At 47.8% G+C, this 576,716-nt stretch overlaps 5 protein-coding genes, 1 long non-coding RNA gene, 2 other non-coding genes and 1 pseudogene across 29 annotated transcripts in view; 2 read left to right on the top strand and 7 right to left on the bottom strand.

Annotated features, from left to right (window-relative positions):
* Positions 1–38,139, top strand: part of DEGS2 (delta 4-desaturase, sphingolipid 2) — a 45,676-nt gene extending 7,537 nt beyond the window's left edge. The window contains exons 2-7 of one of the 5 annotated variants that reach the window (XM_063793873.1): positions 6,716–6,887; positions 15,048–15,160; positions 17,132–17,299; positions 17,397–17,489; positions 34,841–35,583; positions 37,651–38,139. In XM_063793873.1, the coding sequence (XP_063649943.1) occupies positions 34,867–35,583; positions 37,651–37,797 (864 nt within the window). In that variant the 5' untranslated portion in view covers positions 6,716–6,887; positions 15,048–15,160; positions 17,132–17,299; positions 17,397–17,489; positions 34,841–34,866 and the 3' untranslated portion in view covers positions 37,798–38,139. Of the gene's footprint in view, positions 1–6,715; positions 7,015–15,047; positions 15,161–17,131; positions 17,300–17,396; positions 17,490–24,635; positions 24,795–34,840; positions 35,584–37,650 lie in introns of those variants that run through there. The other 4 variants (XM_063793872.1, XM_063793871.1, XM_063793874.1 and 1 more) reach the window with 4 other exon arrangements.
* Positions 38,140–40,331: 2,192 nt separating this feature from the next.
* On the bottom strand, positions 40,332–212,686 carry EVL (Enah/Vasp-like). 10 transcript variants are annotated; one of them, XR_010151267.1, is made up of 15 exons: positions 164,678–164,823; positions 99,816–99,984; positions 86,999–87,176; positions 61,024–61,087; positions 57,729–57,793; positions 55,768–55,997; positions 54,832–54,953; positions 51,741–51,801; positions 48,553–48,616; positions 46,875–46,941; positions 46,717–46,779; positions 45,640–46,248; positions 43,294–43,360; positions 42,747–42,804; positions 40,332–40,867 (listed from the first exon to the last, which is right to left on the bottom strand). XR_010151267.1 is itself a non-coding variant. In XM_003314521.7 (14 exons), the coding sequence occupies exons 1-14, from the start codon at positions 212,556–212,558 to the stop codon at positions 40,830–40,832; spliced, it is 1,251 nt and encodes a 416-aa protein (XP_003314569.1). In that variant the 5' UTR covers positions 212,559–212,686; the 3' UTR covers positions 40,332–40,829. The 10 variants fall into 10 exon arrangements, 8 of the variants coding, with proteins under 8 accessions (XP_003314569.1, XP_009426729.1, XP_001153142.2 ...); XR_010151268.1 differs by lacking the exon at positions 164,678–164,823 and adding an exon at positions 119,226–119,537; XM_003314521.7 differs by lacking the exons at positions 45,640–46,248; positions 164,678–164,823 and adding an exon at positions 212,554–212,686.
* MIR342 (microRNA mir-342) lies at positions 74,897–74,994 on the bottom strand. The gene has a single exon (NR_035761.1). It is a non-coding gene; the product is annotated as a microRNA mir-342 (primary transcript).
* Positions 212,687–219,065: 6,379 nt separating the features above from the next.
* LOC100608805 (voltage-dependent anion-selective channel protein 3-like) lies at positions 219,066–220,151 on the bottom strand (annotated as a pseudogene).
* An 18,918-nt stretch (positions 220,152–239,069) lies between these two features.
* On the bottom strand, positions 239,070–239,232 carry LOC112205491 (U1 spliceosomal RNA). The gene has a single exon (XR_002939443.1). It is a non-coding gene; the product is annotated as a U1 spliceosomal RNA (small nuclear RNA).
* Positions 239,233–243,018: 3,786 nt separating this feature from the next.
* On the bottom strand, positions 243,019–446,863 carry EML1 (EMAP like 1). Of its 6 annotated transcripts, none has more exons than XM_009428449.5 (24): positions 446,699–446,824; positions 333,569–333,751; positions 318,925–319,057; positions 309,584–309,640; positions 305,955–306,089; positions 293,394–293,422; positions 292,429–292,485; positions 289,867–289,996; positions 287,334–287,483; positions 286,318–286,387; positions 283,560–283,670; positions 276,858–276,953; positions 275,087–275,221; positions 274,225–274,324; positions 272,990–273,144; positions 270,228–270,353; positions 269,835–269,966; positions 266,686–266,753; positions 263,636–263,724; positions 248,366–248,463; positions 248,155–248,242; positions 246,577–246,672; positions 245,224–245,354; positions 243,019–244,564 (listed from the first exon to the last, which is right to left on the bottom strand). In XM_009428449.5, the coding sequence occupies exons 1-24, from the start codon at positions 446,724–446,726 to the stop codon at positions 244,439–244,441; spliced, it is 2,523 nt and encodes an 840-aa protein (XP_009426724.3). In that variant the 5' UTR covers positions 446,727–446,824; the 3' UTR covers positions 243,019–244,438. The 6 variants fall into 6 exon arrangements, with proteins under 6 accessions (XP_009426724.3, XP_009426723.3, XP_001157076.4 ...); XM_009428448.5 differs by lacking the exon at positions 446,699–446,824 and adding an exon at positions 390,946–391,109; XM_001157076.7 differs by lacking the exons at positions 292,429–292,485; positions 446,699–446,824 and adding an exon at positions 390,946–391,098.
* A 10,777-nt stretch (positions 446,864–457,640) lies between these two features.
* CYP46A1 (cytochrome P450 family 46 subfamily A member 1) lies at positions 457,641–500,253 on the bottom strand. Of its 2 annotated transcripts, XM_016926720.3 has the most exons (16): positions 500,020–500,251; positions 493,400–493,480; positions 492,700–492,781; positions 489,074–489,116; positions 485,121–485,194; positions 484,559–484,645; positions 477,882–478,020; positions 476,989–477,099; positions 468,958–469,108; positions 468,718–468,780; positions 466,820–466,892; positions 463,611–463,695; positions 462,868–462,978; positions 459,467–459,555; positions 458,686–458,752; positions 457,641–458,385 (listed from the first exon to the last, which is right to left on the bottom strand). In XM_016926720.3, the coding sequence occupies exons 2-16, from the start codon at positions 493,440–493,442 to the stop codon at positions 458,215–458,217; spliced, it is 1,389 nt and encodes a 462-aa protein (XP_016782209.1). In that variant the 5' UTR covers positions 493,443–493,480; positions 500,020–500,251; the 3' UTR covers positions 457,641–458,214. The 2 variants fall into 2 exon arrangements, with proteins under 2 accessions (XP_016782209.1, XP_016782208.1); XM_016926719.3 differs by lacking the exon at positions 489,074–489,116 and having other exon boundaries at positions 500,020–500,253.
* Positions 490,590–494,002, top strand: LOC107968249 (uncharacterized). Its single transcript, XR_001709320.4, has 3 exons — positions 490,590–490,702; positions 491,342–491,401; positions 492,363–494,002. It is a non-coding gene; the product is annotated as an uncharacterized LOC107968249 (long non-coding RNA).
* A 5,877-nt stretch (positions 500,254–506,130) lies between the features above and the next one.
* HHIPL1 (HHIP like 1) lies at positions 506,131–559,667 on the bottom strand. Of its 3 annotated transcripts, XM_024348900.3 has the most exons (10): positions 559,482–559,667; positions 559,322–559,404; positions 531,713–532,359; positions 527,511–527,654; positions 524,786–525,114; positions 524,156–524,282; positions 521,523–521,668; positions 516,226–516,307; positions 512,130–512,212; positions 508,804–509,436 (listed from the first exon to the last, which is right to left on the bottom strand). In XM_024348900.3, exons 1-10 carry the CDS (start codon positions 559,483–559,485, stop codon positions 508,901–508,903), a joined length of 2,181 nt encoding a protein of 726 aa, XP_024204668.3. In that variant the 5' UTR covers positions 559,486–559,667; the 3' UTR covers positions 508,804–508,900. The 3 variants fall into 3 exon arrangements, with proteins under 3 accessions (XP_024204667.3, XP_024204668.3, XP_024204670.3); XM_024348899.3 differs by lacking the exons at positions 559,322–559,404; positions 559,482–559,667 and adding an exon at positions 539,090–539,442 and having other exon boundaries at positions 506,131–509,436; XM_024348902.3 differs by lacking the exons at positions 508,804–509,436; positions 512,130–512,212; positions 559,322–559,404; positions 559,482–559,667 and adding exons at positions 515,525–515,697; positions 539,090–539,442.
* Between the last annotated feature and the right edge of the window lie 17,049 nt (positions 559,668–576,716).

Below are 576,716 nucleotides of genomic sequence, written 5' to 3'. Positions count from 1 at the left end.
GGAATTGCCTGCCCCTCTCCTGGAAAACTCATGAAGAATCCACCCTTTGTTTAGCATCTAATCAAGAAATAACCATAAGTATGCTCAGTAGAGCAGCCCGTGCCACTGTTCTGCCTGTAGAGTAGTCATTCTTTTATTCTCCCTCCTCAGCTTCCCAAAATGCTGGGATTACAGGCATGAGCCACCGCGCCTGGCCTATTCCTTTACTTTTTTAAGAAATTGCTTTCATTTGACTCTGTGGGCTTGCCCGAATTCCTTCTTGCATGAGATCCAAGAACTGTCTCTTGGGGTCTGGATCAGACCCCTTTCCGGTCACACTTGTGTGTAAAATGTCATTGATTTTAAGATGATCCACTGATGATCCAGGCATGGTGGCTCACGCCTGTACCCCCAGCACATTGGGAGGCGGAGGCAGGAGGATTGCTTAATCCTAGGAGTTTGAGACCAGCCTGGGCAACATAGTGAGACTCCATCTCTACAAATAATTTTTAAAAAATTAGCTGGCTGTGAGGCTGGGCGTGGTGGCTCATGTCTGTAATCCTAGCACTTTGGGAGGCCAAGGCAGGTGGATCCCCTGAGGTCAGGAGTTCAAGACCAGCCTGGCCAACATGATGAAACCCCATCTCTACAGAAAATACAAAAATTAGCCAGGCGTGGTGGCAAGTGCCTATAATCCCAGCTACTCAGGAGGCTGAGGCAGGAGAATCGCTTGAACCAGGCAGGGCGGAGGTTGCAATCAGCCGAGATCAAGCCACTTCACTCCAGCCTGGGTGAAAGAGTGAAACTCCGTCTCAAAAAATAAAAAATAAAAATAAAAATTAAAAATTAGCTGGGTGTGGTAGCACATGCCTGTGGTCCTAGTTACTAGATCATCTCTTTTTTTTTTGGACACAGGATTTCGTTCTATCATCCAGGCTGGAGTGCAGTGGCATGATCTCAGCTCACTGCAACCTCTGCCCCCTGGGCTCAACTGATCCTCCTGCCTCAGCCTCCTGAGTAGTTGAGACTACAGGTGTGTACCACTATGCCCAGCTATTTTTTTGTATTTTTACTAGAGACAGGGTCTTGCCATGTTGCCCAGGCTGGTCTCAAACATCTGAGCTCGAGGGATCCACCCATCTCAGCCTCCCAAAGTGTTGGGACTACAGGCATGGGCCATGAGCCACCACTCCTGGCCTGAACAACTTTTTCTTTTTTTTTTGAGATGAAGTCTCGCTCTGTCGCCCAGGCTGGAGTGCAGTGATGCGATCTCCACTCACCGCAACCTCCGCCTCCCAGGTTCAAGCGATTCTCCTGCCTCAGCCTCCCGAGTAGCTGGGACTACAGGCATGTGGCACCATGCCCAGCTAATTTTTGTATTTTTAGTAAAGACAGGTCTTCACCTTGTTGACCAGGATGGTCTCAATCTCTCGACCTCATGATCTGCCCGCCTCGGCCTCCCAAAGCACTGGGATTACAGGCGTGAGCCACCGAGCCAGGCCCTGAACAACTTTTTCAATGAAAATGAAACTCTGTCCCTCAAACAATCTCTGCAGAGGTTCACCAGTGGTCATACTGTAACAGTGGAAAAGAACGGACACAACTAACTCTATTTTTTGTTGTTGTTGTTGTTTTGTTTTGTTTTTGAGATGGAGTCTTGCTCTGTTGCCCAGGCTGGAGTGGAGTGGCACGATCTCAGCTCACTGCAACCTCCATCTCCCATGTTCAAGTGATTCTCCTGTCTCAGCCTCCCAAGTAGCTAGGATTACAGGCTCATGCCACCACGACTGGGCAATTTTTGTATTTTTAGTAGAGATGGGGTTTTACCATGTTGGTTGGCCAGGCTGGTCTTAAACTCCTGACCTCAAGTGATCTGCCTGCCTCGGCCTCCCAAAGTGCTGGGATTACAGGTGTGAGCCACCATGCCCAGTCCTTTTTTTTTTTTTTCAAGGGGCCTTTACCCATTCCTGTTTGTAAGCCGGGATAATTTACAGCACTGAGATAAAATGCACAAACAGCAATCATGTAGTTCGTAAAACTAACTCTGGGATTAGAGGGGAAGTAGGTAAGCCAGGAATTACGTTTTGTTAAGGATTTATAGGAGCATCATGACCCTTGACTAAGGACAAAGAAGTTCCCAACCTCTTCAGACCCTCGCTGGCTCCTAGATGTCTGTGGTCCTCGGTCACCTCTTGATCCCAAGCCCTGCTCATGGTTTCCCCATATCCCCCCTCCCACAAAAAGCCTCTGACCAGCCTGAAATACTGAAGATGGGATTTTATTTTTTATTTATTTATATTTTTGAGATACAGTCTCACTCTGTCGCTCAGGCTGGAGTACAGTGGTGCCATCTCGGCTCACTACAACCTCTACCTCCCAGGTTCAAGCGATTCTCTTGCCTCAGCCTCCCAAGTAACTGTGATTACTGGCACCCACCACCATGCCCAGCTAATTTTGTATTTTTAGTAGAGCCAGGATTTCGCTATGTTGGTCAGGCTGGTCTTGAACTCCTGACCTCAGGTGATCCGCCCACCTTGGCCTCCCAAAGTGCTGGGATTACAGGCGTAAGCCACCGCGCCCCACCTAATTTTTGTATTTTTAGTAGAGACAGGGTTTCACCATGTTGGCCAGGCTGGTCTGGAACTCCTGACCTCAGGTGATCCACCTGCCTCGGCCTCCCAAAGTTCTGGGATTACAGGCATGAGCCACCACGCCCAACCATGCCTGGCTAATTTTTGTATTCTTAGTAAAGACGGGGTTTCACCACGTTGGCCAGGCTGGTCTTGAACTCCTGACTTCAAGTGATCCACCCACTTCAGCCTCCTAAAGTGCTGGGATTACAGGCATGAGCCACCACCCCAGGCCTTAAGATGGTACGTTAGAGCACGAGTTCCCCATCTCAGTTTTGCCGGCTCTCTGAATAAGCCTGCTTTTCCTCCCACCAACCCTCATCTCTTGTGTCTGGCTTTTGAGGGTTGAGCAATCAAACCTAGGTTCAGTTACAATATCTAGGATGGAATTGGATGACATCTTGATTTTCTTCCCTCTGGACCCTATGTGCCTGCCTGGACTGCCCTGGCCACCCAGCAGAGTTCTGCCCTCCTTCCCTTGGGTTGCTTGGAGGAAGTGTCTGGTGTCCTTGGCAATGATCACAGTGTGGGTATCTCAGTGGGAGCCACCTGGGTGGGGAGGCTCAGGCTGTGTCATCCCAGATTCCAGATAGCACAAGGCTCCATGCTTAGTGGATGACATCAGATCTGCCCTGCCAGAATCTCCTTTCTCCAGCCTCTTTTATGAATCTTGGCACGGCTGACGTTAGCTCAAAAGCAAATCATGTTTGATATTAATTTATTAAGGCATTCTGGAAGTTCCTCAGCTGCCTTAGTTTCAGGACCCCAGAGTTCCCAGAAGAACCCTGCATTGGCTAGTGCCAGCCAGTGGCTGTGACGGTCATACCTGCCCTGCTGAGCCTCCTCCAGCATCCTCTGCTCCAGCCCAACTATCCAGACCACAACTTGTACATTACTCCCTCCCAGTCTTTGTTTCTGCTGTTTCTTCAACCTGGGATACCATCCACTGTCCAGTTTTTGTTTGTTTGTTTTGTTTTTTGTTTTTGTTTTTGTTTTTTGAGATGGAGTCTCGCTCTGTCGTCCAGGCCGGAGTGCAGTGGCGTGATCTCGGCTCGCTGCAACCTCCACTTCCCAGGTTCAAGCGATTCTCCTGCTTCAGCCTCCCGAGTAGATGGGATTACAGGCATGCACCACCATGCCCAGCTAATTTTTGTATTTTTAGTAGAGACAGGGTTTTGCCATGTTGGTAAGGCTGGTCTCGAACTCCTGACCTCAGGTGATCCACCTGCCTCGGCCTCCCAAAGTGCTAGGATTACAAGCGTGAGCCACCGCGCCTGGCTCACTGTCCAGTTTTTGCAGCTCTAGACCTCACCCATTCTCTAAGACAGCCTGACATCACTTCCTTCTGGAGAGCACCCGTCCCTCCTCCCAAGGCCCTATCACAGCCTGACCATGGTAACTAGCCATGGTGCCACTCCTAGAAACCCTGGCTTCCCTGCATCCTCTGACTCTTGTCTTTGCTTCCTCTCCAAGACATGAACGTCCCTGGACAGAGCTAGAACAGCCACAGAGCTTTCTGGGAAGAGTTTTGGAGTCAGACAGGACCTTGGTTCCTTGGTTCCCCTGAACTGCAATTTCCGTCGTCATAAAATGGGGATATTGATAGTTGTTCACCACCGTGAGGACAGATGGCTGCCCTGGGCTGTGCGCTGGGGACACAGCATCAGAAATGTCTGGCCTACCTGCATGAAGGGGCTTGAACATGGGGGAACTATGATTAGTAACAGTGTGGTGTTATTATATTCATTTATTTGTGTATTTATAGTAACGTGCAAAACCTTAAGTGAGCAACCAGATGATTTTTCCCTATGTCCACCTACGGCTCCATCCAGATTGCATTACAGCAAATTTCCAGCTCCCAGAAGCCTCCAAAGGCAACTACTATTTAGACTTTTACCACCATAGATTAATTTTACCTTTGTTTTGTACTTTATATAAATGAAATCCTGCAGCGTGAATGTGGTCAAGGACCAGGGACCAGGCTGCCTGAGCTGAAGAGGGGATTTAGGAGAGGCCACGTCTAAGCTGGGTCCCAGCGCCAGGCAGGAGCAGGACCCCAGCTCTAGGTCCTCCCCTCCACCCTGTGTGACTCCACACTGGTCTCCCCACAGCAGCGCCGGGCCTAGGCACTCAGTATGTTTTTCCCTGTGGCAGGGAGGTGGGGTACAGTGAGTCAGGAGTGGGGTTTGAAGGCTATGGGTCAGGGCCAGAAAGGCAGGTTGGGCGAATTGAGCCAGGCCCCTATGTCCGCAAGCTGGGCGATGAAGTCAGTGCCGTGAGTAGTCCTGGTGGCATTAGTCATGCGCTCTGTTCTCACCTCCTGGAGCAGACCATTCCTGCACCCCACTCTCCAGGGGCCCAACCTCAGTTTCCCTGGTGGGACCTTCGAGAGGCTTGGCTCACCCAGTGATGGATTTGTTCACTTGTCTCTTTCAAGGCCTCACCCCCACACACCCTTGCTCTTTGTCCTGCCCCAGCCTCTTCAGAGCTGGGACCAGGCCAGGGACCCAAGGAGGATTCCGCTTAAAAGGCTCTCCCTTGGGCGGACACCTCATCCACATCCTCCCCACCCCACGTCCCAACTCCCTGAGGCCCTCCCAGACCTCAACACTCCCAGGCTCCCCAGGGCACTAAGCCTCTGAGCCCTGCTCGACTCCCCTTCCCCAGCCACAGTGGCCCTTGCTCCTTCCCACCACCAGGCCTGTGTCCCAGCCGTGCCTGCAGCTGAGAATCTCTCCTCTCCCTGGTCAGGAACTCTCTCCGTCCTTCAAGGCCCTCAAGGCCTGAACTCACACTTCTTGGATGCCCTGTGGCCCTTCTGTCTGGGCACTCCCAGCCTTGGCACCAGGCCATTCACCCTCTGTGGCATCATGCAGCCTTTGTACCGAGCCCTGAACTCGACCGGGAAGGGGCCTGTTGCTCCCCCTCCTCCCAGGTGGGGACAGATGGGGTCGACAGAAAAGAGGTTAAAGTAAGAAATTCGTGCCCACTGAGACGCTGGGCCCGCGACTCCCCTGGCCCTCTGGGACCCCCTTATCTCGGGCCCTGGTTTATGGGAGGTAGGGCGGGATCCCGCAGCCCGCGCCTCGGTTCCACAGCTGCACGCAGGTCCCTGCTCCGGGCGAGCGGCGGGCCAGGTTCGAGGACAGGCGCGGCACTGGGCTGGGCTGGGCTGGGCTGGGCCGCAGCGGGAGCAACGTGGGCTGGTCCGGGCTCCGGGCTGCGGGGGCGGGAGGATCAATGCTCCCAGGGGCGGGAACCGCGAGTGCAAAGCACCCTCCTCTCCCCACCCCCGCCGCCGCGGACAGTGCAGGATTGGGAGGCCTGGGGACCTGGCTGGCGGGGGGCAATGCGCTGGGAATGGGTGGCGAAGGAGGACGAGCCTGGGAGGAGTCCACTAATTCAAAAAAATTTAATTAGATATCTTTTTATACCGGCCCGGTGGCTCACACCTGTAATCCCAGCACTTTGGGAGGCTAAGTTGGGAGGATCCCTTGAGCCCAGGAGTTTGAGACCAGCCTGGGCAACACAGCAAGACCCCGAGACCCCATCCCTAAAAAAGAAAAAAGATATATATATATTTTTTAATTAGCTGGGCGTGGTGGCACATGCCTGTATTCCTAGCTACTGGGAATGCTGAGGAGGGAGGATTACTTGAACCCAGGGCTTAGAAGGCTATAGTGAGCTATGATCACACCACTGCAATCCAGCCTGGGCAACAGAGCAAGACCCTGTACCCAAACAAAAAACAAAAACCCAAAACCCCCAAAGATATCTTTTCTGCCTTTAAATGATTAACATTCGTAAAACTCAAACTGGGCAGATGCATTAAAAGAAAAATCCTCATCCCGCAGCCCCCCTCCAGTTTGACAGGATCCTTCCAGGCCTTCTCCAGAACCTCCGCTCACACACAAACACACACAGATGCCTCTGCAGACAGACAGATGCACACAGGCACACCTTTGCACAGACACACACAGCCACCCACACAGCCACAAGGACACACGGTAATTATATAAAAAGGTGGATCAGAACAGTCTTCGGCGTGGGTGTATTTATGCAGACACGTCTTTAGTGACAAACCTACGTATATTTTACTTTTACAGGTTTTGCTGTAAGAACAGATGCTACTCACGCGCCATCTCCCTGTTCCGGCCCCTCCCACCACGCCCTGGAGGCATTTCACTGTGTCTGTCCCATCTTCCACACTGCCGCTGCGGGCATGGTCCCACCGTAGGGACTCGGTGCCAGGTTGTGCACCTCTAAACTTCATGCCTGGTGACTCCATTTCCAAGGCTGAGGGGTGGTGGCAATGGGGTGCCCTGGGGTTGTGGAGGTGGAGTTTTGCTCACCTCTGGGATTCAGGAAGGTGCCCTGGGCATGAGGCCAAGGAGAGAAGTCAGAGGTGAGCTGCTGAACTGGGGACAGACTTGACTTTCTTCTTCTTGTTTTGTGTTTTGCAGAGACTGGGTCTTGCTGTGTTGCTCAGGCTGCTAGGCTGGCCTTGAACTCCTGAGCTCAAGCGATAGCCTCCCAAATTGCTAGGATTACAGGCCTGAGCCACCCTACCTGGCCCTCCTTGACATTTTTTAAAAATTTAATTTTTGTGGGTACATACTAGGTGTATATATTTACGGTGTACATGAGATTACATGAGATATCTTGATACAGGCATGCAATGCATAATAACCACATCAGGGTATCCAACAGGTCAAGCTTTTTTTTTTTTTTTTTTGAGATGGAGTCTTTTTTTGTTGCCCAGGCTGGAGTGCAATGGTGCGATCTCTGCTCACTGAAGCCTCCATCTCCTGGGTTCAGGTGATTCTCCTGCCTCAGCCTCCTGAGCAGCTGGGATCACAGGCGTGCGCCACCACGCCCAGCTCATTTTTGTATTTTTAGTAGAGAAACGTTTTCACCGTGTTGGCCAGACTGGTCTCGAGTTTCTGACCTCAGAGTGATCCACCTGCCTCAGCCTCCCAGAGTGCTGGGATTACAGACGTGAGCCATCGCGCCCAGCCAGTTCAAGCATTTATCTTTTGCGTCCTTGACATTCTTGAGGGACATGTTTGAGGTCTTTGGGGCTCTCCAGATTTGTGTCCACAACAAACATTGATTATCCACTGAAAATGCAATCACATTCAACCGGAAATAGCCCCTTGGAGGATCCTTAGGTCAGTGGGGGGAGCTGAGTGGGCTCCTGCCTGTCTGTCAGCATTTCATCCCCAGCATCCTGTGTCCATGGGCTGCACCGGCATGGAGGGGGTTCCCACTGGGTGGCACTGGCAGCAGAGGCAGCCTCACACCTCACGCACTATCCGAGCTTCAGAATGCGTCTCTGTACGCTGGTGGGGCCAGAAGCTGGGCTGCCTCTGTGCCTGGCTGCCATGCTCAGTCTTTCTTGGGCCTGGGCTGGGGACCTGGCTAGGGAAACCAAGAGTATTTCAGAGCTGTGGTTTGGGACGTGCATATCCCATGGAGCGCCCGAGCTAGATGTGCCAGGGCCAGAGCGCACCTCCACTCCTGAGGAGTCCCTTTGCCCTCCACTGTAAAGCGCTGAAATGTGGTGGCCTGGGCTCCCAGCTGACGGGACGGGAAGCACTGTATTTGTCGGCCCAGGGATGAAGGTGGCACAATTCAGAGTAGAGCCCGGTTCTGCCTTGGTGTTGGCTCTTGCCTGTGGGGCTGGCACCACGTCCCCTGCTCCGAATGCCTGCACCTGCTTGGGTGTGTTTGTGTGTGGTGTGCAATTGGGATTCCGCACCCCCTCAGCCCCACCCACCAGTTTTTATTTTATCCTTAAGACACATGTTTGAAAGTGACCTAATCAACGAGGTGTCATAAATGAAATAGCGACAAGAGTGCTCAGGGGATGGCATAAGGCTGAGGGCCCCAAAAGGGAGGCTCCCAGCAACCCTGTGGAAATCACCCAGCAGCCCATGGCCCCCGACACCTGGTTCTCCCAGCTGACAACTGCTGTGGCCTGAGGGCCCACTGTGTGCCAGGCAAGGCTGTGGGTGTTTGACACACAGGCTCCTGCTCCTGAGAACTCCAGGAAGTAAGGTAGCTATCTCCACTTTACAGGGGAAGAGACTGAGGCACGGAGGCGAAGTGGTTTGCCCAAGCTCAGCTGGCGGGTAAGAGGCTGAGATGCCATCTCAGCTGGGTCCGTGTCCAGGGACCGTGCTGCCCCTTGGGCCAAAAAGGAAAGACAGAGAATGAGACAAGACCACCGAGGTAGTGAGCAGTGTCGGGGAGAGGGGGAAAGACAGAGAATGAGACAAGACCACCGAGGTAGTGAGCAGCGGTGGGGAGAGGGGGAAAGAAGGACAAGTCATCAGTTCAGGCTGACAAATCAGGGAGGCTTCTGGGAGCAGGTGGCACTTGGTCTCGACATGAGGGTTTGGAAAGAGTTGGGGCAGGCATGCAGGATGAGAGGCCTGGGGATACAGGGAGGGAGTGGAGACCAGCGTGGGGTCAGGGTTGGAGGACTGCATTCAGGTGGACTAGCCAGATGCAGCCGTGCAGGCACGGAGGGCTGGTCTGGGCCGTGCCTTACGGGGTCAGGCTATAGTGGGCTATAGTGGGAGACAGGAGAGGCCACAGTGGGGCGGACATACACGAGGCTGCGGCATGGCCTTCCTGTGCACAGCTTCACTGAGAAGTCTGTGGACAGTCTCACTTATTCATCTGCAGGCAGTTTATTTCTGTTTCTTCTTGGAAGCTCTAAGGATTTCCTTTCCCTCCCTCCCCCCCTCCCTCCCTCCCTCCCTTCCTTCCTTCCCTCCCTTCCTTCCTTCCTTCCCTCCCTCGTTTTCTTTTTTTGAGACAGGATCTCACTCTGTTGCCCAGGCTGGAGTGCAGTGGCACGATCACGACTCACTGAAGCCTTGGCCTCCCAGGCTCAGGTGATCCTCCCACCTTGGCCTCCCAAGTAGCTGGGACTATAGGCATGAGCCACCAGACCAACTATTTTATTTTATTTTATTTTTTGTAGAGACAGGGTTTCTCCATGTTGTCCAGGTTGGTCTCAAACTCCTGAGTTCAAGTGATTCTCCCACGTCGGCCTCCCAAAGCGCTGGGATTGCAGGTGTGAGCCACCGTGCTCTATGGCTTTGGGATTTTTGTTTTCATCTCCTTACTCAAAAATTTCTCTACAATGTTTCTAGATGGTAACTTTGGGTTTTGCTGTTATTGTTTCAAGTTGTGCTCACTTTTCTTTCTTTCTTCTTTTTTTTTTTTTGGACACAGAGTCTTGCTCTCTCGCCCAGGCTGGAGTGCAGTGGTGCAATCTCAGCTCACTGCAACCTCCGCTTCCTGGGTTCAAATGATTCTCCTGCTTCAGCCTCCTGAGTAGCTGGGATTACAGGCTCCTGCCACCTCGCCCAGCTAGTTTTTACATTTTCACCATGTTGGCCAGGCTGGTCTTGAACTCCTGACCTCAAGTGATCCAACTGTCTGGGCCTCCCAAAGCGCTGGGATTGCAGGCGTGAGCCACTGTGCCCAGCCTATGCTCACTTTTCAATTAAACTGCACACATCTTAAGATTATACCTGTGTAACAAGTATAAGTAGCTATGAGATCCATCCTGTTTTAAAATGGGTTTTATTATGATTCTGGCATAGTGCGGCCGACAGAGCAGGACTCGACTGCCATTGGAAAGAATTTGTTACTTACAGTTCCCAAGAGGAGAGGGCACACCTTGCCACACACGGCCACCTGGGGTGCACCAGGCCAGGCTGGAGGGCAGGGGAGTGGGGGGAAATGTGGGAAAGCCCTTCTTGAGGTTTCCATGGGAAGGAATGGGTGAGGCAGGGTGAGCAGGCTTGGGATTGGTAGGTTTGAATCATTTCAGGAGGCTGGGGGTGTAGAGCTGTCTAGACTGCCTGGTACTGACCCTCCGGTGGTTAGGGCAGGGGAATACTGGACCTGACTGTGACAGCCCAATGGAGGGGGTAGTGGGGTATGGGCTAGGATTGGCTAGCTTGCATCCGAAAGCCTTGCTCCTAAGCTGGTCATTTGCAATCTCTAGGAATTGGCTAGCCCTAGGAGGGGCAGTCCCTCCAGGGTCAGCAAAGCCCCAAGATGTCACAGCATCACAATTACAGAAAAGAAAAAGGCATGGCGAATACAACTGGCCCTGTGATGCGTTGACATCGTATTAAGGAAACCTTGGGGTGATGATAGCAGAGACTGATAGAGAGTAAGGCATAGGTTAGCATGAACAGCATGGAACATTTCAATGTGAGAGTGGGAAGGGGTGGCGCAAGGAGACGTATGAGGTGTCCTCATGGTCTGGCTTGTAACCAAGTTTCCCATTTACATGGCATAACCCAAGAAGAGAGATCTGAAATTTCCAAGGTCTCTAACAGTATCTTGGTGGAGTTGTAAAGTGTGTTAAAAGCATACGATATTTTGTTTCAACAATATATCTTAGAGATTAGACAAATCCCCCTTTAAACACAGGAAAGGGTAATGGGAAAGGTTTTTGTTTGTTTGTTTGTTTGGGTTTTTTTTTTTTTGAGACAGAGTCTTGCTCTGTCACCCAGGCTGGAGTGCAATGGTGCGATTTCCACTTACCGCAACCTCCGCCTCCTGGGTACAAGCAGTTTTCCTGCGTCAGCCTCCCAAATAGCTGGAATTACAGGCGCCTGCCACCATGCCTGGCTAATTTTTTTTTTTTTTTTTTTTTTTTTTTGCAGATGGAGTCTCGCTCTGTCGCCCAGGCTGGAGTGCAGTGGCATGATCTCAGCTCACTGCAACCTCTGCCTCCCGGGTTCAAGCAATTCTCCTGCCCTAGCCTCCTGAGTAGCTGGGACTACAGGTGCATGCTGCCACACCTGGCTAAATTTTTGTATTTTAGTAGAGATGGGGTTTCACCATGTTGCCAAGGCTGGTCTTGAACTCCTGAGCTCAGGTGATCCACCTGCCTCGGCCTCCCAAAGTGCTGGGATTACAGGCATAAGCCACCGTGCCCAGCCCTTTTTTTTGTATTTTTAGTAGAGTTGGGGTTTCACCATGTTGGCCAGGCTCTTCTCGAACTCCTGACCTTAGGTGATCCACCCGCCTCGGCCTCCCAAAATGCTGGGATTACAGGTGTGAGCCACCATGCCCAGCCCTCTGGTTTTGATTTAAGTTTGGGTCTCTGTGAGGCAAGAGTCCCAGAGTCCTTGACCCTCAAAGGGACAACTCAGCCAATGGCACCATAGTTTGTAACAGATATGAAGATGCGGCCCTGTGTCAGTCAGGCAGCCAGTACTAAGGTGACTGGCTGGAGTTTGGCCAATTGTGTTGACCCTTGAGTCCTGTCCTTCATTAGGGACATTCTGACTGAGAGATGGAAAGCAGCCATCATCCACTGAGCTTCCTCATGCTTACAATGGTTGGCAGTGCGGTTCCTACCGTCTGTGTTCACTCAGCTAATCCCAGGGGCTCTCCAGGTAGCCGCGAGGTCTGAGAGCAGGTGAGCTCCTTCAGCACCTACAAGGGAGTTGGGAGGAGTTCCTCCTGCAGGAGGAATACGCCAGAGGGCTCAGGTTTGGTTCCTTTGCGTCTTATAAAGGCCTTGGTAGCCACACCAAGTTTGTGGGGGTGCTGCTGCCATGACCCAAAGCAAAATGGGCAGCCGGGTATAGTGCAGTGGTGCGACGACGGCTCACCGCAGTCTCCACCTCTCCGGCTCAAGCGATCCTCCCACCTCAGCTTCCCCAGTAGCTGGGACTGCAGGCATGTGCCATCGCGTCAGCCCAGCAATTTTGTTAAGAGAAGCGGTGTCTTGCATCATCAAACCTTGAGCAACTAATGGCCATGCTAGGTGGTCCAGAGACTGCAGGGGGCCTGTGAGGGGTTGCCAAAGCCCATCCACAGTGCAGGAGTCTCCGAGGGCTCTAACAGGAGTGCCTGCTGATTCTTACTTGAACAGATTTAGAGCCTTTTGTGTGAGGGAGTCCTGCTTCACGTGGGCCACTGTATAAGTAGCAGCATCAGTAGCATAAGTAAAAATTTGTAAATGATGAATGTATTGCCATCAGATCCCAAAGAGAACTAAAAGATGTTGGACTTGGATGTCCAACATGTTTTGCCATCAGTGTCATGCCAACATCTCTTCTCATCAATGTCATGCCAACATCTTCTTCCCATCAGTGTCATGCCAACATCTCTTCCAATCAATGTCATGCCAACATCTCTTCCCATCAATGTCATGTCAACATCTCTTCCCATCAATGTCATGCCAACATCTTTTGCCATGTCCAACGTCTTTTGCTATCAGTGTCATGCCAGGCCAGTGCCCCTGGAGCAGGTGGATGTAGGGAAGGTATTGTCTGCATAACAGTGTGCCCTGGCAGAGCTGTGGGGGTCCCCCAGGGCAGCCTGGCCCAGCTGCAGTGTGTCCCTCTGGAGGCAGAGGCAAACTGTGGCTGAAAGCCTGTTGAAACAGGCATCAAATATAATGTAGTAGCCAAAGCTGTCAGCGCAAAATACTTCATGGTTGTTGACTGGGGTGGAGTTAATTTTAATGCCTTTGGGCCAGGCACGGTGGCTCACACCTGTAATCCCAGCACTTTGAGAGGCTGAGACAGGCAGGTGGATCACAAGGTCAGGAGATCAAGACCATCCTGGCTAACACGGTGAAACCCCATCTCTACTAAAAATACAAAAAATTAGCCTGGCGTGGTGGCGGGTGCCTGTAGTCCCAGCTACTCGGGATGCTGAGGCAGGAGAATGGCGTGAACCCAGGAGGCAGAGCTTGCAGTGAGCCGAGATTGTGCCACTGCACTCCAGCCTGGGCAACAGAGCGAGACTCCATCTCAAAATAGTAATAATAATAATTTTAATGCCTTTGGCTGTTGGGTGTGGGGGCCTTAGTGGGTGGGACCACAGCATGAAGATTGTAGAAATCTACCACCGGGAGCCCTTTGTTTTTCCTGGGTTTAAGAACAGGTAAAACTAGACCGTTAAACAGAGCAGCAATGGGAACAATCACTGCCTTATTAGTTAGGCTTTAGATAATAAGCATCACTCCCTGAGGGCCCATTTTAACTTATATTGAACCAAATTAACTATGTAATTTAATTAACTTATTTTTTGAGACAAGACCTTGCTCTGTCTCCCATGCTGACTGCAGTGGCGTGATCTTGGCTCACTGCAGCCTCAACCTCCTAGGCTCAAGCAATTTTCCCTTCTCAGCCTCCCAAGCAGCTGGGACCACTGGTGTGCACCACCATACCTGGCTAATTTTTAAATTTTTTTTGTAGAGACGTGGTCTTACTATGTTGCCCAGGCTGGTCTTGAACTCCTGGGCTCAAGCAATCCTCCCGCCTCGGCCTCTCAAAGTGCTGGGATTACAGGTGTGAGCCACCTCACCCGGCCCAAATTAAATTTCAACTGGAGGTCCACGGGGTCCCATTTTATTGAGCAAATCTGTAAGCACTTAACTTTAATTGTAAAGTAAGTACTTTAATTGTAAAGTAAGTGCTTAAAATTTAAAATTAAAGGCTTACTTTAATTTTATTATTCATTGTGTTAGAGCATCTATACCCAGTGTGTGATATTTTAAGGCAACGGGTACTATAACTACAGGAAATTTAGGCAGGGCTGCCATTACACTTAGGCATATCTATTTTCCCTCTATTTTATATTAAGTTACCTCCTTAAGATTATAAGGGGGGGTACAATGTTTAAATTGAGTTGGGGGCCAGGTGCACTGGCTCATATAGTATCAGTGCTTTATAGGTATCATATAATCTCAGTGCTTTGGGAGGCTGAGGCAGGAGAATTGCTTGAGGCCAGGAGTTTGAGACAGCCTGGATGACATAATGAGATCCAATCTCTACAAAATAAATAAATAAATAAATAAATAAATAAAATAAAATAAAATTAGCCTAGCTGTGGTGGTGCATACCTGTAGTCCTAGCTGCTTGGGAGGCTGGAGTGGAAGGATCACTTGAGTCCAAGAGTTTAAGGCTGCAATGAGCTATGATCATGCCACTACACTGTAGCCTGGGCAACAGAGTGAGACTTCATCTCGAAAAAATTGAAACACTAACAAATAAATAAATAAAATAAATTTAATAGGACCTTCAGGTATAACTATAATTTGAACCACAGTATAGATTAAGTCCATGAAGATTTGTTAATCGGTGCATTTTAGCAAATGCTAAAGTTAACTTACAGCCTATTTTGTTTAGAGGCACAAAAGCCAGTCAGTGCCCTTTTAATCCTTTTATGTGAATCCTTTTGGTATATGCATTTTGTCATATATTTGTTATATATATCATTTGTCATACACATTTTTACATATACATTTTGGATTTCTAATTGGGTTGAATTATGGGCACTTGTTTTAATTTATATAATATATAATCTATTTATTGTATATTTTATAAGTATATTTATATATATAATTTATTGGCTCCTCTTTTCTCCCTCTCCTATATCTAGGGTGTTTTTGTCCTTCTTCTTCTCCTCCCCCTTTTGTTCCCTTTTAGGCTTTTGGCCACCTAAAGTTTTTGGGTTTTGTCTCAGGCTGATAAGAGGAAGTGGTGGCGGCAGGGGTATGTGTTGGGGGTGGGTGTGGGTGTGTGTTGGGGGCAGGGGTGTGTGTGTGTTGAGGGCAGGGGTGTGTGTGTGTTGGGGGCGGGGGTGTGTGTTAGGGGCGGGGGAGTGTGTGTGTTGAGCGTGTGTGTGTTGGGGGCAGGGGTGTCTGTGTTGGGGTGGGGGTGTGTGTGTTGGGGCGGGTGTGAGTGTTGGGGTGGGTGTGTATGTTGGGGTGTGTGTGTGTGTGTTGGGGCAGGTGTGTGTGTGTTGGGGCATGTGTGTGTGTGTTGGGGCGGGTGTGTGTTGGGGTGTGTGTGTGTGTTGGGACGGTTGTGTGTGTGTTGGGATGGGTGTGTGTGTGTTGGGGGAGGTGTGTGTGTTGGGGTGTGTGTGTTGGGGCATGTGTGTGTGTGTTGGGGCGGGTGTGCATGTGTGTTGTGTGTGTGTGTTGGGGCATGTGTGTGTGGGGGTGGGGGTGTTGTGTGTTGGGTGGGGGTGTGTGTGTTGGGGCGTGTGTGTGTTGGGGAGGGTGTGTGTGTGGGGGGCATGTGTGTGTTGGGGGCGTGTGTGTGTGTTGGGCTGGGGGTGTTTTTGGGTGGGGGGGGTGTGTTGGAGTGGGTGTGTTGGGGCGGGTGTGTGTGTGTTGGGGCGGGTGTGTGTATGTGTTGGGGTGGATGTCTGTGTGTTGGGGCGGGTGTGTGTTGGGGCATTGTGTGTGTGTTGGGGTGTGTGTGTGTTGGGGATGTGTGTGTTGGGTGTGTGTGTGTTGGAGTGGGGGTGTGTCTGGATGGGGGTGTGTGTGTTGGGGTGGGGCGGGTGTGTGTGTGTTGGGGCAGGTGTATGTGTTGGGGCCGGGGTGTGTGTGTTGGGGCGGGTGTATGTGTTGGGGCCGGGGTGTGTGTGTTGGGGCGGGTGTGTGTGTGTGTTGGCATGTGTGTGTCTGTTGGGGTGGGGGTGTGTTCGGGTGGGGGTGTGTGTGTTGGGGCAGGTGTGTGTTGGGGCGGGTGTGTGTGTGTGTGTGTTGGGGCGGGGGTGTGTGTGTTGAGGTGGGGGTGTGTGTGTTGGGGCAGGGGTGTGTGTGTTGGGGTGGTTGTGTGTGTTGGGGGCATGTGTGTGTCTGTTGGAGTGGGGGTGTGTTTGGGTGGGGGTGTGTCTGTTGGGGTGGGTGTATGTTGGGGCGGGGTTGTGTGTGTTGGGGTGTGTGTCTGTTGGGGTGGGGTGTGTTTGGGTGGGGGTGTGTGTGTTGGGGTGGGAGTGTGTTGAGGTGGGGTGTGTGTGTTGGGTCAGGTGTGTGTTGGGGCATGTGTGGGGTGGATTAGGTGTGTGTGTGTTGGATGTGTGTGTTGGGGCAGGTGTGTGTGGGGGAGGGTGTGTGTGTTGGGGTGTGTGTGTTGGATATGTGTGTTGGGGTGGGTGTGTGTGGGGGGCGGGGTGTGTGTGTTGGGGGCCTGTGGGGGGGCGGGGCGTGTGTTGGGGATGTATGTGTTGGGGGTGTGTGTGTGTTGGGGTGTGTGTGTGGGGGGGGGCGTGTGTGTGTGTTGGGGGCCTGTGGGGGGGCGGGGTGTGTGTTGGGGATGTGTGTGTGTTGGGGGTGTGTGTGTGTTGGGGTGTGTGTGTGTTGGTGTGTGTGGGTGTTGGGGGCCTGTAGGGGGCGGGGTGTGTGTTGGGGGTGTGTGTATGTGTTGGGGGTGTGTGTGTGTTGGGGCGGGTGTGTGTGTTGGAGCGGGTGGGTGTGTGGGAGCGGGGGTGTGTGGGGGGGAGACTGCCCTGTCTGCAGCCAGTGTTTGCCTCCCCCTTTCCTTTTTCTTTTTGTTCTTTTTTTTTGTTTTTTTGAGACGGAGTCTGGCTCTGTCACCCAGGCTGGAGCGCAGTGGCGCGATCTCAGCTCACTGCAACCTCTGCCTCCCGGGTTCACGCCATTCTCCTGCCTCAGTAGCTGGGACCACAGGCGCCCGCCACCAAGCCTGGCTAATTTTTTGTATTTTTAGTAGAGACGGGGTTTTCACCGTGTTAGCCAGGATGGTCTTGATCTCCTGACCTCGTGATCCGCCCTCCCGCCTCGGCATCTCAAAGTGCAGGGATTACAGGCGTGAGCCACGGCGCCCGGACTTCCTTCTTTTTTAAGCAAAGCCTGTTAGAATGGCTTGGATCTCGAGGTGGGTAACATTTTTCCTTTTGATTTCTGTTCCCCATTCTGTCTTTCCGGTGTTTATCAGATAAAGTCCTGCTGACCCCTCATGGCCCTGTCCTTAGGTGGCGTCTTACCCGACCTCCGAGGGCTCTGCAGCCGCTGCGGGAGAATGACCCTGTCGGTATTTTTGAGGCTGCTTTGAGCGCGGCCCCCTGGTAAGCTCCGGTGCTCAGGGAGACCCACGCGGCATCACCGGAGCATTTCATGCTCCCGAATCCACTGGCGACCTCCTCCGGGGTCTCAGGAAGGGCAGGGATAGAGTGCTCTGTTCTTCTATGAAACATTGTGCCCCTGGTCCTGAGGGTAGGGCGCCTCCTGCCCACTAGGTCCCTGTGGGGGCGGGGGTCCTCACACTGAGCTCCTGAGAGTGAAGAGCAGCCTCCCCCACACCCCCGGGCAGGCTCCCCCCACTCCCCCAGACAGGCTCCCCCCACTCCCCCGGGCAGGCTCCCCCCACTCCCCCAGACAGGCTCCCCCCACTCCCCCGGGTAGGCTCCCCCCACTCCCCCAGACAGGCTCCCCCCACTCCCCCGGGCAGACTCCCCCCACTCCCCCGGACAGGCTCCCCCCACTCCCCAGGGCAGGCTCCCCCCACTCCCCCGGGCAGGCTCCCCCCACTCCCCCAGATTGGCTCCCCCCACTCCCCCGGGCAGGCTCCCCCCACTCCCCCGGACAGGCTCCCCCCACTCCCCCAGATTGGCTCCCCCCACTCTCCTGGATGGGCTTCCCCCACTCCCCCAGAGAGGTTACCCCGACTCCCCCAGACAGGCTCTCCCCACTCCCCCGGGCAGGCTCCCCCCACTCCCCCAGACAGGCTCCCCCCACTGCCCGAGACAGGCTCCCCCGACCCTCCCAGATAGGCTCCCCCCACTCTCCCGGGCAGGCTCCCCCCACTCCCCCAGACAGGCTCCCCCCACTCTCCCGGGCAGGCTCCCCCCAACTCCCCCAGACAGGCTCCCCCCACTCTCCCAGGCAGGCTCCCCTGACTCTCCGGGCAGGCTCCCCCGACCCCACTTCAGGGGGCCTCCTTCGCCCCGCAGCCTCCCCCTACTCTTTGAGGCAGTCTCCCCCAATTCCCCCAGGCAGCCTGAAAAGCCCCCCAAACAGCAGCTCTGTTTGCCCCCACTTAGCAGGGCCCCCTGCGGGGCACCCCCAAACACTAGGAGGAAGTCCCTCCCGTGGCTCCCTTTGGAGGAGCCTTGGGGAACCTGGCCAGCCAGCCCGGAAGGAGGCAGGCACAGCTCAGATCAGAGCTCAGAGGACCCAGGTCCTGAGTTCGGAGCGGAGAGGCGTCCACAGCAGCAGCACCAGGCGGCGCAGGCGGGGGCACCGCCCGTCCGCGGCCGCCCGGTGGAACCAGTTACTGAGAGCAGCGCAGTGGCGCCTCACTCCACCCTGCTAGCTGCGCCGACTGCTTGAAATGCAGGTTTTATTATCAGGTGTAGTGAGGCCCACAAATCAGGGGATGTTGCCGTTGAAAAGATGGTTTGTCACTCACAGTTCCCAAGAGCAGGGGCTGCGCCACACGGCGCGGGTCGGGGACACACGGGCGAACGCTGGGGTCTGCTGAAGTCAGGGGGAGGAGAGGGAAACGTGAGCAAGAGCCTTTATTGGGGTTTCTGTGGGAAGAGACAGTCAAGGCAGGGTGAGCAGGCTTTGGACTGGCTGGTTTGAGTAATTTCAGGGCTCTGGGACAGAGGGGCTGTCCGGAGTTGTCTGATACCTGGCCCTGGTGTGATCAGGGCAGGGGAATATTGGCCCTGAGTGTGAGAGACAGAGGAGGTAGTGGGCTGTGGGCTGTGAGGTGGTCACTGGCATCTGAGAAGGAATCTCTAGTCCTAGGAGGGGCAGCCTCTCTAGGGTCAGCTAGGCCCCAGGACACAGAAAATAAAAGCATCAGACACAGAAAATAAAAATGTTCTGTGGGTGGCAGTAATTCATTTTTTATTACCACCCACCATTGCAGTATAAGGAGATAGCATAAGCGGTTTATCCATTCTTCGTTTTTTGTTGTTGTTGGACATTGGAGTTACCTCCAGCTTTGGCTTTTACTAATAAAGCTGCCAGGACTATTCTCGCACATGTATTTGGTGGCCACACATGTTCACTACTCCTGGTATAGACCCTGGCATGCGCAGCTTTCATAGATATTACTGAAGAGTTTTCCAAAGTGATTAAGCCAAATTTTAATGTTGTTGGCACCCTTAAGCCTTTCGGTCTGAGGACTCATGCCTTCCTTCTGTCATTCATTCAGCAAATCATTGTTTTATTATTACTATTATTATTATTAGTTTTTGAGACGGAGTTTCGCTCTTGTTGTCCAGGCTGGAGTGCAGTGGCACGATCTTGGCTCACCGCAACCCCTGCCTCCCTGGTACAAGTGATTCTCCTGCCTCAGCCTCCTGAGTAGCTGGGATTACAGGTGCCCGCCACCATGCCCAGCTAATTTTTTGTATTTTTAGTAGAGACGGGGTTGCACCATGTTGGCCAGGCTGGTTTTGAACTCCTGGCCTCAAGCAGTCCACCCGCCTCGGCCTCCCAATGTGCTAGGATCACAGGGGTGAGTCACCACGCCCAGCCCAGCAAATCATTATTAACAGCAACTCCTTTGCCAGAAAATGTTCTAGGCATTGGTGATACCAGGGGTGATCCCCAGAGAACAGGGCATTCTAGAGGAGGCCCTGTTACAATAGACAAGGACGGCTGGGCGCGGGGGCTCACCCCTGGAATCCCAGCACTTTGGGAGGCCGAGGCAGGAAGAGTGCTTGAGCCCAGGAGTTCCAGACCAGCCTGGGGAACATGGAGGCTCAAGCCATCCTCCTACATCGCGCCTGGGACCACAGGCGCGAGCCACCACACCTGGCTAATTTTTGTATTTTTTGTGGAGACAGGGTTTTGCCATGTTGTCCTGGCTGGTCTCAAACTCCGGGGCTTAAGTTAATCTGCCTACCTCAGCCTTCCAAAGTGTTGGGATTATGGGCGGGCATGAGCCACCTCGCCGGGCCACAAAACCCGGTCTCTGCAAAAAAAACCCCAAAAGAACAAAAATAAGCTGGGTGTGGTGGGCGCACCTATAGTCCCAGCTACTCAGGAGGCTGAGGTAGGAGGATCACCTGAGCCCGGGAGGCAGAGGTTGCAGTGAGCTGAGACTGCACCACTGCACTTCACCTGGATGACAGAGTGAGATCCTATCTTTAAAAAGTAATAATAAAATAAACAAGTAAATAAGTACCTGCTATAATAATTTACTTCCTGTAGGGATAACCCCTAATTACATATAATTAAATTGTAATTACAATTTCAGTGGGATGACTTCTATGAAGGAAACAAGGCTGGGTAGGGACCAGTGTTGCCTCTTCTCCATCCTTTCCTAGCAGTCTGGCTATGAGGCCGCTTGGATCCTGAAACTGTCCTCATGTCTCGATTCCTCCACGGGCTCCGTTTCAATAGAGGGGTGTGGTTTTTATTTTTTTATTTTTATTTTATTTTTTGAGATGGAGTTCGGCTCTTGTCGCCCAGGCTGGAGTGCAGTAGCGAAATCTCAGCTCACCGCAACCTCTGCCTCCTGGATTCAAGCGATTCTCCTGCCTCGGCCTCCCAACTAGCTGGGATTTACAGGCGTGTGCCACCACGCCTGGCTAATTTTTGTATTTTTAGTAGAGACAGGGTTTCATCATGTTGGCCAGGCTGGTTTCAAGTCCTGACCTCAGATAATCCACCCGCCTCGGCATCCCAAAGTGCTGGGATTACAGGCGTGAGCCACCTCGCCCGGCTCGGGTGTGGTTTTTACATGAGCACTTTTTAAATGTCTATCTCTAGTTCAGTCTTGGGGGCACTGCTCTCACTCCTCCATCGAGTCTGCTTTCCTCAACATCTGTTTGTCAGGCTCTGCTCCTTCTTGGGTCGGTTGCCCTTTCATTCTGTGGCTTTCCTCCGACGTGTGCTGTCTCTGGGTCATGGGCTGTCTGACTCCTTGCTGGCTCCTCGGAGGTGTGGGAGGGGCAGTGTGGAATGTCTTCTGGTCTGTTTTCTGTAAACACGAGGCAGTGGAGGCCTTTTTGCACGGGGCAGCCAACACTGTCATTGAGGCTTTTGGGTGGAGGCCCATCCTGCTCCTGGCACAGCACTCCGGCCAGGGGGCTTACAATCAGGGCCCTCTTGAGAGGTAACCAGCACCCCACCCCTGCTGCTGCCTGGCCCAGGGGAAATGGGGGTGTGGAGGGAGGCCAAGGGGCCACCGAAGAGTAGCTGGCCGTGGTGGGCTCCCTCTCAGTTTCCAGTCCAAAGAGTCCCTGCTTTCCAATGCTGTGTGCGCGCGTGTGTGTGTACACTCCCAAACTTTATATTTAAAAGAAACTATATTTTGGCTGAGCACGGTGGCTCATGCCTGTGATCCCAGCACTTTGGGAGGCCAAGGTGGGTGGATTCCTTGAGTCCAGGAGTTCAAGACCAGCCTGGTGATCTGCCTGCCTCGACTTCCCAAAGTGCTGGGATTACAGGTGTGAGCCACTGCACCTGGCCTAATAAACTTCATTTTATTTTATTATTTATTTTTTTATTTTATTTATTTTTATTTATTTATTTATTTTTGAGACAGAGTCTTGCTCTGTTGCCCAGGCTCTGGAGTGCAGTGGCGCAAACTCGGCTCACTGCAAGCTCCGCCTCCCGGGTTCATGCCATTCTGCCTCAGCCTCCTGAGTAGCTGGGACTACAGGTGCCCGCCACCATGCCCAGCTAATTTTTTTTGTATTTTTAGTAGAGACGGGGTTTCACTGTGTTAGCCAGGATAGTCTCGATCTCCTGACCTCGTGATCCACCTGCCTCGGCCTCCCAAAGTGCTGGGATTACAGGCGTGAGCCACCGTGCCCGGCCTATTTATATTTTTTGAGATGCAGTCTCGCTCTGTCGCCCAGGCTGGAGTGCAATGGTGCAATCTCAGCTCACTGCAACCTCTGCCTCCCAGGTTCAAGCAATTCTCCTGCCTCAGCCTCCTGACTCCTGGGATTACAGGTGCCTGCCACCACGCCCAGCTAATTTTTGTATTTTTAGTAGAGACGGGATTTCACTATGTTGGCCAGACTGGTCTCGAACTCCTGAGCTCAGGTGATCTGCCTACCTCAGCCTCCCAAAGTGCTGGGATTACAGGCGTGAGCCACCATGCCCGGCCATAAACTTTATTTTTCAGAACAGCTTTATATTTACAGAAAAACTGTGATGATAGTTTAGAACGTTCACATATATGCCACACCCAGTTTCCTTTATTTTAATATCTTATAATATGGTGCATTTGTTGCTTTTGATGGACCAATATTGATACACTATGATTAACTATGGTCCAGCTTTACTAGGCTTTCCTTAGCTTTACCTAATGTCCTTTTTCTGCTCCAGGATCCCATTCAAGACACCACATTACAAACGAAAATGTATTTTCTGTCATTTCTGGGACAACGGACAGGGTGGGGACGCAACAGTATGTGCTCCTGGCTCGTCAACACCGTGAAGCTGGGTTTCTGGCTCCCCAGGGACTTGGGGAGCACTTGGCAAGGGCATCAGACTTGATTTCATGCATCCTGGGTGTCTGTTCCACTCCCAGGTCTTCTTCAGCATGTCCTCTGACTTGTCCCCTCTCTGGCCTCAGTTTCCTCATCTGGAAAATGAGGGCCTTGGTGAGTTTCCTCTGGATAGGCGGTGGCCTGGGGCAGAGGGAACTGGCAGGCTTGGTGTTGTCCTGAGGGTGGAGCTGGGGCTCAGGGCGGCAGATCTCACGGAGTTCAACACAGGGGCGAAGGCTCTGATTTTGGAAGCTTTTTAATTCAAAGGTCAGGGGCCAAAGTCATGCCCCAGCCTTGCTGTTAATTCCTCTGTGCCTCAGGCAAGGTGCTCCTCATCTCTGGGCCTCAGTCTCCTGATCTGTAAAGTGATGGCTGGTGGGATGGCTTCTGAGGACCCTTCTGGCTGGGAACAGAGCAGGCTGCCCTGGGAGCAATGAGTCTTCTCCCAAGGGTGCCAGCTGGGCCGGGAGGCCTGCTGGGTGTGGCAAGGGGTGATGGCCATGGTGGCATGTGGGTCCCCCTGCTGATGGAAAATCTGGCCTCTGTGTCCACCTTTCCCATGGCTAATTCAGGGGATGGTGGCTGGCGGCCGCAGGACACCCATGCCTTCCTTCCTGGCTCACTCAGGACTGCCTTTGGCCCTGAGCTAAGGAAGGCCTGCCAAGTGTACCAAACCCCGGGCCATGGACTTCCATGGGACGCACAGAAGCACGCCCTCACTATGTGCGAGCCTGTGGCAGCGCTGGCTGATGTGTCAGTCAGCTCCCAGGCAACTGCCAGCCGAGGCCAGGCTCTGGCCCACAGGCACAGCCGGTCCACCCTCCAAAACTCCAAGGGAGTGGGAGAAGGAACAGAGGCATCACTGAGAGGGTGAAGATGAGGGGCCCTGTGCCCTTACCTCCCCAAAACTAGACTTTCCATTTGAGAACATTCAGGTTCTTCCTTGTTTCCAAGCGTTTGCATCTGCTGTTCCCCCTAGCACCAATGCCTTTCCCTTTTCTAGCTGTTGAACTCCTACCCACCCGTCAAGGCCCAATGCAAAAGTCCCTTCTACTGGATCCTAGCTGCTTCAGGGCCTACCTGTGTCATGGCACGTATCACCCTGAATCATAACAGCCACTTCTGTACCTGTGTCCCCATCCAGAACTCAAGTTCCCTGAAGGCAGGAGTGGGTCTGACTCATCCCTGTGAGGTTGCTGCAGACGCATTATCTCCCCTTTGCATTATTGGTGAAAGGGCCGGGTGGAGGAAGGGAGGATTGCTGCACCAACCTTTCCTCAGCGCCTGTTTACTGGCACCGTCGCATCCATTCCACGCCGATCCTCCGCAGTCCCCCTATCCTGCCAGCCGCTCCTCCGTGGGGCAAGGGCGGCGCAAGCCACAGGGGCGTGCCCGCGAGCGGGTCGGGGCTGCGGAGAGAACGGGCCGGGGTAAAAACCCGACGGCTGCCCGCGGGTGGGCGGGGCGCGCAGAGCCGGTGGGAGGCCGCGGTGGCAGCAGCCGCCCCAGCGCATCGAGGGACCCAGGGACTCGCGCAGATGGCACGCGGCCACCTCGGTCCTGCCGGGGAGCCCCATTTCCAACCGAGGCAACTGAGGTTCCCAAAGCGCCAGCTACCCGCCGGGGTCTGGAGAGCGCCGGGGCCCGGTCGCCCCTCCCAGCCAGAGGTGCCCCGCCCCAAGCCTGGCGCACCTGGCCCCGCCCCGCCGGGACCCCGCCCCCGCCCCGCCACCGCCCTAATCAGAGCTGGTTCCGCGCCGCGGCCGCCGCGACAGGTGCAGCAGAGCCGAGCCGGCCGCGCTCCGAACGGCGCCTCCCGCCCCACCATGGGCAACAGCGCGAGCCGCAACGACTTCGAGTGGGTCTACACCGACCAGCCGCACACGCAGCGGCGCAAGGAGATACTGGGTGAGCGCGGCGCGGCGCGGGGCCCCCCCCCCGGTGGGGACCGCCCCGTTGGCCCGTCTGGAGTCGCGTCGTGGGGTCGAGCCCAGACGGGCCGCTCCAGCTCTGGCCCAAATTCCAGTGGGCGTTCCGCCATTGCCGCTCCCCTCCCCGGGGTCCCCGGCCGGCTCCCCGAGGGTCCCCCACCCTGGCCGGGTCTGAAACTCCCTGGGACCTGAGGATTCCGAGGACCCCAGTACGGGTCCGAGCGCCAGGGAGCGCGTCCCAGCTGTTCCTCGCGAGCCACTCCCGGGGCCAGGGCCGGGGCTCTGGGATGCTGGGACGCGAGGGCGCAGGGGCGGCCCCGGGACGCGCTACGAGGCGCACGCGCTCCCTGGCGCGGAGGCAGCTTGCGCGCCGCGGGGCCTCCACCCGCAGTCACTGGGCGCCTGCTGCGCTCAGAGTCCCTGGGTCCCGCGGCCACGGGCGCCCCAGGCTGGAGTTCAGGGCGGATGAGCGCCGGGAAGGGAGCAAACGCGAATGAGAGGCGCGCATGTTTTCTTTGAAAAAAGCAAAGATTGTACTAAAGAATCCTTCTATTCTGGCATGTCGCTTATTACGTGGTGGCTGTTTTCCTTGTTGCTTCGTGTCCTCTGCGAGGAGGGCATCTTTACCCACTCGGAGTCACTCGTTCATGCCAGAGGCCCCATCCAACCCACAAGCAAGGTGGCCCCGGTGAGTCGTCCTTGGCCAGGGCTTACGGGGTTAAAGGGCCTGCGTCTGGAGAGTGGCTTTTGCCAGATGCCACCAAATCGCCACAGGCTGAGACAGGCCCGCCCCTCCCGCTCCCACGCGGGAGGCAACCCTGCCTAAGTCAGCACCGCGCGTTGCCACACTTTGTAATCTTCAGTCAGATTGGGGAAACAATACCATTTCACTGTGGCTTTAATTTGCACTTATTTGATGGAGGTTTCACATTTTAATCGGGCGTTTTATTTAATTTAATTAATTTATTTATTTAGAGACAGAGTCTCGCGATCTCGGCTCACTGCGACCCCCGCCTCCCAGGTTCAAGCGATTCTCCTGCCTCAGCCTTCTGAGTAGCTGGGATTACAAGCACCTGCCACCACACCCGGCTAATTTTTGTATTTGTAGTAGAGATGGAGTTTCACCATGTTGGCTAGGCGCGATCTTAGCTCACTGCAACCTCTCCCCACTGGGCTCAACTGATCCTCCTACCTCAGCCTCCTGAGTAGTTGAGACTGCAGGTGTGTACCACTATGCCCGGCTATTTTTTTGTATTTTTACTAGAAACAGGGTCTTGCCATGTTGCCCAGGCTGGTCTCAAACTTCCGAGCTCGAGGGATCCACCCATCTCAGCCTCCCAAAGTGTTGGGACTACAGGCATGAGCCACGAGCCACCACACCTGGCCTGAACAACCTTTTTTTTTTTTTTTTTTTTGAGATGAAGTCTTGCTTTGTCACCCAGACCGGAGTGCAGTGATGCAATCTCCACTCACCGCAACCTCCGCCTCCCAGGTTCAAGCGATTCTCCTGCCTCAGCCTTCTGAGTAGCTGGGATTACAGGCACCTGCCACCACACCCGGCTAATTTTGTATTTGTAGTAGAGATGGGGTTTCACCATGTTGGCTAGGCTGGTCTCAAACTCGTGACCTCAGGTGATTCACCCGCCTCTGCCTCCCAAACTGTTGGGATTACAGGTGTGAGCCACTGCACCCAGCCAACTTTTTCTTTCTTCCTCTTTTTTTAATCCCATGGCAGCATACTGAGATACCATGACTTTTAAATGTTTGAAACCCAAGATACATTGGGTGGCTAGCCTGTGACTGCATCCCGGGGTAACTGGGGCCTTGGGAGCTGGAAGCCTCTATGTGGGTTTGTGACTGCTGTGGTTTCTCCTGGGAGGTGAGCTGCAGCCCAGCATCGTCTGGTCCCAGCAGTGGTAGCTGCCTCCCGTATGCTGTGGAACTCCTGGGGAGGGCTGGGAGGAACCTTGGGGGTCATCTGACCCTCCCTCCCTGCTCATCATGTGAACAGGGCAGGTGTCCTGGCTACTGCCCCTCAGCAGGTCTGAGGTGGGGCTGAGGCTGGAGCAGGGGCCTCCTTGGCCCTGTTTGCATTTCTGTCCCCTCCCCTGGCTATCCCCAGCTTCACTTCACAGGACTCATTGGGTATCTGGCCCCATGTGGAAAAGGCAAGAGGCACATGGCAGCCAGTGTCCTGGTCCCTAGGAGCTCATATCCATAGAATAGGAGCTGGGCCTACCTCAGGGCCACCTGGAGGGATCCAGACACTCTGGGCTGTGGCCTCACTTTCCCAATCTGCAAAACGGGCAGTCGTCCTACCAGGCAGAGTAGGTGTGAGGATGAGATGATACCTCAGCTGGGAAGGTGCCCGGGGTGGTACCTGGCCCTCCAGGACATGGGGAAGGAGCTCTCTCTAAAGAGGGAAGCCACAGGCCCTGGAACCAATCCAGGAGGCTTTCTGGAGGTGGTGGCTAGGAAGGTTGAAAGACTTGGAAAAGGGAGAGGCACCTGGGGCCAGGGCTTGGGGAGCACAAGTCCTCAGGGCGGGCTCTCCAGCTTGGTCCACGCTCCCTTTCCTGCAGGGAGGAAGCAGGGGCTTCCTTTCCACCTGTTGTTTTCAGCTAATAAATTTGGAATGTGCCATTCCCTCCCTCCCCGGCACAAGCTGTTCCCCAGGTGAATGTCCCTCCTCCCTGCTCTGCCAGGCTCTGTCTTGCTTAGCCTTGCTCGCTCAGTTCAGTCCCACCTCCTGCAGAAAGCCCCTCCACTGCTCCCAGACCTGGCCCAGCTGGATGGGGACCCCTCCTCTGGGTTCCCCTCCATGGCTCCAAGCCCTCTGGGCTCTGGGCTCTTTGGGGCACAGTTCAAGAGCTTGGCTGTGGAGCTGAACCCCTGGCAAGGACCCTGACACCCACTTATTAGCCACGGGTGAGTCTGTAAACAGATGAAGGAGTTGGGGCCTGGGCAAATGAAAAGGGGTTAATAAATCATACCTTCCTAATGGGGCTGCTGTGCAGATTAAACGAGGTGACATGTAAAGTGCTTATTCCAGGACTCGATGAGTATCAGCTGCGATGATAATGATTAACGTCTCAGAGACCTGGCAAGGGCTGTCGTTTCCCTAAGGACAGGGAATACTCTCTGCTTCCTCCATGCCTATGCTATTCCCAGGCCTTGGAGAAATGCTCTGTGTAACTGCCAGCATCTCTTTATAGAAGAGGCAGGAGTGAGGCTGAGAGAGGGGAAGCAACTTGCCGGGGAACACACAGGCCAGGCTGGTGCTCAGGCAGCCTCCTGCCCCACCCAGCTGGCTCCTGCAGCCTATGCCAAGCTCCTGGGTGCCCAGGGATGTTCAATAAAGATCATAATCTGACAGTCAGAATCCAGGAAGTCCTTGCAAAGAGCTGGATCCAGGAGCTCTGTGGGTTGGGGCCAAAGTCCGTCTCCAGCTCCTGCCTGGGAGGGGGACATGCTCCCTAGAACATAACTTCCTAAGAAAGTGGGGTCTCCTAGGCCAGGGCTGAGGCTCCTTGACCTGAAAGGGCAGGACCGGAGCCAGCGAGACTGGCCCCATCAGAGACCCAGCCAGGCGTGGCCGGTGGAGTAAGAGGCAAGCTCTGGGTTTGTTTTTTTTTTGAAAATGAATAGCTTTGTAATTTTGTTTGTTTTTAAATTATGAAAGCAGGGCACACATGGTAATACAAAAATTCAAATAAAGAAAAACAAAAGAGGAAATCCCGGAAGCAAAACTGCTGGCTGTTGCTGGATTATTTGCTTCAGAAAGGCCGGGGCTGGGGCTCTGTCAGTGGTAACTGGTAAAATCCAGGACCAAACTGCCAGAGCCACAAGGGGATCTTGGGGCTCCATCTCCCAGCCACAGAGCTGCCCGGCTGCAGGGTAGCCCCATCTCTGTAACGTACCGGGGCCTGGCTGCTCCCAGACCTTCAGTATATATTTGTCACTGGAAATGAAAGGCAGGTTTAGTGAGCGGCTGGTGAGAAGGTGGACACTTGCCACACTTTCCAGATCCAACTAGGTCCCAGGGTGCCTCCCACACTGGACAGGGTCAGGCTTGTCTCTTGGCACAAAACCTCAGGTGGCAGGGATGGAAGCTGTGGGTAGGTGGCTTCCCAGAGCATTAGGCCAGGGCTGGGAGGAAGAAGTTTAGGAAGGAGGGGATTAGGAGGGCTTTGCTGCCTTTGTGAGGAGAGGCTTGTCCCAGGTCAGGTTACTCAGCTGTGGATGGGTGGGGAAAAGGCCACGTTGTATGGAAGCATTTCCTGCTGTGGCCACCAGGTGGCATCGTCAACCCTGAGCAGGTTTGTGGTGGAACAGGGAGCTGGGAAGCAGGTGGCGGCAGAGGTGGAATGTTGGAGGGATGATGGGCAGTGACGGGCACCTCCCATGTGGCCAGTGAGTGACTGTCATATGATGGCATTTGGCCTCCCTGGGAAGGTGATATAGCAGGTCTCCCTAGATGTTGCCAGAGCCAGGGCTTGGGGGCTCACTGGGGCCCAGTGTGGAAGAGATAAGAGGCCCCTTTGCTTTTGGGAGCCCTGCTGGGGACAAGACAAAAGTGACTTTATTGCCAGCTAGTCAGGAGGGGCAGGGGTGGGGTGGCCTGTGACTGGGAGTAGGGGTGTGGCGTGGGGGGGGGCCCTGTCTCTGCTACTCTTGGAGGCAAGGGTACAGCAGCCTCTCTGGCCTGGCTGCCTGTTTCTGATGCAGTCCCTCTGCTCAATGGCTCAGCAGATTTGTCAGGAGCATTTCTGGGCAAAGGCTGTAACCCATCAGAGTCGCACCAGGGTGATGCAACTGTCCTGTGGGTGCAGGGGGCTTTGGGCTGGCCTCCCTTCAGCAGGCCCTGCCTCTGGCTCTGCCCTCTGGCATTTTATGAGTGAGCCTGCTAACTGGTATAAGTGTGCAGACGTTTCACACCTTGGCATCTGCTGCCCCTTCTTCCCCATAGGCCCCTAGGGAAGACCCCACCTCCATGGGCTCCCAGCCACAGAGGCTGTCAGAGCAGATGCCTTACAGATGGAGACTGAGGAGACAGGTCCAGAGAGGGACAGGGGCTTGCCCAAGGGCACACAGGAGTTTGACTGAGCCTGATCCATGATTTTTTCTTTCTTTCTTTCTTTTTTTTGAGACGCTTTGTTTCCAGGCTGGAGTCCAGTGGTGTGATTTTGGCTCACTGCAACCTCTGTCTCCCAGGTTCAAGCAATTCTCCTGCCTCAGCCTCCTAAGTAGCTGGAACTACAGGCGCACGCCACCTTGTCCAGCTAATTTTTGTATTTTTAGTAGAGACGGGGTTTCACCATTTTGGCCAGGCTGGTTTTGAACTCCTGACCTCAAGTGATCTGCCCGTCTCAGCCTCCCAAAGTGCTGGGATTACAGGTGTGAGCCACTGCGCCCAGACCTGATCCAGAATTTTCTCTGGGTGCTCTGTGGCAGTGTAGCCAAGCACTAGATCGGTGCTGATGGAGTCTGAGTCCACATCGGGGCCTTGCTCACCATTGTGCAGGCCTGGAGTCGGGGGTCCTGAGTTCAAGTCTTGGCTCGGTCAGCCTTGTTGCACCTTGGTGGGCCCTTCTTTGCACCTCCCTTGACCTCAGACCCTTCCTGAGTCCTGCCTGGACAGGGTGACTTCTAGCAACAGCTGTTGTTCATGGCCACCTGCCCAGATGCCTCGTGCCTCACCTGGGGCCGCTGCTGGAAACCGTCTGTGTGGGTCTGTGTATCTTGGTTCCAGGTGGCTGTGCACGTCGGGCTCTGTGCTGCCCCACGGAGCAGAGAGCCCTCAAGGCACATGTGTTGCCCAGCTACTCCTGCCATCCAGGCTGGAGGTGTGGAAGGGCAGAGTCACACCTGAGGTCAGCTGAGTGCCCACAGCAGGACAGAGCTCCCAGGCTGGGCCAGGTTTGGGTGTCTAGCCACAGCCCATGCAGGCCTGCAATTCCTCATGGGGCTGCCAGGGAGCTGTGTCTCTCCCTGTCCTTCTCTGCCTTGGACTTTCCCCCTCTCTTGTGGCCCAGAGAAGATGGGGCCCAAGGCCATGGAACCCATTGACTCCCACTCCCCAGCCCCACCCATTCTCCCTGTCCCCCTTTCTTTGAGGCCCTGGAAGAGGCCCTGTATTAGTGTTCTCCAGAGAGACAGAACTGATAGGATCTATGTATCTATCTCTCACATCTACTATCTATCTATCTATCTATCTATCTATCTATCTATCTATCTATCTATCTATGTTTTTGCCATTACTGTCGCCCAGGCTGGAGTGCAGTGGTGCAATTGCGGCTCACTGCAGCCCCGAACTCCTGGGCTCAAGCGATCTTCCCACCTCAGCCTCCCAAATAGCTGGGACCACAGGCACACACCACCACACCTGGCTGATTTTTAAACTTTTTGCATAATAAGGCCTTGCTATATTGCCCAGGCTGATCCTGACCTCCTGGGCTCAAGGAAACCTCCTGCCTCAGCCTCCCAAAGTGCTGAGATTACAATGTAAGCCACCATGCCTGGATCAATCGATATATCTATCTATCTATCTATCTATCTATCTATCTATCTATCTTTCTATCTTTCTATCTTCCTATCTTCCTATCTTCCTATCTTCCTATCTTCCTATCTTCCTATCTTCCTATCTTCCTATCTTCCTTCCTTCCTTCCTTCCTTCCTTCCCTTTCCCTCCCTCCCTCCCTTCCTTCTTTCCTTCCATCCATCCATCCATTCGAAGAGGGGATTTATTAGGGGAATTGGCTCATGTGATTATGGAGGCTGTAAAGTCCCATGACAGACTGTCTGCAAGCTGGAGACCCAGGGGTGGCAGTAGGGGTAGCGTGGTTCAGTCTGAGTCTGAGGGCCTCAGAACCAGGGAACTCGATGGTGGAACCCTCAGTATGATATTGAAGGCCTGAAAGCAGGCGGAGGGTGGAGGGTGCTGGTGTAGTTCCTGGAGTCCAAAGGCTGGAGTTTTGATATCCAAGGACTAGAGAAGCGTGTGTTGCAGCTCCAAGAGAGGGAAGCGGTGGGAGAAGTAGAGAAGGATGGGAGGAGAGAGGGAGGGAAAGACAGGAGGGAGACCCTTGTCTCTGCCTTTTTGTTCTATCGGGGCCCTAGCTGATTGGATGGTGCTGGCCCACATTGTGGGCGGGCCTTCCTCACTCAGTCCACTTACCCTCTGCCAGTCTGGAAACACCTTGACAGACACCCAGAAATAATGCTCCATAGCTCTCGAGGAGTTCCTGAGTCACCTTGGCACCCAGCTTCAGTGCCCCTTGCCTTCTCCATGATGCCCACCACGGCATCTCCATGACGCCCACCCTGGCATCTCCTTCCCATCCTGCTGTCCTCTGGTGCCTTCCTGTTGCCCTCCCTGCCCCATGCCCTAGGCAGACCCATCCTCGCTACCTCATCTCACCCTTGCCTTGCCTCGGGCTGTGCCGGAATGGCTCCTGCTGAGACACCATGACCTGGCTAAGTCGAGGGACACCTGCTCTCTCTTCTTGTCCCTGAACCTCTGTGACCCCTGGCAGCTGACCACCTCCAAGCCCTGGCTTCAGTTACTACTCCATCCTGACCGTACCCAGGGTGACCTCAGCCACGACCCTCTCTTGCACATCCAGTCTGCATGGCGTGGTCCCGAGTGTTCCTGGCACGTCCCCACTCCCACTCCCCCAGGGACCTGGGCGCTCTGGAGCTGAAGATGGTAGATCTTTGCAATCTTTGCAAAAAGCGTGGGTTGTTTTCTCCTGTCAAGGAGTCAGTCAACTGACCTTGGGTGGGTGCAGAGTAGACCCACTCCTAAGAAAGGGCTTCCGGGGGGCCCACTGGAGGCTGGGGTGTTCAGTGAGGCCTTTCTGCCCAGTGGGTTGGGACTCCCAGCCTGTGCCACCTCTGGAACTCCTTGGGTGCAAAGCTCCAGCAGCTGCTGTTTTCAGAACTGTCATGGAGCTCCTGCTCCAGCAAAGCTTCTCTGGGCCTCAGGCCTTTGGCAGGAGCCCCCTGTACCTGCAGTGTGGGTGTCTCGGGCTCCCTGAGTGCCATTCTCTGCTCGTTCAGCTCCTTGGGGGTCCCTCAGCCACGTGCTGCAGTCCAGCAGGTGCCTGCAGGCAGGTGAGGTGACCTGGGGCTCCCTGCATCTGTTCTCTCCTTGAGTCGCGCCCTGTGCTGCCCGTGCTCAGCTGCCTCGTGCACTGCTCAGTTTTTAGTTACTTCCAGTTGGTGGCTCCCAAGCCTGCAAGCTTTGGGCCTGCTCTTGTTGAAACAAGCCAGGGCCAGGCCATCGCCCCAAGACCAGCTTTTCCTCTTAGATCAGAGCACTTCCTTTAATGACAATAGTACCAGCTTGTGCCTACTGAGTGCTGGCACCCCCAGGGCTCAGACTAATGTGCTGGCCACTCCACAGCCTGACGGGCATAGAGGAATGGCGTCCCCATTTCCCAGATGGGAAGATGCAGGCTGGTGGGCCCCTGCTATTGGCCAGGTGATGGCTGGGGTTGGGCCCCTGAGGCTTGTTGGGACCCGCCTGCACTAGGCCTCTTGCCAGATGTGCCACACTGGAAACAGCCCAGAGTCCACTCAGAGGGGACTTAGGGGCATGCCTGTTGGATGGGCCAGCCCAGTGCCTGTTTCTGGGGTCCCAGTGGCTCCGGAGGCCCCAGCACACCCATGGGAGATAGGACCAGCCCATAGCTGGGGCCGGGTGAGGGGCTGGTAGGGTGGGCACTGCTGTCCTTGTGTGTGCAGGTTTCTCCTCTCTCCAGTGGTCCACAGTGGGGCCCCCGAGGGAAGGCTGGGGCTTGGAGGGGCAGCTGAGTCCTAGGAGGTGCTGAGGAAAGCAGGAAGGGCACGGGGCTCCCTGAAAGTCGGCTGCACAGGGCACAGGGAGGGACCCTGAGGGGCTCCCTGAAAGGCGGCTGCACAGGGCACAGGGAGGGACCCTGAGGGGCTCCCTGAAAGGCGGCTGCGCAGGGCACAGGGAGGGACCCTGAGGGGCTCCCTGAAAGGTGGCTGCACCGGGCACAGGGAGGGACCCTGAGGGCGCACCACGTAGGCAGAACTTAGCATCTTTGTTCAGCAGATGGGGAAAGTGAGGCCCATTCTCCAAGGTCAGGGCTGCCAGGCTCTGTCATGGCTCTCACCTCTGAGGGGTGCAGAAGTGGCTGATGCTTGCCTGCACCCAAAAGCTGGAGGCCTGGGCTGGCCCTCCCCAGAGCTGCCTGCTTGTGGCTCACCTGGCACAGGTGTGGCCTGCCCCTCCCTCTTGCCCCAAGGTTTGGTCTCCTTCCAAGGGGAAGCAGCGGCTGGTTGCCTGTGGAATGGGGGCAGGGCGGGGGGGGGGGGGTATTGGGGTGGGAGTGGGGCTGGAGCTGGCCGGCCCCCAGGCGGGTTGGCTACTGCCCTGGGGGCAGGAGCGTCCCTGGGTAAGAGGGAGGCAGTGGGCAGTGGTGCCTTCGGACCTGCGGTCTCAGCCTACATACAGACACACAAAGGGGACTTTGCATGCGACTTCCTTGGCCCTGCGCCTGGGCCAGAGCCTTCCTGAGTGGGAGCTGCCAGCAGGTCCTCCTTGCCCTGCCTGACAGGAGACATTGCTTCCCTGCCTGGGACCACTTTGCTGCGGGCGCTGGGCCCCCACCTCCTGGCTGAGGCCCCCCGTGTGCTTGAGTACACAGACAGCACCGAGGCACAGCCTCTGAATCGTCCTCGCTGGCCCAGACCTGCTGGGTGGGAACAAGCTGGGATGAGGCCTGGCTCGGGGAGCAGCAGGGCCCATCTGCCTGCGTGGGCCACATGTGCCCCTGCTGGAGTCCTGCCCTCTGAGTCTGGTGGGATGAGGCTCGGCCAGGGGGGGGGCCAGAGGGCCCTCGAGGGACAGGGCCTGTGTGCAGGGGCAAAGGGACCAGCGAGGTTTGCTGGCCACTCCCACCTTCTCACCCCTCGGCCACTGCAGTGGGAGCGGAGGAGGGCGGGGTGCAGCCCCACCGAGCAGGGCCTCATACCTCCCTGTCTTCCTTGCAGCCAAGTACCCGGCCATCAAGGCCCTGATGCGGCCAGACCCGCGCCTCAAGTGGGCGGTGCTGGTGCTGGTGCTGGTGCAGATGCTGGCCTGCTGGCTGGTGCGCGGGCTGGCCTGGCGCTGGCTGCTGTTCTGGGCCTACGCCTTTGGTGGCTGCGTGAACCACTCGCTGACGCTGGCCATCCACGACATCTCACACAACGCGGCCTTCGGCACGGGCTGTGCGGCGCGCAACCGCTGGCTGGCCGTGTTCGCCAACCTGCCCGTGGGTGTGCCCTACGCCGCCTCCTTCAAGAAGTACCACGTGGACCACCACCGCTACCTGGGCGGCGACGGGCTGGACGTGGACGTGCCCACGCGTCTGGAGGGTTGGTTCTTCTGCACGCCCGCCCGCAAGCTGCTCTGGCTGGTGCTGCAGCCCTTCTTCTACTCGCTGCGGCCGCTCTGCGTCCACCCCAAGGCCGTGACCCGCATGGAGGTGCTCAACACGCTGGTGCAGCTGGCGGCCGACCTGGCCATCTTTGCCCTCTGGGGGCTCAAGCCCGTGGTCTACCTGCTGGCCAGCTCCTTCCTGGGCCTGGGCCTGCACCCCATCTCGGGCCACTTCGTGGCCGAGCACTACATGTTCCTCAAGGGCCACGAGACCTACTCCTACTATGGGCCTCTCAACTGGATCACCTTCAATGTGGGCTACCACGTGGAGCACCACGACTTCCCCAGCATCCCGGGCTACAACCTGCCGCTGGTATGTGGCTGGGGTGGCAGGGCTGCGGCGGGGCAGGGCTGCACAGCCATCGGAGGAGGTGGGGGCCCTGGAAGGGCCTTGGGCCATGCCCAGCAGCCTCTCCCTTTTTGTGCTAGTCATGGCATGGCCACTTGCACTTGTCCCCAGGGCAGGAGGAAAGGCCACACAACACAGGCGAGTCCTCTGCTGGAGGCTGAAGCAAATTCAGGGAGGTGGGGTCTGAGAGGCATTTCACAGTCCAGGCTGCTTGATGCCGCCATGATACTGACAGGGTGTCTTCCTTGAAGAGGGGCAGCATTAGCAACACTGCACGGGAAGCACCATCCTTCCCGTCTGCAGGCTCTTTCCCTGCTCATTCCTTGTCATTGCCCTGTGACCCTCCAGGGGCCAGAGAGGACAGGGTGGGCCTTGCCCTTCGCAGCCCAAGGGGCTTGGGCAGAGCTGATGGGGAGTGGAAGCCCCAGGTATGGGCATCTTTGCCTTAGGAGACTGGGAGCTGGAGAATTTCTGAATGAGAAAGGAGGAAGGGGAAGGGGGAGGAGGAGCCGTCCCTCAGCCATTGCCAGCCTGTGCCTTGGTAGCCTCTGGCTGCCTGGGAAGAGCTGGAGTTACCTGTGGCAAAGGGGGCGGGAGGAGGTGGCACTGGGAAGGTGTTGGAGCGCCTGAGCGCACGCCTGTGTGCACCGGGGTGTGCACGTGTCTGTGTGTGAGCATGTTTGCCCTGTGATTATGTGTGGGTGCCTGCCCACGTGCGCAGGCATTTGCATGTGTGCCTGGGTGTGCGCACATGCATCTGTGTGTGGTTATGTATTTACCTGGTTGTGCAGGTGTTTGTGCACACGTCCCTGTATGCGTGTGCACCGTGGCCCGTGTGACTCTGGAATCAGACCAAATTCCAAGCCTGGGCCGTGGCCTGTGCCCTCCATTCCGGCTGGCAGTACCAAGGCGGTGCTCTGCACCAGGGACCATCTCACTTGAACTTCACCACAGCCCAGGAGGCAGCTGCCTCCTCATCCATTATCCCTGTTGTATAGATAAGGCAGAGGCACAGGGGGAGAGGTGCCCGCCTCAGGAGGTGACGGGGCGGAGGGGAGAGGTGCCCGCCTCAGGAGATGGCAGAGCAAGTTGGCAAGAGTGCCTGCCGTGAGCCACGAGCCTTTACCTTTCCTGAGCAAAGTGAGAGGCTCTGGGTGCCTGGTGCTGGCCCCGCTGTCCTGGTTTTGCGGCCAGGCTCCCTGCGTCCTGAGAGCATCCTTAGGAGGTGACAGGGCAAAGAGGGGGCAGGAAAGGCATCCGGGTGGGGGGGGGCAGGGAGGGCATCCCTGTGATGGGAGCTGGGCCAAGGCTGCATGCCGTTGAGCAGTGGGGCGGCGTGGTGGTGGCGCAGTTGCGGGCGCTGACGCTGGCAGCACTTCCTGGAGGGAGTTGGTGGGGGTGTCTGTGTAGAGCAAAGGCTGGAGGGGACAGCAGGTGCTCAAGAGGCCCTTGGAACATGACAAGCAGTGAGGCTGGCTGAGGCCAAGGTTGGCAGGTCACAGGGCTGAGATGCATGGGTGTGACACTGTGGCCTGGCAGGACTCAGGCGGGCACTCAGCACTGCGCAGGCGCTGCGGGAGAACCCCCCCCCCCCCCCCAGCAGTGGGGTCTGCCGGGTCAGAAGGCGGGGCCGAGTGGAGTGGTGCAATGAATTCTGCAACTACCACTTGGGCCAGGCGCTCTGAGCTGAGCCCGTGGGTGCCTCTGCCACAGCGTTCTGGGCGCAGTTCAGGCCACCAGGCCCTCCAGCAGCCAGCGCCAGCCTTCCGGGCACCCAGGAAGTGGTGGTTGGCAGGGAGGACCAGAGGGGTGGCCTTGTGTTTGGCCAAGCTGGACATGGGCACCCCAGAGGCGACGGTGTGTTTGCATTAGGTACACCCATGTGTGTGTGTGGGTGTGCGCGCGCGCAAACATGTTCGTACATGCATATGCGTGTGCATGCCCACCGCGTGTGCTCAGGTGTCTGCGTGTGTGCTCGCGGGTGCGGCCCCGAGGAGAACCAGCCCCTGAGCCCCGCCCTCCTCCCTACAGGTGCGGAAGATCGCGCCCGAGTACTACGACCACCTGCCGCAGCACCACTCCTGGGTGAAGGTGCTCTGGGATTTTGTGTTTGAGGACTCCCTGGGGCCCTATGCCAGGGTGAAGCGGGTGTACAGGCTGGCAAAAGATGGTCTGTGAGCCCGGGCTGCCTCCTGGTGGTGGCCATTGTCCCCCATCGGCCCCTCAGCCTTGCACCCCAGCACTGAGAAGCTGTATTTCCTTCCTGTGCTCTGGACTGCTGCCCTTGTCCCCGAGGAGTGTCCCGCGCAGCCACACCTGGCAACAGCAGTGTGGGCTGCAGGGCTCCGTCTGCACGTGGACTTGCCCTGGACCTTGAGTGTGGCCCTCCCTTTCTGGGCCTCCCCAGGTGAGGCCTGGCCCTGCCCCACCATGACCTGGGTGCTCTGAGCCCACGGTTCCCACGGAGCTGACTTCTCTGGGGTACCTGTGCCCTACATTAAACCCGGCGTTTGTTTCACAGCCCATGGATTGTGCTTCTGAGGGGGTGGTCTGGGCTTGAGCCTGGCCCCAGGGAATGGGGCGCTGGGCCGCCCCGATGGGTGGAGCTTGAGGCCTGAGTGCCGCTTCGTCCAGGCCAGGCCCAGGTCCTGCCATGCACTCCTGGCTCTTTGTGGGACGGTGGCTGCTGCTGGCAGTGCTCCCTCAGGGCCTGCCACTGTGGTGTGCACACACACTGAGGTGTGGACAGCAGAAAGCTCACTTTGGTCATCTGTGTGGTTCCAAATCCCTCCTAGCAGCCCGGGGATCCCACGGCTCCCTTGCCTGGCTGAGCCACGCAGAGGCTGGCTCCCCCATCCCCCTGAGCCCACACCACCTGCCTTGCCCCCACCCCTTGGGCCTGCTCACCTCCTGCTCTCTGTATGCGCTCCCGCGGCAGGGAGCGTCCCTGAGCCCAGAGAGGGTCTATCCCCCACACCAGCTCGGAGGAGGGGCTGGAGGAGCTCTGCCCAGATCTGGCACCCAAGCCCGGGGGCTGGCCGGGCAGGTGACTGTCCTGGTGAGCCACAGGTCAGAGGGATGCGGGTCGGGCAGCGTCCTGGGAGTGTGCGTGACGTGAGAAATGTGTTGGTCCTTTCTACAGAAGGGCTGAGGGTGCAGCTGCGACCTAGGAGGTTGTCTTCTCCTGGAGGGCAGGGCTGGGTTGGGTTGGGGTGGGTCCTGATGTCCCAGAGGTGGGCAGGCAGCAGGAGGGGTGCCTGAGCGAGGCCCTCCCTGCCAGAGAGGGATGGAGCGGGCCCACTGCAATCCAGCAGTGGATGCAGCTCCCACCACCGCCTTGGGGAAGGCGGCCTCAGCCTCCAGGACTTAGGAATGGAGACTGAGGCTATAGTCAGGGCTTGAAGGCCTCTCCATGAGTGGGGTGCCAGGGGCTGTCCCTGCTGACCTGGGAGATGCAGGTCTCCCCCTATACCTGGGAGTGGCCCCGCACAGCGCCGGCCTCCCATGTCCCAGTGGGCAGCCTGCTGAGTGGCGCAGGGAAGAGGCCTGAGCCCAGGACTTGTTCTGCAAAGGAAGTGCTGCTGGCCCCGGCACCAGGACTTTGAGCCGGGCGGCCCCTCCCTGGGCACACAGGCCCGCCCACAGGCTGAGGGGAACCCAGAGCACCCGCTCCTCCTGCTGTGCCTGAGGGGGTGCCTCGTTCAGCACACTTTTCTGCAGACAGCGCAAAGGGGCATGTCCAGGCCTCACCCACAAACTGAAGGCCGGGCCCAGGGTCAGAGGATGGCTCCGAAGACAGTCCTTTGAGCACTCCTGGGGAGACTCCTGGCCTTGCGGGGAGCCCTCCTGGCCTGGGGGGGGGGGCGGCAGGGAAGCGGGAGAGAGCAGCTGTGAGCTGTGGTCTGCAGGCCCTGGGTTAAAAGTGCCACCAGACCTAGGTGAAGCCTAGGCGAAGCCACTCAGAGAGTGGAGCCTCCTAAGGGGCAGAGCAGTCATGTTCCTGTTGCTAGGGCTGCCGGGAAGCCCAAGAACGTGCAGTGTGCTAGGAGCCGGCCCTTGAGATCAGCCACTGGGTCCCAGCAGGCAGTGCCGGCTCCCTCCCCTGCCATGGCCCTTGGGGGCTGCTGGGCACACTGCTCTGTGGCAGCAGGAGGCCATGTGGGAGAACTGGGGGCATGAATGGTCACAGGATCTCAAGGCCTGCCTGTTGGTGGCCCTGGTTCCTTGAAGCTGAGGGTCAGAACCTCTGTCTCTGGCTGCTGCCTCAGGGCAGGGGCCTGGGACAGCACATTGCAGGCCAGGTGGTCCTCCCAGGAGACTTTGTGGGGCCGAGGAGAAGGCAAAGCTGCCTTGCATTTGCCTGGTGCCTGCTAAGCCCCAAGTCCATCCCTCCCCTGAACAGGACGCTCGCAGGGCCCTGCCCGTCAGAATGCACGTGGAGTCCTCTGAGGTTCGGGGGTGTGGGTTGCACTTGAGGGACCATCTTCCTGGAGATCTCGTAGGGAGTTCCCTACAGGCAGGACCTGAGGCCCAGCCCCAGGACACCACCCCACCTTCCCGGGGCTTGGGAATGTTCTGAGCCCAGCTTCCTGTCGAAGACCGCCATCTTGCTCCTACGACTCCTGGTCACCGTGGTCCCGGGGCCCGTCTCTGAAAAGGGGCATCCCCAGCCCGGAGCGTGATGGACCAATGCGAGGGCCTGAGCCCGAGGGTGCGGACAGTAAACCGTTTATTACTGTGTGGACACAGACACCGTGGTGCATGACAGACAGTTTCAACACCATGAGCGCTGGGGACGGAGCTGTGCCTGGACAGCTCTGCGGTGTGTGGTGGCGCCACGCTGGGCCGGCTGTCACCGCCAGCTGAGGCGCTAACAGCGTCACCTGGGAGAAAACCTGGAAACCGTCTAATGAAGCAGGTGACTTAGGGGCGTCTCTAGAAACCCAAAGAAATGTACCTTAAATAAGCAAATATAAAACACAAAAAAGACGAGCAGATCTGGTGTTCCGTGTCAGGCTGAATCTAAAAAAACCCAGGAGTTGCACTTGGTTTCCTCACTGTCATGTGTGATCACAGGTCAGGACGTTTCACAGCAGCGCGCCCAGGCTCCCGTGCGTGCTCTGGTGCACTGGAGTCTGGGGCTGGCTGGGCTTCTGGCTGTCCTCTGTCGCCGGATGGGCTCGACGAATCAGCGCAGCGAGGCTGGCCCCTTACGTGGTGCTGATCCCACTCAGCTCCTGCCTGATGGCTGCGGGACAGGTGGCGGCGGCTCAGGTGCAGCCATGACCAGTGCAGCCCGGTTCCTCATCAGGGCCCCGCACCCCTGGCGTGGACCTGCCTGGTATGTGTCCCTGTTCCATCTCCTGGGAGCCCCACCCAGGCTTTGGCATAGACCTCTGGGGTGATGACCAAAGGCTTTGGGTCTCATCTGCCATTCCTTCTGCGGCGGCCCCTGCTGCCACTGCCCTTTTAGGGGAGGACTTGGCGTAGGGACAGAGGCCGGTGCCCTGCCTGTGGCCTCACTGCTGCTGAGGAGTGCTGGGCACCAGAACTCTGGTGTGAGGAGCTGCTGTGTGGGGACGCAGGGTCTTTGTAGGCTCTGGACAGGTGGGTGTCCAGGTGCCGGGGGCCCAGGAACCCTTCCCCCAACATAGTGGAGGCTGAGGCTCTGCCCTCCCAGCTCCTGCAGGGGTCAGCAGGAAATCTTGGCCCTGGACCCCAGGGACTGCCCTGGCTCTGCTCACTCCTCAGGAGAGGCAGGGTCCTCTCTTGCCTCCCCCCAGCTTCCTCACCACCCCAAGCTAGTGCTCCAATCCCCGGCCTCCCAAATTTGGGCCTTTCCCTCCTTCCTCTGGTATCCATCCCCTCCCGGACTCCCCCTCCTCTATGTCAACTCAGGCCTCTCTCTGGATGGACCTTGTTGGGCCAAGAGCCAACAGCCAGGAGAAGGTTGTGGGGGCTGGGGGATGGGAGCTGCTTCTCAGAGCCCCTGGTATGGCCCATGCCTAGCCCCGGGCTCTCAGCCAGGGTGGGCTCCACCTGGGGCTGCACCCACAGCAGGTGGAGAGGCTGTGGTGGGCCCTGGGTTTCTGACCCAGCTATGCCTGGGGCCAGACGGCACCCAGCAGTAAGGCGGTGTGACCAGTTGGCTGAGTGCCTGCCTATCGCCCAGGCTGCCTCATTCCCCTCATTTGTTAACTCCTTATCTCCCCAGCCCAGGCCTTTGGGGGAACTGGACAAACAGGAACTGAGTGCTCTCTGCTCAAACAAGGGTGGGCCGGCTGGGGGAGGAGGCCTGGGTCTTTGGGCTCCCACCTGCCTCTTCCCTCTGCCATCAGCCTCCACCCCTGTGCGCTTGTGGGACCCTTTTGCCCCAGTCACTGTGATGCCCTGCGGGCCAGACCCAGCTACACACTCAGGTGTCAGCCTTTATCACCCTGGTTGGGGAGGCACGTGGGGAGCTGGCACTGGCTGTGCTGCATAGCTCGTCCCTAGACTGAGTCTGCCCTGCCCACTCCCCCTTTTCCTCTGGCTGCAGATCTGAGGCAGAGCATTCAAAGGCTCTGCTGGGAACCGGAAGGACGGATGTGATGCATTGAGACCCACCCTGCTCTGGAGCCAGAGGCTGCTCCCCGCCTGGTCCCCAGCCCAGGGCCAGGCAGGCTGTGAACGAGCTCAAGCCTGGAAGGTGCTTCTGTAGACCTTGGTCTTCCTGTACCCCCAGGAAGGCAGAGTGGTCACCTCAGAAGCCCAACACCAGTGACTGGAGGTGGCAGTATCAAGAAGGCAGTATAAACCGCCAGGGGGTGGAATGACAGCAGCTCAGGTGGCTCCTCCAGACCTGGCTCTGGAACAATGCTGGGGTCTCCCCTCCATGCTCTTCCCACGTGGGTCTTCCAGGAAGGTGCCGGGGATGTGGAAGGTCAGATTTGGGTGTCATGCTACCAGGGAGCTACAGATTCTTAGGCAAGCCACTTAGCTTTCAGCTTTCCTGAGCCTGTTTCCTCAACTAGAGATGGTAAGAAGAATGAAATCTCTCACAGGGCCCAGTGCAGTATGGGCTCCAGCTCAAAACTGGAGGCCCCCAGCCTGGGTGACAGGGACCCTTGTCCTGCGGCTGCACTCACCGTCGATGATCTCCTCCTTCACCTTGTGGAGCTCTCTCACCACCTCCTCTAGGATCTCCTGTTGGGAGAGGAGTGTCCAGGTGAAGGGACAGGCAGTGGAGACGGAAAAGCCGGCCTGGACTGGGCCATGTCCAAAGGGCTTGGGGCCTCCTGGGCCTCTCCAGAGTTGCATCTGTCACCCTTGTCTCCTCGTGGCCCCCTTCCCACGCTGAGGGGGGACGGCATGGGAGGCCTGGGAAAATCCTGCTGCCACCTCCCTCAGGTAGACGCCACTGAAACTAAGGGCTTCCTCGGGGCAGAAAGCCCCAGAGGCAGGCCTGAGGGAGGTGCCCAGAAAGGTTGAGGGACATCCTAGTTCTGGTGATGGCAGGGGCTGGGGACGAAGGACAGGCTTGGGCACCCCCTTTCTGCCGTGGCTGCTCCCTGACTGGCCTTTTGGCAGCTACATGTGGGCCCCCAGGGCCTGCCTGGCCGTGCTGGTCAGAGACGGTCCCCCGCCTGCTGGCTGCCCTCAGCCTCTTGAGGGAAGGGCACAGGGCATGCTCACCTGCTTCATCCGGTCCAAGTCGAAGGCATCCAGGGCCATGTCATTCACGCTCCCAGCAGGCTTCATCCTGGGAGAGAAAGGGCCTGTGGGTGCCCTGGCTGGAGACAGGTGTGGGGGAAAGCTGGCTGTGCAGAGGCCCCGCTCAGGCTGGGCCCACCTGCTCCCCTCGCTCCATAGAGGCTGCTTGCTTCAGACTCCGGCCACCTCAGACTGCCTGAGAAGGACTTAACGCCCCGTCTCCACCTCAAGAGGTCTCCATGGATACCGTGACTGTATTTCCCAACCCGAGAGCCAAGGCTGGCTGGGGTCAACAGAGAAACTGCTTTCTGATCAGAGAGCTCTTATGCAGAGGTGGCAACTTAAGTGACAACATCGCACCCACCCGTTGCCTCCCTGGAAAGAAACACAGTATTGACAGCCTCCTCCTCAGGGTGGGAGCTCATGATCCAGGTTGAGCTGGGGCTCGGGGAAGCAGCAGCGGCGGCAGGAGGTACAATGTGAAGTTGCAGAGTTCACACCGGCCTGGAGGCGCGCTCCTGACACACCAGCGCCCCCTGGTGCTGGAGCCTGCTCGGGCATAGCACACCTCCCCCAAGAAACATCCTCCCATGGGGTGGCGCTCTTTTTTTTTTTCAGACAGTTTCGCTCTTGTTCCCCAGATTGGAGTGCAATGGCGCAATCTTGGCTCACTGCAACCTCTGCCTCCCAGGTTCAAGCAATTCTCCTACCTCAGCCTCCCCAGTAGCTGGCAGTACAGGCATGTGCCACTTTTGTATTTTCAGCTAACTTTTGTATTTTCAGTAGAGACGGGGTTTCACCATGTTGGCCAAGCTGGTCTTGAACTCCTGACCTCACGAGATCCACCCACCTGGGCCTCCCAGAGTGCTGGGATTATGGGCGTGAGCCACTGCACCTGGCTGGTTTTGCTCTTTCGAGGTAGTTCTCGTGGACTACTTCTTTGAAAAGTTTCCGAACTAAGGTAACCGATTTGAATTTTATTTTTACTTATTTGAGACAGGGTCTCACTCTGTCAACCAGGCTGGAGTACAGAGGCATATCATGCCTCACTGCAGCCTCAACCTCCCAGGCTCAAGTGAGCCTCCCGAGTAGCTGGGACTACAGACATGTGCCCTTTTTTTTTTTTTTAACTTTTTGTAGAGATGGGGTCTCACTGTGTTGCCCAGACTGTTCTCCAAGTCCTGGGATCAAGTGATCCTCCTGCCTCGGCCTCCCAAAGTGCTGGGATGACAGGCATGAGCACCGCGCTGGCCTGATTTGAATGTTAATGTGTCACACATGCATCTTCCCTGGAAGATCTTGGCAAAATGCTTGTCTCTCTGGTCTTTTAAACGTGACTTGGTGCTGAAAGACACACTGCTGGGACCCAAGTTCCCTCCCACATGGACGGGATGGAGGCTGGAGCCCAAGGTTTCAGGGAAACGTATGTGGCCTGTGCCCCTGGGTGTGACCATGGGCACACACATTTATCTGGCAGGGCCAGCCTTGGTGCTGAGGGGTCATGGGCACAGAGGAGGACCATCTGGTGACACTGAGGACCAGTGTTGCCCACAGCCAGGGAGAATAAGGATGAAGAATGAGTGTTCCCACACCCCTCCAGATGAGCTCAAGAAAGAGGCCAAGCCTAGCCCTAAACAGGTCTGTAAGTAATTCTGGGTCCTGATAGGCAAACGCATCCAGCCAGAGGCCCCTGGGTCCTTCAGGCCTCTCCTGTGGGTTCCAGACCCTGTTCCAGCAACAACTGCTGGGACACCTGGGCCGACTGCTCCACCTCGCCAGGCCCTGGCCCTCTCCATCTCAGCCCTGACAGCCACCCAGTGATAAACACAGCAGGCTTCCTAAGCAATGTGACGCACCAGAGGGGTGGTGGTACATGCTCCCCTTGAAGTCATCTGGAAATTAGAGAACAGATTTGCCTCAGAGCTGAAGAGAGACCCTATTCCAAGCATGAATGGCCTTGACAATGTTCCTGCCCAGTGAGCGACCCTTTGCCACTCACAACATGGCAGCCTGCCTTTGCTCCACCAGCAGGACATGGCGGAGTCCGCTGGGAGCGCTGCAGGCTCCCCCTGCTGCTGTGTCTGCTCCAGGGCCCTCGTTTTGCCCACTCTGGTTGCCTTCCCCTTCCCAGCCTCCATCATGGCACCCTGTGCCTCAAGTTCCATGACTGGGCCCTGCACATGAACACAATGCAAACTTCTAACTCCGCGCTCCCTCACACCCTCTTCCTCACCCTTCCCGTTCCCCTGCCCCATGGCCTGTCTGCTTCGAGGTGGAGGTGCGGGGGAGCTTGGCGGGTGGCTGCAGGCTCAGGGCCCTGGCACTTACCCTTCCTTCAGCTTGGAAGGCTGTCCCCATGATCTCCGCAGAGCAGACTCCTCCTCGTCCGGGTCAACGAAAATGCCAGCTCCCGACAGAGGCTTGCCCCACCCCACTCCGCAAAGCACCCTGTCCCTTCCACCATGTGGCCCCGCACCCTGTCCAGAGCACCCCTCAGGACCACAGTGGCCTTGTTCACACGGTGCTCTTTGCAGGCAGGGACTGTCCCCAGCACACGGCCTGGCTGACCACAAGCCTTGGACAAACCCCAGCTGACTGCTAAGACTTCCTCATCTCTGTCCACCTGCACTGCTCTGCTCTCACCACCTGTTCAGCTCTGCAAGGCCAGTTTCAATGCCTCCTGCTCTGTGATAAGGGTGGTTTCCCTTCAATTTGTGGTGGCGATGGAGACATTCTTGATGCAGGTTCTAGAGGCCTTCCAATTCAGGCCACATGTACCTCCAGATACTATGTGGCTGGCTGCCTCTGCCTTTTTGGGCAATCTCAGTTCCAAATATTCTATCATGTTGTCATGCCAGCTTTTGGCTTGGGAAATATGGTCAGTATGTCTGTGGGGAAACTGGTTCTGTGTGCTGGACGCAGAGGAAGGACTCTGGGCTGGAGGAAAGGGGTGGGGCTCAGCGCCAGTGCTAGGACTAGTTGAACTGTAGGGTGCAGCCCTGGCTAGTGACCACACCCCATGTCCAGCTGTTGCTCACACAGCTGTCCCCACCACCACCCTGTGCAGCAGGGGTTAACAGACCTCACTTTGTGGGGGGAAAACAGAGGCTTGCCCACTGTCACACGTAGTGAGTCCAGAGCTGGGCCTCCATGTTGGCCCCCCTGCACTACCTCTGTGGACAGGCCACTGCCCTCCTTGGCCTTGCTCTCTCCCTCAGAGGGAAAAGACGGAGGAGCTGGCTGACAGGACCCCGAGGTCCTGGGTCTGAAAGAACAGACCACCTTCGCAGAGCAAGCTGTTAAATGCCAGGACGTGAGACAGCGTGCAAGGTTGTTAGTCACGGGACGGGGGACAGAGGAGCCCCAAACCCTGGGGGACATGTGAGCAGGAGGGTTGTTCGGTACCTAGAGTGAGGCTGCGACTGAAGGGGGCTCTTAGCTTCGGGGCTCTTTGCCACAGACGGGGTTCTACGGCAATGGAATGAAACAGACATGTGAATCGGCGCCAGCGCCCGCCTCTGCCCCACCAGCCTCGCTGCTCAGGCCTTCCTGGGGCAGCTCACCTGGACAGAATCGAGGACACAGGCTTCTCCACCGAGTTGCTCCGCTCCCAGGGCTTCCGGCCAGCCTCTGTCAATTCATTTCATGGATGAAGAACCTCACAGGTGAAGGGACTCAGTAGCCACCCCAATCCCCTAAACACCCCAACAGGAAGCCCTCACCCATGCCAAGGGTGCAGAGCCCCGTGGCAGGAAGGTCTGATTGAGTTAAGCCAAAACCTGGCACCTTGTTCTCAGTCCCCCATGGCCTAGGTCAGGTTGACCCTGACCTGTGATCTGGTTCTGAGCCCTTCACTGTGCCAGGTCTCTCTGGAATGTGAGCCTGCTGGTAAGGGACCCAGTGACTAGAAGCCACAGGGCGAGCAAGCACGACCTCCCCGGACATCCCAGCACAGCCTTGCTCCCACGTGTGGTGTGGCGGCCAGGCCCCTCGGCCTGGCACCTGCTACTGAGGGGCTCCTTAGTCTGCCTCCCATGCTGCGCCTGGCTCTGTCCCATTCTGGATGGCTTGTCTTTTCTTTTTTAAGTGGTATTGGATTATATTTTGTTCTACTCCAAAAGATTTGTTGCATTAACTTGAATTCGTTGACTTTGCAGGATAAGCAGAGGCAGAAGACAAAATCTCTAGGGGTAGTGGGGCAGCTGCCTGGCCCAGAGCTAAGCCTTGGCACCCTGCGGACCAACGGTGGGATTGAGGCAGTTTTCCTCAAAGCCACCTTCTGGGACAGGCGCTGGGACTGCAGGAACTAGACCTGGGGCTACAGACATGTCCCAGGTGTGTGGCCTTGAGCAAACCACTCTGCACACAGATGGGAACCACGTAGCCCACTCACTGGGCTGTTGGAAGAAGCAAACAGGGCAGGGGTATTGATCATGTTCATCAGCCAGGAACCTATGCATCCTGGCAAATCAAGACACCAGGCAAAATCTTAGGAGGAGAGGACATGGCGTGCAGTTTCACAGGGAGGCGACACCCAACCTGAGCATGCCCCAGAGACACACGCGAACAGCTGGCAAGAGCCTCCTCTGCCCAGCTAGGGCAGCCTGACGCCCCTGCCTCTCCTCGCTGTGCTCATGAGCACAGGCCTGGCACAGCAGGTGCTGCAAAGATGTTTGTCGAATGAACAACCAACCCTGGGGTCTTCCTCCCCTGCGAAGCCTCATCATAGTCTCCTAACTACCTCCCATCTGCCACAGCTTAGACAGAGAGAAACCTGAGCCAGGGAAGGGGCTGCGTTTTGGGTGGAGCGAGATCTACTGCCATCTCTGTAATGTCGGTCATCAGCTGGTGTTTCACCGGGAGACATGAGTCCTGACACTGATACCTCTTAAGAGCACTGGCCCCAGCCTGCCTCAGGAGCCCTGGACACAAACTCCCACCCTGAATATGTGCCGTCAGGCAAGTGCCTTCTCTCGTGCGGGACTCAGGGTCCTGGTGGGAAGGTGACACGCAGGTCACCCTGGGGACCCATCACAGTGGCTCTGCTCTAGCACTTCCTGTGCTCCCACATGGGCTCCTGGGGGAGGCTCTGGGGGACCCATAAGAAATGGGCTTCCCTGTGGCCTGGCCCTCTGCTCAGGCATACTAAAGAGGCTGGATCAGAGGGTCCTGTCCGAAGGGTCCCCCCTCCCACTCTGAGACGTCATGCCTCACTGGGGTCAGCGGGGGGCGCCCTCTCACCTGAGGAGTTAGGTGGCTGGCTGGCTGCTCGGGTCCCCGGAGAGGGGGAGGTACTAGGATCCTCCTAAAATGGAGAAGAAGGGAGTCTGTTTAGGAAGGCCACCTGGGGCCAGGGCAGGACATCATTGGACACTTCATAAAACCTCAGTTTTCCAAATGTTCCCAATGAACACATATGACTTTTATAATTAGCAAAACATTAAATATTTAAAAGTGAAAACGCAAAATCTCAGTGGGGAGAGAATCGAGCCAGTGGACTAAGCTGGGGAAGGGGAAGGCTACAGGGAGCTACAGGCTCTCAGCAGGGTGATATAGAACTTCCTTCTGGCCCTCAACACCCGCAAGCCCTGAGCTCCCCCTTGGGCCGGATGCCTCCCGTATGTCATCTCACTGACTTCTCATGAGCACCCCGTGGACTGGCCTGCTCCCCCTGTGCAGCACACACACCTGCCCGTGTAATAGGTCTGTGGCAATGCTCGAACAGTGGACGTGTTCATCCAGCAGTGGGGACACCTAACACTCATCATGCATGGCATGTGCATCAGGATGGCTTTTCAGCATCAGGAACATGCCACTGATTAAGTAATAAGAGTAATCCTTCCACTTGATGAAGCAGAATGCACAGCATTTGAGCTGTTGACAGGCGGCCACCCAACCTGACGTGTCATTCTGATCTGAAGCAAAGAACCTCTCCCTTGTCACCGTGGGCAGAGGTCTTTGCTTTGTCTCCTCTGCTCACTACATCCCCACACGAGAATCAGGAACGCCCTGCGTATCTGTGTGGTGAATGAGTAAGTCCCGGGAGGCTCTGGTCGAGAGGCAAAAGCAGGTGCCAGCCTGCAGGTGCTGGGATGAGGTTCTCAGGCCTCCTCATTTTAAAGACAGCTGAATAACAGATTATGTCAATCAACACACACATGTGGGGGCCACGATGAAAGCGATACAGGGTGACATCAGAGTCACTAAAAAATTATCTTTTCTTGTATGTTATTTTTTTAAAACCCTCCCTGCTTAAAAGGGAAGTTATGCTTTGACTCTAGGCTGGGAAAGAGGTGGCCGCAGCACTCCCAGGCCCTGGGCACAGAGACTTGCACCCCACCTCTGGCAGTCGCACAGTCTGTGAGGCGGCCGTGCCTGGGTGCAGGTTTTCAGGTGGTGGAACTGGTCCTCGGAGCAGTAACTCCATTGGCCCAGGGCCAGCTGTGCCATGGCAGAGTGCCTGCCCAAGTCACCGGACTCCACATTTGGGGCTCTTTTCGTCTTTCAAATAAGCCTTCTTTCTTCTCTGTTAATGATAAACTTAGTGCATGTTCACTGCAGAGAACTGGGGAAATACCAGGAAGCATGAACAAGAAAACGAGTGCCGGCCATCAGCCTCTCTCCCTACCACTGCACTTGTGTGGTGTGTGGATCTTCTGAAGGCCCTGCTCTCTTTAGACGCTAGTCCTGGGTATGAGAAGGGACCATGGCAAACAAGAACCAGCTGTAGCCAGGGGCCTGTGAAAAACAAGACAGAAAAGATGGGGGTCTGAGGAGGAGAGTGCTATCCTTGGGGTTGAAGGTTTCAAGAATGTTCCTCTTCCAGAAGCCCCTGGGCTTTGAAATCCATTCTTCTTAGAGCTCCAGGAGCGAGAGTTTTAGTTTTCAGGGGCTGGGACTGCAACATACTGGCACCTGACTAAGAAAGGCCAGCGATGTCTTCAGAGCCCCAGGGCTGTGGCTGGAGCGAGGCCACAGTATTTTGATGTCTGTGATTATCCCGTGGCCTGCAATTTCAGAAATTCATGGCAAGTCAGTTGGCTAAACTCCACAGCATGTGCAAGGTATGGGAATGGTGGACGTGTGAGAAGCCCAGGCCTCGCCCTCCAAGGGCCTAAGATCTGGCAGGAGACAACGAGTCTCCACGAGCAGTCGTGCCTGTGCTGAGGGCCTCGGGAGAAGACCGGGGCTGGGATCAAGTAGTGAGGAGCTTTGTGAGGCCTGGGGGTCGGGAGGCTGTTTTTTTTGTTGTTGTTGTTTGTTTTGTTTTTGAGACGGAGTCTCGTTCTTGTTGCCCAGGCTGGAGTGCAATGGTGCGATCTCCGCTCACTACAACCTCCGCCTCCCAGGTTCAAGCAATTCTCCTGCCTCAGCCTCCCGAGTAGCTGGGATTACAGGCATGCGCCACCATGCCCCGCTAATTTTGTATTTTTAGTAGAGATGACGTTTCACTATGTTGGCCAGGCTGGTCTCAAACTCCTGACCTCAGGTGATCCGTCTGCCTCGGCCTCCCAAAGTGCTGGGATTACAGGTGTGAAGTGTTGAGCCGGCCGGGAGGCTGTTTTTTAAGGTGTAAGGTTGATGCAGGAAAGTGCAGGCTGAATGGGAGCTGGCTGGTGGGGCAAAGGGACCCATATGTGCCCAGGACGGGGCTGAGAGGCGTGGATCAGCTGGGAGGGCTATAGCCTCAGGGTAACACCAGCATGACCCTGACTGATGGGAGGACAGGGCAGGAAGCCTGCTCTGGTCCCTGGCAGTTTTATTTCCTCTCTGATTCTGCACTGAGGTGGAACCTTCAAGGCATTTGTAGTTAAGGCTAAACTTAGCCCTGTCAGTAGGAGTCTTTTTATAGGAAAAGCTTAACATAGAGGAAAAGAGAATTAGCCGCCCTAAGTGGAAGCAGATGTTGGGAGCTCTGGCAGCCAGGCTGGCTCTGGGCTGCCTGCTAAGGACAAGAGCCAGGGGTCTAGGGCTCCTTTGCCACAGCTCACCTGAAGCTCCTGCTGGAAGAGGAGTCTTTAGAAACAGAAATAATTTGAAAATAAAAACCTCTCTGGGCTTCTGGCAGACGTGCCCCTCTGCAGTGTACTCTTGGAGTCCCAGCCCCGACGAGACCCTGGCTGGTCTGTGCTCCCCGGGGCTCCTGGGAAGGCGAGGTAGCCCTGCGGTGCAGTGGCCAGCGCCTCAGGCTGCAGCTCCAAGGGTGGAGCAGTGTCTGGTCGGGGGTGCTCAGTGAGGGCAGGCCTGCTGCTGGGGCCAGGGTGGCGCAGGGACAAGCACCGCAGAGACCCTCCGCCCCTCCTGTGAATCACCTGATGAAGCGCCCAACCCACGCATGTCCCAAAGGCCTCGCCTGAGACCAGAGAGCCTCCCTGGCGATGCGCTCATCTCAGTGGGGAGCCTGAGGGTGGGGCGGGCCGCTTGCTCACCGTTTGGCTTTCATCTTCCTTCTTCTCGGCTGGCTTGTCTGACTGGGAGGCTGCTTTTCTCCTAGGCACAGAGAAGGGGAAGATACAGATCAGCTCCTCACGTTCTCTCACTGTCCCAGAACTCTTCTGCCTCCACCCTGCCAGACTCACCCCGGTCCTCAGATAAACCTGTGTGGGAAAACGATGGTGTGAAGGAGGCGGCTTGTCTAGGCCCCGTCTGGTGAGGAGCCAGGCCCAGGCAAACGTCCAGGCCCTCCGTGTGGTCATGGCCTGGGACACAAAACTGGTCTAGGCAGAGAGGGCGAGATGCCTCTATGTCTGTTTAGCTCTACTGGCAGCAGCTGTAGCATCTGAGGCGTGGAGGGGAGGCGGGCACGCTCTGTTCCCAGGACACTGAAGGCCTGGCCACACGGGACAGAGAGGCACCTCTCTGGGCTGCAGTCTGTCCCACAGGTCGGGACACTGGACACTTTCTTGTGTCACCCTAAGGCCCTTGTGTCTTGGAACTCAGTTAACCCAGCCACGCCCTCCCCAATCTAGAATGCCACTCAGAGCCTGGAAATGCTCAGAAGAGGAGCCCTGGAATAGGTCCACGTGACGCCCTTGAGTCGGTTCGTGCACCTCCCCAGTATGAATCCCCGTTTCATGTACTCTAAAACCTCACCCATATTTTTTGGCCTCAGTGGTATGTGCTGACCTCCCAGGTCTACAGAGGCAGGCAGACCCTCAGTGTTTCCCAGAGATACGCTTCTGTGGCTTTTCAAGTTGAGATGAGCTGCCCATCAAGCATGGAGCTGGTCTGAGGTGTGATAATGGGCCGTGGCCAGGCTGTCACCTGTCTGTGATGGGCCTACCTGGCAGCCTCCTCAGCTACAGCAGGGGCCCCCTTCTTTAGCTCTCATCTCAGGACAGGTCTGCCCACCTCGTCCCTCAGCCCAGAAACCAGGGAATCATCCCTGACACCAGCTTCTTATAACTGTCAGCCTGGTCAGTTCTCTAAATCTGGGTACCTGCCTGTCTTTTTTGTCTTCACTTTCAACACCTTCCTGCATGCCCCTATCATCTCTTCCTGGACTGTCAGAGTCTCCTAACTGGCCTAGCCACGATCACTTACACCTCACCAGCTACCCCCCAGCAGCCAGTGTCCCATCTCCTAGAAACAGAACGCTGACCAAGCCACCCGCTCACGGGGAGTGTAGGCGGGATGAGTGTCTGTGAAAGTGCTGCTGAACAGGAGCTTTCTGTCCACGTTCATTTCCCTCCTGCCCTCCACTGCTGGGAGACTCAACTGCATGCCCTCAGAGGCGGGAGACAACCTACATGAAAAGAAACCTGGCAAGGGCACTTTGATCGTCGGCTCCACCCAGTAGCCATCACTGAGGTGGATTTCAGAGAGCACCTGATTGATCCCTGCTGAGCTATGCAAAGCATGTTTGTTCTTGGGAGGGCCTTGACTCTCCCACCGGCATCTGGCATCTCACTGGCTCCTGGCAATACTGGCCTTTTCCTGTTCTCAGACAGAAAGGTGCTTCCCCTCAGCTTGGTCTAGGACTTAGGGAAAGCATTCATATTTTCTTTTCCAAAACTATTTCTATTTCTCTGTGGCCCACCCTCGCCTCTGAGTGCTCTGAGGTGGAACCCGATGCCCTGCACCAGGAGGCTCCGTCTTCCAGCCTGACTTTTGGTCCATTTCCTCCACACCCAGCTCTCCAGGCACAGGGGGCGGCAGCCTTCCCAGCCTTAACTCTGCCCACTGTCCCTCTTACAGCACAGGACGCCCTCATCGTTCTGCGAGCCCTCCCGGCTCTCTCACCCACGGAGCCATTCGCCTTTGTGTGGCCACTGTAAGCCCCACACACCTGGACTTACTCTCACAGGAAACTGCTCAGAAGCCTGCCTCCTGTCTTGGCGATGTACAAACGCCCAGGCCCAGTAGAGGCTCCGGAGACGCCCGTGCTGCGGATCCACCTTGCTGCTCCCTGACACACGTGGAGCCTCCCCTCCCTGCCATCTGTGATGCAAGCAAAGAACCCCTTGGCAGGAAACCCAGGCTGTGGCCCTGCCATGAAGCGCCACACCAGCTGCCTGCAGCTGTGGGCCTCTGTCATCTCGCATCATCCTCATGGAGCCACGGGAAGGTAATGAGAGGAACTAGGACTGCAGTGTGAAGACCCTGGGCACACAGAGTTCTCACTTGGGTCAGCCAATTGGAAGGCAGCTGGGAGGGCCAGGAGAAGGCGACAAAGTGGCAGGGGGTGGAGGTGGGGTTACCAAGGGAACAGGGCCCCTGCTGCAGCTTCCTCTACTCTGGCAGGTGAGGCCTACTCCTGTGCCCTCTGGTGCCTAAGTGAGCCACGATATTGGTAGTCCAAGGTGAGCACATTCCTGATGCCAAGTCATATTTAAAAATAAAATCCAAGCTTTGCATCCCTTTTGAGAAAGATCTGGATGATCTCCCCATCTGCTCGGGTTTCATTTGGGGAACAGCGGAGAGACACAATGGCAGGCTGCAGCCACACCTGCTGCAGCGAGCAGACACACATGGCCAGGTCTCAGGCCCAAGAGCCCGGCCGGGATGTAGATGGAACTACTCTCTCTCCGTCGCTCAGGGCAATGCCCTCTGGGCTCCTACCCTTCATAACTCCTTCTCCTGAGTCCTCCATAAAGAACCCTGGAGGATGGGGTGCCTTCACCACACATTCACCAGAGTGTCCTCTGCAAACTCGACCACTGCGGCCACATCTTATTTCTGTTAGGATCTTAAGAGCAAGGACTGTTCTTTTTCCCGCATTTATCTCTGAAATTGTCTCCAAATTTATCTCTGCTCAGGACAGGGCTGGTACATGGTAGATGCTTCAGGAAATATTTGCTGAGCTAAAATGAAGGATCTGGAGTTTAGAGGACTCCTGTGGGCTTGCTGCTTCAGACTAACCCCTTGGGAAGGGAAAACTTAAGTAACAGTTTCCCCTGCTTGGCTAAACCCAGGGAACAAAGATTCTGGGGTCAAGAGAGGATTCTCTGTGCAGCGCTGGGGGCGGGGGCAGGAGCTTCCTGCTAGGCACACCAAGTCTCGGGAGGTGTAGAGACCCACCTCTTGGCCAGCAGCTTGTTCATTTCCTCCATGAGGCCTCCTCCGCCACCCCCGCTGCTTGCCCGGTTGGCATCGGACTTTGAGGTCCCACTGGGACTGGAGCCTCCAGATGCGTCTTCTGGCTGAGGAAAAAGGAGGCCGCGTTTTAGATTCTGCTGCTGATGGCAGAACAGGAGCAGCAACGATGTGAGGGGATGCAGGGGACTGTGTGCGTGTGAATCCTATGGCAGCAGCACTGCAAGGGGCCTCAGGGGCCATCTGGTCCATTATTCTCCAACCCCACAGGGGAGAAAACCAGAATCGAGAGAGGGACAAGGACCAGCCCAGGTCACACAGGTCGCAGACACTCCCCAGGCCTGCAGACTCATGGTCAGTGTCTTTGCCAAGACCAGCCGTGACACATGGAGGGAGGGAGGGAGGGGAGAAGAGACTATCCTGTGGGAAGGAAACACAATGTAAGCCGAAGGGCTGTATTAGAGCTATTCTTACAAGCACAGTTCCAGAACATATGAGCAAGGCTTAGGGAAGAAACAGCCGGGTGGACCTAGTTGCCAGCATACAGCTTCCTACAGTGGAAAGGGCAATGGACATAGATTCAGGAGACCCAGGCTTGAGTCCAAAATCTGCAATTGGTAAACGGTGTGACTTGAGCAAATTACTCGTGCTCTTTGTGCTTCAATTTCCTCATCTCTAAAGGGGGACATAGTTCTTGCCCCACGTATGAAGGTCAATGTGAGGCTCAATGGCTAACTTCATAATTTCAAAGTGCTGTCCCATGTGATTTCTCGTTTGAGAACAAGTGGCCAAGGGCCAGCTAGCTTTGGGCAGGGAAGCAGTTTGCTGTGTCTCGCAGATGCGGGAAGGAACACAAGCGCTCTGCAGATGGCACAAGGGTCCCCTCGGTCCCATTCCCACCCCGCACACAGGAGCTCTTACCCGTTGGACTCTTCTCAGCTTGGCCCCAGCTATGGCAGCGGCCAGTCCTGACATGGAGCTCTCGTCGTGGCTGGACCCCTGGGCTCCTCCGGCTGGCAGTGGGGGTGGGGGAGGTGGGGTAGCCCCCGTGGGTGGAGGTGGGACTGGGGGTGGTGGGGGCGGTGGAGGCCCACTACATGAGACGGGGGCGCTGGCTGCAGATGAAGGATGCCCTGGTGGGAGGATGGGCCCTGAAACACAACAGTGAGGCTCAGCCAGCTCCAGCACCCAGCTGGGGGCCAAGCCTGCTGCTCTCAGCTCAGGTTCCCCGGAGGAAGGACATGGGCAGGCTGCTCCTCAAAGGCATGAGGAACAGCTCCAGGCCTGCTTCATCCAGGAAGCCTCCGCGGGATGAACTTGGCTCTGGCACAATTATTCCCTATTCTGGTGTCCTCAGTACTCCGGGGCCTGGCTGGACCCACAGGTGTCCTCTATTTGCTTAACATTCCTTGAGCCCAGGCAATTTCCTCTTGCTCCAATCATGTTTTTCCAGGGGGAGAGGAAGCTGTCTGGTTACAGTTTGTGCCTCTTCTCTTCTCTGCTCCTTCTAAGCACCTAGCACCCCCTAGGCAGAAGTTGGTCACCAAGATCCAACTGTGACTGACACTTGGGTCGTTGGGGGCCGTGGCAGGTCCTGTGGGTCCCAGGGCCGACTAGGGGCATGGGTCAGGGCGCAATGCCGAGTGCTGGGCTCCAGCAACATCCATCCAGCCCCTTCCGCCAGTGCTGCCTAAGCCTGTTTTATGCCAGGCACTGTGCTAGGTGCTGGGTATGGTGCTGAGGAAAACCAGCCACAAGCTCTCTGCTCAGGGTGCTTACAGCCTATGAGGAACAGTCAACGAATCACAGAGGTAAATGCAGATGGAGGACTGTGGCAAGCTGACAAGTGTTACCAAGGGCAGGCACACGGCGCCATGTTGGCATACAAAGAGGGGCTCCAGCCTGGCCAGAAGTTCATGGAAGACGTCCTCACAGAAGTGACTGTGGAGCTGGGACACGACCGGAGAGCAGGGGTTCAGTTAGGTGAAGGGGGGAGGCAAGTGTGAGGAAGGAGGAAAAGGATGGGAAGTGCTTGCGAGGCACTAGAGGGAGAGAGGGCAGGCACAGGCTGTTCCAAGAGTGATGGGGAAGGGACGACATGATGACAGTGTCAGACCTGCATCAGAAATGCAGACTGGCCGGGGAGCAGGAGGCCAGCAGCAGCTAGGTGGGGGTGATGGGGTCAGCCAGCATCTCACGAGCAGAGCGTTCCTGTAACCAGTGGGGGCTCGGGTTTCTCATCAGTCAACAGGATAATAGTCACCTGCTCACTTCATAGGGTGTTTGAGAAAATTAAACAAGACAAAGGACATGAAAGCACTTGGTAAATTATCCAGTCCTCTGCCTATCAGTGAACATGACAATTTCTGGAAAACCCTCGTCCTTCTCCTTTAACGTGCTAAGCTCCACCGAACGTCCAAGACGGACGCGTGGCAGCGCCTCCTGTGGGAAGTCTTCCTGACCCAAGGTAGGCCTTCAGCACCTGCACGTCACTTGCCACAGTGTGCACTACGTGACACGACAAGGGTGGGTTCACTGTCTCCTTGACTGGACAGCGGGCTTCCTGAGGGCAGGAACTGCATCTGCAGTCATAGTTGTGTCCCCAGCCCTTAGCACGGTGCCTGAGACATGGGAGGTGCTCACTGAATGTCCACTCCAGAGAGGGTTGGCAGGTAGTGGCCAGACCCAGCTGAGCAGACTCCCCAAGCCTCTGCTCTGCTCTCTTGCCACCCTCACCATCCGAAGTGGTGGTTGCACTTTGAGACCTAGGCTCCCCATAGCTGCTCACAGAGCGCCCCGTGTGTCCCTGGGCCTCATCTACGTGGAGGGGCTGCCACCTGGCAGCAGCATGGGAGTCGGCCCTAGGGAAGGAGGGCTCTCACCTGTGGCCGAGGTTCTTCTTTCTAGAGATTCCTGACGCTGCTGCTGGTGCTGCTCCATCACTTGTCTGGAAAGTAATCACAGCAGGGCAGTCGGACTCCTCCACTCTGGAGACCACCACACTCTGTGCCTGTGCTGCGCCCGCCGGCCCCGGCTTCAGAGTCAGGTTTCGCCAGCGCTCCACAAGCGCCACTGTGTGCCACGGCTGCCTCCACTTAACAGAGGAGGGCGATGTGACTGGGTCCAGCTCCCGCAAGTGGGAGCACCAGCTGTCTCCTGAGTCTCAGGCACACTGAACACAGAGCTCCTTATGGAAGGCCAATGTGATTCCACTCCCCAGAGTGACCAAGCTCTTCCCTGGGCTAGATGGGCGCACCTGGCTTTTGGGAGCCTGTGGCCTCAACGGACCCAGCCTCAGGAACGCCTGTTCTTAGTGGACCTGGCCAAGCTTCCTGGGACAGTTCTCAGGTGTGTTTTGGTTGCCAGCAGAAATGGACACAAAGGCCACACTCCTCATTTTCTTTGCCACTGAGCGGCCACAGGCCCGCCTTCGTCTAGAGGGCCATTTGGTGCACCGTGGCACACTGCTACGTGCACAGCAGTGGGAACTCACATCCCAGTGCCTTACGGCAGGGTGGCCTCAGGGTGCTCTTAAAGGCAAGCTGAGTGAGGACACTGAGGCCCAGATACATCTCCAGAATCCAGGGATCGAGTTCTGGAGTGGGAGGCACTTTAAGAAATCATCCAGGCCACAGACAGCATCAAGAGCTCAGCTCGTGTGGTGCAAACTGAACATGTGCTGTGGAAACACAGGGCTAAGGATTGTTCTGAAGGCAGCTCTGGGCTTGGTGGGAGGGAGTGCCAGAAACATCTATTTCATGGGGTTCTTGTAGGGTGTATGCCTTAACTAAAACATTATGGAATGGCTGGGCGTGATGGCTCACGCCTGTAATCACAGCACTTTGGGAGGGCGAGGCGGGCGGATGACGAGGCCAGGAGTTTGAGACCAGCCTGACCAACATGGTGAAACCCCATCTCTACTAAAAATACAAAAATGAGCTGGGTGTGGTGGCGCGCGCCTGTAATCCCAGCTACTCAAGGGGCTGAGGCAGAAGAATCTCTTGAACCCAGGAAGTGGAGGTTGCAGTTAGCCAAGATTGCGTCACTACACTCCAGCCCGGGTGACAGAGCAAGACTCCATCTCAAAAAAAAAAAAAAAAAAAAAATTACGGAAAAGCCCCTTTTAGCATTAAGGTCTGAAAAGCTCCCAGCAGCATCTACATTAGTGTCTCTGCTCAAACTGCTGAAACCTCCCCAGCAGGAGCCACACACCTAGAACACCATGGTAAAATGAGGATGTGTGAAAAATACTCAAGTCAGGTCTGAACCTATGGTACTGTTTGGATGCTTGGAGTCTCTGCGTCACTGAATAAGTCTTGCCCCTGCCCGCCTCCAGTAAAGTTGCGTGGGACAAGCGAGAGTCTCCCTGCCGTGTGTGTATTCCTGCCTTGGGGCAGGTGTGTGTGTGTCTTTGTGTGTGATCCCGTCTTGGGGCAGGTGTGTGTGTGTGTGTGTGTGTGTCTGTATGTGGTCCCATCTTGGGGTAGGAGTGTGTGTGTGTGTGTGGGTCCCATCTCGGGCAGGTGTGTGTGTGTGTGTGGTCCTGCCTTGGGACAGGTGTGTGTGTTTGTGTGTGTGGTCTCATCTTGGGGCAGGTGTGTGTGTGCGTGTATATGTGGTCCCGCCTTGGGGCAGGTGTGTGTGTGTGTGTGTGTGTGTGTGTGGTCCCGCCTTGAGGCAGGTGTGTGTCTGTGTCTGTGTGTGGTCCCACCTTGGAGCAGGTGTGTGTGTGTGTCTATCCACATGTGGTCTCATCTTGGGGCAGGTGTGTGTGTGTGCGCATGTGTGTGGTCTCGTCTTGGAGCAGGTGTGTGTGTCCGTCCGTACGTGGTCTCGTCTGGGGGCAGCTATGTGTGTGGTCCTGCCTTGGGACAAGTGTATGTGCTTGTGTGTGTGTCCCTGCTGTTCACACCCCGACCGCCAGGCGGTATGCCCATTCCCGGACGGCCAGTGACCCCACACAGCTTGGATTGGGCCCTGGGGTACAGAATTCAGCACTGCGGGTGATGAAGCAGTTTCGAGAGAAATGAAGTACCCATTTAGCCATCCACGCCTGTACGCTTACACCTGGCGTCTGGTGGCTCACTCCTTCATGCCCTTTTGTGGGTGGGGCCGGCCTTGGATCCCGGCAGGGAGCTGCAGCTGGAGTGAGACTTGACTGCCAGTCTAGGTTCTGCCTGACTCTCTGGTTACTCTGGGCAAGTCACTTCCATTCTCGGGTTCAGCTGGCTCATGGGGACAACAGTAAGAAAAGCCCTGAGGGTGAGTGGGTGAGACAGGTGGGGAGCAAAGCCAACACCATCTTCAAACCGGGAAACGGAGGCTTGGAGCAGGAACTTGCCCAAGGTTGCAAGGCATTCATTTCTGTCTTAGGAAAAGGCCAGAGGAGAGGAGGTCTTGGGAGAAGTCCGTATGCCATTTGGTGAGAGGGGTAGGTGGGGGCAGAAGCCGGCTTTCCTGACTCCTAGTCCAGGGCTGGACATAAGTGTAGCCACAGAGAGCTGCAGCTTGACTCCCTATCTGACAAAGCTGAGTGAGGAAGGCCCGGGCCAGGCCCTACCTCCCTCGACACAGAAGAGGCAGAGGACCCATCGCTGAGAGGGCAGACCTGGGTTCAAGTCCTGACTCTGCCATTTCAGAGCAATGTGACCTTAGGAGGCTGCTCCATGGGGACTCACCATGACTCTGTAATTTCGGGACAACAGCCTTGGCCCTTCCTCTTCCCCACTGTGGTAACACTTTAGAAGCTCCATGGGGTGAGGGGGTTCATTCCTATGGTCCCTAGCCCCATCCCATGGGCGTGACTGCCCCAACAGGCTGAATCCCTCATGCCTGGACTGCCTCCTGCTACGTTGGGGAAGGGCAAGTGAGGCAACAAGGGAGCAGCACTTGGGCCCTGCTGGGTCACCCTGAGAGCCGTCCCGCTGGAGGTCAGCAGCACTCTCTGTAGAATGCCAGACTCCCACAGTCATTCCTGGTCTTCGTGTCTGGGACCAGCGGCTGCGCATCGGCCCCCTCTTTCTTCCTGGTCTGGCTTGCACCTTGCACCCTCCCGCAGTGTATGCCTCTAGGAGTCCTGGCCCTGGCTGCTGGTGCATCCTCACCCGCTGAAGGCACCCCTGGCCACCCAGCCTGATTGGGAGATGACCAGCCTGGCCCCTGCGGGTGCTGGGTTACCTTCTCTGGATGTCCATCTCATCAGGAGAGGGGCCATTCTGCACCTGACGCTGGCTGGAGGGGCCTGTGGGCAGAGAAGCACAGAAACAGAGTGGTTAGAGGAAGAAAGGCCCCAGCAAACCCAACTGGAGTGCTCTCTATCTCTGCCCACCTTCTGGCTGCAGAAGAGACATCCTTAAGAATCTTTTTAAATGTTGGCCTCACTCACACCTGTGCATCACTCACTCCATCTCCTCTCTCAATCACCCTCTCTCTCTCACGGCTCTTCATTCTGAACCAATAAATGAGACCCAAACTTTCACATGGTTAAAAATTAACCCTTTCAGTTACTGACCCTGCTCGCCTTCTCTCTCAAACTATCTTCTCACTGCTTCGACCTTCTTGCTGGCCACCACCCCCTCAACCCTTTAACACTGAATCTGGCCTCTTTACATCCCACCAGGATGTTCTAATTAAAATCAGCAGGGAACTGGGAATTGCCAAACCTAACAAGTCCACTTGATTCCACTTTCTGAGCAAAGGACTGACACTGACAGCTGGCGGATGTCTTGGTCAGAGTTAAAACCTGGGTGTGTCTGAGCTGAGGCCTATGCTTCTAGACCTGGGGTGACCCCTGCTGTCTACAAAGGGTGTCTGGAGCTGCAGGTGGGAAGGAGCCAGGCCCTGCCCTTGCTCCCCTTGTTCTAGACTGGTGTGGAACTTTCTGGCCACACCCTGCCCTAGACCCTGAAGGAGGGACCCCGGCATAGGCGAAGTCTGCTGTGCAGACCTCCTGTTCAGAGGAGGCTGGAGCTGGGGCCTGTGCAGGGCTTCCCATGCTGTGCCACAGTCAAGCTTCTGCCCCCACCTAAGAAAGAGCTGACTGTTCCTTCTCTGCCAGCTCAGGTGTCACTAGGGAACTGCAGAGAGTCGCAGTGACTGGGAGAGGGACTCTGGGCAGGCTGCTCTCATACCTCCCTGACGAGATGGGGAAGTGGCTTTGTTTCTGCCCCAGGATGGGGTCACAGCAATATTCAAGTTACAACTGCACTGATGATGTGGGGACAGCCCTGTTCCCTCCTACTTCATAGAGGACCAAGGTCTTAGTGGTTCTTCCCTCCTTGTTCTCAAGAAACAGAAGGAATGAATATGTGAACATTATTACCAGAGCAATGTCCAGGCACTTTTTAAAATTTAATGTTAAATTTAACTCTAATTCTCACAGCCCTATAAGAAGGCTCCCATAAGGACTTGTAACAGCTGGGAAGCCAGGCCCAGAAAGGCTAAATGGCTTGCCCAAGGTCTTACGTACAGCAAGTGGCAGATGCAAACCACCTGCAAATGCCACGTTCTTTCTTAAACTCAATCAGACAGTGGTGTCAGATTGAGACCAGCTTAAAGAAAGAAGGATGAATGTGGCAGACTCATAAGCTGCCCTTGGATGGTGTGCAAGGTGCTGTGGGCATGTGTCCCCCCGCCCCCTGACTGCCACTCATACTGGCTGAGGCGGGAGGGATTCCTGGCGTTTCAGCTCCACGTCCGGGACTTGCACCTGAGCTGCTCTGCTGTGAGCTTGGCACAGGCTTTGGGCTCTGGCTTGGACAACTGGACATCTGCCTTGTTCTAAGACCGGGTCTCAACGGCTGAGTTCACTCCTGGATCTGGATTTTGTCCTTCTGGGGGCTGAGTCCCTGTCCCAGCGACCCTGTCTAGCATTTGGTCTGAGGGTTGGCCCTGCCCTAGGACGGAGGCCTTTCCACGCTTGGGCTCCACCAGCTGCCGCAAGATCCTTCTGTGTCTGTGGTCTGGCCTTGCCCAGGTCACTGTAACTGTTTTCCACCCTTGTCAGGACCCCGATGGCAGCCAGCTGCCCACACATAGGCCTGTGTGGTTGTGTGCTTTGGATTCCCCATTTTGCCTGCTGGGCTGACGTCCTCCCAACACCCTCCCAACCTGTTTCTCCAGAGGTTGGGAAAGTCTAATAGGAGCCCTGGCCCTTCCAGAGGGCTCTGGCCCCTGCACCTAAGACCTGATTAAAAATTGGCTGGAGTTTTAGACCCGACAGAGCAGGAAAGGATAACACTTGATTGCACTGATTACATAAGGCTTGCCATTCTTCTTAAACGAAGAAAATGTTCAATTGTTTTGAGCCACCATGGCCCTGAACATTATAAAAGTACAGTCCCTTTGTTTTAGGGGTGGGAGCTAAGGCCCAGCAAGGCGCAGGGGTCTGTCCAATGTCACCCAGGGTAACTGTGACAGACCTGAGGTTCCCATCGCCCCCTTACTCCTGGCCTCCTCTGTCCCCCGGCACAGCTTCCCCGTGGCAGTTGGGGGGAGGGACAGGGAAGGTCATTGCTGCAGACTGCTGGTGGCCCTTGGGAAGCTCCAAGCAGCAGCCCCTTGGCAGGTGCTTGTTCAGTGGGAGGAGTAGCTAAGGAAGGCTCCTGGCTGCTAGTAATCAGACTCCCTCGTGTCTAGTGGTGAGGCACTACACATGATTTCCCTGCGTGATGCAGGCAGAAGCCAAGGCGGAAGTTGTGGCACCTGTCCCGTGCTGCAGATGAGCACCTTGGAGCCACCTCTCGTTGCCCGAGCTGAGCTTGGATCCCACAGGAGTCAGGGCGATGGGGATGGTGGGAGTCCCAGCTCTTCCCTCTCTGCCTCCCACGGCTCGTTAGGTAACGGAGTCTTGTTGGTGCTGTGTCGGCTGCCCCACAGAACACCCTGCTTCTCTGCTGCCACCTGGCAGCCTCGGCGTCTCTCTCTTGGACCCTCACCTCCACTCTCTCTCATTCTGACAGTGTGGCCTAAGTGATGTCTGGGAAACACAGACATGACCTGCACAGGGTTGGGTCCAGGCTCCATCGAATAAGATTCAAGGCTTTCAGCCTAGGCCCCAGGCCACCTTGTGGCTGCACCTCCCCGACAGTCCTCCATAGCTGACCTCCTGCACCTGGACACTGGGCCCGGCCCCACCATGCTTCCCGTCTCTCTGTGTTTTGTGTGCTACTCAACCCATGTGGGTCACCTTTTCCTGCCGTCTCCACCAAGCAAGGCTTCCAGGCCCAGCTCAGTGGTCACCTCTTCCATGGAGCCCTCCCCAGGTCCTCATGCTCCTTCTCACCAACCGGTGCCCATGCGCCTCTCTTAAAAACTCACAGCTTTCTCACCCATATTCCAGTAATTTGGGAGCTGCCTTCTCTTCTGTACTAGACCCTGGGCTTCTTGCAGGCAGAGAGCACGTCTCACTCCGCACTCCACGCTCATAGCCTGGCTCGCATCAGACACTTAGCTCATATTCCACTGAACTAAGTCGGGAAGGGGAGAGGGGGCTCAAGCTCACTCACCCTGGGGGAAAAGTTCAGGTGAAGGAGTCATGCTGAACTGACTTGAGTGAAAAGAAAAACCTAGGAGGTGAGCCACGGAGATATAGGGATTAGAAGGGGTCCCCCAAGTTCATGCTTGTCCAGAGAGGATGCAGCAGTGTAACGATGCCCTGCCAGCACCAGGTACCCTCTGCTGACCAGAGGCCTTAGGGACAAACTAAAGTCACAGAGCTGCTGACCCAGCCTTTGTCGCGGGGCTGTGAGTTTCAGATGCCTTTCTGCTAGAGGACCCTGTGGCTCTGCACACAGTGGCAGAGTGCAGAGTCACCTTCTGTGGCCATGAGGTACCCTCCTTTGTACAGTGAATGTATGGCAACGATGGTCTGCGGATCACATCTTAATTGTCTTGTTCCCATGAGGTACTAACCTGGGCAGGCAGTGGGCACGAGAGGACCTGGCCTAAGTTCTGCCTCACATCTGCCTAGTCATGCACCCCTAGGCAAGCTACTGTGCCCTCATCTGTAAAATGGGAGTCCTAATACACTAACGCTAACAGTGGTACCTCACCAAGCTGCGGTGAGGAATAAACAGACTCTAGGAGTAAAAACCATATGGTAAGCCATAAAGTGCTGGAAATGTTTGTTCGCATTACTGTTGAAAGCACACTGTTGATCTTTCTGCTGAGTTGGATGGGAACCTGCCTATGTGCTGACTTAAGTGGCCCTCTGCCCCCGCAGCCTTGCTGGTGTGGTCCCCTCGGTGGAGCGCCTTCTTCTCCACAGGCTGCGTGCACTCACTGCCCAAGCTGGTTCCACCACGGCCCCCTGAAGTATACGGGATGAGTGGTGGTGGTTCTCAGGGGTGAGGGGACTTGCCCAAAGCCACAGGGTTTGTGACGCTGGCCCCAGTGTCCCAAGCTTGCTGAGTCTGGGAGCTGATCTTGCCAAGGCAGGGGCCTGGCCCATTCACCTGGGACTCCAACTAAGAAAACTCTCACCCTCTTCTCATTCATCTCAGATAAATTTTGTCAAGTCAAAATAAAGAGGATGAGATAGGAAACAAGCATGAGAAGAAATTCAAAAATTAAAAAAGGAAAAATAAAAGAACCCATCATGCCACAGACAAATGGAGAAAGGGAAATTTCAGGTCCAACATCAAACAAGAGCAGGGTGGCTGGGCATTCATGGTGTCATGTGGGTCCAGCCCTTGGTGGCAGGGCTCACCACTGGTAGCAGGCCGGGCCATAGGTTCCCTGGCTGACCTCTTCTCTGAACACAAAGAGCTGCAGGAGGACAGAGGCTGAGACCCAGCCAAGGCTCAAGTCCAGGCTGGCCTGCTCCAGGGCCCGCTGGACTGTGATGATTCTTGGGAAGGAGCTGACTTCTTGCTGTCTTGGAGGCCCACTTTCCAGCTTCGAGTCTAAGTTCCATCAAACACCCACTCCTCCCAAACACAGTGGTGAGTCAGAGGAGCCCTTTTACTCTTAGGAGCCATGAGCTGGGGAGAAACACACAAGAGGGGAGGGAAGGCTGGGCCAGACTCAGCCATGAGCCCTCCTGAAAGGGAGGGGTGGTGAGGTGGGGTGAGGGGGCCAGCCACAGGGGACAGGAGCTGACAGACTCAGGGCAGAGTCTATATGACTGATGGGGAGTGGGGCCAGGAGGTCCGAGTCCCTTCTCACTGGGGAGAGTGAGCACTGGAAGAGGCGGGCTCCCGTCTGGCGGCATCTCTACCTGGGACACACTACAGGAGTTTGGCGGTCACTCCCCTTTGCTGCTATTCTGCAAGCAGGGACATGAAGAATTGCCATGTGCCCTTCACAGGCTGCTCCAAGGAGGAGATGAGCTTATACGTGGTCCTTGTATTGTACCTTTTCAAAAGGCTTTTATAGCATCTCTCTCTGACATAAGGATTTGACAAAGGATTCCAAAGCAAGGTACTGCCATCTTCAAGAAAGCTGTCCTAGTGTAGTGGAAAGGGGTAGGGAGAGCACAGAAGAGGAAAAATCTGGGCGCGCATTATGGGCTTCACGGAGAATGAGCCAGATGCAGGTGACACTCCTCCCCTCCCACTTCCTCATAGCCTGGCTGAGGTGCTGAGACTCGGGCGGGTCACAGAACAGAACCAGGTCAGGCGTGGCCCAGGTGTAGGAGAGCACCTGCTCATGGGACTCTGAATGTGAGTCCGAGTTCACCAGGATCCATGACATATGCTTGCACATACCAGGAAGGGCAGGAGGTAGAGCGTGGCCAACAGAACAGCCTGACTTTAACTCCATGGACACAACTGTTTTGCTCACCTCTGTATTCCCAGTACTTACCATAGTTTTTGACCTACAGTCAATGCAATACATATTTGTTAAGTACGTGGATGACTGGCCCCAGGCAAACTGAGCATCTCCAGCCACTGGGCGAGCCTAGAGCGAGTGACACAGTCTTAGAGAAAATAGCAGAAGTCTAATGGCTTATAAGCTCCCAGAGCAGGAAACAGTGGCTGAGCTGAGGACTGGGCCTCACGAGCTATCAGTGAGTGAGACACCATAGGCCGCCAGTGGCAGTGGCACTTAGAAAATACAATGAGTTGGGGTAAGGAGAGAACTCAAGTTTATTGAGTGCCTATTACACTACGTACTAGATCCTGTGCCAGAGACTCAGACGCCACCTCGTTTAGCCTCCCTCGTCCTAGGAATCCTGCTGTGAGCTCCACTTTACCCGTAAGAAAGCTGGAGAGTTGGAAAACTGAAGTAGCATCTTTGTGGCCTCTGAACAGTCAACAGTTAAGCCAGGCTTCAACCCCAAAAGAGAGGACTCTAAAGCCCTCCACAGAGTCACCAAGACTGCAGGGGGATAGGACACATGGAGGAAGAAGGGTCAAGCGGGGCACAGAGACAGGGAGAGCAAGAAGGGGAGCCCAGCCCTGGCGCGAGTGTGAGAAGCTGCCACTCGGAGCCCCCTGGCGGAGCCCCTTCTTGGGCAGGAGTGTGGCACATTGCCAGCACCCAATGGCCTTGCTGCCTCAAGGCCCATCCTCGTGGCACCGGGAGAGGTATCCCAGGAGCTGGACAGGTTCTCAGGGCTGTACAGAGAGCCTTAGGAGCCACCCGGTCTGACCTCAAGTGCGAGGCCCTAGCTGGGGTAGGTGGTTCTCACTGGCAAAGTCTTCTTCCCAAAGGGTGAAATCTGTCTTGCCAGGACTGCCCCCAGTGGTCTGTCAGGACCACAAAGACCGTCTCTCTGTGCTGGCCTGGTGGCCCTGGTGCACTCCCCTCCAGGCCTCCCTTGGTCCCCGTCCTGTCTTCCAGTCCCTTCCCGCCTTGGCTGTGCTCTTCTGGACGGTTCTGGATTGTACGAATCCCCTTCAGAGTGAACTGTGCTGGAGCTCTGCCAGTAAGTTAGGTGTGTGGGAGTCCCTCTCCTCTCTGGGCTTCCATTTTCTATAAAGTGAGAAGCGTGGAACCAAGGATCATCAGCTCCAAATTTCTACAACTCTAAAGGACAAAGGAGGAAATATACTAAAATGTTCACAGTGGCTATCTCGGGATTGTGGGCTTATATTCCTCTCTTTCAATTTCCAAATCATGCACTACCTCTAAACAAACAAATGTCTAAGAGACCCTACGGAGGAGAATCCCTGCTCTGCGATCCATCCCCCGCGAGGTGTGGCGGGCGCGGGGTAGGCAGGGAGCGGTGTGGCTCCTGTCTGAGGTAATGCATTAATTTATACAGCCAAAGGCAGGCAGACAAGGCGAAGCACTACTGACCCCTCCTCCTGAAGAAGGCCTTCCTCTTGGCCACCCCTGAACATTTATGAGGCTCTGGGAGACCAGCCCCCAGCTCCTCTGGGATGGAAGGGACGGGCTCAGTTTCCAGTTAGTCTCTATGGGAAGTCTCCCTGGGGCTCCTGAAAAGATAGAACCGGAGATGCCAGGGGTGCCAGAGACAAAGGATCCAGCACTTGCTCAGTGATGCTTGATGGAATTTCTGGCCAACAAACGACAGCCACCTGGTCTGAGCTGGGCAGAGTCCCAAGTCCTTCTAAGGCCTCCTCCCTGCTCTGCCATCTTTCTGGCTGGCTCCTTTCCCTCTTTCCAGAGGGTCCCCTCATTTTACAGTGAGACTGGGCCATCCCCGGCACACCTTTCCCTCTTGTTACAAGGCCCTGCTTTCCTCACAGGTGCCATTCCCATCACCAAGCGAGCAAGTGTCTAAGCGAGAATGGAGTCTGTGAACTGGGCTAAGCTTGGTCTGGCCACTATCTTTACCGTCACCTGGCCAAGGCCATACAAGAATTGGTGGCAGAGCTGGGACCAGAGCCCACGACAAATGTCTCCCGGCCCAGGGCTCTGTCCATCCCAGTGCACTGATGCTCAGCACTGATTAATAAACAAACAGCTCTGCATTTGTCTTTGGGAAACAAAGGCAGCTAGTGTTGAACCCTATCCTCCAAGCTCAGCTCAGGAGGAGACAAATACCTGACTGTCACCCTCCCTATTCTAACACGAGCTTAGACAGCTTAGTTGCTTGCTTAAAGGAACCCGGCGTGAATTTTCTAGTCTTTTCTGCTGAGTTCTTACCACATGAATTTAGGCTCAAGCAGGCTGACATGTCTTACTCAGATTACCAGAGCCAACTGACCCACTGAAATCCTGCAACAGACCCTCCTACCTAAGCCCTGGCCCTGGGCTTAGCAGAGACAGCTCAGCTCCATGGTGACCAATAGGTAAAGCTGTGTCTAGGAGCTCAGGGTCTGAAAGACCTGTCAAGTTAGAAGGTCATCACTTATAGATGTGGGGATGGCACTTCAGAGAGTGGGGGACTGACCAGGGCCACAGTGGGAAGCACCCAGCCCTTGCAGTCATGCACTAACAAGGAGACACTGGAGAGGAAAAGCGCTTGAATTCTGACAAAGGACAGCAGGGGGCCTGGTGCTGCGCATGTACCAGCGAGAAGCACCCCTTGTGTAGAGGGGTCCCGAGGCCCAGGGAAAGGGCAGGGGCTTGCCCAAGCTCACATTCACAATGGGGAAAGGAGGGCTAGACCCAGTCTCCAGCTTCCAGGCCAGGACACCCCACCCCCACTGTTTGGGCCCACTAGGATGTGTTCCTTAGGGGAGTTGTTTTCCCTGCAGAATATTCTTTCTGTCTTCCTAATATGCTTATTTCAGGACACAAAACTAACCTTAAAATGAACCTCAAACAGAAGAAATAGCAATAAAAATCTGCCACATCTTAATGCTTAATGGTTTACCAAACATCAATGCATTGTTTTTTTTTTTGTGACTAATCTCTCCAATCATCCATGGCTGGGCTTATTAACCCTATTTTATAGGTGGGGAAACTGAGGCTCGGAAAAGCTACCCGAGGTCATGCGCCTCCAGTGAACGGTGCTGCTGGAACAGAAGCTCAGGCCTCCCAGTACCCAGCTGCTGCTTCCACCCTGCCGCTTCCGCAAGGATGTCACTGCAAACCCCGTAATTGGTCCGTGGCAGATACTCGCCCCAAGATCCAGCACTCCCACCCCCACCCCCAGAGCAGGTGGGAGTGAAAGGAGAGGCCCATGAGGAGCAGGGAGGAGAGAGAGGGGCTCCCATCACCTACGGCTCACTCTGCAAAGCACGGTGCAGTCCCAGTGGCAGAAGCAAAAGCAGTGGAAGGCCCACTCCCTGCTGACCATCACGGGCAGGGCTCCGCGGCACAGGCCGGGGGCACCTCTCGTACTGGGCCACTTACCTCTTCTCCTCTGTCGCCTGGCTGGTGCAGTGGGTAACTGATACGCCTTCCAGCCATCAAGTGGGCTTCCCCACCTCAATCTTTAATGAGGCTGCTCAGCTAACCTATCAGAACCTTCCTGCCCACCTGACTCCAGCAAGCTCCCGGGGCCCTGGCCCTGGAGGACTGTCCAGACCCCTTGTGGGGCTCGGCTCACAGGCCTTGGTGACACCAGGTGTCTGCCAGGAGACACCCTGTAGGTGGCACTCCTCTTAACCCTGTGGGCAATGGGATGGAACAGGGTAGGTGTGGCGTCAGAAGGGAGCAAGTGTGCAGAGAATGCCTGTGAGGCATGCCTAAATTTGGCACCACCCCGAACTTTGGTATGGGAAAACCAAGTTGGCACCCTCTCACAGAAGTAAGGCTCATTTGATTCCCCCCCGCCCTCCTTCGCTTCGCTCCTTGCTGGACTCCATGAAATGCTGCCTCTCCTGCAAACTGTCTCTTAGGTGCATCCTCTCTGGCCTGTCTAGATCCAAGCCTCATGCTCTCACTTGGAGGGCTTTCCAAGGGTCTCCAACTGGCCTCTCTGCCTCCGCTTATCCCACTGAGTCTGCTTACAGAGTCAATTCTGGAAAGCACTGGTCTTCCAGGCCATTCCTTGGCCAGGAAACTACTGTGGTTCTCCACTGGTCCATGTGGGAAGCCTGGGATTGGGTTCATCCTCACTTTGGGATTGGAGGCCTCTCAGGCTCCAACTTGCCTGTCCCGGTGCCCTGACTGCTGCTCCCAGCCAATCCCACCAAACCTCTCTCCTCCCTGAATGTCCCAACTCCCTTAGCACCCTCCCTCAGCAATACACCATCATTCCCTCTTTCCTTCCCTGGAATCCAGTTCAAATAGGCAAAATACGCATGGATTTTAAGAGCACAACACTGGACTTCAAAGGAATCCCCCCTCCACCCCTCACACTTGCTGCCTTGTGGGGGCATCTGAAGCTTGGCACCTCATTCCTTCCTTGATTTCCCTCCTCCTGGCCCAAATCCTTCCCCCACACGATGAGCAGACTGATTCTAGCGGGCCTTTGACCCTGGGCCGGCTACTCACTTCCTCTCACTGGGACTTAATTTCCGCACCTGAGGGGCTAGAGAGGAAGCATGAGGATGATGAGAGCAACACCCACCGCTGAGTGCTCACTACCTGCCGGGCACCGTTCTGAGCATATAGACTTGAAGCCACTTAAGAGTTAAATCTGAGTCCTGGCTCTCACTTGCTCTTTGACCTTCCTCGCAGCTCCAGGCATGAGGCTAAGCCTGGGATGTTATGCTCAAAGCCTGCCCTTCTAGGCCTGGTTCTGCTTGTTCCTCAGCCTCCCCTTTCTCTTCTCCCGCATGCATCCAAGATGGCAGCACTAGGTTCACATGCCTCTGTGCCGTTGCCTATTTTGCTTCTTTTTGGGCTACTCTTCTAACTGGTGAACGTCTGTCCATCCCCTTTAAGACTCAGATCAGGCATGCCCGCCCCCAGGGCTCTCCCAGTAGCTCTCCCCTTCACCACAGCCTCCCCTGCAAGAAGCCCTGTGTTCTCTGCATCATAGCATAACATACACTATATTGACAAGGCTCTCTCTCCACCTGGCTGTGAGCTCTGTGAACACAGGGACCAAGTCTTATTCATCTTTGTGTTCTGGTGCATGGCCCAGAATAGGTGCTCAGTAATTCACAGATGGGGTCATAGCTGTGGACACAAACTGCTCCCCTGGAACTTACAATCTAGAGAGGAGAGACAGGCAACAAATAAAGACACAACATGTAGGAAGAAAAACACAGCAGAGAATGAGAATTAAAGGAATGTGTGTGGGTCGTTCTTAAGACAAACTCTGCGATTAGGTGGTATAAGCAGACACCCGGAAGAAGTGAGGGAAGGAGCCCTGAGGGTTTGGGGAGAAAACATTCTGGGCACAAGGGGCCTTGGGTGTAGAGGCCCTGAGTTAGGAGCATGCTTGGCACATCTGGGGCATGGCGTAACTGGAATGAAGGAGGAGAGGTAGAGAGTAGGGAGGAAGTGAGTTCAGAAAGACAGCCAGGGCCACAGCATGCCGGGCTAAGCAGGCCTTGGTAAGGATGTGGACTATATTCTGAGTTAAGCCTAAAATCCTAGAGAGTTTTGGGCAAGGACTGAGACCTGACTGAGAGGTGAAATGCAGTCTGCTTGCTATGCGGCGAATGGATCAGAGTGGGCTAAGTGCAGGAGCAAGCCAGTCAGGCAGTGGCTGCTGTGAAACCCCCTGCTGCATGGACACCTGGATGAGAGAGGGCAGGCAGCAGATAGGCAGGGGGCAGGGCCTCAAACACTCGCAGCCTGTCCACTCTCAAACTGGAAACTGTATCTCAAGTTCAGCAGTTGGCTTTCTGAATCTCCGGAGTTATCTACCAAAATATTTGAGCTGGCTTTTATCCTATATGAGCTGAAGCTGGCAGGAGGCTACTTGTAAAACTCATTCCTTAGGAAAGAAATGATACACGCTACGCGAAGAAAAAAGAAAACAGCTGTGAATGAATTCTTCCCTCACTTTTGAAGATGTGGGTATGTGGCTAGAAAGATGGGGCAGGTTAAGTGTTTATAATAATCAACCTCTGACCAAGCCGGGTTATAGTTTAGAAAGCTGGGGGGCTGCCAGCTGAGCAGGGTCTTTTGAGAGGCAGTCTGGTCCACTGGGCAGAGACCTGGACTGGAAATCAGAACATCTGGACTCTGGGCCTTGAGCTCTGCATTCACCAGAGTGGCCTGGGGCAAGTTTCTTAGCACTGTGAGCCTTTGTTTCTTCCTTCTTAAAATGGAGAAAGTAATTCCTGCTATCTCCCTGCAATCTCAGGGAGCCAAGATCCAGGCAAAAGAGCATCCAGGAAGGGGTTTGTTCCTTTCTGTAAGGAGTATACGGCTTAGCTCTGGGTGGTGGCACACCAGAATGAAGTGACTCTGGCTACGACTGAGGGGTGAGATCCCAGTGTCTAGGGATTGGGCACTCCAGGAACAACTTGCATTCACTGTGCCGTATGCTTACAAATCACAGTCCCATCTATTTTATCATTTGAGCCTCATGACAACTCTGTGAGGTGGTTGTCACACCCATTTTAAAGACGAGGAAACTGGCCGGGCATGGTGGCTCACACCTGTAATCCCAGCACTTTGGGAGGCTGAGGTGGGTGGATCACCAGAGGTCAGGAGTTCAAGACCAGCCTGGCCAACATGGTGAAACCCTGTCTCTACTAAAAATACAAAAATTAGCCGGGCGTGGTGGCGCATGCCTGTAGTCCCAGCTACTTGGGAGGCTGAGGCAGGAGAATCGCTTGAACCTGGGAGGCGGAGGTTGCAGTGAGCTGAGTTCGCACCACTGCACTCCAGCCTGGGCAACAAGAGCTAGACTCTATCACAAAAAAAAAAAAAAAAAAAAAAAAAAGAGGACACTAAGGCTTAGAATGGTGAAATGGCTTGCTCAAGGTTTCACAGCTGCTCCATGTGACAGGGTGGAGCGGGTGCCTGGAGCTACGGCATGGTACCCTGTCACCTGCCCCCACAATCCGTGCCACTTCTGTCAACCCCTGTGCTGACCATGGCAGGCACACCTCAGCTGGCTGCTTCCTGAGCCATACCATGAGGCGTCAGGAAGGTGCTGGTGAGGCAAGGCTGGGGAATGAACCACCGCCTATCTCAAACCCTGACTGGGCACATGGCGCCTGGGCTGTATCTACAGAAGACTAAAACTCCAAAGGAATCTCGCCATTAGCGTTAGGGAGATAATCCTGGGACTGGTGGAAGGAGGAGACCTCTCTTCTCTAGGATGTAAACTGCAATAAGCCAGCAGCTCTTTTGAGGAGGACAATGGCAGCAGCAGGATGCAGGTGGGATGCTCTGAAATTAGGGGCCCCCGTGAGGCATGCACAGTACTGCCAATGTGCCGAGGGAGACCCCCAGGGTCAGACAGAGCCTCTTCTCAGATATTGATTTGAACTTCCAAACCACCAAGATCTGCTGGTGCCGCCGTCCTCCTCCTCATCAGATCCCCCCATTCACCCCCAGCCCTGCAGGGCCCAGGTTCAAGCCCCGCTTCCCTCAGAAAGTGTTCTCTGACCATCAGGATCCAAGAAGCCTGGCTTCCCTCTGTGTCCCAACGTGATGGCTGCTGGCACCACACAGGAGTTGATATTGTTAGTTACCTTTTTTTTTTTTTTTTTCCTGAGACAGCGTCTTGCTCTGTTGCCCAGGCTGAAGTGCAGTGGTGTAACCATGGCTCACTGCAGCCTCAGACTCCAGGGCTCAAGCAATCCTGCTACCCCAGCCTCCTGAGTAGCTGGGACCACAGGCACACGCCATCACACTTGGCTAATTTTTAATGCTTTTGTAGAGACAAGGGTCTTGCTATGTTGACCAGGCAGGTCTCGAACTCTCACACTGAAGTGATCCCCTGACCTCCTAAAGTGCTGGGATTACAGGCATGAGCCACTGTGCACGGCTGATATTGTTAGTTACCTTTGCAAATAATTTTTTAAAAAAGAGTAACTTCAAACTGTTATAGTAATTTAGAGGTGACAAAGAATGTTTACAAACATCATCTCATGGTACCCTCACAACAACCCTGTGAGGTGAGTCTGATTCAGCCATTTCACAGGTGGCGAAACTGAGTCTTAGGTCAGTGACATGCCCAAGGGCACACTCCTGGCACAGCTGGTACTGGAACCAGATCCGAGTTCACGTCCGAAGTTCCTTCCACAGTATGCACACCTCGGGGCCACAGCAGCGGAAGGCCCTTCCACAGGCTGTGGCTGGAGAAGGCGTGCTCCTCTGTTTGGGGTGGTGCTAAGTAGGCCAAGGTGACGGGTGCGATTTCTGTGTGAGACAATTCCATTAGCCATGTCCCTCAATCACAGATAGCACCCCTCACCTTGAGCCCAGTTTCACAGGTTGGCCAGCAAGCGGTCTTCGTTCAGGAACTCCATCTTAGTCTGCAGAGAAGGATGCGATGGCAGGAAGTGCCAGGCTATGAGAGGCACACAATATGACATGGGCGCAAGCTGGGAGCTTGTTCAGTCACCAGACACCTCTGATGTGTCAGTCTCTCTTCAGGGCTCCCGAGACACAGAAACAGACACCTGCCCTCGAGGAGCTCACAGTCTAGACAAACCAACCCAGGGTCCAAACAAATGGGACAGCAACAGTGTGCGAGGACTGGGAAGGGGTGCCTGAGGTCTCCTGGGGCACCGGGAAGGCTTCACAACAGCAAGGCAACGGATGAGCAGGTGACCAGGAGTATGGAGAGAACATGCATGAGGGCAGGGGCGGGGCCCCTTCAGACGCAGCCCAGGGAGGACAGACTGAAGAAGGACAAGAGAAGGTGGATGGGTTACAACCCCATTACAACACTTCAGGGGAGAGAGTGTCAGGGGAGAGACGGTGAGAATATGCAGTGCAGGTGGTGAAAATGGGAGCCAGTGAGTCAGAGGGACCAGGGGCTCAGGCCAATGCACAGCCTTCACTGCTGGACATGGTCCCACAGGACCTCGATGCTGAGCTGGGGCCTGGGCTGAGTCAGGAGACAGGGCTCCAGGCACGGCAGCCTCTGGGTCCTGGTGTGCTCCTGCGCCAGGGATGGATATACTGAGAGCTTATAAGGCAGACGATGTGTGGGTTTTTGGGGTCCAGAGACAAAGAGGCCACTTTCTGAATTTCCAACCTGACTAGATTCATGCAGTGGGAATAGCAGGACAGGCCAAGTGGCAGCTGACTGTTAGGACAGAGGCAAAAATAAAGCCCCGTGGGAGTGCAGGAGGGAGTGCAAAGTCACAGGGAGCGGGGCGGCTGGGAAAGGCTCCATCTGTGGAGCCACATTCTGACAGGACGAGTGAGATTTTAGAAGTGTGGGGAAAAGTGAGAGGGGAAGAAGGGCCAGGGGCACAGGAGAGCCTGAGTAAGAGTGTGACTGACGGTGCGACTTGGGTAGCTGTTGGCATGGAGGCGTACAAAGGCCCTGCCTGATACAACATCTGGAGCCCTGGAGTGAGAACAGGGGTGGGTCAGCAAAGAGACATATCCGGCTTTCAGAAAGTGGCCGCCAGAGGGCAGCTGGGAGCAGGCAGGAGGCCAGGGGCTTGCCGTCCTGTTCCCCTGAGGCAGGGCCATGCTGGGCCTGCTTTCTCTCAGGTGGCACAAGGTGTCAAATGGCCTCGGCGGCCAGGGAGATGAAGACAGTCCAGTACTTCCTTCTCTTTAGGGGAGAAAGAGGTAATTTCCAATGGAAAGAGGTTTACAAGAAGCAAAATTCAGCCCCACCTCCAAGAGCTATGAGGTTTAACAACCTTCCACTCCCCTCCAAAGAGCACATGGAGCTGGGCCTGACTTCCCAGGAAGGTCTGCCTGTAAGTCCCTTTCCGGGGCTCTTTCTCAACACTGTGCTGAGGGCGCAGCCCCTGGGCCACTGGGCATCAATGAAGGACATAAGAGGTTGAAAAACTGGGAAAACATTTATTATCCAGCACCAGGAGCTTCGTATTTTGAAATATACCAATGATGTTATTACACGCAAACCAAGTAGGAAAAGGACGTACATTATGCTCCAAGAGCCAAAGAGAACAAGCACTTCATCCTGTGTTTTAATTCGCCCTGATTCCCACTAAGCTATGGGGTTTTCCTTTTTCTTTTCTTCAGAGTCCCACTGTATAAAGTCGATGAAGAACTACTCTGGTTGCATCAGGGCGAGGACCCTGGTATACCTTGGTGGACCCCTGGAACTCCTCAAAATATCCAGTTTGAAATCCACTGCATTCAACCCCCAAACTGCAAATAAACTTGCCTTTGACCACACATGCTTCTGTCCCACCCCCCACCCAATCCAGCAGCAGGGGCACGTCTGACAAGATTTCATTAGTGAGAACCAAATGCGAAGAAACAGTCAAAATCCAGTTACTCAACCCTCTCCTCACCAGCACTGCTTTCCATGCACCTCGGCCCTCTTCCTAAAGCCTGGTCCTTTTCTGGTCCTTGGCCTGGAAAAAGTGATCTTTCATGAGGGAATGCTAGCGGAGGAACGCTGGGCGTGGCCACGGTTCTGCCCAGACTTGTCCTGTGGCCTGCACACATCCTCCCCCTCACTGGGTCTTGGTTTTGTCATCTGTAAATGTAAACCCAGTCTCATGACACCCAAGCCTCCTTCCCTGGCTCCCACTCACTGGCCCTACCCTGGCCTAGACTATCTGCCTTCTACACCAGCAGAGGCTTTGAGGGGGATTTTCTTTAAAATTCACTCCCACTATGTGGTCGAGTGCCATCAGCTTGGGGTCTTGCCTCAAGTGCCACCAGGGCCCTGCTCTCCTGGAGTAATGGGAGACGATGACACGATGACTCTGGTAAGTTCTGAGAGGACCTACAGTGGTTTAATGGAAAACTGCTGGATGTGGGGACAAAAAGAGGAGCAGCATGGGGCACGGCCCTGAAGGCCACATACCAGGCACCGGGCATCTTCGTGTCATGTGAACTGCCACGGGCCTGTGGTGTCATTCCACCTGCTGATGGAGGAGGTGACTTGCTCAGGGTCACACAGACCCAACGTAGCCCGGCTCCAGGACATGCACTCTTCCTGCTAGACCAAGCTGCTCCCACCACACTTCCTGGCACCGGAGGAGAAGAGGAGCATGTTCTCATCCTGGCTTCTCTTCCTGACTGGGTCATACATATCAGGAAGTGGTTTGGGCCAAGTACAAACTTCCTCCCTCTGGGGCTCAGTTTTCCTGGCTGTGAAATGAGACAGACACTGTGCTATCTCCATGGCACTGTTAAGCGACGACCAGGCAAGACACAGATGCAATGCAGGAAGGAACCAGCCCGAGTTTCACAAAACTTCAACCCTCTCAGGCCCGATGGTCCTCTTTTTATTAAAATGTTTTGTAATGATCCTTGCATTATCCTGAAGTGAAATTCATAGATTACATAACCTACCTACATAAATTCGGATATAATGCCTTACATGTACTGCAAAGGAGAGAGAAAAGAGAAGCAGTCTATAATAAAATGTGCATTACAACACATAAAGGGCCAGACCCAGCTACACTAGGAGACAGAGGCGGTCCACGCTTGCACCTACCCACAGACCCACTGGGAGTGCTGCTGCTGCAAATGGGATGTGACGAAGGGTAGGTCTATGGATGACTGAAACGTCACAGTGACGATGCTGGAGATAGGACTTTACGAAACAGAAAACAACTCTTGGTAAAGTTACAAACAAAATTAAGTATGATTTTCTTTTGACAGATGCAGTAGTCAAATTCCTAGAAAATTCAGCACATACTAAACCTGGTTAAAAAAATAAGTGCTTTTTCTTAAAACAGAGCAAGCTCTGGCTTGAGTTTTTCAACTGCATGTTTTGGTGGGACACGCAAGACAAGACTTCACTGCGCAGGATGATCCTGCACATTGCAATGTGCACCTGTCCCCGCTGTCCCCTAAATCGCCAACAGCTCTCCGTTTCCACTTTGTCTCTGGTGAGAGCTTCTTGTCTGGTCTGACACTGCCATTTCAGAGTCTAGAACATCAACACCTACAAAGAAGACAAAACGTAACTAAAGCCACATGCGAGGCAATGGCTGAGTGGGGGCAAGAGCCTCCTCCCGGCTTGCAGGGCAGGTTCTCCCCCAACTCAAGGAAGCTCATGGACAGTCAAACTTTCTGCAGAGTTTCAGACACTGTGGCAGGGGAGGCATGTTCCCTATTCAGTTGGGATGTGGCCAAGCGGCTGCTGCTGCTACAACCACTACTACTTACTGCTAGTCACCATCACAGCCCTTCCTGCTTGTGCTAGGCTGTCTGTCTCAAATACTTCTACAGCCATCGTCCCCTTGGACTCTCATGCTGCGAGACAGACATGCCACGGATAACCACCTACATTTCACAGACGAAGAAACCAAGGTCCAAGAAAGGGAAATGAGTTGCCCAAGGCACATGCAAAGAAAGAGCACAGCCAGGTCTAGCACCCAGATCTCTTGGTTACCTCAACACCATGACCTCTTACCAAGCAGATGACAGCTTACCCGGCACCCTGAAGAAAAGGGCGCCTTGCCTGGCAAAAGACTGTGGAGGACAATCAGTACTCTGTCTTCCAAATGAGGATACTGAGGCTCGAAAATGTCACTAGACCTGATGAGGTCACACAGTCAGCAGATGGTGGGACTAGGGCAAGAGCCAGGCCTCCTGAGTCTCAGTCTGGAAGGCTAGAATTGGGGTCCCTGTTCTTAGAGGGTTGCTGAGATTCAAAAGGTGAAAAGGCTCATGCAGTTATCACACATATCCTGAGTCCCTGTGGTGTGTCCCCTCTGTACTTGTTCTAGAGAGGCAGGGATGACTGAGACAACACAGGTCCTGCTCCCAACAGGACTAGCGTGCTAGTAGGGATGCTGGTACCAAAGAGGTGTCCTGAATAAAACATGCTAAGTACCATGACTGAGTAAACACGTAGGGCCAAGGGCACTGGCTGCAGCTGCCCAACAGGAGGCAGCAGATGGAGCAGCAAGGAGGTGGCCCTGGATGTTGGCATGACCGGCACAAGGTCTGACTCTGGGGCCCCGTGGCTCTACAAAGCCCTCTGTGAGGCCAGCTCCCATCCCTTCTTCTCCTTCAGCTACAGGAGTAGCTCCAAAAGTTTAAAAAAAAAAAAAAAAAAGTAAAGAGAGGAGAAACTGGATTATATACCCCTAAAACCCTTCCTATCTTTAAATTCACTTGTGACTGCAGCTCAGCGGGGGATTATTTATCTACACATTTGATCTCACAGTGCCATGTTTCTTTCTCATGTTCCTGCAGTGATTCATCCAAGGAAACTCTTTCTCAAATAGGCACTCAGACTTCTGATAGTTCCAATAAAAATTATTATGAGGGCTGGTAACTGTTATGACTATTTTTAATGCAGAACTACCTCATCCCCATCATAACGGGAGCTTTGCAGGGTTTATAAAAACCTTGCCAAGTTCTCTGAGAACTTTCTGAGGAGCAGAAAAACATCTTTTGCCCTGGGGCCCTCACACTAGTGTGGAGAGCTCCTTATTCCTTAGAATTGTCTCAAATAAACCAAGTGGCCACCTTCACCAATTAGGAGGCACAACCCAGAGAATAACTCATGCTTTGAGACAGTATTATCCACATAAATAACCAATTAATCCAATATGAGAAAAGGAGAAGCTAAAGCCAGAGATCTGATCAACAATGAAAGTAATGACTTTCAGCTTTCAGGACCAGATATTACAATAAAGAAAAAGAAAAGTAATGGCTGAAGGTCTGCCTGAAAGGAAGAAGATTTAAACCACCACCATCATAATAAATAGAAGAACTCAAAAGTCAAGTCCCCTGGGGCTGCTGAATGCAGAGGTAGACTATGTACTTGTCCCCAGCCCAGTGCCACCTGAAAAGGTCACAGTGGGTTTTAACAAGACAGCAACTATTTACCAAACACTTACTGGGTGTTAGGAACTGTCCTGAGCACTCTAAAGGGATGATCACAGTTAGTCCTCAGAACAACCATCGGGCAGGTACAGGTCAGGCGACTGGGGCACAGGGAGATCAAGTAACTTGCTCAGGATAAGTACATATGCACACACACACGCTCACACGCACCCTCCTGCAGCACGTGCATGCATATACCCACAGCACACAGGGCCCTGGGCGCCGGGATGTGAAAAACGCAGAGAAAAGCACATACCTCCTGCCCTCAGGAGCTTGTATCTATGCACTCAACACTCAACAGCTCTTTTGGGTCTGTGGATGCATCATGCACTGTGATGGGCGCTGGGATCCAATGGGGATCCAGGTCAGCTGCTGTGTCTCTGCCTCTCACAACAGCCTTGTGGGAGACCAAACAGCAGCCGGGCCTTAATGTTACAAAGTGGTGAATGGCAATGGGGAGCACATAGAAGGGGCACCTCATCCTCACCTGGGGTGGGCATGAGGGGCCACAGAAGTCTTCCCAGAGAAAGGGAAACCCAGTAGGAGAGGAAAGATCAGTACATGAGCAGGCAAAATGAAGAGGAAATGGATAAAGAGAGGCAGAAACCAAGTGTCCCAGGAGGCCAAGCGGGGAGACAGAAGTTGAGGGAGGAGGAAAGCTTTGCTGAGAGAGCACTAGGCTGGATCCAGAGGGCTGGGGAGGATGTTGATAAGCAGAGATGGTAAGAAAACATTCCAGGGAGAGAACAATATTTGAAAAGCTTGGCATCCAATCCCTACAGGACGCTGACTTTTCTACATTTGTCCTTGGCTGTGTGCCTTTCTACTGTTTGCATATTTTTAGAAAACAAAAACACAAGTTCATCTGAAAGCTCCCTGTGTGCTCTTGTCACTTTTGGTATCCTTTTCCTTCAAAAAAAAAAAAAAAAATCTCTGGGAAAATATAAAATGACAACCTCTTAAGCCCCAGAGCCACAGAATCTTGCCTCTGATTTGTGTCTTTTTTTTTTTTTTTTGAGACGGAGTCTCGCTCTGTTGCCAGGCTGGAGTGCAGTGAGGCGATCTCGGCTCACTGCAACCTTTTTCTTCCGGGTTCAAGCGATTCTCCTGCCTCAGCCTCCCAAGTAGCTGGGACTAGAGGTGCACGCCACCAAGCCCAGCTAATTTTTGTATTTTTTCTTTTAGTAGAGACAGAGTTTCACCATGTCGGCCAGGATGGTCTTGATCTCTTGTCCTTGTGATCCGCCCGCCTCAGCCTCCCAAAGTGGTGGGATTACAGGCGTGAGCCACTGTGCGCACTCTTTATGTCCATTTTTAAAAGTAGGTGACAGTATGATGGTGGGTGCCAAGATCAGCAGGCAGCAGAGAAATACTCTGGTCAGAACTGCCCTTTAAGGAGAGAAGAGAAACGGGAGGGTAGGGGCCGGCACGGGAGAAAAACGCCAACCCTCCCTCTGGCACTTCTGGAGGAATCTAGGTCTCTTAGCTGCTAGCTCTCCCTTCCCCATCATTACACCAGATGGCGTCTCTTTCAGAAGCCAGACGAGGAAAAGCCAAGGAATCTGTGACCCACCAACATGGCTCTAGACGCTAAACAAGAAGTTTCTCCAGCAGAAGGAAAGGTCCAAGGAATGACAAACACGAATAACAATAACAACTCCTAAAATGTAGACAATGTAGACGTCACCTGACAGCCAAGGAGGTGTACTTATCCTCTATCATGAGCCTGGAACATACCACATGACGTTAGGCTGCCTCCATTCATTTGTGGAAGGAAATACAAGGTTGCTTTGTCATTAGAGGATGCACGCACCTGGGGAGCGGGAAATTATGCAGATATAGCCAAAGGTGCAAGGAGGCTGTGTTCCTCTATGCTGCGCTGCACTTGTCAAAGGTACTGATAAAAATAACAGAAAAGATGAAATTGCCTACTAATGTATGAAAATGTTCACCCTTACCAGTAAAGAAAAATGCAAGTCAGACCGGGCATGGTGACTTACACCTTAATCCCAGCACTTTGGGAGGCTGAGGTGGGCGGATCACTTGAGGTCAGGAGTTTGAGACTGGCCTGGCCAACATGGTGAAACCTCGTCTCTACTAAAAATACAAAAATTAGCCAGGCATAGTGGTGGGCGCCTGTAATCACAGCTTCTCATGAGGCTGAGGCAAGGGAATCACTTGAACCAGGAGGCAGAGGTTGCAATAAGCCGAGATAGTGCCACTGCACTCCAGCCTGAGCGACAGAGCGAGACTCCATCCTCCCAAAAAAAGAAAAATGCAAATAAAAATGTTTCCCTTCTCTTGTGTTTACAAAGATTAATGAGAGTACTAATGCCTAGTGCTTATGAATTATGAAGTCTGAGGAGTGGGCAACTGTCTTGGGCTGGACAGCGTGTAAACCAGGATAGTCATGCTAGAAGGCATTTGGCAAGACTTCCCAAAACTTTATTTTCTAATTTTTACTTATTTTTTTGAGACAGAGTTTCACTCTTGTTGCCCAGGCTGGAGCATAATGGTACAATCTTGGCTTACTGCAACCTCTGCCTCCTGGGTTCAAGTGATTCTCCTGTCTCAGCCTCCCGAGTAGCTGGAATTATAGGCATGCGTCACCACACCCAGCTAATTTTCTTTTTTTTTGAGACAGAGTTTCGCTCTTGTTGCCCAGAGTGGAGTGCAATGGCACAATCTCAGTTCACCGTAATCCCGCTCCCTGGGTTCAAGCAATTCTCCTGCCTCAGCCTCCCGAGTAACTGGGATTACAGGCATGCACCATCATGCCTAATTTTATATTTTTAGTAGAGATGGGGTTTCCCTATGTTTGTCAGGCTGGTCTTGAATTCCCGACCTCAGGTGATCTGCCTGCCTTGGCCTCCCCAAGTATTGGGATTACAGGTGTGAGCCACCGCGCCCGGCCTAATTTTGTCTTTTTAGTAGAGACGAGGTTGGCCAGGCTGGTCTCAAACTCTTGACCTCAGGTGATCTGCCCACCTCGGCCTCCCAAAGTGCTGGGATTACAGGCATGAGCCACCATGCCCGGACCCAAAACTTGAAAAGCACATATATTGTTTGACACAGAAACATGCCCAAGGAAAATAACTGGACAAGCATGCGAATATGGACACATGAGATACAAAGTATACATACACATAAAAATAACAAGAATGCCCTCTACCACATGAGGGTAATCGTGGAAAATGGGGACAACCAACATGTTTAAAAGTAGATGGTGCTTACATTACGGCACATCGTTGCATGGTTCTCAGCAGAGTACCTTAGCCACATAAATGTTGGAAGGTTCATACTTCCATTTTTTTTTTTTTTTTTTTTGAGACAGACTCTTGCTCTGTCACACAGGCTGGAGTGCAGTGGTGCAATCTTGGCTCACTGCAACTGCAACCTCTGCCTCCTGGGCTCAAGCAATCCTCCCACCTCAGCCTCCCAAGTAGTTGAGACTACAGACACATGCTAACACTAACAAGCCAAGCTAATCATACACACTGTATGATTTCATTTACATGACGCTCAAAAACAAAAACAAAAGTGGACTTCGTATCTATTCTTAAGTGCAGGGACTGCGGGGAGGGCCTTTTGGTGCTGACTACATTTTCTTTCTCGGTCTGACACTGGGAACTGCGCACACACGTGTTAACAGTTCATCAAGTTGCATTTGCTTATCTGCGCATGGTATTGTCAGTAGGCTTGGACCTTGGCTGAAGCAAAAGCTTATTCGTCAGTGGGCTGTAGGACCTGCAGTCCATGCAAAGGAGGTCACTACCAGCTGAACCAGAGTGGACAACTAACTGTTCCTCCTCATGAAAGCTTCAAATTGGGGTACTCTCACATTGTATGCACACATCCAAACTAGCTGATGTCTCCCGCCCCCGCCTCAACAAGACACTCATTCAACCCCAGGGAATGTAGGAGGTCGGGTTCTGGATCTTACTATCTGACACCGAGAAGTTGTTTCCTCATAATGGGGCATGGCTTTCTTATCTGAAAATGAGGGCAGGATTAACTGATTTACCTGTGATTCTCTGGTGAATTTAATAAAATAACTAGCAGGTTTTATTTAATTTAAGCACTTGCTCTGAAAGTGTTTTTTTTTTTTTTTTTTTTTTGCCCCCAAGGTATCTGCATGTACAAGTAAAATAAAGCTACCTTGGGGGCAAAAAAAAAAAAAAAAAAAAAAAAAGCACTTTCAGACCGACCACTTAAATTAAATAAAAACTACAAGTATCTGCATGTACAAGTAAAATAAAGCTGGGCCGGGCGCAGTGGCTCACGCCTGTAATCCCAGCACTTTGGAAGGCCAAGGTGGGCGGATCACAAGGTCAGGAGATCAAGACTATCTTGGCCAACATAGTGAAACTCTGTCTCTACTAAAATAAAATTAAAAAAAAAAAAAAAAAAAAAGCTTAACTCCCACATCCTGGAGGCAGGCGAGGTAAGTTCAGACGGAAATGTTAAATTCACCTCATGGCTCTTGGGTGGAAACAGACAGTTTAGTAAACATTTGCTGGGTGCTTACGATGCCTCAGGCCCTGTGCTCATCACTCAACACTGCCATGGTTAAGATGCTTCCTTACCATGCTCTCCAAGTACTAAGCAGAAAATCCACAAACTTTGGAGCATTGTCAAGATAGGGAAAGCTGCCAGTACCTGCTCTACGCACGACCCATGGGAAGCATGTTCAAAACATGTTCTTTATTTACTTAAAAAAAACACAAAACTCTCCTACAGTGTGTGTGTGTGTGTGTGTGGGTGTGTGTTTGTGTGTAAGACACAGGCTCTCACTATGTTGTCCAGGCTGGACTCGAACTCTTGGACTCAAGTGATTCTTCTACCTCAGCCTCATGAATTGCAGGCATGCACCACAATGCCCAGATCTCCTAGCGCTTAAACTGGGTCCTAAAGCTCCAATATATCAGGCCCAGTACACACTTTTTCTTTTTTTTTTTTTGTAGAGACAGGGTCTTGCTATGTTGCCCAGGTTGGTCTTGAACTCCGGACCTCAAGTGATCCTTCTGCCTTGGTCTCTCAAAGTGTTAGGATTATAGGCCTGAGCCACCGCGCCTGGCCCCAGTAGATATTTAAATGCCACAGCCCTCCAGGTTCTGAGTACTATGTCTCTTCGTTTCCCACCTCAATTCTGATAGCAGTAACAGCAGCAGCAACAATAATGGTCGTAATAATACTCACAAATGCTAATAGAGTTGTTACTAGGCCAGGCAACCTGAGAAACATTTTACATTCTAGTTCATTTAAATGTAAAACAACTCTATATCCCCCGATTTTATAGGTAAGGAAATTGAGGCACAAAAACATTCAGTAACTTGCTCAAGAGTTCCTCTGCTAGCATATGTCAGAACCAGGACTCAAACTGACCAGTGTATGACTCCATGCCTGGTTCTTAACTACCAAGTTCTCCCAAGGTAGGCTCTCCAGCCGATGGCAGGACCATAACCCAGTCAATCAAGACACCCATCCTGGGAAAGCCTTGTTTCTCCCTCCAAAGCTACCACTGCAAATGTCCAATAAAAGCCACATGTAATTTTGCTTCTTTGCTTTAACTGCCCTGCTGAGAAACTTTTTGCTAGCCCCTCTCCCAATGTCTACCCTAAGTATCAAGCAAGCCCAAAGTCTTCCAGGTATTTGGTGCCTTTCACTGTGCAAGCCCTGGTGCCTTTCCAATTTCATTTCCAATCTCTTTCCTATCTGCACTCCAGGCCCCAGAAATGCTGCATCGCCCTCTTCCCAGCACTACGGGCTCACTCAGGCCCTTCTGCCTTTGCTGCTTTTCCCACCTGCGATGCCCACTCCTGCCTCTGCCTGTGAACTGCTCACCCAGAACTCCGGCTCAGACGGCACCACCACTGTGGAGGTCTCCCTTGGCGGCTCTGAAGGGCAGTTACTTACGTCCTATTCTGTGGTCCCTAAGTACCTTGCACGTACCTTTATTTAAACACTTACTGCAATACATTCCAGTTAGCTGTTTATGAACCTGTCTACCACGAAAAACTAAATGCCTTGAGGGGAAGGCCGCTGTTCATTTCTTATCTATTTTGCCTACACGGTTTCTTGCCCTCAGTAAGCATTTAATAAACTTTTGTTAAACATATGAATTAATAATTAAATTCAAAAATAAATTCTTGACTGTTTTCTCCCATCTCAAATGTTTGTTCTGGAATATGGAAACAGGATGGCAAGTTTAAAACAGATCTGGATATGTGGCTTCAGGAACACATCTGTACAAATCTATATCTCACAAGTGGCAAAGAGATACACACTCCATTCTTTCCTCCTCTGAATTGTTAATATCTCTAAATCTACAGGCAGGCAGCAGGTTTCTCTGAGAACACATGCAACCTCAGCTCAATGCAGTGACAGTGCTAGGATACCCGGAGAGCCAGAGCTGTGGGAGGGCAGAGGTAGAACAAGAGAGGGTCTCGGCATCAGGCCAAGACAAAGCCCTACTTACCTCCTTCTTGGGAATTCATGATGTTCAGGGCAAACAGCATTGCATTGGAGAACGTGGTCGCCTCTTCTTTACTTGCAAAGTTTAAGCCGTAGACCTGGCGGGCATCTCGCCACTGGTGGAAGGTTGGCGTGGCCTGATTGTACTTCAGCCCTTTCACGATTGAATAATTGATCACAACCTGGAGGAGAAAGGAGAGAGAAATACGTGTAAATAAATAAAATGTAAGTGAGCTCGAGGGCGCTGCGATGGAGCAAGTATACTGTATCCTTGAGAGGACAGGAAGATGGGGATGGGGTTTGAAGAAGGGAAAAGCAATATCAGGTAGATTTTCAGACCATAATCTATAGAACAGTGAGGGTTTGCAAAACCTGTTCTTTCCTTTAACTAATAATGCTATGTAGTTACAACCTCCAGATGAACAGCTGAGCTGGGAGGCAGGTTCCCTGGCTCTGGTTTGGCCCTGTCTCTCAGCCACTCCACTCATGGCAGTCACTGCACTTCGCTGGGGCTCAGTTTCTCCACTTATAAGATGGGGATAATAATTCTGGCTTTACCAATCCAATGGAGTTACTGCGAAGATCACATTGTGATACGTATCTTATCTATATCTTATTTATAGCTTACCTTCTAGATATAAAGCTCCTAAGGGCAAGTCTTCTATAATTCATATTTATGCCTCCTATAGCCCTCTGCATAGTGTCTAGTACTTTAATGCATTAATAAGTGGGCTATGTGTCGAAAGAATAACTTGGGAAAGTTTATGTACCACACATGTATACAGCATTATTCATATCTTATTACTCAATCAAAAAGCATCAACTGACTGCCAGGAGCAATGCCAGGCCCAGCAGGGAAGGATACAGAGACGACAGAATCCAGACATTCAGGTGCTTACAAGCTGCTAGGGGATTCAACACCAGGTCTGCCTGAACTCTAAACTTCTGCTCTTTCAGACATTTAAAAGAAGATTATTTCAAAGTACTTTAAGACTATATTCCTAAGTCGTGCCCTGGAGGAAAAGATGCTGGGGCTGGAGCCCTCATTCTGCTTCCCATCCCTTCTAGCTCGGAGCCAGATGATCTAACATCACGACACTTATGAATGATAGGTTTTCTGGTCTGTCAAATGGAGAAGAATGTGATATGGCTATGGCATGGCACCCTCACAGTGTGTTGTGAGGATTAAATTATATATGAGAAAGTAACTGACACAGCTCCTGGCACAAGGTAGGCTGCCAGTGACTGAATGGAGAAATATGAAGATCTCTACGAATGGAAGTATGCAAGCAGAGTCTGGATGAGGCCAGAGAGCCAGCTCTTAGAGACGCCATGGAAAGGATTTTGCTTTAGAAGTACAAGATGATTTCTCAGATTTTGTCTGGCTTTAAGGTTGCAAGGACTGTGTGATCTGAGGTTGGGGATAACGCTCTCTATGCTGATTTATCACTTTCCTCTATTGCTCCACACTGCTGTGCTGCTGGATAAGGTAAAGCCAGAGGACAGCAAACATGAGTGACATCCAGAAAAGCTGTTTTCCAAGTCTTGGGTGGAAGGTGGGCTTGGGTCTTCCTATGACAGGCAGAGGCAGGGAAAGAGGAGACACACACACAGTACACTAAATCAGCTAAAAAAAACGTAATTGAAGCTGGGCATGGTGGCTCACACCTGTAACCCCAGGACTTTGGGAGGCCAAGATGGGCGGATCACCTGAGGTCAGAAGTTCAAGATCAGCCTGGCCAATATGGCAAAACCCCGTCTCTACTAAAAATACAAAAATAAGCCGAGAATGGTGGTGGGTGCCTGTAGTCCCAGCTACTTGGGAGGCTGAGGCACGAGAATCGCTTGAACCCAGGAGGTGGAGATTGCAGTGAGCCGAGATTGCGCCATTGCACTCCAGCCTGGGCAACAGAGCCAGACTCTGTCTCAAACAACAACAACAACAACAACAACAAAACCTGTAATTGTTTCACAACTTAATTGTTACATATTGACAGGCACATATTTTGGCCAACAACTACACACAAGTTCCAGGGTAGTTCTCTGTTTTTTTGCTCTTTGTGCCAGGGGTATAGATTCACATGCACACACAGCTAAACCAAAAGAACTGGACTGGGGGTGACTAGGTTTAGTTATAGGTCATCGGAAAAAGGACTCATAAGAACTAGCAAATAATAACTAGTAACTAATAACTACCAAATAATAAGAACCAGCAAAGTTAACTGTTGTGAAAACAGCTCTTTAGATTATAGGACACATTAACAGTGGTACAGTGACCAGCATGAGGGAAGAGAAGAACCTGCTCCATTCTGCCCTGGTAAGTCCCTATCAGAAGTTCTGTGTTCAAGTTTTTTTGTTTTCATTTTTGGTGTTGCATTTCTAGTGGACAGTAGCAAACTGAAGCAAGCCAGAGGAAAATGCTTTAAAAATTGAAGAAGGTCTTGAAACCACCTTATATCAGGAATGGTTAAGAGATACTGAAGCAAGATAAAAGATGCTTTAGTGTCTCACGACTACTGTCTCCAGATACGTGAGGAGATATTCTGGGGAAATGAAATTTAGAACCCTATGATTTGACTTGATTTTTAAAAAAAAAAATTTTTAGTACGGTTTTTGTTTTGTTTTGTTTTTTTTAGACGGAGTCTCGCTCTGTCACCCAGGCTGGAGTGCAGTGGTGCGATCTTGGCTCACTGCAACCTCCACCTCCAGGGTTCAAATGTTTCTCCTGCCTCAGCCTCCAGAGTAGCTGGAACCATAGACGCCTGCCACCACGCCCAGCTAATTTTTTGTATTTTTGGTAGAGACGGGGCTTCACTGTGTTAGCCGGGATGGTCTCGATCTCCTGACCTCGTGATCTGCCCACCTCGGCCTCCCAAAGTGCTGAGATTACAGGCGTGAGCCACCGCGCCTGGCCCGTAGTATGGTTTTTTAAGATGGAGTCTTGCTCTGTTGCCCAGGCTGGAGTGCAGTGGCGTGATCTTGGCTCACTGCAGCCTCCACCTCCTAGGTTCAAGTGATCCTCCTGTCTCAGCCTCCTGAGTAGCTGGGACTACAGGTACATGCCACCATGCCCCATCCAATTTTTTTTTTTTTTTTTTTTTTTTTAAGTAGAGTCAGGGTTTCACCATGTTGACCAGGCTGTCTCGAACTCCTGACCTCAAGTAATGCTCCCGCCTTGGCCTCCCAAAGTGCTGGGATTACAGGCATGAGCCACTGGGCCTGGCCTAGAACCCTATGATTTGAACTCTCTGGTTGGCTACATTCTTAGAGAGGAACTTAAGGTGAGTGAGAATTTTTTTTTTTTCCAAACCTCAAAGTGGCTCTTGGGGGGGAAATGAGAATTGAGGGGCAGATGACGCCTAATCCAGAATATGGACAATATGGCCAGCAGACAACCACTGAAGGGGCTAAATAGCACCTTAGGGATTATCTAACTCAATCCACTCTTTTTACAGTCAGGAAATGAGGTCCAGGGAGAATGAGTGACTTGTCCAAAGTTACACAGTAAGCTAATGGGGAAATTGGATTTAGAAGCTGAGGACTTCGTGATTTTTTTTTGTTGCCAGTATGGTAGTCCCCGCTTATCCATGCAGAATTGGTTCCAAGACCCGCAGTGGATACCTGAAATGTGGGTAGTACAGAACCCTATATAGACTATGTTTTTTCTCATACATACATATGATAAAATTTAACTCATAAATTAGCCATAGTCAGAGATTAACAACAATAACTAATAATAAAATGGAACAATTATAATATTTGAAACGGCACATAATTTAAAATTTATGACTTATTTCTGGAATTTCCCATTTAATTAATATTTTCAGCCTGCAGTGGATCTTGGGTATGTGAAACCTCAGAAAGCAAAGCCACAGCTAAGTGGGGGACTGTTGTATAATGAGCTGAAATCCTTCTTCCTATAATTCCCTCTCTGGTCCTAGCACTAACCTTTGGAGCCTCATAAATCACTTCCAACTCAGGAAGTTTTAGGATATGGGACTGAGAGAGTGCAGTGAAGCCTTTCTAGAGGACGTATCCCAGTTCTGTAAGTTCTCTGGGCTCTGCCACACATGCTTGGTCGCTGATTGAAGGTCCCTGGCCCTGCCGTTTCTGTTCTATCTACAACTGCAGTACAAAGGCTGCTCACCAACTGCTGCTGTTTGGTGTCTACACACAGCCCCCAACGGTCTACGACTGCTGTGAAGACAAGCATATTAGGTACAAGGAATGAGCAGAGGGTTTTACGCCAGAGGGTTCTGCATTAAAACCCTGGCGTTATTACTTTTCAGCTGTATAACCTTAGACAAGTTGCTCATATCACTTTCCTCACATGTAAGATGAAGATAATATTATAAATAATACTGCACTGAATATTCCTGTGAAGATGTATTTCTACAGGATATATCCCTGTAAGCCAAACGGCTAGAGAGACATGACCATTACAAAATTTATATTTATTATTTGAAAATTGACTTCTAAAACAGGAGAGTCCAGTGCAATGTGTTTTGGATGTATGTGCGGTGACACAAGGCCAATGTCACTTGACCATTTGTTGAGGTGGCCAGTGTTAACTGCCAGACCTGACCAGCCAACAGCTATAATCTCAGTACCTAATGGTTCCACCTCTTTGTTTACTCTGCTTAGAGTGAGTCAAAGGATCCACCTGAACACGTGCATTTTTGCAAGTCCACTTTTGGGTGAGGCTGCTTCATTTAGTACCCATCACCCAACACTCACTTGTAGAGATAACCATGTTTCTTATTTCTAACACCATTGGCAAAATGTGTCTGTTCTTAAGCTACATAGAAATGGACTCCTGTGGTATATGGTATGTACTCTTTTGTTTCTGGCTTATTTCCCTCAACATAATCTTTATGAGATTTACCATGTTACCACATATATCCATATTTCATTCTTTTTGTTTGTTTGTTTTGTTTTTTTGAGACGGAGTTTCGCTCCTGTCACCCAGGCTGGAGTGTAATGGCATAATCTCAGCTCACTGCAACCTCTGCCTCCTGGGTTCAAGCGATTCTCCTGCTTCAGCCTCCCAAGTAGCTGGGATTACAGGTGCATGCCACTACACCTGGCTAATGTTTGTATTTTTAGTATTGATGGGGTTTCACCATGTTGGCCAGGCTGATCTTGAAACCCTGACCTCAGGTGATCTGCCCACCTCGGTCTCCCAAAGTGTTGGGATTATGGGTGTGAACCACTGAGTCTGGCTGAATTCTTATTGACTGCTACATAGTATTCCATTTTTTTAACCACAACTTCTCCATTCTCCTGCTGATGGACATGGGTAGTTTTGCATTCTTGGCTGATATGAATACAACTGTTATGAACATTTTCATACATATCTTTTAGTGGACATATGTACTTGTAAGGATATAAGAAAAACTAAAGTGTTTTTCCTATTCTTTTTGAGACCCTAGAATGAGATGGGGTCTCATTCTGTCACCCACGCTGGAGTGCACTGGCATGATCATGGCTCACTGTAGCCTCAAACTCCTGGGCTCAAGGGATCCTCCTGCCTCAGACTCCCGAGTAGCTGGGACATAAGTGTGTGCCACCATGCCTAGCTAATTTAAAACTTTTTTATTTGTAGAGACGAGGTCTTGCTATGTTGCCCAGGCTGGTCTTGAACTCCTGGGCTCAAGTGATCCTCCTGCCTCGGCCTCCCAAAGTGCTGTACACTCATACAGTCAAGAGCCACTGCACCCAGCCTCTATTCTCTACTCTCACACAACAAGCAAGCAATTCTGCAGATTCTCAAGTAGACGTCAAGTGTCCTCTATAATTCTGACGTTATGCACCTGGAGACAGCATCAGGTTCCACGGGTTGAGGGCTGAGTCCCACAAGACTACCCCAACTTCAGATGCCAGTCGCAAGTGCAGGTTGTGACTTGTGCTTCCAGCCCATGGGCTATAAATCATGGTTATCATGACCCCTGCCTTGGGTCTGATGAATTTGCTAGCATGCTCACAAAACTCAGGGAAACCGTTTACCTAGGTTTACGGGTTTCTTAATAAAGGGCATAACAAAGGCTACAGATGAGTGGGCAGATAAGAGACGCACAGGGCAAAGGATGCAGGAGGAGGATGGGGCTCCTCCGCCCTCCCTAGACATGCCCCCCCTCCAGGAACCTCCACCAGGTCAGCTCTCTGGAAGCTCTCCCAACTCTGCCTTTTTGGTCCTTTTATGGAGACTTCACTGGATGGGTACGATTGACCACTGTGTAGAAATGTGATTGGATAAAAAGGGTATGATCTCACAATAACAGAGTGGGGAAACCCAGCAAGGCCTGTTGATTCAGATTCTCCTCGGCCTCTCTGTAGCATTCCTTCCTCTAGGGTATGGGGCGGAACCCATTCTGAAATGAGGGTCTTAGCACCTACAATCAGACAAGGTAGGTCAGGGAATTTCGTTAAGACCAGCTTCCAGTCAGAAAAGCAGGGGACGATTCCTGCCTTGGGGAGAAAAGGGGCAGGTGAAAGGAGGGCAGGAGAAAGGCAGAGAGAGACTCTTGTTTTCTGAGGCCGGCAGCACGCCGACATTCTAATAAGGGCTCTGGGAGCTACCAGCTAGGAAGCGTCGATGAAAACTAATACATATATGATAATATCACAATCTTCTATCCAGTGACCATGCCAAATTCACTTAATATAATATTAGTATATATTATATTACTATAATAGTTTGTAGCTACTTTCACATTTTCCACATACACTATTAAGTCATCTGCAATGCGAGATGATTTTGCTTCTTCCTTTCCAACTGCTAAATCAAACAGGTGAGAGTGAACATTCTTGTCTTGTTCTTGAATTCAGGGGGAAAGTGGGATACTGAGTATGACGTCAGCTATGGTTTTTGTTTTGTTGTTGTTTGTGGATACCCTTTATCTGATTAAATAAATCACTTTTATACTTTTAATTCCTAGTTTCCTCAGTTTTTATCATGAAGGGATACTGAATTTTACCAAATGCTTTTTCTCCATCTGTGAGATGACCTTACGGTTTTCCGGCTTTATTCCATTAAATCAATCTTGCATTCCTGGAATAAATCTTATTTGTCAAAATTTTCTTTTTAATACATTATTAGATTCAAGTCATTAATCGTTTGTTCAGGCTTACTTACTGCATTATTGTTCATTAGAAATAATGGCTTGTAATTTTCTTTTCTTGTAAGGTTCTTGTGCAGTTTTTGTATCATGGTTATACAGCATGGTTATAAGAAGACATTATAGGAACCAGGCTTTGTTTGTCTCATCTCCGAAGGAGTAATGTAAGACTGGCATTGTTTCTTCTTTATGTTTTTCAAGGAATATGTCCATCTTATCTAAGCTGTCAAGTTTACTGGCATAAGGTTACTACTAACGTTATCCTATGTTTTTAGTTTATAGGATCTGTAGTGATTTCCCCTTTCATTCGTTATATTGGCAATTTGTGTTTTCTCTTTCTCACTCTCAATAAAGGTTTATTAATTTAATTTTTTTTCAAAGAACCAACTTTCTTGTTCAAAAAAACCGCGACATTTTGTGTTTCTCTATCATACATCTGCTTTCTATTTCATTAGTTTTTATTTTTTCCTTCCTTCTACTTTTGTTGGGTTTAATTTGCTTTCATTTTTCTTCTACCTTCTTGAGATAGTGGCATAGATCACTGATTTTCAAATACTCTTCTTTTTCTAATATATGCATTTATAGCTATAAATTTCCCCATATGTACTTTTTGGGGCTTTTTTTTTGAGACAAGGTTATCACTTTGTTGTCCAGGCTGGAGTGCAGTAGTACCACCATGGCTCACTGCAGCCTCAAACTCCTGGGCTCAAGTGATCCTCCAGCTTCAGCCTCCTGAGTAGCAAGGACTACAGGCACATGCCACCACACCCAGTTAATTAAAAATTTTTTTGTTGGTAGAGGTGGATTTTGGAGTCCCACTATATTGACCAGGATGGTCTCAAAACTCCTGGCCTCAGGTGGTCCTCCCTCCTTGGCCTCCCCAAATGCCGGGATTACAGGCATGAGCCACTGCGCCTGGCTCATATGTACTGTTCTAGCTGCGTCCCACAAGTATTGCTATGTTATATTGTCATTATGGTTCAGTTCAAAATATTTTCTAGTTTACATTGTGATTTCTTTTCTGTCTCATGGTTCATCCAGTATTAGACCACTTAATTTCCAAACATTTGGAGATTTTAAAAGTTACCCTCTGTTACTAATTTCTGGTTTAATTCCTCTGTGGTCAAAGAACATACTCTGTGTGAGTTCCATCCTTTTTAACTTGACACTTGCTTTATGGCCCAGCATATGGTCTATTTTGGTAAATGTTTTATGTTTACTTGAGAAGACTATGCAACCTACAGTTGTTGGCTATAGTTTCTACAAATGTAAATTAGCTCAAATTGGTTAATAATGTTATTCAAGTTTTCTGTCTTTACTTATTTCTATGTCTTTATTCAATCAGTAGCTTGGAGGTATGATTAGAATCTCCAACTATGCTTCTGAATTTGTGTCTTCTCCCTTTAGATTTTTGCGTTATGTGTTTTGAAGATATATGAATGGATTCATACAAATGTAGGGATATTATGACTTCTTTTTCAATTGCCCTTTTGGCATCAAAAAGGTCTGTCATTATCTTTAGGAATACTTATTGCCTTAAAGTCTGCTTTGTCTGATATTAACATAGCCACATCAATTTCTTTTGGTGTTTGTAAGGTTTATCTTTTTCCAATTTTTTACTTTGAACTTTTTGTTTTTGGAGGCCTCGTTGGGATCTCCTTATCAGCTTTATTTTAAAAATAATTCTCCAAAGTTTGGCAGGACTGATCTGGACACTTGCTGAAGGATTAACATTTTAAAATGTCATACTTTTTGCATAGGAGCCCATATTTCCAACGTTTACACAAGTTTTATTCTGGGGAGTGTAGGAGTGCCTTTCCTCTTCATTTAAAGGAAGGTCTTGCAACTCCATATATAATCACGGACCACATAATGATGTTTTGGTCAACAACAGACTGCATATATGATGGTGGTCCCATAAGACTATAGTACGGTATTTTTACTATACTTTTTCTATGCTCACGTATGTTTACACACACAAATACCACTGTGTTACAACTGCCCGCAGTATTCGGTACAGTAACATGCTGTACGGGTTTGTAGCCTAGGAGCAACAGGCTATACCATACAGCCTAGGTGTGTAGTAGGCTGTACCATCTAGGTTTGTGTGAGCACACTCACATGACAACAAAATCCCCCAGGGGCGCATTTCTCAGGATGTATCCTCATCATTAAGAGGTGCATGACTGTACTGCCTTCACATGTTTTGGGGGCCTCTGGGTAAAAAGAGTCAAGAGTTCTCTACAAAAAAGAAAGATGCTTGATGGTGGATAACCATCTTCTTGACCCCATATATGCCTGGATCTAAAAACTACAGAATCTACAGACTGGCAAAGGCTTTGGAGGTCTCATCTCATCCAAGTCTCTACTTGATGACAAACTGTCTTTCCCAGAATCTTACCTCTCAGGCTGGCAATGTAACACTTTCCATCTTTCAACAGTATGCTTGTAAGAAAGCTCATCCTTTTACTGCGTTAAAATCTTCTTCATTATAGCATCCACGCAATATTCCTAGGTCTGTTCTCTGGGGTCCACATTGAAAGTGAGATTTCTCTTCCACATGGAACCCTTCAGAGACTTGAAAATTGCGGTCATGCCCCCTTCAGTTTCTATCTTCTCCAAGTAAATATCTCTTGTTACTCCTTCGATTGTTCCTCATATTATCCCGCTTTCAGATCTTTCACCAGTTTGGATGCCCTTCTTCTTGTAGATTCCAGTTTGTTGTACTCAGATGCAGTCCCAGCATTCTGCGGGAAGAATGACCCACGCAGAGCACAGCAGAGCAGAGCAGGACTGCAGTCTCCCGTCTTCTGGACCTCTGCCTCCATGAATTCACTCCACCTCTATTAATTTACTCTATTAATTTATTCTACTTCTATCAATTCACTCTACTTCTACTAATTCAGCCTGAGAACTCACTAACATTTTTTGTTTTTGTTTTTTGAGACAGAATCTCGCCCTGTCACCCAGGCTGGAATGCAGTGGCGCAATCACGGCTTACTGAAGCTTCAACCTCCTGGACTCAACAGAATCTCCCACCTGGCCTCCTGAGTAGCTGGGACTACAGGCATGCCCCACCACGCCCAGATAATTTATATTTTTTTTTATAGAGATGGGGTCTCACTATGTTGCCCAGGCTGGTCTGGAACTCCTGGGCTCAAGTGATCCACCTGCCTTGGCCTCCCAAAGTGTTGGGATTACAGGCATGAGCCACTGCAACAGCCACATTTTTTGGTGACCAAAACTTATTCTCAACTAAAAATCCTTTAGGTTTGTTACCCTGAATGTAAGATTTAGGTTAGATTTTGGCTAATGGTACTATAACTTACTATATATTTTCTCCATAACTGATTACCTGGTTTTATGTCCACCTATTTAGCAAAATGGTGATGATAATTCTTGTACCATTATCCTTACTGGGAGAATGAAATAATAGACATGAACAGTGCTCCATTAACCATAAAGAGCATTAAACATGTAAGATATCCCTATTTAGTTATAAAACCAGGAATCTTTGATTCTTTTAACATGTCTGACCACTTTAAGGTGGTAGTCCACACGGACTAAAACCAAATCTGTGAAAATCAGTCTTTCTACTGAGGTCCCTAAAAGTTGTTATGGACCAGATTTCCTGCCATTTTCTCTAATGTCTTGGTTTACCAAGAATCTCTTTTCTATTCCTAGCTAAACATGCCCCATCCATGTGGGGAGATATCCTCACTCCTGTCTGATAGCCTGTCTCCTGAACATGTGATTCCAAGTGGGAGGCTGTGCTCTGAACTTCTCAATCACACTCTAGGAGGTCTCTAAGTTAGAATCAACACAGCCCTCCAAATTTAAACAGGATACCACTGAAGACTGCCGTCAGTCCCTCCCGGAGTGGGGAAAAGGTCTCTTTCGCAACATGTGGTTTCCTCTGAAGGAGGCTGTGAGGTGCTGAGGTCCCTGAGAACAGGCGGTGTTTGGGTTTTGGGGAGCTCTCCCTTCCCACGCCCTTTCCAGTACACCATGCCGTCTTCCTACTACGCCCTGAAGGGCAACCAAGAGGCAGGAAGGGAATGGGAAACTTGTCATAATAAAAGCAATCACTTATGGAACACCTACTATGATTCAGGAACCGCACAAGGTAATGGACCTTGTGTCAAAGACATGGAGGTATTGCCCTCACAAGCCCCAACCACTGGGTGTTCTGAAAGCTTGAGATATTTTTGACTGTCACCATAATTGGGGCCAAAGGTTCTGTATATCCTGCAACGTGTGGCACAGTGTGTCACTAAAAGGCAGATCTAGAATTAGTGAATTGGAATTTTAGGAAGGCAGCTTCTAGAAGGTTTCTAGAAAGATATTTATACCATTATACCACTAAGACTCATCAACAAGGGAAAGGGATGCTTTTGGAGGTACCAAGATTTCAAGGTTAGAAAGACTATCTTTTCGGAGTCTCACTCCGTTGCCCAGGCTGGAGTGCAGTGGCGCGATCTCGGCTCACTGCAAGCTCCGCCTCCCGGGTTCACGCCATTCTCCTGCCTCAGCCTCACAAGTAGCTGGGACTACAGGTGCCCGCCACCACGCCCAGCTAATTTTTTTGTATTTTTTAGTAGAGATGGGGTTTCGCCGTGTTAGCCAGGCTGATCTTGATCTCCTGACCTTGTAATCCACCCGCCTTGGCCTCCCAAAGTGCTGGGATTACAGGCGTGAGCCACCATGCCCAGCCAGAAAGACTACCTTTTATCAGGGGTCCTGGGGTAGGGATGTCTCTGTTAGCCATGAGCATCATGAAACTTAATAGGGCATTTCGATTAAAGCAAAAACCCAATCAACAGGCAACACACTAAAAACAGAACCCAGAGTTTCTGTTCTCTCTCTTCCGATCGCTGATTCTTTCCAAGATAGCAGCTAACCTGCCGCTCAACTTAGCTGAAGCTTGACCCACAAAGGCTGCCACAAGATGCTGTTTATATAGAGTTTTTCACAAATGCTATAATCACAGATCTGTTAAATTCACTGCTATAAATGCTCTTGTCAATCTCTAAGAAGAGAGTTGGAGGGAGAGCACCAAACTAACCAAAGTCACTGTGGTTAAGTCGCCCAGCCTATTTTTCCACGTCCCTATTTTAGTCCATGTCACATCAGACTATTTTGCCATTAATTATGTGTATATGACTATTTATGACACAGGTGGACATGATTGTTCCCTCATATTTATGTAGGTATTTACCAGGTACACTCACAAACTATCTTATCTGATTTGCCTAGGTTGAACCATTAGGGAGAGAAATGACCCCAGGTTCTCCAAACCATCTTGATACTCTTTCTAAAGTAAGACTTAGAAGGTTGATGAACCCCAAATCTTAATAGCCACCTTACATATGAATAAGATGAACATATTTTTGCAATACTATTTTTTCAAAGCTTTCCCACATCTATTATTTATTTTAATCTGACAATAACACAGTGAAATAGGCAGGGTGCGGATTACTGTCTCCATATGACATAGGTAAAAAGTGAAATCCAGGAAACAGTGTGCTTAAGGTGTCATACTTTGAACTATGAGGATATGGAGTCAAAATCTGAGCCCAGGTCCTCTGATTCCGAATATTGACCTTTTTGTTCTGACCTCTTAATGATACATGTGTGTAAGGGGTGGGCGGTGAGGAGGTGGTGCGCAGGCTCACGGGTATAATCTGTAATTCCAGCACTGACCTGCTGATCCTGCAGCTTGACTCCAACGACTCTGAAGGTGTTGCTGGCAGTGTTGTGGTAGATGTTGATCCGGCTGAATCCCTGCTGGCCAGGTTTGATTGGTACCCATTTCTTACTGGTGTCATCGTAGACCATCACGGAAGCCCGGGCTTGGCAGATACTCTGTTCACTGCCGAGCAAGAAAAAACTGGTGTCAGCCTCAGCTACAGCGGATGGAAGTTGACTTTGCCCTTTTCTGAAATAGAGGCCAATTGCTACTTGACATAAAGAAACTTTCCAATTGCCAGAACTTCCAACATCTATGGAAGAACTGCCTGGTGAGGTGATGAGCTTACATTCTCTAAGGAGCTTGCAGAGTGGAGAGGAGGTTCTGTGCCAAAACTTTCAACAGCTTGGAAAAGACTCACAACTTTGTTTTCAGGGGAGAAGTTGCTTGAATAAGAAAGGAATTACAATTATAATTTTCCAACTGTTCACAACATTCCACGTGCTGTATTAAACAAGAGAATGTGGCCAGGCACGGTAGCTCACGCCTGTAATCCCAACACTTTGGGAGGCTGAGGCTGGTGGTCCACTTGAGGTCAGGACCAACCTGACCAACATGGTGAGATGCCCCCTGCCTCTAAAAATACAAAAATTAGCCGGGCACGGTGGCACATGCCTGTAATCCTAGCTACTCGGGAGGCTGAGGCACAAGAATTGCTTGAACCCAGGAGATGGAGGTTGCAGTGAGCCAAGATTGCACCACTGCACTCCAGCCTGGACAACAGAGTGAGACTCTGTCTCAAAAAAAAAAAAAAAAAAAAAAAAAAAAAAAAAAAGAGAGAGAGAGAGAGAGAATGCATTATTAAAGCATCTAAGCTTCATGACTTATGAAGCAGCTATTTATTACCTCCATTCTCCATTTTTTTAGATGAGAAAAAAGTGGTTCAGAGACTTGCAAAGATGTATACAAGTTCATACACGTATTCAGTGATTACACTGGGGATTTCCAACCACTTCTGTCTGACTCTAGAGCATATGACATAGATAATATTCTTTGCAACATCCAACAAAATGCTTCATTTATGGTATTATGCTAGGGTAGCATCAGATAAGCTATGTAGGCAATGAAGTATTTAGGTGATCTAAAGAAAAATGCAACATAAATCAAAATAAATAGATGGCTGCACCATACTTTGCAGAAGACATTTACGTAGTAAAGCAACCTCATTTGTTCAAAGTATGACAGAGAAGCAGGGGAGAAGCCCCTGAAAGGATAAAATAGTCATCACTAAAATTAATACACTAAAACTCCTGCCACGGTATTCAGGGGAAGTCTCTCGGAGCCCACTGGCTCTTCATAAACCTAATAATCTTTAACATCTTCTCTAGCATATTAGAATTCCCAAATTTAAAAAAGCAATACTCGTTTCTTTCTTTCTTTTTTTTTTTTTAAAGAGGGAATTGTGATTGTGCTACCGCACTCCAGCCTGGGTGACAGTATAAGACTGTCTCAAGAAAAAAAAGATAGAGTAAACTGTACACAGAACCAGACAGACGTTGGGTCAAATCACAGTTCTATCCCAATGTAAATGAACCATAAATCAAGTGATGGGCTGAATTCTGGCACTTACTGCTTCTGGTACACTCAGTTGCTAACTGTGACAGTCGACAAGTAGGTGTGTGTTCTGGATGCTGTCTCAGGAGCTAGGAGAGATCCTGAGATGCAGCATGGTCTTGGTTAACAAAACATGGGTTTTATTAAATCAGAGGGATCTGAGTTGGTGCCCAGCTCTACCATTTGCTGGAAGGTGACCACAGAGCCCTTGAGATGATTCTGGGGGAGCACTCTGGGAAGGTGCTGTGTGAGGGGCAATGCTTTCTAGAGTCCCTGTGTGGCAGCCATGGAAGCACGCCCTTCAGTTCCCCTGCAGGAGAACCTGCTATGGGAGCAGAGCTGGTGCACAGAGGCCATGCTGCTCCCAGCCGCTGACTGAATGTGACAGGGGCACCAGTGCCAGCCCATTCCTGCCCAACACAGGACTCTTCTGTGGGGGAAGCCTTGGTTTGGGGACACCCTATCAGCCTGGCACAAATGTTCTCAGCACTGTGATGTGGTCTGAGATGCTTCTAGTCCATCCTTCCTGGCCTTTCTCCTTTCGCAGACTTTTGACCTGTGTCAGAACCTGGCACAGAGCAGGTGCCTAATAAATGCTCACTAAATAATCTCAGAGCTGAAAAGAACTATAGACACTAATCCACTTTTGTGTCCAATGAAGCTGCCCTCACAAGTCCACACTGAGCTTTGGGTGATGGGAAACTTAACTTACTACTCTCCAAAGCAACCTGTTGGTTGTAAATGGTTTTAATTTAGACAACCCCTCCTTGTTCTGAGTGACATGCCACTCGCTTCTCTCCAGAGTCACACAGGGTGCTCTGCAGAGCCTGTGACAACCCACCGGATAGCTGAAGGAAGAGCGCTTCCTTCCATCAGCCACATGACAAAGCTACCAGTCCCCTCGCCATCCCAGTAACTAATCAGTCTGGGTCCTAAAACTGGGCACAATATTCCAGGCTTAGTCTGACCAGTAGATGCTAGTGAGTCAAAAAACATTAATGAAAGAGAGATGGGTAGAACAGTACCTGCCCTCAGCGAGCTCCCAGCTAGTAAGGCAGTCAGATGAGTAATTATAAACCTTATCCAGCCTGGAGGGATGCGGGGGAGGGGGGGACAGGGGAGGCTTTCTTCTTTTAAATTTTTATTTATTTATTTTTTTGAGACAGAGTCTCACTCTGTTGCCCAGGCTGGAGCTCAGTGGCGCGATCTTGGCTCACTGCAACCTCCGCCTCCCAGGTTCAGGCGATTCTTGTGCTTCAGCCTCCCATGAAGCTGGGACTACAGGCACGTACCACCACGCCTGGCTAATCTTTTAAATTCTAGCAGAGACAGGGTTTTAAATTTTAGTAGAGACAGGGTTTTACCATGTTGCCCAGGCTGGTCTTGAACTCCCAGCCTCAAGCAATCTGCCCGCCTTGGACTCCCAAAGTGCTGGGATTACAGGCGTGAGCCACTGCGCCAGGCCTGGGGAGGCTTTCTGAAGCAAACGCTGTGTGGGTTTTAAGATGAAGACTTTCAACCCCTAGATGAATTCAGGAAGGGGATGTGGGGTTCTAGGAGGAAGAGACAGGCAGCTGAGCAGAGGCAGGGAGGCAAGAACTGCACGGCACGTAGAGAACCGCTAGCACTAGGTGGGGGTGAAGCATACCTGGGGTATCACACACACCTTTTAGGGGAGTTACAGAGATGGCATAAATAAAGCACTGTGCTTGCCACTAGATGCCTGAAGACCAATAACCATTTTTCTTCTTGTAATTATAGCTACAGGTTCCTTTTTTTTTTTTTTTTTTTTTTTTTTTGCTGTTGTTAATACTTTAGGTTCAAATTAAACTTGTGGTTAAGCAAAACCCCTGGTTTCCCCCCACCCTTTGAATAGTATTGGTTTGTCTCTTATTTTATTGCTACTAACAAAACCTAAATGCAAGAAAATACACACATTTATTCTACTTAAGATTTGTTTTGCTAATTTGGGCTTATTGTACCTTTGAAATTTTTTGTTTTAATAAAATCTCGATTGCTATCTAACCTCGACATTGCCTCTGAGCAATATATATTGACTTGCCTTCTCAACATCTTCACCTGGATAAATACTCAAACTCTGTATCATACACACCCTCCCTAGGCATCATAAATTTAATTTGTCCAAATCATCTATCCCTTGAGGAAATCTAATTTTTTATTATTATTATTGTTATTGTAGAGACAGGGTTTCGCTATGTTGCCCAGACTGATCTCAAACTCCTGGGCTCAAGTGATCCTCCCATCTTGGTCTCTTTGGTCTCTCGAAGTGCTGGGATTACTGGCATGAGCCACCGTGCCTAGCTATAAGGAAATTTGATAGGCAAATATTTTCTTAAATTATTTATTGAATAAATGAATGAACTTTTAAAAAAACATATACATATGAAATTTCATTTACTAAATGGTTCCCATGAGGTCTTCAAGTCTCACAGGCTTCTTTTATATGATCAAAACAATCTGTTGATTAGTTGGGGAGTGAAATCAGTCAAAACACACTGGTTTGTTCTGCATGGTGTTAAGTTACCAGGTTGGTGGACTTCTTTCCCCCCTGGGATCTAACAGGCATCTCTGAGCTGTAGGTATAACTAGAATTTCTCTCTTGGAGGAAGGCTCTTTTCAAACAAGCAGTCCAATTCCCCTGTCATTTTGGGCCTTCGTACATGTATTTGTGGGGCCCATATAATTTGCACCTGTAATTTCCCTCCGTGTGTCATGCGAGACCTAAACTCTTAAAGCTTCAGACTGCACTTCTATCACTTATAGGAGAAAGACCATGTGACTCTAGGCCTCAGTTTCCTCATCTGTACAAGGTGAGTCTGACCTCAAGAGCTCCCTCAGACAAGCGCTGAGTACTCGCTGAGCTCTGTCCATGAGCCCAGCATGGGGCAGAGCACAGCAGGGAAGATGGGAAAAGCCACAATCTTTGTCCTGTCGCTGGTTCAGCAGTTAATTTTTTTAGATCATACACCAAGCCTGTCCAAGCTGTGGGCCGCATGTGGCCCAGGACAGCTTTGAATGCAGCCCAAATTTGTAAACTTTCTTAAAATATTATGAGATTTTTTTAAAAGCTCATCAGCTATTATTAATGTTAGTGTATTTTATGTGTGGCCCAAGACAATTCTTCCAATGTGGCCCAGGGAAGCCAAAAGATCAGACACCCCTGCTGTATATCATAGACCATTTTTGAATGTCTGTTGAAATCTCTCACTGAAGAGAAAAAAAAAAAAAAAGCAAAACACATCCCAAATTTTCTGCATGTAATTCTGAAACCTAATCATAGACCTTCCAGGACCTGATGTAGGAAATCAGTAATGCATTTCAAGATAAAACTATTACATAGGCAGCTGGGTGTGATGGAACATGCCTGTAGTCCCAGCTACTCAGGAGGATGCAGAAAAAATCTTGCAGCACGGCCCTCCGTGATGACAGCCCGAAGTCAATCTCGGGCTGTTACTCTCTAATCCTTCTGGAAAAGTTCAGGCTCTGTGCCCCTGGACTCTTGCTCCCCCACTCCCTGTGTGGCTGGGAACAAGGTTTCTGAAATTCTCATGGGCTTACACAGACACGCCATCCTAGCCCTGTTATTTCCTTGAAGGACAGAGTGTAAATTCATAAAGTAAGGGAAAAAGGAAGGTCCACAGGGTGGAACGAGGCTAACCACAAGAGGTTTTTTGGGAAATGTGAGTGCAGGGTTGAACTTGGAAAAAGCACAGGATGTAGACCTGTCCAGAGAGAGGCTGGCTCCTGCAGCCCCATGCTGGCCTCTCCCTCTGCCAGAGCGCTTTTCAGTTTGTCCTGCCTCTCCGAATCTGCTGAGGTGTCTGCACCACCAGCCTGTGAGCTCCTTGAAGGCAGGAACTGTTTTGTTTTCCCCTTGGTAAAGCCAGTCCCTGTATGCTGTAGACATGAATAATTGTTAAACAAATGACCCTGACTGTGGGAAAAACAGTGCATTTATGATTGTGTGCCCGTGGGAACATTCTACTCACAATCCTCTCCATTTATTCTCAGAAAAAGTGTAACTGCCAAGCAAAAGCATCTGTCACAGATTACCATCAGCCTTCTCTCTCATAACAGCCTGGGATGGGCGAGTCAGGAAACCACAGCTCTGCGGGTGGGCTCCTGTGCAAAGCGAGGCTCAGCCCTGTCTGCTGCCTCTAAAGGTGCATCTCAGCTCTGCCTGGGCCCAGGCCTGCGGAGAAAGACCCGCTCCTCCAGAGGGAGGCCTCTGGGAAGGTGTATACAGGCTGCCCTCTTCTGCTCCTCTGGAGTGTCAGCCTAGGAGCCACACTCCTCCTTTCTGGAAAGCAGGCGGCCAAGGCCTCACTCTCTCTCCCTGGGACTGGCATGGTGGTCCTGCTCAGCCTTAATGCTCAGACTTGGGAGCTCCTTTTGGACAGAACAACTCTTCATACTCTGTCTTGAGGGCCAATTTTGTCTTCCCAGTAGGACTGTGAACCAACATTTGCCCATAACAGAAGGGTTTCCTAGGAGGTAGGCATTCGGCACTAAAACTGGGATGATCCCGGGCAAACCAGGGTGAGTGAGCTGCCCTGGTGGGAACTCCTTTATCTTTCACCACATAACCATCGCAAGGGTGGGCACCTAACAAGCACCCCGCCAGCTGATACGACTGGACTTCACTCCCTACTTCCTGCTGTTCCCCACCCAGCTCGTCTTGTCACTTGCTCTCTCCATTTCCTTACCCTGCCCCACCCCCACCCTGCCGTCACTCTCCAAGCCCCCATTGGAACCTGGCCCCTGGCCCTGAGAATACACTTAAATAAGCCCAGACAAGGTTACTGCCTTTCCACTTCCAGCTCCAATGTATGCTTTCCGGCTCTCGAGTCACTGGGCCCATTAGTGAGCCAGGCACTGCTATGTCCTCACTTCTGAAAACCTCTCCTCCTTAATCCCCAGTCTTCAAATTCTCCTGGCATTCCATTTCGCTCTCTGTGATTCCTGTTCAGCCTCCTTCACAGGTTTCCTTTCTACTTATCTTTTATGTCAAGTGTTTTTAATCCCGGGTCCAGGGAAAGGCTTGAAGAGTCTGAGAAACCTCCAAAATTATCTGCAAAAGTGTGCGTGCATGCTGCTTCTAGAAATGCATTTACCATGTTCTTAAATGGGTTTGCTCTCCAAAACAGATTTTAAAACCAACGTGAACTATGTGGAATTTCTTCTCATTTTACTCTATGCTCATGATCCTCAAAATTGTATGCACGGCCGGATGCGGTGGCTCACGCCTGTAATCCCAGCACTTTGGGAGGCTGAGGCGGGCGGATCACGAGGTCAGGAGATCGAGACCATCCTGGCTAACCGGTGAAACCCCATCTCTACTAAAAATACAAAAAAAAAATTAGCCGGGCATGGTGGCGGGTGCCTGTAGTCCCAGCTACTCCGGAGGCTGAGGCAGGAGAATAGCGTGAACCCGGGAGGTAGAGCTTGCAGTGAGCCGAGATTGCGCCATTGCACTCTAGCCTGGGCGACAGAGCCAGACTCCATCTCAAAAAAACAAAAACAAACAAAAAAACTGTATGCACTGTAAGAGTCAGGTGAGTGTTTATTAAAACACAAATCCCTAGGCCCCCATTTAGGAGATTCTGATGTGGTAAGTCTCAGGCGGGACGGGGTCTCTACTGTAACACACGTTTGCTGGTTCTAGGCAAATGGTCCATGAAGGAAACTTTGAGGACCATTCGCTTTCACGTCTCCTCATGGGCTCTGTCATCCATGCCAGGGTTTACACGAGCACCAATACACTGATAGATCCCATGTCGATGGCTCTCCAGTCCTGTCCTTTCTTCTAAAATGTGGAGCCGTATTTCTAACTGTTGGACATAACTTAGAGACCTCACAATTTAACATGCTTAAGAGAGAAAGTATTCTTTTCACCGTTTCCCATTTCAAGGAATGGAAGCAACAACTACCCAGTCCCCGGAGTCTGAAACCTGAAGGCCATTTCAGACGCTTTTTTGTGCTTCACCCTCCATGGCCCAATGGCCATCTGTTCTATTTCTTAAACATCTTTTGGATGTGGCCCTTTCTCTCCCTCCTTGCTGCCAGTCCCAGCCCTTGTTATTTATTTTAGACCACAGCCTCCTAGCTGTTCCCCCGCCTCTGGTTGAAGTCTCACACCCCCAACCCTTCAATTGCAATGTCACCAGAGAGACCTTCCTCAAAGGCAAACTGACTGAGCCTCTTCCCTCATTGGGAGCTCTGCCACTTACCAGCTATATGACCTCATACAAAACTTCTGTGTTCCCCAGTTTATCTATCTATAGCTTATCCTCCTTTATCTACCCATATCTTTCCTCTTTCCTCATCTTCTTTATAGGGTTGTCTGGAGAATTAAGACTTAACATGTGTAAGCACTTGGAGCAGCACCTGACCCCATGTGGCATGAGGAAGGGAGTCATCGTTATTATGCAATATAATCCCAGCTCTGGGGCAGGCACTCAGGGGCCTTCACGTTGTAGCCCTTGCCAAAGTGTCCACAGCCGACCCAACCCTTGGCTTAGTCTTGTGGAAATGCACACAGGCCCCTAACACCCCCACTCTGCACTCTGTGGCCTCTGCTGTGGCTCAGGCCACTTCCTCTGCCTGGGATACTTTTCTCAGCCGAGCCGAGCTGACCCAAGCCGACCCACTAATTCGTACTCATCCACAAAGACTTGGAATATCTGTTACCTCTTTTAGAAAATCTTCCCTGAAGCCCCAGGCTGAGTTAGATGGTCCTTCTCTGAGCCTTATTATCCCTATTATCATGGTCCTGTGCCTACCATCACAGCACTTACTGCAGCAATGTCTATGCTAGGTCCCTCTGCACACCACTGAACGCCTCCAGGGCAGGGGCCATTTCTTTTAGGCAGACTTCTCCCTATGTAGAGTGAGGACTTAGGCCACAGTTCTCTTCCTATCTGTTGCCCTCTAGAGGTCCAAGACCACAGTGTAGATTACTCTGCTGGTCCCAGGGAACTTCCCTTCTTGCTCTGCTGGACCTGAGGCTGCCCACAAACGGCCCAGCACATTTCAGCGAGGAAGGACCCGTCTGATCACATAGCCCAACCAGCAGCCTGGTGGTAAAGCCAGGAATGGCAGCGAAAGCATCCCCATGACATTGGGCCAATTAAGATGACTTTTCTGCTACTCCTCAAGTAATTAGGAAGAGATATTTCTCCTGCCCAAGATGATTTCTTTTTCCTACATCCAGAGGTTTGAATCTTACCTTTTCTCAAAGCTCACATTGTCACTGCTTTCAAAACACACCTATCCACCCATTCCCATTCATTTAATAACTACTAACAGGCATATGGCTCAGCTCTGAAGGAGATTACAATCTATCAAGAAAAACAGATCATTGCAAAATGGGTGTATGAGAATGGGAAGGGAGAACATCAGGCTTTGTAGGAGGAGTTCTTGTCTGTAAACCGGAGCTGATAAAAATAGCATGGTCTACTTCTATGGTGATTAACAGGCAAGACATGAGGGTGACCAGTACCATGCTGGGTACATTCCTTACGCTCAGTAGGTATATGTCTCTGCCCTCCAAACCCCACCCCAAGGTGCCACGTGCCTCTGATTACTTTCAAGCCGTCAGGACAGCCACTTCAAACTATCTTCTTCCTGAGACTGTGGGCTTCTGGAGAACAGGCCCATGTCTGAGTTCAGATACCCTTCCTCAGTGAGCCATCGTCCTCAGTGTAGCCTGGTGCCTCTGGCCCGGGCTCTGCAGCTGCCAAGTGCGTTAATAAGGGGTGAGTAGTGAAGGGTCGGGGGCTAGAGAGAAGTGGCCATAAATAAATGTTCCCAAAGCTAGGCAGAAACACAGCCAGACTGAGGCAGTTTGTAAAGTCCTGACTTGTTTACCTTCAACATACAAGCAACAAAAGTGAATCTTAAAAGCTGGGCTGAGAACCATCAGTAAGGAGCCTCCTGGATGGGAGCGGAGCAGCCCACACTGAGGTGCTTACACAGACCTGTCTGGGCACTCCAGTGCAGAGCAGAGCTGGGGTCTACCCACAGAGCCCCAAGACAAGGCCCGGCACACAGGAGGAGACAGGGGCTTTCTCCTTTGCCAAATTCCAGTCTCTCTCTGAAGCACATCACTTGGTAGTTCAGTAGAGCCCCTGCAGCCATGCAGCTTGGCTCTGGTAACATAGGTGACATCTTCACCTGACTTCACACAATGCTCAAACCACCATCACGAGGTCATTATCACATTTATTCCCACTTCTCATTGTGTGGCTCCCCCAAGTCACACAGGCAGTCAAGTCAGAGACACTGCTGGACAGGACCCTGCCTCCTGCCATCCGGAGGCCTCTCCTTCCAGCTCTCGGAGAACTCTCTCACACTATGAACTCCCCTCTGCCCACAGGCAGCCCCACCCTGTCTCCCCTCGGCCTGCCCCAGCCTCGCCATTCTGCTTTTGCCACAGACTTCTTGCCCTCCTTCTTGCCCTCCTCGCCTCCTGTGTGAAACTTCTCCCTTGGCTGCCATGACACCGCATGGCTTGGCTCTTCTCTGGACTGCCCCTTTTCTGACCACTGTCTTTCCCAAGGTGGAGAGGGGCAGACAGAGAGAGAGTACTTTAGAGAAAGTCTGGCTGGCTGGTGCCCACCAGGAAGCAGTGCTGTGCTGGGAAGCAAGGCTGGGCACAGAGAGTTAAGGCCAGCCCTCACCATGGAGTCAGCGCGGGGAAGTGAGAACACTGTGGACAACAGCTCCAGCTCTGCCCCAGGTCTGGCTCTATTGTTTGCCAGCAACAAGACTTCAGGGAGGTAAGTTTACAGCTCTGTAAAACAAGGAGAATCGTCTTTTTGCATTTTCTTTTACCTTTGCTGGAGATCAAATAAGGCTGATGAAATAAACAGGAGAGCAGTTTACTAAACATGATTAGCACCCAGCAGATACTATCTTGAAAAAGGACAATGTTGGCTGGAATGAACAGCAAATCCATATGAGGCAAGACTTAGGGTAGAATCCGCATGAAACTGCCTTCCGTGTCCACATGGAGAGCTGTCATTATCACCTACTACTCTTTTAACTTCTAACGAGAAAAACAAGGTGGCAGGTTCCTCACTGTGGCCTGGAGAATTGCCTCAGGCCTCACCAAGTGGGAGCAGGCTGTCGGGTCCTGTCTTTGTGGAATGGCCCAGATCAACTGTGGAGGTCACTGAGGGCCCACTCCTGAGCCCTGGCTGTTGGGAAATCAGTTTCCGGGCCCTGATTTGCTCCTGTGCTTTCCTCTAGCCTCTACTCACACTGCTCCCCTACCCCCCGCCCCCACCGCCCCCGGGGGTGACTCCCTGAACCCACTGAAGAGAATGCTAATGCACACCCTCGGGCCCCTGCCGCTCCCCTCAGCTGCTTAGCTTCTCTGCAGAACACTTACCATACTTGCCACTGAACTGAGGGGCAAGTGCCTCCATGAGGCAGGTTGTTTGGTTTGGTTTTTAAAGTAGTGTTCATCTCGGTAGCTCTAGTAACTGGGCCCTAGTGGTTTCTCAACAAATATCTTTGAATAACTGCTGGCTTTTATGTTTGCTGAGTTTTGCCAGGTATTGTATTTCTCAGCCTCCACGGATTTTTGTGGTGGGGGTGGCATGACTTACTTGAGATCTGGCCACCTCTGCTTTCTCTTTCTTTCTTCCTGCATTTATTTGAAAAATAAAACAAGGGCCGGGCACAGTGGCTCACACCTGTAATCCCAGCACTTTGGGAGGCCAAGGTGGGAGGACAGCTTGAGCCCAGGAGTTCGAGACCAGCCTGGGCAACACAGATCCTGTCTCTACACAAAATAGAAAAGTGTTAGCCACGCATGGTGGTGGGTGCCTGTAGCCCCAGCTGCTCAGAAGCCTGAGGTGGAAGGATCCCTTGAGCTGAGGAGGTTAAGGTTGCAGTGAACCGTGTTTGCACCACTGCACTCTATCCTGGGTGACAGAGCAAGACCCCATCTCCCCCCCCCCCAAAAAAAAAAGAAAAAGGAAAAAGTGCTGTACGTGCAAAGTGTCACAAGAGGAGGGCATTTAGTTCTGCCCAGGGGACCCAAGGGATGCTGTCATGAAGGGGAAGCAAGACTTTTCAAGAGGAAACAAAGAACCATTTCAAGCAGAGGGAAGAGTGTCAGCAAAGGCAGAGTGGTGGGTGGGGGGACCTCAGTCATCACCCTGGGGCCTCATCACTTCTCAACACCTACCCAGGGGAATGAGGAAGCACACCCACGTTGCCATGTCCCAATTCAGTGACCGAGAAACAGAGACGCTTGAAATCACAGCCGCATCAGAACTGAAAAACATTCTGCAGTGATTTTCTTAGGAAACACGCCTGGAGAAGGAAGTAACCTGCCCAACGCCCATGGCTGATCCGCGGCAGAGCCTGGACTAGACAGCAACCTGACGCTCCGCCGTGCAGTAAGGCTCTTCTGCTCCACCTGGCGACGCAGCAAAACCCAGCTCCAACTTTTACTTCCTGCTTTGAAGCTGTTTTTCACTCCAACTTTTTAATCTGAAAAATTTCAAACCTACAGGAACATGTAAGGGACACTCTTTTACCTTTCACTAAACCTGCCCATGGTTAACGTTTGCCACATGTGAGTTATCTCTGTCTTTCCCCTGAGCCATTTGAAAGTCAGCTGCAGATACCATGATACTTCAATCCTAGGGACCTGAGCATACATTTCTTTAATATAAGGATATTCTAATATATAACTTAAATACCATTGTTACAACAAAGAAAATCAACACTTTACTAAAAATCTAATACAGAGTCCATACTAAAACTTACCCATGTAATCCCAGCACTTTGGGAGGCCAAAGCAGGTGGATCACCTGAGGTCAGGAGTTCGAGATCAGCCTGGCCAACATAGTGAAACCCCATCTCTACTAAAAATACAAAAATTAGCCAGGTGTAGTGGCGCATGCCTGTAGTCCCAGCTACTCGGGAGGCTGAGGCAGGAGAACTGCTTGAACCCAGGAGGCACAGGGAGGTGCAGGATGCACTGAGCGGAGATAGCTCCAATGCACTCCAGCCTGAGCGACAGAGGGAGACTCCGATGCAACAACAACAAAAAAGTTACCCAATTTTTACAAAATGTTTCTGATTTTTTGGGATGTAGGATCTGCTCATGGATTACATTTGATCGAGCCGTCTGCTTACTCCCTTTCAAGCTAAGCTAGGATGTGAAACTATTTAAAAATTTTTCATTGATAAAGATGTTGTGTGTGTGAAGAATTCAGGCCAACTGAATGTAGACTGTAGGTTGGTTAAGAGGTGACTGCCAGATCTCCAATGGAAAGCTATATTTTCCCCTTAGTAATTATTAAATCATTTATAGGGTGCCATTTTTTTTTCTTAATGGGCACAGGTGTGAAACAGGTTTCATGCTATGAAGTAGACTTAAAATGTTTATTGTGAAGTATTTCAGGCCTGTGAGAAGTAGGTTCCCACGATCCCACCACACAGTCTAGGAAATCTGACAGCAAGTCATAAAGGTGTTTAGTTCAAGTGACGCCTGCATCCTCCTCCCAGACCCAGAGCCCCTCCTCTCTACCAGGGGGAACCGCCACCTTGCAGGTGGTATTTTCAATTCCATGCTTGCTGTCTGTAGTGCAGCCATACAACTGACTATTTTACACACATACTTCTCAAACTTTTTTGGTCAAGAGAACCCCTTTACACTCAATTATTGAGGATGCCAAAAAGCTTCTGTTTTATGTAGGTTAAGTCTATCCATATTCACCTTATTTGAAATTAAAACTAATAATTTTTTAAAACAAGAATATACAAGCAGACATTTCATTAGCTGCCACAGTGATGATGTCAAAACATCACATAGCTCTGGAAAATTCCACCATGAATTCATGAGACAAGAGCTGAAATGGCAAATGATGTCTTAGTAATATTATAAATATAGTTCTGATCTACAGACTCCTAGGAGGGTCAATCTCTGGAGTACATTTTGAGAACTGCTGCATTACAGCAATGAAAGACAATGAATTAGCTCTCTGCATATTAACATGGGAAACCCAAATGGTGACTGAGCCCCATTTTTGAGAGTGTTAGAATTAAAGAAAGGCTTTGGGTAAATAAAGTCTACATTCAGTGTTAAACCCTGACACCTTCTTTTCTATCCAAATTGGTTGCCCACGTCATGGGCAATCAAGATGTTTGCCTTTTCTCCTTGGATGTCACCCTCTCAGATGCCTGGACAGCTGGTCTCCATTACTCTGTGAAGTCTGGTGCAATCTGGAAAAACACTCCAACCAACTGCTGGGGGAGTCTGACATTCCTAGACTGACCCTGTCTCATATGCATCTCCCATACTCTTTCAAGGCCACCGGCGTAGCCCTTTCTTTGGGGAGCCATCTGACAGCCACGTGGACATTAAGGCTACTCAAACCTCAAAAACATTTATATATTTTGCTCTGTGTCTTCATCTCAAAATTTGTGTCCCCAGAGTCTGTGACTCTGATCACTTGTGAAGTGGAACAGGTTTTAGCACAGCCTTGGGACAACTGTAGAGGCCTGGCTTGGGCCAAGGATTGGGACAGTATGTTCAGCTCCAAGGATGAATCAACAGCCTGGGAATGAAGACCCCGGCTCTGCCCTTACAAACACCCCTGAAGACACAAGTAGCCACTTGGACTCTGTGCTATTTACTAGGCACAGGGACAAACATGAATGCATAACACAAGCGTCCTGCTCTGAAAGAGCTCTAGGCTGGTAGGAGATATCCTGAGCCGACAGAGCATTGACAAGAGATACGCACGCAGGCACGGGGTGCTACAGAACAGACGAGGTCTCTTTTGTCTCTTGTGGTATTAACAGCACAGAATGATGGAGACTGCAAAATAGAGATCAGGAGGGCCTCGATTCTAGCCTTGACTCTGCAAATTGGGACAAGTTTAGCTTTGAGAAGTTAAAGCTGAGAGGGCAGATTTTGATCCTCTCAGAGATCAAAAGCTCCGTCAAGTGACAACAATGTGACCTGGAATACGATACTTTGTAGGCCCTTGTTTTCTTTTCTTTTTGAGGTAGGGTCTTGCTCTGTCGCCAGGGTGGAGTGCAGTAGTGTGATCACAGCTCACTGCAGGCTTGAACTGCTGGGCTCAAGCAATCCTCCCACCTCAGCCTCCTGAGAAGTTGGGACTATAGGCTTCAGGCATGCACTATCACATCTGGCTAATTTTCATTTTTTTCTTTTCTTTTCTTTCTTTCTTTTTTTTTTTTAAGAGAGGAGGTCTTACTATGATGCCTAGGCTGGTCTTGAACTCCTCAGCTCAGGTGATCTACCTGCGTTGGCCTCTCAAAGTGTTGGGATTACAGGAGTGAGCCACCATACCCGGCCAACCCTTGTTTTCTTATCTGTAAAGTGGCAATAGTGATACAAAACCTCAAAGGATGAGAATTAAATAGTATGTATATCATGTAACTAGCATAATGGTTGGTGTATAACACTCAGAAAAGCTGAGCTGCTGTTATTTTCCTCCTCTGTGGGTTCAGTTACCAAAGTGAAGCCATTGGACTACACTAGTTCTCATCCATTTTCTGCCCCAGCCCACCTGAGTATCGTAACATTCTCATGAGAATAACCTAGAATCTCCAGAGGAATGTTTCTCAACTAGAGGCACATGGGATTCTTTGAGACAGAGGAAGGCAGAGAAGCTTCAGAAGCTCTCCAAATGATTTGGCTACAGGTCTCTAGGGAAGTGCAGGTTCCCATGGAGAGTGAACGGACTACGTGATCTCTGAGGGCTTGTTCAATTGCCTCTGGGACTCTCTGACTTGCCTGTGAGGACTGGAAATACCTGTGAGAAAGGAAACACCAGGTGTTCCTGGAGACTCCTCCAAACCCTCACACAAAGGCGTACAATTAGGTGCGAAGGATTGTAAGCTGAACCCTGGCTGTGTGAGACTTCTTATATCTTTACAGCTTCAAGATGTGCAGCACAGTGGAATAAACAGTAATAACTGTGCCCAGGCAGCCACAGCTCCTTCACTACCTGACAGCAAGTGAAATGTCTGTTTTTCTGGTCTCTTCTCTAACATGCCACACCAGGAAGCTCCACTGAGTAGCAACTTTGGTAGCACAGGAATCTTCAGGACCATATATCAAAGTAGTTAATTAAATCCAGCAGTTCAATAAATGTGTATTGCCAGGCAATGTTTTAGGCACTGGGGATACACCAGTGAACAAAATAGGCGAAAATCCCTGCCTTCTGGGAGTTTACATTCTTGAGGGGTAAAGACAGTATACAGTAAAACAAGTAAGTTCTATAATATGTTAGAAGATAGTACGTGCTTCGGAAAAACCCATAGCCTACCAAAGACAACAGAGAGACCAGGGAAGGAAACGAAATTAACTGGCTGGCCCCAAAAGTGGCAGACATATCACTCATCCATATCACGTTTCCTGCTGCTGCACTGCGACCTCAGCTAGTTCCTGCTCAGGTCAGCCTTGTTCAACCCACATTTCCTGGGAACCTGTGCTGCTAGGCCCACACCTCTACAGATTCTTCCAGCTAGCACCCCAGCTGCCCCAGCGTGGTGAAAGGAATCACCACCCACCTAAGCCATGTCTGACTCATGTTTCCCCCACGCCCATGTGTGATCCACCAGATAGTCCTGGAGGCTACAGCACCACGGCACTTCCTGAATCTGGTGACTTCTCACCGCCTACCCTGACTGCTCCACTGCTGGCCCAAACCACCCTCACCTCTTACCTGGATGACTGCGGTAGCCTCCCAAGAGGTCATCCTGCCTCCATTCTTGCCACACTGCCAGCCATTATCCACACAGGGCCCAGAGTGATTTTCTTAAGCTTCTATGAGATGTCTTTCCCTTTGCTTCAAACCCTCCCTCCAAAGGCTTCCCCTAACTAAATTCTGACATACGCGCTAAATTCAGCACAGCTCGCAGGCTTTGCCATTGGGCCTGATAAAGCCTTCTGTGCCCTTATTTGCCTTCACTCTTCTTTCTTCATGTTGCTCCAGCCTCTGTATTTTTCTTGACCCTTGAACCCACCAAACCGTTCCTATTTCAGGGCCTCGTCCCCAGCTGAGGATACTTGCTGCCCTTTCCACCCCAAAATCTTCAGATTTTAGCATGGCTGCCTCATGTCCCCACAGAGGGCACTGGCTAAGGCGTGGCCCAGTCATTCTCTACCACACTGCTCTATTGTTTTCACATCTCTTGTTGATGGTTTCTTGACTATATTCTGCCTCCCTACTCTGCCCTCAGTTTGAGGACAAGACTGCCTGTCTTGTTTACCACTGTGTCCCTAGCACCCAGAGCAGCCGCTGGGTGACTGGTTGCCTGTGATGCCTGCCAGTGCCTTCTAAAAAATCATCCCTATTCTTTAAAGTTCACCTGAGATCCCACTTTCTCTTTGAGGTCTTCCCTGACAGTCCCCAACTTCTCAACTCTTACTGCCCCTCCTGTCTATGCTTATTACTCTCTGTGCTGCAGGGTCCTCACAGCCAGTCGCCTCCTCATTTCTGTGAGTGCTGTCTTCTTCACTCCCTATCAGTCCCTGAGGACAGAGGCAGCTCTAATTCAGGCGTAAGAGCAAAAGGGCAAAGCATCTGTGGTCAGGAGGCACAGGTTCAAGTCCTGGGTCTATCACTCACTGGCTATGTCTCTTGTCAAGTTACTCTCTCCTTCTGTGAAACAGAAACAATAAAAACAATGCTAGCTGGGTGTGGTGGCCCACACCTGTAGTCCCGCTGAGGCAGGAGGCTTGCTCGAGCCCGGGAGTTTGAGGACAGCCTGGGCAATAAAGCAAGACCTCATCTCTAAAAAATACAAAAACAAAAACGCCCCACAACACTACCTTCAGGATTATTGCGATAATTAAATAACGTCAGTGAAAGCATTCTGTATGTTGTCACGCACTCAAGAGAATTCCCAGCTCCTAATCCAGTCAGGGCTTGGAAACTGTTTCTTGATTGGTGGGTAGCCAGAGCTAGAGCTGGTAAGATATATTTTCACATTTAAAAGGTCCTTTGTATCCCCACCACAGGCGCCACGGTATCCCCGTGTGTCAGTCAGCATGAGGAAAAACGAAAAGTTCACAGCTCCTATGGCTGCTGACCTTGCAGCTCCACGAACGCTGCTTCCACCAGGACTGTCACTATGGTGCCAGGCCGGGGACCTGTGGCAGAGTGCAAGCAGCCTTGTACGGGGGAGGGACGCACCAGAAAACCTGGGCTTTTGCTTTGGTTCAGCCACTACTCCGCTCCCCGTACACAAATTCTGCTCCACACTGGGCCTCAATTTCCTGATCTGTGCACTCAAGAGCTGGACTAGATTAGTGTAATCTTCAGACTTGAAAGTCATCACCACCACCAACAATGACTGTTTTTTCTCAATGAATTATCAAGGAATACATAGAAAACATAAAAGCAGAGTTATTTTGGCTGAAGTGGAGAATAAGATGCCCAAAACATCTTATCTACTGTAGATCACCTCCAAGGTCTTTTCAAGATGGAAATTTCTAGGATTTCTATGATTTTAAAATTGAAAAAGAAATTGCTGTGCCTCCTCATTTACTTTTGATATAATTTTCTGCAATTAGTAATTGACACGGTAGAATAAGCTGCTAGAAGTTTTCACAATGTAATTTACAACTGAAAATGACTTTGGAAGTTGATATGCCTTTGAAATGAAAAGCATTCTGTTTTCTAAAGCTCCACTCACGAGTCCTCTAAAGTTAAAGGAAAGTTACTAAAATGACAGGATCAGAAATAAAGCCAACTGGAAAATAAGCAGCCCTGGACAAGTTCTACCTATCACCATGTCAATTTTAACAACTCACTGCAAGCTGCTTCTGTGCCTGTGTAGCGTGCTGCGAAAACCACCGGATGAGGCCATCCTTGTTAAACCCTGGTTCCATTCCTTCCCCAACCTGCCATGTGACCTTGGACAAACCCCACAACTTTTCAGAGGTTTTCTCAGCACGAAACAGGAGTGATGACAGCGTTCTCATCAATCTAACACGGTTAAGATTCAAATAAGAAAACTGGCGAAATGGCACTTTGGAAATTGTGAAATAATTTTCAAAGTGAGGGATTGTTACTTTATGCTAAAAAACAAAGCTGTCATGAGTCAATCAAACAAATGCCCCAAACCCCACAGGATAAAAGTCTGTCTGTCCTATCATCTATAATCTTTCAGAGTTGTAGGGCAGGGGAGAGGCAGGTCCAAAATGTAATCTCACCTTCAGAGAGAACAATCTCAATGAGGAGTGCGGTTTGTAGACTGGCTGGTATTCACACATGTGCTCAACAGCAATAGCCTAAGTCCACAAGTCTCTCAAGTGGAGGGTCAGGACTCTTGCTATTAAGTTCATGAAGTTCCTATCATAAAAAGAACCCTCTCTGCCTATATTTAGAAAAAACAACCAGTCTCGGGTCATTCTAGAGAGAAGGGCCAGGACTCACCAAATGTACCTCTGAGCTAAACAACAATTCCCCTAGATGGCTCAGACCCTCCTCCCTATAATGAGAGGCAGGTGCTAATTTCTAAGTAAGTCCTTGACTCAGAAGCCATTAAAGGTCACAGGCATCAAGAGACACAGGCCTGTGTAATGGAAAGACCAGCGGCTAGAGAGGGAGCAGACTGTCACTAACCTGCTGTGTAACCTCATGTAAGCCCCCTGCCCTCTGGTCATGGACTTCTCGATCAGTATACTAAGGGGACCTGAGATAATTTCTACAGCCCATTCACCGTTAAGATTCTAGGTTTCCTCTTGACATCCCTCTGTCCCCTGCACTGGTTCCAGTACTCACCTTGTGGCCATGGCTGAAAAGTGGCAGCACAGGGAACCCTGAGGAGGCGAGTCCTGTACTCCCACCAGCCTATGTTGATCAGAGGACCACAGACCCTCTGAAGACAGCAACTTGATTTTTATAGCCTACTTAAAACCAAACAGGAAAAGGAAGCTGAACCAGAGACAAAGGGGAAACAAACCCAAGTGAAAAACTGAAACCTAGGTAGAAAATAGAGAAACAAGAAGCTAACACTGCAGAGCCCCACCAGCGTGGGCGGCTGAGAGGCACTGCACAGGCCCAACCCCCCACAGCTGGCAACCTCAAGCCTCTAACTGCTTCCTGCAAGGGTGCAAGGGTGGGTGAAGCCTGCTGGAGGTAGGGGCCAGGTCATGGTGCTGGCCCCCCACTAACTAGCTCTATAGTCTGTCTAAGTCAATGCCACTTAAGACGTCTGGGCTTCAGTTTTCCATCTGTTATAGAAAGTGCAGGCTCAGCACAGATGACTTCCTATAGGCCTTAAGAAAAGGCTACAAGAACTCGGAAGAGTCCCCACTGACTCTCCAGAGAATAGAAGACTAGATGATAAAGGCTATAAGCTGATCAAGTCTTTTTTTCTTTTTTGAGACAGAGTTTCACTCCTGTCACCCAGGCTGGAGTGCAATGGCACAATCTTGGCTCACCGCAACCACAGCTTCCTGGGTTCAAGCGATTCTCCTGCCTCAGCCTCCTGAGTAGCTGGGATTATAGGCATGTGCCACCATGCCCAGCTAATTTTGTATTTTTAGTAGAGACGGGGTTTCTCCATGTTGGTCAGGCTGGTCACGAATTCCCGACCTCAGGTGATCCGCCTGCCTTGGCCTCCCAAAGTGCTGAGATTACAGGCGTGAGCCACCGCGCCAGGCCACTGATCAAGTCTTCATATTTGACTCTGGAACAAAATTTGTACTTCTACCGAGGAGACAACTCTCTCTAATGATGACATTTAAGTCAGCAATTTAGAGCCTGAAAGGAAAACACTTGAGGAATACTGGAAACTTGGCTTTGTCACTTGTTTATTAAATGGGTGGCCTCAACTGTAAAATGGGGTTATACTTATTTTGCCTATCTCCACAGGGTTCTCATGAAGATAAGATCCAGTCCAATCTTTCCTTCAAAATCTAATGAGAACTCACTAAGAAGCATGCACTGTGTTAGAAATCACAGACAAAAAATTGAGAACAACTGTACTTGTCCTTAAAGGACTTTTATGGTTTAGAAAAGAAGAGGTTGATAATGTTAGCAAATATTTAATAGATCCATTAAAATATTATTGATATAGTGAAAAATAGCTGTACAGAGTACAGTACAAAAGAAGTATCAGTTCTAATTGGAGAGATGAATGCACTTTGAATGCTAAAAATGCATTTTAAAAGGCTTTTAATGATATACATTTCCCTTTAAGCACTGTTTTAGTTGCAAACCACAATTTGGATGTATTGCGGTTTTCTTTTTTCTTTTGGTTCAAAATATTTTTAATTTTCTCTAGTGATTTCTTCTTTTATCCATGGATTATTGATAAGTGCTTTGTTAAATTTTGAAATATTTGGTGTTTTCCTATATCTGTTGCTACTTATTTCCAATTTAATTCTACTGGGGCCAGAGAACATACTTGGTGTGACTTCTTCCTTTGTTTTTCCTGGTATGATCTCAATCCTTTCACATTTATCAAAATGTGTGTTATGGCCCAGCATGCAGTCTACCTTGGCGGATGTAGCATATGCACAAGGAAAGAATGTGTATTCTGAAACTGGTCGGGTGCAGTGTTCTAAAATGTCAGTTAGGTCATGGTGGTTAATAGTATTGTTCAGAACGTCTACGTCCTTGTTACTTTTTGTTGCTATTGTTTGTTTTTGTCTAATTATTCTATCAACTGCTGAGGGAAAGGTCCTGAAATCTTCAACTGTGACTGTGGATTTCCCTCTTTAATTCTGTCACTATTTCTTGAAGCTCTTGTTAGGTACATTTTTCCATGCCGCATTGGTTTTCTGCGGCTGCTGTAACAAATTACCACAAACCGAGTGGCTTATAACAACACACACTTATTATCTTAGAGTTTTGTAAGATGATAGGAGGTCAGAAGCCCAACATCATCAGAAGTTCCACATAGGTCTCTCTTGCTCACCTCTCTCAGCTTCTGGACACTGACTGCATTGCTTTCTCATAGCCCCTCTGTCCACTTTCAAAGCACGCAGCATTGCTCCGACCCTTCTTCCACAGTGACATCTCTTTCTGACCGCGGTGTGGACAGGTTCTCTGCTTTTAAGGACTCGTGTGATTAGACTGGACCCAATGGATAATCCAAAATAACTGCTCCATCTCAAGGTCCACAACTTTAATCACGTCTGCAGAGTCCTTTTTGCCATGTAAGGTAACATTTTATTTATTTACTTTTTTAGAGGCAGGGTCTCTTGCTGTCACCCAGGCTGAAATGCAGTGGTGTGATCATAGTTCACTGCAGCCTCAAACTCCTGGCTCAAGTGATCCTCCTTACCTCAGCTTCCTGAGTAGTTAGGACTATAGGCACACGCCATCATGCCTGGCTAATTTGAAAACAGTTTTTTAAATAGAGATGGGGTCTTGCTATGTTTTCGAGGCTGATCTCAAACTCCTGGCCTCAAGTGATCCTCCTGCCTTGGCCCCCAAAGTGCTAGGATTACAGGCATGAATCACCATGCCCATCCCATGTAAAGTCACACAGTCACAGGTTCTAGGGATTAGGGCGGGGTGATGGCATTACTCTGCCTACTACCCATCCTTTCACTTTCAGTCGATTTGTATCTTTGTATTTAAAGTATGTCCTATAGGTAGTGTATGACTGAGTCTTGCATTTTCACCCAGTCTGACAATTTCTATCTTTTAATTGGGGTATTTAGTCTATTTACATTTAGTTTATTGATATAGATGGATACAGGTCTACTACTTTGCTATTTGTTTTCTGTTTGTCTCGTCTGTTTCTGGTTCCTCTGTTCTTCGTTTCCTGTATTCTTGTGGGTAAACTAAATACTTTTCAGAATTCCATTTGAATTTCTCTATTGACTTTTTAGCTATACCTCTTTTTTTTTTTAGAGGTCTTTCTAGAGATTACAATATACATTCTTAACTTTGTAGAGTACACTTAGAGTTAATATTGTACCACTTCAGTAAAATGTTAAGAACTTCATAATTGCATAATTTCATTCTCCACTCCCATCCTTTATGGTGTAGCTGTCTGTCATATGTTACTCAAAATACAATGTTACATATTTTTGTTTTAGACAGTCATATATACATATACATATATAGATATATACACACAGCTGACTCTTGAACAGCACAGGTTTGACCTTCACAGGTCCATTATACTACTACTTCTTTTTTTGAGACGTGGTCTCACTCTGTTGCGTAGGCCGGCGTACAGTGGTATGATTACAGCTCACTGCAGCCTCAACTTCCTGGGCTCAAGCAATCCTCCCATCTCAGCCTCCCAAAGTGCTAGGACTACAGGCATGAGCTACCACCATGCCTGACCCAGGTCCACTTGCACATGGAATTTCTTTTACCTCTGCCACCCCGAGACAGCAAGACCAACCCCTCCTTTTCCTCTTGCTCCTCAGCCTATTCAATGTGAAGATGACAAGGATGAAGAACTTTAAGATAATCCATTTCCAATTAATGACTAGTGAAACTAATGAAAATGTATTTTCACCTATGATTTTAATAAAATTTTTTCTCTAGCTTAATTATAAGAATACAGTGTATAATACATATAATATACAAAGTATGTATTAACCAACTGCTTATGTTATTGGTAGGGCTTCCTGTCAACAACAGGCTCTTAATAGCTAAAATTTTGGGGGATGCAAAAGTTTAGGTGGATTTTCAACTGTTCGAGGGGCCAGTACCCTAACCCCGGGATTGTTCAAGTCATGTGTGTGTGTGCGTGTATTGAAGAAATAAAAGTCTTTAGGTTTACTCATATATTTCTCTTTTCTGGTAATCTTTATCCATCCCCGAGCACTTGAATTTCCTGGTATCTTTTTTTTTGCAGCCTGAGGAACTTCCTTCAGCATTTCTTTTTGTTTTTTTTTTTTTTTTTTTGAGACAGGGTCTTGCTCTGTCACCCAAGCTGGGTGATCTCAGCTCACTGCAACCTCTGCCTCCCAGGCTCAAATGATCCTCCTGCCTCAGCCTTCTGAGTAGCTGGGACTAAGGACATGTGCTACCATGTCTGGTGTATTTTTCTATTTTTTGTATTTTGTAATTTTTGTATTTTTTGTAGAGAAGGGTTTCACCATGTTGCCCTGGCTGCTCTCAAACTCCTGGTCTCAAGGGATCCATCCACCTCAGCCTCCGAAAGGGCTGGGATTACAGGCGTGAGCCACCATGCCTGGCCTCCTTTAGGATTTTTTGTACAACAGGTAAGTTGGCAATACATTCTCTTAGTTTTCTTTTATCTGAAAAACATCTTTGTCTTCAAGCTTCAAAGCACTTTTTGTGAATAGAGAATACTGAGGGTTTTTTTTTTGTTTTTCAGCACTTTAAAGGTATTGTTTCATTGTCTTCTGGCCTCCATGGTTTCTGAGAAGTCAGCCATCATTCACATATAATGTATGCAATGGATCCCTTTTCCTTTGGTCATTTTTAATATTTTCTTTTTCTTTCGTTTTCAGCAGTGTGACTTTGATGGGTTTAGCTGTGGTTCTTTTTGCATTCATTTTGCTAGGGTTTCACTGAGATTCTTAGGTATGTAACTTAAGGCTTTTCACCAAATTTGGGAAATTCTGGTCATTATTTCCTCAATTATTTTTCTTCTGCCTCATTCTCTTTCTCCTCTTCCTCTGGCACTCCAATTACACGTATGTAGACCTCCTGATATTATCACAAGGCACTGGTAATTCCTTTTTAAAATATTTTCCCATTTTTCAGATTAGATATCTATTGATCTGTCTCCAAGTCCACTACCCTTTCTTCTGGATCTCTGATCCACTTTTAGTCTCATCCAGTAAATTTTTCATTTCATTTCCAGTAGTAGAATTTTCACTGGGCAAGTTTTTCATAATTTCCATTTCTCCTTTGGGATTTCCTGTTTGTTCACTTTATCCACCTTTTACTTAAAGTCTGTGAACATATTTATTATGGGTAATTTGAAGAACTTGCCTGCTCGTTTCAACTTCAGGAGCATTTCAGGGTCTACTGACTGCTTTTTTCCCCTTAAGTATATGTCATATTTTCTGACTCTATATGTCCACTAACTTATGATTGTATGTTAGATACTGTATGATACATTGCAGAAAGTCTGGATTATGCTATCTTTCTTTAAAGATGTGAAGTCTGTTCTGGTAGTCAGGGAAATTACTGGCAGATCCTTTTGGTGCTACCAAGCTTGGTTCAAACCTTTCTTCAGTTCTATTTCCATTTTGAACTTAGCCCTAGGGTGTCCCCCTCCTCTGCAACCACCCCCCCATCTGACTCAAGAGCACAGTCCTACTCCTAAAGTGTGACAGTTCTGGGATCTCAACTGAATGCCTGAGGTGTTCTGGGAGGTTTCTTCATTCAGGTTAAGCCGGATCTGCAACATCTCCCAGAACTGAATGACCTCTGGCATCATCATTCAGCTCTCAGCCCTACAGCAGGCGATCTCTGCCAGGCCTCATGAAGAATCTCACTCTGTACATGCACACCCAGCCCTCAGCCAACAATCCAAATAGAATCCTTACACAGAACTCTGCTGTCTTTGCCCTGTCACAGGGCTTCCATTTCTCTAGTTCCTTGCCCTGCAAAGTCCAACTATTTCAGTGGCGTAGAATTCTAATTTCTGCCCACTGAGCTGACTAAAATCACCTTTCCATTTGGGCTCCACCACTCCATGCCAAGACTAGATAGTGACTGCAGGCAGAAAGCCAGGGGCTTCTCATGGTGTTTCTTCTCTCAAGAATCAAAGTCCTATCTTATCTGTCCAATGTCTGAAAATGGCAGGGATTTAATATCTTCTATGAGTCTCAGTACCCTTTGTATATTCAGTTGCTTCACATATTTTACACAGTTTCATAGTTGCTTTTGTCAAGAGAGCAAGTCATTACCATTATTCTGCCATGGCCAGAGGCAGAAGTCAAATATGATTATTAAACTACCAAAGGGTATTCTTTTTCATTTTCTGAAGATGCTAGCCTAAGAGTAAACATCTTTTCTGTGAGAAGTGCCTTTCAGTTTCACCCCTCATTTCCTCTGTCCTTCACACGTTACTACTGTCTTTTATCAGTTTCACTAGGTAGGTAACAGGTAAGAGTGAACCTTTTGGGGGTACTATTTTAACTCTATCATCTAGCTTTAATGAAGCACTTGAGAAGAATTATGAAAAGAAGCAAAAAATGTGGCAAGCTTTCTGAGTAGGGTGCTATGAGATAGGGGTTCCAACCCTTGCTTTGTTATTGACGTGCTGTATGTTCCTGGGCATTCAGGTCTCTACTTTGACCCTGGTGTCTCCAGGTCCGATGGAAAAAAAAATGATCTTATAAATAACCATGTACTGCAGGAGTGCTACCAATTCCTAAATCGTTCATGTCAGGGCAATAGAAAATGTTGGAAAGATAGAATAGGAACTGTTGGCACTTGTGAAGCAATTTAGTGAGCAAGTTAAGAAACGTATCCTGTTTGAGGTAGCATCTTATAATGTGATACCATGAATTGCGCTCAGCACCTGGTATACTGCTTAGGTAGTAGGTACAGTGTAAGTGGTGATTGTATGAATAACTATGCATAGATGAATACATGAATGAATGAATGAATGAGGAAGACGGGCATCAACACTCACACAGGATACTGACATTAAATCCTAAGGCATTTGGCTTTGGATTTTGAAAACAGTAAATGCTCAATAAACAACAACTGTGTTGACTTGAATTAAAAGATGTGCTTTCCATGTGTCCAGACTCCAAGAGAAGGCAGAGTGGGCTGAAAATAAATCACAGAGCTATACTAGAAGACACTCTACTTAGGAGATCTAGTTCCAAAACTTGCTGTGGTGACTTGGGAAAGTCAACTTTCTTCTGTGGATTTTAGTTTTCTTTTCTGTAAACAGACTAATCTCACTTCTCTTTCTTTCTCATTGGGATGTTTGTGAATGAAAGGGTCTTTCACTAACAAGAAATGAATTATGTTTGTATAATAATGACATTTCATGAGAATTTGTGTTAAGAAGGCAAGGTGTTTTGAGTACAAAGCCCTTGTGTCCTGGGAGTAGAGAAAAGGAGGACAGAGAAATGGCTACCCAAAATTAGTTATAGTCTCTAACACATTATGAAATCCTATTAACAATGCTGCATTAGGCTTTTTAAATATAATATTTTATATGTGCTATCATTATTTGACTCCTAGAACCTCAACTATGGCTCCAAAAACCAAAATGGAAATTGGATCTGCCAGAGATTCTGGTATTCTCAACCACTTTGCCTGAGAGACATTTCTTTAAAAAGTTTACACTAAAATAGCTCAGCCAGCCACAAGACGCTAAAAGTTGCCTTTTCCTTTCCAGTTCACTCACAGTTCAGTTCCAGCTCTTGCTGATAGGGCCTGCCTAAGCCTGCCTGCTCTGTGAAGTCCAACTGTTTCTTATACCAGAGGGAAGACATGAAGAACAACAAACTCAGATTAAAAAAAAAACAAACTCCAAATCATTTTTCTGATGATCTGAGACTTGTCCTCAGAAAATGTTTTATTTCCAGAGTTACAGCATCTGGAAAGAAAGTGTGAATGGCCAAATAAAGAAACCCCGATGTCAGCTGAGCAGTCTCTTAGGGGGACTGTAATATGGCTCTTCACCGATATCTGTGACCTTAGACTTCCGTGGACTTGGTGTTCATGAGGACACTATGCTACATATAATCTTTCTCCATATACATCTTTCATCATATAAAGGGAGAAGTAAAGGGGAAAGGTAAAATCCCACCACTGGACTCCTGGGAGTGGGAAATCTAGTTTCTAGCACATGCCCTGGTGGTTCAGGCTCCTGTGCCTTGTAAACACAGTTGTCCTCACCTCCTGAAACAACCTCTTACCCCATCTACAGGCAAACTTGGGTTTGTCCTTCAAGATCCAATTTGCCTGTATCTTCTTTAATGAAGTGTTTACTGAGCCCCCAGGATAGAGAAAATTATTCCTGCTGCTGTGCTACTTCTGTATTTTGAAATTTTATCTATTTAGTGGTCACAGAGCATTACCCTTTAGGAAGGGACTATCATTTTTTATTCATCTTTTATAATCAATTGTGGGCAGCTCAATTCTTGGTACATGGTATGTGTTCAGAATCTTTGTTAAGCTATTTTGCCTGAAAGGACTGGGACTCAAGAAGTGCACAAATTACTAGTGATATGAAAAGGGGACAGATAGGGCCTCATTTTTTCAAGCTTAGAGTTTGCTGAGTCTAGCCTCCAATACCAGGCCACCCTGCCCTGAGGTACTCCCTTCCAACCACACTCCTGGTTAAACTCATCCGCAGCAGAAGTAGACCACATATGCTAGCCAAGGCAACTGAATATTCTACGGACATCATTACTAATTTCCAGGAGGAAATTATAACATCTCTGAGAAATGCAAGTACCATAAAAGAAAAACTTAAAAGACAGATAACAAATGAAGCAACCTCTACCATGGGAAATAGAATTTAAAAATCCAATAGGTATAATAAATGTTTTTGGAGACACAAGGGAAGATACTTAAAACATTAAGTGAGAGTAAGCCATAAGGAAGAACAACCAAGCAATTTTTTTTTTAGTATAAAAATATAATTGCTGAAATAGAGAACTCAGTAAGTATGCTCAGCAGAAGAGGCAAAGATGAGAAACTTAGAATCGGGTCAAAGAGTTGACCCAAAAACATCAGGTAGGGAAAAAGGGACAGGGACTACAGAAGTATCAATTTCTGTGTAAAAGGCATCTCAGAAGCAAAAAAAAAATTTAAAAAAAGATGAAATGACAGATAATTTTGTAGAATTCAAGAAAGATGTAAGAGCTCAAGACTGAAAGGGTCAACAGCGTTCCAAACAGAACTGATACGAAAACAACGTGGGCCAGGCGCGGTGGCTCACGCCTGTAATCCCAGCACTTTGGGAGGTCGAGGTGGGCGGATCGTGAGGTCAGGAGTTCGAGACCAGCCTGGCCAACATGGTGAAACCTTGTCTCTACTAAAAATACAAAAATTAGCAGGGTGTGGTGGCATGCACCTGTAATCCCAGCTACTCGGGATGCTGAGACAGGAGAATGGCTTGAACCCAGGAGGCAGAGGTTGTGGTGAGCCGAGATCGAGCCATTGCACTCCAGTCTGGTGACAGAGCAAGACTCCGTCTCCAAAAGAAAAAGAAAAAGAAAAAGAAAAAAGAAAAAAGACAACAACGTAAGTGTGCACATGCACACATACAGACACAAACACTGATTACGATATCTAAGTACAGCAGAGACAGACAATTCTAAAAGCTTTCCACATAAAACCAAGTCACCTACAAAGGAACAAAAATCAGACCAGACTTCTACACCTCAGCTAGGGTAAAACAATGAGATATTATCTTCAGAATGCTGGAGAAAAGAAATTTTTGAACCTTACATTTCACTCTATACCAATCTAAACTATCATATACATGTAAGGAAGAAAGAAATATATTTTTAGGTATACAAGATTTCAGAAAGTTTTCCAGATACAGACCTTCTTTGGAAAAATGTTACTGTATATATTCTAGCAAAAATAAAATTTGCTCCTAGGAATAAATAGCAGGGTATGGCAAGTGGGAGCATCCAACTGAATACTTTTAAGCCATGAAGAGGGAATGAGGTACTGACACACGGTACAATAGACAGAACTTAGAAAACATTATGCGCAGAGAAAAAGGCAAGACATGAAAGGCCACATATTATATGATTACATTTATATGATACTCAGAATAGGCAGATTTAAAGAGAGAGGACACAGATTTTTTTTTTTTTTTTTAAGGAGTCTCACTCTTGTCGCCCAGGCTGGAGTGCAATGGTGCGATCTCAGCTCACGGCAACCTCCCCCTCCCAGGTTCAAGCAATTCTCCTGCCTCGGCCTCCCAAGTAGCTAGGATTACAGGCATGCGCCACAACGCCCAGCTAATTTGTATTTTCAGTGGAGATGGGGTTTCACCATTTTGGTCAGGCTGGTCTTGACTCCTGACCTCAGGTGATCTGCCCACCTTGGCCTCCCAAAGTGCTGGGATTACAGACATGAGCCACCATGCCCGGCCAGGACACAGATTAGTGGTTGTCACGGGCTGGTGACAGGGGATGTGTGCCTGGGTGTTAATTTATAAAGGTCACTGAGAATGACATAAAGAGGTCAGTGCCATTGAAAGAAAAGTTTAATGTCATTCACAGTTCCCCCACAAAATAAGAGGCACAGCACAACATGCAGGGCCACGGGGGAAGCACCAGAGTCAATAAGGGGGCAGGAGCCAGGGGAAGGCACAGGCCACAGCCCTTACTGGGGCTTCCACAGAGAAGGCAAGGCAGGCAGGATAAATGGCTTAGAAAAGGCTATACCTGAATAATTCTAGCAGGCTTTGGGGCCTAGGAGGTGTCCCTAGTTGTCTGGGACCTGGTTCTGGGTTGATTTAGAGCAGGGGAAATATTGGCTTGGTGTGTGAGCATCAGATAAAGGAAGTGGCTGGGGTATGGACTCAGAATTGGTTGGTTTGTATACGAAAGACAGATTCACCAACAAAAGCTTCTTACTGTCTCTAGGAATTAGCTAACCCTGGGAGGGGCAGTCTCTTCCCCAGCCAACAAGGCCGCATAAAGATGTCAAAACGTCGGCCGGGCACGCTGGCTCACGCCTGTATTCCCAGCACTTTGGGAGGCCAAAGTGGGCAGATCATGAGGTCAGAAGATCGAGACCATCCTGGCCAACATGGTGAAACCCCATCTCTGCTAAAAATACAAAAATTAGCTGGGTGTGGTGGCGCGTGCCTATAATCCCAGCTATTTGGGAGGCTGAGGCAGGAGAATCGCTTGAACCTGGGAGGCGGATGTTGCGGTGATCTGGGATCATGCCACTGCACTCCAGCCTGGCAACAGAGTGAGATTCTGTCTCAAAAAAAAAAAAAAAAAGTCCAAAAATAATAAAATGCAAAAAATACGATTGATACAGAGTGAGGGAAGAGACTAATACGGAACTTCCTTTTGTGATAAAAAGAACTATGCAAGAGGGGCTGGGCACAGTGGCTCACGCCTGTATTCTCAACACTTTGGGAGGCTGAGGCAGGATTGCTTGAGCCCAGGAGTTTGAGACCAGCCTGGGCAACATGGTGAAACCCTGTCTTTACCAAAAAATACAAAAATTAGCTGGGTGCAGTAGCATGTGCCTATAGTCCCAGCTACTCAGGAGGCTGAGGTGGGGGAATAGCTTGAACTTGGGTAATAAAAATATATAAAAACTAGATAAAGATGGTGGTTACACAGCCACAGTTTTACAGTGTGCAATTCAGTGGTGTTTAGTACATTCACATTAAAACAAAAATCTCATAAAGTTTCTTATTGCCTAAGGTTTAATGATGTTTGAGTAATCAATGATAATCAATGACTATTTTTAAATAAAATATCCATAACTTTGCTCAAAAATTCCAGACACAACAACTTTTGTATACGTATAGGGTGTTACTCTATGAAGAACAGAAGGCAGTAAGAGTATATTAAAGACTGAAGGAAGCTGCAGACACTGACAAACTTTAAAACGACGATAAAGAAAAATACGTATAAGCATGGGTCACACTAAGGGAGGAGTAGCCATGAGGAGAATAAAAATAGAACCTATAGTTTTCCACCCAACTGAAGAAATATAATATATCCATTAGAAGGCGAAATGAGAAAAAACAAGGAGAAAAAGCATAAAAAATAGAAAATATAGAATAAGACAGCAGAATTAAAAGCTATTATTATGTTAATCTTTCTTTTGCTTGTGTACTGCTATGGACTGACTGTGGCCCCCAAAATTCATATGTTGAAGCCCTAACCCTCAATGTGACTATAACTAGAGACAGGGCCTGCAGAAAGTCAATTAAGGTTAAATGAGCTCCTAAGGGTAGGGCCCTGATTGACAGGATTAGTGTTTTTATATGAAGAGATGCCAGACATGTGCATGCTCTCATGTGCACTCTCTCTCTCTGCCAGGTGAGTGCACTGCAAGAAGGTGGCCATCTGCAGGCCAGGAAGAGGGCCCTTGCCAGAAACTGAACTGCCTGGCATCTTGATCTCGGACTTCCCAGCCTCCAGAACTGTGAGAAAATAAATGTCTTGTTTAAACCACCTAGTCTATGGTATTTTGCTACAGCAGCCCAAGCAGACTAATACACATACCTTCTAAAAGTATTTAGAAAACCTATGTATCTTGCATTTTTTTTTTTGAGACACGGTCTCCCGCTGTTGCCCAGGCTGGAGTGCAATGGTGCAATCTCTGCTCACTGCAACCTCTGCCTCCTGGGTTCAAGAGATTCTCCTACCTCAGCCTCCCAAGTAGCTGGGGCTACAGGTGCACACCACCATGCCTGGCTAATTTTTGTATTTTGGGGTAGAGACAGGGTTTCACCATGCTGCCCAGGCTGGTCTTGACCTCCTGGGCTCAAGCAATCCTCCTGCCTTGGCCTCCCAAAGTACTGGGATTACAGGCATGAGACACCGTGCCTGGCCCCTCCTGCATATTTTTAAGGTGACATCTACAATTTTTCAAGGTAAATTTAAATGGTTGCGAAAAGATGTAATATTTAGAAACATTATATATGGCATGCATGCATTCAATATATTAAATTTATAAATGCAATTTAATATGTAAGTGTAAGCTCTTTCAGAATTTACAAAGAAGGTCTGACATAGAACATAATTGGCAAAGCCTGTCTGCTCTGTCAAACATTCAGGCGAATCAGATTTACTTTCTGTCAGAAAAAGTTTGACCTTATTTTCAACTCAAACATGCTATACACATCACAGTGAAAGCATAGCACTTCGGGATTCTTAGTTTTAAAACCAACTACCAGATAGGTAAGGCATGGGGATGCGCCATGAGTTGGTAGCCTGGAAGAAAAAAGACCTGCCCTTCCGTTATTTTTTACAGAGACCTTCTTTGCTTTGCTTTTATGAGACTCTCCTTTAGGGCCAACGAGTTTTCAAACTATTTCTGTTTGGTCCACCGAGGTATTATGTCCTGAGGTAAGGTAAGGAAGATCGTAAAATGTGGAAGGGGTCAGTGATATGCCTTTCTTCTGTACAGTGAGAGGAGAAACCATGAAAGCTGATGGGAGAAAGGAGCAGCAGCACACAGACACATTTCCTAACAGATCGACATTGACCTGGAATATACACGGAAGTTAGAAATCAGGGAACTGGCTCCCTCGCCAATTTATCCCCAGGAAGTCTTTATGTACCCCCAGGAATAAACATGCCCCAGTTTGAAGACTGCTGTGCTAATGCAATAGTAATGACCATACCATAAACAAGTTACAATTACTGGCCAAGAGACAGGAATTGTTAGATTGAATAAAAAACAAGAACCAGAGGTACGCAGTCCACACAAGATAGCTAAAACCAATGAATGCTTCAAGACTGAAAATAAAGAAATGGAAAAGTTATAATGCTGTTATAAGTAAAAAGAAAATCAAGTTAGCAATTTTAATATCAGACAAATAGAATTTAAGAAGGAAAAGAGATTAAGAAACCAGAAGAATATTATACAGAAGTCACCTTCATCCATGGGGGGATATGTTCCAAGGCCCCCAGTGGATGCCTGGACCATGACAGTACTGAACCCTATGTATACATCATAAGCAAGAGTAGATCTGATAACTGAGACAGCTGCCAAGTGACTGACAAGCAGGTAGCGTGGACAGCATGGACAGGCTGGACAAACAGATGGTTCATGTCTAGTCAGGACGGAGCAGGACAGCGCAAGGTTTCATCATGCTACTCAGAATGGCCTACAATTTAAAATTTACAAATTATTTCTAGAATTTGCCATTGAATTTTTCTGGAACAAAGTTGACCTCAGGTAACTGAAACAGTGAAAAGCAAAACCGTGGATTAGGCAGGGGGAACTACTGTATGCCAGTAAAAATAATAAGGCTGGGTGCAGTGGTTCACGCCTGTAATCCCAGCACTTTGGGAGGCTGAGGCGGGTGGATCACTTGAGGCAGGAGTTCGAGACCAGCCTGGGCAACACAGTAAGACCCCCATCTCTTAATTTTTTTTTTTTTTTAATTAGCTGGGCGTGGTGGTGTCTGCCTGTAGTCCTAGCTATTTAGGAGGCTGAGGCGGGAGGATTGCTTGAGCCTGGGAGGTTGAAGCTGCAGTGAGCTATGATCTTACTATTTCACTTCAGCCTGGGGGACAGAGTGAGACCCAATCTCAAAAAAAAAAAAAAATCATGAGCTCATACACAAGTAATATAGCATTATGGAGAGAAATAAACAATTGTAGCAAAGATTTTAAAAATATGAATTATTAAATATTTTTAAAAATACACAAATTTTTGGCCAGGCGCGGTGGCTCACACCTGTAATCCCAGCACTTTGGGAGGCTGAGGCGGGTGGATCACGAGGTCAGGAGATCGAGACCACGGTGAAACCCCATCTCTACTAAAAATACAATAAATTAGCTGGGTGCGATGGCGGGCACCTGTACTCCCAGCTACTCGGAAGACTGAGGCAGGAGAATGGCGTGAACCCAGGAGGTGGAGTTGGCAGTGAGCCGAGATCACGCCACTGCACTCCAGCCTGGGCGACAGAGTGAGACTGTCTAAAAAAAAAATAAAAATAAATAAATAAATGAAATACACAAATTTTTAAAAAAGCAAGGACACGTTAGCTCCCCACTGAGATACCTCCTGTTGACATTTCTTTTAAAGTTATATATGTTTAAAGACAGAAAACTCAAAGTACAAGGAAGATACATAAGGTAAATTAAAGCTCCTCTCCTTTCCCCGCTCCTTTCTTCCCCAAAGATAACCACTGTTAACACTGGAAAAAAATGTTTTTACGGGGTGGGAGTGGTTGGATTTACAATTCTTATTTATGGCAGTCCACTGTTGCTTCCTTTACACCTGTGTCCCCTTGAGCAAGGATCGACTAACGTAAATCCTGCTTTGTAAAGAGGCCACAAAATGTGTGCAACTTAATGTCTCAGAAAGTGATGCAAACATGCCATAACATGGATGAACCTTGGGAACATTAGGCTACGTGAAAGAAGTCAGTCACAAAGGTCACATATTGTCTGATTCCATGTATACGATATAAAATCCAAAAGGGGCAAATCCATAGAGAAAAAAGTAGATTGGGGTTGCCTAGGGCTGGTGAGGAGAGGCTGGGGGAGACTGGGGACTGACTGCTAATGGGTAGAATCTACTTTTGGGGTGATAAAAATGTTCTAAAATTAATTGTGGTGATGGTTGCAAAACTCAGTGAATATACTAAAAACAACTGAGTTGTATACTTTCAAAGGGTGGATTTTATGGTATGTATATTATATCTCAATAAAGATATTGTTTAAAAATGCCCCAAATGCAGACTGAAAATATAAATGCTTCCAACTGGGTTATGAAGTAACAGGAGAATTTTGAGACTGTTGAAGAAAACCATCCCACATTCTGACTCACATCAGAAACAATACTCAGTATAAAGGACTGCATCCAGGGTGATAATTCTCAAGTTATTTCAGCTGTCCAGAGAGTACAATGACATAAAATGAAGCAAGGGCGCTGCTGACAAAAAAGGCCTCCCTAGAATACACAGTTGCAGTACATGTGCTCTTTGGCTTCCAGGCAATTCCTTGAACTTGAACTACACTCACACGCTTTGAGGCAAGCCTATGAACTTGACCTGAGAACTGTTTATTTCCCAAGCTATATGTTTCCAAACCTTCTGCTTCCTATCAATGATTTCCAATGGTTTTAAGGAACATTTAAAGAAAAATAGGACACATTAGCTAGATTTGGTTAATTACAAATCAAATAAATCCAAAGGAACATAATAATGCAAAACTACTTCACCACTTAAATTACTGGAGTTTTTGTTTCTCAGACCTTTTTGCTTGGTTTGGTTTTGCTTTTATTTCATTTCCATGAATGTAACACCTATGTAGATTGGTGGTGTAACCACCACCACAATCAGAAGGCAGAAGAGTGCCATCACTCCCAAGCTCCCCCAGCTCTCCCTTTGTAGTCATATCCGCCCCCACCAATTCCCAGCAACCACTGATCTGTTCTCCATCTCAACAGTTTTGTCTTTAGGAAAATGTCATGTTAATGGAATCATACAACGTGTAACATTTTATGACTTAATAGGCCTCCTTTATTCAGTGTAATGCTTTGAGATTCATCCGAGCTGTTGTGTTAGTTAATAATTAGTGTTTTTTTGTTTGTTTTTTTGCAGAGTAGTGTTCTGTTGTATGGACGTATTACAAGTTGTTTATCCATTTAATCAAAGGACATTTGGGCTGTTCACAGTTTTTGGCAATGGTCATGAACGTAAGCTTTCATTTCCATAGGGTGACTATGTAGGATTGCTGGGTTATATGTTAACTGTATGTAAAACTTTATAAGGAACTGCCAAACTGCTTTCCAGAGTAGCTGTGCCATTTTGTATTCCTTCTGGCAGTGTAGGAGAGTTGCTGCTCTGCACCCCCAAGGCACTGTCAGTATTTCATCTTAGTCACTCTAGTAAGTGCATATGATATCCTAATTTTAACCTGCATTTCTCTAATGATTAATGATGTCGTGCATCTTCTCTCGTGCTTATTTGCCATCTGTATATCCTCTTTGGTGAAGTGTCTGTCTTTTGCCCAGTTGAAAAAACTGGGTTACTTTCTCATAGTTAAGTTTTGAGAGTTCTTTATGTATTCCAAAGACAAGCCCTTTGTATTTGTAAATATTTTCTCCAAGTCTGTCTCTCGTCTTTTCATTCTTATAAAAGTATCCTTCACAGAATAATAGTTTTTAATTCTGATGAAGTCAAAATTTATCTTTTTGATGAAATTTAATTTGATGAAGTCCAATTTATCCTTTTTCTTTTATGGATGGTGCTTTCGCTGTCATGTCTAAGAACCTCTTCCCTAAATCCCAGGTCATGAAGATTGTCTCAAGTTTTCTTCCACAAGTTTTATAGTTTTAGATTTTATATTCAGATTTATGAACCATTTTGAAGTAACTTTTGTATAACATGTGAGGATTAGGCCAAAATTCACTTCTTTTTGCATAAGGGTGTCCAATTGTTCCAGTACCATTTGCTGAAAAGGCTATACTTTCTCACTGAACGGACTTTTTACCTTTGTCAAACATCACTTGGCATTTTTGTCGGGACCTATTTCTGGACTTTCTACCCACGTGTCCAAGCTCTCTGTAGGGTAACTTGTAAAAACACCAGGCTAACTCACAATCTGAATAATGAACAGTGGTTGGGTACCTGGTTTATTCCGTGATATAGGTTGCGGAATGTGTAACCCAGGCTACACAAATGAAATATTTAGATCAGTTTTTGATATTACAATATAAGCAAGGCACTGCCAACCTGGAAGCATTCCTTGACGGCAACTAAGATAATAAGGCAAATAGAAATCATAACATCTGACAACTGGCTGAGGAAAGCAGGGCTGTCTGTCCCGGAGCAATGGAAAGAGAGTGTGAGCTCTGGCTCTGGACCTGTGCAATGGAGCTCAGTGGAAAGAACGGATCCTTCTGTGTGATCCCTAGGGAGATGATTCTGCCCAATGACTAGAACCAGGCTCTGTGCTTGGGTACAGGGAGTCCAGAGATAGATAGGCTATGCTTCCTGCTTTCAGAGGGGGAAGCTACAGGAAAACTATTTTGGTTTGCCATTGGCCATCTAGCCAATGGTAACTATAGCGCCCGTCTACTTTAGGTAAGAGACTGGATCAAAGGACTTGCAGGGCTCTGATTGTTTTCAGATTAAACCCAAGGACAGTTTCTGTCCTAGGTTTAACGGCTTCCTGAAGAAACTGGGGTCAGGTAAAAAAAAAAAAAAAAAAAAAAAAAAAAAAAAAAAAAGAGATCTGCCCAAGGTCTCAAAATATTGGCTGCAAAACTGAGTTTAGAAATCAACCCTCCTGCTGGGCGCGGTGGCTCACGCCTGTAATCCCAGCACTTTGGGAGGCCGAGGCGGGTGGATCATGAGGTCAGGAGATCAAGACCATCCTGGCTAACATGGTGAAACCCCATCCCCACTAAAAATACAAAAAAATTAGCCGGGCGTGGTGGCAGGCACCTTTAGTCCCAGCTACTCGGGAGGCTGAGGCAGGAGAATGGCATGAACCCAGGAGGCGGAGGTTGCAGTGAGCCGAGGTCGCGCCACTGCACTCCAGCCTGGGCAACAGAGCAAGACTCTGTCTCAAAAAAAAAAAAAAAAAGAAAGAAAAAGAAAATCAACCCTCCTGACGTTTAGCCCAGGCCTCCATAATTTGTCAAAATTCTTTTTTTTTTTTTTTTGGCGGCGCGGGGGAGGAAGGTCTCGCTCTGTCGCCCAGGCTGGAGTGCGCTGGCATCATCTTGGCTCACTGCAGCCTCTGCCTCCCAGGCTCAAGCGACCCTCCCACCTCAGACTCCCGAGTAGCTGGGATTACAGGCAAGCGCCAACACGTGCAGCTGATTTTTGTATTTTTTTGAGAGAGAGGGTTTCACCATGTCAGCCAGGCTGGTGTTGAAATCGTGAGATCAAGTGATCTGCCCGCCTGGGCCTCCCAAAGTGTTGGGATTACAGGTGTGAGCCACCTCACCTGGTCTATTTGTCAAAATTCTTAGTCAACACTGTGTTTGCTAAAGAATAAATAACCCAATGCCTTCTTCAATGACCTAAGCCTCATATATACTCATTGTATGTGTGAGGCTGAGTATCCTTAATCCAAAAATCTGAAATTCAAAATACTTCAAAATTCAAAACTTTTTGAATGCCGACATGACACTCGAAGGAAATGCTCATTGGAGTATCTTGGATTTCCTTGTTAGGGATGCTGACTCAGTAAGTATAATGCACTGTCTCCCGAGTTTTTCTTATCATTTGGCTATCTCAGAGGCCTTTACAGAGAAAGGAATCCTACAATTTGAAATTTCAACACTTTTTTTTCAATGACAAAATGGGGGAAAATCAAATCAAACAGGTCTCTTCTGAAGATTTTATTTCTGCTCTGAGCTGTTCTGGGTGACCTACTGCTCTAATTAGGCTGGAAATAAACCTGGCTTTCATGAGATGCAGGACACGGCTGGAGGAAAAAGTTGTCAAGACTACTTACAATCATCAGTGCCCACAGGCCTCAGAGCATTCCAAGAATTCATTGATTCATTCCATAATTCATTCTGCCCATTAGGCACAAACACAGACACCCAGGGAGAACAAATACCACTGGCTGATTTAGCTTTACTGATCTGCCCAGGGCAGGACAGAGATTAAAAAAACAATAATGCTGTACTTTATCAATAGCTCCTCAAATGGGTAGTGTGGTACAGCAGAAGTCAGCATAGCTGACAGTCCTAGCTCTACCTCTCTGAATGTGTGTTCATTGACAAAATGGAAGATTAATCCCGTCCTTTCAACTTGACTGAGTGCTGGCAGGGATCAAATGAGACCGAGGATATGAGAAGTGCTTTGCAAACTGAAAATCACTGTGACCTACACGAGAGAGTTCTTCACCTAACAAACACGTGTTGGGCACCTATTACGTGACCTGCTCATGCTAAACACCATGGATAGGAAGTAAAACATAATGCAGTCCTGGCCCTCAAGAAGACACTCAGATATCTGATAAAGTGTGGCAGGTGCGATAACAAGGCAAGAGCAGGGGATGTGAGAGCACAGGAGGGCCCTTGGATTACTCTGGAAACTTAAAAAGATGACCAGGAAGAGGTGCCAGGAACAGAGGATTAAGGCAGGAGTAGGAGTTATGCACCAGCTTCCAGAAAACATCACACACTCTTTTAATACTCAAAACAATCCCACAAAGTGGGCACTATTTGTATCATCACCCTTATTGTACTACAAAGCAGTGGCTCCCAACTGCAGAGGGGAGTGAGGTGGCTGCCTTAACTACATCATCAGGCTTACCAACCCCTCTGGCAGCGTTCAACAACACACTAGCTGTAACTAGGTACTCCCTCCTTTTATTGTCTCTATGCCTAGCTTTTGCTGCAGTATTTATTTCTTTCTTTATTTTTATAGGGTCTTGCTCTGTCATCCATGCTGGAGTACAGTGGTGCAATCACGGCTCACTGCACTGTCCCCAGTGGGAAAGTGGTATAAGGATGCCCCATGGTCTCCCCTCCAAGCTCCCACCAAAGTGAGCCTGCTTCAACCCTTACATCCAAGCTATACTGGGGAGCTCACTGCTGAAACACTCCATGCTGTTTCTCACTGTCCATTCAGGCAGCGAGGACCACCCCTGCTTAGGTTACTTCCAGCTGATGTGTGGAGATGGTTTAGGCTTGGTCTTCTCCAAGAACCCTGGGCCTGGGAATTAGATACCCACACATACCCCAGGTCTGCCTGTGGCACTCCTTGGATCACATTGTAATTACAATGGTCTATTTCCAGGTCTGTCTTTATGCTGTGAGCTCTCAGAGGACAAGTATCAGTCCTTACCCGTCTTCCCCAGTGCCCGGCAGACTGAAAGTGTTCAAATTATGTTTGCTCTCCTATAGCCTTTGGTTGAAGTCTTCTTGCCAGTTTTAATATGTAATTCTGGATTAAGGGTTTATTGTTCTCGTTGTTATTGTATGTATATTTAAGCCAAAATCTCTGTATGAGAAATACTGTGTGTTGTGAAAGTTAAAATATTAAAAAAATATAGGGACTATCTCCCTTCCCATCTTAGCTTCCTCCCAAGGCAACTACTGTCATGAGTTTCTTGTATACTATTTCACAACTATGCTACGCATGTTCACGCATGTTGTAAATCCCCCAACCCCCTTTTGCTTCACAATGGGTGCACACTGTAATACTACTATAAACCATTATAGAAAGAGGATGTGATCGATAATTTCAGATGTCAACTTGACCGGATTAAGGAATACCTAGAGAGCAGGTAAAGTGTTATTTCTGGGTGTGCCTCTGAGGGTGTTTCCAGACTGGCATTAAGAGTTGGTGGACTGAGTAGGGAAGACCTACCCTCAATGTGGGCGGGTACCATTCAATCAACTGGGGGCCCAGATACAACAAAAGGGCAGAAACACTTTGGGAAGCTGAGGTGGGAAGATCGCTTGAGCCCAGGAGTTCTAGACCAGTATGGGCAACACAGCAAGACTCTATCTTTACAAAAAAATTTAAAAATTAGCCAGGCATGGTGGCATGCATCTGTAGTCCCAGCTACTTGGGAGGCTGAGGTGGGAGGATTGCTTGAGCCCAGGAGCATGAGGCTGAAGTGTGCCATGATTGTGCCACTGTACTCCAGCCTAGGCAACAGAGTGAGACCCTGTCTCTAAAAGAAAAAAAAAAAAAAAAAAAGGCAGAGGAAAGGTGAATTCCCTCTCTCTTCCGGAGCTGGGACACTTCTTCTCCTGCCCCTGGGACATCAGAACTCCAGGCTCTCCAGCCTTTGGGCTCCAGGACTTGCCTGAGCACCTCACCCCACCCCACCCCCACCCTGGGCTCACAGGCCTTTGGACTTGGATTGAGCCACAATACTTGCTTCCCTGGGTCTCCAGCGTGCAGACGGTCTATCGTAGGACTTTACAACCTCCATAATCATGACTCAATACCTCTAATAAGTCCTCCCTTGTATATCTATACATATACATATATATATACACACACACATATATATACACACACACATATATATACACACACACACATACACACACACATATATATACACACACACATATATATACACACACACATATATACACACACACACATATATATACACACACACACACATATATGTATCTCTCTCCTATTGGTACTCCCTGGAGAATCCTGACTAATACAGAGGGGTTCCTAACCTGAGGTGCTCAGATGGATTTCAGTGATCTATAAAACCCTAAAAATTTTATGCCATGTTGTTCCATGGTGAACAGGTCTATGTGAACCTACCCACAAAGGTTGATGGAGCTGATATGCTGAAAAAAGAGGTTGACAAATCCAGTTTTTCAGAAGGAAAAATTTAATAAGGACTCACAAACAGAAGTCATATCTCAGGTGGCCTTGAGACAGTCGATCCCCACACTGTTATCCACCAGACTCAGGGTTTATATACCTCAGAAAACTTGACTAAGGGCAGGGTTTATGGTAAGTATGTATTTACAATAACATCAATGCTGGTGAGTATATAAAAGTAGAAATCTCAGAGGCATTCCCGGAACTGGGGTCAATCAGAATTCAACATGGCAGATTAGCATCCCAAATGGAGTGGCTTTAGCCTCCACAAACGTTGTAGCTTAAGCATATTATACTTTTTCAGGAGAATGTGCTAATAACTACCATTAATTCCTCAAAGTAACTCCTGGTCTCCAAAAAGAAATCTTCCTACCAAAAAAAGCATATGAACTGGCCCTGGGCACAGTGAATGCTACTGAAGCACCCTCACGGCATGCTCACCCTGGCCAGAGGTCGCTGGGCCCAGGGCCCAGAGATGGGGGAGTTTAAGGAGGCAGCGTCTCCACTGTGCGCTTGTCAGTAACAGAGAAATGAGGAGCAATTTAGAGAGTATTTTGAAACTTCCTGTATCAATGCAAATCTAATACAGAGCAAAGAATATCACGTAAGTCTGGAAATTCTATTTGGCCTGGCACTTTTAAACCCATTTGCTAAATGCAACAATGTAACCAAGATTCTCTGTCTTAGTTACTTTCTGTCTCAGTTCATCAGGGCTCTAGACATCCAATTTGGTAGCCTTTGGTAGCCTCAAGCCATGTGTGACTACCGAGCACTTGAAATGTGGCCGGTCCAAATTGAGAAGTGATGTTAGGGTAAAATACAACCCAGATTTCAAAGACTTAGTACAAAAATGTAATGTAATATAGTTAATTAATAATTTTCATATTACCATAGTAACACTGTTGAAATTATATTATGGATACAGTAGTTTAAACACATACATTTTTAAATTAATATGATCTATTCTTTTTACTTTAGTTCATATGGTTATTAAATATTTAAAATTCCACATGCAGCTCCCATTTGTGGCTTGAGTTGTTTTTACTGGGCAGTGTGGCTTCAGAGATCAGTGCACAACTATTCACTAGTCTCTGTTCTCCAATTAATTGATTCCTACCTTAGAAATGTTTTCTTCTAGAAATCAAAAGTAAAGCTTTCAGATAGGGTTTTCTAGTCGGGTATTACTATTGGCACACAAATAAAAAACAGTTCACCAAAAAATACCTGGAAAAATATACTAAAACTGACACATTCATTTATGGGGTCTAAGTCCATGGTGAAATCCATTTGGCAATACCCAACTGAAAATATCTTTGAAGTCTGGGATGTATTTTGCACTGATATCACTTCTCAGTTTCAGAAGGATATAAGTCTAATAATAATCTCTTAAAAGACATTTACTGAGCACCTACTGTGTGTTGGGGTCTTCACATTTATTACAATCATTTCCTCTTTAAATATGAGAAATCTGAAGCTCAGAGAGTGGCACCAGGCCATTTGACTAGCAAGCGGCATAGACCTAGGTCTTGGCCACAGGAAATTGCCCCATCCCTCCTTCTGCCCACATTCTGCCTTCTTTTATATTTGCATCACAGGACAGTTCACGTTCTTTCTGATACATTGTATCATTTAATTATCTAAACTATGCTGTGAAGTAAACAGGGATGTTACAATTACTGTATTAAAAGGAGGCATCCAAGCCCACCTCACAACTCATGGCTTGTAACAGGAGAGCATAATCTTACACCTAGGAGTTCTGGGGAAAAAAGTTCAATATCTTTTCCTTTCCATGCTGCCAATCATAACTTCCTCCTTTTAAAACTGACTGCCTTCCTAGGTTTGGAGTTAAAAGGAATGGGGGAAGAGGAACACTTATTGTTAACAATAACCATATTGTATCAACAATGCCACTGTTTCTAAGTACACATTTCTGCATATTATGTATTAATATACTATTAATATAACATCACTGTGAATTTATAGTGTTGACTGACCCGGAATTGGGGTCAATCAGAATTCAACATGGCAGATTAGCATCTCAAATGGAGTGGCTTTAGCCTCCACAAACGTTGTAGCTTAAGCATATTATGCTTTTTCAGGGGGAAATGTGCTAATAACTACCATTAATTTCTCAAAGTAACTTTATGTTATTACATCCTCTATTTCATTTGCTCTTCCATGCCCACATTTATTATTCTTATTTCAAAGAGGATGAAACTGCAGCATACAACAGCTAAGTGATTTATGAAAGCTCTCAGAGCTACTTACAGACCAAAACACAGGCAATAAAGGTCATGAAGAGTTAAATGGAGACACGGAGACATACTGAGGCAAAACCTCTCCTCCTGGTCTCACATCCCAGGGAAGGTGCCTCACTATTCAATATATAAACCCTTTGGTGCAGACTGGGGAGATAAAAGCAAAGGAAAGGAAGACCTCCTTTCTCAGGTTGAACTGCGTTTGCTGACTAGCAGTCAGGCTCCGTTCTGTCCTGCCCAGATGGCTGCTTTCTGAGGGGCAGACGAGCAGCCACACTCTACCTTCTCTCTGCTCCCATGCTAAAAGGAAAAACATGGGGAAACAATGACAAAAAGAACGAATCCAAGTCCAGAGAACGTGTAGCTTGAATGTAGACTAGACGGGAGGCTAACCTGAGCTGAGGAGAGGATACAGGGCGAGGGGAAGAGCTACATGGTAGATTGTGAACAAGGAAGAGTTCACAAGAGAAAAAATACAGTAATGTTAAAAATGCATAAAGAAAGGAGGAGAGAGAAAAAAGCGGAACAAAAGGAGCTGGTAAAAATCTGTAGTAAGGGCACCAAAGTGCCAGTAACAGGATCACTGTGCATTGAGCCGTTTGCTAAGGCTGTCCAAGTGCCACAAGCAAACACAAAGGGACAGAAGCCACAAAGATCAACAGCTCATGGGGGCTGGGCACAGTGGCTCATGCCTGTAGGCCCAGCACTTTGAGAAGTCAAGGCAGGAGGATCCCTTGAGCCCGGGAGTTTGAGATCAGCCTGGGCAACACAGCAAGACTCCATCTCTGCAAAAAAGTTAAAAAATTAGCCCAGTGTGGTGGTGTGCACTTGTGGTCCCAGCCTCTCAGGAGGCTGAGGTGAGAGGATCACTTGAACCCAGGAGGTCGTGACACCCATGATCGCGTCACTGCATTCCAACCTGGGTAACAGAGCGAGACCCTGTCTCTATTAAAAACAAAAAGCAGCTCATGGGGTCAGCCACACCACCCAGACACACAAGCCAGAGAGAACAGAGTGGGTGAAGATATAGACCAATTCCAGGCTAGGAAACTACTTACCATCCCCTACTGTACAGAGAACCTCACTGTTGTTGTTTATTTAGAAATTTCTTAAATGTGGTTTATTCAACACTTCAGTAACTCTAGTTATTTTACCCATATTATGTGTCCAAATTATTCATGTGACTTAAAGTTTTGCTTTAAAAGCTTCTAACAACTGGGTGCAGTGGCTCACGCCTGTAATCCCAGCACTTTGGGAGGCTGAGGTGGGTGGATCACTTGAGATCAGGACTTTGAGACCAGCCTGACCGACATGGCAAAACCCCGTCTCTACCAAAAATACAAAAATTAGCCAGGTGTGGTGGTGCATGCTTGTAATCCCAGCTACTTGGGAGGCTGAGGCAGGAGAATCACTTGAACCTGGGAGGCGGAAGTTGCAGTGAGCCAAAATTGTGCCACTGCACTCCAGCATGGGGAACAAGAGTGCAACTCCGTCTCAAATAAATACATAAATGGCCTCTAACAAGGATTGTTTTAACTAGAAAATAACTGAACTTCATAAAGTGAGAAAAGCTGAAATCATGGGGTATTCATATGAGGAATCCTATTTTTAAAATATTTGTCTCCCACAGGGTCTCTGTCCCCAAGGTTTAACTTTGAAAAGCTCAAATGTTCTTACCTGTCCTTTTTCCCTTCAGTTCTTATACTTATTTGGTGACTTGGTTAATGACTCTATTTTCTGAAATCTGAGAAGCCAGTCCTGGGCCCTATGGGTCATGGCTGCAGAAGGAAACACAGTCCCCACTCTTGAGGAATTCATCTGCTTTTGGGAGAGGCAGGATATATTCAAGAGAACTAAAAAAGTTGGAAAAGTAACCAATAACCCAAACTGTATCCCTAGTTTCTGATCTTTGTGAGTACAAAGTTATATTCTTTCTTTACAGCAACCACACACACACACACACACACACACACACACCCCAGGGCACAGCACACAGGGTACTAAGTGGTATCTAAGACCATCTCCGACAGCTACCCACCCAAGCTGTGGCCTCTGCCAAGAGTTGAGGGATATCAGTGAAGTTCTAGCATTATTCTGTTTAAGCTTTTTATTATGAGCAGTTAATAATTTTTCAATTAATAAAACTAGCTTATTAAAAATAAAGAAGTTTAATGGCACAAAGGGACAAGTGAAATGCAAATGGGACCCAGACTTGTTCCGCTTGTTAAGACAGTATCCTGATTTGGGACTAAGAGCCCTGGCTGTCCAGACCACGTGGGCTTCAAAACCGAGAGGAGGCAGTGGTGGGCAACCTTGTCCGCCATCTGAGTCCATCGCTTCTGCTCTTTGATATGGCAAGTCAGAATTAAATATTCTGAAGGCCCAACAGAGCTGGGAAGTTTGTCCAGACAAGAGCATGATAAGATCAGTTTGTTTAAAACCTGCTGTGGATTTATTTGCTTTGTCCATGCTTAGCAATTCTGTCCACTTGCCACAACTTCTTCAGATTTTAATTTCCTTCTTTTCCTCTTAATTCTATAGACATGGCCAACATGGTGCTTTATTAAATCTACAGAGCTGGTTGCCAGGCACTTCCTTCTGCTGCCTGCAGCTCTCCGTCTACAGTATCCTACCCAGGATGATTTCAGCTTTCCTTAGTCTACACTTTCCCCTCACTGAAAAGCAGCAGAATGGGAATCCATAGAGCTAGTTCCAGTCCTGTTGCTAACTAACCTGGTGATCACAACCAAGCTCTGACCCTGTCTAGGTGTGTTTCCTCCTCTGTAATTTCTAACTTGCTGAAAGTGGTGTTAATGAAATGACATATTGTTAATACAGTTCTTGGCCCTCAATAGTTGAATAAATAAATGGAAGCTATCTCATTTGTCTCCCTAATGTCTAGCTCTGAATGAATGAAAGAAAATAACTATATATTGCCTGGGACATACTGGCTGTTTCGGAAATATTACTTCTCTTTCCCTTACCCACTGGAAATACCTCAAGGGAACTGGCCATGTCTGCTCTGGGGAAGCAAAAGGTAAATACTGTGTCCAAAAGAGGGACTCACAGAGATCTGAACAAGGGGATACCTAAGGAACTTTTTTGGTTCTAATATTCTATATTTTATTTGTACATTTAGCAAACACTGCTGAAGACTTGAAACACATGCTGGACACCAGCCAAGCCTGGAATTAATGTCACGTGTTCCTTCCACAGTGCATCATCTAGAAGGCAGGGACTGCCAAATCCAGTTAACAAAAGGGCATGAGAAGTACAGAAACAGAAGTAGGTGCAAGAGTATTTTCAGAGTATACGAGAAGGAAGATTAACTCTACCTGGGGGAATGAAAGAGGAAAAGGTAAGCCTTGAACACTGAGCAGAAGGCCCCTGTTAGAAAGGCTTTCCTGGAAGTGATTCCTTTAATCAATGTCATGTAGCTTTCTATCTGGATGCTACACCTTGGAGAAATGACTAGACAGTGATTGTCTCTCCAGAGCCTTTTATTCCAGGCTCTTCAACGGACTGCCCTTCAGATGTGGTCTTGAGTCCCCTCACCTTCTTCTTCTTTCTTTCTTTTGAAAGAAAAACCTATCTTAGTTAGCTCAGGCTGCCATAACAAAATACCACAGACTGGGCAGCTTAACAGCAGCAATGTACTTTCTCACAGTTTTGGAAGCCCAAGAGGAAGGTGTTGGCAGGTTTGCCTTCTCTGGAGGCCTCTCTCCTTGGCTTGTGGACAGCCACCTTCTCACTGTGTCCTTAGAGGGCCTTTCCTCTGAGCATGAGCATCCCTCATGTCTTCACCTCCTCTCACAGTCCTATTGGACTAGGGGCCACTCTTAAGACCTAATTTAACCTTAATTACATCCTTAAAGGCCCTATCTCTGAATAAAGTCACACTGAGGTCAGGGGCTTCAACCAGTGAATTGTGGGAGACATAATTTAGTCCGTAACAGTGCCCTAGAGTGCCACGGTCCTCTGTTAAACGCCTAGACAGAAGATAACACTGCAACTGTGGTCTGACAATTTTGAAGATGACTGGGATGGTCATCTCCTTTGGAGGTAAAATGATACACATTTTAGTCTGCTTTTTTATTTTTCTTGCAGTTTTGCATTATTCAGGATTTTTTAAGCTGCAAGTAACAGACATTAACAATGAAATTTGTTGTTTATATACTGCAAAAAAAAAAAAAAAAAAAGGTTTATGGGTAAGCCTGGCTTAAGTTAAATGCCTGAGTGCACATGGTCAAGGCTGCCATGAGAACTTGCTCTCTTGTCATTACTGAACTCTACTTCCCCTTCTCTTGGCTTATTAGTCTTCCCCACATGATGGGAAATAATGATTTGAAGCTTTCATGATCTTGACAGCTCTTGATCCCAGAAAAAAAAAACCAGTATCTTTTATAATAGTTCTAGCTCAAGTCCCATAGAGCAGCGGTCCCCAACTTTTTTTGGCAGTAGGGACCTGTTTCAAGGAAGGCAATTTTTCCATGGACTGGGGTGGGATTGGGGGATGGTTTTGGGACAAAACTGTCCCACCTCAGATCATCAGGCATTTGATTCTCATAAGAAGAGCACAGCCTGGCTCCTTTGCATGCACAGTTCACAGTAGGGTTTCTGGTCCTATGACAATCTAATGCCACTGCCGATCTGACAGGAGGCAGAGCTCAGGCAGTAATGCTCACCACTGCTCACCTCCTGCTGTGTGGAATGGTTCCTAACAGGCCACGAACTGGTACTGGTCCTCAGCCTGAGGGGTTGGGGACCCCTGCCATAGAGAATTCTTAGATGACAAAACTGCCCCTAAACCAGTCACCATAGCCAGGGGATTGAGTCTTGGTCTGGCCAGGTCTGGGTCATGTGCTGCCCCCTTGGTGAGGTGGGGGATTAGACCCACATAAACTACATGACAGGTAGTTAGGTCAGATTACTGTTGAATAGAAAATGCTAGCTCCCTTCTACCCAACTAACCAGTTGCTGGCAAAACACGTATCTTTCTAGAAATAATAATGTGATCCTAGCAGACAAATAGGTGTGCTAAAAATGACCTGAATGTCTTTTCTTTTAAATTTCTCAATCTTTGTGCAATGTCTTACCTATTGGAACAATCTCAAACTGATACTTGTTTCTTTGGCCAGGTGCTAGAAAACAAATGTCTCAAAGAGGGTAAATGACGCACCTGCACATCTCAGCGCTCTCCCCATCAGTGAAAACCACACTGGTATGCAAAACGGCAGCACATTTCTCTTCCTGACAATTCTTAATAAATTAGAGCTAGACTTTATCATAGAAACAGTAAGAGTAACTACATCAATAGGGTGATACATTAGAAATTCCTATTAAAAAAAAAAAAGAAAAAACAGATGGCCCCATCTGAGGGAGTGAGCAGCATATAAAAAGAAAAAAAAAAACACATACACTGTTGAATGAAATTACCATCTTGGAACTATGCAAAACATTTGTTGTTGCCAAAAAAAACACATAATAAACTGCCTTAACAGTCCAAACCAGGGTACAATACAGTGAATGAAGGAAACATAGGTTCTGATTTTCTAATTGAGTGACTTCATTTTAACACCAAAAATACAAAAACCAGCAAAAACACAATTTAGAAAGAAAATTTGAGGAATAATGTCTCATTTTAAAAGTTTTTCAGTTGTAACATACCAGTTACAGAACCCAGAGACACAGAAGGCAAACTTCATTCATTCCTCCAACTGTTAATTGTTCTAGTAGCTGGTAGTTGCTATGCTAGATACTAGGACAGAAATAAACTTGGTAAACAACAATTTCAAAAACAACTTCAAGCTTTACTGTTTACTAAGCATTTTTGCATATATAATCATACTTTTCCTCACAACTACCACATTTCACAGATAAGGGAGACTCAAAACGAATATATAATTTGCCCAGAATAACACAATAATTACCAATAAGAGGAGGAGCCTGAGCTCACATCCAAATGGGACTTCTAATCTTATACTCTTTTATCTTACGCATTTTTTTTTTTTTAAAGAGTTGGGGTCTCACTCTGTCACCCAGGCTGGAATGCAATGGCATGCTCATTGTTTACTGTAGCCTCGAATTTCTGGGCTCACATGATCTTTTTTGCCTCAGCCTCCTGATTAGCTGGGCCCACAAGCATGTACCACCATGCCCGGTTAATTTTTTTTTTTTTGGTAGAGACAGGGTCTTGCTCTGGTTTCAAACTCCTTGCCTCAAGTGATCCTCCCACTTCAACCTTCCAAAGTGTTGGGATTCATTTTGACCTAAAGATTTTCTTCTTCCTTACTCTTCTAATTGCCAGGTCCAGATTCTCCTTCCACTATGGCAAGCAGTGTTTTCTAGAATGTAAGCTCAAAATTAAGTGTTATGTTTAATATGTGGGAAACTCAGGGGGCAAAATCAACATTCCCCTTCCCATAAGACTTCTCAGACCCTTCATGCTACTATGTACTGTCTTTTTCGGGGCAGGGGTGATTATAATTTTTCTTTCTTTTTTTTTTTTTTTTGAGACAGATTCTAGCTCTGTTGCCCAGGCTAGAGTGCAGTGGCGTGATTTCAGCTCATTGCAACCTCCACTCTTGGTTTCAAGCAATTCTCATGCCTCGGCCTCCTGAGTAGCTGGGATTATAGGCACCCATCACCACGCCTGGTTTTGTTTTTTTTTTGTTTGTTTGTATTTTTAGTAGAGACGGGGTTTTGCCATGTTGCCCAGGCTGGTCTTGAACTCCTGACCTCAGGTGATCCGCCCACCTCGGCCTCCTGAAGTTCTGGGATTACAGACATGAGCCACCATGCCCGGCCTACAATTTTTCTTAAACTGACCACAGGACTTCTTGTTTTTGTTTTGTTTTTCCCACGAAGTCTTGTGTATGACTAAAACAGCAGTCAAAACACAGGTTCCAGAGTCTGATGGTCTTGGGTTCAAATGCCAGCTCTGTGTGATGCTGGATAAGTTTTTAAACCAGCATATGACTCACTTTCTTCATCTGTAAAATGGACATGACAATAAGAGCAGCTATCTCATAGGGCTCTTATAAGGCTACAAGTACATATGCTTATGCATATAAAGTACTTAGCAGGTTACACTGATCATAGTCAAGTTTAGTAAGTGTGAGAGAGCCACTTATTCAACAAAACATTATATAAAACAAACATTGCTAGAATACCCAAGAGGTTTTCCTTGTTTTACAAAATTAGGGTAGAAAGCAGCTATGGAATGATGAAAACAAATGTTGACTTTTTAGTTAGAAGATACAGATCCAAATCCTAGCTTTGCCACTTAAGCAGTGTGACTTTGAGGAGGTGACTTAACTTCTCTGAATCTTAGGAGCCTCTTAGGTAAAATGGTAATAATAATGTAACCACCTGACTCTAGAATCTGCTTTTGACTGGTGTTCATAGGATTACTGTGAAAATTAGATGTGATAACAAAAGTGCCCACAGTACAGCAGGCACATTTGAAAGTGTGTTACCTTGTTTGTATAGGAATCTAGAAGAATCAGAAGTGCTTAATTTATATATGTAAGGACTTTTAAAACTTCACATGGGTTTTTACTAACTCAAACCCTTTTGTCAATCCCTACAGCTTTGAAAATCTACCATTCGGCCCTTTTAGTCTTTCCGGCTGATCTTTCCCATCCACAAACAGATGTTGCTCACTGGATTCAGCACTTCCATCAAAATCCCCAAAATCCTTCATGCTTAGAAATGAACAGACATCAAAAAGCCAGCAACTGTCCTCTTTACTGCCATTTCCTCTTCTAGGGCCTGTGACATGACAAGGATAATGCAGGAGGTTAAAAAAAAAAGGTAATAAAAATGAATAAACAAAGAGTGCTGAGAAGCCAACATGTGTCCAGCTCTGCTCAACTGTGACAGATGTCTTCAAGTAACCCTCAATCTAGTTAAGAGGATAAGATAGAGGAAATTAAATATCAGATTATTTATTATATACCTTAAGTGTTATAGGAGAGTTCAGAAAAAAGAGAAATTTTGTGGGCTGTAGAGGTCAGAAAAGGCTTCCTGAAGAAATACTGCATGCACAGGGCTGGGTTTTAGAGGATTTCATGGAAAGAAAAAAAGGTTTGGAAATGGGGAAGCAAAGTGGTGAGTGCAGATCCAGACTAAATCATTTTTTTGGAGCAGAAGGAGCCAAGCTTCAAGAGACTGCAGCCAGACCATGGAGGGCTCCACCTGTAGAAAACATTGAAAAGCCATCCTGGCAATGGACAGAATTTTATATCCACAAAATACTGGGATACCATCCTCTCATCCCACCTTTCTATGAAGCAAGCTGTGTTTAAGCACTCGGTCATGGGTAGGGATGAATTGATTAGTATTTTGTTCATACCAGGGATCTGATAATCACGAATGCCCCAACCAAGCAGCCCAGGACAACAAACAAGAATTTTACCAACTGTAGCAAAATGTGTCAACCTTCTCTTCCTTAGGAATCTCTATTCCTTCACTCCCCAAAAAGGTGGAGAATAAAAGTACACAATCTTCATTCTGTGGCTTTGGAAGTGCTCCAAGGTACATTTGATTTGCATGCATCCTCTCTCCAGGAAAAGGAATTTCATCACTGAGTGCACTTCTTAAATCACAGAATATGTTTCATTGCCCTGCTCATAAAAATACATCCAACCACCACTTTTATCCATCTCTTTTATCACCTCTCTTAGGAAGCCTCTATCTTGACTTGATACACAGTTGTCTGATCTAGCAGATACAGTGAAAAATGAATAAGAGTGATAACTTCCGAAAAACTAGGCAGGGGAGCCCTGCCAGGGGGCGCTCATCTTCCTTGCTCCTGGTTCTCTTCCTTGGTGTCTTTGGTGTGCAGTCTGTGCACATGGGACCCAGAGTTGATTTTCAAAAAGGAAAGAGCTCCAAGTGTTCCTGTTTCTCCCAGGGCCACACAACAAGTGAAAGTAGATCATCTTTTCTCTCTTCTAGCACTCGTGCTGATGAAGATGGGGGGCAGAGTAGTCACAAAGAATGCACTGTGAGTCAACCCTGGCATCTGGAAGGATCTGAACTGGCTGACTGGAGTGAAAAGAATTCTTCATGTCTGTAAATTATTACGAAATGCCCTGAAGAGCCCAGTGACTAGTCACTGAGGTATCAAACCCAGGAAAGACCACGAACCAGCATAAGTTCTAGATCAAACATTGTAGTCTGTACAAGCCACACTTCTAACACATCTAGGTTCAATCTGCCTTCAGAGGTGCCAGTGGAATTCAAAAGCATGTTATAGCACTTTTCATTTTCCAGTGCTCTTGATTATGAAAGCTCACACATGGCCATTCTCCTCTCTGAACATCTCTGCAAATAAAATATTATTCCTATTTTATCCCAATGAAGTTATGTGACTTACATAAAGTAACGCAGCATCATTAGAACCTAGGGTTTCCAGGTTCCCAAGCTCAGGTTCTTCCCGTGAACTCCAACGAGGTGTGTACATCAGAATCATCAGTGGAACTTTAAACAGTGCACATGTCTGGGTTTCACCTGCACATATTTGGACTTAAGAGGTTTGAGGAGTGGCCTGGGCACCTGTCTTTAGATTGCAATGGGCCTTCCCAGTTGAGAAACATTACATAGATTTCCCAAGTTGAAAGTCACTCTTGAAAGCTCTTTAGTTGATTCTCTTGCTGTCCAGGAGAACCACCCCAGAATGTATCACATCATAGCTACAATTGTTGGAAGGGTGCTCTTCACTGAGTTCACACTTGTAATTCACTCTTCCCTACACGGAAGAGACCTCATACATCACAGTTGTCCCGTGTAGTCCTGGTTAGTTCAACAGACACTTACTGATCACACTAGGCTCCAAGGATAATGAAATAGGACACGGAGGAACGTACAACAATGAATAATGCAATGGGCTGTGGCCTGAGTACAGAAGCACTGCAGACTCAGAGAACCAGGGGTCACTTGGTGGTGGGCTCTGGTTGTATTATCACAATTAGCCAGAAAGCACTATAGTCCCAGTTTGTCAACTGCAAGGAACTTATTAATCTCTCAGACCAGGGAATTTGCATGCAAACCAAGCCAAGATCCAAGCTCTCAGCTGATTAGTCACACCATGTTTCGTTCACTGTGTCATAAACATTTCAGTAGCAAACATGATTACCTTCCAAGGACTGATTTCTGGCATTCTGAGTCTGAACACTCAGGGAGAGGGGAAGACTAGAAGTACTCTAGCTGGAGAATGTATCAGCCTTTTTCCTGACTCCCATGCAATTTCTAATCCAGGATAAGGGTCTATAAAATGCTTTGCTGCTTACAGTAAATTAAAAGAATTAATTTATTGAGTATCTAAATGCTTTATAGAGGTAATCTCGGCCGGGCGCGGTGGCTCACGCCTATAATCCCAACCCTTTGGGAGGCTGAGGCAGGCGGATCACCTGAGGTCGGGAGTTTGAGACCAGGCTGACCAACATGGAGAAACTCTATCTCTACTAATAATACAAAAGAAAAAAAAATAGCCAGGCGTGGTGGCACATGTCTGTAATCCCAGCTACTTGGGAGGCTGCAGTAGGTGAATTACTGAACCCAGGAGGCGGAGGTTGCAGTGAGCTGAGATTGCGCCACTGTACCCCAGCCTGGGCAACAAGAGCGAAACTCCACCTCACAAAAAAAAAAAAGGTAATCTCATTTAATTAGCATAGTAACTGTCAGAGATTGGTAATAGTCCCATTTTACAGATAAGGCAACCAAGGCACAGAGAACTTAAGTAATTGCTCAAGGTGATAAGAAAAGTCAAGGTACTAGCAGCATGGCAAAACACCTAGTAGGATTTCCCATCACTACTACTTATTCCCCAGAGGTGAAAATGTTTATCTCTGCAGAGTAGCCAACTTCAGGGCAGAGAAGTCACCAGTCACAGGGAAAGGACAAAATGGACCTGGGTTATACCCTGAGAAGACAGCAAAAACTCTCCCCTCAATCAGCTAAAGCATGGCTAAGAGCACACTGTCCTCCTGTTCCTATACCTCAGCTCCCGCACACCTACTAACAGCCCTTGTCTTGATTTTCATCCACCCCAATCCTATACCCTCCAAGGCTCACTCCCACAGATGCCTCCTCCTGAAAATCTCTTTTAACTTTTATACAGCAAAACTGTGTCCACCTCCCGGCCACAGCACATTATCTGTATCCCTATGGAATCTATCCCAATCTCCTATGTTAGTATTATCTTTGCTACCTGCTACTCCATGCTTTTGGTCTGTCTGTTCCACACCTCTTGAGGACAGTGTTCCTGGAGGCAGGACTAAGGATTACACATATTTACATTTTCTACTGTGGCTTATATTGAGTAGATGTTCTGGAAGTATTTGTTCAATGAATGGTTATCCTAGTATCAAAAGGGCCCTCCCACATCCCTACCTCCAAAATGACCCATTGCCTGACTTTTCAGAACCAACATAGTTGAGGATATGTTTGCAACCACCCTAAGTAGTCAGCAGGAGACAAAGAGACCCAAGCTGGTATTCTGTTCCAGGACTCACTCCTCTGGGAAGCCCAGCTAAATTCTTCCTCTTTGTTTTCTTTTGTTATTAGCATAAGCAACTATTATTACACTAAGCAAAGAGGAATGGGAGATAACAGAAACTGTTTTAAAACACGGCATTTGAATCTGTTAAACATTAACTGATTAAACTTTCACTGATTACAAAATGTAAAATATACAAACAATACAGCAATGTTTTATAATTTATACACTTCTTTCCTATACATTATCCTCAAAATAGTCCTTTTGCTATATGTGAGGTAACTAAGGCCTAGAGAAATAAAGTGACAGTCATAGCTTACATTTCTTTTGTAGGAAATGGAGCCAAATATTGGGACTCTAGATCTACAACACTGCCTCACTTTGGGTAAAACTCAACAACTGCACGCTTATTTAATAATGAAGGATAGATTTTTTTTGAGATGGAATCTCGCTCTGTTGCCAGGCTGGAGTGCAGTGGCGTGAACTTGGCTCACTGCAACCTGCGCCTCCTGGGTTCAAGCAATTCTCCTGCGTCAGCCTCCCGAGTAGCTGGGACTACAGGTGCGTGTCACCATGCCTCGCTAATTTTTGTATTTTTAGTAGAGACGGGGTTTCACCATGTTGACCAGGATGGTGCTGATCTCTTGACCTCATGATCCACCCGCCTCAGCCTCCCAAAGTGCTGGGATTACAGGCGTGAGCCACCGCGCCCGGCCGATAGATTGTTATTTTTAAGTATATCTGCTTTGCCATCTTAACAACTAAATTATCTGTTTCCCAGTGCATAAAGGGCTCAAACAACTCAATACAAAGAAAACATATATTCTGATTTAAAAATGGGCAAAAGATCTGAATAGACATTTCTCAAAAGACATATAAATGGCCAAGAGGTATGTGAAAAAATGCTCAACATCACTAATCATCTGGGAAAGGCAAATCAAAACCACAACAGCATCTCACACAGTTTTATCAAAAAGACAGCCAATAAGTGACTCTGGCAAGGATGTGGAGAAAGGGGGGCCCTTGTACACTGCTGGTGAGAATATAAATTAGTACAGCCACTGTGGACACTCCAAAACAGTTTGGAGGTTCCTCAAAAAACAAACAAACAAACCAAAAAAAACAACTAAAAGTAGAACTACCATATGATCCAGAAATCTCACTGTCAAATATATATCCAAAAGAAAGGAAATTGGTATACTGAAGAGACTGATTTTACTCCCAAGCTTACTGCAGCATTAGTCACAATGGTCCAGATAGGAATTGAGTCGGTGCGGTGGCTCATGCCTGTAATCCCAGTACTTTGGGAGGCCAATGCGGGTGGATCACTTGAGGTCAGGAGTTTGAGACCAGCCTGGCCAACATGTGGGAACCCTGCCTCTACTAAAAATACAAAACTTAGCTGGGCATGGTGGCGCATGCCTGTAATCCCAGCTACTTGGGAGGCTGAGGCACGAGAACTGCATGAACCTGGGAGATGGAGGTTGCAGTGAGCTGAGATCACGCCACTGCACTCCAGCCTGGGCAACAGAGCAAGACTCTGTCTAAACAAAAAAAAGATACAAATCAACCTAAGCGTCCAACAACAGATGAATGGATTAAAAAAAAAAGTGGTATAAATATACAGTAGAATATTATTCAGCCATAAGAAAAAATGAAATTCTGTCATTTGCAGCAACCTAGATGAAACTGGAGGACATTACGTTAAGTGAAATGAGGCAGGCACGAGAGAGACGAATACTGCATGTTCTCACTGATATATGGGAGCTAAAAAAAAATTGAAGTCATGGAGATAGAGAGTAGAATGATGGTTATCAGAGGTGGGAAGGGTAACAGGGAGAGGGTAATAAAGAGGGATAATTAGTGGGTACAGAAATACAGTTTGATAGAAGGAATAAGATTTAGTGTTCAGTAGTACAATAGGGCAACAAGAGTTAACAATAATTTATTGTACATTTCAAAATAACTAAAAAAGTGTAATTGGAATTTTCCTAACACAAAGAAATGATAAACGCTTGAGATGGGCATTCCAGTTACCCTGATTTGATCATTACACATTGTACACTGTATGCTTGTATCAAAATATCACATGTACCCCATAAATAGGTATACTTAGTATCTATAATAATTAAAATTTTTATAAATAAATAATTTGTTTCCCCAAATAACACCTTGCTTTTGGCTTGTCAGATGGACACCAGGTGAAACTGTCAAGTCAATGAGGTCTGTCCATCCCTGTCTTACCTGCTCTATTCTCTCTCCCTGGTCTGTCTGCCCTCTGCATTATTCCACCAACCAGTGCTCCCACCATCATCTATCAAAGATCCACATGGTTGTAGATTCCAACAGGCCCCGGGGATCCAAGACAGAGAGGGATCATAGCTCCCACAGTTAGGGACTGTGACTTACTTAATTCAAAGTATTTTCATTATCAGACACTTAATAATACGTCCCAGAGCTGAGAGTATGCTGTCAGCAGTAGTTGGTAGGGATACAAGATGACGACCTTCTCTCTGACCTCAAGGAGCTCATGCTTTGGTAGAGAAGAAGATGTGAGAGAAACTAATAATCATACAACTACACAGTAGTAAGCACTACACAGAGATGGGATGGAAGAGCTGTGGGAACTGGGAGGAGGGTAGGTCATTCTACCCCAAGCCCTCTGCTTCTTTTCTAGAAGTTCCCTACTTTTCCTACATCTGTGGAGCACGTGCCAGGCACCACGACAAGCTCTGAGCCCACAGGAAAGACTGAAAGGTTGGGCTGATGGTTAAGACACAGGGTCAATTTATAGGATGGCATTTCAGGCACATAGTATCTGGGAAAGAGGGACTGAACTGAAACTGACTGATTCCCTTAACAGCTGGGTGACTTTAAGCAAATTACTTAACCTCTCTGAGTGTCTGTTCTCATTTCTTTCATTCATTTAACAAATATTTATTAGATACCTACTGTATGCAAGGCACTATGGACACAACAGTGTTGTGTTTTTTTTTTTTTTTTTTTTTCCTGAGACACTGGAGTGCAGTGGCATGATCTTGGCTCACTGCAGCCTTGACTTCCTGAGCTCAGATGATCCTCTCACCTCAGCCTCCCAAGCAGCTGGGACCACAGGCATGTGTCACCATGCCCGGCTAATTTTTGTACTTTTTGTAGACGTGGGGTTTCGCCATGTTACCCAGGCTGATCTGGGGCTCCTGGGCTCAAGCAATCTATCCGCCTCAGCCTCCCAAAATGCTGGGATTACAAGTGTGAGCCACTGTGCCCCACCACAGCTGTGTTTTGTTTGTTTGTTTGTTTTTGGAGACAGAGTGTCACTGTTATTGCTCAGGCTGAAATGCAGTGGCCCGATCTCGGCTCACCGTAACCTCTGCATCCCAGGTTCAAGCGATTCTCCTGCCTCAGCCTCCCGAGTAGCTAGGATTACAGGCATGCGCCACTATGCCTGGCTAATTTTGTATTTTTGTATTTTGTATTTTAGTAGGGGTTTCTCCATGTTGGTCAGGCTGGTCTTGAACTCTTGACCTCAGGTAACCCACCCGCCTCTGCCTCCCAAAGTGCTGGGGTTACAGGCGTGAGCCACCACGCCCCGCCAACTGTGTATTTTTAAAAACCTATCCTTGTGGCACTTAGGTTCTGCTAAGGGAGGTAAACAATAACAAATATAAAATTTAAAGCTACAGTATATAGATGGTGATATGTGATCTGGCAAAAAATAAAGCAGAGTAAAAAGAAAGGGAGTGCCCATTGTGGGGAGAGGGATATTAAAAAGACAGGTCAGGGTAACATCTGAGTAGAGACCTGGAAGAGACCAGGGCATAAGCCACGTGGCCACCTGGGGGCAGAGCAATCCAGGCAGAGACTGTCAGTGCACAGGCCTCAAGGAGGAGGCAGCCTGGTGTGTTCAAGGAACAGCACAAGCCGGTAAGGCTAGAGTGGTGTGGAGGAGACAGGGTGCTGTTAGAGATGGAATCTGATAAGAGGGCCGAGCTGAGCAGGCCTGGTAAGCCATTAAAGGAGCTTGTGCTCTCACTCTCAGTGAAGTGGGAAGTTACTGGGAGGGGAGGTGGGTGGTTTGAGAACAGGAGTGACATGATTTGACTTCTTATCTTAAAAAGGAAAATGGGTGAAAAATTGAGACTAGAGAACAGGGCAGAAAGCTTGGAGGGCAGTTACAATGCTACTGCAGCAATTCAGATGCTGGCATTTGGACAAGGCTGGTGGTAGTAGGGCCAGTAGGAAGTGGTTGGATTTGGTGTATATTCTGAGACAGAGCTGGTAGGACTGCTTGATGGATGAGAGACGAGATGTGGAGAGTAGGAGAAAGGGGTCAAGAATGACTGAACAACTAGAAGGAAGGAGTTGCGGAGCTGCCGCTGACTGGGCTGCGGAAGACTGAAGAAAGGACAGGAAAGAGCTGGAGAACCGTGTTAGACATGTTTGAGATGCCTAATTAGGCTTCCAGTAGTGACATCAAACAAGCAGATGGATATATGGGCCCAGAGTTTAGGACAAGTTCTGATGTGGACTGTGTTTTCATCTCCAGCAAGCCACATGGCTGCCTGGGGGCAGGGCAATCCAGGCAGAGATACAGCCAGTGAAGAGGTCTAGAGGAGGAGCACAAGGCCCACGTGGCTAGAGTGGTATGGAGGAGAGAGTCCATTTCATTTATGTGAGTTAAAGTTACCTTGGGCAAAGCAATCAGCAGTGATTGGCACACAGCAGGTATTCAATGATCAAGGTTCTTTTCCTTCCCCTTCCCTGCCTGGCCCAGTCTCTACCTCCTGTTCATCTGAGACTTATTTCCTCAGCTCAGATCAATGTACTAAACATCTGTTTCTTCAAGGTACTACAGGAGCCTGGAAAATGAGAGAGACCAAGCTGGCTTGGGCTCTTGACACTTGGATGGTTCTTTAGCCTTGCCAACTTCAAGTCTTCCCCAATACTACTCATTTTGACTTGTTTCAATATTCCAGTGAAAGGGCAAGAAAAACCATTACATTTCCCAAGAGTAGATATAAATTTGAATTAATAAAGAAAGTTGGTTAGAGTTTGAACTTCAAACCCTTCCATGATGTTTTTGTTTAAAAATAAAACAGACTCAAAATAGTAACTTCCATTTTCATGTGACTAACAAATAGCAATTGTGGATTTTAGATCTTGGTACACTACATTCCTCCCGGAAATAAATCGGAATAAGTCAAATACCAGGAGTTCTGAGAAACAAAAGTCTCTGATTTGGGCTCCATTCTTGCTTGACGGATTATGGGGAAAAAAGTCACATTTAAAATTCTTCATTCTGGGGTGGTAAGGAAATGTAGGCACTGTTCTGGGTCCAGAGGTAGAAGGAAAACTACATGGTATTTCACAAAATGCTCAAGACAGTCTCTGTGGTGTGTAGAAACAGGTAAATGTTTACTTAAAACTTTCAGTTCAGTAGAAGGAAGTCTAAGAAAGTTTTTTAAAAAGGCAAAAGGAGGCTGGGTACGGTGGCTCATGCCTGTAATCCCAGCACTTTGGGAGGCTGAGGTGGGCAGATTACTTGAGGTCAGGAGTTCAAGACCAGCCTGGTCAACATGGTTGAACCCCGTCTCTACAAAAATACAAAAATTAGGCTAGGTGCGGTGGCTCACGTCTGTAATCCCAGCACTTTGGGAGGCCGAGGCATGGGGATCACCTGAGGTCAGGAGTTCGAGACCAGCCTGACCAACATGGAAAAACCCTGTCTCTACTAAAAATACAAAATTAGTCAGGCATGGTGGCATATGCCTGTAATCCCAGCTACTCGGGAGGCTGAGACAGGAGAATTGCTGGAGCCCGAGACAAGAGCGAAACTCCATCTCAAAAAAAAAAAAAAAAATTAGCCAGGCTTGGTGGTGCGTACTTGTAATCCCAGCTGCTCAGGAGGCTAGGGCAGGAGAATTGCTTGAACTTGGGATGTGGAGGTTGCAGTGAGCCGAGATCCTGCCGCTGCACGCCAACCCAGGCGACAAAGCGAGACTGTGTTCCAAAAAAAAAATTAAAAAAAAAAAAAAGGGCAAAAGGACAAGTGACCTGTGTCTACCCCAAGAGCCAGCTAGAACAGCTTGCCTGGTGGTAGAACAATAGTCTTGTAGGCAATGGCAGACAAAAATCCCCTAGGCAGCTGTAAAACACTGGCCCAACCTCTCAAGCTCCTATTACTCTCTAGGCGTGGGACCCAGGCAGCAGTAAATCATCACAACCATCAGTGCTCTGTGGAGTGAGATCATCTGCAGGGATTCCTTAATGAAACGTGATGACTTCTCTGGCACTCCAGCAAGTGGGGTGTGCTGAGGACACCACGTTTTTCTCAGGAGATCAGTTATCAGCTTTTCCACACGTTCTCCTGAACCAGCACACAAAACGGCCCACGTGGCACCATGGCACCGACCTCAGGACTGTGCCGAGCTAGCTGGATAGCTTGCTTGCTTTTCCTTAAGTTCTGGTTAAAATGCACTGTACCAACTGCTCATTAAGGTCTTACTGTGTGTCAAGCAGTTGTAGGTGCCAAGGAAACAAAAACAGGCAGGATTCTGTTGTTTTTATGAATTCTGCTCTCATGGAATTCATAGTCCAATAAGTAAATGCATCTGAGTCAAAATCAGACTTCCTTTTAAAAACAAATGTGGCCAGCCAGGTGTGGTGGCTCATGCCTGTAAACCCAACACTTTTGGGGGCCGAGGTGGGTAGATCACATGAGGTCAGGAGTTCAAGAACAGCCTGGCCAACATGGTGAAACCCTGCCTCTACTAAAAATACAAAAAAATTATCTGGGCGTGGTGGTGCATGCCTGTAATCACAGCTACTTGGGAGGCTGAGGCAGAAGGATTGCTTGAATCCAGGATGCAGAGGTTGCAGTAAGCTGAGATTGTGCCACTGCACTCCAGCCCGGGTGACAGAGAGTGAGTCTGTCTCCAAAAAAAAAAAAAAAACAAACCAAGAATGTGGCCCTTCCTTCTGCTCTCAGGGCTGGGGATGTGTGGAGGAGCGTGTCCACAAACGAGGCCTACAGGCACGTGTGGATAACCTGATGGAGCCGGCCCCAGGATGTGCTTCCCCCTTTATATTCATGTAGGAAGAACTGCTGTAATTCATAAAGTTTATATTATCCCATTTAATTCTAACAGTGTTATGGAGTTTCTTGGTGAGAATCACTCTCCCCATTTCAGCTGACACTAAGAAAGATCAAGAGACTTGCCAAGCCCACCAAGTTAGTTCATAGCGGCACCGAGATTATAAAACCAAGTTCTCTGATTCTCATCCCAAAGAAACAGAGAACTTAGTTTATAATCTTACTGCTCTGCAAAACCTCCCCAAGTGACTGGTGGTTCACCTACCTGTCCTTGACCTGCTTCTGTCTGCTCTCAATTTTTCTTACCCGTACCTCCACCCTGCATTTGCCTCAAACTTCCCATCTCCATGAAGGTAATCTTCTGCTTTTCCTAAGCCAATGGTTGTTAAGTCTGCTCTCCAGATCTGCAGCATCAGACTCACCTGGGAAGTTGTTAGAAATACAGATTCTTAGGCCTCGCCCCAGATCTACTCAATGAGAAATTCTGGGAGTGGGGTCCAGCAATCTGAGTTTTAATGAGCTTTCCAGGGATTCTGCTGCATGCTAAAGCTAGAGAACCCCACTGAACTAAGCTAAAAAGCCAGGTACCTCTAGAGTCCCTGTGTTGCCCCACCATGATCATGGGGCCCCCACATACACAAACTCCATGACTAGAGAAGAAAGTCATTTGTCTGACACCATGCAGCAGTCACAAATGCAGTCACATCCAGTAAAATTTTTCAGGGCCAGCTTAGGCAAAAGCTTGAAGCAAGAGGTAACAGCCCTCCCCTTTGTGGTCTACCCTTCATAATGATGGCCCCTTTTTCTCAATCAGTGCAATGGCCTTTAATTCAACCCCCTCCCACCTCATCAGACCCAGCTCTTGACCCTTAGATTAGAAGCCCACCACAATGCGAGTGGATGTGTTCATACATAACCCTCTTCCCTAACCATGAAACGTAATGAAAGGCTCCAAGCTCTGTTCAAGAGGGTAGATGGGGTACTTCATCTAGAGTAAATGCTAACAATAAAACGTGAACTACGCAATTGAGCTACTTTCTACAAATTACAGAACGCTTCCATAACTCTCACAAGGATCACAAAAGCTACTTTTGAAACAGACATTAGAACCCAGGGGCCTATCTACTGTAACACGCCAGACATTATATAAATTCTTGTTAGTCATCTAATGGGGCTATTATAAAAGTTCTGGTCACTCTGTAAGGGCAGGGGCCCATGTCACCAGAGCACACTGCCACATAAAAAGAATTTCTTTGTCGCAAACCCAGGCCATTAGAAATAATGCAGAGACACACGACTAAACAAAGGATAACTTCCTGAATCCAAAGTATCAAGTTTACTGAAAAGGGCAGGGGACGACCTTTACGGTCCGACTTTTCTTTGTGGAGATCTAATGATCCTCTTATCTACTCCCTTGACTGGCTAACAGGTCTGTAGTTTTCTCTTAGAAGAATGAAAGGTGGTTATTCTCTTATTGTTTTAATGTCTACCGCAGCAACATTTGGAGGAATAAAAAAGGCCCGTAGAGGTAGAACTGAGGTTCCCGCACAATCACTCTTTGCCCATCAATATGGAATTTATGCTCAGTTCTAAAATGCACAAAAATTGCATTTGAAAAATGAGAAGCTTTCAGAAGTCGGAAGTGTGTGTGTGCGCGCGCGCACACACACACGCTCTCTTCCATATGTTCCAGAGAGGTGGAAATATGCACAAGAAGAATCTGATGACCCTCCCATTCCGCCTCCTTTATTTTCATTTCTTAGAAACTCCTTCTATTGGAACATCCCTTCCCACATTTATATCCAGGGATAGATTCCTGGAGAAGAGAGGGAGTAAGATTCACAAAAGATCTAATTTGGAGCACTAATAATTACAGCAGCTGAAAAGCATACGAAAGCAAAGAGCCCTGTTAACAAAACACTATCAGGGCACTTCCCAGAAAACAGACCGGCGATGAGATTACTACTAAAAATAATGAAGACAAGAAGAGCCAAAATCAAATCTCAACTATGCAGACAGACTTGCAGAATTTTTCACCTTCACTGCTACAATCAGCATTTTTTAAAAAGAGCAGTAGACTGCATGAGTTGACAAAGGAAGAAAAACAAAAGATAGCAAGAGACTCATTCTGGACACACAGTTGCTATTCTGTATTCACAACTCTACACCAGCAACAGCAGCTCAAATAAGGCACAAGGTGGGGTCCTGGACAAATTCACCCGTGATCAGACCAATTATCCACGCTGCACTTCTGCACACAGTAAACACCCCTGACCTGCACCACCTCTGCACCTCCCACCCCCATGACTGGGATAAACCCCACCACAAGCTGAAAAGAACCCTGTTTTTTTTTTGTGAGAACCAGCCAGAGCCTAAGCTGTCATTACACAGCAAAAACCTAGCGAGAACAAAAAGCCAGCAGCAGACTGATGTAGAAAGCCCAGAACATACCTGAATTCTTCAAATGGAAACATGACCTAGTCAGAGACAATTTCCTTAGATTGTGTGGTAGTCTTTTTGGTATGGAGGACAACCATTTAGTTAGTCAGATGGTGCAAAGTGCAGAAAAATTAGGCGGGGTTTCCACACCCCCCAATATTCTGAAGTAAAAGGCTTTCTGCAGACAGGGGCCTGCAGCCTCCAGCTCCGCCAGCTGCTGACAAGCGGCAGCTAACAGGGGAGGCAGCTAGAAAACCATGTGATCATTCCAGCAAGTCTGATTAATGCAGTGTATGCTTAGGCTCCAGGCTGGGAACTGGATTAGTCTAGAGAAAGAAGTCGAACCCAGGGCACGCCTGGGATCCTGGGTAAAGCATGTAACACATCCCACCCCCTACCAGAACTGTGCAGGTTGGGGAGAGAGGAGAGAAGGCTGAAAGGAATGAGAATGCAACCTGTTCCGCTGTGATCTGCCTAATTACCTCATCTTCCTCTGGCTGCTGCTGCTATAAGCTCAGGCATGACCAACATTATATGTGAACGTAAGTACTGAAAAATTCTGCAGAATTCTGTATTTTACCATTCCACTACCAAACACTATTTTAGCACAAATGCATAAGCTGCTTCAGAATCACAAGTCGCATTTTATGTCCACCACTTTACCATGACCAGCGTGACCTTACATGTCACTCCTTATTAGTGATCTCATTTATTTGATTATTCATTTATCGAGTATATAGTATGTACCCGGTTCTCACCAATTCCTTGAAGCACAAAAATTGCTATAATCATTTCAGAAGAGAAGAAGAAGGAAACGAGATGCCAGCCCCCAAAAGAAAAATGTTTATCAGGCTGGCAAGATTTGGCAAATGAGCTGAGGTTGTATTCTGAGACTTGCCATGAAGGAAAATCTTCAGCATTCGGGTTGCAACTCTTTGTGAAATAAGCAAGGCAGATCTCAAATAAAAACGTATGAGTCACTCTTGACGTTTTTTCTCTCCCTTGACCCCAGTGTCATCAGTCACTAACTGTAATCGACCTGGAAAAGGTGGCCTGAAGCTGCCCCTTTCCCCTTGCCCACTCACGCAGCCTGGGTGTGCCCTCAGCGCCCCTCACTCAGCCTCTGGCCTTAGGAAAATTGCTCTGGCTGAGTTTTAGAGAAGGGGTGGAAGAAGGAAAACCAGTTACCAATTCTGATTTTGATGCCTCTGTTTAACCCTGCATTACTAACTCCTCACAGCTCAAGAAATAAAGTCTTTTACGCCTCTTCATGACATGCAAAGTCTTATTTCTCCAATTCTTTCTTCCACTAAAACTCTTCACAAACCTTCAAATTCAGTTAGACATTCACAGTTCCCAAAATCTGTCAGGACCTCCCTTCTCGGGCCCATGGACCAGCTGGATGAGGTTCTTTGCTGCTCCCTAATGTGAGCCGCTGCCCACGTGCTGCTCCCTCTCCGAGGGGCTGAGATTCCCACGGGGCAGCGCACTGCTCTCTCTCCTTGGCTGCCACCTGCATGGCATCCGACATTGTGTTTGCCTCTCCTGCAAATCTAAGAGTTCCTTGAGGACAGGAATGTGTGAAGTTAATTTTTGTATTCCCAATGCCTGACATAGCACTTGACAAAAAGGAATTATTCACATAAGGTTTGCTGAATGAACCTCTTTTGCCTCAGCTTTTATCAGGGAGAAGAGTGATCCAGTACATACATTCACACGAAGGTGCTCTGGGACAAATGTATCACTCTTCATACAGTTATCTCCGTCTCGAAGAGAAGCAAGAGAGTCCAGGTCTTGACTCAAAGAAATGCAGTGACAAAGGCCAAACGAGGCCGACTGACGAGTGAGGGAGGTGTCTGGGGGAATCCTGTGGTCCCCCAAACCACACAGCAATCACCTAAGCTGATCTGAAATGCCTTCTGCAGTATTCGTGACCAGCATCTGCCTGAGACCTTCTGGTGATGGCAGCTTCTTGGCAGAATCATAATAACAGGAAACACAAAATATTCAAGTCATTAAATAACTCAGTTTTAAGTCCCAGATCTGCCCCTTACTCTGTGATCACTGACAAGCTACTTAAATTCCCTGGGCCTTGGATTTACCCTATATAAAACCAGAATAATATTGATACTGCCCACGCCTCTCTCATAGGAGTGTTGCAAGAAACCAATAAAGTAGGAGTTGGAAAGTTCTTTATCAAATATATTAAGTTACATAAGTATCTTCATCAGCTTTATTATCTCACAAGATGATCTCTAACCGGACAGCTCTGATGATTGGGTGATTCTTCTTCATGAAGAGACTACCACTCCTTGGAAGTATCCTGTCTGCTCAATGGGTGGCTCATTTAATTTTGTGGGGACCTCTAGACTCTGTGCCTGCTCTCCACCAGTGACTCAAGACTCTCCTTTTGCAGGTATAACCAGCACCTTTCAGGGCAATTCATAAGGTCCTGGTAGAGGACAGTTGGTAGAAATGGTGAAAAATCAAATCCCAGCACCAAGCTCATTTTACACATAATATTAAGAGATTCTCCCAACTTACTAATAGGAGACAGAGGCCAAAGTGGTTAAGTAACTTGTCCAGGGTCATACAGCTATAAGTAGCAGAGTAATGACATGGATTCCGGCTGAGCTAACTCCAACATGCTCTCCTGGTGTCCTTACACCAATGATCCAACCAGCTCAGGCTGCCTCCAGAAGAGGACTTATTTGATAGACTGTCAGGCAGCCTGTGGCCCTGCAGAGGCGGTAGGACACTGACCCTTTTGGGCTATTTTATGTAGCTGGCCAGGTGAATCCCCAAATTTCATGGCCAAGCAAGAGACCTGCCAGGGCTAAAAAAAAGTGCCTCAACTGTTCCAGGAAGTGAGAGGTAGACACCTCAGCTGACATGGCATTGGGGTCCAAATGGGAACCAAGTCTGCTTCAAAGGCTAGAAATCCTCGACCACTTGATTACTGATAACACCAAAGTGTCAGAAACAGAAACATAAGTGAGGGTCCGTGACTCCTGACAACTCCACTCCTGTCTGGAATAGGGCTCAAAAAGGCACTTCTGTGACCACATAATGTGCTTTTTTGTTGTTGTTGTTTTTGTTTGTTTGTTTGTTTTAGAGACGGAGTCTCGCTCTTTTGCCCAGGCCGGACATTTGTTTGTTTTTTGAGACGGAGTCTTGCTCCATTGCCAAGCTGCAGTGCAGTGGCGCAATCTCAGCTCACTGCAACCTCTGCCTCCTGGGTTCAAGTGATTCTCGTGCTTCAGCCTCCCGAGTAACTGGTATTACAGGCACGTGCCGCCACACCCAGCCAATTTTTGTATTTTTAGTAGAGACGGGGTTTCACCATGTTGGCCAGGATGGTGTTGATCTCTTGACCTTGTGGTCCACCCTCCTCGGCCTCCCAAAGTGCTGGGATTACAGGCGTGAGCCACAACGCCCAGTGATTTTTTTTTTTTTTTTTTTTTTTTTAATGGCACTCCAAGCCATTCACCAACAACTCAGGCTCAGATAATGCACACTCCTACTCTGGGACTTAATTTCCCTTTGTACCATGAAAGAATAGCCAGATGTTAAATTTTTAAATTAATAAATAATTAATTATTATTATTATTTTTTTGAGACAGAGTCTTACTCTGTCACCCAGGCTGGAGTGCAGTGGTGCAATCTCAGCTCACTGCAACCTCTGCCTCCCAGGTTCATGTGATTCTTGTGCCTCAGCTTCCCCAGTAGCTGGGATTACAGGCATGCACCACCATGCCTGGCTAATTTTTATTTTATTTTATTTTTAGTAGAGACAGGGTTTTGCCATGTTGGCCAGGCTGGTCTCGAACTCCTGGCATCAAGTGATCTACCCACCTTGGCCTCCCAAAGTGCTGGGATTACAGGCATGAGCCACTGTGCCCAGCCAATAATTGTCTTATTTTTAAAAATAACACTTCCATGGAACCCTAATACATACAACTGATCAAAGTAGAATAGTTCCGGCTGAAGAAGGTGGAGGGGCCCTAGAGTCCCTGCTGCAAGGCCTTCCCTCTCTCTTACCAGGACAGGCTCAACCTGAACACACTGGCCTAAATGAATCTGGCAGTCCCTGCCGGCGCTAATGATCTGTGGGGCTCTCCCAGCTACAAACTGTCACACTCACCCTAGTTAATCTGGATTCACTTCCTCTTTCTAGTGTCATTCCTAAGAATACCCTCCCTACCCCCAGCAGTACTACCATGGCAGAACACTCATCTGCAGTTACTGGACATGTGAGCTGCCCAGGACTTCTCCGGAGAAACAAACATGGAGACACTGATACAAACACAAACATGAACAGGAAATGTCCCTGGGTTCCTGACAATGTGGGAAAGCTAAATGAGAATATTTTAAACAAGTGTCCTTAGCTTAACCGGTACCTTAGTTTTGCAACCCATGTCTTTTCATATGAAATGGTCAACTGTCCAAGAAAAGGAATTTATGATTTGTTAGTACTGAATCGCATTACAGTTCACTTGGAGGCCAATAAACAGAGAGTTTAAGGCCCTGATGTCCCGTGGACTTGAGACCTTACAATCAACATTTCCTCTGCCACTTTTTTAGGCTGTGGGCACACAGCCATGATGGACGTGAAGCAAAATAAGGGCTGAGCATCTGAACAGAATCTAATGTGCCAATCAAGTAAAAAAAGAACTCTATTTCAACATTTACTAATATGCACATTCACTTCTGTGCTGTGTGGAGATGAAACAGAAGGAGCCACAAATGGAAGTCAGCTATGATCATGACTAAAAATACTATTCTTTTCTCATGGCCCAATCAAGGATCTTTCCAATGGCCAGGGGGCTGAGCGGTAATAAGAGGAATTCAACAGTGTCTTCAGAGGCCCATTTCTCCCTGGTTTCACTTCTACAACCCTAATTAAGACCCTTCTAGCCTCTACCTGATCTCCTGCCTGTCTTACTCCCTTCCTGCACAGTTTTCAACCCTACCAATTGCCAGTTAAAAAACCCACAACTCAAAAACTAAAACTAAAGTGTTCATATGATCCAGCAATTCCACTGCTAGATATATACCCCAAAGAAAGGAAATCAATACACTGAAGAGATATCTGCACTCTCATGTTTACTGCAGCACTGCTGACAATAGCCAAGATTTGGAAGCAACCTAAGTACCCATCAACAGATGACTGCATAAAGAAAGTGTGGTACATATACACAGTGGAGTACTATTCAACCATAAAAAACAATGAGTCCTGTCATCTGCAACAACATGGATGGACTGGAGGTCATTATGTTAAGTGAAATAAGCCAAGCACAGAAAGACAAACTTCACATGTTCTCACTCATTTCTGGGAGCTAAAAATTAAAACAATTGAACTTGTGAGAAGAACGAGAGCTAAAAATTAAATTTAAATTAAAAATTAGAATAGGGGCTAAAAATTGAAACAATCGAACTTCTGAGTAGAATAGAGAGTAGAATGATGGTTACCAGAGGCTGGGAAGGGTTGGGGATGTTCATGGGTAACCAATGGGCAGGGGACTGATTATATTTTATCTATTAAAATAGAGTTAGAATGAATAAGAATCAAATGCTAGTATCTGATAGCACAATAGGGTGATTACAGTCAACACTAATTTATTGTACATTTAAAAATAACTAAAAGAGTATAACTGGAATGTCAGCAACACAAAGAAATAATAAATGTTTGAGGTGATGGATACCCCATTTGTCCCATCTGTAATTAGTTATTACACATATCTGCCTATATCAAAATATCTCATGTACCCTATAAATAGAAATATCTACTATGTAACCATAAAAATATAAAAAATAAACCTACCATTCTTTTTTACTGTCTGCATAATAGTCTCAGCCCCCAAACTTGGCATTTGGCTCCCGCACAATCTGACCATTGTATGCTTCAACCCAGCTCTCAAACTTGCCAACCTGGCCCCTCGGCATGGCCCTGCACTGACTCCGCACCCTAACCATATCACCTCCACCTGTGCTGTGTGGAGATGAAACACAAGGAGCCACAAATGGAAATCAGCTATGAACATGACTAAAAATACTATTCTTTTCTCATGGCCCAATCAAAGATCGTTCCAATGGCCAGGGGACCCTCGGTCCCGGATCCATAGTGCTTCCACCTTCTCTCCACAAGTGGCTATGGAAAGGTATGATTCTGAATCCAGTTCTACTCCTATCTCCCTGAGAAGCCTTGGGCAAATTCTCACCAGCCTAAGTCTCAGTTTCCTCATCCTAAAATGGGGAAGACAGCATGTATTTTGTGGGGATGCTGTGATGTGCATTACACACATTAACCACAATCAATGGTAGCTAATATTATCAAATATGCCTCAAAAACCCATCGAGTTGCCCTCCTGACCAAAACCAGTCTCAACTGATCTCTAAAACTCCTGAATTCCTATCACAATCAATAACCATTTTTAAAATGTTCACACATTGTCTTATGCTGAACAACTCAGTTCATTACGTGTCTTGGGACCCTAGTCAAAGAGAGTCCCTGGGGATGGAACTAGAATGGCTGGAAGGTGAGGCCTGAGGGGTTTAACTCCCCACAAACTCAAAGAGAGTCCCTGGGGATGGAACTAGAATGGCTAGAAGGTGAGGCCTGAGGGGTTTAACTCCCCACAACCTCCATCAGACAAGAAATATACACACAATCTAAGTAATAACAGCATGCTTGGTATGCAAATACAGCTTCAAAAGGAAGCCATTACAATTCTGGGCCACTATCCTCAAATTATCCTATTTTGAAATCGTGGGGAGTCCACTAGCACTGACCTTGGTTTTAGTCCTAATCTTTCACAAGGCACAGCAATTCTTAGTCATACATAGTAAGTCTTAGAGACGGTTTTTCTCACAACTCAATTGTTTCATGTGGCTCTCAGATTACTAATGAAACAGAGCCAAGATCAAAAACATCTCAAGAGAAAAACGAAAACCACCACCAGGACCATAAGCCAAAGGAAGTGTCAACTCCATGAAAGGGGGGCCCTTGCCTCATCCTTACCATTCTTTCCCCAGGCCTGGCACACAGAATTGTTCATCTGTTGAGTTAATTAATCAATGGTTTGTGGACTTAGAGAGATTTAATAAAAAGATGAAATTAGATTAAGTCAGCAGTCCTCTTTCCAGTACAAACATCAAATAATAGGGCAGATTACCCTTTTGAATAAGCAAGTGCAGCTGCTCCAGTGTCACCCTGATTTACTGAAATCTGCTAATTAAGAAGGTATTTCCAGGAAGAAAGGAATAATCAAGAAGATAAAATCATGTAAAGCAAATACATACATTCAATAAAGAAATATATACTAAGCACCTGCCATGTGACCAGCACTGTTACACCCGAGGCGGGAGAAGAGGTCAAAGAAGATTCAGACGCACTTCAGGCCTTTCCAACAGTTAGAAACAGACCCCATAACCTAAAAAAGCTGAAATGATAGTTAGCAATGGTAAATCAATACCAAGTATATGAAGCTGGGGTATAGGATTTTCTATTTATTCCTTTAGTGTTACTAGATTTTTTTCCACTTCAATTCACTGTTCTTATCAATGTCCCTTTTGAACCCTGGCTCCATTATGAAGTTGCTGAATGTACCTGGAGTGTGAATAGCTGGGCTGTGGTCCCAGCTCCATTCCTTAACAGCTGAGTGTCCTTTGGCAAAACACTTTAACTGTCAGCATCTCAGTTTACTCACCTGTAAGTTATAAATAATAATTCCTATCCTGCTTCCTCACACAGAAATCCTGAGGATCAAATATAATAACAGGTGTGCCAATCTTTCGTAAATTTTAAGTGCTATACAAGTCAACAGTAGTACTATTATTAACAACAACAAAAGAAATTATCCCTTTGCACTTTGTGTCATTTGAGATCTTGATAAGGCAGGAATTTTAAGTCTTCATCCAGGCCATATAATTAGATTATCCTTAAGAGCAACTTACTATCCACGTGACCAAGAGACTATAGATAAACACCCACAAGTACAGGAATGCAGGGCTGACAGAGTATCATAGTCAATTTAGTCAAAACTTTACTCTCGGGCAATAGTCTAAGCCATCCAAGATGCTTATATGCTCAATATTCTTATATGCTCAATATGTACTAATTATGTCGAAGTCTAATTTTCAAAAAGCTAAAAACACAGCTCTCATAAAAATATTTAGTATATATGTGTCAAAGGTTGATTAATCTTGCAAAGTTAGATATAAAACTGGTTAATGTTTCATTTCAGAGCAATGAAACCATAATCTTTGAGGTTATCTTTTCTATTAAAACAGGAATCATTTAATTTCTACTGGACAAAAATCATTTGTAACATCAATTTTCTATAAATTAATATCTAACTTTACAGAGTGTAAACTCTATTCAAAAGTAAGTCAAATAATTACCTTCTCCAGGAATGTTCTATGTCCCTTCAGTGGACTTTCCAAACAAATGCTTTTGAGTGACACTGAAAGGGCACACAATAATCTTTTTGCCTTTTCTCCAAGTTTTAGATAACATTTCTAAAAATCTTCAAAATATCTAAACATAGCTTATCATCTATTCCAATGAACTAGTTAATAAAAAATTCTCTCCTATCTGGCCCATTTTTGTATCTTCCTCATTCACATGTTCTTTATAAAAATCTTCAAGTGAATAAAGTCAATCATAAATAATTGCTTAGTTTTCTTAGGACAAATCATCTTGAAATCCAAAGTTGAGGAGGGCACTATGTTCCAAAACTTCCAGTCCTCAGTGCCTCTCTGCATTCTCTCCAACGACCTCACTTTTGGATCTCCTAAAGATGAAAAACGGAACATTTGATTCACAGGCTTTGTAAATTCCCTAGAGGTCTGGCTATTCTGAGGCAGTTGCCATAATTAACCCTAATTTCCTCATCTTCACAAACCCATCCCTGTCACCCTTTTCTTTCCAATATAACAATGCTTGGAAGTCAAAACCAAAATCACTACAGAGGTACGAACAAACAAACAAAAAACCTGCTGGGCACAGTGGCTCAACGCCTGTAATCCCAGCATTTTAGGAGGCCAAGGCGGGTGGATCACCTGAGGTCAGGAGTTTGAGACCAGCCTGGCCAACGTGGCGAAACCCTGTCTCTACTAAAAATACAAAGAATTAGCTGGGCGAGGTGGCACATGCCTGTAATCCCAGCTACTTGGGAGGCTGAGGTAGGAGAATTGTGGAGGTTGCAGTGAACTGAGATGGTGCCACTGCATGATCTTGTTGCCTGGGCAACAAGAGCAAAACTCTGTCTCAAAAAACAAACAAACAAACAAAACCAACCCACACTAACTAGCACAATAATGACGACCAAGTTCTGATTTTTTATCTTGCCCAAATTCCTACCTAAGGGGTCTAGGAGTCATGCCCTACAAACCATAAATTCTCATCAGATGGGTTTTATTTTAACCCTGTATATCGTGACTTACTTTCCAATCTGAGTGACTCTGGCATAACAAGGAAGAAAATCAAAATGTTTTACCTCAAAATATATTTCCTTGCCATACCTTGAAATTGCCCTGCAAAGTCTCTTGTGGGAAAAATCTGCATTCTATAGAGAACCCCCTCTTTTCCCTTTGTTTTTCTTCCTTCCTTTCCAGATCCAGGAGACAATCAACTAAGAGCCAGTCCAATAAGAAACATTTTACAACGTGCTCTCTCTAAAGTCTGAGAGTTTCCTCTGCACAATAAAACTTGGTCTCCACAACCCTTTATCTTAACCTGAACATTCCTTTCCGTTAATCCCAGGTCTTCAGATAAACTTAACCAATTTTCAACCAGAAAATGTTTAAATTTACCTACAGCCTGGAAGCCCCTGCTTTGAGTTGTCCTGCCTTCTGAATCAAACCAATGTATTTCTTAAATGTATTTGATTGATGTCTCATGCCTTCCTAAAATATATAAAACTAAGCTGTACCGTGACCACCTTAGGCACATGTTCTCATGACTGTGTCATAGGCCATGGTCACCCATATTTGGCACAGAATAAATCTCCTAAAATATTTTACAGTTTGACTCTTTTCATCAACAACAATACGAAGTCAAAAAAGAAATCTAATTAATCTGAGAATGTCTTCTTCACATGTGTATTTTCCACAGAGGTTAGGGAACTGGAATGATTGAATAAACAAACAAATAAATTGAATGGACTAAAAAAACAGAAAGAATGAATGGATTCCAAAGGTTTTAGCACGTTAAAATGTCTTTCAAGAAACCAAGAAAGGAAGGCAATTTCTGGAGACTAGTCCAGTGAGGGCTTCAGAAATGAAGACTACATGAATGAACACTGTGGGAATTTCAAGCATCTAACTGGCAAGGCAAGATGGAAGACATTTTATTTTGAAGGTAGGGAGATCAAGGAGGGGAATAAATATGCACATCTGAAATGAGGCCACACGGGTGTGTTCTCAAAGAGAGCAGTAGTTCCCATGTTTTCAGAGCCTAAGGTATGGAGTCTAGGTACCAATGCTGACCATGCAACCCCTTCCTAATCTACAAGTACTAAAAATGAAAACCTTCATTTAATACATGTTCTCACTGGAGAAGGAGGTAGAGGGAAGGCAGATATAATCATAAAGAAGTTGCACAAACATATGCCTAAGAGAGTTGTAATCTAAGAAGTCTTACGTGAGATAAACGTGTTTTGTTTCCTCAAAAAGCTAATTTTTCTTTCTCACATTTCATTTCTGATAATCAGGCCTTCTCTATTTCTGATTTCCTACTAAGATGTAAAAAGCAGTGTTTTTTCCCTCATCTAAAATAGCACTGCTTCTTAGTTTCAAAAAGTTCTATTTGCATTTCATCTCATGAGTCTTGCAGTGTTGCTTATATTCCTTCTTACAAAAAGCCCCAACACCCAACATACAACCATGGTATTTAAATTAATAGGTACAAGGACAAATTGATTAAGACCTTCCCATGGATTGCTAATGCCACACTGGGATTTGTTAGGTGACTGACTACATTTGAAAATGCAGTTATTTTTTAAAAGATATATTCATACTACCATGAAAAAAATGGGCATTTGATTATTTTCTAAGCCTCCTTCTCAAGCCATTCAACTCTTTCTTGGACCCGAAAGCAAATACTGAATACAGAAGAAAAAGAAGGGTAAAGGAGTAGTTGCCTTCAGACACTAGAACAGGCACTGAATGAACCAAACCTTGAGAACCACTGTGTTACACGCAAGAACATGAGGGTTTCATATATTTCATTAATATGGTAAGTGACCTAAGAAAAGAGTCAGTCTGATCTCCTCACTTTGAGCAAAGAAACAGAAAAACGCAGCACCTTGCCTAGGGTCACACAATCACAGTCAGAGATGGAATTAGAACTGAAGTGTCCTGATTTCGAACTCAAGTGTTTCTTCTCCACATTAGTGGCTCTCAAAAGCGGGGTCATCCACCAGCCATATTAGCATCACCTGGGAGCTTGTTAAGGATGAAAAATCTCAGATCCCGCCCCAGAATTAGTGCATCAGAGGCTGGAGGAGAGAACCAGCACTGTTTTAACAAGCGCTCCTGGGGATTCTAACGCATGCTCAAGGTTGAGAACCACTGACTGCCCTACACCAGCAGTTCTCAACTGGGGACGATTCTGGGCCCCAGGAACATTTGGCAACGTCTGGAGATACTTTTAGCAGTGACGACTGGGAAATGAGGTTGGGTGTTGCTTCTAGCATCCAATGGGTAGAAGCCAGAGATGTTGCTAAACATCCTACTATGTACAGGTAGCCCTCCACAACAAAGTATTATCTGTCAATAGTGCTCAGGTTGAGAAACTCTTCCCTACACCTAATAGTGGGAGGGCAGAACTAGGAAAGCTGTCCGTGCTTTTCTTTCTTTCTCTCTTTCTCTCTCTGTCTCTGTCTGTCTCTCCCTCTCTCTCTCTCTCTCTCCTCTCTCTCTGAAAGTATCTATCTGCTTTAGCTGGAAGTTCAGTTCTCTTTCATAAATGCATCCTGTGAAGCTGTACCTCCCCGCTGGAGTGCCTCCAATAGGTAAGGCAAGCCGACACACTTTGAGTCTTTGGCTACTTCTGAGATCAGAGCCTCAGGCCCCTTGGCCAGTCACTCTCACAGCAAGCAGCTATATCTAATTCCCAAGGGTATCACGCAAATGTTGGCATTTTTCATGAGTGCCATGATGTGAGTAGATAAGAGAGCAGCACAGATCTTTTTTTCAAAAGTCAGAGTTCCTCCTGTGAAAGGAAAATAAATCTTGGGGCCCCCAAATCACTAAGCTAAAGGGGAAGTCAAACTGGGAACTGCTTAGGCCAAACCTGCCTCTCATTCTATTCAAAGTCATTCCTCTGCTCACTGAGAAAAATCTGATTTGCCTCCTCTGGAAAACCTAAGCAGAAATTCAAAAGAATGCAACCATTTGTCTCTCACCTACCTGTGACCTGGAAGCCCTCTCCCTGCTTGAGTTGTCCTGCCTTTCTAGAGGGAACCAATATATATCTTACATATACTGATTGATGTCTCATGTCTCCCTAAAATGTACAAAACCAAACTGTGCCCTGACCACCATGAGCACATATCGTCAGGACCTGTTGAGGCTGTGTGACAGGCGCACGTCTTCAACCTTGGCAAAATAAACTTTCTAAATTAACTGACACCTGTCTCAGATATTCGGGGTTCACATTCTGGTAACCACGAAGGGATTCTGAGTGAAGGTGCCCCTAACCTTTGACAAATCTCCTATAGGTGCTTGTACCAGCTTGAGCTATCTTTATGGCTCAAACCAACAGGACAATTTGCTGAGGCCTGGAAGCACCCCTCCAGAGAATCTCTGATTTCCCAAAATCTGGATGAGATTTAAAGTTTATTTTGCTGTACAACTCCTTTTTTTTTTTTTTTTTTTGATGTTTTACTCGCTTCCAACACAAAGAAGGCAAGTTTTTCCTGCTTCCACGATGGAAGGCAGGAACTCCTTTATGGAGTTTGAGCTCGCTTCCAACAGGGAAGACGAATTTGAGATTTTTCCTGCTTCTTGGATGGCACAGAGCAGTCTTCAGACTGAGACCCATCCATAGGCCTAGGTCAGTAACTGAATTGGGGTTTGTCTTGGCTAAAGTTAAGATTAACATGCCGGGCGCAGTGGCTCACACCTGTAATCCCAGCAGTTTGAGAGGCCAAGGCGGGTGGATCACTTGAGGTCAGGAGCTCGAAACCAGCCTGGCCAACATGGTGAAACCCCATCTCTACTAAAAATACAAAAAACCCAGCCAGGTGTGGTGGCAGGCACCTGTAATCCCAGCTACTTGGGAAGCTGAGGTAGGAGAATTGCTTGAACACGGGAAGCGGAGGTTGCAGTGAGCCAAGATCGCACCACTGCACTTCAGCCTGGGCGACAGAACGAAACTCTGTCTCAAAAAAAAAAAAAAAAAAAGATTAACAACCAGCTGGTTTTATTTTCTCCTTACCATTAAAGCATTCAGTAATCGTATAAGTTGTGCCATCGTTTGTTTTGCTTGACTGTTTTGTCTTTGTTTCTGTTTTTGTTGTTGTTTTGGTCTTTTTCCCATTGGGTTTCATCAACTCTATCCGACTTGATCAAATCCACAGGAAAGTTCCAAATTATGGGGAACGAGGCCTCTAAGGTGGCTAAACCCCCCTCACCCCCAACACACACAAAAGTGTTGTCGGTGTGGGGGGCGGGGGGGGGGAATGGCCAGCAAAAGGGGGGGGAAAAAAAGGAAAGATTTTTTGACTACTTAAAGGGCTTTATTTACGTCACACGGCCACCTTTTTGCTAGCCATGCCAAACCAAAAGAGTGATGGCTGTCGCCCCATGCTGCAGTTCCATAGCTAAGGGTTCTGCCTTCTTCTTTTTTTTCCACCAGGACAGCCTGGGTTTGGTTCCTAAATCAAGCCCTTTCTGGTTTGATGCTTGGTACTTCTGCAATAGTAGCAATTTGTGCTAGCTGAAATATGGTAATGAGATTTTAAAAGTTTTTTTAAAGAAGCTCAATGGTTAAAAGTCAGTTTAATTAAAAGGTAACAACCAAGGGGTGTGTGTGTGTGTGTGTGTGTGTATTTAAAAGGCCTTCATACTTTTTGTTTTTCTCCTAGGACACTGTCTTTTTTTTTTGAGCGAGAGTTTTCTTCTCAGTTGATTGAATTCTGTTTTCTTCATTTACTTCTGCTGTCTCTCCTTTCTCTTGCACTCTCTGATGCATGAGGGACCAGGACATACTTATCCCTGCCAAGTAATATTAGGTGTCAAAATGTGGCATAGGGGTTACAAAACTATAAACCCAGCTTAAAACAGAATGATCTTTGCTTGTATAATTTTTAATAAATAAGATATTGATATTAATTTAATGAAAACAGCTACATCTTGAATTATTTAGTAAAATTACCATAACTTCTAATCTTGTGGCTTTAGAAAGTCTAGTCCACAGGCAGTAAGGAGGTTTGTCTAGAGAAAGGACTGCTGTTGTCTTTATTTCAAAACTATAAACTAAGTTCCTCCCAAAGTTAGTTTGGCCTATGCTCAGCAATGAACAAGGACAGCTTGGAGGTTAGAAGCAAGATGGAGGCGGTCAGATCATATCTTTTTCACTGTCTCTGTTACAATTTTGCAATGGCAAGCTTCACAACTTTAAATGATGACTGTTGTAGTTTTCATAAGTAATCTAGGTAAATGATTAGAATAAAATAATTAGGTAAATGTAATGAAATAAATACTTGTAGACAAACTTGTCATAATTTAGAATCTAAAGTTAAATTAAATAATAGATATTTCATTATTTAGGTATATTCCAATAAAAATATATTGTAGGAAAACATTCTAAAAAAATACATGTGTCCTTTTTAAAAAGGTGAACAATTTTTGTCTAATTCAAAGCTTATTTAAAAGTTATGTATAAAACAAGGTAAAAGGAACCAGGAAATAAGAGAAATATATAGAAAGTTACAGCAATAAAGAGGTATTTTTTGGTAAGAAAGCTTAAAGAGAAATAATTTTATATGAGAAACAATCTTGAATGGTAAGTGCAGTCCTAGAATAAAATGACTGGTTATTTAAGAAAGAGGGACATTCGGGAAGTCCAAGCATGTCATGAATGGTGTATGTAAGTCACAATAAGAGGATTTATTAAAAAAACAAAACTTTTATATGATCAAATTAAAGAGAAATTAAAATGGTCTTTCTAGAGACTGAGTTTGATGTTAAAAAAAAACCACTTATACACTAAAGAACTGACTAGAACAGTAACATTTTCTTAAGGGATTGATTTACTCTTAATAAATGATAAGAGATTTTAATTTTTTTTAACCCAAAGTTCAACCTTTCTTGCATCTTGCCATTTTCGGTTTTCTCTCCCCTTTTTAAAGGTGTGAAATAGTACTGCCCTCCTTCAACTCATTTTCAGTTCATAAAAGGTTTTTTTCCCTTGAGTTCTGTTTGTTGTGGCCTGATGCTAACATTTGTTTGTTGGTTGGTTGGTTGGTTGATTTTGAGACACAGTCTCACTCTGTCGCCCAGGCTGGAGTGCAGTGGCACCATCTCAGCTCACTGTAACCTCTGCCTCCCGGGTTCAAGTGATTCTTGTGCCTCAGCCTCCCAAGTAGCTGGGATTACAGGCGCACGTCACCACATGCAGCTAATTTTTGTATTCTTAGTAAGGACGGGCTTTCACCATGTTGGCCTGGCTGGTCTTGAACTCCTGATGTCAGGTGATCCACTGCCTCGGCCTCCCAAAGTGCTGGGATTATAGGTGTGAGCCACCGCGTCTGTCCTCTAACATTTTTTTAAAGGTCTAAAAGGAATGTTTTCTTCCAATATAATCTGTGCACTGCAGAAGGTCTCTTCTTTTGCCTTTTGGTAATTGGTCTAACAGATTTTACATTTTATCAAAATAATTCCTATGCCATTATTATTAAATTTGGTTTGCTTAGGAAAAAACTGAGATTAAAAAAAAATTTTTTTTAATTAAGGTTATTGGCCAGGTGTGGGGGCTCACGCCTGTATTCCCAGTGCTTTGAGAGACCAAGGAGGGCAGTGATCACCCAAGGTCAGGAGTTTGAGACCAGCATGGCCAACAAGGTGAAACCCCGTCTCTACTAAAAATACAAAAATTAGCCGGGAATGGTGGCACATGCCTGTAATCCCAGCTACTTGGGAGGCTGAGGCAGGAGAATTGCTTGAACCCAGGAGGCAGAGGTTGCAGTGAGCCGAGATGACATCATTGCACTCTAGCCAGGGCAACAAGAGCAAACCTCTGTCTCAAAAAATAAAAATAAAAATAAAAAATAATAAAATTAAGGTTATTACATCCATGTATCTTTCTGTATGTGCTTTTAAAGTCCTTGTTGACACTGAGTTACAGGGCTTTGACTCCTGGGTCTAAAAAGGACACCAGGTCCTGTTAAATGTTAAACAGTGATAGCAATTAAAGCCTCATCTTCAGGCCTGGTAGGAGATGCCAATCGAAATAAACTCCATTCCTGAGATGCAGGGCCAGAAATTAAAGCTATTCAACTCCTCAAGGCCCAGGGACTATAGTGGAAGAGGGGGGTGCGTGAGATTGTAAGGGTTGATTTTGAGAGATAAAATAAGTTCAGTTTCTCTATAAGTTAACCATAAATGTCACAGGTACACTGATGCAAGACCAGCATACGGGCTCCTATGTCGGATTAACAAGCTTTTCTTGAAGCATTAGCCAACTCCTTAATAAAGGCTATAAAGGTTATAAAAGGCTTATGGAAGTTATATATTATGGTCAAGATTAAAATATTATAGATTATAAAATTTTGGAAAAGAAATTTAATTGGCTTCATGCTGCTTTTATTGGGCTTATTGTTTGGAAAATTAAGTCTCCTTTCTCAAAGAATGAAGGTTTTCACCTTTTTATGGAAATCTTTGAGTTATCACTTTAGTTAAATGAATGACTTATTTCATAATGACTTGTGATCCTATTTTGTGATATCATGTGTTTTAAACCCTTGATATTGGACAAACTTTCCAAAATCAAGTTATAAATTATGTCTTTTTCTGACCTAATTAATCTTTTAAGATATTAGGTTCCCTAAAGTCCAAAAATGGCATATTTGGCTTATTTGGTTTAAAAATTATACAGGAAGCATTGTCAAATATAAAATGGTGTTTGGCTTTCTTTGGGCTGTATTTGTATAAATGTTACTGGTATGTGTTGCAAAATTATAGGAAACTCCTATAATTCTGGTATGACTTAGTGCATATTAGCAGTAATAATTATAATTGTTATGTTAAATTATTGTGTGCCACAGAGACAATAAATTTCCTTGTCAGTTGTGTCTCTGAATATGGCTGCCATAAAAACTTTTTGTCATCTACAGACAATTGTTGTCTCCTTTTGGTCCTCTTTAGAAGGTGGTTTTAAAATCAGCTATAAAACTCTAACAGGTGCTCTTGAATGCAGGCTTCTGATAACTTTGGAGATTGTGACATCAGGATGACGAAAAACTTTCAGGACTCATGGAGAGCGAAATGTTCATGGATATCAAGCAGAACAGGAATTAACTGCATGGACTGAACTAATAGTGGACTGAAGTTATCTTTTTGACTTTTTGCTTAAAACGTTGCTGATCCTTTGTTTTTTAGAGTCAAGGAAACTTTTCTTTTGAGCTATTGACAGAAACTAGGTATACTCCTATGAACAAAATTTGGAGGATATTTGTTTCTCTCTACTTGATTCCTCCAGAATTTGGAAACTATCTGTGAGTATTCTTAATGTATGGCAATATAGTTATTTGCATAAGTACAATAAAAGTTTGTTTTCATTTGTAACAGGTGAAACTGGTTATTTTACCAAGGCTTTGACTAGAATGGTATGCTTTCCTTTAAGGAATCAAACTTAACTTACAGAGCCAATAAAACCCCCTTGGGAAAACTAGCCTCATACCTTGTCTACACAGTCCCTGTACAGGGTTCCTGACCTGTGGTAAGTAAAGAATGTCACTTTCTGACAGGCCCAGGAGCCCCAGGTTATCATGGGACTTCAAGAGGAAGAAGAATTCATCTGACTCATAGTTACTTGATGGTACAAATCCATGGCTGGGCTTGTCTTTTAAAAAGCCTTATCTGAGACTCCTTCGATGGAACAAAGTTCCATCAAAGCCAATTTTAAAAGCCTATGTGAGAAATAATTACTCTTGCTGCACTTTATACAAATAATCTGTTCAAGTATAATAAAGCAAATCAGTCCTACCATGATTTGTCTTTAGTAAAAACGGGAAACTGGAGAGAGAGACGAATTCTATTTCAAAAACTATAGCACACCTGTTGCTAGATTCTAGTCCTAATGTTTTCCAGTTTTTATTATTTTCTATAGTTTGGGCTGAATTCTAATTTTTCCTGCCTATAAGTTTCCAAAATAATGTTTTCAATTTTTTCTTTCTTTTCCTTTTCCTTCCGTTTTTTCCTAATTTGAAATCACTGAAAACTAAGCTGTGCTTCTTAAAGCCTTGCAAACTTAATCCAGACAACTAAACTTCAGAAGAAAATAACAGCAACCTATTTACATACATAAGCCACTTTCATACCTGCCTACTGATACATGGACTTCAGAGTAACGTGGCCTCTATCAATTTTCCAGGATTGTTGTTTTGTTTGTTGTTGTTTTTCTCCCTTCCTCCCATTTTCTTTTCATAGGACATGAGACTTCTCAACCTGCTAAAATAATATTCCTAATATTATTCTATTAATATAATTCCTAATAACTCAGGACCTACCTGTCTAGGAATAAACCATCCTAGCCATGAGAGATCAGACAAAACCTGAGACCAGAGACTCATTTTCTTCTAAAATGCTTTCTCCAAAAATGCTTTCTCCAAGAGATTTTTAAAAAGAAAAGGGGGTAAATGTGAAAGAAAAATAAATCTTGGGGCCCCAAATTCACTAAGCAAAAGGGAAAAGTCAAACTGGGAACTGCTTAGGGTAAACCTGCCTACCATTCTATTCAAAGTCATCCCTCAGCTCACTGTGATAAATGCCTCCTTTGGAAAGGCTCATCAGAAATGCAAAAGAATGCAACAGCTCATGCTTGTAATCCCAGCACTTTGGGAGGCCGAGGTGGGCGGATCACGAGGTCAGGAGATCGGGACCATTCTGGCTAAAACGGTGAAACCCCGTCTCTACTAAAAATACAAGAAATTAGCCGGGCATGATGGCACGCGCTTGTAGTCCCAGCTGCTCGGGAGGCTGAGGCAGGAGAATCGTTTGAACCCAGGAGGCGGAAGTTGCAGTGAGCAGAGATCGCGCCACTGCACTCCAGCCTGGGTGACAGAGCGAGACTCCGTCTCAAAAAAAAAAAAAAAAAAAAGAATGCAACAGTTTGTCTCTTATATACCTATGACCTGGAAGCTCCATCCTTGCTTGAGTTGTCCTGCCTTTCTGGACAAAATCAATGTACATCTTACATTTATTGACTGATGTCTCATGTCTCCCTAAAATGTATAAAACCAAGTTGTGCCCTGACCACCTTGGGCACACGTTGTCAGGACCTCCTGAGGGTGCGTGATGGACACGTGTCCTCAAACTTGGCAAAACAAACTTTCTAAATTAACTGAGACCTATCTCAGATATTCGGGGTTCACACTTCCTATTCCATTCCAATACTGGTGGACTAGCTGTAGATCAATGTTTCTGGTGAAATAACCAAAAACGCCAGGTAACACAGTTAAGCAAGCAAACAAAAAGCACTTCTAAAGGCTTCAAATGGCTGTGAAGACAGTAAAGAATTACTAGGCAAAAACTAAAGAGAAAAACAGGGGTTCCCCAAAAGACAAATGAGCACAGAGCCCTTTTTGCCCTGAGGGCATCTGTTGATCCCAGAAAACACAAACTTTTGTGCTGATGGCCTCACAGGGGAAGAGAGTGACCCCCCACCACAGTATGCCCTCTTCATAGTAAGCTCCAGGGGTCCACAGACATCTCTCTGCAGAAGCAATCCATGGGGCCTCAAAGGAAGAATTCCTACCACCACCCATAAATAAAGGCTGACATGTTTTATTTTAATTTTTTAAAAAGTGTTAGAGACAGGGTCTTGTGTTGCTCAGGCTGGTCTCTAATTCCTGGCCTCAGGTGATCCTCCTGCCTCAGCCTTCTGAATAGCTGTGATTATAGACAGGAGCCACCACATTTAGCTAAAAGTTAAAGTGCTGTTTATTGAGTACTTATTATGTCCCAGGTACTGCTCTACATTCTTTATATGTGTCAGCGGATTTAATCCTGAGGGAATGGCAAAGAGGTCTTGTTATTTTTCCCATTTGATAAATGAGGAACCTGAGGGACAGAGAGATAAAGTAATTTGCTCATGATCACATAGTTCAAAAGTGGCAGAGCTGATCACACTCAAATTCAGGCTGCCTGACTCCAGAATCTGTACTCTTAATCACTACAGAATAAGTTAAAACCAGAAGGGCACAAATATATTTATTCCTATGTGACTTCAAATAGCAAAAAACTAAATATCCATTGGCAAGGGACTGGTCAAATAATGTATGGTAGACACAACAGAGTACCAGTCACTAGAAATATAGCCCTTCACTAACTGTATGAACATTACTACTGTTGAATAAAAACATTATAGAAAATTATTATAAATTTATAAATTACTATAATTTATAAATTATAAAGTATAATAAACACTTCTACAAATCAAATAAAAAAGCAAATATAAAAGTATAGACAGTATATTCTCACTTATGCACCATCATAATATTATACACCACATAGTGTAATAGCATGGTCTTGAGATTCAGAGACCATTACTGGACCTTGGACAATTTACTTCATTATTCTTTTTTTTTTTTTTTTTTTTTTTTTTGAGACGGAGTCTCGCTCTGTCGCCCAGGCTGGAGTGCAGTGGCGCGATCTCGGCTCACTGCAAGCTCCGCCTCCCGGGTTCACGCCATTCTCCTGCCTCAGCCTCCCGAGTAGCTGGGACTACAGGCGCCCGCTACCACGCCCGGCTAATTTTTTGTATTTTTAGTAGAGACGGGGTTTCACCGTGTTAGCCAGGATGGTCTCGATCTCCTGACCTCGTGATCCGCCCGCCTCGGCCTCCCAAAGTGCTGGGATTACAGGCGTGAGCCACCGCGCCCGGCCTTTACTTCATTATTCTAAACACCAATTTCCTCCTGAGCAAAATGGGGCAACATTATGTATCTTGGAGGGTTTTTTGTGAGAATCAAATGATATAATGCATATAAAGTTGCTCATCCTAGAACCATACATAAACGCTAGTAAACATAGTTATTCCATTATTATTATGCTTTTATCTGTATATATGTTTGTATAAAAAAAATTTGGAATCATGTTAGCCAAAATGCTAACTACTACTAATTTCCAAGGCATGTCAGATGATTTATTCTTTATTTTTGTACTTTTCTGTATTGCAAAATTTGTAGAATGAGCAAGTATGATTTTTACAAAACTAGTAACTTTTATAGATGTAGACATGTATATATATGTGTGTGTGTATGTATCTCCTCCCAGCATACAGATAACAATGCTTGTACAAAATAAATACTCCTCTATTCTGACAGCATTAAAGTGATAAGACAATATCTCAAATTAGAGATCCATGGGAAGGAGAAAGAACAAGCTGAGGAGAGTCAGATCTTAGACCCGGAACACCACTATGCATATAATAAATATTTTGTTGTGCGGAGTGCAGGGGCTCATGTCTGTAATCCCAGCACTTTGGGAGGCTGGGGTGGGAGGATCACTGGAGCCGCGTTTGAGACTACACTGGGCAACACAGTAAGTCCATGGTTCTACAAATAATTAAAAAATTAGCTAGGCATAGTGGCGCAGATTTGTGTTCCCAGCTGCTTGGGAGACTGAGGTGGGAGAATTATTTGAGCCCAGGTGGTGAAAGCTACAGTGAGCCATGATCACACCACAGCACTCCAGCCCGGGTAAAAGAGCAAGACTTTGTCTCAAAAAAATAAAAAATAAAATAAATAAATGAATAAATAAAGAGTTGTTGAATGAATGAAGGAACAAATGAATTGAGAGGCAATACAGTACAGATGGGAGACTATGAATCCAAGAGGTTAAATGACTTCATCAGTCAAACCTTGCATTTCTAATCACGCTTGGTAACAGAAAGGAAACTGTATAGAGTATTTCCCCTTAGGAAAGGAGAGGTAAGGGAGGAAAAATAAATCTGTAATTTCAGCTCTGCTTAATGAAGAGTAGGGCAGAGGTTGACATCAGGGAACAGAGTTTGAAGTTTCACATGAACATCACTTCCTTCTAACGCAAACAACCAATAAAAGGAGAAATCTGTGTTTATTGCCTCACCTGATCTAGTTCTGCCCTAATTTTGGATGTACAGAACCCTGATAGGTCTGTCCTCTCTTCACCCATTCCTCAAAACACTGACTTCAGACCTATCTCCATTTCACAACAACTCTACTCCCACGGCCCTCCCCATACCTTTCTTGTCCTAATCTTTTCCTCTCCCAGAATCAAAATCATTCATCTTGGTCAATGGACACTAAGCATATACTGCATGCCCAGCTGTGGCATAAGACACCTTAATCTTGTGACCTGGACTACATAAAGGCTAAGCCTATGTACTGACTAATATGTACAGGATGGTTGCCTCCCTGCCCTTCAGGCAAGAACAACTGAGCAAGAGAAACTGATCATTAAACACCTACATCATTCTTCCCTTCCAGCTTCTTAACTTCCTCAAAGCTTGGAATTCTCAATGAGAAGCTGGGCATTTACATTAGCCATACAAGAAATGCCAAAGGAGTTACACTTAGGCAAACAATTATTTTTGCAAGTGATTAAAAAAAGGAATGCGTAATAAAGATGGGAAATGACACAAACTGAAGGTCAACATCATGTATTAACAGAGTATCTAAAATTTCTGAGTTATGACATTTTGAGCAGTCCAGTCAGTACCGTGACTCTCAAGCTTGGAACTGCTAGTCTACAATTTCTAGCCAAATGGGTGTCACCTCATCACTCCGTGCCTCAGGTTCTTCCCCTATAAAAAGAGGGCAGTAGGCCGAGCGCAGTGGCTCACGTCTGTAATCCTGCACTTTGGGAGGCCAAGGCAGTTGGATTGCTTGAACTCAGGAGTTCGAGGCCAGCCTGGGCAACATGGCTAGATCCCATCTCTTAAAAAATACAGAAATCAGCCAGACACGGTGGCATGTGCCTGTAGTCCCAGCCACTCTGGAGGCTGAGGTAAGAGGATCACTTGAGCCCAGGAGGTTGAGGCTGCAGTGAGCTGTGATTGCGCCATTGATCTCCAGCCTGGGTGACAGAGCTAGACCCTGCCTCAAAAAAAAAGGGGGAAGGGGGAAAAGAGAGTAGTAATCATACCTACCTCTTGGAGATATTGCAAAGATTAAATGAGATAATGTATGTTAAGTGGTTAGAACAATGCCTGGATGTAAAAATACTCAACAAATGAGTTATTTTTACTATTTATGTTAATTGAGAAATAGAATTGAAGTCCCCTTACCAAGTTGCACTTTTGAACTCAGAGTTCACATTTTATCACATTTCATGAACTATATAAAGGGATTAAATTATTTCCCAGAGAAGGTTGACTCCAAAAGAGAGAGCACAGGAAGATGATGGAATAGAAAACACCAGATCCTCCTTCCCCTATGGAGATGAATTAACAATGTTAGATGGCCTCTGTGAGAAATCCAGAAACCAGTTAAGAGGTTTCTGTACCCCAAGTACGCCAAGAAGAACCTCATGAAAGCCAGCAGAAAAGTTCATGGCATATACTTTCCACAGCCTCTCCCCAGCACAGCATAGCACCATTGGAAAAAAAAAAAAAATCCCAAATCCCTTCTTTCTGGGATGAAAAGATAAAAGTAGAGCACACATTCAATGTTCTCACTTTGATGGGGCGGTGGGGGAGGGGGGAAGCTACCTGAGGGACTGGTTTCTTAACTGAATCTAAGACAGAAGTGGGCACCAGGTAGGAAGCCACTGAAAACAAAGATCACTGCAACTGGCTGTAGCACCAGAGAGTGTGCAGTACCACTGACAGACGCTAGGGAGAACTCCAGTACCAAGGCTTGCCACAGCACCAGAGAGGAAACAGTACCACAGACGGAAATCGGGAAGTGAAAATCCTGAGTACAAACAGGTAAACCTCAACTAGGGTATTACATGCATAAAGAAGACCCAACCCAAGAAAAGGCTTGAGAGTTCTCCAGATTATCTAGTAAAGTTGACTGGTGATGATCTCTCCCTGTACAAAGCCAGATTGTAAGGACTGGGAGGGGTGCTGTTTTTTCAAATACTCAAGTCTCAACAAAAGATAATAAGGTATACAAAGAAACAGGGAAACATGGCCCAATCAAAACCACAAGTTAAATCTCCAGAAAGTAACCCTAAATAGATTTATATGAATTACCAAAGAATTCAAAATAGCCACTGTAAGGATGCTCAATGAACTAAAAGACAACACAGATAGAAAACTAAAGAAATCAGGAAAACAACACATAAACAAAATGAGAATATCAACAAAGAAAAACTATGAAGAGCCAATTGAAAAATTAACTAGAGGGGTTCAAAAGCACTTAACTAGGCAGAAGACAGAACCACCAAACTCAAAGTCAAGACATTTGAAATTATTGAGTCAGAGGGATAAAACGAAAAAAGAATAAAGAAAGGTGAAGAGAACCTCAAAGAACTTATCGACTACCATCCAGTGAAACAACATGTAAATAATGGACATCTCAGAATACAAAGAAAAAGACAAAGAGGCAGAGAGCCTAAAACTTCTCAACTCTGAGGAAAGCCATGGAGACACAAATTCAAGGTTAAAAAAACTCCAAATAGAATAAATCCAGACACGCATACTAACAGACATAATAACCAAACTGCCAAAAGTCACAGACAAAAAGAGAATCCTGAAAGCAGCAAGAGAAAGGTGACTCTTCATGTATAAGGAAGCTCCTATAAGATTATCAAATAATTTCTAAGTAGGAACCTTGCAGGCCAGAAGGGAGTGGGATGATATATTCAAAGTGCTGAAAGGAAAAAATAACTGTCAAATAAGAATACTACATGCAGCAAAACTGTCCTTCAAAATGAAGGAAGGAGAAATGAAGACTTTTTTCCCTTCTTTCAGATAAATAAAAGCTGACACTAAACCTCCCCTATTAGAAATGCTAAAGGGACGTCAAGTTGAAATGAAAAGATGTTAAATAGGAACATGAAACCATGAGAATATACAAAACTCCCTGGTAAAGGTAAATATGTAGACAAATATAGAATCCTATAGTATTGTAATGTAGGTGAGTAAATAACTTTTAAACAGTATAGAATTTTAAAAACAAAAGATAAAGAGTAACTATAAGTCTTAATGGATATGAAATAAAAAAGGTAATTTGTATTATCAATAACATAACGGGGTGGACAGGGATGTAAAGGAGTAGAGTTTTTAACGCAACAGAAAGGAAGTTGTTATTAGTTTGAAGTAGATTGTTATAACTTTAAGATGTTTTATGTAATTGTAATGGTAATCACAAGTAAAATATCTATAGAATACATACAATGGGAAATGATAAGGGAATCAAAATATGTCACTACAAAAAAAAATCAATAAAACACAAAAGCAGGCAACAAGAGAAGAAATGAGAGACAAAAAGCTACAAGGCATACAGAAAAACTATTAACAAAATAATAGTAAATCCTTCCCAATCAGTAATTACTTTAATGTAAATGGATTAAAGTCCAATTAAAAGACATAAATTGGTTGAATGGATAGAAAACCAGAATCCAACTATATGCTGTCTACAATAGATCCACTGTAGATCTTAAGACACAAATAGGCTGAAAGTACAAAAAAAAAAAAAAAAAAAAAAAAAGCCAAAAGGCTGGGTGTAGTGGCTCACACCTGTAATTCCAAACTGGATACAACTTAAAAGAAACTGACAAATTCCTAAAAATATACAACCTACCAAGACTGAAGAAATAAAAAAATCTGGGCTGGGCACAGTGGCTCACACCTGTAATCCCAACACTTTGGGAAGCTGAGGCAGGCAGATCGCCTGAGGTCAGGAGCTCGAGACCAGCCTGGCCAACATGGTGAAACTCCGTCTCTACTAAAAATACAAAAAAATTAGTCGGGCATGGTGGCGGGCACCTGTAATCCCAGCTACTTGGGAGGCTGAGGCAGAAGAATCGCTTGAACCCAGAAGCAGAGGCTGCAGTGAGGGAAGACTGCACCATTGCACTCCAACCTGCGCAACAAGGATGGAACTCTAAGTCAAAAAAAAAAAAAAAAAAAAGAAAGAAACAATCTGAAAAGACTTATAATTAATAAAGAAATTGAAGCAGTAATCAAAAACCTCTCAACAAAGAAAGATGCCTTCACTGGAGAATTTTTCCAAACATTTAAATAAGAATTAACATCAATCCTCAAACTCTTCCGAAGAATTGAAGATGAGGGAACACTCCCAAACTCATTCTATTAGGTCAGCATTAATCTGATACCAAAACCAGACAAAGACAAAATAAGAAAACTACAAACCAATATCTGATGAATACTGATGAAGGAGTCCTTAACAAAATACTAACGAACTGAATTCAACAACACATTAAAAGGATTAAACGAGTGGGCGCAGTGGCTCACGCCTGTAATCCTAGCACTTTGGGAGGCCAAGGCGGGCAGATCACGAGGTCAGGAGATTGAGACCATTTTGGCTAACACCGTGAAACCCTGTCTCTACTAAAAATGAAAAAAAATTAGGCGTGGTGGCACGTGCCTGTAGTCCCAGCTACTCGGGAGGCTGAGGCAGGAGAATCACTTGAACTTGGCAGGCAGAGGTTGCAGTGAGCCGAAATCACGCCACTGCACTCCAGCCTGGGTGATAGAGCAAGACTCCGTCTCAAAAAAAAAAACAACAAAAAAAAAACAAAGGATTATACGCCACCACCAATGCCTGGAATGCAAGAATGGCTCAACATACAAAAATCAACGCAATACATTAACAAATGAAGGACAAAAACCATATAATCATCTCAATTAATACAAAAAAATGCATATGACAAAATTCAACACCCTTTCATGATAACAAAACAAAACAAAACACTCAAAAAACTCAGAATAGAGGAAACTACCTCAACATAATAAAAGCCAGATAGGAAAAGCTCACAGTTAACATCATACTCAATAGTGAAAGGATGAAAGATTTTCCCCTAAGATCAGAAGAAATAAGGCAATGATGTCCATTTGCATGTATGGTCAAATAATCTTCAACAAGGGCACAAAGAGTACACAATGAAGAAAAGACAGACTTTTCAACAAACAGTGTTAGGAAAACTGAATATTCATACGCCAAAGAATGAGGTTAGATCCTTACCTTACACCATACACAAAGATTAACTAAAAATGGATTAAAGACCTAAACATAACACCTATAACACTCCTAAAAGAAAACGTAGCGGAAAAGTTTCAAGACATTTGATTTGACAATGATGTCCTGAATATAATACCAAAAGCAAAAATAGACAAATGAGACTAAATCATATTTAAAACTTCTGCACAAAAGAAAACAATCAACAAAGTGAAAAGACAACCTACAAAGTGGGAAAAAATATTTGCAAATCACATATATGGTAAAAGATTAATATCCAGAATATATAAGGGACTCCTATAGCTCAACAATGAAAAAAACGACCCATTTAATAAATGAGCAAGTGACTTGAACAGGTAATTCTCCAAAGAAGATATACACACAACCAAGAAGCATATGAAAAGATGTTCAACATCAGTAATTATAAGAGAAAAGCAAATCAAAACCACAACGAGATACCACTTCACACCCATTAGGATAGCATTATCAGAAGAACAGAAAATAACTGCTGGCAAGGATGCAGAGAAACTGGAACCACTGTGCACAGTTGGTGGAAGTGTGAAATGGTATAGCCATTTTCTAAAATTAAAAATAAAATTACCATATGATGCAGCAATCACTGGACACACACACACACACACACACACACACACACACAGTTGACCCTCAAACAATGCAGGGGTTAGGGTGCAAACTCCCACCCTCCCACCACACAGCTGAATATTTATGTATAACTTTGAATCCCCAAAATCTTAACTATTAATAGCCTACTGTTGACTGGAAGCCTTACTGATAACATAAACAGTCAATTAACACATCTTTTATAAGTTACATGTATGTATTATATACTGTATTCTTAACCCTTTTCCCCTTTGCCCCAAGCATACTTGCTGGCAGCGCCTGTGGTTGCTGCGTTTACCCTGAGATAACTTTGCCACGAAATACCTTGCTTTTATTATTATTTTCGCATTGCTCTAGTATATCAACTTTGGAAACAAAAGACATCATTCTATTTATAGCATTCTGTTTTTAGCAGTGTTATTTCCATTTACAAAATATAGTAATTCTCAATCGCTGAAAATGCCAAATCCTAGAAAACACCACATTCCTATGTGTGATGTTAACATCTTTCTCAGTTGGCCAAAGATTCATTTGATGAATCTGATTTTTCCAAAATAGACGATTCTGATGATTCAGATGATTCTGATGTTACTTTGTTTAGAAATAACTCCAAGAACAGTTTTTATATTTTATTTTCACATAGAAAATCAATCAGATTTGCTTCAGCCTCAAAGAGTGTGTTTATGTAAAATTAAATGAGCACTGGCAGCGAGCTGTACTTTTTCTAAACAGGAAAAGGGTTAAACTAAAATAAGCTAGAGAAAGAAAATGTTATTAAGAAACTCACAAGAGAAAATATATTTACTATTCACTAAGTGGAAATGGATAATCATAAATGTCTTCATCCTTGTCTTTGTGTTGAGAGGCTGAAGAGGAGGGAGGGGTTGATCTTGCTGCCTCAGGGGGTGGCAGTTCATCTCCAAGTTTCTTTCAAATTGTCACAAATCTCCAAAAAATTTTTCCAATATATTTACTGAAAAAAATCTGCATATAAGCAGATCAGCATAGTTCAAACCCATGTTGTTCAAGGGTCAATTATATATATACAGCTATATACACAATTGGGTACACACACATACACACCCCCTCTCTCTATATATATATAACCAGAACCATTTCCGGGTATGTATCCAAAGAATGCAAAGTAGGATCTTGAAGAGATATCTGCATACTCATGCTCACTGCAGAATTATTCACAATAGCCAGGAGTGGAAGCAACCCAAATTCCACTGACGAATGAATGAATGTTTAAAAAGTAGCGTCTCTCTCTCTCTATAGATATAGAGTATAATATTTTGCAGCCTTTAAAAAAGGGTATCTGATCACATGCTACAACATGGATGAACCTCAAGGACATTATGCTAAGTGAAATTAGCCAGTCACAAAGGGACAAATGCTATATGATTTCACTCAGTTTAAGTATTTAAAGCAGTCAAAATCATAGAAACGGAAAGAAGAAAGGTAGGTGCCAAGGGCTGTCAGGAGAGGGAAAGTGGGAATTAGTGTTTAATGGGGTTTAGAGTTTCAGTTTCGCAAGATGAAAAAGTTCTAGAGATCTACTGGACAACAATGTGCATATACTTAACGCTAATGAACTGTACACTTAAAAATGGTTAAGACAGTGGGTTTAATGTTTTTACAATAAAAATTAAAATTAAAAAAGAGCAAACACTGGAAATAAATAACTTATTGTTAAGCAAGTTTTCTGAACTTCGCTGATATCCTAGTATATGCCAGAAGATGAATCTGAGCAAAGTAAATTGAAAACCTTCTGAAAATATTCACCATTCTAGATGTCATTAAGAATATTTGTGATTCAGGGAGGAGGTCAAACTATCAACATTAACAGGAATTTGGAAAAAGCTGACTCCAGCCTTCATGGATGACTCTGACCATGTTATACAAATCTTAAGTAAGCAAAGTGTTTAACCTAGAGAAGACTTGGGGGAAATGAATGCCATATTTTAATTCTTGGGTGTTGTTTTGGATTATGCAAAAGTTGGGTCAACAGTAGAAATTTCAGAGAAGCAAATACTAGCTGAGTATAAGAAGAAGGAAGAAATAACTAGGGCTAGTTTAGTAATTCAATAAATTGCCTCATAATCCACGGACTGACTTACTACTACAAGTATAAAAGCAGGAGCTGGGTGAACGCCTGCCACAGATAACAGCTATGATTACATTCATTCATTTAACAGATATTTACTGAGTGCCACAGTAAGCTATGTCAGGTATTAGACCAGCACTGTCTATTAGAACTTTCCACAATAATGAAAATGGTCTATAATCTGTGCTGTCCAATATGATAGCCACCATGTAACTGTTGATCACTTGAAATGTGGCACTACAATCAGGACGAATATTATATACAAGGTGAAAGATGTATAAAAAATATGTGAGGGTGGGTTCCTTATAACAGGAAAACAGAAGAGATTAATCTGGAGAGTCATGAAAGAGGTTAGCTCATGCAAGACTTTGCATACTCTCTAGGAGTTATGACTTTATTATAAAGATATGGGAATATCCTCAAGAAACCTAAGAAGACAATATTAACTCAGATTTGAGTACTAACAACAAAGCACAGAGGAGACATTTTAAGAGGTAGAAAACAAAAGTGGAATATAATTATGGTGTTTTAATAATGATGAAGACCTGACTTAAATAAGTATCACGGCCCTGGGGAGATGGGGACAAAGAGAAGAGATTTTTAAGGAAGAAGAAATGATAAAAGACACCTGGATGCGACAGGAGGGAACCGAGACACTCCATCACACCTCCAGGTTTCTATTTTGGATCACAAAGTGTGTCTCTCTGGGAATAAAGGTTCTGAAAAAAGACAAGTCTGGGAAGGAACACAGTGAGTTCAGTTGTTGTTGTTTTAAAACAGATTTACTGAGGAACAGATTTTTTCTTTTTCATAAAATTCACCCATTTAAAGTATACAATAGTTTTTAGGATATTCACAGAATTGTACAACCATTACCATAATTCAATCTTGAGATACTGGGATTATCTGCAAGAGAAATCTTGTACTCATTAGCAGTTACTCCCCATTCTCAAACTGACCCTCAGCCCCACACCCTCCACCCACCCAAGCAATCACTAATCTACATTCTGTCTCTACAGATTTGCCTATTCTGGACATTTCATGTAAATGGAATCATACAATATGTGGTCTTTTGTGACTGCACCTGTCATTGAGCATAATATTTCTGATGTTCATCCATGTTATATCAGTATTTCATTAGTTTTTATTGCACTGTATGGATATACCACATTTTGTTTATCCATTCATCGATTCGTGAACATTTGGGTTGTTTCCACTTTGAGGCTATCATGAATAATGCTATGATCATTTGTGTATAAGTTCTGTGTAGACATATGTTCTAATTTCTCTTGGCTATCTGCCTACGAGTGGAACTGATAGGTCGTAGGGTAACTCTATGTCTAACATTCTGAAAAACTGACAAACTGTTTTCCAAAGCAGCTGCACCATTTTACACTCCCCAGCAATGTACGAGGGCTCCAATATGTGAGGTTTATCCACATTCCCAATGTGTAAGGGTTATCCTCATCCTCACCAACATTTGTTATTATCTTTTTTATTCAAACCATCCTAGTGAGTATGAAATGGTATTTCATTGTGGTTTTGGTTTGCCTTTCCTCTTGTCTAATGATGCTAAGCGCCTTTTCAAGTGCTTATTGGCCATTTGTTTATCTTCTTCAGAAAGGTATCTATTCAAATAATTTGCCCATTTTAAAATCAGGTTGTCTTGGCCAGGCACAGCGGCTCACACCTGTAATCCCAGCACTTTGGGAGGTCGAGGTGGGCAGATCACCTGAAGTCGGGAGTTTGGGACTAGCCTGACCAACATGGAGAAACCCCATGTCTACTAAAAAAATACAAAATTAGCAGGGTGTGGTGGTGCATGCCTGTAATCCCAGCAACTTGGGAGGCTGAGGCAGGAGAATCACTTGAACTCAGGGGGCAGAGATAGCGGTGAGCCAAGATCACGCGATTGCACTCCAGCCTGGGCAGCAAGAGTGAAACTCCGTCTCAAAAAAAAAAAAAAAAAAAAATTGGGTTGTCTTTTCATTGTTGAGATGTCTTAGTCTATTCAAGCTGCTATAACAAAAATACCAGAAACTGGGTGGCTTATAAACAACATTTATTTCTCACAGTTCTAGAAGCTGAGAAGTCCAAGATGAAGGCACTGGCAAATTACCTATCTGATGAAGGCCTTTTCCTCATAGAGCCTTCTTGCTGCATCCTCACATGCTAGGAGGGGCAAACAAGCTCCCTCAAACCCCTTTTATTTATTTATTTGTTTGTTTGTTTGTTTACTTGAGATAGAGTCTCGCTCCTGTCACACAGGTTGGAGTGCAGTGGTGCAATCTCGGCTCACTGCAACCTCCACCTCCCGGGTTCAAGTGATTCTCCTTCCTCAGTCTCCCAAGTAGCTGGGATTACAGGCGTGTGCCACCATGCCAGGCTAAGTTTTGTATTTTTAATAGAGACAGGGTTTTGCCATGTTGGCCAGGCTGGTCTCGAACTCCTGACCTTAGTTGATCCACCTGCCTTGGCCTCCCAAAGTGCTAGGATTACAGGCATGAGCCACCATGCCCGGCCTCTAACCTCTTTTATAAGGACACTAATCCCATATATGAGAGTTCAACCCTCATGACCTAATCATATTCCAAAGGCCCCACCTCTTAATAATATAATCTTGGGGGGGGGGGTAGTATTTCAACATATGAATTTTGGGAGCACACAAACTTTTAGACCATAGCAAAATATAAGAGTTCTTTATATATTCTAGATATAAATCTCTTATCTGATATATGATTTGCAAATATTTTCTCCCATTATCAGGATTGTCTTGTCACTTTATTGACGGTACCATTTTCAGCAGAAACATTTTTAATTTTGATAAAATCCAATTTATTTATTTATTGGTCATTTGTGCTTTTGGTGCTATTTCTAAGAAACCATTGTCTAACATAAGGTCACACAGATTTACTCTTGTATTTTCTCCCATAAGAGTTCTAAAGTTTTAGTCTTCCCACTGAAGTTTACAATCTACTTTAAGTTGAATTTTGTATATGGTGTGAGGTAGGGTCCAATTTCATTCTTTTGTATGTGGGTATTTTGTCCCAGTATTTGTTGAAAAGGCTATTTTCCCCCATTGAATTGTCTGGCACTCTTGTCAAAAAACAATTGCTCATAAATGTAGGGGTAGTAAGTCCAGTTGTAGACATGCTGAATTGCACATACTTATGCTCTATCTCCTTGGAACTAGGCTACATGTGTAGAAAACCATGTCTTCAATTCATAGTCCAGAAATCTGCACAGTGAACTCAATAAATATTTGTGGAATTATTACCATATGTGCACTTCACAGTCATGCTGCCTCATCACCCATAGCCTTGGACACTCTGAAGCATATCACTCTGATCTTGTGAAGGCACCAGCTGGTTCCCTTCCTAGCGCTGCTCCTCTAATTGGGACACTATCTGATTCAGTCTGTTGCTTACAGTTTGATTTTCCTTAATGATACAAATTGAGGAGAGCATTTTCCTTCTTCCCAGGAAAGAAAATGCTCATAAACGGGACCCTGAAGCTGTCCTCTTAGAAATCTCAGCTGGTAGAAAGAAGCAGTGCCAGTGGATACATTTGATTTTTTTTTTTTTTTTTTTTTTTTTGAGACAGAGTCCACTCTGTCACCCAGGCTGGAGTACGGTGGTGCAATTTCAGCTCACCACAACCTCCACCTCCCAGGTTCAAGCGATTCTCATGCCTCACCCTCCCGAGTAGCTGGGACTACAGGCACATGCCACCACGTCCGGCTAATTTTTATATTTTTAGTAGGGACAGGGTTTAGCCATGTTGGTCAGGCTGGTCTTGAACTCCTGACTTCAGGTGATCCGCTCGCCTCGGCCTCCCAAAGTGCTGGGATTACAGGCATGAGCCATCATGCCCAGCCAATACATTTGATTTTGATCTATCAGCAAAGAGGCTCCAAGGTTTAGTATGTTTCCATTTTGTATTCAGGGTTTCATTTGTGTGCTAGGTCGAACATCTTTCTGTATTCAAGCCGAAGTTAGAGATCTAAATTGCTAAAGGACTTCAGCAGGCCAGAGCTCAGTGAAAGGAAGGTCCACAGAAGGGCCACTAATTAGTAATGAATGGCTAAAAGACCAGGGACTTTTTTTTTCTTTCTTTCTGAGATGGAGCTTCGCTCTTGTTGCCCAGGCCAGAGTGCAATGGCGCAATCTTGGCTCACCGCAACCTCCGCCTCCTGGGTTCAAGCGATTCTTCTGCCTCAGCCTCCCAAGTAGCTGGGATTACAGGCATGCACCACCACACCCAGCTAATCTTGTATTTTAAGTAGAGACGGGGTTTCTCCATGTTGGTCATGCTGGTCACGAACTCCCGACCTCAGGTGATCCGCCCACCTGAGCCTCCCAAAGTGCTGAGATTACAGGCATGAGCCACCACGCCTGGCCAAGACCAAGGACTTTTAACCAAGAAAAGGCAAGACTTACTGAAGTCCATTGTCTTCAAGCATCTGAAAAGCCAACTGGAAGAAAGACCAGTTCAAGGAAGTACAAAGGTGAAGAACCAAAACAGAAGATAAGCCCAGTCAAAATCCTGCCAGTTCCCCTAGGCCCATCTCAAATGTAGTAATAATAATAAATAAAAATTATGTCGTTCATACCTCTTTTCTGACACTGCCATCTCATATGCCCCATGCTATTCTTCTTGGCTATAAACTCCTTGAGGCTTATGTAGGTCTCCATAGCTCTCTATCCCTAGCCCCACTATCTTGCATATAGTAGGTACTCAATATATATATATCTGTCAAGCAAAAATGTAAGCAAATGTGATTAAAATTAAATGAGTTAAGTCTGAGAAACCATCAGCACCAAGAGGAGCCTAAAGAGATATAACAACTTAACGTTGTTATATACAAACTAAACTAATGTCCTGAATGGGATCCTGGAACAGAAAAAGGATATCGGGTAAAAACAACAGAAACTTTAATAAATGCTGGACTTTAATTAATAATAATGTCAGCTGGGCACAGTGGTTTATGCCTGTAATCCCAGCAATTTCAGAGGTCCAGGTGGGTGGATCACCTGAGGTCAGGAGTTCGAGACCAGCCTGGCCAACATGGTGCAACTCAGTCTCTACTAAAAATACAAAAAAATTAGCCGGGTGTGGTGACGCACACCTGTGATTCCAGCTACTCGGGAGGCTGAGACAGGAGAATCGCTTGAAACTGGGAGGTGGAGGTTGCAGTGAGCCGAGATCGCACCACTGCACTCCAGCCTGGGCGACCAGAGCAAAACTCTGTCTCAAATGATAATAATAACGTATCAGTAATAATGTATCATACTAATATAAGATGTTAATTAACAGGAGAAACTATATGTGTGCAGGAGGTGTACAGGAACTCTGTACCACCTTCTCAATTTTTCTATAAATCTAAAACTGTTCTAAAATACAAAGCCTATTAATTTAAAAAAGAAAGAAAAGCATTCATTCATCGTTGGGGATGGGGCTGGGGTCTCCATTTTGGAAAGACACATACATACATACACATCCCTCCAGTGATTCCTACACATATTCAAGTTTGAGAAACATCTGGGATACTAAGGGTTACAGTGGATAACGTCCTTACAAAGAAATCACAGAAAAAAAATACCCATCCACACATCACCAAACAAATCATGTCTTATGGCAGCAGTAAGGACACAACAGACTAAATCACTGACACCTCAGTAATGCATTAAGTCATTAAGCACATAATAAAATAGCTTTTGCTTGGATGCTAGCTTCTACAATTTGGGGGTGGCCACCTGAAATGCTGTCCTTAGAAGGATCCATGCCAAACTGGGATGAATGCCACGATCAACTATCCATCTTAGGTACAGGTGGCAGTGTCAATGTTTTATTAAACATCTACCAAGTGCCAAGTACCAGTGCTTGGGGTTCTGGGGTTCTAGCAGAGATCAAAACAAGCATAATCTCTGCCTTTATAAAGCCTTCAGTAGATCAGGGAAATTTTAAGTAATTACATACATATAAACAGTTACAGAAGAGGAAATATGGGATATCACAAAGGTAATTAACAGGAAAGGGCCCTCAGCTAGGCTAAGGGTCAAAGGCTGCCTCCCTGAGGAAGTGATGTTTCAAATAAGATTTGAAGGCTAAGAAGTTAGCAAGGTAAAGAGGAAAAGGAAGCAGCTAGACTGAGATCAACTTGCATGATTTAGCATCAGATCTTTTCTTATTTAAGAATTCTTTGAGAGAGAAGGGAGAAGAGAAGATAAGTGCAATAAACACAGCTCCACAAAAGCAGCAGAGCAGCAGGCAGGACCCAGAGAATGGTTGAGAGTGCTGGAACCTTTTAAAGAAGAGACCCAGGACAAATACATGGGAAAAGGACTGGAAAAGGGTGTAGGCGGCTGCCAAAACCAAGCTCTTGTAAGGTCCACTCTCTCTTTAAGTTCCATAGGAAACACACCCTTAGAGCTATAAAATGGCATGTCTCTCCTTTATTACCCAAGGAGAGGCACACACTGGCTCATGTTTCCCTTTCTGTCATGACTTCCATGAATTTCACAGCTAAGTGTGCTCGACTGAATTAACTATTTCTTAACCTAAGTTTTCTGGTACAATTATCGCCTCTACGTCCAAATATTATGTCTCCTGTTTTATCTTTCTTTTGTCTATTTCATCTTTCATAGAGAATGTCACTGGATCTTTCTTAGAAGTTGATGCATCAATAGCAACTGCAGTTTCTAAACCAAAATTTATCACATATGAAGTCATATAGTCATCTGACAAAAGGGCAGAATATTTGAAACCAGAACTGTCCCATATCCTCATGGAAGATAAACCCTAGAAAATAAATACAGGGTGGTGAGGCTGGGGTGGGGTGGAGTAGGGCAGATAACTAACCTTTACTGAATATCATAAGCTAAGAACTTTTCATGTATTCTCATTTGATCCTCACAAAACCCTCTGAAGAAAGTGAACTGTCCTCATTTATACTTGAGAAAAATGGAGGCTCATAAAGGTTAAGTTGCTAAAAGTCAGCTGATAAGTAGTACCTCTGGGGCAGAATCCAGGTCTGACTCTAAAACCCAGGCTGCTCAGTATACAGGGGTTAAATTAAACTAAAACATTTTAAATCTAACTCAAATTCTTTTTAAGAAGTCCCTTTACAAACCTACATTAACTGCAAACTGAAGAGTAGATGTCTTTCACACAGCCCTAAAGACAAAGACAATGCATCTTCGTATGAATCGCTTACAGAGGAACTGGGAACAGGGCTCCCTCCCCTGGTGAGCAGACAGAACTACACCATTTCAAAGTACAGTATTTTTTCCCCCGCTCTCCCTCTTAACTCCATTTACTTCTCTCTTCTGATTCCTTTCCAAAGTCCTTCCTTTGGTGCTTGTTTTTGGGAGAACCTCCAAGTTAAACCTCTAGGATTAAACTTCTATTCACTAACTTTATCTCCTTCTTCTTTAAAATTAACATTCTGGTAGTATATATTGATAGCCTTTAAAATGTTTATATCCTTTGGTCCCAAAAATACCATTAAAATATATATTACGAATAAATTATAGTATACCATCTGACAGACTATTATTCAGCTATTTTAACTGTTTTCAAAGAATATTTAGCTGTTTTCAAAGAATATTTAGTAAGGGGGAAGTGCACATATATCAAATGTACAATGCCCAATACAAATATACAGTACACTTTCAATTTTGTAAAAATGTTTCACTTGTACCTGGGAATGATAAAGGAACTACACCACAGGTTTGATGTGGTTATCTGTAAAGAGCAGGATTAATGCTTATCTGTATTGTCTTCTTTATATCATACCATTCTGTTTTCACACTCTCCTTAACTGTTTCATGAAGGGACCGGCCACTCTTCTCACCCTCACCCCGACATCAGCTGGAAGTGCTTTCCCCTGAGTTACCACCACTCTTACTGCAGCACTTGCGATACATTCATTTGGCAACTCAAGAGTCCCTTCATCAAGCTTATCCAGACAGACCTCGTTTCATTGGGCTTCACTTTATTGAGCTTCACAGGTATTGCATTTTTTACCAATTGAAGGTTTGTAGCAACTGCCCTGAGCAAATCTATTGACATCATTTTTTCCAATACCCTATGCTCACTTTGCTAGCATTTTTAAGCAATAAGGTATTTTCTAATGAAGGTATGTACATTTTCTAGACATAGTGCTACTGCATACTTAACAGACTGGTATAGTGTAAACATAACTTCTATATGCACTTGGAAACAAAAAAATTCATGTGACTTGCTTTCTTACAATATTTGCTTTACTGCTTTATTGTGCACCCACTGTATCTTCAGGGTAAGTCTACTGCAAGGTTCCTCAAACATGGGCAGTACACATATTCTCTTTAAAGGGGAAAAATCTGTATGTGAAACAATATGATTTAATTTATATTCATTCAGCTTATATATATAATTGTTATTTTTCTTTTTTTAAATTTTATTTTTGAGACAGTTTCACTCTGTTGCCCAGGCTGGAGTGCAATGACATGATCTCGGCTCCTGCAACCTCCCCATCCCGGGTTCAAGCAATTCTTCTGCCTCAGCCTCCCAAGTAGCTGGGATTACAGGCGCCCGCCACCACGCCTGGCTAATTTTTGTATTTTTAGTAGAGATGGGGTTTCACCACGTTAGCCAAGCTGGTCTCCAACTCCTGACCTCAGGTGATCAATCCACCGCCTCAAACTCCCAAAGTGCTGGGATTACAGGTGTGAGCCACCATGCCTAGCCTATTATTTTTCTTAATCAACAGAAGTGCTAGCCAAAAGCCTAAAAAGCAGATGCCTACACTTTTTTTTTTTTTTGAGATAGGATCTCAATATGTTGCCCGCCACCGCCGGTCTCAAACTTTTGGCCTCAAGCCATCCTTCTGCTCAGCCTCCCGAGTAGCTGGGATTACAGGCATGTGAAACCACACCCAGCTTATATACACAACTATAAAACTAAGTTTAAATGTCTTATGTTTATATAACTAGATAAGCAAAAAACAAACTTATAAATTAAATACAAACAAAATCACCAAACCAGCAAAATTCAAAATAACATTAATCAATGATGCCGCTCAAATTAAAATCACTGCCCACAAGGTAAATATGGTAATGGCATAGGCCTAAAAACAGGCAGACAGAACAAGAGAGCCTGGAAAGATACACACGGAATCCCTATAGCCCTTACAAAAGCCACCTTAGGAAATGCCCCGTACCTGCAATTTGCAGCACTGGGTTCAGAAATATATTTGGACCCAACTGTGATAGCTAGTATAGGCTAAGGGTGAGAAATGGAGACTGTGTTTGTACCTGTGTATTTTATACTGTATTCTGTAATCACACTGCATTCTGTAGAACTCCAATATCAATAAAGTGCCCTTGGCCCAGATGAAGCGGTTCTTGGCTCGTAACCAGACCTGTTGACAGGCTGGACTGGCCATGCCTCACGTGTACAAGGCTGGCCCTGGGGGAGGCAGGTAAGCTTTCTGAGAATTAGAGGTGATTCTCACTCATGTAGGCATTACCAGCCACAACCATGCACCCCGGGATGTTGGGGTCCAGATGCCTGCACGGCCATCCAACCCAGAAAATGTTGCTGTTATCTCTACCATATAAACTACTGATATGATCAAGTATCTGACCAGCAATTTTGAGAAAAATATAATTTAAGTCTCCATCTCGTATTTCAGACCATTTGAAGAATGAATTTTTAAAACTGTTATACAGTCATACTCAGTATCCACAGGAGACTGGTTCCAGGACCCATCTCAGATACCAAAGTTTGCAGATGCTCAAATCCCTTAGGTAAAATGGAGTCATATTTGCATATTGCCCAGGTATATCTTCCCATATACCTTAAATCATCTCTAGATTACTTATAACACCTAATACAATGCAAATGCTATGTAAATAGTTGTTATACTTTATTGTTTAGGGGATAATGACAAGAAAAAATATCAGTACGTGTTCAGTATAGACACAACCATCCTTTATTTATTTTTATTTATTTATTTATTTATTTTTGAGACGGAGTCTCGCTCTGTCGCCCAGGCTGGAGTGCAGTGGCACAATCTTGGCTCACTGCAAGCTCTGCCTCCCGGGTTCGCACCATTCTCCTGCCTCAGCCTCCCGACCATTCTCCTGCCTCAGCCTCCCGAGTAGCTGGGACTACAGGCGCCTGCCACCACGCCCGGCTAATTTTTTGTACTTTTAGTAGAGATGGGGTTTCACCGTATTAGCCAGGATGGTCTGGATCTCCTGATCTCGTAATCCGCCCACCTCAGCCTCCCAAAGTGCTGGGATTACAGGCGTGAGCCACCGCGCCCGGCCACAACCATCCTTTTTTTAAAAAAATATTTCCATCCAAGGTTGGTTGAACCCACAGATGCAGAATCGACAGATACAGAGGGCCAACTTCACATACAACTGAAAAAAAAAGTTTAATAATTAAAATTCTAGAAAAACAATACCTTAAATGTCAGAAATATGGAAAAATCATCAGGAACAAAACTTAATGACCTAAAATTTTTTTAACTTCTGTATCTAAATCTTTAAAAAACACAGATAGGGAAAATGTTCACAGAAGAGAATGTTCCCAATAGATAAATGACTCGAATATATAAGCAGAAATAGATTGCATATTGTGTATATGTGGGTGGGTTTTTTTTTTGTTGTTGTTGTTGTTTTTAGCAACTGCAGAAAGATTTAGTAAGTTTCTGTAAATCTTTTAGGTATGGGGATTATTTGTGTATGGGCGGTGAGAGTGGGGGATGGGAGTGTCTAGTTCCTTACACCTCCTTACCCCACCTAATCCAGTACCAGACAACAGTAAGCCTTCAAAAAACGATTTCTCAATGAAAATATGAAAATACATAGAGTCTGTTAGAAAAAGAGAAACAAGAATTCATGCAGTAGTCTAGAAAATAAAGAAAAACTGAGACTTAGACTTCATTATTTGAATAAGTCGATTCAATAGTACTTTTTTGCTAAAATAAGTGGACATGTGCCTCAAGTGTTTAGCTCACTTGTTAGAATGCATCTCCAGCGTTATGGCTTCCTGAGATGCTCCAAAAGGAACACAGTTTGGATATTACATTTTAGACTTTTAGCAATAGGTCATATCTACGTACTCTCATGACAGTATCTATCAAGAGAAATAATACGTTACTTTCATTTTAAAAATTTAGGACTGAACAAAAAGGAAAGTGTTATCATAGGTAAACCATATTGCTTATAAATAATCAAATCAAATCAACTGACAACAAAGGTAATGAAAAGTCCCCCTGGATTCATTTAAATCCATGTACTAAAGCCAAGTACTTCAGGTACAGGTAAATATACACGTATAGGTATTCAACTATAAGCAGTCTGCAATGGAGAACCAGGTTAAACTGTAGCAATTTTAAAAATCTGTGTAAAAAATGACTGACTTAAAAAAAAGAAAAGAAAAATGGCTCTTCATTCTGGAAAAACCACTTAAGAACTTTTATTTCTACATCCATGCCTTTTTTTTTTTTGAGACAGAGTCTCGCTCTGTCGCCCAGGCTGGAGTGCAGTGGCGCGATCTCGGCTCACTGCAAGCTCCGCCTCCCGGGTTCGCGCCATTCTCCTGCCTCAACCTCCCGAGTAGCTGGGACTACAGGCACCCGCCACCACGCCCGGCTAATTTTTTGTATTTTTTTTAGTAGAGACGGGGTTTCACCGTGTTAGCCAGGATGGTCTCGATCTCCTGACCTCGTGATCCACCCACCTCGGCCTCCCAAAGTGCTGGGATTACAGGCGTCAGCCACCACGCCCTGCCGACTTTTTTTTTTTTTTTTTTTGAGACAAGAGTCTCACTCTGTCACCCAAGATGGAGTACAATGGCAAGATCTCAGCTTACTGTAACCTCTGCCTTCCGAGTTCAAGTGATTCTCCTGCCTCAGCCTCCTGAGTAGCTGGGATTACAGTCGCCCACCAGCACGCCTGGCTAACTGGTGTATTTTTAGTAGAGATGGGGGTTTTGCCATGCTGGCCAGGCTGGTCTCAAACTCCTGACCTCAGGTGATCTGCCTGCCTTGGCCTCCCAAAGTGCTGACATTACAGGCACGAGCCACCGTGCCCAGCCATCCATGACTTTTTTAGATCCCAAAGAATGAGATCTGAGAATGCTCTTATGCTACTGTTGACTCAAAAATTAAATGTTCTGGCCAGGCACGGTGGCTCATGCCTATAATCCCAGCACTTTGGGAGGCCGAGGTGGGCGAATCATGAGGTCAGGAGTCTGAGACCAGCCTGGCCAACACAGGGAAACCCCGTCTCTACTAAAAATACAAAATATTAGCCGCGCGTAGTGGCGGATGAAAATACGATGTATTAGCCGCGCATAGTGGCGGATGTCTGTAATCCCAGCTACTCGGGAGGCTGAGGCAGGAGAATCACTTGAACCTGGGAGATGGAGGTTGCAGTGAGCTGAGATCGCACCACTGCGCTCCAGCCCAGGCAACAGAGTGAGACTCCATCTAAAAAATAAAAATAAAAAATAAATTTCTATTCAGGAGGACTGGTTAGAGCATAATTTTTATCAAATAAATAAGGAAATCAAGACGGGAGAAAGGAATCATGGAAAGGAGATAAAAGTACCTGTCCCCCAAATCTTTTGTTTTAATGACCTGAGCTAAACTGCTATTTTTTCAATTAATTATTTATTAAGAGGAGTTAAAGACTTATTCTTAAAGTTATCTTGATTCCAAAAGCATTTCACAAACTGGCAGAGATAATCTAATACAATTAGAACAGAACACAAGAAAATAGGTGTCACTGTTCTCTACAGCTTCCATAACCTGGTAGCATGAATCTCCAGAATTGAATATTGACTCAAACTGTTCCTGAAAATGCAAAAATCAGGGACTTTTACTGATAGTAACTGTGGACTAAGGAAATCAGAACAATCCTCCATCTAAAAAGAATCCTAGAAAAGCTGGGAAAAATGTAAGAAATACCTGCTTGGAGGCATGGGGGAGGAAAGCAAGTCAGAGCCTCAGAAAGTGAGCTCAGTGTTTGAGGCTAATTTTCCTGAAGGGTGTTTATCAATTCTGAAGGGAATGCTAAAAGATTGGCGCTGGGGTGGAGAGTAAAGGTGCTGGTGAAGAAGAGAACATTAGGAGGAAAAGTGAACAGAACAGGTTTGTCTTCACAAGAACTGCAGCTCAGCTTAGAGATATTTCAATCCCTGAAACTGTACTGAAGGCAACGCCAATTGTAAGTGCTCCCATGTGCCTTATAACAGCAGATATTAATTATCTCTGGAAGAAAAAAGCATCATCTTAGGCCTCAAATTATTCCTACAAATAATTTTGCAAATATGATGTTTACCACACATTAAAAAAAAACACTAGGCACATAAGGAGACAAGACAATATGAATGAAAATCAACAGAAACAGACACTGGAAACAACTAACAGATTGCCATAATTGAACATGGACTTTAAGATAATTACACATACTATGTTGAAGGAGGTAAAAGACAAGATTGATAATTTTGGCAGATAGCTTGGAAGTATAAAACAGAAACAAATAGAAATATAAAAATCAGCTGGGCACAATGGCTCATGCCTGTAATCCTAGCACTTTGGGAGGCTGAGGCAGGAGTATCACTGGAGGCCAAGAGTTTGAGACCAGCCTGGGCAACACAGCAAGACCCTGTCACTTAAATAAATAAATAAATAAATAAAAGCTGGCCATGGGGGCGTGTGCCTGTAGTTGCAGCTACTTGGGAGGCTAAGGTGGGAGTTTAAGGCTGTAGTGAGTCATGACTGAGCCACTGCACTCCAGCCTGAGCAAAGGAATGAGACTCTGAAAAATAATAAAAATAAAAAACAAAAAAGAAATTTAAAAATAATTTTTAAAAACCCTGAAATTAAAAACTCAATGGGTGGTTTTAATAGCAGATTATATACAGCAGAGGAGGGGTGATGGAGAGAGACAGACAGTGAGAAGGAGATAACCAGAATAAAGAAGAGAGAGAGAAACATGTAAAATGCAGAGAAACAGTTAAGAGACATAGAAGATATAGTGAAATGGACTAACATGGGGGTCCTCAACCCCTGGACATGAACTAGTATCAGTCCATGGCCTGTCAGGAACCAGGCCACACAGCAGGAGGTGAGTGGCAGATGAGTGAGCATTACTGCCTGAAGTCTGCCTCCTGTCAGATGAGCTGAAGTATTAGATTCTCATAGAAGCGTGAACCCTATTGTGAACTGTGCATGCAAGGGATCTAGATTGTGCACTCCTTATGAGAAGCTAATCCCTGATGATCTGAGGTGGAACAGTTTTATCTGGAAACTACCCCCCTAACCCCCCATGGAAAAATTTTCTTCCATAAAACCAGTCCCTGGTGCCAAAAAAGTTGTGAACTGCTGGTCTCACATATATCATTGTAGCCCTAGAAGGAAAGGTAAGAGAAAATGGGGCAGAAGAAATAACTGAAGTACTTATGGCTGATGATTTCCAAAACCAATGGAAGACATGAAGCCACAAATTCAAGAATCCCTAAAAACTCTAATTATAAATAAAAAGAAATCCATACTAGGGACAGTATAGAAAAATTGCTGAAAACCAAAGACAGAACTTTAAAAACAGCCAGAGAAAAAAACTACTTTCAAAGGAACAAGAGACTGACAAGTGACTTCTCAACAGAAACTAAGTCATAGATAATGAAATAGCTTTAAAATGCTAAAAGAGTTCTCCAAGAAAACACCAAATGGCGAATGAGACCAGTGCAGTGGGAGGGCCTAGAGGCCCCAAAATGGGAAGCCACAGCAGTGGCATCCAGGGCTAAGGCTGGGGCCACGGAGCTGGTGGTGGCAAGGCCAAGGCCAAGGAGTAGGTCCCCATCATCAAACTGGGCAGCATAGTCAAGGACATGAAGATTAAGTCCCTGAAGCTCTATCTCCTCTCCCTGCCCATCAAGGAGGCTGAGATCATCGACTTTTTCCTGGGGGCAACCCTCAAGAATGAGTTTAAGATTATGCCAGTAAAAATGCAGACTTGCACTGGCCAGTGGTCCAGATTCAAGGCACTTGTTGCCATTGGGGACTAAAATATCCATGTCGGTCTGGGTGTTAAATGCTCCAAGATGGTAGCTACTACCATCCAAGGAGTCATCATCTTTGCCAAGCTCTCCACTGTCCCGGTGCAGAGAGACAACTCAGGAGACAACACTGGCAAGCCCCACGGCATTCCTTGCAAGGTGACAGACCACTGCAACTCTGTGCTGGTACACCTCATCTCTACACACAGAGACAATGGTTTCATCTTGATCTCTGTGCCCAAAAAGCTGTTGATGATGGCTGGCATTAAGGACTGCCACACCTCAGTCAGGGGCTGCACTGCCACCCTGGGCAACTTCACCAAGGCCACTGTTAATGTCATCTCAAAGACCTACAGCTATCTGATCCCCAAGCTCTGGAAGGAGACCATATTCACCAAGTCTACCTATTAGGAAACTAGGAATTCACTGACCAGAGTCTCCACTGCAGAGAACCCAGGCTCCAGCTATGGCTATTATACAATGTAGGATTTTTATACAAGAAAAAGTGAATTAAATTTTTAAAATGCTAAAAGAAATCAATGGCAAACCAAGAGTTCTATAACTAATAAAAAGACACTTCACAAATGGAAAAAAGTTCTAAAATTAGATGTGGTAATGGTTGTATAACTGAATATTCTAAAAACCACTAAACCATAGGCTTTAAATGGGTACATTTTACTGTGTGAATTATATCTCAATAAAACTTACAAAAAAGAAAACAATGAAGAATAAATAATGATGTTTTTCGACAAACACTAAGAATTTGTTGCCAGACCTGCACTAAAGAATACTGAAGAGTATTCTTCAGGCAGAAAGAAAATAACTCCAAAGCGAAGACTGGAAGATGACAAAGGTGGTACAACAGACTTATGGGGAAAAGATTATCTTTTTAATAAATGGTGCTGAAAAAAATGGTGTTAAGTAAAAATAAAATTTAACCCCTTTTTCACATTATGTCACACAAAAATGAATTTCTGGTGAACCATATATCTTAATGTAAAAGGGAAAACACATGTAAGCTTTCTAATATTTTACAGGAAACTATTTTCGGTGGCTCATGCCTATAATCCCAGCAGTTTGGGAGGCCAAGGCGGGTTGATCACCTGAGGTCAGGAGTTCGAGACCCGCCTGGCCAACATGGTGAAACCCCGTCTCTACTAAAAATACAAAAATCAGCCAGGTGTGGTGGTACGTACCTGTAATCCCAGCTACTCGGGAAGCTGAGACAGCAAAATCGCTTGAACCCAGGAGGCAGAGGTTGCAGTGAGCCGAGATCGCACCACTGCACTCTAGCCTGGGCAACAGAGCGAGACTCCGTCTCAAAACAAACAAACAAAAACCCAAGAGAAATGTGGGCAAGATATCTGAACAGGCACTCCAGAAAACTATACCAAATAAAAATAAAAAGATGTTCAGCCTCATCAGTCAACAGGAAACTGCAGATTAAAACCACAATGGGATATCATTTCATAATCACCAGAATGGTTAAAATTTAAGACTGACAATACCAAGTGTTGACAAGGAGGTGAAGCAACAAGAACTCTCACACATTTTTTGGTAAGAATGTCAGCTCGTAGAACCACTTTGGCAACTTGGTGTTTACTGCTAATGCTAAAGATATGCTTATCTTTTGACCTAAAAATTCTACTAGATATCTACCCAATCGAAATGAATGCACCAGGAGATACACAACAATATCCATAACAGCATTATTAATAGCCAACAAAGCTAGAAACAACTAAAATGTCTAGTAACAGTAGAATGCGTACACTGTGGTATATTCTTACAACAGAATACTATAGACCAATAAAAATGAACAAATAACGATTACAACGGAATGGATCTCGAAAACATCTTGAAAAACACCAGACACAAAAGAATACTGTATTATTTCATTGTCATAAATAATACAAAACAGGCAAAACGAAACTATAGTTACAAACTACAGTTTTTACGAGATACGTGTTCAGAAAGCAAAATTACAAATGGAAAAAAAAGTGATTACCCCAAAAAAGTCACGACAGGATCTGGAGAGAAAGGGAGGGTTTAGCGACTGGGAGAGGGCACCGGGCTTCTGGGAGAAGCAAGGTTTTATTTCTTGGCCTGATAATCAGCAGGCTCCCGAGCTGGGTGATACATCAACGAGCGGTACATTTGGGGGCCTTGCACTTTACTGGCGTGCAAGAAGAAAAAAAAGGGGGGTTGAGAATTAGGAGACGAAGGGGTTGACCGGCTCCAAGTCGAGGGGAAACTACACCTGTAAAAGCCCAAACGCGGCTCTGGGCGCTGGCAGGGGGAGGCTTCGGCAAGGCCTGGGGGCTTCAGGCCAGCCTCCTCCGGGCTGGAAGGCACCGCACAGGGGCTTCCGCCAACTTCGGTCCTCGCGCGGTCGGGACACGGCCACACCTGCCCGCGGGGGTCTGCCTCCCAGGCCGCCGCAGGCCCCCCGGAGCCTAAGAGGACCCCACAAGCAGCCAAAGCCAGCGCCGCCTGCCCCTTGCAGAACACTGCCCCCCACAAGCCCTGCAGACCCTCCCGGCTCTCCAGACGCCCCCACGACTCTCGCGAAGCCATTCCCGCGCTCTGAATGCCCCCGAATCTCTGCAGAGCCCCCGCGGTTCTCTGGACGCCCCCGCGCCCGTGGAGCCCCCCTCCCGCCCTCGGGGGCACCGCGGGCCCCCAGCCCAGCCCCTCCGACGCTGGCCGCTGCCACCTCCCACGAGGCGCCGGCCCCGACTCACCTCATTGTCGCTGCTGGGGACGGGCGCGCCGGGCCAGGGGCCACCCGGCGGCGGCGGCGGCGGCGGGGCGCGGGACGCGGGCGCTAGCGGGGGAGCCGGCCCCGGGCGCGGCGGCTCCGCGTCTGACTGGGCTGCGGGGGGCAGCGGGGGCTCATCTTCTCCGGGTGGGCGTCGGGGCCGCTAGCTGCGGGGAAGGGCCGCGGCGGCGGCGACTGACAGCTGGGCCCCGGCCCCTGCCATCTTGGCGGGCGCGTGCCCGGGCCGGCGTGTGCGCGGGCGCGTGGCTGGGGGCCGCCGCCGGGGGATGGGGGGGCGGGGGGCGAGCCGGCTGGGGTCCGGGCGGCGGGAACGCGTGCGCGTCCGCCTGAGACTCGGGGCGGCGGCCCCTGGCGAGTGCGCGGGCGGCTCCGAGTCCTCGAGGGAGAGGCGCGCGGGCGCGCGGGCTAGTCTCAGCACAGCAGCCAAGAGCTAGGGTACGCGCGTTGCTGTTCGCCCCACCGCCCTCCGAGGGGACTGCGCGCGCGTGCGCCCCTCCGCCCGCGGCCGCTGAGGTGAATGCGCGCGCGCAGCGGTCAAAGCCCGACACAAAAGGCGCGGGGCCCCACCGTCCGCGCCTCCGGGAGCGCTGAGCTTGAGGCTGCGAGGGGCGGGGCGGACGAGAGTGGCGGGGCTGAGGGGCGGGGCTTTGAGGGAAGCGCGAGGGGCGTGGCCGGGGTGGGGGCGGGGCGCCGGGCGGGCACGTGGCGCGGTGCGCTCCCTCCCGGCGCGGACGCTCCTCCAGTCCCCGCCTGACCCCAGAGCGCACAGAGGCCACCGGGGGAGCCAGGGTCCGTGCTCGATGGCCCCATGATTCCCATCACCTGGCCCTGCTGAGCACCCTGCCCGCTCGGACTCGGGGCATCCCTGATCCGAGGGCCGTCGAGGTCACCGGCGACTGATTCCCTCTCTTTGTACATAAGGAGCCGTGGCGGGGCCGGAGAGTTGCAGCTTTGGGGCGATATCAGTATTCGAAGTATCTCCCCCAGCTCAACAAGAGCCCACACGGCTCCCCAGAACCACAGCCTGTGAAAAATCACATTTACCGTACACAGCGCCAAGTAGTTCGTCCAGGTTGTCTCTGGTTTTTAAATCCCCATCTTTCCTAAAGGTTAGTGAATCTCACTGGTGGCTGGAAACCCCAGATCCTCCAGGGTCTCACTCCCCGTGTGTAAGAAGACACAGTTCCGGCCCGGCGTAGTGCCTCACGCCTGTAATCCCAGCACTTTGGGAGGCTGAGGCGGGTGGATCACCTGAGGTCAGAAGTTCGAGACCAGCCTGACCAACATGGTGAAACCCTGTCTTTACTAAATACAAAAAGTTAGCCCGGCGTGGTGGCACGCACTTTTGATCCCAGCTACTTGGGAGGCTGCAGAAGGAGAATCGCTTGAACCCAGGAGGCAGGGGTTGCGGTGAGCCGAGATCTTGCACTCCGGCCTGGGAGACAGAGTGAGACTCTGTCTCAAACAAACAAAAAAAAGAAGACAAAGTTCCTCATGCATTACCAGTATGGGCACTATTGCCTCCCTTCCCCGTGTCACAGAACGTTAATAGCTACCTTTTGAAAAACGATCTGAACAAGAGCATTTAAGGCGTTTGTCAGCGTCTGGCAGTTAGGAGGGCAATGAAGGGTCGCTATTTTCCTCCTGTCCAGGATTGAGGAGAGGCTGTGTGTGTTAAGCAGTTTTGTCCAAGATATAGTAAATGGTGGAGCCAAGTCTCAAGCAGCGTTTTTCTGACTCGGAATCCCAGTGCCCATGCGTTCTAGTTTGCTGGGGTTGAACATCAGTGTCATGGGCTGCAGTTTGGGTCTCTATGTGCTTATCTCTCTCCCTGTCTCCTTGTACCTCCCTCACCGTGTACAGGTATTTAGAGTTCCCTAGCGATTGGTTGTAGCATCTCCACTTTCCTTCCTGTATTTGTTTAAGCCCAGAGTTGTCAAACCTGAAAGGGTACCATGATCTCCTACAGCCCTGGTAGCAGCCCCTGAGGGTGGTACCCTCTCATAACCTCATTTGTCCCTCTCTTCACAAGTTCAAGAGTGGTCTCTTTGCTACAGGAGAGTCTTGTTGCATCCTAAAATTTACTAAAATGCACAAGCCTCAGGTTACCTGGAGACATTCCAGCTGTGCTATGGAAAGGCAAGGTTAACCCCTGGTCACTGCCTATCAAAGTCCTGTGCTGAGACCTTGGGATACAGGCCTGCTTGTTTGCAGCCTGGTTTATTGATGCTCTTTCAGCATGTGGCCCACTCTGATCTCCAGATCAGGTATTTTCCCTGCTGCCCTGAAGTCTGACAAGTTGTTACTATCTTGCTCCTGGAGAGGTTGTTTCTTGCAGCTGATGTTTGTTCATCAGAGGGCTTCATGAGCTGCAGGAGGAGCTGAGAGAGGACAGATTGGGACCACTCACATCCTATCCTGTGCCCTGCTTCCACCTGAGTGGGCATTGGTCTTTGTCTGACAGACCCTGGGATGCTTGGGGAGTCAGAGGCTCCTTGTGTTAATCCTCCAGCTCACACCTCTCTGACCTCCATTCCTCCTCTGGCAGGTGGGAATCCTAAAGCCCATCTGGCAGGTGCTGCTGAGGCTCAGATGAGATGCCGATGTCCACACAAAGTAGATCCCGAGAAAGGCCTTTTCTGCCCTTCTTCAGTACCCTCCCCCTCGCCTCCCCTCCCCTCTTCCTTAACGAAACGAAACATAATTTGAAACCACAGTCTATTTGGCACGTTTTGCATTTTCTGAACAAAGGCTTTATTCCTTAAAAGTACATGAATTCATGTTTTCCATTCTTCTGATAAAAAGAAAATTAACATTTGGACATGTGGCTCCCCCGAATGACTTATTTCTGGAGGTCACCAGTCCTAGGATTTGGAAAGTTTCCTTGCCAGAGTCAGTGATTTCATGACATCTGATGTGTGTGGGTGCAGGACACTCAGCCAGGCTGACGACCCATGCCTCCAAGCGCTCCTGGGCTGGAATTTCCATTTGTAAGGGAGGCAGGAAAGATGATTTTGGCTGTTTGTTGGGTTCAGGATAGTCACAGAGTCACAGATAACAGAGCTAGCAAGTCTTCAAAGGGCATCTCATCCAACCTACTTGTCCAGAGGGTGATGAAACTGAGGCCCCAGGAGGTCACACAGGTGACTGGAATAAGAGCCAAATGAGCATGTATTTCTGCAGACTCCAAGGCCCTGGACTGCCTGCCCAGTTCTTGAAGTTTTTCCAGCCCTGGGGTCACTGCTGAGGAGCCAGCTCCATGGACCATCTTCTCCATTGCTTAGTGTTTGCCAAAACGAAACTCACCACAAATAATGGAAAGAAACACAGTTGCTTTCGATGATTCACCAATGAGACCATGTCTGGTTCACATTAACCAGCATAAGTGAGTTACAAATCCATGCCAGAATCCAAAGTAAAGCACGCTTAGACAACCACAGATGTCTCAGAGGTTTGGGGGACCACCTGTGACCCTGTACCCCTTTTTCATTCACACCATTAATTTCATTGCCCAACTCAGTTATTACCAGCAGTTGTTTTCCTTAAACACAGCATGGCTAGTTTTCCTTCATTCATCCATTCGTTTAATGTGCCTTGAGCTCCTCGGCACGTGTCTGCCTCTTCTCCTGCCCTGCTCACTGCCTCAGCCTGCCTGGCAAATCATCTTCAATCCTGCTATGTGTCAGGTCTCTCCTGGACCGCTCAGCACCACCCTCCCCCACCACAGGCTGCAGGATCCTTCTCTACACTGTTTCGGGGTCACACGCCTGCCCTCCTGCATCGGGATTGTCTTCTTACTTGCAGGCTCCCCAACTAGGCTGTGAACTTCATGAGACCAGCAAGCGAGTCTCATTCCTCTTTGTGCTGCCAGCCTCTCCAGCCCTGTGGGCTTGTGACAGTGCAGAATTGAAGGAATCCTGCGTGAGCGCCGCCATTCCAACCCAAGCAGTGCCCTGGGAGGGTCAGAGACCAATAGCCTGTGTGCGCGGGCATTTTTGGCAACTACGGCTCCTGCTTGTGTTCTATCTGGCAGGAAATAGAAATTACTTCTGGTCCATTTTGGCTTCCACACCTTGAAGATGGCCTGTGGGTCAAAGCTGGAGCTTTTTTTTTTTTGGTTCTAGCAATTCTGGTGCCTCAGCCTCCCGCCACCATTCCCACTCAGCTTAATTTTTTTATTTTTAGCAGAGATGGGGGTTCGCCATGTTGGCCAGGCTGGTCTTGAACTCCTGACCTCAGGTGATCCACCCACCTTGGCCTCCCACAGTGCTGGGATTACAGGTGTGCGCCACCGTGCCCGGCCTCGAGCTTATTTTAATTTCATCTCTCTCGGGCTCCCCCACTCAAAAGTGATTTCCCTAAGATCATGTTTTACTGGCTTTGAAGGCAGGAGGGGTGACTCTGGGATGAGGGCCCTATGGTCATACGGGGGAGCACTCCAGCCTTCTGCTAGGGTGACTTAGAGATCTGGACCCATCAATAAGAAGCGTGGCCAGACGGGGCTGGGGGGAAATCTTTGCTACCTGTCTTGTGGAGGGCAACTTCTTAGTGCCACTGTTTGCAAGGAGAAAGGAGGGCCTAGTGTTACCGGTGGAGGGTGTCCAGGTTCTTCGCATCTTGAACAAAGAACTGGACAAAACACACAAACAAAGCGAGGAAAGAATGAAGCAATAAAAGCAGAGATTTATTGACAACAGAAGTATACTCCCCAGGGCGGGAGCGGGTGAGCATGGGGGTTCCAGAGCCCCATGACAGAATTTTCTGGTTTTCCTCTCGCAAGGCCAAAGTCCCTCCGCTAGAGCGCTTCCCGCCCGGCCTGGCAGTTGGAATCCCGGGTTCCACACAGGAAGGGGAGGGGCCAGGCTCCTCCCTGCTGCAAACCTTGTGAACTTCCCGAGGCTCCCCCTCAGTGGGCAGGCTGGCTGGAGTTTCTCTGGGGACCCGCTCCCACCTGGCTGTGTCACAGGGCTGGGCGGGAGCAGGCCTGCTGTTCTGGAGCCAAGTCTGAGTGTTCCCACTTTATGGGAACTTAATGTCTCCACTTAATTGAGTAAGAAAACTAAGCCAAGTACATGCCTGGGACAACCAGCCAGCCATCCTAGAGAGGCCTAAGGGTCCCCCTGGAGCCCGTGCCCCTTCCCAGGAGCCCTGAGGCCCCTGGGAAGGGAAGCCCCATCCAGCTCACACCTAGGAACGCCAAAATCTCTCCTCACTCCCAGCTAGTCATCGGGTCCCAGCTTGGGGGCCCGTTCACCATCAGCTTTGGGGAAGAAACTTCCCAGTCACTTCTCCTGCCTGCTGTCTCGCAATTACCGTGGGGACTGTGGCAGCCAGGCCTTTGTGGGAGCCGCCGGCACTTCATTCGCAAGGAGGCCGGGAGGCCCGGGCCTCTGAATGCGAGCAGACGTTTCAGGGGTCGGGGTGTTGGGAAGTTTAAAGGCTGCAGCCTCCCCACCCAGGGAGGCACGGTCTTCCCGCCAGGCTGCGCAGTCAGAATGTGGCATGTCTAAAGGAGGGAATCGTAGAGAAGTAATGAGGAGAGTCAAGAAGATCTTGCATAAGAGCAATTGGAAAACAAAACAAAAAAAATCTTGAGAATAGAAAATACATTATTTCAAAATTAAGAAATTAATTAGAGGCAGTGAAAAACAAAAGACACTCCTGCAGAACAAGGGTCAGTACACTTTCTGCAAAGGACCAGCTGGTAAATAGTTTTGGCTTTTTCAAAGCCATGTGGTCTGTCACAACTGTGGCAGGCCAATTCTCCCTGACAATCACACAGACGGGCCTGCATGACAGTCGACAGACAGGCCTGCACAGCACCCCAGTTACACAGATTTCCACAGCGCTGCCTTAACACTGAGCAAATAGTTAAACCTAGGGCAATCGGTGTCCAGACATCAAAGCTACAAATAAAGCATACGGTCAGTAGAAGCCTTGCATGGGCTTCTCCCTAACCTGGAGCAAGTCAGAATAGAATCTAACATTCCTAGTGCCAGGACCTGCCTTGGGTCGACAAAATCTGAGACGAGTCAAGGTAACAGAGGCAGCTGTTTGAATAGATTCATCGGAGAGTCTAAGGCAGCACTCCAGACCAAGCTGTAAAGGAGATAAGATAGAAATAATCACTCTGGTACCACAGGAGACAGGCCTTGAAGGTACTGGGGCCCACACAGCTTAATCAGACTTAGTTTTTTTTTTTTTTTTTTTTATGTTCCAAATGTGATGGGTTTATTTTATTTTACTCTGATGCAAAATCAAAGATTCCACAATAGCACAGAGACCAATATATTACAGAGTCATGAAAAAAATGGTGTGAACATGCAGGACACGAGGTACAAACTGGAGGTTCAGATCGTCTCCTCTACCATGACACCACACTGTCGCCGAGGAACACATTTAATAACACTGCAGAACTGAACCGAAACGTGGCACAAACAGGACAGCTTCCAGGCATGCTTTCCAGCGCCTCCCCTCAGGAGGGACTCGCAACCCCTAGACTTCAGTGTGGGGAGGATTACAATTTTTTGGAAGAGTAAAAAGTTCACACTTTTGAAATTTCACAGGAGGATTGTAGGGCCAAAACATGGTGGGTTCATTTCTCTTCACTTCCAGGGACAAATCTGATGCTTTCCTCAAACCACATTAAGCTTCCAGTTCAAATGCCAAGCCAACCTTGTGACCTCCTGCACTGAAGTTGTTTCCATCGATTAAAGCTGATAAAGGGTCAACTTGACTCCGGGTCGAAGGGTCTGAGTATAACCCAGTCCAATCAGGCTGGCATTATTTACTTTAGCAGAGAGAGAAGTTCTACAATCCAGCTTGTACTTAGTAGCAATGCCAAAATGGGTGTTGTTACTCCAGCCGCCCAAGCAAGGTTTATTGACATTTCAATCCCATTAACCTTCTGGTAGATAGAACCTCCAAATTCAGTGCCATCGTTCACATGTGTGTGCAGCTGGAAGTCTGCAGCCTCGTAACCCAGGGCGAAATTATTCTGTGACAATTTGGATTTGGCTGTGTCAAAACTCATCTGATAGCCGGCAAGCCACCCTTCAAAGACCAACACAGCCCAGCCATAGATGGTTGGTCCGGAAAAATCTAGATCAACATTACTGCCAACACTAAAACAATCCCATTTATAGGAGGCCTTCAATTCCCCGCTCTTCTCTCCTGTGTTTGGTACCAATATGGTATCAAGACTCAGTTTCAACCCTTTAGCCAGCTTATTCTCCAAAGAGATTTCTGTCCCAAGAGTATTGTCTGTGTTCCGTTTTTGAGTGAAGGTAAGTCCATAGTTACAGACCTTACATTTGGGTTCTAGGTTGCCTGATGCTTTCCCTGTATCAGTGTAAGCATGACCAGAAGTAGAAAATTCCACTGCACTACAGGACTTGGTTTTCAGGTCTATCTTCCCCATGCCAAAGCCATATCCTTTGTTGAAGACATCCTCAGCAGCCTTTCCCAGGTCACAGTAAGTTGGTGTGTTACACATATCTTAGAAAAATCTTTCTCAGGTTCTTATGAAATCAAAGACCTCCACCCCCAAGGGCCTGTCTCCCACAAGCATTTTTTTGCCTCTGACCTTCTAGTTGAAACAAAATTAGTTACCAATAGACTTAGGCGAATGTTGTGCTGCACGTAGGCACATAACTCCAACCTATATAAGCGATTCTAACACTTTGAGTTGGTCTGGTGGAATTATCTCCGGCCTTCTCCCTGTATCCGGTTACAGCAATAAATTCCCTTTTTTTTTTTTTTTTTGGGGGGGGATGGAGTCTCACTCTGTCGCCCAGGCTGGAGTGCAGTGGTGCAATCTCCGCTCGCTGCAAGCTCCGCCTCCAGAGTTCACGCCATTCTCCTGCCTCAGCCTCCCAAGTAGCTGGGACTACAGGCGCCTGCCACCACGCTGGGCTAATTTTTTTTTTTTTTTTTTGTATTTTTAGTAGAGACGTGGTTTCACCGTGTTAGCCAGGATGGTCTCGATCTCCTGACCTGGTGATCCGCCCGCCTCGCCTTCCCAAAGTGCTGGGATTACAGGCGTGAGCCACCGCACCTGGCCAATTCCCTTCTTCACTAGTTTGTCTGCTTCTCATTATTGGGACTCAAGAAGAGGCAGCCAGACCTGGCTTGGTTCCAGGAACACAACTACTTCCCTTGGCCTTTGACTTGAAGACAGCCATAGACCATATGTGAGTGGATGTCACTGTGTTCCAAGAGAACTTTAGTGACAAAAACAGGTAAAACCATTTCTATTTTCAGATGACATTATCTTACCTATAGAAATTCCTAAGGAACCCACTCAAAAACTATATCAGAACTAATAAACAAGTTCTGCAAGGTCCAAGCATATAAGATAAACATATAAACATCAATTGTATTTCGATAGACTTGCTATGAAGAATCTGAAAATGAAGTTAAGAAAACAATTCTATTTACATGACATCAAAAGAATAAAATACTTATGAATGAATTTAACAAAAAAAAGTAAGACTTGTATACTGAAAACTATGAAATGACTCTGAAAGAAATTAAAGAAAACCTATAAATGGAAAGATATCCATTTATGGGTTGAAGGAGCTAATATTATTAAAATGGCAAGAGAGCCCAAATTGACCTACAGATTCGATGCAATTCCTGTCAAAATCCCAGCTGCTTCCGCTTTTATTTTGTGCAGAAATTAGAAAGCTGATCCTAAAATTCATCTGGAAATGCAAGGGACCATAGAATAGCCAGAAGAGTCTTGAAAAAGAGTAAGTACAGGTATATACATTGATGGAATAAAATAGACAGTCCAGGCAGGGAGTGGTGGCTCACACCTGTAATCCCAGCACTTTGGGAGGCTGAGGCAGGTGGATCACCTGAGGTCAGGAGTTTGAGACCAGCCTGGCCAACATGGTGAAACCCCATCTCTACCAAAAACACAAAAAATTAGCCGGGTGTGGTGGCGTGCGCCCGTAGTCCCAGCTATTCGGGAGACTGAGGGCGGGAGAATCGCTTGAACCCAGGAGGCGGAGGTTGCAGTGAGTCAAGATCACGCCACTGCACTCTAGCCTGGGCCACAGAGCAAGACTCCATCTCAAAGAAAAAAAAAATAGGATAGAGAGTTGAGAAATAAACCCTTAACTTTACAGTCAATTGATTATCAACAGGGGCGCCAAGTTAAAGAACAGGCTTTAATAAATGGTGTTGAAGCAACTAGATACCCACATGCAAAAGACTAAAGTTGAAACCTTATTTACATCATTCATAAACATTATCTCAAAATGGATCACAGACCTTCATATAAGAGCTAAAACTATAAAACTCTTAGAAGAAAACATACATGCAATCTTCATAACCTTGAGTTAGGCGGAGGCTTTTTAGATATGACACCAAAAGCAGAAGTGACCAAAGAAAAAATAAATAAATTGGACCACATTAGTATTAAACACTTTTGCTGCAAATGATACCATCTAGAAAGTGAAAAGACAACCCACAGAATGAGAGAAAATATTTGCAAATATCATATATCTGATAAGATCTGGTTCTGTCTGTTTACTGTTGCTATAAAGGAATACCTGAGGCTGGATAAATGTGGCTCACGACTCTGCTGGCTAGAAGACTGGGGACCTGGTGAGAGCCTCAGGCTGCTTGCATTCATGGTGGAAGGTGAAAGGAGCCCACAGGTGCAAAGATCACAGGGCGAGAGAGGGAGCAAGAGAGAGGGGGAGGGGCCAGGCTCCTTTTGACAACGGGCTCTCTCTGGAACTGATGGAGCAGGAACCAACTCAGTCCTCCTCCCCTAGGGAGGGCATTAACGTATTCATGGGGATTCCCAACCCACGACCCAAATACCTCCCACCGAGCCCACCTCCAACGCTAGGAGTCAAATTTCAACATGAAATTTGGGGAAACAAACATTCAAAGTATAGCAAAGAGGTTTGTATCCAGAATACATAATGCACTCTTAGAACTCAAAAATAAAAGACAAAGAGCCCAATTAAAAAGTCAGCAAAGGCCAGGCGCGGTGGCTCACAACTGTACTCCCAGCACTTTGGGAGGCCGAGGCCGGCGGATCACTTGAGGTCAGGAGTTCGAGACCAGCCCGGCCAACATGGTGAAACTCCGTCTCTACTAAAAATACAAAAATTAACCAGGCGTGGTGGTGCGAGCTTGTAGTCCCAGCTGCTCGGGAAGCTGAGGTGGGAGAATCACTTGAACCTGGGAGGTGGAGGTTGCAGTGAGCTGATATTGCACCACTGCACTCCAGCCTGGGTGACAGAACGAGACTCTGTCTCAAAAAAAAAAAAAAAAAAAAAGTCAGCAAAGGGTCTAAATAGACATTTCTCCCCAGAAGATATAATATGAATGGCCAACAAGTACCTAAAAAGCAGCTGAACATCATCAGATATTAGGAAAGTACAAATCAAAACTACATTGGGATACAACTTCACACCCACTAGGATGGCTATAATTTTTTTTTTTTTAAAAGAAAATAACAAGTGAGGTTATAGAGCAATTGGAACCCCTCATACATTCTGGTAAAATTGTAAAGTGGTTCAGCCACATAGAAAAACAGATTGGCAGTTCTTCAAAAGGTTCAACATAGGGGCCGGGCGCGGTGGCTCAAGCCTGTAATCCCAGCACTTTGGGAGGCCAAGGCAGGTGGATCATGAGGTCAGGAGATCGAGACCGTCCTGGCTAACACGGTGAAACCCCGTCTCTACTAAAAATACAAAAAATTATCTGGATGTGGTGGCGGGTGCCTGTAGTCCCAGCTACTCGGGAGGCTGAAGCAGGAGAATGGCGTGGACCTGGGAGGTGGAGCTTGCAGTGAGCCGACGTTGCGCCACTGCACTCCAGCCTGGGCTAGAGAGTGAGACTCCGTCTCAAAAAAAAAAAAGTTTCAACATAAAGTTACAGTATGACCTAGCAAGTCCACACAAAAGCTTGTACACAAATATTCATAGAAGCATTTTTCATAGTAGTCAAAAAGTGGAAACAAATCAGATGTCCCTCAACAGATGAATGGATAAACAAAACTGGTATATTCATATGATGGAATATTATTTGGCAGTAAAAAGGAAGAAAGTACCGATACAGGCTGCAATATTAATGAACCTTGAAAACATTGTTAAGTGAAAGAAGACAGTCACAAAAGACCATATATTGTCTCATCCATTTATATAAAATGTCAAGAATAGGCAAATCAAATCCATTGAGATGGAAAGTGATTTGCGGTTGCTTGGGTCTGGGTTGGGAGCTAGCGGGGAATAGGGAATAATTGCCTCTTATGGACTGAATTTTCTTCCCCCAAATTCATACGTTGAAGCTCCTTTGAGGTACCCCATAGTACCTCAAAATATATTTCTAGGGAGATTCAGGAGGAGTTTTAAAAAAGAGATACTTAAGTTAAAATGAGGCCGATTAGGGTGCCGTAATCCAAATCTGATGGTTGTCCTTACAAGAAGAGAAGATTCAGACACACAGAGAAAGAGCAAGACAGAGGAAAGGACCCCGTAAGGATGCCACGAGACAGCCATCTGAAAGGTGGGGAGAGAGGCTTCAGAAGAAGCCAACTGTCTGGGCACAGTGGCTCACGCCTGTAATCGCAGCACTTTGGGAACCTGAAGTGGGTGGATCGTTTGAGCTCAGGAGTTCGAGACCAGCCTGGAACATGGCAAAACTGCATCTCCACAAAAAATACAAACATTAGCTGAGTGTGGTAGCACACGCCTATGGTCCCAGCTACCAGGGAGGCTTAGATGGGAGGACTGATTGAGCCCAGGAGGCAGAGGTGGCAGTGAACCGAGCCGAGATTGCACCACTGCACTCCAGCCTGGGCGACAGAGTGAGATCCTGTCTCAAAAAAAGAGATCAACCCTGCTGACACCTTGATCTTGGACATCTAGCCTCCAGAACTGTGAGCAAATCGATTTCTGGTGTTTAACCACAGTCTGCGGCATTTTGTTATGGCAGCCCGAGCAAATGAATACACGGCCAAGGGGGTGTGGGTGGCGAAAATGTTCTAAAATTAGATAGTGGTGATGGCTGCACAACTCTGTGAAGGTACTAAAAGCATTGAATGGCACACCTTAAGTGGGGGAATTTTATGGCCTGTAAATTACATCTCAATAAAGCTATTTAAAAAAAAAAAAAACAGCCCAGGAGGTATCAGAGAGGATTAGTTTAGAAAGACACACACCTGAACCATTTCTGGTAGAAATGCCCTCATTTTGCCCTCCCACATGAATGATATCTTAGCCAGGAGGAGATTTTAGGCTAGCAGTCCCCTTTTCTCAGGTCTAGAAACTTCTAGTTTCAAATGCAGATAAGAAATCTGGTAGTCGGCTGGGCACAGTGGCTCATGCCTATCATCCCAACACTTTTGGAGGCTGAGGCAGGGGAATCACTTGAGCCCAGGAGTTTGAGAGCAGCCTGGGCAACATGGCTAGATGCTGTCTCTACAAAAAAATATAAAAATTACCTGGGCATGATGGCAGGTGCCTGTAGTCCCAGCTACTTGGGAGGCTAAGGTGGGAGGATTGCTTGAGTCCAGGAGGTCGAAGCTGCAGTGAGCCAAGATTAAGCCACTGCACTCCAGCTTGGGCAACAGAGCGAAACCCTGTCTTAAAAAAAAAAAAGAAAAGAAAGAAAGAAGAAAGAAGGAAAGAAAGAAAAAGAAAGGAAGGAAGGAAGGAAGGAAGGAAGGAAGGAAGGGCAGGCGTGGTGGCTCACGCCTGTAATCCCAGCACTTTGGGAGGCCGAGCAGGGCGGATCACAATGTCAGGAGATCGAGACCATCCTGACTAACACGGTGAAACCCGTCTCTACTAAAAATACAAAAAATTAGCCAGGCATGGTGGTGGGTGGCTGTAGTCCCAGCTACTCGGGAGGCTGAGGCAGGAGAATGGTGTGAACCCGGGAGGTGGAGTTTGCAGTGAGCCGAGATTGCACCACTGCACTCCAGCCTGGGCGACAGAGCGAGACTCTGTCAAGAAAGAAAGGAAGAAAGAGAAAGAAAGAAACCTGGTAACCAGTTGGAGTCCCTTTTTCACATATCATATCAGTTTCCTATTGCTAACATAAGTTACCAACAGCAGAGTGGCTTCAAACAACACACATTTTTATTATCTTACGGTTCCAGAGCTCAAAAGTCTCTCTGGGCTAAAGCCAAGGTGCCAGTAGGGCTGCATTCTTCTGGAGGCTCTGGGTGAGTTTCTTTGCCTCTTCCACCTTCTCTCAGAGGCTGCCCATATTCTTGGGCTCGTGGCCCCTTAGAATGGGGCCCTCTTCAAAGCCAGCCGCGGGGGTTAAGTCTCTCTCACATGGCATTGCTGACCTTTTGTCGGCAGTCGTGTCTCCCTCTGACCTCCTGTGCCTCTGTCTTCCACTGTTAGGGACCCTTGTGATGACATTGGCCCCAGTGGCTGCTGGTGTAATGATCCATGATAATCACCCTATTTTAAGGTCATCCGATTAGCAACCTTCATTCTACCTGAAACCTTAATTCCCCTTTGCCATGTAACCTACATATTCACAGGCATTAGGTTTGGGCATATTGGGGTGGATGTAAGGGGAACATTCTGTACATAAGTAATCTGATATCAGCTTCTGGCAGAACAAACAGATTACTTATATACAGAATGTTATCCTTAGAGTTCAGAAATTTCACTGGAGTGCAAAAAAAAAAAAAAACCCTAGATAACCATAAAAACATAATAAAACATTAGAAGTATAAAATACTCTTCTATTATAGGTAAGTTTTAGCTTAAAGAAGAAATCGGCCAGGCGTGGTGGCTTATGCCTATAATCCCAGCACTTTGGGAGGCTGAGGCAGGATGGTCACTTGAGCCCAGGAGTTTGAGACCAGCCTGGGCAACATGGCAAAACCCTGTCTCTACAAGAAATACAAAAATTAACTGGGCGTGGTGGTGCACACCTGTAGTCTCAGCTACTCGGGAGGCTGAGGTGGGAGGATTCCCTGAGCCTTGGGAGGTCAAGGTGCAGTGAGCTGTGATCACACCACTGCATTCCAGCATGGATGACAGAATGAGACCTGGTCTCAATTTAAATAAAAAAAAAAAAGAAAGAAATCAATGTTAAAACTACAAATTAAAAAGAAATTAATGAAAAGGAGAAAACTTCAGAGCAACACTTATGGGATACAGTGATACCTTAAATGCTTTTATTATTATACAACAAAGAATATATATAAATGGACCAGGCGTGCTGGCTCACGCCTGTAATCTCAGTGCTTAGGGAGGCCGAGGCAGGTGGATCATTTGACGTCAGGAATTCAAGACCAGCCTGGCCAGGATGGCGAAACCCCATCTCTACTAAAAATACAAAAATTAGCTGGGCGTGGTGGCACATGCCTGTAATCCCAGCTACTCAGGAGGCTGAGGCAGGCGAATCGCTAGAGCCCAGGAGGCGGAGGTTGTAGTGAGCTGAGATTGCGCCATTGCACTCCAGCCTAGGTGATGGTAGTGAAACCCTGTCTCAAAAAAAAAAAAAAAACAAGAAACAAACAAACAAAAAAAAAAACAAAAAAAAAAACCAAGGCTGGACGTGGTGGCTCACATCTGGAATCTTAGCACTTTGGGAGGCAGAGGAGGGCGGATCACCTGAGGTCAGGAGTTCGAGACCAGCCTGGCCAACATGGTGAAACCCTATCTCTACTAAAAATACAAAAATTAGCCAGGTGTGGTGGCAGGCGCCTGTAATACCAGCTACTTGGGAGGCTGAGGCAGGAGAATCACTTGAACTCAGGAGGTGGAGGTTGCAGTGAGCTGAGATAGTGCCACTGTACTCCAGCCTGGGTGACAGAGCAAGACTCCATCTCAAAATAAAATAAAAATAAAAAAGCAAAACATATATAAGTGAATTAAATATTCAACTTAAAACACAACAAAATAGGCCGGGCGCAGTGGCTCATGCCTGTAATCCCAGCACTTTGGGAGGCTGAGGTGGGTGGATCATTTGAGGTCAAGAGTTCAAAACCAGCCTGGCTAACATGGTGACACCCCCATCTCTACTAAAAATACAAAAATTAGCCAGGTGTGGTGGTGGGCGCCTGTAATCCCAGCCATTCGGGAGGCTGAGGCAGGAGAACTGCTGGAGCATGGGAGGCGGAGGTTGCAGTGAGCCGAGATCCTGCCTCTGCACTCCAGCCTGGGAGACAGAATGACACTGTATCTCAAAAAACAAACACACACACAAAACAAAACAAAAAAACCCAGCAAAATAAATAAAAAGAAATTATGAGGAGGAAATGAATAAAGATAAAAGCTGAAAATAGTGAATTAGATAACTGAAATACTGAAAAATAAAATTAAAATATGCTTCTTCAGAAAAAAATTGAAAACTCACAATGTGCAAGAAATAAAAGAGAAAAAAAAGCACAGAACAGAAGGAATGAGAAATGAGACAGACTCACAGGGGCAAATGAGAGGAAGTTAATTTCCAGGGGATGTTATTGCAGTTGCATTTCAATAAATGTCCACCCATTCTACATGCAATGGGTGATTTTCTTAAAAATCAAGTAAGTAGAAATGTTGGTAATAGGGGAACTTAAATTGGACAGAATTTTAAAACCAAACTAGTACCTGGGGGCACCTGGGTGGTTAACCACTGGGGGAAACCAGCCACCTCGGGCCGTCCTTGAAGAGATGTGCATTGTAACTGTGAATAACCGAGCAGGCTCCTGTCAAGACAATAGTTGAGAACCATCCCAAGACTGAGCCAGGAGCCCGGCAGGTAGACCCCGCTCTCCCACCCTTCACTGTGGGGATTTGGGCAGGTCCTTCCTCTCCCTGAGCCTCTGTTTTCTCCAGAGGCCGCTCCAAGATGGCAGACTCTGGAGCCCCGTGGGCCAGGTGGAGGTGGCCAGGGCAGGGGGTATTAGGGAGGAGGAAGGAACAAGATAGGGTGAGAGTGCTTCTGAGTCACCACCACCTCTGACTGCTTCTGCCAGAGCAGCCCCATTCTTAACCTTATTACAGAGTGGATTTTCTTGTATGATTTCATCTGAAAAAAGGTTTTGCTGCTGGTATTAGTCAGGGTTCTTCAGAGAAACAGAGCTAATAGAATGTATAGTGTATAGACAAATAGAAAGAGATTTATTATGGGGGATTGGCTTATGCAATTATGGAGGCTGAGATGTCCCATGATCAGCCATCTGCAAACTGGTGGCCCAGGAAAACGGGTGGTGTGGTTCCAGTTCACAGTTGAAGGCCTAAGAACAAGGGGAGCTGGTGATGGGAATCCCAGTCCAGGTCCAAAGGCCTGAGAACCAGGAGCTTCAATGTTCTGGGGCAGGAGAAGATTGATGTCCTAGTAGATGTCAAACAGAGAGAGAAAATTCACCCTTCCTTTACCTTTTTGTTCTGTTCAGGCTCTCAACAAGTTGGATGATGACCCCCCCGCCCCCCACCCCACCCCCGCATTGGTGAGATCAAGCTTCCTTAGTCTACTGATTCTCTTCTGGAAACACTCACAAACACCACCAGAAAGAAGGTTTGACCAGCTCTCTGGGCATCCCTTAGCCTAGTCAAGTTGACACATGAAATTAACCATGACACTGTTGAAACAAAGTGTGAAAACCAGGTGATCCCCCAACTTCCGAGCTACTTCCACCTCCAAACTTCATAACATTCACCTGCCAAAGTTCATTGGTTTTGCTTTGATAACTTTCTGGTTTCTTTGAATGATAAAGATGTTCATAATTTAGCCCCGAAATGGAGATGAATATGTGTGTGACTGTGTGTGTGTGTGTGTGTGTGTTCCTTCTTTCGCAAAACCACTGCCTAATTTGGAATATAATTTCAACTTGCTTTTCCAAAATGACCTAGAGCTTGGCAAGAGCATAGGGCTGATGAGCCTGTGAGGTGGGTAGATAGCTTCCTCACACATGCCCGACTTTCTCCTTGGAGAATGATGAGGTTTACAGCCTTTAGGTAAAAATAGCTTTGTGTGGCTTCCGCCAGGAAGACACTTAAAAAGGGAGAGAGGATTAGGTTGCTAAAAAAGAAAAAAATCTACCAAATTGCTACCATAATTTTGGAATTCATTTTTGCAAAACATATCAGAAGACATAAAGATGATCTTGCCTGCTAACTCAGTAATTCCACTTCTGGGCATTTGCCTCAAAGAAATAAATTTAACTAAAAGAAAAGCTCAGTAGACAGCTGCTCACTGCAGTCTCCTCTGCCATAGCAAAACATCGAAAGCAAGAAAAGATGCTCAGGGTGAAGGGTGAAGGGCAAAGGGTACTGCAAGTTCAGAGGCTCACAGTCCACTCCTTCATGTATTCACCAAACACTTCTGATAACGTGTGGCCACCAGGCACTGTGCTAGGTGATGGGAAAGAAGAGTGCCCGAGATGCAGAGTGCTTCCACCTTAGGGTGCTGATGGGCAGAAAGGCTGGAGGCACATAAACCTACACCCACAATTCAGCATGAGAAGGGAAGTACAACAGAGGTGGGGACACAGAGGAGGGACAAGAACCAGCCTTGGCACTCAGGGAAGCCTTCTCGGAATCAGTGACTTTTTATTTTTTTTTGAGACGGAGTCTCGCTCTGTCGCCCACACTGGAGTGCAGTGGTGCAATCTTGGCGCACTGCCACCTCCGCCTCGTGGGTTCAAGGGATTCTCCTGCCTCGGCCTCCCGAGTAGCTGGGACTACAGGTGCCTGCCACCATGCCCGGCTAATTTTTGTATTTTTAGTAGAGACGGGGTGTCACCATGTTGGTCAGGTTGGTCTCGAACTCCTGACCTCAGATGATCCACTGGCCCTGCCCTCCTAGAGTCCTGGGATTACAGGTGTGAGCCACTGTGCCCTGCTGGAAGTGACTTTTGAGCTGAGTTCTGAAAGTTATGGTGGTTGGCCAGAATGATGAGAGGAAGAGGGTTGGGGGCACAGAGCATGAGCAAAGACCGGGTGGCAACAAGAGGCTGCCGTGGTGGTGGGACAGAGAAAAGCTCTGTGGCAGGAGCTGAGAGATGGTGCTGGAGAGGAACCAGAGCTCACTGACCGGTCCTGTGTGTAACATGAAGGAGCTTTTTCCTAAGAGCCACTAAGAACTTTTAAGCAGGAGAGTGATATGGTCAGATTTATGGTTTGGAAAGGTCACTCAGACTGCCTGGAGGAAGGTCAGCATGGCTGCAGTCAGGCCAGCAGTGACGGTGGCCCTCCAGGGCACAGGCAGCATCTGTGGAGAGATGACGTGGACACGTGCCCTGGCTCCTCATGGAGCAGAGCCCTCGATTCTGGGAGAGGCAGAACGGTGCCGTGGTTGAGTGTGATCTTGGAAACCTGACTACATGGGTTAGAAACCCAATTGTTTCACTGTGTGACCCTCTCACAGGGCTGTTGAGAGTGTTGAAGGAGCCGTCATGCATAAGGCGCCTCCAACAGTACCTGGCAAGGGGTGGGTAAGAGCTCGCTGAGTGATGCTAATGAGGTTGTCACTGTTATTGGCTGCTTGCTGATACAGGCAAGAGGAACACCCACATGCCTGGCATGGGCCACTGGGAGGATGGCATGCGGGTTTTGGGGGAGAAGTGGATGAATTGGGTTTGAGCACGTAGAGATGGAGGCTCCAGTGAATGAGCAGATGGAGACATCCTGCAGGCTGTTGAACACAGAGGTTTGAAGCTAGGAGACAGGCTGAGTCAAAGATAGTGATTGGGACCTTGTAAGGGTTGAAGAGGCGGCTGAGCCCCAGGGAGCTGATGAGATAGCCTGGGGAGAAGGTGGAGGGAGAAGAGAAGAGGGCCCCGAGAGAGCTCTGTGGCAAAGGGATGGACCAGGAAGGTTTTTTTCTAACAGGAAATATTTTAGCCTGTCTAAATGTTGATGGAAGGAGCATATAAAGCACAAGTACACTGTGGAGAAATGGCACTCAGTAAGGGTGGCCTTTAGTATTTTTTATTATCATCATTATCACCATCATTACCACCACCATCACCATCACCACCATTACCACCATCACCACCATCACCACCACCATCACCACCATCACCACCTCCACCACCACCATCACCACCTCCACCACCACCATCACCACCATCACCACCACCATCACCACCACCTCCACCACCACCACCATCACCACCACCACCACCTCCACCACCTCCACCTCCACGACCACCTTCACCACCACCACCTCCACCTCCACCACCACCACCATCACCACCATCACCACCACCATCACCACCATGATCACCAGTGTGAAAGGAAAATATCTTGGGCCCCTTCAAGCTGGGAACCGCTCAGGACAAATCTGCCTCTCATTCTATTCAAAGTCATCCCTCTGCTCACAGAGATACATGCATATTCTGATTGCCTCCTTTGGAAAGACTTATCAGAAACTCAAAAGAATGCAACTATCTGTCTCTCACCTACCTGTGACCTGGAAGGGAGGGGGTGGGGGGGTTGCTTTTAGTTGTCTCTGCCTTTTTGCATGGAACTAATGTACTTCTTACATATATTCATTGATGTCTCATGTCTCCCTAAAATGTATAAAACCAAGCTGTGCCCTGACCACCCTGACACATGTTGTCAGGACTTCCTGAGGCTGTGTCACAGGCGCGTCCTGAACCTTGGCAAAATAAACTTTCTAAATAAACTGAAACCTGTTTCAAACTTTGGGAGCTCACACCAGTATCACCACCATCATCATTATCATCATCACCACCATCAGCATCACCACCATCATCACCACAATCATCAGCATCACCACCATCACCATCACCACCATCACCATCACCATCACCTCAGCATCACCACCACTATCACCACCACTAACACCACCATCACCATCACCTCAGCATCACAATAATCCTCATCATCACCATCACTATCACCATCATCACCTCAGCATCACAATCATCATCATCACCATCACCTCAGCATCAATCATCATCACCACCACAATCACCATCATCATCATCACCATGATCATCAACATCACCATCACTTTCATCATCACCATCACCACTAGCAGCAGCATCACCACCATCACCACCACTACCATGAAACATCACAACCATCATCATCACTATCACACTGTAACCATCTCCACCATTATCACCACCATGATCACCAGCATCACCACATCATTGGCATCAACATTATCACCACTACCATCACTGCCATCATCAGCACCACCACCACCACCATCATCACTGCCATCACAATCTTCAATATGAGAAGACTGTCAAGGAGCAGTGATATAGATTATGGCATCATGTTATGCAGCTGATAGGAGTTATTTATAACAAAGTTATAATGACATGGGAAAATGCCTATAAAGCTACATGAAAAAAGCAATAGAAAGCATTGTATATGCAATATGTTAACTATGGAAACACATCCAAAACTACTCGAAAAAGAAATATAGGAAGGAAATGCGCTCAGAAGTAATAGTGCTATTTCAGGGTGGTAGTGATATGGCTGGGCTTCTTTCTGAATTTGCTATAATGAGTCTGGATGAGTTTTATGATTTAAAGCACATTAACCTTCATTTTCTAAAAAGAAACAAAGGTGGGCAGCTGGGGGCTGCCCGAGCTAAGGTCACAGCAACCTTGGGTAAATCCCTGTTCTCCAAAGGGCTTTGATTCTGCCTTTAAAAAGAGGGAGTGGGCAAAACAGCCTTTCCCCCGAGGTGTGCTCTCAGAGCCTTTCCCCCGAGGTGCTCTCAGAGCCTTTCCCCCGAGGTGTGCTCTCAGAGCCTTTCCCCCGAGGTGTGCTGAGTCTCTGGCCTAGCAGTGATGTCCCAGGAAGGAGAAGCTGTGCAGTTAGACAGCCTCGAGGACCTGGCACTCTCACACCATGCCCTGGTATCTTCAGCCAGGGGTGTCCCCAGCTGGCTGCAAGTCTCATGCCCTTATTCTGTCACCGCACTCTCTGCTCAAAAGCCACCTCCTCTGCGTGCCCGGGCTTAAGTAGCCCTTGTGACTACCGGCCCCTCCCCGCCCATCTCCAGCGGGAACAGTCTCCTCAGCCTCTTCATTGCTTTCTCCATTCACAGTTCCATGAGAGCAAGAACTCTGGTATCCCCGGCCCCTAGGATGTGCTGCCTCAGGGTAGGGGTGGTGTTTGTTGGGTGAATAGATGAACACAATAGCCCTTCTTGACTCACAGGGCATATTAATGCGTCTAACTCAGTGCCTCCCCAACACAGGGGCTATTAACATGCTTTGGAATTGGGTTTCACAGAACATACTTTGGGAGATGCTCCCCCAAGACGACCCCTGAGCGTCACTGCAGCCCCACCGTTCTATAAGTGGTTCACAGAAACATCTCTGCTATGGGGTGGGCAGGTATCACGAGCGTGGCAGACGAGCGTGGTGGCTGTGCGGCTGCCCTCTGGACCCCAGATCCGTATGTCTGGCTGAGTCCTCTCCCTCCCCTACTTCTGGCTGACGTCTGAGCCCTGGAGCTGCCTCGGCCTGGGAAAGAAGTGCAGGAGGGAACTTGCCAGAACAAGGTAGAGGCCTTTCCTGTAGCATCAGTTTCTGAGAATGCTTTCAAATGGAGGAGCAGTGATTGAAGGTGAGGAGGGGCTACCTCAGCTGCCACTGTGGCCAGGACTACAGGGCTGCTGCCTGCTTCTCCCAAGGATTGTTTTAAATGCAGACAAACGGATGCTGTGTTTCTAAACCTGCCTCCTCTGTGTGAATCAGAGTAAAATAAGCCACATGAAAACAGGGGAACCCCGGGCAGAGGAACCCCATGGGCGTCAAGGGGCGGCTGGGCAGTGTGGTGGTGATCACAGTCCATTCTATTTTCAGTCGCCACAGTCTGAGGGCCTGGGAAAACCTAAGTGATTCTGAAGCCCATTTGGCCAAAAGAATCTCAGAAATGTCACTGAGCATGTGACATCAGTCTCACCATGACAGGAAGTCTGGCCATTTCCTAGTTCGGTCCTGGTAAGGAGGGAGGAATTGTCCCAATGTTATAAGCTGAAATGTTATAACCACATTCTTTTTTTGCAGGGGTTGGGGGGTGCGGGGCAGGGATGGAGTCTCACTCTGTCGCCCAGCCTGGAGTGCAGTGATGCAGTCTGGGCTCCCTGCAACGTCCGCCTCCCGGGTTCAAGCGATTCACCTGCCTCAACCTCCCAAGTATCTGGGATTACAGGCACCCGCCACCACACTCGGCTCATTTTTGTATTTTTAGTAGAGATGGGGTTTCACCATGTTGGCCAGGCTGCTCTCGAACTCCTGACCTCAGGTGATCCGCCCGCCTCGGCCTCCCAAAGTGCTGGGATTCCAGGCATGAGCCACCATGCCGGGCCACCTCTGTATGATTAACCTTCTCCCACAGCATTTCCCAAGATGGATGTGTGGAACATTGATCCCTGGGCCAATCACTAATGCCTTAGGAGCAAAGGTGTCTGATGCTCGAGATGGGGAGATGCCCAAATGTATAACCTTCCTATGCCTTTCAGAGGCAACTTGCGCTCACATCTCTCTATGTCATGTGCAGTGTGCAGCACAGTCTCAAATTATTTGAAACTCTAGCAGCACCCACTCTAATAATGCTCTGAAGACACGAGGCTGAGAACGCCAGCACAGAATGTAGCTGTGAGAACTGGGAGTTCCACCCTTAGCTCTGCTACCAACTTACTGAGTGACCTGGGGCAAGTACCTCAGTCTCTCTAACCCTCTGATATACTGGCTATGTGCTCCTGCTAAATCTCATGTTGAATGGGAATCCCCAGTGTTGGAGGTGGGGCCTGATGGGAGGTGGTTGGATCATGGGGGTGGACTTGTCATGTTTTAGCACCATCCCCTTGGTGCTTCCTCGTGATAGCAAGTGAGTTCTTGCAAGAGTTCCTGCTCCTCTCCGCTGTCTCTTGCTCCTGCTTTTGCCATGTGAACTGTCTGCTCCCACTTCACATTCTGCCTTGAATAAAAGCTCTTTGCTTTGAGGCCTCCCCAGAATCCAAGCAATGCTGGCACCGTGTTTCCTGTACAGCCTGCAGAACCATAAGCCCATTAAACGTCTTTTCTTTTTTTTTCTTGAGACAGAGTCTTGCTCTGTCGCCCAGGCTGGAGTGCAGTGGCATGATCTCAGCTCACTGCAACCTCCACTTCCCAGGTTCAAGCGATTCTCCTGCCTCAGCCTCCCGAGTAGCTGGGACTACAGGTGCGCTCCACCATGCCTGGCTAAGTTTTGTATTTTTAGTAGAGATGGGGTTTCACCATGTTGGCCAGACTGGTCTCGAACTCCTGACCTCGTGATCTACCTGCCTTGGCCTACCAAAGTGCTGGGATTACAGGCGTGAGCCACCGTGCCTGGCCATGCCCAGCTAATTTTTGTAATTTTAGTAGTGGCAGGGTTTCACCATTTCAGCCAGGCTGGTCTCGAACTCCTGACCTCGAATGATCCCTCCACCTCGGCCTCCCACAGTGCTGGGATTACTGGTGTGAGCCACCATGCCCAGCCATCTTGTCTTTATAAATTACCCAGTCTCGAGTATTTCCTTTTCTTTCTTTCTCTTCTTTTCTTTCTTTTTTTTTTAACGGAGTCTCACTCTGTTGCCCAGGCAGAAGTGCAGTGGGGTGATCTCGGCTCATTGCGACCTCTGCCTCCTAGGTTCAAGCCATTCTCCCACCTCCGCCTCCCAAGTAGCTGGGATTACAGGCACGGGTCACCATGCACAGCTAATTTTTTTGTATTTTTTATAGAGACAGGGTTTCACCATGGCCAGGCTGGTCTGGAACTCCTAACATCAAGTGATCTGCTTGCCTCGGCCTCCCAAAGTGCTGGCATTACAGGCATGAGCCACCACACCCGGCCTTCAGGTATTTCTTTATAGCAGTTTAAGAACAGCCTAATATACCCTCTTTCTTCAAAGAGGGGCGATGGATCCTGCTTCTCAGGGGTCTGTATGAGATGAGATGAAATGACAATTCCTAATATGGATGAGGAAGTGGAGCAACAGAGACTCCCAGGCTGCCAGTGGAGCTGCTGTGGAGAATGGTTTGGCAATATTTAGTGCATGCCCCAGAAAATCAGTAGTCTCATTTCCAGGTAGGATCCCAGATAATTTCTAGCAAACATGTACAAAAAACTTGTGCAATCATGTTTGTGGTTATGTAACTGGATGTTGAAATGAGCGTTCAGCCGAGGAGCCAAGATCCAATAGATGTGTCTTCCAGAGGCGCTGTTAGACCATGAGCAGCAGTTACAAAAGAGGTTCCCGAGACACCTCCTGGGCATCCTCAACCACGATAAGAGTACTAAAGCGTTGGGAATTAGACATTTTCAGAAGTAATATTTGCAAGGAGGATTTCTTTGGGAGAAAGTTGAGCTGCTGATTCCAACCCTGCTTCTCTTGAGGGAGGACCAGGGAGGGTACTTCTGCCTAAGCCACTTGGAGGGCTTGAGGTGTGCCATCTGCGATTTGTGGACCAGTGCCTCAAAAGCGCCAGCTGCCCAGAGAAGGCTGCATGTGGAAGGCAGTAACTGCCCACCCACTGGTGCAAGGTGTGGGTGTGGGAGGCACAAGTGTCCCCTGAGACCAGATGTGAACCTCCAAGCAAGGATGGGACGGGTCGTCTAAGATCCTGTCTAGCGGGCTTCCCCGGAGGGCGGTGGGATCTCCGCAGGAGGGAGGCCGATGGAGGCAGCCCTCCCGGTGCTTCAGGGCTGCAGAAGGAGGCCGCACCTAAACAGAACACCTTCATTCAGGTCCAGGGGACTGCAGCTGAGAGGCGATCAGCAACGTTGGGGTTCTCCAAGAACCTCTGAAAGCTCTCCGAGAAGGTCAGTTGAAACATACGCCCCACCCAGAAAGTCAACTAGAGTTTCCCTTGCTCTCTTGCACACCCCAACCCTCCCCAGGTCAGAACCAGCCCGGGCAAGCTGGAGAGAGGGGCGGTGCTCTGCTCTTCTGCCACCAGGTGGCGCACCTGCAGTTGGCCGCGGGGCTGGAGGGGGCTTGGGAAGGGGAGGTTTTAAATTTATAACCCAAGTTCAAGGTCTTTTCATAATTACTTATTCAGTCTGCTAGAGCAGCTACTCGTGTTTTCAGCCTAAATAGCCAAATTTGTTCTTAACTGGCCCGCATTATAAGCCCAGGCGTCACCTGTGTTCCAGAGCCCCTGAATCTCACGTCCCCTCCGGCTTCCCGCACGCCGGGGTCCCCCTGAGATCCGGGGCAGTCAGCGGGAAAGTGTGTGCTACCCCCAGCCCCGCCCCAGCTCCCTAGCGCAGAGTGGTGTGCGCGTGTGCCCCATTTTTATTGAAACTTAGAGTTGACCTGCGGACCCCCTGGAACGCCCCAGGAGGGCACGGACTTCCTGCATGGGAGGCTCCCCTTAAACAAGCCTCCTTCCTTCAAGAGGGAACTTGGTACTCCGAAAGGCTTCTGTGGTCCGGTCTGGCTTGCCAGCAAGGTAGGGAAGATCCAGGCTGTGTGGCCCAGAAGGGGGTCTCCTGAGGTGGCCTAAAGCACAGCCGGGGATCCGGCAGGAGATGGAAGGAGCCCAGGTTTCAGACAGCACTGAGCATCCCGTCTGCAGGAGATGGGGAGGGGCAGGGATGCCACTAGGCATCGAGCAGCGGGGTCAGGGGGGAAGAATTGGGCTCTGGAGAAGGGTTCAGAACTGGGGGCTGCACGCTCGACACCCAACCCTGAACTGCTCAGCAGGGAGGCCAGGCAGCTGTTCTAGGCTCCTGTGCAGCCAGGCTCTGAGACACAGCATCAGGCTTGACAGCCCGAGAAACTGAAATCATCAAGTTTGTCAGCTGTGATGATGTCATGGTGTCCTCACACAAAGTGTCTTCACCACAGCGGCAGACTGAAGTATTTATAGGTGAAACGACATGGTGGCTTAGACTTGCTTTTTTTTTTTTTTTTTTAGAGACAAAGTCTTGCTCTGTCACCCAGGCTGAAGTGCAGTGGCGCAATCACAGCTCACTGCAGCCTCCTGGGGTCAAGCGACCTTCCCTCTTCAGCCCCTGAAGTAGCTGGGACTACAGGTGCACTCTACCACATTCAGCTGAGTTTTTAGTTTTTTGCAAAGATGAGGTCTTGGTATATTGCCCAGGCTGGTCTCAAACTCCTGTAGGCTTGTTTTAAAAAATACTCCATCTTGGCCAGGCACGGTGACTCACACCTGTAATCCCAGCACGTTGGGAGGCTGAGGTGGGCAGATCACGAGGTCAGGAGTTGAGACCAGCCTGGCCAACATGGTGAAATCCTGTCTCTACTAAAGACACCAAAAAGTTAGCTGGGCGTGGTGGTGCGCGCCTGTAATCCCAGCTACTCGGGAGGCAGAGGCAGGAGAATTGCTTGAACCTGGGAGGCGGAGGTTGCAGTGAGACGAGATCATGCCATTGCACTCCAGCCTGGGCAACAGGGCGAGACTCTGTCTCAAAAAAACAAAAACAAAAACAAAAACTCCATCTCCCCCAAAAGTTAGGGGAGACAGAGGAAACAAGATTTTCTAAATGTTTGATTTTTTTTTTCTTTAACCAGGGGAAAGCATGAACACAGCCCCCATGACCACAGATGATGCAGCCGAGTTTCCCACTTTTGGGGAAATTGCAGGGGTCAGCACGTCCGGAGTGCAGTGGATAAGCCTCACCCCAGGAAGACCACTTTCGTGATCACGGCATCTCCCCTGCCAGGTGAGTACGCTGATCATTTTTAGTCTGGGTGAGAGGCTCTCTCTACTTTTGTGTATGTTTGAAATTTTCTGTAAAGTTTATTTTTTTATTTTTTTATTTTTTTCAGACTGAGTTTCGCTCTTGTTGTCCAGGCTGGAGTGCAGTGTTGTGGTGTCGGCTCACTGCAACATCCGCTTCCTGGGTTCAAGCGATTCTCCTGCCTCAGCCTCCCAAGTAGTTGGGATTACAGGCATGTGCCACCACACCCGGCTAATTTGTATTTTTAGTAGAGACTGGGTTTCACCATGTTGGCCAGGCTGGTCTCAAACTCCTGACTTCAGGTGATCTGCTGCCTCGGCCTCCCAAAGTGCCAGGATTACAGGCGTGAGCCACCACGCCTGGCCAAAGTCTTTTTTAAAAAAGAGAATCTGCAGGAAGAACAGGCCTGGAGTCAGTTTTCACCTTGCATCAAGCGCATGTTCCCTAGCTCCTTTTCACCAAAACCTGTCCCCCTAGTTGTGGACTGGACCATCCCCATCTACCCTTTCCTATGCGCTCCTGTGCCTGTAAGATAGGATGACGGCAGCCTGTTTCCAAACCACAGAAGAGATGGCTAATGAATGGAATAGCCAACCTTTGGGCGTGGGAGTAATCATTCAAAAAAATGTGGGGGGCTGGGGAGATGCCAGAATGGGCTTTCCAGTGAAGCAAAGACAGCCCCTGCCAGGGAGTCCCTCTCACCCTGGCGGCCAGGACCTAAGATCTACCAATGCCAAGAATCCACTGAACTTTGCCTCTCCCCAGTTCCAACCGGCCTGGAAGCTTCCTCCACCTCCACACCCCCGCCCCCACTGGGCTGACAGCCCAGTGCGACCCGTGGCCTCATGTTCTCTCTTCCCTACGTGGCTGAGGCTGTCCCCACCTTGCCTGGATCTCCTGCCTGGCACTGCCTGCGCATGGAGATGCTGGAATGCCGGTTGCTAAGCCAGTGCAGAGTCCACACTGGCTCCTGGCGAGCACCGCATCGAGCTGCCCTGCTGCTGCAGACGCAAGATCCTCCACGTGTGGGACTGTCTCCTGCTCCACCATGGCCCTCGTGGCTCTCACTCCTCTCCGGCAGCCCACTTACCTGCCCTTGGATTCTGGAGTCCCCCAAGCTGGCTTGGGAGCCTCTTTTGGCCTGGGTTGAGCAACCTACAATCTCAAGCACACCTTGGCTCCCAAAACCAGCCTCCGGGGAGAGCCTCCCGTGTCCACCTCCCACAGGATGTCTGTGCTGGGCCTGCAAAGCCGAATGCCTACTTTGCCCTTGCAGTTGGATGTCAACTCGCTTCACCTGTTCCAGGCCTTACTACCCTCCTTCAGACGGTCAGTGATCTGCATTTTAGCTCTTGGCACTGTCATCCCACCAGAGAAGCAGTCAGGGACCTTGGACTCAGCCCCGCCCACATCCACTCCATCTGCGGGCTCTGCCGACGCCACCCCACAAACCTCTCTGGGACAGTGCTCCCACCTCCCCACTCCACGCCACCATCACTGCCCACTGAGATGACAGTAACGCCCCCACCCATCAGCCCCCGGCCTGGAAGCCCTTTCAGAATTGCAGTGGGAACCCTTCCCTGCCTAACCCACAGGCGGCCCCCCTTTGCTGTTGGGATTTGGAATAAAGCCCTTAACATGCCCCCCGTGCCCTGCCTCTCACAAACTGCCCCGGACTTCTGTGCCCCCACCCTGTGCTCTTGAATTTCCCTCTCAAAAGGGTTTTGCGAGTGCTGGCCTCAGCCTCCAGTGCCTCTCTCCCCGCTCTCCCGGGTCATTTCCTTCTCTTTCTGCCGGGGAAACTTTCCGGAGTCCCCATACTCACGCGGGCCTTCCAGTTAGATGCTCTCAATTCCTTCCTGGCTCATATGGTGGTCATGTAGCACGCGGCTGGGCATGCGTTCTGCTAACCTCTGGCTCTTCTGATGCCAGGTAGGCGCCCCAGGGCAGGCACTGGTGCGGTTTTGCCCGTCCTTATATTCCCAGCGCCCAGCACATGTTCATTAAGACAAGTTTGGAACAAGTGCCTGTCTTGGGGAAGTTATTTCCTTCTCCAAGCCTCAGTGTATCTATCAAATAGCCCTGCTTTCCCTGCAGGCTGTCACAAGCCTACAAAATCCCCCAAACACCCGCAGAATGACAGATGGCCTCCCTGCCCTGGTGGTGTCACTCTTCAAATCAACTTCCCAGGCCCTGGAGGCAGGCGGCAGCAGGCTGTCAGCCTTCAGAGTCCCCACAGTGAGACAGGGTCTCATTTTGTCGCCCAGGCTGGAGTGCAGTGGTCTGCTCCAGGCTCACTGCAACCTCGACCTCCCAGGCTCAAGCAATCCTCCAACCTCAGCCTCCAGGAGTAGCTGGGATTACACGCACATACCACTATACTCGGCTACTTTTTAAAATTTTTGGTACAGATGGGGTCCTGCTATGTTGCCCAGGCTGGTCTTGAACTCCTGGGCTCAAGTGGGAGGATTCCCACCTCAGCCTCCCAAAGTGCTGGGATTACAGGCTGGGCCACTGTGCCTGGCCTCTTTTATAATTTTCTTAACATTTTATCTTCTCTAGCTTACTTTATTGCAAGCATGTACTATATAATACATATTGACAAAATATGTGGAAATTGTTCTCAGTGAGGCATCCAGTCAACAGCAGGCTATCGGTAATTAGGTTTTTGGAAGGTAAAAAGTTATACATAGATCTCTGACTGCGTGTGGGGTCAGCACCCCTAACGCCTGTGTTGTTCAAGGGTCAACTGTGCTCTTTTGCAAGCTTTGAAGCATGTGAACGCCAGCACCTACCGTTCTTGAGGAAATCCAGCGTTCCCTTGATACTTGACCTTATCTAAACAGGACTGCCACGGAGACTTTACTCTGCAAAGGCAACAATTTCATCTTCACAAAGTTTCAAATGGTAAATAAAAAAAAATCCCCTGAGGGCTTTTTGTTCACTGGAAAATTCTCTCATGCTAACAAACTTAATTATTGTAACTACAAATAAATCGTAGTCTTTCCTTTCCTTTCATCTTTCCTCATCTTACGTGCTGCAGGGAAGCTGGGCTAAGAGCTGCACGGTTCCTGAGCCTGTCGTTCCGGGAGAATCTTGGAGGTTCAAGGCCTTGCTTGCCTGAGAGGTGCTGAGCAGTGGCACAGGGTCATTGCTCGCTGTGTTAACGCGTGAGTGAGTGAACAGTGAACACCTGCAAGGTTAATACTGCACTGGTTAAAGAATTTCAATTAAAATGAAATGAAGCCATTTTAAATCCATCAAATTCATTCATTCATTCATTAATAAAGTGATTAATCATTATAAAGAGAGCAATAGTAGTTTACATATATATATAATAGTACATTTATCTAAAATAGTAGATGTGTGTGTGTGTGTTTGTATCCTTTGTCTATTATTGAGCTTGGCAAACAGGAGTACATAGAAATAAAAGCAGACCTTACTGACATGTAAGTCAAAAATGAATGCCTTTTCCTTCCCTCATCTTATCATTCTCTCCATTGTTAATTTAAAAACAATTGCTTTTGCCAGTATTCACAAAACCACGTAAACTGACAATTGAGTATGGTAATTAGGCCAAATCCTTTATGGTTATCTCCCCTGATGAATGCTTCCACGCCATCTGCAAACTACAGTCTCATCTGCAAACTACAGTCTCATCTGCAAATGGCCCAGGTGAGAATAAAATCTGCATATGAAACAGAATATAGTGTGAATCATATCTAATTTTAAATATTTTAATTTATATGCTTTCATGAATATAGGTCAATAAGAAATCCACTTTTCAGATTTTATTTCATTATAGAATATATTTGACAAGGATACATACAAACAGCTTCATCTTCAATAATACATGGTGTTTACTGGTGCCCTGCACTTCTGCAGTAGGCTGGTGATGTCATCAAAAATGTTTTTGAAAGTTGCACTTCATCAGTCACTCTAAACAACCAGTGCCATAGAGCTCAGATAATTCCATTCATTTACTTGCCTTGAATGAGTAAAAATCTTCATATTTGCTTTAAAGTCTGTTTATTACTCTTCTATTTAAAAATTTGAGATACATTCCCCAATGTAAACAATAAATTTCCATCTGTCACACAATCGAAATGGATAAGGCCTTCTTGACAAATTTCTGCCACCTCCGTTGAACGCATCAGAACTCAATCTTATCTCATACTGTAATGGGTCGCCCATGCACAAAAGACAGGAAAAGCAGCTGCCCTTGGTACCTGGTGGAGCCTTTCGAGACTTCTCTCTGCAGGTTTATGGTACGCTCGAGAGAGATCTTTCTGACTTGGTCTACTTGGTCATAAAATACAAATATACAATGTCCATAAGCATAAGACAGTAAAGCCTAGTCTTACATATTTATTATGAATTGCTAGAATCCTATACAATATCATCTCATGCCAAGTAATATACACAAGAAGGTGGCAAAATGTCTCACCGTGAATCAGGGCGTGTGAACAAGGGATGGGGGATGCAAGCCAGGTGGGTGTGAAGAGGCTGACCGCATCTGGTTAGGCAGGATGGTGTCACTGAAACTTGGAAACGCCTGTGTGCCCTGCTGAAATATTGGAGTCAGTTAGGAGTAGAGTCTGCTTCGCACAAGGGGGATGCAAGCCCTGTCTCGCGGCCTCCGCAAGGGAGAATGCAATGAAACTTTGGAAAATGTAACCAAACACGGTCTCATCTTTGTGTCTCCTGATCCAGCTGTGCAAATCAGTTATTCACTCTTCTGAAGTGATCTGTCCTTTTAGGACCAATTCCTCAACAGCCATCATGGTTCAGTACCTCATTATCATCATAAATATTTGACTTAGCAAGCTAGATGGTGAAACAGTGAAGATTATATACAATGTTTTAAAAGGCATTCTGTGACCATTTTTGAAGAGTTCATAGAAAAGTTACTAAGAATATACCAGTTACTTCTGTTGATGTGGCTATAATGTAAACGTTGCAACCTTGTTGGTATTCAATGTGCACTGTGTCATATATTGTATAACAAAAGTGAACACGGAACCGCTGATCCGCTGTGGCGCCCGCTGACGCACTAAGCTAAGGTAGCCGGCGGAGGGCACAGTTTTCCTGAGGTTTGTAAGAATTTTTTAAACAAAACAGAAATCACAGTGACCAAGGGTAATGCGAGTCTGTGTCTTCCTTGCCCATGCTGCTCCCCACAGCTCTCGGTGGGTACTAAATGACGCGCCACTGCATGATGCTTGTGTCTTTCCCGCCCGTGGAGATGAGGTGGCTGTCTTCACAGAGGAAATCGACATTGGTGACATGGCTGCTGTGCCCGCCGTAGATGTGGCTTGGAGCCTGGAGGGAATGATACGGGGGAAAGCTTCCTTTACTACAAGGCGAACCGTCTGGGATGGGAAAATGCTTGAATTCTCACTGCATGCCTTAATTCCTTTACTCGCCCTCCGCTCGGCAGCTCTCACTTGGGTACCTGCTCTGTGTGTGACACAGAAGGGACACAGAAACAAAGCCCACAGTCCTCGTGGCCTGGTAGGGGACAGACACGAGCAAATGACCGCCCTCAGCCGAGAGATATGCTCAGTATCAGAGGTGCCAGGTATGAGGTCGCCCCAAAGGTGGGCCTAACCAGATGCCCGGGGCTGAGGGTGAGGGGTCTCCAGGGTCAGGGTCACGGAGGATGAAGAAGGGCGTCCCAGGGCTCAGGGCTGGCTCAGCTGAGCAGGGCCGGAGCAAGGGAGCCGTGGTGGAGGGCAGGGTCGTGAGCCTGTGGGGCTGCAGAGGTGGATGAGCAGCTCTGAACGGCTTTGTGGGTCCTGTGGGGCTCGGGGTTTCCCTAAGGGCGGCCGGAAGTGCTCAGGGCGCAAAGAACAGAGTCACATCTGCCTTTGCGGCTGGCAGCACTCACTCACGGCCCATTTCCACTTAGTCTCCAAACAGGTCGGGTATACGTGCATGCCCCATGGGGGATAAGATTAGTGAAGAAACAAGTCCTTTACCCTGAACTGCGAGCAGGGGTATGAGAAGAGGTGCACTTTGCCAAAGTCGTCGCCTGTTGACAGGAGTTTCTTCTCATGGGCCCGACAGACGGCATTGATGTCGGTTCCGTCCGAGCCTTCTGGCCACACTCCTAAAACAAAGACCACAAACAGGGCGCTGGAAACACCAGGGGCCACAGGGCCACATCGCGCAGGAACCGCCCACTGAACGGTCCTGAACATAAAACTGCCTGAAGTCCAGCTTTAGAAACAAGGGTCAGAAAAGCACAATAGCCTCAGTTCCTGGCCTCTCGCTGTGCGCCCAGTCTCCTCTCACTCAGGCCAGTCTCGGAGACCCTCTGATGCTCTGCTGCGCAAGGGGAGCAAAGACAAGCTTTCCGGGCTGCCAGGTCTTTTGAGGCCTCATCTTGAGGCCAAGGCAGACAGTACCAGGAACCCCAGTTCCAAAGTGACACCTCTCCTTGATCTCTGAAGCATCTTGTGGGAAACTGCCCTGTCCTCAAGCCTGCAGTTTCCTTGTTATTGCTGTAACTCTACATGAGTGGGTCTCTCCAAAGGCCTTTTAATCCTGGGTGTGTGCATGTTTCTTGGGGTCACTCACTGTGGCTGTTGCTTGCTTGGGGCAGCCTGGCAGCTGTGCCCATCATTACTGGCTCCAGGCTCTGCATCCCTGAGCCCAGGTGGGCCTGGAGAATGGGGGGGTGGGGGACGCCCTCTTTTGACCATTGTCGGGGAAACCCTTTCAACAATACCTGTGGCTAGGAGAGGGCTGGATGCACGTTGGGTTTTCGACTGGGAGCTCTGGAGCGAACCTCCGGACCTCAGCACTGAACACCACAAAACTGCAAATTCTCACAAGACTTGTAGTCTTACGTAAAGAGACAATAAACACTACCTTTAAAAATTCTATTAATTTGCAGCCCTTTAATTTAGTTCACTTATGAAAATATTCCTAAAGTGAATGTTGAAGAAAGTGAAATTTTTAGTTTAAGAACAAAAAATATATAAATAATAACCCTCACAAATGGTAAGTTGACTGAGCGCCATCTGGTCCACCTAGATCCATGTGGCACAACCTGATAGGAGAGGGTTCCAGGGAATTATCTCAGGACCTGCTGCCCTGTACAGTGGAGAAGGGTTAAAAACCCATCTCTCTGGTTCTTCTCAGCGGGCCACGGCCAGGCAAGCCCAGGCCCTACCCCAGGGTGCGGCAGGAGGTGTGTCTCATGGGCCTCCCGTAGCAGCCGAGCAGTCTGACAAGACTGGTGACCATGAGACTCTGTAGCAACTGAAGAAATATTTTAAAAGGAGACACTCTTTTGTTGGAACCAGTGAAATCTGCAGCAAACTTACCAAAAACATGGAATCCCAAAGTGCAGGTATAGGTAGCCCATTCAATGTCTCTCGTAGTTTCCACACTTACGACTTGCTTACAGGCAGAGGGAACCCCTGCAAAAAGCAAACAGTCTGGCAACATCTAAGCCAAGGCCCCACCCCTCCCCTGAGCAAGGCTGAGCCCCCAGAGCTGTGCCCCGTTGGGTACAGAGCCCTTCCTGGAGAGGGAGACCTTCCACTTCCCAGTCGGGCAGGAACCACGTGTGCACAGCTGTGAGTTCCCCTGGAACTGAGCCCGAGCCCATGGGCCTGGGTGGAGATGCCCTCTTCTTTGTTTTTTTCCCATCTCCGTCCAAGTCTGTTTCCCACAGTCTGGTTTCTCTAGCCTCTGGTTCCTGGGTCTCCGCCTGCTGCCCACCCCCACCCGAGCCCCTGAACACAGCTCTGCCTCTGCGGTCAGCCCCCCCGCCTCCCTATACCCCTCAGTCCCTTCAGATCAGTGTCAGGAATGGAGGTTATTGAAACCAGTCACACCAAGGGCCTCCCAGGGGACTTGTGTGTTCCCCAAATGAGCTCTCACCAGCAGAGTACGAGACCACATCTGAGAAGGCTCTAGACCCAGGGCTTGTCCCTGAAAATCATACCGTTCCCGTGCCTGTGTCAGGCAGGAGCTGGACAGGGAGGAGGTGAGACGGTGCGGCCGCCCTCCGCACTGGAGCGAGCTCAGTCTCGGTACACACTGCCCTGCTTTCCCTGCCGCCAGCGGTCCTGCCTGTTCTGGTCCTCAACAAGTGGGGACGCTCAAGTGAGTGTGACCCGCCCACCCCCGTGGGCTCTTGGGGCCTGTGTTTTGGGCTCTGAGCCCTTCCCTGCATCATGCGGCCAAGCCAGAAAGTGCTGTAGGTCATCTAAGAAGACGCAGAGGAGGAGCACTGCGCTTTCCAGTAACTTCCAGCAGGGGAGCAGCGAGGCCTTCCTTGTGCCCCATGAGCCGCCCTGCGTGGCCCAGAGTGGGGCATGTGGCAGGTGCCTGGTGGGTGTCTGAGGAACCAGTGAGTGGCATGAGGATGTGCTTGTAAGTGCCCGCCACGATCATCCTCGCTGTTCCCAAGCACTGCCTGGGCCCAGAGACTGGCCAGGGTCAGGTTGGGAGAGGAGGAGGAGGGGTCCCAGGGCTGCTGTCCACCCAGCGGGGAGGGACTTCATGGTCCCTCCTGTGAGGATAACACCTTTACAGGCCCTCCTCCTGCCTGGACAGCTCCGGACCCACCCACTTCGGCCACATCCACCCGGACCCGCCCCCTTCTGCCACATCCGCCTGCCCCAAGCCCCCCTCTGCAGGGCTTGGCCTTCTTCCCCTTGGGGCAGGCCCTGGATCTTCTCCTCCATAGGGGCTCGCAGTCAGCAGGAAACCGGGAAGGACCCAAGAAGCCACGCAGCCCCACTCCCCTACGTTACAGAGGCGGAAACCATGACCTAGAGATGATGGCACGTGCCTAAGTCATACAGGAGGTGGGTTCTCACAGAGGCCCCCTGGATCTCAGAGTGAACGCTTTCTGAGATCGAGACTTCATACAACCCCGGGGTGGTACTCACAGTAGAGGATTTCGTAGTCTCCGGAATTTGACACGAGGAACTGTGAGTTTACAGACCAGTCCAGGTGAGTAATGAAGCTGGAATGACCCTGGGAGGGTAAAACACTGTCTTCATTTCACTGGCCTTAGAAGTCCCTGCCAACACCGTTCCACGGTAGTTAAACAACCAGACGCAGTGCATGAGAAGCGACAGGTCCACTGTCAGCGCTTACCGAGCACTTGCCCACTCGCGTGTACTTCCTCCCGTTCTCACTAACGCCATATATATAGATGCAGTTGTCGTGTGAGCCTATGGCTAAGAAATTCCCATCTATAAAAAGATGACAAATTACATTTCAGATGTTAACAATACACATCTTGTTCGTTACAAAGGATAACGGTAGCTGCCACCACAGATTTAGACAAAATCACCAGATTAATGAATTATTTCCAAGAGAAAAATCTGCTTTTCAATGAATCCTTTGCCACTTCCAAAGCTATCTTTTGAAAAACACACACCTGGCCAGATGATAAAACCTGGTAAAGGTTTATAATTTTTTTTTTTTTTTTGAGACAGAGTCTTGCTCTGTCGCCAGGCCGGAGTGCAGTGGTGCGATCTCGACTCACGGCAACCTCTGCCTCCCGGGTTCACGCCATTCTCCTGCCTCAGCCTCCCGAGTGGCTGGGACCACAGGTGCGTGCCACCACGCTCGGCTAATTTTTTGTATTTTCGGTAGAGACGAGGTTTCAACGTGTTAGCCAGGATGGTCTCGATCTCGTGACCTCGTGATCCGCCTGCCTTGGCCTCCCAAAGTGCTGGGATTACAGGTGTGAGCCACTGCGCCCAGCGATTTATAAATTTTTATGAACTCTTTTTTTTTTTTTTTTTTTTGAGACAGGGTTTTGCTTTGTCACCCAGGCTGGAGTGCAGTGGTATGATCACAGCTGACTGCAGCCTCAACCTCCTGGGCTCAAGTGATCCTAGGGAAGTATCTGGGACTACAGGCGTGTGCCATGACACTTGGCTAATTTAAAAACATTTTTTTGTAGAGTTGGGGTCTCGCTGTGTTGACCAGGTTGGTCTCAAACTCCTGAGCTCAAGTGATCTGCCTGCCTTGGCCTCCCAAAGTGCTGGGATTACAGGAGTGAGCCACTGCCCCCTATAAATTCTTTTCATACAATTTTATGAAATCTTATAAGCCCCTCCCTGTCCCAATCACTGAAGGATGAAGACTCAATTCCTTGGAAGGGCCCATAAAGCCCACCAGGACAGCCTTCCAGCCACGTCGCTCCTCACTGAACACACGGGTTCACTCAGGCCTCTGCACTCACTGCTCCCTGCCTGGACAGCCCTTCCTGCCTCTCTTCCCAGGGGTATCTTGGTATCTTCTCCCCCTGGGTTTCTGGTTCTGGGAGGGCCTAAGGACCCAGGCTGCGATGCTTGTGTGGAAACACATGGGAAGGAGCCCTTTGCAACAAAAGGCAGCAGCAGCCCTGGTGGCTGGAAGCATGGTGGCTGGAAGCAACCACGCTGTGCACGCTATGCAGGGAGGGGGACTCAGGATGCCCAGGACAGGAAACACGGCCTGGAGGTGAGTCCGGGAAAAGGTCAGACTTTCCTGAGCCAGCAAGCAAAAAGAAGGACTGGAAACCTGGAGCCATGCAGGGCCCAGAACAGAATGCAGGGTAGCAGGGGTCTCTCTGCTCCAGCTAGGGGGCTGCAGGTCCTCCATCCACAAAACACAGCAAGCGGCGCATTTTCATAGCAGTCGGGAGGCTCCACTTGGACAATATTTGTACAGGGCCTCGCGCTCACAGGCGCGTAAAGCATCAGTAAGGGTTGTTTCTCCCCTCCTTCTTTCCTGTGATTTTCCTTCTGCCAGGCAGGAATCCTGCAGGACCCAGGGTGGCCTGGCGCCTCAGGGAATGGTATTTTAGGAAGTGTTGGCCTAGGCCAGGACAAAATAGGGGCGATGTAAGACCAAGGCAGCCTGTCCAAATCAAGAATTCTGAAGGAATGGGGCAAATACATATTTTTTGCTGAGAAAAACAAAAGGACTGCTGAAGCCGGAGACAGGCTGTCATCGGCTGCTGATGAGGCTTGAGAAGGCCAGGTGACCACGCCAGAAACCAACCGTCTCTGCACTCAATGCCTGCGACTGGCCATGCCTGGACAGCAACAGTGACGATGACCGCAATAAACACAAAATGCTACTAACAATGGCCACTTAATGATACCAATTACAATTATTAAATGGCCAATATGTTTTTTTTGAGACGGAGTTTCACTCTTGTTGATCAGGCTGGAGTGTAATGGCACGATCTCGGCTCACTGCAACCTCCACCTCCTGAGTTCAAGTGATTCTCCTGCCTCAGCCTCCCAAGTAGCTGGGATTACAGGCACATGCCACTGCGCCTGGCTAATTTTTGTATTTTTAGTAGAGACGGGGTTTTACCATGTTGGCCAGGATGGTCTCGATCTCCTGACCTCAGGTGATCCACCCGCCTTGGCCTCCCGAAGTGCTGGGATTACAGGCGTGAGCCACCGTGCCCGGCCTGGCCAATATGTTTGAGAGCCTACTATGTGCTAGGTCCAATTCTACACTCTTCCTGTGTTAACTTATTTAATTTTCGTATCTTCGTAACAACCTCGTGAAGTAGATATAATTATCCCCATTTTTCAAGAGAGGACAGTGAGGCGTGTACAATAAACTAACTCATCCAAGGTCACACAGGTTTCCTGAAACTGGCTGAAACCCAGGCAATCTGACTCCAGGGGCACTGCCCCTCCGACCAGCTTTAGGGTAAAGAACAGCTGAAAATCTGTCACATGACACGGCAGGGGATTGGCTGTCCACTCTTACGCAAAAGGTCTCAAGGAACTACCCGATCAGGCCAGGTGCAGTGGCTCACGCTTCTAATCCCAGCACTTTGGAAGGCTGAGGTGGGCAGATCACCTGAGGTCAGGAGTTTGAGACCAGCCTGGCCAACATGGTGAAACCCTGTCTCTACTAAAAATACAAAAATTAGCTGGAGGCAGTGGCACACACCTGTAGCCCCAGCTACTCGGGAGGGTAAGGCTGGAGAATCACTTGAACTCGGGAGGCAGAGGTTGCAGTGAGCCGAGATTGCGCCACTGCACTCTAGCCTGGGCGACAGAGCGACACGCCATCTCGAAAAAAAAAAAAAAAAAAAAAAAGAACTACCTGATCATTTGTGAACTCAAAAAGTAATGAGGTGTCTTTCACAATGGAACCATTTGTTTTGTTTTGTTTCTTGGGATGGGGTCTCGCTGTGTCACCCAGGCTGGAGTGCAGTAGTACAATCCCAGCTTACTACAGCCTTGACCTCCTCGACTCCTGCCATGGTCTCCCGAGTAGCTGGGACTACAGATGTGCGCTACTATGCCCAGCTAATTTTTTTATTTTTTTGTTGAGACGGGGGTCTCACTATGTTGCCCAAGCTGGTCTCGAACTCCTGCGCTCAAGCAAAACATCCTTGGCCTCCCAAAGTGCTGGGATTACAGGTGTGAGCCACTGTGCCCAGCCATAATGGAACTATTTGTTATTTAACAAACAGGTTTAAGGCAATTGGCTATTTAAGGAAAAAAGTCATGTTACAACATCATCCCACAATTTTCGGGCAGTAAAATGCACACATTTCAAGTGCATGGTTCGAGGAGTTTTGACAACTACACCTGCATAATCACCATCGCCATATCTTTTTTTTTTTTTTTTTTTTTTAAGATGGAGTCTTGCTCTGTTGCCCAGGCTGGAGTGCAATGGTGCAATCTCAGCTCACTGCAACATCTGCCCCTCTGCCTCCTGAGTTCAAGCGATTCTCCTGCCTCAGCCTTCCGGGTAGCTGGGATTACAGGCGCCTGCCACCGCGTCTGGCTAATTATTTCGTATTTTTAGTAGAGATGGGTTTCACCATGTAGGCTAGGCTGGTCTCAAACTCCTGACCTCAGGTAATCCACTTGCCTCGGCCTCCCAAAGTGCTGGGATTACAGATGTGAGCCACCGCGCCCGGCCCCCATATCTGTTTTTAAAGATGAATGAAACAGGACTTCACAATCTCTCTCAGCAATCCACTTCTATCTCTGACAGGCTTAATCAGATTGTAATTCCTTTTTCCCATTCTAATCCACGGTCTTCATGCAGGAGTTGAAGCTCACCTCTGCCTGGGGACATCCTCCCTGCAGAGGGGAACCGGCTGATCGTACCATCCACAACCCCAGGCCTCTGCATAGGCACGAAAAGATGGCCCAGGAGGCCCTAATCTTCCTTGTAAACAACTCTGACCACCCCACCCCACCCAGGTTTCCACGTCCTTAGCACGCACCCACCAGTGCGTGATGTGGAAATGCAGGCAGTGGCTCAGAGACAAAGGCAGAACCAGGAGAAACGTTCCCTTCCTCAGAGGAGGTGCCTCCCAGCCCCTGGCCCCCGACACAACCACCACGAAAAACCTCAAAATGACTCTCCCGTTGACCGCGACGACTGCCCGGGAAGACGGCAGAGTGTGAGGATTAGAATGTGGCCTTCGAGGCAGAAAAACCTGGGTTCAAATCCTAGCTCTTTTACCTACATTCATCCATAAATATATAAAAACAATTGCCTAAGAAATCAAAACCAACCAGCGTTTGTCAATATGCTAACCAGAGGCCAGATGAAACCTAGCACAGCCTGTTTCTTGGGTCCCACAGAGCCCTTTTTCTTTCCCTAATTGTTCTCCTCTCCTCCAAAAACTCTCTAAGCCTCATTCCCCAGCTCTCTCGGAGACTGAGATTCCTAAACTTACTCCACTGAAATAAGCTAGGATTTGGCCCAAAATGAAAATCAGCTGGAGAACTCATAAAGCCACGTGAGCAAGAGTCCAGGTGCTCAGGGCAGAAGGACAACCTTACGGCTGTTTTCTACTGATTGCTCACTCTTCACCAGGCTGGAGGCTGGGGGCTTCAGTCAAGCCCAACAGCACCTCAGCAGAGGGTTCAATTAGACTTGCTCTGCAGATGAGGAAACTGAGGCTTAGTAATTTGTGTACAGCAACACAGCCAGGTGAGTGGCACAGACAGAAATCCTTGCATGCTTGCAAAGTACCTGTAAGCTGACAAGTGAGATCTGGGGTGGGGAGGGAGGGGGTGGCGGGGAAGATGGTCTGCAGGTGTAGGAACAGCCGTGCAGCTATGGTGCAGCCTCTCTCCTGGCACACTGATTGTAATTTTGGGCTTGGAGACAAGACTGCTGCATCTGCATGGGGATCAACCCAGGGCTCAGACCCAGGCAGATGGGGGATCTAATACTGCAAGTGACGGAGTGAGTGCCAGATTCTGATTCATTCTAGTAAAAGCAGAAAAAGCCCCACCTTTCAAACAATGACATGGATAAGATCAAAGAAGAGAAACACAATTGCATGACCAGTTGCACCTAGTCCTTTCTGGGCTTCTCTCTTTCATCTTCACATTCAGATTTTTACCCTAGGTTCAATGAGCTGAAACTAGAACAGGCAGGCTAAGGATCTGCAGTTGGGCTTAATAAATAGGAAGTTATTTTCTTCCTATTTCTGTTCTTTAAAAAAGTACAATCTTAATTCAATCAAAACTCCATCCTGTCCAATCATAAAGTGCTCTATAAGATTCTCGACATGCATGTTAAATATGAGAAGTATCACTATGAAGCTTCTGTATTTAATAAGCCTGAGGGAGCTGGCATTTTGCCAACACTTAGCTGACTGGTTGTGATAAACTTTCACGTAACATTAGTTTATCAGCAAAAGACCATGTTATATAAAATAGTCCATAAATGACAGTTGCTAAAACATGCCTGAGATGGGTATTCAATGGTCCATGGAAATTCTCTAGGCTCGTGGCTCTGAGCATGCCAAAGAACCCCCACCCGCTCTGGGTGATCCGCATGCACTCCTGGAGGGCTCGGCTTCATGGTCGCGTTCCAGGCGTGTGCCCAGAGTTCCAGGGCTGACTTTCTGAACCTCCCTCTTCCACCCACGGTGAGGTACAGACCAACAACTGCAACCTGGGCCTGCCTGTTGTGCGAGAAGCGAGAAATTGCCAGAAACATTTAGTTCTCAACTGCTGTTAAAGTTACGACTGTCCAGTTTATGAGGTAACCCCTCAGACCCGCACCCCTGCACAGTTAACATCAACCTTGAACCCTGATTCGCAAAATAGCCCCAGTTCCCTCCTGAAGCTCCGTCTCCACAACCCCAGTCTGTGGCGAAGGGTCAGTGTCCACCCGCATCACTGAGTGTGAAGGTGGCATTTATCTTTGGGCAGGGGGCCTCGGCTGGGGGCTCGTTGGTCCTTCCCACGTCCTGGGAAGGCCCAGGAGGGCCAGCTCCACCTATAAAGCTCAAGAACCGCTACTAGCTTTTCCTCTGGCCATCAGCAGAACCCTCACAGCTTTCCTGAGACTGACGGAATGAGAAAAAGCCCTCATCATTTCATCATGGTTTCCCTTCTTAGCTCATGGCAGCGCAGGGTGCTGCTACCTTGGAGATGGGCTACAGATCTCGGCTGGGATTCTGGCAGCAGGTTTCTGAAATTCCATGTCAATGATAATCTGTGTTTGGGCATCGAATGCTTTCTCTCTCTCTCTCTTTAGTTTTAGGTCTGTAAATACTGAAATCCAAAAAGGAGATAGTAATCCACAACAGTATAGCCTATATGCTGGAAAAATCTTGTGTAACCAGAAAACTCATACTGCTGATCACATTTTGCTTTGTGTCTGTTGCACTGTAGTTAGTTATAGCTACATTCATGCATGCAACTAACCCGTCATAAACCCTATGCTAGGAGCTAGGTGGGCACACAGTGCTGAACAAAATAGGGTCCCTCCCATTATGGAACTGTGGGTCACTCCCCAGGGGTCTGAGTCCACCATCTGGGTGCTGTTCCAGGGGCCATCACTGCTGCTGTTACTGATGATGATATCACATCCCCTGTGACATCTGCACAATGCTCTGCAGAGAACTCATTCACACTTCTTTCAGTTGGGCCTCATGGTAACTCACTGTCTGCTCTGAAAAGGTCACCTGGCTAACTAAGGGAGAACACTAGATTCAAATGCGGATGGCCCGGTCCTGGCTTAGGGCTTTCACTTTTGCCCCACACAGCTCCCAGGCGATGACTCTGAAGCTGAGAGGCAGAGTTCTAGTAGGAAGAGCTCTCTGCTCTCCAGGGAATGGTCATTAGTGTAACTGACAAGAAATAGAAACATGTTTCCCAATGGACCCGCTCATGTTAGCAGGCGCTGACAGGTATCAGATGGCTTTCTAGGAAAGAGGCTGCAGATGAGGCCCTCGTGCCTTCAGCAGACGTTCAAAATAACTGAGAAAATGGTGAGAAACACAAGATAAGATGCAGAACACTGGCTAAATTAACAGAAAGAAATGTGACACTGAGGAGGTTATGAATGAAAGGCATTCCAAGTCAAGCTCCTTCTCAACATGGACAAAAGGCTGCCAAGGGGGCTGAGCAGTTGTCTGTTTAGGGTGAGAAGTTATGAACGTGGTTCAGAGACAACGAAAAAGCATCCAAAAGAGATGCTCTATCAGATCTTCTAAAGCTCGAGGACACATCCCACTGTGAGGCAGAGTTGACGCTGTCAATAAGGTTATAAAATAGAAGATCCCTACAGAGACCAGCAGCTCAGAGTCAGCCACGTATTTCCCACAACCAAAACTCCAGTTTCCAAGAGTGTCAGCATAGCCAAATGGCCTGTGCATGAAAGAAACAGTATTTCCCACGACATAATCATATAATGAAAAGGCAAGACAATCCCCTACCCTGTGGCAACGAGCACTCCTAACACCCATATTGTGATCTCCTCCCTTCAGATGAAAAAGGAAGGAGGGCCTCCTGAGAGAAAGGGTGATAGGTAAGAAATGTATACAAGGATCCTGGAACAACTTGTTATGCCAGAGAACAAGTACTAAAGGCTCCTGAGGTCACGTCAAAAGGACCCAGGAGCCAACTAGAGTAACTTCCACCTAATATAACAGACAGGAACACAGCAAATATACTTCAATCCATAATGGCACCAAAACTACACCACTACCCACCACCACCACCACCACCACCATCACCACCACCACCATCACCACCACCACCATCACCTCCACCACCACCCCCCCCTCCACCACCACCACCATCACCACCACCAATACCACCACCACCACCACCTCCACCACCACCACCACCACCACCACCACCTCCACCACCACCACCATCGCCACCACCAATACCACCACCACCACCACCTCCACCACCATCACCACCACCACCATCACCATCACCACCACCAATACCACCACCATCACCACCATCACCACCACCATCACCACCACCACCACCACCACCACCACCACCACTGCCACCACTACTACCACTACCACCACCACCATCACCACCAATACCACCACCACCACCATCACCACCACCACCACCATCACCACCACCACCATCACCACCACCACCCCCACCACCATCACCACCACCACCCCCCACCCCCCCCACCACCACCAATACCACCACCACTACCACCACCACCACCATCACCACTACTATCACCACCACTGATTGGTGACTGTTAGAGGAGCAGCAAGCAAATATATTATCTCAGAAACTGGAAAATAAAGTGAATGAAATCAAGCATTAATTCTGACTTTCCTATATGAACTCTACCACTGGGTACCAAAATAGTAGATGAAGGAAAGTTTTTCTTCATAGAAGTACTATATCTAATAAATGAAGAAGAAAAGCTAACATTGGAAATCAATAGTTGGCAACCTTTATGGATCTAGGCACTGGGTATCAACAGCTACTAATGTCACAAAAAGTGAGAAAAACCCATTATGTGCCTCCGAAAGGAAAAATACAGCAACACACATACAGCTTGAATATGACCAAGCCTCGATATCCAGAAATCACTTTATGGGAAATACAGGGGACAGAGGAACACGTGAAACAACACCACAAAGATGCATTCAGCAAAATCCAGTGTGGAAAATGCTACAGGACAAACGAGCCAGTTTCATCAACAAATTTACTGTAATAGAGGGAGAGAGAGAACACCTATGGATTAACAGAAACTAGTAAGTCATATCAACCAATTACCATTGTGTGGGCTTTTTTTTGCTTCCTGGTTTAAACAAATTGTTAAAAAAAAGTAAATTGAAAACTTGAACATGCAACTGGCCATCTGATGATATTAAGACATCAATGCTGATTTGGGTTGGGGAGGAGACAATGATACTGTGGTTATATTAAAAATAAGAGGGCAGGTCTGTGCTGTGGCTCACGCCTGTAATCCCAGCACTTTGGAAGGCCAAGGACAGGGGTGAATTGCTTGAGCTCAGGAGTTCAAGACCAGCCTGGGCAACATGGCAAAACCTCATCTCTACTAAAAATACAAAAAATTAGCCAGGTGTGGTGGTGCATGCCTGTAGTCCCAGCTACTCGGGAGGCTGAGGTGGGAGGATTGCTTGAGCTTGAGGGATAGAGGTTGCAGTGAGCTGAGATCACGCCACTGCACTCCAACCTGGGTGACAGAGTGAGGCTCTGTCTAAAAAAAAAAAAGGCAGAGCTGGGTGCAGTGGCACACGCCTGTAGTCCCACCTATTCAAGGGGCTGAGGCTGTAGTGTACTGTGATCACACCTGTGAGTACCCACTGCACTCCAGCCTGCAACATAGCAAGACCTCATCTCTAACAATAAAAAACAGTCATTAAAAAAAATAAGAGCTGCCAGGGGCGGTGGCTCATGCCTGTAATCGCAGCACTTTGGGAGGCCGAGGCGGGCAGATCACTTGAGGCTAGGAGTTTGAGACCAGCCTGGCCAATCTGGCAAAACCCTGTCTCTACTAAAAATACAAAAATTAGCCAGGTGTGGTGGCGTAAGCCTGTAGTTTCAGCTACTCAGGAGGCCGAGGCAGGAGAATTGCTTGAACCTGGGAGGCAGAGGTTACAGTGAGCTGAAATCATGCCACTGCACTCCAGCCTGAACAACAGTGCAAGACTCCATCTCAAAAAAAGAAAAAAAAAACCCAAAAAACACAAAAAATAAGAGGGCAGTTCTTCTAGCTGTGGCCAAATGAGAAGGTTGGCCAATCCTCTCCCCATAAAGCAATTATGAAATTCTATAAAACTGACAAAAACAACCATTTCCAGACTCTGTAAATTGAACAAGACATGAAAATCTGAGAAGTGTTTATTTGAAAATCTTCTCAACTTCAGGTAAAAACAGGGTGAATCCATCATGTTCTTCCCTGGGCTGCCCTCACTCCTTCGCAGCAGCTGGGCCAGCACAGCGGTCCTGGCAGGGAAGAACAGGCTCTGAGGACCACGCGGCTGTGGTAAAGGGGCTCACTCCGTATGGAGCCCTGGGCAATAGTAGCACTGGGATGGAAGTGACCATCTCTAGGGCAGTTGGGTGGGGAGGGCCAAGGTTTCTACTGGCCTGAGGTTACGGTTATTGGATGGGTGAGCGCATTCCTGGCTGACGGGAGGCTGGTGCATGCACAGTGGAGGCAGGAAAGGATCCTGCCTATTCAGACACCCTTCCGGCCAATCTGAATCTGTACATGTGCATAGAGGAGACGTAAAAGGGTGAGTGGAAAGTAAAAGCCAGGCCTACATGGAAACGGCCTGAACTTTGAACATGCCCTTCAACCTGCCCACAGAGCCACTGGCAGAGGATGGAGCCTTACTGGCTTAAGTTATTTGTGCATAACCTCTGCCCAATCATTCATTCAAACTACATGAAGCAAAAATAGAGTTGAAAAGAGAAATTTGGTGGCTCCTGCCTGTAATCCCACTTTGGGAGGCTGAGGCAGGAAGACTGCTTGAGCCCAGGAGTTTCAGTTTAGAGACATAGGAATACCCTGTCTCTAAAAAAAATTAGCTGGGTGTGGTGGTGCCTGCCTGCAGTCCCAGCTACTTGGAGGCTGAGGTGGCAGAATCACTTGAACCCAGGAGGTCAGGGCTGCAGTGCGCCGTGTTTGTGCTAGTGTACACCAGCCCAGGTGACAGAGCAAAAAAAAAAAAAAAAAAAAAAAAAAGAAAAGAAAAAGAAAAAGAAAAGAGAAATCTGAATAGACTTGTAAGAAGTAAAGAAATTGAATTAGTAATTAAAAACCTTCCCACAAAGAAAAGCCCAGGTAGTTTCACCAAATTCACATACATTCTGTCAAATATTTAATATAAAACCAACTTTTCACAAACTCTTTCAGAAAACAGAGGAGAGAACACTTCCTAATTTGCTCTGTAAGGCCGGTAGTACTCTCATAACTGAGACAGACAAAGATGCCACAAGAAAAGAAAACTATGCACCAATATCTGTTAGAAACATGGAGGCAAAAATCCTTAATAGAATCCTAGCAAACACATGTAAAAGGGATTATACACCATGATTAAGGGGAATTTACCACAGGAATGTGAAGTTGGTTCAACATCTGAAAATTAATAAAACGTAGTGATATTAATAAAATAAGATGAAGGATGAAACCCACATAATAATCCCAAAGGATGCAGAAAAAGCATCTGATAAACTCCAACCCCATTCATGCTAAAACCTCCAAACAAATTAGAAATAGAAGGGAACTTTCTCACTATGATAAAGGGCATCTTTATCCCTCATGATGAAAGACTGAATGCTTTTTCTCCTCAGAAAAACAGAGGAAACTTAATAAAATGTAGTGATATTAATATAATATAATAAGACTGAAACAACTTTCTGTGGTTTCAGTAACCTGTGGTCAATTGTGGTCTGCAAATATTACGTATAATACAGTATTCTGAAAGAGAAACCATATTCACATAACTCTTATTACAATATATTGTTATATTCTTCTACTTTATTATTATTGTCATTAATCTCTTACTGTACCTGATTTATACATTTAACTTTGCCATAGGCAAGTATATATAGGAAGAAACATAGTACACTTAGCGTTTGTTGTTATCCATAGTTTCAGGCACCTGTGTGGGGTCTTGGGAGGTAGCCCCTGTGGATTAGGAGGGTCTATTATACTAAAACTAATCAAAGAAGTTTAGAAAGGTCATAGGATATAAGATCTACATGCAAAATTCAATCCTATTTTTACATACTAGCAGCCAACCAACTGAAAACAAAATTCAGAAAACAATTCCATTCACAATGGCATAAAAAAAAACTTATTTTGGAATAAATTTAACAAAGGAAGTGCAAGACTTGTACACTAACAACTATAAAGCATTGCTGAGAAAAAGTAAAGACCTAAATAAATGGAGAGACAGTCTTTGCTCATGATAAGAGCCACTATTGTCCAGGTGGCAATTTCCCCCATATTGATCTGTAAATTAAACATAATCCCTCTTACAATCCTAACAGGCTTTTCAAAGTTAGAAATTGACAAGCTGGCCTAGTGTGGTGCCTCACACCTGCAATCCCAACACTTTGGGAGGCCAAAGTGAGATGATCTCTGGAGACCAGGAGTTTGAGACCGGCCTGGGCCACAAAGTAAGACCCTGTGTCTACAAAAAAATTTCAAAAAACAAAATAATAAAAAAAGACAAGCTGATCCTAAAATTTATATACAATTTTACATATAGTAGGAACCTAAAATAGCCAACACTATTTTGAAAAAAACAACAAATTTGCAGCAGTGACACTACTCAGTTTGAAAATTTCCTCTAAGGTCACAGTAATCAGGGGATAAACATAGGTGAAGGGGACAGAACTGAGTATCTGGAAATAAACCTTTACATTTTTGATCAATTGATTTTTGACAAAAGTGTCATTGATAATTCAACAGGGAAAGACTGTGTTTTCAACAAAAAGTGCTTGGGACAACTAGATACCTCTATGCAGAGCAAACAGGCTCTTCCTTCTCACCATCCACAAGAAGCAAGTCTAGTGTACTCTTGTAACTCTTGTGTAATTAACTCAAATGGATCATAGACTCGAATGCAAGGGCTAAAACAACTCTTCTAAAAGAAAGCATACAAGGAAATATTCATGATCTTGGATACGACCCCAAAGGCATGATCCACAAAAGGAAAAATTGATAAACTGAACTTCATCAGAATTGAAAGCTTTTGTGCTTTAAAAAACCCCATTAAGAAAATGAAGGCTGGGCATGGTGGCTCACACCTATAATCCCAGCAGTTTTGGGAGGCCGAGGCAGGCGGATCACTTGGGCCCAGGAGTTCAAGACCAGCCTGGGCAACATGGCGAAACCCTGTCTCTAACAAAAATACAAAAATTAGCCAGACGTGGTGGTGTGTGCCTGTGTTCCCAGCTACCTGGGAGGCTGAGGTGAGAGGATTGCTTGGACCTGAGGTCAAGGCTGCAATGAGCCATGATCATGCCAGTGCACTCCAGCCTGGGTGACAGAGTGAGATGCTGTCTCAAAAACAAACAAACAAACAAACAAAAAGATAAGCCATACATTCAGAAAAAATATTTGCAAATCATCTATCTGATAAAGACTGTATATACGGAATATATAAAGAGAACGTACTACTCAACAGTAAGACAAACAGCCCAATTAAAAATTGGCAAAATATCTGAATAGATATTTCACCAAAGAAGATACTGGAATGACTAATATGCACATTAAAAAATGCTCAATATCAATAGTCATTAGGGAAACACCAATTAAAACCACAATGAGATGCCATTACACCCTCTTTAGAATGACTATAATCAAAAGGACAATAACAAGTATTGGGAGGATGTGATGATACTAGAACCCTAGCACATGGCTGATGAGAATGTAAAACAGGACAGGCAGTCTGGCAGTTTCATAAAATGTTAAACATAAGTTTACCATACAATCCGTCAATTTCACTCCTAAGAATTTACCCGAGAAATGAAAACAAACACAAAAAGGCATATACATGAATGTTCATAGCATTATTAATAATAATAAAAAACCAGAAACAATCTAAATCCATAAGGCCAGGGTGCGGTGGCTCACGCCTGTAATCCCAGCACTTGGGGAGGCCGAGGTGGGTGGATCACCTGAGGTCAGGAGTTTGAGACCAGCCTGGCCAATATGGCGAAATCCCATCTCTACTAAAAATACAAAAATTAGCCAGGTGTGGTGGCATGCACCTGTAATCCCAGCTACTCGGGAGGCTGAGGCAGAAGAATCGCTTGAACCTGGGAGGCAGAGGTTGCAGTGAGGCTCTGTCTCAAAAAAAAAAAAAAAAATCCACCATTAACTGATGCATGGATAAACAAGATGTGGTATATACCCATAAAATGGAAAACTACCCAGCAATTAGAAGGAATATAGTACTGCTCCGTGCACAATAACATGGATTAATCTCAAAAACATCATTCTACGTGAATGAAGTCAGATGCAACCAACTACATATTGTAGGAATCCATTTACACGATATGTCCAGAAAAAGCAATTTTTGGAAACAGAAAACAGATCAGTAGTTTCCTCGGACTGGGGGTGAGGGTGGAAGTGAACTGCTAATGGGCATGGAGGAAACTTTTTGGATGATGAAAAGGTTAAAAAACTGGACTGTAGTGATGGTTGTTGCATAGCTCCACAAGCTTATAAAGAATCGATGAGCTGTACATTTATAATGGTTCATTATTGTATGTAAATTACTCCTCAATAAAGCTGTTAAAAAGAGTCCTCATCTTTTTGGGATATATACAATTATTAACAGATGAAATGATGAGATGTCTGGGAACTGCTTCAGAATATGGGAGGCGGGTGGTGGGTGGGGCTCCAGACGCAGGAAACTGGCTGAGAGCTGATCACCATTGAAGCTGGCGGATGAGTACATGGGGTTCATTATTCCATTCTGTTTAATTTTGTCTATGTTTGAAATTTTCCATAACACAAGCATAGTGACCCAAAGGAGGGAAAAGAACCCTAAATGCCATAATTATGTGCATGTCTAATTTAAATTTTACTCTGAGGAGGCTTGTGAAATTTTTTCTTTAAAGACACTGACACAGAATCTCAATTCTGTTGGGATTTTAAAGTAGTGAATACAATAGCAAAGACACAGAATCAACCCAAATGCCCATCAATAGTAGACTGGATGAAGAAAATGTGGTATATATACACCATGGAATAATATGCAGCCATAAAAAGGAACAAGACCATGTCCTTTGTGGGGATATGGATGGAGCTGGAAGCTGTTATCCTCAGCATACCAATGTAGGAACAGAAAACCAAATACCGCATGGGCTCACTTATAAGTGGGAGCTGAATGATGAGAACACATGGAAACACTGGGCGGGGAACAAGACACATTGGGGCCTGTTGGAGGGGGGCGAGGAGGAGGGAGAGCATCAGGAACAACAGCTAATGGGTGCTGGGCTTAATACGTGGGTGATGGGTTGATCTGTGCATTAAACCACCATGGCACACGTTTACCTATGTAACAAACCGATACATCCTGCACATGGACTCCAAAACTTAAAATAAAAGTTGATTAAAAAAAATAAAGTAGTGAATGGTTTGGAGTCTAACCTGGTGAGTATCGCATTACAGAGAGCTGTTCGTTTCCATCTGTGTGAACGGTGACCAAGTCTTTTGTTTCTGTGTCAAACACAAACCACCTGTTATCAACATGAGAAAAAGCACAGTAAGTTGTTTAATGAGAAAATGAAGATTATATAATAGTGGGATGAATAAAAATTGTTAATCATAAAAGCTTAATAAATACTCAGAATTTGCTTAATAAGAAAGCTTGTTCCCAGCTTTCATTCAAAGAAAATTTCCTATATATAAGCATTTTCTAATGAAAGGAACAGCATATTGGCTAGCATTCAAAACTATGCCATTATCAACACTATGACATGGTTTCTCTGTGTTTGTGCTTTGTCATTTACACATGGAGAGAAAGCTCTGGGCAGGGAAGATGCCAATACCTAGTGCCAGGGCATATGGTGAGAGGAAGCAGTGAAGGACCACCTGCAAGAGCTCACCCAGGTTTCCAGGGCGAAGCAGGACCATGCAGGAGGACAGGGCTGGGACAACTCCGGGGTGGTGGTGTTCCCAGTGGTGCTGCAGACAGAGCAGGCCAAGAGTACAGGCCTTATGGGGATGCTAGCCTGCAACCAACAGGGCGAGGGAAAGCACAGAGCAAATGGGAGAAATCGGAGTGGAGGACTGGTCTTCTAATTTCACCTCGCTGGGCCATTTCCTCAGTGGTGAGATGGGGAGAAGAGCCCAGGTCTACTCTGCAGGCTCAATATTAAAGCCGAATGATAATGGACACGGAAGTGCTTTGTATCCTCTGATAAGCACACAGTACCCACTAAATGAGTGTTAACATCAGAATGACTGAACTCTCCTGCCTGTTATATTCTCAAGGGGTGGTGGTGAGCCCCTGGTGTTTTTGGGATAAATGGAATGCGGATAAATGGATAAATGGATAAGGATAAATGGATAAACTGTTGCTGCAGTTTCTAACCTGCCTGAGGACATCCCATCAGCATGTCCACTGACGCAGAGTGTCCCTTGTCTTCCACAGGAGCCCCCCAGCCATGCATTGTCAGATGTCCTGCCCCCCAGAAATGTGGATTTTGCTTCTCAGTGCCAATTTCTTGCATCTTCAACAACCATTTACCTTTAATGTGCTATTTAACCTTAATAGAGGCTGGGGCTGATTAGAACATGGCTTTGAAGTGACCTGTTAAATCAACAGCATCGGGAGCTAAGCCCAACCTAGGACCTGAATGGCAAGAGGTACAGATGAGGGGCTGGATTAGGTGACCCGATCCATCTCCTCCACCATGGGACACTGTGATTCTGAGCACTGTCACCGTGTCCTACACACACAGTAGGCATGCTGGCATCCGTCAGCCTATTGGGAGACCAGTCATCAGAAGGTGGGAGCCTGATGAGTTAGAAGGTTTACCTGTCTCAAAGAGAGTCAAATGGGAGGTGGAGTGTGTGTGTGTGTGTGTGTGTGTGTGTGTGTGTGTGTGTGTGTCTGTGTGTCTGTGTGCAGGCGTGTGTGTGTGTGGCTATACAAACATTTTCATGAAGAATTCTGTTGGCTACGTGGAGCCCAATACTTAAGATATTGCTCCCTATGACCTGCAAAGGGCTACCCTTTCTTTATCCATATAGGCTCTGCAGTCATAGCAACAGAATCTAAGTGCTACGCTTTTTTAGAGAGGAAGGGTGGGAGGAAAAATATTTGACTGAAACCACAGTAAATGTATACAGTACAATGAGCAGCATAAATGTTCAATCAAAACCCGGAAAGCAATGATAATAATAACCCCTGCAGTGCCTGATGGGCAGCCCTGGCAGGTGCTATGTGCACTGTCTCCTTCGATCCTCAGTGCAACACAGCCAGGCAGGGAATATCACAATTTACAGAAAAAGAAACAAATTCGGAGAGCTTATGTAACTGGCTCAAAGACACTGCTGCTAAGTGGCAAAGCTGAGCTGCAAACGCAGACCCACCATCCAGTGTATAGGAGGTGCCAGGTGAATAGGTATTAACTCAATTGGAATATGAGGCTCAGGGTCTGGGCAGTTCCTAAAATTTTGAAAGGGCAGCTAGAAAAAGCATTTATTTTCTATTTTTAATTTTTTTTAGAGATGGGGTCTCGCTGTGTGGCTTAGACGAGGGTACAGTGGTGCAATCATAGTGCGATGCAGCCTCGAACTCCTGATCTTAAGAGATCCCCCTGCCTTAGCCTCCTGAGTAGCTAATACAGATGTGGACCACCATATCCAGCTCAATTTTAAATTTTTTATAGAGATAGGGTCTTGCTGTGTTGCCCAGGCTGGTCTCGAACTCCTAGCCTCAAACGATCTTCCTGCCTAGGCCTCTCAAAGGGTTGGGATTACAAGTGTGAGCCACTGTGACCAGGAGTAGAAAAAGCATTTTTAAATGCTCAGCACTTTGAAATGTTTTCTTGCTTCATTCCAAAATCAAGGCTCCTCCCACAGCCTCAATATCAGGGCTTGAGAAGCTCCACAAATCCTAGAGATTGTAGGCAAAATGTGTGTGTGGCTGGGTGTGGTGGCTCATGCCTGTGATCTCAGCACTTTGGGAGACCGAGGTGGGAGGACTGCTTGAGCTAGAGCTCAAGACCAGCCTGGGCAACACAGTGAGACCTGCGTCTCTACAAAAGATAAAATATTAGTTGAGCATGGCAGTGCACGCCTGTAGTCCCAGCTACTTGGGAGGCTGAGGTGGGAGGATCACTTAAGCCCTGGAGGCTGCAGTAAGCTGTGATTGTGCCACTGCACTTCAGTCTGGGTGACAGGGAGAGACCTGTCTCAAAAAACAAACAAAAAAAGTGTGTGTGTGTCTAGTGGAGGTAGAGGGTCCTTTTCAAGGAGAGAGGGTCTACAGCTTTCCTCAGATTCCCCAACGCTCAAAATGTAATGGGCCACTGTTTCAAGTTTCGCTTTTAACTTAATTCTTGGTAAGTCATTAGAAGCTTCGAACATGTAGCCAAGAGCTGAACGGGGGCCTGTTCCTGGGGAAATAGAAACAACAGGCCTCTTTTCCATAAGCTTTGCAAGCACAAGCCCTGCTGGCATGGACTTACCTCCCAGTGAGTGTTCCGACTGCAACCACAGACCCTGAAGGATGAAAACCAGAAGACTGAGCTGGATCCTAAAATATTTTAAAGGAAGTGTAAATTGATGAACAGATAGAACACTACAGCATAAAACACACACACGTGCGTGCGTGCACACACAAACGCTCACACTTCTAATTCCTTAGGGCTACATGGCTCTATTTGAAAAGTCTCTTTTCTAGAGAAAAATGTTTTCCTGCTTGAATGAATGCTGCGTTTCAATAATGCTAAATTTCTACCTACCCCCACCCTTTTTTGAGGCAGGATCTCACTCTATTGCACAGGCTGGAGTGCAATGGCATGATCATGACTTATTGCAGCACAAGTGACACTCCTGGCTCAGCCTCTGAAGCAGCTGGGACTACAGGTGTGTGTCACCACACCTGGCTAATTTTTTAATTTTTAATTTTGTAGAGATGGAGTCTCCCTATGCTGCCCAGGCTGGTTTCGAATTCCTGGGCTCAAGTGATCCTCCTGCCTCTGCTTCCCAAAGTGCTGGGATTATAGGTGTAAGCCATTGAGCCTGACTTAAATTTCTGTCCTTTTAGGATTTTTCCCTTTTTGTCTTATATCCTCTCATTTCTACAATAATCTGATGAAAGACAGGTAAATGCCCTTCTACAAAGTCACAGCTTATAGAACCCAGCCCCTTCAGTTGACTCCCCGTGCTGAGTGGTAAGCTCACTGAATAGTGTGCTTGATTGCTCCAGAAAGACAACCACGGAACCCAACTCCATGACACGGAGACTGGGTAAGTGGTTTTTGCACTGGTTTTGCACTGGGTGCAAAACACTATGGAGGCCTGGAAGGATCATGAGATGAGCAAGGCATGTTCTAGGTTTTGATCCAGTGGAACACACACAGTCATCACTAACTCAGATACAAGATGGAATGATCCATGAAAGAGATACACAGGGGAGGGAGGGATGAGGTGACACTGGGAAGCTGGGCCAAGGCTTCGTGGTACAGACGACCGGACTTGGGCCTCCCAGGAGAGGAAGAATTATCACTGGTGAAGGTGAGATGTGGCCACTCCAGTCGTTTTTTGGACCATGGTGAAGTGGGCAGTAATACAGTAAAAGTGATGGAAGCAACACAGCTGTGCATATTTGAGGAATGGCAGATAGGTCAATGGGCTTACAGCACAGAGTATATCACATTAGTGATGTCACTGCCATGGTAAGGACTTTGCTCACTAGGAAATAAGAACACTTTGAATGGTCTTGTCCTTTCAATAAAAAGACTGACATGATTGAACATGTGTTTTAGATAAAGGGCACTTGGCAGGAGTGTTTAGGATGGAGAGAGAAGAGATTAAGGAAGATCAGGAAGAAAAGTAGCAATGGGAATGAAAATAGGAGGCCCTGAGATCCACTGGATAATCTAAAAAACCAAGAGAAAGAAACTTGATATATGATTACATTATTTTAATGCTTTCTTTCTACAGTGGGAGCTGTAATTAAGCTCAGAGCTGCCACTAATACACAAACAGAAATCGTGTTCACTTGAAGCTTTACCATTTACAAAGCACTTCTGTCTGTGTCATTCATCTGAGCCTCGTAACAATTTTGAGAAGTGGACACTGAGTTACAGATGTCCAAGGTCACAAGGCCAGTAGGCAGAGGAGCTAGAACTTCATTGCAGTTCCCCGGCTTCCAGTTTAGAGCTCCAACTCTTATGTTAGGCTAAATGATTAACAGCCTGGTAAAGGAGCCGTCATTGCCTTCAGCCCTCCTGGACCACCAGCGCATAGGTAGAACATATAACACTGTTCCCTTTAGCCCCTTCCTGCCATCACGGGCCACACTTGCTCTCTGAGTGGCAGTGCCTGCCCCTTGGGCCCTTCCACCTCACGGCTCAGCTGGCCACCAGTGACCAGCACCCCTTCTGTGAAAATGAAGGGAAGGGAGCCAAAACTTGAACCTAGCACCCGGGACATGCCAGTAACTCTATGGGGGATGAAAGGATGATGTGTTGGTTTACAGAAGGGCTATTTCCTCTGTGCAATGGGATTGCACAGATCATTAGGGCACCGGCAACAGAGAATGAGCTTCTGATTCGCTGCAGTGCAATGCAGTGGAAAGAACCAGAGTTTAGGAGTCAGACTGAGCTGGGTCCTAACACTAGCTAGGTCACTCACTAACTTAGTGACCTTGGCAAGTTATTTAACTTCTCTACACCTCAATTTCCTAATCAATAAAATCAGAGTTTAAAAAAACCTCTTCAACCTGCAGAGCTGCTACAGGGATTAAGGATAATACACGCACAGTGCTTGGCATGCAAGCAGTCAGTGCTCAAGTAATACACGTGGGGAAAGGGCATTTCAACACTCTGACAGGTCATCAGAGTTTCTTTTGCAAAATTCACAGAGATGTTGCTTTTTTTTTTTTTTTTTTTTTGAGACAGAATTTTGCTCTTGTTGCCCAGGCTGGAGTGCAATGGTGTGATCTTGGCTCACTGCAACCTCCACCTTCCGGGTTCAAGCAATTCTCCTGCCTCAGCCTCCCAAGGAGCTGGGAGTACAGGCATGCACTACCATGCCCAGCTAATTTTGTATTTTTAGTAGAGACGGGGTTTCTCCATGTTGGTCAGGCTGGCCTCAAGCTCCCAACCTCAGGTGATCTGCCTGCCTTGGCCTCCCAAAGTGCTGGGATTACAGGCATGAGCCACCGTGCCCAGCTGACTTTCAAACGAAAGTTCACTTTACCATCAAACTCAAAATGTAGAGATATATTCAATCGTGTGTTTAGTACAGCTTGTAAATTCCCACTCAAAGGGTACACTGTAAATAGAATGCAGGCTCATAACAAGTATTTTTCACCTCTTAGGATGGTTGAGAGACTGTACTCAGAAAATCTGACAATGAACTCAGAAAGAACAACTTCTTGTCAGAAAATTTCAACAGTAAACTTCAAAATTACATGGCTGAGGCCACTTGAGGCAATGTTAAAAGTAACACTGTTAAATGCAATTGCAATGTTAAGGCAACTCTAAATAGATAAATAACATTTGCTTTGGGACAACTTTGTATCACTGTTGATTTCATGCAAAAAATAAATAAACATGTTCCAGATGAATTTCTGTAAGAAAAATGGAAATGTAATGTGCATGTTTACCTCTATTATTTTGTCCCAGACGGGACGGTGACCCACAGCGTCCCAGAGAGTGGCATGCTTGTCATGCCCACAGGTCAAGAACTGAGGTTTTGAGGCATGGATGGCCAGTCCCCAGAGCTCATCAGTGTGACCCTACAAATAACCAAGACAAACAGAAGCGCTCTGAGATACTACAGTTCGCACTCAGGAGCCGTAAGGGATGACGAACCGAGGCTTCATGCTGACTTCATAACTGCTCTCAACAGTTTCTCTCCTCCCATCTTCCAGCAGCCACAGACACTCTGGGGTGGAGGAAGGTTATCGTAGTATAAAGCACCTGATTGTAATGCTTGATTAGAGTCTGATATAATGCAAAATGAGAGTGTTTGCTGGGCCTGCTGAGCGGGATCGTACCTGAGTAATGGGTGTGAAGTCCCCTGACAGAGTGCCCTGCAGGACAAAGTTTCGAGTTGTGCCAATCAAGATCACATCGCCTTTCCCCTCGGCCACTGTCCGTATTGGACCAAACTGTTCTGGAATCTGCATTGAAAAGTCATATGAAAAGAAAAGATGTACAATTTCATTCAGTTGTTAGCTCAGTCATTCAAAACACTTATCATAATGATAGTCCCTATAATAGTTTTATATACACATATGTATATACATATAATGTACGTTCAAATATATATGTTGTATATACATATATATGGAGAGTTTCACATAGATAGATACCACAGCTGGCCAGGCTTGGTGGCTCATGCCTGTAATCCCAGCACGTTGGGAGGCTGAAGCAGGTGGATCACCTGAGGTCAGGAGTTGGAGACCAGCCTGGCCAACATGATGAAACCCCGTCTCTACTAAAAATACAAAAATTAGCTGGGCGTGGTGGTGGGTGGCTGTAATCCCAGCTACTTGGGAGGCTGAGGCAGGAGAATCACTTGAACCCAGGAGGTGGAGGCTGCAGTGAGCCGAGATCACGCCACTACACTCCAGCCTGGGTGACAAGAGTGAAACTCCATCTCAAAAAAACAGATACCACAGCCAACTGTTGAGTGAGTGATCAAAACCCTAAGCCTTATTTTTAAACTACAAACATTTTATATATCTTAGAAGCATCAGCAAGAATGAGGTTAAGAAAAAGCAATTTCCTCAACAAAATTTAAAAATAAGGAATGCTACTGGTTAGTTTTCTCTTTACTTTTTACAATTTCTGATAGCAACAGTAGATACAATTCAGAAAGTAAAGAATATAGGCCAGGCGTGGTAGCTCACATCTGTAATCCCAGCACTTTGGGGGGCCGAGGTGGGTGGATTGCTTGAGCCCAGGAGTTCCAGACCAGCCTGGGCAATATAGCAAGACTCCATTTCTACCAAAAATACAAAAAAAATTAGCTGGGTATGGTGGTGCGTGTAGTAGCTGGAAAGCTACTCAAGAGGCTGAGGTGGGAGAATTACTTGAGCCTGGGAGGCAGAGGCTGAAGATCACGCCACTGCACTCCAGCCTGGGTGACAGAGCCAGACCCTGTCTGAAAATAGTAATAATTAATAATAATAATAATAATAATAATAATAATAATATAACACTGCCATAATACAACTTAAAATGGTAAGTTCTTTGGCAATGTCATTCTGTTCAGTTTAAAAATCGACATAAACATATGGAATAATCTAAATGTTAAGAGAAAGAATTGTAAAATACACCCATTAAGAACAATTTGCTATGATGAAGAAACAAAGTTCTTGTACTATAAAAAGAACAAATGCTGCAGCTTGACCCTGGCGGTTGCTGTTAGGCTCTCCCGTTCCAGGAAAGAAGCAGCCTCCCCTCACACATTCTCCAGTGTGGCTTGTTAGCACAGATTTGAGTCAAGCTGATGATGACCCATGCTAATGAGGAGGAATCAGATACTAACAAACAGTGAATAGCTTTTATGAAATTAGATGGGGCTTTGGAGCTTTCTTTACAGTTATAATATGACTTGGGCATGTCTATGACTCTAGCTAGCAATTCACAATATGTTCAACCAAATGCTGGTCAAATCTTATTATTAAAAATGTTCTCACAACAGAATCTCCAGGCAAGGGGAAGTGATTTCCAAAGCTCAGATGAAGATCTTCCTTTATTAAGGGAAATAATCAACAGAACCAAATTTTCACACTGCCAGAGGGTGGTGCCATGTTGCTCTCTGATGTAAAATATAAGTGTTGTGTGTGTATCTGGGTTCAAAGTCCTAAAGTCTGTCCATTCTAAAGCTAGGGATGAAAAGCATCACCCTTCAGAATGAGGCCAATTTTGCAGTGTCTGCTCACAATTTCCTGGAACCTGGGGGAGAAAATTCACTGAGTGGGCAGAAGGAATATTAAATATCTTGCCTCTGGTGCCTACCGGAATGCAGGGCTGCCAAGTAGATAATGGGGAGGTACACCGGGTATCAAAAGGAGTCACAGCCCTAGGGAGCACATTGGCACTTAGCTGAGGGCCATGTACGAAGTAGATACTCAACAAATACTAGTTCACTCAATGCAATAATGTCTCCAAAATAACATGCTAGAAATTAAAAATTAAAAGAGGCTGGGCGTGGTGGCTCATGCTTGTAATCCAGCACTTTGGGAGGCTGAGGTGGGAGGATCGCTTGAGCTCAGGAGTTCCAAACCAGCCTGGGCAACATCTCTACAAAATTACAAAAATTAGCCAGGTGTGGTGGTGTGTGTCTGTAGTCCCAGCTACTTGGGAGGCTGAGGTGGGAGGATCACTTGAGCCCAGGAGGGGGAGGTTGCAGTAAACTGTGATCACACCACTGCACTCCAGCCTGGGTGACAGAGCCAGACCCTGCTCTAAAAAAAAAAAAAAAGAAAGAAAAAAAGAAAAAGAAAAAGTTAAAAGAGAAGACAGATTTTTATAATAAATCAAAATGTGGGTAACAGTCCCTTGGAAAATTGAGAATAAAAATATTCTAAATATGAAGTGTGTTACAACCTCAAGTTTTATAAACCTAATTCTATTTTATTAGTTATATTTAACCTGCCTCAGGATTTTAATAAAATACATTGCTCCCATATAATGTGATTTCACCTAAACAATTTTCAAAACTGTAAGATACAGATTTCAAACTAATAAAAAATGGATAACAGTTTAAGGTTAAAAACAAATTTTAGCAGTAGCCTTGATGACTTACCTCCGTTTTACGAAGTTTTTGATAGTTTCCGCTCCAAGAAATGAGCTTTCGGTCTTTCCCACCTCCCGACACCAGTGTGCCATCTCTTAACATACAAAGTGCAAAAATGCCACCCTCATGGGCCCCCTGAACTGCATAGCTTATTCGATTTGTACCTAAACACACCAAGAAAACCATCATTAGCACATTGTCAAAAGGTTGCCTCTGCCCATTTTCTAATCTCATCTGACTTAGGTTTTAAAACGCAATATTGTCCGTGAGCACATCATTGCAATATGAATCTATGAAGGATCCAATTTCTAGACGTTCGCAGAGCACCAGACAAGCATGAAATGGGTTACCTTAAAATGAAGGAAAATATGCATTGTTGAAGCCGCATGGTTGAAGCACCACGCGGCTGAGAACGTGGGCTCTGAGTTTAGATCCCAGCTCTCTAGTGAGCTGTTTCTCTGGACAAATTGCTTAGTTACTCTACCCTCAGTTCCCCCTTGGTGGAATGGGGCTGCTGCTTACCCTGCAGGATTGTTCTAAGGATTAAGTGAGCAGTGGATAAGACACCTAGAGCCAAGAGCAGCAGGGATACTGGAAATGTCACCAATACTTCTGAAATTGCATTTACAAGTCCGTCTCCACCTTCAGCGCCAACTCAAACTCTAAGATCCTTGAGAAAAGGGATTGTGGATTTTCCCTTTTTTCTTGTCACGGGGTAAGTGCTCATAAATGCTCACTGGACTTAACTGGACGCATGCTTTCTGAGTGATGCATCATCTCCCTTAGCAAACTGTTTGCTCACAGACAGCAGGGGATTTGGGTCTGACTCAGTTGTATGTTCACAGTGTCTAGCACATAATTAGCTTTCAATAAATGTCTGCCACATGCTAGATAAATCAGGATAGTTACTTAAATATTTTACAGACCTATAAGTAGTCATTAATTTCATCATAATCTGTCAGTGGATTTCCTAATAAAGCTATTTAATTCCATCATAATAGCTTGGGCTTAAAGAGCCTTTCAGAATGCTGTAAGGTCAGTAACTCTTACTATTCTCCGCTTTTCCTCTGTTCTAGTTTTGTGGTTTCAAGTTACACATGCACACATGCATGTGTGTGTCTCTGTAACTTGAAATTTCATCCTACTCCTGTACATTGTATTAATAGACAATTCTTAAAGCACTCATGTTTGATCTCTTACAACATTACCAAAAACCATTGGTTTTGGGAACAATCACTTATTACCTTTTCCCCATACTAAGATGTTGCCACTTGAATCTCCAGTAATGGTGTCACCGTTTTCAGAGAAAGTCACACAGAGGACAAACTTTGGCTTTTCTTGTTTCTGTAGAATGTAGTAAAAAAATTATATATATATTTAATCCATACAACATATATATATTCCAGACAACCTTTCATTTGTACTAATAACATCTAGATTCGCAGTGGTCCCAAGCTGGATAGTGTCAGCTTCTGTGACCACCCTGCACACCTTGCATTTCTGTCTACTATTACGTAACTTCTGCTGTGAGATTAACTGCTCTAAGACAAAGCGATTTCTAGCAACCCCAAGTGGCTGGGGAATCATAAAGCTGCAGACAGCAAGCGGAGGAGGGTACGGACCGGGGAGAAGGGTGGGGCTATGCTGTCAGCCTAAAGGGCAGGGTCCGAGCACCAGAATAAAGGGGTCCTCAAAACAAGCCTCAGGGAGGTGGTGGCAGATGGACCCCCGGGAAGAGGTGCTGTCCCCTGGTGCTCTCGCAGCCCCACAACGTCCAGACAAAAGGTACAGGGAGTCTCTACTGTCTTTTGCAAAGGCAGGTTGCCTGCCTCCCGATGACTTCATCTTCTGATACTCTCTGCAGCCAGTGCCACTGTGGGAGGCTTGGTGCTCCCTGGGTCCAGGTCCTTTCCCTGCCCTCCACCCAGGCTTGCTCTGTCCTTTTCTTCACTTCATTACCAGCGTTATCTACCAGGTGTGACGCGCTTCCCAACTATGTGAGGGATCCCAAGGGATTGTGTTGATCACCAGAGCCCCCAGAGAGATGCATCTAGCCAATCACATATACGAGAGAAAAATAAAGCAAAAATCATAATTTAACTTTACCTCGAATAATCCTTGCTTCTTATTAAGGGAGCTTCCTTCTAGTGTCCAAAAGTAGAGATGTGATTTTCCACAGGTAACTATGATGTTGGTGTCCGTGGGGTGGAAATCCGCAGCAAACACAGCTTCATTAGAGCACTATAGGAAAAACAGGGACTCGGATGCCTCACATCTCTTAAGACGCGTTAAGAGACATGTAGGAAAACAAGTAAAATCTGAGCCACAAATAAATAAGAAATTCAAGGCAAGCACAATGCCTATTATTTCCCCCATTGAATCCATCTTGCTAAAAACATCAAGCATATGCTGGTGTGGGCCTTAATACCTCCTCCTTGTCTGTCTGCCCCACTGGACAATGAGCCCTTGAGGACAGGGAGCACCCGGGAGTCCTCTGTCTATGCCAGGGCCTCTCCCAGGGCCAGGCATGGGGCGGGCATGCAGCATGCTTTGCTGAGGAGGGAGTTGGGACCAGAGGGACTTCAGAACTGCAAGCATTTGCTCTCATCTGCCTGCAAGCATTTGCTCTCATCTGCTAGTCATGGGTTCCCAGTCTGGCCGAACAAATGGAATCACCAGAAATGGTAAAATGCAGATCTCTAGGCCTCACCCCCTACCTGGTAAATGTCATCTCCAGGGAGGGCCCTGGAATGGATTTTACAAAGGTCCATTGTTCGTGGCTGACTCTGGCTGCCCGTTTCCCCAGGGAGTTCCTCCTGCGATTGACTCCTGGGACTCTGCCTGTGGCTCAGTGAACCGGCCTGGGGTCCCATGGAGTAGATCTAGCACTTCAGGTGCCACCTCCACCACCTTCAGCCCACACCCTAACCTCCAAGACCCGCACCTTGGCCTACTGGATTGGGCTCTGATCACTGCTTCTATTTAATAATGCAGTTACACATTCTTGAGCCTGGATAATAACCTGCCTCTGATGCCTTCTAACCTAGCAACATAGCAAGAAGAACTTAAACACCTGCCCAGAATATCAGAAGGTGGGGCTAGGGAATGAACACAGGTGTCAGGGAACAGGCCTGGTTAGAATACAAGGTCTGCCTCGCAGACATGCAGCAGAGAAAGTTAGGTGACTAAAGTTATCTAAGGTTAATAGATGCAAAGATGAGAAATCTGAATTCAATTCTATAAAAATAGGCTTCCAATAGAAAATAGAAATAGAAAAAGGTCAGTCAAGGCAAGGGAATTTGACATATTGTGCAAAATGGATTAGAGGCGGTCAAAGAAGTCCCAAGGGGCCCCTCGCAGGAGGAATCCTGTTGGGAAGGATTTGGGGTTTAGCTCGGGGCTCCCGCTGGTCTTTCCTGAGTCTGTGCCACTTTGGAGGAGCCCCCGTGCTGGCGGCCCCTGCCCATACCTGCCCTTCCTGCAGCTGCAGGGGCTCGGGCAGCGAGCCCACCTCACGCCTGAGCACATTTCCGGGCCTCCACGCGCCGTGCGAGCACATGGCAGGCACTCGGGGTGTGCCAAGCAAATGAAAGGAATAGCCAGCAAATACATGACTGGATGAATTAAAAGGGTAGTGGCTATGAAATGAGGAAGAAAACAATCTTACAGACATGGCGAAAAGAGAAAAAACCCTAACAGGACCTGGGGTCAAAGTCCCATGATGGGACAGGGATCGGGGCCAAACGATTCTAAGGTGAAGGCGTCATACACAAGGGCTGGGGTGGGAATGAGCCCGCTGAAAGGGGGCTACCACTATGCCAGGGCGGCTCTGAATGGGAAAATGTTAATGCAGCCCAAAAAAGGCTTGGAGCATGACCTTCACATCTGCCAGTTTTTCTTCTTTCTGCCAGTCCCATACAGAGAGCACGTGGTCGTTGGAGTCATCCACAGCACAGAGATTGGTTCCTCCATTCTGAAAAGAAAGTTATTCACAGGAAGACTATATCTGAGAATAAAGTGGGTTGAACATGATTAAAAATAAACATCAAATTTCATTTTTAATAAAGAGTCTGCTACATTGTAGTTAAAGAATACTCATCCATTGCTTTTGAGACCTGCTTTCTTTCTTTCTTTCTTTCTTTTTCTGGAGACAGGGTTTTGCTCTGTCATCCAGGTCACAGTGCAGTGGTGCAATCATGGCTCTCTGCACCCTTGACCTCCCAGGCTCAAGCAATCCTCCTACCCCAGCCTCCCATGTAGCTGGGACCGCGGGTGTGTACCACCACTCCCAGCTACTCTTTATTATTATTATCTGTAGAGATGGGATCTCCCTATGTTGCCCAGGCTGGTCACAAACTCCTGGGCTCAAGCAATCCTCCTACTTTAGACTCCTAAAGTGCTGGTTAGAAGGTGTGAGCCACTGTGCCTGGCTGAGCCACTGGGCCCGGCTGAGACATGCTTTCTTGACCAGACAGAAAGAGCAGGTAAATGATGGGGAATGAAGAAACAGGAATTGGGGAAGAGAAGGGCCAGTGGGGTGTCTCTTCACCACTGGGTTCCATGAAAACAACAGCCCCTCCTAGAGCAGACAGTGCCCGCAGCAGGCACGGCACAGGGGCTGTTAGCAGCTGTGAAGGTGGCTGCTGTGGGGCTGCACAATGCCTCGGCTCTGGGGGCCTGAGTGCAATGGGGGTCTTTTCATGTGAACACGTGCACATGTGTGTGAATATGGGTTTCTGAAGTGGTTGAAATGGTTTGAAAGAGTGTGGGGTGGGTCTGCTGAACCAGCACGTCCTGAGGAAGCCTGGAAGATGACAAGGCCCTGTCCGACCCCTGCTTGCAGCCAGGCTGCCCGCCAGCCACGTTGGGATTGTCAGAGGCATTTGAATCAGAGCAACTCCATCTTGAATGGGGGCTGGGTAAAATAAGGCTGAGACCTACTGGGCTGCATTCCCAGATGGTTAGGCATTCTAGGTCACAGAATGAGATAGGAGGTTGGCACAAGACACAGGTTATAAAGATCTTGCTGATAAAACAGCTTGCAGTAAAGAAGCTGGCTAAATCCCACCAAAACCAAGATGGCAACAAGAGTGACCTCTGGTTGTCCTCACTGCTACACTCCCACCAGCACCATGACAGTTTATACACGTCATGGCAACGTCAGGAAGTTACCCTATATGCTCTAAAAAGGGGAGGCATCAATAATCCGTCCCTCGCTTAGTATATCATCAAGAAATAACCATGGAAATGGGCAACCAGCAGCCCTCGGGGCTGCTCTGTCTATGGAGTAGCCATTCTTCTATTCCTTTACTTTCCTAAAAAACTTGCTTTCGCTTTATGGAATCGCCTAGAATTCTTTCTTGCGTGAGATCCAAGAACCCTCTTTTGGGGTCTGGATTGGGACACCTTTATGATCACATCTTTCTGGTGACCATGAAGCGATGACACTGAGGAAACCCCCAACCCAAACACTGACTTTGGGTAAGTGGTGGGGTCCGGTGACATCTTTCTGGAGACCACAGAAGGGACAATACTGAGGAAACCTCCAATCCAAAGGCTAACTTTAGTAAGTGGTGGGGTCTGGTAACATCTTTCTGGTGAACCCCAAAGGGATGATACTGGAGACCCCTGATGCAAAGAAAAATCATCTGTACACACCAAATGGCTGATTTTGGGGAAGTGGGGTGCACACACCTGGGCAAAGGACGGGATTGGGTTAGAGGCCTAACTTAGGAGTCTCTCCTAAGACAGAGTGGGTTAAAGGCCCCTCTTAATAAAAGGCAAGGACGCTAGACAGACCTTGGGTTCCAGGCCCAACTTAGGAAGGTTAGAGTCCTTCCTAAGATTTAGGGGGTTAGAGGTCCCTCTCAGTAAAGTCCCTTTCAGCTAAGAACAGGCTTGGCACTATGGGACGTTAACTGCTATTATCATTTTTAGGTTAATCTGCCTTGCACTCTTTGCTGATGGCTAAGGGTGACAGAATTAGGCATGTACAAGATCATGGGACATGGGGAGCTTTTTCCTCCCCAAAAGGGGAAATTTAAGAGCTGACGGGACTGCTGGGAAAGATCCCTTCGTTATCAACAAGCAGCCACCTGAACTTTTCAGTGTCACTGCAGTGGGCAGGTCTTTCTCTGGCCTCCCTGAGCTCTTCACCTTCCCCGCCCTGCCACAGGCAATGCTTTTCTCTCTCTCCTTTTTCCCTTTCTTATGTTTTCTATTACTCAGGGCCACTATCTTGCCCAGAGACTGTAAGTTGAAGCTCCTGGTTGGAGGCTGGATTAACAACGATGGGGCCAACCAGGGGCATGTCTGAGCCCTGCCAGTTTGGTTTTGGGTGCTGGGTGCTGAGCTGAATGGCTAATATCTATGTTTTGTCACACATATTTTGCTCTGGCCAGGACAGAAAAAGATAATTTTCCTTTATGATGTGGCTTGGCCCCTAGGGCTGTGGTGCAGCCAGCCGGATCACTAGGGCCGCCTCAGGGAAAGGGAACCCAGAAGCCTGGCATGCCAGCAAAAGGGTAAGAATTTCTTACCAGTCAGACTTCTGGCCTTTCTCTCTCTCTCTCTGTGCAAACTGGCTGAATGAATGGTAAAAATCACTATTTATCTCCTGTAAACTTTTGATTAATGGGAAAAAAGGATTTGTGAGGGTAATCTTAAGCTGTAGAAAATCTGTTGTGCTTTGTGTTATAAATTTGTCTTCTATATCATTCTGTCATAAAGAGGGGTACCATAGGATAGAATGTGGGCCTAGGACCCTATAAGCCCACTGTTCAAAGTAGCACAGCAAACTGGTCAGTTATAAATTTTGTGGCAGGTTCCTGAAAAAAAACTGGATAAAGTTTCTCTCTTATCTTGTTTCGTGTGCTTGGGAGCTTGACCTTGTAACACGTGGCAGTACTTTATCTTGGTCTCTGCCATCACAGTGGCAGCCTGGGATCAGGGTTCAATTCCTGGCTTAGGGAATGAGTCCTTTATTTTCTGTCTGTGTATTTACATGTATTATGTGTGTGATGTTTATATATGAAAGAGCTTTGATTAATCGGTGTAATAATAATAATAAGCTTAAATCAAATATTTTGTAAGAAAAGTAAAAAGTGTAATGCCTTTCAGTTCACATGACTTAAGTAATTTTTGAGAAATAAAAACAGTTTTATATGTAAGGTGTATATAAAGAAAGTGAAATGTGTTTTGGTAATAGATTATAAGAAGGCATGGAAATGTGGATTTTTTTTTTGCCTAGATTAAAAGTTTAAATTATTGTTTTAAATTAGATAGAATAAAGCTGAAAGTTTAAGCAAGTTGTCGAAAGTTTGAGAGAAATTAATCTTGTAAAGAAATTCTGTGTGAACATATTGGCTAAAGTTAAAGGGGTATTAATCAGTTTTTCTGTAAATTAAACATTGGAATAAAAGCACAACAGGTTTTTCTCTGAGCAATGATCTGCTTTTCAACACAAATTGTAAAGGATTAATAAAAGGTTTATAAAAATCTTACCTTATGGTCACAGTGATTAAAATTGAATAGATTGGCCAGGCACGATGGCTCACACCTGTAACCCCAGCACTTTGGGAGGCCGAGGCGGGTGGATCACTTGAGGTCAGGAGTTCAAGATCAGCATGGCCAACACAGTGAAACCCGTCTCTACTAAAAATACAAAAAAATGGCTGGGCATGGTGGTGTGCACCTGTAATCCTAGCTTCTAGGGAGGTGAGGTGGGAGAATTGCTTGAATCCGGGAGGTGGAGGTTGCAGTGAGCTGAAATCATGCCACTGCCCTCTAGCCTGGGTGACAGAGTGAGACTCTGTCTCAAAAAAAAAAAAAAAGAATAGATTTATCTATGAGATTTTATTAAGAATATTTAACATCAATAGTACACTAATGTAAAGGTGAAATTTGGCTTATTTGGTATAAAAGTCATACAGGAAGCATTGTCAAATAGGAAATTGGCTTTCTTTGGGCTGTATTTGTATAAATATGTTACTGGCATGTGTTCCAAAATTAGGTGAAACTCCTATAATTCTGATATGACTTAGTGTATGTTATTAATAGTTGTACTTGTTATGTTAAATTATTGTATGCTCCAGGAGTAACCAAATTTCCTTGTCAATTGTGGCTTTAATTGTGGCTGTCCTAAGACTTTCTGTCATCCACAGACAATTCTTGTCTTGTTTTGGTCCTATTTAAAAGGCGGCTTATAATCAGATATAGGCCTTTAACAGGTGCTCTTGAATGCAAGTTTCTGATTACTTTCGAAGTTGTAACATGAGAATAGAGGAAAAAACTTTCAGGACTCTCATGGGGAGCTGAAATGTTCCTGAATATCAAGCAGAACAGGAGTTAACTGCATGAACCAAACTAATAGAAGATTGAAATCATCTTTTTTGACTTTGCTTAAAATGTTGCTGATCCTTTGCTTTTTTCAAAGACAAGAAAACTTTTCTTTTGAGCTATTTAGAGCTTTTAACAATTAAGTAAAGTATACTGCTATGAACAAAATTTGAAGCATATTTGTTTCTCTCAACCTGATCTCTCCAGAATTTAGAAACTATTTGTGAGTATTCTTAATTTATGGCAATATAGTTAATTGCATAATTGTAAAGAATTTGTTTTTGTTTGTAACAGGACACAACTGGAGAAACTGGTTATTTTTTTCACAGGAATGGCATGCTTTCCTTTAAGGAATCAAATTGAATTGTAGAGTCAATAGAAGCCCCTTGGGGGAAACTGGCCTTGTACCTTGTCTCCACAGTCCCTGTACAGGGTTCCTGACCTGTGGTAAGTAAAGAATGTCACTTTCTCACAGGCCCAGGAGCCCCAAGTTATCTTGGGACCCCCCCAAGAGGAGAGGAATTTACTCAACCCATAGGTATTTAAGGATATAAACCCATGGCTGGGCTTGGCTTTAAAAAAGGTCTTATCTGAGATTCCTTATGGAACAGAGTTCCATCAAAGCCAATTTAAAAAGCCTATGTGAAAAATAATTATTCTTGCTGCACTTGATACAAATAATCAAGCCAAGTATACAAGACTAAGGCTTATTTTTCCAAACTAATCAGTCCTGTTATGGTTTGTCTTTAGTAAAAATGGGAGACTGGAGACAGAAACTATGTTTCAAGAACTATGGTACATTTGTTATTAGATTCTAGTTTCATCAGTCGTTTTTAAGTTTTTTCTGCTATTTAAAGTAACCCTGCTTATTCCTGTGAACCAACCAGTGATCTCTGACTGCTGCTCAGAAGAAATAAAAGCAATGGGTAACGTAAATATCTGGATCAGTATTCTAATTCTGGACACACTGGAATCAGCTAGTGACCCCGTATCAGCTTGGTTCCAATAGTTGCCCAGTTAATAAAAAGCCTTCTTACTTAGTTTACTTGGGGTAATTTTGTTTATTTTGTTTTACTGTTGTGGAATATATTGCTGTTGCACTCTTTGTGTAGGGAATGCAGGATAAGCTTACTCAATGTTTTCTTAAGTTGAACACTTAATAATCTTCCAGATATCACCTTGCCATACTGACGCCTTCTGACTGAGCTCTTCTCTACCCCAAATACAAGAGACCCTAATAGTTAGGCAGGAATGTCATCACCCCTATTCAGCCCGAAGAAGTTACAGAAGATGGATCTTTGTCCCTTTACAACCCTTAGGATTAAGGATTCTCTTATAAAAGGGAGGGGAGAAATGTCAGAGGCATTTGAACCAGAGCAACTTGAATAGGGGCTGGGGAAAATGAGGCTGAGACCTACTGGGCTGCATTCCCAGGTGGTTAGGCATTCTAGGTCACAGAATGAGATGGAGGTTGGCACAAGGTACAGGTCATAAAAACCTTGCTGATATAACCGCTTGCAGTAAAGAAGCCGGCTAAATCCCGCCAAAACCAAGATGGCGACAAGAGTGACCTCTGGTTGTCCTCACTGCTACACTCCCACCAGCACCATGACAGTTTACAAATGCCATGGCAGCATCAGGAAGTTACCCTATATGGTCTAAAAAGGGGAGGCATGAATAATCCACCCCTTGTTTAGCATATCATCAAGAAATAGTCATAAAAATGGGCAACCAGCAGCCCTCAGGGCTGCTCTATAGAGTAGACATTCTTTTAGTGTTTTACTTTCCTAATAAACTTGCTTTCACTTTACTCTATGGACTTGCCTTGAATTCTTACAAGAGATCCAAGAACTCTCCCTTGGGGTCTGGATCGGGACCCCTTTCCAGTAGCAGGATGGCAGAGACAGACACGCTGGAGCCACCCTTGAAAGAAGCAGGTGAAATTCAAGGCCAGAGCACATAAACTGCCTTAAGGAAAGTGAGGACGATATCTCTGGGGGCCTGTTTTCATCACCAAACCCATGTGGCTGGAGATGTCTGATTGGAAGGAAGTGTGTGTCCCTGATGAGACATGCATATGACCTCTGACTGAGGGGTTCTGGGAAGCAGGAATGTTTCAGAGTCCAAATCTGTACATACACCCAGGCAGGTATCGAGTGTGTCAACTCCCCCTCTTCAACCCTGAGTTGATTCTCTACTTCCTGTGGAAGAAGACAGCAATATCCACAGGGCACATACTTACAGATTTTGAGAATGCAATACAGGTGACTGCTCGGTCAAAAAAACCTATTCCAATGACGTGGAGAGTATTCAATGTCACAGAATCCCAGATGCGCACATGTGGGGGCAATTGCTGTTCAGAAAAGAAACACAGAGCCATCAATTGTGATGGTGATACACATGTGTCTTTACCTTGAAGCGACAAGATTACTTGGGCAGTAACTCGAACTTTGTCAAAACAAAAGATCTTTTTCTGCATTTCAGGAGTCTGCCTTTTTATGTAAATAAAACATTCCCGATGACTTCAGGAGGTGGAGGGCCTTGTTGATAATTTAACAGTAAGGAGAGGTCTACCAAGTTTTAGAATTTGAATGGCCAATTTTTGACAATAGTACCATGGGAAATGACACTTTAATTTGTGCATCTAAATGTGTCTGAATTTTAGAAATGAAAAATGACAAGTAAAATGGAATCTCACATATGGGTTATTCTTTTAAAGTCTGTTTTGTTGCTAAGGTGTCACCATGCCTAAATTCATAAGATGGTCACCACCAAATAATATTAAGAGCTTAACAGACCAGGTGTGGTGGCTCACACCTGTAATCCCAGCACTTTGGGAGGCTGAGGCAGGTGGATCACCTGAGGTCAGGAGTTCGAGACCAGCCTGACCAACATGGTGAAACCCTGTCTCTACAAAATACAAAAAATTAGCCAGGCGTGGTAGTGCATGCCTGTAATCCCAGCTACTTGGGAGGCTGAGGCAGGAAATCGCTTGAACCCGGGAGGTGGAGGTTGCAGTGAGCCAAGATTGCACCACTGCACTCCAGCCTGGGCAACAAGAGCAAAACTCTGTCTCAAAAAAAAAAAAAAAAAAAAAAAAGAGCTTAATATTCTTGGGCAAAACAGGCATCAATTATGTACAAGTAAGATTTAGAATTGTTATAATTGGTTTAAAATCCTCTCAACTGTGTTCCTAGGTTATTTACGCTAATTTTTCTCTTCCTTAATAGAAGAAAACATCATAGAGCAATCAGTAGATTTATCAGTAAGAAAAGGTGCTGGCCTTGGACCTAGTAGAAACACTAGGCAGGCGTTAGGTGAACCAAGTTCTAGTTCAGTCTAATCTCTTAAGTAGCTGGGTGTCCGCGGGCATTCACTAGGCCTCTCTGGATTTCTCTATGGGTAAACTGAAAGATAACTATAACATTTTTCTCTGGTTCTAAAGTACCGATTCAATTTCAATGCCAGAAACTGAAATATACTTTTAAGCCACTAGAGGGAGGAACAAATAGCTTACCACTAATTTCAAAGAATTTTTCAAAGCCATTTAACATTAAAAAAAAAAATTGAAAGACCCATTCAATTTAAGTGAATTTATTTACATAATAGTGGTCTGATTTCCATTATTTCTGTTAACTCTTTTCAAGTATAAAATATTAATGCAGGTCAGGCGCAGTGGTTCACGTGCAGTGGTTCACGCCAGTAATCCCAGTACTTTGGGAGGCTGAGGTGGGCAGATCGCTTGAGCCCAGGAGTTTGAGACCAGCCTGGGCGATGTGGTGAAACGCTGTCTCTACGAAAAATACAAAAATTAACCGGGCGAGGTGGCGTGTGCCTGTACTCCCAGCTACTCAGGAGGCTGAGGTGGGAGGATCACTTGAGCCTGTGGGGGCAGAGGTGGCAATGACCCGTGATTGTGCCACTGCATTCCAGCCTGGGTGACAGAGTGAGACCCTGTCTCAAGAAAAAAAAAAAAAAATTAATGGAAAATAGCATAAGATTAATATTTAAAATCCAATGTTACTAAAATATTTTCTGAAATATGGTAGTATTCATTTTTTCTGGATGAAAACATGTTGATAAAATGTATGTACTTAAAGAAATTAGTTTCAGATAAAATATTATGCAATAACAAGCTATATAAAAGTAGATATCAAAAAAGCTACAAGCTCCCTCTCTAACGCCTTAAAATGCAAATTAAAGTCTTGCTGAAGTGCTTGCAAAATCTGTGCTAAAAACCTCCTAGTAGCTTTTGTGACTGCACACAGACACAAACTCCATGGGTTAAAGTCACGACTGTTAAACGACATTCACAGGACAGGGCAGAGGGTGGCTGAAATTTGGTAAAATGTTGTACATTCAAATTATTATTATAATTTTAACTTTATTAAATGTTTACCTTCTATTTTTAATACTTATCATATAAATAAACATTTTAAGAATTAGCAAATTCTTTGTTCAGAACGATGCTATTTAAAAATCTGATGAAATTAAGATGAGCTCCAGGGATTTTTAAGGTCACAGTCAATATTTTTTTTTTTTTTTTTTTTTGAGACTTAGTCTCTCTCTGTCACCCAGGATGGAGTGCAGTGGCATGATCTTGGCTCACTGCAACCTCCGCCTCCCGGGTTCAAGTGATTCTCCTGCTTCAGCCTCCAGAGTAGCTGGGACTACAGTCATGTGACACCACGCCTGGCTAATTTTTGTATTTTTAGTAGAGACGGGTTTCACTATGTTGGCTAGGCTGGTCTCAAACTTCTGACCTCAAGAGATCCAGCCTGCCTTGGCCTCCCAAAGTGCTGGGATTACAGGCGTGAGCCACCGCACCCTGCCACACAATAAGTCTTCTAATTTACAATAAAAAATTCTAGTGAGGGGTTCAGAAGTTTTCAGATACCATAATTATATCTAAGCAGCCTTACTCAGCAGCACAATGTTTTCTAAAAATTACTTTGTGTTACCAGTTCATTATGAAACAATGAAAAGGTAACGTAACTCACTTTTCCATCCTTCGATGTGCCCGCAACTTGTCCTGTTGCTATCGTGATCCGATCAGGATGAACTGCTAGGCTAAGAAAAGGATATTTACAAAACATCTACATGTTGCAGGTAAGTTTTACTTTTCCCTTGCTCAAATATAATCTAGTCAAAAATTTAAATATAAGAAATATATAATGCCTAACTTCTTACAGACTCATGACAAATTCTCTGAGCACTACGACGTTAGACAACTAGTGCCTAATTCATTTCATCTTAATTCCCTTATTTCTTCTTAAGAATTTTCAAACTGAAGGAAAAAGCATCCTCTGCTGGGAAAATACCATTTCAATCTCAGAACCACTACATTAGTCTACAATCTTTATTAAAAAGTCACGTTGAGTACATAAATAGGAAAGATACCATCTTTTGTGAACAGGATTTTTATCATTGACCAAGGAACCAGGACAAATACAAATATATAAATCCATCTCTTCACGCATCCATCCTTCCAAGATATGTAATATGCCTACCAAAAGCTATAAATGAATTATGGGAAGAGCCGACTCAGCCACAAACATGAGGCAACACATTTTTATGTTTATCAAAAAATAAAGACCCAAATTAGAAGCCTTTAATACATGATGTGTTAAGAAGGCCTCCAAAGAGGTGGCGCTGTTTGTTGAGACAATGTGGTCCGTGAAGCTCATGCGTTGGTGAGGCTGGAAAATTAAACATGAGAGGGGTCTCACGGAGCGCAGTAGTGAGCGGACCACAAGGAGACCACACAGAAGAGCTCTCCCAAAGACCTCATTTCCTCAGACCCTCTTCCTTCTCTTTAGTTATATCCCAATACTGACCGTGTTCTGCTAATGCTATTTCCACCTGTGCAACAGGAATCACATTTATTTATTTATTTATTTATTTATTTTAGAGACAGGGTTTCACTGTTGCCCAGGATGGTCTGGAACTCCTGGCCTCAAGCGATCCTCCCACCTCGGCCTTCTGAGTCGCAGGAATGACCTGTTTTAGGACTTACCACTTCACGTCATCGTTGTGACCAGCGTAATGCCTCTGCAGTTGCTCCTCCACGTTGTATAACACCACCACGGATGCGATGAAGTAGACGGTCTCTCCCGTCGGAAGCAAGTACAGGTTGTTACGGCAGTCTCGACCCCTGTACCCATAGCTTTGTGGATGTCAAGATAAAATTTTTTTTCCCTTTAAGAGCTGACAAAACATCAGCTTTATTCAACAGGCACAGGCAATAAAATACCATATAACTATTACCATCAGCGTCACTAATTTAAACAACATTAAATTGCAAATATTCTGTGACAAATACATGTGACCCCCAAAAGGCATGCAGTAAAGTTGAAACAGTCATTGATGTAATGTGAATACATATTTTCACAAGGATTTGGTTTTATTTTTAGAAAGCTATTGAGTCAATTATTAATTTTTTTACTGTAATCTACAAGCTAAATTTTTACTAAAAAATTCCTTTTTTAAACATGGTAAAAGTACTTACAAAGGGTACAAATGACACACACACATGCACACAAACATACATAAAAGGTAAAAAAAAAAAAAAAATCAGGCCCCTCAGATCCTTTGGGATAAGAATGCCTGTTAAAATTTTTGCATTATATTTCCAAACCTTGAAAATTATTTTGAGAACAAAATATAACTTGAACTTGGATGTAAAAAGTAACCTGGCAAGATGCCAAATAATGGCCAAAAAAATGCCATTTATTTAGAGCAATTTTCATTGCTTTACATCTTCTAAAATATGAACAGGAAGTAGGCTGAATAAATGTTTTGAATAATGTTTTCCAGATGTGATATAACCGTTTAATAAACCACTACTGACTTAAAGACGAGCTGAAGCACTTCAATTTCATGTATCAAAATAGATTCCAAAACAGGTGCAGGTAGATGCCTATGACATTTGAATCTGGAAAAAAAAAAGTATTTTGGGGGAGAAATTTAGGTAGAGGTGGTAATTTAAAAAAATTTCTAAAGAATATGATTCCATAATCTCAAATAGTAATTATTCTAAATGAAGTCACAATAGCTTAAATTTAAACCAACATCTTATAATTTGTGTTCCAGGCTTGGTATTAAACAGGTACTCAAATATTTGAAGGTGAAAAAAAATTTTTTTTTTCCCTTAAAATCTGCATAGACTGAAAGGTGGTCTCTGCAGGATTCCTCTAAAGTAATAAGAAAATGGAAAAATAATCAACATTTAATTCACCTTTTTCACAGTTTCTATTTTCTTATCTTTCAGTTGTTTTTTCCCCTGGAAGCTCACTTTTCCAAACCTCATGCCATGAAGTTACCAGCACCTCTGTTTCAAGAACGTTAGTTATATGGTTGATTCAGATTTTTGTGGCCTAGATTTTTGGGGAGCCTTTTTGATTGATATGAATATATGTATTTTTGAGACAGGGACTTGCCATGTTACCCAGGCTGGACTTGAACTCCTGGATCCTTCCATCTAAGCCTCTTGAACAGCTGGGACTACAGGGATGCATCCCTGTAGCTAGTTTTTTTTTTTTTTAAAGTAGGATGATATCTACATGATATGTCAATTTCATTTACGTCATTCACTTGACTCCCTTCATTCAGTACTTTGGTATTCATATTTTTCTATCATCCCTTCAGTCAAGGTCACACTTGAAGTTTGGCTCCTAAGGCTGGCCAAGTCCATACTTGGTTTAAGGGGAGAATGCTAGCCCTCCTTTCAGAGTCCCCCTCTTTCTTTGGGTTTAAAAACTTTTTTGCCAATGTGGTTTAGTTTCAATTTTGGATACTCCCATTTCCTCAATCATAAGGACAATATTTTCTTGCATTGTCACTGTTGTTTCCTTATAAATATAGAGAGTGCCTAGTTTTCCATCTGTCCCTGAAGAGTTGACTAAGTATATGATAGCTCCTGTTAAAAATAACTGGCTTTTGGCCGGGCATGGTGGCTTATGCCTATAATTCCAGCACTTTGGGAAGCTGAGACGAGCAGATTGCTTGAGTCCAGGAGTTCAAGAACAGCTTGGGCAACATAGGGAGAGACTATCTCTTAAAAAAAAATCAGTTCTCATTAGAATCTAAAATTCTACCCATTCTTGATTATTTTCACTGTTCACTTCTTTATATATTTCTAACTACTATTGTCATTCTTTTGGAAAGAATAAAATTCGGACCAGAAACTAGCGATTCATTTTCTCCTGACAAAGAAAAAATCACTCATACAATCATATAACATCTTCATATTTTCTTTTCAGCAAAATAATGAACATGTATTTGAGCCAGAACCACAGCTATTTCGTTCAGGAATGATAAGTTGGTTCTCCTGATAATAAGCCGCTCTTATGAAGCTCCTACTTTGTTAGAACTCTGTAGGTCTCTAACATATGGTCAATTTTGTTACATTAAGTTTTCAAAAGTAACAGTAAAACATTTTGTTTTTCAAAAGCTTAAGAGGACTTAAGTTTTATGAATTTCTACAGTTAACATCAAGCATTGATTGACTGATAACTTCATGTGAGACCTAATCAATGAATAAAGGATACACCCATTCCAGCTTGAGTCTCTTGGTTGGAAGTTCTACTTTTGCTTCCAAGCTGTAAGAATCCACTTGATCTTTGGGCATGTACATGGTAACAGGGCGTCCACGAAGAAACATTTTTACATAGCCTTCTTCTACAAAAAGAACAAAGATGTCAGTAAGATACCTCAGTGCCCAGCGTACCTGAAAACAAATGCTTTATCCTCTCTAGCCTTTCAGTATAAAAGAGAAACTTTTACCCTTCTGTCATTCTAATTGATATCCTAGGGAAAAAAGTAACATAAAAGTAAACAGTTTGAAACAAAAGTTTGCATCTTGTTTGCTTTTGATATTCTGTTTACTTAAGTACAGGAGATGCCTACGAAATTGTAAAAGGCAGGAAGGAACTTGATTCCAACAATGATTTTCCATGAGATTTTACTGTTTACTTTCTTTTATCATCAGGAGGGGAAAGAATACCACCCCCAAAATTCAACTAACACAAGAAATCCACTTAAAGTTTTTGAGTTCAATGTATACACAATCTCAATATCCAAATTCACAAATATTTTTCAATATTTAAATGGATTTGTTATATTGCAATGTAAAAATATGTCTTTATGTATCTTTTAATTGAACAATTCTTTCAAGTGTAAAGAACACAAAATCAGCAGAAGTGCATGCTAGGATGCAATGCAGAAAGGAAAATGCTCAAAGAAAATCTAGAAATGGAAAACAAAAGAACAAAAGACCCATTAGAGAGAGAAATCAGGATGCAAAACTCTTCAGAACGAACATTTCTATAATGAAATAACTTTTAATATTTCAATAAATCATAGGGACAGAAGTAAATATCAATAACGTATCAACACGGGGTAACTCCTAGACCTCAAAAAGAACATCTTGGGGTGTTCTGACTGGAGTTCTCAGGATATGATAAGGGCAAAGAAAATGTCTTGTGAGCTCTGCTCCTGGTGAATTCTGTTCAGATTCAGAACTCGCTGAATTCTGAAATTTCACTGCAGATCAAAGGACCTAGTTTTAATGGTATTTAAATTGGGCAGTGGGAACCAGGGATACCTGTACACAACTCAACAGAAAAAGCATCCGCAGGGAGGAAATTGGCGAGGAACAGTTAGGAAATAATTATAGTACAAGTTAGTTTTATAAGTCTTATTCTTAAGGATTTTCAAACAATGCCACATGCAGTATTACTTAAAAATCAAGAGGGCACCCCAGTTTCATGTTATTGTGTGTATGCGCTTCAGGTCTTAAATGCATGCACGTGACACACTCTTCACACTGCGTATTAAGGCTGACGTTGAGTGAGAGTCATGAACGCGATCATCCCTGCCTATGTGTGCCAGCCACTGCGTCCCATGGATCCTCCCCTTACAATGTCTCCCACACTGGTGCCAACTTCCCCAGGTGCACTGGGGCCCCATCACCACAGGCTGTCTTATGGCTCTCCTGGGTCAGTTTACACACTGCTGCCAAACCCACCAAGGCCCAAACCAGGTTTTACGGAGCCCTTCCTCCATGTAAACTTCTTCACGTGCTCTCTTCCTTGCTGGATCCAGCAGGTCTAAATGCCCTGCCAGGCTCTCACCGCACAGGACCTCATCTGCCACAGCCACCCACAGGGATTCTCCTCTGGGGCCAGGCGTGTCACTTTGCCCCCCTCTACACCCTGTCCTGTCTGTGCCACCGCTCATGCTGTTCTCTTCTGAAGCTTCTTCCCTTCCTTAAACCTCACCCAAATATAAGCTCATCAGGGGCTGTGTGGCTACCACAACCAAAGAATCTAAAAGCACCCAAACGATTGACATTCTTGAAAAGAGGGGCAAGAGACTGGAGTTGACAGCTAAATGAAAAGGGATTCTAGCAACTCTCTTTGTAAGAGAATCAGTCCTGCCAGAAAGCTCGCAGAATGTAGGTTAGGAATAAAGACAATATAATGCTATTTCCACAACACATAAAAAATGCACAGTGTGGATGTATATAACCAATGTCTATGAAATATCCACGAGTCTATCACAGGTATGTGATGATTAAGAATCCTTAGGACTGAGCTTACTTACTGCAGAATTTTAACTTACTGAACTAGGCAAAAAAAGCACTGAAGTCAGCCTTGGCACTGTTTTGTACTGGTGATTCAGACAGGCTACATCTAAAATCAAAACGCAGCCAGGGAAAGCAGTGTTTGTTCCAGGCAGGTTAGGATAACAGCACACACACCACCAAACCCAAAGGCGCTAGTGGGAAGAGGCCAGCAGCAGTGCATGATATCAAGTCAAACAGTGGGACATCCAGGGGTGGCCCTATAGCTCTCTTAAGGTTTACATAGATGAAAAAAAAATTCCTGCAGTCAGCCAATACCAATTGGGATCCAAATTACAGCCACTTATTAAAGCCCATCCGAGTAAATGCTCAGGGATGCGTTTAACTTAAAATGAATCGAAGTGGTTTGCAACACAAAAACATTTTCATACAAGGAGAGCATCTGTTTGCCTGTATGAAAAAGGTTTCTGTAGCCTGGGTAACAGCTTTGCTCAGAGAGCTATGAGGTTTCAGAAATGCTGCCTACCTTTGCAGTGTGTCACCCGGCGTTTCCCTTGTGATTTCGGAGACAGAGACAGAAGGGCTAGATAAAGAGACGGTGGAGTACTGCAAGTGTGGCTGGCCTGCCTGCCCCGGAGCCCGGAGCCCTCACTAGCCCGCAGGCCAACACCTGACCTGCCCCCCAATCTTAAAATCTGGACACGGTTCAGGGATCCTGACAAGTGCGCTCACAATGTGGCCCTGAGAGCTTACAGCAAGTACATTTTCAGTGAGTAATTTCATGCTTCCTGAAAATGAAATGAACACTAAAGCACATGCTGATAAATACACAACTTTGACTTTTATGTTTTAATTCTGAACTTAAGAAAAAAACTAGAACAATTAAAATTAAATGAATGTGTTTCATCAATTACATACTTGTCCATTTTTTGCATTTTATATTTCTAAATAAGGTTAAGATGCTAGACAACAGCATCTACCTTATTACAAAAGGTGTTAAAAAAGATATATGGAAAGATATACATGAACTATTAGTTTGCAGTTTAGGAGATCATAGGCAGAAAAAGAAAAGCTACTTTTAGACAGTTATATAACTTGATGCATAAGAAACTTTCCCCTAAGAGAAATGCAAATGTTGATAACAGAATCCAGTTAGTAAGGAAGGAATAACCAAGGCAACAGACACCTTTTAATCTAGAAATTCCATCATGGCATAGGTGGTGGCATTCCACTCTCCTCCTTACTGGCATGTCTTACATTGGTTTTGGAGAGGGTAGGTGAAGGGTTTGCTCTTTATGACTGTTTAAAGGCAGTCTCGCTGTCACTATCTGAGCCATTCGACCCCCAGGTACAAAGCTCCATCTGGGTCTGCACAAACCAAAGCTCCTGTGTGTCCAAGGCTGGCCCCTGAAGCTGGCTACTTCTTTTCTGTCCCTTGAGTTCTGAGAAAGTGAGTGAGGGGTTCCCATACATAAATTAAATCAGACTTACCTGCACTGAATACAGGCTCCTTGGGTTTGCTGTGAAAATAAAACGAAAAACAGTTTTTAAAGGGTGCTGTGGGTGTTTAATCTCATTCACTTCAGACCCCAAAGCCACGGCTGCAGTAGTCTGCCACACAAATGCTGCATAAGTTATACACGTTAATAAGAAAAACACGACCAATTTCACTGCAAAAAGGAACACACATAAACAATCATAAACAATCTCATAGGTGCAAGAGATTGCAATCCTCACTTTATCACCAAAGTTGTGCTTTTTATGACTGCAAGTAAGTGTTTCGGGGAGGAAAAAATGTGGTTAATCAAGAAGAGAATGACCCTGTCTAAATGTGTAAAAACGGTTGTTTTTATTCCCTACACTCTTCTGACAGATTATTTAAAGAACTTATTTAAAACTAGCAAATTCCTGACAAAAGATCTTTTGGTGAGGCCTTTTAGAGCTCACCTCCTAAGCAGATGGCTGTTCTCGGAAGACAAGTGGGTGAGCATAAAATAGAAAGAGAAGGGGGGAACACCAGGGTGTGGTGCCCTCCAGCTCAGCCATCCCTCGGGAGAGGTAGGGACCCCCCTGCTGACTTCAGTCACCCTGGGCACCCACCATGAGCAGGTGAGACCACCCCATGACAGTACTTGGGAAACCAAACCCAGGAAGCATTTAAGGACAGACAGCCGCAGGCAGACTGGACATCCCTAGGAGCAAGCACCTCACAGGAGAAACTTCCACGAGGGGACCCTGGGGGCAGAAGGAGAGGCGGCCGCCACTGCAGACCCACTACTTCCTGCCAGGGGCACCCCTCCCATGACACCACCTTTGGGGAGATGGCACCGTCTCCATTCCAGACAGGGACAGGGAGACCGAGAGAGCTCAGGGAGGGGGGTGACCCCTTGACCTCAACTTTGACTCCAAAGTTCATGCTTTGCACTGCTTAGCTTCCCTGACTTCTGCCTGCTTTAAGATACAAAAGACGACACAGGAAATAAACGGGAGTCAAGGGGTGCACTGGTTTCACCATAGTGCCTTAAATGCTGCTAGGAGTACATATGCATTTTGTGTGTGTGTGTATTTAAAACAAAAACTTGAGCAGATATATTCCTAATATTATTCCTCAATTTTTGACTTGAAACACAATGAAAAACACCAGGAATAAAAACTATCCTTAATCCCAAGATGTAGTAAGTAATATTCTATATTAATATTCTTGATTTCCAGATAATTTCCTGTAGCACATGGGGTGGGGCGGTAGAGCCTACTACTTTCCTGATGCGTTAAAAGTGGTTTACTCTGTTCAAATTGTTTAAAGTAGTTTTGTAAGCTATAGGCTTAGTTTCCTAAACTCTAAACTATGGTCATTGAAAATACTACTAAAAAGGCATGGCACAGCCTTTGAACCTGAAAGCCTGGGTCTTACATTGGCCTACAAGGCCCTATCCAATCTGCACCTGACCCCTGTATTCTTCCGAGCTCATCTCCCTTCACTATATTCCCTGCTGTTCTGGGAACCTGGCCCAGCAGGCTCCGTGTCAGGCGCTGGCTCATGGGCCCTCCTGGACCATCCTCCCCGAAGTCAGCCACTCTCAGGCCACTGTTGTAGCTGTGTGTACAGATTCATGTTCCCTGCTCCATACTGAAACCCTCCTCACGCCCTGCTCGCCACAGCCCCCGCCCCTCCTGCTTTATTTTTCTCTATAGCACTTATTTGCCCCCTGCCTTCATTTTGTTTCTCCCACCAGGAGGCAATTCCACAGGGGCAGGGATCTTTCTGTTCATGGCTATATTCCCAGGGCCTTGGACAATAGACAGCGGCTGCCCTGGTGTGAGGCCTGGAGCTCCTGTGGAATTCCGTCTTCAGCCTTCAGCAGGCCCCAAGGATCTGTGCCTGGTGGGGGGTGGTGGGGTCAGCTCTCAGCAATCCTGCCTCTCCCCGGGGCACACACAGCTGCTGCCAAGAACCTGGTGTGGGGCTTGGTGTGCAGATGGAGTTTCTCTCCATCCTCCAGGTCCCCAGACCTCACTACACACCCACCCCTCAAAGGGCTCTCTCTCAGCTTTCCTCATCCTTCCTTCGGGGGTGGCCAGCTGCTGCCTGGCACTTAGTTCAAGGCCCTGAGCGTGGAGAACGTCTCTCGGCTTTCCTCCTGGCATGCCTCTGCCTCGGTGGGTCTCTCTCAGCCGCCTGTCCGGCTCCCAATCCACCACGCACACTCACGGAAGTCTGGGGAAAAGTGGAGTGCGTCTGAGCGGGGGGAGGGTTCTCATGTGCCCAGAGCCCCTGAGGACTCTGAACTCTCCTGCCAGTCCACACTCAGCCTTTCCCAATTCTACAGCTCCAGGTGATTTCCTACTCCCATCTAAGAGGGCTCCCCTTTTCTCCCCGCCACTCTGCCAGAGACAAAAGCAGCCGTGGGGCCTGTCCCTCCTCAGATGGGCTTGCCACTTTTCAGTAACACTTCAGTTCATTATACTACTTTCTGTCCTCAGCTCCATGGTGGCCTTAAAATAGCTATGATACTGTAGATACCTGAATTGTTCTCATTTTTAGGGTGGGAGTGACATTCTTGTCATTTTCTGTGTGCTAAGCAGAAGCAGAAGAAATCTTAACTCCAAATTTCACATATATGATTAAACTTACAGGCAGAAGGAGGTGAGGACAGAAGGAAAGCTGACAAAAGACTACGAGGCAAATCTAATTACAGAAACATAATCAAAGGGAAGCCAGGTATGGAATCAAAAGATAAGAAAACTATTTTTTTATCATGACTTTGATCACAAAAGTAGAATGATGCAAAAGCTATGAACACAGAAATGAGAAATTCAGAACTTGCCCTAGAGACAGAAAAAAGCAATTATGAACTATGTTCTTCCTACAAAGAGAAAATCCGCAAGGGAATCTGAACGCTTCATACAGGGAAGCTCATGGACCTTCGACACTGAAGAACTGTAAGAGGAAGAATGAAAAGATTTCTATTAACAGATTAGGTAGCAGGAATGTTAACAACTAAGGTCATTGAGAGAGGTATCAGGTGGTACTAAAATGCTTACATTTCTTTAAATCATGCTCTAAACAATGTATCACTTGGTGGTATGCTGTATTTAGAAAATATACTACTGCTACATTTTATTATTTTAGAAAGTTGAGTTTTTATTGAAAAAAACCCAGCATATTTGTTTAGAACCCATTACTCCTGCCAATGCACCACCACCTTTTCTAAAAGGCAAGCCTGGGAGGAGGTAATTTCACTCTTGCATGCAAATCTTAGAATATAAACCCATAAAATGATGACGAATCTTCTGAACAACTGATAGAAAGGCAAACACACAGATGCGCAGTGATAACCAGAAGAGAACATTGAAGCCACCGTGGCCTCTCAACAAAGTGTGTTGACGGGAGCCGTATGCAGAAAGTGCATCTCTCCAGAACGCACAGCCACTCAAATTGAGAGTGGGTCCTTCAGACCCAGCACTATTTTGAAACATGCTTGGGCGGTGAATTCACTTGGAGTGGGAGATGATCGCTTCTCAAGGTGTTACGTAATTCATCTCTGATTCCCCATTTCTTGATGTGAGCTCGATGGAAAAAATTAAGTGGGTGACTTAATATCCCCTCAGCAGCTGGGGTGTGGCTCCATGGCGGTGGGGGGGTGCGGGGGAGAATGCCCAGTCCTGTCCTAGGAAGGGTGAAGGAGCACCAGCTGCAGAATGAGGCTTCATTCATCCCTTGCCCGGTGTGAAGTCAATCAAGATGTCCTGCACCTGCCCCTGAAGCCCATGACAGAACTAAGCCTGCAGGAGAGAAAGGATTTGCCCCCCGGTGAACAAACTCTCAGCGCTTGGCTATTCTGGTGTTAAGTTGTGGCCAATATCTCCAAGACGAACTCCAGCACAGTTCTTATTGCTTGTAAGAAGGAGATTTGCTGAAAGAGCTCGGCTGTATGCTCCCTTGAGCTGAATGGTTCGAGAGCTGATATAAGATATAAGCAGTCGTGGAGACTCAACGGAGGATGAGGTACATTTGAATCTTCACCAGACCAGCAGCTGTATGGGGAGATGGCAAGAGAACACTAGACATCTGCCCCAAGGAAAAACTCACACCAACAGACAGTAGTGCAGTCAACCAACAGACAGCAGTGCAGTCTGAGCTGGGAGGCTCACACCAACAGACACCAGTGCGGTCAACACCGCAGAGGCAGCTGTGAACACGTATGTCTAAGTCCAAATCCCTGAATGTGTTCACTGTGGACTTTGGGCACAGGGATGGTCTAAGAGTGGTTGGTTTTTACTCATCTGATAAAGCTCCTATTTGCTGCACCATAGACTGGCATTTATAAGGAGGAGAGTCCAGTGGACGACGTGTCCAGGCTGCAACTCAACAGATATTCACTGTGCCTCAGAGCGGGGATCTGCTCTTATCTCTTTCATCTACATTAACTAACCTAACCCCATGTTCCTGAAAGGGGGCTCTAGGGTCAGATCTTGCAGGTCTTCGACACGTGGTGACATGTGTAAGAAGTCCTGGGTAACTAGGATCAGAGTGGAACTAATAGGAGCCCCGTGCTGTTTGAGCAGAGATACTTGCTTTTGAAAGTGATTAATAAGGCTTGATAGAGGAGGAGTCCATTCCAAAGTTAAACATGTGATTTCCCTACAATTTATTAATCCAGAACAACTTTGGCTCTTGGAATAACATGACTTCTTTTTGTTTGAGACAGGGTCTGGCTCTGTCGCACAGGCTGGAGTGCAGTGGTGTGATCTCGGCTCACTGCAACCTCCACCTCCTGGGCTCAAGCCATCCTCTCACCTCAGCCTCCCAAGTATCTGGGACTACAGGCATATGCCACCAAACTCGGCTAATGTTTAGATTTTTTGTAGAGACAGGGTTCCACCATGTTGTCCAGGCTGGTGTCAAACTCCTGGGCTCAAATGATCTGCCTGTCTTGGCCTCCCAAAGTGCTGGGATTCCAGGTGTGAGCCACTGGGCTCAGCCACATGACTGCTTTTAAAAATGACTTCATGTGATGAAATAAAGTTCCTGCTGGAAGTCAGAATACTCCACCATGGAAATAATGACTCTATAAAAATTGTCCTGAAGCAGCTTTTTATTAGAAATAGGGTCATTTAAGAACCATCTATGCAAAATGTTTAGAAGTTGCTGGAGACTTTATTTGGGACAAAAGCGACTGCTTCATAGACATTTCCAACCAATACTTCCCAGCTTAACATGGTGGAAGGAGCACAGATTTTGAGGCCAGCTGGATCCGTGCTCTAGGGCTTGGGTGAGGGGCTTCACCTCCACCAGCTTAACCTCCTTAATCTAAAAATGGGAATAAAACCACTGTGAGGAACAGGTTATTGGCACGATTAAATATGTTACAATGCGTCCAATATGTGTTATTAATTAATATGGCTTCCCTCTTCCTCCTTTCACTGCAAAAACCTTTGTATTTCCAGACTCCTCAGCTAACAGTCTCAAAACTAAAACAATATGAAGAATATTAGCACTTATCATTTTGAAATTTATTAAAACATAAATGACCCCATGGCTTGAAGAGTGAAACATTTTTTTCAGTAAAAAGATGCTTAAGTCTCATCTTCCAGTGTAAAATGTGGTGTTAAAATTGTCTACCCATAGGTGGTGCTGTTTACATAGTTCTTGAATGGCTGTGGCTTTCAAATGAAACACAGTCATGGGCCAGACACGGGTGTTTCTGTCAATGATGGACCACATAGATGTCTGTGGTCCCACAAAATTATAATACTGTATTTTTACGGTATCTTTTCTATGTTTAGATACACCAATATTTAACACTGTGTTACCACTGCCTGCAGTATTCCCTATAGTCATGTGCTGCACAGGTCTGTAGCCCGGGAGCAGCAGGCTAGACCATCAGGCTGGACCATGAAGGTTTCTGTAAACACACACTCCATGATGTTCACACAATGAGAAAACACCTAACAACGCATTTCTCAGAATGTGCCTGTCATTAAGTGATGCCTGATCGTATACAATATCCTTCCATCCATTCAACAAATAGTTATTGAGCACTCATGTTCACCAAGTGCTGTGTAAAGTACTAGAGATACAAAGAATAAGAATGGCACGGCCTGGGCCTCCAGAGCCTAAGGGAGGGCAAGGGGTGTGTGCAGCATGGTGAAGGGAGAAGAGCTACAGAGTCACAGATAGTTAACAGGCAGTTACGACACCATCTGAAAAGCACTGCTCTCAGACTAGAGGGCCAGGGGAGGCTCCCAGAAAAAGGGGATCCTGAGTTGGGTCTCGAAGGATGAGCTGGAGTTCATCAAAAACAGTCATCTTCCCTGCCCCCACCCCCAGTTCCAGATACATCCGCCTGTCACTTGGGAGAGGGGAAAACCCCTCCTCCTCCTAGGTGCTAGAAGGTGTTTGCCTTAGAACAATTCATTAAGCTACGAATTTGCTTGTGTGGTTTTCTGCATCTGTGCTTTATTTTATGATAAAGTAAAAAGAATTTTCTAAATATGCTATCTTCTTACTTAGATCGGCATGTCTTTAATTAGGTCTGGGCTTGATCGCCTATTCATGAGTTAAGGGCCACTGGTATTTCCTTCTCAGTGAGCGCCTGTGCAGACCCTTTACCATTTTTCTATTCCGTGGATTATCTTGTTCTCCCATTTGTGAGTCCTTTGGGAATTAAGCAAAGCAGCCCTGCAGGCATTGTGCCACTGACATTTGTTAGGAGAATGAGTCTTTCTGTGCTGCTCCTTCCCACTCCCTGCCATGCCTTGGACTACGTTCTGTACACAGCAGGTGCTCCATAAGTCCAGCACAGCAGTGAAACTGAAAGAGCAAGGTGAGAACAATTTTCAGAATTTCTGATTCCTCGCTTTTCAGGCTGGGATAAAGGCAGAAACAGGCGCTGGGGAATTCCAAGACATCCCCAAGAAAAAAGGCCCTGCAAGCAGGGGAGTGGGAGGGACACAAGTGTGCAGGCCTCAACTCCAACAGTCTGGGATGCAGACATGACACTCACAGCTGCCACTGTGGCGAGCCGACCGCAGACCAGCTCTGCACTGAGGCTCCTATGCATGGGATCTTAGGCACCCTGTGAGGCAGGTACCACTTTTATTGCTACTGAGGAAAACCCCAAAGAGATTAAGTCACTTGTTCACAATGACAAAGCAAAGCAGCAGAGCTGGGATTAACACTTGGCTGTGGCAATAAAGGCCCATCATCTTAACCTTCTTTTGTTATAGTGATCAGGGCAAAAAGATTCATTCGACTAATGCTTGTTGAGCACCTACTGTGTGCTGGGCATTGTTCTAGATGGTGGCCTGCTCTGAGTGGATTAGTGAAACTTGTTTGGTACTTAAACGTCCAACTGAAGTACTTCGGACTGGAAACATGATGAACCACATCTAAAATAACATTGCAAGAGTGCATTTATTCACACAAAGACATGCTCATTTAGCAAATGAAGAAGGGATCACAAAATATGCACAAGAATGGCATTTATGTCAAAATTATACACTACACTCATATAGCACCCTGCAAATAAAAGTCCACGTGGAAATGTAATGACTGTTGGCTGTGAGTTCGCTGAGTGGTGAGACTGCAGGTGATTGTTGTTTCTTCTTTTTAGTGCATCTAGATTTTTTTTTTTTTTTTTTTTTTTGAGGAAGGGTCTCATTCCCATTGCTCAGTCCGGAGTACAGTGGTATGATCGCAGCTCACTGTAGTCTCAGCCTCCCAGGCTCGAGCAATCCTCCCACATCAGCCTCTCAAGTAGGTGGGACTACAGGTATGTGCCAACACGCTCAGCTAATTTTTGTATTTTTTGTAGAGATGGGGTCTTGCCATGTTGTCCAGGCTGGTCTTGAACTCCTGGGCTCAAGTGATCCACCCGCCTCGGCCTGCTGAAGTGCTAGGATTACAGGAGTGGGCCACCACGCCTGGCCTAGATTTTCTAAAACAAGTTACTTGTATAATAAATAAATGGCCTCAAAAAAGGAAAAAAGTTGTGCTGGGGAAAAGTGCGCAATGTGTTGGAGAGGCATGCGTGTCAGGGCACAAAAGGGAACGAGGAGCTGGTGGATGAAGGGCCCGGAGCCCCAGCCAAGGAGCACTGTTGAGCCGACGGCAGCAGTGATGCTATCGTAAAGGAAAAACAACTTTGCGCCCTGAAGAGCCCTGAGGTGAAATAGTCACCAAATGCTAGAGCTTTAGAAAGGACAGGCGCTCAAGGTGTCCAGCCCAGTGGTTCTCGACCTGACAGCTGTACTACGGGGCTGTCTGATCCCGGGGTTGAGGGGGCACAACACAAAAGGGCGCCACACCTAACATGCCAACGTCTTCACTATTTTGAGGTGGGTTTTTTTTTTTTTCATGTTTGTTGACTCCAAAGATGGGCAGTTTATATCAAACTTGTCCAACCCACAGCCCACAGGCCACATGCGGCCCAGGACGACTTTGAATGTGGCCCAACACAAATTTGTAAACTTTCTTAAACATGAGATTTTTTTGGCAATTTTCTTTTTCTTTTTTTTAGCTCATCAGCTATCATTATTGTTCATGTATTTTGTGTGTGGCCCAAGACAATTCTTTTAATCTGGGGAAGCCAAAAGTCCAGGGAGGCCGAAGTCCAGGGACACCCCTGATTTATACATATGTGACAACAAAGTTTCTAGCACATGACTGAAACATCCTTATTCTAACAAAATCAACTCATTTCAACAACTTTCAGTAAAGCTGAAACAGTGTCTTGCTTATAGAGCTGACATAGCTCATTCCCTTAAGACTTACAAAAGGGGAACCAGTTTGATAATTGAAACGCTTTATCAATCTAGCAACATCTAACATGAACTGTGCTTCTAAATAAGCAGCCAATTTTCTATCAGGTATAAAATACTTTTTTAATTGAAAAATATCTCCATCAGATTAGTTCACTGGCTACATTTTACAAGCCTTCCATCACGATGTTATTGCCAATTCTCTATTTAAATGTAGTATTTCATGATGACATGAATCACTATGTAATTATTAACGTTCATTTATCATCAATAATACATAAAGTAAAATACTACCACATATTGCTTTTGTTTTTAATAGAGGTTTTGTTGGTGCAACGATTAAATGCTGTTAAAATTTTGTGGCTTGTTACAAAGTATTTGAAAAAATTAAACATTCTAAGATAAAGGTCTTCCATATCACAAGAAAGACTCGAATCCAGTGACCATTTGTAAAGAAAATGAGACATGGGAGCAAGAAGACTGAAACTATCATAAAGAATACAGTTTTGGCCAGGTGCGGTGGCTCACGCCTGTAATCCCAGCGCTTTGGGAGGCCGAGGTGGGCGGATCACAAGGTCAAGAGATCGAGACCATCCTGGCCAATGTGGTGAAACCCCGTCTCTACTAAAAATATAAAACTTAGCTGGGCATGGTGGCACGCACCTGTAGTCCCAGCTTCTCGGGAGGCTGAGGCAGGAGAATCTCTTGAACCCAAGAGGCAGAGGCTGCAGTGACCCGAGATTGTGCCACTGCACTCCAGCCTGGTGACAGAGCGAGACTCCATCTCAAAAAAAAAAAAAGGAAAAAGAAAAAGAATATAGTTTTATGAAAGCAAAACATGTAATTACTTTAAAAGAAAGTATCTCAGAAAAGGTTAATATTTAGGACTCCACAAACACTATTATTTTGTGTTCAATAGTAAGATTTGTATAATTTATACAGAATGGTTTTCTATCTGCTGTAAGTATTATTATTGAGAAATAGTGCTGAGATGGAACTGTTTTTCTGAAGTAAAGGGAGCCTTTTTCTAATTTGCGCCTAAGTGCCATATGTGCTAACGACAGCTTTGCACATGGCGTGTGAGAAGCTGTGAGCTTTATGGCTAATAATCTGTTGTGGCTGCAAGTTAAAGCACTGCCTGTGTGAATGATTTGCTTCTTCTGCAAAGCAGCACAGGGTGGAAGCCATCCCTATGACGTCAGCACTCTCACTCATGTGCACCCTAACTAGCCTTCCTGAGTGGAAGAGAATGGGGCTCTGGAACAGCGGGCAGGCTGGGATCGCAAGCAGCCCACAGACCAGCTCCCGCCCGATGCCTTATTTAAGAACTGTGAGCTTCACAAGGATTTATAATACTTTATTTCCCCCAACTACGTTAGACACAAGTGCAACGCGGATTGTGACAAAATCTAACACTTTCATCTTACAAATGAGGAAAATAAAAAGTGAGGAATTGTAGAAAATCTCACTGATTACTTTCCTCTGCTCCACACAAGCCTGTCTTTATAAGAACTATCACAGGGATGACGATCATTTACTGAGTGCCAAGCCCTACGCTGGATAATTTCCTACAAGTTAGCTCATTTATAAGATTCAAGGGCATTAGGTATAAAATCTCTAATTTGTAGAGGAAAAAACTGAGGCTTGGAGACATTAAGGCAGAACTGGATACACACCCAGATCTTTCTTTTACTGCAGAGCCTCTGCCCTTTCCACCATGTCTTGCTGCCTACAGGAACCCAACAAGGGCAATTTTTTAAATCACAGGACAGCCTGCAGGAACAATGGACATGTCGAGTGAGCGATGGGGACGAGGCATGCCATCTTGAGTCCACTGAACGCAGTAATGTTTAAAAACAGAAATTACATGGGGGCCACCTCCCTACTCCTTTCCTTCCCTGTGTCCCATCCTCGAGGGTGGCATTTCTCAGCAAGACTCCAGATCTGCTTTGGTGCTGGGGTCAAGGCAGCCTGAGCATGGGGCTGCGCACGTGGGAATACAGAGGAAGAAAGGCGGGAAGGGGTCAGGCAGCCACTGAATTACCAGCTTAACCTTCACTTCTACCGAGTCTTAGCTGCTTCTTTCTGAGTTACTGCAGCTCTTACTCCTATGGGTCCCTGTCAAGACCAGCAATTGCCTAAGAGGAGACAGTAACTGTCTCTGAAACCCCTTCAGTGCATGATGCATGAAACTCAGCCAGCTTTGTGCTATGCTCGCCTCAACCACGCCTGGGTTCTAACAAGACAAAGAATTTATTTTTAAACGGACATGTTTAGTTGTCTGAATTAGTTTGGGAACATGATTAGTAAATTTTCCCAGTCCCTCATTTCCAAATCAAAATTTCCTACTGTGGCATTTCTCAAAAATCTCTTTGTAAATATCTTCTATGGAAATATTTACCCAGCACATTTACCAAAGCCATAGGATTTTAAAGATAAAATGGATCTGGAGTTTACACAATGCAGATTCTTTTTGGAAATTCTTAATAAAAATCAGATGTGCAGAGGAGGAGCCAAGTCTCTAAGAACTGCCAAGATCTAGACATTTCAGGTCAACTTCCAAGCTTACCCTGAATTCAAAGAAGCTTTGGGCTATGTTGCACCTCCCACTAATTCACACTCTGTTGCCATTGTAACCACTTGGCCTCATTTCCAAGGTATTATCACCCCATTAGCATAATCTTCTGATAAGAAGTACTAATAGTCTAAATGAGAAGAAGACAGAACCCATGTTAATGGTGTTTTAAATTGTTAATTGACCGTGGACCTGACCTGCTATAGATGTGAGAAGTGTCTCTATGTTTTCTACAACAGACATCTTTTAGGAATAAAACTGAAAAAGAGTTTAAGCTTCCTTTATAGGACTGAATCACCATGGATTTACAAACTTGGAAGTTTTACAGCCTGTGGGTTGGAGTCGATTGCTTTATGACTAAGCCTTCTCCTTACATGAACATTTGGGAAAAAAAACACATGCTTAGCCTCTGAAGCTGAAATTCCTTCCTCAGCTTTACTAAACAGAGAGAATAAAATTAAAGTACAATGTTTAAAAAGTGAGAACAAAGTACAATGTTAGGTAAAAATACATAGAGAAACTGGATTTTCTTTACAAAGTACATTATATAGATATAAATATATTATATAGACACAAAACAAGCTGCTAAAATGCCAAAAAGCAGCATTCAGGAACAAAATGTTACTATTAGTTTCACCGATACTTATCATAATCCATTACAAACTAACCTCATAGAAAAACTCAAAAATTTGGAGTCCACGTATTTCATGAAACCATAAAGAAAAATGGTTCACATTTCTGGTGTTAGCATCAATATTAAACATAGCCTCTGATAAATCATAAAATTACAACTTTTCAGCCACTGTGTCTCAGAAAATACTGCTGACAAACTTAAAGCAGTCCATTAAAATGAACTTAAAAAGGTCAGGAGAGTGTACTAGAAATCGAAGGTGCTCAGGTAGAAATTCAGAATGGCTTCCCCAGTTCCAGGTACTTGGTACTAAGAAATTCTCAGGAACTACTTATGTCTACATGAGAGTGCTGGGAATCTGAGTGACTGTTTTTCCACCTGGGCGGTAGTTTGTGTGAACTGTGCCTGGCAGCTGCCCTCAAATGGCTGTTTGATTAGTCCTATAAATACCTGAGGAGAAGGTCTTCTTCTCCAAGAGTACTCCCAGCTTGTTGCAATATGAGGGGATCTTCTGACTCCTCTCTGGGGACAAGCGGTACTAACATATCTGAACAGCAGGAACTGAGAGATAAGACGTCCTTACCTTTCACTGTTCTTTTTGCCACTGGAAGAGCTGCTGGTGGAGCCTGTGCGATTCCGGTTTCCTCTGGAATCCCCATTGCTTTCCCTTCGACCCCCAGGAGACACTCGTTCAGAAGAGCTGGTCCTCTTGATGTTACTAAGGGTGGAATGGAAGTGACAGTGAACTCCTTAATATCGTGACTTTATTTTATTGCTAAGCATACAAATATATACATAGAACATCATACTTCCACATAGATATTCAAAAGACAGGCCTAGCGACGGAGATCAAAAAGCTTTTCAGAGTGTCACATAGAATAACATCTCTGCTCTCTCTCTGCCTTTGTAACTGAGGCCACTAGCACAGTTCACAGTCATGGAGAAACTGAGGCATTAAGACTTCCAACAGTACCGTGTGAGAGCACTCCAGGGGCTTCCAGAGAAGCAATCCTGCCCTTGAGTAGGCTTCACTCTCCAGGGATGTCCAATCTTTTGGTTTCCCTGGGCCACATTGGAAGAAGAAGAATTGTCTTGGGCGCATATAAAATACACTAATGCTAACGACAGCTGACGAATTAAACAGCAACCAAAAATTGCAAAGAAAATGGAGTATTAAGAAAGTTGACAAATCTGTGTTGGGCCACATTCAAAGCTGTCCTGAGCCACACAAGGCCCATGGGTTGGACAACCTTGGTCCAGATGGTGGTGTGCAACCCGGGGGGATGGTGCCCCCAAGACATCTGGCAATGTCTGGAGACACCCTTCTGTTGCCACAGCTGGGGAGGGACTGCTACTGCCATGTAGTGGGTGGAGGCCCGGGGTGCGGCTAGAAATCCTGCACGGCCCGGGATGGCTCACTCCACAAAGCAGCACCTGGCCCCAGACGTCAATAGTGCTGATGTTGAAGAAATCTGGCCTAAAGGCAGGCGTGGGACAAATGCTAACAGGATGTCACGAGTAACGACAGAAATGTTCCACCCTGTGCACAATGCCTTTGTTTGGAGGTGGTGTCCATGTTAAGTGGCCAACTTCATTCATAGGACAAGAGGGACTAGCGTGCTCAGAGGCCTGGGAAGGCAGCCTGGGGAAATCTTCCCGAAGACTGCGAAATTCCGGGAAAGATCAAATGAATGGTTTGAAAGTGTTGTTATGACACAGATGGGAAGAGCCTGCTCTAGGAAAAGGGATTCCCTATACACAGGGGATTCGTAGGCATGAGGGGTAAACCAGAGCCCAGGTATGGAGTGGAGGCTGATTGTTCCCCTCTTAGAGCACACTATGGACTGTTTGTATTCCCCAAATTCATGTGTGGAAACCCTAACCCTCAATGTGATGGTGTTAGGGGGTGGGGCCTTTGGGAGGTGATGAGGTCAGCAGGGTGAAGCCCTCATGAGTGGAATTAGTGCCCTTATGGAAGAGGCCCAGAGAGCTCTCTTACCCTTTTCCACCATGTGAGAAGATGGCCGCCTGCAACCTGGAAGACAGCCCTCATCAGAACCTGACCATGCTGGCTCCCCCGGTCTCGGACTCCCAGCCTCCAGGATGGTGAGACATATATTTCTGCTGTTTATAAGCTTCCCAGTCTATGGACTTTGTTATAGCAACCCAAACTCACTAAGACAGAGCACATAACTCTAGTATAGGTATCTCTGTACATACTTAAAAATCTACATCATTAGTCCACGCATTTCTTGAGATCTTATCTCATTTATCATTTTCGTAGCTTTGCAGAGCCTCATACAAAAGTTTGGTACACATTTATTAAATGAAAGGATGAAATAAATGGAAGTATCACACACTGACCCTGTCACCAGAAGAGACACAAACTGCTTTAATGCAGCACCTGCTCTGTAAGCAAAAAAGAAGGAGGGGAGGGGCAGGCAGGGGGCTGTTCTAGGGCCAGGGCTCTGGGAACACACACAGACTTGGGTGGCTCTAGTCTTGACACTTGGAGCTGGAGGTGTGGGTGGGTAAGAATACAAGCCTGCAACACGCGAGACAGCTCAGGACAGACTCTGTCCATCTGGCGGGTGCTGAGCCACGGATGCAGAGGAAATCACCGAGGGAGGAGGTGACCAAGGACAGAAGAGCCCTGGGGAAACTAATGTTTAAAGACGTGGGCTGAGAAGCTACCGCAGGAGTCAGAGGTAGCAGCGACACCAGGAGAGAAGGAGTGGTGCGCAAAGGCTAGCGCAGGATTAGGTAAATGTGCTGGTGCTGCACAGAGGAGGGGGTGAGCCCTGGGAAGTGGGGAGTCTCAGGCGGCGCCAGCGGGCACAGCTTCAGTGAAGGGTGCACGGGGACCAGATCTCAACAAGGAGCATGCAGGAGCTGAGGAACCTAACACAGCAAGACCCCTGCCCCTGCACTGAAGCTCAATGTCCTCCCTCCTCATAAGTAAATGACAAGCCTCCCATCCAGGCAGCTCCTGCCTGGGGCTGGCCACTCTCCTTCTTGGTAGCCAGTGACTCTCTCCTCTCTTCCTTCCTTCCCCTCTCTGTCTCCTCTGTCTATACACCCTCCTTAGCTCAACTTTCACTCGTCCTTCCTTTGCAACTTCCAGTGGCTCAGTTAGTAATCTCCAAGCAGGTTTTTAAAAACCCTCATGGTATGTTGGCTTTGAAATCACTCTCAGGGTGATTATCTGAATACACTTTCCACATAGTCTTTTTGGTAACTGGGGAACCCTTGAGTGGACAGTGCCAGAATCTTACAACTGCAATCAGCAGGGTGTGCCTTAAGGTCAAAATGTGTGTTTTTAGAATGCTCAATTTGGGGACAAGGAAATTACAGATTTTAAGAGAGCATTACATTTCTGAAATTTGGGATTAAAGTCTAAAAATTACAGGAGCCTTTGTGCTTCAAGTTCAAGATGTTCCCATGACGACAAACACAAAGCTAACTTGACTTAGCAGGATTATTCTCCGCCCAGTCTTCAGTACAAGGCTCTGATGCACACTTTGCCCGAACAGCTGCCGGGGCCCTGGGAGATTTTGCAGCCACAAGAAGAGCCCAGAGCACAGCTTCTGGGGCGTCCTTGTGGGAGTTCATGGCAAGTTCATAGCAACTTAAAGAACTGTATAAAACACCCTTAAAGAGCTGAAAAACCACAACTGTTCATCAATTACAGCAAACACTAACTGATTTTCTAATAATTAACACTCAACCTGGTGGCTGGAAGAGTTCATGGGGGTGCCAGTGATGAAAACTGCAGCAGCAGCAGCCACAGTTAACGTTTAAGGCATACTCTGGACTTTTACATATACTGTATTCCTTAATTCAAACCTCACAAATCCCCTGCAGCAATATCATTATCCTCATTTTACAGATGAAGAACCAAATTCAGGAGTGTGAAGCAACTTGTTTGGGGTTACAGCAAGTGGTGGTGCTGGTGACTTCAACCCTGTGTTCTCTCTATTAGGCCCCTAATTAACACCATCTGCAATTTATGAACCGCCAAAGTATACTGTTTTGGAGGACCAGTTGAGCATCTAAAAAAACAATAAATGTCAATGATTAATATAGTTACATGATTGACGACTTGATGAATGGTAGGCACTGGACAAGACCTTGAAGCTACTACGTTAAAACAGAGATGGAAACAATGGAAGGAACAGCTATGGTGACAAAGTAAATCTAAGTTCCCCTCACCTTGGTGTCGATCTATTCAGTTTGCAAGCATTGAGAAGACTCACAGATCTGTTTAATCTACATATAAGAGGCACAGAAATAAAGCAGAATAAACGTGAGTGCAATTAATAAAAGCGTGGAAAAGTATTTTGATAAGCTTCAGTAAATTGCAGGACGCACACATCAAAATCGAAAGACATTTTGGTTCGCAAATATAGACATGGATATAATCCTTCACAACTCTTCCAAGATATTTGTCATTCCCATATTTGCATTAAAATGTTAAAACTTTAAAAAAAAATCTTACTGTTGTCCCAGACGTAGAATAAAAAACAAGACATTTCCTTTTGAGAGCCAAGGGCTCTTATGAATTAAAGAGGATTTACTAGGACTCAAAGTGAAGGACAGAAAATAAAGCTTAAAGACAAGACATTTGCAGTAACAAGGGCAGCCAGAGAGAGCAATACTGTACACTCACTGCAGGAAGCCTCCTCAAATAACCAGCAGGGAATATCAAAGAAGCTATGTTCTCTCTGGACGGCGAGTGAAAAATAATGCTCTTTATTTTGAAAGTGGTAGAAGTACTGGCTTGTGAGAGACTGTGCAATAATGCAGTATATTTTTTAGTGCTTAAGGCAAGTATTTTTTGTGTAGAAAGGCACAGACATCACCACTTATTTTGTTTTCCCTTCTGCTCTCTGTCCGCACACCCAAACCTGCAACCTTGTAAGTTATGAAAATAAATGGTTCTTTATATTACATTACATATGCATTCAACAATTTGTGCCACTTAACACTTTAGACATAATAAAATTTCTGCAGGGAGACTGGTGACCATAAGAAAAACAGATGTCTTTCTTCTTATGGTTAATAAGAATTCTAAGCATAAGAAGCTACAATTAGGTTTTCTTTCATCATGTGATTGGGAATCAAAAATTGATTTTCCAAAATTTTGCAAAAGTATCCCAAACTTTTACAACCAAAACAGAAATCTGACAGACAGCTCTTATGTGTGACCAGAGATTTTCTGATGATTTCATTTGTCCTGACAGCTGGGGCGACTAACACTGGATAAAAGCAGTGATCTGCTCAACAGACACTTACTAGGCATCAACCATCCACTGTGCGCTATGCTGAGTGCTGGAGGGTCCACAAGGGACCAGGACCCACCTGGCTTTTGTCCCTCAAATTACGAGATAATTCTGACAGACTGAGATAACGCACTTCAGTAATTAAATTAACAAATGCTCATATCTTTCACTGTCTAAAAACTGATCTTCGGCAAAATCCAAGTCATTTTTCAGGAAGGCTAGTGGTCTGGGAGAATCTTAGAGAATTCTATATACATAAGTCTTTCTTTCTACAATACAAAGTCAACTACTCGAGCTAGTGGGGAGAACCATATCACTTCTGATAACGGGACAGGTCCCGCAGGTCTTTCTTTGTTCAACAGGACAATACTTCCACCTCTATTTTGCTACTGAGAACAGACTCAAACACGGATTTATCACCTACGTTTCAATAGATCGCAATAATAGAGAAATAGATTAGAAATAATTCTTAAAAATCAACTGAAGCCAGATTTTGGCTTTCTATTCTTCAAATCACGCTATGTACCCAGCACTGGCTTCAGTGCAATTACAAATGCTGTACTTCTAACAAGTGGAACTATTTTTCCAAAGGACTATCGGCTGTTTGTTTGGAAGCAAGAGATATTTACCAGTCTATCTCACATTTGTCACAGAGCATTTTTTAAATAACGCTTTTTGTACCAGTTTTGTTCTTTTGATCTCTGTTCACATAGCTTGGCCTATTGTCATGCTCTACTTATGAGCCCAGAGAACAGTGATTGTCTCTTTCTTGAACCAGTAGAAATGTTACTCCATTGTCAGCCTCCGCATCCCCACTGAGCAAGGTATGACCTACAATGTCTTCCCTGGATTTTCTGCCTTTTTTCCTTTGCCTAATGGAAACAAAGCTTTTCCCAAGGATTCCAAATCAAGCCCTCAATCGAAGTCTTAATTGGCAACACAAAGCACAACCGCTGGGCACTGGACTATTTCCAAAGGGGATTTTGTTCTTAAGCACCAGGCTGAAAAACCCCCGGAGAAAAGAAAACAAACATATACCCATCCACACACCACAGATGCCCCAACTCATTTAATTTGGAACTCTGATTACAGAAAAATTCCTACCTGATTGTAAACATATTTGAAATGACTTGGAAGTTATTTTAATCCTAATATTCAGAATGCCCAGCCTGCTTCTTTCTGTTTTCAAAATTCTCTCCTAATGAGAGATCTATAGGAACTTTACCATGGAGTAGCAATTAGATGCTACTGTTCTTATTTCCAGCTTCCAAATGGAAGGGAAGTCCCATCCACCGAAGCCCATAAACGCCAGAAACGAACCAAAATACATGAATCACTACACTTTCACTCAAAACCCAGAGTCTTGGACACTCAGTCTAGAAAAATATGTATTTCTAGTTGGCAGCTATATGCTGACAATAGCTTATTAGAGTAATCAAACGGATATTCTGTAAATTATAAGGAAAAGTCTACAGAGGCCTTAGAATGTTTCTGGGAGGAGGGTTACCATTTAAGTGCTAGCACACACACGTACACACTTAGATATAACACGATGGCTACTGAGCATAATTGTTCACGTGTTCGTTCACTCCTTCCCGTCTTGCTCCCTTCCTCCCTCCCTTCTTCCCTAAGATAAAATTGCTGAGAGTAATTGCCACCTAGGAGCCCTTTCATATGTGGCTGAAATGTGGGGGTGTAAGACCCAGGCCTCTGTTCATAGCCAGGACTTGTTTCCTTACTTGGTGTTTGGCCCCGACATCCCCTTAACAACATCAGACCTGCAATCTGAGAAATCTTTGCTGAGAGTCGCCCTCACTCCTGACTGCTGCTCCTGCTCCCACAAATAGTACACAGACAGGATGGGGCATAAAAGAAGGATGATTTGCAAGCAGTCATTATATCAAGCGTTTTTCCCGAGCAGATGTCAGGGCTGACCTGGAAATCTGTGCGGGAAGCAGCCGAGCACAATGGAAGGCGCACAGGCTTTGGAGCCAGACAGCCCGGGCCACGTTCCCCACGCTCCAGCCACATGACCCTGCCACTGCTTCATCAGGGCTTGTGTGCTACTCTAAACCCTTTACTGTCATGAAATGTGAACAGTGTTCACAGCATCTTCTCTCGGAGTAGATCCTATCGCGAGAAACTACTATTTTGGCAGTAATTCCTCGCCCATTAAAGTTTTATCAGGAGATTGTAGCAACTCAGTCCTATCCTCAGGCTGCATTTCGAATTCTAGTTCTCTTGCTATTTCTACCACATTTGCAGTGACTTTCTCCAGTGAAGTCTTGAATTGCCTCAGAGTCATCCATGAGGGCTGAAATCATCTTCTTCCAAACTTCTCTGTTCATGTTGAGATTTTGGCCTCCTCCCATGAATCATAAATGTTCTTTTTTTTTTTTTTTTCCTTTGAGACACGGTCTTGCTCTGTTGACCAGGCTGGAGTGCAGTAGCACAATCATGGCTCACTGCAGTCTCAAACTCCTGGCCTCAAGTGATCCTCCTGCCTCGACTTCCCAAAGTGCTGGGATTACAGGTGTGAGCCACTGTGCTTGGCCCCACAAATGTTCTTAAAGGCTTTTAAAATGTTGAATCCTTTCTAGAAGGTTTTCAATTGACATTGCCCAGATCTATTAGAGGAATCACTATCAATGGCAGCAAAAGCCTTGCCAGGTGCGGTGGCTCACGCCTGTAATCCCAGCACTTTGAGAGGCCGAGGAGGGCGGATCATGAGGTCAAGAGATCGAGATCATCCTAGCCAACACGGCAAAACCCTGTCTCTACTAAAAATACAAAAAAATTAGCTGGATATGGTGGTGTGCGCCTGTAATCCCAGCTACTCAGGAGGCTGAGGCAGGAGAATCACTTGAACCCGGGAGGTGGAGGTTGCAGTGAGCCAAAATCGCGCCACTGCACTCCAGCCTGGGTGACAGAGCAAGACTGTCTCAAAAAAAAAAAATGTATTTCCTAAATAATAAAACTTGACAGTTGAAATTACTCCTTGATCCAAGGGCTGCAGAATGCGTGTTGTGTGAGCCAGCATAAAAACATTAATTTCCGCTCCATCAGAGCTCCTGGGTGACTAGGTACACTGTAAATGAATGGTAATATTTGGAAAGGAAGCTTTTTCTTCCGAGCAGTAGGCCTCAACAACGGGCTAAGAATATTCAGTACATCATATTGCTATAACAGATGTGCTGTCATCTAGGTTTTCTTCCATTTATAGAGCACAGGCAGAGGAGATTTAGCATCATTCTTAAGGGCCCTAGGATTTTTGGAATGATAAATGAACACTGGCTCCAATTTAAAGTCACCAGCCACATCAGGCCCTAACAAGAGTCAGTCTGTCCTTTGAAGCTTTGAAGTCAGGTATTGACTTCTCATATAAAAGTCCTAGATGGCACCTTCCTCCAATATAACGCTGTTTCATCTACGTTGAAAATGTGTTGTTTAGTGTAGCTGCTTTCACCAGTTATCTTAGCTAGCTAGGTCTTCTGCATAACCTGTAGCAGCTTCTACAATAGCACTTGCTGCTTTACCTTGCACTTTTATGTTATGGAGAGGGCATCTTCCCTTAAACCTCATGAGCCAACCTCTGCTGGCTTCAATCTTTTCTTCTACAGCTTCCTCACCTCTCTCAGATTTCATAAAATTGAAGAGAGTTAAGGCCTTGCTCTGTATTAGGCTTTGGCTTAAGGGAATGTTGTGCCTCGTATGATCTTTGATTCTGACCACTCAAACTTTCTCCCTATCAGGAATAAGGATGTTGCTTTTTATTTTTTTCTTTTATCATTTACGTGTTCACTGGAGTAGCACTTCGAATTTCCTTCAAGAACTTTTTCTTTGCATCTATAACTTGGCTAACTGTTTGGCACAACAGGCCTGCATGAGTCCGTTTTGTGCAGCTATAAAGGAATGCCCGAGGCTGGGTAATTTATAAAGAAAAGAGGTTTAATTGCCTCACAGTTCTGCAGGCTGTCCAGGAAGCATGGCACCGGCATCTGCTCAGCTTCTGGTGCGGCCTCAGGGAGTTTTCAATCATGGCAGAAGACAAGACAGGAGCAGGCACATCCTTTGGCAAGAGAGGGAGCAAGTGGGGAGGAGGTGCCACGCTCTTTTAAACAACCAGACCTTGAGTGAACTCTGAGCAAGAACTCACTTATTGTGAAGACAGCACCAATACGTTCATGAGGGATCTACCCTGATGAACCAAACACCTCCTCCCAGGCCCATCTCCAACAGTGGGGATCACACTTCAACATGAAATTTGGAGGAGACAAACATCTAAACCACATGATGGTCTATCCTGGCTTTTGACATGTCTTCCTCATTAAGCCGAATCATGTCTAGCTTTTGATTTAAAGTGAAAAATGTATGACTCTTCCTTCACTTGAACACTTAGAGGCCATTATAGGGTTACTAAATGGCCTTATTTCAATATTGTTGTGTCTCAGGGAAAAGGGAGGCCAATGGAGAGGGAAAGAGATGGGGAAACAATGGGCAGAGGAGTCAGGACACAAACCACATTTATGGATTAAGTTTGCCACCTTCTATGGGTGCTGTTTTTGGTGCCCAAAAACAATTACAGTATTAACACCAAAGATCACTGATCACCATACCAGACATAATGATAACAAAAAAGTTGTAATGTTGTGAGAATTACCAAAATGTGACATGAAGTGGGTACATGTTGGAAAAACGATGCTGATAGATTTACTCAACACAGGGTTGCCACCACCACCAATTTGTAAAAAAAAATGTGGTATCTCTAAAGCACAATAAAGCCAGACACAATAAAATGAGGCATGCATGTATTTGCTACAATAAAAAGTCAATCTTTAAATTAAACAACTCACTCTTAAACAATCAATGGTCAAAGAAGAAATCACAAAGAAATTTTAAAAATATCTGGAGACATATGAAAACACAACATACCAAAACTTTACAGGAGGCAGTGAAAGGGGTACTAAGAGGGAAGTCTATAGTGATCAAAGTTTTCATAAAAAGAAGACAGATCTCACATCAGCCTCCTAACTTTATACTTCAAGGAACTAGAAAAAGAAGATAAAACCAAAAGTTGGCAGAACGAAGGAAATAATAAAGATTAGAGCAGAGATAAATGAAGTGGAGAATAGAAAAACAATAGGAAAAAAATCAACAAAACCAAGAATTGGTTTTTTTAAAAAAGATCAACAAAATTGAAAAACCCTTAGCTAGACTAACAAAGAAAGACAGAAAATTTAAATAACTAAAATTAGAAATGAAAGGACATTACAACGGATATAACAAAAACGAGAAGGACTATAAGAGACCACTGCGAACAAGCATATGCCAGAAAATTGGGTGACCTAGAGCAAATGGATAAGTCCTAGAAACACAAAGCCCACCAGGACTGAATCATAAAGAAGCAAAAAATATGAACAGACCTAGAACTAGTAAGGAAATTGAAGCAGTAATCAAAAACCTCCCAACAAAGAAAAGTCCAGGACCCAATGGCTGCAGCGGAGAATTCTATCAAACATTTAAAAAAGGATAAATTCCAATCCTCCTTAAACTCTTCCAAAGAATTGAGGAGGAAGGAACACTTCCAAATCATTGCATGAGGCCAGCATTATTCTAATACCAAAACCAGACAAAGACACAAGAAAAGAAAACTACAGACCAATATCCCTGATGAATGTTGATGAAAAAATCCTCAACAAAATACCAGTAAACTGAAAACAACAGCACATTAAATGGATTATATACCATGACAAATTGGGATTTATATTTGGAGTGCAAGAATGATTCAACACATAAAAATCAATCAATGTGATACAATATTCACAGAATAAAGGACAAAAACCCCATGATCATTTCAATTGATGCGGAAAAAGCATTTGACAAAATTCAACGCCCTTTCATGATAAAAAACACAACAAACTAGGAATAGAAGGAAACTACCTCAATGTAATAAACGCCATATTTGAGTGGCCATAGATCAAATAATACTCAATGGTAAAAGACTGAAAGCTTTTCCTCTAAAATTAGGAAGAAGGCAAGATACCCACTCTTGCCACTATTATTCAACATAGTACTCAAAGTCCTACCGAGAGCAATCAGACAAGAGAAAGAAACGAAAGGCATCCAAATAGGAAAGGATCCAAAGTAAAACTATCTGTCTACAGATGACAGAATCTTATATTTAGAAAACCCTAAAGATTCCAGAAGAAAACTGTGAGGACTAATACATAATTTCAACAAAGTTTCAGGACACAAAACCAACACACAAAAATCAGATGCATTTCTCTATAATAACAATGACCAAGCTGAAAAGGAAGTTAAGAAATTAATTCTATTTACTGAAGCATCAAAAAGGATAAAATACTTAGGAATAACTTTAACCAAGGAGTTAGAAGACTTATACACTGAGAACTACAAAACTTTGCTAAAAGAAAATACAAAAAAAGAGAAAGACATCCTATGTTTATGGATTGGAAGACTTAATATTGCTAAAATCTCCATACTACTCAAAGTGATATGCAGATTTAATGCAATCTCTATCAAAATCCCAAAGGCGTTTTTTTGCAGAAATAGAAAAAAACTATCCTAAAATTCATATGGAATATCAAGGGACCCTAAATAGCCAAAACAATCATGAAAAAGAAGAATACAGTTGGGGGCCTCCCATTTCCTGATTTTAAAACATACTAAAAAGCAATAGTAATCAAGGTGGTAGGGTATTGGCCATAAGGACAGATGTGCAGATAAATGGTACAGAATAGCTACTGATGGATGAATGTATAGACAAAATATGATAAAGATGGGGATAACAGACACTGGGGACTCCAAAAGGAGGGTGGGAGAGAGGTGGGTAAGGGTTGAAAAACTTCCTATTTGGTACTATCTTCACTATCTGGGTAACAGGATCAACAGAAGCCCAAACCTCAGCATCACAAATATACCCTTGTAACAAACCTGCACACATACCCCCTGAACCTAAAATTAAAATAAAAAGCAAAATATGATATATACACACAATGCAATATTATCCAGCCTTAAAATCAGTCACATGCTACAATATGGATGCATGTCGAGGACATCACGCTAAACAAAGTAAGCCAGTCACAAAAGGACAAGCACTACTTAGATGATCCCACTCCTAGGAAATACCTAATGTAGTCAGAATCATAGCAACAAAAAGTAGAGAGGTGGTTGCCAAGGGCAGTGGGGAGAGTAGAGGGGGAGTTACTATTTAATGGGTCTAGAGTTTCTATTTTGCCTGATGAAAAAGTTCTAGAGATCTGTTGCACAACAATAGATGCGTGAATATACTTAACACTACTGAACTTTTTTTTTTTTTTTTTTTTTGAGATGGAGTTTTGCTCTTGTCACCCAGGCTGGGGTGCAATGGTGCGATCTCGACTCACTGCAACCTTGGCCTTCCAGGTTCAAGCGATTCTCCTGCCTCAGCTTCCCAAGTAGCTGGGATCACAGGCATGTGCCAACACGCTCAGATAATTTTTGTATTTTTAGTAGAGAAAGGGCTTCGCCTGTTGGTCAGGCTGGTCTCGAACTCCTGACCACAGATGATCTGCCCGCCTTGGCCTCCCAAAGTGCTGGAATTACAGGCATGAGCCACCAAGCCCGGCCAGCACTACTGAACTCTACACTTAAAAATGGTTAAGGTGGGCTGGTCTCACACTCCTGAGCTCAAGTGATCCGCCCACCTAGGCCTCCCAAAGTGCTGGGATTATAGGTGTGAGCCCCTGCACCTGGCCCTAAAATATAAAAATCTTTAAATGATAATTACGAAATAATAGCAAAGTTAAGAGCAAACTGTGCTCTTTGTGACAGATAACATCAATATTTAGACTCCACTGTTGGGTACATTTTGAAAGTATGAGCTTATCCAAATTGCATAGAGAAAAATCTAAGGTTGCTATGGCAATCTGAATTTTGCCATGTTCCCAGTATGGACTTGGGAACAGCTATTTATTTTTACCCAGGTTATACTAACATTTGTTTTTTCAAAAGAGAACTTTAAGTAAAAATACAAAACACCACACTGTGGTTTTAGCCAGTGAGGTTTCAAAGCCAACACAAGTAAATCTAAAACAAGAATAATAATAAACTTAACTAGTTCTTGTTATGGCACCATATAAAATGTTGGACTTTTATAAGCTTTAACTCACAGAAGAAATTGTACAATGTCATTTTAAAAAGTAATACTCGTGTTGGAATCTAAGAGAGAACTGCTTTGAGAGTTCATTTAAGGCCCTGCTTCTGGCTCACCTTTTGGTTGCTGGCACAGCAGTTTCTTTCCTGACCCCGGAGGGGGATGGTAGAGAGCCAGTAGGTTTCTTTGGTAACACAGTGCCATTGTTGACCGTGGTTCTTAAAGGCAGGGTCTGCATCAGTGGTCTTGCTGTAAGACAAGCAGAAAATAATATCAGAAACTTCCCCTTTGCAAAGGTAACATTTTACAGCAGGGGTCCTCAACTGCCTGTTAGGAAGATGAGGCCACACAGCAGGAGGAGGTGAGCAGTGAGAGAGTGAGCAACTCTTCATCTCTATTTACGGTTGCTACCCATCACTCATGTTACCACCTGAGCTCTGCCTCCTGTCAGATCAGATTAGATTCTCATAGGAGTGCAAACTCTTGTGAACTGTGCATGTGAGGGATCTAGGTTGAGCGTTCCTTATGAGAATCTAATGCCTGATGATCTGTTGCTGTCTCCCATCAACCCTAGATGGGACTATCTGGTTGCAGGAAAACAAGCTCAGGACTGCCACTGATTCTACGTTATGGTGAGTTGTATAATTATTTCATTATATATTAAAATGTAATAGTAAGAAAGAAGGTACACAATAAATAATAAGAAAGAAGGTACACAATAAATGTACCATGCTTGAATCGCCCCAAAACCATCCCCACCACCCACCCCACTTCTGTGGAAAAATCATCTTCCACAATTTTCTTGGTGCCAAAAAGGCTGGAGACCACTGTTTTACAGAACATAAGCTAAGTAGAAAGGAAAAGGACATGAATTTTGAAACACCAGCAGCACTGACAAAGGTATGAAGGCAATTCCTTGGAGAAAGGATCATCTTTTCTTTCCTTTTTTTTTTTTTTTTTTGAGACAGAGTTTCACTCTTGTTGCTCAGGCTGGAGTGCAGTGGCACAATCTCAGCCACCTCGGTCTCCTGGGTTCAAGCGATTCTCCTACCTCAGCCTCCCGAGTAGCTGGGATTACAGGTGCTGGCTACCATACCCAGCTAATTTTTGTATTTTTAGTAGAGATGGGGTTTCGCCATGTTGGCCAGGCTGGTCTCGAACTCCTGACCTCAGGTGATCCGCCTGCCTCGGCCTCCCAGTGTTGGGATTACAGGTGTGAGCCACCATGCCCAGCCAAGATCATCTTTTCAACAAAGGCAACCTAGACACTAACCTCACACCCTACACAAAAATTAAAACAGCCCATAAACCTAAATTTAAAATGCAAAACTATAAAACTTCTAGAAGAAAGTGGTTTGGTGATGAGTTTTTAGATATAATACCAAAAGCACAATCCATGAAAGAAAAAAATTGATAGTTTGGACTTCATTAACATTTTTAAAAATTTGCAAAAGAACTTAAGAGGATTAAAATACAAGGCATAGATTGGGAGAAAATATTTGCACATCACGTATCTGATAAAAGACTTGTATAAGGAACATAAAAGGAACTCTTCAAATTCAATGGTAAGAAAACAAACAGCCCAATTAAAAAAATGGGCAAAAGATCTGAAAAGACACTTCACCAAAGAAGACATATACAGATGGCAAATAAGCATATGAAAAGATGCTCAACGTCATTTGTCATTAGGGAAATGCAAATTAAAACAATAATGCGATACTTCTATACACCTATTAGAATGGCTGAAATCCAAAAAGACAGACAAAATACCAATTGATGGCCGGGATGCCGATCAACAGGAACTCTCATTCCTTGCTGGTGGGAATGAAAAATAGTACAGCCACTGTGGAAGACAGTCTGGCAGTTTCTTATAAAGCTAAATATAGTTTCACCATATGATCCAGTAATTGTACTGACACTAGGTATTTACCCAATTGATCTGAAAACTTATGTCTACACAAACCCGCATGTAAATATTTAGAGCTGCTTTATTTACAATCGTCAAAAACGGGAAGCGACCAAGATGTCCTCTGATAGGTGAATAGATAAACAAACTGGCCCATCCATACAATGGAATATGAGTTGGTGATAAAAGGAATGAAGCAAACCACATCTGAAATCCACATTGCTAAGGGAAAGCAGCAAGTCTGAGAGGCTCCATGTTGTATGATTGCATTTATATGACATTTGAGTAAAGGTAAACTAAAGACAGAAAATCCATTTGTGGCTGTCAGAGGTTGCAGGGCAGGGGCTGAATAGGTGACATACACGAGGTCTTCTAGGGTGATAAAACTATTCTGTAAGATACCATCATGGGGCATATGTGACATGATGCCTTGTCAAAGCCCAGAGACCCTTACAGCACCAAGAGTGAACCTTGAAGTATGCAAGTAAAACCAACTAGGAGACAGGGAAACCCCATGATGGAATGAAGATTGTATGACAAACATATGACAACCTCACTGAAGGTAGTGGGGGGCAGGAAGGTGCTGACCTAAGTCATTTTGGAAATGAGTAGAGACTGTAAAACTAAAGATAACAGGAACTGCGCATCAGCACTGTATTCTAGTTAGTAAGGGTGCTTCCCACAAAGGTGGAGGCTAACAATTCTGAAACCACTACACAGGAACATCAGGATGGAACAATTACATAAAAGGATGGAGGATGGCAGGGGCAGGTCTCTCACTGTTGGAGAGGGAGGTGATGGATAAGCAAGGGGAGATGGCGGGAATGAACCTTGTGCCACTAGAGTAGAGACATCAGTATGGACTCAGGTTTCCCTTAACACAGATGCAGATATGTAAGTATAAATACATACATAGACACCCACACACACAGGTTAGTATAAACACATGTTTCTGAGCTCTGTCTGCTGACAGGGCCTAAAGCAATGACACCTAATGCCCAAACCTTGGTTTCCAAGGCCATTCTACAGCAGAAGAAAGCATGCCTTCAGGGGAAGCAGCAGCACGTAGGGCTGGGGCAGGGAGCACATGAATCTGGAGTCTTCTGTGGTGCCAGAAAGTAAAGAAGTGCTCAGACAACAACAACAAAACCAAAAGACACTATTTTGGTGGGGGCAAGTCAAACGGACACAAAACCTAACTGAAAGAGCTCCCAAAGGCCAAAGCTGGAACAATTTGAGCCACAAAACAAGTAACATAGTATTCGATTATAACCCAAAGTACACAACGAGTATCTGTAAGTTTACGCTACAGTATATATAAATAAATGATTGGGTAAATACATAAATGAAGAGAATGGACAAATCCCCACACAGCTGTATTCTGAATAATTTATGTGGCTACCCCACCCTCAAGAAGGTAAAATATAATCTGTCAATCCTTAAATGTAGCTGGCACATACTGACTTCCTTCTAACAGCCACGTGACGAAGATGGGGGAGAAGTCACTCCCCAGTGGAGAGACCTGACCAACACCCCCTCAGCCAGATGGCCAAGGTCAACAACCACAGTGATGAGCCATGTTGATAGCATGCACCCTTGGACGGGATGTGCTGATAAGATGAGAATGGCACTTTACCTCTGTGCCTTCCTCCCTAAAGCCCATAAGCTGAGTCTATCCATGAGAAAAACATCAGGCGAAGCCAAGGTGAAGGATAGTCAATGAACCCTCTAACAGGTATTCCTCAAAACTGTCAAGATCATCAAAAACAAGGAAGACTGTCAGCCTGGAGGAGGCTGAGGAGCCAGGGTAACTAAAGATAATGTGTTATCCTGCATGGGAACCTGGAACCAAAAGGGCTTAAGGGACAAACTAAGGAAATCCCAATAGAGCATGGTCATTAATTAATAATAATGTATTAATATTGATCCATTAGTTGTGACAAATGTACCATACTAATGTAAGACGGTAATAACAGGGGAAACTGGGTACTGGGTCTATGGGAACCTTCTGTGCTTACAACTTTTCTAGAAATCTAAAACTATCCTAAAATAAAAAGTTCATTTAAAAATGCTAGCAGAGGCCAGGCATGGTGGCTCACTCCTGTAACCTCAGCACTTTGGGAGGCTGAGGCAGGTGGATCACCTGAGGACAGGAGTTTGAGACCAGCCTGGCCAACAAGGTGAAACCTCGTCTCTACTAAAAACAGAAAAATTAGCCAGGCGTGGTGACATGCGCCTGTCATCCCAGCTACTAAGGATGCTGAGGCAGGAGAATCGCTTGAACCCGGGAGGCAGAGGTTGCAGTGAGCTGAGATCCTGTCACTGCACTCCAGCCTGGGCAACAGAGTGATACTCCATCTCCAATCAAACAAACAAAAAAGCTAGCAGATTTTGTTCATCATAGAATTAAATCTGCCTCCATTTAGGCTCTTAAAATATTACCAACAACAAAACTGTGTATTATGCCAAATTTTTAACTTGCTGGAACTTTCCAGTCCCTAAAGCTGAGGGCCAATCTTCCTTCTCTCTTTAATGTAAAAGAAAGTGAGGCCTCCTCCATGCTCCCACAGCGCCTTGCCCTGGCCACCGTCATCACACTTGGAACGCTAAATCCAATAGTCTGTCTACTCCATTAACTGCAGGATCCTTGAACCTAGTACCTGCTCCCAGGCCTACACACAGAAGGGAGTGAACATACACTGGAAATGTAACTTGGTTTAATTTCAGTAACGAAAGCCTTGCTTCTAAGAGCAGACATTATGTTGCCATTTTGGAGTTACTACTAAGTTGTTCATTCTTTCTTGAGTGATAATTTCAAAATTCAATCTCATAATAATCTATTGTTGTCCTTTTCTCAAAAGAAGAAATAGAAAATAGGATTTTAAAAGCCCATGAAAAGAAAATCAGATGCAATGCAGGAGGCATTCCCAGAGTGTATATTTTATATCTTAAAATATCATAGAGTAGCATCAGAAGCAAGTAGAATATTAAAGTTGTGATGAGAGATCATGAAAGAAAAATAGAGGGTGGGAAGAGGAGGAAGAGGAGAGGGATGGGAAGGGGGAGGGGGACGCACACTGACTACTCTTGGAATGACTGAGAAGTTGGATAGATCCCAACTTCGGCAAGATCCAATTGCTGCTCATCCCTGTCTTGATAACATCCTTGGGTTTTTGTAACCACTGACTGATTAAATAGCATCGTAACTCCCACCACCAGCACGCTCACTAAGTACCTATTTTGCACATGCCATCACGCCAGGTTTCTTTCACATTACCATGTATAAAAATTATTAGCCACTCAAGGAAGAAAGCTCGCTGCCATAAGAAAACCTGGTGGAAGGAAAAATACCTCCTAGTGTTGAGTCTGAACAGGTGCCAGCCTGGATCTTGAAGATGGCAGGACCAGCCTGGATCTTGAAGATGGCAGGAAAGAGGAGCAGCTGTAATGAATCATTTTCAGATAAGTGCTCTTTAAAAATGCAGAAGTGACATAGCAGCAGGGAAGTTTCAAACACAATTTTCTGCTCGTCATGTGCTAAGGTAAATGGATCCCTAGCTTCCAGATGACACTAAGATATGAGAGATTCTTTTGGTTCATGAAAGGGTTGTTTTAAAAAAAATTAAATTTTTCCTAGAGGCAAAACACGACAACAAACACAGCACCAAAAGGAGAATTTCTCAGATGAAAGGAGCCTGAGAAACGCTGTGTTTGGAATGCATCTGGTGGAAGGATTGCAGGATGGCTGGAAGCCTGTCTCTGGGGGTAAGAGGTGCCCAGGTGAAGGAGGGCAAGGGTCTTCGAGGCAGACAGGACTGGACTCATCCTCAGCTGAGCTGGAAGACGCAGCACACGCCTTGGATTCTTTCTAAAATGAGGCCAGAGTGCCCACCCACCTTGCAGGGCTGCTGTGAGGACTAGGAATGAGCAATGCGAAGTTTCTAGTACAGTGCCCGGCACATAGTAGACACCCTAGAAGTGGTAGCCATTATCCCCTGGCTACATCCCGACAATAAAATGCTCTGTTGTGGACAATGGGTGCAATTTTGTATCGTGAATATAATGTGAAGAGAATAAAATGCTATGGTCAAGTGGTACCAGAGGCAGAATCAGAACCAGTGAGAACCCATGGGCTGCATATCCTGTATACAGATTTGGAGTAGAACCCTAGGCACATTCTCCCCCAAAACCAGCCACTTACTTCCTGTGCTTACACCAAGGCAGAGTGGGGGAGGTAGTGGAGAGGAGGGGAAGGAACTCAGGCCTGGGATTTAGGGGCCGGGGCGCCAGTCCCTGCTGTGTCCCCACCTAGCCAGGTGTCCACAGGCAAGGTCCTCTGGGTCCTATTTTCCTTACCCATAAAGGAAAGCCTTTGCTCAAAAATGTTCCTTAAGGTATCTTCCCACTCTGAAATCTGTTGTCTTTCATTCACGTGAGAAGCGTGTTCTGTAAAGCAACATGTGAGTTTCCCAGTGAGTTGGCCTCTCTGAGAACAGACCCTACCAACCCGCTGGAAGTGAAGGGAGAAGGGCAACCAAGCTGAAGCCTGGTTTCCAGTAACAGGTGCGGTATTTATGCTCAGCAGTTTCCTGTTATATTTCATACTATTTAAACCACCTTGAGTTAGATTCCCTGCAATATGACTCCATAGTTTGGTAACTGAAAATCTAACTAAGGTATTAAAAATCTCAGGTCCAAACACATTCATAATTAAGCCTGAAATAAATTTTTTTCATCATTCTAAATGGTTGAATTAGAATACCCAGACTTCAAAAAGCACTATCCATGATAATATATTTTCAAAACTACAGTTGATATGAATAAATCTAGAAGTTCTAGTAAAGCTAGCCAAATCTACTAATGCATTTTTTTGATATTAAGTTATAATCTAATGATCAAGAAACCCTTTTAACTTACATCATATCAATAATGCAATGTGCACTATTTGATATATAAAACTCCCATTAGGCTTAAAAACATGATTACATATATGATTATATGAGGAAATCCAAAGTTTACTTTTAACATATGTAACCACTATGAAGTTAGAATTCCTTATTATCCATTTCAAAATTTAAAAGATGTCTGTATTTAGAACTGGAAAAGGCAACCTGCTTTTGCTAAGTTATAAGACAAAGTAGATGATTAGCTGGGTGCTGGAGGAGATTCCTATCATCACCATCACCAACATTCAGCAAAATCACAGGTGCACATATCCTCTGACCCAGCACCCCTACTTCTAGGCACCTGTCCTAAAGAGACTGGCAAAAATACAAAACGCGCTACGCACACGGCCAATCACTGCAGCACAATTTGCAAAACCAAAGCCTGTTGCAGGGACTGGTTGAATACACTGTGGCATCTCCTAGCAAGGGAGCACTGTGCAGCTGTAAAAGGAATGAGGAGGCTGGGTGCGGTGGCTCATGCCTGTAATCCGAGCACTTTGGGAGGCCGAGGTGGGTGAATCACCTGAGGCTGGGAGTTCACGACCAGCCTGACCAACATGGAGAAAACCCGTCTCTACTAAAAATACAAAAATTAGCTGGGCGTGGAGGCGCATGCCTGTAATCCCAGCTACTCGGGAGGCTGAGGCAGGAGAATCGCTTGAACCTGGGAGGCAGAGGTTGCAGTGAGCTGAGATCGCACCATTGTACTCCAGCCTGGGCAACAAGAGCAAAAACTCTGCCTAAAAAAAAAAAAAAAAGGAATGAGGAGGAGCTCTAGACACTGCAAAGGAATGCCTTGTAGGCCACACTGCTAAGTAAAAAGAGCAAGGTTCAGAACAAGAGAGCATGCTACTTTGTATCTACTGTCCAGAAACCTGAAACCCTACAGCAGAGTTAAAACTCTGTCTCTTACTGCATCACTTTAAAAAGGTTTCGAAATTATCAAAAGGCACATGTAGATGGGGCTGTCCATTGTACCATGCGTTTTCATTTGAATTCTTAGGCATGGGTCTAGGAGTGCAAGAATCCTGTAACATTAAAAATTCAATATAATAGAAATATAAATGGGGAAAAAGACATTAATGAACTGATTTCATAAAGTAATTTATTAACAACCGAAATGCCCATTGCCTGATAAATGGATAAACAAAACGTTGCATCCAGTGGAATATTACTTGACAATGAAAAGGAATGATGTGTGATCCAACATGGGTGAACCTTGAAAACAAGTACGCTAAGTGGGAGAAGACAGTGGCAAAAGACCACATATTGTATGAATTCATTTCCAGAAAACATCCAAGGTGGCAAATCTATGGAGACATGATGTAGACTAGCAGTTGCCAGGGACTGGGAGGAGGGAGCAACTGGAAATGACCGCTCACGGGTGAGGAGTTTCTTTCCGGGTGATACAAATTTTCTAAAATTAGATAGTGGTGATGGTTTTACAACTTATACTAATAATCAATGAATCGTACATTTTAAAAGGGTCAGTTTTATGGTATGTGAATTATATTTCAATAAAACTGCTATTAAAAAGTCATTCATTGGACAATTAGGGAAATCTGAATGCTGACTTGCTATTAAATGATATTAAGAAATTATTAATTTTTAAGTGTAATAATGGTATTATAGACTTTATTTTTATTTTTGCTTTATTTATTTATTTATTTTTTTGAGACAGAGTCTTGCCCTGTTGCCCAGGCTGAAGTGCAGTGTGTGACCTCGGCTCACTGCAGCCTCGACCTCCTGGGCTCAAGTGATCCTCCTGCCTTGGCCACCAGCATAGCCGGGGCTACAGGTTCACGCCATCACACAAGGCTAATTTCGGTATTTTTTGTAGAGGTGGGGTTTCACCATGTTGCCCAGGCCAGTCTCTAATTCGTGGGCTCAAGTGATCCACTTGCCTCAGCCTCCCAAAGTGCTGGGATTACAGGCATGAGCCACCATGCCCAGCCATTATGGACTTTAAAAAAGAGTCTATATCTTAGAAATACATACTGACATATTTACAGATAAAATGATATAGTGTCTTAGATTTGCTTTAAAATAATCCAATATGGGGTGAGGGGTAGTGGGAGAGGGTCATAATGAAAACTGACCACATATTGATAAATGAGAATGGCAGGTAAAAGGTACTCTTCTTTCTACTTTTGTACACATTTGAGAACATTTTCATAATACAAAATTTGAAATGTCTTTTTTAATCTCTGAAAAACTACAAACATCTACTAAACCCTTTTCTATAAATCACTACAGAATATCTATCTAAACTGGAGAGGGCAGCTAATGAGAGAAACAAAAGAAACTATAGTATGTTCTATCTAAAAGAGCAAAAGAGAAAAGATTTTTTTCTGTAATTTGCCAATTTGTAAGGAGAAGGTGCAGTAGACAAGAGAAAAAGCAAAAGCCACTTGCTCCTTAATTTTGGTTAACCAGGATAAAGAACTAAGTTAATTATTCATTAATGTCATTGACTGCCAAGAGCTTAAAAATTTTAATTTGTCAGTTGCACCTACCTAATAAAACTTGTGAAGAGACCGTAACATAATATTTCACACAATGATGTGCTGAATATGATCTAATGTATTTGGCAGACTTTGCAAATCAAATTAAACCTTGAAAAAAGATTTTCAAATTATATTCATGTTTTAAATATTTGGTTTAATGTGAATAATGCTAACTTATGGAATACTGCTAGAGGCATGCACAGTGAGGCAATGCAGATGGCAGAAAGAACACGCCAGCCGGGCCCTGGGGTCCAGTCCCAGATTTAGCCCTTGTGTAGCCTGGGCAAATCGCTAAACCTCCCAGAGGCTTCATTCTCATCTAGAAAATGGGCACAATGATAGTTGCCTCACAGAAACGTGGAGGGGTGAAATGGGCGAATACATCCAAAATGTCTGCTGCAAAGTCCAGCCCTTAGTCAATCAATACATGGTACCTATGAGTAGTATTCTGAATATCAGTGTTAAGTGCCAGTGTAGCACAGGCTTCTCACAGCTAAAAATCTGTAGTTGGCTTTTGACAGTGGTTGCAGAGGCTATGTACTGAGGCTAGAGGGTTTTGATGTCTTGGAATGACAGGACTGACTTGCTTATTAACCTCCCCAACAGAAGCCTTCTGGTTATATTTAGTAATTCTCTGATCCATTAATTAATGAAGCCAATAATTATTATAATTCTTTGATATTCTAATTCATAGATCCACTAGTTGGTATAACTGATTGTAAAAGTTGCAAAGGCATATTAAAGTATTTCATATTAAAGTACTTTAAAAGGGAAGCTGCCTAACTAGTCTGAACAAACAAGCAAAATTTCAAATGGGAAATATGAGCTACTCACTGGTTAATGCATAACAAAATAGACAATCCCAGATACATGGCACAATGACTATATTTTCATCTACATTTTACATTTTAAAAATCCCTGCACTAAAATGAAAATCAGCTGTGTGTGTATACAATGGATTGATTGAACTCCAAACTACTCCCTGTCTTCTTGAAAACACATGTGAGTAAACCCCTGGCCTCCTGACATTTGCCATGAGCCCTGCTGTTGACCTCAGATTCAATGCAAAGAAAGAAGTGATTTTTTAGAACACAAATTTCTCCTGCTTATTAAGAAATACACACCACAGAACATTTAGAAACTAACTAAAAGTATTTAAAAATTCATAATCCTATTACTCAGGAAAAAGCCCGTGAATTACTTTTGCTATACAGTACTTCATTCCAGTCTTCTTTGCATAAATTTTGTCTATTTAGTTGAAATGATACAGTATATACAGTTTTATAGCCTGCATTTGACTCAATGTAATGCGTAAGCATTTTCCCTCTTGTACCAGTAACACAAACATTTTTAAAGACCACACAGCATTTAATCATATGGAGGCACCATCATCTCCTGGCCATGCCCCTACTGCTTGCTGCTCCCTTATTGTTTCCTATCCAGTTTTTCTCCGTGCTGCAATGAATTCCCTTACTCATCCATCATTTGTCTGTATTTACGGTCACAACAGCAATATCTAAGGGGTCTGTTCACTGTATTCTGCTACCAGAGTATTGCCCCACTCCAACCACAACTCTGAAACACTTCCGTATTAGCAAGAATTTTAATACAGCCCTTCGTGAACGATTTGATTCTCTTTTCTCCACTACATGGTAATCCAAGCTCAGCAAAGTGGAAACATTCCAAGTCATTCTATCCAAGAGTAAATCCAACATGAACCAAGCCAGCTTTACGGGCTGAGGTTCACCACAGTGAAGGTGTGTGATATGGTAGCCGGTTCTTCCTATTTTAAATAATATCAAAGGAAAAGGAGAAAGCAGAGTCTGGGGAGCTCACAGAGACTGAGGAAATCCTAAGACCCAGAGCAGTATCCTCAAGGGAAAGAAGACCTGGGTAACTGGTGCAAGCAGGCCAACTGCAGGGACAGGGGAACAAGTGACAGCTCCCTCTCTACAGAATACCTATCCACAGGCCCAGCACATTACAGTGGGCCACAATCTCGTCCCATTTCAGGAAGCCTTGACCTTAGCTGTCAGTGAATTATTTCCATGAACCTGCAGTTCTCATCGTTATACTAGTCAAGGCATATGAAGAATGATAGTCAGCCAAAGCTTAGAGGTCATGATAACATTCTTCAAATAAGTGGAGTATTATTGTGGAAAGGAATCAGAATGATTATCTATGGCTCCACAGGTACTGCTGAGGCCAGTGAGTGTTGACTGCAGTCTAAAAACTAGCTAGCGGCTACAGCAGCAGAAAGACATGCGCTCTTCCCGCACTAGCTTTGAGCAGGACCCCCAGTGAGTACCTGCCTGCTTCTTGGTGGCACAGCCACGCCCAGCATTGGGCAGACAGCAAAAGCTGTACACCCAAACCTCAACATACTGAGTGAGACCTAAGCATTAAAAAACTAACTGTGGGGGAAAAAATCACTTGATATTTAAAAATAAGAATGCAGGTCAGATGCGGTGGCTCATGCCTGTAATCCCAGCACTTTGGGAGGCCGAGGCAGGCGGATCACCTAAGGTCAGGAGTTCAAAACCGGCCTGGCCAACATGGTGAAACCCCGTCTCTACTAAAAATACAAAAAAATTAGCCAGGTGTGGTGGCGTGTGCCTGTAGTCCCAGCAACTCGGGAAGCTGAGGCTGGAGAATCGCTTGAACCCGGGAGGCGGAGGTTGCAGAGAACCAAGATCACGCCACTGCACTCCAGCTTGGGTGACACAGCAAGAACCTGTCTCAGAAATAAAAATAAGAATGTCATGTGTCCAGGCTACTTCAAGTCTATATGAGGATGGCAGGCCAAAATATTATGAAGTGATAATTGTGTGGCCACTTAAAACCAAAGGAGATTTGCCTAAAATCCATCTTGCCTAAAAGACTCCCCACCCCAACCATGACCACAGAGAGCCAGCTCTAAAGACAGACAGAGGTGTGCGCACCAGTTCCCAAGTGCCCACATGGCAGCTCCCTCAAAGATGAGCACAGCCAGGGCAGCTGCTGCAGGCACACCCCTCCTGCAGGCACACCCCTCCCACGGGCACGCCCCTCCCACGGGCACGCCCCTCCCGCGGGCACGCCCCTCCTGCCCCTGTTTCCACTGTGCTCTAATTAGCTGCACAGAAAGTAGAGAGCCCAAGGTCCCTCCACTCAGGGGATGCAGCCCACTCACCTGCTTTCTTGTGAATCTTTTTTTTACTTCTTGGTGTGACCTTCTGGCAACTAAGCTTTTCTTACAGTTAGAAAAAGAATGTTTATAAAGAAATATCAGATGACTATGAAAACATTTATTTTTCTGTGCAGTTATGAAATTCAAATCATTCTTAATCAAGGAAACAAAACTCTTGGGCACACCCTGTTATTTTCTTCCTGTAGTTTTCTAAAAATAAGGAAGTTTCAGAGGTCTGAAGATTTATATAAAGCAGCTCCTTCAAATGTACCCTTTCAGACACAGCAGTCATCAGATTTATTTTTGGAAAGCTGGTAGGTCAAGAATACTTAAAATAATGCGGTTTCTATTTAAAATACCTGAATCACTTTGTAACTCAGGAGGAAAAAAGATTACTTAAAATGATTATTCAAAATGCAGACATCAGCCCAACAGGTGTAGCCATCTCACACGAAGCTGGTGATAACATCTGGGATGACAAAGAAATTGATTTCTTCCCACAGATGTGTGGAAATGCAGCCAAGTACTTGAGAAAAAAAACTCAAAGACGCAACCTTAGACAGTCCTCCCTCCCAACTCCAAGGAAAATACACATTAACTGTGAAATAATTTGTTAAATTGAAATAACAATGAAAGGTAGTCCTTTTGTTTGTTTTTGTTTTGAGATGGGGTCTTGCTCTGTCACCCGGCTGGAGTGCAGTGGTGCTCTCTGCAGCCTTGGCCTCCTAGGCTCAAGCAATCCTCCTACCTCAGCCTCCTGAGTAGCTGGGACCACGGGCACTTGCTACCACATCCAGCTAATTTTTAAATTTTTTGTAGGGATGAGGTCTCACTATGTTGCCTAGATGGGTCTTGAACTCCTGGGCTCAGGTGATCTGACCGCCTCAGCCTTCCAAAGTGCTGGGATTACAGGCGTGTGCCACTGTGCCCAGCCAATGAAAGGTATTTTTAAAGGAACATCTAAATGTTGTAATCTCAAAAAACGTTTTAGCCAAAGGCATCTTACAGCCAAGACGAATTCTCTTTTCTACAGTTAGTCACGAGGAAGAGTGATTCTGGCTAAAGATGAGCCATTTGCAAGTTCATGTAGACATGAGGGCGCCAGCTAGCTGGACAGAAATTGTTAGGAGGCGTTTTATTTCCAACATTGTCTAATTGTCTAATTCCATTATCTTCTAAGAAGATAATGACAAAATTATTTAACACAAATATTGCTTTTTAATATCTCATTCCCAAGAGCCACAGGGACATGAAATGATGACTTAAATTTGCTAGAAATCTACCAGGGACAGAGCTCTGTAGCAGGTGATGTCCTTGTGGACAGCAGAGGAGATTCAAAAGGAACACTAGGCTTTGCATGAGAGTGGCTTGCTTTGCAGCTAGAAGAGGGGAAGAGCTAATGATAACATAGGACTCTGAGCTCCTCAGAGGGAGGCCCGCCACCTCTGCACCCCCAGTGCTTGGCTCAGAGCTTTGAATGTGGCATATGATCGAGTGTTGCTATGCTGAACTGAATGATAGTATAAGCTAAGTGCATAGAAAGAGATAACAGTTTTCAAAAAAAAGCTAGGTAGAACAACCTCCAAAAGTGGCCCAAAGGATCGTGGTTCTTTCTGCAAGCTCTCTCCATCCCAGAGAATCTTGATAAAGAACTGTTCTCGGCCGGGCGCGGTGGCTCACGCCTGTAATCCCAGCACTTTGGGAGGCCGAGGCGGGCGGATCACGAGGTCAGGAGATCGAGACCATCCTGGCTAACACGGAGAAACTCTTGTCTCTACTAAAAATACAAAAAATAAGCCGGGCGTGGTGGCGGGTGCCTGTAGTCCCAGCTACTCGTGGGGCTGAGGCAGGAGAATGGCGTGAACCCAGGAGGCAGAGCTGGCAGTGAGCCCAGATCGCGCCACTGCACTCTAGCCTGGGCGACAGAGCGAGACTCTGTCTCAAAAAAAAAAGAACTGTTCTCAGTGGTCCATTTGGACTGTTCCTTCCTTGACTCAACAAGCATTTAATGATCACCTACAAATGTACATCACTGGGCTGTACAATTCACCAACATCAAGCCCCAAAATACCATCATACGTCGTGTGATTATGTTGACAGTGCTAAGACTGTTTTATTGTTATTCTAAGTTTTGATTCTCTGTCAATATTAAAGAGCACAATGTGTTTGCTAGAGCAAGATTCTGCCACGAGACCAATTCTGCTAAAGTTCCTGTGTCACTCGAATGCCCACCTTTGGTAGGTCCTTTCCTGTTAAGCACGGCCTGCTGTTCCTCAGTAATGTTCAGCCGCCGAACCACATCAGCTAGAGCTGATTTGAGCAGCTGGATGTCGTCTTCTTGCATCTGGACTCTCTGCTCCAGTGAAGCAATGCGGTCTGTCACCTCCATGCTACTTGCAGCAGAAGCGCTGTCATCTAAACCAAAGAAAGGATCAAGTGAGCTTTAAGTGTTCCCCGGAAATCAGATCTATCTAGCACGCTGTTTTAAGCCCATTGTTTTAACATAGTAACACTTACGGACTACAGATACTGCTCTTAAGCAGAAATCACGTGAAATCTTTAGCTGTGTGTAACTACAACTCTTCATTCTACAATGGTCTTTTCATTCTCTACATTTGCACTCTTCATTATAAAGTGTGGTTTTAATTGACATTATACTTTTCTACATGGAGGCCAACTTGTTTTCAGCGATACCGGAGAACCTTAGCAGTGGAAGGGATGTTAGAATACGTCCACTTCAACTTCCCACACACTGCAGAAACCCAGTCTGCATGGTCTTCTAGCTTCTGTTCCAACTATGTTAACTGACAGGTAGGTCATACAATCACAAGGCCACCCTATCCATCGGTCAAGACTCTGAAGGATAAAGCAATATGAGTTTGGCAAGCTACCCTTACAATTATGGTAATCATATTTTCTTACTCAGAATCATAATTTCCAACTCCTTATCAGGGTCTATAAACCTCTCCGTGATCTTCTTCACCTCTCCAATCTCATTGTACATCATTCTTCCCTTCACTTACTGTGCTCCAACCAGAGAACACAGAGAACACTTTGGGAGCCTGAGGTAGGCAGACTGCTTGAGCGCAGGAGTTTGATATCAGCCTAGGCAACATGACAAAACTCTGCCTCTACAAAATACCAAAAAAAAAAAAAAATTAGCCAGGTGTGGTGGTATGTGCCTGTAGTACCAGCTACTCAGGAGGCTGAGGTGGGGCAGTTTCTTGGGGCCCGAGAGGTCAAGGCTGCAGTGAGCTGAGATTGCACCACTGCACTCCAGCCTGGGTGACAGAGCAAGACCCCGGGTGACAGGGTCGCCCAGGCTGGAGTGCAGTGGTGCAAAAACAAAACAAACAAATAAATGGCCAAAATAGCACAAATTTAATGAACACAAATACACAATTACAGGCCAGGTGCCGTGGCTCATGTCTGTAATCCCATCACTTTGGGAGGCCAAGGCAAACGGATCACCTAAGGTCAGGTGTTCGAGACTAGCCTGGCCAATAGGGTGAAACCCCATCTCTACTAAAAATTCAAAAATTAGCTGGGTGTGGTGGTGAGCGTCTATAGTCCCAGCTACTTGGGAGGCTCAGGTGGGAGCATCACTTGAACCCAGGAGGCAGAAGTTGCAGTGAGCCAAGATTGCACCACTGCACTCCAGCCTGGGCAACAGAGCAATACTCTGTCTCAAAATAAATAAATAAATAAATAAATAAATAAATAAATACACACACACACACAAATACGCACACACAATTATGAGATACTAATCAAAGACTAAGCAAAATAAATGCAAAACAGCCCACCTCAAGGTACATTATAGTCAAACTGTTGAAAACCAAAGATAAAGAACAAATACCAAAAGCAGCAAGAGAAAAATGACATATTAAATACAAAAGACCTGCAGTCTGATTAACAGCTGACTTATCATGAACTACGGAGACCAGAAGAGAGCGGAACTACATCTTTAAAGTACCGCGTGAGAAAAAACTAAATTCAGAATTTTACATCCAGCAAAATATCTTCCAAGAAAGCAAGCAAAATAAAGACATTTTCAGAGTAACAAAACCAGAAAGAATTAATCATCAAAAGACCTGCACTGCAAGAAATGCTAATGAAAGTTCTTCAGGCTAAAGAAAAATTATATAAGATCAAACTCAGACCCTCAGAAAAAAATGAAGAGCACTGGAAATAATACCTGCATCAGTTCAAAGACTCATTTTTTTCCTTTTTCCTTTTATGTTATTATGAAACCTTGTTTTATTTATTTATTTTTTTGACAGGGTCTTACTCTGTTGCCCAGGCTGGATGGAGTACAGTGGTGTGATCACAGCTCACTGCAGCCTTCACCCCCTAGGCTCAAGTGATCCTCCCACCTCAGCCTTCTGAGGATCTGGGACTACAGGCGCACCCCACCACGCTTGGCTAATTTTTAAATTTTTTATAGAGGCAGGGTCTCACTGTGTTGCCCAGGCTGGTCTTGAATCCATGGCCTCAAGTGATCCTGCTTCATCCTCCCAAAGTGCTGGGATTACAGGTGTTAGCCACTGTGCCCAGCCTTGAACCTTCAAACTTTTAAAGACAGAAATTAAAATATTGTCTTATAGGGTTTATAATGTATTTTTATGTAATAAATACGAGTACCATAACATAAAAGATGGGGTAAATATGGATCTACAAGTTGCAAGATTTCAGTATTTTATATGAAGTATATGTCATTAATTATAAGTGGCTTTCATTTATTTTAATTGGCAAAAATTGTATATATTGTACACAACATGTTTTAAAATATATATATATACATTGTGGAATGGCTAAATTGAGCTAACACACACATGCATTACCTCACATACTTATTTTTGTGGTAAGAACACTTAAAATCTACTCTCTTAGTGGTTCTCAAGAATACATACATGTTATTAATTATACATATGTTAGTCACAATGTTGTACAATAGATCTCATGTAAGCAGTTATTATTAACTGTAAGGGGTTAGTATTAACTGTAGTGGAAAAGTCACAGATGTATATTGTGATCCCTCATAAATGACTAAAGAATAATGCAAAGGAGTGTAGCTAAAAAGCCAACAGAAAATTTAAAATGAAATTCTATATTCAAATAATTCAAAAGAAGGAAAGAAAAGAGTAACAGAGGTACAAAAAAGACAAGTAAAAAACAAAAAATAAAATGCTAAACTCAAACCCAATATAGCAATAATTCTATTACATGTTACATTAAAGCAATAATTTCATTAAACACACCAATTAAAAGGCAGAGGATGGCAGAATAATTTTTTTTAAAAAAAGCAAAACCCAACTATATGCTGTCTACAAGAGATACACTTTAAATACAAAGACACAGATAGATTGAAAGTATATGAATGGAAAAAATATATACCATGGAAATAATAAGCATAAAAAGGCTGGATGGCAATATTAATATCAGATAAAATAGATGTCAAAATGTATTACCAGAAATAAAAAGGGCCATTTCATAATGAAAAAAGGGTCAATTATCAGAAAAACACTGCAATCATATGTGCCTAATAGAGCTTTAAAATACATGAAGCAAAACTGACAGAATTAAAGTTAGAAACAGACAATTCTATAATTTTTCCTGAAGATTTTAATGTCCCTCTCTCAGCAACTGATAGAACAACTAATAAAAAAAATAAATAAAAGCTTGGGTGGTATAGCAAGATCTCATCTCTATAAAAAATTTAAAAATTAGCCAGGCATGGTGGCATATGCCTGTAGTCCTAGCAACTTGGGAGGCTTAGGTGGGAGAATCATGGAGCCCAGGAGATCAGGGCTACAGTGAACTATGATCACGCCACTGCACTCCAGCCTCAAAAACAGAATGAGATTCTATCTTAAAACAAACAAACAAAAAACCAGTACAGACATAGAATATTTGAACAACACTATAAACTGCGTTGACTTAACTGATACGTAGAGAAAACGGTAGCTAACAATAGCAGTGCATACGGTACATTTTCAGGACACATCATATTCTGGGTCATTAAACAGATCGGAATAAATTTAAAGATGGGAAGAGTATGTTCTCTGACCACAATGATATTGTTAGAAATCAACTACAAATATTTGGAAATGAAGCAATACATTTCTAAATAATCATTGGATCAAAGAAGGTATCAGGAGAAATTAGAAAAAATTTTAATCAAATGATAATGAAAATACAACATAGCAAAATACATGGGATGCAGCTAAAGCAGGGCTTTGAGGAAAACTAATAGCTTTAAAACCACTGTTTTAGAAAAGGAGAATCTGGTTATCTGAAAAGGTCAACAAAATGTAAGCTCCATAAAGCAGGAATCTTTTCTGTTGGTTCACTACTCTGCCCCTCAACCTAACATACAGTGAGAACTCAATAAATATTTGGTAAATTAATGAATAAATGGGTAAATAAGTATCTCTTTTGAAGCATGCATTAAATTAGTTGTTAGGGATAAAAGATGATTCACTCACACAGCTATCCTTAAGAAGCTCTCTGCCTAGTGGAGAAGACACCTGCCTACAAATTTCTAAAATAATTTGATAAGTTATATAAACATATAAAGTGATAAGTGAACAAAGAAAATATTAGCTGTATTTGGAAAAATGGGATCAAGCAGGGGTTGGCCTTGAAGAATAAAAATATTCACCAGGGCTGGGGGTGGTGGCTCATGCCTGTAATCTCAGCACTTTGGGATGCCAAGGTGGGTGGATCACCTGAGGTCAGGAGTTTGAGACCAGTCTGGCCAACATGGCAAAACCCCATCTCTACTAAAAATACAAAAATTAGCTGGGCATGGTGGCACACACCTGTAGTCCCAGCTACTCGGGAGGCTGAGGCAGGAGAATCGCTTGAACCTGGGAGGTGAAGGTTGCAGTAAGCCGAGATTGCGCCACTGCACTCCAGCCTGGGTGACAGAGCAAGACTCTGTCTCAAAAAAAAAAAAAAAAAATTCACCAGCTGGAAAAATAAGAATGGCATTCCAAGCAAAGGAAACAAGCAATTTAAACAAAAACGCAGAAATATGAAAACATATGGAGTATTTAGATAATAATAAGTGGCCTCTGACATTGAAATCTGCCACCTTGTAACTTCTGCTTCCTGGATAAATAATTCTGTCTTGCCCTTAAATTCAGGCTCTGTCAATTTTCTTTTTTCTTTTTCTTTTTCTTTTTTTTTTTTTGAGACAGAGTCCTGCTCTATTGCCCAGGCTGGAGTGCAGTGGCGTGATCTCAGCTCACTGCAACCGCCGCCTCCTGGGTTCAAGCAATTCTGCCTCAGCCTCCTGAGTAGCTGGGATTACAGGCACCCGCCACCAACGCTGGCTAATTTTTGTATTTTTAGTAGGATGGGGTTTCACCACATTGGCCAGGCTGGTCTTGAACTCCTGACCTCAGGTGATCCAACCACCTCGGCTTCCCAAAGTGCTGGGATTACAGGCGTGAGCCTCAGCGCCCAGCCAGGCTCTGTCAATTTTCTAAGTAACAGATAATTGTTTCACACATAGAAATAATTTTCAAGTGTGTCTATGGCACTTCTGAGAGAGAATAACATATCTATTAACCAAGAGAGCCGCTAAGCTCTTACAAAAAAAATATTGTGTAAGTCTTTTTAAAACTATGTCTTAAGCATATCTCTTTAAAGAAGTAAAACTATAAAGCAAGAACAACTTGCAAATATCCTTTTCTCATGCTCCTCCTCTCCTAGAACTAAATATACCATTCTTTATGCTCCCAATGTAGAATCCATACTGTTTGTTAGGAGTACTGATGGGGATGTGTGCGCGTCCTCTTTTTCTGTTTCTCTCTATTGAATGAGAAATATAAAGAACTTTACAAACTCAACAGTGAGAAAACAATCCAATTTTAAAAATAGGCAAGGGGAAAACTGGGCAAAAGACTTAAATAGACCACCAAAGAGGTTATTCAGGTAACAAGCAGGCACAGGAAAAGATGTTCAACATCATTAGTCATTATGGAAATGCAAATTAAAACTACAATGAGATATTATTACACATCTATTAGGATGGTTAAAAGTAAAAATGCTGACAAAAGCCAAGTGCAGTGAGAATATGGAGCAAATGAAACACACTCTCCCCCACTGCTGGTGGGCACACAAAATGACACGACCACCCTGGAAAACAGTTTACCATTTTCTTATAAACACATATTTCCCATATGACCTAGCAATTCTTAAGTATTTGCTCTAGAAAAATGAACAATATTCATACAAAAACCGATACGCCAATGTTTCTGGTGGCTCTGTTCAGACTTGATAGAAACTGGAAACAACTCAAAGGCCCTTCAACTGGTGAATGGATAAACTGTGGTGCACTCATACAATGGAATATACTCAGTAATAAAATGGGATGAATGACTGATACACAAAACAACTTGCATGGGTCTCAAAGGCATTACACTGAATGAAGAAAGCCCATCTCAAAAGGTTACACCCTGTACTATTCCATGTATATGTCATTCTCCAAAGACAAAACTGTAATGAAGGAGAATGGATCAGTGGTTGCCAAATGTTGGGTTGGGGACACTGCACAAGGGAATTTTGAAGGTAATTGGAATGTTCTATATCCTTAGTGGTGGTTGTTACATTAAACCATACTTTGTTAAAACACATAGAATTATCTCAAAAATGACAGTTTTTATTGAATGTTAATATATAAAATAAAGTAATTTTATGAGCGTTTAAGTAAGATAAGGTCCACTCATTGGTTTTGCCAATTTTTTTTTTTTTTTTGACAAAGTCTCACTCTGTTGCCCAAGCTGGAGTGCGGTGGTATGATCTCAGCTCACTGCAACCTCCACCTCCCAGATTCAGGTGATTCTCCTGCCTCAGCCTCCCCAGTAGCTGGGACTACAGGCACACACCACCATGCTCGGCTAATTTTTGTATTTTCAGTAGAGACGGGGTTTCGCTATGTGGGCCAGGTTGGTCTTGAACCCCTGACCTTGTGATCCGCCCGCCTCGGCCTCCCAAAGTGCTGGGATTACAGGTGTAAGCCACTGCGCCTGGCCTGGTTTTGCAAATTTACAAGTTATTTTTGCTTGTTGGGATTGGTTGCTATTATACTATGAGAGCTCAGCAGAGAAATATTTCAATGAAAACTAAGTACTTATTGCTCAAGGGAAAGAGACTGTCCTTAAGTGCTATGTAACTTCTTGTGAATGGACAGTAGTTCTGTGGAATTTCTCCATTTCTCCTTTGACTTTGGATAGGAGGGAAAGAAAATCTCACTTCAAAATGTCATGCCACTGGGAGACAGAAGTGGGGAAGATAAGAAGGTATTTTATATCTGTCTTCCCTCTGAGGAGTAATTAAACAGTTCAGTGAAATCTTCTAATGTGTGAATAAAAGAAGGCAGAGTCAGGTTGGTGTAACAACCATTGTGTAGGACGCTGGGTCAACACACACCTACCTGGGAAGGTCTCTGGCCTCAGGCGGAAGGCAGGGAGAGTTCTACTAAGGTAGGAGAAGACATTCTAGAGCTAAGTCAGTGTTGACAGCACTGGCAGAAGAGGCATAGACTTCAGTCTTTAAGAGCACGGACTATGGAGTCAAGCTACCTGGGTTCAAATCCCAGCTCTGCCACTTACTAGCTACATGACCTAGGACAAATTACTTAATCTCTATCTGCCTCTATGTATAAAATAGGTGCAACAAGAGTATTTCATAGGGTTGTTATAATATTAAATGAGTTGACACATTTAGAGTACTTAGAATACATTTTTGCATATAGTGCATGTATAAATAAATATAAGCTGTAATTAAGTTATTGTTACTATTGTTGTTGTTGTTTCCAATAAAAATTACCAAAATAAATCCAAGTTTAACAAAATTCCTATGTGCTGTCTCAACGGTTATGCAAATTAGCACTGAATAATTAGAAATTAGTGCATAATTAATAATATTTGCTTTTTAAATCATGAAAGAATCTGTAGCATAGACTCATGCATTTATTTTTTTTCTTTAGCAATAGTGTCTCACTCTGTTGCCCAGGCTGGAGTGCAGTGGTGCGATTACAGCTCACTGGAGCCTTGACCTGGGCTCAAACAATCCTCCTATCTCAGCCTCCCGAGTAGTTGGAAGTACAGATGCACACCACCACATCTAGGTAATTTTTAAACTTTTTATAGAGATGTGGTCTCATTATGTTGCACAGGCTGGTCTTGAACTCCTAGCCTCAAACGATTATCCTGCCTCAGCGTCTCAAAGTGCTGGGATTACACAGGCATGAGCCACCACACCCAGCCTAGAACTGTGCATTTCTATGACATTTTTGGGTTGTTCGTGCAGACAGCAGCTTCTAGAGAAGGCACACACGCTCACTGCTGGGACTCAAGCACATTTATTGTGGCTGCCAGCACAGGATTGAGGAGGAAAAAGTTGGTCTCTGTAGTATAACCTTGCATTTTCAAATCAATATTATAAAACAACATACAGAGTAAGGCAAGACTGGCCTGCTCCCTGCATTCAAAAACTTAAGCATCACTGTGGTCTCAGTGGCTTTAGTAAAACTGCACAAATCAGAATATTTAAATTATATTGCTGAATTTATATAGGAAAAAGTTTGATTTTAATATTTTAATAAAAACCCCCACCACCTCAATATTTGCCTTCAAATACAAATGGTTAAAAACCGAAATGTCAGATCTGCTTAGGAGAGCCCCCATTTGTGAGATTTGCTGAAGTTTTCCCCATGACATAATCCTAGTGCTTTTCAGATCCTGCCAAAATCATTGCTTTAACCTGTAATGGATTTTCTTACTACTGTTTCTGCAGGTAATTAATCTGAAGAATACGACTGGGAGACTTCTTGGCAGCAGCATGAGCTGTCTGAGGTTCTTAACCTTCTTGTGTACAGAAAAGACCAGTGTTGTTCAAATGACTTTACACTTCAATTAAGCTGGGGGAAAAACTGATTAGCATAATGAAGAACAAAGCCTAAAGCTTGCTTTAACCAACACAAACCATTTGAATCTCTAAGCATTTCATAGGATTCCACAGCACAAGATGTGAAATTTCATCTGAATTTCATCAAAGAAAACCTCAGGTTGGGAATGCAGCACCAATAAAACTTTAACAACTTATTTATTTTAAAGTCATTTTTGCTCCTATACCTCTCAAATCTATCTGTGGAGGTCATTAAAACAGTGTCAATAATTGAGCTTTAGCTTTTTTTCCCCCAAGTTTTTACATTCTTGTCTATTATCACTTTACAGTGTTAGAGGGAGGTTTGAAGAAGACAATATTCTCTAAACTTTTACCTCTTGGGTTTTCTAAAATTTTGTGTGAACTGGAGCTCCGGTTGGGCTGGGCACCTGCTCCTTTCCTGATCTGTTTACACATGGCAGTGTGTAACTGCGTCTATGGGGCGGTGTCTCTATCTCAGTATTGGGGAACGATCTCCCAGGTTGTGATCTCGCAGCACATGCTGACTCTATGGGCACAGGGTAGACAAGATTTAATCAGAGGGAAAACTGAACCCCCAGTGGTGCGAGGCATTGATGCAGATGTCTTGGCTGGCCAACCACTCTGAAAGCCACTCTGCAGCCTCTGCCAACAACCCTTCTCAGGGCTACACGTTCCAACTTTGTGGCATTTTGTCAAGGGCCAAACACTGTTGAGAGTAGTCTGCTAAGGGTTACCTATACTGCCCTGTCTGGGTCCTGGGGCTTTAGAGGCACAAGAGAGAGAGCACTGATTTGGGATTCAAATTGAGCAGTAGCCAATTCCTAATCTGTCCCCTATTAGCTATGTGACCTAATACCACCTGCCTTCTGACGTTCCTGTGAAGATGAATGTTAACGTGTATGAAACTTCTAATACTATGACGGCATACAGACACTCAACACAAACGGTACTTGAGCCTTACTAGAATCCATTGTTACGAATATTCCTGTTTTGTTTATAAGAGCAAAAAGCAAACATTGATCTTCAGTGAAATCAACGATTAACAATAATTATTGAACAAATTCTGCAAATACTGTGCAGGTCTCTCTCTGCAGCACCTCTGGCCAAGTTGAGGAAATGTGATGTTAGCCTTAAGATAAGGCATGGTTTGATGCCACACGAGCCCTCTCACTTGGCAGCACACGACCAGTGGCAAAAGGACAGGCCAAGTGTTACCTCTCACAGCCTCCAGCTCCAACTTGACTCTCATGAGAACCCAGCCAAGCACTGGCTTCTTTCTGAGTTTCAAGGGATGCCATGGGTCTGGGCAGCCCCTACATCACCCCCAGTTTCAGAAGCAAAAAGAAGACCTTGTAGCTCTGCTTTTACCATAGGTCCTCATGTAGCTATTTAAGGATCTGACTTTGAAGTTTAATTACTTTTTCTCTTACTGTAAAAAACAGAACAAAAGGGTTTCCGGTAACATGATGTGTTTCACTCTATTAAAAGGTGAGAGAAGCATGCTTTTTTCTCCATTCATGTGATTATCTCACTATCCAGGGATAAGAGCAGGCTCTTGACTCTGTAAATCTTCCAGTAATACTAAGACATTGTTATCTGAGTGCTATTCCCGGAGGTTAAAGGGGCCTAGTAATTTTAAAAGGTTAACTTAGAATCTGTTCCCTTTATCGTGAGATGTTCTTATTTTCTTTAATTATTTAAAATAATGATAGCACCAAAACAATAATAGCCACCCTTGATTCACCAGCCGCTGTATGTCAGGGCCTAAGCTTTGTGGTGCAGTGTCCCCATGCCCAGTGTCCCCACGCCACACAGCGCCCTCCCACAGAGGTGCCACCCTCATGCCACAGATGAAGTAGGAGAACCTGAGTTTCTGGTCCACCTTGCCTAAGGTTGCACGGCCAGAATGTGACCAGCCGAGGGTGAGCTGTGAGCCTAGGCTCTTTTCACCATATGAGTTCTCCATCCAAATGACAGGTATTAATTCCAGTGAGATTTCTGTGGTACTAAGTAAAATACACATAGAATTTTTACATCACTTTGCCTTTTCCAAAATATTACACAAATGCTATTTAGAAAAAAAACTTACCAGATTTAGTAGTTTAAAACCAATCATTTAAGCAGTAACAAATAATAACCCTTTGCTCAATAATTTGCAGATAAACATTTCACATAAAGCAGACTTTCCATATTATACGTTGTTCACGGAATAGTTATACTCTATTGTCATATTCGGAGTCATCCTATTAGTATCCAATAGCAAAAGAAACATACAAGCAATCAGTACAGAAAAGCAATTAACTGTCATTGCTCTGCCACTTGCGGGCCTGGATTTCGGCCTTGCTGTCAGATTCGCAGCCCTGCGTACCACTCCTGGCTGGGCTCCAGCTTTATTTCTGTTCTCAGACTCCCAGTTCTCCTTGGATCATCTGGGTCAGTTAGGAACCCTGTGTCCTGCTCACCTCCAAGCTGGACCTGCCACAAGAGCTCCGGCTCTGACGTTCATCACTTCATAGAAAATGACAAGAATCGATCCCACCTCAAAATAAACCTGTTTCAAATGAAGCTCAAGAACTAATGTTCACATAATTGAATCTTAAACAGCTCTACAACAACCCTTGCCTGATATAAAAATGTTGTCATAGAATATTGATTAAAAGAACTTCAGCAGAGCCTCTTGAATCTGGAAAGAAATGGTATAAAGATCTTTTACAAGCCTTAGGTTGGATAATGGTGGTGATGGAGATGAGAAAAAATACTCAAGATCACCCTAAGAGGCAACATGTGACTGTTTACCTTGGATGACATGGAGTTTAAAGGAAACAAACTTTCAGTTTAATTCTGTACAATGATATTGAGCATCCTTCTTGGGCAGACCTAGTGCCGGGCAATGCGATCTCCCCAATCCAAGGGCACTCAGTCTAGCAAGAAGAGACTGGCCAACAAATAACCATAACAGAAATGTAGGAACACAGATGAGGGATCAAATCAATAGCCCCCACCCTGCCCCAACTGTTATATGCCAGAATCACAAGCTTGCCAGAAAGTAATATGAGGACTAGACAGATAAAGATCAAAACATAGGTGAGTACAGAACACAACTTCAGGCCCGTTACTACGTTTCAATTAATGAATTGCAATTGAAAACAAAAGAGGAAAAATAAGAACAATCATCTGTAAAAAGACTGGCCATTGAAATTCTCTAGTTGAGTATTTAGGGAATTTGCTAATTACCTTATCTTGACCTATCCTGGACTCTCATTTCATTTTGCCTAACCACAGTTATGAAGTCAACAAAGACATCCTGTGGAGCCCTGGAGACTTTGAAATCTTTGGAATGTTTACTAAATACTACAAACATGCGCGCGCGCACACACACACACACACACACACACACACACGCACTCCCCAACCTTTGCAGAAATGCTCTTGTTTCTGTCAGAAACTAAAAGACCTGGGCACTTGAAGATTGTTGATAGCTTTCCCCCACTCCACTTTACAGTTTTAAAGCAAACAAGAGATCCTGCAGCTGAGCAGAAAATAAATTCCTGATAACGTGTGAAGCACTATGCTTTAAAACTTGGCCTTTTGCTATGAGGCGCAGTAGCTACACCACACCAAGGGCAAGGGTGGCTCACCAGGCTCTGGGACAGCTTGGACGGGAGAAAGAAAAAAAAAACTACAGCTTTTTCACAATGATCCTGGCAAGGCACACGAGGTTGCCAAATCTTAACCATGAAAGGAAAGATTAAAATTATGCAGATGGAGAAGGGGAGAGAAGACAAAATAATGAGCATTAGAGTAAAACTTGAAAAAGATCTAAAACTGTCAGTCCAAATTTTATTTTACATGGAGACTATTGCAACTTTCACTTGTTACATCTGTCACACATTCCAGATAGACATCCTCACTTTATAAACTGACTTAACAAAAAGTATCTAAAAAGGTAGCTTTAATGACTTTTTATTTTACACCATGGTTTCAAAGTCTTTCAGCAAAAAGAATAAAATAAAAGCTATTATTATCTAAATTTTTTCTACTAACTTCTATTAGTACAACTTTTTTTCTATTTAAAGTACTATATGGTTACATCATCCAAAAATTTAGTTGTCTTCCTGACTTAATAATTTGATTAGTTTCAGACAATATTCCCCTGCATAAGAGCCTGTCCTTTAATAATTGAGATAAAAATTTAGAAAAGCACAGTGTAGCCCGGCATGGTGGCTTATGCCTGTAATCCCAGCACTTTGGAAGGTTGAGGTGGGGGGAGTGGTTGAGCCCAGGAGTTCAAGACCAGCCAGGGCAACATAGTGAGACCCCGTCTCTACAAAAGATTTAAAAAATTAGCCAGACATGATGGTTCATGCCTGTAGTCCCAGCTACTTGGTAGGCTGAGGCAGGAGGATTGCTTGAGCTGGGGAGGTTGGGGCTGCAGTGAGCTGTGATTGCACCACTGCTCTCCAGCCTGGGGGACAGAGTAAGCCTCTCTCAAAAACAATAAAACAACAAAACAAAAAGAAAAGCACAGTTCAAATGGTTTAAAATCACCAATGGGGCCAAAGCCAGAAACCTAGTTTTCCAAGAAAAAACTTTCTAAAACAGGCTGGTGGTACTGTTTCAGGACAAAACAATAGATATGTTCGGCTATGGAAGATACTAAAATACCTGGGTTTTTATGGTAGAACTTGTCTTTGAGGTTCCTATCAAAAGGTGGAGCTACAACGGTTTAAGGTTAGAATCTAAAGGAAAGTTTGAGTTCTAACCTCCCATCCACATTCGTTGTTACTGTAAAAAAATTTTTAATCCTTTTTGACATTCTGTAGCTACTTTTTAAAAAGTGCCATCAACTTCTGCTTCCAGCCAAGATGGAGTAACAGTGATTAGATTACCTTCCTACCTTAAACAGCTAAAAGAACAGACAAAATATATTAAACATCAGCTTTCAAACACCTGGACACCAGACAATGAGGAAGAGTGATCAATGAAAGATGGTAAACAAAAGAGGTGAACCCTAGGACTAGCCCAGCAGATAGTCTGGAGAGTTTCCAGGATGTGAGACAGGGAGGGAACCCAGGTAAAGCCTGAGTCTCCCTAAGTTGCTGAGACACACGGCTGTAAGTCCAGGGCAGCCAAGACGATTGGGGTTCGCAGAGAGGGTAATGGGGAAGAGAGCATTGCCAAGAGAAAAAACTTCAGCGATCTGGAAAGATTACCCTCCCACACCCTGCCCTCAAGTCTTCTGGTGAGTATTTATCAGCATTTACATGTGAGGAAATTACCCAAGACTGAAAAAAAAAATCATCCAAAAAAAAAAAAATTAGAACAATTACCAGAGCTCACCTAGAGCTGGGAATAGTTCTTGATACCCTGACACCATCAGGCAGAGTGGAAAACCTCATAATCCACAGCCTCATGGAAGGAGAGGACTCAGAGGATGTTGCCCAAGACTAAATCCTACTCTGGTCCCCCTAACAAACTTAAGAGCAAGACCCAAAAGGATCAAAATGTCTCCAAGTAACTACCCCCAGTACAAAGCTCGAAATATTTATAGGAATTCAAAAATATCCAGCACCCAATGAGGCAAAATTCACAATATCTGACCTCCACGAAAAAACAACTGGACATTCAAAGATGCACAAAAATATGACCCAAAATAAATAAAAGAATCAACCAAGCAAAACTAACCCAGAAATAACACAGACAATAGGATTAGTAGACAAGAACAATTAAATAGTTATTATGACTATACTATATACATTCAACATCATACTGCAAGTCCTAGCTAGTGCAAAAAGTCAAGAAAAGGAAGTAAAAGGTATACAGACTGGGAAGGAAGAAACAAAACTGTCTATTTGCAGATGATATAAATGTCTATGTAGAAAATGCCAAAGAATTGACCAAAAAAACCCTCTTGTAACACTGTTACATGATACAAGGTTAACACAAAAAAGTCAACTACTTTCCTATGAACCAGCAATGAACAATTGGAATTTGAAATTTAAAACACAATGGCATTTATAATAGTACCAGAAATGAAATAGGTGCATATACATCTACCAAAATATTTACAGGATTTATATGCAGAAAACTAAAACATAATAATAATAAAAGAAATTAAAGAAGTTCTAAAGAAACGGAGATATATTCCATGTTCACGGATTAGAAAACTCATTACTGTTATGATGCCAATTCTTCTCAATTTGATCTACAGATTCAATGCATTCCCAATCATAATTCCAGCAAGCTATTTTGTAAATATCAACAAAGTGAATTTAAAGTTTATATGCAAAGGCAAAAGACCCAGAATAGCCAACACAAAACTGAAGAAGAGTAAAAAGCTGGAGAACTGACACGACCTGACTTTAAGACTTATAAAGCTATAGTAATTAAGACATCATGTAATTGGTGAAAGAACAGACACATAGATCAATGGAACAGAGTCCAGAAATAGACCCACACAAATACAGTCAACTAGTCTTTGACAAAGGAGCAAAGGCAATTAAACAGAGAAAGAAGAGTATTTTCAGCAAATGGTGTTGGAAATATTGAATGTCCACATGCAAAATAATGCATCTAGACACAAAACTTTCACAAATACTAACTCAAATTAGACAGAAAGGAAAATTAGAAAGTATTTCTAACTGAACATAAAAACACAGCATATCAAAATTTGTGAGCTGTCGCTTAGAAAGAACTTTATGTCACCCAACATCGACATTAGAAACGAAGAAAGGAGAAGGAAGTAGGGGATGGGGAAGGAATGATCTCAGCATCCACTTAAGAAAACCAAACCTTCAGGAACCCAAAGTATGCAGAAAAAAAGGAAGCAATATACATTAGAGCAAAAATCAATGAAACAGGAAAAACACTGGAGAAAATTAATGGAATGAAAAGCTAGTTCACTGAGAAAATAAAATTTGCAAACCCATAGCCAAATTGATCAAGGAAAAAAAGAGAAAGGACATAAAATATCAATATCAGAAATAAGAGAACTGACATTACTACAGATCGATAGATATCGAAAGGATAAAGAAATATTTTTTAAAACTTTATGCCAATAAATTCAGTAACTTAGATAAAATATACACATTCTTGAAAGAAAAAAAAGTACCAAAGCTCATGCAAGAAGAAATAGATCTAAAGAGTCCTATTAAAGAATAGAATTTGTAGTTAAAAACCTTTCCACAGTCTGGGCACGGTGGCTCACGCCTGTAATCCCAGCACTTTGGGAGGCTGAGGCAGGTGGATTGCTTGAGCTCAGGAGTTTGAGACTTGCCTGGGTAACAAATGAAAACCCCATCTCTACAAAAAAAATACAAAAATTAGCTGGGTATGGTGGTGCACACCTCTAGTCCCAGCTACTAGGGAGGCTGAGGTGGGAGGATTGCTTGAAGCCAGGAGATAGAGGTTGCAGTGAGCCAAGATCTCTCCACTGCACTCCAGCCTAGGCGACAGAGTCACACCCTTTCTCAAAACAAAACAAAAACAAAAACAAAATCTTTCCACAAATCACTGATAACCTCACTGGTGAATTCTACCAAATATTTCAGGAAAAAATAATGTTAATTCACACAAACTATTTCAGATAACTGATAAGGAAGAAATATTTCTCAACTCATCTATTAGGCCAGCATTACTCTAATATCAAAATCAGACAAACACATTACAAAAGAAAACTACAGACCAATATCCCTCATGAAAATAAATGCAGGCCGGGCACAGTACCTCACACTTGTAATCCCAGCACTTTGGGAGGCCACGGGTGCATAACCTGAGGTCAGGTGTTTGAGACCAGCCTAACCAATATGGTGAAATCCCATCTCTACTTAAAATACAAAAATCACCTGGGCATGGTGGCGTGCACCTGTAGTCCCAGCTACTCAGGAGGCTGAGACAGAAGAATTGCTTGAACCGGGAGGCGGAGCTTGCAGTGAGCCGAGACTGCACCACTGCACTCCAGCCTGGGTGATAGAGCAAGACTTTGTCTCAAAAAAAAAAAAAAGGAAACATTCTTAAAATTTTAGGAAATGAAAGTCTTATATAAAAAAGAATACATCATGACCTATTAATGGGTTTATTCTAGGAATGGTTTAACATTCAAATATCAATGTAATCCGTATTTACAGACTAAAAAAGAAAAATGAGGTAATCAGGTCAATAAATGCAGAAAAAGCATTTGACAAAATCCAACATCCATTTCTGATAAACACTCAGTAAACTAGGAAGAGAAAAGGACTTCCTCAATCTGATGAAGGGTGTCTATAGAACACCTACAACAAATATCACACATTTCAATATTATCTTGGAGGTTTTAGTCAGTGAAAAATAAAAAGAAATATAAGCTCTCTAGATTAGAAAGGAATAAGTAAAACTGCCTTTGTTCGCAAATGACATGGCTGTCCGACTAGAAAATCGAAGGAATACACAAAGAAGTTACTAGAACTAATAAGTAAGTTTATCAAGGTTTCAGGATAGAAGATCAAGACATAAAAATCAATTGTATTTCTATATACTTGCACCAAACAATTGGGACTATTTACATTATCAAAAATATGAAATGCTTAGGGATAAATATGGCAAAAGATGTTCAACATCTGCACACCAAAAAGTAACACTGCTTTTACTCTCAGAAAACACTGCTGAGAGAAAGCAAAGAAGACCTAAATAAACAGAGAGATATACTGTGTCTGTGGGTTGGAAGACTCATTGCTGTTCATTACTGTTAAGCTAACAATTTTCCCTATAGAAAAATTTAATGTATAGATTCAATGCAATCAATAAAAATCCCAGCAGGATTTTTGTAGAAACTCAATAGCAGATCCCAAAATGCACATGGAAATGTGAAGAACCTAGACTAGCCACAACTTTGAAAAAGAGCAAAGTTGAAAGACTTACACTGCCCAACTTAAGTGACAGTCATCAAGACAATGTGGTAATGGTGTAAACAGATCAACAGAATAGAATAGAGAGTTAAGAAACAGACCGATACCTTTATGGGCAACTGATTTTTAACAAAAGTACAAAGGCAATTCAGTAGAGAAAAGACAGTCTTTTCAACAAATTAGGCTGGAACAATTGCATATCCATACCCACACACACAAAAGAACCTCAATCCATACATTGCACCATATGCAAAAATTAATTCAAAATGGATCATAAACCTAAAAGTAAGAAACAAAACTATAAAACTTGTAGAAGAAAACTGAGGAGGAAATCTTTATAACCTTGATTAGGCAAAGATCTTGTAGATATGACAGCAAAACCCCAATCCATAAAAACAAAACAAAACTTACTGAGTACTATGCTCACTACCTGGGTGTCAGAATCAATCATACCCCAAACCTCAGCATCATGAAATATACCCATGTAAGAACCGGCACATGTACCCCTTGAATCTAAAATAAAAGTTGAAATTATTTTTTAAAAAAGAAAAAAATGGTAAATTAGATTTAAGAACTTCTGCTTTTCAAAAGACACTGTTAGGAGAGTGAAAAGATAAGCCACAGAACAAGAGAAAATATTTACAAATCACATATCTGGTAAAGAACTTGTATCCAGAATATATGAAGCATTCTCAAAGCTCAACAAGAAAGTGAATAACCCAATTTTAAAACGAAGCAAAAGATCTAACAGAGACTTGGCCAAAGAAGATATACAGATGGCAAATAAGCATATCAAAAGGTGCTCAACATCATTAGTCATTAGGGAAATGCAAATTAAAAACGAAATGAGTTATCACCTCACGCCCGTTAGAAGGTCTGAAAATAAAAAGACCGACCACACCAAGTTTTGGTGAGCATGTGAATCAGCAATTGCATCTCTGACATGGCTGTGGGGATGTCAGGTGGTACAACCACTTTGGCAGACAGCTAAACACACACCCACTATTGAGTCCGGCCATTCCATGCCCAAGTATTTCCCCAAGAGAAATGAAAGCCTCCATCCATACAAAGACATGGACACAAATGTTAAAAGCAGCTTTATTTGTAATAGCCAAAAACTACTGGGACATTTGGGAAACAGCCCAAATGTCCATCAACAAGTAAATGGATAAATAAACTGTGGTAGGTCCATACAATGGCGCCCAGCGATAAAAACATATTAACATTGATACAAGCAACAGCACGGATGAATATCAAAATTGTGCTGGGTGAAAGCAGCCAGAAAATAGAGTACATTCTGCATGGTTCCAGTTACATAAGATTACACAAAATGCAAACTAATCAATAGTGACAGGTCAGTAGTTGGAGTGGAGGGGGGCAGGGAGGGCTGACAAAGGGGCACAAAAGAAACTTTAGGGGCAATGAACATCTTCATTATCTTGATTGTGGTTATGGTCTCATGAACATATACAGATGTCAAAACTTATCAAATTGTTCATTTAAATATGCTCAGATTATTATAGGTTGATACCTCAAGAAAGCTTTTTTGTTAAGGGGAGGAAGTAGCAAAAAAAAAAATCCCATCATTCAGTAAAAAATGAAAAGAAAAAAATTGTATATTTGTTAATGATTTCAGCAAACCTACTCAACTGCTGGAAGATATCATAAATCCTTCATGGAATGAGGCAGGATATTAAAAATAAGAAAATATTCAGTTTGGACAAAGAAAAAAAAGATGTATTGAACTGTGTTTGGATCTATAGGTTGCAGCAGATTTTTTTTCTTAATGAACTTGTTCATTTAAAAAAAGAGAAAATAGTTGTATTCCAGGCCAGTATACCACATATTTCAGCAGCCAGCACAGAAGTGTATGCCTCCCACCATTTTACTCTCTTAGAATAGCTTTCAAAATCCCACTGAAAATTCCTGACGCCAGATTCCACACAGGATGAGAGGCCCTGGCCCACAGCTGCCGATGGGAGCAACAGGAGTGATGCCAGTGGGCCCAACGATGGGGGGGACCTCTACCCATGCCTTTCCAGGGTACCTGTCCCGGGTCCCTGGAGCAGCTGCACTCTCCCCTGGCTCTCTTTCCATTATAGTTCAGAGAGTGAGACTACGACCGGATGATCAATGGAATCATTTTGCGGAATATTCAGATCTACCCAAGAAAACATTTGCCTTTCCACTTCAAAGCCCTGCTCCAAATCCCACACCAAAATATACTGGAAAACACTGCTCAGAGTACATTTATAAAACATTACCACTTTTTAAAGAGCATTCACATAACATGAATTGACAATCTAGTTCTCTAATTTTTAAAATACACTTGAAAATACATTTGAGTTGTTGAATTTTCCAGAGTGAAAATTTGGAATTTAGAGAGGCGCTGAGAGGGCGCTTAGATGACACAGGACAGTATTCTTGATCCAGGTGACACTGGTGGCTGAGTTTTAAAGAATCAAAAGGAGTTGCTCAAAGAGAGAAAAGGGACATCTGACAAAGGGCCCGGTCTGGACAGTTGTCCTACATTATCGGCAGTCTGATTCTTTGAGTACTATTTGAAGTTTAATCCAAAACGGGCGCAGTGGCTCATACCTGTAATCCCAGCACTTTAGGAGGCTGAGGCGGGCAGATCACCTGAGGTCAGGAGTTCGAGACCAGCCTGGCCAACATGGTGAAACCCCGTCTCTACTAAAAATACAAAACTTAGCTGGGGGCGGTGGTGGGTGCCTGTAATCCCAGCTACTTGGGAGGCTGAGGCAGGAGAATTGCTTGAACCCGGGAGGCGGAGGTTGCAGTGAGCCGAGATTGCACCACTGCACTCCAGCCTGGGTGACAAGAGCTAGACTCTGTCTCAAAAAAAAAAAACAAAAAAACAAAAAAACAAAAAAGGCAAAACATGAATGCTCCAAAAAGTGCAAAAAAAGCCAAGAAAGCAGGAGGGAAGAGGAAACGATGATTAAAATAACATTGTCAATCTAGCACTGTCAGAGAATAAGCTTCCTGGAAAGCCAGGTATTAGGAAGGGTCCACCCTTTCAAGTAGCACCCTTTTTTCTTTTAAATTTCAACTATTTTGTTCAATAACAAAAAGATAAACAAAGCAATTTCAAAATGGGCAAAGACCTTAAATAGATGTTTCTCTAAGAAGATATACAAATGGCCAATAAGCACATGAAAAGACACTCAACATCACTAGTCATTACAGAAACGCAAATTAAAGCCATAATGAGCTACTCCTTCACACATACTAGAATGGCTATCATAAAAAAAATGAAAATAACAAGCACTGGCAAGAATGCGGAGAAATTAGAACCCTCTTGCACTGCTGGTAGGAATGTAAAATGGTACAGCCATTGTGGAAAACAGTTTTGGCAGATCCTCAAAAAGTTAAACATAGGATCACCATATGATCCGGCAATTCTACTCCTAGGTAGACACGCAATAGAACTGAAAACAGGGGCTTGAACAGATATTTCAAAGCTATGTTCAAAACAGCATTATTCACAATAGCCAGAAGGTAGAAACAACCCAAACGTCCATGGATGGATGAACGGATAAGCAAAATGGGACCTATCCATATAATCGAATATTATTTGGCCATAAAGGAATATAGTTCTGGTAAGCAGATGGAACTTGAAAACATTATGCTAAGTGAAATAAACCAGTCACAAAAAGACTAGTATTGTATGAGACAAATATTATATTTCATCTAAGTCACTACTACAGAGTAAGGTGAGATACACAGAGTAGGCAAATTCAGAGACAGAAAGCAGACTGTGGGTTACCAGGTGCTGGGAGGCGGGAGGGATGGGGAGGTGCTGCTTCGTTGAGTACTGAGTTTCAGTTTGGGGTCATGAAAATTTTGGAAGTAGAGAGTGGTGATGGTTGCACAATATTGTGAATGTAATTAATGTCACTGAATTTATACATTTAAAATGGTTAAAATCACAAATTTTGTTAAATATATTTTACCACAATTTAAAAATAACAAAATAATTCAACCATTTTGAAAGACTGGCTTTCAAGAAAGTGATATATTCATTCAAGTGTTCACTCAAAAAGCAATAATGAAGAGAACCTTCTGGGCCAGAGACTTTGTGGGGTGAGGGACAGATGCTGTCACTCATGAGAGTGCAACAGCAAAGAAAAAGGCAGAGCCTCCTCCAGAGGCACTGAGAGGGGCCCTGGATGACACAGGAAAGGATTCTTGGTCCAGGTGACACTGGTGGCTGGGTTTTAAAGAATAAAAAGGAGTTGGTCAAACAGAGAAAAAGGGGCGCCCAAAGAAGGGCCCAGTCTGTACAGTGGCCCCCCCATTAACCACAGGAGATACATTCCAAGACCCCCAGGGGATTCCTGGAACTGTGGACGGCACTGAACCCTATATACACTGTGTTTTTTCCTAGACAGTTGAACAACACTGGTTTGAATTGCGTGGATCCACTTCTATGTGGATTTTCTTCTGCTTCTGTCACTCCTGAGACAGCAAGACCAATGCTTTCCTCTTCCTCCTCCTCCTCAGCCTACTCAACGTGAAGACGATGAGGATGAAGACCGTTATGATGACCCGCTTCCACTAACAGAATAGTAAATACATTTTCTCTTCCTTATGATTTCCTTAATAACATTTTCTTTTCTCCAGCTTATTTGAAGAATACAGCATATAATACATATAACATACAAAATATGTGTTTATCAACTGTTTATGTTACTGGTAAGGCTTCTGGTCAACAGCAGGCTATTTGTAGTTAACTTCTGGGGAATCAAAAGTAGATTTTCAACTGTGTGGGGATTAGCACCCGTAACCCCTATATTGTTCAAGGGTCAAGTGTATATACATACCTATGGTGACCTATGATGATGTTTAATTCATAAATTAGACACTGTAAGAGATTAAGTAATAAAAATAACTAATAATAAAATAGAACAATGATAACAATACGCCAGCATCACTACTCTTGAGCTTTGAGGCCACTACTGGTAAAATAAGGGTTCCTTGAATACAAGAACTGTGATACCATGATAGTCATTTGATAACGGAGACTCCTATTAAGTGACTCATGGGTAGGGGCGTCTACAGTGTGGGTACATGGGACAAAGGGATGAAAGCAGACAGCACAAGGTTTCATCCTGCCACTCAGAATGGCATACAATTTAAAACTTAGAAATTGCTTATTTCTGAAATTTTCCATTTAATAGTCTCAGACTGCAGCTGACTGTGGGTAACTGAAACTGCAGAAAGCAAAACTGTGAATAAGGGAAGACTGCTGTATAAGAATAGCGAACAGAAATATTCAAAACAAAAGAGCTAACAAGCATCTGTAATTTTAATATAAAATGAAATATTGTTGGGTAACACATACATGACTAGAATCATAACAAGAAAGAACTCTAACTCTCAAACATCTACGAAATGACCTGAGATCAAGACCTAGACTGCAAGCACACTGAAATCTTCAATTCCCTCCATTTCATTCATAGGCAAGAATCCTGCAGAGACAGTGTTCATATTATACACCAACCATCGCATCTACTGCACCCAGACACCCTGCTGGGTGCTCACGGGACCCATGCCTGCGGGTCCGCACACTCTACAGCAGCATGCTAGCTTGCTAGGGCTGCCATAACAAAGTACTACAGACTGGGGGGCTTAAACAATCCTGGAGGCTGGACATCTGAGATCAAGTTTAGCTTCCTGAGATCAAGGTCAGCAGGGTTCGTTTCTTCTGAGGCCTCTCTCGCTGGCCGTCTTCTCCCTTTCAGGTGGTCGCCCCCTCTATGTGTCTAAGTCTTATCTCCTCTTCTTATAAGGACACCAGTCAGACTGGAGTAGGGCCCACTCTAACGGCCACGTTTAACTTAATCACCTCTTTAAAGACTCTATTTCCAAGTATAGTCATGCTCTGAGGCACTAGGGTTAGAGATTCAACACATGAATTTGGGGTAACACAAGTAAGCCCATAACAGAGGGTATTTATAGTACTCGTGCCTACTGGGCCTGGATACGCTGCAAGGGTATTTGCACGTTACTTGTGGCTACTAGGTGCCGCTACTCTGCCGGGGTACTTCGAGTACTCATACCAGCTATGCTGCCAGGGTACTCACGATACTCAAAACCGGCAAGGTCCAGTTACGCTAGTTTCTTCTGAGGCCTCTCTCACTGGCCATCTTCTCCCTGTGTCTTCAGGTGGTCATCCTCCTCTACGTGTCTGTGACTAATCTCCTCTTCTTATAAGGACACTAGTCAGACCGGATTAGGGCCCAGGGTTAGTTTCTTCTGAGGCCTCTCTCACTGGCTGTCTTCTCCCCATGTCTTCAGGTGGTCATCCCCCTCTACATGTAAATACCCCCCAGCGTATTTACAGTCAGTGACTGGCTCCCTGGGACTGCCTGCAGCACTGCTGTATTTATTCTGCACTTAGTACGTGTACAAAATCTGGCACTGAATGAATGAAAAAAATAAATGGATGAGTTTACTGACACTCTCTGCCTCAAATAGTCTTCTCCATGTGCTGAGCTCCATCCTGCTCTGTCCCTAGTCAAGATGAAGTCCTTTGTTGTGTAGAATATTCCAGTCCTGATGAAGTCCTACTATGAGTTCTGTGCCTGATTTGTTTCCACTCCTTGGCAGCAGTGTGGGCTTAATTACATTTATAACATGCATGGAATTCTTCAATAGTCTAGTCTTTTTTTGACCTAAGGTGTTTTTTTTTTTGTTTTTTGTTTTTTTCCCAAGAAGCAAGGTGATACTAAAATTGGACCCTACCACGGTGTTATACAGCAGTGGCATTAGTCAATGAACAAAGAAGTGTCCATTCACAATGGGGCAGGGGCTCATTCTCACCAGGCCCATGGGGAACTGCGGAAGGCTGTGGCGTGCTGCTTAAGGAATAATCCTCTGGTGATCAAACTTGGGCCCTTGGAGGAGTGAGTTGGCAAGACTAGAATTCTAACCCTTCTTGGGAATTGTACAGTGTATCCACATAATTTAGTCCTATCCCTTTCTTGCTCAAAATCAATGCATAGGGCTGGGCACAGTGGCTCACACCTGTAATCCCAGCACTGTGGGAGGCTGAGGGAGGTGGATCACATGAGGTCAGGTGTTCGAAACCAGCCTGGCCAACATGGCAAAACCCCGTCTCTACTAAAAATACAAAAATTAGCAGGGCATGGTGGCACATGCCTGTAATCCCAGTTACTCGAGAGGCTGAGGCAGGAGAATTGCTTGAACCTGGGAGGAGGAGGTTGCAGTGAGCCGAGATCACGCCACTGCACTCCAGCCTGGGTGACGGAGCAAGACTCCATCTCAAAAAAAAAAAAAAAAAAAAAAAATCAATGCACAGAAGCAGACTTTAAATGCTAAAGACTTTCAAGACATACAAAGGTCAACCTCACAAGAACTCACATTAAGCCAACACAATTGCCTACTGTTGTACAACGGCCCACCAAAGTTTTCTTGCAGTGGTAAGCATGGATCTCGGCTTGCTTACTGTAAAGTTCAGAGGCAAGACTTTGTAAAAAGTCCCTGCTTCACTGAAAAGTGATGCCTTACATCTAAAATGAGTTCTTTTACATGAAAAAACCTTCCCTTATGTCCTCTCCAAGCATATTCACCTCGACTGCTCCCTTTGCAGTCTACGAGCACTCTGAAGGAGAAATCTGTGGCATCTAAGTGGAAATACATGGCAAGGGGCTGGGGCTAGTTATGAACTCAGTAAACTTGCAATAAACTCCTAGTAAGCGCTTAGCGTGGCTCCAGGTGCTGACAATAACAGTTCCTAGCCCTTCAGGAGTTCAGAGGCTGACAGGAAAAACACAGAAACATAAATTTCCAGACCGTGGTGAGGTTGAAGAGAGGTGAACATAAGGCCTGGGACAGAGAAGACAAGGAGATGTGGTAGAAAGGGCTGAGTCTCGAGTCAGGACACTCAGTTCTGCCCCTTGATAGTATGTGATCTCGGGCAGTAGCTTGATTTCTCTGAGGTACGTTCCACCCACAATCCCACTACTGGGTATCTATCCAAAGGAAGTGAAATCATTGTATCAAACAGACATCGGCACCCACATGTTCATCACAGCACTATTCACAACAGCAAAGTCATGGAATCAATCTAAGTGTCCATCAATGAAGGACTGGATAAACAAAATGTGGTGGCCAGGCACAGGGCTCATACTTGTAATCCCAGCACTTTGGGAGGTCAAGGTGGGAGGATCATTTGAGCCCAGGAGTTCAAGACTGGCCTGGGCAACATAGCAAGACCCCCATCTCTACAAAATAATACAAAAACTAGCCGAGCATGGTGGCACACACCTGTAGTCCCAGTTACTTGGCAGGCTGAGGTGGGAGTATCACTTGAACCCTGGAGGCAGAGGTTGCAGTGAGCTGAGACTGTGCCACTGCACTCCAGCCTGGGAGACAGAACAAGATCCTGTCTCAAAAAAATAAAAATGACCCTGGAATATTACATAGCCATAAAAAAGAATGAAATCATGTCTTCTTTAGCAACATGGACGGAACCGGAATCCACTATTCTAAGTGCAGTAACTCAGAAACAGAAAATTCTATACTGCACGTCCTTACTCATAAGTGGGAGCTAAACAGTGGTTCACATGGACACACAGTGGAATAATAGACACTGGAGGCTCCAAAAGGGTGGAGGGTAGGAGGGGGGGAGGATTGAAAATCGCCTATTGTGCTCACTATGGGGTCCACTGTTCAGGGTACAGTGTTCACCATTCCAGCGATAGGTTCACCAGAAGCCCAAACCTCACCATTATGCAATATGTCCATGTAACAAACCTACCTGCACTGTACCCCTAAAGTTATTTTTACAAGAAGAAAAAAAAAAAGAAATTTTCACTGTTAAGACCTGAAAAGCTACTTACTGTGTTGAGGCCAATTACTGACATACATATGTGTGTACACAGTATGTGTATGCAGGGATCCATGCTGTATTATTGTGATTTTGATTTGCATTTCCCTAATAAAAACGTGACGCATCTAAAAAATAAATAAGCCACAGAGGAAACAAGGTGAGAATAACGCTTAGCACATAGAGGAGAATGAGGATTAGAGGCGATGCATGGAGCCGGGCGTGGTGGCTCACGCCTGTAATCCCAGCACTTTGGGAGGCTGAGGCGGGTGGATCGCCTGAGGTCAGGAGTTTGAGACCAGCCAGACCAACATAGTGAAACCCCATCTCTACTAAAAAAATACAAAAAATTAGCTGGGCATGGTGGCGGGTGCCTGTAATCCCAGCTACTAGGGAGGCTAAGGCAGGAGAATCCCTTCAATCCGGGAGGCAGAGGTTGCAGTGAACCGAGATCGCGCCACGGCACTCCATTCCAGCCTGGGCGACAGAGCGAGACTCCATCTTAAAAAAAAAAAAAGAGATAGAGATGATGCATGGGAAAGTCCTTGGGGCCTAGTAGCTACACAGTGCACCACAGCTGTGGTTACTTTAGCCTGGAAGAATCAGGGAAAGCTTCCTGGAGGAAATGGCGCCTGACTCCAGTTTAAGTAGAGAGATACCAAGTGACAGCCAGGCTACACACTCTGTCCCTTCAGTCACTGTTTTAGTTCTTCACCATACTCAACCCTCCAGGGAACTCTCTTGTTCACTTATCTGCTTGCTTGCCCACTGTCCCTCTCCCACTAGAATGCGAGGACTTGTTTTGTTGGTTTGTTGTCTTCACTGCTCTTTCCCAGAGCCTAGAACTGGGCTTGGCACCCTGGAGACACTCAATCTACGCAGGAAGAATGAACACGCTCTAGCACTTTCACGGTCCAGGCTCTAACCAGACATTGGTTCATTTGTTTCTACAATGATCAAGACTGTTAGGATCGGTATTATTTGATACTTTATCCAATTTTATAGATCACAGAAATTCAGGCTCAGAGAGGACGTCCAGACGTGAAGTGTAATCCAGGCCTCATCACACTAAGCCTGGTGACCCTCCTGCAACACTGCACTCCACTGGAAATGCCTGGTTCTGATGGCTAAGTGGGGACACAGCCACAGTGCGGCCAGGGCAAGGCCGACACCACCCACGTGCAGGGCAGATGCTGCTGTGAGCCGGGAACTAGCACAAGCAGAAGAAAAGAAGCTACTCTGCCAGCAGCAGGGTCTCTTAAGTGGCAATTTTATTAAAAGAAACTGAGTCTGGATGACAAGCAGCTAGTTACACATCATAAACTGGCCGTCCCACCCCACCCTGGAACCGGAGGGCACGGCAGGATCACGCATCTCAAACCAGAAGGGCACAGGGGGCTGGGTCTTCTTCCCGGAGGAGACGGCTCTGTAGGGCCCGGCGCTTGGGCTTGCTGGAAGCCACACTTGTCAAAGCATTGACACCCAGTGTGTATCCAGAAAACACAGATGGATTGGACTGGTGACAACAGCATGTCTGGTGGGGCAAAGCAGGCCAAAAAGAAGGCGTGCTAAAATAGGAAAAGACTGGAGAGATGCTTCAGCAGCCTGAGCGGGAACCAAAGAAATGGAAATAAGAAACGCAACTGAAGAAAGGAGGAGTGTGGCTTTGGCTGGCAAAGCCCCTCCAAGTGGGCTTCCTCTACTGCCACCCCCTGCAGGCAAGTTTAAGTTCAATGGCCTTTCATGTGGGGCATGGGGATAATAAAGAAAAAAGAAATGGCATTTCTTGGCACAATCACTGGCTCTGCAAGTCCCAGTCCAAGAGGTATCACCTACAAGAGGGGCTAAGAAAGAAAATGAGAGAGATGGAGGGGGTGTGGAGAAATAATATAAATGAATATGAAAAAGATAAATCAAAGGAAGACAGAGAAGGTGCAGTACAAGATCTTTATTTCCCTGCCCTCATCCTCCAGCTGGGGGCTCAACTTCCTCAGAGCACTGGTGAGAACAATAATGATTTTTAACCCTAGTTATATTACCATTCAAATCATATCTGTGAATGGAGCTTACAAATACAAAGAATTATTACTATTGTTATACAAACAGCTGAGTGTTGTTAAATGATTATTCATCAGTTACCAGGGTTTCCCCTCTCTCTCTCACACACATACACACACAGCCACGTGCACATGTATTCTCATATATAGTGCCTGCATTTGGTATTCAAAAACACCATTAACGATGGAGCTATGGTCTCAAAAGGTGGAACTAAAAAAAAAATATGTCCTACGATACTAAGGACTCCTAACTATATTGAAGATACATGCAACCTGCCCTCTGGTAGGACATCAGAGCTTCCCTTTGCAATCATCTGCAACCACCTGGAGGGCTGCAAAATGCCTTTGTTCCAACACGAGCAACCGATCGGATCCCTCATCTCACACACCAGGCTGGCTGGCTGCTGCTTATTCCACAGTCTTCCACAGCCACGTGGCAGCATTTGAAGCTGTGCTTCAACCTGCCTTCTTGATTTACTGCCCTCCTGATAGGGAGTGAACAAACACTCTAGCTATCTAACCACAGATACATTCCCTGCCAGTGGTCTGTGGTTAGCCACAGAAGTACATTATAAAACCAACATATTAGCACGTAGAAATGTATCTGTAGATCCTAATCTCAATGATTTTTAGATCCATTCCTATTCCATTTCATCATGTGTTGTCACATGGCACAGACACTCTAGAGTCAAAAGGGCCGGTGTCCCCTTCCTTCTGCCCAGGCTGGAGTGCAGTGGCACAATCTGCTTCTCCTGGAGCAGAAGGCAGCAGGTGTGACAAATGGAAAGAGCCCTGGATGTCAAAAGATGTGGAGTCAAATTATCCTGAACAAGTCACTCAGCCAGACCCAATTTCCTCACCTGTATCATATGGATAATGGTCTTGTTTTGCAAGGCTACTGGGAGCCATTTTTGTTTTAAGAGACAAAAGGGAGGGAGAGACGATCTTGCTATGTTGCTCGGGCTGGTCTTGAACTTTTGGCCTCAAGTGATTCCCCCGTCTCAGCCTCTCAACAGCTGGGATTATAGGCATGAGCCACTTTGCCCGGCTTGGAGAGGCTCAAATTTTAAAAAGCTCTATATAAAAGCAGGAAAAATTTAAAAGTTAAAGTAAGAGGCTGGGCATGGTGCCTCAAGCCTGTAATCGCAACGCTTTGAGATGTTGAGGCAGGAGGACTAAGTTCAAGACCAGCCTGGGCAACCAAGTGAGACCCTGTCTCAACAACAACAAAATTAGCCAGGCATGGTGGCACATGCCTACGGTCCTAGCCACTTGGGCGGCTCAGGCAGTAGGATCACTTGAGCCCAGGTGCTTGAGTCTGCAGTGAGCTATGACCGTGTCACTGCACTCTAGCCTGGGCAGAGCAAGACACTGTCTCCAAAAAAAAAAAAAAAAAAAAAGTAAATGTAAGAAGTCCTGCTGCAATAACCATGTTAGGCATCATCCAGCCTCTGCTTGAACCTTCAAACGCAATTGGGGGCGGGCACTTTCTAAGGCAAGTGGTTCCACTGTTAGAAAGTGTGTAGGCTTTTGAAAAATCTCAGCTGAAATCTGCCACCGGGCCTCCGTGCACCTTCCCACCACATGGCTCCTCCTTCCATGCTTTTCCTCATCTCCTTGTAGTGGAGGCACTTCAGTTCAGTTTACAGCAACCGACCAGAGATGACACTTGGACCTAAGTGTTAATGGAGGTGAACTAAAGCAAAATATAGCTTCAATTCGGAACCTGCCCCTGGATCCTTTACCTGACGTTAAGACACCGGTATACAAGCTGTGGTTAGGAATTCATTTGCTCACAGAAAAAGTACATTGGGATAATGGAAAAGTAATTACTCTGTATCTTTGGCTTGGTATTTTGCCTGCACTGTATATCTGACTGTGCATTGAACTGGTGTTCTAACCAAATGGTAAAACTATGATGCAGAAACCAGGGTGAGAAGAGGTTGAGATGTCAAGGTTCTTCTCTTCATCCTCAATAGTCCTCCCTTTGCAAGAGGCCAGCTGCTGAGCACGGGCCACCAATAGTAAGGTCCAAGACGTACAGAAGCTTCCTCTCCACTGAGCAATGCAGTTGAGTGACCAGGTTTCTTAGGCTACACCGTCACTGATTACAAGTGAGAGCAACGTGCCATACAACTCACTTTCAGTAACCACAAAACGAAAAATATATCAATAAAACAAAATACTGTGTTAGCCCCTGCTCCCACGTATAGGTAGAGCTAAAAAGCTTTAAGTAAAAATATGTAAAGATATATCAACTTCCACAACCACATACCAGGTTGATAATAACCTTAAAACCCTTGCTGCCAAGTTGCCTATATTCTGGAAGTTAGGATGGCTGGTATCAGACAGGAACATCCTCCAGACATGCTCAGCTCTTCCATTGGAACCCCCCAGGCCCTGAGTTATAGGGAAGTACTATTAATTAGTGGCCTAGGTGATAAGCAAATTGCCTGTGTGTCACAAGCTCAGGGCTAAGAGTCATTTTATTTGGTTATTATTTTATTCCTCTTGATTTTAAAAGTGCAGAAGCACATTACACAAGATTTTCAAACGCAAAGAGAAACAGAAAGTAATCGTGAGCCCTCCCCCAGCCCAGTGAGGCTGGCTGCGTGGTGTGGGCCTGGGCGCTTCACTGAGGGATGCTCGGTGCGAGAGGCTGGGCTCCTGTTGCAGACCTGCCTTTTCCCCTCCCATGTCTGCTTCACCCCTCCCACCACGGAGGGAAACCTCCAGACAGAGCTTCCTGACACCAAGCTCTAAGATGAGAGTGAACACCTCCATCTCCCCTTTCCGTCACCGCAGGGCCAAGGAACAGATCTTGTCTAAACTTCACGTGCACGCTGGCACTTCTAACATCATTTCTGTCGTGGCCACCCACCATAATGGAAATCATCACTTGCGAAATTACCAGGACACCTTATTCGTATAGAGAAAGAAGGGTTAACATTTCCGAGAACTATGAAACCATAGATGGGAAGGAAAAACCACCCTACTTTTAAAATAAAAATGTTCTGGTGGGAAAAGGAAATATAAACTGTAATTGGTATTTTTACCATCCTTTACAGACCTAAAGTCTGTGTGAGCTCAGGAACAAAATCGTATATTATATAGGCTGTATTCTCATAAAATATCATGTTTAGTATGTTACATTTAAAAGCACGTTCTGGCCAGGCGCAGTGGCTCATGCCTGTAGTCCCCACACTTTGGGAGGCCAAGGTGAAAGGATGACTTGAGGCCAAGAGTTCAAAGACCAATCTGGGCAACATAGCAAGACCCTGTCTCTAAAACAACTTTTTAAAAAACTTAGCCAAGCAGGGTGGTGCATGCCTACAGTCCCAGCCACTCAGGAGGCTGAGGATCACTTGAGCTCAGGAGTTTCTCAAGGCTGCAGTAAACTATGATTGCACCACTATACTGAAGCGTGGGTGACAGAGCGAGACCCTGTCTCTAAAAAACTAAATAAAATCAACAATTAAATTAATTAGAAAAGCATGTTCTGACCATATGTAGTTTAGTTGAGGAGTTAATAATTTAAAATTCTTCTCTGCTCTCCTCTGCAGACGTGAAGGACCAGGAAGATCCAGGCCTCAGGTTTCCCTCCTCCTAAAACCCGTGGCTTGCTTTGACTTCTCTCCTGACTTGAGCCCTGTGACTATAGTCGGCAAGTCCACACTCTCCTTCTGGGTGATCTCATCAATAAGGGGGCCCTCAACCACGACCTACACTGATGACTCCTCAGCTGACACCTCAAGGCCAGAACCCTCTCAAGCTCCAGCTCTGACTCCTTCTGGACACTTCTGCCTGAAGATAGAGCGATGCACACGTGTGTGTGAATATGACGCATGAAGTTCGCATGGTCATCTTGCCTCTAATCCTCTTCCCACGCCCCTCACCTCTATGAAAGCACCACCGTGCAGCCATCAATCTACAAATCTTGGTGTATCTTTGACTGATTCCATATTTTTTGCCCTCTACATTGAATCAATCATCAAATCCTGCCTATTCGAATATCTGCAGATATAGGACATTAAATATCTTCTAAATATCCACACATTCACCTCCATTGTTACCTCCTTGGTTTGGGCCTAAGTGGTGTGTTCTGGACTCCGGCAACAACCTCAACTGGTTTATCCATCACTCTCATCACTCCGCATCCCATTCCTCTTCTTTACGTCTGAGTGATCCTTCCAAAGTGCAGATTTGATCACCTCACATCCCTGCTAAACTCCTGTAGTGGATCTCCATTGTCTTTGGGATCTGGCCTCCGGATACTTCTTTGGCCCCCTCTTATCCCTGAGCCCCCACCCCCAACTCTTGTACTGCAGCCCTACTGAACTATTTGTGGTTTCTTGAACACTGCACACTTTCGCCTGCTTCCAAGCCTTTTCCCGAGCCACTCTATCTTCATGGAACACCTCCCCCATCTTCTTTAACTGGCTTTACTTCTATTTCTACCCTTCCAAACTCAGCTCAGTGATACTTCCTCCAGGAAACACCCCTTATCACCACCACCAGAATACCAAGCTGGGCTGGGGGCTCCACCTACACTCTAGCAGAGCATCCCTTCTGCTTACTGTGATCATGGCACTTACGAGAAGGTTTTGCAAGCATCTGTTTACTTGACCCCCTTCTCCATTAGACCGTGAGCTCCTTGCAGTCAGGGACTATGCCGTTCATCTGAGTATCCCCAGCACCTAGCACAACACCTGGCACAGAGTCGGCCCTCAAGGAATGTGCCAAATGGGGAACTTTCCAATACTCAACAGCAGCAGTTCTAAAAGTGTGGTCCACAGACCCCTGAGTCCCTGAGACCCCTTCAGGAAGTCCCTGAGGTCAGAATTACGTCCTTAACAATGCCAAGCTCTAATTTCCTTTGTCGTTGTGTGACACCTGCACTAATGCTGCGGGAGCCACGGTGGCGGCACCTGGGCTGCCTCAGCACCAGCCGGGACAGGCACCACGTCGCTGTGCTCTTCTTCACTGCCACCTACAAGAAAGATGCCAAGTTCATATACAAAGGCCTTTGATGACGCTGTAAGCAATATTAATTTTATTAAAGCTCAACCCTTGAGTACAGGTCTCTTTATGAAGCACTTTTGCTGCACACCAGCCAAACTGAGCACTGTGCAGTCAAGCTGTGAGCTTCTTCTGAGGGGACATCATTTTCACTTGAAAGAACAACTGATGGACAAACCAGGGTTCTTCACACCTGAGTGTTCTATAATCATTTTCTCAAAAAAATGAATGTAGTAAGCCTGTCACTCCAGGAAAAACAACAGCATTTGCTGCCAAGGATAAATTTGAGCTTTCCAGAAAAAAAAGAAAGAACTTTAGAAAACTTGTACCAGCCTCTGTAAGCCTGACAGCTCCCCAACACCTACATGCTGTTTTGATGACATTGGGGGTTGATATTAACCCATGTGCTTTTTTGATATTGTGTAATGAAATATGTCACATTTGGAAGGTCTGCATAACTCAGAGAATCAATGTTCTCAAGGAATCAAAGCACGGTGTTACAAAATCAAGCCTGGGAGAACAGCCATTTAAACACAAGACAGACCAAAAAGCTTGAGAACTGCTAACCTACGTGCCAAAGTGAAGGACATGGAGTAGGAAGATGTCAGCCACACACAGCTCCATCCAAATGGACTCCTCCCTTCTCTGAGGCATCTGCCACGCCTCTGGCAGTTAGAAATGGATCTTACACTTGGATGTGACAGCTGTACCGTTCTGGCTTAGGCCTTCTTCATTTCAAATGAAACATGCAACTTTCAAAGTTGGACCAAACTAAGAAGCAATGGGGGTCAGAAGAAGACCTATGGACCAGGAATCCCACTGTCACCAGGCGAGCTGAGTGAAGCATCCATCCAGCCTCTAAGCTCCTGATGTCCTTATCTGTAGCACGAGGCCTATCTGCCTGCAGACAGACTGTGGTTGTGGGAATCAAATCAAACATGGGCTGGGTGCGGTGGCTCACGCCTATAATCCCATAACTTTGGGAGGCCAAGGCAGGCCAATCACCTGAGGTTAGGAGATCAAGACCAGCCTTACCAACATGGTGAAACCCCGTCTCTACTAAAAATACAAAATTAGTCGGACATGGTAGTGGGCGCTTGTAGTCCCAGCTACTCAGAAGGCTGAGCCAGGAGAATCGCTTGAGCCCAGGAGGTGGAGGTTGCAATGAGCCAAGATCGTGTCACTGCACTGCAGCCTGGGCGACAGAGTGAGACTCCGTCTAAAAAAAATAATAAAGTCAAATATGAGTGAAAGTACGTCTAGTCGGATCTCTCTGACCACAGAGGTACCCCAGGCCATGCCTTGAGTTTCATCTGACAACATTTGACATCAATAATAATCCTCCAAAAGGAAGGATTCCATTGATGAAAGCCAGTGACTAGAAAGTAAAACAATGTGCAAACATCTGTGCTCTGAACAACAGCAGCTGCCGTAACTGAAGTGCTTGCTTCACAAGAATCTCCACATTCTTACCCCTGTCAGATTCTTACCCCTGTCAGATCTCTATCTTCCAGGAGCCGCCCTTTACCTCTGAGCATGACACAAGATGCTCATCTTGTAAGCATCTCTACGACAGAATCAAGGCTGATGTCACCGACGCAATTTACCTTTCAAGTCATAAAGAAACACCACAAACACCCTAAAAATTCCCTTAGCTCACAAAAACCCAACAAAAAGTAACTCAGAAATTTTCCAAATTCTACTAATCTCCAGTTCTGCCATCCAATTGAAGCTGTTTTTCTAGAATGCAGAAAGTATTTACAAAGAGCTGCTACAATTTGGCTCTCTAAAATAAAAAGCTATTCATCTTCATTTTAACAAAGTCAAAAAGAAACCATTGTTTGCAGAAGAAAAATAGATCAATTACAATTTTCTCTAAAATAAATCAATGTTAGTCATGACACAACAAGGGGGCATATCATTATACTATTAGAAGGTGTGCAGTTCTTAGAAGCCAAGCCTCAGCAGGGCGCAGTGGCTCACACGTGTAATCTTGGCATTTTGGGAAGCCGAGGCGAGCAGATCACAAGGTCAGGAGATCGAGACCATCCTGGCTAACACAGTGAAACCCCGTCACTATTAAAAATACAAAAAATTAGCCAGGAGTGGTGGCAGGTGCCTGTAGTCCCAACTACTTGGGAGGCTGAGGCAGGAGAAAAGTGTGAACCCGGGAGGTGGAGCTTGCAGGGAGCCGAGATCGCGCCACTGCACTCCAGCCTGGGCGACAGAGCGAGACTCTGTCTCAAAAAAAAAAAAAAAAAAAAAGCCAAGCCTCACAGATCCCAGTTTTAGCATAAGGGGAAACTCAAGCTCGCAGATATCAAAATGACTAGGCAACGCTCAAGCCACGAGTATGGGCTCCACAGGAAGGTTCTGGAATCACACAAACCAGGCTGAATACTGGCTCTGCCCCTCCCTAGCTGTGTGACCCTGAGTAATTCCATTTCCCTCTCTGAGCTCAGCTGTTCTATCTGTAAATCCAAGGTAATCCAACCTACCCTCCAAGGATTACTGCAATAAATAAAGAGCATATATGCTAGCATAGTGCTTGGCACGAGGTCGCTGTAAGAATAACATCCATTGAGCCCCACGTGCATGACAGCTGTCCTGCACAAGAGGACCTGTCTGTGGCCCAGGAAGATGTCTTATTGGCTGCAGGCTAACTGGTCCATTTGGGGTGGGATTCACTGGAGCCTCAGATGAGGTATGAGACAAGCCTCTAACTGCTCTGTAAAATAGCTTTAACTTGTATTTTCACACAATCCATTATGCAATCTATTCTTTGTTTTATAGTTTCATGACCTATTAATTTTAAAATGCTTTATAATAAAATACTTTCCAGCCAGGCACAGTGGCTCATGTCTGTAACCTCAGTACTTCGGCAGGCCAAGGCAGGAAGAGCACTTGAGACCAGGAGTTTGAGACTGGTCTGGGCAACACAGCAAGATCCCAGCACTACAAAATTTAGAAAAAAAATTATCTGGACTTGGTGGGGCACATTTATAGTCTAGCTACTTGTGAGGATTGCTTGAGCCCAGGAGTTCAAGATTATAGTGAGCCAGGATCATGCCAAGAAACTGCACTCCAGCCTGAGTGACAAAGCGAGATCCGGTCCCTAAAAAAATTTAAATAAAAATAAAATAAGTTCCTTTGACCTTCCTTTTGAGTTACTGGTTTTCAATGTCTCTTTTAAGATGAAATCTAGTCCTGAATCTTCCGAGGTCCTTTACAACTCTAGGTTTCCATGAAAATGGCAACAGCTCTACCTGACCCTTTCATGTTTTAGTGTTGGGGAAAGAACTGTGTCAACTCTTGAAGTTACAATAGCATAAAACACCGTGGAAGGATACAGTGACAAATACATAGCTCTTCATCATCTGTTTTAGATCTTGGGCTTGCAATTTGCACTGCTCTGATGCTGCTGGCCTTCGTCTGCTAAGAAAGGTCTCCACGCAGGCACAGTGTGCTCCGGGCAGCTGACCCAGGCACCAGCAACCTCCTGGCAGATGTAAAAGGGATTCCTGGGTCAGGTTTTCTGGAGCATAAAAATAAATATTCAGCTTGTCTAAACTCAAGTCTCAATTCCAATTGAGTTGATGAAATTGTTGATAACTAGCTATTGATTAGGATTGGTATAATGATCTGCAAAATAGCCAGTCCTCCTCCATCTCTATAGTTAAAAAAAATTTTTTTTTTTAAAGACAGAGTCTTGCTCTGCCTCCCAGGCTGGAGAGCTGTGGCATGATTGTAGCTCACTGCAGCAACTATCTTCCCAGGCTCAAGCGATCCTCCCACCTCAGCCTCCCAAGTAACTGGGACTACAGGCACACGCCACCACAACTGGCTAAATTTTTATAGAGACCGGGTCTCACTATGCGACCGAGGCCGGTCTCAAACTCCCAGGCTCAGGCAATCCTTCTGCCTCGGCCTCCCACAGTGCTGGGATTACAGGCGTGAGCCACCACACCTGGCCATCTCAATCGTTTTTAATAGGTAAAGATAGTTATTTTTGTCAGTCTTGATAATCTACCAAATGATATTTTCTACAACCAAAACACTATATAATTGTACATGTTAGGGTATTTGAATTTTTGTCTTGAAGATAATGATTAAAAAGAAAAAAAGCTAAGTGGCTGGAGGTTTTTTCCTTAAATCAAAAGCCAGGATTTCTCTTGCGTGAGACCGTCCCCTGTTCCTCCCTCACTGAGAAACACAAAATTGACAGGGCTGATATTTCAAAGCGTACAAAACTGGTTCAGCCATACCCATAATCCTTCTGCTTGGCAAAACAAGATTAATCAGCTTTCCTCAAGAAAGGCAGCTAACTACGGTTCCTGGGCCAAACAGAGTACTACATTTCAAAGGGTGGCACCCAATTTATTCAGCCTTAGGAGAAGGATGTGGAGGTTACGCAGTGTGGAACAGATTTTTTACAGAGTAAATGAGAGAGCCTTTGGTTTAGGGCCCCTCTGCCTGCTCACTGCTTGTTAGCTATGCATCAGGAAAGAGAATTATTACACTTAGAAACACTTTATCTGTTTACTTGCTTTTAAAACCACGTAAGAATGTTCAGCTAAAGAAAAGCAAATTGCACCAAAGCTGTTGGCAGCTGAGATACTAGTCACTGGGAACTCCAAACAAACAATTCTGAGCCTCTATTCAAAGGTGTTTATTATTTCCTTGACCCCTGAAACTTTCTGCAACCCTGCAGAGGAGGAAGGCTGACTCCCCTCCCTACCCCACCTGCTTCCAACCTCCCCTAAATCCTGACACTCTGAGCCTCTTTGGTATGGAAGACACCTCTGAGCCAGGCAAAGTGAAGAGCCGATTGTACAGGGAGGGCCGTGGGACAACGCATGTGGGGAGGCGCATTGTGCAGCCGAGGAAGGGTCACTGGGAGGTGGACGGCAGGGAAGAGATCTGACAGCACCTCAATGCTGTGTACCACTATGTCAGCCTCAAAAAAGCATCGTCACCTGGATGCTGCCTGGCATCTACCTTTTTAGAGTTAGGTTAGAAAATATTCATTTGGCTGACTTCCTTTCTCAGTGTATGTCCAGCTGTTTCGTTATCACAGAGAGACAGCCTCATGAATGTCTTTGGTTGGGCACCCACATGGCGCCTGGTGATGAAGGGGCTGGGCATGCACAGTCAGGCCTCCCTGACTGCATCAGCAACCCTAACCCCCTGAATTACCAGCAATACATCTCCCCACTGTACAAACTCCAACACACACGTACTGTTCACCTATTAAACTAGGCAATGCAGAGTTCTCAAAGATGAATGAATACCAAGGGGGCTTAGCTTTTGAGATGTCAGACAGGAGAGTAGAGAAATAAGTACGGGTGACTCTTGAACACTGTGGGTTTCAACTGCGCAGATCCACTTACACAGGAATTTTCTGCCACCTGTGCCACCTCTGAGACAGCAAGACCAACCCTTCCTCCTGCTCAGCCTATTCAATGTGAAGACGAGGTTGAAGACCTTTGTGATGATCCACTGCCACTTATGAATAGTACATGTATTTTCTCTTCCTTATGATTTTTCTTTATTTTCTTTCTTTCCTTCCTTTCTCTCTCTCTCTCTCTTTTTGAGACATAGTCTCATTCCTATTGCCTAGTCTGGAGTGCAGGGATGTGATCTTGGCTCACTGCAGCCTCAACCTTCCAGTTTCAAGCAATCCTCCACCCCAGCTTCTTAAGTAGCTGGGACTACAGGTTCGTGCCACAAAGCCTGGCTAATTTTTTTTTTTTTTTTTTTTTTTTTTGGTAGAGACAGGGTTTTGTCGTGTTGCCCAGGCTGATCTAAAACTCCTAGGGTCAAGTGATCCTCCCGCCTTGGCCACCCAAAGTGTTGGGATTACAGGCATGAGCCACCCAACTCGGCTTGATTTTCTTAGTAACATTTTCCTTTCCCTAGCTCACTGTATTGTAAGAATACAGTATACAATACATATAACATACAAAATATGTGTTAATCGACTGCTTGTATTATTGGTAAGGTTCCGGTCAATAGTAAGCTGTTAGTAGTTAAGACTTTGAGGAGTCAAATGTTACACTCAACACAAGGCACAGTGGCTCGAACCTGTAATCCCAGAACTTTGGGAGGCCGACGTGGGTGGATCACTTGAGCCCAGTGAGTCAAGGCTGCAGTGAGCTGTGATCAACCACTGCACTCTAGCCTGGGTGATAGAGCGAGACCCTGTTTCAAAAAACAAAAACCCAAAAAAACAAAAAAAAACCCCTATTATACATGAATTTTTAACTGTGCTAGGGCTCAGCACCCCCTAACCCCTGCGTTGTTCAAGGGTCAACCGTGTATGAGGTGAACATCATAAGAGATGGGGAGAACCACCATATGGGATCCCAGACAGACATATCTGGATGTAGGAAAAGAGGAAGAAGAATCAGAAATACTTTACCATGTGATCAGAGTTTTTTCTTTAACTGACAATAATTGTATATATTTAGGGGGTACAATGCAATGCTTTGATACATGTATACGATGTGGATGATTACATCAAGCTAATTAACATACCCATCACATCACATATTTATCATTTTTTTGTGCTGCGAACATTTAAGATCCACTCCTTTAGCAATTTTGAAACATGTAATATGTTATTATTAACTGTAGTCACCAGATTGAGTTTCACAATTCACAAAGCAGTCACATAGATTATTTCACTTAAGAGTTGCAAGGATTAGGAAGGAATCCCACTTTATGGCATAGAAAACTGAGCCGCAAGGTCACGTGATTTGTCCCGGGTATCTGAAAAAGCCACTGCTTCAAGTGGGTTGGGGTTTGAAAATAGCTGAGTCTTAACAAATAATGCAGAGGGCCTATGAAAGCCGCAGAACAGGAAAAGCCACGAGGATTGGAACCTGCAGATGTGGAGAAGCTATTTAGCCCTCAGTTTCCTCATCTATGAAAAGGGCCAACACCAGCTGGTCCACTGAATGGTTGCGAGGACGAAATGAAACACTGCAACAAAACCATAAACCGCAGATGTTACACTCATGTGAAGTGTCACTGTTACTTTTCACAAGCCAAGTACAGGTCTTCTTATGGCAGATACATAAATTCCTGTTGAACAAAGAAATGAAGGAAGGAAGGAACCCATGAATTTAGCAAAGTCAACAGAGTCTCCCTGAACTTTGTTTTCATGGGCCTGGACTCTGGTACAGCCTGGCTCTGTAGCATCTGGCTGGTTCTGAAGGACACGGTGACAGGTGAATGCTGTAAAATGGCCTTGCAGTTCCCCCAGGGGCGCCAGCTTCCTACACGCCAGGCTTCCACGTAAACATCACTCAAACACTGGGGAGTGTCCGCAGATACAAGTCAGCAGCGGTGCCCTGACTGGGCCGCACTGCAGCAGGAACCACCCAGGAACCAGACGCGGTACAGGGCCGGCTCGGCTGTCTGGTTATACTGGTCTGGAAACCCTTCCTCAAATCCCTGGGGCCTGAAATGTTTTTGAACTCAGATTCAGACTTTAAAACGGAAGTCCAGGGCATACACCATACATTAGCCAATATCCCAGAAGGGCCTAGGACAAGACTCGTAGTCACATTCAAAAATACCTCTACAGAAAAGCAGAACTTTCACACTAAAAGAAATGAACACAAACGATTAAAAGCCACATGTTTCAATTCAGAGGAGTTCTCCCCACCCATCAAATGATTTCAGATAAGGCCAAATCTAACTAGCAAACAAGTTACCAAAAAACATCTGGGTTTCACAGCTTTCTGGATGTTGAAATCGCAGATAAGAGGTTGCAGGCCTGACTCAAGGGCTGTTAAATCTCAAGGCATCTGCCATACACCCAGGGCTGGGATGGACCCAGAAAGCTGGCAGTGCACGGCCGAGGTTCCCAGGGTGCCGACCAGGGCGCCTGTCCAAGTGCTGGACACAACTTCTGGGCATGCTGTCTCATCCCTTACTTCAGCCAGAATGGAAAATTGCGCGAGTAAGTATGCGCTACTGCAAAGTCAGCAGCTTCCCCGCCCCTTTAACATACAGCAGATTGTGCTTTGAGGGAGAACAGGAATTAAATAAATAAATAAATAAAATAAAAAACAAGCCACTTTACCTACAATGTGGCCTGAAGAACAAGGTCAAAGTTTGATAAATATGATATTTAAGCAGATAGGGGAATTGAAAATGTTCAGAAAATGTTACAGAATGTCGGGGTTTCTTAAAGCAGGGCATAACAATTTTCAAGGTGCAGGGAAAAAAATAACAAAATTTGCAAAAATTCAATTATCTATAGCATATTTTCTCTTTTTATAAAGGTATAGATTACCAGGTCAACACGGATGCTAACATGAAGACAACAAATGGAAAGCCACTTGGTATAGTTCAAAGAAACCTGGGGTTTTTCTCGGGAGACCTAGGATCGAGATCTGGTCCTCACTGAACTATTTGGCCTTGGCTAAGTTACTCAGCACCCATCAGCTTCCCTGATTACATGTAAGATAAATATGATAAAGTAGTATTTTACTTACCTTAGAGTTTGGTTGTGAGAATTAAGTGAGAAACAGATCTGAAGGTGCTTTAAAAACTGTAAAATATTAGAAAGGAGATCATTTTATGTTGGGGTTATGTTCTAAGGGCAGTGAATTGGATGGAAAATAGAGTGTGTTGAAGTTACTCTCGAAAAATTCCCCAGATAGTCCACAGTGTGGAGCATACGTGGTTTTGTGTAAACTGTATCATCTCTCAGCAAATCCCTCCAACACTGGAATAGATTCCTGTTTGGGGAGTTAAATATACACCGTGGTTGGCCTGCATTTAGAGACCATTTTGAACAAAAATAGAAAAATAAACAAAATTAAATAATATATATTGTTTTTCACTAAATACGTATATAATATATGTGATCCATGAATGCTGGAAGTTCTTACACTCTGACTCCAACCTACTGTAATTAGGAGGCTTTGCCACCTATGACTGTGTGTTATTTTATTACTGTACACAATGAAGAAATGTTTTTGGTATTACTGAAAAGCTTCTCAGGATCCAGAAGTTCTCTCCTTGTCTCTTATAATAATTTAAAGATAACACAGCTCTTTGTATAATTTCAGCATTTGATTTTTCATTCAACAAGAATGTACTGGAGACACACTCCCTGCAAGGCACTGTGCAGAGCAGGGGAAAGAAGCAAACGAAAGAAAAAGACAACACAGCGCCCCTGCCCTCAAGGAACTCACTAGCTGATGGTGGCAACAAAGGCCCTCACAGCTGACCACGATGCAAGACAGAGGGAAACCAGCAGTGATCAGAGGGGTATGTATCATAATTCAGAAATGCAGAGGAAAGACCAAGTAATCCGGGACAGATGAGGGAAGACTTCACCCCAGGGATAGTCTGTAGGCCGGGTCTTAAGGCATGAACAGTATTTAAATACGGAAAAAGGAGGGGCTCATGACTGATAAAGCATGACCACAGAGTCCTGGAAACTCTTGGCACACAGTAAGCAGAGGGGTGTGGTAAGACCACAAATCTAACATTTATGAGATACCTACTAGGCATCAGGAATGAGGATAAGTCAACCCAGCTGTAACCATCAAGACAACACTAAGGTGACACTTACTACTAAGTCCTAGCATCTTGATTCTAGACAACGCTGTGCTGGAGCTCTCAAGCCTGCCCTGCAGACCCCGTCTCCACCCTCTCTCCCCTGCGTGGGCTGCATCAACAGGCTTCCCCTTGGGTAGGAGCAGTGGAGGGGAAGGAGGGAGGGGAGTGAGGTCAGGGTTTCTTCCTGGGGTAGGGTTGCTGTCACAGCTCCTGTCTGGCGGCTCTGTCCACCCAGCCCTCTCTGAACCCGGATCTGGTAACTGCCCCTCTGCCCCTTCAGGCCTAGGGTGGGACTGTGCCTGCTGTACCAGTCCTGGCCACTACCCCAGCCCTTGTGGTCTCCCTATACCTTGCACCAACCTTCACAACAGTGACTTTGTCACAATCGCCTTAAATTGGCCATTGAGGGCACCATTGCTTCCTGCCAGGACTCTCTAGAATCGCCTTGCAGCCAGCTCTCCTTGTTAGAGCGGAGGAAACTGAGGCCAGGAAAGAATAAGTAATTATCCAAGTTCACACAGTCATTTCATTGAACGGCAGAATCAAGACTGCAACCCAGATGTGTCTGTCTCCAAAGCCTATGCACTCCAACTCTGGGGAAGTAATTTGGTGGTAGATTACAGAGGATCACGAAAGAATGCACGTAATCTTTTGTGCTAATTCTCAAGAGTTCATTATTCGTCTGCACGTGTGCAGCCTGTGCCTGCTTGTCTCTTTAAACAGTCCTGCAAATGAGATGCTCCAATCAGGCGTTCACGGCATCAAACGGTGCCAAACGTACAAAAGCAATCCTTAAAAAAAAGCAAAAACTCAGAGATATTCCAAGACTCCAGTCCAGATCCTTCCTAGATCCCGGGTCCTGCATCTGCTGTTTCTCTTCTTAGATTCTTAGCTAATTGGGAGAGAATGCATGTTATTGGCGATCAGAAGGCATATGTCATGAAATTTCTTTAGCAAACATATGCCCCTCATCATTTTTCTAAACAGCTCTAAATTTTTTTCCAGCTCTCCATTCCTAAAAGAGCTTAGACACTTGTCACCCTTCTTGGCTTGTCAGAGCAGCCCGTGTTGCTGTGCTTGGGTGTGAAGGGCAGCTCTGAATCCAAGCCCTGTCTCCTCATACTCGGCACTACCCTTCTTGAGAGTGGTCTTGTACTGGCTCTTGCTTGGGGGAAGGAGCACACTTTCCATTAGAGATTCTGGAGACTGGCCAGGCACAGTGGCTCATGCCTATAATCCCAGCATTTTGGGAGGCCAAGGCGGGCAGATCACCTAAAGTTGGGAGTTCGAGACCAGCCTGACCAACATGGAGAAACCTCATCTCTACTAAAAATACAAAATTAGCTGGGTGTGGTGGAGCATGCCTGTAATCCCAGCTACTCGGGAGGCTGAAGTAGGAGAATCGCTTGAACCTGGGAGGCAGAGGTTGCGGTGAGCCGAGATTAACGCCACTGCACTCCAGCCTGGGCAACAAGAACGTCTCAAAAAAAAAAAAAAAAAAGATTCTGGAGATGGGATACCAAAACTTTACACAGGAGGCTGAGCAGGGCTGCTTGTAATGCACGTGGGTGTGATCTGGTGACACATCTTCAGGCATTCTGACAGCCTCAAATGTGCAGGTAATTATCCCACTTCTTGCCCAGGGCTTTGAACCTTTTAGTTAAACATTCAGTTTAGGATTCTGTAACTTCATGAAACTATTGTTTTCAAAAAAACATTCTGAAACTGAAGTAAGCCACTCCTAAAAAGACAAATATTGTGTGATTCCACTTACATGAGATATCTAAAGTAGTCAAATGCACAGAGACAAGAAAGTCAAATGCTGGACCAGGAGCTGGCGGGGGAGAGTGGGGAATTACGTAATGGGGACAGATTTCAGTTTGGGAAGATGAAAAGTTCTGCAGAGGATGGCAGTGATGGCTGCACAACAATGCGAATGTACTTAGTGCCATGAACTGTACACTTAAAAATGTGTAAGATGCTAAATTTTATATGTATTTTACCATGATTAAATTTTTTTTTGAAAAAAATGGGTTCTAGGGCTGGGTGTAGTGGCTCATGGCTGTAATCCCAACACTTTGGGAAGTTGAGGCAGGAGGATCACTTCAGCCCAGGAGTTCAAAACCAGCTTGAGGAACAAATCGAGACCCCACTTCCACAAAAAAATAAAAAAATTAGCTGGGCATGGTGGCATGTGCCTATAGTCCCAGCTACTTAGGAGGCTGAGGCTAGAGGACTGCTTGGGCTGGGGAGGTCAAGGCTGCAGTGAGCCCAGCTCATATCACTGCGCTCCAGCCTGGGCAACAGACTGAGCCCTACCTCAAAAGATTAAAAAAAGAAGAAGAAGAAAAGAAAGAGAATAAGTAAATAGAATATGGCTGCTGATGAAACACTGAAAGAACTACAACTGTTAGCAGAAAGACGGAAGAGTTTCACAAACACTAAGTCACAGCAGTTGGTGCGGGCTGCTAACAGAGAAAAGTTAAAATGTCCTAAGTAGGCACGACTCAAAGTACCATTTAATATTTCCACTCTGAACTCTTTTGTTCAACCAACTAGTACTGAGGGCCCACTGAGTCACATGAGCCAGAATCACATCCTACAGGTCCTCCTGGTCTGGTCGGTTAAGTGGAGCTGGCTATGCCCTGAGACACGTGGCCTGGGGCCTAAGGGGCACCCAGTGAGCTGCGCCTACATCTACCTGCCCTGAGGTTTCCCGTGGCATGGGAGCAGGGTTCTGAAGGACAAGGGAGCGGCTCCGTGAAGAAGGGGTAGGAAGGGACGCTGCAGGGAAGGCAAGGGCGCTCAGCATGTGGAATCCTGTACACAACAGCCTGGCACCTTCAGAAGCTACCAGAAGTCCAGGGTGGCTGCATCCAGGGCCCTGGGAGGAAAGGGTCAGGGAAGCAGGTGGCAAGTGGTTCCCAGAATCGGCCCCGAACCCCAAGAGTCATGGGGAACTTCCGGGGGATGCTAGGCAATTCAGAGATAAATGAGGTTTCCATTTTTAAAAGTGCTGAAGAAGTAGGATTTGAAGAAAAACAGGTGAAGACAAGGAAATCTGTTCAGAGACTCCTCTAATAATCCAAGGGAAAGGCTTTTGCTCTGCACTTGTAAACCATGTGTGGCCTCTCCTACAGGCAAGGGCAGACCAGAACAATCTCCTAAGTCCCTTTCAGGTCTATAGCTGTCCCATCTTTTTTCCCATCATTCACTCATCGAGCATAACTGAGTACTTAGTATACCATGGACAGTGGAGCCAGAATGCTTGGCTTCAAACCCCAGCTCTGAAACACACTGGCCAGGCAATCTTGAGCAAGTTACTCAAAGTTTTGGGCCTCTGTTTCCTTGTCGGTCAAAATGGAGACAATAATAGGACCCACTTCAAAAGGGTGTTGTGAGAATTAAACAAAAGAATACATTAAAAATGCTCAGCCCAACACCTGATGCTTGGTGAGCACTCTTTAAAGCCAGCATTTCTCTCCCCTCCTCTCCTGCATCTAAACACACGCATACACGCATGAATGAGACACGGACCCCACCTTCTAACAGCACAAGCTCTGGCTGGGAAATAACTCCGTGGCGTAAGATATAATTAAGTACAAGATGCAATCTGAACACGTATTTTTATATAATTAAATTATATCAACTCAATAAAAGGCCATTTTCAAGGAAGGCAAAGAAATGACACACCAAGCCAGATTTCAGTCTTTGGGAGCAGTGGAGTGTGGGCAATCCTGCTTAATTACTTTCTAAAGGACTAATTCGGTGAAGCCGAGCTAACAGATCATTATCTTTATTATAGCTCCATACAGTCCCCTGGGAGCGGCTGCCGCATTTTGCATACAGGATTGGTAAGCATAAGCGACTCAATAGTAGATAAAGCATCATCACTAAGTTCTATTCCTAAGGATTTTCAAGTGTTTGTGATGAAGACAGCTGGGGCTAAAGTGCACAGTAATGCTGCAGTATAAGAGAGTCCTAATTCCATTCAATCGTTTCTCAACTGGAACATATTTTTCTAAGAATGGTAAAATTCATGTTACATAACTTTTTGGGGGGCGATTTAAGTCAAATCCTTTTTACTGTTAAAAATGCTGGAGTTGCCAAAAACCACTTCATTGTGTCAATTACTTTGGCTGAAAATAATTTGTTTTAAGCCAGTGAAACCACCAAATGCTTTTTGCAAACGTCTCTACTTATTGATTCCAGTGAAGCGGTGTCTAGCCAGAGGCATTCAGCAGCAACTGTGGTGGCAAGTTTTGACTCTGTACTAAGCCAGTCTCCTGGGCCTGCATTCATATGTTTCTGGGTTCTACCAATAAGGTCCCTCGTCTGGAAAGCCTTCTCTTCTGAATGTCTAAGTCTACCAGTTCTTTGCTGAAGGGTAGAGTTCAACGTCACATGTGTGTATGTGTGTATAATGCACGTAGATACGCAGGTATACATACAGTTATATGCACATGTGGTATATACTATACACATTGATACACGTTGTTTCAAGCACACAGGGAAGTGGTGGGCGTGCTTTATTTGGCATGCACCTGTCACATGTGTGGCATGGTGCCTGGTGGCGCCTGGTGTGTTTGAGGAGGTGCTATAAGATAAATAAGATGGACCCTGAATCTATTCAACCAACTTTCACCAGGAAACTCACCACGTGCCAGGCACTGCTGAGGTGCAAAAGACACAGAGACGATCCCAGGAAAGTCTGCCCAGAGGAGCTTATATCTAATGGGAGACTGAAAATAAACTTCCGTGACAGGCCTCTGGGATAATCATGATGACAGAGGTTTATACTAAATACCACATAGCCACTGACGAAGGAAGGGCACCTGGGGGCACTCAGGGATGAAGATAAGTGGGGCCCTGGGTGCTAAAGTGGGAGGGAGGGCTGCTGTCAGCTTTTAAACAGGAGGCCATTTTGCCTGGATCTGTCTTGCAGGAGGCACATTCGAAATGTCTAATTTCCCCTGGGTGAGCTCATCGGTGCCCATGGATCCCATTACTACCTGGATGCTGACGGCTCGCAAATGTTATGTCCAGCCCAGCCATCTCCCGGGCTCCAGACCTTCACCGACAGCCTGCTCAGCACCTCAGCTTGTATCCCATATGTCCTCCTACCCCACAAGCCCAAACCACCTCCCCCGTGGCCTGGACTGCCATCTCTGCACAGGCCCCCTGGCCTGTCCTGCCATCTCCAGTTGCAGGCACCAGAGACCTGGGCGTCAGCCTTGATTCTGCCCTCTCCCCGCTCTTAATGTAAATACAGGATGTTACCCACTAAGTATCTCCTGCGTCTTGCTCCCAACCCCCCGCCCAGGGTGAATCACCATTGCCTCTCCCTGGGTTACTGCCATGGCCCCCCACCTCTACCCTCCTACCTCCACCCTGGACTGCCCTTCCCACCTGCCCTCCCCCTGGAAGCAGAGGGATCTTTTAAAACAAAAAATGTGAACAAGTCGTTCCCTTGCCTCAAAATTCTCCCCTGTATTCCCACTGCTCCTAGGAAGAAGACCAAACTCCTTACCATGTCCCCAAAACACGCTCCCGGTCCTACTGCAAGCCACGCTACTCCTTTCCCTTTCACCACAGGCAACCTTCTTTCAGTTCTCAAAAGGTTCTTTCCCACCCAGGGCTTCTTAGACGCTTCCCTGGCCTGAATGGCTCTCCCCACTCCCACCTACCCGCCTGCAGTGAGCAGACTAGAAAGACGCTCTCACGGATGCCTCTCTTAGGAAGCCCGCCCTGATACATGCCCTCCAGTGCTGCAATACCCTACCATTGTTCCTTAGACTTCTTAGAACAACCTATCACTGTTGTCATGAAGTGAGTGTGAAAATAACACTGGATGTTTAGCTCCCGGGAAACAAATTAGGCTTCCTAAGGCTAAGGACCATGCCATCCTCGCATTTCGCTGGAACCCCTAAAACAGTGTAATAATGAACACTGTGAGTACTTGAGTGCTTGTTGAAAGGAATGGATTGAAGACTAGAGTTAGGAAGACTGCTTTGGATCTGCTGCTAAAACCAAACCCAACCCTAAGCCTAGATGAGAGCCTATGAGGGCCCGAGCCAGGGTGGAAGGGATGGATGATGAGACATTGGGGTGCAGAGTCCACTGAGCCAACTGAGATATGGGGCAGGGGGTAGAAGAGTCTAAAATGATTACTAGGAGAATCTTTTTTTTTTTTTTTTTTGAGACGGAGTCTCGCTCGGTCGCCCAGGCTGGAGTGCAGTGGCACAATCTTGGCTCACTGCAAGCTCTGCCTCCTGGGTTCACGCCATTCTCCTGCCTCAGCCTCCCAAGTAGCTGGGACTACAGGCGCCCGCCACCACGCCCGGCTAATTTTTGGTATTTTTAGTAGAGACGGGGTTTCACCGTGTTAGCCAGGATGGTCTCGATCTCCTGACCTCATGATCCGCCCACCTCGGCCTCCCAAAGTGCTGGGATTACAGGCATGAGCCACCGTGCCTGGCCAATTACTAGGAGAATCTAATGTTTACAGGGGAGACTACATTTTTGACATGTTTAATTGTCCTACGCACACTGTAGGTATTCACTGGAAATCAGCCCGATTTGCCAAATGGACTTAAGTCTCTCCACGAATATTTGCCTAACCATTTCTATCCTTGTTATCTTTAACTGTGGGCTGCCCATTGTCCTTCAAAGGTTATTTGTGGGAAGAATCTGCAGTCCAGGACGGTGGGTCTCCCTTACAGGGGCTTTGCAGAGTGAAGGGTACCACCAGTCCTGGACCACACCACGATAAATGCATGGATCTGGCCGCTGGCCTCAGGGGGCCGGTCACCTCTGCTTCCCCTCCCTCTGACAGCAGGGCCTCGGCAGGTGGGAAGGTCTCCTGTAAGACTCCCTACCTCGGGCAGGCCCTGGGCTTGAAGTGCCCTCAGGCATCACCCAAGTCTATAGGTCGAACCTGCCCCTACACTGTGGGGATGGTTTATTAAAGATAGACAGTTTAAATATTTTCCAGAAAGCTGGCAGAATAAATAAATGACTGCATTTTAACACACAACTGAGAGTACTCTGCAAAAAATGGTTTTCCCCGCCAACAGTATTTGCCAGTAAAGGTAGAACCTTAGAGTAAACAAAAATGGAAATGTATCTAACTAATCTGAATCTTAAAAATTAGCTGGGTGCAGGGTCTCATGCCTAATCTCAGCATTTTGAGAAGCCAAGGCAGGAGGATCTCTTGAGGAGAGTTCAAGACCAGCCTGAGCAACAAAGAAAGACTGCATCTCTAAAAAATTTTTTTAAAATTTAGCCAGGTGTGGTGGCGCATGCCTATAGTCCCAGCTACTCGGGAGGCTGAGGTGTGAGGATTGCTAGAGTCCAAGGGTTCGAGGTCAGTGAGCCATGATCACGCCACTGCACTCCAACCTGGGCAACAGAGTGAGACCCTGACTCTAAATAAAAAATAATTAATTAAACTTAAAAAAAAACAAGTCCTTTAAAGAAAGAAAAACTCTTCTGAAGAGGTATTTCTTAAAAAGTAAACCAAAGAGAGTATGCACTTGCTCCTGCTGACACCTTAGCACACCCCCAGTCCTGGGCCAGATTAAAATGAATGTGCAGCCTTCAGCAGAAATGAAATCTATGTGCCAAACGTCTAGTGAGAAAAACATGAAGCTGGGGGTGACGGGTGGTATCAATAATAATTATACAGCTTTTAGAGTTTACAGCACACTTTTTGTTTGTAATTAGTAATGCTTCTGAAGGTGTTTAAAAATTTTGCTAATACTAGAAACCCTCTATTAATGAGCTTGATAAAATTTTAAGGATGAATAGTTGTTCCTGAAAGAAATTTTTGTAAGGAGTACAAAATGCCACTGATTTTAAGTCCTTGGAGAGACTGTCTTACTAGAGAGAGCAATGCTTTCATGTTCCGTTTTCAATGTTATCCATGATGAAGGTTTTCACGCTACTAGTTTTATAGCATGAACAAGCTGTAACACTAGAAACAAAGATGTTATTTCTCCTCTCTTATCCAACCTCCACTCAACTAAAATGTTTTTAAAGAGAATATGTGAAAAGGTTTACACTATCTCAGAAATGGACAATAACCAATTAATGGTTACTTTTTAAGCACAGTTTTGTGTTTTTTTCCACCAAAATGCGTGGGTTTGTTTATAATGTGATAAATGGTTGTGGTTTGGCTATAAGTTCCTTGCTGGCTGGAGCACCAAGTATACTAATTAGAAATTCTCGCTTAGCGTGGGTGCTTTTGCTTTGCACTTTTCCATGAAAGCGTTTCCCTCCGATTTTGCTATCACAGAATGCCTCAGTCAGTCTTCTGTCACTGCATGAGAATGCAAAAGAGGCCTGAAAATACTTCGGAGCGTTGAGTTTGGATAATTTCCTTACAGGTGTTCCTTTTAAATCCAACTACTTGTTTATAACCATCGAGGTGTCAACTTGAAAATCCTGCTGTAATCATAGTTAAGAGAATGTCATCAGTATTAGAGATGTCAAAAGATGTTTAAGATTATTAAATAAATTATTGTTAATTTCCAAAATATAAACGTTTAGAAATTAAAACAACATTCCATTGCAAAACTAGAAAAAATAAACTTCAGTCACTCAAAGGATTATTATAGTGATTTCAAAATTTGACTGGGCAGGTCCCATGGACTCGACCCGCTGTAGTTACTAACAAGTAGCACCTGCAGGAGAAGAAGCCAGGCCAGATCTGGGACATGGCAGATACGCTCCAGTCAGGCCTTAGAGGGCATCTGATAATTCTCTCATGACACCTTCCAAGGCAAGAAGGAAAAAGGCTATTAACCACAATCACAACCCTGTAAGGCAACGGTCAATTTCGATGTTACTATAATGCTGAAATATCTTAGTAAGTGCTGGGATTATTTATAGCATTACAACACAGATTATAATGGTGTTGTAATCTGATAGGGCTCTGCCTGTTCGAGGAAACTTACCCTCAAAAAAAAAAAGGTAATTAAATTTAAGAAAAGATTTAGCCATAGTACATGTAAAGTACACAAGAATTTTACTTGAAAATCAGTAAAAGGTAATAATGTGATGTGACAAGAAATGGAGTCTATATAACCTCAGGCTGCATTATTAGAAGTATAGGCCAGGTACAGTGGCTCATGCCTATAATCCTAGCACTTGGGGAGGCTGAGAAGGGTAGATCACCTGAGGTCATGAGTTCGAGACCAGCCTGGCCAACATGGTGAAACCCCATTTCTACTAAAAATACAAAAATTAGCCAGGCTGGTGGCACACGCCTGTAATTCCAGCTACTCTGGAGGCTGAGGAAGGAGAACTGCTTGAACCTAGGGGGCGGGGGTTTTAGTGAGGCAAGATCGCACCACTGCACTCCAGCCTGGGCGACAGAGTGAGACTCTGTCTCAAAAACAAACAAACAAAAAAGTATAGACTTTGGAATAAGGGAGGTGACATATCCAATTCTAATCTTCTTTGTGTAGAAAACATGCCTGGAATACCACATTCAGTTGTATCAAGTTAAGAAAGAAATACAGACAAAAGGAAACAGGTGTAGATGAAGCAACCGGGATGATTAAGGGTCTAAAATTACGTCTTAAGAGCTAGAAGATGTGAGAAAGAACTATAATCATTGTCTTCAAACATGTGATGACCTAATATATGGATAAGATATTAAACCTATTCTCTACGGACCCAAGGAACACAACTTCGGCTGATTTTTCACTGCTTGTAGGAACTGACAGTCTGAACTGTCTGGAGAAAAAATGGATTGCCTGGAGAGGTAGTTACTTTCCAGTCTCTTGAAAATGCTCATGCACGGGTTGAACAGCCTTTCTAGCTTTGAACAGCCTTTCCAGCTTCCCCCACAGGGCAGAGATTTCAAGCTGGAGGGGTGGGGGAAGGAGAGGAGGGCCAAAGCACCATCCTCTCCCCACTCCCTGTCAGCTATGCCAGCTCTGTATCTATCTGCTTTACCATTGGGTTCCTGGGTAACCTTTACTTTGAAGAAACAGCTCAAAGGCTTAAGAAAGTAAACCATGAGATGAGATTACTTGCCAGGTCCGTTCAGGCACTGAGATTCTTATAACCTGTGGCAACCACGTGCAGTTGTGCACTGACTCGTTTTGGTGAGCTGTGATTGATCAAAGGATCCAAAGGACTCATGGAAATGCATGAGCAACATTTTGTTACTTGCTCCCACTTCTTTCCCTCTTTCATCCATTTCCTTAATTACTTATTCTTTTATCAGAAAGGTATAATAAAACAAGCTTGATATTTAGGTTTCAAAAAGTTAAGACTGGTTCCTAAAAATGTTAAGCCCAGAGTTACCATATGACCTAGCAATTCCGCTCCTAGATATCTGCCCAAGAGAAATGAAAACATAGGTCCACACAAAAATGTGCATGTGAGTGCCCATAGTAGCATTATTGATAAGAGTCAAAAAGTGGAAATAACCCAAATAACCCATCAACAAGTAACAGATTTAAACAGTGTGGTATCTCTCCACAAGGGAATATAATTTGGCCATAAAAAGGAATGGCATGCTGACACAGGCTACAACATGGATGAACCTTAAAACATATGCTAAGTGAAAGAAGCCAGGAACAAAATACCAAACATTCTATAATTCCATTTAAATAAAATGCCCAGAATCTATAAAGACAGAAAGTAGATTAATGGTTGCCAGGGGTGAGGGCGATGGGGGAACATGGAGTGACCGCTAGTAGGTACTAGGGTTTCTTCTGGAGTGATGCAAAGGTTCTAAAATCAGAGAGTGGTAACAACTGGACAATTCTGTGAATATACTACACGCGCTTAATGGTACACTTTAAAAACACATTTTTATGGTATGTAAATATTTCAATAAAGCTATTACTCTCTCTCACACACACACACACATACACACACACACACACAAAGATTTAGACTGGTATCCAAGCCCTTCCTAGTTCTGTGGCCTGATAAAGTTGCCAAATCTCTTCGAGCCTCCGTTTTCTCAGGCACAAAGGAAGGATGGTAACACCACCTACTTCAAAATGAGGCCTCGAAGAAAATATGGAGTTATTTCCCAAATCATAAATTGTCTTATAAAGGATAGCTACTGTTCACTTTTTAAAACACTTCAGGTTTTTTTTTTTTCCCCCAGCATTAAAAGAAGTTTGTGAGCTGGGCATGATAGCACGCACCTGTAGTCCCAGCTACTTGAGAGACTGAGGTAGGACTGCTTGAGCCCCAGGAGTTTGAGGCTGCAGTGAGCTGTGATCATGCCACTGCACTCCAACCTGGGTCACAGAGCGAGGTCTGGCTCAAAGAAAAAAAAAAAAAAAGCTTGTGATTTCTAGCTCACTTTACAGATTTCAAATACTCTGAAGAAAACAATGCACACATTTTCTGCTTAAATGAGAAAGACAGTTCCTGAAAGATGAGGATGAGCCTTTTCAGGAGGCTAGATACTGCCTAACTTTACATTTAATGTCCACTACAAATTATGAGGAGAGACACCAAGAAAGAAGTATAAGAGAAGACAGAAATTTCATTCATTAGAACAAACTTTTCTCTTTCTCCCTTCTCATTTACACATTATCTTCTCTCTCTCTCTCTCTCTCTCTCTCTCTCTCTGAGACAGGGTCTCACTTTGTCACCCAGGCTGTAGTACAGTGGCACAGTCATAGCTCACTGCAGCTTCAAACTCCTGGGCTCAAGCAATCCTCCCATCTCAGCCTCCTGAGTAGCTAGGATTACAGGTTCAAGCCACCATGCCCAGCCAACTTTTAAAAATTTTTTGTAGAGGGGGGTCTTGCTATGTTGCCCAGGCTGCTCTCAAACTCTTGGCTGCAAGTAATCCTCCCGCCTCAACTTCGCATATCTTGATCTTGTCTTTATTTGACCAGAAGGAAATTAACTATGACAGTCATCCAAATAATACGTGTGAATTATATTTTCTAAAGCTGTAACCATGATTTTTTAGTTTCTGTCACTATTAACAGCATGACACATACTGAACATACGAAAATGTATGAGTTCATGTATTATGCTGCTGTCTTGCCATTGTAATGTAAGTCTCTCATTTAAAAAGAAAAAATTGTTTGCCAATGTAGCTAATGAAATATCCAAATGTTTAATTTAGTTCCTAGTGAAATGGCATTTCTGTGATCCACTGCTTTAATTGAATCATCATAGTAATTAACTGACTTGTATTCATTTATATCTTCACTTAATGAAAGCCTCTTAAAATGTTTCACATCAAAACATCTGTTGCCTAAGACATCACCAGTTAACATTGACTTCTGCCCCATAGGCCACTCTTGCTTTAAACTTTATTCATTAGACAACCTAAAAAAAAAAAAAAAAACAAATACAGAGCTGAGAACTTTTTGAGAAAAGTAATTCAATAGTTATAAAGTGATCTTATTGTTTGATTCTAGTTAAGGTGGTTTTTCTTTAAACCAATACTTCTACAAAATATAAGAGTTGGTTTTTACTTTCTTCTGGACATCACCACCAGTAAAATACCATGCCAATATCTCTAGGCTGGCAATTAAAAGGAAAATGCAGAAAACGAAAACATTCATGAACAGACGTGTAGGTCAACTTCATGACTAAACTGCTATTTAGGAACAGTATGACCAGGCCCCAAACAACTGCTCCAATAAAAATATCTAGGCTCATTTTCATATCGCAAATCAAGCTGTCAATAATACGCCCACAGATTAAATTTGTAAGACCTGATGCCTCAAAGTCATTTAATACAAATTTCAGCCACATATCTTTCCAACTAGCATAGGGAGAATTCTACCATAAGCATATAACTACTTTTTAGATCAAAAACAATAATTCGAATATGATTGATTATAAGTCAATTAAGGAACCTATTCAAAATGTTAATTGAGGAATCTATTTAACCTACTGGAGAGCAAAACCGTTCCCATGACTCTATACTATAAAGTATTCCAGGGACCACCAGCGTAGCAAATACATTCTACCTGCCCTCAACGCCTTCTGAGGCTCAAAAACACAGGTGTTCTGCTCTTGGAAACTGGCGTTAAATTCAGAGAAAAAGCAGAAACTTTCTTTAATTCCACTGAAGAGGGAATTACTAAGTTCATGAAGGCCCACAAATGGTTCAGATGTAAAGTATAAGCTGCAAAAGCTATCAGAGTATACATTCTACCATGAACAAGATGATAAATTTCACCAGAGATAAAAAATACCACTACAGAGGATGAATCAACACACTCACTACTCTTTACTGCTACAGTGACAAACAGGTGTCGAATAACAAGAAAACTTTCCCTAAATCACAATACAATAGCAAAATAAATCGCTCCAGTTGTCAAAGGGTCTAGAATTCAAAATTATTCCGACTGCACTTAAGCAAATTCTATCAAATACACATTTTTTTTCCCCATTAACAAACTTCTGGGGCCCTTTGATGGAGCAATAAATCCAACATGTAAAAAAAAAAAGTGTGGTTAACTTTTGTGCGTGAATTATCACACATCATGTTCTGATAAAATATTCAGTGTGCTGTGAAAATCTTTTTCAACCCTGCCAATGAGACTGAAATCTTTCAAGCATGTAGGATTTCATATTTTTAAAAAGATGCCATATTGGTGGATATGAATGTTTCCTTCCTGTAAAATTGCAAAAACAAAAAAAGAAAAAAGAATCCATTATCCCATAAACAAAATAAGCAGCAACACTGAGGCCAGGTCCACTTTGGCTTTCCATTTAAAAAGCTCTAGATTGTATTAAATTGTGATGATTTCATTAAAGTAGACCTGAATGGGTTCTGGGGGTCCAAACACTGCGTGCATCCTCGCAGGAGGGTTTTGTTATTAAAGGATTTGTTTCCCGAGTTCTTCATCCAGTCATTTCCAAACAGATGTGGGTCGGGAAGCAAAAAAGCAACACGTTCCCCGGAACGCGGAGGCTGCCCAGGCCTCCCCGCCGCCCTGTGCCCCACGCGCCTCCGCCCGGGCGCGCTCCGCGGGTGTTGGAGCCGGCGGGGTCCGCGCGCCAGTGCCGGGAGCCGGGGCGGCGGCGGGGAGCCCGGGGCGGCCCGGAGCGAGGCGCGGCCCCGCGGCTCCAGCACAATGCGCCGGCGGCGGGAACGGGGACCGCGCGCCCCTCCGCAACAACTTTGCGCGGCCTGGCCCGCGGCCGCCGGGCCTCGGCCCCTCGGCTTGGTCCCCGCCGTCGCCGTCGCCGCCGCCCGCCACCAGCCGCCCGCCGCCCCGGCCCCGCGCGGCCGCCCCTCACCGTTGCAGAACTGGAGCAGCGAGGACGTGTCGTACAGGCTGCTGTAGCTGGAGAAGCCGTCCTCCATGCTGAGGCCGCCGGGCCCCGCCCGCTCCCCGGCCCGGCCGCGCCGCCGCCGCTCACCACACACTGAGCTGAGCCCGACCGCGACCGGCGCTGGCGCTGGGGCCGGCCCTGCTGTGGCGGCTGCTGCTGCCGGTTACCATGGCAACCCCGGGCCCGCCGCCGCCGCCGCAGCCGCGCGAGCCCAGCGCCCGCTCCGCCCGCGAGGGGGCGGCCTCGGCGGCCGCGGGGCCCGGGCCGGGAGGGGGACGTGGCGGGGCGGGGCCGAGCCTCCCCGCGCCTGCGGCCTCTTTCCCCGCGGGGAGCGCGGCCCGGGCGGCCTGGGAGCCGCAGGGGCGCGTCTGCCGCCCGCTGTCCCCTTGGCCAGGCCCCGCCTCCGCGCACGGGGGCCCAGGGGCTGCGGGGCGCGGCGGGCGGCCCTTGGGGGGGCGCGGGGACAAAGACCAAGGCCGGGAGAGAGCGGGCGCGTGGGGCCCGGGGTAACCTCCGCCACGGACACCCAAGCCCACCCGCCCCCGACGCGCTGTTCCCGCGCCCGCGGGCAGCTCCACGACCAAACATGGACAACGCGCCCGCACATTTCGGCCGTTTCCACGCCGCGGCTCACTGTGGCCCACATCCGACCGGCGCGTTCCTCTGTCCACACGTTTTTCCGCGGCAGCAAGGCCCTGCCTCAGTGAGACTTAGCACGGGACTGGCAAGTCAGCTCGAACCTTCGCTCACACTGGGCCAGAGAGGCTATCCTGGTACCAGGCTGGAAGTCCCCCGTGTTGAGGACTCGACGCAGCTAAAACATCGCTTTGTGGTTTCTCTATGATCAGCCCTTGGGATACAGATCTGTCACGTTACAGGCTTGTTAACTTGCTACAGGACTAAGGAAATCAGTATTTATTCTACATCAGAAAGAGACCTAGAGTTAGGAGAAAATAGCGCAGTCGGAGAAACGCATAGATCCATGAGTTTTGTAACTTTTCCAGGCCATACACGTATAAATGCTGTTAATGGTTCGCATTTTATACCCATGGAGTAAAGTAAGTAAAGATGCGCCAAATAACGAGTGGGAAGCAATAAATTAGAATATATAAAATGGATGATCTAACCCAAGAATGAGCTTGGTCCCAAAGAGACTGCAGAACGTTTACACTTCCTGTTGCATCAGTCATAATTCAGTTCCATGCCAAAATCTGAAATGGTAGGTACTAACTTGTTCAGGTTGAATAGAGTAGGTGAAATAAGAACTGAGTAAGTTAAAATTAGGAAAACTCGTAGGTCTCGCTTGGGCTCAGAGGCCTGTCCTTCCAGAAGCCCAGCTTGGACATCAGTAGATGGCAGGTGAGGGACAGGGCTCTGTCGCTCTGCGTGCGGCACGGTTAGTGCATGGGTTAGTAAGGACTGGTGCTATATGCTGTGGGCAGAGGGAGAAGTTTAAGAGCTTATTCCTGTCCTAGCAGGATTGTTAATTGGGAAGATGCATTGTGAGTGAAGGCTGAAGGGCCCCAGGTGCTGCGGGTTTGACTGTGACTTGGTGGATGGAGGACAGTGGGCAGGACAGTGCTAGTGAGGAAAGAAGGAACGGTGCCTGCAGACATTGTGCAGACAAGTGGGAAATAAGACTGGACTGAGGGCAAGGGGCCAGGTAAGAGAGGCCCCAAGAGCTGCAGAGGAGCCTGAACCAGACCTGGTGGGAGATGGAGGAACGCTTGGAGGGTTCACGCAGGCAGGCCACTGTTGAGAGCTGTGTTAGGGAGCTGGGTCTGCCTGCCGACTGGGCTGCAGGGGCCGCGGCCTGTTGCTGGAACAGCCCAGGATGTCTGCAGTGCTCCAGAAATGAGGCACCAAGGGCCGGCCAGAGGGAAGTTGCTATAGGACCATACAGCTGGAAAGACAGGAAGGTCAAGCGAGGACAGCACAACCTCCAATTAGAAGTGCCCTGTAGCAACTGGAGAGAAAGAATTGAGATTTGGGAGTTGTCAGCAAAGGGGTTGTAGATGAAGTCTCTAAAGAAGAGAATGGAAAATCGGACAGGGGCTGGGGTACAGCCTTGACAAAGGAGAGAGAAGGACATTCCGAAGGAATGGTCAGAGAGGCAGGAGAATCAGCAGAGGACATTGTCTCTCTAAGCTAAGAGCACAGAAAGCTTCCAGTGGGCATTTGCGTAGGGTTCTCTGCAGGAAGGGTCAAGGAGGATGAGGCTGGGGTGAGGCTCTTCTGTCTGGTGGCAGAGGGCTCCCAGGTGACCTGGAGCACCCTGGTGATGCAATAGGTTGCTGGATATCAAAGGGAGAGGGCAGGTACATGCACGTTAGAACACTTTGGCAGGGAGGCCGAGGGCGGGGCTTATGCCTGTAATTCTAGCATTTTGCGAGGCCGAGGTGGGCAGATTGCCTGAATTCAGGAGTTCAAGACCAGCCTGGGCAACATGGGAAACCCCGTCTCTACCAAAAAAAATACAAAAAATTAGCCAGACATGGTGGGGTGCACCTATAGTCCTAGCTGTTTGGGAAGCTGAGGTGGGAGAATCACCTGAGCCCAGGAGGTGGAGGTTGCAGTGAGCCAAGATCACACCACTGCACTCCAGCCTAGATGACAGAGTAAGACCCTGTCACAAAAAAAAAAAAAAAAAGAAAGAAAGAAAAGAAAAAAAGAAAACTTTGGCAGTGAAAGGAAATGGGGGGAGGGGCCAAAGATAGTTGGCAGAGGGCCAGGTAAAGTGTCCTCTTGCCCCTGCCTGGCACAGGTGGGTTCTGTGCCTCTCTAAGGCAACAGGCAGGTGCTATGGAGAAGGGGCTTTCAAAGGGTGAGACTTAACACCCAGATGCACATTTCGTCTTCCTCATTTCCCATCTGCCTATTCCAGTGTTCATGCTCTCTCTATTCCACTTTGCAGTTTTATACTTCAGGATATGTTGGATGATTGGCATAAAAAGCTGAGGTGTGGCATTTCTGAACTTGAAAAGGAAGTAATAATCATGAATAATTAGAAGATGGTTTTCTTTAAAGCCGGGTGTGGTGGTGTGTGCCTGTAGTCCTAGTTATCTGGGAGGCTGAGGTGCGAGGACGACTTGGGCCCAGGAGGTTGAGGCTGCAGTGAGCTATGATTGCACCACTGCACTCCATACAGTGCAGCTGGGGCAATGCTCAACTCCAGCCTGGGCAACAGAGTGAGACCCGATCTTAAAAAGAAAAAAAGAATGTTAGCATTCCTTATGTTTAATGTTATGATATTTGGTGGCCACAATTTAGACATGGGAAAGGAGACATATATTTAAAACTTCAGCTGCTCAATATTTAAAATTGAGCTGGAGATTTTCTTAGAAGATATTATTTCCACTAAAGTTACAAATAAGACAATTAAGAACTCAGTCCACTTTCTTTTGAGATGATAAAGAAGATCATTACTCTCTTAACCTAGAGTATTAAACAGCTATGTTTTTCCCACAGTGGTAAAATCTTACTCTAAAAAAAAAGCTAAATTTAGAATAATTACAATGATATGCATGTTAAGTCACTTAGGTATAATCTACACAGCATTAAAAAAGATCTTTGGGGAAAGTTCAAGAAAAATCTCTGAAAATTAATAATGTGTGATGTTTTTGCTAAACATTTTAACAGACTGATATTCCACGTCATTGTGAGTTAATTGATAGCCTGAGCACCAAAAATGTTGTCATTGTAATAAATGAGGTGTACTCTGTAGGACAATATAACCACAGTGTGCAGTGGAATTAATAGCAGCATTTGTACAACGTGTGAAAAAGAGAAAGGAAAGTGAAAGCTCTGTAGCCTTTATTCATAGAAAGGCAATTTTTAAAAATCACCCAGAAATGTGCAGCCTTGTGCATCTATTGTTTAATCCAACACTCTACCAAAAATAGTTACACAGTGCCAGGCCCTATGCTTGGGGCTGGGAATGTAGCACATAGAACACAGTGCTTTCCAAACTGCAGGTGGCCGTGAAGTCAATTAAAGAGTCATAATTGGCAAGGTTTAAAATGAAATAGAGGCCAGCCATGGTGGCTTATGCCTGTAATCCCAGCACTTTGGGAAGCCGAGGTGGGTGGATCACCTGAGGTCAGGAGTTCGAAACCAGCCTGGCCAACATGGTGAAACCCCATCTCTACTAAAAATACAAAAATTAGCCGGGCGTAGAGGTGAGCACTTGTAGTCCCAGCTACTCAGGAGGCTGAGGCATGAGAGTCACTTGAACCCAGGAGGTGGAGGTTGCAATGAGCCGAGATCGTGCCACTGCACTCTATCCTGGACAATGGAGCAAGATGCTGTCTCAAAAAAATAATAATAAATAAATAAAAAGAAAGAAAGAAATAGAAAATTCCACTTCTGGGTACTCAAAAGAGTTGAAAGCAGGGACTTGGACAGATATTCATACACCCATGTTCATAGCAGCATTATTCACAATAGCCGAGGGGTGGGAGCAACCTGAGTATCTACCGATGGCTGAATGGTTAAACAAAATGTGGTCCATCCATAGGGTGGAATCTTATTTCATCCTAAAAAGGAAGGGAAATCTGATACATGCTATCAGCATGTATCAAGACACTATGCAGCGTGAAATAAACCAGTCCCCAAAAGCGCAAATAGTCTATGACTCCACTTACACGAAGTGCCTAGGGTTGTCAAATTCATAGAGACAGAGAGTGGAATGGTGGTTGCCAAGGGCTGGGGAGAGGAAGGAATAGTAAGTGAGTGCTTAATGGGCGCAAAGTTTCCGTTTGGAATGTTGAGAAAGTTCTGCAGATGAATGGTGGTGTGGGTAGCGGAACAATGTGAATCTCCTCATGCTTTATAACTGGGCACTTAAAGATGGTTACAATGGTAACTTTTATGTCGTGTGTGTACACATACACACACACACACACATATTAGGGAGATATTTTACAGTCTCCATGTGTTGCCCAGGTTGGAGTGCAGTGGCTATTCACAAGTGCAATCAGAGCACACTAGAGCCTCCAGCTCCTGGGCTCAAACGATCCTCCCTCCTCAGCCTCCCAAGCAGCTGAAACTACAGACACACACCACCATGCCTGGCGGTTGTGTATATTCTAACACAGTTTTTAACATGAAATGGAATAGACAATTTTGGACTGCACTGAGCGTAGTAAGAACGAGTATTTGTGCTGGAAACATTGGTATTTACTTACAATGTACCTCCATGTGCTGAGTTGCGATGTATAATACAAGGCATTTCTTGTTGTGGATCACGGTCACAATCTAAGAGACATTTGGACATATAATAATTGTACAGATATATAAATACAAATGATAAGCGCCAAGGAACAAAGCTAGGTGGAAGGATTTCAGATTATTTCTGAGGGTCTGAACTGGACTAAGGAGGAAAAGAAGCTACCAGAACAGCCGTGGGTAGAGCAAGGGGCAGCCACATCAGGCAAGCTAGGGTAGGAGATGGGGAGGCCCTGCTTGCAGGGGGCCTTGGACAGCCTGTCAGGGGCTTCTGATTTTACTCTAAGAGCAGAGAAAAGTTGACCTTCGGTTAATGTCATGGGCTTAACTGTGTCCCTGCAAAAATTCATCTGTTGAAGTCCTAATGCCCAGGACCTCAGAATGTGACCTTACTTGAAGATGGGGCCTTTACAGATGTAATCAAGTTAAAATGAGGGCATTAGGCTGGGCCTGAATCCAATATGACTGGTGTCCTTATAAGAAGGGGAAATTTGGACACAGATGCACACAGAGGGAAGATAAAGTGAAGACACAGGGAGGAGATGGCCACCTGCAAGCCAAGGAGAGGGGCCACAGAAGGATCCAGCCCTGCCCACACCTGGGTTTTGGACTTCTGACCTCCAGAACTATGAGAAAATTAATTCCTGTTGTTTCAGGCCTCCAGTTGGTGGCACATTCTTAAGGGAGTCTGAGCAGATCAATACAGTTAGTATAGAATCTCAGAGTCAATCCGGGTGTGGTGGCTCACGCCTGGAATACCAGCACTTTGGGAGGCCAAGCCAGGCAGATCACCTGAAGTCAGGGGTTCGAGACCAGCCTGGCCAACATGGTGAAACCTCATCTCTACTAAAAATACAAAAATTAGACAGGCATGGTGCCAGGTGGATATAATCCTAGTTACTAGGGAGGCTGAGGCAGGAGAATCACTTGAACCGGGGAGGCAGAGGTTGCCGTGAGCCGAGCCAAGATCGTGCCCACCGCAATCCAGCCTGGACAACAAGAGTGAGACTCTGTCTCAAAAAAAAAAAAAAAAGAAACTCAGAGTCAAGAATTGACTATTCCACAGATGCAGCACCATTCACTACTCATATTAAAATATAAAATATAGCTTCTCATGATAAAATTGTTACTCTACAAAATAAGAGGTAATCACTGAGTCTAACAACCATAAGGGAACATTCAACTCTGTGGCCTCCAACCCGCTTGCTGATGCAGCTGTCCCTTCTACAACATCCCTGACAAATGGTCACTCTGCCCCTTTCAGATCTGAAGCACTCCAATTATTAAAAAGATTGTTGTTTATTTTTATCCTAAATTGCCCTTGCCAAAGCATTCTTCACCAATCCTACTTTTGTCTGGTCAATTTCATCTCCCTCTGTCCTGGTTCTGGCTTCTGTCTCCTCTGGAACATTGCAACAGTAGCCTGTGTCCTGGTTTACCCAGCCCTGCTTCATTACTCCAGGGTTAACTTACCCAAAGAGGTGCTAACTGATGTCCTTTCATTCTCTGCTGCCTACCATATTAAGTGCAAACATCTTGGCACGAACTTCAAGTCTGTCTGCACTCCTGCTGCAAATGCCATCTTTGGCATTCAGCACACCCCTGCCCCACCGTGCTATCCGAAAACTCCTCTTCGCGACTCTCAGACGTGCCGTGCACTTGAAGGCTTTGAACTTTGGCCAGTGCTGTGCCCTAGTCCTGAGTGTCCGCCTCCCCTGCCCGCCAGGGTAGGAGCTGCCCCATCAACAGGGCCTCTGCAGTCATGAGCACATCTGCCCTTGTGCCAGTCTGCTTTGCCTTGTGGGAACTTGTGTACAAGTCTGTCTCTCCTGGGAGATGATATACCCCTAATGCCCATCATGCTTGACACAAGGTTGAACGTAGTTGGCAGTGAGTAAATGCTGAGTGAATGAATGAACTCTGGACAAAAGTGGTTGCCCATTACACATGATAGGTTTTCAAATGCCTGGAAGAGAACGCACATCTTCTCCAGGGTAACATTCTCCATTTCCTCCCTGTCCATCATGTGACATTTTTGCTAGACCCCTTGTCTGGAGAGATGTCCATTCCACCCAACCAGATCCTTTTATCCTGAATCCTGAAGATTCAGGTACTCAGAACTGCATACAGTAACCTCAGAGCACTTTCACCTGGGTGGCATCTCCCTTTAGTAACCTGAATATTATGATTCTATTGATGCAACTGAAGCTTGTGTTGATTTTTTTTTTTTTTTTTTGAGCAGCCAGGGTGTGGACTGTAGGCTCCATGTTGAACTTCCGTGAACTAGGCGTGAGTGTGCCATAATGCACCCTTCAATGTCTCCTTCGTCCTTGTAATTGATCATCAGGTTAGCGCTGCGGGAGGGGTGCAGAGTCCTCTGTATGGCACTGGATGCCTCCCCAGCCACATCTCTATTGATGTGTTTCTCAGTGCTTTGGAAATACCTGCCTAACTAAAAATGAAATCACCCCAACCGTTCGTCCACCCAGCCTATTTTCTTCTTCATTGTCCACAGGATTTTGTGAAGGAGCCTCTCCGTTGCTTTGTAAATTCGGTCTGGTAACACGGAAAAACAGGGAACGAGGTTGGTTTGGCTCTTAGGCGCCACTTTTCCTTCCAAGTGTTTACACGCTAGCTCTTCAAAGATCTGTGAAAATTTTTGCTCAGAACCAATGTTAATATCAAACGTATCATCTGTATTTTCCAGAATCCAACTTTTTCTGCTTTTTGGAAACTTATGACCTTTTATCCCTTCCCAGTTTTCTGCGACTCCCATCTGGCAAAATTAGAGCTGGCTTACTGAGGCCTGGAGAATGTATTCACAGTAACTGAACAGTCTCTTGCCATCTCTTGCCTTTCTTAGGCTCTTGGCAATTTCTCCCCAGGGATGTTTCTTCTATCCCTTCCAGTGTTAAGATTATTCTCCTTATTAGAGAAAAAGGAGGCTGGGCACGGTGGCTAACGCCTGTAATCCCAACACTTTGGGAGGCCAAGGCAGGTGGATCATGTGAGGTCAGGAGTTCGAGACCAGCCTGGTCAACATGGTGAAACCCCATCTCTACTAAAAATACAAAATTAGCCAGTCATGGTGGTGTGTGCCTGTAATCCCAGCTACTGGGGGGACTGAGGCAGGAGAATTGCTTGAACCTGGGAGGTGGAGGTTGCAGTGAGCCGAGATCATGCCATTGCACTCCAGCCGGGGCAACAAGAGTGAAACTCCATTTGAAAAAAAAGAAAAGAAAAAGAAAAAAAAAAAAAAGAAGCCTACAGAGCGAAGTCCTAACCATGCAGACTGCCTTTCAGGGTCCTTCATGGATCCTCTAGTTCTTCCAGTTCTTTGGCCCCTGTCAATCCCTCTGCTTTTTCATTTCCCAAACACCCCACAATAGTCTGCCCCTGGGGCTTTGGTTGTGAGATTCCTGCTGTTGGAAATGTCTTTCCACTCAGTCTGTGAGCTCCTTGGCCATGCCCCTGGCTGGGAGCCTCACACAGGGATGCAGTTCTACAGCTTATCTTATGAAGGTGAGACATTGTCAGCCTGGTGAAGCCAGCTCCTTGTTTTCCCGTGTGTCATCCGGCCTGGATGGGCTGGAATGGGGGAGAGGCACTGGCCGAGAAACAACACTGTGTGATAAAGACGGCCTTATCAAGGGCCTCTCCAGCTTCATTATCCTATTACACAATGTCAACACTGCAGAATCATGAACTTCAGACCCTTCCACAGATAATCTGTTGATAGTCCAAATGGATATGACAACTCTATTATCTAAGAAACCCAGTAGGCTATTTACCCAAAAGTATTCCTAATGATTGGACTCCATCAAAAGAATTTACATATTTTGAAGTATCTGAAGTGGGAAATTAAAAGCAATATTTGCTTGGCTAATTCTTTTTAAAATGTCCTTGCAGGCCAGGCACAGTGGCTTACACCTGTTATCCCAGCACTTGAGGAGGCCAAGGTGGACAGATCCCTTGAGTCCAGGAGTTTGAGACCAGCCTGGGCAACATGGTGAAACCTTGTTTCTATACAAAACACAAAAATTAGCCAAGCGTGGTAGCATGTGCCTGTGGTCCCAGCTACTCAGGGGACTGAAAGGTGGGAAGATTGCTTGAGCCTGGGTGGTCAAGGCTACAGTGAGCCGTGATCGTGCCACTGCACTCCAGCCTGGGCGACAGAGCAAGATCCTGTCTCAAAAAAAAAAAAAGAAGACAAGAAAAAGTCCTTACATTTAGGAAACTTGATGTTGTGATTGTCTCTAATTCATGCAATAGTGCGGGCACCGCAGTAGATTGCAAATGAATTTCCAACCGTAGCATCTCCACCAATCAACAGGATTTCCAGGGTATTTTGTTCATTCACTCCATCGCGTTGCCTGTAAGGTTTTATGGCCATTCCTGGCATGCCACAGACTAACCACAGAGCAAATAAGCTAATATTAGGGCAACCACTCATCCCAGAAGGCCTGGGACAGCCAGGTTTAGGCCTTTGTCCTGGGTGCTCATTAATAGTACCCCTTTGGGGCCAGACGTGGTGGCGCACGCCTATAATCCCAGCACTTTGGGAGGCCGAGGAGGGCAGATCACGAGGTCAGGAGATCGAGACCATCCTGGCCAATGTGGTGAAACCCCTTCTTTACTAAAAATACAAAAATTAGCCAGGCAGGGAGGCCCACACCTGTTGTCCCAGCTACTCAGGAGGCTGAGGCAGGAGAATTGCTTGAACCCAGGAGGTGGAGGTTGCAGTGAGCTGAGATCACACCACTGCACTCCAGCCTGGGTGACAGAGCAAGACTCTGTCTCAAAAAAAAAAAAAAAAAAAAAGTACCCCTTTAACTCTGGAAAGTATTCTAGTTTGGATGATAAATTGTATGGCCATCCTAGTTAATAAAGAAAGAACCAACCCAAATGTCCATCAATGATAGACTGGATTAAGAAAATGTGGCACATATACACCATGGAATACTATGCAGCCATAAAAAATGATGAGTTCATGTCCTTTGTAGGGACATGGATGAAGCTGGAAACCATCATTCTCAGCAAACTATTGCAAGGACAAAAAACCAGACACCGCATGTTCTCTCTCATAGGTGGGAATTGAACAATGAGAACGCTTGGACACAGGAAGGGGAACATCACACACCAGGGCCTGTTGTGGGTGGGGGGAGGGGGGAGGGATAGCATTAGGAGCTATACCTAATGTAAATGATGAGTTAATGAATGCAGCACACCAACATGGCACATGTATACATATGTAATAAACCTTCATGTTGTGCACATGTACCCTAGAACTTAAAGTATAATAAAAAAATATATATATATAAACGATTTAGAGTCTTTCCATAGTGTGCATTGAAAGAAGATTATCTAGATTGATACAGGTTATGCTTCAAATGCTATCATAAGCTGCCTTACAATATCGAAGTTACAAGAAATAAAGAGAAATGGCCAGAAACCTGGATTTGTATCAGGAAAGTCCAGGAAAAGTCTCACTACTGAGGCTTGCCTACTCCCCTCCCATCATCTCCTTCACAGGCTTTTCCATCCTGGTGTTCTAGAGATGCTGTACTTCTTCCTAATTAGTGGGGGGTCCGGTAACTCTTGCTCATATTTTTGCCATGGTCCCAGGACTCCAGCTATACCAGAGAGTAGGGCAAAGGTCCCCAGCATCCTTCTGGAAGTCAACTCAATAAGAAGTTGCTCCCCTACCTCCCTCACAGGCTTGGTCACCGGTTCTTCATCACAGACAGTTGCTGAGAACTGACCCTGGGCTCACACATTTCACCACACTGAGTGCCCTGTTGTGCCAGGAACAGGAGACACAATGGGGAACAATGCACCATCCCACACCCGAGGGTCTCACAGCCCAGAGGGGGGGAGCAAACACGCCACAGGTCACACTCACACAGGCCCCCAGTCACCATCAGGCGCTGGCTCCAGTCCCTGCTGCAAGCCTAGCTGGTACTGCCTGCACCTTGCATGTAAGGAAACTCCCTAGGACTAGAGGCTCAGGGTCCTGGCCCGAGGTCACAACGTTGGTAAATGGTAGAGCTGGGATTTAAACCCAGTCCTGTCAGGCCCAAACCCTCACTTTTCTACTTTGAGCAGCCACCTCTTCAATGGAAGATGGAATAAGAGAGAGCTGGTGGGGGTGGAGGGGTTGGGGAAGGAAGGAGGGGGGAAAGGGCAGATTCTACCCAAGCATGCAAGCTGACACCCTGGCTGGGGACAGGTAGGATAACAGTGCCCTACGATAGGGTGGGGCTGCGGGCCTCCTGCTGTAGGTGCAGACCCGGGTTTAGCCGTGCTTGCCCTGCAAGGCATATTTGGAAAGTATTTGTTGCTTGGGTTTGGGACCGACAGACACATGGGGATTACTGAAACCCCAGGGTCTGCGGCGGACTGAGGAGTCCAGAAGTCAAAAGCGGGGGAGCATACCTCCAGCCTCAAGGAGTCTGGGAGATGAGAGGTATGGAGAGGAGGCGGGAAAGAGGCTAGAAATGCATACTCAGTATGTCTGGAAACTGATGAGACACCCAGCTCTGTTAATGTCAAAGAGGGGACAGGGAGCTCAGACTGAAGGCATCTGGCCCCATTGCAGTGAACCTGGGACCCCATACTAACAGGCTGGGCTTAGTCTATGGGCAATGGGAGCCCCTTGGAAGCCACAGAATTAGGACTGTGCTTCAGGAAGACTGATGGGAAGTGCACACACCTGGGCCAGGGGACACGAAGCATGAAGACAAACTAGTGGGACCTATTCCAGGTGAGGTGGTGTGAGCCTGGGTTGGGCTGGCAGCCATCCTCCCAGCTGTGGGGTGGGGAACTGGCCGCCAGCCCACACTGCGGATGCAGAAGAAGCCAAGAGAGGATCTGGGGTCTAGAGGGCAGGAGTGGTGGGCGGTGTGGGAATCAGGAAGTGAGTGCAGGGGGAGGGCATGGCCTTGGCAGTGAGGATGCCATACAGCATGGGAGGCACACCCCATGAGCAAGGGCAGGGCCTTAGGGCTAGAGCTGGCCAGGAAACAGGTGGTGGGGGAGGAGAAAGGCACTGGGAAACCCACCTGAGGGGGCGGTGTCAGGAGGGGAAGAGCCAAGCAAGCTTGATGGGAGGAGGAAAGAATTAGAGGAAAGAATTAGAAGCTGGGGACGAGTCAAGGAGAAGGGAGGCGGCCAGTGGAACAGGGGTCCAGAGGACTGAGCTGGACCCAACCAGTATTCTGGGGGCGGGGGCGCGTGTCCTTGGAAAGAAGGAGAGATGCTTCATCACCGGGGAGAGTCAGGTTAAAGGATGAGGTGGATGAAATGCCATAGGAAACGTGAGGCTTCAACCATTGATTCAACAAACACAGGTGTTGCTTAACGAAGGGATACGTTCTAAGAACTATGCTGTTAGGCAATTTCATCATTGTGCGAGCATCGTAGAGTGCACTTACATAAGCCCAGATGGTACAGCCCACTACACACTTAGGCTACATGGTACAGCCCATTGCTCCTAGGCTGCAAACCTGCATGACAGGCTACTGTACTGAATATCGTAGGCAACTATTATACAATGGTAAGTATTTGTGAACGTAAACATCTCTAAACAGAGAAAAGGTATATTAAAAATACAGTGTCATAACCTTATGGGACCATCATCATACGTGCAGTCCATCACTGACCCACTCATCATGATGCGGCACGTGATGCTTATGATGGCACTTGTTGGCAACATAAACATCCTTGTTGGCAGGAAGCTCTATCAGCACCTTTCCAGGGAAAGTATTGAGTTTGCCTCCATGTTCTGCTAAAACTCCTGAGGACAGAGAGGATGGAAGAAAAACAACCTCCATACAACTTCAAACTGGAAAATAGGAAAAGGGGAGGTACAGTCTCATCTGCCCCAGACAAGCTGAACTCAAAGCTAGCAAGGGTGGGCAGCCAACCAGCAACCTACTTCCCCACAGAGAACCCCCAAAGGCTTAGGAATGGGCAGGACCAGGTACCTGTCACAGTGGGGGCAAAAGAGGGTCTGCTTAAGAAACTGCTGTGGACTGAACTGTGCTCCCTTCCAAACTCATACACTGAAAACCCAACCCCCAATGTGACTGTATTTAGAGATGGGTCCTTTAGGAAGTAATTAAGGTTAAATGAGGTCTTAAGGGTGAGGCCCTGATCTGTTAGGATTAGTGACCTTATAAAAAGGGAGAGAGAGAGATATATCTCTCACTTTCTCTCTGCCATGTGAGGACACAGCAAGAAGGTGGCAGTCTGCAAGCCAGGAAGAGAGCCCTCACCAGGAACCAACCATGCTGGCACTCTGACTAGACTTCAAGCCTCCAGAATAGTGAGGAATAAATTTCTGTTGTTTGAGTCACCCAGTGTATGGTATTTTGCTATGGCAGCCCAAGGTGACTAAGACAGAAGCAGATAGATTCCTCCCCCGTCTCCTTCCTCTCGCTGCGAAGATTGGAGTTTCAATCTGTTAAATAGGTGAACCAAGGGGTTCTCTACACAAAGGCATACCAGAGGGGAGGGGAAGCATCCTGAAGATGGCAAATAAATGATAGCCTGATGCTGAATGATCAGACCTCACCCCAGCCCCTTCCTACCCTCAGCTCTCAGAACATTGGCAGCCAGGGGTCTGCTGTCCAGGCAAAAGTGTGGAAGGACCTTTTTTAGGGAATATGACAAAGTCTTGTGGAAAGACCTAGAGGTTGGGCAGGTTGGGAAATAAAGTGAAGTTCGCCTGTTGACAAGTGTCATCTGTAGTCTCAGGACTTGCAGGTACTGTTTGAATGTCCCCCCTCTAAGACTTGAATGGAGAGCCAAGAATCTGAACATTTGAGAACATATAAAAGTAACAAAAAAAGGTAGAGTGAGGGGATATGAGGAAACAACACAGAGAGCAGAAGGAAATAAAACTATTATTTATATCCTCATAGGTCAAAGTTATTGCATCCACAAAATAAGAATGTTATTTATAAAATTAGATGATAAAACATCTTTGAAAATTAAAAATATGGCCGTAGAAATACAATCCCCACAGCAATGTCTACTGATAGATTTGAAGAAATCTCCCAGAAAAATAGAACAAAAAAGACAAAGCTACACAGAATATAGGAGGAAAAAAATGGGATATCATATTGGGAAGTTCAGCATCTGAATAACAAGTTTCAGGAAGAGAAAATGAAGAAAATAGAGGAAGGGAAATCATCAAAGAAATAATTCAAGAAAAGTTTCCAAAACAAAGAAACATGACACATGAATTTCTAGATTGAAAGAGCCTACTGAGTGCCCAGCACATTGGAGGAAAAACAAAACAAAACACCACCACCAAATGTTATTTATACCCACCAAATGTTACGTCCATCAGATGTTATATGCACCAGATGTTTTAGAACACTGGGGATAGGAAAACATTCAAAAAGCTTCTAGAGAGAAACAACAGTCTCAGACAAAGAATTAAGAATTAGAATGGCATTGGATTTCTAAACAGTAATGATAGGAGCTAGAAAACAACAGATAAATGCAAAGAATACATTTTTGAGGGAAAACATTATTTTAACCTGTAATTAAAGACCCAGACACACCATCAAATCATGTGTGCAAGTGGAATAAAGACATTTCTAGTCACACAAGATCTCAAAAACTTAGCTCTTCTGTGCCTCCTTTCTCAGGAAGCTACTGCAGGATGTGCTTCACCAAAACGAGGGAGTTGCCAAGAAAGATTACATGGGATTCAGAAAACAAGGAATCAACACAGGAGAGAAATAAAAGGAATCCGCAGGAAGTGGATGGACAGTAACAATCATGCTAACAGGCAACCAGTCCAGACTACAGTGGGATAACAGAGGCTCTGGAGAAATGCCACCAAGAAGCTGAAATTAGAAGCTGTCAGAAAAAGATTTACATATAAGGCAGAATAGTTGGGGATGACTTAGTGAATGATACATGGAAAATAGAAGACAGTAATTTACTACAGGAAAAACAAAAAATTGTCTAAGAAAGGAAATTCAATCATACAATATGGCTTAACTTTGAGTAGTGTTTGATAGTCATAGTAATATAAACACACACTGGCCAAATTTTAAAATTCTGACATGACTATATTAGGAAGAGGAAGGGTATGTATCCACATGTGAGTATGGAGTAAGCGATGTGAGTGAGAACTAAATCTTCATCTTCCTGGCAGGACATTGACAGATTAAAAAATGCCTGGCCCAGACCTTTTCAAATTGGTGCCTTGCAAATTGGTGACTCATGCCTGTAATCCCAACACTTCACGAAGCTGAGGCAGTTGAGTCCAGGAGTTCGAGACCAGCCTTGGCAACATAGTGAGACCCTGTCTCTATAAAATAAAATAAAATGGCAAAAATTAGCCAGGCATGGTGGTGTGTGCCTGTAGTCTCAGCTGCTCAGGAGGCTGAAGGGAGAGGATCACTTGAGCCACAGGAGGTTGAGACTGCAGTAAGCCTAACCTGGGCAACAGAGCATGAACCTGTTTCAAAACAAAACAAAACAAAACAAAACAAACTGCCCCACAAAAATGCTTGGACTTGGACAGTCAGGAAGTAGCAGTATATGCATGTTATTTCAAGAAAGGTAAAGGCAGCGGGCGTGGTGGCTCACGCTTCTAATCCCAGCACTTTTGGAGGCTGAGGCGGGCGGATTGCTTGAGGTCAGGAGTTTGAGACAAGCCTGGCCAACATGGTGAAACCCCGTCTCTACCAAAAATACAAAAATCAGCTGGGCGTGGTGGCAGCCAGCTGTAATCCCAGCTACTGGCTAGGCTGAGGCAGGAGAATCACTTGAACCTGGGATGCAGAGGTTGCAGTGAGCCAGGATCGTGCCACTGCACTGCAGCCTGGGCGACAGCACAAGACTCCTCTCAAACAAACAAACAAAAAGAAACAAAAAAAGAAAGAAAGGTAAAGACATACCAAAAGGCAAGGGTAACATATTTGGAAGTGGTAACTGCTTCCGGGAGGTAGGAAGAACGCTAGGGATGGCGTGGGAAATGAGGGGAGGGAACTGCAACTTCTTTGTCTTAAGCCTTGTAGAACTGTTTGATTTTTTTTAAGTACGTGCAGTCTGTAACTGATAAATTTAAATTAAGCTTAAAATCATGTACATTTTAATCTTTCTTCTTGAGCTCCCATTTATTTATTTGTTCTCAGTTTGTTCATTCATTCATCCAGTCTACAAACATTTGCTGTCAGTCTTCTTCTGTGGGTTGGCTGCTGGGACAGCTGAAGACGAAATCTCAATTCCTGCTCAGAGAGGACCTTTCCTTTTAATAAGAAAAACTTCAAGGAGGTTAAAGCTGTATGTGCCTTTTACTTTATTTTGCGTGGTAGCTGATTTTCTGAAGAACTCTCAATTCTACATTTGAAATCAGTTGAGGTCTTGGGACAACAGTGGTTGAAGCTCATGATTTAAAGTGTTCCCATGATAAATCCATCAGGAAAAAAATCCTGCACAATATATGAATATGTAATCTATGTCTTCTTATACTGGCCACTCTGTTGAGAAATCGACGTGGCTGTAGGAAAGGTAGCTGAAGAACAAACTTTCAGGAAACATATCACCATTTGAGAAGAGGGGAATTCACTTACGGCCAATATTACTCGTGATGACAAATTAGAATTCACTTATGTAGCATATACTGAGCTGTGCCCCTTAATTACATTATTTTGTGCACTTTTACTGACGTCCTGTAGTAAAAGCTAGTTATATCCAATAAACCTGATAGTAAAATGTTCGGCTGTACATCATAGGGATTCTGCACTAATTAATTTCACAGGTGTTTTTTTTTTTTTTTGAGATGGAGTCTCGCTCTGTCACCCAGGCTAGAGTGCAGAGGTGCGATCTCAGCTCACTGCAACCTCTACCTCCCAGGTTCAAGCGATTCTCCCACCTCAGTCTCCCAAGTAGCTGGGATTACTGGTGCTCACCACCACACCCTGCTAATTGTTTGTATTTTTAGTTGAGACGGGGTTTCACCATATTGGCCAGGCTGGTCTCGAGCTCCCGACCCCTCAGGTGATCCACCTGATTTGGCCTCCCAAAGTGCTGGGATTACAGGCATGAGCCACCGCACCTGGTCAATTTCACAGGTTTTTATATTTCCTCCATTTATAACAAACATAATTGCTTCCTTTCAGCTTCATCTGTAAGGGCTCTGAGGAGAATCTCTTCTATATATTTAATCTAGGAATGGCTGTGTTACCTGCTAAGATTTCATTTTTGCTTGTAGGACATTTTATTGCACCATTTGAAAGCAGCAGGAAAATATTCTTAAAAGACAGCCATAGTTTTGAAAAATCATGTTTTAGCTGGAAGAATATAAACATAAACTGTATCATGAAATTGTGCTGTGAAAATCCTCTCAAATATTATTTTTGTGTCAAAACTATTAATGTTCTTATAATGGGTCCTGGATGAATCTACAAAATGTTTTATTCAAGGTCCTTGAAATGACCTGAATTGCTATCCCAATACTGCCATTACACAAAGGAGCGGAGAGGCTAATAAGTTATATGCATATCTTAGGCACGCCTTTCAAATTGGTGCAAAAATCATGTGAAGTAAAATACATACCACAGTCATGAAAACGTAGCTTCCACATGGCGGCTGGGCCACTCACTAAAACGCAACTCCAACGCAATCACTCTCCAGATCTAAAGCCCCTGGGCTCCCTGCTGCCCGGCATGAAGAGTAAACCCAGCCCATGGGCCTGCCATCATGGTGCCAGATCAACCTTGCTGGCGTGGGATCTGTCACGTCCATCCATGCCTCAGCCTACTTGCCTGTGAAGTGAAGCACTTGCTGTACTCTGGGTCTGCCTCACTCTTTCCATCTCACATCTTGACTGTCCCTTCCCACTGCTCCACATTTCCCCAGCCACCACGTCTCAAGTTCATCTCAAATGCCACTGTTCTGGGAGCCGGCTCTTCCCTCCCTGTCATATGCCCTTTCTCCCTCCTCTGAACGCCTCCGTGCCTAGTACCTGTCCAGGTCTGTGACAGTCCTCTGTGGCCTTGCCTAGTTCACCCACTGAGCTCTGCACTCCCTGAGAACAGAGATCGGATCCCTCCTGGATGCTCTGTAATTAGGAAACAGATTTGACTTGAAGACATAGCCTCATGCCTATTTCAAGGCTCCTGTAACTTTTCAAGAAGGCTGTGATGCTGTGATGCTCTGCCTCTGTGTCCTGGGCAGTGCGCCAGCAAACCGCATTCCTAATTACATAATAGTATTCAAATGCATGTCAGTATGAAAAGAGGAATCAACTCTATTTTGTATTTTTTTTAAAACAGAAAAGCTTTTTTTCTGATCACTGGACTACTTTCCATTTTAAGCTAATTAGTAAATTGCATTTTTGGCTCTTTAACTGGCTAGGTTAAATTTAGCTCATCTTTTCCCTTAAAGTCAAGCTGTCAGTGGGTTTTGCAATTAAAATTTCCACTCTCAACTTTCATTCTCATTCAAGAGGATGCTGGCAAGCCACCCCCTCCTTCTGCCCTTCCTTCCTTCAGCTTCTCCCCTACTCAAGGCTTCACACAGACATGGGAAGATGGCCCCTTACCCCTAGAACTGCAGGGCACTACAAGCATGGCCCTCACCAGCAGGCAGGGCATCCGCCCAAGGGTGCAAACGTCACTCAGCCATGCTGCTGAGCACCCAGACTATCCCAGTGGAGCTATTGAAATTATGCAGCATCCTATGTGGCCAGGGCTAGAGCAGGGGCTTGGAGGGCTGCTCGCATGCCAAGCATGAATCCTTGAGTGGGTGGATATGGGGAGGTCTGAGGAGTCCCAGAGGAGGAGGGTGAGGGAAGGAAAAAGGGTACACTCGGGAGGCATAGAGGATAGGGCAACATTACAAAAATACTGGGCATTACAGAAGCATTTGCATCTTTTAACAATCGCCATGGCCAAACCAGGTGACTCTGGGCCCTGCCAGGCCCCAGAGCTGCCTAAGAACAATGTGGTGAGGAGCGTGGATGCGGGTTAGGGTGGAGGTCACAAGACCACGCTGTCACTGTGACCAGAGTCATTCTAGAGCCCGGGAAAGTCCCCCCATGCCTAGAATCCTGCTTCTCATCTCCAACCCCTCTGCTCTTTGCTTGGAGCTCTCTGTCACCCTCCCTCCCTCCCTGTCTCCCCTGGAGTCCTGCCAAGGGCTCTTCTCCTGGCCCAGGCTCTTTCTGCCCACCCCCAAGTGTGGTTCAGAGGTCCCCCGCCCTTGGCCCAGTACCCCAGCCCCTCAGAAGGACAGACTGAAGGAGGGAGTCGGGGAAGATGCTCACCCAGCCGTCGTGAAGCAGAAGACAAGAGGCCAGGCCTCCCCTGTGTAAGCTGCCCAGCCGCCCCTCCTCCAAGGGAAGATGGGGGGCGGGGGGCAGAGGCCGGCTTTACGAGCAGAGCGCCGGTATCCCACTTCCCTCGTGGCCATTAAGCAAGATGGGCTGGGGATTTCCAAGAAGAGAGAAGGAGGCATCCATTATGCAGGCACTAATGAGTCTCAGGTCCCAGCTCTCTGAGACCTGGGCAGGGCCGGGGAGGGGGAGCGGTGCCCACCTCGGCCTGGCTGCTCCTCTTCCCATCCAGGCTCCTGCTTTCTGCCACAAGATCCTGCGCATCTGGGTGATGGCAAGTAGGGCAGACGGGGCGCCCCAGGGGGACGGCTGCAGTTAGTGAAATGAGCTCCGTGGCCTGGGAGTTCTGCAGAGCAGAGAGGGGATCCGGAAGCAAGTGCCTGCCTCTTTGTAGTCAGATGGCATTTTGATGGAGAATTGCCTGGGGTAAAACTGGAAAACCTTTTTCCTGTTCCAGCAGCATGGTCCTGGGCAACGTCCACCCCTCTCTGGGCCTGAGGCAGGTAGATTCTGGGACCTCCTGGGGTCTTTGCAGCCTGTGCTCCAGTGGCCCTAGCTGTGTGGGAGGCTCCCCAGTGCCTGTCTACAGAATAGTGAGGAAAATGTAGAGGGAGTTTGTCATGAAATAAAATGTATTTTAATTTTAGAACTTAGCCTTATTCTGAGATTGTTCATCTGACATTGGTGATAAAGTAGCCTTGCTTTTATGAAATGAGGGCCAGAGTAGATGGTCATTACTTTTGAATGTCTTTATTTACCGAAACAAAAAGTTGGCATGCGCAGGGTGTGTGGGGAAGTGGGAAAGTCTGTGAATCACCGTTTAGCCCTGAGGCCTGAGCCCTGAAGGATTTTGGGCTTTGGTAGCTGTAAGCCCCAGAGGGGTGTGGAGGAGGAGAGAACATGGTCACACACCCCATCTGTAGGAACCTATCTGTGGGGATGGCCTGTGACCGCTTGCATCCAGATGTTCAAGATGCAAAGCCTTCTAAGCCATGGACAGGGAAGGGAGAAATTCTTGTATTTTATTCATTCAAGGGGCTCTTACAGTCACAGCACCTGCTCCTTGTCTGTCAAGCACCAGAGCACCACGGGTCAAACAGTGGGTTGTGACCCACTAATGTGTCATAAAATCAATTTAGCAGGGACTGAGATGAGCATTGTTCAAATGAAATGTTGTGAAATATAGCAGAAAATATGAGAATTATATTAATACTATATGTAGATATGAAATAGAGCAAGTATTGATTCATGAACCTTTTGCTCCACTTCTGGTATGAAGCAATAAAAGTCCTAAAAACCTCCTGCAGACAACACAAACGCTATACAAAATAATAAAAACAATGCCTGGAGGGCTTTGGAGAGTTGACAAAAGCAGGCAGGTTTTGGAGCAATGTCCAAACCTAGGGAGAGGAATCAACCCCCAGGGGGTGAGTTTCACATTTTCACAGCTCTGTCTTAAGGGCAGCCCCCTTTGTGGTGGTGGCACAAGGTGACCGTGTTCCAGTAGAAAGTCTGTTGTCTGGACAGAGGAAGCAAGAGAAGCAGCCCTGGACAACCACGGTTATTAGAGAATGGGGAGAAACCCAAGAAAAGAGGTAGCCAGAGAAGGAGAACCCCAAATTTAGCATGTAAACTCTGCCCAGCTCTCTGGCTGGCTCCCAAACACACAGTTTGCAAGGCATATTAAAAGCAGTCTAAACTGAGAGCTGAGCCCCTGCCCATTACAAGTGTCACAAAGTTTGAGGTGTGAGTCTAACAAGTTAATTGTCTGCTGAAACAAAAACATCAACACTATTAAGCAATATGACACAATCAAGAGTGTACAACACAGAACAATCACAACATCCAGGATACAATCCGAAATCACTCAACTCACAAAGTGCCAGAAAAATGCAACCTATTCTCAAGAAAACGGTCAATCGACACATACCAATCCTGAGATAACCCAGATATTGAAAATGTTAGACAAGAACTTTAAAGCAGCTGTTACAACAATATTCAATGAAGTAATGAAAACTGTGTTGTAATAAAAGGTATGACATAGGCAAGAAACAGAAAATATGAAAAGGAACCAACCGGCAGCATTATTTTTTGTTTTGTTGTTTGTTTGTTTTGGTTTTTATTTGTTAGTTTTGAGACAGGGTTTCACTCTGTCACCCAGGCTGAAGTATGGTGGCATGATCATGGTTCACTGTAGCCTCAATCCCCTGGACTCAAGTGATCCTCCCACCTCAGCCTCCCAGGTAGCTGGGACTGCAGGCACACACCACCATGCCTGGCTAATTTTTGTATCTTTTGTGGAGATGGGGTTTCACCATGTTTCCCAGGCTGGTCTCAAACTCCTGGGCTCAAGTGACCCACCTGCCTCAGACTCCCAAAGTGCTAGGAATATAGGCGTGAGCCATGGCGCTCAGCCTGGCAGAATTATTTGTAATAGCCAAAAAAATGGAAACAATCCACATGTCTCTCAACTGATGAATGATTAGGCAAATGTGGTTTATCCATGCGATGAACTGTTACTCGGTCATAAAAGGAGTGAAGTACTCATACAGGCTTCAACATGGATGAACCTTGAAAACGTTATGTTAAGTGAAAGAAGCCACATGCAAGAGACCATAATCCCATTTATAGTAAACGTCCAGAATAGGCAAAACCATAGAGACAGGAAGTAGATTAATGGTTGCCCAGAGACTGAGAGGAAGGGAAGATGAGGACCAATTGCTAATGGGTATGGGGTCTTTTTTCCGGGTGACGAAAAATATACTCTAATAAATAAAAAGGTAAGACATCTCAGCCATTGACTCTGCAAAATTCAGCATCTAGTGGGTGAGACAGATACTGATCATTATAATATCAGTGGGAGGCTGGGCGCGGTGGCTCACGCCTGTAATCCCAGCACTTTGGGAGGCTGAGGCGGACGGATCACGAGGTCAGGAGATCAAGACCATCCTAGCTAACATGGTGAAACCCCATCTCTACTAAAAATACAAAAAATTAGCCGGGCGTAGTGGTGGGCGCCTGTAGTCCCAGCTACTCGGGAGGCTGAGGCAGGTGAATGGCGTGAACCCAGGAGGCGGAGCTTGCACTGAGCCGAGATCGCGCCACTGCACTCCAGCCTGGGCAACAGAGCGAGACTCTGTCTCAAAAAAAAAAAAAAAAAAAAATCAGCGGAAACTGCTGTAAGGAAGAGTAAGAAAGCGAAGAAATTAATGTTTCTTGAGCACCTACTATGTTCGAGGCCCTGTGCTCAGCATATGACACTGCTCAATAATTCTTGTTACTTCGCCAGGTGATAGGAACATCCCTGTTTTACAAATGGAGAAAATGAGGCCCAGGGAGGTAAAGTAACTGAGCTGATACTATGGACTGAACATTTGTGTCCTCCCAAAATTCATGTGTTGAAATGCTAATGAAATGGTGGAATTTCGAGGTGAGCCTTTGGGAGGTGATTAGATCATAAGAGTGGAACCCACATGAATGAATTTATTTCCTTAAAAAAAGACATGATCTCTCTTCATGCAGGTCAAAATAAAAGATAGATAGATAGATAGATAGATAGATAGATAGATAGATAGACAGAAATTTTTTAAAAAGACACAAGAGCTTGCTTCGTCTTTCTTTGCTTTCCACCATGTGAGAATACAAGAAGAAGACAATTGTCTGTGAACCAGGAAGACAGCCCTCCCCAGACACCAGATCTGCCAGCACTTTGATCTTGGACTTCCCAGCCTCCAGAACTGTGAGCAATAAATGTCTCTTGTTTTATCCACCAAGTCTATGATATTCTTTTATAGTAGCCCAAACTGACAAACACAGCTCTGATGATCATAGGAGGACAGAGGAGGGTCATTCCACTATCTTAGGGGAAATGGGGAGGAATGGTACAAAGGTTAAGTGTCACCAAAACCCGGTGGACAAGGAGAGAAAAGCAAAGTGAGCAAAGTAAAGAGGCGGGAACGTTTGTGCTGGCATGTATGGGCCATCAGGTGGCTGGAACTTGCAGGGGACAGAAGGGACTGGTAGGGAATGTGGTTGGAGGGGTGAACTGGGCCAGACCAAGCTCAGCAGAACCCATTTCTATTCCCAGGAAAAGGAGGAAAGAGGAGCAAGAACAAGATAAGGAGGATCTGCTGGTGCTGATTGCTGCCCACTTCTCAGCCAGCCCCTCATGGGAGTGTAGCCTCGGAGGAATTGTCCCTACATTTAAGTGGTGTCCTGAGAAAACCTGAGCATTAAAGGCAGGTACATCTGGAAGCCATCATGACATTTGTCCTGATGCTGAAACTCATGTGACTGGTTTCTCGAGTGTAGGGGCAGGTACTGCAGAGACTTGATAGTGACCATCACCCTGAACTAGTTGTCAGGTCTCAGAAAGAAGTGATATCAGATTGACAAACCACTGAAACTGACCTGTCTGCTCTAAATGCATGGCCCTGGGGAGAATGGGATCCCTGGAAATGGAGAGGAGCTTGCGTCCCTGCCCACTGTGGGGGAGGCCAAGGTTACTCAGGGCTGGGGCCAGCACTGCCTACTGAGGACAAGCCTTGAAGGGCTGTGTGCTTCCACTTCCAAAGGGCCACCTCCTGCTGGTGCCCACGGTGAGGGCCCTGCGATGGGAGAAAATGATCCTTGGAACAGTGCTCCCTGTCTGTGTGCTGACACCCCAGCTCCCCGAGTGCTCAGCACCTGCTGCGAAACCGCTGGTGGGCTGACTTGACCGAGGAGACGGCCACGCTGCTCAGAGTCACTAGCAAATGTGGGGCTCAGAAGCTGGCTGAGAAAGGAGGACCAGACAGGGAGCCTTCCAGTTGGTTCCCCTACTAGGTAGAGGGGTCTGTAGTTTTTGGTAACCTCAAACCCACATCAAAACCACCAACCAATACCAGTTTGGGTCACCCTGGATCCCCAAACTGCTGTCAAAAATAATATACAAGCAGGCCAGGCATGGTGGCTTACGCCTGTAATCCCAGCACTTTGGGAGGTCAAGGCAGGCAGATCATCTGAGGTCAGGAGTTTGAGACCAGCATGGCCAACATGGTGAAACACCAACTCTACTAAAAATACAAAAATTAGACAGGCATGGTGGCGGGCGCCTGTAATCCCAGCTACTCAGGAGGCTGAGGCAGGATAATCACTTGAACCTGGGAGGCAGAGGTTGCAGTAAGCCAAGATTGTGCCACTGCCCTCCAGCCTGGCGACAAAGGGAGACTCCATCTGAGAAAAAAAAAAAAAAAAAAAAAAAAAGACCACAGAAGCAGCCCTGGGGATTGTTGGAATGCATCTCTACCTTCCCCTTTCCCCAGCTGTTCTGGTGCAAGAGTCACACAGTTGAAGCTCCGCCCATCTTTGTGCCCAGTAATCCCGTGCTGTCACAGAGATGGCCACTCCTGGCCCTGGGCATGTCTGCCTTACCCCCACCTCCTCCCTTTGCTATATTCCAGCCATGTGGAGTGACTGATAGTTCCGTGAGCCATATCGTGCTGCTCTGTGTCTCTGCGCCTGTGCCCGAGTTCCTTTGGCCATTTTGGACCCTCTTCCTCCGAGGCAGCTCCATCAACCCCACAATCCTTCCTGCCACAGACGTCACCACCCCAGCTCAGACAGCGGCTCCGTGAGACCCTCAGAGACCCCATCTCACCACTCCACCATGAAGAATGAGTTCCTCCCTCCCCTGGGTCACGTCTAAGAATAGCACACCCTTGAGAATTTCACTTAGCACGTGGCATTGTAATGGCTGGATTTCCTCCGCTCTAAGACACACCTTTATGCTTTCGAAGCTTTCTGGAATTGGGATGAATCTTACATTCAATGTGCACCCTTCGTGTGGGATCACTTCTCCATGCCCCATCTCTGGGAGAAGCCACTGGGAAGTCGAAGGAGTGACTTCAAATCAGGGTGACTTGGCCTCTTCCACCTGATTTACCCTGTGCCCCCCAGCCCAAGGCAGATGGGACCTGGCAAGCACTTGCTGGATCCGAATTTGAATTCAAGGATTTCTTGAGGCCAGCTCTGAGTATAGTTGTGTGCTCAGCAAAGTTGGGGGGGGGCGGTTCAGAATAAATATAAGACAAAGTCTCTGTCTCCTTGAAGCTCATGGCGAAATCCCTGTCTTGTTGAAGGTGACAGATGTGTATGTGAATGAGGGGACTTGGGGGAGGCCCTGAGGAAAGCAGCCAACAGTAATGCAAGACAAAGCCATCTGCAACAGCACCTTGGCCTGAAATAAGGGGGGGCTTGTATTTGGCTTTCGTTTTTTGAAAAGGGTCTCACAATTTGTAAACGTCTTGCATTTTTTCAACGGATCCCACAGAGAACCCTAATTCCTATTCTCCATCCCCCCCTTTTTTTTCTTGAGATGGAGTCTCACTCTGTCACCAGGATGGAGTGCAGTGGCGTGATCTCAGCTCACTGCAACCTCCGCCTCTCTGCTTCCTGGGTTCAAGCGATTCTCCTGCCTCAGACTCCCGAGTAGCAGGGACTCTAGGTGCGCACCACCACACCCAGCTAATTTTTGTATTTTTAGTAGAGTTGGGGCTTCACCATGTTGGCCAGGATGGTCTCCATCTCCTGACCTCATGATCTGCCCGCCTTGGCCTCCCAAAGTGTTGGGATTACAGGCGTGAGCCACCGTGCCCGGCCAATGCCGTTTTACAGAGAAAAGAACTGAGGCTTGGAGAGAAATAGTCTTGCCCAAAGTCAATGACTAGCAAGTGCTGGAACCAGGACCAGACCTGACCCATGCTCCCTCTCGGCTATAGTAAGCTCTGGTTCATGGAACCCAGCTCTTCTCCTTAAAATAGGAATTTGTAGCCCACTTTTTAGCAGAAGTCAAATCTCGTTTCTGTGAAATAAGAAGTAATCCCTGAAGTTTCTCACCGTGCCCTCTTCTCACACAGTCACCATGGCGATGGAAAAATATTATGCGGTGGGGGAATTATGGGACTATGATTCAGCAGGGCCAGCAAGAGGACCTTTGGAAAGCGGTGACTCCCAGTGGACACGCTGCATTTTCAAAGCCAACACTCCAGGATGATGGATTGCACTTTGCTTCCTATAGAAGCCCGGTGGCCAGCCTCTCTCCATTAGCGGCCTACCCTCTCTCTCCATGCAAACATTTTTCTTACAAGAAAAGCATTGGTCATTTATTACCATGATTGCTGCTTGGCAACATGGGATTGTGGAAATCAGCTGGCTTCGTTAAATTTTAAACATTTATCCTTGCCAAGTGAAACAAATTATTGATGTTGATTTGGGCGGACATTTAACATTTTCCAAGAGAAATTCAATGGTGAAGAGTTCAAACGTGGTTTTTAAGACTAGAATGGTGGAGCTGTTCATTTGACATTAACTAATGCTGGAATACAATGGTCTTCTTCAGCTGCTGTTGGGAAGCCCCCCTAAAATTGCGAGTTGGTCTATGTGTGATAGAAACATACCAACTGAGGTCTTCAAAAAAATTAAAAATTAGGCCGGACATGGTGGCTCACGCCTGTAATCCCAGCAATTTGGGACGCAGAGGTGGGTGGATCCCCTAAGATCAGGAGTTCGAGACCAGCCTGGCCAACATAGTGAAACCCTGTCTCTACTAAAAATACAAAAATTAGCTGGCATGATGGTGGGCACCTGTAATCCCAGCTACTCAGGAGGCTGAGGCAGGAGAATTGCTTGCACCCACAAGGCAGAGGTTGCAGTGAGCCAAGATCACACCACTGCACTCCAGCCTGGGCAACAGAGTGAGACTCTGTCTCAAAAAAAAAAAAAAAAGTAAAAGTTTAATTTCCATGTGATCCAAGAATTGCACTTCTGAGTCTACCCCCAAAAGAATAGAAAGCAGAGACTCAGGTAGGTGTTTGCACACCCATTTTCATAGTAACATCATTCACGATAGATAAAAGGTGGAAACAGCCTAAGTGTTCATTGACGGATGAATGGGTAAGTAGTAAATAAAATGTAGTAATCATTTTATTAACCATTAATCATTAGCCATGAATGTGTAAGTAGTAAATAAAATGTGGTAACCATTTTATTAACCTTTAATTATTAACCATTAAACCAGGCCAGCCACAGTGGCTCATGCCTGTAATTCCAGCACTTTGGGAGGCCAAGGCAAGCAGATCACTTGAGGCAGGGGGTTCAAGACCAGCCTGATAAACATGTGGAAACCATGTCTGTACTAAAAATACAAAAATTAGCCAGGCGTGGTGGTGCACGCCTGTAATCCCAGCTACTCGAGAGGCTGAGGCATGAGAATCACCTGCGCCTAGGAGGCAGAGGTTGCAGTGAGCCGACATTGCATCACTGCAACTCCAGCCTGGGCGAAAGAGCCAGACTCTGTCTCAAAAAAATATATATATATACAGTGCGGTAAATCTATACAATGTAATATTTTTAACTTTAAAGGAAGAAAATTTTGACACGTTACAACACGGAGGAACCTTGACCTTGAGGATATATAAATGAAATAAACCAGAAATAAAAGGACAAATACTATATGATTACACTCACATGATGTACCTAGAGCAGTCAAATTCATAGAGACAGAAAGCAGATTGGTGGTTGCCAGGGGCCTGGCGTGGTGGGGGGAGGTTATTGTTCAATGGGCACAGAGTTTCCACTTGGCAAGATGAAATGGGCTGTGGAGATGGATGGGAGTGAGGGTTGTACAACTATGTGAATGGACTAATGCCACTCAACTGTACACTTAAAATGGTTAAGACAGGCTGGGCATGCCTATCTTACACGCCTGTAATCCCAGCACTTTGGGAGGCTGAGACTGGAGGATTACTTGAGCCCAGGAATTCGACATCAGCCTGGGCAACATAAGAAGACCCCATCTCTACAAATTAAAGAAAAAAAATTAGCTGTGCATGGTGGCGCTCGCCTGTGGTCCTGGCTACTCGGGAGGCTGAGGTGGGAGGATCGTTTGAGCCCAGGAGGTCGAGGCTGCAGTGAGCCATGATTGTTCCACTTCGCTCCAGCTTGGACAACAGAGTAAGACCCTGTCTCTAAAAACAACAACAACAACAACAACAACAAAAACAATTAAGATAGTAAATTTTGTTATATATTTTACTATAGTAAAAAAAACAACACCGACTGAGGAATGGGCAGGACAGCGGTTTGGGTGTCCCTATACACTGACTTGGATCCAGTCCTGGCCATGCCAAAAGTCTATCAAGAAACTGTATCGCATCCTGCTCCAAGCTCCTGTGGTTCAGTGGCCTTGTGGAGCCCACCCTGCTGCTTCTGTGCCTGGGCTGGAATTTGGGACGTGTCTCCCCTTTCCTTCTCAGCCACCTCCTTCTCTCCTTGCAGCGGCACCTCCAGGAAGCCTGCCCTGACGCTCCTTGGCCTTCATCCGTTCGCCAACCTGCATGCTCCACTAGACTGTGAATGTACAGAGCTCGCTGCTGAAAGCCTGCTCTTGAGACCAGCAGCATCCGCTAAACCTGGGAGCTTGTCAGAAATGCACATCACCCAGGGAGACTTCAGTGGGGAAGACCAGCCCAGGGCTCTGCCTCGGCCAGGACGGTGGCCAGGGAAGTGGAGAGGAGGCTGAACAGGGCAGCTGAATTCCAGCCCCACCTGGCACTATCTGTGTGACCTTGGGCAAATCGCTTAGCCTCTCTGAGCCGCACTTCCCTCATCTGTAAAATTGCAGGGCTGCTGCGAGAAGGAAGAAGAACAACCTGGGTGAAGAGCTGCTGTGAGACCTCTGTGAGCTGGGGGAGGAGGCAGGAGGAGAACAGCTCTGGAGCCACCCAGCCCAACATCCTCATGGAACAGTGAGCCACACAGAGAGGGCAGTGAAAGGAGGAAGGTCACACAGCAAGTCAGCGGTGGCCTGAGACCAGCAGGCTTCTCCACTGCCCCCACTCACTGGTACCAGGGCTCCTCAGCCTGCAGCCAACTGTCTCCTCCCCCAGAAGCACTTGAGGACCTCAGCTGCCTGGCGGCGTTAGCAAGAAGAAAAGGGCGGCCCCAACACACCCCCAGCTGCCTTCCAAAGAAGCCTGCACAGGTCATGAACCTCTCAGAACACAAATTTCCTGCAGGCCCCGGCTCCTCCAGGGCTGTCCTCCACCTTGCATGGCAGAGGTGGGTTTGGTGATTTGGATCAGGGTCCTCCCGGTGCTCCCTGCTGCCCTGAGAGCCAGCCCACATCATTATCCATGCTTGTGTTTATTACACAACTGTGCTGAGGTCAGAGAGGTGAGGGATGTAAAAGGTGAAATCAATCGAAACATCGTGCAGCATAGCTGAGGATCTAGAGAGGTCATTGCAGTGATGAGGACAATAACACGATGACCACAAGCTCATTGGGCATGAGTCTAAGTGCTCCTCGTGCTTCTGCAGTGATTCCTACAAATAATTTCAGGGAGCCTCGCTGAGGGCTGGTGGGGCCTGGCTGGTCCTGCCTGTGAGCTTCAGCCTGTCTTTTAGCCTCTCCCCACCTTATCACCGGGAGTAGTGTCCCACCTTGTGAAGGTACCAAATACCTTGTGAAGGTGCCTGAGTGTGCTGCTATGAAGAGGGTTGTCTTGCAATAAATCCACGTATATAGTAGATGTGTCCATGTCTACTCATACAGCCCAGGAGTATCAGGAGGAGCGGTAAGTATATTTATACATGCACACGCCACATACATACATGAACATACATCAGACACACTGTATTAGTCGCACTGCTGATAAAGACATACCTGAGACTGGGCAATTTACAAAAGAAAGTGGTTTAACGGACTTACAGTTCCATATGGCTGGAGAGGCCTCACAATCATGGCGGAAGGCAAGGAGGAGCAAGTCACATCTTACATAGATGGCGGCAGGCAAAGAGAGAGCTTGCGCGGGGAAAATCTCCCTTATAAAACTGTCAGATCTCATGATACTTACTATCATGAGAACAGCATGGGAAAGACCTGCCCCATGATTCAATTACCTCCCACTGAGTCCCTCCCACAACACATGGGAATTCAAGATGGGATTTGGGTGGGGACACAGCCAAAGCATATCACACACATACGTAGGGGTGTTATTCAGCTTTAGTAGATAGTATCAGTTTTCTAGAATGGCTTTAACAACTTATCTTCTACCAGTAACATGTGTGAGTTCCAGTTTCTCCATGTCTCTAGTTTTTATTTGTCTTAATTTACTTTTAGACAGTGTTTCACTCTGTCACCCAGGGTGAAGTGCAGTGACTGGAAACATGGCTCACTGCAGTCTCAACCTCTCAGGCTCAAGTGAACTTCCCACCTCAGCCTCTCATGTAGTTGGGACTACAGGCATGTGCCACCACACCTGACTACTTTAAAAAATTGTTTGTACGGAAAGGGTCTCATCATGTCGCCCAAGCTGGTTTTGAATTCTTGGGCTCAAGCAATCCTCCCGCCTTGGCCTCCCAAAGTGCTGGGATTACAGGCATGAGTCATTGCACCCAGTCGATATCTTTATCAACATTTGGTATTTCCACTTACAGAAAGGTTAAAAACAAGCAAGCAAAAGCTAATCCAGTATTAGAAGCCCGAACAGTGTTTACCTGAGGGGTTAATGGCTGGAGGAGGGTGTGAGGGGCTTCTGGTGGTGTTAAGTTCTGTTTCTTGATCGGGGGGCTGGTTATACAGGTAGGTTTACTGTGGATATTCCTCAAGCTGTGTACGTAAAATGGATGCACTTTTCTGTAAGCATGTTGCATTTCAATTTTTTTGAAGTTTATGAAAAAAACGCTAGATTTAAAAGCAATCCAGTGGCACAGGTGCTATTATTGTCCCTGTGATACAGAGGAAGACACTGAAGGTCAAGGTCACTCCCTGGCACGGGGCTTATTGTGCAAATTAATTTATGTAAAGCCCCTTTCCTGTCCGTGCCCACGTCTGTTCAGCCACTGAGCCCATCAGCCCCACCTCCACATATTTCCCTAATTGTCATTGGTTTCCAATCAGGTTACCCTTCCGGCTGATCCAAGTGCTAGATTTTGTCACCTTCAAATTTCATGTCATTTTGCCCCCAGTTCTCGATTTTTTTTTTTTTTTTTTGAGACAGAGTCTCACTCTGTCACCCAGCCTGGAGTGCAGTGGCGTGATCTCAGCTCACTGCAACCTCCGCCTCCCAAGTTCAAGAGATTCTCATGCCTCAGCCTCCTGACTAGCTGGGATTACAGGCGCCCACCACCACATCCTGCTAACTTTTATATTTTTATTAGAGACAGGGTTTTGCCATGTTGGCCAGGCTGGTCTTGAACTCCTCATCTCAAGTGATCCTCCTACCTCGGCCTCCCAAAGTGCTGGGATTACAGGCGTGAGCCACCGTGCCCAGCCTCATTTTGCCCCCAGTCCTAAGAGCCCAGGGGAGATCATTTTGAATGCCTATTCTGCATTCTCCCACACCATCTGCTCACCCCAGGCTCGGTGTCACCCACAAATTCGGTAAGCATGCCTCCCACATGTCCGCCCCAATCCTGGGCAACTTTGCTCTCCCTGGGAAGGGCAGCCAGGCCCCTCCCAGGGAGACACCCAGTAAGACACCCAGTGAGCAACCCTGGTCTGTATCTGACACCCAGCACACCGCTCTGCCAGCCTTCCTTCTTCTGCAGTCTCCAAAACATCATATCTGTCAAACAGCCACTCCACAAATATTAACAGGGTCCCTACAATGGGAAGGCCCCGTGCTGGCAACCAGAGGGGGATGAAGCTGAACTAAACTTGGAGCTGACAGGGGTGGGGAGGTGATGATTACAGTCTCCAGAGTCAGCCTGAGTTCCAATCCTGACTCTGCCACTCTCAAGCTGTGTGACTCTGCCCAAGTCACTCAGCTTCCCTGAGCCTCAGTTTTCTCATCGGTAAGGTGGGAATAAAAATCGTGCCTCCCAGGGTACAGTGAGGACTGAGTGAGGTAACATTTGTAAAGCTCTTTGAACAGTGTCTGGCACAGAGAAAATGCTTTACGAGCCTTGGTTGGCATGGTTGGTCTGAGAGGGCTCTGGCATTTGTCTGTGGTTCTGTGTTTTTCTTTCTCCCCGCTTGCCTGTGGCTCAGGCCTTGGTTGTCTCTGTGGTCCATGGGTAGCAGAGAGCAAAATGCCCACCAGAGTCCCTTGAATGAGACAGAGCTGTGTTCAAATCCCAGCTTTGCGTGTACTGGTTGAATGCAGGTATTGGGCAAGATACTGTTTGCTCCATTATAAGATGGGACCAGTGGTGCCACACACTGAGGGACCGTCTGGCTCAAGTTGGGGCTTACTTGACGAGACTGAGATTAATATTGATGTTTGGGCGTTGAGCAGGCTCCCAGTCTGTCTGCAAGGCCCTTTCAGGGAGAAAGGGAAAATCAGCACTTTGCATGCTGTAAGGAGGCTTACATACTTTGCATGCTGTATGGAGGAGGGACAGGCTGATCCCCCATTAGGAATGTGACATAAGAATTAAATTCATGAAAGTCTAAAAGTCGTTTCCTTTGAACAGTGCGTTCTAAACACCCTGCACAGTAATCCCAACATCAGAGAATGGTTCCATGCCGAAAGCCAGTACATTTCACTCCATGTTCCGCAGTTGTTAAACTGGTAATTACGGAGATCATGCAGCAATGTGGGAAATGCTTGTGACATGAGGGTGGGGGGAGGAAACCGGAGGCACCATTTTACCAATGACTTGGTAGGGCAACTTTGCACAGAAAGAAAGAGAAGGGAGAGAAGGGAAACCCATGTGGCTGACAGGGCTGAGTTTCCGGGCGAAGGGACGACAGCTGATTTCATTTTCTTTTTCTCCATTTAGTCCATTTTCTGTAGAGGTTTTGTTGCACATTTGTAAGTTTGGGGGGTATTTCCAAATGGAGTGATTTAAGCCTGGTCTCATAGCTTTTTTTTTTTTTTTTTTTTTTTTGAGAGGGAGTCTCACTCTTGTTGCCCAGGCTGGGGTGCAACATCCACCTCCCGGGTTCAAGCGATTCTCCTGCCTCAGCCTCCTGAGTAGCTGGGATTACAGGCACCTGCCACCACGCCCGGCTAATTTCTGTATTTATAGTAGAGACGGGGTTTCATCATGTTGGTCAGGCTTGTCTCTGACCTCAGGTGACCCACCCACCTCGGCCTCCCAAAGGGCTGGGATTACAGCAGGCGTGAGCCACCATGCCAGGCCTAGTCTCATAGCTCTTGATGCATGAACGCAAAGAGCGTTTTCCAGGTGCTTCCCCAGGCCCTGCTGCTGCTGCTGAGGGTGGTTAAGGCTCAGCTCAGCCTGCGCAGCACAGGCTGGAGACAGGAACTGAGCTTGGCTGGACACAGCACAAATCCAGCAATGCCACCTCAGAGCTGCCAGGACAAGCCCTTTCCTCTCTGGCCAAGGCCTGGACTGTCGGACGGTGCACCCGATTCCTTCCCAGGCTGTCAGGAGGATGAAAGGACAGGAAGTGTCTGAAGTGCTCACACATATGGCTGTTGATAGCAGGAAAGGTGCTGATGGTCACTGTCAGCAGAAACTAAGGAGAAACTAAGAGAAGGGGACCTCCCGGCCCGGGGCTGCCCTCCAGGCTGGCTGAGGGGTGGCTGAGTGGTCAGAGAACCATCAGAGACGGTGAGTGCAGCTGGATAAGAAGGATGGCCCCGTGAGGGAGAAGCAGCCTTAAGCCAAGCGGGCCATGCAGAACTCACCTTGAGCCCCTGCCTGACTGCAGCATGCCTACTGTGTGCACAGCCTGGCCTTGTGGAAGGGAGTGGAGGGGCTGAGGGTTGACTGCTGTGCTCACCCCAGACATCTGTGGTAGGGAATGCAGACACCTGCAGAGCCCCCTCCCTCTCCTTCTTGCTAAAACCAGGTCCCACCCTGACTCCCAGCCCAGTGTTTGCTCCATGACTCTCAGGCCACTACACCTCAGCACCCTCTGATTTGGAGGAACATGTAAATCACTCATCTGGGCAGCAGCTTTTCAACTACTGGGGCCTCCGTAAGGTCAGACGGCTTTGCACATCTATGGGCGTGAAGCAAGTCATGTGCAGGCCCACTCTGACCCTGACAGCCCCTCTAGACCTGCCAGCATGGCCATCAGCAAAGTCACAGCTAAGTAAACTCCAATTTCTTTGCAAACCCAGAGTCCGATGTTTTATCAGAACTAGAGTGCTGCCCACAAGTTCACTGTGATGGAGAGGGCAGGAGGGCAGGAGTATGCGCTTTACAGAAAGTCCTTGTGAGCAAGCCTTCTGTTGCAGGGCTGAGCGACTCGGTGCTCCTCAGCCTCTCCCCAGAAGCCTCCGTATGGAATGCATAATTTATGAGGACCCGCTGTGCATATTCATGAGCTCATTGCCTTCCAAGGCCAGTTTCTTCGCCTAATGAATCACTGCATGAGGGCGTGACTAGGGCGAGGACTGACTCTGGGCAGGCCTGGGGCTCTCAAAATGACTACTAATCTCTAAAACTTGCTTTGAAGAGAATGATCCCAACTGTGCCGCCTTTGGTCAAATGTGAGGAGATCCAAAGACTGAAACTTCTGCCCTGAACCCCCAGGCTGCACAAATCAGGGTGCATCAGCAACATTTCCCGGGGTACTGAGGCAGGTCTCCTCCCCCACAAAGCAATCCCCGTACACGGTGGGTGGAACTCTGTATGCTCCATGTTGGCAGAACTCCAGAAAAAGCCCTCCTCAGCCTCTGATGACATCATCTCAAGAGCCAAAGAGCCCCCTGGCAGGTTGTCCTCCTGGCCCTCAGTCTTTCCTGTCTGTGAACTGGGGAGGTAATTTCTTTTATGATCTGGCTTCCGTTGACTCTCGAACACAGTGTTCATGTGTAAGCACCTCTGAGACAGCATGTTTTCCCAGCGTGTCTTGGCTGGCATCAGGATTTCAGTGTCAGTGTTCTTTTCTTTCTCTATGGTCCAGAAAATAATGTATGTCTTACAGTCAGTGAGACCCTGGGTTCGGATGAAATACAGTAATAAGCTACTGTTTACCAAACACCTGCCATATGCCAGGCACCATGCTCAGCATTTAGGAATCTTAGTGCATAGATTATGTGTGCTCATCCCTGAACACAGGGGCTGGCTCATAGTAGGTGCTCAATAAATGCAAGTTTCCTCCCCTCCTTGTTTCTAGGAAGAAAGAGCTGCCTTGTGCATTGTAATTTGTTTGGCAGAGAAGCGTATTCTTGAAACCTGTTTTTTAAAGCTCACATTTTATTCAGGGAGCTTCATGGCATTGGGAGCATTAAATAATTGCTGATTTAATTTGGATTTGAGGTGGAGGGGAGCTTAAAAGTTTTCCCAAACTAGTCACAACCCAATTAAAATGTTACTCATGAAACCCAAGACAGTGATTCATTTAATGCTCCATCTGGCGTTTCTTGCTTTCAAGCAACACACATATGACTCAACTTTGCTTTTGCTTATTAAACGCTAACCAGCACGCTTCCTCATCCCAATAAAAAGTTAGGTTGAAGCCTTGCTGTGTGTGCACATGAGTGTACATGCGTGGGTGTCTGTGCCGTGGGGCATGTTTATCCACGAGGCTCCTAGATGTGCACAAGCGGTATGCGCGACTGTATGCAAGGCCAGTTTTGTTGCCACACAACCTGTGCTGTCACTGGGGGCTCTGCTGCCACAGTCTTGAAATTTTTAACAATTCTTTTTTTTTTTTTTTGAAATGGAGTCGTGCTCTGTCGCCCAGGCTGGAGTGCAATGGTGCGATCTTGGCTCACTGCAACCTCCACCTCCCGGGTTCAAGTGATTCTCCTGTCTCAGCCTCCCGAGTAGCTGGGACGACAGGCATGCACCACCACACACGGCTAATTTTGTATTTTTAGTAGAGATGCGGTTTCTCCACATTGGTCAGGCTGGACTCGAACTCCCGACCTTAGGTGATCCTCCCGCCTCGGCCTCGCAAAGTGCTTGGATGACAGGCGTGAGCCGCCAAGCCCAGCCTTAATGATTGTTAAGCAGCAGCTCCATATATTCGTTTTGCACTTGGCCCTGCAAATTGTGCCGCCGGTCCTGGGGATGTGTGTGTAGAACTGCGTGTCAGTGTGGGCACAGGAGCACGCGCATCCTTGTGGATGTGAGTCCATGCAGATGAGTGTATACGCGCCCTGTGAGAGTGCGGGCTGCCTGCGGATGTGTGAGGCTGGGAACACAGGAAAGGGGACGTGAGAGGGGGGTTGAGAGTCTTTGTGAATGTGTCTGAGGGTGTCTGACACACTGAACTTCAAACACTGGGGGCACAGGAAGCACACCAGAGCCCCAAGATTCAGATTCCACAGGTGTGGGGGCTCGGGAAGGTGTAATTTTTTAACAAACACCTCCCCACCTCCTGGCGACTGCAGTGCCCACCAGGGTTTGAGAACCACTGGGCCAAAGGTTTTAGGTGCTAGAAATTGGGTCGATGACCCCACCATTCTTTAGGTATAGGCTTAGACCATCATATGGCTCCAAACCATCTACCTACTCACTCTGTTATCTGAAGTAAAGGTTTCCCCAAAGCCCACCAGGAACACCAAGGAACTGATGAGCCATTCACTGTGGGAACCCCAGACAGAGGCCTCCCGCGGCCTTTGCCTGGGCCTTGAGCCAGGCGGTGACTCACAGCAATAGGCCGGAGTGGCCTTGCTGGTCAGCCTCTGCCTCCCGCCTTGCTACATCAGCAGGGCAGGGCCAGGGCTGCCACCCGATGACCAGTATAGGTCATGCTGCCTGACCCTGCCCCCACCACCAAACCCCCTTAAGTCAGAAGGGACTGGCATTGGTCAGTGCCCCCAACCCTGATGCCATCAGATGTGCCACCTGCAGTCACCTCCTGGGGTCCTTCTCTGGGGCCCAGCACTTGCTGACCTTGGACAGCTGGCTTCTCGGCACCCTGGTGACCCCACCCAGCACAACTCCCCTTCCTGGCTGCATTTCCCTGAAAGCCATCCTGGGGTGAGATGTCGTCCTCTTGCGGAGCCATCCTGGGTAGGTGAGGGGCTGTGGGCCACACGTGTGGCCATGGGAGCTACACTCTGCTACTTGCCGGCAGGGGACCCTGGGCGGGTTCCTTGAGCTTATCTAAGCCTCGGGTTCCTCGCCTGTGAAGTAGCCCTGTGCTACCCTGGGCCAGGGACCTGCTCCAGGGTGGGTCCAGGGCCAGGCTCCTGCCCCCTGCCTCCTCTGGCCACACTTCCTCTTGCAGCTCCCGCTTGGTCCCCGCACACCTACCATGCACACAACACAGTTTCCCCACCCTGCCCCTTGCGGGGGTTGGCAATGGAGCCAGCAGTCAGCATCTGTGTGAATTAGAATTGGGGTTCTGCAGACTTGGGGATCCAGAGAGGCATCCTGTTCCCCAGGAGGGCAAGTGACCACGGAATGGGAAAGACGCTGGTCCAGCGCCACACAGCCAGTCCACAGCCAGGACAGGAACCAACATCTTTAGCTGCTCCTTTGCCCCCAGCTCTCCCCTCCACAGCTGGCACCACTAAGCACCCACTGTGCACTAGGCACTTGGTAGCCTCTCTTCTGGAGCCCCCGCAACCACCAGATGAGGATGTCACAGCAAGAACAGGAGGGCTGAGAGAGGTCAAGTGACTTGCCCAAGGACACACAGCGCGTGGGACCTGAGATATAAGCTTCAAAGTGACGCTGACACAGAGACCCCTGACTCTCTGGTGGCATCAGCACAGCGCCTCTCAGGCCCCTCCGCAGCCCCAGGCTCCCCGGGGCCTCCAGGCCCCCAAGGCTGCTGGAGGCTGCCTGTCCTCCACGGTCCATCTCCCTCAGCTCCTGTCACCGGCTGGGTGGCTGGAAGTTGCATGCCAGCCTTTCCATTATTCATGCCACCCTTTGGTTGCCAGCAGGGATTGGGCCCAGAGGCCCCAGCTTTGCCAGGAAAGATAAGGCACCAACGCCTGACTTTTCTTCTGAGCTCCATCCCATTTCCCAAAAGAACACAAAGGCCTGTTGTTCCCTGCCCCGTGTAGGATGCTGGGCCTCCTTCTCATGAAAAGAAGATAAACCATTAGCGGGATTACAGCTGGTTAGGTTTACAGCTTTTCCTCACGGCCACCTGTCCCCTCCTGTAATGCTGCATGGACACGAGAGGCAGGTGCCTGCTGTCTCTGGATCATGGGGCGGGGGAGGCAACAGCTCCTCTGAGCCCCTCTCTCAGGCCAAGCTTCACAGGCATGACCTGGAGAAGTTTCTCCAGCACTGCGTGGGCTCCATAGTCTTCATCCCACGTTATAGGTGAGGAAACTGAGGCTTGGCGAGGCTGAGAGACGTGCTGAGATAACGCAGCTGGTAGAGGGCTTTGCCAGTGCTCTCTGCCCTGTGCCGGGGTGCCAAGCTGACTCATTTGTCCTCAAAACAAAACTCGGAAGAAGTGAGTTGATGCATGCAAACCCTGCCCGCCCACGCCTCTATCTCCAGCTGTACAGTTGAGTCAAACAGAAGTTGAAAGCAGAGAACCAAAATTCAAGACCACCAAAGTGGGTCCTGGGAGGTCCGTCTGTAACCTACTCCTCCCACACAGGGAGCCAGGCAGGCTGGTCTGGGAGTCACGGCCCTACCCAGAGGTCTGGTGGAGCCCTTTGCACCCCCAGAGGACTCCCACAACTTCAAACACCATGCATGCCACCGTGGGGGGAGGCAGGGGGCAGGGGAGGTGGCATGCCAGGCTGGGAGATGGGGCCCCCTCCTTGCCCTGGCCGACCCCGCCAAGCTGGTGATGTCACTGCCTGAGACAGGACTAAGATGATGTCACAAGAAGCAGCTTAGTGCTGGGACAGATAAACATCTTCAGAAGGCTGGCACTCCAGGGATGCCAGGGGTCCAACAAAGGCCAGCAACGTCTGTGTCCTCGCAACCCAGGGTTGAGCCACTTTAGAGATCAGCAACTGCAGCTTCCCCCATTTCACAGATCAGGAAACTGAGTCCCAGAGAGGGGAAGGATTTATCCAGGAGCTGCCAGTGATGCAGCAGCAGAGCCAATGAGGGTCTTAGACACAGACCTGGGGTGGGGGGCCCTTGTTGGAAAGCCCTCTGGCTTTGCCACCTGGCAGCCTAGCAGTGGAGCCTCTGCCTCCATGGAGTAGCTGTGTGATAATCCACTCTGAGCCTCCATCTCCTGGTCCGTACACTGGGGATGATAATACCACCTAGCTGATGCGGTTGTGGGGAAGAGAAAACAGGATGGTTTTTGTAAGCAGCCTTGCAGACAGCAATTTTCCCTAAGCACTTTCTAAAGGAAGAATGGCAACAAGCAGCAACAGAGAAATAGCAAGACCCCCACTGAGCACCTACTATGTGCCAGGGCTGGGGTAGAGATGACTCAGACACCGACCCTGCCCTCAGACGCTCACCGTCTATCAGGCAGACGCAGACACGGACCTCATGAGCGATGGAGGCTACTTAGTGGCTGTCACCACACAGAGGAGGCCCCTCCCTGCCAGGGAGGGAGTAGAGGGAGTGAAGGAGGGCTTTGCTGGGGACCACAAGGTGTTCCAGGAAGGGAGATGGGTGCTGACAGGCACCAGGTGAGAAACACTGAGCAGTGTGTGGAGAATCCATCTGCCTGGGCTGTGGAGGTGAGGGCGGGTCCTGGGCAGGGAGGCCGGAGGGGCCCACAGGGATCCGCTTGACCCCACAGGGAGGGCCAGCATTACCAGGCCAGGGGGTTCGGACTTAATTGCAATGAGGACTTCCCCCTGAAGTGTCCTGTTAGCTGAAGCGCCAGCCACGGCCACTGGGTGGAGATGAAATGCCCCTCGGAAAGCAGGTGCGGGGGCAGTGGGGGGTGGGGGGGCGGCGGCGGGGGGGCGGGGGGTGTGGGTAGGGGGGTGGGGGCTGCGGCTGCTTCTCTGCGGGATGAGGCATCAACCTCAGGTGTCTTTGCAAGACTCCTCCACATGTGTCCTGCCCACTGTGCCGGCTTCGCTGCTTCCCTCTTATGGCCATCCTGAGGGAAACTGAGGCTGGGCCAGGTGCAGCCACTTGCCCATAGATGCCAGGGCAGGGAATAAAAGCCAGGGCTGCCTCAAGTCAGAGGCCTCGTTCTTTCATTGCACGCCCTGCCTTCCAGCTTCCTGGGATAGTTCTTTCCTGATTCATACAGTGTAGGGTTTGTTTCCTTATTCAGGTTTCATCATTAAAAAAAAAAACCTGCTGTTTAAAACTGTGTATTTTTTAATGTGTATTTTCTAAAGGAAACCAGGCCCCCTGTGCTTCCTCCCGACTAACCTTGTTTTCTCAGAGCCATAAATCACTTCCTTAAAGGGGGCTGGGAAGCCACACAGGAAGACCATTGGCCCCTGAAAGTTGTGGTTTACCAGCTACCAAGGGTCAGGGTCTGGAGGCCCCACGGCGGCAGCTGAGTCCCAAGCCCCAAGGCAGGCACTGCTTCCCTGGGACAGCACCCTCTCCCCAGGGGGCACCTCAGCAGGCAGCTGGCTCCTTGGGCCCAGCCTTCCTGCACCCAGGGGACCAGGACACTTTCTGCTGGCCTGGAGGTGCTGGGGTGTAGGGGCAATTCGGAGGAGATTCCTTAGCTGCCAAGAAGGAGCAATATTTGGGACATGCTTCCACTTCCACGAAACAGTTGTTGTTTATCTGAAATTCAAATTCAGCTGGACGTCCTGCATTCCGCCCGGCAACCCTGGCGTTGGTGATGAGTGTGTCTGAGAGTGTGTTTATGTGTGTGGGACTGTGGGTGTGTGTCATCATTTCCAGACCTTCCCTTGGGGGAATCTAGGGACAAGGACTTGGAATTTCGAGTGTCCTCCTGGGTACATAAGAAGGGAAATGCCTCTCTGGGGGCTATGCTGCTGGTGCTGTCTCGAGGCAAAGAACTGGGAGCTCTCAGTGTGTTTGAACCAAGAAAGCCAGCTGATGGCATATTAAACATCAGCACTGCGCCGTGGGGCGATTAACGGTGTCTCTGGAGTAACGGCATCTGGGGCGCTGTGATGGATGCCTCCAGCATGGGCTGGCAAAAGGGCCTTGGGTTTGCCTCCTCTTACCTTCTGATGCTCAGACTCGCTGAGAATGAACATTCCCACCTGCTGCCACGTGCCCGTAAAACGGATGTGAGGTCCTGTCACTCCTCTGCCCATAAACCCTCCCCGGCTCCCTTCTCACCCAGGGTCAATACCAATATCCTTTTCAGACTGCAGATAGGCCCCTGTGGGTCTTCCCAACCCCTCCTGTCTAAGCTCGTCTTCCGCCCTGGTTCTGGGGTTCACTCTGCCCAAACTGACCTTGCTGCTCTTCCTTGAAAAGACCAGACACTCTCAACTCAGGGCCTTTGCACCAGCTGCCTCTTCTGCCAGGAACACCCTTTTCTCAGAAGCTCCGTGGCCCGGTCTTTCACGTCCCTGAGGTCCTTCTCGAGTATCCAGGCCTCTCTCCATAGCCCTGTTCTGACACCCCGTCCCTGATTCACGATACCCCATCCTTAGCACCCTCCTCACCATCACACACACTATGGGCTTTGTATTTATCTTGTCCGTTTTCTGCATGACACCTCCCCTGCTCCAAGAGTCTGCCCCCAAGGACGGGAATCATACTGTCATCTTTGTCTGCAGCTGATCAGTAAATGTTTGTCGAATGGCTGATTGACCATTCAGCGGCTGCTGCTGCCTCTGCTTCTGTGCTGGGTCACCCAGGACCCTCCATGCAGTGGCCCCTTTTTACCTCCCACTTGTGCCTCAAGACCTGACTCAGGGCTACTCCTCCAGGAAGCCTGCCCTGCCCACCCCCCTGTGGTTCTCAGGTCACAGTACATGGCACACGGGGCTCTCATTGTCCGTCTGCTTGTCCATCTGCTGTGAGCTCCTGGAGGCAGGTGAGGGGCAGACTGTCCTCTGTACCCCAGGACCCAGCAGTGGCCTGGCTAGCAGTAGGTGCTTGGGATGTGATGGGTGGCTAAGGGAATGATTGCTTGGGTAGTTTCTTTTAATTTTCTTTTTTAAGAAAAGAGCCTATTACTACACTGGAAGGTCTTTAAAAACACTTGCTCCAGCCAGTTCATTTCACAGGGGGGGAAACCGAGGCCTGGAGGTGGAAGGTGAGGGAGCTAATGCCTGTGGAGCATCATCTCTGAGCCAGGCTCTGGCTTCTGAGCAGGGAGACCTCTCCCCCAGGCCACCCCAGCCTTCCATGGATGCTTCCTTCAAGGGCAGAGGTCGAAGCCCTGAACTGAGGGGCGATCGGGTTAGACTCGGGGTGGTGGAGGTGACTATGAACAAAATCAAGCTGGACTCCACCTGGAACCCATCCTGCCTTCCTCCCTCCTTCACAGCTTTCTCCTGAGTGACTGTCTCAGGAGGCCACATCCATGGAATAGAAGCTCTGCTTTTCAGGGGACTCGACCTAAAATGAAAGCCCACCCTGATCCCCTCACTGTGCCCTTGAATACGGGTGACAGTTCATGTGTAGCAAGCACCCTATAACGTGTTATCAGCTTTGTTTTGCACACAAGGATACAAAGGCCCAGAGAGGTTATCTGACTTGCAAAGATCACACAGCACTTGGTGGCGAGCTTGAATGCCAAAGCAATCTGTCTGATTCCTCAGTCATGCTCCCCTCCCTGACTTTCTACTGTGGCCCCAGCTGGGTGAGGACATAGCAGCAGGGCCCAGAAACAGCCTGGGACCCCCACCTGCCCCCATGTGCTGCCAGCACCTCTCCCTGGAGCCTGGAGTCCTCATCACATCTGACCTGCTTTTCCCAGACTGCAGACTCAACTGAACATCCGGGGGCTACCAGGGGAGCCTCTTCGCTCTTCTCCCACCGGATTCCAGCATCGAACGCTAATTGTTCCCTCCGGGGCAACCTAGTGAGCCTGCTGTTAGAGATGGATTTGTTTTCCACCCGTGACAGGCTGGTGGTACTGCCTTACCTCCCGCCTGGCTCCAGGCGCAGGTGACGGCCACACAATCGGCCTGACCATCGGCACCTCCACCAGAAGTTCCCTGATAAGGGGCAGAAAGAGCCAACCTCGCGGGAGGACACTCCTGGCTGACTTCCAGAGCTCTCCACTGACAGACACAAGCTTGGCAAAGCCGGTCACAGCAAGTCCAAGGAGCACGATGTCACCCCATCGGGGAGCAGCCAAGGGGCAGAGGCCCAATAACTCCCCATGAGAAAAATTAGAAGCCCATGTGATGGGCTGAGCCTGTCTGCATTGAACGTGTGCCATCTGCATTTCGCTGGGGCTGTGTAGACATGTCGGGGTCACTCGGCCTGCCGCAGAACAGCAGAGCGTCACAGCTCCAGCAGAAATCACCCAGGGCTGGGCTGGTAGGTCAGCTCCCTCGCTACTGATGTTTGTCCCTGTCTACATGGGTTTGGGGCTCACAGAAACCTCCAGGCTTCCAGCTTTCTCCATGTCCCTCCCTCATACCAGCTTTCAGAGGAGGGACCCTAACCCCAGCCTGCAGCTTCAAGCAGCAAATGTCCCAGGACCCTGACATTATCTCACTGAGCCCTCATCACAGTCTGTGAGGCAGATGCTGTCATTGCCCCCATTTTACAGATATGAAAACCGAGACTTAAGGTGGCAAAGCCAAGAGGTGGTGCCCAATAAGCACGTGAAAAAATGCTCAGCACAATTCGCCACTAGGGAAATGCGAATCCAAACCTCAGTGAGATACCACTTCACACCACTAGGACGGCTGGGGGCGAGAAGACAGTACCAGGTGCCGGTGAAGATGTGAGGAGTCAGAGCCAGCATGCCCCGCAGGTGGGAAGGGAAAATGGCGCAGCCACCGCTGGAAACAGCCTGGCGGTTCCTCAAAATGCTCAACATAGAGTCACCGTATGATCCGGCGATCCCGCTTCCTGGTGTGCACCCAGGGGAAATGAAAACAGATGTTCACACAGAAACTGGTACACGAGTGTTCATAGCAGCGTTACTCATCATGGCCAAAGCGTGGAAATAACCCAAATGCCCATCCACTGGTGAACAGACGAGTGAAACATGGTATATCCATATGCTGGGGTATTAATCGGCAATAGGAAGGAATGAAGATGGATACAGGCTCCAACATGAATGAACCCAAAAATGTTTCCTAAGCGAGAGAATCCAGGCACAAAAGGCCACGTGTTACAGGATTCCACGCATATGAAAAATGCAGAATAGGCAAATCCATAGAAACAAAGTGGATGAGTGTTTGCCAAGGGCTGTGGGGAGGAAGCTAGAAGGGGTCGCTACTAATGGGTATTGCATTTTTCCGTGGATGACGGAAGTGTTCTAAATTTGATTGTGGTGATGGTTGCACAACTCTGAATATACTAACAACCACTGGATATATACTTTTAAATGTGTGATTTATTTATTTTTAGTTTCTTTCTTTTTTTTGAGACAGGGTCTCGCTCTGTTGCCCAGGCTGGAGTGCAGTGGAGCGATCATGACTCACTACAGCCTTGAACTTGTTGCACAGGCTGGTCTTGAACTCCTGGACTCAAGGGATCCTCCTGCCTTGGCCTCCCAAAGTGCTGGGATTGCAGGTGTGAGTCACTGCGCTGGGTCTAAATGTGTGAATTATATGATACATCTCAACAAAGGTGTCACTGAGACAAAAAAAAAAAAGATAACAAAGTCAGGATTGGAACCCAGGACACTTTCTATAAAGCTGCAGCCTTGAGCATCACTGGCCCCTCCCTTTTCCTCCCAGAAACCGGGGAGGAATGTGAGCACCACTCACCCCACATATTCCCGCAGCCTCGGGGCAAGCTCCGGATCCCAGGACCCCACATGCTCTGAGTGGGCAGGCCTGGGGCTGCGGGCAGGGGCTGTCCTGGGGCTGTGGGCAGGGGCTTTCCCGGAGCAGCGATGCCATCCCTGTGACAGGCTGTTAGCTAGGGTCACCTGACAGACCCTGCAGGGCCCCGGGAATCCTGGCTGCAGCCACACCTCCTGCCCGGGCATCCCGAGTGAATTCCGCCTTGGCAGTGAGTGGGGCTCCTCCCAGGCACCCAGGCACGCATGATCTCATGGATGTCACAGCTGTCGGCCCTAAGGGAACCTCTTTAGGGCACCTCATCCCTGGTTTTCGGTCATTGCCAAGTCTTTACCCTCTCTCAACCAGCTCAGTGTTTCAAGATGGAAAGAAAAGGAAGAAAGTCCAGGAGGGGGTGGCTTTCCAAGTGTCTAAGGTGAGATGAGGCCCCTTCCCGTGCATTGCTGACCCTGCAGCGGGACCCCTGGGGCAGCACCAAGTCCCCGTGTGGCCAGGGGTGGGCTTGGCGGCTTCCACTCAGGCCTCCCAGTGACTGGCAGGTGTCCTTACTCCGAGCCCCTGCAGAGAGTAGATAAGAAGCGGGCCCAAGCCTGACCCTGAAGCTCACCCTGCTCGCCCCATGAATTCCTAAGGCGCAGCCCAGCCCTGGTGTGGTGCAGACCTGGGTTTGGTGAATGAGACATGAACAGACACAGAAAGGATGTTCCTTGGGTCTCTGACAGCCCCTCACCCATAGGACATCCACCCTTCTCCACTGTCTACCCAACAGGCCACCCCCCAACTGGGCAACCGAGGTGGCCCCAAACCCCCTTTAGGATAGAGTTTCTCCTTCCCCCTCAGACCCCTGCCCCCCATCAGGCCAGACAGCTGCCATTCCCCAAATGTGCCCTGTACATCTGGAGCCGATCTGTGCCACCCCGGGCCTGCCTTTCTCCTGGGCCAGAGGCTGGTCCCTTGGTCCAGGCCTGGAAGAAAGCGCAGTGCCCTCCTCGCCATTTCTATACATTTCCAGGGGGGTTCGGAGCTCATGATTTTTTTTCCAGAGGTGGTGGCTGTTTTTCTTTTCTTCCTTTTTTTTTTTTTTGAGATGGGGTCTAGCTCTGTCACCAAGACTGGAGTGCAGTGGCGCTATCTCGGCTCACTGCAAGCTCCACCTCCTGGGTTCATGCCATTCTCCTCCCTCAGCCTCCTGAGTAGCTGGGACTACAGGTGCCCGGGTGGTGGTTGTTTTTCTACCTCCTTAATCATGCTTATCCTGGGTATCTGGCCTTGTGAGATGGGGCACAGCGCCCGATAGAGCTGAGGCAAGCACAGGATAGCAAACAGGAGTGCGGAGGAGCCGCCCAGGGCAGGGCGCGGCAGACGCTCAACAAACCAGAGCACCCGGCCACTTGGGCTTCTCTCCTCAGGAAGAACTGGGAGCCCTGGGCGGGAGGAGCCCTGCTCGAGGGGTGGGGACACAGGACAAGGCTCTATGCCAGCCTCAGCCAGCCTTCTTAGGCATGAAGTTGACAGAAGCATCCACCAGCAGCAGAATGGGGATGGTGTGAGGCCCTGGGCTGCGTGGAGGGGGCCCAGGGCATGGGGTGCGACTGAGCCAGCTCTGGCCATGGGGTAGAGCCGGGGCACCAGGCTTTGGCTGTTGTCCCCGGGCGAGCAGGAAACCACTCCAGAGAGATGCTGGGGCTTAGGCGGCACCTCCTGAGTCCTCGGCTTCTGCTACAAGGAAGACTCCTGTTTCTCTTCATGCTGCACATCCGCCCCCACCCCATCCTGTGGAAACCTCCCCAGAGGCAACGGGCTTGCCTGAAGCTAGTGCTTCCGCCACATAGCTGGGCTGAGGGCCAAGCCTCCATCCAGGCTCCAAACATAGGTGCTCCCTGAGACCTCTCCCTCCTCCCGAAAAGTTCAGAGGGGATTGCTGGGCTTGGGTCCTGATAAAGGCCCTTCCCCCAAGCCACCGCCGCACCCAGCTCCCTTCTTTGGGAAAGAGTACCACTTTTCTGACCCTCCTGAGGTGGGTGACCCCAGGTTGGGGACAGCACACCTGTCTCAGTCCCATCTGTCTCAGTTACTCCCTGTGTGACCTTGGGCAAGCCACTCCATTTCTCTAAATCTCCATTTGCTCGTCTGTAAAATGGAATGATAACATTGACTACATAGGTTAAAGGGGGCGTCACGTGGAACTGAGTGTGTGAAAGGGCCTAGGGGAGGGGGAGCCGCCATTTTTCAGTGCCTACTGTATACATTCTTGTTTAGTCCACCGGTAAGCTCAGTCTATTAACCCTAAGGACAAGGACACCAGAGTGGGCTGGAGAGGAAAATCCCACAAGGGGAGACCCAAGGCTGGCTGAATTCCCTGCTCTAGCCTTGCACCACAGTGCCTGGCGGTACACCGTGCACACAGCACGGGCTCAGTAAGCGTCCACAGAGTCAGAGGTTAACTCAGACTATGAGCGAGAAGCGGCAGGAAGGATGTTTTCTGCTCCAGCACCAGCACTTGACATGTTTTTCCACCCAAAATAAATGAGGCAGGATTCCTAAAAGATGTGTTTAAACTTGGTAGAGAGTTCTCTAAACAGTTTGGCCTCGAGGGTGGACCACAGAGCTGAATACTGCAGGAATGTCTGACCCCCCAAACGGAGCTCAGCAGTATCAGGTCCAATTCTGGTTTTATTTCTAGCAATCCAAGTCGATTCACTGACTCTTATGACAGGGTTCGTAGGCAACCTCTAGTCTTTGCAAACATTATTTTTAAACCAGATCTTATCTCATACAAAGCAATGTGTGATGTGTGTGGCCACAGCCCTCTGTTATACTGTAAAGTTTTATTTAAATGTGTTTCATAGTGTGTGCGTGTGTGTGTGCCATATGTGTAAGTACACGCCCACCATTAAAAGTCATTTGGGGCCAGATGATGGTTCATGCCTGTGATCTCAGCACTTTGGGAGGCCGAAGCAGGCGGATAATTTGAGGTCAGAAGTTTGAGACCAGACTGGGCAACATGGTGAAACCTCGTCTCTACTAAAAATACAAAAATTAGCCAGGTGTGGTGGCGCATGCCTGTAGTCCCAGCTACTTGGGAGACTGAGGCAGGAGAATCGCTTGAACCCCGGAGGCAGAGGTTGCAGTGAGCCGAGATGTGCCACTGCACTCAAGCCTGGGCGACAGAGCAAGAGTCTGTCTCAAAAAAAAAAAGTCAACTGGGAGAACCAGCTACTAAACTGATGACACAGCTTCTCTTTAATGGTGTCATAGAATCAAAGAGAGAGTGCATATCTGTATTAGAGTGAAGAAAACACGCTCTTCTCATCATTTCCCCCAATATTATTCAAAAATCATTTCCTTCTAAACTCCTATCTCAGTTTTTGGATCTGTGGATTACACTGAATAAACGGATTCCACAGCCTACTCATTCCAACACCCTCTTTTGTACTTCAGCAAATAAAAAGTCAAAAGATATTTCTGGCTAAGGTTTTTCTTGGTTATGCTTTTCCTCACTGGAGGTGATGACCGAATCATTCAGAAATTTATTTTCGTGCTTTAAAATGCAAATACAACTCCGTGGGAGGGAGCGATGTTTTGAAAAATCTTGCCCCTGGCGTTATGATTTGCATATTGGAAATCACATGATTTACATTTTGGATACCTGTTGACCACAGCTCACACAATGTGCTCTATTTCATAATTAAAATGGATTACTTGAAAAACAAAGAAACAGACGGTCAATTAGGGGGAAAAAAACTCAATGAAAAGGGTGCAGACATTACTGCTGTTCCTAATGGAGAGACACACTCTGTCCTCTGGCCATTTGGTGTGCCCATGTGGCTTGCTGTAGCCAGTGAAACTTTGGCTGTGGCGAGGTGGGTTACTTCCCGGTGGGTGCATTTAACTGGTGCTGTGTCGCCATCTCTCTCTTGGCTGGCTGCAGTGGCTGGGAAAACATGGGTCTTTATGGAAGCATCACGCTGGGTCACTGTGTAGGGACCTGCCCTGGGAGCAGGGAGGGGGTCACCAGACCTGCAGTGGTCTTTTTATAAGGTAGAAGTGTACCTTTGTGGTACTGAGCCATTGAGATTTGTTTATTCTGGAGCATCCCGATCCCATTCTGACTTATGTAAAAAAAGAGTAAGAAACAAAATAAAAACCAAAGAGGCTGTTTTGATGAAGGCAAAATTTTGAAATCAAAGTGCAAAAATTGGAAATTTGAAATGGATGTCTATGGGCGACCTTTTACCTACCTCAGCAACTGGTTTCTATATTTTATTTTGACTGTGAATTTCAAGAAAAAAAAATAGTGAAATGGTTGCAAATGCTAAATGCAAAAGCTGTTAGCATTTGCAACCATTAGCTGTTTTTTTATTTTAAAACTTTTGTTTTAAAAACATGATAAATAAAAAATAAAATCTATCTTGCTATCTCAAGAATGCTCCCTTAGAATTGACCCAATACTTTAAAAGAACAGAAGTGGATAGCTTTCCTTTCCGAGTTGCCTTTCTAACCTGCATCTCTTGTCATAGATGAAAAAGTCTGCGAGGGTACTTCCGACACTGGCGTGGGGCCCCCAGTCATGTGAATGTATTCATTTGCTGCCTGGAGGTTCATGTGCCGAGTGAGTGCAGGGCTGAGAAGGTACCGGGGCCCTCCCTGATGTCGGGACTTGGGATGCATGTGCAGAGCCACGTGCTGGCCTGTGGATGGATAACAGATAAGCGGGTGGATGCTAACAAATCAGCATCTCTCAGGCCACACACGGAAGGGGGCCTGTCCTGGATCGCACAGTACTGAAGGATCCAGCCGCACCTGGACATGCCTAACAACATCCCACAGCTCGTAACTTCTGTGAGAAGGGCAGTGGTCTGGGGTGGTGCCACTCGAAGCTACTATCCAAGAAGGGTAGCAGGGCATGGGTGCTCCAAGGGTTCAGGGTCCCCAGGGGCTGCAGAACTCAGGGAAGGGTCCCTGGAGGAGGCAGGCCTCCACTGAGCCTGGACGATGGGACAAGTAGGAGACACCTCAGCAAAAGTGCTGGAGGGGCTCGACCTGTGCCTGGGAATCCAGCCTGAGCCCCAGCTCACCACGCCCTCGCTGGGTGACTGAGCCAGTCTCTCTTTCTCTTGGGCCTCAGTTTCCCCTGCTCCATAACATGGAGATCCCATGGGTTGGGAGTGTGGTGTGAACCTCAACGTAGGGGCGCCGTGAGGGGCACTGAAGGGGGACTTCCCAACTGCGGATTCCTCCTGCATGTCCCCACCCCGTGCCCAGCCTCTCGTGAGAGGTCGCTGGATGCTGCTGAGGTTGAGTCCTTCTTGGTGTCAATATCACAGGTGCCCGGCACACTTGCGGTGCTGTTCAAAGGTTCATGCCTGGAGATCACCCACACTTCCCTTGTGCCCCACAGTTCATAAGGAATTAAAAGGAGTCATCCCGTCCAATACCCATGACACCCCTGAGCTTATGGTGTCACCTCTACTTTACAGATGAGACCGCTGAGGCTCGGAGAGGAGAGGGACCTGCCTGTGTCCAGGGCCAGGGCACATGGGGCTCAGATCTTACCCAGCCCTCCACGCACTCCACAAGTTTTACAGTTGAGCCCTGAAACACTGCCAGGTCACCCCACGGAGCCCTGAAAGTGACAGTATGTCCTTTGGGCCCTCCTAATAGGGGCGGCAGTATCAGGCTCAGCCTCCACTGCACCGTCCCAGCACCCCAGCCCCAGCAGTTGCCAGATCTCCCTGTGCCCTCCTCGGGGTCCCTCCTCTTCTGTGTGGACCTCACCCTCTCTCCCCAGGACCATCTCACCAGCCTCCTCCTTGGCCTCTGGGCCTCCAGATCCTCCTTCCAATTCCTCCACCCACTGCACTGAAGCAAGGCATGTACCTTCTCCATCCCCAGCTCCAGAGCCTTCACTGGCTCCCTATCCCCAAGGGATGAACTGGCCAGTAACCATAAACCCAGTGAAAACCCAGGCCACTTGCTGCCTCCAGCCTTGGCAACCACTGACGTCACATAAAACCACCTCTTGCTCCTCAGGGACTCATGCCCTGCCACCACCCTATGTGCAGGCACCCAGAAGGCACAGGGCATGGAGTCTGGCTTGGACCCTCAGAGAGACCCAGGCAGGCCCAGCCCTTCACAGGGGCTGAGGTGGGGGGTACTTGATGTCAGAACTCGGGACATGTGTCCAGAGCCGTGTGCTGGCCTGTGGATGGCTAATACTTAACCTCTCTGAGGTCACACACGAGGGAGGGCTGCCCTGGGTCACTCAGCACCAAAGGCTCCCACTGCCCCTGGACAGGCCTGTAGCATCCAACAGCTCGGGACTCCTATGAGCAGGGCAGGGGGCCATGTTGGCACGATTCACCAGGTCATCTCAGAGGTGTTCCCATATCCCAGGGCCACTCCAGGCATCTCATACCCTTTCCAGCACTTGTCTGCCCTGAAATCCAGGGAAGGGACACCACGCCAGGCCCCCCCGCCTCAGAGAGCAGTGCAACCTCCTTGGGGACTGGGATGGCATAAATTGGGGGGCGAAGCCTTCTAGGAGAAACTGAGGTGAGAGCTGGGGGTGGCTGGGACAGGAAGAGAAGGTGGACGCTGCCCTGGTCCCTGGTGAGGGGCCCACTGTGAGGTCTGGGGGGGGTGGGCGCAAAAAGCTGGGGTGCTGTCTGGGTTCTGGGATGCCAGGGAGAATTGAGTGAGCAGTTGGGTGGCCCCACTAATGTTTGCAGGCCCTATCCTTGGAAAACCATCCTTGACTTCAGGCAGAGAGAGGTACTTGGAGAGCCAAGTACTTGGGGGCCTTTTGGGGACACCAGGGATCTGTCAGCTCACCCAGCTGAATGTCTTGGTGAGAATCAGAAGCTGCAGGGCATTGGGGGAGGTGATAAAGATGGGGGAACAACTTCCCAGCACACGCACATACAAAACGCACCAGCAAGGGCAGCCATGTCTCAACACACGAACAGGGTGACTGTGGCCCAGAGCAGGGCAGTGGGACTGGCGGAAGGTTACACAGGAGGAGAGACAGGGTCACTCTGCTGGCTGAACACTTCTGCAGGTTAGAGGCCTGTCCTTACCATACCCGCTGCAGCAGGGCAAATGCCCATCTGTCACAGAGGTTCACAGAAGTTAAGTGACTCACCCGAGGCCACAGAGCTAGGGAGTGGTAGAGCTGGGATTTGAACCCTGGTCTCTGATGGACCTGCATTCATTGCTCTGCTGAAAACAGAACAGCCTGCTCTTCGGTGCTTAGGATTGTAAAGTTGCTTTGCTGGAAACTTTCCCAAGCATGGGGGCAGCTTACAGCACAGAGACCTGGATTCTCTTCCTGCAGATTCTGGCCAGGACGGAGATGGGTAAATCACAAGGTCAAAGGCAGGAAAAGACAATCAACAGACCTAGGATGTGTAGAGCCGGCATCTTCTGAGGCCCCATCTATGCCAGGCAGGTGCCAAGCACTTACAGATCCTATTTCCAGACCCAGTGAGAGAATTGACGAACCCCCCATTTTAAAGATGAAGAAACTGAGGCTTAGTCAGGTGACATGACTCTGCCCCGAAGAGACAGAGCCAAGCCTAGAATGCAGGCAACTGTAAAGGAAGCGCCTTTGCTGGCCGGGGTGTGTGGGCCGGTACTTGATGCAGGCGAGTTCCTGCTATAAATACGGTGCTGACTCCCGGGTAACCTTAGCTCTGGCTCACCCACCCAGGCACAGGGCCATAAATCCAGGGGCCGGCCACCTCCTGCTGCGCTCCTGCTCTGCAGAATTTTCCTGACACCCTAACAAGGCACTATGATTTTCTCTACAGGTTGCAAGCTATTGGAGGCAATGCTGAGCTAGCCAACCCTGAAATGAGAGCTGCTTCTTCAGGTACAAGCCAAAAAGCCCCACAAAATAGCCAGCCTCGCCCTCCTTGGGTGTGCAGGTGGGACTCCCGGGAAGAGGGGCCTAACCTGGCTTCTGTGCTAACAGGGTCTGAGGAACTGGGTTCGAATCCCTGCTCTGCCATTGACCAGCTGGGTGACCTCATATGTGCCTCTCTGAGCTCCAGTGTTCTTAGTTACACGGTGGAGCTGATAGCCCCCACCTCCAGGTAATAAAGAAAACAGTGTGTCCAGGACACAGCGGGTCCTCTGCTCCCCTCATCTCCCTCTCTAGGTTGCTTATGTATTGGTGAAATAATAACAGCTATAACCACTAACAATAAGCCTGGCGTTAGTTTAGGTGTGTTACATGCTGTTAGCCATTTAATCCTTAGTGCACGTTGAGGAGTTAATGTCCCAGTATTGTCCCCACTTAATGGATGGGGAAACTGAGGCACAGTGCCCTTGAATAGTCTGCCCTAGGTCACACCAGTCACGAGTGGAGAGCTGAGAATGTTCCCACTGCCGACACGGCTTGGGGATCGGTTACCGAAAACAGGTGAAAATATTTCAGAGCAGTGTCCTTGGAGCAACCACTGGTTGCTGCCGGGCAGGAATCCTAGAAAGGCCTGAACTTCACACTGTGTGCTCCAGAAGGCCCCCTTCTACCCATAAGTAAATATACCTTCCTGCACCAAGATGCCGCCTTTACTCCTGCCAGCCAAGTTCAACTTCAAACCCACATATTAGAGACAAAAGACCGTCACGTGGCATTCTATAGATGGGAAAACCAAGCCTGGAGCCTGCCCAGGGCCACCTGCCCACCAGGGCAGACAGAGCCAGCCTGGAATCCAGGCCCCACCTCCCAACCCAACTGGGCAGACCCTCTCCTAGATGGGGAAGGGACGGTGAGGCCCACGTCACCTCCCAGCCTCCAGGCTGCGCACACACATGCATGCTCAGTGCCCATTCCTTTGCTCCGACGGGCTAAATATTGTCCTGGCCTTCCTGAAATACCCATCTCCATGCGGGTGGCTTTACAACCTGCTAAAACCAGGGCCATGTCCCTGGTGGAGAGGGAGAGCTATTCCGGGTTAGCGTCAGGTGTGGGGCAGGGCCAGCCAGAAAGAGCTGTCTGCTGGCTCCCGGGGCTCCCGCAGCCCCGGCGGGCAATTTCTGGCAGCCAGGACAACTGGCACCCAGTGGAAGAGGGTGAGGTCAGGCCCCTTCTGTCAATGTACCCCTCCCCAACACATACACACACACACACACACACACACACACTCTCTCTCTCTCTCTCTGTCACACACACACACACACACACTCTCTCTCTCTCTCTCTGTCACACACACACACACACACACACACACACTCACACTCTCACTTGCTCTGTTCCAAATCCTACCCAGCCAGGCCAAGGCGCTGGCACTGTTCATTAGTAACAGGGTATCTGCAGGGTGCTGTCACCCACAATCTGCCCCACACCCCCCAGGAGACCCTGATGAGTTCTGAGAGCCTCCGAGGTGGGGTTTTATGGAGAAGGAATCCACATGCCAGCGACAATCGGTGGCTTACGAAGGAGGCCCTGCCGGAGGAGGCCAGACCTGGCTGCCTGGGCTGCCTGGGATGCCCATCTGCTGCCCAGGGTGCCCACCTGCTGCCAGCACGCAGGGCCCTGAGCACTCAGTGCACCCCAGGCACCCGCAGGCGCTTTCACACAATATCATAAATTTAATTTTCACAGCCACTGGGGGGTTAGGACCACAGTCTCCATTTTTACCTGGGGACACGGAGGCTCAGAGAAGTTAAGCTACCTGCCCAAGACCACCCAGCCTGGAGGTGAAATAACTGGAATTTGAACCTGGACAGCCTGACTCCAGAGTCCCCCTGGATTTGGCCGTCCCCAGCGCCCATTCCGCCAAGGCTGGCTCTGTAACTGGCAGGAGCTGGGGGCAGCCAGCCAGGCACATAGGTGGCCAGTCCCCACCACAGCCTCTGGCCTCAGGCAGAGCAAAGGGCAGTGGGCAGACCCCAGAATCTGATCGCCCTTCTGCCTGCCTGTGTTGCTGGCCATTTTCAACCTAGAGGATATGAGGGCACACAGAGGGCCTGCCTGGTGCTGCCGGACCAGGGACTCAGAATGCCCAGAGGTCTCAGACTTGGGGAATCAGATGGAAGCTGTGTGCTCTCCCCCGCCGTTAAATGTTCACACACACTCGTCTGCATGCGGTTCCCGTGGCCCACGGCATCCTGAGCCCACCCATGGGTCCCGTCGCAGCCCCTGCCCCTCTGTCCTGGGTCAGCTCTGGCCCCGGCTGCCAGCCCCGGGAGAGCTTGAATCAGGCACAGCTTCCTGCACTGGCTACACTGGGCAGTCAGGGGGTGCGGCGGAACCTAGCTTTGAAAGTCAAGCTCCCCCCTTCCAGCGGCACAGGCCCCCCAGGCGTCGGGCAAGGAGGAAGGGGGTCCAGCTCACAGCTGCCTGCAGCCTGCGGGGGCCCCAGTGCCCTCGGCGACTGGCGGCCTTGGCTCTGCAACCGGAGCCGCGGCGGGTAAATATAGCGCTGCCACTCACCGGCGGAGGGGCCCTCGCCGTCCGACATGGTGTGGAAGATGGGCGGCCGGCTGGCCACCAGCCTGCAGGGTCACTCAGAGCCTCAGCGGCTGTCACCCACCCAGCAGGGCTTGGGGCTCCTCCGCGTCCAGCCCCAGGCAGCGTCCCGCCCCGGCCGGCCTGGCCACCCCCCCATGCTGGGCTGGGCAGATAAGAACGTGCTCAGTGCCAGCAGCCTGTGCGATTGGTGGATAAATCTGGGCACTGCCCTCCCCCGCCCAGGGCCTCTCTGGGGCAGCCCCAGGATGTTGCTTGAGAAGCCACTGCACCCCTAGGTGCTTGGTCAGTCCCCACGACTCCAGCTCCTGGGGACTTGGGAATGCCTGTACACTCTTTCCTTGGGAACGGTTCCACCCAGCCAGCAAGGGACGTTTATGGACATTTAGGGAAGGAGAATAACAAGTGATGCCACCACTGAGTACATGCCCGGGACCAGCAGTTATGTGAAGTGTGGCCACCCCTGTCATCTCACTGCTCTCCAGAGCTGCTGCGACCATCATGTCCATGTCACAGAGAGGTTAAGGGACCCACCCAAGCCACCGGGTCAGTACGGGGCGTGAGCAGGATCTGGAGCCAGGCTGTCTGTCTCCAAGGCTGCAGGAAGGCCGTCCCTTGCCTTTGATTGTTTGGCCAAAAGCAGCCAGCACTTCGGGCATCTACTGTGTGCTGAGTGTGCCACGTGTTGGGGGTCGACAGGGGATGGAGACAGGATCCCCAGGGGCAGTCATGTGGTCCTGGCACAGTGTGGGTGCTCAGGAAAAACTGGTTGAAAGAATGCACTCCAGCAAGCTCTTAGTATGCTCTTGTTGTGTACCTGGCTCAGAGCCAATCCAGCCCCTCCCCTGGTCCCCACAAAGTGCAGGGCAGGACCAGCCAAGGGCTGGAGATCCCAGAGGCATCACCCCAGGGTTGGGCTTTGCTGGGCCCCCCAGGCCCTAGGTCTACCTAGTTCTGTATGCAGAGACCAGAGGGAATGAAATGGCTTAAAGAGAAGGGAGAGAAACTCAATCCGAGAGATCCAGGAGGGCTTCCTGGAAGAGCAGGCATTTGAGTTATCTTTAAGTGAAAATAAAGTTAGTTCTTTCTTTCTTTCTTTCTTTCTTTCTTTCTTTTTTGCCACAGGGTCACCCTGGGGTGCAGTGGTATGATCACAGCTCACGGCAGCCTCAGCCTCCTGGGCTCAGGTGATTCTCCTGCCTCAGTCTCCCTAGCTGAGACCACAGGCCTGTGCCGCCACACTTAGCTATTTTTTGTAAGGGGGGGGGTCTCACCATGTTGCTCTGGGTGGTCTCGAACTCCGAGCTCAAGCAATCCTTGTGCTTCGGCCGCCCAAAGTGCTGGGATTACAGGCATGAGCCACTGTGCTCAGCCCAGAAAGTTTTTTTTTTTTTTAGATGGAGTCTTGCTGTTGCCCAGGCTGGAGTACAGTGGCGCCGTCTCGGCTCACTGCAACCTCCGCTTCCCAGGTTCAAGCAATTCTCCTGCCTCAGCCTCCTGAGTAGCTAGGATTACAGGCACCTGCCACCATGCCCAGCTAATTTTTGTACTTTTAGTAGAGACAAGGTTTCACCACGTTTGGCCAAGCTGATCTTGAACTCCTGACCTCAAGTGATCCCCAAGTGCCTCGGCCTCCCAAAGTGCTGGGATTACAGGCATGAGCCACCGCACCCAGCCCAGAAAGTTTTTTGAAGGGAATAGAGGGTGTTCTAGGAAGAGAAGCCAGCAGGTGTGGAGGTGAGAAAGCCCGGCTGAAGAGTTAGTTACAGGGGTCTCTGGCAGGGCTGGAGGTGGCAGGGGTCGCTGGCAGGGCTGGAGGTGGCAGGGGTCGCTGGCAGGGCTGGAGGTGGCAGCAAGCCTGAGAAGAAGGATGATGCTTATGGCAGGGGAGGCCTCAGGGCTGGGGAAGTCAGAGGAGGCTTCCTGGAGGAGGGGGCAGATGCTGGTGCTGAGGATAAATGAGCCTCAGGAAAATGAGAGGCGGGTGGAGCAGCATGCTGGGGCATCCTGGCAGCTCTTCCATCTGCACTGAGGCCTTTCCTGGCTCAGGGACCTGGGGAGTGAAGGCAGGAGGACGAGGCCTCCACGTTTCCAAAGGAAGCCCTATCTGTGGGTGGGGTGGGGAAGAAGGCTGTGAAGTCACAGCCTCCACTCTTCACCCCTGCACTGGCCACTGGAGAGAAAGAACTCAATCTCTATGGTATAGGCATTGCCTGTGCTGTTCCCTTGGCCTAGGAATTCTCTGTCCTCCTCTTTCCGTGGGAAGCTGTGGCTGCCCCTAAAGGCAGCTCAGGGGCCCTGCTCCGTTTTCCCTTGCCCCACACTCCACTCTGCCAACTCCGACCTCACTGTGGTCAGTGCCTAGTCCTGGCTGTGTCCACCTCTTGGTTGGCTCTTGCTGCCCTGTCAGATAATGAACTCACCATCACCAATCGTATTCAAGCAGGGCTGCGCAGCTGCTGGGCGGGGACACAGCGGAGGGAGCTCAAGCATCATGTAGGGTTAAATGGCTGTGGGGTCCCTCCCAGGTGACCAACTTGTCCCATTTCCCTGGGACTTCCCCTGTTTTAGCCCTGAATGTCCTCCATGGATCCTGGAAACTGACCCCCCACCAGCTTCAGACAAATCAGGACTGGTGGCCATCTTGGGTCCCTCCTAACTGAAGTTTTCTTTCCTCCTAACTGAAATTTTAATTTTAAGAGAAAAAAGAGAAAGACAAAGCCAGACCTCCCCTGGAACTGTCTCCTCCACCCCGAAAATTCCCCTCGTCCCTCCGCATCCCCTAGGTGTGATTCCAGGACAACTCTGGGGGCGGGGCGGAGGTGGAACCACGGTGCTCTGTGCCTTGGGCTGGGGTGAGGGCGTGGCAGGGAGAAAACCGGGTGCAGGTCAGCAAAGACAGAAGCCCAGTGTCTTCCCCTGCAAAGTGGGAGGAGCCCCGCCTGCCCGGCTGTGGGCTGAACTGAGGTAGCTCTGTGGCACTTGGCAGACTTCGGGTATGCACAGGTGGCATCTGTATCCCCGGGGAGGGGGTGTGACCAGGGAAGGACTGGCGTGAGTCCCTCGCTGGTCACCTCTGCTTTGCCTTGGCGCGGCAGCTGGTGTCAGGCACTGGAGGGAGTGGGAGGCATGGACTGGGGGCTGACCTGTCTCCTAGGTCCCACCCCGCTGTATGGGCTTCACACACTGTGGCCCCTCTCAGTACCTGCTGTCTGGCACACCCAGGCCCATGGGTCAATACCAGGCAGGGCCTGTGGCCACATCTCGGGTCTCAACTCCTGTCACCCTTGCTCTGGGCTCCCTGGGATGGGCTGGGCTGATGGAGGGGCACGCTGTGGGACAGAGGGGGCCAGTGCCGACCCCCCAGGAACCCCCATGAGACTGCCAGAGTCCAACCCGGGATTCTACAGGTGTGGGATGCATCTTGGTGCTGGACAAACTGGCACTGCAGAAAAGAGCCCCGCCACACCACCCGCCTCCCCGACAGAGGTCTCACCTTCACCCAAGTGGGCTGCGGGACCAGGGCTGGGAGGAGCCTGGTGTCAGGTGAACCCAGGTCAGATCCCAGCTCCAGCAGCCCTCCTGGGTGACGGGCACAAGCCTGGCCCCAGCCTTGGTTTCTTGCCTAGAAGGGGTGATGCCCACTGGGGCCGTGGTGAAGATTAAACCAGGGCAAGATGCCACGGAGGGGCATTCCAGCTCCCCACCCTGCAGCCATCTGTCCGGCTGCCCCTGTGTCTCACCCAAGCAGACCGCCCAGTGTCCACTGGCTGGAGCTGGTTCCCTGTGGCCGGCCACTTCCCCTTCCTGTGTCTGGCTCCAAGTCCCTTCCTGTTTTCTTTATCATGGGAACGTGTGTTGGGGATAAACAACCAGAGTCCCCTGCTCCCGAGGCCACTGCACATGTGCAAGAATGTGTGTAAGTGGATGTGTGTGGTGATGCCTGTGTGTCCACTGGGACACGTACACAGGTGCAGTGGGCACGTGTGGGAGAGTGTGTGCATGCAAGGATGTGTAAGTGAACGTGTGTGATGATGCACGTGTGTGCATGGGTACATGGCAGTGGACACGTGTGGGAGAGTGTGTGCATGCAAGGATGTGTAAGTGAACGTGTGTGATGATGCATGTGTGTGCATGGGTACATGGCAGTGGACACGTGTGGGAGAGTGTGTGCATGCAAGGATGTGTAAGTGAACATGTGTGATGATGCACGTGTGTGCATGGGTACATGGCAGTGGACACGTGTGGGAGAGTGTGTGCATGCAAGGATGTGTAAGTGAACGTGTGTGATGATGCACGTGTGTGCATGGGTACATGGCAGTGGACACGTGTGGGAGAGTGTGTGCATGCAAGAATGTGTAAGTGAACATGTGTGATGATGCACGTGTGCATGGGTACATGGCAGTGGGCACGTGTGTGGGGGAGTGCGTGTGCATGTGGGAATGTGTGGGTGTGTGTGCCCATGGGAGCTTGTGATGTCCATGTGCGGGAGTGTGTCTGCGTGTCGGGTGTGTGTGTGCATGATGCGCCTCCTGCAGCTCACCCTGAAGCTGCAACAGTTTGTGTGCCCGCTGGCCCCCGAGGGCTCACCTATGTGTGATTTGGCTGGTCTCAATAGCTACTCCATGGTCACCATGATGGGGCAGATGCTGCCGGGGCCTGAACAAGCCCTGGGGGCAGCCTCTCAGGGCCCACAGGCTTGTGGGTGGAGGGGCGCTGGTGAAGGAACTGAGGTCAGGAAGGAAGGGCAGGTGGTCAGGGAGGACCTCTGAGAGTCATCCACACAGAGACCTGGGAAGTGAGGAATGGGGGTGGGGATGGATAGGATAAGATGGGCCTAGTGGTAGGAAAGAGCTTGGGCACCCAGGAATGGTTCAAGATGGCCAGACAGTGGTGTGAAATCTGGTCGGGCAGGAGTTGGGGTCATTGGAAGGGCATGGGGCAAAGGGAGAGGCACACATATACTGATGCCTGTGGGGCCCAGCCCAGAGCCAGTGCCCTTCCTGGGTTCCCTGAGACACCACAGCATCATGCCGCTTCCCAGGGGAGGCTCTGCGTGACTGCTCGCCCATGGTGTGCCCAGGCCCCTCCCCGGCTGCCACCGCCTGAAGGAAGGCCGGCCCCTGGGTTCCCACACTGTTTGGCCAGCCAGCACCAGCACTGGCGGGAAAGTGTCCCTGGCGGGACAGAGGAGGGTCAGTGATCAAAGGTGGAGGGGCAGCCAAGCGTGGCGGGGGTCAGGGAAGAGGCCCCGCTTCCCACCCGTACCTCCCCCACCGCTGTCACCTGCTGCCCCGCACTCACCCGGCCCTGGCTGGGCCTCAGGAGTGCAGCCTCTCCCTGCTGGAGACCCCTCAGACTTGGGTTCCCCCTGTACACAGAGCCAGGACAGGTGAGGAGCAGGGAGCCTTATGTGGGGCCTTGGTGGCCACGACTTGAAGGACAATGGATGTCCACACTGGATGGCCCCAAGCTCCTGGCTGTGTGGCCTTGGGCAGGTTAGCCCATCTCGCTGGACGTGGGGTGAGGACAGAATGCATGCCACACAGCAGGGGCCCAGTCCACGGCGACGCGTCTGATGTTTGTCCACTGCCTTGGGTTCAAGGAGACACCTCCTTGTAGTCCAGGTCAGGCCTGACACACCAGCTCCACACAGAGCATGAGACACACACAGATGTGGAGACTCATCCGCACAGCCTCACACATGGGGGGCCAGACAGATACCCGGAGACTAGGGAACAGGAACACGAAGAGGTACGGAGAGACACGCAGAGACACACACGTGCACGTGGGGCTCACATGCACGCACACACGTGCACCTGCTCCAGCAAAGCTCTGCGAGCTGGTTCCAAACACCCAGGGCCCCCTGTCCAGCCCAGGCACCCCTGACTGACCGCTGCCTGGGTGGCCTTGGGCAACCCTCCCAGCGTCCAGGCTCCCAGCCAGGAAAGAAGCCCGCGAGGGGCATGCAGCTGCACCGGGTGTCCCTGGGCTGAGGGTGTGGGCAGCTCTTGGCTTCCTTGGGCTATCCCCTCACCTCTGGGGTGGCGGCCAAGGAGCCACCGTCATTTGGGAGGGGGCAGGGAGGTGATGGGGAGGCCTCCCAGGTTCAGGCTCCTGGGCTCAACAGCAGGGGCAAGGGCCCCAGAGATAGCCCACCGCACCCTCTGCCCTCTGGCCCTGCGATGGGGCAGGCTGCCACCTCTCGGAGCCTCATCTGTAGCACAGGGGCCTGGAGGTACAGTAAAGCTGGCTCAGGGTTGGCCGTACAGCGCGCCCAACAGGTGAGGCTCATGGCCAGCACAGCGTGACTCGAATCATTGGGGATCCTCACCCAGTGTCTGCCACTGGCCGATGGGCTCTTGCCCTGGGCCCAGGGTGCTCCTGTGCGGGCTGCTGCTCATGCCGGTCTCTGCCTGGCCTCGCCCTGGGCCCACGGAGCCCCATCCAGGGCAGGCTCCAAACGGGATGCAGCTGGCAGGTGTCCTGCACAGGGACCTGCAGCCTTGCCCTTGGCACCCAGAATTAGCAGGCTGCCTCCCGCAGGGTGGGGGGGACCCCTCTGCCTGGCCACCCGGGGTCTGGTCCCCGCAGGGGCTGCCCAAGAAGTGAGCACCAGGTAGGTGACTATGGTTTTCTCTGGTGAGAAGGATTTACTGGGGAGAGGCTGCGTTCCAGAAGAAATGAGTGTTTTTAAAGCTCCAGGCCAAGGCAGGGCCTTGACTCTGTCCCTCCCCACCCCTGGCCCTGGATTCAGAGAAATGACCCTCCCTCCCACTGTGAGTCCCCTTCCGTCTGCCAGAAATACCCCCAGTGACTGCCGGGGAGGGTGCGGGTGGGGGTGGGGGTTATTTTTGGACATCCAGAGATGCCTGAGGCTGGAGCCTGGGGTGAGGCTGGAGCCTGGGGTGAGGCTGGAGCCCGGGGTGAGGTCCGGAGCCCAGGGTGAGGTCTGGGCAGATGTGAATTTAGTCACTCCAACTGACTGGACCAGCATAAGGCGCTCGGTGCCCGCTCGGCCAGGACTGCCAGGAGGGGCCGGCTCAGGCTTCTGCCAAGTCCCATCCAGAACCTTCCCAGGTGGGCAGCTAATTGCTGGGACACAGGGCATGGTCCTCTGTCTACCCACATTGGCTGTCACTGAAGCCCAGCAGAGCCACCGCCTCCAGCCCCAGCACCCAGAGCACAGAGGAAGAAAACCTCCCACCTGGCCATAGCTGGGCCAAGGCTCTCACCCCACACTCGGCAGCCCAAGGTCCCTGAAGCCACCCCCAACCCAGCCTAGGCTCCTAGGCACCCTAGAGGGCTGGGCCAGCTTAGGGTCTCCCGCCGCAGGTCGCTAGGGCAGAGGGCAGGGAGGTTTCCAAAGGTTTTCAGAGTTCAGCAGCTCAGCCCTGGGGAAGCTAGTGCCTGGGGAAGGCGGGCCCCCAGGAATGTGCAGGCCGGAAGCCTCCTGCCGGGACGCGAGCGTAGATCAAACACGTCCAGGTTTACAGAGAAGGGGACAGGCTCAGAAAAGGCTACCACTGGCCGAGGTCACAAGAGAGGGAGTGGCAGGGCAGGGCGGGGCCCGCAGTCTCTGGGGCCGCTTAGTGAGGGCATCCCCCGGCCTCCCCGGCGGCGGCAGCAGCCTGCACCCCGCCCGAGCCCCCCGACCCCGCGCACTCCCCGCCAGAGCTGCGAGTTCCCGCCCGGCGCGCCTCCTGGCCGGCCTGCCAGCGCCCCAGACCCAGGCCCGGCTCCCGGCGAGGCCTGCGGACCCACCCGCCAAGCGACCGCTGCACCCGCCCGGGGGGCCGTGCCTGCGCCCCCAGCAGCTGCCAGACCTCACCGCGCCTCGGGAGACCCATCTGTGAAATGGGGGTAGCTATCCCACCCCTACGCCGTGGCCAGAGGTTGCCACTGCCGACCCCCGGCCTCCCCGCTGACCCCGCTTCCGGGAGCGGGGCTGGCGTCCCCTCGGCCCACCCACTCCGCGCCTCGGGACCCTCCGCGCCTGGGGACGGTGCCGCCCGCTCCGCCTGGGCGGGAGGGCGAGCCCGAGCTCTGCGCCAGCGCGCCACCGTGCGGCTCTTCCGGGGACTGCGCCGCCTTGCCTGCAGAAAAGCCCTCCCTTCCCTGCAGGTGACAATGACCAGACTCACAGTGCCAGAGCCCGACCCTCGTGTGGATACTAATTCCCCTCCAACCCTAGGAAGTGGGTCCTATTATTTGTCCTCCCTTACATATGGGGAAACTGAGGCCCAGGCAGGTGGGGGCAGGATTTGACCCCAGGTAGCCTTGCTGCATAGCCTTGGGTTTAATCCTATCCATCTTGCCTGGGTCCGGGGGGGTCAGCTTCACCTGGACTGGTGGCACCGGCCCATGCACATTGGGATCTACTGGGAGACTTAAAAAGAAAACAGTTGGGCCGGGCGCCGTGGCTCACGCCTGTAATCCCAACACTTTGGGAGGCCTAGGAGGGTGGATCATCTGAGGTCAGGAGTTCGAGACCAGCCTGGCCAACATGGTAAAACCCCGTCTCTACTAAAAAAATATATTAAATACAAAAATTAGCTGGGCGTCGTGGCACATGCCTGTAATCCCAGCTACTCCGGAGGCTGAGGAACCCAGGAGGCGGAGGTTGCAGTGAGCAGAGATTGTGCCACTGCACTCCAGCCTGGGCAACAAGAGTAAAACTACATCTCAAAAAAGAAAAAAGAAAAAGAAGAGTTTCTGGGCCCCACCCCAGAGGCTGATTCACCTGGCCCAGGTGGCTCCCCCATGCAGCATGGACTGAGAGCCACCTGCCCCTCACAGAAAGCCCAGTCTATGGAAGAGGAAGTGGCTCAGAAAGGAAGGGCAGGATGGCCCCACCGGCAGTGACAGTGGGGCTGGGGGGTTCTGGCTCTGCACTTCCCAGCCATCTGGGATTCCTGGGGCGTGCAGAAGACAAGCCCAGGCCTGCAGGGATAGGGCATGCTGAGCCTGTGGAAGGCCACTGGATGCAAAGGGCCATGGGTTCAAGTGCTGACTCCACTATGGCCCAGCTGTGGCTCTGGCCTTGACTTCCCCATCTGTGAAATGGGGCATAGTTGGCTCCTGTTTCCTGGCAGGATTTGAAGAAATCATGGTGTGAAGGCTCAGGCTCAGCAACAGACAGATATTTGCCAAATCAGGGGATGGTCAAGCCGGGAACTTGAAGTCTCTGGAGGGAGCCGATCCCTCCAGGCCCCTCCAGACAATGCTGGGTTGCGTCGCTGCAGTACTGAGGCTTGGTAGCCTGTGGCCCTTTTAGATGGACTGTGAAGGAAGTGCTGTACTGTGGGGACTAGGCCCAGCCACAGTAGGAGGCAGAGGGCATGGCCTGTGGGAAGCTTAGGCAGGTGTGTGGGTACTGGTGAACCTCAGAGACTCAGAGAAGGGCTGCAGAGGGCGGGGCGGGGGGGGGGTCACAGCAGAGCAGGCCGGGGAACAGTGCCCGGCTGGGGGCTTGGGAACAGGACGCTGGGAGACAGCGGCATTTGGGGTGGCTGTGGGAAGGGGCTGCTTGTGGCCAGGGATGAGTTTGACCAGGTGGCTGGAGGCTGAGCCCGGGCATACCATTCTCAAAGTGAGTGGTGAGTTTGGGGGCCCCTCAGACAGCGAGCTGGAAATGGAGAGGGTGGAGGGTGCAGCTTGATGAGGGGCTGGCCAGGTACCCACGTGGTCAGGCGAGGTGCTAGGGGAGCAGGAGGACCCTCGCTCTGCAAGAACGCTGCAGTTCTCGAGGCATCCCAGGGGCCCAACGCTCTGCCCAGAGGCTGGGGTGTGCATTCTCAGGGCCCACCTGGGCTGGGGAGAGGGGCAGGTTGGGAACCCAGACACTTGTCTCCTCCATTCTGAGAGCCACCCCAGGCCCCAGCTGTACTGAGCATGTCACTTCCGCCCCTGAGTCTCAGTTTCCTTGTCTGCTTGATGGGACCATCCCTTGGAGCTGTCATTCAAGACTGCGGCAAGGACCGAAGGAGGCCAACAATGCACATCACAGGCCAGCACACATCTGTGCCTTCCCTGTTTGGGGAGGGGGTCTCCCCAGGGGGCACATGGCCCAGGCAGGGGAGAGGGCAGCTTTTTCTTTTCTTTTTTTTTTTTAGACGGAGTCTCACTGTCGCCCAGGCTGGAGTGCAGTGGTGCGATCTGGGCTCACTGCAACCTCTGCCTCCCCGGTTCAAGCGATTCTCCTGCTTCAGACTCCAAGTAACTGGAATTACAGGCACCCAACCATCATGCCCGGCTAATTTTTGTATTTTTAAGTAAGGACAGGGTTTCGCCATGTTGGCCAGGCTGGTCTTGAACTCCTGACCTCGGGTGATCCTCCTACCTTGGCCTCCCAAAGTGATGGAATTACAGGCGTGAGCCACCGCACCGGGCCATGAGGGCGCTTTTTCTCTCTGCACAAAGACAAGCTCCCAATGGCTGAAGGAGAAACTCAGGGCAGGACCTCTTCCTTGGATGAGCTCAGAGGACACGGCCCTGGAGAGGAAGGGACAGCTTCTCCCATCACCACCACGAGGGATGCAGTCTCACCTGCCCTGCCCCCCTGCCAGGTCAGGAGGGCAGCAGGTGCCCACAGGCACGGGGCTCAGCTCCACCAAGCTGCTCCCAAGAGAGGCCCAGGGGCCTCCCTGACCTCTCAAATCCAGCTCTCAGAGCCAGTCACCCACCCAGGCCCAACCTCACACAACACCCAGGGGCATGGCCGTGAATACAGCACAGGGAACAGGCTGGTAACCTGGGGCAGTCTCTCCCAAGGCAGCGTTGTCAGGGCATCTGCGGGGCATCTGCGGGCTGGTGGCTTCCAAAGCTGTGCCAGCCTCCGCATCTCCCCCTTTTCACAGATGAGCAAGCTGAGGCGAGAGCGCATGGCCTGGTTCCAGGTCATTCATGCAGTCAACACACATTTATTGAGCATCGACTCTGTGCCGGGCCCTGGGTGGGCACAGGGGGCTCAGAGACAAATCACACGCAGACCCTACCCTTGAGGTGCTGACAGCCTGGCAGGGCAATTGGTCACGTCAACGGACACTCACGATACAGTGTGGTCAGTGTGGTGTTAGAGGTAGCACAGGTGACCGAGGGAGCACAGAGGAGGGGCCCCTGCCGGCTGGGGGTGGCAAGGAGGGCTTCTTGGAGGAGGTGACCCCTGAAGAGGGCTTTAGGGAGTGAGCAAGAGTTAGGGTGTCTCGTCTGAGGAAGTGGCCTGTGCAAGGGCTCAGTGGTAGGGACAGTGGTGGTGGCTGGGAGTTGGGCAAGGGCCAGTCCAGGAAGGGCCATGGAGTCCGCAGGCGACAGGGAGCGCTGAGGGGTGTGAAGCAGGTGGTCGGCAGAGGGCCCGCTGGAAGCCAGTGTGAAGGGTGGCCCAGGGGACAGGGCAGGGGAGAAGGGTGGGTGGCCGTGGGCAGCAGAGGTGGGCGGGCACGGCCCTTGCCCGAGGAGTCTCGTCCTGCCTGGAGGCCCCCTCAGCAGGGGGGCGGTGGGGGTGCGGGCTGCCAGCCGCGGGGCCGCAGGGTGCACAGCACGGGGTCCAGTGGCTTGAGTGTGGCCTGCTCCTGCAGCCCGAAGCGCTGCCCGGGCACCAGCCGGAACTCCAGCCTCTGCAGCAGTTTTGCCATGACCACCTTCACCTCCATCTGGGCCCAGCGGGCAAAATGAGGAAGGAATGAAGAAGCAAAGACAGAATGAGTGAGTGAATGAGCAGCAAATGTCACAGCCGGCTCTCCTCCTGGAGAGCCTGTGAGAGCCTGGGGAGCCTCCTGTTTTGCGCTCTCCTCCGTGCAAAACACAGCCAGTCCTCTGGGTCTGGCTCCGCTGGGTCCCGAGCCCACAGCCCAGCAGCCCCAGAGCAGGGGTTCTGAGATGCTTCCCGGCTCAGGATGAGCCCCCACCCCTGCAGCTACTCCTGGGCAGAACCACAGCCCTGCCCCTCCTACCTGAGCAAACTGCTGCCCGATGCAGGAGCGGTGGCCCAGGGAGAAGGGGAAGTAGGTGAACCGTGGCCTGCAGGGAAAGAGAGGAATCACGAGGCCAGCAGCCCCAGGCATCCCCACAGGGACAACACAAGGAAGACAGTAGTTAACCCAGGTCTGGATGAACACAGACTTTGAGCCAGGGGCTGGGCACTTTGCATGCAAAGCATGAACCGCTGACTCTGCCGAGGGCTGGATCTGCATTCTCTCTTTTTCTCCTCCTTTTACCCTCCCGGAAGGAACTGCTGTTGTCCCCATTTCACAGATGGAGAAACTGAGGCTCAGAGGGGCAAAACAACTCACTCCAGGTCATAAATTTACATCCAGCTCTGGGCAGAGCCTGGATCTGAACACTCAGGCAGGCTGTGGAGTCCAGCTCTTCCCACCATGGCTTTGGTACCTTAACGCGTTGACCCCCACAGCAACTTGCAGATGCAGCCACGGATGGTCCCATTTCTCAGACAGGAACCTCAAGGCTTGGGGAGGTGAAGTCACCCAGCTTCCCAGTATTTGGTGCTGCTTATGAGCATGGACTTTAGAACCAGACTGAGCTGGGGCCAGACCCCTGCTCTGCCACTTGGGCAAGTTACTTAACCTCTCTGAGCTGTGATTTCCTCCACAACCACCTCACAGGGATCTGGAAGGCTATGTGGGCTGAGTGGGTGCCTCTGGCTCAGATCAGAGGCCGCTGTGTCTGTCCTTCTCCCGCCAGCCCCACTCATGGGCAGCTCCAGGAGGGACTTACTTGGGTGCTCCAGGGCCGAAGCGATCGGGGTTGAAAGTCAGCGGGTCCTCAAAGTATGTGTCCATCCGCCCCATGACATAGGTGCTGAACTGCGGGCAAAGGGTCCGCTCATCTCTGGTTCCCAGGTTGTTCCCCTGGCACCTCTTGAGCCACTGAGGCCACCCAACAGGGCTACTCAGAGCAGAGTGGGTCCCACTCTCCTCCCCCCACGTCTTCACCCCCCATCTAGGTTGGTGTCCATTGCACTGGCCCCCTAGAAAATCCCTTAAGAGGAAGAGCGGGGACAGTTGACTATGCCAGCTGGGCGTACTGCGTCATCCTGTGCTGGGCTCAGCCCTGTAGGGGAGCCGTCATTGTCCCCATTTTACAGATGAGGAAACTGAGACCCAGAGAGAGGCTCAGTGACTCACCTGAAGTCACCAGGCGAATAAATGGCCAAACCGGGATTCAAACTCAGATCTGACTCTGTGAGGCCAACTTCCTCTAGATCCCGAGAACTGTTATATTCAGTTTCTCTTCAACTCAAGGCTACTTCAGCAGGGGTGGGAGTGGAGGAGCTGCAGACCCCACCAGCCTTCCGCGTGCACGTGTAGTGCCTCCTGAGTGGGGGTGACGCTCACTCCGTGTCCTTGGCCTCCAAACACTGGGACAAAATCTCCTCCTAAGCCTATTCCACCCCTGGCTCTCTGTGCTGGGGGTCAGTGCAGCAGAGGGTGCAGGGAGCCCTGGAGCTGAGCTCCAGCAAGTGTGTGGGAGCATCAGGCGTGGGGGCTGGGTTTAGGGCACCTACGATGTGCCGGGGATTGTTGCCAGACACATGATGTACGTCATCCTACTGATGCTCACCACTCCCCCCACCTAACAAAGAGGAAGCCGAAGGCCTGATGGAGATGACCCAGTCAGCCAGGAGCAGAGGTGGGGTTGGAGCCCAGTCTGCCCACTCAAAGCCCACAGGGTGGCACCCCCAGGCTGAGAGTGAGCCACAGGGCTTCCCCTGCCGGCTGTAAGGGGATCTAAGGAGATGGCTGTTAAGGCACAGTGGTATCGGTACAGGAGTATTAAAAAAGAAAGCTCGGCAAAACAGATGACAGAGTGGCCACAGATGAGGCTTGGATGGATGCTGGAGGAGGCAGGGCAGAACCCTGGGAGGAGAGGGGCTGCGAGCAGGGACTGGGGCTCCTCCTTCCTCATAGGTAAAAATAAAAAGGATCCTGTCATGGGCTGAATTTTGCCCCCCACAAATTCATATGTCGGAGTCCTAACCCCCAGTACCTCAGAATGCGGCTGTGTTTGGAGACAAGGTCTTTAACGAGGTAATTAACTTAAAATGAGGTACTTAGGATGGGCCCTAATCCAACCTGATTGGTGTCCTTATAAGAGGAGATTAGGACACACACACACAGAAGGAAGACCATGTGGAGACACAGGGAGAAGGCGGCTGTCTGCACACCAAGGAGTGAGCCCTCAGAAGAAACCAACCTCCAACACCTTGATCTCAGACTTCCAGCCTCCAGGACTGGGAGAAAATAAATTTCTGTTGTTTAAGCCAAAGTCTGTGGCACTTTGTTACAACAGCCCTGGCAAGTCAATACAGAAAGGTCCCTACCTTGAAACCACACACAAAATCAATTCCAGGTAGTTACAAGCTCAACTTTGAAAAGAAAAATGTAAAACTGAGGACAATGTAAGTGAATGTCCTGAACTCAGGATAGAGAAGGATTTCTTAAACAAGGCAAAGCAAAAGAAGTAATTGTTAAAAATATTAAGACATGCAGATCATCAAAAACACATTAATGAAGACAAGCCACAAAGATGACAAACATACCAGACAAAAGATTAACACATGAGTTTTTAAAAGAAAGCTCTAGGGCTGGGCGCGCTGGCTCACGCCTGTAATCCCAGCAATTTGGGAGGCCGAGGCAGGTGGATCACTTGAGGTCAGGAGTTTGAGAATAGCCTGGCCAACCTGGTGAAACCCCATCTCTACTAAAAATACAAAAATTAGCCAGGCGTGGGGGTGTGTGCCTGTAGTCCCAGCTACTCGGGAGGCCGAGGCACGAGAATCGCTTGAACCCGGGAGGCAGAGGTTGCAGTGAGCCAAGATGGCGCCACTGCACTCTAGCCCGGGGGACAGAGCAAGACTCTATCTAAAAACAAAATAATGAAAATAATAGTAAATAAATGTATGCCGTAAAAAATAATAAAATAAAATAACGCTCTACATAGCAATACGAAAAAACATACTACCCAAAAAGGGAAACTGAGCCCACATCTCAGAGACAGAGAAAGCAGGGTCAGATGCTCACTCTTACTAGTTAGTAATCAGGAAAGCATAAATCAAGACCACAGTGAAATACTTTTTTAAAAACACATATTTGGATGGCAGCAGATACAAAATTGGACCATGCTAAGTGTTGGAGATGAGGAAGAACAGCAGGTGCTCTCTCTCACCACTACTGGGCGTCCAAGTTGGTGCAGCCACTTTGGAAAACAATGTGGCGTTAGTTTGTAAAGCTGAACAGTCACGGGTCCTACAACCCAGCCCTCTCACTTCTGGGTAAATGTCCGAGGAGCTGGCTTGCACACTGTTCCTGGACAGGCGGACAGAAATGGCATCGTTGCTGTGGTGCTCGAGATAGGGACAAACTGGACACCTCTCAAATGCCTGTCACCTGAGAACTGATCAGCGATGGTGGTTGTCCTACGGCCTTGTGGAGAAACCTACACAAATCTTACCAACTTTATACTGAGTCAAAAAACAAGTCCTACAACATATTACTGCGTGAATGCACACAGGCGCGCGCACGCACACACACACACACACGGGAACGGCAAACACACAATTCAGATTAGTGATTCCTTGTCAGGGGAGCAGGGAGTGACTACATCCTAGTTTCCTGGTTTGGGGTGGGTTTAGGGGCTATCATACATGAGTAAATGCCTGGATGAATGGATAAATGAACAAGTAAGCAAACAAAGAGACACAAAGTAAAGGAGGTCTGGGGAGAAAGCCGAGAGAGAAAGGGCTGTAAAATGTGAGGAGAGAAGGAACCAGGACAAGTTTGGGTCAACTGTGAAACTGGGCACTTTCCATATCTGCTCTTCACCAGCTGTGTGACCCCAGGAAAGTGACCTAACCTCTCTGAACCTCAGTGTCCTCAGCTGTAAATGGGGCACCTCCCTTCCAGAATGACCCCCTGTAATCTTCTGCTGGACAGTGTGACGAGGGGAAAAAGCCCTCACAGGGCTATGGTGAGACTCCATGAGAAAGAACAGGGCAGCCAGTGAGGCCCATTGCAATGATGGGAACAGGGCCACAGGCTCCCCTGGTGAGTCCCAAATTCACCACCATTGGGGCAAGCAGCCCAGCCCACCCCAGGACCCCCAGGGTCTCCACCCACCAAGAGCGGGGTGTTGCCGGGGACTCTGACCCCATCAATCAAGGTCTCCTCTTCCAGCAGGCGAAAGGTGCCCCATGCTGGTGGGTACAGCCTCAGTGACTCTTTGAGGACCTGGAGAAGCCACAAGGGGAGATAACAAGGAAAGTCGGGAGAGGCCACAGATCATGCCGGCCGGCGGCATGCCTGGGACCCCTGTCTTTCCCACCCACAGGCTGAGTGCATACCCTCGCCCTGGCCTGGGTCCCAGGCCCCTGGGACATCAGCCTCACCGTCACGTGACAGATGGAGAAACTGAGGTCCAGAAGGAGAAGGGAGTGTGCAAGGCCACAATGGCAGAGCTGGGACCAGGAATCAGGGGTCCCACCATTCCAGAGAGCCACAGCAGAAGCTGCAAGCCCTCCTGCTGTGCGGCGGCAGCATGGGGAGGCTCTGCTGAGCCTGACTCCACCAGGGGAAGCTTAAGGATCCGGAACCCCAGCCTAGCCGGGAAGCACAAATACGGCACCATTTACTAAAGGGCCAGTTTCCAACCTAAGTTGAATACTGGGGTGACCTGGGGAGCTCTTTGACTCTGATGTCATTAGTCTGGGGCAGCCTGGGCCTCAGGATACTTTAAATCTTCTGGGGGAGGATCCTATGCAGCAAAGTTTGAGAACCACTGTCCTAAAAGGTCCAGGGAGGAAGCAGGCATGATGACATGATCACCCACATCCGCCCAGAAGCTTCCCTCCTACTTCCCACACCTGGGACAGGTACTGCAGTCTCCCCAGGTCCTCGAAATCCAGGTACCTCTTAGAACCAATGACCTCATCCACCTCGGCCTGCAGCCTGTGGGGTAAGACAAAGACAAGTTCGTCTCCAAAGGGAGCCTGTCCCCGACTTACTTAGCTTTAAGAAGAGGGCATTGGAAGGAAGCGTGAAGAGAGACGCATGGGGCTCCCCACTCACAAACACTGTTACTTGTAGCTTTATTTTTTGAGACAAAGTCTTGCTCTGTCACCCAGGCTGGAGTGCAGTGGTGCAATCTTGGCTCACTGCAACCTCTGCCCTCCCCCCAGGATATAAGCAATTCTCCCGCCTCAGCCTCCTGAGTAGCTGGGATTACAGGCGCCCACCACCATGCTCAGCTAATTTTTGTATTTTTAGTAGAGACAGGGTTCACCATGTTGGCCAGGCTGGTCTTGAACTCCTGACCCCCAGGTGATCTGCCCACCTCAGCCTCCCAAAGTGCTGGGATTACAGGCGTGAGCCACTGTGCCCAGCCCAAAGACTGTTAAAGAGATCCAGTGATGGCCACATCCAAAACAGTGCCCAAACCACTGGGAACCATGTTCCAGGGGTCCTAAAACATCCACCCTTTGTGTGTGATGTTTGGGATTGGCTGTAGGAAACCAGCATGGCCAACATGGTGAAACCCTGTCTCTACTAAAAATACAAAAATTAGCTGGGAGTGGTGGCGGGTGCCTGTAATCCCAGCTACTTGGGAGGCTGAGGCATGAGAATCACTTGAATCTGGGAGGTGGAGTTTGCAGTGAGCAGAGGTAGAGCCACTGCACTCCAGCCTAGCAACAGAGCGAGACTCCGTCTCAAAAAAAAAAAAAAAAAGAGTGGATCTGGACCACTTCATACTCATTAGGATGGTTCTCATCCCAATAAACACAAAAGTATTGTAGAGGATGTGGACAAATCAGAAAGAACCCTTGCGCACTGCTGGTGGGAATGTAAAATGGTTCAGCCGTTATGGAAAACGGTATGGTGATTCTTCAAAAAATTAAAAATAGAATCACCATATGATCCAGCAATCCCACTTCTGAGTATAAACCCAAAACAACTGAAAGCAGGGACTTAAAAAGATATTTGTGTACCCATCCTCATAGCAGCATTATTCAAAATAGACAAATGGTAGAAGCAACCCAGGTATCCATGGACAGATGTATGAATATGCAAAATGGGATAGATGCTTACAATGGAACATTAGTAAGTCTTAAAAAGAAAGGGAGTTCTGCTGGGCGCGGTGGCTCATGCCTGTAATCCCAGCACTTTGGGAGGCCGAGGCGGGTGGATCACGAGGTCAGGAGATCAAGACCATCCTGGCTAACCCGTGAAGCCCCGTCTCTACTAAAAATACAAAAAAAATTAGCCAGGCATGGTGGCGCGCACCTGTAGTCCCAGCTACTTGGGAGGCTGAGGCAGGAGAATGGCATGAACCCGGGAGGTGGAGCTTGCAGTGAGCTGAGATTGTGCCACTGCACTGCAGCCTGGGCGACAGAGTGAGACTCTGTCTTAAAAAAAAAAAAAAAGAAAAAAGAAAAGAAAAAAAAGGAAGGGAGTTCTGACACATACTGCAACATGGATGAACTTGGAGGACATTATCTGAGTGAAACAAGCCAGTCACAAAAAAGACAAATACTGTATGAGTCCACTTACATAAGTCACCTAGAATAGACAAACACATAGAGACAGAAGCGGAATGGTGGTTACCAGGGATGGAGGAGGGGAGAATGGACAGATTTTCAGTTTGGGAAGATGAAAAAGGTCTGGAGACGGAGGCCAGGAGCAGTGGCTCACACCTGTAATCCCAGCACTTTGTGATGCCAAGATGGGTGGATCACTTCAGGCCAGGAGTTTGAGACCAGCCTGGCCAACATGGCAAAACCCCATCTCTACTAAAAATACAAAAAAAAAAAAAAAAAAAATTAGCCAGGTGTGGTGGTGCACACCTGTAATCCCAGCTACTCTGGAGGCTGAGGCAGGAGAATTGTTTGAACTGGGGAGGCGGAGGTTGCAGTGAGCTGAGACTGCACTCCAGCCTGGGCAACAGAGCAAGACTCTGTCTCAAAAAAGTAAAAATAAAAATAGTGGAGGGGGATGACATTCACAATGTGAATGCCCTTAATGCCACTAAACTGTGGGCTTAAAAACAATGAAAATGTAAAAGTTTATGTTATGTATATTTTACCACAATTTTTTAAAGAGTGGATTTGGGAGGAGGTTACAATGAGGTAGGCAATGCTGTGGTAAGGTTCATGGGGAATAAAAGCCAGCTGTACAACCAGGTGACAAAAAACACGGCAAAGCTGCTCATGCGTAGGTGAGAAGGTGCTGAACAGATACTCAGCAGTTAACAGTGAAGTGCCGCTGGGTGGGTGGGGTGCCATGGGTGGGTTTATTATTATTATTATAGCTTTTCTGCTTTTCCCAAAATTTTTATACGAAATGCTTATTACAATTATACTTATTTTTAAACCCTAGAAAGATTGTATATTTTCACACAATCTTTCACTTCCGCCCTTATATGCTGCTGATGACTAATAATTGTAATTGAAGGCCTGACCCCACCTCCCCAGAGCTCCCATCCAGCCTGTTGGTGCGTTCAGAGAGCTTTGACACTTGCTTCAGCCACTCCATGCAACTGTCCCGGAGGGAGCCTGTTTGTATTTAAGGAAACCAATGGCCCAACTCAAATACCACCTCCCCAGGGACACCCTCCTTTGTCTTGCCATCAGAAGACAAGCACGCTCTTGGCAATTTAGCAGGGATTCTGCTCCATCCTCACTGCCAGGCCCTGGCCAGGCACTGGGTACGCTGTGGGGAGGGAAAAAACCACGGTCCCTGCCCTCCTGGAGCTTCTGGTCTCATGGCTGAAATAGACATGATGAAACAGTCCCAGGGGAAACACATTCATGAGTCGGGAGGAGGCTCGGAGGGGAAACATGGGGTGGCTCCTTTAGGGATCTGAGAAGCCCTTTCTAGAAGAGGAGTGGGAGGAGGAGGTGTGTTCTCCAGGGGAAAAGCAGGGAGAGCGCTTCCAAGAGAGGAAACAGCACGTGCCAAGGCCCAGGGGAAGCAGGGCATGTTGAGGGGACTCAACCATGGGAGGTGGGGGCAGGTGGCCCTCAGGAACAAGACATCAGACAGACCTCTTTGCCAGCCCCAAGAGCAGCCCCCATACCTTGCCACGATCTCTGGCTGGCGAGACAGCTCCATCACTGTGAACGCCAAGTGGTTGGCAGAGGTCTCGTGACCTGTGGGAAGGGAGGACGGTGGTTGCTCCACATGGGGCCACAGGATGAAGGAGACAGTTTGTGCCTGCCTCTATGCCAGCCAGTGCTGGCATGTAAATGGCATGTGCCCCCAGGCATCTGGCTCTAAAAGCCCCTTCCTTGAACCATCGTCTGGGTCTCACTTGGCCCGGGGAGGTGCTCGCCTCCATTTTGGAGAAGAAAAAGTGGAGGTGGAGAGGAATGGGTCTCTTTGGTCACACAGCAGGGAGAGTGGGGAGGGACACAATTCAAAGCCCGTGAGCCCAAGGCCTCGCCTTCCCAGGCTGCAGGGTGCACACAAAAGCCCCCCATGACCCTGAGGTTCTATGAGGGGGTGGTGGACATTTCGGGAGGCTGATTTTGAGTTCTGGCAGGGTCTGGCCAAGGTGATAGAGTCAACCCCTCCAAGCTGGCCTGGGAGGGAACAGACGTGAGTTTACTCTAAAGGAGCCAAGGGGCTTGAGGGGCCTGCCTGAATGCAGGAGAAGGGCCTGTAACTTACAGCAAGTCAGAGCTGGGAAGCAGGGCCCAGCTCCTAGGGTGTGGAGGTGGGCCAGTCACACAGCCAGCGGAGCCCTCAGCCAGGGAGCAGGGTGGGAGAACACAGCAGCCCTGGCCCCAGCTCTGCATCGCGGGCTGTGACTATAGGAGGCCACTTCCCTCCTAGGCCTCAGTTTCCTCACAGGCAAAGGGAAAGACAGACACAACCTACCCTGCCCTCGGCCAGTCCCCCATAGCATCTGGACGCAGGGCTCAGGGATAGACTGGAGGGACGAGACGGGATTAATAAACTGTCTCTGGAAGGCTGGATAGAAGCCTGGAGAGCGCCTCAAGGCCCCCATTTTACAGATGAGGAGACTGAGGCTAGGTCTGTCCAGAAGCCTCATCCAGGACCTGGGTTCCCAGCTGCAGGAATGAGGACCAGCCATTGGTTCCGCAAGTCCTTTCTATCCATTGCAGGGAATGGCGCCCTGCAGCCTTGCTTTAACACTGGCCGCTTCTAATCTCCTGGGGCATCTGCAAGTGCTTCTCCCACCTAAAGGGCCTTCCTCCATGCCGTTCACCTGCAGACCTCTTCGTCCATCAGTATTTGTCTCTCTGTCTTTCCACCTCCACCAATAGGCTAGAAACTGTCCCTCATCTTGTTCACCTCCATCTTCCCAGTGCCCAGTGTCAACCATGTGTTCGTGTATTTCATTCAATGTTCATGGGAACCTACCACACTGGGCCCCGGGAGAACAGAGGTGAGCAAAACAACCTGACCCTTCGCTCATCAAGTCTGGTGGGGAACAGACCTCACTCAATTACCACAAATAAATAAACAGCTTAACACAATGAGATGGGTGGTGGGGAGGAGCCCCAGGCCTGTGGTCAGCTTCTGCTGAGTGCCTGAGGCAGCCTGTGCTTCCCTGGGGAGGAGGCATGGGAGGGCTCACTGACGGGTGAAGAGGAGTCTTCTAGGTGAAGAACCATGTTCAGGAAATATCTGATGAGCAAATGAATGAAGCTGCTTAGCATCTCTTTTTGTGCCAGTCTAATGCAGGCCTCCCCACGAATTCTGAGTGAGGGGATGCCTGCATTCACACAGCCAAAGACATCCCCACAATTGCCAGCTGCATTACCAGGTCAGAGGCCCCCAAGACAGCTAGGAGATGGGGCTTCTGCTCCCTTCAGCCCAGCCCCCTAGCCCTGCGGTGAGCTCTGCTCAGATAGCCCAAAAATTCCCCAAGAGTTGGGTTTGAGGGATCCATGGTCCATAGCATTTCTGCAGAGCTCCAGGCCCTTGGTCACCGCCAAAGCTACAAACCAGCGATGAAGAAGGTGACGAAGTTGTCCAGCAGACCCTCGTCGTCCTGGGCTCCCTCTTCAGCTGAAAAACAAGGAAGAGTCTCAGTTCCCAGCAAATCTTTGCTCCCTTTCCCCATGGCTCATAAAATAACTAACTGCGTTTCTCCTCTTAAGCCAAACGGAGTCAGTGGCGATGAATCACCTGGGGAACGTCCTGGCCCACCCCGCCCTCCCCAGTCCGCAGAGGGGGCCCTCGCACCTTTGAGAATCTGTGTGAGGATGTCGGCAGGAACCTCCTCGCCCCTCTTCAGGGCTTCCCGGCGGCGCTGGACCCAGTCCCTGCCCACCTGGCGCAGGAAGCGAATGCTCTCCCGGACCTCCCGGAGCTGCTTCCTCTTCCCTGGCAGGAACTAAACAAGAGTTTCAGCTCCAGATGGCCAAGTGAACACGCATGTTCCCTCTCCCCTCTCCCCCACCACCCCGAAATGACGTTAGCGGCACTGGCAAGCTGGGAGGTCAGTAGAATGTGAGAGATTCTAGAAAAGATGCAGCCAGGGAGACTGGATCAAGATGGCAGACTGAGCCCAGGCCTCAGCCTCCCTTTCCTGCACCAAATCCTTAGCAGTGGTGGGCGGGATGGCTTAAAACATCCACGTGGCCCAGCAAGGTAAAAAGGGACCCCTGATGAGTGGAGGCAGCTAGGCTTGCATCGAAAGAAGAAATCCCAAGCAGTGGGAAGTAGAGTGCGATCAACTGCCAAAAAGACGGGGCTGCATTGGCGGCTGCAAGCTCAGGGGCCGAAGTCCCAGGGAAGGGGAGGGGGCCCTGAGATGAACTCAGCTATCACCTTTCCCCTTTCTTCCTTCTTCGTGCCTGGAATAAGGAGGTGATATGTGGAGCTGCAGCAACCATCTTTTTAAAAATCTATATATTTTAATTGATACATAATAATTATACACACATATGGGGTACATGTGATATTTTGATACACGAATACAATGTGCAATGGTCAAATCAGCATATTTAGGATATTCATCACCTCAAACATTTATCATTTGTGTTGGAAACATTTCAAATCTCCCTATTTTTGAAATATACAATACCTTGCTGTTAGCTATAGTCACCCACTGTGCTACTGACACTAAAACTTATTCCTTCTATATAACTGTATGTTTGTACCCATTAACCAACTTCTCTTCATCCCCCCACTCACCCTTCCCAGCCTCTAGTAACTATCATTATACTCTTTACCTCCATGAGATCAACTTTTTAAGCTCCCACGTATGTGGGAGAACAGGCAATATTTGTCTTTCTGGTCTTGCCTTGTTTCACTTAACATAATGATCTCCAGTTCCATCCAGACTGCTCCAAATGTCAGGATTTCATTCTTTCTTATGGGCAAATAGCATTCCATGTGTATATACATCAAATTTTCTTTCTTTTTTTTTTTTGAGATGGGGTTTCACTCTTGTTGCCCAGGCTGGAGTGCAATGGCACAATCTCGGCTCACTGCAACCTCCATTTTCCGGGTTCAGGTGATTCTCCTGCTTCAGCCTCCTGAGTAGCTGGGATTACATGTGCCCATCACCATGCCTGGCTAATTTTTTGTATTTTTAGTAGAGATGGGGTTTCACCATGTGAAAGGCTAGTTTTGAACTCCTGACCTCAGGGGATCTACCTGCCTTGGCCTTCCAAAGTGCTGGGATTACAGGCATGAACCGCCACACCCAGCTACACCAAATTTTCTTTATCCATTTATCTGTTGATGGATGCTTAGGTTGATTCTATATCTTGGCTATTGTGCAGGTGTCCCTTTGATATACTGATTTTTCTTTGGATAAATACCCAGTAGTGGGACTGCGGAATCATATGGTAGTTCTCTTTTTAGTTTGAGAAACCTCCATACTGTTTTCCATAATGGCTATACAAATTTACATCCCTGCCAACAATGCATGAGTTCCATTTCTCTCTATCCTCACCCGCATCTGTTATTTTTTGTCATTTTGATAATAGCCATTCTAACTGGGATAAGATGATATCTCACAGATTTGCATTTATCTGATGATTAGTGACGTTGAACATTTTTTCATACACCTCTTGGCCATTTGTCTTTTGAGAAATGTCTATTCAGATCCTTTGCCAACTTTTTAATGGAATTATTTGCTTTTTTTTTTTTTGCTGTTATGTTCCTTGTCAGATGAGTGGTTTGTAAATTCTTTCTCCCATTTAACAGGTTGTCTCTTTATTCTGTTGATTGTTTCTTTTGCTGTGCAGAACCTTTTTAGTTTAATATAGTCACATTTAATATAGTCACACGTCTTTTTTTTTTTTTTTTTTTTTTTGAGATGGAGTCTCACTCTGTCAGCCATGCTGGAGTGCAGTGGCGTGATCTCGGCTCACTGCAACCTCTGCCTCCTGAGTAGCTGGGACTACAAATGCCAAACACCATGCCTGGCTAATTTTTGTATTTTTAGTAGAGACAGGGTTTCACCATGTTGGCCAGGCTGGTCTGAAACTCCTGCCCTCAAGTGATCTGCCTGCCTTGGCCTCCCAAAGTGCTGGGATTACGGGCATGAGCCACCATGCCTGGCCACGTTTGTCTATTTTTGTTGTTGTTGCCTGTATTTTTGAAGCCTTAGCTATAAAATGTTTGCCTACACCAATGTCCTGGAGCATTTCCCCTATGTTTTCTTCTAGTGTTTTTATGGTTGCAGGTCTTATGTTTAAGTCTATTAATTTTTTTTTTTTTTTGAGACGTAGTCTTGTAGTCTCGCTCTGTCACCCAGGCTGGAGTGCAGTGGCATGATCTCAGCTCACTGCAACCTCTGCCTCCCGGGTTCAAGTGATTCTCCTGCCTCAGCCTCCCAAGTAGCTGGGACTATAGGTGTGTGCCACCACACCCAGCTAATTTTTTGTATTTTTAGTAGAGACAGGGTTTCACCATATTAGCCAGGATGGTCTCCATCTCCTGACCTCGTGATCCGCCCATCTTGGCCTCCCAAAGTGCTGGTATTACAGGCGTGAGCTACTGCACCCGGCCAAGTCTATTCATTTTAAGGTGATTTTTGTATATGGTGAGAGACAGGGGTATGGTTTAATTCTTCTGCATTTAGATATCCAGTTTTCCCAGCACTGCTCTTTCCCCAGTGTATGTTCTTGGTACCTTTGTTGAATCTGTTTCCTGTAAATACATGAATATATTTCTGGGCTGTCTATTCTGTTACATTGGTCTATGTCTGTTGTTATTTTTTAAACCAATACCATGCTGTTTTGGTTATTGTAGCTTTATAGTATATTTTGAAATCGGGTAGTATGGTGCCTCCAGCTTTGTTCTTTTTGCTCAGAGTTGCTTTGGCTATTTGGGCTCTTTTGTGGTTTCATGCAAATTTTAGGATTGCTTTTTCTATTTCTGTGAAGAATGTCATTGGTATTTTGACAGAGATGGCATTGAATCTTTAGATTGCTTTAGGTAGTATGGTCATTTTAACAATATTAATTCTTTCGATCCATGAGCATGGGATGTTTTTTCATTTGTTTGTGTCTTCTTCAATTTCTTTCATCAGTGTTTTGTAGTTTTCCTTGTATAGGTCTTTCACCTCCTTGGTTAAATTTATTCCTAGGTATTTTATTTTCTACATAGCAATTGTAAATGGGATTGCTTTATTGGTTTCTTCTTCCATGAGTTCATTATTGGTGTATAGAATTGCTACTGATTTTTGTATGCTGATTTTTTTTACCCCACAACTTTACTGAAGTCATTCATCAGTTCTAAGAGTTTTTTGGTAGAGTCTTTAGGAATTTCTAAATATAAGATCATGTCTTCTGCAAAGAGGGACAGTTTGACTTCTTCTTTTCCAATTTGGACGTCTTTTATTTCTTTCTCTTGCCTGACTGCTCTGGCTAGCACTTCTATTAATAGTACTATGTTGAATAAGAGTGATGAAAGTGGGCATCCTTATCTTGTTCCAGTTCTTAAAGGAAAGACTTTTAGCTTTTCCCCACTAAGTATGATGTTAGCTGTGGGTATATCATATACGACCTTCATTATGTTGAGCTACGTTCCTTCTATTCATAATTCGTTGAGAGTTTTTAATCATGAAGTGGTGTTAAATTTTATCAAGTGCTTTTTCTGCATCTATTGAGATGATCATATGGCTTTTGTCCTTCATCCTGTTAATATGATGTATAACATTTATTGACTTGCGTATGTTGAAGCACCCTTGCATCCCTGGGATAAATCCCACTTAATCATGGTGAATTACCTTTTCGATGTGTTGTTGGATTAGGTTTGTTTGCTAGTATTTTGTTGAAGATTTTTGCATCTATGTTCATCAGGGACGTTAGCATGTAGTTTTTCTTTTTTTATTGTGTCCTTGTCTGTTTGTGGTATCAGGGTAGGGTAGTGCTGGCCTCATAGAATAAGTTAGGAAGAGTTTCCTCTTCTTCAATTTTTTGGAATAGTTTGAGAAGAATTGGTGTTCTTCTTCATAGGTTTGGGAGAATTCAGCAGTAAAGACATCTGGTCACGGGCTTTTCTTTGTTGGAAGACTTTTTATTAGTATTTCAATCTCATTACTTACCATTGGTCTGTTCAGGTTTTCTATTTCTTCCTTGTTCAATCATCTTGGCAGGGTGTATGTGTCCAGGAATTCCATTTCTTCTAAGTTTTCCAATCGTTAGTGTATAGTTGTTCATAAAAATCTGTAATGATCCTTTGCATTTCTGTGGTATCAGTTGTAATGTCTCCTTTTTAGTTTCTGCTTTTATTTATATGGGTCTTCTTTTTTTTCTTGGCTAGTCTATTTATTGGTTTATTGATTTTGTTTATCTTTTCCAAAAATCAACCTTTCACTTCATTGATCTTTGTACTTTTTTAGTCTTTAGTTCCTTTAATTCTGCACTGATATTTATTTATTTCCTTCTACTAATTTTGGCTTTGATTTGTTCTTGCTTTTCTAATTCCTTGAGATATATCATTTGGCTGTTTATTTGAAATCTTCCTACTTTTTTGATGTAAATGTTTACTGTTATAAACATCCCTCTTAGCACTGCTTTTGCTGTATCCCACAGGTTTTGGTATGTTGTGTTCCCCTTTTCATTTGTTTCAAGAATTTTTTTATTTCCTTCTTAATTTCTTCATTGACCCAATGGTCATTCAGGAGTATATTGTTTAATTCCCATGTATTTGTACAATTTCCAAAGTTTCACTTGTTATTGATTTCTAGTTTCATTCCATTGTGGTCTGAGAAGATACTTGATATGATTTCAATTTCTTAAAATTTGTTTTGTGGCCTAAGATATGATCTATCTTGGAGAATCTTTCATGTGCTGATGAGAAGAATGTATGTTCTGCAGCTATTAGATGAAAAGTTCTGTAAATGTCTATTAGGTCTATACAGTCTAAAGTGTAGTTAAATCCAATGTTTCTGTGATGATTTTCTGTCTAGATGATCTGTCCAGTGCTGAGAGTGGGGTGTTGAAGTCCCCAGCTATTACTGTATTAGAGTCTATCTTTTCCTTTAGATCTTTGCTTTCTATCTCTGGGTGCTCTGGTATTGGGTGCAAATATATTTAGAAGTATTTTACCTTCTTGCAGAATTGATCCCTTTATCATTATATAATGACCTTGTCTCTTTTTACAGTTTTTGACTTAAAGTCTGTTTTATTTGATATAATTATAGCTACTCCTGACAGCTTTGGCTTGTGTTTGTGTGGAATATCTTTTTCCATTCCTTTACTTTCAGTCTATATGTGTCTTTAGAGGCGAAGTGAGTTTCTTGTAAGCAGCATATAGTTGGGTAATTTTTTTATCCATTCAGTCAATCTATATCTTTTAAGTGGGGAAATTTAATCTAGTTACATTCATGGTTATTATTGATAGGTAAGGACTTACTCTAGTCATTTGGTTAATTGTTTTCTGGTTGTTCTGTATATATTTTGTGCCTGTCTTCCTCTCTTACTGTTTATCATTGCAGTTTGGTAAACATTCTGTGATAGTAATGTTTAACTCCTTTCTCTTTCTCATTTGCTGATCTGCTCTATCAGTGGGCTTTATACTTTCATGTGTTTTCATGATGATAGAGATTGTCCTTTCACTTCCAGATGCAGAATTCCCTTAAGCATTTCTTGTAGGGCCAGTCTAGTAGTGATGACTTACCTCGGTTTTTGCTTGTCTGGGACAGACTTTATTTCTCTTTCAGTTTGGAAGTATAGCATTACTGGGTACTATAATCTTGACTGACAGTTTTTAATTTCCAGCACTTTGAATATATTATCCCAACCACTCCTGGCTTGTAAGATTTTCACTGAGCAATCTACTGTTAGTCTGATTCCTTTATATGTGAATTCATGCTTCTCTCTTGCTGTTTTTAAAATTCTCTCTGTGTCTTTGACTTTCAACAGTTTGACTATAATGTGCCTTGGAGAAGGCAGACCTTTTTGGGTTGAATCTACTTGGAGATTTTTGAGCTCCCATCATTATACAAAGCATGACTATACCTGGATCTCTATATTTCCTGTACCTGGATGTCTATATCTTTTGCAAGACTTGAGAAGTTTTCAGCTATTATTTCATTAAATAGGTTTCATATGCCTTTGCCCATCTCTTCTCCTGAAATTCCCGGAACTGGAATATTTGGTCACTTACTGCTGTCTCATATGTCACAAAGGCTTTCTTCAATCTTTTCGTTTTTTGGTCTGATTGGGTTGCTTCAAAAAAGACCTGTCTTCAAGTTCAGAAATTCTTTCCTCTGCTTAGTCTATTGTTGAAGTTTTCAATTATATTTTTATTCTATTCACTGAATTCCTCAGTTTTAAGATTTCTGTTTGTTTCTCTTTTATGATATCTATCTCTCTGTTGAATTTCTCATTCAGGTCATGAATTGTTTTCCTGATTTCTTTGCATTTTTATCTGTGTTGTCTTGTATCTCCGAGTTTAATATCATTATTTTGAATTCTTTTTCAGACATATAATAAATTTTATTTTCTTTGGAATCTGTTGCTGGAGAGTTATTGTTTCTTTGAAGGTATAGTATTTCCTTGCTTTTTCCATGTTTCTTTTGCCCCTTTGTGCATCTAGTGTAATAGTTACTTCTTCCAATTTTATGGATTGGCTTTCATAGGGAAAGACTTTTCTATAGGTGCATTTATAGTGTTGGGTGGGTAGGGTGCTTTGGCTTGATTATGGATTGGCACAGTAGCATAGTTTCTGTTTAATTTCTTCAGCTGTAATCAGTGTCAGTGGTATCTCTGAGTTTCTCAGTGGCTTAGACTGTCATTGTTAGTGGAGGCCATCCTGAGGCTTTGCTGAGGATGGAGATGCCAGGCAGGCCAGTCCTTGAGCATCACTGGTGGCAACAGTGGGTAGGATGGGCCTGTGCTCAGGCCCTTGGATGGCATATGTGGGTGCCAGCAGTAGCAGGAGGGATGGGCCTATCCTCAGGTGTCCTCCAATATTGCACACAGGCACTACCTACATTAGGCAGGGCAAGCCAATCCCCAGGCCTCCAGATGGCATGCTTGGGTGCAGGCAACAGTGGGTGGTGGGCTGGGCAGGCTTGTCCTCAGGCCTGTGGATGATGCATGTGGGGGCCAGTGTCGGCAAGTGGGGCAGGCCTCTCCTCAGGCCCTCTCAGTGGCAGGCGCTGGTGGCAGCAGTCATGGTAGACCATTCCTCAGGCCCGTGGATGATGCATGTGGGGGCCAGTGTCGGCAAGTGGGGCAGGCCTCTCCTCAGGCCCTCTCAATGGCAGACGCTGGTGGCAGCACTCATGGTAGACCATTCCTCAGGCCCCTAGATGATGCACACGGGTGCTGGCAGTGGGTGGGGCATGTCTGGTCCCTGGACAGTGCGTGCAGGTGGTGGTGGCTGCAGCGGGTGGGGCAGATTGGTTCCCAGGCCCCATGTGGGCACGGGCAGTGGCAGGCAGGGTGCACCTTTCGCAGCAGCCATCTTATGACAGTGAGGTGATGTGCTGAGACAGTGGAACAGGAAGACAGAAGGATCCAGAAAATCTGACACCATGGAGCCATCATAGTCATCCTACATTGCCTGCTTTGGGGATCACTTCACATGAGAGAAAGATTAACTCCTAATTTACTTTAAGGCAATTTGATTTTAAGCCCTTACTTTAGGCAATGCATGCAAATCCTGATTCAGAAGTCACTTCAGACATACCAGAACTCAAAACCCATTCTGGGAAAAAAAAAAAAAATCACTGAAGGAGGTTCTTCAGCAAATGAAGACAACAGCTCTGGTGGCTGGTCACCAGAGGGGGTGCTGAGGCAGTACCTTTGCCAGAGTGTTGCGGGACGCAGTGATTCCCTCCAACATAAGTTTCACTGCCTGGGACAGAGGCTTCTGGGCACCCAGCAGCATACTGGTCTCCATCCCAAAAGCTGCCTGGGGGAGAGAGAAGGGCAAGGTCATCCCTGGGGCACAGAAGGGCAGCAGATCCAGGGCAAAGCCTGGCATCATTCTGCTAGACACCTGGACTCTGGGCTAAGGGTTTATATGCATCATATCATCAGCTGCTTACAATGACCCATGATAATTTGATCCCCACGGAATGCTATGAGGATGAAGTAGCTCATAGTAGCTACTCAATAAACTTGGCTTTCTTCCTTGACAAGATGCACTTCCCCTGAAATGCAACCTTCCTTAAGTGTTCATTCTATACTAGCTTCACAGTGAAGTGAATGGATAGCAAAAATGATAAAGGAATAGCAATGTGATAAAGAGGAATCCAGTCACTGTCCCCACACTGCAGTTCCCTGACCTGCCCCGCCCCCACATAAAGTGGGGTTTGGGGTTACTGGGCCCACTGCTGAGTCTACTGGGATGAAGAGCCAAGTCATACCCTATAGGGAGTGCAGAAGGGAGGCAGCCTTTGGGCTGAGAGTCAGGCAGACCTGAGATCAAATCTTGCTTCTGCCATTGACCAGCTACAGGCCAGGCCCTGCACCTGTCCCTTGCTCAAGAATGAGTTACTAGCCCCAATCTCACACTAGGTTGCTTTGAATATTGAAGGAGACAGAATGTATGCAGAATATATGAAGCACAGAGGAATTGCTGGTATGTTAGAGGAGCAGGAGGGAGGGGAAGAGAGAAGGGAAGAGGGAGAGAAGAGACCCCTCTACCCCATGTGGCCCTCCTGGCCCCCATGCCCGACTGTCACCCATCACCTTGGCCAGGATGTCCATGGCGGTGTAGGTCAGCATGTCCTGCATGGACACTGGGGTCTGCCCATCTGCCTTGGCTTCTAGAATCTCCACCAGCTGCTCAGCCTTCTCGTTGAATGTTTCCATTAAGCTAACCAAGGAGCTGGAGAAACAGCACAGGCATCAACGGCCACTGGCCAGCCCAATATGGTGGACTGCCATGTGCCCTCCCTCTCCACAGAGAAGATACTGTGCAGAGTGAAGGTGGGTGGTCCCTCCCAGTCTTTCTGGCCTCCCCTTGAGACCCAGATTGCAGGTTGGAGTTGTAGTAACTGAACTACACCCTGGGGTTTCACCATTCTCCTCCACTCAGGATGGATGCTGTTCCCTTGCTCTTGTCCTAACAGTTCCACAGGTCCTCTGTTGGTCACTGTGGCCCTTCAGCCCTGACCTCAAAGGGAGGTGACAGTGTAGAAACTTTGGGCCTCCTAGAGTCCATGAGAGGGCAACCCCGGTTCCCCTCCTGCCCTCTACTCCCGTTGCCTGCTCTCCTTACCTGCCCTGCCCTGGGCACCAGCTGCAGCATTTTGTTTTCCCACTTCACTGCCTGTCCTTGAGCAATCATGGTGTCCAACTCTATGTGGAAATGAGTCCTCAGATACCATTTGCACCCCAGAGCTCCCAACCCACAGGGCTCCCTCCCAGGCACAGAGCTTAGAAAGAGATATGGAAGAATGCACTCCAAACTCACAAAAATGGCAACCCCAAGGGAGCTGGAAGGAGGGGACTGCCATTTTGTACATTACATGTTTCTGAAATTTTGCTAAGAGAAAATGCTGCTTTTATAATTAAAAGAAATGTTATTTTTATTTATTTATTTTTCCATAGACGGAGTCTTGCTCTGTCATGCAGGTTGGAATGCAGTGGTGCAATCTCGGCTCACTGCAACCTCTGCCTCCTGGGTTCAAGCAATTTTTCTGTCTCAGGCTCCCGAGTAGCTGGGATTACAGGCATGCGCCAGCATGGCTGACTAATTTTTGTATCTTTAGTAGAGACAGGGTTTCACCATGTTGGCCAGGCTGGTCTCAAACTCCTGACCTCGTGATCCATCCACCTTGGCCTCCCAAAGTGCTGGGATTACAGGTGTGAGCCACTGCACCCGGCCCTAGAAATGTTAATCTTTTAATATTAATCTGAGTAAAGAGTACATGGGTATTCTTTGTCCTATTCTTATTCTTGAAACATATCTGAAAATTTGAAATTATTTCCAAATAGAAAGTTTTTAAAAAGAGAAATGGGGCCAGGGCCAGGGGCTCATGCCTATAACCCCAATACTTTGGAAGGCGAGAGCAGGAGGATTGCTTGCGGCCATGAGTTCCAGACCAGCCTGGACAACACAGCAAGACTCCGTCTCTGCAAAAAATAAAAATAAAAACTAGCTGGGCATGGTGGCACACTCCTGTAGCCCCAGCTACTTGAAAGGCTGAGGCCGGAGGATCACTTGAGCCCAGGAGGTCAAGGTTAGAGTAAGCTATGGTCACACCATTGTACTCCAGTCTGGGTGAAAGAGTGAGACCCTGTCTCTAAAAAAGAGAGAGAGAATGGGAGAAGAAAAACTAAAATAGTAACCAGCTTTTCATTGCCCAACTAGCCGACGCACATGCCTGGCAGCAGGTGAGCCTGGGGCTCTCCACTCTCATCTGGTCCCTTTGCAACATAAAACACTTTGAAGCATGCTGTTGCTCTTAGGAGGGGGATGAAAATCTTCACCTGAGCTTAAGAGCTGGAGTCTGCTTCTCGCTGACCTCCACCTATAACGTTGCCTTCCTGTTCCAGGGGCCTTTTAGCTCCTCCAAATACAATGCTCCTGCCCACCATGGGGCTGGTGCACACACATCCCCTCTCCTGGAGCACTCACCCTCTATCCCCCACAACCATCACTACCTGAATGTCTCCCTTCTCCAGATGGACATTCAAAGGCCGCTTCCTCAGGCAATAACTCTTGAGCCCCAGGTAGGTGCAATATATGCTCCCACAGCACCCTTGACTTTTTCTCATAATGCTTACATGGTTGGCAAGTATATATTTATTTGCAAGATGATTTGTAGTTGTCTTTTAAAAAAAATCTCATTTAAGTTGATTATCCAGATAGTATGTGGCCGGTTATCGTACAAACACTGAATCTCTTGCAGCTATTGTAGAAACAAAACTGGGCTACAATGTTAGGTGAACAATAAAATCCTGACTCCCTTGGTGGACTCAGACTGAGGTCTTCCCATAAAACCAAAATCTGGAAAAGTAGAAACTAGCAATTTACTCTCAGAGTTTTATTAAAAGTACAAAATTATATTCTGTGTGGGTAATGGTTGGAGATGAAACTCATCAGTGGTTCCTATTTTTTCTTCATTAGTGAATTAGGATTCACCAAGGCTCAATAATACTTTCATAAACACTTACAGGCATCTTCTAAAGTTTCTTTCATAAAGCCTTGTAAATTTGGCATTTACTATAGAACAGTCATCTCTAAGACAACACCTTATTGTGAGATTAAAAAATAAAAATATCTGGTGATGGTTGCGTAATAATGCGAATAAATTTAATACCACTGAACTGCACACCTAAAAATGGTTAAGATGGCAAACTTTATGCCGTGTGTATAAAAAGTTAAAAAAATAAAAATGTCTGTGAAAGCACTTTATAAACTATAAAGCACTGTTCAAACATGAGGTTCTATGTGCTGGAGATGCTTCCTCAAGACAATGACATGGTTATGTCATGATCATGTGGGCCATCATCTGGTTAGAATTGATGTTTCCCATAACCTCAAAGCTTCCTGAAGTTTGCTTGGCTGGCCTTTGCAACCCTGGCTCTTGGCACAATAAGTATTTCTTAAATAAATGTCTCTTTCCAGTCTACTCCTTCCCATTTTCACTTCTGACAACTTTCCAGTAAGACTGAGACTATTCCAATTCATTGATTCACTTACGCATTCATTCACTCTATGGGCATTCCTGGAGGGCTTGTGGGGTGCCTGGTGCTGGGCGCAGGACTCAGGGACAGGGTGCGTCTTCTGCCTTCAGGGATCCGTGGTCTAGTGAGGGAGGTGGACATGAATGGAAGCACTACATTGGGTGTGACAGGTGCCTTGATGGAGGCATGAACTCAGCCTCAGTAGGTGACATCTTAGCTGGGTATCAAAGGAGGAACAGGAATTCCCCAGAGGTTCACATTGAGGCAGTGGGAACAGCAGAGATGCCAGAAAAAGCACAGTGGTTTCCAGAAAGGCTGGGGAGAGGGGATGCAAAGGTTGGAGGGGTTTAGGGGCAGACTGAGGGTGAATGGGGTCTGATCTTCATCTCTCAGATGATAGGAAGCCCTTGAAGGCTTCAGAACAGGGGAGTGGCATGGTCAGATCTGAGCTTTAGCAAGATCTCTTCAGGATGGTGAGTGGATATATTGGAGGAGGGAGACAGGAGGAGGGTAGGCCAATGAGGAGGCTGTAGCAAGAGTTCCGGCAAGGATGTTTATACAGTCCTCCACAGATTACATAGTCAAGAGTTGCTTCACAGTGGAGAAACCTGGTAGGCACCACCTCAACCACTGTGCAAACTTAACATGGCCAGCAATGGGACAAATCAGTAGCATGTGCCTCCTGATACAATGCCCCATGGAGGACACAGCATCACTCTGTAGCATTACCACCAAAGAGGGATAGCCTGAGTCTAACAGTGCAGAGAGACAGCTGACAAATTCAAACTGAAGAACCATCTACAAAACTGTCCTGTCATCTTCAAAAATGTTAAGGTAAAGAAAGCCAAAGAAAGGCTGAGAACTGTTCTAGAATAAAGGGGGCGAAAGTGACAGGGGAATTAAATGAAACACATGAACATGGATTAGATTTTAGACAAAGAAAACAGCTACAACTGTACAAATGACAAATTTTGAATATGAATTGTGAATTAGATAACAGTATTAGATTAATATTATTACTTTTCTCATTTTGATAAACTATAGTTTGTAGTCATTGTTCATGGAAGTATTTAAAGGTGGGGAGCACAATGTCTCTAACTCTTAAATGGTTTTTTAAAATATGTACTATATAAAAAATATAAATATATATATATACACACAGTGATAAATATATTTACATATACACTCATAAAGAGAAGAAATGATAAAGCAAATGGTGATTTAAATAATAAATAATAAGTGAATCTGGGTAAAAGATATATAAGAGTCCCTTACACTATTCTGGCAATTTTTCTATAAATTCAAAATTATATCAAAGATTACCTTCTTTCCAATGTTAAAATAGAGTTACCATGTGACTCAAAAATTCCACTAGGTAAATACCCAGGAGAAATGAAAACATACGTCCATACAAACACTTGTACAAAAATGCTCATATCAGCATTTTTCATAATAGCCCAAAAGTGGAAACAGCCCAAAAGTCCATTAACTGATGAATGGATAAACAATATGTGGTATATCCATACAATGGAATATTATTTGACAACAAAAAGGAATGAGGCATTAATATAGATGACACCATGGATGAGCCTTAGAAACAAGATGCTAATGAAAGAAGCCAGGCATAAAGGACCACGTATTGCATGATTCTATTTATATAAAATGTCTAGAATGCAAAAATCCATAGACAAAGAAGGTAATTAGTGGTTGCCAGCAGATAGGGGAATTGGGAAGAAATGAGGAATGACTGCTTTTTTTTTTTTTGAGATGGAGTCTCGCTCTGTCACCCAGGCTGGAGTGCAGTGGAGTGATCTCAGCTCACTTCAACCTCCGCCTCCCGGGTTCAAGCGATTATCCTACCTTAGCCTCCCGAGTAGCTGGGATTACAGGTATGCGCCACCACACCCAGCTAATTTTTGTATCTTTAGTAAAGATATGGTTTCTCCATGTTGGCTAGGCTGGTCATGAACTCCTGATCTCAGGTGATCCGCCTGCCTCGGCCCCCCAAAGTGCTGGGATTACAGGCATGAACCACCACGCCTGGCTGAACGACTGCTTTTTAGGGTAATGAAAATGTTCTAAAATGTGCTGTGTTGATGGTTATAGAATTCTATGAATATACTAACGCCATTGAATCGTACACTTTAAATGGGTGAGCTGTATGGTATGTGAATTATACCTCCATAATAGTTATTTAAAAAGTAAAGTACAGTCATGTGTTACTTAATGACAAGGATACATTCTAAGAAATGTGTTGTTAGGGAATGTCTTCATTGTGTGAACAGCATAGAGTATACTTACACAAACCTAGACAGTATAGCCTACTACACACCTAGGCCATATGGTCTAGACTATTGCTCCTAGGCTATACACCTGTGCAACAGGTTACTGCAACACAATGGTATTTGTATATCTAAACATAGAAAAGGTACAGTAAAAATACAGTCTAAAAGATTTTTTTAAATGGTCCACCTGGATAGGGCACTTACTGTGAATGGAGCTTGCAGGACTGGAAGTTGCTCTGGGTGAGTCAGTGAGTGAGTGGTGAGTGTGAAGGCCTAGGACATTACTGCACGCTACTGTAGACTTATAAAAACTAGACACAGGCTACACTGAGTTAAAAATTTTTTTTCTTTCTTCAATAATAAATTAGCCTTAGCTTACTAGAACTTTCTACTTTATAAACTTCTCATTTTTAAAATATTTTTGACTCTTGTAATAACATTTAGCTTAAAACACAAACACTGTTCAATTGTACAAAAATACTATCTTCTTTGTATCCTTATTCTATAAGCTTTTTTATTAATTCTTTTTCACTTTTAAAACTTTGTTGTGAAAAACTAAGACACAAACACACACATTAGCCTAGGCCTACACAGGGTCAGGATCATCAATATCACTGCCTTCCACCTCCGCATCTTTCCTCACTGGAAAGTCTTCAGGGGCAATAACAGGCATGGAGCTGTCATCTCCTATGATAATAATGCCTTCTTCTGGATGCCTCCTGAAGGACCTGCCTGAGGCTGTTGTATAGTAAACTTTTAAAAAATCTGTAAGTAGAAGGAACCCATTCTAAAAGAATGTTTAAAAGTATAGTAAACACATAAATCAGTAACATAGTCAATTATTATCATTTATCAATATTACGTACTGTCCATAATTGCATCTGCTAGACTTTGGCATGACTGGCAGTGCAGCAGGTTTGTTTACACCAGCACCACCACAAACGTGAGTAACACATTGCACTACGCCATTACCATGGTTACAGCATCACTAGGCAATAGCAATTTTCGGCTCCATTATAATCTTATGGGACCACTGTCACATATGCATTCCGTCGTTGACCGAAACATCATTATACAAAGCACAACTATATCACCAAAACATAAAAACTCAAATGAATAAAAGAAGAAGCCCTGACAAGGAGTGATGAGGTCTGATGTGGGGAGCTCTTGGAGGACAGGAACCCCCATGCTTCTGGCCATCGTGGGCACTCAGCCCTTGATGTTCCCAAACTGCGTGGGGGCCTCATTCATCCCCACTTGGCCAGTCTGTCTCTCTCTCTCTCCCTTTTGACTATTAACACCCTGTCTTTCCCCTTTTTCCTCTCTCCCTTCAGCTGAGGGAGGCCCCCTTGGGTGGACACTTCCCTCCCCAAGGCCCACCTACACTTCGGCAGCCCCTACTGCCTCTGGCCAGGCAGGAGCCACAGAGCCTCCGGCCACACTCACCTCCGGCTGAAGGCCAGGTCTATGACTCTCCGCTGCTTGTGCCAGCGCTCATAGTTGCATTCGGACACCAAGCCTTGGCCGAAGAGTCTGTAGGAGACACACACGTGATGCGGGAAAGAGGGTAGGGGGTGGGGAGCGACTGCTTGATGGGCTTGGGGTCACATTTTGGGATGAGGAAATAGTATTGGAGCTGGGCGGTGGCGATGGTTGCGCCACATTGTGAAGGTACTGAATTCCACTAGACTGTACCCTCTAAGGTGGGGAAAATGGTGAATGTTATGTCAGTTTTACCGGAATTTTAAAAATAACTTAAAAAGGAACAGGATGATCGTGTTACCCAACCTCAGTGGCCTCTATATTCCCTGCCATCTGGAGGTTGGGGGAGAAGGAGGAAACTGCTCGTGACAAGAGCGGGGCCACTGTTTACGGGGCACTCATCACATGCCTGGCAGCCAGGGCCTCAGGCCTCAATTCTACACCCCACATTCTGGACCGCACTGGCCCTCACTCACAGCAGGGCTCTCCTGGCCTCCCACCCAGGCCTTCCACCGTACCTCCTTACCTCTCACCAAACACAGTCTGGAGCGCACGGTACATCTTGGAGTCCTTGTTGTACTTGGTTGACATCAGGAACTTCTAAATATCCCCAAAAAACCAACATAGGCTCATGCACCCATGAGTAGCTGCAAGATGCTCTTCTGAGACATGCCCCAAATAATCACCATTGGCTGAGTCTCAGCCGCAGTGTGCCCACTTCCCATGCATGATCCCACACAATCGTCCCTATCTTCAAGTAACATCAGCTGTGTGGGGATGGGGAAAATGCAGCACAGAGGGGCCAAGTGATTTTCCTGTGGACGTACAGTCAGAGAGCGTGGGGAGGGCTTGCTCACTCCAATGTCACACTCGGAACCCCATACCATGTCACCTTCCAAAGCAGCAAAACAGGAAAAGGCAAATGCTGCTCTGAAACCAGAGTGAGAAGGGGAGAAGCCCTTCCGGGAGAGGAAGGGCTTCTGGGTCACAGGAAGGGCACTCGGCACACATTTAATATTGCTAGCATGCACTCAAGCCGGGCAGTCAAGGAAGTGTGAAGGCACACTTCCACCCGGGAAGGAGAAACTGCTAAGGACTTGCCCTTGTGCCATAAGCAACCAGAAAACCTGGGAAATGTATGAAATGTCTGCTTTCAGACACTGGACAACAGGCAGTGCAGGATTGTGAAACTCCCCGGAGGAAAGCTCAACTTACCTCACCAAGAGCTGGATGGTAACAACAGTAACATTAGCCAACAGCTCTTGAGGCAGGATTGCCCAGTGGTTAACAGCGTGGGCTGTGTAGTCAGCCAGCTTCAATTTGGATCTGGGCTCAGCATCCCTGCTGTACCACATGCTAACTCTGGGACCCTGGATGAGTTACTCACCTCCTCTGCCCCTCAGTTTCCTCATCTTAGATGGATATAAGAGTTCCTGCCTGGCAAGTTTGTTGTGAAGAGTGTCAATTCTACATAAGAAGTGCTAAGAATGGTGCCCGGCACATAGCAGGTGCTCAATAAATTCCAGGTGCACAGCTGCACCCTGCAGTTCACTCAATGCCCAATCAACCCAAGTTGCTGAGATTACAGGTGTGAGCCACCACGCCTGGCTGCGGGTGTTGTTTTTATGCTCATCTTACATACAGATGGAGAAACTGAGGTTGAAAACTGACCCAAGGTTACACACATAGTAAATGGTAGACACAGGATTTGAATCCAGGCAATTTGCTGCGGAGAGAGGGGAGAGATGGCTATGATCCAGACCAAGGGACCACAGGTCCCCTGGTACCTTCAGGCAGAGGTACATGAGGGGGAACGGGCTGCAGGACCCAGAGCCCAGAGGCCTGCCCTCTGGGCTACTGCTTTATCCTGTGGGTGCTGGGAAGCAGTAAGAGGATGACTCAACTATCAGTTAACCTGGGTGCTGCTACCTTCTCTGAGATTAGCTCCTGGGGGTTTAATATCGATTTTTCAGCTGAAAAGAAGCCCCAGAAGTGGCTGACTTTGTGTCAGGAACCACATGCCAGGGACCTCAAAAGTAACCCAAACCCTGTCATTTGTAACCCAAGTTCTGTCCCACCAAGAGGAAGACTGTGACAGTAAATGCCCACCCTACAGGCCCCTCTCAAATACCCTAGAGTCACCTGAGGTCTAAGTGAGCCATTCTTAGATTGAACTGAAGATCCCTACCATTAAGGCAGAGTAGCCTCAGTCAGGGTCTGACCAGGTGACCCCCACAACCAGGCACCCCCATGGCCTGCTGTCCCAGAGGCTGGGGATCCTGTGATGGCCTGGTGATATAAACTGTGGGATGTGAGGGATGCACAGGGAACCCCCAGTGCCTTGCTGCTTCCTCTGGTCACACACACACTGATGGCACGCTTCCACCCAGGAAGGAGAAACTGCTAAGGACTTGCCCTTGTGCCATAAACAACCAGAAAACCTGGGAAATGTATGAAATGTCTACTTTCAGACACTGAACAACAGGCAGTGCAGGATTGTGAACCTCAAGAGAAGGAGGGGAAAAATGCGAGACCTATGACCTAGGATTACCGAGCTTTCTACCCAGAGGCAATTCCAGGACAGCAGCACAAAGAGAAAAGACCTAAATGCAGTCCAGCAGACGTGCCAAGTTGAATAGACAGAGATCAGAGGCTAGGCAGACCAAAGGAGGCCAGAATTAGTAGAACAAAGTACCAGGGAGAAGCTGTGCATGGAAAGAGCTCCTACACAGCATCTGCATGGGGTCCCTTAGGTCTTCGGATGTATACCAATCTATGCAAATGTAGGGTGGAACTTCAGAAGACTGGCCAAAACAACTTCTGGGGAAAGAAGAATTACTGGGTGACTACAGACTGAAGAATTCTCAGAGCTTACATGGGGCCAATAATTATTCAAGTTTCCACTACCCAGAATAGACAAACCTCAGACACAAGACTTTCGGTAGAGGCCCCAGAATGGTCACTCCTTAGCAGTAGGGCTAAACTAGCTCTCAGGTAAAAGTCTACTCTAGACCCCCACTTATAAAAGCCTTAAAGCAAGCCTGGAAAGGATCAAACTGATCTGCAAGTAACTTTATCATCTCAGAATGAAGTCAAAGAATCTCTAAAGGAATATAACAAAATCTAGTGCCCAAAAATGTAAAATTCACAATGTCCAGTATCCAATAAAAAATCATTAGACATGCCACAAAGCAGGATATTATGACCTATACCTAGGCCCAGATAATGGAATGATAGAACTAGCAGACAAGAACTATAAAACATCTATTACTAATATGATCATGGAACCCACATATCTAAGAAATTCAAAGGATCCCAAATAGAATTAACAAAGAAAAGTACAGCAAATAAAGTATACCAAGGCAGATCATAATCAATTGCTGACATCAGTGATAAAGAGAAAAATCTTAACAGTAGACTGAGATGAAGTGGTATAATATTATTTGAAGATATATTTATATAAGTTAAAGATGAAATTATAAACCCTAAGAAAACCACTAAGAAAGAGAGAAAAGGAACCAATAAGATAATAGTGGTTAGCTGGGCATGGTGGTAGTCTCAGCTACTCAGGAGGCTGAGGTGGGAGGATTGCTTGAGCCCAGGAGTTTGAGGCTGTGGTGAGCTATGAAACCTGGGGAACAGAGTGAGATCCTGTCTCAATCGATCAATCAATCAATCAATAAGACAATAGTAGAGATGAAACAGAATACTAAAACATACTTAATCCAAAAGAAGGCAGGAAAGGAGGGAAAGGGAACAAAAAACAGATGGGACAAATAGAAAACAAACAGTAACATGGTAGATTTAAACACAGCCATATCAATAATTACAGTAAATGTAAACAACCTAAGCACTCTAATTAAAGGCAGAGATTGTCAGACTGTATAAAACAGCAAGAATCAACTGTGTGCTATCTATAAGAAACCCATTTTAAATATAAAAATGCAGATAGGTTAAAAGTAATATAATAGAAAAAAGATACAACATGCAACACTAAGCATAAGAAAGCTGGAATGGAGGCTGGGCATGTGGCTCATGCCTGTAATCCCAGCACTTTGAAAGGCTGAGGTGGGCAGATCACTTGACGTCAGGAGCTCAAGACCAGACTGGCCAACATGGTGAAACTCCATCTCTACTAAAAATACAAAAATTAGCTGGGTATGGTGGCAGGCACCTGTAGTCCCAGCTACTTGGGAGGCTGAGGCAGGAGAATCACTTGAACCCTGGAGGTGGAGGTTGCAGTGAGCCGAGATAGCGCCATTGCACTCCCGCTTGGGCAACAAGAGCGAAACTGCTTCTCAAAATAATAATAATAATAATAATAATAATAATAATAATAATAATAATAAAGCTGGAATGGCTTAAAGTAGACAAAATATACTTGGAGTAAAGAATGTTATTAAGAATAAAGATGAACATTTCTAAGGATAAACGAGTCAATTCATCATAAAGACAAATCCATCCTAAATGTGTACACACCTGATAACAGAACTTCAAAATACAGGAAGCCAAACTAATGGAACTGAAAGTAGAAATAGATAAATCTATGATTATGAAGGGTTCAACATTCCTTGCCCTGCAACCACTAGAACAAGTAGACAGAAAATTAGAAAGGATTTAAAAGATTTGAATAACACTATTGACCAAATTGACCTAATCGACATTTCTAAAACACTTTATTCAACAATAACACAACATACACTCTTTTTAAGGGTTCATTAACATTCACTTTGATGAACCATATGCTGGGCCATAAAACAAATTTCAATTAATTTAAAAGGACTGAAATCATGATGATGAGTATTCTCTCTGACTTTACAGAATTAAATTAGAAATCAATAACAGAAAGATATCTAGAATATCCCCTAATATTTAAAAATTGAATAACATACATCCAAATAATCCATGGTTCAAAGAATAAATCACAAGGGAAGTTAGAAAATATTTTGAACCAAATGAAAATAAAACATATCAAAATTTGTGGTAAATTTGTCCTAAAGCAGTGCTTAGAAGGAAATGTATAGCTCTAAATGCTTACATTAGAACAGAAAAAATGTCTAAAATCAATTGTTTAAACTCCATCCTAAAAATCAGAACAAGAACAAATTAAACCCAAAGTGAATACAGAAAGGAAATAAGAAAGAGGAGAAATTAGCTGGGGGTGGTGGCTCACGCCTGCAATCCCAGCATTTTGGGAGGCTGAGGCAGGCAAATCACTTGAGGCCAGGAGTTCGAGATCAGCCTGGCCAACATGGTGAAACCCTGTCTCTACCAAAAAAATAAAAATTAGCCACGTGCAGTGGTGGGCGCCTGTAATCCCAGCTAGTCGGGAGGCTGAGGCAGGAGAATCACTTGAACCTGGGAGGCAGAGGTTGCAGTAAGCTGAGATCACGCCACTGCACTCCAGCCTAGGTGACAGAGCAAGACTTCATCTCAAAAAGAAAAAAAAAAAAAGAGGAGAAATCAATGAAATAGAAGACAAACAATGAAGAAAACCAATAAAACTAAAAGCTACTTCTTTGGAAAGATGAATAAAATTGATAAACCTTTTGGTGAACTGATCAAGAAAAAAAAAAAAAAAAGAAAACCCAAATTACTACTCTCAGGAATGAGAGAGGGAACATATCACAGATCCTACAGACATTAAAAAAAAAAAAGAAAGAAAATCTCATGAACAACTTTATGCCAATAATTTAAGCAAATTATGTGAAGTGAACAGATCTCTTGAAATATGTGAATTATCAAACTCAAGAAAACAGAAAATCTGAATACCATATGTCAACTAGAGAAGGAAATGCTGAAACATGCTACAAGATTAATTCACTTTGAAAACATTATGCTAAGTGAAATAAGTCAGATGCAAAAGGACAAATGCCATATGATTACACATGTATGACGCACATAAAGTAGTCCAATTCAAGGAGACAGAAGGTAGAATAGTGGTTTCCAGGGTCTGGGGGGAAGGGAATGGGGAGTTACTGTTTAACTGATACACAGTTTCAGTTAGGGAAGATGAAAAAGTTCTGGAGATGGATGGTGGTGATGGATGTACAACAATGTGAATGTCTTTAATGCTGCTGAACTCTACACCTAAAAATGGTTAAAATGGTAAATTTTATGTTATGTGCATTTTATCATAATTTAAAATTTAAAACATACAATGTAAACAAAATTAAATTTGTAACTTAAAAAAAATAAAAATTTCCCTCAAATAAAACTCCAGGCCCACATGACTTCACTGGTGAATTATATCAAATATTAAAAGAAGAAATAACATCACTCCCATACAAACTTTTACAGAAAATAGAGGAGGAAGTTACCACTTCCCAACTTATCCTATGAGGTCAGTATTAACCTGATGTCAAAACCAGTCAAAGACATTACAAGAATCAAATAAATATAGAAACAAAAACTCTTAACAAAATATTAGCAAATTGCATCTAACAATAATTAAAAGATAATATATCATGACCAGGAATGCAAGATTGGTTTAACATTTGAATATCAATCAATCAGTATAATTCACTATATCAATATATATCTTTAAACTTCTTTTCTCATTAAGCATCACGAAAGTCTTTGTGCATGGTTTTTGGTAGCATGCTTTTTTACAAGTCTTAAATTGTGTCTATGTTTGAAATTAAACTTTTAATGAAAAATTATTTTTAACATTCTGCTAGAGATTCCTGGTTATTCATTCAACCTGTCTCCTTGTCTTGACTGTAAGTTGTATTTTATCCCTCTCAGAGTCCCCACAGCCACCCTCCATTGCAGAGAATTGCCCCACACATCTGCTGCGCACCCACGGTAAGAAAAAAAATGCATCATTGTTTATTGAGCAATTGCTGTGTGCCAGGCAGGGGCTAGATGGCTCATTTATATTATTTTAGTTCTATTCTTACAACCACCCTGTAACAGAGGCACCACCTCTATTTCACAGATGAGGAAATGGAGGCCCAGAATGATGAAGCAACTTGTCCAAGGTCCCACAGCCAGTTGGTGGCAGAGCCCAGAGTTGAGCCCAGTTCTGCCAACTCCACAGCAGACACCCATTCTTAGAACCTTCATGGCAGACAGGACAGACAATGCCACCTGCCTTGGTTCCCTCATTTCACTTCTTTTTTTTTTTATTTTTTGGAGATGGAGTCTCACTCTGTCACCCACGCTGGAGTGCCGTGGCATGATCTCAGCTCACTGCAACTTCTGCCTCCCGGGTTCAAACGATTCTCCTGCCTCAGCCCCCCAAGTAGCTGGGATTACAGGCGCCCACCACCACACCCAGCTAATTTTTGTATTTTTAGTAGAGATGGGGTTTCACCATGTTGGCCAGGCTGGTCGCAAACTCCTGACCTCAGGTGATCCACCAGCCTCAGCCTCCCAAAGTGATGGGATTACAGGCGTGAGCCACTGTGCCTGGCCCTTTTTTTGAGATGGAGTTTCACTCTTGTCACCCAGGCTGGAGTGCCATGGCACGATCTCTGCTCACTGCAACCTCCACCTCCCAGGTTCAAGTGATTCTCCTGCCTCAGCCTCCCCAGTAGCTGGTATTACAGGTGCCTGCCACCATGCCCAGCTAATTTTTGTATTTTTAGTAGAGACGAGGTTTCACCATGTTGGCCAAGGGACTAATAAGAGTCCCTACTCCTATGAGGATTAAATGCGTCACTAATTGTGAAGTGCATAGAAAAGTACATAGTAAGCACTCTTTAAGGATGTTTTGACATATTATTTGTTAAATAAACTGATCAATTTTTAATTCTTATCATAGCCCTGGAGATAGAGTTATAATTCCCATCTCACAGATGAAGGAACTAAGGCAAAGAGAGGCAAACTAAACGTGTGTGCACCAGTTGGGCAAAACTTCCAACCCAAATGGGGACAGCAAGGTCCCCATCTACTCCCCACATCAAACGGCAATGCTTGCAAGAGTCCCCAAGAAGTGGGTGCTTAGAGGGAAAGATGCCATTCCTTTCTGGATCTTTGGGAAACCAGCTGAAATGCGCCTGGCTCTGGAACATTCATCCAAAGTCTCTGGGACCAGGCTTCACTCCCCCAACCCAAGGAAAGGCAGGAAACTCCCTCATGGAAACCACTCTTCCTCCTACCTTAACCGACTCGGGACTCGTGACGATGACTGAGGTTTTGTGGAAGACGTTAACCCGCACAACAGGTCCATACTTCTTAGCCCTGGAAACCAAAGTGACCCGAAGGAAACTGTCAACCACCTGAGGTATGACCATCACCAACCCCGCCCAGCAGAGAAACCGATGTGTCCCGTCCCAGAAGGTGCTCAATGCATGCTACCAAAAGAGTGCTGTGCTGGGGCCCAGGAGCCCTGGGGGCAAGGCTCTGCCCTGTTGCTCACTTGCCGAGTCATGTCCCCCAGCAGGCCTCAGTTTCCACAGCCATGGAATAGGGTTGGAAACACTCCTTCTTTGATTGTCCCAAAACGTTGTCCTGGGAATCAAATGATTTGCATCTTTGAAAGTACTTTGAAAAATGTAAAAAAGTGTCACACCAAACAATGACTGTTACCTAGTCACACCCCCCCACCCAGTTTACAGATGAGGAAACTGAGGCTCAGAGAGCTTCTGACGGCTGGTCTAAGGTCCTGCAGTGGGTGAATGGCAGAGCATGGCTTCCAAGCCAGCCTCACCCGCCTCCACTCAGGGGAGGAACTGCTGGGGCTGGTAGTAACCTGGGCTACGGGAAGGTGAGGCTGGGAGTCTGTGTGCTGGATTGGGTTGGGGGAGCTGCCCCAAGGGAACCTGGAGTAGGGGCAACGAGTGACAAATGAGAACCCACCAATCCAAAAACACATCTTGGAGCACACGGCCACCAACCTCATCCTTTTTCCAAAAGCAGGGGAGGTGTCCTAGAAGGAAACTAGAAGAAACAGGAAACATTAGGCTTACCAGCAGTCAACAGGAAAGAACGCTCCCTTCCCCACAAGATCTTATTATTAGGCCCACTTCACAGACAGGAGGACCGAGGCATGGGGAGGTTACAGCACTGGCTCAGGGACACCAGGCAGTAAGAATGAAGACAGGATGCAAACCCGGGTCTGACCAGCTCCAAAGACCCCCTTGGAGAAGAAACAGTTTTTTTTTTCCTGTCTCCCTGGCACAGAAGTTGGGGGCTGGCAGATAGAAAGGACTCAATAATATTGTGTGGGATCACCCTCAGATATTCCCCAATACTGACCACGCTGGGCACCACGCTAGGCTTCACCCCTCCAACCTCCCCACATGGCTGATCAGTCTGTTATTAACCATATTATATAGGACAGCCGAGATGAAAGGGTGAAGTCATTTGCCCACAATTGCACAACTGGTACCAGGGCTCCCCAAAGCCCATCTCAGCAAGGGATGGTTTGGTCATATAAATCTGCTGTGTTCACCAAATTGTAAAGAAGCCAGTGCAGTGTCATCCTGAAGCTCATTCCCAGGGGCCCATGACTTCCTGTCTCCTGTATGACTTTATTCCTACCAAGCTCAATGCAGCATCCCCAATGGGTGACAACAAAATCACATTCTCCCAGGGAAAGGTGGAGAGTAAATAAACAAGTAAAGACAATGTCAGAGGGTGATAGGAGAAAAAGAGAACAGAGTATGGGGAAGAGGAAGGGCTGGGGATGAGTGTGTGGGTGTCCGTTTTAAACCCATTTATGCCTAGTGTTCCATTATTGGAACGCTAAGCTTGTGGAAGTTATTTATGTCCTACTGCTCAAGGTCATCACCAAGGTCTGATTTTTCAAATTCAAAAAATTGCAACCTCAGGCATAAATGGGTTAATGCAGGCAGGGCAAGGAGTGTCCCTCTAAGAGGGTGGCTTGTGAGATGAGACCTGCAAGAAGCGGGGGAAGAGCCTTCCAAGCAATGGGAACAGCAGGTGCCAAGGTCCTGAGGTCAGAGTGTGCTTGGACAGTGAGGAAGCCAGTGTGGCTCGGGCAGAGTACTTGAGGGAAACAGAGTACAAGGTGGGTCACCAAGATTGGGGGCAGGTCATGTAGAGCCTTGTGGGCTGTGGTCCAGATTTTTGCTTTGACTTTGGTGAGCTGGGGTCCACTAGAGGGTTTTGAGCAGAGCAGAGATGGGATCTGACTTGGGTTTGAATGGATTGTTTTGCAGCAGTGCAGAGAGTAACCAGGGTAGGGGAGGAAGCAGGGACATTAGTGACAGGGAAGGACTGGGAGAGGTGACGAGGGCTCAGAACAGAGCAGGGCAGTGGAGGCAATGATAAGAAGAGGTCAGATTCTGAATGCTCTGTGAGGCGGAGTACTGGAACGTGCTGTTTGGCTATGGCGGTGTGAGGATGACTCTGTGTTTTTGGCCTGGGCTGCTGGAAGAATGGATGGAGCGACCATCTACCAAGATGAGGAGGAGCTGGTTGGGGTGGCAGAGCCACCATGCCCACCCCCTGCAATTTGCCAGGGCCGTCTCTGGCTCTGCCCACAGGAGATGAACCCACTTTGAGCAGCCCTCCACCAATGATCTCAGCCCCTCCACTTCTGGGGTAGCTCTGGGCATGTGCTCTACACAAGTCCCCAGGGTTCCCAGGGAATTGCACCTGTTTCCCCAAGAGGTAACTTGTTTTATTGGTTTGTTTACCTTCTTCATCCACTCTCCTCCTACTGTTCAACCTGGGATCATCCCCCACCTCCTAAACTACTTACACTTCATTTCTTATCTCAGGATCAGCTTTGGGGGGACCAATCTCAGACAAGCAGATGAAATTAGGAGCTTGGCTTGGGACAGGTAAGGTTTGTGGTGGACTATTGAGCAGGAAGTTAGGAGACACTCAGATCTGGAGCCCAGGGAAGGGCTGTAGGCTAGAGACATAAATTTGAGAGCCCACAGCAGAGAAGTGGTATTTCCAGCCCAGTGATTGGATGAGGCCACAAGGGAATGGATACAGACAGAGAAGAGGACCAAGAACTAAGCCATCACTGAGAAGTTGGGAGCATAGGGACAGCCAGCCAAGTGGACTGAGCGGGAGCACTGGGGAGGAGGGAAGAGAGCCAGGAGAGTGGGTGAGAAGCCAGAGGAGGATGCGGGACAAGGCGGAGGGGGCATCGGCTCTGCCCAGGCTGCTGGGGGCCAGGTTGGACGAGGATCCAGGGCTGACGGCTGGGTGCGACAACATGGAGATCACCGGGAACCTAGCCCCCAGCAAGTTTGGTGGAGAGGTATGGGGCAGAGAGAACCAGAGGGGAGAAAAGGGAGGCCCAAAGGCAGGCAGTCAGCCAGGTGGGTTACCATAGGGGGCGGCAGCTACAGGGAACGAGAGGGTGAAGGGAAAGGTTTTGTTCCAAGCTTTGAATTCTTACATATTATATAAAAATGGGGATGATGCAGAAGAGGAGGAAAAGTGCTGATTTGGAGGTGGGGGTGCTCCTAGGACAGGGTTGCTGAGCAGAGGGGGCAGGTTGGCCTGGGCTACCCTCCCGGAACAGCTGGAAGGTGCGCGTGGGCCTGGGGCGGGAGGTGGGCAGCTGCTCAGTGGAGCCCAGGAAGGAAACTCTCACCGGCTGCTCCCTTTGCTCAGGGAAGTAGGAGGCAAGAATAAAAGCTGAGAGTGCGGATGGAGGGGGAGGTGATGGGGACTGAAGCAGGAAGGGAGAGTAGGCGAATAAACGCCCTGGAGAAGGAAGTACAGGGTGGCCGCCTGCCTGCAGTGGAGGCCCACGCCAGGTGAGTGGCCTTGAACTTGCAGGAAGATGGGCTGTGATCATCACACATGCCTGGATGTATTTCCAGAGTAATCTAGTGTCCTCATTGTCGCTTCCCAAAGCTCACATTTTGGGGGAATGTTCTCAGTTTTGAGTCACTTAAGTGAGGACAGAGTCTGAGCCCAGAGCTTCCACCCTAACCCCTGGGGTTCCCTGCCACATGGGAAGGAAGGTGAGTGCCATCTCAGGAAGACAGAGGGCACAGAGAGGGGTGGGGTCCTCATGGCCCACCAAGAAAGGGGAAAAAAAACCCATTCCTCTGGCACCTGCAGGGGGCGCTGGGGAGGCGACAACAGAACAGGAAGACCCAGGTGTTAAAAACAAACAGGTAAGGCTAACACCATGGCCAGACATGGGGACTTGTTGCTCAGCGCCCCGGCAGGCAGAAGCCCACTTGGCATGTCCCTGGTGATAGACTGGACACGGCAGAGCAGCCCTGGGAGAGAAGAGAGGCAATCCCCCACCGCCCACCACCCCACACCTCTCCAGCACATCCAGTTTCCTGCAACATCATGATTGGCTGAGTGGGGACCCAAGCTCTCCTGTGGACAGAGAAAACCTTGGCCAGTGAACGAGCAGAGGCCATCTGGGGAGCCCATGGTGAAGTCACTCAGAGGGATGAAGGGAATGCTCCAGTAGTGGAGGAGCGGGCTACCCACTAGGGGTAAGCGTGAGGGTGAGGAGCCATGATTGTGGCTCATGCCAGAAGGGCAGGGTGGCGAGTGCTCAGCTGGGCACCCAAAGCTCATCAGATGCACCACCTGCCAGAGCCAGCTGTGGGGCTCCCCCATGGCCGGCCACCCTGCTCCTTGCTGAACAGCCCCACCCCAGCAACTGGGCAAATCGGAGTGGAACCAGCACTGTCTAGGAGTCAATTTATCCCCAAATAAATAAAAATTGGGAGAGAAAGACCTTTCATTGTCAAGTTTACATCCACTCCCACATTACCAGGAGAGTAGGGGCTGATGAGGAAAGTTAGAACAGTGACAGAGAAATAAAGAAGCTACAGGTGTTTGTGTGGGATCTGAGTGTGGGGGTCTGAGTTTTCAGCTGTTACACGGATCGGTGCAGTAGGATGTGGTAAGAAAAGCACAGAGGAGGGGCACTGAGGGAGGGCCTCCTGTAGAATGAGGAAGATGAAGAGTTGCCTCTTGCAGCGAGAGGGTTCCTTGCCTGCCAGCTGGCAAAGCCCTGGGGTACCCGGGGGCAAATGCTACTACTGGAGACTCAACACACAGATCTCTCGTCAACCACAGTATCGCCAATCATAGTTTAAAGATCCAGGCTTTTAATGTCAAGGCATCGGGTTTCTGCTAGAAGAGGTTCCAGAACTTTCATTTAGTGCAGTTTTATATTTGACCACTAACCAATTTTTAATCCAAAATCTTTTTATATATGCATTGTTCAGTTCACCTCCTTAGAATAAATAGCCCAATCACGATTATATTCATCTTCCTCCCACTGCTCCCTCCGCACCCCACACTCTCAGGTCACATGTAGACTCTGTGGTATAAGATTTGGGAAGAATTTAGCCATAAAAAGGAAAGCAATAAGGATACATGCTACTACATGAATGAACTTTTGAAACATTATACTAAGTGAAAGAAGCCAGACACAAAAGGCCACATATTGTATGATTCCATTTATATGAAATGTCCAGAATAGGCAAATCCACAGAGACAGAAAGCAGATTCATGGTTGCCAGGGCTGTGAGGGGTGGGAGAAAATGAGGAGTGATGGCTAATGGGTACGGCGTTTCTTTCTGGGGTAACAAAACAGTTCTGAAATTGGTGGCGATGGCTGCACAGTGCTGTGAATATACTGAAAACCACTGAATCATACACTTAAGAATTTTATGGAATGCAAGTTACATTTCAATTTTTTTTAAGATGATTTAAATTCTGCTTTCTCAAGACACAGAGACCAGAACAGGTCATTTGAGTTTATGAGAAGACCAAGTAACGATGAAACTTATCAGAACAAGCACCAAACTCATTCAATTCTAAGTGCTGATGGCTTCTCTGAAAACTTGAGAGGGTGATAGTGTCCACCACAGAACTTACGGGAGATTTCCACCATTCAACCTTGAATTGCTATTCATAGAGTGTCTACTATGCATGTACAATGTGCTGCTACATGTCGGAGATGCAGCAGTGACTGAGACAGACAGGGGGCCCATGGAAAAGACAGACACTTAAGAAAAACTTGCACAAATAATTGCCCAATTAACATTATGCTGTAAAGGAAAATTACAGTGATTTCAGGGTTTATAAAATGAACATAATATTTTTGGGGGAGCAGGCGGAACCTCCCTGAGGAGTTAGCATTGAAGCCAAACCTGGAAGGCTGGGGGAAGAAGCATCCAGGTAAAGTAGAAGGCAGAGGAGCTAAGCAAGGAGAGAGAGAGAGAGCACCAGAAGGGCAGAGAGCCAGCAGGGAGAACAGGTGCCTCCCTATGTCACCAGCCACAGAGATCTTTCCTGAACCCATCAAGCAGAGATTCAGGCTTCTAACGCCAGTACATCTGGCTTGTGCTGGAGATGGGTGCCTTCCAGAATATTCATGTCCTGAGATTTTAAAAAGTGTGTCTAATACAATTGTTTATTCATTCATTCAACAAATATTTATTGAGATCTGCAACACGCCAGGCACTGGGGATACACAAGCGAACACAGAGTGTCCCTGTCCTCCCGGGGCTCACATTCTAGAGGGGGAGACAGACAGTCAACAGGTGAACAGACAGTCAACAGGTGGAAAGAAGGTAACTTCAGAGGTGATGGCCCCTGAGAAGTCTGGGGCTGGGCGGTCTTTACACAAGGTGCTGGGCAAGGCCTGTTTGAGACGAGCAGAGGAAGAAGCCCGCCAGGCCCAGGCTTGAGAAAAGGACCTGGGGGGAGGGAAGCTGCGGGGGGGGGGGGCGGGGGGGGGGGGAGGCTGGGAGAAGAAAGGCTGGGGGCAGTAGTGAGAAAGCAAGAGGGAAGAGCAAGCTGCAGAGTGGGTTCTGAGTGCTCGGCAGGGGCCTCGCGGGCCATGCAGCCGACTTAATTTAGAACTGCATTTAGTTGTCAAGTGATGCGAAGCCCTTGGAGCAGGGAAATGACACATTTAATTTAAGCTTCACAAAGCTAAGCTGGGGGGGGGGTTGGCAAGTTGAGGGGGGTGTAAGTTGCGTGGGGGTGGGGACCAAGAATGCAATTGTAAGTACTAAGGAGAAGACAAATGGGGTGTCCCAGAAAAGAAATACAAGCAAAAGGAAACATGACTGAAGTACAGCGTGCTCCAATCCAGGCTGACCCTGTCCAAGTCCCAAAGTTAACAGCGCCCACTTTGGAGGCAGGCTGACCTGGGCTTAAATCTAGGCTTACCAACCGTGTGACCTTGGGCAGGTGACTTCGCCTCTGAGCGCCTCAGTCTCCTCGTCTGAACGATGGGTTAACAATAGCGCCTACCTGAAAGGGCTGTCGCTGCCATCACGTTTGTGGGGCCCAGCTGTGCGCGGTGGGCGCCCAGCAGCTGCTGCGGCTGTGAGTAATTTGTTACTAAGAATAGTTAGCGCCCCTCTCGGGGCCGCCGACTCCCAGCGGCCGCGCGCACTAGGCGAGGCCGGACCCCCGGCCTGGACGCCGGCTTAGACGCTGTCCCCAGGTCCCCAGTCCCAGCGCCCCAGCCAGGCCCCGCCCCCAGCCCCGCTCACCTGGGCCGCGGCGGCCCGGGGATGTGCTCGTAGCGGCTGCGAGCGCGGTGCACGAAGGTGCAGCAGAGGCCGAAGGCGAGCAGGACGGCGCTGCCGAGCAGCAGCAGCCCGGGGCTCATGGCTCCGGGGCAGGCCAGGCCAGGGTCGGGCCGGGCGCCGAGGGGGCCGGGAGGCCGCGAGCCGACTCAGCTGTCAGCGCCGCGCGCCGCCTCGGCCCCAGGCCCGGCGCGACCCAGCACCCTCCCCGCCCGCTCGGCTCCGCCCCCGCCGACTCCGACCCCTCCCAGGGCGCACAGTCCCCGCCAACCACGTCTCCGCCTCCGGCTCCGGCGCTCCGGGCCCTCCCCCGCCCCGCCCCGCCCCCCAAAGCTCCGCCCCAACCTCCACACCGCCCCAGCCCAGGCCCCGCCCCGAGCATGTGGTCTTCACCAGTCACAACTCCGCTTCTGGCTCAGCCCCCCAGGCTCCGCCCCCACTTCTTCAGACTCAGGTCCGCCCCAGCAGCAGCTCCGCCCAGAACGCGTTGTCCCTGGCAACGCCGATCCTCAGCGCTCTGGCCCGGCGGCGGCGCGAAGTCCTGCTGGCTGGCTCCGCCCGCTTCGGCGCCTCCAAATAACGTCTTCTTTCCGCGCGCGGTCTTAGGCCCCTTCCTTTTTCCCCCAAACCTGCCTGGAAACCCCATCCCAGCCTGCAAAAGTCCGCATAACGCCGACTGTTCCCAAACTTCTCCTTGGAACCCCAGACCCCCAAAGTTGTTCTCCAGTTGCCCCGGGGCGCCACCTCCGCCCGGACAGTCCACGCCTAGCGCCCGTGGTCCGCCAGCGGGGCCCGCGGGCTAGTGGCAGGATCCTGCGGGACCCAGGGACGCCTGTGTCTGCGACCGAGAGCGCACGGCGTGGCCGGAGGCTGTTCTCCCAGAGACTCGGGGGCCTGCGGACCCTCCTAGACCAGGCGAAGCCCCATCTGAGGCGCTGGCTCAGGCCCGAAGGAGTTGGAGTTGGAGGGATGAAAATCTGGGTCCGCCCTCCAGGGAAAGCGGGAAATGTGCCGGGGAGGCGGGGGTAGCGGAGGAGAAGGTATTTTCGAAATAATGACCAGGGCTTCCCCCTCTGTCGTAACCCGCGTCTCCTTGCCCATCCCGTATGAAGATGAGGCCAATTCTGGGCGTTTAGTTCCCAATTCCTATCCCGAGGGACCACCCAGCGTGAAAGTCGTGGCAGGGGAAGGCCAGGTGTGCCCACTCCTAGCCCAGGTAAAGGTCCCCCGGGCTGGAGGTAGAGGCCCAGGGAGTGTAGATGCTGCTGGGTTTCTGAGAAGAGGCAATGCCCCTGCCCCACGCTTGAGCCAGTCCTGGAGAGGTTGGGGGTTGGAAAACGAAGGGGACCTTGGTACCGCCTTCCCAGGTATAGCTAGGGACATGGGACATGGCTGTTAGGGGTGTGGGCTGAGGGGCGACGGAGAGGGCCAAGTCTTAAGAGCCGTGCCCAGCACGGAGGAGGCGGGATTTCTGCCCTCGGGGCCACCGCAGCCTGGACAGGTGGGCAGCAGAGCATCCATCCCCGGGCGCCTGGCCCGGCCTCCCAGTTGGACTCGGGGATGTTGGCTTGCTACGGCGCCCCCGTGTGGCGGCGGTGACAGGCAGCCGCAGGCGCACAGGGTAACTCAGGCTGGCCCTGCTGGGGTGAGGTGTGGAACGGAGCCACCAGGTCCCCTGTGGGCTGTGAAAGCTCCGGGGCTTGAGGGCAATTTGGAGGGAGGATGAGGCTGCAAGAAGGAGGGTGTGGATTCCTGCGCGCTGGAAGGTGGGTTGGGGTGGTTAGCTAGAAAAGAAATGTGACGGCATCACATTTTGTATCCAGTTTGTGGAACGGCTCCCTGAGATTACACAGTGCATCGCACTGTCTGGAGAGGACTTTCTCTTGCCTTGTATCTCCAGACCCCTGGAACAATGGTACTGTTAGCAACAGCGAATCCATATGGGTCTGCAGCAGCCTCAGTTCTTGCCTCCTCAGAAGAAAGAATTCGACTGAAGGGCGTAAGGCAGAGTGAGAGGCAAGTTTTAGAGCAGGAGTGAAAATGTATTTAAAAGTTTTAGAGGCTGGGCGCGGTGGCTCACGCCTGTAATCCCAGCACTTTGGGAGGCCGAGGCGGGCGGATCACGAGGTCAGGAGATCGAGACCATCCTGGCTAACACGGAGAAACCCCTTCTCTACTAAAAATACAAAAAATTAGCTGGGCATGGTGGTGGGCGCCTGTAGTCCCAGCTACTGGGGAGGCTGAGGCAGGAGAATGGCGTGAACCCCGGAGGCGGAGCTTGCAGTGAGCCGAGATTGCGCCACTGCACTCCAGCCTGGGTGACAGAGCGAGACTCCGTCTCAGAAAAAAAAAAAAAAAGTTTTAGAGTAGGCATGAAAGGAAGTAAAGTATACTTAGAAGAGGGCCAAGCCGGTGACTTGAGAGAGGCAAGTGTGTGGCTTGACCTTTGACTCGGGGTTTTGTAGGTTGGCATGCTCCCGGGGGGTTGCATCTCTCTTCGCCCCTGATTCTTCCCTTGGGGCGGGCTGTCTGCGTGCGCGGTGGCCTGTCAGCACCTGGGAGGGGCCGAATGCACAGCTGTGTTTACTGAAGTTATGTGCGCGCTCATTTGAGGTGTTTTTCCCTTACTGGTGTTCTAGAGGAAGGTCATCTACCAGTTAATCGCTGCCATTTTGCCTCTTAGTGTGCATGCTTGAGCCCACTCGCCCAGCTCCTGAGATCTTATCAGGAAGCTGATCACCAGCTTCAGGTGTTTCCATCTGTTGGGAGACTGCCTCTCCCTGGCACTGGCTGCGACCAATTATTATTTGAGAGAAGCAGTTTATCAACTGCCTGACCATCATCTGATGGCCACTTGACATTCCTCGTTGGGGGAGGGCCCTCTCCTGCCCTGCCATGTCTGCCTGACTACCTACTGTCACAGTTCCTTGAGGGAAGAGCCAGGTCCTGAACAGCTCCAGGCACAGCCTGGAGCCCCACAGAAAGCAGGTGTAGAGCAGCATCAGGGAGCAGTGGTCAGCGTGAACCTCTCCAAATACGGCTAAGGAGAGGAGTGGGCATACGTCTTCTCTGACACATCGGGCAGCACCAGTGATCTCTGGCTCAACATGACCATGGCTTACCCCAGGAGCAGCACTTCCAGAGCAGTTGCCGTTCCCATCTGTGAGCCAACAGTCTCCCCTCTCCCTAGGCACCAAGCCCACAGCTGTCCCATCACCACCTCATTTGATGCTCCCAGCTATCCTGTGATCAGGTAAGGGAACACAGGCTGCATACCAAGGCTCCAGGTCCCAGGGCTGAAAGCCCTTTTCCTGGGTGGGCAGCGCTGCCTGGAAGCACGTGGCCAACCACCTGCTCCTTCACTGGAGGGTCTGGAGTAAGCTATCCAATGTGGCAGCCATTGGCCACATGTGGCTTTCTGGTACTTGACATGTGGCTAGTCCAATTGAGATGTGCTATGTGTAAGATACACACCAGATATCATAGATTAATACCAAAAAAGAATGGAAAAAAAAGGTCACCAGGCACAGTGGCTCACAACTGTAATCCCAGCACGTTGGGAGGTGGAGGCAATAGATCTTTTGAGAACAGTAGTTCAAGACCAGCCTGGGCAACATAGGGAGACCGCTTCTCTACAAAAAATGAAAACAAACAAACAAACAAAAAAACTGGCCAGGCATGGTGGCATATGCCTGTGGTCTCAGCTACTCAGGAGGCTGAGGTGGAGGGATCACTTGAGCCTGGGAGTTTGAGGCTGCAGTGAACAGTGATGGGACCACTGCACTCCAGCCTGGGTGACAGAGCCAGACCCTGTCTCAAAAAAAAAAAAATTGATATTTATATATAGGTACCTGTTAAAATGATAATATTTTGAATATGTTGGGTTAAATAAAATATTAAAATTAATTTTACCTGTTTTACTTTTTTAACATGGCTACAAGCAGATTTTAAATTACCTATTTGGCTCACGTTATGTTTCTATTGGATAGCACCAGTATGGACAATGACTATGGCCCCTAGAACAGGAGCATTAGCATTACCCAGGAGCTTCTAGAACTGAAAATTCTCAACCAAGACTGAGTCAAAAACTCTGAGAGACAGGACCCAGCAACGTGTGTTTTAAGCAGCCCTGTAGAACTTGATTCTTCTCAAGCTTGAAACCCACTGGTGTAGATGACACCATACGAGGAGTGGTTTCCCAGCAGGAATTGTTGGGGGAGATGCAGGCATAAGAGGTGGCTCTGAATTGGCTGCCTTTACATGGGTGGCCTGGCAGGGTGGAGGTGCCGTATCCCAGGGAAGGAGAAGGATCCGGCTCTGGGAGAATGGGCCTTGGTGCAAACCTGCCTCTAAAGCCCCGGGGACCACTTACATAACACCCTAGGAATCTGTCCCCTCATCTGGAAAACAGGGACACTGATATGGAGGGTGTCTTGTGGAGCTGTTGTCAAGATTAAATGAGCTGACACACCTGAGGTAGCTGGCATGTAATAACTGCTCAGTAAAAGCTAGTTCTCAGTGGGGGAGCAGGGGCGAGGGGACAGATGTGCGACAAGAAGACTTGAGTTCTACATGTTAGGCTGAAGGAGCTCTTTCTCCTGCTATTGTGAAAGTTTCTTCCCATGTCATTCTGATGCTGGTCCTTCACGTGGCATGCCCCTCCTCACTCTGTCGCAGACAGTTGGCTGCTGCCAGCATGGATGCCACCAGCCTCGAACTGAGCTTTCTGTCTAGGAAGCAACCTGGAGTGTACGTGCCATGCACGTCTGCAATGCTACCTCATTTTTCATCCAGTAATCCTTCTGGTGACCTCTATTTTGCAATGAGACTCAGAGAGGCACAGAGCCAGGACTGGAACCCAGTTTCCAGCTTCCTTGAACCTCCCAAACATTTCTAAGGTATCAACATGGTGACCCCTAGGCTCAGTCTAGGGCCTGGGATGTTGTGACCTCTGACTGATGTCTTGAACACAGTCCTGGACACTGGGCCACCCCTGCAGCATTGACCCTGAGGCTCCAGAACTAAGCTGTGCGGCACTGGGCAGGGCAGCCCCTCTCTGAGAATCTGATCCTGGCTATTGACTAGAGGTTGGATTAGAGGGGGTGAGGGTGAAGGCTGTGCCCCCATCCCCAGAGGCCCTGGAGGACTTTAAGGCAAGATCAGAGTCCCTGGGGACAGAGTCACATGTGAATGCTCCCTCAGCGGCCAGCTGTAGGTGGTGGAGTGACAGAAGCACTGGACACGGAGCCAGCTCTGCCCTTCTCTGAACTTGTGTCCCAGTGGGGTGGGGGTGGCTTTCAATGCCCTTGAGGTGGCCCAGCAGGAAGGCCCACAGCAGGGTCCCAGAGCTGGACTACCTGGGCTCAAATTCAAATTTTGGCTATGTGACATTTGGTAAGTGACAAATGCCCTGGAACTCGGCTTCCACGTGAGTAAATGTGCATTAATATGAGGATTACATGAGTGAATGGTATGTTAAACGTTCAGAGCAGTGCTTGGCATGCAGTAAGCGCTCAGCAGAGGTCAGCTGTTGTAGAAAGTAAAAGTTCCTCTTCAAAGTTTCCCTTCTTGTTAAAGAATAAATCGTAAGTGTTAGAAATAATGGTTTCTTTTAAAGACGAACTTCCTTCAAACCTCCTTGCTTTATGCTAATAACTCTTTGTCAAGCCCTATCCTATGTAACTGTTAGACATGCTCACAGGCACATAGTACGTTCTATGTCCTTATACTTTAACCAAGATATCTGTGCTGGACGTGCTCACAGGCATGTCCCAGCTCACAGCCTATACCCCTTCCTTATTTGGGAATATTATTACTTTTCTAAGTCCTTTCGTAAGCAACTTCCTCTTTTCCTTTATCCTTCCATTACTTTTACTTATTTAGAAAAATTTTAAACAGCCAATCAGGTTTTAGTTTAGATGGTGCGGTCTGGCTTCTGCCAGTGGACATAGGACACAGTAGCAGCGACAAACTACATAAGGTCTAACAATTGCTTCCCTCCTTTGTTCAGGTGTCCTCTCACTATTGTTCCATCTGCGATGAGCACCCTTTCTGCAGAAAGTAAAATTGCCTTGCTGAAAGAATTAAATTTATGTTTTAGTGCTATTTCTTTCCAGCATCGGGGAACAAGTATTTACATATAACAGCTGTCCACTCTTATTACTACCTAGGGCAGAGGTCTCCAAACCCTGGGCCACGGACCAGTACTGATGGGTGGCCTGTTAGGAACCGGGCCACACAGCAGGAGGTGAGTGGCAGTGGGGCAGGGTAGTGTGGGGAGCGAGCATTGCCACCTGAGCTCTGCCTCCTGCCAGATCAGCAGTGGCATTAGATCCGCATAGGAACATGAAACCTACTATGAACTGTGCATGTGAGGGATCTAGGCTGTGAACTCCTTATGAGAATCTAATGCCTGATGATCTGAGGTGGGACATTTCATCCCAAAACCATCCCCCCAACCCCCATCCATGGAAAAATTGTCATACATGAAACCAGTCCGTGATGCCAAAAAGGTTGGGGACCACTGACCTGGGGACTGTGGAGTGAGTCCCCAGGAGGCAGGCTGCAGCCTAGCCCAGGCCTAGTTTGGGGCCTGAGAGGTGATGAGTTGGAGGCTGGGGAGGAAGAGCGCCTGGCCTGGAAGACTCAAGGCCAAAGCCCGAACTGCCCAGAGAAGTACTGGAGGGCCTGAGGCCGCACCCAGAGCTCCGTTTGCCAACCCTCCTAATCCAGCTCTGAGCAAAACAGCTTCTGGGGCCAGGCAAGCAGGGCCCTGGCTCGGCTGCATTCTTGAGGGCCTCAAGGCTTGCTGCACCTTCCCTGGCTCCAGTCTCAGCGTGGCCTCATCTGGCAACAGGCCCGGGACACTCAGCCTCCCTGAGCTCACTTCCTCATCTGCACAGTGAGGAATTCGGCTGGGATGGTCATTAACGGCCTGCTATCTCCTAACACCCCCGGCGTCAGAGCTCAGAACTCCCCTGCATCCCAGGAAGATGCCCACTCAACCACCCCTGGGCCACTGGAGGCCCGAGAGGAGCATGAGGCCAGCGGCAGGGCCACCTGCCAGGCAAGAGGAGCCCCCAGGTATCTGCATCAGCTGCTTCCCAGCCAGGTTGGTACTCCCACACCAGGCAGGAGCCCCAGCACACCCCTCTCTGCAGGCACAGTGGAGCTGGGGAGGGCAGTGGTTAGGGTGCGGGGACTCTAAACTAAGCTGCTGTATTCAAACTTGACTTCTCCCTTCCCTGGCTTGGTGCCCTAAGATATCTAACCTCTGTGTGCCTCATTTTCCCATTCTGTAAAGCACAGAGTATGAGGAGTCCAAGACAGTGACCTAAAGCTTTCTGCTGCAGCCCAGGATCCTATACTAGTGGCTAGGAGACCCTATACTAGCAGCTAGGAGACCCTGCCAGACTCATGCCTGCCCCAAGGCCTGCCCAGCCACCCCTGGTGCCAGCTCCCAGAACTTGGCACAGCATCACCCCCTCCCAAAGCTCCCCCATAGGTTGGGTTTGGGTGCCCCACCCAGACCTCTTCCAACCCCCGACATGGGCCACATCCTGTCCTCACTGCCTGGTGACTCATCTGCTTACCCACCCCCACCCGTGCTCCCATCCGAGGCTGAGCGCAGTCATACTAAGTGCCCCTCTGCGGCCTGGCACAGAGCCAGGGCCGAGCATCCCTGGAGTGAAGGAGCTTCCACCTGTGATGCAGGTGGGAAGCGGGAGGCCTCACCCCTTTCTCCTGGTTCCCACCCCGGCTCCCACACAGGTGCAGGTCAGAGAGGAGGCAGGAAAGTGGTGTGTAAACAGCCACATTATTGGCATAGCCCTGGGTGAAAAAGTGTCAGTAGTTTCACTGGACCCCCAGCCTGGTCAGCCCCGAGGTAGGGCTGGAGGAATCAGGTCTCCTGGGTTTACACTGAGCAGGGATGGGGATGGAAAGGACAGAGGTGGCCCCAGGGCCCAAACACAGCTTGGAAAGTGGTGGAGGCCCACCCACTCACTGGAGGGCCAGGGTGAAAGCTCTGCCCAGCTAGTGTGGGTGGCTTCTGCCCCAAGAGCAAGAGAGAATCAGGCCTCAGGGTTGGAGGAGGCTGGTCCTATCCCAGGAGCACCCACAAGGACTGAGTATGCTCCTGAGTGGCTTCTCCAGCATACGGCCTTGGAGGTCATCCAGTCCTCACAGCCATCCTCCCCGAGCAGGTGCTGGCTCCTCCACGCAGCCTGCCCCTCCAGTGGGGCCCCAGGCCTGCAGCTCACCCTGCTCCCACCTTCCAGAAGGCTTTCCCTTCCCCACTGGATGCCTTCCGGTTCTCTCCAGCGCCTCTGACTGCCGGGGGGTGGGGGGGATGCGGGCACCAGGCCATGCTGTCTGGGCCACATTCCTCAGGCCACCCTCCGGCTGTTCTTGCACCTTCCATTCCAGCTGTGGGCAGGACAAGCCTGGTTCCCCCCACCGCCCTCAGTCTGCAAGCTGTGCCTCTGTTAGCACAGCCAGTGGCCATGTCCGTCCTGGAAGCCTGGCTGCCCTCCCTCCTCAGGGTCCCACAGCCCGGCTGCTGTTCCTGCTGGTGTCTGGAACACTTGGAGGTAAGAAAAGAACTCCTCCCGCCCGTGATGGACCATGCACTTCCAGAGCCCACACCGTCCCCAACACACACTCCTGCCTTGGGTCTGCAGAGGACACACATGCACTGCAGCGCCTCACACACGTCCCCAGGACAGCACACACCGGCACCCCCTTCACTCTAGAACACGTGCGCACCCGCTGGGCGCACACAGGGCGGAGCGGCCCCTGCCAGGCTCCCCCGCCGGCGGGATGGCCTGGGGCAGCGGCGTGTTGCCTACAGGTCGGGGTTCTGGTGGCTGCACACGACGCCCGCATCCTCGTCGTGCTCGCAGTTGTGGGTGCCCACGCCGTTGTGCTGGCACTCCAGCAGGTTCCGCTCCCAGCCCGCGCAGCGCACATCGTCCAGCAGAATGGGCAGCGAGCCGCCCTGGCCGAACTCGGCTCTCTTGACGGCGCGCACGGCGTAGGCAAACCCCAGCTGGCGACACACGACGGCGGCGCCGCTGATGTTCCAGGAGTCGTCGCACACGGTGCCCCAGCGTCCGCCCACGAACACCTCCACGCGCCCGCTGCCAGAGCTCAGGCCCGCGGGCCGCACCAGGCGCACCTCGCCATCCCGGAACGCCCGGCTCGCCGAGTTCAGCCGCCCCCGCCGCCGCCCGCCGCCCCTCCGGCTCCCTGGCTGCTGGGTGGGCCGCGCTGGCCGCGGGGTGGGCGCGGGGGGAGCGGCCGTGGGGCGCCCTCGGCGGGGCGCCCGCGTGGGCGCCCGCGCTGTAGGCCGCGGGGTGCTCCGTGTCTTCGGGATGAACTCTGCGCAGAGGAAGAGTATGCCGTCAGAGGGACCCAGGCGCCCCTGTCCAGCCCTGCTGCCCACCCTGTGCTGCCCTGCAACCTGTGCGGAGAGCGCAGACTCGGGGAAGGATGTCCTGGGTCTGCCCTGCACTCACACCCAGAAGACGGGATGCCGCCTGCGTTCCCAGTCGTGCTTCCCAGGTCACCCGGACCCAGCAAGATGCCGACCTGGACTCAGGGGCCAGGGGCTTTTTCAGTCATGCAGCAAACACTATCAACTGCTTTGTGCCAGTCTGCTGTTGCTGCATCTCCCTACCCCAAGCCCCACCTTCCCAGGAGTCCCTAGGTTGGTGGGAAGCCAGCTGTTGGCACTTCATAACTCTGGAAGGCAATGAAAGGAAGGAGTGTCTGGGAAGGCTTCTAAGAGAAAGTCACCGTTTCATCTTCCAGGCCTTGGTTGTGAGGGTGAGGAAGCTGAGGCCCACAGATGGGTAAAAACTGCTGCGGGTCTGTGGTGGCCAGTGGCCAGCAGGTTGGGAACGGGATACACACAGGGATCCCTGGGGTCAGGGTGAATCTCTTTCCTCCTGGTTCCCAAGGTTGGCACCAGCGGGTTGTCACGGCGGGTACGATGGGGGAACTCTGGTTGTGTCTGGGGAACAAGGCAGAGCCCCTATACCCCACCACAGAGCCTGGGTGCAGTCGGTGCTAGGGAGCTGAGGCAGGTGATTTCCTTTGTCTCTGCAGAATGTGGGGACACGCTTGGCCCAGGTCAGCCACAGGGATAGACCTCAATCTACACTTTGCTGTGCCCAGCTCTACTCCACACAGGTGCAGTGCCAGGCACTGGGCACTGCCATGTGTCACAGCCCAAGACTGTTCAATTACTATGGGGAGGATCCTGGGGCCACCAGGCCAAACCTCTTTAATCCGGCCCCATTTCAGCCAGTCCCACTTTGAAAACCACTGAGAGAGAGCTGAGAAAGGGCCTCTCAGCACAAGGCCAAGCACAGGCCAGGGCCCAGAGCACCATGACATGGGCAAGGCGCTCCCTGTCCCTGCACCCTGGCCCCTGGCCCCCACCTCCTGCTCCTCAGGCTGCCTCACCTCTCCCACTGTGGCTCTTGCTGTTCCCTCTGCCTGCACTGCCACCCCCCTCGGTGCACCCTCCTGAGTGAAGCTCCCTCTTGGTGCCAGCCCCCCTCAGTGCACTCCCCCAGGTGCACCCCCCCCGTGCAACCTGCCTGGGTGCATCCCCCAACTCTGTGTGCCCCCCCTCCATGCCACCCCCCTCAATGCACCACCCCCTCCGTGCCACCCCCTCAGTGCACCCCCCTCCATTCCACCCCCCTCAGTGCAACCCCTCCAGGTGCACCCCCCTCAGTGCACCACCCCCTCTGTGCCAACCCCCTCAGTGCACCACCCCCTCCGTGCCACCCCCCTCAGTGCACCTCCCCCTCCATGCCACCCCCCTCAGTGCACCCCCTCCAGGTGTACCCCCCTCAGTGCCATACCCACTCAGTGCCATCCCCCTAGCTGCCACCCCCCTCAGTGCAACCCCCTATTGGTGCACCCTTCCTCTTCTTTTCAGACTCCAGGAACCCCTACCCCCAACCCCAGTCTCCACTGTTCTGGGTGGGTCCTCACGGTACCTGGCACACACTTTGATCACAAGGCCTGGGACAGTAAATGACATCTCTGTCCGTCCCAGCCAGAACAGGGCCTAGTCTGACTTCTCACTGTGGCTCTGGCATCCAGCATGGAGCCAGTAACTAACAAAAGTGCCAGAAACTGCTGAATGAGTAAATGAAAAACTCACCAAGCCCTGAAACCAACTGTGGCCAGAACTCACTTCCAAAATCACTGAGCTCAGACCCTTCCCCCTCTACCCGGGTACCTCTTCAGCCCAGGTGCCTAGCCTCCCTCTCTTCTTGCCCTCCCCACCCCCATACACACCCAGTCTGCCAATGGGTGGCCTGCTGAGCCCACTTGGCCTGCTGAAATATCTTCCTTGGCTCGCGGAATGGTTTTTAAAATTCTAAACTAGTCGCCAACACTTTGAATTGGGAGGTTGTACCTAACAGGCTGAGAAGGCGAGGACTGCAGTGTCTCGCCGTGTGCTGTATCCCCAGGGCAGGGCACGTGTCCGTGGTGAATGAGTGGATGGGGGGATTTTCTGCTTCTCTGAAGAATTGGAAGACCTGGCAACACAGGGTCTTTGTTCCCACCTAACTTGGGCCCAGGGGAACAGCCCCAGCCTGGGGCATCCCCTCCCCCCAGTCCCAGGCCCCATGGGCAGTCATTTGTGGCCCTGCTCTGTCGTCTCTCCTCATCAGGCTTGTCAACAATCTATGAAGGCCCAGCCCATATGCCAGCCCCTCCCACAAACAACTCTTCCGGTCTCCCTTGCTTACACACAGATACATCCTCTTTCTCTGTCCCTCCCAAGAACTCACAGAGTACCTTGCCTGGCACCAGCTATTTCTCTCTTGGTTTAAGGAATTGCGACCAATCAAGCAAGACCCAGTTTAGTTAAAGTTCCATCCACCTTACCACCATGTCTAATGTGTGCCAGGCACAGTGCTAGGCACAGGGGCTGAAGAAGGGCATCTAGGTCCAGCTGGTAAGACCCGAGTCTGGCTGGAAAGGCAGCCGTTGTGGGCTGCGGGATCTCTCCCCCAACCCTCAGTGTCCCACTGGCAGGCACTTACTTTCTTTGGGCACAAAGGGGATGAGACGGCTTCTGATCTTCACCTGAGCAGGCTGGATCTGACATTTGCCAGGTGGTGCCCGCCTGCCAACGACACACAGGAGGTTATGAGTCTCACCCTGGGAGCCCACCCTGAGGGTGCCTTTCCCCTACAGTGAGGCAGGTATGAACAGCAACGATAGTAACAGGCGGCCATTTACCATGCACCTACTGTGTGGCCTGCAGCTTCCCTGCCCACTCCATGCCCCCAGGATTCTAAGAGCTCCAGGGCATAAATCCCCTATAACAGCCTACCGGCTGTACGCTCAGCCTCTGCTGGAATAGCACCAGGGCTGGAGGCTTACTCTTTCCCAGGACATTTCTAATCCAGAGCATGGACTCTGTCCTCAGGGTGTGAACAAATGCCAGTCTCTCTCCTCCCCCAGCCTGCCGTCTGATTCCTGAAATGCAGCCTGATTCCTGCCCGCCACCCTCTCCCACCAGCCCTACAGCCTTCGAGGAGGGTCTCTCTCTGCCCCTCTGGTTCCTGGATTTCTGATGCAGAATCTGAGAGGCTCCTCTGCCTGGAACCATCTCAAGGACGGGGGCGGCGGGGGTGGTAAGGAAAGCAAGCTTTGTGCCTGGAGGCAGAGCTGAGGGATTTGGGGCCTTGGCATGTGGGGTTTGAGAGAGCAGGGAGACAAAAGAGTCAGAGAAGGGTGCCAGGGCTAGGAATTGGGTCTCCTTTGACATTTTTAAGGGCACAATAGGGAATGGAATTCCGTTTTAATTAGTTTTTGGCCGTCGATCTGTGATTCTTTGGGAATGACCCCATTCCAGGACAGACCCACGTGGGCCCACGACTTCAACAGGATTCCAGCGGAAAGGCCAAGGGGTGAAGCAGCCCATGTGACACGGAGTGGCCTCCAGACAGGCTTGGCCGAAGAGGGACACAAAAGAGGGACAAGGGTCTTTGTCCCCAGAGGCTGCAGAAACACAACCAGGCACACACGCTTCTCAAAGCTGCAGGAAAAGCGAGGTTTTTTTCTTGCTCTGACCTCCAGAGAATATCCACACACTTCAGACAGACCCAGTGGGGCTTTTGTTCCTTAAGGAAATTGCATTAAAAGTCTTTGTTATGCAAAAGGGTAGGATATCCACCCCAAAACGCCACAGTGGTTATGTGTGGGTAGTAATAGATGACCTGACCCTACCTCCTTCACTCCCCATTTATTTCATTTTCCACATGTACTATAATGGGACCTCTGTGTAATATGTGTGGGTGCAAAGAAACAGTTATTCCAAGACAGGAGGATGAAGGGAGAAGGGTCAGGGCGGGAGGAGGAATCTAGCCCACTTCTGGCTCCTAACACAAGACTGTGAGCGAGAGAACTCCTTAAGTCTTGTTGGGGTCCCTCTCTGTGACATGGGGACAACAAGCCAATAGGGAAACGGTATTGGAAAAACCAAAGATGACGGATCTAAGGCAACATCTGGCATGAATTAGGCACTCACTTGGTATATGTAACATTTCCTCAGAGAAGCATTCTTTTTTGAAAATTGGAAATAACCTAAAATTCCAAGGAATGGGTTATAGTGACTCAGCAGAAAATCACGCAGCCATTAGAAATGGTTTTTTTGAGGGCGATGTTTGCAACATTTAGACAAAATGGGCATAAATGAAGGAAAAAGAACCAAGTCTGCGTGTGATCGAAATACAACCACATAAATCCTGGCGCTGCATAGATAATGACGGACGGGACCTCAGGGAAATGAGAAGGAAGGGATGGAAGCAGGAAGTGATTATGTTTTATTTGATAAAAAGTCATGTCAATAATTTATGTGTGCTCTTAAACAAGAAAAAAAAAGTCTGGTAAACAAGGAAAGTGAGAAGCAGACACAAACAGGGGAAAGCTAAGCAGACGCAACCACTAAAGGCAACACAGGATCCTGGAACAGGAAAAGGGCATTGGGGAACAACTAGAAATATCCTTTGAAAAAGAGTGTGGAGTCTGGGCGTGGGGGCTCACACCTGTAATCCCAGCACTTTGGGAGGCCGAGGTGGGCCGATCACTTGAGGTCAGGAGTTTAAGACCAGCCTAGCCAACATGGCAAAACCCCATCTCTACTGAAAATACAAAAATTAGCTGGGCGTGGTGGCAGGCACCTGTAGTCCCAGCTACTCGGGAGGCTGAGGCAGGAGAATCACTTGAACCCAGGAGGCAGAGGTTGCAATGAGTTGAGATCATGCTACTGCACTCCAGCCTGGGAGACAGAGCAAGACTCCATCTCAAAAAAAAAAAAAAAGTAAAAGACTGGAGTTGTAGAGTTTAATTAATAGTGATGGACTGATACTAGTTGACTAATTTTGACACGTACACTATGGTAATGTGAGGTGTTCATAATAAGGGACACAGGGTAAGGGGCATACAGGAAACACTGCAGTTTTTACAACTTATCTGTAAATCTGAAACTATTCTAAAATGTCTTTTGTTTTGAGATAGGGTCTTGCTCTGTTATCCAGGCTGGAGGGCAGTGGTGCGATCATAGCTCACTGCAGCCTCGACCTCCTGAGTTCGAGTGATCCTCTCACCTTAGCATCCCAAGTAGCTGGGACTATAGATGTGCGCCAGCACACCAGACTAATTTTTTAATTTTTTGTTGAGATGGGGTCTTGCTATGTTGACCAAGCTGGTCTTGAATTTCTGGGCTCATGAAACTCTCCGGCTTCAGCCTCCCAAAGTGCTGGGATTACAGGTGTGAGCCACTGAGCCCAGTGTAAAAGATTTTAAGCACAATAAGTGTTTTAGAATTTTTCTTTTTGTAAAATTAATTAATTTTTTTAGAGACAAGGTCTCCCTCTGTTGCCCAGGCTGGACTTGAACTCCTCCCATCTGCCTCCCAAGAACGTGAAACATGCCAGCTTGTTTCAGGATTTTCCCAAACCTGGTGTGTCTCAAAGTTTAGGGTAACTAAACACAGTGGGGACTCCTAGGGTCTGCCAAATGTGTGGATTCTTGGAGTGCAACCTCAGGCCTTGTGTTAGAGATAAGTACAAGCTGTGTCCGCACCCGGTGTTGAAGAGACGTTCAGACTGCTGTGGAAGCCAGCGGAGAAGCGAAAATCTAAGGGCTGAGAAGCAGCTTAGAAAGCTGATCACTCATTTATTCATCAAGCGTTCCTGAGTCTCTGCTCCGTGCCATTCCCAGTACCTGGGCGGCCTCTGCAGAGTGAAGAGATACAGGCTTGGCCCTGAGACTCCCAGAGCAGCTGGGAGAGAGTCAGTCGTGTAGCCCAGGGATTACCAAGTCTGAGTGATGAGAGCTGAGGAAGGGTTGGACAGAGGCCTGGAGGGCAACGTGGGTTGGGGAAGGTGCTTGAAGAGGGTGAGGTTAAGGCACACAGCCAAGGGGTTAGGGCAGGGCTCTGGAGCCAGTGGCCTGGGCCCAACCCTGGCCCTGGGCCCCGGGCCCATGACTTCGTGTCTTTGTGCTCATTTCCACCACTGTAAAATGAACGGCTGAGACGTCAATGAGCTGCACACGGAAGGAGCTGGGACATGGCCGGGCATGGCGCTTCTGGCCTTACAGCTAGAAGGGAAGCTGGGGAGATGGAGCCGGCGAAGGGAGCCCCAATGTGTTTTCCCCAGTGGAAGATGGACCACAGGAGGAAGGGCAGGCACGGGGCGGGGACACACAGGGATCAGGGTGTCATCTGGGAGGCATCACAGAGGCAAATTGGGGGCTGGGGTGTGGGGGTGCAGGGGCAGCCCAGGAAATGAGGAATGAGGGGCCTGCTAGACAGGAGGAAGACGCAGGGAGGGCGGGCCAGGCAAGAAAGCCAAGTGAAGCCTCGGCCCGCGGCCCCAGTCACCTCTCCAGCTCCCTCCTATCCTAATAGACCTGTGCTTTGAGGTGTGCAGACCCGGGTCTGAATCCTGGGTCTGCCCCTTGCCGGAGGAACTGAGGCAAATCATGTCCCTCTCTGGGCCTCAGGGTTCTTGTCTGAAAATGGGGATTAATACCACCCACCTGAGGGCGAGGCGGAGGGGACAAGCCCGTGGAGCTAAGAGGCCTGACAGACAGCAGGAGCTCCCTGTCCTGGAGGCCGGGACTCACCTGGATGCGTCAATTATTTTGTAGACCACTCCGCGTGGAGCTGTGGCACTCGGCTCCCCTGTCGACATGAAGTACAGCTCCCCTTTGGACAGAACAAAGTGACTAGTGAGACCCCCACCTGGAATACCGTCCCAGCCAGCCCCGCCTCACCACCCCGCTCCCTGCAGGCTTGGAAATCGACCCCAACCCCAGCTAGCTACCACGTGAGGCATCCCAGCTCAGTCTAGCTGTCCAGTCCCCAGAAAGAGGAAGTGAGGCTGGGTGAGGAGTTGGGTTGTACCCAAGGGCCTCTGGAGCCTGGTCTTCCGGGTGTCAGGCACTCTGCCTGGACCCACCCAAGCTCAGATCTCTGCTCTTGCCTTTTCCCGGTGACCCAGCGCCACCCCTGTCACCTACCTGGGTTTCATGCCCAGCCCCACACACCTCTGGGCGCACATGAGGGGGCTACAGCCCAGCTCCCCAACTGCTTCCAGGGGACCCGCAGGCACATGTGGCTCTCTGAGCCTCAGCTTCCTCATCTCTAAAATGGGCATGCCTCATTGGGCTGTTATAAGGACTGAAGAGCGCAGAGCGTGTGCTTCATCAGCATTAGCTAGCTATGATTGCGGTCGTCATCCGGGATTTGGGCCCTGCCAGGCTCTCTGCTGACCACAAGCACCTCCCAGGCAGGAGCAGAGTACATGGCTGGGAGTGTAGGTCCTAGCCCCTCTGCTTGGCCCCCTGTGATCTCCAGCAGCTGTGTGATGGCCCCATTCTAAGCCTCAACTTCTCCCCATCTCAGAGCTGCGCTGAAAATGTAACCGTTGGAGTTCTGAGCCCCTGGTGCTGAGGACTGTCTCAGGGAATGTGGGTTCTCCCTGCTCCTCCCACTCCAATCCTCCCTCCCAACCCCTGCTGCCAGGGGCACCTATGACCAGAAAATAGGCTGCATTATTCCTACCTCACAGCTGAGAGAAAAAAAAAAAGAGGCTCAGAGAAGTCAAGTGACTTGTCCTAAGTCACACAGCTAGTGAATGGTTAAGCCAGGACCAGAACTCAGGAAAGTCTGCTGCCCCAGCCCCACACCAATATTGGATGCATGGTGTCTGGGAGCCCAGACACAAGCCACACATGGCTCATCCTGAGGGTTCAGCCATGCTAATACCTCTGTCCTTGTAAAAGGATAGCAGAGAGCTCAGCTGGACTGGGGGCAGGGAAGGGGGTTTCCCCACGGAGAGGCTGAGACAGACAGCTTGGTAATAGGTTGGAGGAAAGCATATCCCTGGGGACAGGTGCAGTCAGGGAGGGCTGCATGGGGTGGGGTCTGAGAAGCAAGGCACAGCAAACTTGGGAAGTGCAAAGGGAAGGCACTTGAGGGGTAACTTGTGTAACTGGGGTAGACCCAGCTGTGATGGGGCTGGGGGATGAGGAGAGCAGTACGCTGAGTGGTCAATGGCCCCTGACCCCCCAACCCAGGGGCACCAGCCCCACTGGGGAGGTCAGGGGAGGAGCTGTAGGCACACATGGTGATGATGCAGCCTACAGCATTGGGGGTCCCCGGGTGGAACGTCCCTGCTGAGAAGTCCATGGGCACAGCCCTAAATTGGCCACACAGCCTTGGGCCGTCCACTCCCCTCTGGGCCTCTTTCTGGAGTGAGCCACCAGGAGCAGCCCCGGCCTCCTCTGTTCCAACCCCTTGAGGAACTCCCTGGTTCATCTGGCCAACCGACCTTAAGGCCCCACTCTGGGAGGTGTCCAGGGGCCAGGCTGGGCATGGTGCCCCTCCTCCATAACCAGGTGTTCATAGTCAGCCACAGTTTCCCCATTGGTAAAATGACAAGGCTGGACCAGGCAGACTGCAAGGCCCCTTCCAGCCGTGATCTGCTGGGAGCTGTAGCCCCCAACCCTCTGCACACACAGGGAGCCCCCACGGATGCTGCCAAGCCCGCCCAGGGCTGCTGTTGAGACTCAGAAAACAATGCTCCAAAATGAAGGCCTCAGAAGCTGCCTCCGAAGCAAAAGTTTTTCTCTGACCTTCGCCTGTCCTCCCGTCTCTCAGTCCTATTCTCCCCCGAGGTGCCATAGAAACTAGAATTTCTCTTTCCCATGGCAGATCATAGAAACCAGCACACATTTCCCCCAAAGCCAGTCATAGAACCTAAAAATATTATTGTAACTCTCCCCCAACCTTTCTGTGTAAAACTGGCCATGAAGAAATTATCTGAGTTCAGGCATGGTGGCTGACGCCTGTAATCCCAGCACTTTGGAAGGCCAAGGCGGGCAGATCATTTGAGGTCAGCAGTTTGAGAACAGCCTGGCCAACATGGTGAAACCCCATCTCTACTAAAAATACAAAAATTAGCCAGGCATGGTGGTGCACACCTATAGTCCTAGCTACTCGGCAGGCTGAGGTATGAGAATCACTTGAACCCAGGAGGCAGAAGTTGCAGTGAGCCGAGATCACACCACTGTACTCCAGCCTGGGCGACAGAGCGAGACCCTGTCTCAAAACAAACAAACAAAAACAAAAATCCCACAACAACAACAACAACAACAATAACAACAAAAACAGAAATTATCTGGGTCAGATATGGTGGCTCATGCCTGTAATCCCAGCACTTTGGGAGGCCGAGGCAGGGGATCACTTGAGCCCAGGAGTTCCACACCTGCCTAGGCAACACAGTAAGACCCCATCTCTACAAACTATTTAAAAAATAGCCAGGCATAGTTGCATGTGCCTGAAGTCCCAGCTACTTGGGAGGCTGAGGCAGAAGGATTGCCCAGGAGTTGGAGGCTGCAGTAAGCCATGATGGCGCCACCACATTCCTGCCTGGATGACAGAGCAAGACTCTACCTCAAAAATAAAAAAGGAAGAGGTGATCTGACCTGTTTGACCATTTGCAGGTCATAAGACCCCCATTCCAGAGACAGCCCCATACCCAGAAGGAAGGACTGATGCGCAGAGAGGCCAAGAAGAATCCAGACACACAGGCTGTGCTGGCCCTCCCCACTCAATCAGCATAAGGTCAGGCCCTTTTTGTCCAATCACATTTCTGCACAGCTGTCCATACTCTGCTGCACCTGAGCATAAAAATGGACAATTTCGGCTGGGCGCGGCGGCTCACACCCGTAATCTCAGCACTTTGGGGTCACCTGAGGTCAGGGGTTCGAGACCAGGCTAGCCAACATGATGAAACCCCATCTCTACTAAAAAAATACAAAAATTAGCCGGGTGTGGCGGCACGCACCAGTAATCCCAGCTACTCCGGGGGCTGAGGTATGAGAATAGCTTGAACCTGGGAGGTGGAGGTTGCAGGTTGCAGGCTGCAGTGAACCGAGATTGCACCACTTCACTCCAGCCTGGGCAACAAGAGCGAAGCTCAGTCTCGAAAAAAAAAAAAAAAGAAAAAAAAAATGGACAATTTCCCCCGTATCTTTGGGTCTTCATTCCAAGGGCTCCTGTGTCATGTCATTGTGACAGGATGCATTTGTGTGCCTTTTCTCCCAGGAATCTGCCCCTTGTCAGTGGTTTTCCATGAACTTTCAGAGGGCAAAGGGGATGTTTTCCCTTGGTGGGACACTGAGCCACCTTCCTGGTCTCTGTGGTGTGGACTGTCCCTACAGCACACTGGGTTAGCAGAGCTACTTGTTTTGTAATTTGCAAGTGTTGGAACAATTAGAGAAGCAGAAGCGGGAGCTGAGAGCAGGGGGAAGGTTTGTTTGCGTTGGACCCCAGGGCTCCGGGCTCCGTGCTCTCCAGAGGCCGCTGCCAGAGGTGTCCCTGGGCCGCCCGTCTCACTGGTGCCTCCTCCTGGTTTTCCACACTTGGGTGTCACTCAGAGGGCTGAGGAACGGCCTTTTGGGAACTGTACCTTCCTTCCAGGCCCTGCCTCTGTGGGGGAGGGGCACCCCTGCTTCTAAAACACATTAACCCCCTACTGACCAAAAGAAAGGGCTTTCAAGGGCCCAGAGGGCTTAGGAATGGCTGTGGGGGCTGGGGGCTGCCTTTTTGGAAATTCAGATTCTGACGGTTCAACAAAGGTTTCCCAGACACAGCCCTGGGGGCTCTGGGCACTGAGCCGGGCAGGGGACACCCCTCCAAAGGCCCCTGGGCGGGCGTTGCCTAGCAACCCCAATAAGCATCCATTAGGGCCCACTGGGGGCCCCTGGGCTTTTGTCCAGGAACAACCCGGGGCCAAGGACAAAAGCAGGAGGCTGGAGCAGTATCCAGTCTCCAGGCCCCTCTTCCTCTCCCCTCCCACTCTGTCCCTTGCGTTGACAAGTGCCTAGATTCAGGACCCACTAACCGGCAAGAAGGCTGTGTCCAGCCGCTTTGAAATAATTATGTGGTTTCATTGAATGGCCCAAATCCATTTGCCATCAGGAGCTCCAGGCCAGGGGAGGTCTCTGGGGAGGCTCTCTTCCACACCTGCCTGCATTTCCAACATTCCAGATCCTTCCTGGCCGGCTAACTGGCATGGACGCTTACCCAGGTCACTAGACTAAAGCTCATGGCAACCTTACCCAGGGTGAGGGTGAGGTGGGGGTAAGAGGAAGAAAGGGGCCACTACTTCCATTTTCCATAGGAACAAACGGGAGCTCAGAGAGGTGAAGATGCCTGAGGAGGTGTCAGATGCCTGTGAACCAGAGCAACTCCATCTTAAATAAGAGCTGGGTAAAATAAGGCTGAAACCTACTGGGTTGCATTCCCAGACAGTTAAGGCATTCTGTCACAGGATGAGATAGGAGGCCGGCACAAAATACAGACCTTGCTGATAAAACAGTTTGCAGTAAAGAAGCCGGCTAAAACCCACCACAACCAAGATGGCCACGAGAGTGACCTCTGGTCGTCCTCACTGCTACACTCCCACCAGCACCATGACAGTTTACAAATGCCATGGCAACGTCAGGAAGTTACCCTATATGGTCCAAAAAGGGGAGGCATGAATAATCCACCCCTTGTTTAGCATATTATCAAGAAATAATCATAAAAGTGGGCAACCAGCAGCCCTCGGGACTGCTCTGTCTATGGAGTGGCCATTCTTCTATTCCTTTACTTTCACTTTACTCTATGGACTTCCCCCAATTTCTTTCTTACGTGAGATCCAAGAACCCTCTCTTGGGCTCTGGATTGGGACCCCTTTTCTGTAACAGAGGCACATGCAGGTCTGGAGCCCAGGGAACATCTTCCTCCCAGGTGGGAACTAATTTCAGGCCTGTGTGGTCCTTCCCCTACATCACAGACCAGAAGGACCACAGGGTGGAGGACCAGTCCCAGGCACGAGCAACCAGCAAGGAGAGGTCTCAGGAGTGCTCACCGGCCTCGTCCTCCCCGAAGGAGATGATGTACGGGTAGTAGTTGTTGATGAGGCCTGGGAACTCACAGGTCTGGCCGTGGCCCATGCAGATCTCACTGTACTGCCACTGGCCTGTCCCTGGGTTCTCTTGGAGGGACATCAGACGCCTGCAAAGGAAGATGAGCTGTGAGGCCATGCCTGGCATGGCACCCAGGGGAACCTACCCACCAATCCATCCATCCATCCATCCATCCATCCATCCATCCATGTATCCATTCCTCCCTCCCTTCTTCCCTCCATCCATCTACCCATCCACTCACCCACTGATCCATGCAAGGACCATACACAATTCGCAGAGCCCAGTGCAGAATGAGCATGCAGGGCCACTTGTTCAAAACATATTAAGAATTCAAGATGGTGACCACAGAGCATGAGATCAAGTGTGAACCTTTCTGAGCACCGGGCCCTGTGTGTCTGCACATGTGGTATGTCCATGAAGCTGTCATTGTGTGCAATCTTCACCAAGCACCTACCAGACACCCACAGGAATGAACAAGACCGGCTTGGTTACTGCCCGCTGAATGCAATCCAGCCCACTGGATCCTACAGAGGGCACAGCGCTTTCAAGAGCTCACTGGTTTCAGAACCTGCCAAGCGCTGGAGCTTCAACATCTTTGGAATATGCTAACCTTGCTCCTTACTCCCATCGCTGCTTGTCAATCACCTATTAATACTTCCAGGCCCTGCTTAGAGATGTCCCCTCCTCTGTGGAGCCCTCCCTGAAGGCCCCCATGCTGGGCTCCCCCACACTGTGCACAGGCTCTCTGGGGTTGCAGTGCAGTGGACTGAATGGGTCTGTCTCCCTGGCTCGGGTACGAGGGGTCCTATTCATCTCTGTCATCCTGGTTCTTGCCTGACCCAGCAGAGCGGCTGGGAAAATACTGGCAAAATTAGTTGAATTTCTGTGGTCAGGAGACTTGGGCTCTCCTGGGAAGGACAGAAGGGAGAAAGGAGAATCAGGGGTAAAAACAGAGGCTTCATCTATACCCATTTTCCAGATGGGAAAGCTGGGTCCCCGGGGAAGGGGCGGATCTGGGAGAGGAATCCAACTTCCAGGGGCCCAGGTCAGGTATCTCTCTCAGCTCCAGGCTGCAGGCTGGACACAAAATCAGAATTCTCCTACCAGCTTCACGCATCTTCATGTCTTTATTCCCTCTCCTTAGGAACCCTATTCGGCTGCTGCCAGAGGAGGTTGCATGGAAATAATTAAGAAACACCAGGCTGGGCACCGCACCTTGAGCCTGTAATCCCAGCACTTTGGGAGGCCAAAGCAGGAGGATTGCTTGAGTCCGGTTCAAGATTAGCTTGGGCAATGGAGCAAAACCCCATCTCTACAAAAAATGCAAAAATTAGCCAAGCGTGGTGGCACATGCCTATAATCCCAACTATTCAGGAGGCTGAGGTGGGAGGATTGCTTGAGCCTGGGAGGTGGAGGCTGCAGTGAGCTGAGACTGTGCCACTGCATTCCAGCCTGGGTGACAAAATGAGACCCTGTCTCAAAAAAAAAAAAAATCACCGTATATTAAGCATGTACCCCTTCTTTCCTTCCTTCCTTCCTTCCTTCCTTCCTTCCTTCTTTTCTCTCTCTCTTTCTTTCTCTCTCTTTCTTTCTTTCTTTCCACACTAGATTCTAAGTGCTATTTATGTATTAACTGATTCAGTCCTTAAAACCACCCTAGGGGCAAGTACTATGATCATCTCCATTTTGCAGATGAGGTAGCTGAAGATAAGGAAAGGTGAAGTAACTGGCTCAAGGTCACCTGGCCAGTAACTGAGCCAGAGTTTAGACCAAGCCGTCTCAGCCTGCCCTTGGGCCTCTTTAGTCCTCAGCTTTCTCCTCTGTAAATGGGACAACAAGGTGGTCACGAGGCTCCATAAGCACCCTTGGGGACAGAGCCTGACTCGAAGGAGGGTTGTGATGTAGGTTTCCCTCCCCCATCAAACCTATTTGGGATGTGATTCATCCTCCTCCCACAGCAGGGTCTCAGTGGGTGGCACTGCTGCCCTAGAGCACGGGGGCAGGGCAGCAAGGCTCCAAGGCCACAAGAGCCCCACCTCCTCCTCTCCCCATTAGGAGGCCCGTGGGCAGCCACTGTTCTCTCGGGTCTTAGTTTCTCAACCTTTGCAAGCTCCCTGCAGTCCTGGCTGGGGTGGGGTGGGGCAGGGCTCCAGGCCCCCATCAGCTGTTGCAGTGACAAGCTGTGGCTTCCCCAGGAGCAGGGTGGCCCTGAGTGTCCAGGAAATTGTTCATATTCTGCCCTCCTGCCCATCAGAACTGCTGTCAGGCCCAGAGCCCATGGTTCTCAGGAGGGAGAGGAAGACCACGGGACCCGCACTTAAGCAAGCCTCCAGTCTTTAACGCCATGAGTTGTGTGTCTATCACAGAGGTACTGAGGCCTGCAGCAAAGGCTCACCATACATCTCAGGAGAAAAGCGGGTGGATGCGGGTGTCCGGCCCACACCTAGGGGCCCCTGTCAGAGCAGCGAGGCACATGTGCAGGAACGGGCGCACACTTACACTCCCCTTTACCAAGGAGCCAGTCCCAAGGAGCCAGTGGCAGCAGCCAGGGGCGCGAGGGCACTAGGTCACTTACCCGCTCATGAAATCCCCAAAAATGTAGAGGCCGTTCAGGTTGGGGTACTCGCAGCCCCGGTACACGTAGCCCCCTGTGACCGACTTGCCAACCGTGTGCGAGTAGGCGAAAATCGGCAGCAAGTCATCTGCGGGGTGGGAGGGCGAGAAGCTGCGGTGAGCCAGCGGCGGGAAGGTTCATCAGCCAGGAGAATTCCGGAGGGATTCCGCGGGGGCGGGGCGGCCACGGAGGGAGGGGCGTGCCCACAGCAGGGCTGGCGTGGTGGAAAGCGTGTCTGCAGGGGTGCCAGGTGGGGATGGAGCGAGGAGGAACTCAAGAGCGCTGCTGGGAGGCCTCCAAGGCGCAGGGAGGCTCCGGGTGGAGGCGAGGGCAGTCACCGAAGGAGGCTTTGGCTCACAGCCCGTGGAGTTGGGGTGGGGGCAGATCCAGGGTCAGGGGGTGCCTGGGGTGCGGGTGGTCCCCGAGTGAGGCCCTGCCGCACAGCCCATAGAGTGGGGCCGAGGACAGACTCAGGGTCAGGGATCTCCGGGGGGGGGGGGGGGCGGTCACCGAGGGAGGCCCTGCGGCACAGCAGGTGGGGTGGGGTGGGGGCGGATTCGGGGCCGGGGTCCCCGGGGCGCGGGCACTCACTGAGAGAGGTGTTGGCGCACAGGCTGCGGTCGTAGCACTCGAACCCTTCGCGCGCGCGCCAGCCATAGTTGCCGCCGCGCTCCACCAGGTCCACCTCCTCGAACTTGTTCTGGCCCACGTCGCCGCAGAAGAGGCGCCCGCGGCCAGCGCCCGAGGAGGGGTCGCCACGGTCGAAGGAGCAGCGCCACATGTTGCGCACGCCCAGGGCGTAGACCTCGGGCTGCGCCGCGGGGTCGCCCACGAACGGGTTGTCGGGCGGGATGCCGTAGGGCAGGCCTCGCTCCTTACGGTCCACGTCGATGCGCAGCACCTTGCCGAGCAGCGCCGACCTGCGGGCGGGATGGGAGAGGGCGCGGCTCGGGGTCGCCCTGAGCCAGGGCGCACGGGCTCCGCGGGGCAGGTGCCGGGGCGCCGGCTGACCGCTGAGCCAGGTGCAGGGTGAGCCTAGGCTGTGGGGCCAGAGACCCTGGGATGCTGTTCGCCTTAACTACTTACAGCCGGGTCACCATTCATTCACTCAACATGCATCCCCCACCTTCCTGTGCGCCAGGCCTGTCCCATGCGTTGGACACAACACATCATCTATTTCGTCTTGTCCTCACAACAGTCGTTTAGGTAGGTGTGTCCTAGTATGATCCCCACTTTACAGATGTGGCAGCGGAGCTCAGAAAGCTCATATAACATCGCCCAGTTGCCGCACCGCTGGGATCCAGCCCAGACAGTCTGGGTCCAGAAACTCAAGCTCTTTACCACACACTCTGTGGAATCTTGGTGTCCTCAACTGTAATAGTAGAGTGGTCCCGCTCAGACCACTCAGTCCTCCCGGACTGTGGTATAGGGTGAAAATTCCACTAGAAAAAATGACTTGTATTTACAGTTTTCTTCCAGTACTCGGCACTGTGACCAGCACATAGTAGGTGACCATTAAGTGTTTGCAGAGTCAGTGAATGAAGGATTGCAATCAAAGCCAAATGCACCAGCGTGCGGGTTGGTGGGGAGAGGGGGAGAGAGCAGAGGGGTGCAGCCCTAAGCTCCAAGCAGCTAAGGAGGATAGCTCATGACAAAAGTGACGCGTGAGGGGAAAAATCTGTAATGTGCTTAAAGACAGTGCGGAGAACATGCCCTTCTCATCAGTGATTTTTGATGCACCGACCTAATGCATCAGTTTCCCTTGCTGTTAGCATTTTGGTGTCCTCCCTCTGGGTTGCTTTTCAAGGCAGGGTTTATGAAGCTGTATTCCATCATCCTCACATAGCGTTAGCACCCACACCTTTCCCTAATCAGTAAGGACAGCAAACAAGTATCCTCTTTCACGGTGATGAAATGCTCCCACCTGATATATGCCTTGTGATCAAGCCCCTGTTGCTGGCCTTCTACTTTCCCCCGTAAATTCCTCTCATACACTCCAGCCTGCTGAACACCATCCAGATCACACCCCTGAACCCACGCATCACATGCCAGGATTCGATATCTAAGTGGGCACAACTTGTAGCAGCAAAATAATGTTTTTAAGTTCTGTCCAATTATCCACTAATCCTTAATTTCTGTTTTCTCAACTTCATCTCTAAACACATCCCAAACGTGAGAAAGCTGGGATGATGCTTACACTGTCACATGTGAAAGGACAACTCACAAATTGTGAGCACTTTAATTACTGTAATCAACATCATACTTGCTATTTTTACTTCCTGGGCTGAGGAAGGTTTTACCATTTTGGCTAAGGGAATGGGGCAGGCTGACTTGAGACTCCTGGACATCCTGTTTACACTCCCAAGACTGTGTGTGTGTATGTGTGTGAAGGTATGTATGTATGTAGATGTGTGTATGTGTGTGTATGTATGTGTGTGAAGGTATGTATGTATGTAGATGTGTGTATGTGTGTGTATGTATGTGTGTGAAGGTATGTATGTATGTAGATGTGTGTATGTGTGTGTATGTATGTGTGTGTGTACATGTGGATGTATGTGGATGTGTGTGGATGTGTGTGTGTATATGTGTGTGTATTGTGTGTATGTGGTATGTGCGTATGTGAATGTGTGTGTGTTTGTGTGTGTGCATGCATATGCATGTGTGTATATGTGTGTGCTGTGTATATGTAGCATATGCATGTGTGTATGTGTTTGTGTGTGTATGTGTGTATATATGTGTGTACGTGTGTGTATGCATATTTGTGTATGTGTGTGTGTGTAATGGAATGAGATCTTGAGCTCATTTGCTCAAGCCAGAAAGTGGGTAAAAGAGCAAGACTACACGTTAACATCTGGGTCTTCCTGAGGGACCCTGGGACAGGAGCCCCACGTGCTGTTGCTACCCTGCTCCAGCCAGCTCACACTTTCCATTCGGCCTGGGGAGCATCCCTTGCCTTCTTCCAGCAGGGGTCTGGCAGGGCCAGGCTGACCTTAGAGAAAATCCCGTCTGCCCTGAGGCTCGCTAATGCACCTCTCAGGCGCCTGTGCCCAGAGGGTCCTGTGCCAGGCCCTGAGCAGCCATGATTGCCTTTACTCCTTGTGACAAGCTGCCTGCAGAGTGGACTTTTACCCCCTCTAACTGATGAGGGCAAGTGACTTGCCTAGGCTGCCCAGCTAGCTGCAGGCTGAGCTGGGACCCAGAACCTTTTCTCCTGCCCTACAATGCCTGGCCAAGGAAGGAACTCACCCTCTGGAAGAGTATGAGAAGCCCAGGGATATGTAGACCAACCCACAAGCCAACCAAAAGCTGAACATACTTGTTTTGGGCATTTCCAAATGTCCCAAAGGGGTCTCCGGCCATCCCGCCATCTCCAGTGAAGATGTAGAGGTACCCGTCATCCCCGAAAAGCAGCTGGCCCCCGTTGTGGTTTGAGGCTGGTTCTTTGACCTCCAGGATTATCCTAAAGGAAGATAAGGGCCCCTAAAACTCAGCCTACCACGCATGAGCCAAACGCACAAAACAAGATCACGGTCTCCTTGGATGTCATTTCACAATGGAAAAGACTTTTCTTTCTTTCTTTCTTTCTTTCTTTCTTTCTTTCTTTCTTTTTTTTGCAGACAGAGTGTTGCTCTGTCACCCAGGCTGGAGTGCAGTGGCACGATCTCAGCTCACTGCAACCACCGCCTCCCAAGTTCAAGTGATTCTCCAGCCTCAGCCTCCTGAGTAGCTGGGATCACAGGTGCCCGCCACCATGCCTGGCTAATTTTTGTATTTTTAGTAGAGATGGGGTTTCACCATGTTGGCCAGGTTGGTCTCAACCTCCTGACCGCAAGTGATCTGCCCACCTTGGCTTCCCAAAGTGCTGTGATTACAGGCGTGAGACACCATGCCCAGCCTGGAAAAGACTTTTCATATCCTTTACATTAAGTGATTTTCCACAAGGAGCTAGTAGGTAGAATGAGCAAAGTTAATGCACTCTATCGTGCCAAGGAGGACCTAGAGGCTCAGAGAGGTTGAGCAACTTGTCTAAGGTCACACAGCCCACAGGTAGCAGAGCTGAGATTAGAACTCAAGTCTTCTCGTTCTGGCCTAGTGTTTTGTTTTGTTTTGTTTGTTTCTGCTCTCCATTGCTAGCACCTGCCCTGTTATGATTATGGGAAATTGTCGACCTAGTCACTGACACAGCTGGTTTCTTCCTCATCATAGCTTCCCACACACTAGTTACTTATGTTGAGTTCATCTTATGTACTCTCTCATTTGCAGCTTCTAACGGTGGGCAGGACGGTGTGCGGTGCACTCAGCGCCACACTCACCCTACTCAGGAACCTCCCTTACTGCCATTGCAGGAAACCTACCACCATACTTCCCAGCCAGCTGGCTTCCAGTTTGGGTTGGTGGGTGGAAGGGAGAGACCAGGTTTCTTTGGCTTCTAGCCCTGCCTCCAGAAGTGGTGGCTGCAGAGACAGCAGCGTTGGCTGGTGAACGTGGACTCCTGGGTTTCCACCCAGCCATCTTGGTACTAAGAGCAGCAAAGTCCACAGCACAAAGGACTTTTTCCCTTTGTTCCTCCAACCCAAGAGTGGTAGCAGCTTCTTACAGTTACTAGTCTTTAAGTAACTTAACCTTCCTCCTCTCCTTCTCCAGCCCTCCCAATGCCTTAGTCATCCCTGTGTTCAGTTTCCTCTGACTGAAATACTTAGGGTGGTTTAGGTTTTCCAGGATCGGTCACTGATTTCTCAATCCCTTCTTTTTCTTTCTTTCTTTTTTTCCTTTTTTGAGACTCTACCACCCAGGCCGGAGTGCAGTGATGTGGTCATAGCTCACTGTAGCCTCGAACTCCTGGGATCAAGGGATCTTCCTGCCCCAGCCTCCTGAGTAGCTGAGACTACAGGTGCATGCCACCATGCCCGGCTAATTTTTTAATTTTTTGTAGAGATGAGGGCTCTCAGTGTGTTGCCCAGGCTGGTCTCGAACTCCTGTCCTCAAGCGATCCTCCTTGCTTGGCCTCCCAAAGTGCTGGGATTACAGGTTTGAGCCACCGCACCCAGCCTATTAATCCCTTATCCATACAAATAAGAAAAAATTAGATACAGAAAGTTCAAGTGACTTGAACCCAGGACTTTGATTTTTCAGAGCCAAGACTGGAGGCCTTTTCTTTGTGAGGCCTGTGCATATGATCTGGCGAGCAATACAGAGCTCCAAACTCCAGGTTCTCCATGGAGAGAACAGCTCAGACTTTCGGTCATCCACCCGGCATTGGGATCTCAGCTCTGGGAGGAGAGACTGACAGCGGATTCAGGCAAGGATAACCACTCATTCCTGGCCTGCCCTGAGCCTGCGGTGCCTACCTTTCCCCAACAGTGAGTCAAGTTCTAGGCTTGACTTTGTGAGGTCACCAGAGGACCTTTGCTGAGCCCCCACTCTGAAATATGTTCATCTGTGTATTTTGTGTTCCACCTCAAGTCTTTATCAGGAATTCATTTTTAAAAGTCACCACTGAAGACACATCCATTCTGTCCCTCCATCTCCCCTCTGTCAGATCCATGTGATAAACTTGGTCTCTCTTGGAGAACTGGCTGTACAGGCTCCTGTAAGATCTGAGAATTATGTTTCCTCCGTTCACTCTGGCTGCCAGGAAGCTCATAGTCAAAACTAATGCTGTGAATCATAAAGCTTCACATTAGCCTTCATAGCTAACATATTTGATTTCTCCTCCTTTTTATACATTCGATGTCAAGATTTTACAGTTTTATCAAACACACAATGTGCTGTTCTTTGCCAATTTGCCCTCACACCCAGTCCTGGCCCTCCCCCTACCTCCTCTCTACTGCAGGGGGTCAGCTCCTATGAACGACATTTCCCAGGCTTCTTAGCTAGCTGGCCTCCAGCGAGGTTCAGCCAGTGGACAGCATTGGCAGGAGCCTGGAGAGGGAGGAGCACTGGGGTTTTTCCCCTTCTCTGCTTTAAGCAGCTTCTTGGCAGCAGCTGCTCCTTCTCTCGGCTCCACCTCCTCCTGCCCAGGCCAATTATGGCTCCAGCTTCCACTGGGTGTCCCCAGCTCCAGGGCGCCAGTAACCCCATCTTCTCACTTTGTCCTCCTGGCCCAAGGGGTAGAGGCAGCTTCCTCCAGTTTTTAACCTCAGAGTCGCTGCCTTCCCCAGGTTGCCTTTTTTTTTTTTTTTTTTTTTTTTGAGACAGAGTCTTGCTCTGTCATCCAGGCTGCAGTGCAGTGGCAGGATCTTGATTCACTGCAACCTCTGCCTCCTGGGTTCAAGACATTCTCCTGGCTCAGCCTCCCGGGTAGCTGGGATTACAGATAACCACTACCACACCCAGCTAGTTTTTGTGTTTTTAGTAGAGACAGGGTTTCGCCATGTTGGCCAGGCTGGTCTTGAACTCCTGACCTCAAGTGATCCACCTGCCTCAGCCTCTCAAAGTGCTGAGATTACTGGCGTGAGCCACTGCGTCTGAGCCCTTTTATCATTTCTAACACATGAGTAACTGACTCCCAGGATCAAATTCTACCTATTGAGTTACCTGTTACAGGGTTTATTTCCTACTGGACTTAGACTGATACATGTGCCCCACGTGCAAGGTCAGGTCAGACCCATTTTGAAAACAGTTGGGGCATAAATCATCCACAGAGTGCAGGCTCTGCAGGCCTTGTTGAGAGGAGCAAAAGCCCGGAGGCAGGAACAGATGAACTTCAGGGCAGGAAGGGGAGCAAGTTCCCTGAGGCAGGGGATTCAGGTGGGAAAAAGGACCCAGTGGGGCTCAAGAATGGCACCTTCGGCCGAGGCGGGCAGATTGCCTGAGCTCAAGAGTTCAAGACCAGCCTGCGCAACACAGTGGAACCCCGTCTCCACTGAAATACAAAAAATTAGCCAGGTGTGGTGGCGTGTGCCTGTAGTCCCAGTTACTCAGGAGGCTGAGGCAGGAGATTTGCTTGAACCCGGGAGGCGGAGGTTGCAGTGAGCTGCGATTGTGCCACTGCACTCCAGCCTCGGCAACAGAGTGAGACTCCATCTCAAAAAACAAAACAAAACAAAACAAAACAAAAAAGATGGCACCTTCAGGCCAGAGCGAGGCAGGCTGGGGCAGAGGGTGGGCTTTGGAGACAACAGATCAGGGTTCCAGCTCTGACCCTCCCTCCCCGTGTGACCCAACACTTCACCTTTCTAAGCCTCCACTTTCTTATCTGTAAAATGGGAAAAATAATACTAGCCTCAGTGGGTTTTAGGAGAATCAAATGAAATGAAGCATCTAAAGTGCCTGAAATAAGAGTTGGTGGAGAAATGTCAGGCCTCACAGGCCAGATGGAGGGGTTTGGATATGATGCCTGTGTGAGGTCTGTTCTGTAAAACTGTCCTTCTCCAGGCCCCAAAGCATGAAATTCAGCACCCCCACCAGGTGTGTTAAATATTCACAATATGTGAGAACAGGATACCAACTGGTCCAGTCACACCAGTGCATATGGGCGCCTACCCCACCCAGGCCCAGGTTCCCCAAGGAAGCCACCTCTCAGAGCTGTGGTCCACGGCGTTCTCGTCATCCTCGGAGACTCTGAACTCGCTGATGCGGATCCACTCACTGCTGCGGATACCCACTGAGTAGTAGACGTAGAGCCTGCGGTTGTGCCGGAAGCTGGGGTGGAAGGCAATGCCCAGGAAGCCACGCTCGTCACCCTCCCAGGGCGAGGTGAGCACCACCCGGCTGATGTTCAGGAAAGGCTTCCCCAGCCTCGAGCGGTCGGGCAGGTAGGCCCACACCAGCCCCACCTGCTCGGCCACGAAGAAGCGGTGGGTGCCATCCCTGGCATGGACCATGGCCACGGGGTTGCGCAGCCCGTTGGCCACCTCCTCCAGGCACAGCTGCAGGCAGCCCTTGGCATCGGCTACCACGTGGCCCAGGTTTGAGTTGAGGTTCTTGTTGACCAGCAGGTAAGGGAAGCAGTAGTCCGTGTCATCCAGGGACAGGTAGCGGCAGAACCTGGCACGGTTGCCCTCCAGCGCCCAGAGCTCCTGGTCAGTTGAGAGGTGACGGAACAGCCCCCGGCACTTATGCCACATGTCCAGGCAGTAATCCTGGCAGAGCCCGGGCACCGTGCGCAGGGGCGTGAATGGGTCCTCAGCGTCATAGAGGTGGGCTGCATACGGCGAGCATTCCTGCAGAGACAGTAATGGCTCAGAGATGTTTTGTGGAGGTGCTTACCAGCCCAAGGTTACCTTGGGCGGGTCCCCCATCTCTCAGAGCCTCAGTCTGCTGATCCATAAAATGGAGACAACGCCATCTGCCTGTTACCACGATAAGCCTCAGTGACAGTAGCAAACCTTAGGTCTTAATGTTTGTGTTGTTGTTAGAACACTATTACTACTCCTATTAATAGCAGCAGCAACAGCAGCAGCTACTCTGGAGCACCTGCCGTATGCCAGGAAGAGTCTGAGGCACTGTCACCCGCCCTCTCTGTGTTAACAGTGCGCCTCGGCCCCTACATCAGCACAGCTCACTGCTGCACTTAACTTGGGTTCCTGCCCAAGGCTCACCTCCGATCCTCCCTGACCACCCCGTCCGCACCCTCTAGTACCTTCCAGCCTCTATCTGTTGAAAAACAGTAAAACACAAAGTGCTCTCTGACTTGGCTCTGCCCATGGACAGCTCCATCATCAGCTCCCGCCTCTCCCCACCTCTCCAGCCTCCTGTCTACCTTCCATCTCCTGATACTCTGATATGGCTTGGATCTGTGTCCCTACCCAAATCTCGTGTAGAATTGTAGCCCCCAGTGTTGGAGGAGGAGCCTGGTGGGAGGTGACTGGATCACAGGGGCGGAGTTCTCACGCATGGTTTAGTTTAGCACCATCTCCCCTTGGTACTGTAGAGCGAGTGAGTTCTTATTAGATTTGGTCGTTTAGATGGCCCCCACACCATCTCTCTCTTGCTGCTGCTGTCGTCATGAGACATGCCGCCTCCCCTTTACTTTCCACCATGATGGTAAGTTTCCTGAGAACGCCCCGGAAACAGAGGCCACTATCCTTCCTATACATCCTGCAGAACTGTGGGCCAATTAAACCTCTTTTCTTTATAAATTACCCAGTTTTGTTTTGTTTTGTTTTTTGTTTGTCCGTTAGTTTTTTTGAGACAGGGTCTCTCTTTCTCTCTGTCACCAAGGCTGGAATACAGTGGCACCATCTCAGCTCACTGCAATGTCTGCCTCCTGGGCTCAAGAGATGCTCCTGCCTCAGCCTCCTGAGTAGCTGGGACTACAGGCGAGAGCCACCACGCCTAGCTAATTTTTGTATTTTTTGTAGAGATGGGGTTTTGCCATGTTGCCCAGGATGCTCTCGAACTCCTGAGCTCAAGCCATCTTCCCACTTCGGCCTCCCATAGTGCTGAGTTTACAGGCGTGAGCAACTGCACCCAGCCAGGTATTTCTTTATAGCGATGAGATAAGAGACTAATACATACTCCCTGCCATTTCACACCTCTGAGCCTCAGCACAGGCTGTTCCCTTTGCAGGCATGCCCTTTCCCTGCTCTTCTCTGGCAGGCAGAATTCTCTTTATTCTTAAATCATGGTCATGGCCGTGGGAGAAGGCATGCTAACCAATCACAGCAGCTCCTGGGGTTTGGGGCAAATTGTGGACCAGGCACCAGGGCAGTGTGCCCATGAATCTGCATTTCCTCCTCAAGGCAACCATGGGAGGGAGGCCTGTTCTTATTACCACTGCACAGAGGTGGAAGCAGAGACAGCAGAAGGGAGCCCAAAGTATCATGTCACATGCGAATGGGCTGGGGTTTGAGCCACGTCTGCTCAGCTCTACTGGCCAGCTCCCAACTACCCATCCCCAAACGCCAGTTAAGTGTCCCCACACCACAGCACCCTCCCTGCACCCTACCCCTACCCAAAGCAGAGGCCACAGCTCCAGGCTGTCTGCGGGCCTCCCTGTTAGTGCCGCCGGCCTGTGGCGTGGTCATTCTTTCTATCTGTGACTGACACCCTCCCCCACCTGTGAGTCCACCAGGCCAAGCCTGGGTCTGAGTCAGCTCTGGGCCCCCAGAGCTTCGCGGGATGCTCCTTCTGCAGTGGGGAGGTACTGACAGCCACACACTCCCTCCCCTCACAGGGAGGACCAGGCTGGGTTCCAGCAGGAGGCCTCTGGGACGTTTGGGGGAGGATTGGGGATGGGGGATGGCAGGCTGCCTCCCAGGGTGTTCTCAAGCCCCAGGCCAGGGCCCACTCACTCCTGTGACATGACTGTGGCTTTTGGTCATACCACAGCATGTCCTCCTGGCCCCTCTACTGCTGTGAGGCTAGGTCTCACCTGACAGGCCAAGGGCCACTTGGCAGAATGTCTTGGAGTCCTGGTCAGTTACTGTCCCAGGTACAGACCAGGGTGCCATGTCTTACATGCTCCCCTCTGCCAATGAGCAGGCCAGATGGCCAGGCCTCAGGCCGCCGTGTGTGCTGTCCCTCCCATGGTTCACCGGGAACCACCTGTGGGTCAGCCGGCAGCTGCACGTGGACCAGGGAGGGACTGTGTGCCCACGTGCCTTCTTTCATCTCTGCAAGGTAGGGTCATTGTCACTATTTTATTTTATTTGTTCATTTATTTTGTGAGACAGGGACTCTCTCTGTCATCCAGGCTAGAGTGCAGTGGCACAATCCTAGCTCACTGTAGCCTTGACCTCCTGGGCTCAAATGATCCTCCCCACCTCAGCCTCCAGAGTAGCTGGAACCACAGACGTGCTCTACCACACCCAGCTAATTTTCATTTTTATTTTTTGTAGAGACAGGGTCTCTCTATGTTTCCCAGGCTTGTCTTGAACTCCTGGGCTCAAGCAATCCTCCCGCCTCGGCCCGCCAAAGTTCTGGGATTATAGGCATGAGCCACCGTACACGGCTTGACTCCTATTTTATAGATGAGGAACTGAGACTTAAAGAAGGCCACGTGCCAAGAAGTAGCCAAACCAGGGCTCACACCCAAGCCTCATGATGCCTGGACTGGTGTTCTTTCCAGATTAGTCAGCAACATTTCATTCACCAAGAATTTACTGAGCAGAGATTGTACCAGGCACCATCTTGGTTCCAGAGACTCAGTGAGGGGCAGAACAGACATCTGGAAGGCAACGAGAGCCCTCCGTTCACCAAAGCCCAATCCAGAACTACAGAGGGAGCAAAAGTTCCCTCAGGGAGCCAGGCCGAAGACCTCGGCATCCATGCGTCCCAATCACACAGCAGATGCTTCCTCGTGGCCTATGTACTCTTACTTACACACAACGTAAATGTGGTGCCCAGACCAGGGTAGTCCAGAGCTAGGAAGTGACAAGAAGACACAGTGATTGCTGCTGGCAAGAGGATGATCCGCAGCCTGGCCTCAGTGTGTTTAGGGGCAGGTGGCAGGAAGGCCATAGGAAACCAGCCCAGTATCGCAGGCTCCAGCTGCCTGGGTCATTCAGTGCAGGGCGGAGAGCCCCCATCTTGCCCAGAGTTTGCCACCCCCATGTCACTGACACTCGTGACTCACGGCCCTGGGTCCTGAAGGTTTCTTGTGTCCACCGTTCATTATTTGAAAGAGCAAGCCTTTGCACACAGCGTCCTGTCCATCGGATATTTGCTTCTCACCTACTTCCTCATCTGGCAAACTGCTATTCATGACTCAAGGCCTACTCAAAGGTCTCCTCTTGTCCTCCATGCTCCCAGGGCCCTGACTGTCCCATCCCTGGCCCTTATGGATGCTCCCAATGCACTCTGTCCATATCTCAGGCACGACACTCACTCCATTGAATCTTGTAGCTTACAGGGTGAGTTCTCTACAGCAGTCACTGCTCCGTCGCCAGGGGCGCTCCAGCCAGTCAGCTTGGCTAGGACTTCATTATCTCTTTGCATGTCTGTCCACTCCACGGACTGTGGGACACAGTGGGGCTTCAAGGAGGGAGGCAGTGTGGCAAAGCGGTTAGGAGAATGGCTTTGGAGCCAGCGCACACATTCCCCATGGGGAATGCTCCTTAACCTCTTACTGCTCGTAACCGTGGGCAAGCTCCTTAACCTCTCTGTGCCTATGTCCTCATCTGTGGAAGGGGAAAGGAATTCCAACCTCATAGAGTTGTTGGGAGGAACAAATGGAGAAGATGTGTGTGTTTGTTCAGTAAATAATGAGCTATCAACATGCAACCAACATTCAGGAAGCCTTCCCTGAGGTATGTGGCCTTGTTCCTACATTCCTTGAGGAATCTCTGGCACCTTCCTGTGTGTGTCAGTCTCCTGAAGTGATTAAGGGGATTTTTGAGACTGGGCCTGTGACTTGCCAACTGCTTTTGGGCCCAGCATCCAGCACAGGGCTGCCTCCTATCAGGCTCAGGAAGAGCCTGCTGAATACATGAGCCCATAGAATACATTTCATGGAGATCTCCATCAGAAACCATGCTTTGATGATTTTAGCGGCTTAGAGAGGCAACCCCAGTCACAGGGGAGGTTAGTGATGTGGAAGCTCACACCAGATGCACTGGGGATGCCACGTGCCATGGCTGTCCTCTCTCCTCCAGAGGACACAGGCACTTACTGGACAAGCAAAGCCTCAGGAAAGAGTCTCCCATCCCCCCAAAGCAGGTGTGAAGGCCTGAGTGCCTCCACACTGACAGAGACCTATGAATAAGGCACCTCCACCACCTCCCGTGTGGAAATCAGGAGGTGCCAAATGCAGACTCCGCCTTGGCTAGCAGAGAGCATAGTCCTCCCGCCAGCATGCTCCAGGAGGCCCCGTCAGTGAAACCATAACCCAGCCTCAGCCGCCGTCTCTAAGCTCACTCCAGACATGAGGTCACTCTCAGAGACGCCTGGGCTGAAGTGTTAGTGGTCACTCCTGCTAACTGCTGGTTGCTTAAGGCCAGGCTGTCCTGGGAAGGTTCCCAAGAAACCTGCCAGGGGACAGCATCAGGACTGACCCTTCCCTTCCTCCATCCACCTTTCCACCTCACTGCCCTGCTGAGCCTGGCACATAGCAAGTGCTCAGTAGACAAATGTGGCATGGATGCAGGAACTCTGCTATGTGATGGGGGTAGGGAGACCAAAGGACCTGGTCCTGAGGAGCCCCCAGGCTGGTGAGGGAGGCAGACGCTTGGCCAGACCATTCCCGTGCCCTTGAGGTGTACAGCATGGGAGTCCAGCAGAGCCCACCTAAAGGCAGCCAGCCCACCCTCTGTTGCATTCTGGAGCTCCCCAGGGCCCCCTCCTCATCCTCCCAGAGCCTACTGCTTCCCACCTGGATATGTGCTCGCTTCAGCGAGTGTGGTCCATGTCCCCACCTCAACCACCGCTGGGCTGTACGACCACTGGGCAAGTCCCTGCCTGCCTCTGAGTCTTCCTTGAATCGGGCTCCAAGCCTCACCTGGACCCTTCCCAGGGCTGGGCAGCCAGTGAGGGCCAAGGAAGCCCTCGAGAAATCCAACTGCAAACACTTACCGAGCCCCTAGTATGTGGCATTTAATCTGCATGGCCACCCAGGGGGGTGGTTAAGGTTTTATTTTATTTATTTTATATATCATATTATATTATATTATATCATATCATATTATATTATATTATATTTTTGAGATGGAGTCTTGCTCTGTTGCCCAGGCTGGGGTGCAGTGGCTCAATCTTGGCTCACTGCAACCTCTGCCTCCCAGAGTCAAGTGCTTCTCCTGCCTCAGCCTCCCGAGTAGCTGGGATTACAGGAGCTCCCCAATATGCCCAGTTAATTTTTGTATTTTTGTAGAGATGGAGTTTCGCCATCTTGTCCAGGCTGGTCTCGAACTCCTGACCTCAAGTGATCTGCCCAACTTGGCCTCCCAAAGTGCTGGGATTACAGGCATAAGCCACCATACTCAGCTTCATTTTAAAGATATTGTGAGGTGCAGCAGTGACCTGCCCAGGTCACGAAGCCGGGGAAGTGACAGAGCCAGGATCAAACTCCAACTCCAAGTCAGCCCTCTTGCCCTTCCCCACACCACCTGCCCCTGCTGGCCGAAGGCTGGGACACGGCCCTGGCCCCTGGGGCCTCTCCACCCCAGGCCTCTCACTGCCCACATGCTGAGGCAGGAATGCCCTGGGGCTGCCCGTCCTGCTCCATTTCTGCATTCAGCCAGGCAACATTTGCCCACTTGGGTGTGGTCAGGCCCTGGGGCCTCAGACTCCCACAAGAGGAAAACAAATAGTGGTGGCACCACCAGGTGTGCACAGAAGCAGGGGCTCCACCCTCAGAGGGAAGATGGGGGACCCAGGGGCTTCAACAAAGAGCTGTCGCTCAGTCTTGAGAGAGCTTCTGCAGGCCAGGGCGCCATCCCCAGGAGAGGGCACAGCACCCACAGAGGTGGTGGCGGAAGTGGCAAGGGCATCAGGATGGGGGTGAGACGCTCGTGGGGGACAGTGGCCCCAACCCCCTCAACAAACCCTGGCCACACGTTGACCACGCCCACGCCAGGGCCCCCTGCTTTCACTGCCCCGGGGACAACACAGAGGAGCACTGACCGGGACAGATGCCTCTCCACCTTGGTACCCCGACAAGGGTGCAGCTGCTCGGGGTGGGACGCTGAGGGGTCGACTCCAGGGGACTGGGGCAGAAGAGCCCCCAACCTCTGAGGAAATTATGACATCATCTGTCCGTCCGTCCATCCTTCCTGCTTCAGGAGGGGAAACTGAGGCCCCGAGAAGGCCCAAGTCACAAAACTAATGAATGGCAAAGCCAAGAGTCGTCCTGGGATGCGCGGTCTCCCCGCCCCGTGCCAAATGACTCCCTGTTGGGGCTTAGAGTTCCCGAGTCCGCCGCCCACTCTTGGCCCTCGCCCCCGCGGGGTTCCGATCTCTGCTCCAGGACTCGGCCTCCCGCGCCCCGCCCCGCCCGGTGGCCGCGCGCCCGCTCACCTGGCACAGCAGGTCCCTCGCGTAGCCGGCGCACGCGGCCCACTCGGCGGCGTCCACGCGGCTCGCCAGGGCCCAGAAGCGGCGGGTCAGCTCGGCGTCGCGCCCCTCATCGCAGCAGCCGAAGTCCGAGTACTGCGCGCAGAGGCGCAGCGGCTGCGGCGGCCGGAAGGGCGGCCTGAAGTCCAGGCACTGCGGATGCGCGGCGGCCCCGAGCACCCAAAGCGCCAGCAGCGCCCCGGCCCTGGCCCGGGCCATCGCTACGCCCCGCGGGGGAAGAGGCGGAGGGACGGCAGCCCCGGTCCCCTCCCGGGGCGCTCGCGGCGGCGGGGAAGGGGCGGGCGCTCCCCTTCCCTACACGCAGGGCCTCGAGTTTGGGGACCTCCCCTTCTAGGAGGTCACCTCTGGTCGGGGACACTCGGCGGGACCGAAGGAAGAGGGACGCGGCGCAGAATGAGGCACGACCTCTTTTAACCGCTTTCCAAATTCGATGGGAGTGGCCCGGTCTGTTTAAAGCCCCGGTGTGTTTTCCCGGTTCCGCCTGGGGCCCTGCTTCCTCCCCACAGGGCGCTCTTTAGCCAGGGAGGCGCAGGGCCAGAGGCCTGGACTCCTGGGCTTCGGTTCCACCACCCACTGGGCTAGGGAAACGGATGCCCGCAGCCCGTCCCCGAAAGCTCTCACGTAACATTTTAAAAATGGGGGTGCGAGGGAAAGAACAGGGGGTGTTGCCCCAGGACTCTCAGGGAGAAGCGAAACCTGGCCTAGGGGTGGGGAGGGAGGACGGAGCAGTCTCCGCAGTCCACCCTTTGCCCTTACTGTGGGCTTCTTCCCAGTCTCTGCTCCTGGGGCAGCGGATTCTCCTGCAGCCCAGGACCCACTGGGGCTCCCCACTTCCACTCTCGCATAGGGAGCACTGATGAATCTACCTCCTCGGATGGGCATCTAGCCCTTTGTTCCGCTGCCCCCGCTGGAGATTCAGACCCAACCCCGCCCCACCCCCCCACACACATACAGACGCACACACGCTGTCTTACCTACCCCAGAATCTCATGGCACCAAAACCACCCACACAGACAAACACACACACACTGTCTCACCTACCCCAGAATCTCACAGCACCAAAACCACCCAGGCATTTTTCTCAAGTGGACCTCAGCGTTTGCTTCTCCCTGGAGTGTCCTTCCCCATCTTCTCTGTCCAGTGAGCTCCTACTCCATCTTCATGGCCCCAACGCACACATCCGTCCTCTGCAGGTCTCTTTGGACTGTCCTGGGGGATCAGGTTTCTGTCTTTGGGCCCATGCTCCTGGCAGAGCTGGGGGTGGATGAGATGCGGCAGGACTGGAGCACTCAGAGGTCGGTGGCTCTGGCCTGAACAGGTGCAGTGTAAGAGTCAGGGTCTCCGCACAGCCAAACATCTCTGAGTATTTGAAACACGGGGAATTTAACGCAGGGACTTGAAGCCAAAGAGGCTAAGAAGCCATACAGGGCTCGGTGAAGTAACCTTGAGATCAGCAACAGTAGGAACAGTCCCCAGGTCCTTGATGCAGGAAGAGCAGATGTTACTGGAGCCAAGGAGCTATGGTCACCTTGTCAAAGCTGGACCCTCACAAGGCCTGTCTGGCCACAGCTGGAGATAGCCACTGTCAGAGTTTCTGCACAGACAGAGGGGGAGAAATACCCCGGCTTCTCCCTGCCACTTCCCCTCCAACTCCCACCTGTGGCTTTCATTGGCTGAACCTAGCAGAGGGCTGCTAGGGTGGGAAATGCGGCCTGCAACGGCTTCCTGCACAGACAGCTGGGAACAGGCAGAGCCAGGATGGAATTGGAGGGCACGATGGCGCCTACTTCCCAGCTGGGACTCAGAACTGGGTGATAGTCACACATCAACACAGGGCTCCAGATGAGTGTACAGAGGTGGAAGTGACACAGAGCCTGGGCCACAGCCATGAGGTTTGGGCTCCTACAGCCACAGAAAACGTCAAACACAGCCCAGCCCCAGCCAGAGTAACATAAATCCTCACCCTAATACCTATTTACCTCGGTTTCTGTTATCTAGTACATCCTGATTGGCTTTCCAGAAAAACAACAAGGCATGAAAAAAAGATAAGAAAAGTCACAGTCAGGAGCCGGGCACAGTGGCTCACGCCTGTAATCCCAGAACTTTGGGAGGCCGAGGCGGGCGGATCACCTGAGGTCAGGAGTTCGAAACCAGCCTGGCCAACATGGTGAAATCTCGTCTCTACTAAAAATACAAAAATTAGCCAGGCGTGGTGGCACGCGCCTATAATCCCAGCTACTGGGAGGCTGAGGCATGAGAATCGCTTGAACCCAGGAGGCGGAGGCTGTAGTGAGCTGAGATCGTGCCATTGCACTCCAGCCTGGGTGACAGAGCGAGACCCTGTCTCAAAAAAGAAAAAAAAAAAGTCAGTCAGAAGGAGCATCAGAGCCAGCCTGGGACATGACACAGATGCTGAAATTACCAGACATGGAATTTAAAATAACTATGACTAATATGTTAAGGGCTCTGGTGGAAAAAGTTGACAACATCAAGACCAAACATCTCTGAGTATTGACAAGGACATTGGCAAGGACAAATGGGTAATAGAAGCAGAGAGGGGTCCACTTTAAGAAAAAAAATGAAGGCCGGGCGCAGTGGCTCACGCCTGTAACCCCAGCACTTTGGGAGGCCAAGGTGGGCGGATCACGAAGTCAGGAGATCGAAATCATACTGGCTAATACGGTGAAACCCCATCTCTACTAAAAATACAAAATTTAGCCAGGCATGGTGATGGGCGCCTATAGTCCCAGCTACTTGGGAGGCCGAGGCAGGAGAATGGCGTGAACCCAGGAGGCGGAACTTGCAATCAGCTAAGATTGCGCCACTGCACTCCAGCCTGGGTGACAGCGCGAGACTCCGTCTCAGAAAAAAAAAAAAAAAATTAAAAGATATATTAAAAGTCAAAAACATTGTAACAGAAATAAAAATGCCCTTGCCGAGCTGACAAGTAGACTGAGACTGCCGAGGAGAACACCAGTGAGCTTAAAGATGCGTCAGCAGCAGCTTCTCAAACTGATACACCAAGAGAAAAACAGAAGTTACAAAAACAAACACTAGAGCATCCGAGGACTGTGGAACAATTTCCAAAGATGTAAATACAGATAACTTGAAAATGGGAAAGAGAAGAAAGGGAAAAAAATGGCAGAAGAAATAGTTGAAGTAAAAATGGCTGAAAGGGCAGGCACAGTGGCTCATGCCTGTAATCCCAGCACTTTGGGAGGTGGAGGCGGGCTGATCACCTGAGGTCAGGAGTTCGAGACCAGCCTGGCCAACGTGGAGAAACCTCGTCTCTACTAAAAATACAAAAATTAGCCAGGCATGGTGATGGGCACCTGTAATCCCAGCTACTCGGGAGGCTGAGGCGGGAGAATCACTTGAACCCAGGAGGCAGAGGTTGCAGTGAGCCGAGATCACACCACTGCACTCTAGCCTGGGCCACAGAGCGAGACTCTGTCTCAAAGAAAAAAAAAAAAGGCTAAGAATTTTCTGAAATTCATGACAGATACAAAACAACAGATCCAAGAATCTAAGAGGCATAAAGCAGGATAAATACCAAAAAATCGACAGCGAGGCATATCCTATGCAAACTGCAGACAACCAAAGATGAAGAAAAACCTTGAGAGAAGCCAGAGGGGAAAAAATACCTTACCTATAGAAGAACAAGGAGAAAAATTACAGCAAACATTAGAAACCAGGCAAGCAGGCTGGGCACGGTGGCTCACGCCTGTAATCCCAGCACTTTGGGAGGCTGAGGCAGGTGGATCATCTGAGGTCAGGAAGTCGAGACCAGCATGGCCAACATTGTGAAACCCCCGCTCTACAAAAATACAAAAAATTAGCCAGGCATGGTGGCGGGCACCTCTAACCCCAGCTACTTGGGAGGCTAAAGCAGGAGGATTGCTTGAACCTGGGAGGTGGAGGTTGCAGTGAGCTGGGATTGCACCATTGCTCTCCAGCCTGGGCAACAGAATGAGACTCTGTGTAAAAAAAAAAAGAAAGAAAGAAAGAAAGAAAGAAAGAAAGAAAGAAAGAAAGAAAGAAAACAGGCAACCAAGAGACAGTACAGTGAAATATTTAAAGTGGTAGAAGAAAAAAATTGAAATAAAAAACCCCATCAACCTAGAAGTCTAGATCCAGTGAAATTATCCTTCAGGAGTGAAAAAGAAATGAAAGCTTTGCCAGAAAAACAAAAATGGGAGAAATTCATCACCAGCAGATCTGCCCTACGAAAACAAGAAAGCATTAAAAGAAGTTCTTCAGGCCAGGTGCAGAGGCTCACACCTGTAATCCCAACACGTTGGGAGGCTGAGGCGGGTGGATCACCTGAGGTCAGGAGTTGGAGACCAGCCTGGCCAACATGGCGAAACCCAGTCTCCACTAAAAATACAAAAATTAGCTGGGTGTGGTGGCGGATGCCTGTAATCCCAGCTACAGGGGAGGCTGAGGCAGAAGAATTGCTTGAAACTGGGAGGTGGAGCTTGCAGTGAGCCGAGATCGCACCATTGCACTCCAGCCTGGGCGAGAGAGAGATACTCTATCTCAAAAAAAAAAAAAAAAAAGAAGAAGTAAAGAAGTTCTTCAGGGAGAAAGAAGATGATATAGGTCAGAAATTCAACATACTGGATGGTTATAGCACATGGATGGGTGAAATGGATGACAGCAATGTCATAAGAGATGGGAGGAAGGAACTGGAAATTCTGTTATAAGTTATCACACTACACATGAAGTGGTATAGTGTTATTTGAAGGTGGACTTTTATTAGGAAAAAAATGTATTTCCTCTGTAGTATCTGCTCAAATTTTTCTGCAAATCTAAAATGGTTCAAAAAGTCTATTAATTAAAAAAACCCAGCTGGGCACAGTGGCTCACCCCTGATATTCCAGCACTTTGGGAGGCCAAGGCAGGCAGATTGCTTGAGCCCAGGAGCTTGAGACCAGCTTGGGCAGCATGGCAAAGCCCTGTCTCGACAAAAAATACAAAAATTAGCTTGGCGTGATGGTGTGCAACTCTAGTCCCAGCTACTTGGGAGGCTGAGGTAGGAGGATTGATTGAACCTGGGAGGTTGAGGCTGTGGTGAGACAAGACTGTGCCACTGCACTCTAGCCTGGGTGACAGAGCAAGACCCTATCTCAAAAATAAATAAATAAAAATTTTAAAGTTTTAAAAACCACATAAACAAAATATGTGTTGCATACTCTAGCCCAACCATTAAAATAATTGTAAAAGAAATATAATTGATATGCTTTAAAAGAAGGTAAAATGAAATCATACTAATAAATGCTCCATTTTTAAAACCAGAGAAGGCAGGTAAGAAAAGGGAGGCAGGACCAAAGAAGTATAATCAATAGAAAAGAGTTATACATATTGTAGATGGTAATCCATCTCTATCAACAATCACTTTAAATCTGAATGATTGGAATAGATCAATTAAAAGACATAGATTGTCAGAGTGAATTAAAACATAAGGCCTAGGCGGGGCATGGTGGCTCACGTCTGTAATCCTAGCACTTTGGGAGGCCGATGTGGGAGGATCACGAGGTCAGGAGTTCGAGACCAGCCTGGCCAATATGGTGAAATCCAGTCTGTACTAAAAATACAAAAATTAGCCGGGCGTGGTAGCGCGTGCCTGTAGTCCCAGCTACTCAGGAGGCTGAGGCAGAAGAATCTCTTGAACCCAGGAGGCAGAGGTTGCAGTGAGCCGAGATCACACCACTGCACTCCAGCCTGGGCAACGCAGCAAGACTCCATCTCAAAAAACAAAAAAACAAACAAAAAAACAACGCCTACCTGGTATGGTGGCTCATGCCTGTAATCCCAGCACTTTGGGAGGCTGAGGCAGGCAGATCGCTTGAGCCCAGGAGTTCAAGACCAGTATGGGCAATGTGGCAAAACCTTGTTGCTACAAAAAATCCAAAAACATTAGCTGGGTGTGGTGGTGTGTGCCTATAGTCCCAGCTACTCTCGAGGCTGAGGTGGGAGGATTACTTGAGCCCAGGAGGTCGACACTGCAGTGAGCCATGATCGCACCACTGCACTTCAGCCTGGGTGACAGTGCGAGACCCTGTCTCAAAAAAATAATAATAATAAAATAAAAATAAACAACCAAGGCCCAACTATATTCTGTCTACAAGAAATCCACTTTAAATGTAAAGACTGATAGTTGAAAAATAAAGAGATGGAGAAAGATACACCATGCTACCATGAATTAAAATAAAGCTGGAGTCACCACATTCATTTCAGATGAAGCAAACCATAGTGATATAGAAGCCAGAACCCGGTTCCCCGGTCTCCACCAGTTAGGCAGCTCCCTGAAGGCAGGGGCCCGGCTGTTGAGCCCCCAGGGTATGACATCTGGCACGTGCTAGGCATCTTATTATTTGTAAGAACAAATAAGCACATGAATGGACAAAAGGATGAATGAGTGAATGAGTGAAAGGATGAGGGAATGAATGAATGAATGATCAAATGCTCTGACTTGGCTATTTCTATGGCCCGAGCTCCTGCCACAGCTGGACAATTCCACCAAATGCCATCTGGAGCCAGAGGTGCTTGTGTGGCGGTGGGGTGTGCACCACCAGGGCAACAAAGACAAAGCTAGTCCTTTGGGCCAAAGGTGCCTCACACTCCATCTAATGGAAATGCAGCTTCGGAAGCCAGGCCTGGGGCTGAGAAGTGTCCCAGTTTTCTTCAGCAAATGATTCAGGGCCCACAAAGGCTGCCTGGCACAAGGGAGCCACCTGGCCCTGCTTCAAATTCCCCATTAAGGACTCTCCCTCAACCCAACCTCTGTTTCCCTATCTCTTGAGTGGGAGTGGGGAAGAGGTGAGACCAGGCCTTTGCTGGCCCCTCTGGGGCCTGAGGGTGTGGGGTCCAGGAGCATTGCCCACATTTCCAGGAGCCCGGCAGGCATCATCGGCTGCCACTATCAGGGCACACAGGCCAGTGGACACCCAGCGCCTCTCTGGCCAGACCGGGTCGGTGTGGGCACCTGCGCATCGGCTCCAGCAGACCAGGCTCTGCTAATTCCATGGTTTTGCGTCCCTTCTACAGAAAGACTGGGAAGGCCTCGGGGCAGCCTCTTCCCCGACAGGCCGCCTGTCCCCACTGTCTTGAGAAGAACCGCCAAGGTGTTGGTGAATCTGTTCTCCGCAGGGCCCAGGCCTCCTCCGCCACTCTTAGCTGCAGCGGGAGAATGTGCCAGGACCCATCTCGTGAGTGCTAGGGAGTGAGTGAGCCATTGCTCTGCCACTCTGGTAGCCGGGATACCTGTATGGTATAGATCATGGCCAGGCAAGGGGCCAGCGCAGACCTCAGGCCAGAGCCAGCCTTTGTAAACATCCTTATGGAAAAATTACCAAGAACAGAAGAAGGAACACCCAAGAACACACCACCAGACTTCACCCGTGCTAACATTTGACCACGCTCCCTTTAGGTGTCTGAAATCCTTTTTAGAACACGAAGAACTGTGTGCCGCAGTGTGAGAGGCAATGTGGGTTGGTCATGAAGAGCAGTGGGTTCGAGTTCTGGCTCTGTAACTTACCAACTGTGTGGCCTTGGACAGGGCCCTTGACCTCTCTGGGCATTGGTTTTCTCATCTGTTAAATGGGAGTGATCTATGAGGCCATTGGAAGAGTGCCTGGCGTGTAGTATGTGCTCAAAAAACAGGAGCTATCACAGGCCCAGTGAGCTCCCGACACCATGGCCTCACGTGAGCCTCAGAACCTTTTCCTCTGCTGAGGGAACATTCTCCTGAAGGCGACTGTGTGCAGGTTCCACAGAGAAGACAGATCAGCATCTGGCATGTTCTTAAACTTTCTATAAATGGTCTCTTGTGACACTTTTCTTTCTTTCTTTTTTTTTTTTTTTTGAGACGGAGTCTTGCTCTATTGCCCAGGCTGGAGCACAGTGGCACACTCTCAGCTCACTGCAACCTCCGCTTCCTGGGTTCAAGCAATTCTCCTGCCTCAGCCTCCCAAGTAGCTGGGATTAGAGGCACCCGCCATCACGCCTGGCTGATTATGTTATTTGTTTTTTGTTTTAGTAGAGACCAGGTTTCACCATGTTGGCCAGGCTTCTTTTCAAACTCCTGACCTCAAGTGATCTGCCTGCCTCGGCCTCCCAAAGTGCTAGGATTACAGGCATGAGCCACTGCACCAGCCTCTTGCCACAATTTTTCTTTTTCTTTCTTTCTTTCTTTCTTTCTTTCTTTCTTTCTTTCTTTCTTTCTTTCTTTCTTTCTTTCTGCCTTTCTTTCTCTCTCTCTCTTTCTTTCTTTTCTTTCTTTCTCTCTCTTTCTTTCTTTTTTCTTTCCTTCTTTCTTTCTTTCTTTTCTTTCTTTCTTTCCTTTTTTTTTTTTTCAGCAGGATCTTTCTCTGTCACCCAGGCTGGAGTGCAGTGGTGCAATCACAGCTCACTACAGGCTCAAGCAATCCTGCCTCAGCCTCCCAAGTAGCTGGGACTACAGGCATGCACTTCCATGCCCGGCTAATTTTTTATTTTTTGTAGAGATGGGTCTTATTGTGTTGTTCAGGCTGCTCTCAAACTCCTGGGCTCAAGCAATTCTCCCCCCTCGGCCTCCCAAGGTGCTGACATTACATGCATGCACCACCACGCCTGGCCTCTTGCTGCACTTTTCTTTTTGTAACTTCCTTCTTTCCCCTCCATCTGGTGTTGGAGATTCGTCTACACTAAAGGGCAATTCACTCCATTTAACTGCTGTCTAGAACTCCACTCTCTAAGCAGTGCCACCGTCTGTAGATCTTGCAAGTCACCAAAAAGCAGCTCAGACTGTCCCTGAAGTCCTGCCTGCTTGACAATCTGCTGGTCTGTCTTCAAAACATCTATTTTAAAATTAAAACTTGGAAAAGGAAAAAAACAGAAGACAGAAATGGGCATTTATTAAAGACCCACAACTGTGCTAGGAGCTTTGCCTGTGCCACGTCATGCGGGCCTCATGTCAGCACCAAGTCCCAGTGGGACCCCGTGGACCAGGAGGTCACCTTTCCCCAGATGCTGCCCCACCCCCACCCATGTGCCAACAGAACTCCACCCCCAGGTCTCTCCAGGTATTTCTGAGTCTCCAGGGGTCATGCATGGACTCAGCGGCAAGTATTCTGAAGCCTCCATGACATCCCTTCCCACTCACACCCACCACCTGGGCCAGTCATTCCCCACCACATGCAGATGAAGAAGCTGAAGCACAGAGAGGTGACAACAGCTAGTCATAATCAGGTCACAGAGTGGAGGGGTCAGGATTTGAACCCAGTGCCCAGTGGCTCCAGAGGCAGAGACTCTTCCTGAAGCCACAAGTGGAGTTGGTGGCAGTGGAAGGCTAGAACCCAGGGCTCCTGACTCCCAGGGCAGTGCTCTGGCCGAGACCCTCTGAGACCCATGCACAGTAGGACTCCTGCTCCACGTTTCAGCCTTATCGAAGGCACGAGATAACTTTGCATGAAAACGCATTTATATATGTGTGATTAATTTGAAAGAGAAGTACCAAGCCATAGCCCAGCAATCCCCTGCCTCCAGAGGCTGGTGATGCTGATCAACCCTAGCAGGTAGCTCTCTCTGTCTCCCCATGTCCCTCCTGAGCTGCAGGGCCTGGACTGCCTTGTGTCTGTGGGCCTGCGTGCAGCCTCTTGCAAGTAGGAAATGAATGAATGAATGAATGAATGAGATGGGCTCACCACTGCAGGGAAGATTGGGGAGGGTGAAAGGGGAGCCTGACTCTTGCTAACCACAGAACTAATGATGCCTTCAGAGGAGGAGACCCCAGAGTCTAACCCCTGACGGCCCAAGCAGGGAAACTGAGGCCCAGGGAGGAAAAGGCCCAGCCCCACTTTCCTGTGGATGCTCTGAGGGTCACTTTCCTTTCCTGGAAGGTTTTCCCTGCCACCCCCACCCCCCATCTGATTCCCCGGCTTCTCAGTCCAAAGCCACTAGATTCTTCACAGCAGGGGCAGGGACAGGGCACTCCCTACACTGTGAGATTATTTCCCAGGAAGCACCCCACCTGTCCAAACTCTTCAACTGCTTTGCCCCTAAGTCCCACTCAGGACGGCAGGCGGAGGGCCCTGGCTCTCCATGTTCCCTGGACGCCCCAACTGTCTGGCAGCCAGTATTTCCCTGGGGCTGTCCTATCGGGGCCTCAGGGATGCTTCCTCCCTGGGACCCCCACCCCTGCAGACCCCAACTCTACCTCCAGCTCGTTGAGTGTCCCTCCCCTGCCCCCACCCCAAACCCACTAGATCCTTTCTGGGTCACCACTGAAGACCCCCACTGGGGATTTGCTTCAAACTTGCCCCTCGGAGGGGAGGTAGTGACTGGGGGTAGGGACACAAGACCAACCTCACGTTGCTGACAGGCGGCGTGGGTGAAGGAGATGGGGGGCTCATTACACTGCCCTCCAGTCTGCGTGTGTTTGAAGTTTCCTGTCAGAGGAAGTTTGAAAATCAATTCATCAACAAAAAGAAACTAATGAAAAACAACAGCACTCCCGCTGCGGACTGCCAGCCTGGCTCTCGGCTTGCCTTCCTCCCCTGACTTGCCATCGCTGCCTGACCACGTCCCCCCAGCTAGATGGTCCTGGAGCCAAATCCACCATCTTTCTAACTTACTGCGTGACCCTAGAGAAGGCCCTGGCTGAGCCCGTTTCCTTATCTGCACCACAACCGTGTGGCCCAGCTGTTCTGGGAGATGCCGATTTCAAACATTCTAACACTTCCCATGCTCTGTCCTGTAAAATATGGTTTCTCAGTGCTCTTCCCAGGAGCTGGGGCTGCTTAGGGTGCTGTAGTTAGAGAAGTATGGGAAATGCCACATTCTAAGTCCCTCTCAGAGATTCAAGAAACAACTCGGCATGCTCTGAGAAGTCCCGCAGCCAAAGCCCGGTTCATTTATTTGCTCGAGTAAGACTTATTTTCCCCAGCACACCTGTGAACCCTTCTAGCTCTACAACTAAATGAGAGCCGTCACGGGGGGCTTCCTCATCTGGGTGGAGAAGAGTTAAATGGAAAATATAATGGAAAGGACCCCCCAGTGTGGGGGCTGACAGATGCCACCCCAGGCCCCAGGCATCTCCAGCCCCAGCCTCAATAGAAGTGCACACACTTGCACAGACACATATGCGCCCTCTCTCGCTGCTCAGAAGCCCTGAGGGAGACATGTCTACACACTCTGAGCTCAGGTCTCCAGGGGGACCTTGGCTGGGAGATTTTCCAGTGCCGACTGTGAGCACTCGTACCTCTGCAGAAACCCTCTGCAGCCTCCCTTTCCTCACCACCGAGTCTGGTGAGGACTGAACGGCAGCTTTGCTCCTGCCCCGCCAGGCTTCCACGTGTCCCTGGGCTACAGCCCTGCATGGAGACAGGCCCTGACTTCACACTCAGTGCTTTTCTCACACACCAGGGGCCTTCTGATCCTGTCCTGGACACGGGGGAGAGAGGGCAATGCCAACTGAAAGCTATCAGAATGCCTGTTTTAAACCCCAAATTCCAGGCGACAATCCTAGCACCTGGACATCAGAGCTGGAAAACAGGCTGCCATGTTACAGATGGGGAAGGCGGAGGCTGCCTGCTCTCCTGCTCCAGCCCCAGCAAGGACAGCGGCCCCTGTAAGGGAGGGCGGGGTCCTGAGTCCCTCCTCCTGATAGCCCCAGATTTAGTAAGCGGGATAGTTAAACCCAATTTTGAACATTTCCCAGTCTCATCTAAGCCTGTGGCTCCCCTGCCCAGGACCCCTCCGCAGTGCAAATCCAATTGTGATCTGCACCCTCATCCCAGCTTCAGGGGTCCCTAGCTGGGCCCAGACCTGGCTCATCCCTCCCAACTCTGCAGGTCTCAAGCCACAGGGGCCCACACTCCATGGGCTGTGACATGGCTCTGGGGTCCCCAGGGTGGCATGTGTCACAAACAGCTCTGCTCAGTTCCTCTGGGGGGGTTTGCCAGGCATCACAGACTCTCTCCTGGGTGTCCCCACAGTGCCTGTCAACCTGGCTTCCCCGAGGCTGCAGCTGAAACCACAAGGCAGAAAGGCAAAGGTGTGCAGGGGTTGGCGCACCCTCCCCTGGGGGCGACCTTCTGGGCTGCAGGGTCTTCCAGGGGTTCCCTGGGGGTGGCTCTGTCAGGATCCACCTTTCCCCTAGCCTAGCTTCAGCCATGTCTCAGTTGGGGCTGATTGAGGAGTAGTTTGAATGGCAGCTGCCTTCCCCAGTATGCTGGGCTTCTCGCCTTCCTGTGTGTCTCTCCTGTCCCTGGGAGGCGCCTCTGTCTCTCACATGAATCCACCCACCCAGCCCACCCACTCACCACTTGGCCAGACTCGCCCAGATGGGTCTGAGTCTCAGCTCCATGAGGCCTCAGATAGGACCCTCCCTCTATCCCCTCCTCACTCCCCCATCCATACATGCAAATAGTCTATCTCTCTGTTTCTCTCTCTCTCTCTCTCACACACACACCAATTTGTCCATAATGTGGGTTTGAAATAGCCTGAGGCTGGCGAGAGAAGAAATTGCATGACTGACTTAGGCCTCCGAAGGACGTGATAGGCTGAGGTGATGGCCAGCGCACCACGATGCAGACACAAAGCGAGAGACTTCAGTCTTAACGCTTGCCTGTACAGCACAGCGCAGGAGGCAGGTCTTGGAGCAACACCTGTGAGCAAGTCCGAAAAGAGTTGGGGGTGATGCAGTCACCCAAACGCCACTGTGGTCCTGGCTGCATTAATAGAGATCTAACACTCAGAAAAAGGGAAGTGATAGCCTGCTCAGAGCTTGGCTACTCAGAACCACTTGGTGATAAGGTCAAATGGGAGCCTATTTAGAGGTAGGGGGAGATGTGGGATGGGATGGGATGTGGACTGGATGTTCTCAGCGGAGGGGAGGAAGCAGCCCTGCCCTGTGAAGCCCAGAGAGTGGAACTGGGGCCCACAGAAAGAGGATTTCAGTTCAGTCTAATGAACAGGGATTGGGTTTCCCCCAGAGGTAGTGAGCTCCCTGTCCTCAGGGGTAAGTCAGTAGAGGCTGCAAAGATACCTCTGAGAGTGCAGGTAAGAAGATTCCTGCTAGGGCCTGGATAATGTTTAAGATCTACCCCAATGCAAGAGTTCGGGATTCTCAAACACACAGGCACCTGCACACGTGTGCAAAGCTACTCCTGTTCTTTCTGCCTGCCTCTACCTGGGGTCAGCATTTGCAGACGGATGACAGAGACTCTAGTGCAAGACCTAAAACATAGGTCAGGCTGTGCCTGGTAGACGGGCCAGATGCTAGTGGTGTTGCTGGTCTCACCCCAACTGGCCCTGCCCCATGTCCACTCCCAGCCTCGCTCCCAGGCTCTGTCCCAGGCCCCCATCCCAAGGGAATCCTCCTGGGCTGGCCTTCTGCTTAGAGCCCCACCCCTCATCCCAGGATGTCTGGGGCATGGGCTTAGAGCCGAAGGAGGGGCTCCAGGGCACTTTGGCCAGTAGGACATTCAAGGCCCACGGCAGGAGCGATCTCTCTGGACCATAGGGAGGGCAGAGTTGAGGGCGGGATAGGGCAGAGTTGAAGGCTGGGCATGGTGGCGCACACCCGTAATCCCAGCTACTCAGGAGGCTGAGGCAGGAGAATTGCTTGAACCAGGAAGCAAAGGTTGCAGTGAGCAGAGATTGCACCACTGTACTCTAGCCTGGGTGATAGAGCGAGACTCCATCTCAAGAGCCAGAAGTCACAGAGGGTCCCTATAAATTCTGAGCAGAAAGGACCCTCAGATCATGCCTAGTCCAACCCCACGTGTGTGTACCCAGTGTCCACACAAGGAAATGAGGCCCAGAAAGCAAAAGTGACTCCCATGTCTGAGTGGTGTTGGGGCCAGGACTGTAGGGGATCAGTTACGGGCTGAACTGTGTCTCCCCCAAGTTCATATGTGGAAGCCCTAACTCCAGTACCCCAGAAGGTGACCGTATTTGAAAATGGAACCAGGCCGGGCATGGTGGCTCACGCCTGTAATCCCAGCACTTTGGGAGGCTGAGGTGGGCAGATTACCTGAGGTCAGGAGTTCAAGACCAGCCTGGCCAAAATACAAAACTTAGCCGGGTATGGTGGCACATGCCTGTAATCCAGCTACTCTGGGGGCTGAGGCAGGAGAATTGCTTGAATCCAGGAGGCAGAGGTTGACTGCACTCCAGCCTGGGTGACACAGCAAGACTCTGTCAAAAAAAAAAAGAAGAAAGAGAGAGAGAGAAAGAAAGAAAGAAAGGAAGAAAGAAAGAAAGAAAGAAAATGGAGCCACTGCAGATGGAATTAGTGAAGCTGAGGTCATTAGAGTGCATCCTAATCCAGTAGGATTTGGGGTCTTATCAGAAGGGGACATTTGGACAGAGGACATGCGTGCAGGGAGAAGGCCACATGCAGGGGAAGGCGGAGATCCAGTGATGCTTCCACAAGCCCAGGAACACCAGGATTGCCAGCAGCCCCCAGAGGCCAGGAGAGAGACAGGGTACAGAATATCGACTTTGTAGCCTCAGAAGGAAGGCTGCTGCAGACACCTCGATCTCGGACTTCCAACCTCCAGAATGGCAAGGGAATCAAAGTCTGCAGGTGCAGCAGCCCTAGCAAACTAACAGAGTCTGTGTGACCGGGAGGCCTCATGTCCTGTTCCTGAGACCCACCTGCTATGTGCTGGCAGCGGCCTTGGGCGGTGGACCCTTCCCCTCCGTCACCTCTCGGGCTCCCTCCACACCCCACAATGCCTATCACCATTGTCCCACTTGCTCCTCCTAGCCGCTTCCTGGGTGAGTACTGTTATTAACCCCCATCTTATAGATGAGAAAACTGAGGCTCAGGGATGCCGAGCTGGAATCTAGGCTGGCTGAGGCCCAGTCAGATGCAGCCAATGAGAGCACCCAGTGTAAGGGTGTGAGCACCACACCTCGGAGGCCAAGGCCTTTCTGTAAAGGCTGACAGAGGAGGCGGAGTCAGATGATGAAACGCGATGGAATGACAGGGACTGCAGATGGACCAGGGGCTTCCTCTCCCTTGTTATTAACCACCGCCTGCCCGGTGTGCGATGGGGCAGGTCCTGCATTGGCTGCAGCTTCTACCAAATGGCCTCAGTGCCCTGCCCAATGCTGAGATCCCAGAAATTGGATTCTGAGCTCCTCCGGGGCTGAATCCATAGCCACTGACTGGCACCCAGTGGATGCTCAGCCAATACTAGCTTTCCTACAGACTCCCACATGGTTATCTGAGGAAGTGGGTAGAAACCAGGGCAATGCATCTCCACTCATAGAGAGAGAGTTTTTCTACACTGGGAACTGGCCACTTAAGGGATGAGCACCCCATCACTGGAGGCAGGCAAGTAAATAGTTGTCAAGCGGCCTCCTGTCAGTTCTGCTGTAACTGAAGGGAAAATGAGAACACTTTCAGGCTGCTTTCTGTCCCTGAGCCTATGAGTCTATGACTTCTTAAATCTTTAGTGTATTTTTAAGTATAGACAATACTTCTATATAGTTCAAAAATCAGAAAGGGCTGGGTGCGGTGGCTTACGCCTGTAATCCCAGCACTTTGGGAGGCTGAGGCGGGCAGATCACCTGAGGTCAAGAGTTCGAGACCAGACTGGCCAACATGGTGAAACCTTGTCTGTACTAAAATACAAAAAAAAATTAGCCGGGCATGTTGGCACGCACCTGTAATCCCAGCTACTTGGGAGGCTGAGGCAGGAGAATCACTTGAACCCAGGAGGTGGAGGTTGCAGTGAGCCAAGATTGTGCCACTGCACTCCAGCCTGGGCGACAGAGACTCCATTTAAAAAAAAAAATCAGGAAGTCTAAAACGAAATTCAGTGAACACGGGTCCCTCCTACCCTGTGCCCACGCCCCTGCCCCCGCCTCCCAGGTAGCCTTCCAGAAAACCCTGCGTGATGCCAGTTTCTTATGTAATCTTCCAGAGAGAGCCCATGCCTGTGCCAGCAGACTCAGTCTTTATTTTTAAGATAAATACATATTCATGTTATTTTTTATGTATGTTCTGCCTCTTGTTTATTTCACTGATTTTCAGCGGCATAGTCCAGCCTGTGGCTGTCCAGCAGCCTGACGATATGGAACAGTCCCCTGGAGGTGTGCACAGGTATAAGGTGGGGAAAGGCCCACCTCACAGGGCTGCCAGGAGATGGTGTTTCCCTGGCCTGGCACCCAGCGCAGTGCCTGGCACGTGGTCTGGGTCCCCAAGAAAGGTCCTACATCAGCGGGTGTCTGGGAAGGACATGCTGGGCCCAGGTGGCTGCAGCAACTCCTCAGGCCGCTAGGGGGCCCCTTGGTGCCGCCGGTCTTGCTGGTGGCCACTGCACAGCGCCGCGGTGACCAGGACATCAGGGGAGGCTCCTCGGAGGCAGGGAGGCACCTAGGCTTGGACTTGGCATCTCGAATTTCCAGAAGCACTATCTCATCTTCCATCCTCCTGCCACCCTTCACAGTGGGCAGAGCAGGTATGGCTAGCTCTATGAAGCCACGGGGAAACTGAGGCCCAAGAGGGGAAGAGACCTGAGGCCACACAGGAAGCTAGAAGGGACCCACTGGACTGTGCAACCTCCAGCATTCAGGAGGGGAGGGGTCCAGGGGTTTGGGAACAAGAATCTGGGGTCACCTGTGACCCCCACTTACCTCCCCAGAAAAGGAAAGAAAATACATGCTTACCAAACTTTGTTGGTGTTGTTTTCTTTTTTTTTCTTTTTTTTTTTGAGTTGGAGTTTCACTCTTGTTGCCCAGGCTGGGGTGCAATGACATGATCTCAACTCACTGCAACCTCTGCCTCTTGGGTTCAAGTGATTCTCCTGCCTCAGCCTCCCAAGTAGCTGGGATTACAGATGCCCGCCACCAGGCCTGGCTAATTTTTTGTATTTTTAGTAGAGACGGGGTTTCATCCTGTTGGCCAGGCTGGTCTCGAACTCCTGACCTCAGGTGATTCACCCGTCTCGGCCTCACAAAGAGCTGGGATGACAGGCGTGAGCCACCGCCCCCGGCTGTTGGTGTTGTTTTCATTTAGAGAGGACAGAAAGGAAGAGACTGCCCCCACACAAAAACCACAGCACACCTGCCCCATCCAGTCCCATGGCCTCAGCATCTGGGCCCTTTGCCATGCTACCTGGGGACCTGGGCTCCTGCCTGCCTGGGGAGCACTCACTTTAGGACCTTGGCAGGTCTCACCTCTCTCTGGGCCTCGGTCCTCCCACCAGCACTGGTCGTCTAGCCCATCACAGCAGTCCCTCATGGCCTGCCCCCTCCAATCCATCCCCCTCTAGGACTGCCAAACTGATCATGCATCTTCCCTGCCTAACAGCCGCCCCTCCCACTGCCTAAAGAATCAGGTGCAGATTGTTGGCCATGCATTCCAGCCCTTCCTCCCCAGGGGCCTTTCCTGCCTTCTTCTCCTCCCAGCCCATCCTGACCTCACTGACTCTGCTCTGTCCACTTGTCATCTCCAAATGTTCCTTTCTCATCCTGCATTTGTGTGTCCTGCTGCCTCTGTCTGGGCTGCCTTGGACAGTCCCCCTTTTTGCCTGGTGACTTCCTTTCCAGCTCTTAAGGCCTGTTCCAATGCTCCCCCCAACTCAGTGTGTTCTCTGGCCAAGCCCAGCTTACCTGGACTTCAGCAACACTTTCCTGCCTCTTGCAGTTGCCCCAGCTTCCTGGGCTGATCTTCCAGAGCACTTGTTACCCCATCCTCCACTGAAACAATGCCCAGACTTGTCTCTCCAGCCTGAATGAGTATCAGGACCTCTCCTCATTCATCCCTGGCACCCTGGCACCTGGCACAGAATGTGGCACCACTAGGGGCTTAGGAGATGGGTACTGAATGAAGAATGTAGACAAGGATGGATGGATAGATGGACAGATGGATGGGCAGGTAGATGGGCAGATGAATGGACAGATGGATGGATGGTTGGATGGATGGATGGATGGGCAGATGGATGGATAGATGGATGGGAAGATGGAAGAGTAGATGGATGAATAGATGAACAGATAGGTGGATGGATGAATGGGTAGGTAGGTGGGTGAGTGGATGGATGGATGGATGGATGGATGGATGGATGGATGTCTGGGTGGATGGATGGATGGGAAGATAGAAGAGTAGATGAATGGATACAGGGACAGATAGGTGGATGGATGGATGGGTAGGTGGGTGGATGGATGGATGGACGGATGGATAGCTGGATAGATGGATGGGTGAAAGGGGTGGTGTGGCATTATGAGTGAGAGCTCTGGCTCTGGGCTCTGACAGACTCAGGCTCAAGTGTCTTGGTGAGCACTAACTCCATGTCACACACAGTCCCTGGTGCTCCCCCTGTCCTGAGCCATTCAGTGACATATTACTCTCTCCCTCACTGCCCCAATATTCCCCAAGGGATAAGCCCTGCATCAGGCTCTGCAGGGTGGCTGGGATGCTTCGAGGGAGGAGGAACAGATTCGGGGAGCCAGGAGAGGGGAGCGCAGAGGAGCCTGCAGGACCAGCTTTCAGAAGAACTGAGCTGGGCACTGCTAGACCCTGAGCCCTGTGTTGTGTCACCTAGGCATAGAGTATGCAGGGCACACATCAGGGAGAGAGGAATCCTGGCCATGCCCAGATCCCCAGGACCTAGAATACTGCCTCAGAGAGCAGAAAGAAATTACCCCAGCCCTTCTCAGGCCTGTGTCTACAGAGCCATTCCTTTCAGGCAAACTGCAGTCTGGGCACCCATCCTGTTGGGAGCTCACAGGGCCAGCTTGGGGCTGACAGAGGCACTGGACTCCCTGACCTCCAGGCTTTGGCCTTGACCTCCAAGCCCAGAGTGGAGGTAGCTGGATGGGCCGTGTCCTGCAGGCCAGGAATGGGTCCGGAGCAGTTTCCACATCTTTCCCACAGTCCGGGCTGGCAGGACAGAGCAGAACAAGATCCAGCTGGAATCCTGATGGGAGCAGGGAAGCTGGGAACCTGTTTTGCAGGCTCCCTGCAGTCTCAGAGCCCCGAGGATCACACATGCGTACACACACACACACACACACACACAGCTACACCCACACACACCTGTATCCCCATGGCCAGCAAGCATTCTGGTTTCACCAGCCCAGAGCAGATGCCTGCTGGGGCCACAGGAATGTCACAGCCACAGCAGCCACACGTTGACTACATCATGAGAGGCCACCCATTCTCATAGCGTCAAAGTCAGTCTACAGTCATCTCTCGGTGACTCCTCCAGCATCAGGCCGCCCGATCCTCTGGCTGCACCCACCTGACGGGGTAGCAATGCAGGCATTCATCGAGCATGGATGTGGGCCAGACACAGGGCTAGCTCACTTCATCCTCACAATGACTTTGAATTTTGCACTGTTATGCAGATGGGGAAACAGAACAACTTGTGGGGAGTCTTGCCAAAGGTCACACGAGGAGTGGGCACAAGCACCAGGCTTTGGGCTCTGGCAGCCTAGGCCCAGGGTCCATGCAGGAGACTTTAACCAGCAAGAGCAGGAACCTTTGAAACTCAGGGTTCTTGGCTGGCATGGGGGTCTGTGTTTTATAAAAGCAGTGAGTGCCTCTGGTTGAATGTTTAATGTTCATATCAACGAATCTCCACTGTATCCATCACCAGAGCCCTCCAGGGCAGATGGGCATTGGAGAGGCTGCCCGCCACCCAGCATTGGATGGAGGGTGGGGTGAGACCCCAGGCTGCTGACCCAGGCTGCAGGATGGGCTCAGCCTCCCATCTCCAGCATTCTCCTAGTGCTGTTTGGGACAGGACCCTGCCTCATTGTGGGCACTAGCCAGCCTCCTGGCCCCAGTGACGCAGCAACCCAGACCTGCCTGCCTGGAGAAGAGCCCTCCACAATAATAATAATTACGACAACTATTATTAGTATTCTATTGTGGTGACAGTAATAACCAGTTTGGCATCGTGGTCAGGAGACCAGACTCTGTGCCAGGCAGACCTGATTGCACCTCCCAGCCACCCCTTGGCTGTGGGACCTTAGGCCAGTGCCTTGACCCCCCTACACCTTAGCTTCCTCCTCTGCAGATGTGAGGAGGTTGCTCAGGTGCATTGTTTCCTGCTTGCCTGGGGGCGGGGCTGCACAGGCAGAGTTCTGGCCAACCCGGCTTGGGATGGCGCCCAAGCCGAAGCCACAGGAAGGCAGGCCCCGCAGCACCAGGTGCTTTCAGAGCTGACCTACCTGGCCTCCCAAGGGAACCCATGATGAAAGGTTCCTGCGGCTGCACCCCTTGCCAGTCATCAGCCCACGCGCTGCTTCACCTCCTGTAATGACAGCGTTGGGCCAGTGGCTTACCCACCTCGCTCGGCAGGCACCGTGCAATTTTCATTAGGTCACGTACTCATTATTTCTCCAGATGACTCTCAGCCAGGGAGATGTGAATTTGATGGGCTGCCCACTTTACAGATGGGGCGACTGAGGCGTGCATCAGGCAAGGGCTTGCTTCCGGCCTTGGAGAGGGCAAAAGGTCAGTGGTTCAAGTAGGGATTCTGAATTTGGCCTCTGTGTGGTTCCCTGAAGTAGGTTCCTGGGGAAAAGAGAGTAGAGAATCACAGTTGCTGGGAGTGGTGCGGGGAGGAGGCAGAAGGCGTTGGTGGCCTGCAGAGGCTGCCCGGCCCCAAGAACAAACTCACACTGACTGGCAGGCCAACTGCTTGGGCCGCTGCCTGCTCTGCCTCAGATCCTCAGATCCCAGGATGGAGATGTGGGGCACAGGGAGCTGGATCCCACTCCTGCTGCTGTCAAGGTCAGAGAAGAGGTGGGGTGTGCCTAGGTTGGGAGCTGGGGCTGTAAATGCCCGACCATGTGGGAGTTGGTAAGAAGACAACACAGTCTTGCCCCTTCCTGAGCCCTGGCCCAGGTCCTGTGTCGTGGACTTCACAGCTCCTTCTGTCCCCACCATAACCCCGTGGGGTCAGTGCTGCTGCTGACCCATCCACAGATGAAGACACACCCGAGATGAGACTGCTCAGGCCACAGAGCTGATTGGCAGCAGGTCTGCTCCTGAACCCAGGCCCGAGTGTCCCCAAACTCTGCTTTATCTCATCCCATGCTCCAGGGAGCCACAGCCACAGAAGAGGAGAAGTGGCTGAGTGCCGTGGCCGAAGCGAGGGTGGAGAGTCAGCTCTGGTTCCCATCCTGGTCTGCCAAGCTCTTGGCAAGCCTCGGGCCCTTCTGAGTTTCCATTCTCTCACCTGAAGGGATGAGTAGCTCCCCTGTCTGGCCTGGCCGCCTTGTGGGCTCAAAGGCAATGTGAGAGGTGCCCATTTCATGCTTGGCACATAGTAGGTACTCAAGTAAAGTAAGTTTCCATCTTCCTTTTCCTTCAATAACAAAGCAGAGTGTTCCCTCTCCTAGACAAAATATTTACGTTTTAATAGAGTCCCTTGTCTCTAGAAGGGGGATGAGTGATGATGGAATTCTTGGCAGCTTGTTGGGCCGGCACTGGCGGGGCTGCTAGGAAAAGCTCTCTGAGCTCCTCAAATCACAGGTACAGCAGCCTCAGGAGGGGAGTCTGGCACTGCCTGCTGCAGGCAGGAGCCTCTGCCTCTTCTTCCTTCAAGAGTGTCTATCAGGACCAGGTGTGGTGGTTCACACCTGTAATCCCAGCACTTTGGGAGGCCGAGGCTGGAGGGTTGCTTGAGACCAGGATTTAGAGACCAGCCTGGGCAACATAGCAAGATCCTGTCTCTTTAAAAAACAAAAAAATCAGCCAGGCGTGGTGGTGCACTCTTGCAGTCCCAACTACTTGGGAGGCTGAGGTGGGAGGACCACAGCCCAGGAGGTTGAGGCTACAGTGAGCTGTGATCATACCACTGCACTCCAGCCTGGGGGACAGAGCAAGACTCTGCCTTAAAAAAAAAGTGTCTATTGTCATCTCAACTGCACCACTTCCCAAAACTCACCAGAATTCTCCCGGGCTGAGTTCATTTCATAATCTCATGCTAATGGAGAGTGATTTCCGTGGACTCATACCTTAAGGAATTGTGGTTCTCTCAGAGCCAGCCTTAAAGGGTAATAGGCATTCAAAACTGCTAAGGCAGCTCCCAGGCACCGTTACACCCCTATTAAATCACACACACCATTAAAAGGATAAAAGCCCGAGCTGGCAGGGCTGTGGGGGAACTTAGCACGTGTGAGCATGGCTTTCCTCCTAGGGTGCTCTTCCCCAGCTCTGCTGCCTGCAGGAATGGGAGCCTCCTTTCAGGCTCAGCACACGTGTCTCTGCAGTGACACCTTCCCAGCTCCCCAGTCAGAATTGCTGCCCTTCCTGGCAGTTCCATAGCACATGGGTCTTGTTCATGGCACTTTGCACTGTCTCTGTCTTAACTCCCAGGTAGGCTCTGAAATTGATGACAGGGATGGAAGCTCATTCGTTCAGTCCACAGCATGCTGAGTGCTTTACACTCTTGGCCTGTGATCCTCACTAGCACCCTTTAATGTGGTGACCATCCCATTTTACAGACGAGGAAAGTGAGGCTCAGAGAAGTTTAACCATTTGCCCAAGCCTGGCCAATCCCAGGCCTGGGCTCTTTCAGCAGCACAGTGCTGCCTCTGCAGGGGCTCCACCCTGGGCTGGGTTGTTGGGAACTCAGGACCCCCCTGGTGGAAAGGTGGCCAAGCAGGTAGGCAGACACGGCCAGCACAGTATGTTGCTACCATAACTGGGGACCCTGGGGTTTGGTGGGAGCCAGACAGGTTGGGGGGAGCATGGGAAAAAATTTCATAAAGCTATGTCCTGGCATAAGTCACTCAGGTGAGGAAGAAGGACAGGGCGTCGGTGCCAGAGAGAGCACCATGTCACACAGCCATGTGACAGATGACAGTTGTCGGGGAGCAAGCTCTTCATGCTGTCATTTGGGCAGGATGGAAATTGTGGGCTGGAGAGCAGGGCAATGAGGGGAGGCCACGACTCTCTGGACAGAGCACCCCAGGGGTGACACTCTGTAAATCAGTGCAACCTAGAGTTAGAGGGTCTCTAAGGATGGGCCACAGATCTCTGCCTTCATCCCTACCTGTTTCAATCGAGTCTGGATGGAGCCATTAGAGCTTATCAGATGTGCCAAAGGCAATGTCCCATGAGAACATCACATTTCCAGAAACCTCAGAAGGTGGAACCAGAGACTGAAACCAACAGAAGGGAATTGAACAGGGAGAACAAGAATAGCCTGCTTTCAGGAGCAAAAGGTCAATTGCACAAACTGACAAGTTGATGGCAAGGTCCTTTTTCCCCCGCCTCCTGAATTGTGTTTAAAAAGTGAATCTTTGGCCAGGCGCGGTGGCTTATGCCTGTAATCCCAGCACTTTGAGAGGCCAAGGTGGGCGGATCACGAGGTCAGGAGATCGAGACTATCCTGGCCAACACGGTGAAACCCTGTCTCTGCCAAAAATACAAAAAATTAGCCGGGCATGGTGGCACGTACCTGTGGTCCCAGCTACTTGGGAGGCTGAGGCAGGAGAATCGCTTGAACCTGGGAGGCAGAGGTTGCAGTGAGCCAAGATCGCATCACTGCACTCCAGCCTGGGCAACAGAGCAAGACTGTGTCTCAAAAAAAGAAAAAAAAAAAGAAAAGAAAAGAAAAGAAAAAAAGGGAATCCTCTGAGGTTGAGATGGAGAGATCTGTTTGCTGGGCCTGCCCACAGGAAGTTCTCTAAAAACATCTGTGATCAGTGGGTCCTGGATGGGTGTCCTGACCTGGGAGAATCCTTGGGAGGAGTCAGCCAGTGCCCCTGCACCAGGATGGGGCTAACCCAGCAGTGCCTGTGAGGCTCCTGTGCCCACTCACAATAGCTGGGGTTGGTGTAACCCACATAAAATCCCCCAGTCCCACCCAGGAACAGGCATCCCAGCTGCCTCAAGATCAGAGAGGGCCTTCGCCAGCTGAATAGCAGCGGTGGGGTGGTAAGGACAGAGGGCGGCCTTCTGTGCCTGCGATGAACTATCGCTTGAGCCCAGGAGTTTGAGACTAGCCTGGGCAACATGGTGAGACCCCATCTCTACAAAAAAATGCAAAAATTAGCCAGGCATGGTGGTACCTGCCTGTAGCCCCAGCTACTTGAGAGGCTGAGGTGGGAGGTTGGTTTGAGCCAGGGAGGTTGAGATTACAGTGAGCTGAGATTGCACCACTGCACTCCAGTCTGGGTGACAGAACAAGACCCTGTTTCAAAAAAAAAAGTGGGCGTAACATAAAGAGCAGGGCAAGTAGTGGTCAGGTGGTGACCTAGGGTGGGTGCTCACAGCAAGCACTTCCTCTATACCTCTGTGAGATGGCCATGCTCTCTTAGCTTGTTCACCTCTAGGGACAGGGAACTCACTACCTTGAGCCTGGGACAGGGCAGACCCAAGTGTTGCCTTCAGAGAATCCGCACTCTCATGGGGAAGTGAGCTGGTGGCAGTGGCGGGGCCGGCCTCCAGGTCTGACTCCTGCTGCTCCTTCAGAGGGTGTCCCCAGAGGGAAATGAGCTAGAGTGCTCCAGAGATGGGCCCTGCCCAGAGGCCTGGCCCCCTACGTTCTGCAGGCAGAGGGAGAGTGGCCCTTAGGCTCAGGCAGCCAGCCAGAGCTCTGGGAAGCCGAGACCCCTCCTTCCTGTGGAAAGCTGGTAGGCCACTGCCCACAAGTGACTTTCCCACAGTGGCCCCTGTCCCCCTTTCCCTCACTGCTCCTGACCCGCCCCCCACCTGAGTGGTGACAGCTGGGAGGGGCTGATGCCTGCCCTCAGCCCCCCTGCGGGGAGGAAGGGGCTTCCTTAAGGAGGAGCCTGGATACCCCTCTTCTCGTGCCCTCAGAGGCTGGATCCAGCCAGGGACCCTGACCTGGATGTGGGGGTGCTGGGATGGGGAGGGAGAAAAAGGGGGAGGGCACTCCCTGCAAGAAGCCCAGGTCAGGGCAGGGGCTCCTGGACCCTCAGCCAGCCATTCCTGTCCAGCAGGTTGGAGGGGCGAGGGGCCAGGGGCCAGAAGCCCTTCGTTGTCTGGAAGGGCAGAGGGATTATCTGCCCAGTGGATTTCAAGGCCTCCTTTCTGCCCTCTCCCAAAGCTGCTGACAGACCTGACTCCCTGGGGAGCTGAGGGACTCTTTTCTTGTTTCCTGTGACCTCCACAGAGAAAAATCCATCACGGGCTGGCTGAGCAATCCAGGCGGGTCCGAGAAAGATGGCATTGAGTCACCTGGGCCCTCATTGCCCTGACAGCCGTCAACGCATCATCCAGCTGGTAATTAGCTCTTACAGGAAAGGAAAAGGTCTGTCATTTTCCTCCGGAAGTGCCAGGCGGGGATTGCTGGCTGCCCCTCCTTGAAGCTGGAGAAAGGCCGGATCCTCATCCTGGGGCCAGCCTCTGCTAAGGATGTGGATTGGGGGTGGGAAAATATCCCTCCTTCCACTCAGGAATCCCACTTCTGGGAACTTACCCCAAGGAAACAATCCAACAGGAAAGCAAAGCTGTGCACAAACACGTCCCCATAGGAGTTCTGTATAATAGAACTGGCGCCCAGCAGCGGGAACAGCCACGCACCACGGCTGGGCTAAATATCACCTGGCTGTGACATAGGGCAAATGGGGAGGATGGGGGGCGGGGGGCTTGGAGGTCCTGGCTTAGCATTCTAGGCTTCCTGAACTTTGACATCCCAGCCTGATCCCTACTCTGACACTGGCAAACAGACAAGTTCCAGAACTCAGAGGTGGTGACTCCCATCTCTAGGTAGGGGACCCTGGGCAAGCAAGTATCCCACTGAGTCTTATCATCACGCAGGTGTGAGAACCCCTGCTTACATTGCAGCTTCAAGGATGCATTTATTGAAACTCTAAGTCTTTTTTTTTTTTTTTTGAGATGGAGTCTTGCACTGTCGCCCAGGCTAGAGTGCAACAGTGCGATCTCGGCCCACTGCAACCTCTGCCTCCCGGGTTCAAGCAATTCTCCTGCCTCAGCCTCCCAAGTAGCTGGGATTACAGGTGCCCGCCACCACACCTGGCTAATTTTTTGTATTTTTAGTAGAGACGGGGTTTCACTATGTTGGCCAGGCTGGTTTCGAACTCCTGACCTCGTGATCTGCCTGCCTCAACCTCCCAAGCTAAGGATCCCAAGCTGGGATTACAGGTGTGAGCCACCGTGCCCGGCCAACTCTAAGTCTTAGTTGCGGCATCTGTAAAATGGACCCAGCACCAGGGCCAGTCCCCGGGTTGTCGGGAGGGATAGTGAGATCATGGTGAGGCTCGGTGAGGCACTGCCACCAATTACAAATTACACAGCTCCTGTCTCCCTCTCACCCTCCCCAGTCCCCAGGCTACACAGGCTGCTTTGAATACATCCCAGTGCCCAGAGCTGTGCCCAGGCCTGGCACGATGTTTCTGCAGGGCTTCTCCATGCTTCTCCTGCCCGGCCAGGCCCTGCTCTGGGCTCTGTAGAGAGGAGTTAGCTCCAAGGTGCACATGGCCAACCCCATACACCAGATGTGCACCCCTTGCATTCCTTTCCTACCTGGGTCCCTGAAAGCCAGCAGTGTTCCTGGGGTGTCTGAGCCCCTGCTCTGTGCCCACACCGGCCTAGGCATTGGGAGGGGCCCCATGGAGAGGAGGCACCTGAAGGAAGCAGCTGAGCTGAGTTCCAGAGAATCTTTGAGAGAGAAGGAAAAGCCAGGCGGAGGCCCTGCTAATGCTGCTAGGTTTTCAGCTGGGTGGGTGAGCCCAGAGCGGACCTCAGGCAGTGGCTGTATGCACAGTTCAGGGCTGGAGAGGTAGACTTTAGGGACATCAGGCTACAAGCGGGACTTGGAAGCTGAAGCTCATGCACCTCCTGGCAACCATGAGGCGAAGAGAAGCCCTCAGTGTGGAGCCCAGTGGGGAGCTGGGCATTTCACTCCTTGGGCGAGTCCCTCCTAATGGGGCTCAGTATCTCCAAGTGTTCTCTAGGATAGGACCAGTCCAGTGTTCCTCAGGCCTGGGTGGACCTTCCATGGGTCCGCCAGGCAGCCTGGCCACTTCCCAGACCAGCTCTCCCATGGGCTTCCAGGACAAAGCTCTGGGATTCCCAGGATGCCAAGTCTTGTGCAGCCCCAGTTGGTGCCAGCCCTTCCTCTTTGGTAGCTAGCGGTGTCCCCTCTCTAGGGCAACCCCCACCTGCTTGGTGAAGGACTCCCTCTGACAGACACTGAGGGCAGGATGTGTGACTAAGAACAGATGGTACAGTCAAGGGAAGGGTTTGTAGCCACCCTGCTGGGAGCCCCTGGACCAGGCAAGGTGCCTCCCTGCTCTGAAATTCCAGCTGGGACTGCCTGTCCCTTGCTCTTGGGCACGTCCTCCGCCTGCCTTCACTGGCACATCTGCCATGGGAGAAATCTGCTACAGACCCCCAAACATATACCCGAGCCCCAGCTTCTGCAAGTAAAATGGGCACAGTCATCCCTGCCCACCTTGCAGGCTTGTTGGGAGGATGGGAGGAGGAAACAGCCCAGAGAGTGCTTTGCAAACTGGAAATGAATGGGGAAACTGAGGGCCTGACCAGGCTTCCTTCTCCAGCAGGCAGGCCCGGGCTTGGCGTGTTGCTGGTGATGGTCTGGTCTGGGGGCTTCCATCAGGGAATATTTCTCTCCCTCCTTACTTGTTTCACGCACCACAGCCCAGAGCTAGGTTTTATCACTATTTAAATAAATTATGTTGATATTTAAATAAAACAATGCATGCTCTTAGGGTAAAAACAATCATGTAACACTAAAATGCTTGCAAGGAAATGAGATGGTTCCCCGATTCCCCTCCCTTTCCCCACTCCCCAGAGCAACCAGTTTCCACATTTAGTTGTTCTTTCTGGCTTTGCAGTCTCCACATTTCTCATAAGATGTTTACGTTGCTATTTCTTGATTTTTCAATTCTAGACATTTCTGTTGCTTTCTCATGGTGACAGATGAGGCTTCAGCTCTCTGAAACCCTCCCACTCCCGCCTCCCCTCCCTCAGCCTCTTTAGAGGGCTTTATGCGTTTCTTAGTTAACAGCTGGTCAAGGGTTTTATGACGATGATCGCGTAAATGTTATTCCATGAAAGTCAGGAAGTGGTCAATGAAGGTTTCTTGTATAGTTTTGTTTGTGTGTGCCCTGGAGTGAATGCATTTATTTATAACTTGCAAGGTATTATGTGTCTCTTCTTAATTTTTCATCTGATCTACTCTAAACCAAGTGCTAGTGTTGTCAAATACTCAGTCTGTAATCTACTCCGTTGTGCCCTAAGCTCCCCAGCTTCTGCTCTGGGGCCACTTCTCAGCCCCCCAGGAAGGATCCTCCTTCCTGGGTGATCGCACACTCCCTGGTTGTTCTCAGCTCCTAGGAGAGCATGTGCAACCAAAGCTTCCTAGAAGGTGCACAGTCGTTATATTCTATTTAAACTTAAATTTTATTTTGAGGCCTTGCATTTTTGCAAGGTTTACAAGGTTGATCCTTCCTGTGGGCATAAAATCCAGGCAGGAAATCCTTTTCCCCCAGATTTTAAAGGCAATTGATCGTTCTGTGGTCCTCTAGCTTCCATTGTCGCAAGGAGAGGTCCAATGATAGGCTTATTATTATTATTTTAATTTAAAAACACATGCACAGAGTTTCAAACATAAAACTATAAGGCTTATTTTTTAAAAAAAAACCAAAAAAGTCCCTGCCTTATCTCTCTCCACCCAATTCCTACTTCCCAGAGGCAACTTTTCTCTATATTTGATTCTGCAACTTTTCTCTATATTTGAAAACAACACACTTGTACTGTTCTTTATTGACTCTCCAGCTTGAGACATTCTCGCTTGCCTTTCTCTTACGGATGAGGAGGCTTCGGGCCACTTACGTCCCTACCCTTCCACACACAGGCCAATCCCCTCCCCTATCCTCCCAATAATGCTACACCATAATTTTTGATTAAATTAGTGTTGTTTACATATTATGCTACAGTCACGTGTCACTTAACGATGAGGATATGATCTGGGAAATGTGTCATTAGTTGCTGTCATCATTGTCATGGAGCATACAATGCTAGATGGGATAGCCCACTGCACACCCAGGCCAGATGGTCTAGCCTATTGCTGCTAGGCTTACAAATCTGTACAGCATGTGCCTGTACTGAATATCGTAGGAACTGTAACACAATGGCAAGAATTTGTGTGTCTAAACATAGAAAAGGTACAGTAAGAACACAATATTATCTGACAGGACCACCGTGGTGTATGTGACCCCGACTAAAATGTGATGGAGCAGCACGTGACTCTATATAAACATTATGGCCAGCTGAGCCACGGTATGGCCTGATTGGATTTCCTTCCTTGTACAACTTCTGGGTTTCCCTGGGAATTAATAATTGCCTCCTTGTTTTGACTTGCTTGGTTTTTTCTGGGCTTTTCACCAAACTCCGACAGAGCTCTAATATTCCTCTCCAAACAGCCAAGCACTCCTACCAAGGGAATCCGTGAGCTTGGGCAGCTCCTCCGGGAGCCTCCTTTTCAAATCTGCGCTGATTGCTTCTGTCTGCAAAGCCCTCACCCTGGACCTCCCTTTCTCTGTTGTCTGAATCTCATGTCTTTTTTTCTTTCTTTCTTTCTTTCTTTTTCTTTTTCTTTCTTTCTTTCTTTCTTTCTCTCTTTCTCTCTCTCTCTTCTTCTTTCTTTTTTCCTTCTCTTTCTCTCTTTCTTTCTTCCTTTCTTTCTCTTTCTTCCTTTCTTTCTTCCTTCCTTCCTTTCCTCTCTGCCTTTCCTCTCTCTCTCTCTTTCTTTCTTCTTTTCTTTTAACTGCCTTCCTTTCTTTTCTTTTCTTTCTGACACAGGGTCTCACTCTGCCACCCAAGCTGGAGTGCAGTGGCACAATCACAGCTCATTGCAGTTTCAACCTCCTGGGTTCTAGTAACCCTCTCACCTCAGCCTCCTGAGTAGCTGGGAGCACAGGCATGCACCACCAAGCCCATATTTTTGAATTTTTTGTAGAGATAGGGTTTCCTCATGTTGCCCAGGCTGGTCTTGAACTCCTGGGCTCAAGCAATCTGGGAGGCTGGGCTCTTAAAGTGCTGGGATTACAGGCGTGAGCCACTGCGCCTGGCCTTCGTGTCTTATTTCTTGGTTTAATTCCTAATTTTAGAGAAAGGATGTCTGGGAAATAATTTTTCTATTTTTTTTTAATTGGAAAATGTCTCACTCTGCCCTCCCCCTGGACTGCATTGGTACTAAAATAGTTTTCCTTCAGGATGCTGAGACATCGCTTCATGACCTTCTAGTTTTTGGACTTGCTGTTGAGAATGTCAACATTATTCTGATTCCTTTTCTCCGCACTCTACGCACCATGGTTTGAGGATTTTCTCAACCCTGGTGTTGTGAAGTTTTACAATAATGTGCCCAGTATGGTCTATTTTCCACTTCTCTGCTGGCCCTTTTTATGGACAGACTTGTGTCCATGAGTCCCAGATAATTTTTTGATTTTATATCTTTATTACTTTCTTTCCTTTCATTTTATCCCATTAGACACGGGACAAAAAATCAGGGCATTAAGTGAACGCTATCCTGGCCTCCGGAAACCCTCGTCCCCTCCCGCGTCACTAGGTGTATGCATTCGAAGTAGCACATTTGAGGATTATTTGGGGAATCTGGATAACGTTAGAGAAAGATCTCTAAGGTCAGATGCTTGGGGAGGGGTGTACCCCACAGCAATGGGAGGGTCTCCTAGCTCAGCCTGATGCCAACAAACAAGTGCCTCACCTAGCTCAGAGCAGATCTGGCTGCTAAATCACTGTCTCCCAAGATTCTGATGGACTTGGTCTGGGGTGAGACCTGAGCATCTGCATTTCACATGCTTTCCGGTGATTCTAAGGGTGGCTGGGGCTGAGAGCCCAAGGGCTGACCTGCTGCCCTTGCTCCGAGAGCCTGACCAGCTAGCTGCCTCTCGGGCTCTGATTTGCTCACAGGGGCTCTGTGAGTTCAGGGTGCTGAGATGGAGCTTCCTCATTGCAGAGTTCTGTGGCCTGGGGTTGGGGCTGAGCTGGGCAAGCTACTCTTGAGAGAAGGCTTGGCTCTTCAGTTCAATTTTCAGACACTCAGGAAGACTCCGGGCTCCGGGGCACCCACAGGACTCAGCCCTTTCTCGAGGAGAGCATCCCCTCCCGCCTCACCGTGTGGCCTGGGGTTCACGCCTCCTTTTCTTGTCACTTGACTATCTCCTCATCCTACAAGGAGGATGAAATGGTCCTATTTTCCGGTCCTGATCCAGAGGCTCAGAGAGGGGGTGCAGCTTTGCCTAGGGCCACCTTACTGGTAAGGGTCAGGCCAGAGACATAGATTTTACATCCAGAGTTTTTCTACTTAACTCAGCTTCCTCCTTTATCATTCATTCATTCAACAAACATTTACTGAGTTCCCAGGCTCTATGCTAGGAATTTTATTTTATTTATTTATTTTTGAGATGGAATCTTACTCTGTCGCCCAGGCTGTAGTGCAACGGCATGATCTCGGCTCACTGCAACCTCCCACTCCTGGATTCAAGTGATTCTCCTGCCTCAGCATCCTGAGTAGCTGGGATTACAGGTGTGCACCACTGCGCCCAGCTAATTTTTTTGTATTTTCAGTAGAGATGGGATTTTACCATGTTGGCCAGGCTGGTCTCGAACTCCTCACCTCAAGTGATCTGCCCACCTCGGCCTCTCAAAGTGCTGGGATTACAGGCATGAGCCACTGTGCCTGGCCTGGAACTTTAAATTTAAAAACACATTCAGGCCTGGCAATGTGGCTCACACCTATAATTCCAGCACTTGGGGAGGTTGAGGTGGCAGATCGCTTGAGCCCAGGAGTTCCAGACCAGCCTCTACAAACAGTATAAAAACTAGCAGGATGTGGGTATGCACCTGTAGTCCCAGATATTCAGGAGGTCAAGGTGTGAGAATTGCTTGAGCCCAGGAGGTCGAGGCTGTGGTGAGCCGAGATGGCACCACTGTACTCCAGCCTGGGTGACAGAGTGAGACTCTGTCTAAAAAAAATTAATTTAAAAAAACCACATGCATGGAGTTTCAAAAATAAAATTATAAGGCTTATAAAAAAAAAAACTAAAAAACAAAAAAGAAGTTTGTCATTGGGGAACAGTGGGCCTCCTGGTCTCGTTGTTATAGTTACTTGAGTCACCACTTCTCTCTGGCCAGCTGGGGCTCCTCAGACAACTTCATTTCAGGCCAGCCTCGCCCAGGGCAGGTCACGGCAAGGCCTGGGGTGCAGGAGGAATTACTGTTACTGCTGTTGTTGTATCAAACAGGAGGGGGCTGGGAGGGCTGGGCCTGCAGCCAGCAGAAGCCACATTAACAATTAAGGTCTTTGCGACTTTCATTCCACCCTCACTGCATGAAATATTCAGGCACTGGAGGAGATTGGTCTCAGATCTCTGCAGTGGTCAGGGCAGAGTAGGGCCAGGTGGGGTGGCTTTGTGGGGTTGTAGAAATCAGGCCTAGGGCAGCACCCAAGGCCTGGCACGTGTGCTGTCCAGAGGCTGTGGGGGCTGGAGGTACCTGACCCAGAGGGTGCAGCTGCAGACTCCCCCAGGGCACCCCGGGGGCCAGGCACTGAGAGTCCCAGAGAAAAATGAAGCTTAATCCTCCAGGAGGGCACCACTGGGGAGGAGACAGAAACACCCCCATATCACGGGTGGGCCTGGGCCTTACCACTCCCAGCACAGTGGTGCAACAGTTACAGAAGTGCACAGCTGGGCTCAAAGAAAGACCATGTGTCTGGGGCCTGGAATTTGTCACTTGATGTAAACCCCGTAATTATAAGTAGCATAAATCATGTTACATTGTATTTGTGTACCTGTGAAAGCATCAATTTGATTAATACAAACACTTCAATTAAATCCCAAGTGAGTAAACCTGCTCTGCTGTTTCCTCTTCTTCTTCTGGGTTTTATTCCCAATACATGGGGCACCTCCAGTATGAAATTTGGCCTGGGCTTCTCTTGTGCTCTGAGAGCCCGATAAGCCTTGGCTCTGTGTCCCCACCCACATCTCACCTTGAATTGTAATAATCCCCACGTGTCAAGGGCGGGACCAGGTGGAGATAGTTGAATCATAAGGGCAGTTTCTCTCATCGTCAGTGAGTTCTCACGAGACCCGATGGTTTTATAAGGGGCTCTCCCCATCGCTCGGCTCTCATTCTCTCTCCTGCCACCGTGATTGGTAAGTTTCCTGAGGCTTCCCTGGCCACGCGGAACTGTGAGTCAATCAAGCCTCTTTCCTTTGTAAATTACCCAGTGTTGGGTATTTCTCCATAGCAGGTGAGAACAAATTAATACAGAGCCTCAAGAAAGACAAAGCGGGTTAAAGAAAGTACAAGCATCTTTGCCCACCAGAGTGACAACCCTAGACATCACCGAGGATGGGCAAGGCACATCCCATATCCTTCTGGCAGGAGTGCGAATTAGCCCCAGCTCTTTGGAAAGCACTTTGGCACTGTCTAGCCAACCTGTGTGTACTGTGTGACCCTGACATTCTCTGTCTTGGTATAGATGTGAGCAAAGTTCATACTCATGTGCATTGGGACACGCGTATAAGAAGGTCCACAGGGCATTGCTTATAGGGGGAAAAAAAAAACCCAAAAACTAGACTGGGCATGGTGGCTCCCACCTGAAATCCCAACACTTTGGGAGGCTGAGGCAGGAGGATCACTTGAGGCCAGAAGTTCAAGATCAGCCTGGGCAACATAGTGAGAACCAATTTTTCTTTAAAAAAAAAAAAAAAAAAAAAAAAAAAGGCCAGGCACAGTGGCTCACATTTTTAATCCCAGGACTTTGGGAGGCCGAGGTGGGTGGATCACCTGAGGTCAGGAGTTCGAGACCAGCCTGACTAACATGGTGAAACCCTGTCTTTACTAAAAATTACCTGGGCGTGGTGGTGGATGCCTGTAATCTCAGCTACTCAGAAGGCTGAGGCAGGGGAATCACTTGAACCCAGGAGGTGGAGGTTGCAGTGAGCCGAGATAGTGCTATTGCACTCCAGCCTGGGTGACAGAGTGAGACTCCATCTCAAAAAAAAAAAAAAAAATTACAGGCGGTGAGAGCCTGTAGTCCAAGCTACTCAGGAGGCTGAGGCAGGAGGATCACTTGAGTGAGTCTGGGAGGTTGAGGCTGCAGTCAGCCATGACTGAACCATTGCACTCTGGCCTGGGTGACAGAGTCTCAAATGAACAAACAAACAAAACTAGAAACAAATGTCTTCAACAGGAGAAAAGTAAAGGTAATATATGCATGCAATGGATCTAAGATAGCAGTAGTTCTTAGCCAAGGGCAATTCGGCAATGTATGAAAATATTTTTAGTTTTTAAAGTGGGGGACAGGGGTACTACTTCCATCAAATGGGTGGAGGCCAGGGCTGCTGGTGAATGTCCTACAATGCACACAGTAGCCCCTCACAACCACGCTGAGGTTGAGCAACCTTGCTATATGGCTATGAAAATGAATGAACTACAGCTACATGTACCAACATAATGAGGGCAGAAGCACGCTGCAAATGAACACATGAAGGACCATGCCATGAAAGAGTTCAAAAGCATGCAAAATCAAACACTATCTTTTTTTTTTTTGAGGTGGAGTCTTGCTCTGTCGTCTAGGCTAGAGTACAGTGGCATGATCTCTGCTCACTGCAACCTCTGCCTCCCGGGTTCAAGCGATTCTCCTGCCTCAGCCTCCTGAATAGCTAGGATTACAGGCGCCTGCCACCACACCTGGCTAATTTTTGTATTTTCAGTGGAGATGGGGGTTTTGTCATGTTAGCCAGGCTGGTCTCGAACTCTGGACCTCAAGTGATCCACCTGCCTTGGCCTCCCAAAGTGCTGGGATTACAGGCGTGAGCCACCGTGCCTGGTCTAAACACTATCTTATAAGGGAGAAATGTGGTAAGCCGAAAGCACAGGAATAACCAACACAACACTGAGATTCCCAGATACCCTTGGGTCGGGGAAGGCTGGGACCTGTGACCAGGATGGGCTGCAGGAGCATCAAAAGCAGAAGTGGTAATACTTTAGTCTGGGTGGTGGGCTCCCAGGCATATGCTTCTCAGTGTTCTTTGTAATATGAACCAGTTCACCATAAGAATAATATTAAGTGCACTGAGGTGATAGCCAGCTCTGCAAAGAACTCCCCTGACTCAGTTTCCCCAGTATGTTGAGCCTCCCTCTTGTCTTGTTCCATCAGGCGATGGTGTGAGGAGATGTCAGCAGCTAAAGGGGCAGGCGGAGAATTTCCATGGCTCTGGCTGGGAAGTCATGGAAAGGGAGGGGTCAGATGCTGACAGCCCGCATCAATCTCTTTATTTCCATTCCCACTTGGCTCTGGCTCTGGCCTGCCTGGCCTCAAAGCCTTCTCACTGCCTGCTAGTCTCAGTGATCTCCCCTCAAACCTCCTGCTGAGTGCTTTCTAATCACATACAAGTCTGGCCAGATCTCTCCTCTGCTCTAAGCCTTTCTGTGGCTCCCCACTGCCATCAGGTTATACTTGAGGCTTTTTGTCAACATGTGAGGCCCTTTGGGCTTCAGCTGCACCCTTGCCTTGCAACATCAGCGGTTCTAGGCAGCCGTCCTGTGCAGTGCGGACTTCCTGAGCTCCAGAAAGGTGCCTGGCACGCTGGTTAACAGTGGGGATGAAGGAACCCATCCTTCCCTAGCCCTCTCACTGCTGCCCCTGGGGGTCCAGCATGTAGGGAAACTGGTAGTCCCAGCTTCATGCGGTTTCCCCACCTATAAATGTGGGAGTTGAGACACATGACCTCTGAACTCTGTGTTCTTGAGGATCCCCATATTCTGGACTGGACCCACCTCAAAAGGAAGAAGGTGGCAGCCCAGGGCCATACCCAGAATCCTTTGTAGCCCAGTCTGCCAGGGGCAAGCATGGGGTTTCCTGGACAATCCTTGTTTCACTGGACCTCAGTGTTTGCCTCTGGAAAATGGGTAGAAATATCCTCATGGGAAGACAGTCCTGGTGCAGAGGATGGGAAAGGAAGCGTGGCTCCCCTCCCCAGAGCTTTGCAAGAGCTCTGCCAAGTGCTTAACACTAGCTCTGTCAGGGAGGGCTTGGATGAGAATACTGGGGCTCTGAGACGACAAGGGACTGGTCTAGGGTCACCCACCCAGACAGCGATAGAGTTGCAGGGAGACTGAGCTAATGACATGCAGTGATCTATCAGTAGAAATAGCTGGAGAGCTCTGACAACAGGTGCCATCCAGAGGTGTCACAGCCACTGAGGCTTGGTCACAACATGGAAAAGCCTGAAGCAGGAGGAAGTGGGTGGTGAACATGGGTCCAGGCACCTTGCAGACACTCAGCATCACAGAACCAGAGTCACAGCAGAAGAGACATCGCAGAGCATCCACCCCATTCCTCCTCCTTGAGAAGGGAAACTGAGGTGTGGGAGACAGTAGTCTGTGGGGTCAGATACACTCTGGAGCTCAGATGGTCCTGGGTTCAAATCCTGGTTCAGCCACTTGCTAGTCATGTGACTTTGGGCAAGTGACTTAACCTGTGTGAGCCTCAGTTTCTTACTCTGTAAAATGGGAACAGAGGGTTCTTACCGCATCAGTGAGGAGTCAATGAGACAATCTATGTGGAACTCTAGCACAGTGCTGGGTACCTAGAAAGTGCCCAGTCAACATTGTCCATATTAGTAACACTTAACCACTTTTCAGTGGACCCTGACTTCTTGCTGCTGGTAGCCTTTCAGGATGATACCTCATAGTCTGGCCCAGACCTGGTCAGCCACCATTGCCTCACTGTCCTGAAGAAGATTCAGCTACCACCAAACACTTTGTTGGCCATACCAGAGTCCTTGGGTGTCCACAAGCCTCTGAACACTGCCTATAAGTTCACGCCCAATGAGCTGAGCTTCTTGGAGGCAAACAACCAGCCAATAAGAACCCATGTTCAATCCTCGAAGGGCTAATGACACCTACTCATAGGTTTATTGTAACCCTCAAAAGAAGACAGGTTAGAATCATTGGCATATACTGAGTCCAGGATAAGTGGCAGGTGGTGTTGGTTATTGTCATTGTCATTGCCATTATTATTAGATATCAGAGCTCCCAGGGAAAGGGTCCAGCTTCCTTCTGAGGCTTACAAAGCCCTCCTCTGCCCAGCTCCATCGCTCAACCTCTTCCCGACTTTCCCCACCCTGCTGTTCCCTTCTGTATACCCCAGCTGCAAGGTGTAATAGTGTCTCTCCACACCCCTCGCCTGCTCACCTCTGGGCCTTTGCTTGTACTGCTTCCTCCACCTGGAGCCTCCTCCCCACTCCACAAGACGACAAACTCCTTCAAGATTCACCTCCTCTAGGAAGCCACTCCCAGTGCCTGAGCATGCTCCCACAATGATGTGTTCTGCCCATTCTTATTTGCAGTACTTACCACAATGCATTGCAATGTGTATATATATATTCCCATTTAAATGTGTTTGTGTATAAATGCATATATCCTCATAGATTTCCTCTATGTTCAGTGAGCTAATGAATGAAAGTGACCTTGGGCCAGGCATCTCCCTTCTGGGGCTCTGTTTTTCCTCACCTTCAAAATGAAGGCCTCAGACTCAATCTGTCATGTACTGAGAGGTTTGACATT

This window comes from Pan troglodytes, chromosome 15, assembly GCF_028858775.2.
Source record: "Pan troglodytes isolate AG18354 chromosome 15, NHGRI_mPanTro3-v2.0_pri, whole genome shotgun sequence".
Taxonomy (NCBI): Eukaryota; Metazoa; Chordata; class Mammalia; order Primates; family Hominidae; genus Pan; species Pan troglodytes.
Note: the sequence above shows the minus strand (reverse complement) of the source record. Positions and strands in the feature narration are given on the sequence as shown.

What these genes read in the sequence shown, in the direction of transcription:
- EML1 (XM_009428448.5), bottom strand. Translation starts at nt 391,012, where the DNA reads ATGGAGGACGGCTTCTCCAGCTACAGCAGCCTGTACGACACGTCCTCG. An exon ending in CTGAATAGATCGACACCAAG is followed by an intron (nt 306,090 to 309,583) that starts GTGAGGGGAACT and finishes TTCCACCCTTAG; the next exon opens with TAACATCAAGAGGACCAGCT. An exon ending in GTATTGCATTCTCAAAATCT is followed by an intron (nt 276,954 to 283,559) that starts GTAAGTATGTGC and finishes CTTTCTTTTCAG; the next exon opens with AATGGAGGAACCAATCTCTG.
- HHIPL1 (XM_024348899.3), bottom strand. Translation starts at nt 539,344, where the DNA reads ATGGCCCGGGCCAGGGCCGGGGCGCTGCTGGCGCTTTGGGTGCTCGGG. An exon ending in CGAGGGACCTGCTGTGCCAG is followed by an intron (nt 532,360 to 539,089) that starts GTGAGCGGGCGC and finishes CTGTCTCTGCAG; the next exon opens with GAATGCTCGCCGTATGCAGC. An exon ending in AAAATAATTGACGCATCCAG is followed by an intron (nt 512,213 to 516,225) that starts GTGAGTCCCGGC and finishes TGTCGTTGGCAG; the next exon opens with GCGGGCACCACCTGGCAAAT.
- CYP46A1 (XM_016926719.3), bottom strand. Translation starts at nt 500,138, where the DNA reads ATGAGCCCCGGGCTGCTGCTGCTCGGCAGCGCCGTCCTGCTCGCCTTC. An exon ending in CGTCACCTTCTTCATCGCTG is followed by an intron (nt 466,893 to 468,717) that starts GTTTGTAGCTTT and finishes CCCTTCCCACAG; the next exon opens with GTCACGAGACCTCTGCCAAC. An exon ending in GACTGCAGTACCTGTCCCAG is followed by an intron (nt 462,979 to 463,610) that starts GTGTGGGAAGTA and finishes TGGCTTCTCCAG; the next exon opens with GTCCTCAAAGAGTCACTGAG.
- EVL (XM_009428454.5), bottom strand. Translation starts at nt 164,700, where the DNA reads ATGTTTCCATTTGAAGAATTCAG. An exon ending in TCAAGCTGCAGGATCAGCAG is followed by an intron (nt 87,177 to 99,815) that starts GTCAGTGCTGGA and finishes TTTCTCCTCCAG; the next exon opens with GTTGTGATCAATTATTCAAT. An exon ending in GTGTCCTCGATTCTGTCCAG is followed by an intron (nt 46,780 to 46,874) that starts GTGAGCTGCCCC and finishes CCATTGCCGTAG; the next exon opens with AACCCCGTCTGTGGCAAAGA.